The 568,706-nt window shown below is 42.5% G+C and overlaps 3 protein-coding genes across 3 annotated transcripts; 1 reads left to right on the forward strand and 2 right to left on the reverse strand.

The window, feature by feature from the left end:
- The first annotated feature begins 15,924 nt into the window (after positions 1-15,924).
- Positions 15,925-338,177, forward strand: LOC126335680 (uncharacterized). The gene is made up of 4 exons (XM_049999136.1): positions 15,925-16,163; positions 83,639-83,826; positions 308,468-308,710; positions 335,545-338,177. The coding sequence occupies exons 1-4, from the start codon at positions 15,925-15,927 to the stop codon at positions 335,754-335,756; spliced, it is 882 nt and encodes a 293-aa protein (XP_049855093.1). The 3' UTR covers positions 335,757-338,177.
- Positions 338,178-340,823: 2,646 nt separating this feature from the next.
- On the reverse strand, positions 340,824-399,987 carry LOC126336561 (protein quiver-like). The gene is made up of 3 exons (XM_050000410.1): positions 399,825-399,987; positions 374,333-374,464; positions 340,824-341,170 (listed from the first exon to the last, which is right to left on the reverse strand). The coding sequence occupies exons 1-3, from the start codon at positions 399,877-399,879 to the stop codon at positions 341,037-341,039; spliced, it is 321 nt and encodes a 106-aa protein (XP_049856367.1). The 5' UTR covers positions 399,880-399,987; the 3' UTR covers positions 340,824-341,036.
- A 106,414-nt stretch (positions 399,988-506,401) lies between these two features.
- LOC126335606 (uncharacterized) lies at positions 506,402-529,886 on the reverse strand. The gene is made up of 3 exons (XM_049999059.1): positions 529,749-529,886; positions 518,447-518,584; positions 506,402-506,709 (listed from the first exon to the last, which is right to left on the reverse strand). The coding sequence occupies exons 1-3, from the start codon at positions 529,801-529,803 to the stop codon at positions 506,570-506,572; spliced, it is 333 nt and encodes a 110-aa protein (XP_049855016.1). The 5' UTR covers positions 529,804-529,886; the 3' UTR covers positions 506,402-506,569.
- Between the last annotated feature and the right edge of the window lie 38,820 nt (positions 529,887-568,706).

Raw genomic sequence — 568,706 nt, forward strand, 5'->3', positions numbered from 1 at the left:
TTAAACCGATAGTTCCGTAATTTTCACATCTGTCAACACCTGCTTTCTTTGGGATTGGAATTGTTATATTTTTCGTGAAGTCCGAGGGTATTCTTGCTCACCAGATGGTAGAGTTATGTCAGGACTGGCTCCCCAAGGACGTCAGTAGTTCCAATGGAATGTTGTCTACTCCGGGGGCCTTTTTTCGACTCAGGTCTTTCAGTGCACTGTCAAACTCTTCACGCAGTATCGTATCTCTCACTTCATCTTCATCTACATCCTCTTTCATTTCCATAATATTGTACTCAAGTACCTAGCCCTTGTATAGACACTCTATATACTCCTTCCACCTTTCTGCTTTCCCTTCTTTGCTTAGAACTGGGTTTCCATCTGAGCTCTTGATGTTCATACAAGTGGTTCTCTTATCTCTGAAGGTCTCTTTAATTTTCCTGTAGGCAGTATCTATCTTACCCCTAGTGAGATAAGCCTCTACATCCTTACATTTGTCCTCTAGCCATCCCTGCTTAGCCATTTTGCACTTCCTGTGGATCTCGTTTTTGAGACGTCTGTATTCCTTTTTGCCTGCTTCATTTACTGCATTTTTATATTTTCTCCTTTCATCAATTAAATTCAATATTTCTTCTGTTACCCAAGGATTTCTACTAGCCCTCGTCTATTTACCTACTTGATCCTCTGCTGCCTTTACTACTTCTTCCCTCAAAGCTACCCACTCTTCTTCTACTGTATTTCTTTCCCCCATTCCTGTCAATTGCTCCCTTATGCTCTCCCTGAAACTCTGTACAACCTATGGTTCTTCTACTTTATCCATGTCCTATCTCCTTAAATTCCCACCTTTTTGCAGTTTCTTCAGTTTTAATCTACAGGTTGTGGTTAGAGTACACATCTGCCCCTGGAAATGTCTTACAATTTAAAACCTGGTTCCTAAATCTCTGTCTTACCATTATAGGATCTATCTGATACCTTTTAGTATCTCCAGGCTTCTTCCATGTATACAGCCTTCTTTTATGATTCTTGAACCAAGTGTTACCTATGATTAATTTGTGCTCTGTGCAAAATTCTACCAGGCGGCTTCCTCTTTCATTTCTTTGCCCCAGTCCATAATCACCTACTGCGTTTCCTTCTCTCCCTTCTCCTACTACCGAATTCCAGTCACCCATGACTATTAAGTTTTCATCTCCCTTCACTCTCTGAATAATTTCTTTTATTTGATCATACATTTCTTCAATTTCTTCGTCATCTGCAGAGCTAGTTGGCATATAACCTTGTACTACTGTAGTAGGTGTGGGCTTCGTATCTATCTTGGCCACAATAATGCGTTCACTATGTTGTTTGTAGTAGCTTACCCGCATTCCTATTTTCCTATTCATTATTAAACCTACTCCTGCATTACCCCTATTTGATTTTGTGTTTATAACCCTGTAGTCACCTGACCAGAAGTCTTGTTCCTCCTGCCACCGAACCTCACTAATTCCCACTATATCTAACTTTAACCTATCCATTTCCCTTTTTAAATTTTCTTACCTACCTCCCCGATTAAGGGATCTGACATTACACTCTCCGATCCGTAGAACACCAGTTTTCTTTCTCCTGGTAACGACATCCTCTTGAGTAGTTCCCGCCCGGAGATCCAAATGGGGCACTATTTTACCTCCGAAATATTTTACCCAAGAGGACGCCATCATCATTTAATCGTACAGTAAAGCTGCATGCCCTAGGGAAAAATTACGGCCGTAGTTTCCCCTTGCTTTCAGCCGTTCGCAGTACCAGCACAGCAAAGCCGTTTTGGTTATTGTTACAAGGCCAGATCAATCATCCAGATTGTTGCCCTTGCAACTACTGAAAAGGCTGCTGCCCCTGTTCAGGAACCACACGTTTGTCTGGCCTCTCAACAGATACCCCTCCGTTGTGGTTGCACCTACGGTACGGCTATCTGTATCGCTGAGGCACGCAAGCCTCCCCAGCAACGGCAAGGTCCATTGTTCATGGGAGGGGGGGGGGGGGGATACTCGTAAACGATTTAAAAAACAGTACGACCAAAGTAACACAAGTACACAAACACAAAAACTCATGATATATAGCAAGGAACACCGCTTTCCACAGGTTGATCTGACAGTGACTAGTTTTCAGTTGTAGACAGCTGAATAGTGTCAAATCAGCCAAAAGTTGCAGACTGGTCAGTGACGAATCAACCCATGGAGAGTAATGTTCTGTGTGACATACAGGGTGAGCATAACGTATTTCTCCGCTTACAAACAATTATTCCTAAGGAAATATGCTACATACAGCTATGTGGTTTGTTGCAAATGGTAGCTTAACTCATCAGATTTTTTACGGGTACACTTCCGTATGTCCTCTACTTGTTTCTCATAGAATACCTAGGTGATATTCAATTTATCTCAATGTCTTTGTCAACATAGCTTCCATTATCTCTTCAGCAGTGTTCGCACTGTCAGAGTTTGCGAATCAGGAACTGGACAATTGTATATCTTACCCTCAAAATAACACCACAATGTACGCCTAGAAAGAGTTTACATCTGGTAAACTTAGTGTCCATTACTTTGAACCGTCTCTGTCCATCAATCTGTCTGGAAAGTTTTCATCCAAGAATCAGCGAACAGAAGAGGTCCCTACTGTGGTGATGCACCATCCTGAAACGCTGCTTATGGTTGAAATTCCTGTAACCGAGGTGCAACATAAAGTTCCAACATATCAGCGTAAACTGTGGACTCAGAAAGAAAAGGGTAAGTAAAATAATTATGTTGTGCATTAACCGTTTGAGCACCAGTGGTTTCTGTGTGAAATCACGATTTTATAACTTTTTGTTTTTTAATTACCAATGCCTTTATCAGGAAACCAGCGATGCTGCTGCAAGACAGAGACATCTGGTGGAACACTGAGGTACTACTGCAAATGTAGAGCATTATGGAAGTTGCTTACAGCGTCCAGAGCTACGGTCGGCGCGGCGATTGTGCTATGTGATTGTAGAATATTATAATACCAGATTTGTTTGTAGTGGACATACTGAGAAGGTAACTGATACTGAAAGTAGGTATATATGAAATAAAAGGAATGTAAATTCGAATTTTTACTTCTGTTTTTATGAACGGCTTCGGTATGAAACCACTGGGGCTGTGTATAGGTTTGTTTCAAAACCTATTACATTTTAGGGCCGTTTTTGGTCGTTATTAGGACTACAATTGGTTTTAGGCCTTATGACTTAACGGAAGGTGCGAATTTGCTTTCAAATATATCACAAGAAACTATGGATGATTAAAAATTGTATGTCCTAGTGATTCCGAAATGTGATCACTTCGCCGGCCGGAGTGGCCGAGCGGTTCTAGGCGCTTTAGTCTGGAACAGCGCGACCGCTACGGTTGCAGGTTCTAATCCTGCCACGGGCATGGATGTGTGTGATGTCCTTAGGTTAGTTAGGTTTAAGAAGTTCGAGGGGACTGATGACCTTAAATGGTAAGTCCCATAGTGCTCAGAGCCATCTGAACCATCTGAGATCGCTTCCTTGAAACAATTTGTTTAATTATTTCCAATTTCTTCTCGCATTCGTTGCTTGCTATGATAATAAAGGTAAGCCTTGTGAAAAATTTTAAGATTAGATTCCAGAGTGGTGCCATCTTCATAAAACAATTTTGGGTTCACTTTTTGGAAGTTTATTCTTGTATGTGTCATTTAGTAAGGTAATAAAGGTCACCTTTGTGAAAAATTTTAAAATTACCTTTGTTGTCATCTCGTTTTTGATTTGTCTGCTTGTTTGTAGTCAGGAAATCCATTACTTGGTATGGTTGCCTATATCCTACGCACATCATCCATTGCGCTGGTCTTCTCATCAGCCGAGTATTGTGCCCCGTCGTGGCTAAACAGCTGCCACACCAACTTGATCGATCCCCAGTTGAACCACAGTATGCTGTTAATGTCTGGGACAGTCCAACCAACACCCACTGGCTTCCTCTGCTGAGCTACATCTATCCACCCGCAATCTGTAGACGCGAGGCCTTGCTTAGGGAATACCGCAAGCTGCAGCAGAACCTGTAGTTATTCATACATGAAGATACACCAAGTAAATTACGTCGTTGACTCCGTTCAAGAAGACCAACGTTACGGCCAGCAGCACACCTAGATGCCAGTAATATCGGGATGAGACACCTATGGGATCAATTATTGAAAAATCATGAAGACCGTGAGCGATTCCAAAATATTACTGTGATACTGCTCGCACAGAACTGGATAGGAAACTATGGGTCGAACTGAACACTGGGCATAATCCATAAGCGAGTTCACTTTAGAAGTGGGCTGCTACCGACTCTCCGGTTTGTGACTGTGGGAATGGTTCAAATGTCTCTAAGCGCTATGGAACTTAACATCTGAGGTCATCACTCCCTAGATTTAGAACTACTAAGGACATCACACACATCCATGCCCGAGGCAGGCAGCGGCCGGCGACTTTGGAACTCCGAACCAGATAATCAAGCATATAAGAGACGAATACCCCTTGCGTTCCTATCAGGGAATCTGGAGCGACTTCATGAAAGCTGACGAAACAGCTCTTATATAGGCTAGATTTGTTTTATATGTAGTTTTGTCTTTCTGTATTCTTGTTACATACACGTAATAATGTTTTATACCTGCATTTTTATACTGTATACGAATAAATAAAGCAATTCATATCGTTACGCCACACCACATATTCGCTTTCGATTTGTCCCTTATCCGCTGTATCACGATATTTGAGTTCTCCGACACCGAGATCCAGACTTTATGACTCTTCGCTTATCCGGCGATGTGGAATGTCGCTTCATCGGAAAAAAGACTTTATTAAGGTAGTCATTGTCTTCACCGATTCCATCACATGCGCAGCAAACCCAGTACGTCTTGGACTATCAAGTCGTTGCAAAGCTTGTAGGAGTGGCACTTCGTATGCATGGGAATGCATCCGTACCCGTAAAACTTTCATCACAGTGCTTCGAGGTATGCTTGTTTTTCTGTAAACACGATGTGTAGATTTCATCGGGCTGCATTGTGAAACATCCCCTTAGAAAAATTTATAAATGGCGCTGCTGGGAAACTTCTAAGTTATTTGATTTTCAAACAGCTGAGCAAAACTCAACGTACTCTCTCTTTACTTATTCTGATCAACACTAAATTGACACACAACATTTTTCTTAGCGCAGCGCAATCTGACTTTCAATAATCCCTACAAAAGAATAGCGCTGACTAACAATAACCTATACCTTTCATGAATCACTTACCTCACAAAAAATTTCGTTAGTCGAACTACTGCAATACAGCGAGCGCCAATACTCCCAGCTAAATAAAAGATTCTAACTACTGAAGGCACTAACTAATGATATGCATAGTTACAAAATGAAAGATTTTGATGGAGAACAACCTTAATAGTGTTAAAAAGTCATAATATGTATATATCAGTTCATGACATCCAGTCTTACAAATTTCCTTTTTCTGACGGACCCACGTCCAGATCGTCTGCTCTCAAAACTCTGCCATCTCTCTCCCCACATTCACCACTGCTGGCGGCTCACCTCCCAACTGCGAAACGCTACGCGCTGTTCACATCCAAATGCCCAACACTACAATAGTGAATATTCCAACAATGTCAACCAGACACAGACTGCACACAGCATAGTCAGCGATTTTCATACAGAGCGTTACGTGGCGTTACCAACATAAAACCTAAACAGCCTACTTACAATTGAAATGCTGTACACACGGTGTGAATAATGTTGTCATCCACTACAGGTGTACAGCTTTTGCCTTGTCATCAAGACTGCTAGCCTCTTTAAACTTTGATCCTCTTCACATCTGGCGGACCTCGACAGTTGGCTCTTCGGAAACTGTCACTGGACTGTAGTATGATTACAGATGTTTCATGAAATTACAAAAACTGTCACTGGACTGTAGTATGATTACAGATGTTTCATGAAATTACAAAAACTGTCACTGGACTGTAGTATGATTACAGATGTTTCATGAAATTACAAAAACTGTCACTGGACTGTAGTATGATTACAGATGTTTCATGAAATTACAAAAACTTTCACTGGACTGTAGTATGATTACAGATGTTTCATGAAATTACAAAAACTGTCACTGGACTGTAGTATGATTACAGATGTTTCATGAAATTACAAAAACTGTCACTGGACTGTAGTATGATTACAGATGTTTCATGAAATTACAAAAACTGTCACTGGACTGTAGTATGATTACAGATGTGTCATGAAATTACAAAAACTGTAACTGGACTGTAGTATGATTACAGATGTTTCATGAAATTACAAAAACTGTCACTGGACTGTAGTATGATTACAGATGTTTCATGAAATTACAAAAACTGTCACTGGACTGTAGTATGATTACAGATGTTTCATGAAATTACAAAAACTGTCACTGGACTGTAGTATGATTACAGATGTTTCATGAAATTACAAAAACTGTCACTGGACTGTAGTATGATTACAGATGTTTCATGAAATTACAAAAACTGTCACTGGACTGTAGTATGATTACAGATGTTTCATGAAATTACAAAAACTGTCACTGGACTGTAGTATGATTACAGATGTTTCATGAAATTACAAAAACTGTCACTGGACTGTAGTATGATTACAGATGTTTCATGAAATTACAAAAACTGTCACTGGACTGTAGTATGATTACAGATGTTTCATGAAATTACAAAAATCATTGTGCTTTCTCCTGCTCAGATGCTATAGTCACACCGGTATTGTTAAACTACGCTACTTGTAATAAAAGAGAGATAAGAGAAATTAGATGCTTTCGTAGCTCATGTAGAAGTTTTCTTTTTTTTAAAAAAAAAAACATTAACAAAAATTTTGAGTTAAGTTACTAGTTACAGCAAAGCGCATAACTGTACTCGCCCTATGTGGAGAGTTTTTATGTTTACATGCTATTTCATTATGGTCATAGTGTTATCTAAATTTTGAATGAAATGCCATCACTAGTTTCACTTCCGTTTGTTTTAAAAACCACGTCGGGTTTCGGCTTCGCAAGGTCGTGTACAGGGGTATTCGCAGGTGTCTTCAGAAAACACACAGCAATAAGTAAGTAACCTCTGAGGCATTTAGGGTGACTACAGAAAACTGTCCTGAATAGATGCTACTTTTTATCTGTGAGTACTGACTCATGAGAATGCTATTGTAACAGACCAGACTTTATTTCAATAATACCTGAAATCAGGTACTACTTAGCGCACCGGTTAGTTTGGACTTGGTTCGTAATTGTAATTTAAACACTTTTCTACAAAGGAATTGAAAACTTTGAATAATAAAGAAACGCTGTATGAAGCTTTATTATCATTCGCTGCTCCGAAGACCTCGACGAAAACCTACATTCTGGAACCTGGAAGAATCACACGAAAAATAGTGCTAGCAATCTTATGCTTACTAAATACATGGAGTACATGGAAAACAATTCTCATTGAAGGCAAAAGATCACAGTTGGATCCTCATTTGGGAATAATATATAAGTCCACAACCACACCGATTCTTGATCCGTAACGTTATATACAGGGTGTCGATAAAGTCCCTTTACAACTTCAAAATTTTATTACAACGGCAGTTGTTGAAATATTTTAACAAGATGTCTTTTTATGTAGTAACTGTTTACTAAGGTTTTTATATATACTAAAATTTTGTGTTTCAGATACTCTGTTGATGGAAGGAAATGAACCTCTATAAAGTGGCAGAGCCTCAAGAGAAGGCACAATGTTTTTCCTGGTTTACTGAGACAAAATCGGATATTCAGAGTCAACTAAACTTCAGAACGAAGTATGGAAGACATCCACCATCGCGCCCTTCAGTCCGTGCATGGCACAAAAAAATTATGGAGACAGGGACAGTGTTGGATAAAGGGAGGAGCGAGCGACCAAGAATATCCGAGGAAAACATCGATCGCTTTTTAAACGTCTTCACTCGTTCACCTACGAAGTTCATCCGCACTGCTGCCAGACAGTTCCAACTACCACGTTGAACTGTGCGTAAGGTCCTCCACAAGGACTTACGGTTGTACGCTTACAAAGTGCAACTGTTGCAGACGCTTGGGCCAAATGACAAGCCAAAACGGATAGAGTTTGCGCTCAGCATGCTGAAACGCTATTCGGAGGATGAAGCATTCCTCAAGCGAGTTTGTTTCAGTGACGAGGCAACTATTCATGTTTCTGGGACATTAAACAGACACAGTGTGAGAATCTGAGGCTCTGAACACCCCCATGTGGCTAGGGACCTTCACCGGGATAATCCAAAAGTGAATGTGTGGTGTGGAATCTTGTGCAACCGAATAATTGGTCCACTTTTCTTTAACAAGTCTACAATTACTGCAGATTTTTGCCTATACCATCTGACCGAATATGTAGTACAAAAACTGATTGACTTATAACCAACTATAATTTTTCAGCAAGATGGTGCACAACCACATTAGGAACTGAATGTTCGTCGATTCCTCAATGAAACATTTCCAGGCAGATCGATTGGGAGGGATGGGCCAATTCCTTGGCCACCGCGTTCACCAGATATCACTCCCTTGGACGTTTTTTTGGGGGGTATGTAAAAGATATCGTGTATCAAACACAGATACGGGACATCGCTAACTTGAAGCAAAGGAATCGTTATGCCATTGCCACCATTGACGACGCTATGCTACAGCGAACATGGCAAGAAATTGAGTACTTCCTTGATGTGCTTCGCGCAACTAAAGGCGTGCATATAGACGTCTATTAAACACTGTCAAAACACTTTTATAAACGCTGATTACAATAAAAGAAATTTTGTTAAAATAGTTCAACAACTGCAGTTGTAATAAAAGTTTGAAGTTGTAAAGGGACTTTATGGACACCCCTTATAAGTTGTCAATTTGATGATGGGAAGATGGGTGAATAAGAGTAGGGAGATTTTGTATCCGTCTTCAATTATTACTACTCACAGAGAGTTATTTTACATGAAGAATATATTTAAAGTTACAAGAACCACGTGACATCTGTACCAAAGTAGGTTAAATGCTTCGCTCTCATGAAACTGATCAAAATACCAGCAATCGTTGGATGAATAAAGACGGAACCAGTAAGTTTTGATGAAGATGGAACCAATAACTAATTTCTTTCCTCTCGATATACTTCAGAGTAACCGCACTCTATTTTGCATCGAATACACCACAGAACAGAGTAGAACAGTAACATTTGTGTCCCCTACAAAACAGACCATGGTTCTCCTGGACTGTTTCGCATTGAATCAAAGCCTTTTAGTCCAGGTGTTGTTGACTGAATTGGTACTGCGACCGAACAGCATCGTTAAGGCAAACTACCTCAACTGATCAACGACCGACTACGCGAGAGACATCACCGATTTGTGGGCACTGACTATCTTATCAAAACTGCTCGCTAGTTAGAGAAAACTTGAGAAATCGCAAGCAGACAAATATAGTGGAGTGCAAAACTTAAGGACGAAAGTAACTTTTGCATTATGCGTCACTCCTAAGTAGCACAGCGCGGTGAAACTTGGACCATACATAGCAAGAAATGCTACAGTACACTACGGAAAGAGATATGTAATAAGACGAATATAAATGCCACTTTTATAAAAGACGATAGATGCACTGAAGCCATCGCGACTCATGATAGTCAGCTGGGTGTTACAAAACGGGGGACATGGTTCTTAATAGGGTGTGTGATCACACCGGGTTCCAGTGTATCCAATGCAGCTTGCCTGCCATGCTGGCTCTAAGGGTTCATTCGCCGTCTACTCTTTTGTTGCAAGAAAACAAAAATGGATCTGAGCACTATGGGTGGTCATCAGTCCCCTAGAACTTAGAACTACTTAAACCTAACTAACCTAAGGATATCACACACATCCATGCCCGAGGCAGGATTCGAACCTGCGACCGTAGCGGTCACGCGGTTCCAGACTGTAGCGCCCAGAACCGCACAGCCAATCCGGCCGGCTTTGTTGCAAGAGTTCTTTCACCTGCGTAGGTTGACGCGGTGTTGCAATGTCATCCATAAAAATGAAATTAGGGCCGAATGCACCCCTGAAAAGCTGCACTTAAGGGAGAAGTGCAGTGTCACAATAACCTTGACCAGTGACTGTATCGTGTTGATACGAGATGTGAAGGCCAGTATTCCTATGCTAAATTACGGCTTCAAATAACATCACACTTGGATCACCAAAACGATCATGTTCGACAATGCTGGACGTATCCTTATATTACTAGAGATGGGAACACGTAATGCAATCAGGAATAGCATGGAAGGTGATCGTTTGGTGGTCCAGTTTTATGGTGTGAAGAGGCCCAGTGTTGCAAGGGTGTACCGATCTTGAAATCTTTGAACGCAGTACACTAAACAGCCAACTTTAATGTGACACTGTACAACTTCCCTGTGTATGTCTTTCCACGGTAGCGTTTAGACGCCCGCCCAGAACAAATGCAATGAACAGCAAAGAATAAGATGGGAAAAAAGTAGTCAGCGGGTTTGACTGTCATGCAGCGGGCCCGGGTCCGATTCCCCACCGGGTCGGAGATTTTCTCTCCTCAGGAACTGGGTGTTATGTTGTCATCTTCTTTTCATCACTGACACGCAAGTCGCCCAGTGTGGGGACAACTGAAAAAACTCGGCGGCCGAACATCTCCAGGTGAGCATTCCCAGTTATCAATGCCACATGATCAGTTTATAAAGTTAAAATAATTTCTTTTAAAATGCAAGGATTTAGAGAAACGGCTGAAGGCCTTACTTAAGTAAAATTAAAATATATTCTCGGCTGAAGGCTCAAATAATATTCCAGATGACCTAAAGAAATTCTTTAAAAGGCAAGCATTTACTAATTTCGGCTAAAGGTCTTATTAAGAAAAATTTTAAATAATTCCTCGGCTGAAGGCCCAACATTATTTCAAAATAAGAAAAGGCAACCTTTGAAGACAAGGATTTATACAGTACAACAAAAAGCCATCTTAAGAAAACTTGAAATATCTTCACGGCTGAAGGCCCAAACACTTCATCAAAATAGTTAAAGACAAACCTTAAGATAAGCATTCACATAGTACGGCTAAAATCCATTTTAAAAATTCAAGATAATTTAAGAGAAACCTTACAGACAGGACGTTACACATTACGGCTGAAAACCACAAATTTTAAGACAAACGCGGATAAAGGCCTAAATACAGAGCAAACAAGAATTTTAAACAAAACATGTCTGAAGGCCTAATCTTAAAATACTTCACATACGGTTCGGCTTTAGGCCATATACTGAACATAGAGGAGACAAAATTAATACACGGCTGAAGGCGTGGCACAGTACTTGCGACAACAGAACGGCGGTGCTCAGAAGTGTTCCAAGAGTCAGCCTGGGAGGAAATTCTAACAGCAGTTCAGGTGAGACAGGCAGCCAAGCATAATAATCGGGTGGCAGCACGACATAAGGACGGCTGAAGAAGCAACTATCAACCTAATCAGTTCCCTTCCACACGACCAACGGGACGACAATCAAAAGTATCAGCGAGGGCGAGGATTGCAGCACTACGTCCTCAGAAACTGGCATCTAAAAACAGCCCAGGGAGCAACGACCCGCAAATGAACTTCAGCGTCCAGGATCAGTGGGCAACGAACTTTGTCGCTCTCGCAGCTAGCGCCTGACGATTGCACAGCGCGTGCACGCTGCCAGCGATCCGGGCCTGGGCTGGCGGCGCGGAGACTTCCTCGCTGCTCTGTTCCAACCGACTGCAGCACGCAGACAGCTGCTCAGTCAAACCACACAAGCTACAAATGGTTCCACGAAACACTTCCACAAACAACTCGAACAACACTCAGAAGGTGACTGTGGAACAGCAACAAGGACGAATCACAACTCGACACACACAGAGAACCCAGAAGCGGTCGACGACCAAATACACGTCGTCCGCTAAGACGACCGACCGATCGACCAATCAGGGTCGTCCCCACTCAAGTCAAGTGTGTCGGCAACAATCGGACGAGTCATGGCTGCCCGAACCTCACTGCTGCTCCGTCCCCGACTCCCTTGACGACCGTTCGCAATTCGGGCACACGACGACCCGGAAATACTGGCTCCGAAGCAAACCATGCAGAGGGAATGCCGGCCCATCGGCCACCCGACATCTCTGCACAAGGAAGGAACCGACCCGACACCCGCAAGATGACCAATTGAAGGGGCCCAGAAGCGGTCGACGACCAAATACACGTGCCCGATGAGGCGACCGACGGAACGACCAACCTGCGGTCGTTCTCCTTCCGCCGGACAGTGCACGTGTGTCACCAGCGGTCGGCGAGTACTGGCTGATCAGACCTTACTGGAGCTCCATCCCGATTCACCTCCCGATACACGACGACTCGGAAATACTAGCGGTCGCTTCGAAGATAGTACGACAGTGCTCTTATCCATAAGCGCTGCTCCTGCCACTCACGGGCAGGCAAGCCAGTACGACAGTGCTCTTATCCATAAGCGCTGCTGCTGCCACTCACGGGCAGGCAAGCCAGCAACTTAGTGACGCCAGTAAGTCGAATACGAAGCGTGACGGCAATACCGCAAAGACAAGATGTCAAGTAATAAACGGCACGAACATGAGCCGCGCACGGCTCAGGCAATAATCATCGAAATTCGTGATTCCCTGAATGGGTGACTGTCTATATACATACGTAACCTTGTGCGAAATCCTCGGTGCCTGAGTCCTACTCACGCTTATCCAGAGTATTACGGATGACAAAGTGCGAAAGGATCGAAGAACACAGGTGGAGTTGCTCTTGGAACGAGAGGGTATTCGGGATGGCCAACCAAATCCCATAGAAAACGTATGGGATGTGGAGGGGGGGGGGGGGGGAAGGGAGACGTATTACAGCACACCCAGATCCTCCAACGACCATTCAGCAGTGTTCAACTGCTCTGGTGAAGGAAAGAAACGCCCCACCACAAGAACACATTACCAACCTTCTGGCTAGCATAGGAACACGTTACAGAGGGTACACTGCCGTCTGTGTTGCTCACATTCCCTGTTATGAAACATTTCTCCCCTTTTGAAATATCCAAGGGACCATCACGAGTCGCAATAACTTCAGTGTAATTATTGTCTTTCAGTAAAGGTATAATTTTTGTTCGTTTCATTACGTATTTCTTTTAGTTACCTTCTGTACTATACTGTAGACGCGCTTCGTATGTGTGGTCCAAGTTTCATCGAGCAGTGACACATCATGCGAAAACTACTTTCGTCCTTATAGAGTAATGTACAACAGGCAACAAACACACACACACACACACACACACACACACACACACACACACACACACACACACACACACAAATGGTGACTGTGTAAGATTACGAGGGTAAACTGCACTTCGCCAAAACGAGCTGCTCATGTGAAGTCACAGTGATAACAATGCAACTAAAGTGGAAAATGGAGTCGTGTTTTTATAAATTTGTGACTGTGGCACCTGATATGGGAAAACGTACAGCTAAATACATAAGAAGACGCTACGATTCACACATACTATGGACCTTAACAATGAATACCGCCTTGAGACTCTCTAGGAGGTGTCAAAGAAACTCGGCACACAACTGTACAGGAACATGGTGCACTCAAGCAACAACTTCGTCGATCACAACCATAGGAGGTAACGTAATCGCCCAAAGACACTACTTAGTAGGAAGTGCTTATGGAATATTGTCCCTGTTATGCGCCGGCCGCGGTTGTCTCGCGGTTCTAGGCGCGCAGTCCGGAACCGTGAGACTGCTACGGTCGCAGGTTCCAATCCTGCCTCGGGCATGGATGTGTGTGATGTTCTTAGGTTAGTTAGGTTTAAGTAGTTTTAAGTTCTAGGGGACTGATGATCACAGCAGTTGAGTCCCATAGTGCTCAGAGCCATTTGAACCATTTGAACCCTGTTATGCGACTGGATTCATGTTTTCCTGTCAGAGAGGTGACAGTTCGTATTAATAGACGGAAAGCCATCGAGTAAAACACAGGTGTTTTCTGGTGTTACTCAAGGTAGTGTTATAGGCCTTCTGTTGTTCCTTATCTATATAAGCGATTCAGGAGACAATCTGAGAAGCCGTTTTAGGTTGTTTGCAGTTGATGGTGTCGTTTATCATCTAGCAAAGTCATTAGGAGATCAAAACCTACTGCTAAACGATTTAGGTGAGATGTATGGTGTCAAAGTTGGCAATTGACCCTGAAGAAACAAAAGTGTGAAGTCATCCACAAGAGTGTTAGAAGGAATCCGTTAAACTTCAGTTACACGATAAATCAATCCAATCTAAAGGCCATAAATTCAACTAAATACCTAGGAAATACAATTTCGAACAACATGAATTGGTACCCTGCACGAATCCGTCCGGCGGACTTGTGTCGAGGTCCAGTGAGCCGGCCACTCTGTGGATGGTATTTAGGCAGTTTTCCATCTGCATCGGCAAATGCGTGCTGGTTCCCCCTATTCTGCCTCAGCTACACTATGTCGGCGATTGCTGTGCAAACAAGTTCTCCACATACCACGAAAACATAGGGGTTACAATCGTCTGATGTGAGACGATCCCTGAGGGGTGGGGGGTCCGCCGGGGACCGAACCTCACAAAATAACCCTGGGTTCGGTGTGTAGCGGCGGAGGGGTGAAGTGGACTGCGGTAGTCGTGGGGTTGTGGACCACTGCGGCTGCGGCGGGGACGGAGCCTCTCCGTCGTTTCTAGGTCCCCGGTTAACATACATACAACAATCATCATAATATAGTAAGGGAAATCATAGCTCTTACCGATAGATATAGGTGTTCGTTCCTTCCCCGCGCTGCAGTACGTGGCGATCGAAAAAAAAAAAAAGAAAATTGTTCAAATGGCTCTGAGCACTATGGGACCTAACCTCTGAGATCATCATTCCCCTAGTCTTAAAACTAGTTAAACCTAACTAACCGAAGGACATCACACCCAGCCATGCCTGAGACAGGGTTCGAACCTGCGACCGTAACAGCAGCGCGGTTCCGGACTGAAAAGCCTAGAGCCGCTCGGTCACAGCGGACGGTACGTGGTGATCACACACCCTGTTAAGAAACGTGTCCACTCTTTTCTAATGTTCACGGGGTCATCACAATTCGCAGTGACTTCAATATAATAATTGCCAGACACTTACGCGTGATTTGCAGAGTAGCCATGTAAATACATATGTAACTCTTAACCACCTACGGCAAGCTGAAGGTACGCAAACCGCGCAAATATCGGTGAATCCGTGCATCTCAGTAAAACGTATTGGCACTGCCAATTGAATGCACACGGCAGCCCATCCGGTGGCAGCAGGGGAGCCAATTTGCACACTAAAAACAAACACAGCCCACATAAACTTCACATTCTGCGAAAGATTTATGACTGATTGACCGCTCATATAACAACCGTGACATGTTACAGGCACGCAGACATTGTAGGTGGCCCGAGAGACATAGCCGGTGATCAGTCTGAGCAGCACTTCTCATCATTTCAGACTGATGCCCTTTATGACGAACCTATGACACTGGTACTGAGCATTGCACCAAACCCACTAACTAACCATACCATAACCCTCACGTGACCAGTCGCAACAAGGAAGAAAGTCCGCTACTTCTCCTGCTACCCGCGAAGATGTCGCAGAGGTCTTTTGCTTGGCGCTTGCCTCGGCAATTTTTCCCCCTCTGCCTTGAAACCCGTTTCTCGTCAAAGGCTTTCGTCCTCTATGGCCGCGTGTTAGTGGACAATCGTACCCAGACGCACAGACAACGTTACAGAGCGGCATCCTGTGAACCACTCGATTAAAATCAACGCAGAGGTGGTGGTCATCATACAGGTGCGGGCGTGGAGGTGCTCCACCCTTTATTACTGTGAGGAGGTGGAAATTTACACTGGTCTGCACTCATACTGCAAATGAGTACAGTGCTATATGAAAACACGGACTGTTACTTTTCACTTACCGAGTTAGCCTGCGTAACGACTTGGCCCATAAGCCGCCAGAGTGCAGCACTGCGCCGCTACGACCTCCTGCTCGCCTCGCCCCGCTGGGACACACGTCATAAAACACCCCCGGCTAGCGAGGGCAGGCCAGTGCAGGAGATGCACTCCCGCGACGCCTGGCACGGTGCCACTGCCCTGGCGTGGCTGCGAATGTGTGTCGCGGCTCTCCATTAAAGCTAATGAATGCAGATGTTCCCTTCTTTATGGACCGCAGGAAATTTCACCGCACCTTTCGATCGTCGCTAATCTCTACGTTTCCATTGCTGGCAGCCTTGTTCATATCTCACGCCTTTCAGCTTCTCTCCACATTGCTGCCTTTAATTTATACTGCCGCTCATTAGTTTCAATATACCTAATAACTGAGTTTAATTTCCCATATAGCTATATACAACACTACGGCTACAGTTAAGTAAGCAAAGGAATAGTGCAACACTGATAAATATCTTATTTTTATGTGACCTAAGTCGAAATTAGCTCCGCGACTAGACAACATTCCATTCGACCTACTGATAGACTTGGGAGACCCAGCTATGACAAAACTCTGCCGTCTGGTGAGCAATATGTATGAGACAGGCGAAATACCCTCGAAACTTCAATAATAATATAATAATTCCAATCCCAAAGAAAGCAGGTGTTGACAGGTGTGAAAATTACCGAACTATCGGTTTAATAAGTCACGGCTGCAAAATACTTACACGAATTCTTTACAGACGATTGTAAAAACTGGTAGAAGCCGATCTTGGGGACGATCAGTTTGGATTTCGTAGAAATGTTGGAACACCTGAGGCAATACTGACCCTATGCCTTACGTTAGAAGATAGGTTAAACAAAGCCAAACCTACGATTCTAGCACATGTACACATAGAGAAAGCTTTTGACAAGGTTGACTGGAATACTCTCTTTCAAATTCTGAAGATGGCAGGGGTAAAACACAGGGAGTGATAGGCTATTTACAATTTGTACAAGAACCAGATGACAGTTATAAGAGTCGAGGAGCATGAGAGGGTTAACTAATGAAGAAGTGCTGAATGAAATCACTGAGAAAAGAAACTTATGGCACATGACTAGAAGATGTGGTGGGTTGATGAGGTACTCTCTGAGACATCGGGGAATAGTCAGTGGAGGGAAGTGTGAGGTTGGAGATACACCAAGTTTAGACTAAAGTAAGAAGTTTCAAGAGTATTAGGTCAGTAGTCAAGCAGAGATCTTGTACAAGGGATTCTGGCCTGGAAAGATGACTTTCCGCCTGGGACACCCATTTAAGTGGTTTCCATGGTATCTCGTGTAGTACGGCCTTGCCTCTGCCCTAGTCTCTCTGAATTCCAAACTGAAACGCCTCTTGCTGATTATTTCACCTTCTGCTCAAACATGCATTATAGTGTAAGACGTCGTGTTCTCCTGACCTTCATTGCTTACATATTCCGCCCTCGAACGTTTTACGAAAAAAGCCACTCGAACAGCAATACAAATTTCGGAAGAACAAGCAATTCAAAGCAAGATCGCAAAGGATGCACTGAAAAAATTTGATCAGCGGATCAATAAAATATAACTTAAAAACAAATCCAGTTTGAAAAGCTTCGAACAGAGTTGATACGAACTATCGAAGAAAAGATCGAGACCGATTACACCTGTTGCGAAACAACTGACACGTCAAGCATTAATTCAGTACACGAACAGGCGCCGTCTAAGAAAGCTGAAGTAGAACCAAGGCTAGACGTAACACTCGCGCAGAAATCGAAACAGAAAACCTCAATTAAAGTAATACATGACATGCCACAGGACCAGGCGCAGTATCTAGAAAAACACAACACATACATTCAGCCGATACCAATCGAAAGACAGATAACTGAACTAGTAATCTAATGACACAATATAATAGCAGCACAAGTACTATACTGCGAACGACGAGAGTAGAAGCACACGAACAACACTTTTGTTCGCCAATGATACGATATGACGTGGATATGAGTCAGGAAATTGAGAATAGGCAGACAGACAGTAGATTACCAGAGAATAAATACGACAACACAAGCAGTGGCAAATTATTTGAGTTTATGAATCAGCCACAAACCGGATTTATGAGTAGACATGACACAGACCACTTCCTTACAGTTAGAGAAAATTTCACTATTTCAAGGAAGAAGGCGGTAGCTTGGAAGCACACACATTCATCGATCAGGTTCAAGTAGGCTTACCAAACCACTGTAGCGTTGGTCACAAACTTGACTTCATTTGTGCACACATATCAGGGACAGTAGCAGAGGTGATGCAAAAGATCGCGGCTATCTGTACGTCTTACCTACGGTTCAGAACAGCATTTCTCGAAAGATACTGGTCTAAGGAGGCGCAAAACAAAATTAAATAGGAGTTACTTCAGATGACATGATACGAAAACTCAGGAGAGAAAAGCGTGGTAAAATTCTTTGGTAAATGGACAAAAAGAATCAATGCCTAGACAAACCATGCAGTAACGGAGAGCTGATAAGTCTATGTGGAATGAAATTACCGGTAAAGTATCAACAGGTGACAGTAGGAAAAAAATGAAAATACCGAAGAATTCAAAGAGGTTTTACGGGAACTTGAATTTATGTTTAAAGAAGACGAGGTGAAACAAAAAAGAGAGGAAATGGAACAGCAAAATGAGAGGACTAGGAACGAATATTCCAATAATAATGATCGTAATGCTAACACCAATAATTTCAGGCAATTTAACAGACAAGGACAGTGGCACAATGGAGACAATTGGCATATAAACGATGACCAGAATAATTGGTTCCGGAATAGGGACGATAATGGACACTCACACAGTGGTGGGTATGGGTTTAGGAATCAAAATGCCAACTGTCAAGGGTACTTTGAAAGAGGTCACGATGTTAGAAACAGCAACTGGCGAGACCAGGGGGCGAATAATTACCGAGGAAATTATGGTCCACAGAGACAAGAACAACACAGCAAAGAGAAACCAAATGTAGAAGTTAGGCCACCGAATACTGCAAAACGTAAAGATTGAATTGAAAAATGCGGAAGAGGTTAGGCAAACTAACGTCCACCCTATCTTATACTAACCACTAAAACAAAAAATAAATTAAGAATCAACAACATAACACATTAATTAAAAGGAAAAGAGACACAATACACACTAAAAATCTCTTGTAGTATCAAGTACACTACAACATGCACACAAACAAAAAATGGTACACAACAATTAAAAGAATGAATAAGTGGTAGGCTATAAAAATGATAGATATATGCTTTAATTAAATTATCATATGAGAAATAAATAATACTTTTCTTCATTTTTATAAACATTGCATTGTATAGAGTCAAAATCTCTTGTTGTTTGTATAAAGCAAAACATTGTAAAAAATTTCTCTACACGAAAAAAGGGACATCGCCACCAACATCAATCACCAGCTCCCTTAACACCTGATGCTTCGAGATAGCGATGGAGAAGATAGAGACATCTTGAGAAAGCACTTAGGGCAATAACAACAACATGAAGACCAACGCCACACTGGAAATGCAGGTTGCAACCAGGTTGGACTCAAGGAGGACAACGCACAGCACCGACATTTCATATATCACGACGCTGCTACACAACGGAAGAGCATGGGGAGAATCATAATACGACGAGACGACAATAAAGGCACAAAAAATTACTAAGATCTACAAACTCATCAAGTAACATTTGGAAAGGCAGTCAGATCCTACAAATCCTATATCACACCTACACCAAAATTCACATATTCCTAGTCCTTTGAGGCATGGCAACTACTACAAACACATCTCCAAAAATAAACCGTGAGTCGTCAAACAAGTACAAGCGAACGGCAAACGGAATATTAAGTAGTACAAACCAAAATTATCTAGAAATAGATTCAGCAAAATCAACAGTATTCTCCCTACCACATCATCAAATTGCCATACTGAACCAGGTGTGAAGTACCAAGACGTCACAGCACAATACTGGGTGACGATCGTCGGTAGTCAACTACAATCATCGAACTGCCATACCGTCCCAGGTGTGACAGTAAAGGAGTACCAAGACATAACTGTTTATGCAGCAAACACCAGTCATCATCATCGGTTAAAGGTACAACTTCATGATGACAATGTCAACAAGTAAGACCCGGCATCGCATGCTGGAGAGCTTCTCTCATGATTTGTGACACCCATACAAATGAGTCAACGCCTTCCGATATTTCAGTGGGGATCGTCGAGCACAGAGACTGACACAGCACAAAACAAAAATACTGATAAAATACAAATGCAGAGTTAACAAAATGATATATTTATAAAAATATTTTCCCTTTTTTGTAAAAGTAAATATTTTATCATCTATGTAAAGCACATAATGTGATAGAGACCTTAAAATATTATGTAAAGAAGATTAGTTAGTATAAGTAGATAATCTCAAAAATCCCTGTAAAGTCAAGTTAGTTTTTTATATAAAAAAGGTTTTGGTTAATCATACATTGAAAGAGGATAGAATAAAGAAAAAACACTTCTTCATTCTTAAAACAGTGGCACAAAACAAAAAGGAAAATAATGCCTAAATAAATAGGCAAAGACACACAACAGAGCTTTTTCGAACATTCACGCGAAGCTTAACTAAAGAAATGGTATAACTACACTAAAACATGTTACACTGTACACTAACGAGTTTAGTAAAATCAATATTGTAAAAACAATTTTTGGAAATGAAAAAGAAAAACAGAGACACATACTGCCAACAACAAACAATAACAACCTTTGTAAGGCCTATATTTGCCTAACAACAAAACATAAATTGTAGAATTAAAAAATAGAAACAATAGCTATAAAGAAATCATCAGGAAAAATTGTTAAGAATGGCTGAGAAAAGTATATTGGAAAATCTAAACGAACAGTTTTTGCCTGACTTTGTCAGTGTTTTCCTCGGCTTTGACAAACCCCAGACAAAAATTTTATCAGAAGGAGGGAGGTATGTAAGACGTCGTGGTCCCCTGACCTTCATTTCTTACATATTTCGCCCTCACAATCATATTCTGCACATCAAGACGCTTCATTCGAACCCAAACTCGATAATACAAAGTAAATGTTTTATGAATTCATGTAAACAATATGCAAATAACAAGTAAATCGCAAATGAGCACCGAGATGGAAATACTCGAGACTGGCGCGCACACACAAATTCCAGACATGACGGTCACAAAAGCTTTTAGTTTGGGAGAGGCAAACCGCACACCAAGAGGCCGGTCTCTTCAGAGGACGAGTTAACCTATCTACGTTGGCCGGCGACTGCCCGTAGAGCAGACAGCGTTTGCCCGAGTGAAAGGGATAATGACCCCGTGTTCGGCTTAAAAGCAAATTCTGTTACATTGTGTGGGAGCGCCCAGCCTACGCATTCTTTACAGACATAGCACGCAGTTTCAGAGGTTTTCAAAGGGAGACAGCAAACGCCAAATGCCGATGCTACAGACTTTCGGATTAGTCGCCTTAAACGAAACGTCTTTCTCCCGTTTTAGAAGAGCAATGCTGATTGGCAGACGATATTCCTGACGCCTTGAACTGAAAGTTTTTCAGGCATTTCTCTTTAGAGAGTTAGGAGTGTCTGCCCGACTTCTGTAGTAGTTGTGGGGTGGAACTTGCATCTTGCAGGAGCCACAGGGCACATCTCAGATTAATCCGTTGCGCAGAATGACAGAATAGCACCCACACGTAGCTCACAATAGTAACGGTGTGTTAATTGTGTCAACTGAGTGTCATCCCTTTTTGCATTAGTTACTGCTAGGCAAATTTGCTCATTACCGCCGAATTAAGTTAGGTGTCATATTCACCTTCACGTTGCGATGTATAAAGCTCTAATGTAAGGTGCAAATCTGATCTTCATTTATTCTGCCACCTTACAAACTGCGAAAACTGGTGCGTAACACAATGGTGTGTAACGTAACTATGTTGGTGCGCGAGAGATTTCCAGAGAGTTCGTCCACACAAGGAGCAACATCTCTTCAGCAAGAGAACGCCGGAACACACCCGAGCGTTGCGACATCTGCAACAATCCGACGGCTTGTGTTCACTGTCATTGATCATCGTCCATACAGTCCAAACTTGGACCCATTCTATTTTCATCCGTTTCCAGGTCTTAATGCACACCTTCGATGTTGGTAGCGAAGAAGCGGTACAAGCAAGAGGTGTGGTTGTGGTTCTGCCAACAAAGTCATACGTTCCATAGTGATGTTATCAGCAAACTGGTCTCTCGTTCGAAGAAAAGTGTTTGTCGCCAGGGTCATGACGTTCATAAATGTGCGTGTAGGCATGAAAAATATAGATTTAGAATGTGTTAATAAAAATCGTATGTCAGGATAACTGAAATTGTATTACTGATTAATATTTTCAGCTCATTTGCGAGATATATTCAGATCAATAAAAATTCTTATTCTTTGAGTGTATATCAAACGTACGGCATTAAGAAATAATTTTTATTGATGTGAACATGGCTCGCCAATGAGCTAGAACTAGTAATCAGTAAAGGAATTTTGGAGATCACGAAGTAAGACTTTTATCCACACATTTGTTCGTCTGTATCATTTGACATGCGAGCAGCTTTGACAGCGTCTTCTTGACAACGTGGGTACATGGCTTCATGGGGTCGGCTCCACATTCGAACCCTAGCACCAGCTCTTTCCATCTGAAAACGGGACGCATCTGACCAGGTCAAGGATTTCCAGTCGTCTATGGTCCAACCGACGTGATCACGAGCCCAGGAGAGGCGCTGCAGACGTTGTCACGCTATTAGCAAAGGCAGTCGCGACGATCGTTTGCTAGCACGGCTCATTAAAGCCAAATTTAGCCTCTCTGTTCTAACGGATACGTTCGTCGTACGTCCTAAATTGACTTCTCTGGTTATTTTAAGCAGTGTTTCCTGTCTGTTAGCACTGACAACTCTACGCAAACGCCGCTGTTCTCGGTCGTTAAGTGAAGGTCGTCGGCCACTGCATTGTCCATTGGCATGGCGTGCTATGCTTAGCTTTCATGACGGTACTTTCTAACCTGTTACAAGGAAGCCATGTACAACACTCTAGTAGTGTATTTTCCAAATATAACATAAGCTAGCAAATAGTGTTATCCTCTGGAAGGATTTTTGAATTTGACCGTGTGTTACCTAACAGACAGAGGGAATCGAACATGAATTTCGTAATGGTAGCAGTTAGTAGATAACAGAAACACTAATTTTGTTAGACGTTACAGTAACAAAAATCTTATAAATGAAATAATAAAACAGTCGCCAGCCTAATTAGGCATAATAATGTGGAAATACTATTTTGAATTTACCTATCTTTATTTGTGCAAAAGATAGTTTCATTACTTCCTTCTCAATGCAGTGCAATGACCTCTTCAGTAACCAGACGAACAACACAATGAATAGCAGTAGTTATGTATAGCATGTATAAGCAATTACAGAAATGAACAGAAGCTTTATCCTTACTAACCACAATCTCCTCTCCTACCTTTCAGTAGTGTAAAACACAAATTGTTCTGAAAGGCATACACAGGACTAAATAGCACCTGACAAAAGTTCAAGATTGACTAACACACAAAAACACATCTCAAACGCAACAAGGTCACACTATACACACACCTTTTATATATATATACTTTTTTAAATAGTCACTTCCTGTTTCTTTAATGAGAGAACAACTAGTCAGTTTGGTTTCTTCCTAATGTAAAAGAATGGAATGGGGGGGGGGGGGGGAGGTTACAAACTATCCCCTCTTTCCTTTTTATAACAGAAAAGTATACACACTATTTAGAAAATAGTTTACATTATGATACCAGTTTAGTTAATTTCCCACTTAATATCATTTACCTTGCAAAAGTTTAAAACCATTTACATTGGCAATACTCTCTACATCTTCAGAAATGGTTTCAAGTAAAAGTTACACTTTGAGTAGCGTCAAAACCAAGTGCTTTGTAACACAACTTGTGAAGCAAGTGATTTTCATTTATAACTTTTTATGCAGCGAAACTTTAAAAACACTGACACCTGTAAAATAGAAGCAAACCAGCACACATTAGAGATTACATGGATTCAATAACTAGTGCCTCCCTTAGTATCAATAAAATTAATAATCTAACTGCTCAATTCTATATATTTTTGCATTCAGAACAATGCATTGTTAAATAACAAAGATGATTATCTTTTTTTTCACACAGAGGGTACTCGGATATTGGTCATTATGAGGCGAGGCGCTGATAGGTACTATTAAAGGAAACAATTCATGGTTTGAACACAAAGTTTAGCATCATTTGCACTATTATTGCAAATTAATTCACACAAATACACTGGTTCATACTGATAAACAGCTCTAACCTCTGGAATCTGATGAAGTCGTTGCGCAATAGTGGTGTCGAGCATGTGGCGGCTACCTGGTCTCTCCTTTAGTAGTAATATGCTCTATTAAATTCTTCTTGGCGACGTGAATAACCATTTTTAGAGTCATTTCCAGTGCGAGAGAGCACCATTTTACAACCACAATTACACCCGAGGCCATTGCATCTCCAGTTAGGTAGCGGATGCCTCGCTTAGCACCTGCGCTGTTCACTCATCAGCTGCTGGCTACTGACTCCTTACTGTGCTCTCTCGCTTGCCACTCAGATTGAGCGCCAATTCCACCTTTTGGCGCGCGCCAACTCACTTCCGTTGCGGAGGGGAAGTACTATGTCTTTTTCATTATACCATGCAAGCTCCTAAGCATGGACCAGTTTTTTACATTATTATTTCCTTTACATAAATAAACCTATTTCAGAAAGTCTCATTAATTGAATACACAGCTACAATTCTACAAAACATGTTTCGTAAAACTCTATTTCCTTACAGTAAATCAATGACACTGAGAAGTAAAGAGAAGACACTTTACAATTCACATAATTAAATAAACTGAACAGCTACTCTCTATCGATCATGGTGTTACACATGGTGAGAGATAATGCATCAAAATTGGGACTCTCGGCACACTATTGACACCGTGGATCTCGGAATATTGATTTCCCTAACGATTTCCGAAATGGAATGTCCCTTGCGTCTATCTCCAACTACCATTCAGCATTCAGTGTCTCTTAATTCTTGTCTTGTGGCGATAATTACGTCGCAAACCTTTTCACATTATCACCTGAGCACAAATAAGACAACCGCCAATGCACTGTCCTTTTATAAGTTGAGTACGCAATAACGATGCCATCTGTATATGTGTGTGTCGCTGTCCCATAACTTTTATGAAAATGGCTCTAAGCACTATGGGACTTAACATCTGAGGCCATCAGTTCCCTACAATTAGAGCAACTTAAACCTAACAAACCTAAGGGCATCACACACATCCACGCCCGAGGCAGGATTCCAAACTGCGACCGTAGCAGCTGCGCGGTTCCAGACGGAAGCGCCCAGAACCGCTCGGCCACAGCGGCCGCTATTGTGGAGGCAATATTGGAGAGCGACACCCCACACGTCCATAATTACTACAGAGTGGCCCCAGGAACACTCTTCTGACTTTAAACACTTCCGTTGACCACCAAACTCCCCATACGTGAACATTATTGAGCATATCTGGGATGCCTTGCTACGTGCTGTTCAGAAGAGATCTCCAACCCCTCGTATTATTACCGATTTATGGAGAGCCCTACGGGATTCATGGTATCAGTTCCCTCCGGCACTACTTCAGACATTAGTCGACTCAACGCCACGTCGTGTAGCGGCAACTTCTGCATGCTCGCTGGGGCCCTACAAGATATTAGTCAGGTGTATAGTATCACACCTCCGCTCCTCTCCCCACTGCAACTTCAATCTGTTCCCATTACCCAACGATGGAATCCACCCAGAGACAAGCTCTTCCTTCCATATCCGCTCAGCAGTATTCCACTTCCTTGCATCATTTCGTTTCCTCACTTCGCCAACCTCACTTTAATGAATCGTAGTTACTTCCCGATGTATAGCAAACTGAGTTTACTTTAACTGTTTTGTGCAGTTAAATATTTTGTGAAACATTAAAACTCTTGGCTGTAGAGCGGTTATATCCGGTGCCAGTCGACCTCGTCTTGGGGAAGTAAAATAACAATGAAGGAAAAAAAATTACGTGTGGTCATTCTCTGGGCTCACTCCGAGCATGGCCGTAAGATCCATGGCCGTAATATCAATTCTAAGAATTCGTATTTTCACGGTTACATGTTTGAAATCTGATGGATTACTCTACGCAATATTATTTTTTGTATTTGCGTGATTTTCGCTGTTTCTGAAGTATTTTTCTGCGCTAATGTCAGATCTATTATTGGTATTTTTCTACCACTTACAGTTTCCTCACAAATCAAGTAAACTCAGTTTCCATTTAAACTTAAGTTCACAGAGAGAAATTTTATTGCAAGGAAAGGAAATATTAGTTTCTTAAGATTCTGGCTATTCGAAAGGAAACTTTAGTTCATTGTTGACATGCTGTGGTGTGAGCTTATGTTTGTGCTAAGTGCAGTTTTGCAGTTTTTTAGAAATGAGTTACTGCAAGTGTTTGAATAACCCAAACGTATTCTCTTCTCTGTATAGTAGACTGGGGCGGCGGTGAGAATTTGGATGAAGGACTGAGGCGTGCCAGGATAATCCGTGCAGTTGTGATATCCGCTGTGCCAAGGTGGCTTAGTGGCTAACGCTGCTGCCTAGTAAGTAGGGGAGTCGGGTTCGATTCCCGGCCTTGGAACAAATTTTCACCCGCCGCTTCAGCCTACATACATAAAAGCTACATAATTGCTAAGTAAAGACAGTACATAAACACTTTCGTGAAAAGTGTCTACTGCACATACTTTGGCGTACGACACTTAGTGATCAAGATAAAAACTGGGCACTGCACACGGTATACCGTACATGTGTCGTGCGACTGAGACTGTGGAGATATTGGATGAGGAAATGAATGCCTTTTCAGTTCCTATGTTTTGGAAGGAACCTCAAAATCATGTAATTATTGTTATTTTTGTACGCTAGAGATCATAACGCCAAAAGTAAGAAGGATGTAAAATGTCCCAACATTTATTCTGCCTTACAATCAGTTGAGCACAGTGAATGTCTCCCTATTCTCAGTCCCTATTCCACCTAACATACTTGAAGATACGTGACAGGAGAACAGCTTGAAAACTGAATTCGATGATAGCGATGATTCACAAGGTGGAAGAAGATTCTGTAGCAGAATTACTTAGTCAAAATGAACTAAATGATTAATTTGCTACTTGAGTCTGACAGACCCCGCCCCGCTAGATTGCTTGGGTCGAGATTTTAACGGAAAACATCTACTATCTTCCATTATCACAGAATATAATAAATGAATCACTGGTCCAACCAAGCAAGATACCATACCTTCGCTTCACAACACGCTGGGATTAATAAAATAGTCATTAACGCACTTGCAAAAGATGGCGACAGGAGGGGTTCTTTGTGGGACCACAGGTCAGAAATTTCATGGAAGACAATTTGTTTCAAGGTGCGATGAATCCAGTGGAAAAGCGGCTTGGGTTCCGCTTAAAGAAATAGTGGCCATCTATCTGGGCAAGAGCAAACATCCAAACCATAAAAGCAATGTTAAAACAATGAAATTAGGATGCAACGGAAGTGTGAAGTTTCATTTTATACACTCACATATTGAATTTTGCCGTAAGAACCTTGGCGAAAACAACGAAAAACAAGTTGAACTACTCCTCCTCGACATCAGGGATACGGAAAAGAGATGCCAGGAAAGGCGATACGCAAACATTTTGGCTGACGACTTTTATATAGTTAAGCACTATGGCACAGGTGAAACGATAGAATCAAGGAAGAGAAGTTTCTCCCGCCGGCGACGCCCGCAGTGGACGCGCCGCTGCAGCCGCCGATCGCTTCCCGTGACCAGTTGTCCTCCGACATGGAACTCTTGGCCGCTCCGGACCATATGTCGTCTTCGCCCGTCAGGTGCCCAGGCCCGATGGAGGTCGACCCTTCGGCCCCTCCTGTCTCTTTACGGGCGCATACACCGCATGTTGGCGTGCACCCTGGAGCAGGTTTTCAGGCGTTTCCTAGCTCCCCGCGGTCCGAATGGCAGGGTGCAGGTGGCACAGCCTCGCCTATTGTTAGGCTCCCCGCCTCGTCGCATATGTCAACATAGTGTCCTCCCCACGGCGGGCGGAAGCCTTATGCCACAACCGTACGCCGATTTGCGGGGGAGGAATGTGGGTTCACCGTCAGACACCACACTTGCTTGGTGGTAGCCTTTAAATCGGCCGCGGTCCGGTAGTATACGTCGTGTCGCCACTATCAGTGATTGCAGACCGAGCGCCGCCACACGGCAGGTCTAGAGAGACTTCCTAGCACTCGCCCCAGTTGTACAGCCGACTTTGCTAGCGATGGTTCACTGCATACTTACGTTCCCAATTGCCGAGAAGATAGTTTAGCATAGCCTTCAGCTACGTCATTTGCTACGACCTAACAATGCGCCATTATCAATTATTATTGTGTGAATCATGTACCATCAAGACCGACGTTAATGATTAATGGATTAAAGTTAAGTATTCCAGCCTGCGTGAGCTAGAACGCGTGCCTTTCGGCCTCCTCTAGTAACACGGTGTTGGCTCTCCTGCCAGCCACATCATTGGCGACGAGGCACAACCGCGTTTTTATCGATATTGCCCTGATTTACTTGTGTAATGGCTTCGCCACAATCTCCAGATGTACTGTCCGAATTTTATCCCGTACAGAATCATCAGGCGCTTTCCTCTAGTAACACGGTGTTGGCTCTCCTGCCAGCCACATCATTGGCGACGAGGCACAACCGCGTTTTTATCGATATTGCCCTGATTTACTTGTGTAATGGCTTCGCCACAATCTCCAGATGTACTGTCCGAATTTTATCCCGTACAGAATCATCAGGCGCGGTCCTTACTGGATGCCCTTGGACAGGGCCAACGTGCGATGCAAAACGATGCGGCAGCAGCCGCTTCACCGTTAACACAGCCACAACACGCTGTTGCACCCACTTTTCGACCTTTTGATGCTGCACTGGAAAGCTCGACGGAGTAGTCACGCCAATTTGGATTCCATCTCGCCGCCTACAGAATTCAAGGTAACGAGCGGCAGCCGTTTTTGTTGTCTTCAGTCGGCGTACAAACGTACCGTGTGATAGTCGAATTATTTCCCCTACGCGACGTAGCAACTCTGTGCTGCGAAGAAATTTTGTCTGCGTTAGATGCATATTTCAAAGAATCAGTCAATGTAATTGCCAAACGGTATACCTTCTTTCGTACAAAACGTATGGCAGGTCAGACTAATCAGGAGTGGGTTGCAACCTTGCAAGGCCTTACTAGGGATTGTGCTTTTGAGTGTCAATGTGGACTCCTTTATTCAGATACTATGGTACGTGATGCAATTGCACAGAACTTTTCTGATGTTCGTATAAGGAAACAGATTTTGAAACTAGTAAATCCCTCCCTTCAACAAGTGATGGACATATTGGATCGGCAGGACACACTTGACTTTGCTCAGGAATCATTTGAAACTTTGCCAGTAGTGTGTCAGGTTAACCGGCCAGCCGGGCGAGCTGCACGGAGCAGTATACAGCCCTCGCGTCCGGCCGCGCCGCTGCCACCAGGCTCTCAGCCACGTGTGCCGCGTCGGCAAGCAATTGCAGTGATCAAATCATGTCCGCGGTGTGCTACTAAACATTCGCGTGAGAATTGCCCGTCATGCCAAGCTTTTTGCTTTTATTATAATAAAAAAGGACATGTTCAGAGTGTTTGCAAGAAAAAGCACAGATCGGAAGCTCAAAACCGTTCCAGGCCCTTTGCTTCACGCCGGAATCGCAATCGAACCAAGGATACTCAGGCTCGCGAAACTTCGCCCACGGAAATTCATGTAGATCATTCCACTCCGCCCAGTGCAATTCTCTCTCACAGTGACTGTGTTCGTCCCAAAAATAGTGTGCGTCGACATCGCCGGAACTCCCATCAAGTCGCAAGTGATTATGTACCAGTGTCAGTTCACGTTGCACGAGACAGTCGCTCTTGTCGTCAGCAGGACAATACACTTTTTGTAGACTTGGACATTAACGGCAAAGTGATACCATTCCAGCTCGATACAGGAGCTGCAGTTTCACTGATCAATCAAGACACTTACAAACTGCTGGGCACACCTCCATTGCGTGCCGCAAATGTTAAGTTCCATAGCTATTGAGGTCAAAACATCCCTGTGTTAGGGCAGTGCAGCCTTCTTGCAACATACAAAGGACAAACAAAACTTGTGTCATTTTACGTCCTTCGTTCTTCTTCTGCAGTGAACTTGTTTGGTTTCGATTTATTTCAGTTGTTTAACTTGTCTATAGTAAATCAGGTCCTATCAGTGAACCAGACTGTGCCTTCAGACAGTGTTTCTCGTCTATATGAAGAATTTGCAGACATTTTTGCATCGGTCCTCGGTTGTGCTAAGAATTATAAAGCACATTTGAAACTGAAAGTAAACGCGCAACCGAAATTTTTCAGAGCCCGCAATGTTCCCCACGCATTGTGTGATGAGGTCGCGGAAACATTACACGATTTGGGATCACAAGGTGTAATTGAACGTGTGCAGGCTTCTCTCTGGGCATCACCCTTAGTAATTTTGCCAAAACCTTCCGGAAAGTTGAGACTTTGTGTGGACTTCAAGAAAACAGTGAATCCACAACTAGTGATTACAACATTTCCTTGACCCCCCCCCAAGAAGATCTTTTTGACAAACTGTGCCCGGGTAAATATTTTTTGAAGTTGGACCTCGGAGATGCGTACTTGCAAATACCGGTGGACAAAGAATCCCAGCGCGTTTTGGTGGTTAACACGCATCTTGGGTTGTATCAATTCAATCGACTGCCATTCGGGTGTGCATCCGCCCCTGCATTGTTTCAGCAATATCTACAAACTGTTTGTGCGTCGGTCCCTACTGCAGCAAATTATCTGGACGATACTGTGATCTTTGGAAAGATGGAAGAAGAACATTTGGCCAATCTCAGAACATTATTTCAGGTCTTGCGACAAAATGGTCTTCGCTTGCGGAAGGACAAATGTGTGTTTTTTGCTCGGGACTTGCCATACTTGGGACATGTACTCAATGCCCAAGGTATACATCCCAGTCCAACGCACATTCGTGCCATACAAGACTTGCCTTCGCCGCAGAATTTGAAGCAGCTACAGAGTGTGCTGGGAAAAATAAATTACTACCACCGCTATGTGCCACATGCCTCTTCCGTTTCAGCTCCGCTTCATCGCTTACGCCGTAAGGGTGTTCCGTTCGTCTGGACGACGGAATGCGAATGCGCCCTTTGCCAGTTGAAATCGGCGTTGCTTTCCAATACTTGCCTTACGCCATTCGATCCCCAGAAGCCCCTCTTGTTGATGGTGGATGCATCGTATTTCGGGATCGGTGCTGTGCTTGCGCACAAAGATGGATCGCACGATCACCCTATTGCCTTTATGTCCAAATTGCTCTCGTCTGCGCAAAGAAATTATTGACAGATCGAGAAAAAAGCATTGGCTCTCGTATTTGGTATTACAAAGTTTCATGATTTCTTGTATGGTCGTCACTTTACCATACTCACAGACCACAAACCTTTGACATCCGACCCAGCCTGTACCTCCACGTACAGTGCAGAAATTCATTCACTGGTCTATTTTCCTCTCGCAGTACCACTACGATATCTTGTATCGGTCCACTGCTAAGCACGGAAACGCCGATGCGTTGTCCCGCTTGCCTGTTGCTGAGGATAGGGCATTCGATTCCTCCGAACTTGCTTGCATGTTCATTGATGCGGAAACTGATGACGTGGTCGAATCGTTTCCGATTGATTTTCGTCGTGTAGCTAAGGCCACAGCTGCCGACCCTGTCCTTGCTCCCGTTCTGCGTTTTGTTGCTACGCAATGGCCCTTGTCAAAGTCACGGATCGGGGATCGGTTGGTTCGCCGATTTTTTGCTCACAAGGAGAGACTTTTTGTACGACGTGGTGTTTTGCTGTTGCGTTCTGATAATGATCAGTCCAGGGTCGTGGTACCACGTTCGTTACAGTCCTCTGTCTTACAGCTTCTCCACCAAGGACACTGGGGTATAGTGAGAACGAAACAACTTGCTCGTCAGCACTCTACTTGGTTCGGAATCGATGCTTCGATTACGAATATGTGCTCTTCTTGCATGGTGTGTGCCGAACAACAATCAGCACCACCGCGGAAATTCTTTGCATGGCCAAAAGCCACTTCCCCTTGGCAACGCTTACACATCGATTTTGCTGGAATGCCTGATGGTTGGTTGTGGTAGATTCATTCAGTAATTTTCCTTTTGTTGTCCGGATGTCTTCCATGACGACATCTTCCACCATCCAAGCGTTATCCGCTATCTTTTGCATTGAAGGTCTTCCACAGACTATTGTTCCCGACAATTCATGTCCGCAGAATTCAGTCATTCTGCAAGGCCAATGGTATTCAACATCTGACGTTCGTGCTGTTTTCACCACAGTCAAACGGTGCTGCTGAACGATTGGTCAGGACTTTCAAGTCACATGTTGAAGGAGTCGCATTCTCGGGAGGACGCGTTACTGCTCGTTTTGTCCTCGTATCCCTCTCAGCCCCGAGATGGTCGCTCGCCGGCTGAATTGCTCCACGGTCGTCATCATCGAACCTTGATGTCTTTGCTACATCCGCCGCATGAGGTTCCTGTGCAGCGGCAGACACCTGCTTTTGCTCCAGACGACGTTGTCTACTATCGCCACTATCGAGGTTCACGGCGTTGGCTCGAGGGGCGCATTCTTCGCTGCCTCGGCAGCGCTATGTATCTGGTTTTGGGGGCCTCTGGTGAGGTGCGTCGGCATCTCAATCAGCTGCGCCTCTGTCGTCGCACGGGATCTGCCGCTCGCCGTCTGCTTTCAGCGACGGTGCCGTCCGGTCAGTGCCCCAGGGACCCATCTACTGGCTCGCCTTAGCTCCAGATGTTACCGACGCTGTCTTCCATTTTGCCGCATGGCGACGCGCCGCCGCCGCCGCCTGTTCTCCCGTCGGCGACGCCCGCAATGGACGTGCCGCTGCAGCCGTCGGGCGCCTCCCTGTATCACGCGCTGCCGATCGCTTCCCGTGACTGGTTGTCCTCCGACATGGAACTCTTTCCCGCTCCGGACCATATGTCGTTTCCGCCTGTCGGGTGCCCCGGCCCGATAGAGGTCGACCCTTCGGCCCCTCCTGTCTCTTTACGGGCGCATACACCGCATGTTGGCGTGCACCCTGGAGCAGGTTTTCAGGCGTTTCCTAGCTCCCCGCGGTCCGAATGGCAGGGTGCAGGTGGCACAGCCTCGCCTATTGTTAGGCTCCCCACCTCGTCGCATACGTTAACATGGGGTCTTCCCCACGGCAGGCGGAAACCTTATGACACAATCGTACGCCGATTTGCGGGGGCGGAATGAGGGGTCACTGCCAGACACCACACTTGCTAGGTGGTAGTCTTTAAATCGGCCACGGTCCGGTAGTATACGTCGGACCCGCGTGTCGCCACTATCAGTGATTGCAGACCGAGCGCCGCCACTCGGCAGGTCTAGAGAGACTTCCTAGCACTCGCCCCAGTTGTACAGCCGACTTTGCTAGCGATGGTTCACTGCATACTTACGTTCTCAATTGCCGAGAAGATAGTTTAGCATAGCCTTCAGCTACGTCATTTGCTACGACCTAGCAAAGCGCCATTAGCAGTTATTATTGATATTGTGAATCATGTACCGTCAAGACCGATGTTAATCATTAATGGATTAAAGTTAAGTATTCCACCAGCTACGTCCGTTGTTTTGTAGTCTAATTTCCTTGTCCTGTTCCAGACCTCACGCCAGCCTGCGTGAGCTAAAACGCGTGCCATTTGGCCTCCTCTAGTAACACGGTGTTGGCTCTCCTGCCAACCACAACACTTTCCATGAAAGGACATCATGCAGTGAAATCAGGGAGGAGAAACTAAAGTGTCATACATGTGGTTTTTTGTAATAATAATTACTAGTATTTTTAAGTGAACATATAAAACTGTCTACTCTAATGCAGTTCGTAATGATTCTATAAGATTACAAAATAATGTATTTATTTTTAATACAATGAAACAAATTCCTCGCCAGAAAAAAGTATAATTTTAGCTAGATCTCCGAATGTCATTTGTACAAAAATTTAACGTGTTTGAGCATCATGAAGGTATTTTCAAAGAAACAAATGAAATTGGGTTAAAAAGCAGTTAAATAGCGTTATTGTGTAACGATCCACAGACCATGTGTCCTTTACTTGGAAGCAGAACATATCTCTGAATTACATTCAAAATTTTATCGAACCGTTTCCGGTTCACAAGGTATAAATTATACTTTCACTATGAGGAAATAAAGGGCAAACATTCAGAGAGAAAGAGTGAGAGGGTATTACGAACGCTGCAATAGAAGAGTCCAAGAAATTCCTATATTTAAACAACCAATGCCGTAATTAATCGGAAAGAAATAAATTTATTGCGTATGTTCTCTTAATGTTGTGGAAATTCGCATGGAATGACAGGTCGTTCGGATTCCGTGTTACTATAGGTCTCCTTTCTCCGGAAGCATTAATGGAACTCCAGTAAGCCGTTGAGCTACAGCGATTTATTATTTTATTGGTTCAGTAATGGTTTATTTGTTTTAAGATTTACGGTTCTCCCTTCAATCTTCGTTCAAGTAACATGAGTCTGACTGTGTCAGTATGATTGTTGCTGACGTATCTCCAGAGGTCTTGTGCCCAGCAATCATCATTTTGCGAGCACTCTACGGCTGGAGCGGCTTCCCGCTTCCCGCATTTAAGTACAGTGATCCACTTGCTTCAAAAGATTAAAAACGGAAGACGCACAACGAACTTCCACGTGGCCTTACAAGAAGACATCCACAATGTCCCATGAAAGAGACGGTAAATTTGACTGATATACCAATAATTATATTGACGTGCTATAAACTTGCAATAGTAATTGAACTCTTAATTTTGCGGTTGATTCAGGGTGAAAAATTGATACTATCCTAAAGGGACGATGCAGGAAAGTCATCAGCTTGTGACCCCTAGTTCCTTCCTTCACCGCGCCCGTATTCATCATCGCCATCTTTGTTGGAGGTAGTGAGACAGATTTCTGCCACAGCCTCAACCTCGTATCGATCGAGAACTCCTACTCCTTCATCTTCATTAAAATTTTTCAATCTTTGTTCGACGTCTACGTCTATTGCTGGAAATAACAGCAATAAAAAAATCGGTTATTTCAGGAAAAACTTATCTTGAGCGGTTATAACAGTCAGGAATCAAAAAGGAAACGATATAACCGAAAACCGGTTGTCTCAGCTATAACCCCCATCCCTAGATCAGCATAATGTCGTTGTGATTCTGCTTCATTGCTTTCAGTGATCACAAAGACGAGCTCCATATCGGCCAACTGTCCACCAGTAAATCTATCCATACAGCTGTCCATCAATAACAACAATAACAGCTGCTTGCAGATCAGTGGGCGATTGCAAGTCTTCCAATTGGGGCGCCACTTATGGCGACTTGAGAGTTCCTAATCTACTCCAGTTGTCCAACCGACTAAAGGGACCCACAGTTTAACGTGGAACCTAAGCCACATGTCATTCTTGACGCCTCTTCACTTTGCTGAGAGACAAAGGCTAGATTAAAAGCAGACTGAAGAGTTCCGTGGTCTGACCGGGATTCGATCCCACGGCCTGTCAGTTTCCAGACACTCGCTTTACAGTTAGATCTCCAGGCGCAAATGTGCATCATGGTGAAAGTAAAAAAAAAAAAACGCTGGGGAGAAACACACCTGAGACAGAAACAAGCTGTATTGAATGCAAACCTGAGGGCTAAGAGTAAAGTGGCCATTACTGCAGTCAAATGGTTCAAATGGCTCTGAGCACTATGGAACATCTGAGGTCATCAGTTTCCTAGAATTAGAACTATTTAAACCTAACTAACCGAAGGACATCACAAACATCCATGCCCGAGGCAGGATTCGAACCTGCGACCGTAGCAGCAGCGCGGTTCCGGACTGAAGCGCCTAGAACCCCTCAGCTACAACGGCCGGCTTACCGTAGTCAACAGCAACTGCGGTACACTATCTGATCAGAAATATCTGGGCATCTGCCAGCGGTCATTACTACAACCTGTACGCACGCTTATGATGGTTTGGAAGTTTGCAGGGGCACTTCTAAGGAGGTGTCCGAATATCTGTGGAGAAAAGGCAGCCCATTCTCCCTCAAGACCGAAACAGGAGAGGGTAGTGGTGTTTAACATTTGGGTCTGGAGAAAGTCGACGTTCTAACTCATGCCAAAATTGTTCCACGGCTCCAGGCCGAATACTAGGCGGCTCAGTCCATTCCAGTAATGTTATTGTCCACAAATCACTGCCTTACAGATGCTGGGTTATGGCAGGGTGCATTGCCATGATCGTCAAGTTATCGTCTTAGAATTGTAGACGTCGTGTTCATCCTACCGCATTTAGCGTTTTATTAAGGGCAATAAGACACCCACATCTTACGCTCAGAAAACACCTCATTACCCTCACACTACCTCCTCTGTACTCTCTGGACCTGACGACAGGTAATGTTTTCCAGGCTTTCACCAAACGCAGACCCATACATCGTGTTTTCACAGGATATAGCGTGATTCATCACTCATTTCCAGTTATCCACAATCCAGTTGTTTCGCTATTTACACCACCTCAAATATCACTTACTAGTGACAAACGAAATGTTTGACATTTGAGAAGCTATTCGACCTTTGAACGCCATTCTTTTTAACTCTCTATGGACCGTTATTGTACTAGCTAGACTCCTGGTAGCACTTTGCAACTTACGAGTGATTCCTTCTGCTGATTTCATGCCATCCGTTACAACGTCCGTAATTCCAGATGGTCCCCATCCGTCAGTTCCTTCTTGTTTACACTTCACAGTCTCATTGCCAACAGTCAACTTCGGCAGTTTTAGAAGGGCTGAAATGTCTGATGTATTTGTGCTCAGCTGACATCCAATTACAAGTCGACGTTTGAAGTTACTGGGGTCTCCTGATTGGTGTTACTGCTTTTGCGCTGACAACACAATACTTCCCGCCCCCTTTTACAGGTTGGTAATTATTGAACTGTATGGAATAAAATCGTCATAACTTCTGAACGGTTTGCGCTAGGACGTTCAAACTGCACGATTGGCCGCAGGGCATGATGGGAATTAGTATGCGCACGCATGGTTTGGTTAAGCGACGAAGCCCGGTTTCATTTGGGTGAGTTCGTCGCTAAGCGAATTTGGCGCATTTGAGAGACCGAGAATCCGCATTTCGCAATAGAAAAGTCTCTTCACCCTCAACTCGCTGTTCGGGAGTGGAATAGTAGAGAGATAGTATGATTGTGGTTCGATGAACCCTCTGCCAAGCACTTAAATGTGAATTGCAGAGTAGTCATGTAGATAGATGAACGAGTGACTATGTGGTGTGCAATGTCCAGTCACGGAATAATCGGTGCTATATCCCTTGATGTACATGAAGGTTTTGGAAGATTTATTTCATCCCATTATCCAAAGAGACGCTGATTTCGACAACATGTGGTTCACGCAAGACGGAGCTCGACCCCATCGAAGCAGGAGAGTGGACTGCATTCTGGCTCAGAGGTACGCAGAGGCCACTGGCATGGGCCTGAATTGGCCGCCTTATTCTCCGGATCTAAACACATGCGACTCCTTTTTGTGAAGCTATATTAAAGACAAAGCGTGCATCAATAACCCCAAAACCATTGCTGAGCCAAAAACAGCCATTCATGATGTCTTTCGACAGCATCGATGTTCCGAGAGTTCAGCAGGTCACGCAGAATTTCGCTGTTTGTTTGTGCCACATTATCGCCAATGCTGGCAGGCGTATCGAACATGTCATAACCTAAATCCGAATATCTGTAGTGACGTTTACTCGTATAGTTCAATAATTTTCACCCTTTACAGTGGCGGCTCGCTCTCTCTTGTCATCTAGTGTTCTTTTCTGCATTAAATAGGAGTTTCCGAATTATTTTTATCATATAGTATACAGCGAATAAATGCAGCAAGTTTGTTTCCAAATATTTATCACGGCTTATGCCATCAACCTGTGTCGAGGGCATTTTCAGTGCATTTCATGCTTAAAGATATGTAAGACGAAATGAAAAATGAAACTTCGCGATCAGGCCCTGAAGATCAAGCTATATCAACCAGCCGCCGTGTGATACTCTGCCACGCGGCGTCATGTGGATGCGGTACGTTACGGCATTGGGTTAGCACAGTGCTCTCAAGAGCGTTGTAGACGTTTAAACCTTGGAGCCGCTACATGTCAGCCAAGTAGCTCCTGAGGTGGCATCAGGAGGCTGAGTGCACCCGGGTCCAGTCCTTCCCCCAGGGCAAAATCCTTGATGGTACCGGAAGTCGATCCTAGGTCCTTTGCATGGTGGCTATCTACTGAACTAAGTAGGCGGACCACAAATAGAATTCGGGAAAAGAAATTACCCGAAATTCAATTACTCTTTTCTGATCCACCGGACACCATGGGTCCCATGCACTAAAACATCCAGAAATAATCCGTGAGCAGTTTCTGAAATTTTGTCGCTATAGTTTTACAATACCACAGAGGTATATCAGGGAAATACACCCTCCAATCGCATTAATGGCCGGGCGCGGTGGCCGAGCGGTTGTAGGCGCTTCTGGAACCGCGTGACTGCTACGGTCGCAGGCTCGAATCCTGCCTCGGGCATGGATGTGTGTGATGTCCTTAGGTTGGTTAGGTTTAGTTGGTTCTGAGTTCTAGGGGACTGATGACCTCCGATGTTAAGTCCCATTTGAACGATTTTCGAATTAGCGTAACCACCTGTCAAAGAATGAATCACCATCTTTTCCAGCGTGGACAGAGAGTCAGCGAGGTTCTGTAAAGTGCCGACAGAGGTGTGAAGCCATAGCCACTCCTGTGCCCTAGCCAGCTGCACTAGGTTTCTCGGATGAGGATCCATGGCTCGAACAGCCCCATCGAGGCAGTTCCACAGATTCTCGATTCTCGGGGAGTTTGGCAGCCAAGAGGTATGGTAAACCCATCCTGCTGCCCTTCGAACCACGGAAGGCTGACTGACAAGTCGCATTGTCGTTCTGGTAGATACCATCGTACCCTGGGATAAAAATGCATCTCGTAGGGGTGTACATGGTCTCTAAAGGTAGATGCATGCCTTTGTTGATCCATTGTGCTTTTCAGAACGACGAGATCATCCAGAGACTGCCACGAAAACATTCCCCAGACCACAACGCTCCCCCCTTCGGCCTGGAACCTTCCGACGATTCTTGCAGAGCCGTACACGCCAACTGCCACCTGTCTGAGAAGAAAACGTGAGTCATTTGAAAAGGCGAACAGTCCATCTGCCGCCACTCAGTGGACGTCCATTAGCGGTGTTGTTGTTGTCTCCAGTCCTGAGATTGGTTTGATGCAGCTCTCCATGCTACTCTATCCTGTGCAAGCCTCTTCATCTCGCAGTACTTGCTGCACCCTACATCTTTCAGAATATTCTTAGTGTATTCATCTCTCCGTCTCCCTATACGATTTTTACAATCCACACTGCCGTCAATGCTAAATTTGTGATCCCTTGATGCCTCAGAGGATGCCCCACCAATGGGTGCCTTCTTCTTGTCAAGTTGTGCCACAAACTCCTCTCCAATTCTATTCAATACCTCCTCATTACTTATGTAATCTACCCATCTAATCTTCAGCATTCTTCTGTGGTACCACATTTCGAAAGCTTTTATTCTCTTCTTGTCCAAACTGTTTATCGTCCATGTTTCACTTCCATACATGGCTACACTCCATACAAATACTTTCAGAAACGACTTCCTGACACTTAAATCTATACTAGATGTAAAAAATTTCTCTTCTTCAGGAACGTTGTCCTTGCCATTGCCAGTCTACATTTTATATCCTCTCTACTTCGACCATCATCAATTATTTTACTCCCCAAATAGCAAAACTCCTTTACTACTTTAAGTGTCTCATCTCCTAATCTAATTCTCTCAGCATCACCCGACTTAATTTGACTATGTTCCATTATCCTCGTTTTGCTTTTGTTGATTTTCATCTTATATCCTCCTTTCAAGACACTGTACATTCCGTTCAACTGCTTTTCCAAGTCCTTTGCTATCTCTGACAGAATTACAATGTCATCTGCGAACCTCAAAGTTTTTATTTCTTCTCCATGGATTTTAATATCTACTCCGAATTTTTCTTTTGTTTCCTTTACTGCTTGCTCAATATACAGATTGAATAACATCGGAGAGAGACTAAAACCCTGTTTCACTCCCTTCCCAACCACTGCTTCCCTTTCATGTCCCTCGACTCTTATAACTGCCATCTGGTTTCTGTACAAATTGTAAATGGCCTTTCGCTCCCTGTATTTTACCCCTGGCACCTTTAGAATTTGAAAGAGAGTATTCCAGTCAACATTGTCTAAAGCTCTCTCTAAGTCTACAAATGCTAGAAACGTAGGGTGTCCTTTCCTTACTCTTTCTTCTAAGATAAGTCAAAGAGCCAGTATTGCCTCACGTGTACCAATATTTCTACGGAATCCAAACTGATCTTCCCCGATGTCGGCTTCTACCAGCTTTTCCATTCGTCTATAAAGAATTCGCGTTAGTATTTTGCAGTTGTGACTTATTAAACTGATAGTTCGGTAATTTTCACATCTGTCAACACCATTAGCGGTATTGGCAAATAAATTCCAGCCTTCGTCGGCAATAAGCAGTAGTTAGCATGGATGCACGAGACACGCGCCTGCTGCGGAGGACCATGCGTAGCAACATCTACCGAACGGCCGTCGACGAGACACAGTTGTAGCCCCTTGGTTCATCTGGGCGGTCACTTGCTCAACAGTGGCACGCCTATTCGTCCGTACACATCCCCGTACGCACCGTTCACCTCTGTCATCTACGGCCCTTGGTGCAGCACCGTTGCCTCGGTGTTGGTTTCGGATAGAGCCATTTTTTCATGCACGGTATACTTTAAACACAACCGAACGCGAACAGTTTATATAATTAGCCGCTTCGGAAATGCTTTCACCCTACAATTGTGCCCTTTTGGACGTCGGATAAATACATTATGACAACGACTGCACTTTTCTTTGCACTCCCCCCCCCCCCACACACACACGCCCTCCCTGCTGATGCTGGTAGCTGCAGTCTGTGAGTTGTTTTGCACGGTGAATTTGAACATAAGTGGTGGTCATATTATTGTGACTGGGCCGTGTAGTATAAATATTTTTTTTTGCAGTTTTATTAAGTTTCGGGTGTGCAGCCGCAAGAAATCTCCTTCTTCTTCTAATATTTTGGCTGTGTAACGTTCAGCCATCTTCAGAGTGAGCCGCAAGATTGCCGCTCCAGTGCTCGCTTCGTCCCTTTATAATGTTGTAAAGCGCGACTGCGCATGCGGCCACAGATGTAAATACGCCAGAGACGTTGGTCGGCGGCAGAGACGTGCATAATGTGCGAGTTGTATATCTGACTCCGTAGTTGATCTGTGTTGGCATATCGATATATCATTGTGAGCTGCACTCTGACGACGTCTTTGCGAGTTTATTAGAGCAAGTGCCGGATTCCAAGATTTATCAAGAGTGAAACCACTATAACTATTAATTAAATTCGTCGTCAAGTGAATTTCAATTGCCTCCTTCACTATCGAGTCCCAAAAGGACGATGTAGTTGCCAAAATTTCGACGTTGTCATACAACATACTGTGACCATTATCAATACAGTGCCCTGACACTGCCGACTTGTTAGGTTGTAAAAGTCGTGTGTACCTCCGGTGTTCTGTACATCTTTCTTGGACAGTACGAGTTGTTTGTCCGATGAAGATTCACATTTTTTTTTGCAGTTTATTAGCGACTGGTTTGTTGGAGATACTGCAACAAGTGTCAGTCGCCCTGCTACCTGTCAGTCCAAGACGAGCGAGATGGAAATTGGGGGACAGAGGGCGTGGGAGGCAAAGCCAAACCACGTCTGCAGAACACAGATGGGATGCGTGGGGAGGAATCGATAAAGACGGGACTGTGTGCTGCGCAGTGTGGGGCAGTGGCCTTCTAAATCAATATACCACACCGGCGGCGCACAGATGACGAATAGCCGCTCGGGACTTCGGCAGCATCCCTCGGAGCGCTGTTGGCCGCTGCCCTAGTCAGGCAGCCTGGCTGCCCAGCGCCGATCGATTCCGGAATCGGGAGCACACAGCATCACAAAGTATAACAGGTCTTTGCCCCGAGGAAGGCCGCTGCAGCATGGTCGAAAAATTTGCTATTTTAATGCATTGCCTGTTAAGAACAGTGAAGGAGCCGGAAGGGGAAGAGGAAACGGAATCAAACGTCCCAGGTTTACAGGATTTGTTCTTTTATTTCAGTGATTACAAAATGGAGTCAAATTTACAAAGAAGTTGGCAGTATGAGCCCACTTAGTATGAAACTGCACCCCTTATGGTCTGGATACTTCTGGTGATTCGGTTGAGAAGGGTGTCATAAGGCTGCAAGTTGGCTGTTTAGGTTTTTGTGTTGGTAACGCCACGTAGCGCGCTAAATGAAAATCAATGACTGTGCTGTGTGCAGTCTGTGGCTGGTTGGCATTGTTGAAATATTCGCTGTTGTAGTGTTGGGCAGTCGGATGTGAACAGCGCGTAGCGTTCAGCAGTTGGAGGTGGGCCGCCAGCGATGGTGGATGTGCAGAGAGAGAGAGAGAGAGGCCAGAGCTTTGAGAGGTCACTATAAGGGGGCGACCTGGACGTGTGTCCGCCAGAAAAAGGAAATTCGTAAAGATGGATGTCATGAATTTATATACACTCCTGGAAATGGAAAAAAGAACACATTGACACCGGTGTGTCAGACCCACCATACTTGCTCCGGACATTGCGAGAGGGCTGTACAAGCAATGATCACACGCACGGCACAGCGGACACACCAGGAACCGCGGTGTTGGCCGTCGAATGGCGCTAACTGCGCAGGATTTGTGCACCGCCGCCGTCAGTGTCAGCCAGTTTGCCGTGCCATACGGAGCTCCATCGCAGTCTTTAACACTGGTAGCATGCCGCGACAGCGTGGACGTGAACCGTATGTGCAGTTGACGGACTTTGAGCGAGGGCGTATAGTGGGCATGCGGGAGGCCGGGTGGACGTACCGCCGAATCGCTCAACACGTGGGGCGTGAGGCCTCCACAGTACATCGATGTTGTTGCCAGTGGTCGGCGGAAGGTGCACGTGCCCGTCGACCTGGGACCGGACCGCAGCGACGCACGGATGCACACCAAGACCGTAGGATCCTACACAGTGCCGTAGGGGACAGCACCGCCACTTCCCAGCAAATTAGGGACACTGTTGCTCCTGGGGTATCGGCGAGGACCATTCGCAACCGTCTCCATGAAGCTGGGCTACGGTCCCGCACACCTTTAGGCCGTCTTCCGCTCACGCCCCAACATAGTGCAGCCCGCCTCCAGTGGTGTCGCGACAGGCGTGAATGGAGGGACGAATGGAGACGTGTCGTCTTCAGCGATGAGAGTCGCTTCTGCCTTGGTGCCAATGATGGTCGTATGCGTGTTTGGCGCCGTGCAGGTGAGCGCCACAATCAGGACTGCATACGACCGAGGCACACAGGGCCAACACGCGGCATCATGGTGTGGGGAGCGATCTCCTACACCGGCCGTACACCTCTGGTGATCGTCGAGGGGACACTGAATAGTGCACGGTACATCCAAACCGTCATCGAACCCATCGTTCTACCATTCCTAGACCGGCAAGAGAACTTACTGTTCCAACAGGACAATGCACGTCCGCATGTATCCCGTTCCACCCAACGTGCTCTAGAAGGTGTAAGTCAACTACCCTGGCCAGCAAGATCTCCGGATCTGTCCCCCATTGAGCATGTTTGGGACTGGATGAAGCGTCGTCTCACGCGGTCTGCACGTCCATCACGAACGCTGGTCCAACTGAGGCGCCAGGTGGAAATGGCATGGCAAGCTGTTCCACAGGACTACATCCAGCATCTCTACGATCGTCTCCATGGGAGAATAGCAGCCTGCATTGCTGCGAAAGGTGGATATACATTGTACTAGTGCCGACATTGTGCATGCTCTGTTGCCTGTGTCTATGTGCCTGTGGTTCTGTCAGTGTGATGATGTGATGTATCTGACCCCAGGAATGTGTCAATAAAGTTTCCCCTTCCTGGGACAATGAATTCACGGTGTTCTTATTTCAATTTCCAGGAGTGTATATGATGACTTTTGAACACTATTTAGGTAAGTACATTGTTTGTTCTCTATCAAAATCTTCCATTTGCTAACCTATGCCTATCAGTAGTTAGTGCCTTCAGTAGTTAGAATCGTTTATTTAGCTGGCAGCATTGGTGCTCGCAGTAGTTCGAGTACTTTGAGTTTTGCTCAGCTGTTTGAAAATCAAATAACGTAGAAGTTTACCAGCACAGTCATTCATAATTTTTCTAAGAGGACGTTACAAGGCCATTGTATCTTCTCCTGTCCCACAACTGTTGTAAATGGCCGTTGGTGTCCTTCATACTGACAGTGAGACGGAGTTGACATTCGAATTTGTCCCAAACATGTTGTATCGGGATCAGAGATGGGCATCCTTCTAGCCAAAGGAGTACCTCATCATCACTCAGATAGTTGGTAGAGACGTATGTCATGTATGGATAACCATTGTAGTACAGAAAAAATGGCTCCACGATACCGTCGAGTGAGAGGTAATGCATGTCTGAGGCGTACCGTTGTGCCGTCATTGTTTTCTAGATCGTACCAGTAGTCACCTGAAGTCATACCTGACAGATCCCCTTAGCTTGATGCCAGGAGTGACACCGCTGTTTCTCTCCAGAACGTTGGAAGAATGGGACCTCATGTCAGATCGCCAGCACAGTCGCTGACGATGGTCATTCGTGGTGGTCCCCTTGTAACATCTGAATGCCCCATAGATCTGGAGATTGAACGATTTGATCAGCCGGCCAAGTGGAGATCGAAAATGACGCCCCTTTCAGAATTAGTTAGTGGCTGGAAACGCTGTGTTCCAAGAAAACACAACGTATTTGTGTCCTGCGCAGCCTTCACTCGACACCTGGTGCTATTTACATCCCTTATATACCCCATCAGTCCTGGTAACAACAGCAAACACGAACAACACTGTAACACACTGGAAACAATTCTACACTACTGGCCATTAAAATTGCTCCACCACGAACATGACGTGCTACAGACGCGAAATTTAACCGACAGGAACAAGATGCTGTGATTTGCAAATGACTAACTTTTCAGAGAATTCACACAAAGTTGGCGCCGGTGGCGACACCTATAACGTGCTGACCGATTTCTCATACACAAACAGCAGTTCACCGGCGTTGCCTGGTGAAACGTTGTTGTCATGCCTCGTGTAAGGAGGAGAAATGCGTACCATCACGTTTCCGACTTTGATTAAGGTCGGATTGTAGCCTATCGCGATAGCGGTTTATCGTATCGCAACACTGCTGCTCGCGTTGGTCGAGATCCAATGACTGTTAGCAGAATATGGAATCGGTTCGTTCAGGAGGGTACTAAGGAACGCCGTGCTGGATCCCAACGGCCTCGTATCACTAGCAGTCGAGATGACAGGTATCTTATCCGCATGGCTGTAACGGATCGTACAGCCACTTCTCGATCCATGAGTCAACATATGGGGACGTTTGCAAGACAACAACCATCTGCACTAACAGTTCGACGACGTTTGCAGCAGCATGGACTATCAGCTCGGAGACCATGACTGCGGTTACCCTTGACGTTGCATCACAGACAGGAACGCCTGCGGTGGTGTACTCAATGACGAACGTCGGTGCACGAATGGGTAAATGTCTTTTTTTCGGATGAATCCAGGTTCTGTTTACAGCATCATGATGGTAGCATCCGTGTTTGGCGACATCGCGGTGAACGCACATTGGAAGCGTGTATTCGTCATCGCTATACTGGCGTATCAGTCAGCATGATGGTATGGGTTGCCATTGGTTACCTCTTGTTCGCACTGACGTCGCTTTGAACAGTGGACGTTACGTTTCAGACGTGTTATGATTCGTGGCTCTACCCTTCATTCTATCCCTACGGATATTGATAACGTTCGACTACTGCCCTGGCCAGCACATTCTCCAGATCTTTCACCAATTGAAAACGTCTGGTCAATGGTGGCCGACCAACTGGCTCGTCACAATACGCCTATCAGCACTCTTGATTTACAGTGGTATCGCGTTGAAGCTGCATGAGCAGCTGTACCTGTATACGCCATCCAAGCGCTGTTTGACTTAATGCCCAGGTGTATCAAGGAGGTTATTACGGCCAGAGGTGGTTGTTCTGGGTATTGATTTCTCAGGATATAAGCACCCAAAATGCGTGAAAATGTAATCACATCTCAGTTCTAGTATAATATATTTGTCCAATAAAAACCCGTTTATCATCTGCATTTCTTCTTGGTGTAGCAATTTTAATGGCCAGTAGTGTACCAGTCACAGAGATTTACAGATCATCATCTACATAAACGCCGATGGTGTGTCAGTGTACGAATTCACGTTGACATCTGACCATGTATAATTGGTACTTCACTGCAGGCAGAGTGTTTAACATAAGATGACGCAACTGTACACCTAGAAGTATAGCAGATGCTGCTCTGCATCTGTACTCCTAAGGCCCCCTTATCTTCAGCTAAAAAGTGAGTATGAACCGCGGCAATGTGCAACAGCACCGCTTCACAGTACACGCAGAGTCAGTGTGGACGGAGCAAGAAAACGGTGACTTTAGGACGGAACGTATGATGTTCCCAGGCTGTGACAGGAGTTTCGGCTCGTAAAATACTAGCTAGTATTTGTGTTTCCGGCGTACAGTTAACAGCAGCGGAGAAATGGAAGACAGTGTGTCATCAACATGGTGTACAGTGAGGGACAAAGCAGAGGATCTCAGTCACATTCAATGGCTAACACCCTACGTGGCAAAAACATGGACATCAATGTGAACATCAGACCGAAAGTTGCAGATCTTCTGGTACGGAGTCAACGAGTATGGCTAGAATATTTCCCTTCTTGAACTGCGGATGAAGCAATGTCTCGTTAACTTCATTAGTCTCTTTACTATTACAGCTACTCCAATTTCATTATTTTTTGTCGTTTATGTGTAGCTAGATGGTAACTACTTTATCACAGACTCGTTCTCCCTTACCTCTATGTTCCTTCCTTCTCTCCGTTACTTTATTTTCCTTAATTCTGTTTCTGCTTGTTAGGTAGTTAAGCAAAGGTGGTGTTAAGGTTCGGAGCTGTGTTGATTACGATTTATAACTATGAATTGTAACGAAAATTACAATAAATATAATACATGGCGTGCAGCAATAGAAGGAAAAGGATACATTGCGACTCCACGTAAAGACGACACGTTAACTTTCAAACAGGTACACCGAAAAGACAGCTACGGTGCAGCTGCCGGATGAAGCCTTCTTCCTGTCCGAGCTGGTGGAGATGGCCGTTATGTGTGTGAGGTGTGTTTATTTGTGTACATGTATGTACGTGTGTTTTCCTTTCTGAAGAAAGCTTTGGCCGAAAGCTGAATCGTAACAGCCTTTTCGTTGTGCCTGTCTGCAAATCAACGAGTGATTGCAATGTGTCGTTTTTCTTATGCTGTTGATATTCTAACCTGGAGTCTCGATAGTTTGATTTTAAACATGGCCTGCAGTTGCTTCTAGGCTTAAAATCATGCGTAAAACGAAAACAAACATAAAGACACCTTACTGCGTTTGGTGGAGCTTCCATTTTGTACCACTATCTTCCCTCCAGCCCGTCGCTGTTCTATTTATGAATTTTAGGCGAGGAGAGTGGCTGTCGACAAAAGTCCATATGATCCCTTATTTCTTGTGCCATTTTTCACTTTTTCCGAGCAGACGGAAAACTTCGATGGCTGTAGTTTGTAACCCGTTCGCACAGTTCCAGTTGTTCTCTGCCACATTATTGTCACTCGTATATACGAGGTTCGTTCAATAAGTAATGTCCCACTTTTTTTCCTCAGAACATACTTATTGTTAAGACTCAGAATTTGATGCCAATACACATCAACATATCTTGTCCTTGTTCTATTTTTCTACGTAGCCTCGATCACTTTCTATGACCTTACGCCAACGTTATGGAAGAGCATGTATTCCCTGCTGGTAAAAGCTCTTGTGCTTAGGCGTAGCCATGTTTTCACTTCATGACTGACCCTCTCGTTACCTTCAAAGTGTGTTCCCCGTAGAGATTCTTTAAGCGGCACGAATAATGGCTTCCGAAAGATTCAGCATGTCTTGAGCAGTGGCTGTGACAGGACGTTCCGAGCGTGACTGATAATGGAGCTCTGTTTCAGTATTTCTTGAGCCTGTACCAACTGAACTATCAACTGCAGCATCGCCATACATTGCACACAAACGTTTAAAGATGTTCACCACGGTTTCTTTTCCTGCATATAAGAATTCAGTAACACCACGCGGGTTGTAAAGTGAGTCGCATGTAAACGCCATTTTGACGCTGTGCTAAGGGTCTGCCATCTGCCGGAACGGTTAGAAACTTCACTGACGCACAGAACAAACATCAAACGTAAAGCACCAACAATTACGTTTGTCTATCTATATTAAGGGCTTTTTTTTTTTAAAAAAAAAAGAATTGGGGCATTACTTATGGAACGATTCTCTTACGTTGCCGGAAAAAGAAATATAACATACTGAAGCGATGTGCTCAGTGGCAGTAAGACTGTTAGTCATTCATTGGTCATGGTCATCGGCGACCAGATCGCGAACAGGAGACCAATCCGTGCATCCGTGTTTCGACTGTACAAGCAGTAACTATGCTGAGTTCAGAGGTGAAGAGTGTTTCCAACTTTCATTCTATGGTACAACCATCACCAGAGGTGAAGCGTGTTTGCAACATTCATTCTACGGTACAACCATCCCCAGAGGTGAGTGTGTTTGCAACATTAATTCTACGGTACAACTATCCCCACCGACAGTGTACAAGTTCAGCCATTTGAAGCGGGTCGCATTGTTGGCCAGGAAGAAGCTGGATTGCTGCACATGTTGGGCACAATGCATCGGTGGTTAGTCGCTGTCCTCAACTATGGTCTTAGGAACGTCCCTACTCCTGTAGACCAGTTTCTGGAGCGTCGCGTGCTGGAGATCAACATCAAAATCTGCGCAATGTCCGATGAGCGGTTTCTCACCCAGCATCAGCCAAGGACGAAATCCGGGCACATGTTGCGCCTGCTGCAATCAGGGACCATTGGGAACCGCCTGCTCGCAGCACTGTTAAGATCACGTGCGCCTCTGGCCAGGTTACCACTGGCACCACGAACCCGTTGACCATGGTTACTCTGGTATCCTGGAAGAGATGTCTGGAGAGTGGATGACGCTCTGTCGCCTACAATGATGAGAATAGGTTCTGCGTACAACAACTGCCCTGCCCAGTAAGATCACCACTTCTCTCGCCAGTTGAACATACACTGAAGCTCCAAACAAACTGCTATAGACATCCGCATTAAAATACAGAGATATGTAAACAGGCAGAATACGGCGCTGCGGTCGGCAACACCTATATTAGACAACAGGTGTCTGGCGCAGTTGTTAGATTGGTTACTGCTGCTAAAATGGAAGGTTATCAAGATTTTAGTGAGTTTTTTTAACGTGGTGTTATAGACGGCCCACGAACGATGGGCTACAGCATCACGCAGGTAGCGATGAATTGGGGATTTTCCCGTACGACCATTTCACGAGTGTAACATTATCATCAGGAATCCGGTAAAACATCAGCTCTCCGACATCGCTGCGGCTAGAAAAAAATCCTGGAAGAACGGGACCAACGACGACTGGAGAGAATCGTTCAACGACACAGAAGTGCAACCCTTCCGCAAATTGCAGCATGTTTCACTGCTGGCCCATTAACAAGTCTCAAACTGCGAACCATTCAACGAAACATCTTCGAAATGGGCTTTCGGAGCTGAAGGCCCACTCGTATACCCTTGATGACAGCACAACACAAAGCTTTATGACTCATACGGGCCCGTCAAAGCAGACGTTGGACTGTTGATGACTGGAAACATATTGCCTGGTCGGGCGAGTCTCGTTTCAAATTATATTGAGCCGATGGACGTGTACGGGTATGGAGACAACCTCATGAATCCATGTACCCTGCATGTCAACAGGGGACTGTTCAAGCTGGTGGAGTCTCTCCCTGATACGTCTAGATATCACTTTGACTGGTTACACGTACGTAAGCGTCCTGTCTGATCACCTGCATGCATTCATGTCCATTGTGCATTCCGACGGACTTGGTCAATTCCAGGAGGAGAGTGCGACACCCCACACGTCCATAATTGCTACAGAGTGGCTCCAAGAACACTCTAACACTCTTCTGAGTTTAAACACTTCCGCTGGCCACTAACCCCCCCCCCCTCCCCAGGCATGAACATTACTGGGTATATCTGGGATACCTTGCAACATTCTGTTCAGAAGAGATCTCCATCTCTTGTACTCTTACGGGTATAAGGACAGCCCTGCAGGTTTGATGGTGTCAGTTCCCTCCAGCACTACTTCAGATATTACTGGAGTCCATGCCACGTCGTGTTGCGGCACTTCTGTGCTCGCCAGGACCCTACACTATTTTAGGCAGGTGTACAAGTTTCTTTGGCTATTCAGTGTATATGGGCATGATGATGCCGGAACTTACTAATTCTCCATGACCTGCAACAACTGTTGCCAATTTGCAACAAAAGGCGAAAGATGTTTGGGGCAGTGTATCGCAATATGCTATGTGGAACCTTCATGATCGTTTGCATTACACAATACACGCCTTCATTGCTGCCAGAGGTGGGGGAGGGAGTACACTGTGGATTGGAGCGACTGTTTGGGCAGGCTTTACTGGTCCACGTGCGTTTTATTTTCTCTCATTTCCTTACCATATACTCCTTCAATAACGAACTACTTGTCAATAAAGTGACATAGTCCTTGAGGTTGGTGTATTTTTTTCCGGCAGTGTACACACACACACACACACACACACACACACACACACACACAATTTTAATTTTTGTCTTGGCAATGGACAACATTTTGCCGGAAGTAAATTGAAGTAATTCCTACCCCCCAAATACCTATCCCTTGTTCGACGAAGTATGTTAGGGGGGTTTTTCCTTGATTGTAAGCCGAAAAGCTGAACTGGAGGTGAACTGGTAATTCCTTCGTATTTATTCCCAACTGGGAAATGCCTCTGGTCCACTACCATTCTGATGGGGTGTCTGGCTGCAAATTACCGCGCCTTTTTAATGGTCCATATCTTAAACAACCCCCGCTCTGTTCCTTATATGAAAGACTCATTACGCGAAAGTGTGTGGCAGCAGGAAATATGTTGGCCGACTCTTCCTGGAACATACAGTCTTTGAAATTTCAACAGTAAACTCATGATGCTCAACTCTTCTCTTGTCAGAGGTGGCTATCGAGCATCTCTGAAACGCTCTCTCGCCTACTGAATGATCCAGCGACCAACACAGCCGCTCTTCGTTGAATCTTCTCTACGTCCTTTATTACCGTGAAAGAGGGCTGTCCCATTTGCCATGACGATTTTGAGGAAGCTTGGCCATGTAGGCGAATGAAGTCCGAATTTAATAAAGATACTCAATCTATAATATAGATGTAATCATAATCTCTGTAAGCCTGTGTTCGAGACCAGAGATGTTGGTTAAAGTAAGTCAGAGAGTAACAGTACGTGGTGGACAGTCTGGTAATGTACTTGATTTGAAAAGGATGGTATGTGTCTAAACATTCATGGTGGTGTCTGTTTGTTCTATATCGTGTCTCCCTACCACTTTCGTGCAACGACACTCTGAGTGTGTTTTTTAGGGAATTGACTAGTTTGAACCTGGGACCTGTTGCTGGTAAGAAGACGCCAGACCACACATGACATGTAGAATTCAGAAGAGTTCAGTGAGACTAGCGATGATATAATCAAATACTTAATGATCTCAGCGTCAGCTCCACTGCACTCCCTGTAAAAGAATATTAATACTAACTAAATTTAGTGGGAGGGGTTCAAGGCTTTCCTATTTTTAGTTAGCTGGTAAAATAACGTCGAAAAAGCAGTTAAGTTTACCATTGGAAATTTACTCTAATCACAAAACATGGTTTATAAATTGCACTATTGATAAAAGGAAATGTTTTAATACAGGATGGTAAAAACCAACTGCGTTCAACAAAAATGTGAACGAATATTCCCTGAGTGGGTTTCCAAGTTCTACAAAGGATCGAAGGATGACATATGCCATATCACATCTATAATCTAGGTTTAAAATAAGTTTCACAAAAGAGAAAACTATCAAAATGGTCTACAGTGACCCTCAATTATCTTTAATTACTTATCTAACTTGTCGTAAATTACAGTGGCTGATGTGGCTTCTCAATAACAATATAACAGAAAAATCATCGCGTTTCAGATCTTTACTTCAAGTGACAAATGTGAACACCATGAGTTTTAATTTACGATCGACACTAGTATTACGCAAACAGGGGGTATAACAGATGAGTCTTCTGCAGTTCTGAGTGAAGCCTTATGCGCACAAAATTGCGGCATCGCGTGCGTTCATTACCTTGTCGGTGTTTAGGCAGCGTCAGGGCGGCAGCAGCCGGCGCACCAGCCATCCAGCTCGCCGTCTCGGAACTAACTCTGTTCTAACTTCTCCTTACTACAATTTACCGAAGTTAGTTTAAAAAAAACTATCTGGCTATGTTTTCATCTGACCAATCAGGGTCTCAATGTTAACCTTAAGCTCCGCCTACAAAAATTCTGTCTATCCAATGAGAAACGTTATACATTTCGTGGTGGGGCAATGTTTTAAAGTTTGCAACGTAACAGAGACGCTAAAAAGTCTCACGCTAAAACATGCAGCTGGTGTGGTCCTTTTAGCGTTATCGTAAGATCTATACTGTTCTTCTGAAGGGCTCTATCTTTTAACATGGGCTGGGGGATGGTCCTTGACGTACCTAAGACGCGAAAAAGTCTCACGCAAAAACTTGCGGGTGGTAGTCTTAGAGGTAGGCTGCCGTCGTGGGTGTCCAGTCCGTCCCTTATCGTAGGGCCTTCTAGCTTAACACGGTTCTGCCCTTGGCTTCTGTCCTCGTTTCTCCCCTCGGAACTGCGTCGGTCTCTCGGTGGGAAGGTACGACATGCATTTAGGCATTCTTGTGTTAGTCTGTGGTATTCCATTTGCTCACTCGTTACTCGTATTACTTTGGTTAATTTAATGTCACAATTTATTCGGAGCTATGTGACATACTACTAGATTTGCTTATTATGTCAGGGTTTTCATGGAAAGTGTTGGATTTGCCTGACACCTTACATCTGGCATGCTGTGTAGTGAAGGCAGCGTTATTTAAAAACGATTTTGTAATAATTTGTTATGAGGAAAGTTATTGAGCAAATGAGATTATATTAATGGAAGAATGGTAAAAGCCAACGTTTAAGGTAACCAAGTCTTTATAATTGTATCTGTGTAGCTTCTTATTGTTAGAATATTGCGTATGTTTGAAGTATGCTGCAGAAATTTTATAAAGCAGTATATGGTCTTGTCTTATAGTAACAACAAGTGTCAAGGAAGGCAATTGTACGCTGGACAGTTATTAAGAAGTATTTTGCTGTTTCCTCTAGGAGTGTGAAATTTATAAAAAGGCTTATTACTGTAATGGCTTAATTAAGTATAGTTAAATTCGGAGTCGTGGTTCTCATTTGTCAGTCGTTAATATTAATTCCCCACTTTCATTTTTACTTTCATGGCTGTCTGCACGCTCGCGTTGCACATCGCGAGTTGCGTACCGAGAAACTTTTAATGAAAACTTGAAAGATACGGTCTTGCAATGCACATCGCAAGTACGGGCAACGAAATATGGTTTATGGCAGTCACATAATTATTCCTAATAGCTACAAGCTGCAGAGCAGACGAGCGTGCCGTGAACACAGGCAGTCTAATAAACTTCATTATCTCAGAAGTTCACGTCCACTGTAAGGCACAGTGATTGTGAGAGTGTATTTGTGAAAATAATATCAAATCACTTCATAGGATTAATACCAGAAGATTTGAGTAAAGTGCAAGCCATTTAATCAGAAAATTAAATGCGTTAATTTTTATGTTCATTTGGTGTGTAATTACAATATCAGTTCTGATATAGTGATTGTTTGCAAAACTAAAGATTAGCAATATTCAGGACCAACATTTTCGTCTGAATCATTTTGTTTTGCAATCAAATAGTGTGTGTAAATTTCGTTGAAAACGGATTGCTTTCTCGCAGGCGAATTGTTTAATGTAACGGCTAGTCGGGAATTCGCTTTGTGTAGCGTGAACTACAAATTGAAATTTCCACTTAGTTCTGTTGCCATGCTACGAAATTAACATATTTCGATATCAAAATAAGTTTTACACATTTTTCAAATACCAACTACAACATCGCAGTCAAATAACCGTGGAAGTCCTTGCCCATTAACTACAAGAGTCAACAGCCAGTCTCTGACGACGGATTACGATCTTTCTTTCACTTTGGCTGATGCGAGAATCAGAAATTGGTTCAGTCTTTCCCAGAACATGATATTTTTATCAACACAAACAAAACGAATGGAAAGTTTGTAAAAAGGTTTTATTGTAATAATGAAAAGTAAATAATGGAACAGACCTGCCTTGTACTGACTTCATAACTGCATTTCTTTCACACCATTTTAACTTAAAGATATTGTACTTTTCATTGAGCTTTTGTGTACTCGATCGCGCTAGTAGGCCTCTCACATTATAGATCGGTCGTCACTAACCCACAATAACAGTTCATATTAATGAAAGTATGGGAGGATTCGGAGCTGGTGATCACATCCATAGTTGCCGTAGACCAGGAAATCAGGAGCTGTGCGCCAATCAAAGAGTGCAGAAATGGACGGGTTGGCTTTTAGCCGGCTACGTGTGCACTCTCAGTTTACCAGCCAGAGCGTTTGTGACTTTTTTTCAGTAGCTGGCGTTTAATGTTTTTGACTGTCTTCAGTCTTTTGGCTGGTGTGATACAACCAGCCAGAATTTCTCTGGGTTTCCAACCTCTTCCTCTCAGAGTAGCACTTTCACCCAACGTCACGTATTATTTGTTGAATATATTTCAGTCTCTGTCGTCTGGTACAGCATCCTCAGGAACGACGGAGGCTATTTCCTGACGCCTTCGACCTATCATATTATACTGACTCTTCTTGTCAGTGTTTCGCAGACGTTGTTCTCCTCGCCGATTCTGTGGAGGCTCATTCTTATCTCTTCAATCCACCTAATTTTCCATCCTATCGCTTCTCCTTGTCACTGTTTGCCACATGCTCTTCCCCTCGCTTACTCTGCAGAGTAACTTCTTCTTACTTATTTCATTAGCCCACCTAATTTTCAACATCCTTGTACAGCACCACATCTCAAATGCTTCGATTCTCTTCTCTTCCGCTTTTCCCACAGTATGTGTTTCATTACCATGCAATGCTGTGCTCCAAACGTGCATTCTCAGAAATTTATTCCTCAAATTATGGCTTTTGTTTGATAGAAGTAGACTTCTTTTGGCCCTTGATGCCGTCTTTGCCTGCGCAAGTCCGCTTTTTATCTCACCCATAATGTGTTATTGTGCTTCCAAGGTGAAATTCCTTTACTATATCTACTTCGTGGGCCACAGTTTTTATTTTAAACATACCGTTAATCTCTTTCCTGCTTCTATTCATTACTTTCGCCTTTATTTGTCGTGCTCTCAGTACATACCTGAGATGGAGAAAGTCGTGGGATAGCGATATGTACTTACACAGACGGCGGTTGTATCGCCTACACAAGGTATAAAAGGGCAGTGCATTGGCGGAGTTGTCATTTGTACTCACGTGATTCATGTAAAAATGTTTCCAGCGTGAATAGGGCAGCATAATGGGAATTAAAAGGCTTTGAACGCGAAGTCATAGTTGCAGATAGATGCATCGTACATTCCATTTTGGATATCGTTAGGTAATTCAATACTGTAAGATCCACAGTGTCAAGTGTGTACTGAGAATACCGAATTTCAGCATTACTTCTCAGCGCGGACAACACTGTGGGTGACAGCCTTCACTTAACGACCGAGAGCAGCGGCGTTTGCGTAGAGTCGTCAGTGCTAAAAGACATGCAACACTGCGTGACATTACCATATAAATCATTGTGGGACGTACGGCTAACGTATCCGTTAGGACAGGGCGGCGAAATTTGGCGTTAATGGGCTACAGCAGCAGACGAGCGATGCGACTGACAAGGCTAATAGCACAGCAACGCCTGCAGCCCCTGTCCTGGACTCGTGACCTCATCGGTTGAACGCTAGACGACTCCCAAACCGTGGCCTGATCAGATGAGTCCCGATTTCAATTGATAAGAATTGATTGTAGGGTTCGAGTATGGCGCAGATCCCATGAATCCACGGATCCAAGTTGTCAAAAAGGCACTGTACAATCTGGTGGTGGTTCCATAATGGTGTGGGCTGTGTTTACATGGAATGGACGAGGTCCTCTGGTCCAACCGCTACTTGTAGACCATTTGCAGCCATTCGTGGACTTCATGCTTCCAAACAATGGAATTTTTATGGATGGCAATGCGCCATATATCCAGGCCAAAATTGTTAACTATTGGTTTGGAGAAAATTCTGGACAATTCGGGCGTACGATTAGACCACTTGTATCACCCTACATGGATACCATCGAACATTTATAGGGCATAATAGAGTGTCAGTTCGTGCTCAACATCCTGCACCAGCAAGACTTTTGTAATTATGGCCAGCTACAGGGGCAGCATGGCGCTGCATTTATCCAGGTGAAGTCCACGCCACGTCGAGTTGCTGCACTACACCGCGCAAAGGGAGGTTAGTCATGATGTTAGGAGATTTCCAATGACTTTTGTCACCTCAGTGATCATTAGACTTGTTATTGCGCTCACCAATTTCTTCAACTGTGCCTCTGTCTCACTGAGGATAGCAGTGTGATCAGTGAATCTTATCATTGATATCCTTTCACCTTGAATTTTAATCCCTCTCGTGAATCATTGTTTTTGGGTGACTGCTCCTCACTGTATGGGTTGTACACTAGCGGAGAAGGACTGCGTACGTGCCTTATACCCTTTCTAATCCGAGCACTTCGGATTTCGTCTTACATTTTTGTCGTCCTTTACAGGATTTCTGTCGGGTAATCGAAATACACACTTGGCGATATATTTCACGAGTATTCTTCCAGTTCTCACTCATGCTGCAAGCTGTAGCACAGACTTCTTTGGATTTATGGGACGCTCGAACCAGCGGTTACCGACATCGTTCTTACAGAAAACTGAATGTCGGTACTGCACCCCACTGCCTAATTGTAGGCGATCTACCTCTTGATTGACGAGCGTTTCGAAAAGGGAAGTTTCTTATCTCTTTGTCCTGAATCTAAAGTTTTGATGCAGATAGTTCTGATATTCAAAAATGCCTTTTAGACCGTGTCGTCCGTGCCACCGGTACTCGAGTTTATGATTTACTTGTCGCAAGAAACAAGAAGACTTTTGGACTACTGACTAAGGCTTTTTAAAATGCCGATATTAGCATGTTGGCCATCACTTGTGTTGGCGGTAAGTCCGTCGCCACTTAATCAGTCTATACGTAGAAGTAGGTACATGTTACAACGGAATCACTAGAGTGGCAACTAATAAAGGTTTGCCAACAAATGTAGCATTTTCTCAAATTTGGTAATAAGCCTATATCAAGTTTCAATAAACTAGGGAAAACAACATGTATAATGTCGCAAGCGTTCAACAGCAAATGACAGTTAAGGACATGCGTTATTAAGTTGCTCTATTTCAGATGGAAAAATGTGTTGGGTTCAGACCTGAGCTCCAATAATAATATCGCGGAGAATAATTGCAACTGTGAGAGCAGTTCGTAAACTACAGCTATTGAAGTTATCTATTGGCTCGGGAAACGTGAAAAAAAAGAGTATGTCATATGTAATGGCATCGCTTCTCAATTTACGATATTACTGACTGTTTTATCGTGCATGTATTCATCGCTGCCTGTTACAGAAATTTTTACATTCAAATAAATGGTTATTTCTCTCGTGTACCGTGTATAAAAAAAAGTTACAGAGAACTCCAGTCTACGGAAGCTTACAGAGAATCCATATGTTTTTAGCCCCAGTATTAGTATGTACTTTATTTTGGCAACTGCATTTTCTGTAAACCAGTTAGACTTCAGACTAAATGCTTAACTGCGAAAAAGGATGAAAATTATGATATATTTCAGGTCTTTCAGTGTTATCAGTAGTAACGTTCAAAAAGATAAGTAACTAAGTTTAATTTTCGAAGGTAAATTAAACGAAAAAGAAGAATTTAATTCTTTGGTGGGCGTGAATTTTTTAATTTTCCTTAGACGTAAATTGGTAAAACACATTCCCCATAGTTTACAAGACAAAAGCTGTATCGCAATCAGTCCATTTCCCTACATAAAGTCTTACATTAATTCACCGTCCAGTCACATTAAAGTGATACCCTGTAAAAAACAACCTTTCGCCAAGCGGTTCTAGGCGCTTCAGTCTGGAACCGCGCGTCCGCTACGGTCGCAGATTCGAATCCTGCCTCGCACCTGGATGTGTGTGATGCCCTTAGGTTAGTTAGATTGAAGTAGTTCTAAGTCTAGGGGACTGGTGACCTCAGATGTTAAGTCCCATAGTGCTCAGAGCCATCTGAACCACTTGAGAACACCCTTTCGCAGCTCAGTAGGCTGGAAGATGCGAAAGGGTTGGGTTGTTTGGGGGACGACACCAAACAGCGAGGTCATCGGTCTCATGGGATTAGGGAAGGACTGGGAAGGAAGTCGGCCGTGCCCTTTCAAAGGAACCATCCCGCCATTTGCCTGGAGCGTTAAGGGAAATCACGGAAAACCTAAATCAGGATGGCCGAACGCGGGATTGAACCGTCGTCCAACCGAATGCGAGGCTAGTGTGCTAACCACTGCGCCACCTCGCTCCGTGAGACGCGAAGGAAGAATGTCATTGAGGTTCTGGAAGGTACCGATATGGGTGTGGAGCAATGGCAATTCCAGTGCCATGGCCAGCTGTGATAGGTTTGTCCACCGAGGATTCATGGCGCGAACGTCCCGTTCGAAGTGGTCCCGAACATTCTCCATTGGGTTTAAACCCGGGGAGTTTGGTGGCCAGGGCAGTATGGTAAACTCATACTGGTGCTCTTCGAACCATTCACGTACACAGCGAGCTGTGTATATTGTCTTGCTGATAAATGCTGTCGTCTAGAGTGGAAAAGCGGCTTAGAGGGTACAAATGGTCCCCAGTGGTAGATGCATACTTGCGTTGATGTATTATGCCTTTCCGAATGTCGAGATCATCCAGGAAATGTCAGTAACACATCTGCCAGACCATGGAGCTCCCTTCTCCAGCCTGGATCCATCGCTTTCAGATATTTTATTCCGTACACGCCTGTCCGACGGAGCATAAAACGTGATTCATCTAAAAAGAGCTCCCGTCGCACCCAGTGGACATCCAGTTGTGACACTGGCGGCGTGCGGATTCCCCCCGTCGTACCGATGAACGGCAGTCAACACAGGTGTCTGTACGAGACGCCTCCTGCGGAGGCCCATACGCAGCAACGTTCGCTGAACCGTCGGTCGTTGGGGATACTCTGTTAGTAGCCCCTTGGGACATCTGGGAAGTCAGTTGCTGAATTTCACGCGTATTCCCTCGTACATACCTTCGCAGCTGTTGTTGACTCCTGTCATCTAAGGCCCGTGGTGCAGGATACTTGCGTCAGCGCCTGTTTTGGATATCGCCTTTTTGCCGCGCAACGGTACACTTCAAAAACGGTGGCATATAAACAGCTGTTTTAGAAATGCTTCCACCCTTGGCCCGAAAGTCAATGATCATACCATTTTGCACATCGGATAAATCGCCCCGTTTCCGCAATACGACAAATACAGCACTATTTTCTGTACTCCCCACATATTGGATGTGGGAGAATTAACGGGGTACCTAAATCGAAGCTTAAAATTACCAAATAAGCAGCGACCAGTCGCAAAATCATGTTTTCTTTATTTACTTTTGTAAATAGATTTCAACTGATTAACAGCCATCATTGATGCTTTCAGTGCATATGGTCCCTGAGTAGTAACACTGTCTAAACAACTCTGTTGGTAACCCCTTGTGTCATATGGGCGGTCAGTTGATGAACTTCCCGCGTATTCGCTCGTACAATCTCCGTAGCTGCCGTGTACTCCTCTTATCTGAGGCCCGTGGTGCAGGACAGTGTTACCACTCAGGGAACAAATACAATGAAAGCACCGATGATGGCTGTTAATCAGTTGAAATCGATTTGCAAAAGTAAATAAAGAAAACATGATTTTGCGACTGGTTGCTGCTTATTTGGTAATTTTATGGTTTACGGTCGCTGCAGAACTTGGGAACCACACGGAGCCTACCATTCAGAAATCGAAGCTTGTTGAAGTGACTTTATGTGCTTCATGCACTGAGCGCAAAATTTAACCAGTTAAGTGTTTCATCCCAATTATTTTGATCTTTTGATAAATTATAAGGGCCGCCTTCAAGTTGCGATAGACTCGCTCGACAAAGGAAGGCTGTGAGTAGCATGGAACTATGGTGACATTTTTAACAGTATTCTGAAAGCAAAAATGCCTGCATTCCCTAAAAACAAAAGCAGGTGCGTTATCACTGAAATCCAAGGTAGACCAAAACGTGCAAATAGTTGGAAATATGTGGTTAAGTTGAAACAAAAAAGTTCAAATGTGTGTGAAATCTCATGGGACTTAACTGCTAAGGTCATCAGTCCCTAAGCTGACATACTGCTTTACCTAAATAATCCTAGGGACAAACACACACACCTATGCCCGAGGGAGAACTCGAACCTCCGCCGGGACCAGCCACACAGTCCATGACAGCAGCGCCCTTGACCGCCCGACTAATCCCGCGCAGTTGTGGTAAGTTCCTACGGGACCAAACTGGTGAGGTCATCGGTCGCTAGGCTTACACACTATTTAATCTAGCTTGAACTGACTTCCTCTAAGAACAACACTCACTCCTACACCAGAGGGAGGACTTGAACCTCCGGCGGGGGGAGCAGCGCGAACCGTGAGAAGGCTTCCCAAATGATACATCGTCATGCCCGCATTCATAGCCTTACTGGAGATCAGCCATGAAAAATGATAATCCGTAGACGATCACAAACTCGTATTTCCTACCATTTCTAGTCCGCGGTTGTGGACCGAAATAATCAATAAACAACTCATTGGTTCAAATGGCTCTGAGAACTATGGGACTTAGCTTCTAAGGTCATCAGTCCCCTAGAACTTAGAGCTACTTAAACCTACCTAACCTAAGGATATCACACACATGCATGCCCGAGGCCGGATTCGAACCTGCGACCGTAGAGGTCTCGCGGTTCCAGAAACAACTCATTCATTGGCTCCTCATCTCGGTAAGACTGCAACAAGCCTTGCCTGGTATTCGGACTGGTCTTCGCACACTGACGTCCCTAACACTTTAACATTAGCGTGTGGATGTCAGAATAGAGACTTCCCCAAGTTAAGTGCTCCTTAACCTTAACTATAGTCTTAAATACGGCCGGATAGCGCACGCAGACTGACTGATGAAAACAGAGAAAAACGGCAGGCGCTGAATTAGCCGGTAGACATTTTCAGTTTATCATTCTCTAAGGCGCGGTAGCAAAGCAATCCGTTACTGAAGCTGCAGCCTGGTAAATCGACCCCTTGGGTAAGCTGTTGGCAAATGTTACTAATCTTGGGATCCTTTGCTTGTTGTTTGGCCAAATACTGGAATTACTCAGGGATTTCGCTGAGAACAGCCAAGTTACAGTCTGATGGCTGCAGTACGTACTTCACAACCTTCTCACTGTCACTAAACATTCTACTAAGATCATCAGCTGGCTCATTCTTCGTGGAATGAATATCTATAAGCCGCGCTGAGTGGCCGCGCGGTTTGAGGCGCCATGTCATGACAGCGGCCGCTCCCGCCGAAAGTTCGAGTCTTCACTCGGGCATGGGTGTGTTGTTCTTAGTTTCAGTAGTGTGCAAGTCTAGGGACCGATGACCTCAGCAGCTTGATCCCACAGGAATTCACACACATTTGAACATTTTGAATATGTCTAACACAGATCGGAATGCGGAAATACGTAAGCTTTACTGCACTATGCATCCAGTCTCATGTGGCCCAGCCAACACGCAGCAAAGGGCTTGATTATCAGTCTCAAGCTAAAAGGTTCGTTGTTCTAAATAAAATTTGAACTTTTTAAGGCATACAAAACTGCCAGTGCTTATAAATCTTAGACCGAATAATTGACCTCTACACAACATAATGTCCTGGAAGTATATCAAACTTGACGTCGCTTCTATCGTAGTCCTACAGCAAGATAGTTCCCAGTCCAGAGTTGGACGCGTTTTTTGAAGTACACTCCTGGAAATGGAAAAAAGAACATATTGACACCGGTGTGTCAGACCCACCATACTTGCTCCGGACACTGCGAGAGCGCTGTACAAGCAATGATCACACGCACGGCACAGCGGACACACCAGGAACCGCGGTGTTGGCCGTCGAATGGCGCTAGCTGCGCAGCATTTGTGCACCGCCGCTGTCAGTGTCAGCCAGTTTTCCGTGGCATACGGAGCTCCATCGCAGTCTTTAACACTGGTAGCATGCCGCGACAGCGTGGACGTGAACCGTATGTGCAGTTGACGGACTTTGAGCTAGGGCGTATAGTGGGCATGCGGGAGGCCCGGTGGACGTGCCGCCGAATTGCTCAACACGTGGGGCGAGAGGTCTCCACAGTACATCGATGTTGTCGCCAGTGGTCGGTGGAAGGTGCACGTGCCCGTCGACCTGGGACCGGACCGCAGCGACGCACGGATGCACACCAAGACCGTAGGATCGTACGCACTGCCGTAGGGGACCGCACCGCCACTTCCCAGCAAATTAGGGACACTGTTGCTCCTGGGGTATCGGCGAGGACCATTCGCAACCGTCTCCATGAAGCTGGGCTACGGTCCCGCACACCGTTAGACCGTCTTCCGCTCACGCCCCAACATCGTGCAGCCCGCATCCAGTGGTGTCGCGACAGGCGTGAATGGAGGGACGAATGGAGACGTGTCGTCTTCAGCGATGAGAGTCACTTCTGCCTTGGTGTCAATGAGGGTCGTATGCGTGTTTGGCGTCGTGCAGGTGAGCGCCACTATCAGGACTGCATACGACCAAGGCACACAGGGCCAACACCCGGCATCATTGTGTGGGGAGCGATCTCCTACACTGGCCGTACACCTCTGGTGATCGTCTAGGGGACACTGAATAGTGTACGGTACATCCAAACCGTCATCGAACCCATCGTTCTACCATTCCTAGACCGGCAAGGGAACTTGCTGTTCCAACAGGACAATGCACGTCCGCATGTATCCCGTGCCAACTAACGTGTTCTAGAAGGTGTAAGTCAACTACCCTGGCCAGCAAGATCTCCGGATATGTCCCCCACTGAGCATGTTTGGGACTGGATGAAGCGTCGTCTCACGCGGTCTGCACGTCCAGCACGAACGCTGGTCCTACTGAGGCGCCAGGTGGAAATGGCATGGCAAGCCGTTCTACAGGACTACATCCAGCATCTCTACGATCGTCTCCATGGGAGAATAGCAGCCTGCATTGCTGCGAAAGGTGGATATACACTGTACTGGTGCCGACATTCTGCATGCTCTGTTGCCTGTGTCTATGTGCCTGTGGTTCTGTCAGTGTGATCATGTTATGTATCTGACCCCAGGAATGTGTCAATAAAGTTCCCCCTTCCTGGGACAATGAATTCACGGTGTTCTTATTTCAATTTCCAGGAGTGTATAAAGTATTTCTCAAAATTAGGAGTAGCAAACACAGGTGCTGCGCTTAGAGGCTGCTTCAGGGAATCGAAAGCAGCTTGCTGAATGCCCATCCATTAAAACGGCACGTCCTTTATGCTACACATTAAGAGGAGATGCCCTTTTATTATTGGGCTGAGGAAAATCCCTGATGGTCTTGGTACGTTCTGTGTCGACCTTAACTCCACTAGGTGACACTAAATGTCCCAGGGACGATATTTTCGAACCTTAGTAGGGTTAATACTAAGGCCAGCTTCCCTAAACCTCTCCAAGACATGAGGTAAATGGTCAACGTGATCTTCAAACGTGTGGCTACGTACAAATAGTTTTATACGGAATGAAATGTCAATTTACCCAACACAGAATTTAAGAGTCTAGACAAAACGTCTGCACCATTAGATTATCCAAGTGGGACTCAGTTTGAAACATCCCCTTAGAAATATTATACATGACTGTGCTTAAACTCACATACAATATTTTTTAGCGCAGCGCAATCTGACTTTCAATAATCCCAACAAAAGAATGGCCCTGACTAACATTAACCTATACCTTTCACAAATCACTTACCTCACAAAAATCTTCGTTACTCGAACTACTGCAATACAGCGAGCGCCACTAATGCCAGCTAAATAAAAGATTCAAACTACTGAAGGCACTAACTACAGACAGGCATAGTTCGCAAATGAAAGATTTTGATAGAGAACAAACTATGTATTTACCTTAATAGTGTTCAAAAGTCGTAATATATACAGCAGTTCATGACATCCAGTCTTACAAATTTCAAAACACCGCCATTTCTCTCCCCACAACCACCACTGCCTGCGGCTCACCTCCAACGGCACAACGCTACGCGCTGTTCACATCCAGCTGCCCAAAACTACAATGGCAGACAACAATGCAAACTAGCCACAGACTGCACACAGCCAGTGATTTTCATACAGGGCGCTACGTGGCGTTACCAATAAAAAAAACCAAACAGCCTACTTACAAGTTAAATTCAAAAAAATTGTAATCGCTGCAGAAACCAGTTACTGATTTCGAATCCTTCATGAGGGGTATCTGATGATAGGCAAGGATGAAATCTAACACAGCAGAGAAATGGGCTCCAACGTACCACGTAAAACAACTGTCCAAATCGGGATGGGGCAGTGGATCCAGAACTGCGCTATGATTTATTGCCCTGTAATCAACAACCGGCCTATATTTCTGCCCTTACGTTTGGGCACCAGAAACCAGAAACATGGGTTAAGCCTATGGAGATGTTGATGGCGTGGTAACCTCTTCTTGCAAAGGTTTATCAATAATTTCCTCCATCTTGGGTGGGGACAATTTATAAGGTGGGTGGCGCACTGGGACATATATAATCAGTGATCTGGACTCGTTATTGAATACGATTAGTAGTACCTAAATGCTCTGAAACAACATCCGAAAATTCTTCCAGAACCCTCTCCAAGCGCTCAGCGTCTTCCCTCGTCAAATGAGTAACATTAAACTCCATTTCAGTTGTTCGAACATCCAATACCGGCCATTAAAATTGCTACACCATGAAGATGACGTGCTACAGACGCGAAATTTATCCGACATGAAGACGATGCTGTGATATGCAAATGATTAGCTTTTCAGAGCATTCACACAAGGTTGGCGCCGGTGGCTACACCTACAATGTGCTGACATGAGGAAAGTTTCCAACCGATTTCTCAAACACAAACAGAAGTTGACCGACGTTACCTGGTGAAACGTTGTTGTGGTGCCTCGTTTAAGGAGGAGAAAAGCGTACCATCACGTTTCCGACTTTGATAAAGGCCGGATTGTAGCCTATCGCGATTGCGGTTTATCGTATCGCGACATTGCTGCTTGCTTTGGTCGAGGTCCAGTGACTGTTAGCAGAATATGGAATCGATGGGTTCAGGAGGGTAATACGGAACGCCGTACTGGATCCCAAAGGCCTCGTATCACTAGCAGTCTAGATGACAGGCATCTTATCCGCATGGCTGTAACGGATCCTGTAGCCACATCTCGATCCCTGAGTCAACAGATGGGGACCTTTGCAAGACAACAACCAACTGCACGAACAGTTCGACGATGTTTGCAGCAGCATGGACTATCAGCTCGGAGACCATGGCTGCGGTTAGCCTTGACGCTGCATCACAGACAGAAGTGCCTGCGCTGGTGTACTCAACGACGAACCTTTTCGGATCAATCCAGGTTCTGTTTACAGCATCATGATGGTCGCATCCGTGTTAGGCGACGCCGCTGTGAACTCACATTGGAAGCGTGTATTCGTCACACTGGGTTATCACCCGGCGTTATGGTATGGGGTGCTATTTGTTACACGTCTCGCTCACCTGTTGTTCGCATTGACGGCACTTTGAACAGTGGACGTTACATTTCAGATGTGTTACGAACAGTGGCTCTACCCTTCATTCGATCCCTTCGAAACCCTACATTTAAGCAGGATAATGCACGACCGCATGTTGAAGGTCCTGTATGGGCCTTTCTTGATACAGAAATTGTTCGACTGCTGCCCTGGCGAGCACATTCTCTAGATCTCTCACCAATTGAAAACGTCTGATCAATGGTGGCCAAGCAACTGGCTCGTCACAATACTCCAGTCACTACTCTTGATGAACTGTAGTATCGTGTTGAAGCTGCATTAGCAGCTGTACCTGTACACGCTATCCAAGCTTTGTTTGAATCAATGCGCAGGCGTATCAAAGCCGTTATTACGGCCAGAGGTGGTTGTTCTCATGATCTATGCACCCAAATTGGGTGAAAAAGTAATGACGTGTAACTTCTAGTATAATATACACTCCTGGAAATTGAAATAAGAACACCGTGAATTTATTGTCCCAGGAAGGGGAAAGCTTTTGACACATTCCTGGGGTCAGATACATCACATGATCACCGACAGAACCACAGGCACATAGACACAGGCAACAGAGCATGCACAATGTCGGCACTAGTACAGTGTATATCCACCTTTCGCAGCAATGCAGCCTGCTATTCTCCCATGGAGACGATCGTAGAGATGCTGGATGTAGTTCTGTGGAACGGCTTGCCATGCCATTTCCACCTGGCGCCTCAGTTGGACCAGCGTTCGGGCTGGACGTGCAGACCGCGTGAGACGACGCTTCATCCAGTCCCAAACATGCTCAATGGGGGACAGATCCGGAGATCTTGCTGGCCAGGGTAGTTGACTTACACCTTCTAGAGCACGTTGGGTGGCACGGGATACATGCGGACATGCATTGTCCTGTTGAAACAGCAAGTTCCCTTGCCGGTCTAGGAATGGTAGAACGATGGGATCGATGACGGTTTGGATGTACCGTACACTATTCAGTGTCCCCTAGACGATCACCAGAGGTGTACGGCCAGTGTAGGAGATCGCTCCCCACACCATGATGCCGGGTGTTTGCCCTGTGTGCCTCGGTCGTATGCAGTCCTGATTGTGGCGCTCATCTGCACGGCGCCAAACACGCATACGACCATCATTGGCACCAAGGCAGAAGCGACTCTCATCGCTGAAGACGACACGTCTCCATTCGTCCCTCCATTCACGCCTGTCGCGACACCACTGGAGGCGGGCTGCACGATGTTGGGGCGTGAGCGGAAGACGGCCTAACGCTGTGCGGGACCGTAGCCCAGCTTCATGGAGACGGTTGCGAATGGTCCTCGCCGATACCCCAGGAGCAACAGTGTCCCTAATTTGCTGGGAAGTGGCGGTGCGGTCCCCTACGGCACTGCGTACGATCCTACGGTCTTGGCGTGCATCCGTGCGTCGCTGCGGTCCGGTCCCAGGTCGACGGGCACGTGCACCTTCCGCCGACCACTGGCGACAACATCGATGTACTGTGGAGACCTCACGCCCCACGTGTTGAGCAATTCGGCGGTACGTCCACCAGGCCTCCCGCATGCCCACTATACGCCCTCGCTCAAAGTCCGTCAACTGCACATACGGTTCACGTCCACGCTGTCGCGGCATGCTACCAGTGTTAAAGACTGCGATGGAGCTCCGTATGCCACGGCAAACTGGCTGACACTGACGGCGGCGGTGCACAAATGCTGCGCAGCTAGCGCCATTCGACGGCCAACACCGCGGTTCCTGGTGTGTCCGCTGTGCCGTGCGTGTGATCATTGCTTGTACAGCCCTCTCGCAGTGTCCGGAGCAAGTATGGTGGGTCTGACACACCGGTGACAATGTGTTCTTTTTTCCATTTCCAGGAGTGTATTTGTCCAATGAATACCCGTTTATAATCTGCATTTCTTCTTGGTGTAGCAATTGTAATGGCCAGTAGTGTAATTAAACCCGACCTTAGAATGACTGCAAAAGTGATAACTCAAATCTGACCTGAACTTAAATCAGAATTGTGTGCATAATTCAACACGCAGTTGCCCTATCTAGAGAATAACAACGCAAAATGATATCAACAGATAGCCATTTCACGATGTCGAAGGTAATGGTCCAAGAGAAATCATAAATCTTAGTGTGAAACCTCACTCAATCCATAATAGGAGCAGACTCGCCATTAACTGAAAGAGTTTTGCATCATTGGTGTTAGGTCAGGAAATTTACAAATGTTTGTATACCTTAAAAACCATTGTAAATTGATTAATCTCAGATTGGCTCTTGGGTAAATAAGGCACAGCCAAGCGGCAACGTACCACGACCAACAGCACTGATGTTCTTACGCCCCGGCGGCTCCCGGTTCGCACGACGACGGCTGGCAGGCCGCTCCTGGCGCCAACTTGTATTACTCTCTTTACATACCGGGCACTTTCTGGCAAAATGGACTGGTTGCGCACAATTTCTTCGCCTGATAGATATTTGTTTCTCAATAAACACGTGAGTAGGAGCTGTACTTTCTTCAGGAACGCACTTTGGACTATCCCTTTTCTCGTCACTTAAACGAATCCCTCCAATAGTGCTGGCAATGTGATCGAGACCACGAAACCTTGCAGGTTTCTCGCAGAATGTAACTCTCGGGCGCCCTTCCTGCTGCATACCGTCAAAATACTAGCAACAGTTCGCTCTTCAGTGACATTAACGCCTTAAGGAACTTCAGCCATCCTAATACTATTGACGTAGTTAGCAAAGGTCTCGGTCGACGACTGAACGCGAAAATACAATTCGTTAATAGGCCCATCTACTCTCAACAACAAAAAACCAGGGACTAATAATATAACATCAGAACTATTGAAAGCCGGAGGAGTGGAGTTAAAAAGCAGGGTATACAAGATTTTTGTGCCTTATCTGGGAAAAGGAAGAGTTGCAAGAAGACTGGAATTTAGGGATAGTGCCTTTGATACATAAGAAAGGAGATATATTTAAACGCGGCAACTACAGAAGCATGACATTGCTAAAAATTGCATGTAAAGTGTTGTCAAATATCTTATTTAGTAGACTCACCTATTGCAGAAAACATTATTGGAAGTTGTCAACGTGGATTCAGACCAGGAAAGTCTACTGTGAACCAAATACTATACTAGAAAAGACCGATGAATTTAATGTTGCTGTGCACAATGTTTTCATTGATTTCAGATCTGCACAGGACACAATAAGTCCTGCTAAGCTTTATGAGGCAATACGGGAATTTCGGGTGCCTGAGCAGTTGGTGCGTTTGGTACAGGTCACCCTAAGGCGTTCCCACTGTACTGTGCGAGTGCAGTCTAGGCTATCACCGCAGTTTCTCACACGAACTGGGCTAAGACATAGGGATGGGCTTTCTACATCTACATGACTACTCTGCAATTCACATTTAAGTGCTTGGCAGAGGGTTCTCTCTACTATTCCACTCCCGAACAGAGAGCGGGAAATACGAACACCTAAACCTTTCTGTTCGAGCTCTGATTTCTCTTATTTTATTTTGATGATCATTCCTACCTATGTAGGTTGGGCTCAACAAAATATTTTCGCATTCGGAAGAGAAAGTTGGTGACTGAAATTTCGTAAAAAGGTCTCGCCGCGACGAAAAACGTCTATGCTGTAATGACTTCCATCCCAACTCGTGTATCAGATCTGCCACACTCTCTCCCCTATAACGTGATAATACAAAACGAGCTGCCCTTTTTTGCACCCTTTCGATGTCCTCCGTCAATCCCACCTGGTAAGGATCCCACACCGCGCAGCAATATTCTAACAGAGGACGAACGAGTGTAGTGTAAGCTGTCTCTTTAGTGGACTTGTTGCATCTTCTAAGTGTCCTGCCAATGAAACGCAACCTTTGGCTCACCTTCCCGACAATATTATCTATGTGGTCCTTCCAACTGAAGTTGTTCGTAATTTTTAACACCCAGGTACTTAGTTGAATTGACAGCCTTGAGAAATGTACTATTTATCGAGTAATCGAATTCCAACGGATTTCTTTTGGAACTCATGTGGATCATCTCACACTTTTCGTTATTTAGCGTCAACTGCCACCTGACACACCATACAGCAATCTTTTCTAAATCGCTTTGCAACTGATACTGGTCTTCGGATGACCTTACTAGACGGTAAATTACAGCATCATCTGCGAACAATCTTTCCTGCATACTCTTCAATTTGGCACTCGAAAGAGTGGTGCGTGACTTGGTTATCCAGACAGGAGATACCGTCTACAGCAAGGCCGTACAACTGTTAGAATATGCAGATGATTTGGACCTAGCGAGTAGAACATTTAGAGATCTACAAAGTGCCTTCTTACCTCTAAAACTGAGTGCTCAGAAGATGGGCCTGACAATTAATGAAGAAAAGACCAAATATATGTAAAATGGTACAAATCGACCTTTACAGCTTACATCCACCCTTGACGGAATGACGTTTGAAGGAGTGGAGTGTTTTACATATCTGGGCGCAAAGATAGAAGAAAATGGCAGCACTTCGACTGAGATTATGGCCAACATAAGAACCAATCGATGTTACTTTGGAATGCTGCGACATTTTAAATCCAAGCTTCTAACACGAGAGACTAAGTGCCGACTCTACAAAACGCTTATACGCCCAGTACTTACGTATGGTTCAGAAACGTGGACGATTGATAACCAGGGTGAAAGCAGAGTGCGATCACATGAAAGGAGTATATTGACGAGAATCTGCAGGAAGAATAGCAAGAGGAAGAACGAGGTTGAGATGGAGTGATGAGGTTGGAGAAGACGCAGCCCGAGTTGGTTACCGTAACTGGAGGTCTACAGCGAAGTCTAGAAAGGAATGGTGGAAAATTCTCGAGGAGGCCAAGTCCCACCCTGGGATGCGGTGCCAATGGAAGAAGAATAATCGGCTCATCTCTCACTCTCTCTGAAAGAATTACTTCAATAATTTTATAGCGCAAATGCTGCAGCGATTGACCTTCCCGAATAACGTTACAAACTATGCTGACCAGGCGCCCCTCGGCCAATGGATAAACCATTTGTAAAATGACAACATGAGAAATTTCAAAAACCTCGACATGGATTGTTAACCTAGCAAATAAGCATAAAATTTTTACAATACTGGCCCTTATCTCAACGCTAAGCTGACAACCCCTTGTAGAATCGGCGATATCGGATTCGGCAATTTACCAGAAGAGTTGGAAACTTCAGTCTGCCTGTTGTTAACTGACTTGTCACCCTGGTTACCGACATCCGGCTTCGTATGACCTTACTCAGTGCCCTCACATTGAAGCAAATTCATTTTCTAAGAAGGAAAACATTTTTACCCTCATAACTGGTCAGTTATAAAATTTTCCTCGGGATTTGTGTTAACAACACTTATACCCCCACCCGATTATAGATCACTAAGATGAGATTGAATCCGACACAACTGAGTGCGCGAAGGGACACTACACTGCAAGAGTTCGACATTGCTTTGAATTCCGGCAAATAGCTCAGCGCACAAGCGGAGAGCGTCCCTTACCTCGACCGCCGTCTCCGCGGTTACACACAAAGGGCAGACAACGGCTTCGCGGGATCTCTGTAGCAGCTCCGCGACACTTGCTTCCACCGGCTGCTCACACACGCTAAGTTCATACGTCAGATGCTGTTTGTTTGAGATGCCCCATACCCAAAATCCCTCGTGTAACTATGATAACCAGTTAAAGCTCAAAGCAAGAACTTGACCACTTCAAAAGTGCCGGAAAAATTTAGTCTTAAGTACGATTACAATAATCAATATAGCCTAGTTTAGCGTCCTTCTTCGTATGAAGTTACCGCTTAAACGAATGCTCTGCTACCATTTGATATGGAGTGAGGCTTTTTCTGGCGGTAAATGTCTACGCCACGAAAATATTTCACAAAACTGTCTATTGATCCTCGAGAATATTTAACACACTCAGTGCAAGTGTATTAATGAACAAAGTGGGCAACGTCTCATCACCAAATGTACCATTTCATAATGGGAAGAACATTTCAAATTTAATTTTACAGTGATTCAGTTAGGACCCACAGCGAACGAATTCTCGGATTGGCCCCTTGGACAGTTAAGGCGCAGCTAAGAGAGAGAAGGTACAGTGTAAAAGATACAAAACATTAAAACTTAACGCCAGCCAGTATCGGCCACAGATGACTGAGTGAAATTCTAAGGATTCCTATTAAAAACTGAGCAACAAGACTTTTAATGTCGAAATATGTAATGTTAGCTCAAGATAAATAAAGAAATCTTTAAAACGCGAAACCTTAAAAAACTAAGCAACAAATAAAATTTATGACTTGTGATCCTATCTGCAGGTAATGAACTCTTTAAGAACATTTAAATAACACTGACCCACTGGAAAACTTCAACTTCATAAATTCAACTGAGCTAACTTTACAGAAAACTAAATACCTCTGATCTGCACAACGGCAGACAAATAATTTATAGGCAAACGTCTTACGTTCTTTTTGCAGTGCACAACAGTTCAAATGAGGCAAACAAGAAATTTGAATTCCACAACTTACAGTTCGCAACGACTTAGAAGTTAAGCGGAGAGCAAATGGCTATCAGAAACCGATAATTAAAACCACAATAAAATATTCAAATGCATTCGAGATGAATCCTTAGGATAATAACACGAAGAGAAAGTGGCCCAGGCAAACAGATCGGTTTCAAGGGAACAGCTCATGCATCGAACGCATGCGATGCTCACCTTCTGCAAACAGTACCCTACAAAACGATGCATCCAGCGGTTTGCATTAACAGTTTCCTCAAATGAGCCCCTCATCTGCGGCCACCGTACCGCAGAGTGTACCAAGTCACACTTCCCCCTAAAACAGGCAACTACGTTGGACGTCGGACAGTATATAGGACAAGTCCGAAAGAAAAAAATGGTTCAAATGGCTCTGAGCACTATGGGACTTAACTTCTGAGGTCATCAGTCCTCTAGAACTTAGAACTACTTAAACCTAACTAACCTAAGGAAATCACACACATCCATGCCCGAGGCAGGATTCGAACCTGCGACCGTAGCGGTAGCGCGGTTCCAGACTGAAGTGCCTAGAACCGCTCGGCCACCTCGGTCGGCTGTCCGAAAGAACAGACACCATATCCATATAAGAATATACTTTTGGCAATACCAGCCATGACCTTCTTCTTTTGTGCGGATGCACACATATTCCCCGAACTCTTACGGGACTTGGTAAGAATGTCTTCCACGAGTAATGAGTGTGTTGGGGTGGGATACTATCAATGTAGTGTGTGGGCATATAAGGTGAGAATGTGGGTCTCACGGGGAGAGTGCAAGGGATAGGTTCCTGCATTTGCACTATCCTCTGTGGTCTCTGTAGAGCGTCTGCCATGTAAACAGGAGATCCCGGGTTCAAGTTCCGGTCGGGGTACACATTTTCGCCTGTCCCCGTGGATATATATCAACGCCCGTCAGGAGCTGAAGGTATTAATATAATTCTAATTTCGGTATATAAGAAGGGTAGAAGAACGGACCCACAAAATTACAGACCAATAACCCTAACTTCGGTCTGCTGCAGAACTCTTTGAACACATTCTCAGTTCGAATGTAATAAACTTTCTTAACACTGAGAAGCTTATGTCCACGAATCAGCATGCTTTTAGAAAGCACCGCTCGTGCTAAACTAAGCTTGTCCTTGTCTCACATGATATATTGCGAACTGTGTAGGAGGAGCAACAGGCAGATGCCATATTTCTATATTTCCGGGAAGCATTTGACACGGTGCCCCACTGCAGGATGTTAACGCAGGTACGAGTTATGGAGTGAGTTCACAGATATACACTTCTTAGGTAATAGAACGTTCTTAGGTAATAGAACCAAGTACGTTGTCCTCGATGTCGCATGTTCATCAGAACAAGGGTATCGTCAGGAGTGCCCCAGGGAAATGTGGTAGGACCGCTTTTGTTCTCTGTATACATAAATGATTTGGCGGACAGGGTGGGCTGCAATCTGCTGTTGTTTGCTGATGATGCTGAGGTGTACGGTAAGGCCTTGATGTTGAGTGACTCTAGGAAGATACAAGACGACTTAGACAAAATTCCCAGTTGGTGTGTAGAGGGGCAAAATGTGGAAAAATTCAAGTTAATGTTGATGAGTAGGAAAAAATACCGTAATGTCCCAATACACACTTTAGTAGTGTCCTTCTTCACACAGTCGCGTCATTTAAATATCTGGGCGTAACACTGCAAAGCGATATGAAATGGATGGAGCATGTGAGAACTGTGGTGGGGTAGGCGAATGGTCGACTTCATTTAACTGGGAAAATTTTAGGAAAGATGGTTCACCTATTCTTGAGTACTATGCGAGTGTTTTGGATCCGTACCAGGTCGGAGTGAAGGAAGACATCGACTCAATTCAGAGGTGGGCTGCTAGATTTATTACCAGTGGGTTCGAGCAACACGTGTGTGTTAGGAAGATGTTTCAGGAACTCAAAAGGGAATCCGTGAAGGGAAGGCGACGTTCTTATCGGGAAACACCACGCAGAGAATTTAGAGAAGCTGACTGCCGAACAATTCTACCGCCACCAACATACACTGCACGTAAGGACCACGAAGATAAGATTCGAGAAATTGGGGTTCATACGAAGATATATAGCTAATCGTTTTTCCCTCGCTCTATTTGCGAGTGGAACAGGGAAGGAAATAACTAGTAGTGGTACAGGGTACCTTCGGACGCACAGCACGGTGGCTTTCGGAGTATCTAAGTAGATGTATATGTAGATGTAGATGCAGAAATGATCCTGCTCTAACAAGGTACCATTGCGTCATGTAATCCACAAGTGATGCCCAGCAAGAAGAGACACAGGCTGTCTATAGCTGAGTGAGAATGATATTTACACTTACTCATAGCACACTCGGACATCAGTGTTACCACGGCCGCACATACACTCTTTATGGGCTCTGCGAGCAACTCCTCAGATGAACACTGACTTATGCCAATAACAAGTCACAGCCATTGGCCATAACTTCATACTTTCGCTTCCAGGGCCGACTCCTCGTGAGCCTCTGCTCACTGCTAGAAGAAGTCTCGCCAAAACCAACGGGCAGCGTCCCCAGAGCGGCCGCTGCCAGCTTTAGGCGAATGATAACGCACATAAAATCAAATCGAGCTGTCACACTCTAGCACCAAACTGACTCAATTACAATAAACCACCTATGCAACGCATCGCATATGAGACATGCTCCTAACCAAAATCTCTTCAACCAAGTCTAGTAAATTACTTAACTCTCGGATATTTTGTCGAAAACTGACATGGTGAGAGAGTGCTCTATAAGAAGTAACCGGTAAACCTGCAAACCACTCCGCAGCTCCTGGTCTAGTGGGTAGCGTTAGTGCCTCTGGATCACGGAGTCGCGCATTCGATTCCCGGCGGGGTCGGGGATTTTACGCCTGACGACTGTGTGTTTGTGTTGTCCTCATCATCATTTGGGTAGTGGCGAGACTGGAAACAGAAACATTGTAACTTGTATGGGCGCTGATGACCATGATGTTGATCGCCCGACAAACCAATATCATCATCAACTCAGTTTAAATTCATCTTATCTTTTGTATCTAAAAGTCTAGATGTCTTTCACTGTTATGCTTTACTCATAACAGGAGTGTCGCCTTTACCCTTGAGACTGGAAAATAGCACAACCCGTATATTTATAAGAAGGTAAATAAATGAATGCGTAGAGTTACAGACAGTAGTCTGTTGTAGGGCCCTATTGCATTCTTTCAAATCACATATGATGTTCTTATGGAAAAAAGGAATCTACTCTCTAAGAATGAACACCATATCAGGAATAACCATTCCTGTGCAACAAAGCTTGTTTTATTCACGTACGCGTATCGTATTCTTACAGACTGTAGATGCTGATGAACAGATAAATGACATATTCCTAGATGTACACAGGCGTTTGACAGAGTTCCAAATTGTCGACTAGTAACAAAGATCTAAACACCCGAAACATCCCCACAGGCATGCGGTTGTCGCAAAGAATCTTGTCTAATGGGGTCCAAAACGGTATGCTAGACCCTCTTTTCTCAATATTTTCTCCTCTGGGACACACTAAAGTACATAACAAACTTTCACGACATTCCAACAGGTTTTTTTTTCTTAGACGCAAAAAAGCAATTACATAAATTTATTTCTCTTATTATGGAAGGATATGATATACTAATTTTATAAATGTACTGGCTGAGAAATCTGGCATTGCCGACCTCAGAATATATGACATGAGAGAAGGCATGAATAACATTCTAGATATGAGATGCATGCCGACGTATATCTCATTAAGGATATATTATGAATGCAGTTTACCTGTTAGTAAGATAGTCCGGTCGTGATGCTTGTCAGTGGGTGAGTGTGGTTGACAAAAACCCGCGAAATATAGAGCAATAAACACTCTCATCTAAAGCCAAACAACAGGTGACTTACTGTATATGTGAAAATTTGTTCATTATTCAGGAATATTAGTTCTCTTAGGAAGAGCGAAGTGTATACTAATGGACTGAACAATTCAAAAGGGGGCTAAACAGACATTAAGGCCCAAAGGAAAGAGCAAGATGCCCAGTCACATCTACCACTGACAACAACATTGAGAAATACCGTGACCTGAATTTGACTAACAGTCGAGTGAATGTTGATGAAATGATCGACTAAATGTACATTAGTCATACTTCTACATACTTGGTCAAGTCAATGAATATGACTACCTGTGAAAGGCCTTTGCAGTGCGAAAAGCTGAGAGACGTGCCGTAAGAGAGTCAATGAGGTTCTAGAAGGTACAAACAGAGAACCGGAGTCATGCTGATTCCACAGTCGTGACCAGTTGCTCAAGGTTTCTCGGTTGTGGATCCATGTCGCGAACCACCCGCTTCCCCAGGTTCTCGCCCAGGTTTAAAGTCTGGCAATTTGGCGGCCAGTGAAATATAGTAAACTGATCCTGGGGCTCTTCTAACCACGCACGTACACTGTGAATGCGTGACATGTTGCGTTGTCCTACTGAAAGATGCCACCATGCCGAGGATTGAACAAACTGCATATAGAGTGGGACATGGTCCCCGAGGATAGATCCATACTTGTGTTGGTCCATTGTGCCTTCCAGGACGACGAGATCACCAAGGGAATGCCACGAACACATTTCCAAGATCATAATGTTTCCTCCTCTAGCCTGGATCTTCCGACAACTGTTGCAGGGCCTTACACGTCAATGGCCATCTTTCTGACGGAGCGTAAAACGTGATTCATGTAAAAAGACCACCTGTCGCCACCACTGGACGTCCAGATTCCTTCCTTCCTCGATAATGAACAGCAGTCAGTAAGGGTGAACGAAGAGGCCTATACACAGCAACGGTTGCAGAATGACCATTGAGGAAACACTGATGGTAACCACTTGGTTCATCTGGGCAGTCAGTTGCTCAACAGTTGCAGACCTATTCGCCCATACACATCTCTGCAGCCATCCTTCATCCCTTGTCATCTAAGGCCCATTGTGCAACACAATTGCCTTACCACCAGTTTTGGATACCACCATTTTGCTGTAGACCGTATAGTTTCATCATCTACATCCATAATCCGTACGCCACATGACGGTGTGTATCGGAGGGTACCTTGAGTACCTCTATCGGTTCTTTCTTCTATTCAAGTCTCGTATTGTTCGTAGAAAGAAAGATTGTTGGTGTGCCTCTGTGTGGGCTCTAATCTCTCTGATTTTATCCTCATGGCGTCTTCTCGTGATATACCTAGGAGGGAGCAATATACTGCTACACTCCTCGGTGAATGTATGTTCTAGGCGCTTTACTCTGGAACCGCGTGACCGCTACGGTCGCAGGTTCGAAACCTGCCTCGGGCATGGATGTGTGTGATGTCCTTAGGTTAGTTAGGTTTAAGTAGTTCTAAGTTCTAGGGGTTGATGACCACAGATGTTAAGTCCAATAGTGCTCAGAGCCATTGATTGATGGTACGTTCTCGAAACTTCAACAAAAGCCCGTACCGAGCTACTGAGCGTCTCTCTTGCAGAGTCGTCCAGTGGAGTTTATCTGTCATCTCCGTAAACACTTTCGCGATTACTAAATGATCCTGTAACGAAGAGCACTGCTCTCCGTTGGATCTTCTCTGTCTCTTCTATCGGCCCTATCTGGTACGGATCCCACACTGGTGAGCAGTATTCAAGCAGTGGGCGAACAAGTGTACTGTAACCTACTTCCTTTGTTTTCGGACTGTATTTCCTTAGGATTCTTCCAATGAATCTCAGTCTGGCATCTGCGTTACCGACGATTAATTTTATATAGTCATTCTATTTTAAATCACTCCTAATGCCTACTCCTAGATAATTTATGGAATTAAATGCTTCCAGTTGCTGACCTGCTATATTTTAGCTAAATCATAAGCGATCTTTTTTTCTATGTATTCGCAGCACATAACACTTGTCTACATTGAGATTCAATTGCCATTCCCTGCACCAAGCGTCAATTCGTTGCAGATCCTCCTGCATTTCAGTACAATTTTTCATTCTTAAAACCTCTCGATATACCACAGCATCATCTGCAAATAGCCTCAGTGAACTTCCGATATTATCCACAAGGTCATTTATACGTATATTTTGAGAATGAGATTTTCATTCTGCAGCGGAGTGTGCGCTGATATGAAACTTCCTGGCAGATTAAAACTGTGTGCCGGACCGAGACTCGAGAGACTCGAACTCGGGACCTTCGCCTTTCGTGGGCAAGTACTCTACCATGTGAGCTACCCAACCACGACTCACCTCCCCCCCCCCCCCCCCCCCCCGCTCCAGCTTTACTTCTGCCAGTACCTCGTCTCCTACATTCCAAGTTATACAGAAGCTCGCCTGCGAACCTTGCAGAACTAGCACTCCTGGAAGAAGCGCTAGTTCTGCAAGGACTGGCCTGCACAGATTCCTGACCTGAAACCTATAGAACACCTCTAGGATGTTTCGGAACGCCGACTTCGTGCCAGGTCTCACCGACTGACAAAGATACCTCTCCTCAGTGCAGCACCCCGTGAATAATGGGCTGCCACTCCCCAAGTAACCTCCGAGCACCTGACTGAGTGTATGACTGCGAGAGTGGAAGCATTCATCAAGGCTAAGGGTGGGCCAACACCATATTGAGTTCCAGCATTACCGATGGAGAGCGCCACGAACTTGTAAGTCATTTTTATCTAGGTGTCCGGATACTTTTGATCATATAGTGTATATAAAATGACTGTCACACGTGCCTCTTAGCTGCTAAGAGCCTTTACTTTTTACCGCGTTTCGTCTTTTATAACTGCGTAAGTGGGAGCGTAGTGACTTTTCCACATATATCACATTATGTGAGAAATACTGATGTACGAAATCCGCCACGGCAAAATTTACCCTAAAGAATTGCCTTGGTACATAAGTACGTGGAGATTTGGTTTGGCGTTTTGTTACACAGGTTGTTACAAGCACGTTTCTCAGTCGTTATTTATTGTTTGCGGTCCTAAATTGTTAGTGCGATGATGATCTATTGAATGTCGTACATTAGAAGGTTATGACGATTGTTGTTTAAGCGTCAGAAAACGGAGCCTAAAATGTGGAAGACGTATAACACGTGTAACATTTCGTTCTCACTGTATCTAACAGAGGGTTGCAGGAGGCAGAGGTAGCTGGAAATATTTGGGCCAAGTATGAGGTGAGTGCATAGAAGAAATCACGTCATAAAATCGTTTTCTCGTTTCAAATGCGATCGTTTAAACGTGAAGTATTCAAGAATACCAGTGGGTTTTTATGAATGACGTTTCTACCATTTACCAATGTACTTCACCCAATTACTGGAAAGTGTGGTGATCTGCTGCCATTCAACCTTCGTGAGTCACTTGTATTCAGTGGATAATTTTAAAGAAAAACCGAAGAAAAAAGCATAAGGTTAAAGGTCCTGTCGAATGCGAGGTCATTAGAGACGAAGCAGAAGCTACGTCTGCAAAAGATGGGGAAAGAAATCAACTGTGTCCATTCAAAGGAAATCTCTCAACATTTCCTTCATCGATTTACGAAAATAATGGGAAACCTGAATCAGGTCGTTCAGACGGGGTTTGAACCACCGAGTGTTAACTTCATAAGAGAAAATACTGATTGACCGTAGCAAGGTATCTGAAACAAAAGCTCGTCTATCCTCAGAATATAACGTTATGCACCGGCTCAAAAAGGTGATTTGCATTAAGAACTGCATGCCAGGGATGTACCCATCATAGATTCCAGCTGCTGCCAACAACTGAGAGGCCTGCGGTTGGCAACATTAAAACAGCGAATAAGGAAACTGCATCCGGTGTTGTTACTAAACAACAACACCCATCTACGCTCTGTTGATTTTACAAAAGTAACTATCCATGAGCTTGGCTTGAAACCTATCCCTACCGCCCTCTTTCTTCTAATGTAGCGGCCTCCACTGTTTACATTTCTTGTTCGTTATCAAACGCCGCTCAGGAAAATTTTTTTGTGGGCTGCAATGCTTTTCAAACTTTGATTGACAAAATCTTTATCTTCGAACGTACCTTTCTACAGGCGTGGAATCCAAAAATACCTGAGCTTCATGAGACTATTTTTGTTAATGTGAGGTACGATTTTCTGTTATATTCAAGAAAACAATGAGAATCGCTATAAAAATATGCCCTGTTTCAGTACAAATGATTACAACTAACTACGTTACCCTTAAGGAAAAAATCTAATTTAATAAAACAAATAGTATACATATTTCCAGCCTGCCAAAAATATTACCGATTAGCAAAATATTTCGCGCTCTTGAGTACGATTTGGGCTGTGTCTATGTGAAGTGTTGTGTCCTACCCCAAGAAGCTTTTCGGGAGTACTACAAAACCTCGCAGTGAGAGTAGACCACAAAAGAAACCCAGTTCATTTAGCTAGCTATTTTTTTTTAATTTTTAGTAACTTCTTTATAGGTTTAAAACTGATATGTAATTGAAATTGCCTCTTCTGCTATATCTTTCCAGCGACAATAAAGGCCTCTTAAATCCTGAATTAATCCTTCGCACTGAAGCAAATAAATGAACAAAAAAAGGAAAAGCGCGTTTAGAACTTCAAAGATCTCTTCAAATAAATAAATGTTGGCTTGTAACTTATTTGAGTTCAAACTTATCAAACTCTTACGAACGTGAATTATGGTCTTCAACAACTGCAAGCAATACTTTTTCAGTACCTGCTGAAGCCTTCATCACTACCATAGCAGTCCTGGAGCAAACGAAGACTCCACCAATCTTTATCCATGTCAGCTGTCCCCTTTTTCATGCATGATATGTTACCTACTTTTCATTATTGAATTCTCTGTTTTCCGAAAAGCATATTCCAAAATATTTTGGCGATAGTTTTTTTTTTTTTTTTTTTTTTTTTTTTTTTTTTTTTTTTTTTTTTTTTTTTTTTGCTTCTACAATGCACTTTTCTTAAATATATGTGGACATATTGATCAAATTCCAGTATGTTGTTTTGGCCTTGTTGTTCATGATGTAGTTGATAAAGTTTCCAAGTAACCAGACTATAACTTTATTTTACTGTTCAAAAGACAAAACTTTTGTTCAAAATGGCTCTGAGCACTATGGGACTCAACTGCTGTGGTCATTAGTCCCCTAGAACTTAGAACTACTTAAACCTAACTAACCTAAGGACATCACACACATCCATGCCCGAGGCAGGATTCGAACCTGCGACCGTAGCAGTCGCACGGTTCCAGACTGCGCGCCTAGAACCGCGAGACCACCGCGGCCGGCCAAAACTTTTGTAGTAAAATATATTATTCATTGTAAATTATCTGCCATCACTTCTTTTGATGAAGGCAGTGAGAGTAGACTCACAAAGAAACCAAGTTATACTCAATAGAATTGTGTATTTACAAAAAAGTAAAAACGTATGTTGGTAGGAGCAGAAAAATATAAATTTTAACAAGGATACAATATCACAACCCGTTAAAATTTTCGCCTATATATCTTAGGAATAAGAATTCATGTCTGCCACAAGGCTTAAAATGGAGAAGTTAAAATTTTCCTTACGCGTTTTCCATCCAGAAAACTAGAGCTTCGAAAGAGCAGGAGTAAAAAGCAAACAACTTGTCTAGATGTACAGAGATATTAGAAGTTAGAGATAATGCGTCTTCCCTTTACAAAGCGGTAGCATTACCACTTTTCTAGCGAGCCGCCGCTACCTGCCGTACGGTCTCATTGTTGCAGTGATCGATAAAACAGATGATTTTCAATTTTAAGTATATGATTAGTTATAGAATCTACGTGAAATGACCTTCTTACAAGAAAAATAATAAATTTAACAACCCAATGCAGCCCCTAAACTGAGAATCATTCAGAATATTTATCGGAAATGACAAGGAACTGCTGCGGCCGCAGGTTCGAATCCTGCCTCGGGCATGGATGTGTGTGATGTCCTTAGGTTAGTTAGGTTTAAATAGCTCTAAGTTCTAGGGGACTGATGACCACAGATGTTAAGTCCCATAGTGCTCAGAGCCATTTGAACCATTTTTTTGACAAGGAATTACCAAGCGAATTTAATAGCACGATTCTGAACCACTCAAGAAGTAAATCGACGATTGCATTGTTGACAAATACATTCTACGGTTGATTGGCGACTCCATAGAGTCATGTGTGCACAACGACCATATACGTGAAATTAGAAGGAAGGTCACCGTTGGCCGTAATTTTGATGGTTTATTGACAGCAAAATCGATTTTCAATCACATAGTTATCATGTTCAGTGCTGTAGTGTACAAATTAAACTCATAGGCACTGGTGTCAATTTATTATCAGTTACCAAAGCTATGTAACGATCACAATAATTGTACACAGTTTACAGGCTGCTTACATCAGTTATGGTGATCATTTCATAGCTTTGGTTGTTTCAGCATCCTGCGATGAATACACCGTACACTGCAGCCTTCGGAACACCGTCAGTTTAAATGTAACCACTCGGTTCATTTTCCCTTCTCTGTCAACTCTGAAAGTTTGTAACACCAGCACGGTGGCATCGTGTTTATTATCTACGATGTAACAGGCAGATGATGCTCACCCACCACGAGTAGTCGACTCTGACGTGAAAGTCGCCCGTGCAAAGCGGGCTTCAGTCGCCGCGCTCGTCCGAGCACGTCGCAGGTGCGTGTGTCTGCTGCGCTTTTGTTTTGCTGGCCGCTGGGGGGGGGAGGGGGGGAGGGGGGGGGTAAGGCGAGCGGCAATAACTCGGGCGGTGCGCCGGCAGGCTGCGCGCGCAGCCGGTGGCGTGTCGTGGTGGGGGCGGCGCCCGGCGCGTCTGCCCCCGGCCGCCTCACTCGGCCGCCCGCCGCTGCCGCCGCCGCCGCCGCCTCCGCACGCCAGCAGCTGCCCCCGTCAGCATGCTGCGCGCTGTCTTCGCTGCCGTCCTCGTGTGCGCCGCACTAGCTCCCACAGGTAACAACACCTGATACTCCTCACTGTCCCACCCAGCTGCCCACCTGATAGTTTACTACTCCTCAAAATTACATTCTTGCTTCCTCTTGCCGTTCATATGGCATGGGAACTACAGCGACTATTGTTAACACACCGAGCGCATGAAATTAATGAAAAAGTTAATAATAAAAGCCATCTACGCTTCATTGTTTTTACCATGCCAGGGTACCCAGCTTCATTGTCTGGACTTCTATTTATATATAGGAAAGTCAACACGCCAGATACATGTACTCTAATGTGGGATTTGTACTGCATTTTTAAATGCAATTTGCGAAATTGTTGTAGAGTATATAATTCCCACCATTTCGCAAGCTGCATTTACGAATACAAAGCTACGCGTATCTGGCATGTTGATATCCTTATATGTAAACTGAAGCCCTGACGATGAAACTGTGACTTCGAAACGTACACTGGGATGGCGAAAGCACTGTCCATGTTGATGGTTTTTACCGTTAAGTTTTCGTCTAACTTTTCACATCGAAAATCATATCGTACAATTATATGCTGACCTGGAAGACATTCGTTACTCCTGACAATTTCGAAAATTTTCAAAAAGAATCGTAAGGCAGAGGAAACTTTGTGCAGAAGATTCAGTGTTTTAATATTGTAAGCGTCACGTCCAGTGTCAGTTTCTGACGCATGACAGTATGTATGTATCCACATTTATACAGTGACTGAAAAATTTTCTGTCCCTGATCATGATTTCTGATCACTGAAACTGGTAGGAATAATATAATTTCCGAATGTAAGTACGATCTCTGGTGCGCCAGCTACTGAAAATATCTCTTACTTTTCCTTTTATTCCGATGCAGTTTAAAATTCTTACCTACTGTTGTTCCCTCATAAACGAATAGTTTTCCTCTGTACGTATGGTGAGCCACCTAGACTGTTACCCTCAAATAATTTAGAAAGCACTGATGGCGTACAAAAAGAGATTTCGGTGGCGTGATAATACACACAAAAATTAGTATTTTGCAGTATGCTCCATGCTGCCAACTTTCTTGTCTATAGATATATAGAATCAATCATTTTTGTGTGGTCCGACGTACATCCTTCTACGACTTCTCAGTGCTCTTTGAATTTGAAATGCAACGTTTGTCAGCTTTTGCAATGAAACGTTTTACTACAAAACAGCCAGTAATTTTGCTATACGTGATGGTGCCCATTGCTGAAACACTGCAGTTTCAGCTCTATTGTTATGTAAACAAACACTAGCTGGTCTCAAACAGTATGTGGCAGAAGAATTGATGCTCCTATCCGGATCATTCACAATTTCTTCAAGAACATTCACTGCCAACTTTCAGAAGTGTTATTTAATTGTGGTGCTCCTTTCATATGTCTCAAAGAATCGTTTGAAAAGTGCTTCCATATACTTGCTTCAGTATTTTAGAAGACACGAAATTTACTATGGTTCGAAGGCCAGTGTGTCCCCTTGCCTGCATGTCAGTGCAACATAGCCGCATCAGTCGCCCTGGGTTGCATGTAAGCTGCGGCAACGCTCTCAATCGTAAACTTTTTGATCACTCATCATAGTAACTATACAGAAAATAGCTGTCACTTTTGCATACCGTGAATACTACTACACTTTTTCTCTGAATTTGCTCTATATATGCTGGAATAATAGTTTTCTACGCTTTGTTGGTTTCCTGGGAGCTATTCGCGAAGTTACCTTCAGCAAGTGTATTTCCTGTTATTATTACTTACAGGCCTATATTTGCTGAATTACGGCATTCAGAATTTTACATGAAGGTACATAGTCACATTCAACGTGCACCATATTTCAGTTGAATATCAGAGTTTAGAAGCAAGTTGCTTGCTTAGAGAGATCACAATGTCATTCGACGTACAGCTGCAATTATCTTATTACCACAGCGTCTACAAGTGACACGCCGAGAGACTATCTACAGTGTTGCGGCACACGTAAACCGATGTTTTCTTCTGTTCCTCCCGCAAAGCTGCGAAATGTGCTGCACTCGTTTTGAGGGTTAAATTGGGTAATTTAGAGTTTAAAAGTATCCCTTAAGGCACTGAACAGTCATGGTAAAAATGGAAAGTTCTGGTTCGTAATTGTTGACCCAGTACTGGAGGCATATAGGTATCCAGTGAGTCCTGGTAGGCTTCGTAACTGAAGTTTATAAGGACTAATACTGATGGATCGAGACCAAATCAAAAAATATACGTCCTTCCTGTGACGTCCGTCAAATTTTGGAGTGAGAGCAATGTTCTTTGGTACTTACTTCATATTCAGTGGGACCATATGCGTCTAACAGACAGTCAAAGTCGCTATCGTAGTCTGTCAGTTCAAATAATGCTCTTCCATTATTATGGAGTCCGTTGGTAACCACGTTTCCCATCCGTGCAATTGTAACGAAGAGTTCTTTTCTGTGGCCTTTGGTTTGGCCAGCAGATTCCTAGTATGATCTCACTTCTACTGTTTGTTGTAGGACTGCATTTATCGAAGGTATATATGCATCGAAAAAAGCACATTCTACTCCACTACACACTAAAGATGTTACCGGTTAACGTATCCCGCTCTTGGCAGAAGGAATTGTGAAGCGTAGTTACTTTTTGTTTACTTTTGACCACCGTAACACTCAGAAGACAGCGACGTCTACTCGTTATCACTGATTTATGGTGTATGGCACGTGCGGGGATAGGCCTGACAAGAAAGTGACGGAAGTGGAAGTTCCAGAAGGTGAAGCGTTTTGAGTGTTTGCGTGGGTCGGTTGATACATTAGCTATTTACATCCGAGGGTCTGGGAGTCGAGTCCTATTACAGAAACATTTTTCCCTTTTTTATTTGCAATTTTTACATGCAGATAAACGGAAGCAATGCTCAGTATATTGTATTTGTTAACGTCTTCATAAAATACATGAAAAGGAAGGCAAGAGAATATTTGTACTGTAAATAATTCCCAAGAAAAGTCCTCAAGGACTCTGCGAGTAACTTTCCAAGAACGGGTTGTAACTACCACCTACAGGATTTCCGTTGATTTTTGAGCACCCCTCGGCTGCTGCAGGTGAACAGTAAGTGCCCAGTGTTTTCGATGAATATCACCACAGCACTGTAAATCGTCAGTTGTGAAATGATAAAAAAAACTAATTTTTTATACAAAGTTCTCGTGTACGCCCTACAATCCCTTCCTGGAAATTTATTTGCAATTCCAGATTTGTTTTCCCCTTTTCTTGTCATGCCTTTAATGAAAATATTAAAAAATGCCATACACTGAGCTATATTTCTGTTTATTTGCTCTATAAGCAAGGTAAAAATTGAAAATAAAAAAAAGTTTCCACATAGTGAGTCGACTCGACGACCCTCGGGTTATCGTTCCGTATTCTTTCCGCAGCGCCAGTTGCTGCCTGGACACTACGCTGACACAAATGCCTCGTATCTCGCCCATCTAGCGCTAAAAATGCTTCTCTCTTGTAAACGCTTGGCCGTTTGGATCTCCTACTTCCGTTTAAGGCCAACCCCTGCTTATAACATACATTAACATGAAATCGGTGGTGATGATTAGGTTGGCCCCCTTGCTTGTGTGTAACGACTCGTATGAGTATGTATGAAATATGACGTATTGAATGAAAGAATGGGTATTTCAGTCTCGAATTCTGTTAATAATATCTGACTGTTTTACATTTAACAAACTTTTTTTCTTTCCAAAATACAGGGATTTCATACACGCAAGACGCGCTTGAGTTGCGCATAATATTTGCGTACTTTTTTTTTATTGGTAGATGCAGGAAGCTATCCCGTCCATATCCTACGAGTTATAACAGCGCATGCGCATTATTGGTCTGTAGACTCCCGGATCGCCATACATCCTTTGACAGTGGTATCATTAACGGCACATCAGACAAGAGAATGGCAAACTTCATCCTGAAAATGGAATGATTTTCATGAATGAAATGTTGCTAATGGATTGTCTGTGTTTAGGTTATTGGCGTATTGATGAATAAAACCGACATAATCCGTCAGGAACATTTTTCTACACAATTTTTATGTCTGTTTCTCCTTTAGTGAGTGCACGTAGATGTAGATCGTCTGTTATAGCTTAGTAATACTTATCACTGAACGCAGTGAATGAGAACACGCCACGAGGTCTATATCGTAACTGGGCTTTTTCAGTGTCCGTCTGCAAAAATTTCAGATCGCAACCATTTTGTGAAGTTCTTGATGCCACCAAAGTGTAACAAAACTAGGCCTCAGGATCTGTACACCATGTTTCAGAGAGGTGTTATGTTTCAACTTTATCTATGATGCTGAATACAGGCTGAAGCAATGAATTAAAACTCGTACAAAGACCGAAATTCGATACTGGATCTTCTACTAACTTAGCAGATGCACTAACCGCTGCGTCACCCTGACACTGTTGCTAACACAGGTGTAGGAATTGCCTTAGTACGTCTTCCCCCATAACACAGCTGTAAGAATTGCCTTAGTACGTCTCCCCCAATAACACAAACTCCACTCCTCAGTCCATCTTGCTTTTCCCTTCCATAACTCATATCAGTTTTGCAGAGGCCTTCTAACAATGGAACAGCGCCTTAGCGTTGAACCAAAAGAGGATAATCTTGCCTGTACATCAGGCTGAGATGATATGTTAATCAGATGAAGTTATGTGTTGCAGAAACATTAAGTCTCAACTTTATCTATGATAATGAATACATGTGGAAGCACTGGATTTAAATTTGTACAAATGTTGGGATTCGAAACCAGGTCTCCTGCTCACGAGGCAGATGTGCTAACTACTGTATCAGCTTGGCAGTACGGCTATCACAGCTGCATAGATTGTTTAGTAGGTCTCTATCCCCAACACAACTCCAATTCAGATTCAGCCCGTTTTGATTTTACCCTTATAAACTCGTATCAACTTCTGCCTGTATTCATTACCATTTTTTCAAATGCTTATGAGCTATGCGACACCACATACACAGAATACATTGCTCTTAATGGTATTTTGTTAACATAAAAGGTATGAAGGAAGATTACAGTTTAATCTCCATTCGACACTGCAGTCATTGGAACCATCTTGGCATTTGCCTGGAGCGATTTAGAGAAAACACGAAAAACCTAAATCTGGGTGGCCGGACAGGAACTTGAACCTTTGTCGTTCCTAATGTGACTCCATAGTGCTAACCACTGCCCTACCTCGCTCAGAAATTTTTCTTGTCTTCTGGCTTTTTAAACGAATATCACTTACCATACTATTTAGGAGCACCCTGTAAAACACACAATGACGAAAGTGTGTGTGGCCGAGTGATTAGCTCAGTTTGGGATTTAACCCATAGCATTCTGCTGGTCAAGCAGTGTCAGGAGGTATATGCAGCCACCAACTACCAGTAATATTGCCACAAGCCATATAACAATGCCGACTCCATCGAGAAACTGGAGAAGAAAAGGAGAAGGAGATTCTGCTTGTCAAGAAGGACTCGTGGTTCAGGAAACAGTAGGAGTGCAAGGTGTCTGTGGTTCGTGTGGGTGTGAGCTCCTAATGAAGTGTAATTCAGTTTATTTGTAAGTGTAGAAAGCCCAGACATCAAACAAAATAATTAAAAAAACCAAAAGGTCGCAGCACTGAGATTAACAAAATGTCACTTTGAACCTAATATAAGGTAATGCACGTGCATAAAACTTGCCACGTTAGAAATAAACACTTTATAATAAAGGAGGCACAGATTAATATAATAAATAACAAAAAACTATTACGTAATATAATACGACAGAGTTTCAAATAATTAGCTTCTCCGGACTGATTTAGCTTTACAATAAAAGGGGCATGTATTAATATACACAAACAACAACGAAAAGTAATTCGAGATTACGAGAATACCCAGTATGAGGTCATGTCCCAGAACTAAATACTAAACTTTACCAAACCAAATCTGACGCTTTATTTAATACTAAAAAACTAACACAAGACACACAAAATTCACAATAAAACCAGCCATATGTACACCTGAAGTACACAAAAGGTAAAAACAATAAAACCATGAAATGCAACAGAAATAGCAAGTAAAATCTCACTAGAGTCACTTCGCACAAGTAGAACTTCTTCAGGTAAATACACGAGACTGAACAGCAGCCTCGTTGTGTTTCTGAAATATAACAAATAGGTGACTTACGTAGGCCAGCCCTGACTCGGCCATATGTACTACAGGCTAAGCACAGGTCACGCCACACTCAGTCTCCTCTTTCGTATCCGAGAACACGCCACAGCGACCAACTCTTCACACCTAGCTTTGCTGGGTTCCCAGGAACCGCAAAGCCAAGCACCTTCCGCTTCTCTATCTGAAAGATTGCCTCAAGCTGACAGCGGGGCACCACCAGCCACAGCTGTCTGTCCACCCGGCTGACACGCTACATGCTTCGCCTCTCCTGGTGGTTCTTCGAATACTCCCAGTCGCTAGTAGTGTTCTCTGTCGTTGGCCGTTCTGAACTCTCTCTGCTCCACTGTGGCCGTCAATATAGTGGCGACAGTGGCCTGTATGTTCCCAGTCCACAGGGAGCTGCATCGACACTGGCGAGACGGGCCAGCTCACACACAAGCTTAGCCAGTATCCCATGCATGTCCCCAGTGTACTTCCAACGACTTGTCCCCCACTGTCCGTGGACTCAGGTGCTAGCTCCAAATGTAACTGTCACTACAGTTCCGTTCATCAGACTGCCCACTGCTGTACCTCATGGGCACACCTCATCTTGGCGTGGCACTGCATCCGCAAAACTAGCAGATAAGTGCACCTCCATGGCACAAACAGGCGCTGGGTTCATAGTGGGGAGGGTATTCAATTGTGCTGTGAATTGTAAATTACGAAATTCTGTGGCCATGAGGTTACGAGTACCTCCATGTCGAGTGCAAGGGAAACATTTCTTAGAAATGTGCTAGTGTGTGTGTGAGAGAGAGAATTCTATCATTTACATTTCATATTTTACAGTGGTACTATATCCAAGCCAGGGGAAGTTGCAACAGTTTTTTTTCGTAAGTCAGCCAGAACTACCAAAGAGTTGGCTCATGGTTGCCACAAGAACTTCACTACTCGCGGACATCTCATTGCATGACTATTGTGCATTATTTTTATGTACTACGGTTGACATTTTCGGCTGTATTTATAGTTCTTATTTTATTTTAAATCGATTTCAGTGTCACATTACATCATTTAGAACATTCTAAAATGTACTGCTCGTTAACGTTGTCTGCCGCCGTCGTCGCTGCTAACTAACGGTCATAGTCCGAAAACAATTTATTGGACTGTTCAATTAACCAAAACAAATTCTCCAAGTATGACACCAACACAAACAAGTGACCCATCTTCGAATCACAACTACATACAAGAATAATATAGAAAACAACTGAAATTATTTCCTACTAGTCTCTGCCAGAGACTTCTCCGATATACCAAGCCTAATCCAGAGATCAGCGAGAAGATCCAAGCCGGGCTGCTGGGGTGGCAGCTATCCACGTCTACTGGCGGTCGATGAACTGCCGATGTGCGGCCGAGCGCCGTTCTTTATAGCGCTTCGGCGGATGAGTACCTTGGAACTATTTTCCATCACGTGGTTTGACATGTGAAAATAGTTCCGCGATCTGCAACGACCTCTTCCTTATGTTTATGTGGACCGGTAGTGGCCCCTGGTGGCCGCTGATGTCTTTGCTGTGTTGTTGTTATGGTTGTCGCCGTTCATCAATGTTTCCTGTCGGTTGTGTAGTGCTTCAGTGCGCCTACGAAGCTGGCAACCCGCGGCTGCAGGCCGTCAGTTTGGTTGCTGATACTCTTGGCGCCGTGATATCTGGTGGAGAAGGCCACAGCAGGCCCCATGACTATGATCTTGTTCATTGTGAATTCGCAGGCTTGCTCCATTAATTAGTACGGTACACCGAATGTCCGAACATCGGTATTCTGTTAGGAGGAGGGAATAAAGTTCAGCGAGCTGTGATCTCAGAAGGGGCCTGAAGATAGTAATCGATTGCTAATAAAATAGGACGTACACTGCTGAACGTGTCATGAGTGCTATATAAAGTTATAGTAAAAACTGTTATCCCGTGATATGTCGCAAGATGGACATATGGAGATGGTACGTAATGGTTCCACAGAAAACAGCGACAGCAGTTTGTGGAATTCTTATATTTTATGGCTGTCTGGTCCCGCCATAGCAAGTAAGACCTTTTTTAACTGCGTGAGAGAGACCAACCTCACTCGGTCTTTATTTTATTTGTTTTCTGAGAACGTTCCAGGTCATTCGAGAACATTCGAAAACATCGTAAAAATGAACACAATAAAGATCGTTAGCAAATTAGTATTTCACACTCAAAACCATGTCGAATGCTCAAAAATACTGTTAAGTGCTCTTAAATCCACTGAAGTATTTAACAGAACCTCCAACAGTGCTAATGAAATTTTGCCACGCACACAACACATTCTCGCTATTTTTCTACTAAATTTCTTGTCATCGCAGAAGTGATATACTTGATCTATTTTACCAATGACAACGTGTTTTTTTGTACTCTTTAGCCGTGTTGTAACGGAATTTTTCACGTGCCAAGATGTAATATCTACTTGTTTTTCTTTGCGCTTCCCATACACTAATGTTTTGCTCATGTGCTTGCGGTCGTTATCCTCCACGAACTAAACTCATTGCAATTCTACTTGGTTCAGTTCGTAATATGATTTCTTCAGCAGGTGCTCTATTGCTACCTGCTGAGTGTATCACTCGAACCTCCTCTGTAATTTAATCTCGTTGTTCATCTTTTAAGTTTTCTCTCAGTCTTCGAACCTCCTCTGTAATTTAATCTCGTTGTTCATCTTTTAAGTTTTCTCTCAGTCTATTGATTCTGTGAAGTTAAAAATGATTCTCACTTTTCAACAATTTCTTCTTAGTTGTTTCTGTTTCCTTCTTTTCATTTCAGCGCCGGCAAGATCTCCACTTCCACTTTTCGGCATTCACTCGAATGATAGTATTACTTAATACGCTAAAGTTTCTCTTACTACATTGTTCACTTTCTATCGCTTTAATTTTTCCTTGATTCGCTCTAATCGAATTCCAAATGTAAACTGACACATGTACCCCTCCATCGCATATGTACGAGCTGGAACGGACAAACAACACTTATGCTTACTAAATACTGCCCGCAAAAGAAAAAACAAAAAAAATACAGAACACTTGATAGAATGCCAATATAACCTCGTACACATACACGTCATCGTCAGGTGTATCGTCTGAGGTGCAGTACTCTGTAGCAGGTAGGATGGCTTTCAGAGAACATTTTTTCATCGTTTTTAATGTTATTACTGCCCGTAGTAGGGTCTAAAGGGTATATAAGCGTCAAATGTTGAATAATCACTATGAATGACACGAGATGCTGCTTACTGATACGAGACATCTCAAAGAGTTTGAAAGAGTGTGGATCTCCATTTGGCTCGTTGGTCGAATGATGAACTGCCACTTTGGCGGGAGTCGGATATCACAGTGACCCGATACTGGACTACATAGCAACATGAGGGCAGTCATACTTGTTGTCAAGATTCCAGTCGGCCATGTTTAGCTTCTTCACACTTGCGCCTGCCCTTCCAGAACAAGTAATCCCTGCACTCCGTGCTACATCCTTTGTCATCCCACACCCCTGGCTGAAGACTAGCAGCAGTCGGCATGGAGAATTACCCCCACATGCGTAGGTTGCCGTTAATACTACAACGCAAACGGCTGCGTCTGGAGCGCTACCGTAGCCGGGAAACACGGACTGCTCATGAATGATGTCGCACCGTGTTCAGCGATGAATCGCGGTTCTGCATTACCCCGGATGACCGTTGTGGTCAACAATGGAGGACACCTGGGCAGAGGTCTCTTTCTTCCAAAGTTTGGGAGAAGCACAGCGGTGTTGGTCCAAGCGCCTTGGGAGTCAAGAGGATATGATTCTAGATCATGGCTGGTAGTGATTCGAGGAATACAGATGCCGCGACATCTTGCGTCGTCACGTACTACCTCTCGTGAGACAATATCATGGTGCTATTTTTTAACGGGACAATACTCGTGTACATGTGTTTCAACTGTCTGGATGATATTGTACTCCTGCGGCTGGAAGATTCTCAGATCTGTCCCCTGCACAACATGTGAGAGGCCAGCTTGGTAGTCAGTTGCATCGAAGTGCTAGAATCGACGATAACAAGGCCTTGTTACATTAGTTGTAGACTAGCTTGTCTCAGAACAGAATCATTTCATGCATCCGGGCTATGGAGGTGCTACCTCATACTGATAAATGAGTTCATACTGCAGAGTTCTTTGTAAATTTGACTATTTTGTAATCACTGAAATAACATCACATAGCGTCTCAGCTCGTAAGGTTTCATTTCTTTTCCTCCGTCCGTTCTGGGTGGTTCAAGTCTTATTTTATTTTCATTTTTACTTTTTTTTCGGCAGGGTATATATGGTGTTCAATTTGTCTGAAATCTTGAAAACGACACACTGGATCCAAATAATTTATAATTCACTTTATAGTTAAAATTTGATACGTGTGTGTAGACGGGGGGGGGGGGGGGTTATGAGGGTGGGGGTGCAACTTTGAAATCTTTAAACCAAATTTTTCGTTGCAGATTTGAATTATACGAAAAAAAAGTACATCTGTCTTATGTGAAACATCTTTTCTTTTTCGTTTCGTGAGACATGAGGCTGTCACTGGAAAAATCAAAATAGGTAGAAAATTGTGCGTTTCAAAATGCTTTCCAGTGACACTTGATTTAACGCCCCACCTCTACGCTGCGAAATAGGACAGGCAATTGTTTCATAACTTTTAATTGTAAATCCCGTTGTCAGTGCCATATTCCTCCTACAAAACGAAAAGGGGATTATTCGACGCGCCACTGCGGCCGTGAAACGATCTACGACTTATCATAACTGACGCTGCACTCCCATTAAAATTTATGAAATAATTCCCTGTCCTACCCTCACATCGTTTAGCTAGGGGAGGTTAATTCAAGTGTCATTTGATAACGTATTCAAACAGGGTTTTATAGCCATTTTAATTTTTCCGATTACAGCGCTATCTGTCACGAAAAGAAAAAAAATGTTTAAGACAAAACTTACGTTTTTTTCGTAAAAAGTGAATCTCCAATAAGAAATGGGAGTTACCATTTGAGGATATAAAGTGGCCTCCACATGCGCGGTGGCTTGGTGTTGCTGCATGTCCCGCTCCGAGACCAATAAAAAGATTTAATCATAGTTTTTTTCGGATCCGATTAGTTGTTTTCGATGTATTACAATGTCTTCATATAAACTGAACATCCTGTATGTTGATTTACATCCCTTGTTCACATGTGGTAAGCGCAAGGTCGTAGTTTGCCACATAGAGCATTTTTACCAGAGGGAGGATTAGAGTGGTCTGAGCGGGGTCCACGAGATGTACCGGCCCTGGAACGAACTTGTGACGTCACACTAATAGGCTTGTCCGACACTCTTCGGGAACTTTCAGCTCCACGCAGCGCCCACGCGGAATCAGTGTTTAATTGAAAAGGTCGCTAGTCGCTATAGACAACTTGCATGGATTTAAACACAGAGTGAATAATTATTAAACTCCTGTGAAATAGTCACTCGCTGCCCGCCGGAGACGGCTGCTGCCACTCGTAAGACCTACACTGTCACTTGCTGTGACGTACGCGCCACACACTGCCTTTCTCGTGGGTCTCGAGTCTGGGTTGCTTTGCTCGCAGCGAACGGCGTTCGGTGAGCTTCAGCGGATGTCACGTCCCGGCCGTGCGATACGACCATCAGTTGTTACAGCGACCGTCAGTGCAGCAGGAAGCGTGACGTTAATCCTGCCTCATCGTCCGCGCTAAACTGCACTGCTAAAGAGAAGTGACTGTGACATCTGATACCTATTTGCAGTCTTACTGGTGATCAACATTTTCCGTAGATTAACGTCTCCGCCCCCAATAGCTGAGTGCTCAGCGCGACAGAATGTCAATTCTAAGGGCCCGCGTTCGATTCCCGCCTGGGTCGGAGATTTTCTCCGCTCAGTGACTGAATGTTGTGTTGTCCTAATCGTCATCGTTTCGTCCCCATCGACGCGCAAGTCGCCGAAGTGGCGTCACATCGAAACACTTGCACCCGGCGAACGGGCTACACGACGGAGGGCCTAGTCACACGACAAAAGAAAAAATAGATTACTGTTACAGCTCGAGATGTTTCTAATGATGACGTCTTTATTTTTCTATATCAGTAAAAGAATATGCGAAATATCCACAGTTATTTGAAGGTTTATTTACGCTCCTAATGCCAGCAGTGAGCAGAGAGCGCATCGGGCCTTCCAGAAAGCCACAAGGGGCGTTCGTATGTAATGCAACACATTTTGTTTCTGAAAGCACGTTTGTTTCATTCAGATTGCCAATAGGCCACACTATTAGCGACTCTTTCGGCTACAGAGCCCTATTTTTTAAGATTACCTCTTTCCAACGCGTCGGACTTACGCCACTTTACTAGGAGGGCCGGTGTACCAGCATGGGGCCACTGCACGGTCGACGTCGCGCCAACGTCTGGCTTCATCAATAGCGTTCCATCATCCTCCTGCCTGCAGAGTGCATCCTCCAATGAGACAAAGAGATGGAAGTCGGAAGGTACGAGATCCGTACTATAGAATGGATGAGAAAGAACAGTCCAGTGAAGTGATTCTTGAGTTTCTCCCGGCGTATTTGATAATCAAAACTCTTGACTTCCACGTATTTTCTTTTTAATGGAGAATACTACGAACAAAAGGAAGGAGTCGCCATGGGTAGCCCACTCTCACCGGTGGTAGCGAATCTGTACATGGAGAACTTCGAGGAGGAAGCCCTGTCGTCATCCGAATGGAAACCTACTTGCTTTTTCCGTTACGTGGACGACACGTTCGTCATCTGACCACATGGTATGGATAAACTCCTTGACTCCCTTACACATCTAAACTCCATACACCCCAACATCAAATTCACTATGGAGACTGAAACGGAGGGTAAATTACCTTTCCTTGACGTCTTGGTCAGGAGAAGGGCTGACGGCATCCTAGGTCATGGGGTGTATCGAAAGACAACACACACTGATCTGTATTTGCATGCAGACAGCTGCCACCACCCTTCACAGAGTCTACCCCAGGAATTGGAACATCTGAGAACTGTATTTCGAAAAAATGGGTACTCAGAGTGGCAGATCCAACGTGCTCTCCGCCCAACCACTGCATCACAACCTGTTGAGATGGATGAAGTCACGAGGGAGGAGGTAGGCACTGCATTTATTCCATACACAGGCGCACTCTCGGGGAAAATCGCCCGCATTCTGAAGAAACACCGGGTCGGAACTGTGTTTTGTCCTCCGAATAAAACTCGTGCACTGGTGGGGAGCGCCAAAGATGACCTCCGTTTGAGGAAGGCCGGCGTGTACCAGATTCCGTGTCAATGTGGCAAGTTGTATATTGGTCAGACGATGCGTACCGTCGAGGATCGATGCCGTGAACACCAGAGGCACACTCGACTGATGTATCCGAGCAAGTCGACGGTCGCTGAACATTGTTTGTCGGAAAATCACGCTATGGAGTATGATCGCACGAGGATTCTGGTACAGACGTCGAGATACTGGGACAGCGTTGTTAGAGAGGCCATCTAAATTCGCACCAATGACGACCTCATAAACCGTGACTGTGGCTATAATCTTAGCAAGGCTTGGGAACCAGCGATTGGGTTAATCAAGAGTAAATCGAGCAAACACATAGTTGTGACAACCACGGCGGACAGAGCCATCACACCGACGTCATCTCAGACGCCGTCGCAATCTGTTCCACCGCGCTACCGTGGCGCGGGGCGCGGACGGCGGAGGGAGCGCGCCGCGGGCGGAGGGTATTTAAATCGGCCGCCGCCGCGACCGAACCCATAGCGTACGGATCTCTGTGCCGGCGCGTTCACAGGAGCTCAGTCCGTCAGTTCACCTGATGATGGCGACATGTTTGATCGCCGAAATATTGTGCCCGTTGGACACTATAGACCGGCAGTACACCCGTGGATATTTTGAGTCCAATGAAGTTTTGCGAGCTCCTCTCGGGTGTGAAGACTTCTGCGAGACCTTGCGTTGTCATGTGGAAGTAGAAGTTCATTTGCATTTTTGTGGCGACGAGCACTTGAAGTCGTTTCTTCAGTTTCCTGAGGGTAGCACGATACACATCATATTTGATCGTTGCACCATGAAGGACGCAGTTTTCCGAAATTCCTTCACCAGGGAAGACGAATGGAATATTCCAGACCAGAATTTGAAACACGAATAGCTGCTAGCATGAGTTCCTAAGAAGTAGATACCTTAGGAATTGCGAAGCAACTCAAATCGCTTGATACGGGCAAATCTTCAGGTCCAGCTTGTATACCGATTGGGTTCCTTTCAGATTACGCTGATACAATAGCTCCCTACTTAGCAATCATATACAACCGCTCGCTCACTGATAGATCTGTACCTACAGATTGGAAAATTGCGCAGGTCACGCCAGTGTTTAAGAATGGTAGTAAGAGTAATCCATCGAACTACAGACCTATATCATTGACGTCGGTTTCCAGTAGGGTTTTGGAGCATATACTGTATTCAAACATTATGAATCACCTCGAAGGGAACGATCTATTGATACGTAATCAGCATGGTTTCAGAAAACATCGTTCTTGTGCAACGCAGCTAACAATTTATTCGTGCGAAGTAATGGCCGCTATCGACAGGGGATCTCAAGTTCATTCCGTATTTCTAGATTTCCGGAAAGCTTTTGACACAGTTCCTCACAAGCGACTTCTAATCAAGCTGCGGGCCTAGGGGGTATCTTCTCAGCTGTGCGACTGGGTACGTGATTTCCTGTCAGGAAGGTCGCAGTTCGTAGTAATAGACGGAAAATCATCGAGTAAAACTGAAGTGATATCAGGCGTTTCCCAGGGAAGCGTCCTGGGACCTCTGCTGTTCCTGATCTATATAAATGACCTGAGTGACAATCTGAGCAGTTCTCTTAGATTGTTCGCAGATGATGCTGTAATTTACCGTCTAGTAAGGTCATCCGAAGACCAGTATCAGTTGCAAAGCGATTTAGAAAAGATTGCTGTATGGTGTGGCAGGTGGCAGTTGACGCTAAATAACGAAAAGTGTGAGATGATCCACATGAGTTCCAAAAGAAATCCGTTGGAATTCGATTACTCGATAAATAGTACAATTCTCAAGGCTGTCAATTCAACTAAGTACCTGGGTGTTAAAATTACGAGCAACTTCAGTTGGAAGACCACATAGATAATATTGTGGGGAAGGCGAGCCAAAGGTTGCGTTTGATTGGCAGGACACTTAGACGACGCAACAAGTCCACTAAAGTCACAGCTTACACTACACTCGTTCGTCCTCTGTTAGAATATTGCTGCGCGGTGTGGGATCCTTACCAGGTGGGATTGACGGAGGACATCGAAAGGGTGCAACAAAGTGCAGCTCGTTTTGTATTATCACGTAATAGGGGAGAGAGTGTTGCAGATATGATACGCGAGTTAGGATGGAAGTCATTAAAGTAAAGACGTTTTTCGTCGCGGCGAGATCGATTTACGAAGTTTCAGTCACCAACTTTCTCTTCCGAATGCGAAAACATTTTGTTGAGTCCAACCTACATAGGTACGAATGATCATCAAAATAAAATAAGAGAAATCAGAGCTCGAACAGAAAGGTTTAGGTGTTCGTTTTTCCCTGCGCTGTTCGGGAGTGGAATGGTAGAGAGACAGTATGATTGTGGTTCGATGAACCCTCTGCCAAGCACTTAAATGTGAATTGCAGAGTAATCATGTAGATGTAGATGTAAATGTAGAGACAACATCGAACAGAATAATCCCTGCAGAGTCCCAGAAGACCGTCGCTATGATTTTAGCTGCTGAATGTGGGGCTTTGAACTTTTTCTTCAGAGGAGAGGTGGTCTAGAGCCACCCCATGGACCACCATTTTGTTTCCAGTTCGAAGTGATGAAATCATATTTCACAGCTTGCGATGATCTTCAACAAAGAATTATCGCAAACAGCCTCTTAAGGCGTAGACAACTCGGCACAGATGTTCCATCGTTGCTCTTTATGATCCTGTGTTAGTCGGTGGGGAACTCAACAGGTAGACACCTCCGAGTACCCCATCTGGTGCACTGGTGTGTCAGCACAACCAATGCACACCTCCAGTTGTGCAGCGATGTGACTCATTATGATCCGTCGGTCACCTCGAATGAGAGTGTCCGCACGTTGCAACACTCCAGGAATCACAGCTGTGTGCGGCCGGCCGGCACGCTGCAGATGAGACGGGTTTGAGCGACATTGATGCGATAATGACAGACGCCTCGTCCAACGACTCACCGTGCTTTTGTTCAGTGCCAGGTGTTCGTAGATATTCTGCAGGCGCCTATGAATAGTTGCTCTCGTTTCCGCCAACAGAAATTCAATAATATCTCTCTGCTTGGAACACTCCTTCGTTACATACGCCCTTTTAAATGGTATATACAGCGCTGCAACCTACCGGGACATCATATAACTACAGAGACTAAAGTGGGAATACTCCACGATGTCCCACAACAAATTCAGCATTTTTACAACTGAAACTGGCCGACAAAAAATGGGTTACATTACCTAATGAACGCCCCTCGTTCAACCCCAGTTCAAGATGTTCTCCACAAGGGGGTAGAATTCGTTAGATCTTAACGAGAAATTCATCCGACCACGACATAACATCGCGGAATATTTTAATAAGTATGTACCCTCTGTCACACTTCATTCCATGGCTTGAAGAGCAGAGACGTAGGTGTAGATACACGTAGGGCCATCAGTATTTCCTTAAAGCGGTCTTCATTTCCAGTTTGGTGTGTCCTGTAATCACTTTAACAAAGCCCTATCGAAACGTTCCATCCATTTACACAACTATGAGGAACTTGGTCTTTTAATTAGGATGTGTTTATAACGGTGAGACGTAGCTGGTTCGATTAATGCATGTATTTTTTGTATTGAGTATCATACTACTTACGTCCATGCAACGTGGTAAACGTTTCTTAGAGAGCATCTTATGATTTGAGCAACGTCTCTCTTTTCACGTAATCGACTCATTTTCCAAAGCAACGAACCATCAATACACTAATTGTGCAACGACTTGCTTATCTCCTGTACTTTAACCGCTTTCGTAAAGCCAAAAGTGCACGGCTCCTGAAAGATGCACTGTCTTCAGTGTCTTTCATGCCGTCAGAAGGGCTGAATACAAGACCAGTAATACGTCCAGCTTGCATTGGTAGATTATTCTGGTTCATAATGAAACCAAGATTTTTAGTTTACTAAAAAGTAGTCCAGATCGCAATATTTTTATTTGTAATTATGATAACCGGTTTCTGTTTATAACATCATTCTAGACCAAAGGCTCCTGATGACGTAAGTAGTCGGTGCATTGAGCTGCTCTATAGTACCCACTGCTACCTGTCACTAACAGCTTACAGTACCGCTCGGTATTAAAGAGCGGCTCAGTACACCTGCTCCTTACGTCATCTGGAGCCTTGGGCCCGAGAATGGTGTTATAGACCGAAACAGGCTACCATAATAAAAAATAAGAAGTTACTGTGATCTGGACTGCTTTTTATTAAAATGCTGTACTATGCATGAACTATGAATTTGTTGTTGTTGTGGTCTTCAGCCCTGAGACTGGTTTGATGCAGCTCTCCATGCTACCCTGTCCTGTGCAAGCTTCTTCATCTCCCAGTACCTGCTGCAACCTACATCCTTGTGAATCTGCTTACTGTAGTCATGTCTTGGTCTCCCTCTACGATTTTTACCCTCCACGCTGCATCCAATACTAAATTGGTGATCCCTTGATGCCTCAGAATATGTCCTACCAACCGATCCCTTCTTCTGGTCAAGATGTGCCACAAACTTCTCTTCTCTCCAATCCTATTCAGTACTTCCTCATTAGTTATGTGATCTACCCATCTAATCTTCAGCATTCTTCTGTAGCACCTCATTTCGGAAGATTCTATTCTCTTCTTGTCCAAACTGTTTATCCTCCATGTTTCACTTCCATACATGGCTATACTCCATACAAATACTTTCAGAAATGACTTCCTGACACTTAAATCTATACTCGATGATGACAAATTTCTCTTCTTCAGAAACGCTTTCCTTGCCATTGCTAGCCTACATTTTATATCCTCTCTACTTTGACCATCATCAGTTATTTTGCTCCCCAAATAGCAAAACTCCTTTACTACTTTAAGTGTCTCATTTCCTAATCTAATTCCCTCAGCGTCACCCGACTATGAATTTATTCTCTTGATTTGCGGCTATTAGCTATGAAACTAACTCTTTAATTATTTTTTTTTTTTTTACTAAACACTGACCTACAGCGTTTTCCCTGACAAAGACAACTCAAACTTAACCTATTCATTTATTACCCACAATTTTCACGCCAAACGGAATCTGACTGCTACACATTGACAACATGATTTCGAATAATTAACACAAAAGAACAGCCCTGAATAGCCAGAAATCCTAACAATAATACAGACGCAAAAAATATAAAGTCAAAGAAATATGAAACTACCTCCAGATCTGTTAATTGCCTAAACTCATTTCCATCACTAAACCCGATAATGAAACCCTATTCTTATTCATAAGTCACTTACCTCACAAAAAATCGTAACACGAAGTACAGCAGTTACAGTAAGTAGCAACAACGGCTAGCTAAAAAAAAGACTCTAACTACTATAGACTCTAACTACTAGGAGGCATATGGTTAGCAAAATGGAAGATTTTGTTGAAGAGTAAACAATGTATTTAGAAAATTTTACTTTATTGATGTGACATGCAGTTCAAAAAATTATATATTTGTTAATAATTCCACTATCCAACATTGTCTACCATACATTCATTCTCTCACATTTCCTTGCATATTTTCTTATAAACATATCATTTCATCTCACTTTACAATGCATGTCCTGCCAACACAGTGTATCCACTAAGAAAATCATGTCCATACTCTTCCCTATCCACTCGCTAACTGCTAGTCCGTCAACGGCAGAATCTCTTGCCGAGGGAGCAGAGCTCTGTCAGCGGTATTAACACAGTCTATAGCGCTGCCAAAGTACAAACAGAATACTTAGAGCTACACTGACTAACCTGTTGAGAACTTAACGTATTTTCCTAGATTTGACCAGGAAAATGCCTCGAAGGAGCCCTACCTTCACGTCCGAACGCAGTTCTCACAATGTTTTTGACGGTATTGTGATTAGTAACGATATACTGATGTTGAAATATCATGGAGTAGGTGAAACAACGCTTTCCGATTCCTTGATGAGTGAGAGTCTTTCAAAGCAGTTTGTGTTCGTTTCCTGAGGACACAGAGAAATAGTGGCCACAGTTTTTGCAACACAGGCAGAACCTGACGCATCGAATCACAACACGCACTGCCGCGAGTGATTTTCCTAAGTGAGTTATGGGCATATTTCTGGCTATTTATAGGTCGTGTTTAACTGAGATCAACAAGAGTGCCCCAGCGAGACAACTGGACATTCTGTTTCTGCCCAGCAGAGAATTAACGTCGTCTCGGTTCGTTTAACTGCAGTGGTGCACCAGAGTGTGGGTTTCAGTCCGATGGCCTTCCTTGTTAAGCGCTTGGAGCTTTGCCAGAGGAGCTTCTCATGACAGAATGATGCCAACACGTTTCCGTGATCCCCTCTCGGCTGACTGCAGTGCAACCGGGCAACGCACAGAAAATGTCAGATGTACTAAATCAAAAACTTAAAAGTACATTTCTCTGCTAGCACTCTCATGCTGCGCAGATGCAGTTAACTGAATTAAAATTACTTCAGAAAATTCATGATAGATGACAGCTGTGTACATTACCGGGACTCAAACACATAATCCTGTATTTCGCAGGCGACACCCTTACAGAGTGATTAGTTCAAGGCGTTGAAAGCGTTGGGGGTAACAGTACGGTGCCACTTTCTGTCAGACACTTGCTCACTGCTCTTCACGATGCTTTAATCGAAAAGAGTGAATGAGACATTTTCAAAGTTTTCTAGATGTTTACTTTTAATAAAATATGTTTATGGAATGTAGGAATTGCTGTGTAATGTTTTATGTTTATTTCTCTGCAAGCTTTGTGTATGATTTATTTCAATTGCATTTCTACATCAATAAAATTTCTTTTAAGGTTTAATATAAAGCGACAGTGTACAAGTTTGAATTCTATATTTAACTAGCGTCTCTGTAAGCAAGACAAATGGTATGATATACAATGTTCGTACTGTAATTAGAGATTTTTTTTGGCTCCATAATATTGTAAACACAGGATCAGGACGTTCAGGTGTTCAAATGTGTGTGAATACCTAAGGGAGCAAACTGCAAAGGTATCGGTCCCTAGCCAGCCGTTGTGACCGAGCGGTTCTAGACGCTTCAGTCTGGAACCGTGCGATCGCTACGTTCGCAGGTTCAAATCCTGCTTCGGGCATGGATGTGTGTGACGTCCTTAGGTTAGTTAGGTTTAATTAGTTCTAAGTTCTAGGGGACTGATGGCATCAGATGTTAAGGCCCATAGTGCACAGAGCCATTTGAACCATTCATCGGTGCCTAGACTTACACATTATTTAAAGTAACTTAAACTAACTTATGCTAAGAACCCATCCCTCATTTAATTTCATATTTATTAACAGATTGAAGATGGGCGACACTGTCCGAAACCGTTCAGTCTGAGTTAATAACAGCTGTGACCGACAAACGGAAAATTAGTGTCTTCCCTGCAAACAATGATCGCGGTAACTCGTTTACCGATAATTATGTCCACTTTTGAAGAAGCATCGGAGGAACTGCAAAGTTCATTCAGCATCAATATTTCCCGTTAAGAACTACTATCGTGATTCCATATCTGGCGTCTAACTATGTCAACCTTCCAGCTAGTTACATAATGGCCTGCCTCTGTTGCAGAATGATTACAGTCATCCCACGGTTACTTACATTTCCAGTATTGCAAGCCCCTTTTGTTACTCGCTTGTATTGTATTGTATGTTAACTGGGGACCTAGAAACGACGGAGAGGCTACGTCCCCGCCGCAGCCACAGTGGTCCACAACCCCACGACGACTACCACAGTCCACTTCACCTCTCCGCCGCCCCGTACCGAACCAGTCTTTCAGTGTTATTGTGCGGTTCGGCTCCCGCTCTCGCCCCATCCCCCCTCCCGCCTCACAGAACGTCTCACACCATACTAGTGTAACCCCTATGTTTGCGTGGTAGAGTAATGGTGGTGTACGCGTACGTGGAGAACTTGTTTGCACAGCAATTGCCGACATAATATAGCTGAGGTGGAATGTGGGGAACCAGCCTGCATTTGCCGAGGCAGATGGAAAACCGTCTGAAAACCATCCACGGACTGGCCAGCTCACAGGACATCGACACTAGTCCGCCGGGCGGATTCGTGCCGGGGACCAGGCGCTCCTTCCCAGTCCGGAAAGCCGTGCGTTAGACCGAACGTCTAACCGGGCAGGCTAGTTACTCACTTACGTGTCCCATATTCATGAAACCGGTAGCGCAGCTTTAATTAAAAAAACTTCAGCCTGCTCAGTTAAAAACCTATAGCTGACAACTTACTGCTGATGAAGAACGTAAGGTACACATAGTGCACAAAATGCTTACGTTGTGGTGATACGGACTATTACTCGACCACAGTATTAAGCACCTGGGAGTGAGGGCATTCCGGTCGGTTTATCATGAGTTTTTATTGTGAAATTTCTCGTGGAAGCTCTGAAACAGTTGACAGTACACGGAGGAGACAAAAGTCATGGGATACCTCCTAATATCGTGTCGGACCTCCTTTTGCCAGGAGCAGTGCAGCAACTCGACGTGGCATGGACTCACACTGTAGAGTTATTGCGCCATGCTGCTTCTATAGCCGGCCTCTCGATTATGTACAATAAATATTCTATGAGATTCATGTTGGGCGATCTGGATAGCCATCTCATTCCCTCGAATTGTCCAGAATGTTCTTCAAACCAATGGCGAACAATTGTGGCACGGAGATATGACGCATTATCACCGATAAAAATTCGGTTTTTTTTAATGAAGACCATTAATGGCTGCAGATGGTCTCCAAGTAGCCGAACATAACCATTTTCGGTATATGCTCGACTCACTCGGACCAGAAGACACAGTACATTCCACGTAAATACAGGCCACACTGTTATGGAGCCACCACTAGCTTGCACAGTGTCTTGTACACAACTCGAGTCCATGCCTTTGTGGGATCTGTGCCATACTCGATCCCTACCATCAGGTCTTACCAACTGAAACTGGGACTCATCTGAACAGGCCACGGTATTCCAGTAGTCTAGGATCCAACCAATATGGTCACAAGTCCAGGGGAGGAACTGTAAGCGATGCCGTGCTCTTAGGAAAGGCACTCGCATCGGTCGTCTGCTGCTTAACGCCAAATTTCGCTGCAATTTCCTAAGAGATACGTTTGTTGTACGTCCCACATTGATTTCTGCTGTTATTTCACGCAGATTTGCTTGTGTATTAACACTTACAATTCTAAGCAAATGCTGTTGCTCTGGGTTGTTAGGTGAAGGCCGTCGGCTACTACGTTGTCTGTGGTGAGAGTTCATCATCATCATCCTGGACAGTTTCCAGCCTCTGGCCAATCTGTTTGGAGCACAAGCCTCTCCATCGTCTTCGATCTTGTCGCCATCTCTTCGTCTTCACCTCGGTCCAGTCTTCTCCTTTCTTCTGGACGCATTCCTCCACTCCTTTCAGTTATCTGTTTCTCGGTCTTCCTCTTGGACTCTTTCCTTCCAGTTTCATATCGTGTATCCCCCTGGGCACTCTCTTCTCCTCCATTCGCTTAGCATGCCCATACCATCTCAGCCTTGATTTCCTTATCTCCTCCTTATAATGGTTCCACCTTCATTAACCCTCTGATCCTCTAATTTCTTAACCTGTCTATCTTCGTCACTCCAGTACTGTTCCTCAGGAATTTCATCTCTCTAGCTTGTACTTTGCTTTTCTCTCCTCCTTTCATGACACAGGTTCCGAATGCATATGTCAGGATCGGGACATAGTATGACCGGCACTTAACCTGTTTACTGATTTCCGGTACATCCTCGACCCATATCAGGCTTCTCACACTCTTTCGAAATGCTTCTGCTTTTCTCCCCCACTCGTATCACAAAAACGATGGAGGGAGGAACAACTGGGATAACAATTGGTGGAGAACAATTGAGGAGAGTGGAGACTTTCAAGCACCTAGGAAGCCATTCCCATACGTCCAACTGCTCTTGTACTCCATCCTCCTTACTCCCCCAAATCATCAGATCATCTTCAAACACCATAGCTTTCATCTTTCCTTCACCAATTACTTGTGCTACTGTGCTCATCATATCATCCATCATCACAATGAAGAGTAATGGTGAAAGTGCACTTCCCTGCCTCAAGCCATTCTTCTGTTCAATGCAAGCTGATTCTCTCCTCCCACTTTCACAGAGCTCACACTTCCATGTTGCATTTCCCTTATCCTCCAAATAATCTGTTTTGTTACTCCTTTGTTCTCCAGGGCTTTCCACACTTTGCGTCTATGTTCACTATCATACGCTTTTTCAATGTTCAGGTACGTCATTAGTAAACCTGTTCCATACTCATAGTGCGCCCTTCTTCTAGTCTTCAGGGATCATATTCTGTCTCCACACAATTTTCATTACTCCATATAGCCATTGTATCCCCACCTCTCCTGCTCCTCTCACCATCTCTACACTTAGATCATCCAGACCTGGTGACTTCCCTCCCTTCATCTTGCCCAATGCCCCTTTCACTTCTCCCTACGTAAGTTTTTTTTTCTATTTGCTGCTCTTCCTCTTTTTTCTCCTCGGCTTGATCCAGCTCTCCATTCGGGTTCAGAGTTCTTCAAAATACTCCTTCCACATGTATTTGAGTTCCTCCTTATTCTCTACATCTTGGCCACTTTCGTCAAGCATTCGGGCATAATCAGTCGTACTATTCTTCCTCTTACTTTTAATCATCCCATATAACACCTTTTTTGAACCTTAACTATCCTCCTCCATCATTCTAGTCCACTGTTCCATCCACTTTCATATCTCTTCCGCCACTACTCTTTTTGCTTTTTTCTGTCTGGCTTGACACTCTTCTCTTGTCTCTACTGTTCCCTTCTGGAACCATACCCTAAAGGCTCTATTCTTCTTCTTCTCTACTATATCTTTTGTTTTATCATTCCACCAGGGTGTTTCTTTCCATCTCTTTTTGTTGCTTCACCTCCCATATATTGCTTCTGCCGCACTTTCTAATGTTCCGTTGATTCTACCCCATTGCTCTTCTGCCGTTTTTGGTTCATCGTTTGGGATGCTTTCCTTTACTACTTGTAGGCACAGTAGCCTGCTTTCTTCCTCCTTCAACTTCCATACCCTTATACATCTCTTCTGGTTTTCTGTCACTTTATTATTCTTAGTCCCTCTCAGGTTCATTACCAGCAAACGATGATCGCTACCCAAGGCCTTTGATGGTTTTACCTTAATGTCAGTGATGTTCCTATTTATCTCCATATCGTACAGGAAATAGTCACCTATCGACTTTCTCGTTAAGTCTTGACTGTACCAGGTAATTTTGTGGCTCTCTCTTTTCCTGAACTACCAGTTCCCAACGAGCAAGCCATTCCTTTGACACAACTCCAAAAGTCTTTCACCTTCCTCATTTCGGCAGCCCCAACCCTCTGGTCCAAGCACAGTTTCTCAGCCTTGTCTTTCTCCTCCAACGTGGCCTTTTAAATTCCCCCATTACTATCACATTCTTCCTTCCCATCTTCTTCTGCATTCCCTCTTCAAACTCTTTCTTCTCCTCAGAATTACAGCGCACCTGCAGCGCATACACTTATGTTGCATCTATGGTCGCCCCTATGACTTATTCTCTTCACTTCCTCTTTTAATCCATATCTTACTACTATTCGCACTCCATTTATTCTTCCCTCCTCATTTCCACTCCAGTAGAGCCGGTAGCCTTTCCTTAGTTCTTTTCTTCCTTCGCCTTTCCATCTCGTTTCAGCTAACGCAATCGGTCAAACTTCCTCCTTTTCATCATATCTACCATCTCCTCACCTTTCCAGTCAATGTTTGTGTATTTATTGTTCAAAATCTTAGTCCTCGTTTACAGCCAGTTCGCCGTCGATTAAATCCATCCTTTCCGAGGCCCGTTCTATTTTTGAAAGCAGGTATCATAATCCACTACTGGCTTGCTGGGCCTATCATAGCCAGACCCCTGTTAGCCGTCACTTTTCATGGTTCCTGCAGAATCTTCCCAGCTACCGTAGCGGTCCCGGGGCACACACAGTCCCCGCTGTACCTCGCTCCTACATGCAATCGCCTACTTCATGCCGTTGCCCATCTCCCACGACTTGCACTAGGAGTTGGACTTGTGGGAGAGGTAATTCCTGAAATTTGGTATTCTTGGCACACTGTTGACGCTGTGGATCTCGGAATATTGAATTCCCTTAAGATTTCCAAAATGGATTGTTCCATGCGTCTAGCTCCAACCTCCATACCCCGTTTAAAGTCTGTTAATTGGTGTAGTGCGGTCATATTCACATCGGAAATCTTTTCACATGAGTCATCTGAGTGTAAATGACAGCTCCGCCAATGCATTGCCTTTTTATAGTTTGTGCACACGATACTTCCGCCACGTGCATATGTGCATACCACTATCCAGCGACTTTTGTTAGCTCAGTGTATATGCACAATTCTCTTGAAACGATTCACAGTGGGATGCGCTTTCGTCAGTCACGACTGTACATGTTTACTGAAATCGCGTGTTTCTGGTAACGGCAACCGGGCATCATGTGCAATAATATCGTGGTCTTGCAGCGTAGCACTGCATCTTCAGGACGAACCTGCGTGAGCGGCGTTCATTCCCCATCACTTACTCTGCACGCAGCACGGAAGTACGAGTCAGGCAGTTTCCTTAGTCGCTGTCAAGCGGGAGCGCCCACACTGGGTGAGGGGCAATGGGCGAGGGGCCCTGTCACGCGGCTAAGGAAACATGGACCTTATACAGCTTCGTCACAGCGTACCGGCACTAACTGGCCTGCCAAGCGTTGTAATGCGTTTAGAATTTGAATTTTGTTGCAGCTGTCGATTTTCCATGTTTTCTGGGGTGAAAGTATAAGCTGTACTCCTGAGATTCGCCAGGTACTACCACAGCGACTGAGTATGATTATGTGTAACGAAAAGTGATACTCGAATAGTGAATGTTACACAAGATCACTGATTTAGCTATGGAACTGTGAATTTGCGTGAATGATTAGCTGATGAATTAATGTGAACGTAGGGTCCGTCGGCGTATACTGTTGGTGAAAAGCTCTCGTGTTTCTGGCGTACTGGCAGTGTTGAAGTACCGCGACTTCTTGGACGAGTGTCACACTCATCAGAACTCGAAGGGTATTAGAACAGTCGAACCGTGATTTAACAGTGTCAATAGACTGGTAACCGGAGAACTTTCCACCATCTGTTAAAACAATGTTCACATTGAGTCTGCAGCTATAATCGGACTGACGTTGGGGCTTACTTCGTACAGAACAAATGGAAAAGACTGGCAAGAAATGTATCCGCGAATGCTCATACGTTGAGACTCCTGCCGTACAATTTATTGGCGTCTTCTAAGAAATTGTACTGGAACGTGACTACAATCTGGATTTTCCGCTTTGTGCGAGCGGTCACCTTAACCACTTCGGTTATCTGTGCAAGCTTCCAGGACCGAGACAAATCTTCGTATGTCACCGTGCGTCCAAGTATTGCACTCGCACAAACGCTGTGATTCCCACATAGGACATTACACAGTAGACCGTTAAACACAGACACTGCAAATGCACTGAAGAGCCAAAGAAACTGGTTCACGTGCCTAATACCGTGTAGAGCCCCGCGAGCACGCAGACGTGCCTCAAGGCGACGTGGGATGGACTTGGCTAATGTGTGAAGCGGGGCTGGAGGGAACTGACGTCATGAATCCTGCAGGGCTCTCCATAAATCGATAAGAGTAAGAGAGGATGGACGTCTCTTCCGAACAGCACGTTGAAAGGCATCCCAGATATGCTCAATAATATACGTGTCTGGGAAGTTTGGTGGCCAGCGGAAGGGTTTAATATCAGAAGAGTATTCCTAGTGCCACTTTGTAGTAATTCTGGACGTATGGGATGTCGCATTGTCCTGCTGGAATTACCCAAGTCCGTCGCAATGCACAATGGACATGAATGGATGCGGGTGATCAGACAGTATACTTACGTACGTGTCAGCTGTCATAGTTGTATCTAGACGTATCAGGGGTCGCATATCACTCCAATTCCACACGTCCCACAGCATTACAGAAGCTCCACCAGCTTGAACAGTCCCCTGCTGATCTGTAGGGTCCATGGATTTTCAAGATTGTCTCGATACTCGTACACATCTATCCCATCGATACAATCTGAAACGAGATTTGTCCGACCAGGCAACATGTTGCACGTCATCAACAGACCAATGTCGGTGTTGACGGGCCCAGGCGAGGCGTAAAACTTCGGGTCGTACACCAGCAAGGATACACGAGAAGGCTTTCGGCCCCGAAAGCCCATATCAATGCTGCTTCGTTGAATTGCCGCAGTGATATCAGAGAATTGATGTTTTACCTACCGGATTCTTGATATTCATGGTATACTCGTGAGACTAACGTACGGGAAAATCTCCACTTCATCGCTACCCCGAAATGTTGTGTCCCATCACTTGTGCACCGACTACAACACCACGATGAATCTCATTTAAATCTTTATAACCTGCCATTGTTGCAGCATCAACCGATCTAACAAGTGCTCCAGACACACACGGGATGGGTAAGAAGGTCCCGTTTCGTACAATTGAATGTCTCCCACTGAGACGTCAACGAGCGCAGCGCCGTATTCGCCCTGTTTTCATATCTCTGTATTTGAATACGTATGCCTATATCAATTTCTTTGGCGCTTCAGTGTAGTATTTATATGCCTACGCCAAGACCGCGACAATGATCAGAAAGTCTCTTCTGATGTGTATATCACACCACTTGTGCGCCTCCAGAACGTGAACACACAGCGACGTACGGAGGTTTGGATCGTTCCTGAAAGCGTGCTCGAACAGCCAAAGTGGTTAAGGCGACCGTTCGCGTAAAGTCGGAAATCCCGATTCGTGTCCCGGTCTAGCACAAATTTTCACATCCTGCGATTGGATTGTACAGCTTAAATGTCATCTCAATTGCAGTTGCTAATACATTTCTTCTATTTTATACAGCTGCAGAACACACCAGTGTCTTTTCCTTCTGTGATACGGCTCAAATTGCTCTGAGCACTATGCGACTTAACAGCTGAGGTCATCAGTCCCCTAGAACTTAGAACTACTTAAACCTAACTAACCTAAGGATATCACACACATCAATGTCCGAGGCAGGATTCGAACCTGCGACAGCGGTCACGCGGTTCCAGACTGAGGCGCCTAGAACCGCACGGCCACACCGGCTGGCCAGTAAATTAAGTAAATGAACAAATAGGACTCCATCCAACTGATAATAAGGAAGGAAGCACAAGGGATTGTGGTAAGGAAAGCACTTCGTGCATGAGTACACTGAAAATTCGCAGCCTATGTGGAAGTGAATGTGAGTGCGTGACATCTGCGTGGCAGTGCACAGCACTCAGTCGGCTGTGTCATTAAGCGAGACAGCATCGGTCATCTTCGACAACTTCTACCAACCTATGTGGAGAGTATTCTCGCTCTGTCTTGTACACAGCGGCCATGGGACACAAGCCTGTGGAGCTCTGTACAGACTCTCATACACGATGAAATATGAGACAGAGAACCCACGTGCTAAAGGGGCAGTCTCGTAACTTACGAAGCCAAAGTAGAAGTAGCCTTTAATCAGTACCCCATCAGTTCTTCGTGACACAGGTGTCACACAGTATGTGAGGTGTATAGCAATATGAGAACATTACCTTTACCCCCAACATACAAACTGCTGCACTAGTGTGAGTCCTAGTCGAAGGAAAAGGAAGTTTAATCAAAATTCAATGAAGGCGCTGTTGGGTGATGAAATGTGGGACCGCTGGCAGAGTGTGGTAACAGTCGACAGCCAGCAGGCCAGGCAAGGTCAACATGGCACTCAAGGGCGCGGAGCTGCAACGGCGGTATTGCATGCACGATATGTTTTAAGTGGAGCAACAACGAGGCAGGAAATGGCAGCGGTGCTTTAGGTTATTGCAATGTATGAGGCGGGGCACTAGGCCAGAGCCAAGAGTGGCGATTTGTAAGTGGCTGATGTGTGGGAACTGATCCCTGCCATAGTTCCTGTCTCTACTTGTATTCGATTTTCCATGTACTTATTCTGCCTCTGGGACACAACACCGGGGCGAGTAAGAGTGGCAGCGTGGAACTTGGAGATCGCACCATCTGCCTGAAAGAGGGCAGTGACAGTGATCTGCAGCGGGTCCAGGCAACACCACCTAGACTACAGGCCTGCGCGCACACTTGTGACGTCACATACTGATGGCCGCCTCTGTATCGGTACGCTCCTGTTAAGCACTTTGCAGCTATACGAACTTTACGAGTTTTAGGGATTCTCGCGCTTTCCTCTTCTACATTGCCTTGTGTTGAAAGTATGGAAATTTATTTAATTGCGTAAAGTAACTGAACAAAACTGCCCTATGTTATTTCAAGATGTAAAATTATTTTGACGACGAGTTTCTAGGCTTGAATACAAACTGTAATTTTAAATTCTGTCTTTTACCTCAGGAGCTACGTTTTCTTGCAGTAAAAAATCGGCAATATGCAATAACAAGCAGACGTTTTCAGTTTTAAATAAACCAGCTGGAGCTCCTACAGAATTTAAGATTTGTTTCCCTGGTTATTTTCGTAAATTTTCCTCTACACTTCAAAATTTTCTGACCTCACACGAAACTCAAACCATTCGACGAAATGGAGCACCTCGTGACGCTCAAAAGAGGAAAGGCCGCTGGTCCTGATGGGATACCAGTTCGATTTTACACAGAGTACGCGAAGGAACTTGCCCCCCTTCTTGCAGCGGTGTACCGTAGGTCTCTAGAAGAGCGAAGCGTTCCAAAGGATTGGAAAAGGGCACAGGTCATCCCCGTTTTCAAGAAGGGACGTCGAACACATGTGCAGAACTATAGACCTATATCTCTAACGTCGATCAGTTTTAGAATTTTGGAACACGTATTATGTTCGAGAATAATGTCTTTTCTGGAGACTAGAAATCTACTCTGTAGGAATCAGCATGGGTTTCGAAAAAGACGGTCGTGTGAAACCCAGCTCGCGCTATTCGTCCACGAGACTCAGAGGGCCTTAGACACGGGTTCACAGGTAGATGCCGTGTTTCTTGACTTCCGCAAGGCTTTTGACACAGTTCCCCACAGTCGTTTAATGAACAAAGTAAGAGCATACGGACTATCAGATCAATTGTGTGATTGGATTGAGGAGTTCCTAGATAACAGAACGCAGCATGTCATTCTCAATGGAGAGAAGTCTTCCGAAGTAAGAGTGATTTCAGGTGTTCCGCAGGGGAGTGTCATAGGACCGTTGCTATTCACAATATACATAAATGACCTGGTGGATGACATCGGAAGTTCACTGAGGCTTTTTGCAGATGATGCTGTGGTGTATCGAGAGGTTGCAACAATGGAAAATTGTACTGAAATGCAGGAAGATCTGCAGCGAATTGACGCATGGTGCACGGAATGGCAATTGAATCTCAATGTAGACAAGTGTAATGTGATGCGAATACATAGAAAGATAGGTCCCTTATCATTTAGCTACAAAATAGCAGGTCAGCAACTGGAAGCAGTTAATTCCATAAATTATCTGGGAGTACACATTAGGAGTGATTTAAAATGGAATGATCATATAAAGTTGATCGTCGGTAAAGCAGATGCCAGACTGAGATTCATTGGAAGAATCCTAAGGAAATGCAGTCCGACAACAAAGGAAGTAGGTTACAGTTTGTTTGTTCGCCCAATGCTTGAATACTGCTCAGCAGTGTGGGATCCGCACCAGATAGGGTTGATAGAAGAGATAGAGAAGATCCAACGGAGAGCAGCGCGCTTCGTTACAGGATCATTTAGTAATCGCGAAAGCGTTACGGAGATGATAGATAAACTCCAGTGGAAGACTCTGCAGGAGAGACGCTCAGTAGCTCGGTACGGGCTTTTGTTAAAGTTTCGAGAACATACCTTCACCGAAGAGTCAAGCAGTATATTGTTCCCTCCTACGTATATCTCGCGAAGAGACCATGAGGATAAAATCAGAGAGATTAGAGCCCACACAGAAGCATACCGACAATCCTTCTTTCCACATACAATACGAGACTGGAATAGAAGGGACAACCGATAGAGGTACTCAGGGTACCCTCCGCCACACACCGTCAGGTGGCTTGCGGAGTATGGATGTAGATGTAGATGTAGATGTAATGTTTAATAAAACAAAAAACCCGAAAAAATATTTTATTTCCCTGTTTCTCCAGAACTTTAGAACCTTAAACATGAAAAGACAGATTCTCCTGTATCCTTGACTGAAATCATCTCACAGAGTGCTGTTAATTTAATCACAATGCAGTTACATGGAAATTCTGCTTTCTATACTGCTTAATCTGTCGAACAACTGAATTCATTAAAGCAATTTTCTAAGGTAGTTTACTCAAATTGAAATTATTTCCGAATAGCTGTATATGTAAAACTGAACAAAATCGTTCAGCAGCTCTTCCAAATAAAAGTACTGGAACCTCAGTAATCTGGTAGGAATGATAAGGAATACTAAACAGTTTCGAGCCACACTAATTAATATAACTATTCTGTGTGACAATAGTTGCAAATATGAGAGACATTTCACAGCCAGCTTCGTGTGAATCTCACAGCAATGGTCCAGAATTAAGAAACAAATTATACTGGTACATGATACAAAACTGCTTTTAAAAACAATTGGCAAATGTGGTGCAATGGAAACAAATAAGACGCTATAAATTTTTTGTCATTTACTTACCCTTGAATGATGCGAAGACACAAATTCCTGTGTAGGAATAGCTGCAATCCAGCGATTTCTCAACTTCACACATTTGGGAAATCGAAACATGTGCACTTTCATACCTTTTTGGGATTTATAATTTCCCTGGCAAAAGGAAACGCAACACTTGTATCCAATACTTCAAAGAACTGAATGCGAATATTGTATGAAATATATATCACTTTCACGTGGCACACACTTTCAACACAACATACACGCCAACAGGACTGCCGACTACAGATAAGATGGCCAACAGTTTGTGACGTCACGTGACAATATGGCCGCTGTGCCTAGGCCTTGTATCTAGAAGGCTTTGGTCCAGGACGGGCTCCGTTCCACTCGAGTCTACGGGCCACGTTCGCTTCCCACCTGGCTTACTGGGGTCCGGGCGAGCCGTATGCTGTGAGAGGTGCAGCAGCACTGCAACAGCGCCAGAGGCGGCGACGGGTATTGCCATCTGGCAAACACCACTACCGGCAAGTTGCAGCAAAGCATCCAGGAGGGTGCGGGTTCAAGTTCTGGTTCTGCCCTGGGAACAGTGGCAGCCCGAGAGCCACGGGTGACCAGTACACCATCCTTCATCCGATGGTTGAACAGAGGAGGCCAAACGGGCCGAAAGGCAGCGAGGACCAGGGACTAGAGCAGTCTCCAGAATTGTGGGCAGCAGCACGGAGCAAGTCGCAACGCGTCGGTGGGCGGTGACCAGGAAAGCGTGGACTTCCAGCAGGGTGGCCTTGATGATGGCACAGTGGCGTCGGCGTACCAGGAGTCTGCTGCGCCGGCTGGACTCACAGGACAGTGCGCGGACGGCACGCTGACACTGTGCTTCACCCATTGAGTACTGTAAATTATCGGAATAAACAAATGTTATCGAATACCGCTGTATCACTCTGCGCTGCCCCTTGACGCTCTTGAATTCGCTCGGCCTCCTGTCAAAATACAGCGTGGTGGATCCAGCCTTCAGCTTGGCCATCTGGAGTCCCGAGTTTGACACACTGACCCCGCAACAAAAGAAAGGGCAAGCCCCCAACTCCAGCATTCTTAGCACGTCACATCTTGAGCCAGTGGCTGCTGCAGCAAAGTGTGCCATCGGTCCCGATTTTCCTGCATATACACTACTTCTCTCGGATGAACTTTGTTGCATCAGAAATGAAATGCTCCCTACTGGATGTACACATTTTTGGTCGATTGAAAAACCACACTCAGACTGTGAAGATCCAACATCCAGGTTTGCCATGAAAATTTAAATGATTTCTAAGTGGCTGGTTAATCGACCGGTATGTGATTCTTCCTCCCTAAGGTGTAGTAGCGTACGCTGTATCCCTAAGAGACACACTCTGTACGATGTTGGAAGAGACCTAACCTTACCTTCGAGTGTATGCTGGGTGGCCACAAATGGTCTGCAAAACTTGTAAGGATGTATCAGGGGAGATTACCCTGAGAAATAGTTGTTAAGAAAAAATTAATAGATTTCGTTGTTTGGGACTGGAGTTACCCAATCAGGACGTTACTCGCGCAAATTCAAGCACTTGCACGCACTAAGATGCGGTTGTGCAGAGACATCTGTTGGTCCTTGGGTCACCACTTGTTCAAATACTCATTACAAGTTACAATGTTGTTTTTTCGGAAGTGATAAATTTAAGATAAGAGAGCAAATGCTACATTTGTTCGGTCTGAGGAAACCAAATGAAGAACAAGTTTGGCGACGCTGACTCTGTCATGCTGCTTGAATTCGCGCGCGCGACGACATGATTGGCTAACTTCAATGTTAAACAACTCTGAAACGAAGCAATTTTTTTCTTAACAATTATTTCTCAGAGATAACCTCATCCGCAACATCCTTACAAGCTTTTCAGGCTGTTTGTAATCACCTGTACGTGATACGATCATGACGGACTCCCCAATTACAGTTGATACGGATGTTGCAGCAATGGAGTTGGTGGGCGGAGAGGCTGGTAGTTGTGGGAGCGTAGGTATTTTTTCCTCGGTAACACACCTTTATTAAAAATAGATGAACTGTAGCCACAAGAAACATGCTTGGTATTGAAACACGATAAGAAAAGTAAAAATAAAATACCCTTAGAGGCAAAACTTCAGGCAATGAAATAATATGGGAAAAAAGCAACGGAAATGATGTGTCATGTCACTAACGTCAACAGGAAATCTGACCCACAAGCGCTTTAAAATGAGACAGGATGTTCAGCCATTTAACATTAACCACTGCTGTATGACTCATTCAGTTAATACAATGCACTCTTTGACGAAGCAAAGGACTCTATTAAACTTGAGTGTTACACATGGAGAATCTTCAATGCACGGCGCCCAGCTCTGAGACACAGGCACTGCCCGTGCATTGCAACTATGAAGATTCTACAGGCAGCAGGAGCAAATGCCGACCGGAACACTCCCGTCAGTACTTGTCGCAGCAGGAGCAAATGGCGACTCCCGTCAGCACTTGTCTTTGCTCTCGGTCCCGCTTTCTCTGTGCGGTGCTCTCAACTTAACAGCTACCGGGCTGCCCTACGGTAGCTCTCTCGTCCTCACGACACGCCGCCAGCCGCCAAGCGTCTTGCGCACACCACTATCCCCATTGTTAACTCCTCTCGCTGACCAGGTGTCCATCTCGTTCGGCTGCTCCCTGCAGGACTCAACTCGGACGCTCCGGCCACTGCCCCGTAGACACCACAGGCGCTAACACCGATCCATTCCAAATAACCCGGCCCCCTCCAGTCTGCAGCGGAAAAACCGTCTGTTGATTTTGGTGCCACCCGCTGAAGACTCCGGGACACTGTCTGTTCCTTTGGACACGCATGTCCGAAAGAAGAGACACCATTCCTATGTACACTACTGGCCATTAAAATTGCTGCACCACGAAGATAACGTGCTACAGACGCGAAATTTAACCGACAGGAACAAGATGCTGTGATATGCTAATGATTAGCTTTTCAGAGCATTCACACAAGGTTGGCGGCGGTGGCGACACCTGCAACGTGCTGACATGAGGAAAGTTTTCAACCGATTTCTCATACACAAACAGCAGTTCACCGGCGTTGCCTGGTGAAACGTTGATGTCATGCCTCGTGTAAGGAGGAGAAATGCGTACCATCACGTTTCCGACTTTGATAAAGGTCGGATTGTAGCCTATCTCGACTGCGGTTTATCGTATCGCGACATTGCTGCTCGCGTTGGTCGACATCCAATGACTGTTAGCAGAATATGGAATCGGTGGGTTCAGTAGGGTAATACGGAACGCCGTGCTGGATCCCACCGACCTCGTATCAGTAGCAGTCGAGATGACAGGCATCTTATCCGCATGGCTGTAACGAATCGCGCAGCAACGTCTCGATCCCCGAATCAACAGATGGGAACGTTTGCAGGACAACTACCATCTGCATGAACAGTTCAACGACGTTTGCAACAGCATGGACTATCGTCCCGGAGATCATGGTTGCGGTCACCCTTGACGCTGCATCACAGACAGGAGTGCCTGCGATGGTTTACTCAAGGACGAACCTGGGTGCACGAACGGTAAAACGTCATTTTTTTCGGATGAATCCAGGTTCTGTTTACAGCATCATGATGGTCGCGTCCGTATTTGGCGACATCACGGTGAACGCACATTGGAAGAGTGTATTCGTCATCGCCATACTGGCGTATCACCCGTCGTGATGGTATGGGGTGCCATTGTTTACACGTCTCGCTCACCTCTTGTTCGTATTAACGGCACTTTGAACCGTGGACGTTTCATTTCAGATGTGTTACGACCCGTGGCTCTACCTTTCATTCGATCCCTGCGAAACCCTACATTTTAGCAGGATAATGCACGACCATATGTTGCAGGTCCTGTACGGGCCTTTCCGGATACAGAAAATGTTCGACTTCTGCCCTGGCCAGCACATTCTCCAGATCTCTCACCAATTGAAAACGTCTCGTCAATGGTGTCCGAGCAACTGGGTTGTCAGAATACTCCAGGCACTACTCTTGATGAACTGTGGTATTGTGTTGAAGCTGCAAGGGCATCTGTACCTGTACACGCCATCCAAGCCCTGTTTGAATCAATGCCCAGGCGTATCAAGGCCGTTATTCCGGCCACAGGTGGTTCTTCTGGGTAGTGATTTCTCAGGATCTATGCACCCAAATTGCGTGAAAATGTAATCATATGTCAGTTCTAGTATAATATATTTGCCCAATGAATACCCGTTTATCATATGCATAACTTCTTGGTGTAGCAGTTTTAATGGCCAGTAGTGTATTAAATTTTTGCACTTCCTTGCGGAAATACCCTTTTTAGAGATAATGTCTGCTCCTTCGGACACACATGTCCGAAAGAACAGACACCATCCTCATGTGATATCTATACTCCAGACGGCGTCGCGATGCTTCAGTGCAGAAGCGCAACAGTATGCGATCCCTAGCGGGAATACGGTTAGGCTGCGAGCAAGTCGATTAATGGATAGCAGGCGCTACTCTGCAATGTGCGATATATGGAGGGTTGGATCGGACGGGGGGGGGGGGGGGGGGGGGTTGTTTTTTAGCTGTGATGGTGAAGGAAACCACTCGCGTAAAACGGGAAAATCGAGTTCGACTCCGTTCCAGCACAAGTTTTCATTTGTTGTCGCTGAGTCCGCCCAGTGCCGCACTGCAGACAAACGTCTGATATTTCTTCCGTCACATATTTGTGTTTCATCTCCAATGCAAGCCTCAAATGCTTCCCAAAAGATGTATGTCAAGTGGACATACTGTTTTGTGAGCAGCCCCTTCTCATGATCCGACCCCACTGGACTTTTTTTTTACAGTGGGGCTTTGTGGAAAGTTTTTAAAGCTAAGCATCTGCAGAGACTGACGATGGTCTTCTGACAAGAAGTGTTCTTGCCTGAGATAGTGGCCCTGTTAGCACGTGTAGAACATTATGCGAAGATGTCCTGCCTGCGTAGCAGTTAGGGGCACCCCTGTGAAAATCTCCTCTAAATATGTCAACTTTTGAATGTGGTGCACGTAAATAAACAAGTTGGAAAACTGTGTCTATTTGGATTTGATCATCAGACCAAGATATCAGCTGAAAATAAGCAGTGTATAAACGAGTCCGTGATCATATTTGGCACTTCGGTCGTAACTGTCCGTACTGACCACTCAGTATTATACAGGGTGTCCGAGGAGGAATCAGTATTCAGGCATATGACAGGAACGATCATGCGTAGCAAAAAATTGTATTAAGCATGAAATCTAAAGCGCACCTTAGGAGATGTAAGCACTTGTTCATGTTTGACAGTGTGAAATCTCGTCTACTTTAAGCTCTTTGCTTTTCATATTTTGGAAGGAGATAGTATGGAAAGAACAAAACAAAAATTCTAAGTAAAAATGGGCTCTGAAATGCACACTTTCAGAGCTGTGAGCGTTTGTTCACTAGAACAGGTGTGTTTGATACGTAGTGGCGATGGTGAACAAGTGCTCCTAGTCCTTAAGTTATGCCCTTTAGAGCCTATGTTTAATGAACACTTTTTCTTGTGTTAATCCATACTATCACCTCACAAAATATTAAAACCGAAGAGCTCGCAGTAGAAGACACTTGTTTTACAGTATCGATCAGGACGTGCTCATAGCTGGTAAGGTATGCATTTTAGAACATATGTTCACTAAATTCCTTTGATTGTTCTTGTCGTATCCGTGACTACTCTTGTTGGGACACCCTGTATAATTCACAATATGACTGGGTTCGTAAAAACAAAATGGAAAAGAGCACTACTGTAAATATTATAGGTTCACTTGACTGAAGTTCAAGTGTATGGAGGAAATCTAAGAGTACATAATAAGGATAACATGGGTGATAACAATATAAAACGATTCAGACTGTTCCGATAAGCGTATCAACGTCAAACGCTTTGTACACACAATTACACGAACAACTGCCAACGATGGCCTAAGGCCATGCGATACATTTACCATTATTATCCTATGTTAAACTATCAAATGTGTGCGATGCTGGACACATTATCTCATCTCTCGCAATCTGCACCTGTTGTTGAAGTTCTTCGTGTACCTGCATGTGCAAAGCGTTTGACACAGATATCAATACTCCTAATAATATGTTACGGCTTTCAGCTGTATTATCCTTACTATGTACTCAGATTTTTTCTGTAGATGTAGAGTTCAGCGATTGGCACATGTTATTTTTACATTAGTGGCTTCTCCATTTCGTTTTAAGAGATCTGATGACAGCAGTAAGCTGAAATCAGTCACATTCTGCATTATATAATAATGTGCGATCAGGACGGACAATTATGTATTCACTTCTTGAATAGGACTATTAAAAATATGTAGCATTACTGACTGCGGAATTTAATAAGCTGGCAGTAGTTCTTATGATTCAAATGGTCGATCGTAGGTCGGTAGCGAAGAGTAACTTCACCCATATATATAGGCCTACTTTACATGATGAAAAATGACGCAGCTGGTTTCTGATCCAGAAATCACTTTTGAATGTCAGTTTATTGTGAGAAGATCATGCTCTGCACGATGTAAGTTGGAGAAACGAGTCTGAATTCGAGAGGGGCTTGATCGTGTCCTATCGTCACTACAGTTTATCGTCACGTGAAATTACTGCTTTCCTCACGTTAGCAGGGACCAATCAACAGAGCTGCTAGTATTTTAAAAAATATCATGAATCCGATATACCGAGATTTAAAAAGTACCTTTGACGACCCTATATCTCGAAAAAATCATCGATATATCGCACAGGCCAAGAAAAAGAGATATCGGCTGCACATTGCAAATATACTGCCAATTTAAGAGCTGTATATGTAAGTATTGATTTATTATTTGATATTCTGTACATCAACAAGTTAGCAGAATGCTTATCCCCCTTAGAGCAAGAAATGAAAAGATAACCGCTTTGCTAACAATGGTAACTGTATGCAAGTAGCACAGAAAAAGGTGTCGGTTTCATCACATATCGGATTTGTCTCGAACACTTCATGTCGGCTTCCCTGTTTTCTTCATTTCTGCAAACACCAGAAAACTAGCAGTCGCAGTGTGAAGTTAAACGCTGCAGTTTCTGTTGGTAGCGCCGAGAGCTGATTACATCAGAATTTCCCCTCAAACGTCTCCGCGCACCGCAGAGACCAATCTTGTCATTTAAAGTTCTGTTCATCATTTTCAGCAGCTATTTTTGAAGAATGCCGCTGTGAATGACCAGTGCACTAGCTGAGTTAAAATTGTTTTTTGACGCAACTTGTGTGTTGTTTCTTCTCACCGGAAATCTTGTTGTTCCATTCACCCCCCTCCCCCAGTGCAATCGGACTACTTCTTGTGCCAATCTACGTACGATAGCTCAAAAAGCAAAAAGTAGCAAGACCAGTTCACATAGTGAAAGTAGAATTGTGTTCTACTACAATTTCAAATATGGCACTCGACATCGCCGTTCCGATAACGATATACCGGTATATGGGTTATAAGAATATCGCCGATATATATTTATATTGTTTGGGAAAAATACCAATATATCGATATTTTATTAACAGCTCTACGCACGAGTGTCAAGCGAATGTCGAATCGATAGATTCAGGGCGGCGGCGACAGTGGTCACCCAACGACAGCACAGGCACAGGGCTGGACATACGTCTTCGTATTAATTTATTGAACACGTCGTCGTATTAATTAATTTGTAAGTGAGTCACTGTACGCGCACCGTACCTGGACATTCAGCGCGTGGGCTGCTGGGAGAGACTGCAAACGGTTCTGCCTGTTGCACTGCTCCCAGAAGCCGCCGAGTCAAGTACCAAGTTACATTGTGTGTATAGTAATGAGTTAGATGTAGCACATTATTGATTTTCCTGCCGCAAAAAGGCCATGAACTTAGTCCGAGTTTCAGCCGGGAATTTCGCTGATCTGCGCGTCAACAAGCAGATGGAATTCAGCCCGCTCTAATTCTCAAACTTCTGACGGAGGGGAAAATTTACTCCTAAACTTCTACGTGCAATTTACCCGTCACTGAATTTTTCCAACTTGCTCTCACGCATAACTGTTGTGAAAAGCAGAACTGTATAGTTTCTTTTCTTCGCGCCTACGGCTTAGGCTGCTCATTGATTTGAACGGGAGAAAGTGTACAAAATGAAGAACTCTAAAGTGATTAAGTGTGGAAAGCATTTCGAATAACAGAACTGCTTTGCTAAGAGAAGGCCAAATGAATACACATTGCAGCTCACTCAGCCTGTTAAATGAGAACATACATTTCCAGTTTTCCGTTACAAACGTTTCTGTAGGGTTCTCATAAAATGCGTCGATGTTAAGACAAAAAGATTTTTTGATGTAATTATTCTATTTCCCTCTGTTGCTGGTGAAAGAAATTGAGTGGTATCACCTACTATAGAAAGTAGGTGAGTCCAAGTACTCTTGAAACTCAGAGATTTATGAAGTCCAACTCTAAGATGGAAACCTCGTCGATAACAGGAGTTTCTTAGTAGTGATGACATGAAACACTAAATACATCACTGATGTCCTGTAGGCGCTGTCAGTGCGTGTTTTATTTTTCCCGGTAAAACACAATTACGTTCTGTTGAAGATAATCATTGAATGGCCGCAGGATACATTCCTCCCACGAAAACGATAAACCCTTTTCATTCCCCCCAAAAAATATATCACACAATTTCTGCTATTTGTAACTATGAGTTGGCCTTCAGCAGAGACTTTTTGGGATCTTTTCTTTAAAATGTGACAAATGTCTCTTACAACCTGCTTCTATTATTTTGATGTTTAATAACACTCTGCAAATGGATACACTTCCTACATGAACACTCATGACCAAAACGAGAGACATACTCTTCTTATTCATATCTCAAAGCATGATACTTAAGTACTTTAGATCATCTAGTTGATTTGTTAGTACTCCTCCCCCCCCCCCCCCTCTCCTCTATATACATGCACAGAAACTGCCTTGTAGCTCTTCTCTGATAAAAAACGACTTGAAGTCTGCCTTCGACGGGTCAGTTTCAATAAGCAGCTCTGATGCCCATCAGCACCGGCAGCGTCGTGTGCCTTTCCCGCACCTACCTCTTCCAAGATGTTTGGCATGTGGCCTATGACATTGACGCAGTTTCTGGAAATGAATATTTATAAGCCACTCCTATTTCCCTCTTCGTAGGGAAAAGATGACGAGGAAAGTTTGCCATGACATTCTTAGTAGCACAAAAAATACCCGTCACTTCCCACCAACAAAAGAAAAACACCACTATAACGTCCGAACGTTACAATTTACAAGGTGTAATCCCGAGGACTTCACCAGAAAATGTTCCGTACCAAGAATGAAAATTTCGATTATCCTGTAGTTAGAAGAACAAAATGTTGTAAAAGAGTTCTCTCCTTTGCCAACCGCTGCATCCTACAGTAACACTTACAACCAACGTCATCAAAATTCGTTGGATATATTCCAATCTCCATATTCCCCTGCGGTCTTACTCTCTGTAGCTGTCTATATACAATGGAAGTTATTTGCTGGTGTCTTAACATATGTCCCTTCTTCTTGTCATTGCTTTCCATTTATTTATTTCCTTGAAGATTCTGCAGAACTCATCATTTCTGATTGCACCTCAACATAAGCGATAACAAAACATTCGAACTATCGAAGCAGTCCCACGTACGGTAGGACCGTAATCGTTGCGTTTTATCTGAAAGACTTTGATAAATGACATGTGAAAGGTGTTCCGTCATTCCTCTACGAGTGATAAACGTATGCAGGTGATGAATAATTTCGAAAGAGACTGGGACATTTGTTCCTAACCGAAGCGAATAAAGAAGGAACTTATTCACAGACTTATTTATACCATTTACTTTAGATTATTCAGATCCTATAAACATGATGCATTCCTTTTATGGTACATTATCTGTTGTTATTCCCGATGGACACAGCCGATTTTTGTCGGAAATTATGTACTATCTAGACTGCAGAAAGAGTCTAGTACCGCCAACTTACATCTCGCGTAAAGGTCACAAAGATAAGATAGGAGAAATTAGGACTCATACGGAGGCATATAGACAGTTGTTTCTCCCTCGCTCTATTTGCGAACGGAACAGGAAAGGAAATGACCAGTAATGCTACAAGGCACCCTCCGCCATGCACCATACGGTGGCTTTCGGAGTACTGCAAAACGACAGTAACGTTGGAGGATGCCGCAAACAATATTACCGATTTTTAACCAAAATTGTTCGAGAAAGTCTTAATTTTATCCATTGCTACCATTAAAATATTATAAGAAGAAAAGCATATAATGTGGATTGCATGGCCTAAGCCTTCTGCTTAGGGAATTTATATCTGCCGACATGTCTGGCCGCGCGTTCAATGTGACAAGTTTTGCGCAATGTAGAGTCCCTGGATAATATTTTTTTGAGGGGGAAAGAAAAGGCCGCAGCGCCAAACATGAGATTTGTTCTTCCACTATTTCTTCCGTGGATAAGTAACTTTCGTAAAATAAAGAACAAGAGCCTCCAGTCACAATGCACGATGCATTTCCAGCGCTTGTCTTCATGTGCTTTGACAGTCTAAATCAACTTTCTTTCAGATTTGTTTTCAGATTTTAAACAAGTTGTTTTGACTCATGCTTACAAAACGTGCCGTATAATGAAAAGTAAATATGTTTACATATACATGCTTTCTCACGCTGTGCTTCAAAACCAGGTATCCACCACTGAAACAGACCACAATTAACCTAAATCTGGGGAAACCATCGATGTAGACTGTGAAAGCACCTGACGATGAGCCCCCATAGCTAGAAATGCATCGTGCATTGAAATAAAATCGCGATTGTGACTGAAGGCGGTTGTCCATTTTCTGTTATAATGCGCTGCGTTGCTTATTGAAGGTGCCTATACATTACGGACTTAGTGTTTTCATTCGACTCACCCACTTCAGGCGGACGGCCTGCAGCCTCCTTATTCATACGCCGATGCTTCGGCCGAGCAGCTGCCATGACTCCGGAGAGGGAGGGAGTACTCGACAGGGGGTGGGGCTCACCACGCGCCAGATAGGCGCCCCACAATAGCGGAAGCGCCGGCTGCCGACAGATAAGACGTACCCGCGCGACATCCTGCAACCAGGCCGCCGCTGTTGCTGTCTATTCCTGGCCTACCCCGCTCTGACGCTATCTCAAGGTGGGGCGAAAGACTGCCGGACTCGGAGAGACTTCCAGGCGGGCAATACACTACCGCCAGAGTACGCACAAAGTATGCAGTCTGACAATAAAAAGGTCAAGTACCCAGAAGAGGAAATGGAAACCAAATGAAATTTTACAGCCTGAGACGGTATGTGAAGTTAATTTAGTCATTACAAAATCGAGTCACGTTGACAATAGTCCATTCAAATTAGACATTAAGCCAGACATTTTAAAAAACAAGCTGAAGCTTGGCAAAAACGTTAAAAAAGTCACAAAAAAAACCACTTTGGGGGAAATATGCCGTCTTGAAAAGGCCATTGAAAACTTGAAATATTCGAGTTTTAACGTAGAGACTGAACCAAGAGTCCGTTTCGGCTCATTTTTACACCAAATTAATGGTTGTAGCGTAGTACTATTGCAAGGTGTCAGGCAAATCCAACACCTTCCATGAAAACCCTGACATGATAGCAAATCCGGCAGTATGTCACATAGCTCCGAATAAATCCTGACATTAAATTAACCAAAGTAATAAGATCAATGAGTGAGCAAATGGAATACCACAGACTAACACAAGAACGCCTAAATGCAAGTCATACCTTCCCACCGTGAAACAGACGCAGTTCCGAGGGAAGAAACGAGAACAGAAGCCGAGAGCAGAGTCGTGTAGGCTAGGAGGCCCTACGATAAAGGACAGGGATGGACACCCACGTCGCCAGAGGACCGACAGCACCACTCCCCAGCCCATGTTAAAAGATAGAGCCCTCCAGAAGAACAGTATAGATCTTACGATAACACTAAAAGGATCACACCAGCTGAAAGTTTTAGCGTGAGACTATACGCGTCTCTGTTACGTTGCAGACGTTAAAAACATTGCCCCATCACGAAAAGTATAACGTTTCTCATTGGATAGACAGAATTTTTGCAGGCTAAGCTTAAGGCTAACATTGAGACCCTGATTGGTCAGTTGAAAACACAGCCAGATACCTTTTTTTTTTAAACCAACTTCGGTAAATTGTAGTAAGGAGAAGTTAGGAGTGAGTTGCTTCCGAGACGGTAAGGTGCGTGGAGCTGCGCTGCTCGCCGCCCCCTGATGCTGCCTAAACACGGACAAGGTAATGAACGCACTTCGTGGTATTCACATTTGCTACTAGAAGTTAAAATATGAAACGTGATGATTTTTCTGTTACATAATTATTGAGAAGCCACATCAGCCACTGTAATTTACGACAAGTTAAATAAGTAATTAAAGATAATTGAGGGTCACTATCGACCATTTTGATAGTTTTCTCTTTTATGAAACTTAACTTAAATCTAGATTATAGATGTGATATGGCATACATCATCCTTCGATTCATTGTAGAACTTGGAAACTCATTCAGGAAATATTCGTTCACATTTTGGTTGAACGCAGTTGGTTTTTACCATCCTGTATTTAAACACTTCCTTTTATCAATAGTGCAATTTATAAACAATGTTTTGTCAGTAGAATAAAATCTCCAATGGTAAACTAAACTGCTTTTTCGACGTTATTTTACCAGCTAACTAAAAATAGGAAAGCCTTGAACCCCTTCCACTAATTTTAGTTAGTATTAAGATTCTTTTACAGGGAGTGCAGTGGAGCTGGCGTCTCCTTACCAGCAACAGGTCCCAGGTTCAAACTAGTCATTTCCCTAAAAAACACGTTCAGAGCGTCGTTGCTCGAAAGTGGTAGGGAGACACGACTTAGAACAGACACCACGCAGAATGTTAGACTATCCTTACGACGTTTCTCATCGAGCCATATACGTTATCTCGCATTTCTAGCTGCTGCTCTCACACAAATAATGATAAAAATTCAGAGATTCAGGGTCGCCTCCAGCGCAAGCCCTTCCGAACCATTTAGAAAAAAGTGGAGAAGGAAAAGTATTAGTTTAACTACTTTAATAATTTGATTACAAGTATGCAAATTTCTTTAAGTAACCAGATAAATAGCACTCTATGTCGTGCATGAAGAAACTTGATTAATTCACTATTGGAAATCGGAGTAAGTGGATAAGATCAACACTACAGAATTTATCTTTCACGTAGATTATTTATTGTATCTAATTATTTGGTTTCACATACTAACTACGCATAACTGGTGTCTGACGAAATATTTAGGTAAGAATTACGTGAGAATGTGACAGAGCACAATTTAACTACAGCAAGAAGAAACACAGAAAACGGGGGTGGGAGACAATGATACTATAATCTCCTTTGCATTCATACCATAAACATATCTCAGTGAGATTCGCATTACGATTCTGCGCATGCACTATTCTGGACAGAGGTTTAGCCAATGCACGAGGTTGTGAGATAATTATTCAACATACTAACTGCGTCTGCTGCTTGCAAACGGCCGAACTAGAGCAAGTGGTGCGTTCCAAATCACACTGTTGTGCTGCTTTGTAGAATGCAGAACATTATAGCTCATTAAACAAGCAAACTGTTAAAATAAAGCCTATTGCTGTGCCGTGGTGGGCCAGAAGGGTCATTGGTTACCAAACACGTGGCACAAAATCGACACACAAAGACAAAAGCAGCTTCCACACTTTTAACACAAACACCCAAAAATCGCCTATTTAAAGCAATATGCACACTCGGAAAAATAACTCGGTTCAATTAAGCTGAAGTTCTTAAGTATTTCAACATTTAAACATAACGAAGTCCTAGCTCAACCTGCTTCCTATAACCTGAAACCCCCTTAAGAGCTACGATCCGTACTCACCAAGCGGAAGCTACCAGAGGGTAGCCCTCCGTCACTAACCTCACACACGAACACAGCCTTCGAAACAGCCTTCGACTAAGATCTGCATCTACATCCATACTCCGCAAGCCACCTGACGGTGTGTGGCGGAGGGTACCCTGAGTACCTCTATCGGTTCTCCCTTCTATTCCAGTCTCGTATTGTTCGTGGAAAGAAGGATTGTCGGTTTGCCTCTGTGTGAGCTCTAATCTCACTGATTTTATCCTCATGGACTCTTCGCGAGATATACGTAGGAGGGAGCAATATACTGCTTGACTCTTCGGTGAAGCTATGTTCTCGAAACCTTAACAAAAGCCCGTACCGAGCTACTGAGCGTCTCTTCTCCAGAGTCTTCCATTGGAGTTTATCTATCATCTCCATAATGCTTTCGCGATTACTAAATGATCCTGTAACGAAGCTCGCTGCTCGCCATTGGATCTTCTCTATCTCTTCTACCAACACTATCTGGTACGGATCCCACACTGCTGAGCAGTACTCAAGCAGTGTGCGAACAAGCGTACTGTAACCTACTTCCTTTGTTTTCGGATTGCATTTCCTTCGGATTCCTCCAATGAATCTCAGTCTGGCATCTGATTTAACGACGATCAATGTTATGTGATCATTCCATTTTAAATCACTCCTAATGCGTACTCCCAGATAATTTATGGAATTAATTGCTTCCAGTTGCTGACCTGCTATTTTGTAGCTAAATGATAAGGGATCTATCTCTCTATGTATTCGCAGCACATTACACTTGTCTACATTGCGATTGAATTGCCCTTCCCTGCACCATGCGTCAATTCGCTGTAGATCATCCTGCATTTCAGTACAATTTTCCATTGTTACAACCTCTCGATACACCACAACATCATCTGCAAATAGCCTCAGTGAACTTACGGTGTCATCCACAAGGTTATTTATGTATATTGTGAATAGAAACGGTCCTATGACACTCCCCTGCGGCACACCTGGAATCACTCTTACTTCGGAAGACTTCTCTCCATTGAGAATGACATGCTGCGTTCTGTAAACCTTACGTTTAAACCTCTCTGTTCAGGTATTGGAAACCTAAGTTGTTCATCCTGTCCTCTCCTTCGAACCAGAAGCAACATCGTCTGCTCCCAGCAGACGATGACCAACTCAGCGTTTCCCACAAAACAAAACCGAAACCCCACATTAAAACACATATATAATATTCAATAGGCCTTATTTCAGTGCTCAGGCCGGTCTGAGTGGCCGAGCAGTTCTAGGCGCTTCAGTCTGGAACCGCGCGACCGCTACGGTCGCAGGTTCGAATCCTGCCTCGGGCATGGATGTGTGTGATGACATTAGGTTAGTTAGGTTTAAGTAGTTGTAAGTTCTAGTGGACTGATGACCTCAGATGTGAAGTCCCATAGTGCTCAGAGCCATTTGAACCATTTGAGTGCTCAGTCTTTCTGGAAGAGCTCATGAATTGAGCTAAAATCAGGTAGTAAAGCGAATAAGTTGTACCGAATTCGACAAGCGTCTTATGAAACGACTTCACAGAGACGTTTCATGGCGTCGTCTAAAACTATGAAATTATATTTATAGTCCCGTTTTGCTTTTAAAGAAACGGTTCTGTCATGTCAGAAGCTCTCGCCTATTAGAATGGCAACCCGTCGGACAGACGCTTCAAGCGGGCAGCCTTCTCTGCCCCTTCATGCCTCAGCATCGCAAGGGCGACACGACGCTGTTCTGGCCGGCCACTGGGGGCCGCTGCCGACGCCAACAAATGGCACCGCAAACAAAGAACAATCTTGCGACCGCGCTCCAAGTGAAAGAGAAGTGGCTTCCACTGTATTCCGCCTCAAGTAGCTACATAAGCCGGCAACAGGATAGCACCAATCAGTCAGGCTTCGACGCCTCTCGGGTCAAGGCGACAGGTGCTACTCAGTCGATCAAACAGGACTGCACTCGAAGTCCGTCGTCGGTTTTTCTGTCGCACTCTCCCGCAGACTGATATTCATGGACGTTAACTTCTACAGCTGCACAGAGTGTTCATTAGTGACGTTATTCTGAATAGGACTTTCCGGCCTTTTCGGCCAAAGCTCTGATTTATTTTACTGAACCTGAACGCTGGCATCCGTCGTCCTCGGACTCCCAAGGGGACCCTCTATACTGTAAATCGTGGATTTTGATGCGCTTCAAATATGTGGTAGAGGTACTTACCCTGAGTACCTGGATATCCTGTTTTGGATCCGCGGGCCTTGGTTTTTGAGAAAATCAATTTTTAAATTCATTGCGCTGTATGTATATCTCTAACATTACATCTGTTCGAGCAAGTCAGCGTAGCACAGCGGTAAAGGTTCACGGCTACCGCGCTGGAGGTGCTGTGTTCAAATCCTGATGGTGTGCTTTTTTTTCAAAATCGAGCGAATTTTTCAATTTTATTTCAAAGAATATAAACAAACAGTGTAAGGTGTTCGAAATTATAAAAAAATATTCTTTTATTAATTTTTTCACATATTCATTCCGTTTGTGGCTCGCATCATATACTCCCAATTCATCTTCTTCGTTGAAATCTATCAATTCATCATCAATAATGATCTGTCTTTCGACCAAGAGATCCTGTATTGCGATACATATCTCATTGCCAATTGCAACGAAATTGACAGAGATCACGCTAGGCGGTCTATTCGTAACGAGATTCAAATCGCGAAGTACATTTTCGGCGTATTTAATGGCATTTGTAATTTCGCCTTTTGATTCTTCATTCAACTCCTCTACTTGTGGATCTTCTTCTGACTGCACTACTGCAGAAACACTTGGTTCTTCCATTTCTCAGAATTTTTCTCACACACGGCACGAGAGAAGCTTTGCGAACAACTGACGCTATAGTTAGATGCGAACGTAAAGGAATGCAACTCACATCCTCATTGGCCTAGGAGCTGGGGTTCCCGTTACGGCTAACAGTATTCACGGGAGAGGGGACGATAACGGGTGGAGATCGATTTCAGGTAATACATGAAGCGACCGCTGTACGAACATTTGAAACGCCAACTGCGAACCACAAACGGAATGAATATTTGAAAAAATTAATAACTTAATGCATCTTTATAATTTCGCACACCTTACACTGTTTGTTGATATTCTTTGAAATAAAACTGAAAAATTCGGTCGATTTTGATAAAAAAAAGTATGTGAGCAGGATTGGAACACGTTACCTCCAGCGCGGTAGGCGTGATCCTACGCTGACTTGCTCGGAACATATGTAATGTTACGGATATACAAACCGCGCAATGAACTTCAACATTGATTTTCTCAAAAAACAAGATCAGTCGCTGAAAACCGGATAGCCAGGTACTCAGGGTAAGTACCTCTACTACATATTCTAAGCGCATCAAAATCCGCGATTTACAGTATGGAGGGTCCCCTTGCCAGACGTAGCCGCCATGAACTTAATATCATAGCCGATCTTAGCGCCAAGAAGGTGCTCACTGCTCATTTTTCTCCGGGCCGTGTTTTTACTCTCGGCGAACTTACTCTCTGACCAGTGGCATCGGCCCTCAGTGCCAGTCTAGTCCTGATGTGATCCACAGTTATTTTGTACCTATTGTAACGCTTGTATTCTTGGCTTTAATTCCCTACCATTGAAGCAAAAGTTTTTTGTTCAATAAACTTGTTACATCTTGGACATCGCTTTTCTTGTGTCACGAAGCGCCACCCTCCAGATAATATTTATTTTAATTCAGCTACTGCTGGAGAAAAATGACCCAAAATTTTGCAAGTTTTGATCATACATTGTTAATTGTTTTTATTTACGAGTAATAACGTACAACGGAAACAAAATGCCATTTAAAAAATTTACTCTAGACGGGATAAACAGCAACAGCAATACGAAGCTTTGCATGAAAGTTGGCAGATTTTTTGTAAGCTAGAATAGTTCGCCGAAACCATGCTGGCCAATAATTAATGACAGGACGATGCTATCTGAAGGAGTAGCAATATAATTTCTTTTCTAAAAATGAAGAAAACAATGGCAAGGACTATTTACATTTTGTGGTTACTTATCGTTTTATGTAAACATGCCAGTCAAAGTTTCGGCCTCGTCAATCGATCTGAGAGACTGCGAAGTCCATCCGATTTGTACTCTTGTAGGATATAATTTGAAGTGCTTGGTCCTGTGCTGGTTCGTCTTCGGTTGGAATTGACTTAAGCAGACTGCATGCACACCCAATCTTCACTGTTTGCACAGAAGATGACTTTCCATCTATACTTGAACCTAAAAGTAATGGCGCAAATCAGACAAACATCCTAGAGTTTATGTTTATATTAGACAAAATTAACGAAAATTATGCCTTCCTCACCTAGTGATAAACTCGATACAAAGGCTGTTCAATCGCTGCAGATCTTGATGGAAGTGCTGCCAAATCAAATGTTGTTTTGGCGGACTGATTTGCATCAGCTCTGCAGTGCAGCCCATGTCTAGCGCTGTTTAGGTTGTCTTCAACATCACAGGCCACACAAAGCTAATAGGAAACTTCCTCCGGCTGCTGCGCTTTCCTGGAGTGTACATTCTGGTTTGTTGTAGATGGAAATTTTCCTTCAAAAGGGGTCTTCTTTAAGCTTCTTGAACAATTCCTTTTGCCTTTTCTGAAAAGAGCACAAATTATGCAGCATCCATTTACTGCGTGGAAAAAATAAGGTTCCTAATAAAATCACCAAGAGACCCAGTGAGCTCTTCACTGTTGAAAACGAGGCGTTCGGCATTTTTCTTTCCTTAAATTAGCTCCCGGGCGTTAATTCCAGGGTTGGATGTAATGGACATCAGAACGAAAGGATCGGTGACTCTGCCTACTATCCCCGACGCCATACAATTGTTGGTATATGCATAACAGTCTTCACCATCACAATATCCGCGTCCCCCAGGACCCTGTATTACCTCAATCCCAGCAGATTCGTAAGTAGTTGTACGCGAACCTGGTCGGAAACGTTGAGTAGCAGAGACGGTGATAGCGAGCCTCAGAATTCACGAATTCGCTTTCGGTGGATAGTCTTCCAGAATTTCCTCACCCCATGATTCAGCTCCCTTTCCAGCTATTCCATGAATGGTTGTAGTCATGGGAATGTCATAAACAATACTAAACGGTACTATGCTACCTGGGTGCTTGTAGATGTCAACAAGGTCAATAATCTTTCTGCAAAACATATAATGCTTTTTAAAATCAAACTCGTCGCCCATGCAGCTCAGGTGATTGCTTCGTTTCGACTGCTAAACATCTTCCCGTCAATACTCGAAAAAACATGACGAATGTAAGACTTACGACTATTCGCATGCACTGTAACACTTTCTTTGCCGTACAGTAAGCGACAGATCTCATCATTCCTTTCAAGATTCATCCTATGTAAAGTATTCAGGCCCCTTTTCACAACAAGAAGTTCACCACATTCACAATCTCTGCACGAAACACACGACACACCGTCCATCTTTTCCATGTTTACAAACGATGCAAAAATTTACAATCATAAACCAAAAACTCACACACCAAACGCAATATTCACAGTTCCCGAATGCACAAACTGCAACGGACAGGCGATGTATAGGCAAATTTAAAACCTCGGTTCTTGCAGCAATTCAGGAAAGATAACACACACACACACACACTGAACGCTAATGCCACCAAAGACAACCACAGTCAAAGTTATCGATAGTGAAAGACTACGAGCTAGCAATTGAGGTAACACTGATTCTGTCCCTCTGTTTTCTGACAAGGGAGAAAGCAGGATTCCAAGCTGAGTTTAAACAGAACCTCCATCCCTGTTTACAAGGTTGCTCGCTAGTTTAATCTCAACAGCCTCCTTACTAACTCTGTTCCAATATCTGGACATGTATGTCTTTATTTCGGACTTGTTATATAACTTAGGGTGATCAGTATCCAAACAATGTTCGGCAATAGTAGATCTGCTTGGCTTCTGTTATCGTGTGTGCCGTTTATGCTGAGTACGTCGGTCCTCCACGGTCCTGATAGTCTGACCAATATATGCCATGCCACAGATACAAGGAATGCGACATACACTCGCCTTTTCCAAACCGAGATAATCCTTAATAGAACTCAAAAGCACTCTAGTTTTAGATAGAGGTCGGGAAACACATTCCATATCGTATTGCCGTAAAATACGACCGATCTTGTTGGAAGTGCTTCCTACGTAAGGCAAAAAGGCAGTAGACTTAGGTGTCTACTTACTATTATCATTAGTCACCCGATGGACAGTTGGTCGATAGCGCAACGCACGTTAAATTTGTCTTTCACTATAACCGTTTTAACGAAATGTAGCTTCAAGATGGGCCAGCTCAGCTGGCAATGTCTCAGTGTCGGGAATGACAAGTGTGGTGTGTACCAATGTACAAAGTACCCCTCCACGCTGAGCCGGATGGTGACAACCATCAACCTGTAAATAAAAATCAGTGTGAGTACGTTTTTGGTAAATTGCATGTCCCAGTTATCCATCAACCTTCCTCCTAACCAAAACGTCAAGAAAGCGAAGGCAACCATCCTCTTCCATCTCCATAGTAAAACGAATGTTCTGGTGGATCGACTTCAGATATTCTAAAAAGGCATTCAAATTATCCCTAACATGAGCCCAAACAACAAAAGTATCATCAACATATCTGAAGAAACAGGCGGGTTTAAAAGGCATCAACTCCAGTGCACGTTCCTCGAAGTCTTCGATAAACAGATCTGCAATCACAAGAGACAACGGTCATCTGTCAGCTCGTAATGCTGCTTGTTGAATACTGCTTGTTGAATAAAAAGTGAGTGGATGTCAATACATGCCGAAAGTGGTTAGTTAATTCAACACCAAACCTAACCACAATAAATCGCAACGAATCAGACAGACGAACACGAGTGAAGAGAGAGACCACACCAAAACTTACTAAAATATCAGAGTAATCAAATCGATGTTTTAAGCACCTTCTTGCTTCCCACTGTCGAAGAGCAATTCAGGGATGGCGATTGCATCTTTCAGCACGATCGAGCTCATAATGCGTGGCCTGTGGTGGTGTGGTTACACGACAATAACATCCTCTGTAATGGACTGGCCTGCACAGAGTCCTGACCTGAATCCTATAGAACACCTTTGGGCTGTTTTGGAACGCCAGCTTCGTGCCAGGCCTCACCGACCGACATCGATACCTCTCGTCAGCGCACCACTCCTTGAAGAATTGGCTATCACTCCCCAAGGATCCTTCCATCACATGATTGAACGTATGCTTGCGAGAGTGGAAACCGTCACCAAGGGAAGGGTGGGTCAACACTATATTGAATTCCAGCATTACCGACTGAGGGTGCCACGAACTTGTAAGTCATTTTCAGCAAGGTGTCCGTGTACTTTTGATGACATAGTGTATGTTAACAATTTGCTACAGCTATGACAATGCACTCACTGGCAATGCGTCTAGAATACTTTTGGGGAATATTCATCATGATACGTTCGTCGTAGCATTGTAGTAGACAACTCTCTGACCTTTACCCCCTGATCTCAAGGCACTCAAGATCCTTTACCATCTGTTTAATCTTCATGACACCCTTTGTAATCAGTTGTGTTTCGCTGTTCGACACTGCAGTTCGTGCCTGCTTTCTCCAACTCACACTAGGTCGATTACGCCAATAATAGGGCAAAATTAATACACAGTGACTGACAATAAATTTAAAAGCTAGTGTAGAGTGTGAAATGGAAATGTGACGGTGCTGGCACGTGGTCCATCACAGAGCTAAACAGCGAAGGCTCACCGATCCGATTACGCTGAAGTATCCCACACGAGTCACTGAGCTGAGCCTCTGATGGGCTTACCGTAATGCGATGACAATACGGATTAGGAGAGGGGACTGGGGAGGCAGTCTTCTAATTGCGTGGGTGCTTCGCATCTCGCCCTTCAAGTTGCAACAGGTCATCACCTGGTGACAAGCTGGAACACGTGGAGTTGTAATTACTTGTGTCTTCTGTAAAAGTGCTTTATCAACTTTTCTATATTCCTGGAATATATTTCAAGGAATTCACTTTGGTTTCATTTGACAAACAAAGGAAATGGAGAGACATATCTTTATTTGTAAATACACTAATGATTGCCTATAAAGTTGGTTCACTGGAATCGTCATGCATAACGGAACGAAAGCTCCATTTTCAGGATTCTACCAATTTATTTGACGTGGCTACATTACTTGCCGGAGACAGTAATACATACAACCACCAACACACACGAACACATAGGCATACACATAAGAGGGGTATCCAAAGAAAAAAAAAAGGAATGATTTGTTAAAAGCTGTATATTTTCAAATTCTTATCCCCTTCAAAATACTCTCCATTACGACTAATACGTTTGTCCCACCGATGCCTCCGCGGTTCGAAGCATTTTTTGTAGTCGTCCTTACAAATGCATGAGAGCTCCTTCCTCGTTTTCTTCTTGACTTCTTGAGTAGTGTCAAATTTGTGTCGTTTCATGCCTTTTTCATGCATAGAAATAAGAAAAAATCGCACGGAGCCAGGTCAGGAGAGTAAAGTGCGTGGGGCAGCTGAATCATGCCATTTTGATCCAAAAACTGTCTAACAGAGATGGCAGTGTGTGTAGGTGCGTTGTCGTGCTGGAAAAATCTGTCTCCTGCCTGCCACAAATCGAGGCTTTTTTGACGAAAACTGTTGCTCCAAGATAATCCACTTTTCTCTGGCAATTGATCCGTTGTCTTTCGCCGGTCTGTGAGCACAAGCTCTCGAATTTTTTTCAATATTTTCGTCGATTCGGGCAGTTGGCGGATATACAGAACGAAATTTGTCATCAATCGACATGTCGCCATTTTTAAATCGAGAAAAGCGCTCTACGCTTGAGTGTTTCCCACAGAGTCATTTTGTTAAGCTGTTTTCAATATTTAAACAGTTACAGCAGCATTTTTGCCGAGTAGAAAACATAATTTCACACCCTGCGCGTTGTTCATTTAAACTTTCCATCATAAAAAATGAAGCAAAAACAAAACGGCGCTAGGAAAAATAATCACTGCAGATGAACATAAGAAGCCAGGTGGACAACACAGGCGGCACTGAACCAGCAATGAGTTGCGCTATACATACGTAGCGGCAGAAATTGGTACGACACAAATTCCGCCCACGGCAACCAGGTTTATTTTGGGATCCCCCTCGTACACATGATGGCAGTGAGCAAAAAGTGTGCTCACAGACAGTCAGTGCTGTTACTTTCACTTCGTCGGTGATCATCAAGTACCCTACCTCATTAGCTGCACACTGTTGGTGTCTCACTGTTACCTGGGGGTAATGACTAGGCGGACTTTTTTCCAAGTACAATACTCTCTTTTTGTTCGAACTGTACGACATTGGATTAAGAAGTCAACTTGTCAATGGTTAGCGCAAATAAGGGAGTATAATCTTCGAAAGCTCAAGGATTCAAATGTGATGCGGTGAAAACTACATTGAAGCGCCAAAGAAACTGGTACAGGCATACGTATTGAAACACAGACTTACGTAAATAAGCAGAATCCGGCGCTGCAGTCGATAACGCCTATACGCCTATATAAGACAACAAGTGTCTGACGCAATTGTTAGATAGGTTGCTGCTGCTTCATTGGAAGGTTATCAAGACTTAAGTGAATTGGAACATATTGCTACGTTCAGCGCACCAGCGATGGGACACAGCGTTTTCGAGGTAGCGATGAAGAGGGTATTTTCCCATATGACCCTTTCCCGATTGTACCATAAATATCAAACATCCGCCACCGCTGCGGGCGCAAAAGATCCTGCTAAAACGGGTCCAACAACGACTGAAGAGAATCGTTCAACGTGACAGAAGTGCAACCCATCCCCAGATTGCTGCAGATTTCAGTTCAAATTGTTCGAATGGCTCTGAGCACTATGGGACTTAACATCTCGGGCCATCAGTCCCCTAGAACTTAGAACTACTTAAACCTAAGAAACCTAAGGACATCACACACAGCCATGCCCGAGGCAGGATTCGAACCTTCGACCCTAGCGGTCGCGGGGTTCCAGACTGTAGCGCCTAGAACCCCTCGGCCAACAAGGCCAGCTGCAGATTTCAGTGATGGGCCATCAACAAGTGTCAGCGTTCGATCCATTCAACGGAACATCATCGATATGGGCTACCGGAGCCGAAGGCCCACTCGTGTAACTTGATGACTGCACGATACAAAGCTTTACGCCTCTCCTGCGCCCGTCAACGCCGACATTCGACAGTTTATGACTGGAAACATTTTCTCTGGTCGCACGACTCTCGTTTGAAATTTTGTATCGAGCGGATGGACGTGTACTGGTATGGAGACAGCCTCATGAATCCGTGGACCCTGCAATTCAGCAGAAGATTTTTCAAGCTGTTGGAGGCTCTGTAATGGTGTGAGGCGTGTGCAGTTGGAATGAAATGGGACCCCTTATACGTCTAGATACGACTCTGACAGGAGACACGTACGCAAGCATCCTGTCACATCACCTGCGTCCGTTCATGTCCATTGTGTATTCCGACGGAGTTGGGCAATTCCAGTAGGACAATGCTATACCCCACACGTCCAGGATTGCTACAAACTTCTGAATTTAAACACTTCTTCTGGCAACCAAACCCCGAAGACTTACACATTTTTGAGCATATCTCTGATGCCTTGCAACGTGCCGTTCCGGCGAAATCTTCACCCCCTCGTATTCTTAGGTATTTATGGATAACCCTGCAGGATTCATGGTGTCAGTTCCCTCCAGCACTACTTCAGACATTAGTCGAGTGTATGCCACGTCGTGTTGCGGCATTTCTGCGTGCTCGCGTGGACCCCACACGATATTAGGCAGGTATACGACTTTCTCTTCAGTGTATATACGAGGATGACGGTGCAGTCAACTTCGATGTGAGTACGATACTTCCTGGCAGATTAAAACTGTGTGCCCGACCGAGACTCGAACACGGGACCTTTGCCTCTCGCGGGCAAGTGCTCTACCATCTGAGCTACCGAAGCACGACTCACGCCCGGTACTCACAGCTTCACTTCTGCCAGTATCTAGTCTCCTACCTTCCAAACTTTACAGAAGCTCTTCTGCGAACCTTGCAGAACTAGCACTGCTGAAAGAAAGGATACTGCGGAGTCATGTCTTAGCCACAGCCTGGGGGATGTTTCCAGAATGAGATTTTGCCAGGAAGTTTAATATCAGCGCACACTCCGCTGCAGGGTGAAAATCTCATTCTGGAAACATCTCCCAGGCTGTGGCTAAGCCATGTCTCCGCAGTATCCTTTCTTTCAGGAGTGCTAGTTCTGCAAGGTTCGCAAAAGAGCTTCTGTAAAGTTTGGAAGGTAGTAGATGAGATACTGACAGAAGTGAAGCTGTGAGTACCGGGCGTGAGTCTTGCTTCGGTAGCTCAGATGGTAGAGCACTTGCCCGCGAGAGGCAAAGGTCCCGAGTTCGAGTCTCGGTCGGGCACACAGTTTCAATCTGCCAGGAAGTTTCATATCAGCGCACACTCCGCTGCAGAGTGAAAATCTCATTCTTCGATGTGAGTATTCTTCAGACATAAGAGAATCAGTCACGGGCTTGTGATATACTCAGGAGAATATGTAGTGGATATAATGAAATATTAGTAAATTATGTGTAAATGTCTTTGTGTCTGTGTGTGTATTTTTGTGTGTCTAGAGGCACTGATTTGGGGGATAAAAAATCTACGTCTTCGGCTACACGTTTTAGAAGAGGAGAGTTATGTGGAACGTTAAATGTGAGGAGCAGTGAAGCAATTTGAGAAGAGACTTGTTTCATGTAGGAAATAGGGTGTTCGTCTTCCCATGTAGGTCAGCCGTTGGGGGGAGACACAATCGCGCAACGGGCGGGGTCGAACAGCCCTCGTTAAAGTGTCGGCCGTTCTCTCTGTCTTAGCTGACAGCGGAGCCTCCATCAGGCTCTTATTTACGACTTGGTTCGGTTGAACTCGTAACACATCAGAGACGCCCCCTGCTGGGAGGTGCCATTTATCTTCGGTCTGTTTGAGAACTGTCACGTCTTCGGAACGCTGTTGATCACGGAAAGAAACGTCCTAAAACAGCGCTGTTATGTAGAAGACAGTGGCTACTTGTAGGTCGTTTTGAAAAACTGCTGCTTTGCTCGTGGATGTACTCCATGAATAAAGTCAGCTCTTTAAGCAAATGCAAAGCTGTGAGGGCTGCCAGTCTTGTCCCATCACGTGACACACTCCCCTGCTAACGGCATTCTTTCTTGTGAGATCGACCTTGAGTGCCTGTTTCATTTGCTGCATACATTCGACTCAAGTATTTTCAATGAGGTGTTTTCCGAAACAGTTTTCTTCATATCCGTTTCCAGTTCCATTTCTGTCAATGTTTCAAATGTATTTTGACTAGTGAAAGAGTTGAAATAGATTAAACGTACCGAAATTAACTGTTCATCATGTGGACTTGCTGTATTTGTGTGTTCCGTGTTTACAGATAAAATTACACTACCGGCCATTAAAATTGCTACATAAAGAAAAAATGCAGATGATAAACGGGTATTCATTGAACAAATATAGTATACTAGAACTGACATGTGATTACATTTTCACGCAATTTGGGTGCATAGATCCTGAGAAATCAGTACCCAACCACCTATGGCCGCAATAACGGCCTTGGTACACCTGGGCATTGAGTCAAACAGAGCTTGAATGGCGTGTACAGGTACAGCTGCCCATGCAGCTTCAGCACTATACCACAGTTCATCAAGAGTAGTGACTGGCGTATTGTGACGAGCCAATTGCCCGGCCACCATTGACCAGAGGTTTTCAATTGGTGAGAGATCCGGAAAATGTGCTGGGCATGGCAGCAGTCGGACATTTTCTGTATCCAGAAAGGCCCGTACAGGACCTGCAACATGCGGTCGTGCATTATCCTGCTGAAATGTATGGTTTCGCAGGGGTCGAATGAAGGGTAGAGCCATGGGTCGTAACACATGAAATGTAACGTCCACTGTTCAAAGTGCCGTCAATGCGAACAAGAGGTGACCGAGACGTGTAAGCAATGGCACCCCATACCATCACGCCGAGTGATACGCCAGTATGAGTTCACCGCGATGTCGCCAAACGCGGATGGGAGCATCATGATGCTGTAAACAGAACCTGCATTCAACCGAAAAAATGACGTTTTGCCATTCGTGGACCCAGGTTCGTCATTGAGTACACCATCGCAGGCGCTCCTCTCTGTGATGTAGTGTCAAGGGTAACCGCACCTATGGTCTCTGAGCTGGTAGTCCATGCTGCTGCGAACATCCTCGAACTGTTCGTTCAGATTGTTGTTTTGCAAACGTCCTCCTCTGTTGACTCAGGGATCGAGACGTGGCTGCACGATTCGTTACAGCCATGCGGATAAGATGCCTGTCATCTCCACTGCTAGTGATACGAGGCCGTTGGGATCCAGCACGGCATTCCGTGGTACCCTCCTGAACCCACCCATTCCATATTCTGTTAACAGTCATTGGATTTCGAACAACGCGAGCAGCATTGTCACTATATGATAAACTGAAATTGCGATAGCCTACAATCCGACCTTTATTAAAGCCGGAAACGTGATGGTACACATTTCTCCTCCTTACACGAGGCATCACAACAACGTTTCACCAGGCAATGCCGGTCAACTGCTGTTTGTGTATGAGAAATCGGTTGCAATCTTCCCTCATGTCAGCACGTTGTCGCCACTAGCGCCAACCTTGTGTGAATGCTCTGAAAAGCTAATCATTTGCATATCACAGTATCTTCTTCCTGTCGGTTAATTTTCGCGTTTGTAGCGCGTCACCTTCGTGGTGTAGCAATTTTAATGGCCAGTAGTATTTGACATAAGGTCTGCCTGTTATGGAAAACACTGTATTTCCAACTGACCCAACCATGAGTCACAGCTATGTGCTATCATCATCGGTGTGTTTTCTTTATTAAAATGTGGAAATGTAAATGTTGATAACAAAGCTACGAAAAATATATCTCCAAACAGTATTTGTTTGTTTTTGATATTACCGTAACTTAACATTTTATGATTGTGTAGGACCATTTGTATATTATCATATACTGGTATCGTGTCACCTGGCCCGCCCGGTTAGCAGTGCGGTCTAATTCACGGCCTTCCGAATTGGGAAGGAGCGCATGGACTCCGACAAGAATCCGCCCGGCGGACTTGTGTCGAGGTCCGGTGAGCCGGCCAGTCTGTGGATGATTTTTAGGCGGTTTTCCATCTGCCTCAGTGAATGCGGCCTGGTTCCCTTTATTTCGCCTCAGCTACACAATATCGGCGATTGCTGCACAAACAAGTTCTCCACGTACGCGTACACCACCATTACTCTACCACGCGAACATAGGGGTTACACTCGTCTGGTGGGAGACGTTTCCTGGTGGTGGTGGGGGGGGGGGGGGGGGAGCTACCGGGGACCGAACCGCACAATGACCCTGCAAGAGTGGTACGGTGTGCGGCGGCGGAGGGGTGAAGTGGACTGCGGTAGTCGTCGTGGGGTTGTGCGGCTGCGGTGGGGACGGAGCCTCTCCGTCCTTTCTAGGCCCCCGGTTAAAATACTATACAATCGTGTCACCTGCAGCCAAATGATGTTAATATGAATATGGTAGGCGAGTTAACACATCACTTTATGTTTAAAGGTAATGTTGTAGTGCCAAAGCATCTGGTGCATATATTTGCTGTTATTTACGTTCTACTTTACAGGTCCGTTTTCTTTTGTGTTCCTATAAGTTATTGACAAGGACACACAAATACACAAATACTATACATATGAGTATTTTGCAGAATTTTGTTTTATTGAACACTTTTTACTTCACCAAAATACAGTGTAAATGTCGTTATTATCTGTGTTCTATCTCGTGTAAATGTCGTTATTATCTGTGTTCTATCTCAATCGGCGTTCATTTGTTCTCATGCGAGTTTCGCGCAGAATCGGAATTTGGCTTACTTTCTCCCTTTCTTTCTTCTGTCTCTCTCTCTCTCTCTCTCTCTCTCTGTGTGTGTGTGTGTGTGTGTGCGTGTGCGTGCCCGCGCGCTCATGCGAGTGCGCTGATGTGCGTGGTTTTTAGCTGTTTGTGTAATCTTGTCTGTAAAGTCCCTTTAATATGTTTAATGGCGCGCCATTACTCAGTGTCATTTATGAATTGTTTTCCTTCCGCTGATGCCTTCTGTATGTGGCAGTTTTCCTCCATTGTTAGTTTATGCTACTGGCTGTGTCTGGATTTTAGTATGGTTCAATTGTAGATGGGTGATAGATGTGAGCTATTAGGTGTTCAGCATATGTGCCATGGGAGCTGTAACTGTTTAGAGCTCTGAGGCGTTCTGAATTTCTTTTTTAATATTCATGCATTTTTGTCCTATGTGCGCCGACTGACAAAAGTTGCATGTGAGTCCATGTATGTTTGATCTGTTGAATTTATTGTGGTTATTTCTTGTGTTATAATCTATGTTGTTTTGTCTGCCCTGTAACCTACTTGAAATCCCTCTTTATTTAATGATTTACCTATTATTTGAACAGTTTTATTATTGCAGGTGAGTGTGTGCACTTAATTGCGTGTGGCCGGCCGCGGTGGTCTAGCGGTTCGAGGCGCGCAGTCCGGAACTGCGCGACTGCTACGGTCGCAGGTTCGAATCCTGCCTCGGGCATGGATGTGTGTGATGTCCTTAGATTAGTTAGGTTTAAGTAGTTCTAAGTTCTAGGGGACTGATGACCTAAGATGTTAAGTCCCATAGTGCTCAGAGCCATTTGAACCAACTAATTTCGTGTGTCTGTTATTGCCCTGTTGTGCCTTGCATGTGGTCACTGTCTGTGTTAATTCTATTTCCTTTTACATATTTGTTGGTTTAGTTTCCTATCATATGAGAATCATAACCATTATCCATTGCTGTTTGATTTATTGTGTTTAGTTCCTGAGTGCAGTTCCATTTGCTTATGGGTGTTCTCTTTAATCTGTGGTGCATGAGTGTGAAGCTTACTAGCTTGTGTGCCGATGGGTGGTTCGATTGATTGTGTATTTCGGCCTGTGTAAAGTGACAGTGACAGTCGTATTTCTTCCTTAGGCTATCCAGTGAAATAATATTGCGTCGATAGTTCATGATTATACCGTGCCTTGTAAAAAGTATAGATTAATCAATATGGCATAATCAGATGCTCTGTATATTTGACGGGTGTGGTATAGAGGCTGTCAGTGGGAATAGATGCTTGCATATACAGACTGATGAGTTTATAGCTTGCTGCATGTTTTGTTGCAACTACAGAGGTGATATAGATGAGAAAATGGCATTTCAACTCGTTTATGTTGTTGCAGAACGACACTATAACAAATAGCTGAATCTGTTACACAACGGAACTTGTTCACAATGTCAGTTACTTACATCTGGATACATAGGATGTAACGACTTTCATCTGGATGTATAGGATGTGATGGATGTAAGTGCAGATAGTTTTTATATGTTGTACTTCAATACGTACACACATCAGCGAGTGCTGTTTTCCTTTGAATCGAACAGTCTTCCCGCTAACACATCATATAATTTACTGCCTTTTGTTTCCTGCGCGGTCGTAACTGCACCACTGTGTGGACTACCACCGTCAGTAGAGACTAATCGTTTTGCATCCATGTGTCTGCAATTCAGCACCTGAGCTGCTGCCCAGGGAAAATAAGAAGTAATGGCTTACTCTTGCCACACGTGCTTTGAAGTACTAAGCAATCTAAAAGCATTACTAGTCCTGAGAGCTTTAAGTCTTAGTCTCCAAAAGAAGTAAGTATTGGTGTAATGTTGTTCAGTGTACTGTCCGCTGTTACCAATAAAAATATCTACACTTATGCCCGTTACGCCGCTTTTTTTTTCACCTCATGTGTGGTTCACAGCATATGCACGGCATACTTCCGATTGTACCATACAATTTAGTTGGCCTCATCCACATGCGTCTGGAGAACGGGAAGAATCACTGATTAAACGCCTCTGTGCTCGCTGTAGTTATTGTAGTTAGAGTGATCTTGGCTTCGTGGTCCGCGCAAAAGCTATATATATGGCGTTGTCGTATATTCCTGGATTCGTCAATTAATTCTGGATCTTAAACCTTCGTAAGACAGTTTAAACATCCGCCTGTGCCGGCCGCAGTCGCCGTGCGGTTCTAGCAGCTTCAGTCCGGAACCGCGGGACTGCTACGGTCGCAGGTTCGAATCCTGCCTCGGGCATGGATGTGTGTGATGTCCTTAGGTTAGTTAGGTTTAAGTAGTTCTAAGTTCCAGGGGACTGATGACCTCAGAATTAAGTCCCATAGTGCTCAGAGTCATCTGAACCAAGCCATCCGTCTGTAAGCATCGTGCAAATGAAAATATCTCCTTGACGCTCTTGATGAGTGTAACAAACTTGTCACAAATTTACGAACTTCCAGCATGCTGCAATTCTTCCCAGGCATGTTCGTTAGGGTTCGTGTCTGGAGAACTTGCTGGTCACTACAGTCGGGCGATGTCGTTATCCTGAAGGAAGTCATTCACGAGATGTGCACGATGGGGGCACGAATTTTCGTCCATGAAGACGAATGCTTCGCCAATATGCTGCCGATACCATTGCACTATCGGTCAAAGCATGGCATTCACATATTGTACAGCCGTTAGGCGCCTTCCATGACCACCAGCGGCGTACGTTGGCCCCACATGATGCCATCCCAAAACAGCAGGGAACCTCCACGTTGCTGCACTCACTGGACAGTGTGTATAAGGCTTTCAGCCTGACCGGGTTACCTCCAAAGATGTCTCCGACGACTCTCTGGTTGAAGGCATATGCGACACGCATCGGCGAAGAGAACGTGATGCCAATCCTGAAAAGTGTAATCGGCATGTTGTTGGGCCCATCTGTACCGCGCTGCGTGGTGTCGTGGTTGCAAAGATGGACCCGCCATGGACGTCGACAGTGAAGTTGCGCATCATGTAGACTATTGAGCACAGTTTGAGTCGTAACGCGACGTCCTGTGGCTGCACGAAAAGCATTATTCAACATGGTGGTGTTGCTGTCAGGGTTCGTCCGAGCCATAATCCGTAGGTAGCGGTCATCCACTGCAGTAGTAGCCCTTGGGCGGCATGAGCGAGGCACTTTAGCGACAGTTCCTGTCTCTCTGAATCTCCTTCATGCCCGAACAACATCGCTTTGGTTCACTCCGAGACGCCTGGACACTTCCCTTGTTGAGAGGCCTTCCTAGCGTAAACTAACAATGCGGACGCCACGAACCGTGGTACTGACCGTCTAGGCATGGTTGAACTACAGACAACACGAGCCGTGTAGCTCCTTGCTCGTGGAACGACTGAAACTGATCGGCTGTCGGACCCCTTGCAACTAATAGGCGCTGCTCAAACATGATGGTTCACATCTCTGGGCGGATTTAGTGTCATCTCTGAATAGTAAAAGGGACTGTGTCTGTTATACAATATCCACAGTCAACGTCTATCTTCAGGAGTTCTGGGAAGCGGGGTGATGCAAAACATTTTTGGTGTGTTTACATTCACATTGCACACAGATAACTGATGAGTTATCTGTATGCACTGTGAATGTACATTACACATTTTGTTGACATCTTCCGAAATGCCAATTTCGACTTTGTTATGTTGATTTGAAAATACGTCTCGACCCGAAACTAGTCATCGAATGAAAAATAAAATATTTACAACTTGGACAAGTTTTTCGTTCTACTGTAATTTGTCACCGTTGGTGTCGCCTTTCAATTTACGCTATCAGATCTAGAAGTGTAATGTTTGATACATGAAATGGACAACACATTTTTACGTGAAAAATAAACAGAAATTTTTCATCATAAATATCTCGTAAGTACCATATAAATTAATGTCTAAATATGTTCTCTGCAGCTAAGATGCGAGTTCTAAACCTGATTGACTAGCATGTGCGCTAGAAGTATTAACACACATGAGCTTTCTAAAGTAATTGGTAATACCTTGGTACGTTTGTGTGGGAAATCTGCATCAGGTCCTGCTGAGAAATGACGTGGAACAGAAGTGGCACATTAGGTTTCGATAACCAAAGGAAACAATGCTCTCCAATTTCTACTTCCATGGACTACTTAGGCCGGTAATGAATCGGTAGTAGATCGGCAGAACGAGAACCTACAGGATGATGGCGGCAAGGAGTGAACCTTACTTTTTTTTCTTTCATGTTTCGGTGCATGTGAATTTTTATAACACGTGCGGCAGTTAGTAGTTCCTTCGTCAACAGCTGTAGTCGTTAATCTGTGGTCTGCCGGGATCGGTGCGTTATTTCCTGGATGGATTTTTCTCCAGATTATACGTAGAAATGGACCCTTTTTCTACAATTTTTTTTAGACTGGACAAATACGAGTATTTACTTATAACTTTATAAATTGCTTTCCAAGCAGATATTACAATAAGAAAATATTCTAAAGCATTACACATTAATTTTGCATTATGCTTTGTATGGGGTTTCTCCCAACACTTTGGACGCTACTTGATATCGATCAAGAACATATTACTTGGATGCTCTCAGCATTCCAGTCTCTCCCGGTTATTGTTCTATTTAGAAAGCATCGCCCGTGAAGAACACAGCTTGCCCTTTTCTCACGTTATATTCTGCCAACCGAGGATGAAGGGCAACAGGCAGGTTCCATACCATTTCGCGCGCTGCTCCACTGCAGACTGTCGACGAATGACCGAGCGTAAGGATTAGATTACCGAATATGTAAAAATCTCGTAGCCTTACTACTTCATACAATACAGTAAATTGTCTTCGAGGGTGGCTGTTCGTCAGCAACAATGGTATCGTCATAAGTGCTCCATGGAAGTGTGGCAGGACCGCTCTTATCCACTCTGTATACATCAATGATCTGATAGATAGGGTGAGCAGCCGGCCGCGGTAGCCGAACGGTTCTAGGCGCTTCAGTACGGAACTACGAGGCTGCTACGGTCGCAGGTTCGAATCCTGCCTCGGAAATGGATGTGTGTGATGTTCTTAGGTTAGTTAGCTTTAAGTAGTTCTACGTCTAGGGGACTGATGACCTCAGATGTTACGTTCTATAGTGCTTAGAGCCATTTGAACCAGTTTTTGATAGGGTGAGCAGCAGCTTACGGCTGTTTGCTGATGACCCTCTCGACCACGGGAAGTTTCTGTAATGAAACATTGTCTCAAAATACCGTAGAAAACCCAAAGAGATTCTGGTCGTATGTAAAGTGGCAAAAAAAAAAAAAAAAAAAAAAAAACAGTCAATACCGTCACTGCCCGATAGCGATGGAAATGTTACAGATGATGGTGCCACTAAAGCGGAGTTACTAAATGCAGTTTTCCGTAATTCCGTCACAAAAGACGACGAAGTAAATATTCCAAAATTCGAAACCAGAACAGCTGTTAGCATGACTGACATAAAAGTAGATACACTACTGGCCATTAAAATTGCTACACCACGAAGATGACGTGCTTCAGACGCGAAATTTAACCGACAGGAAGAAAATGCTGTGATATGCAAATCATTAGCTTTTCAGAGCATTCACACAAGGTTAGCGCCAGTGGCGACACCCACAACGTGCTCACACGAAGAAAGTTTTTAACCGACTTCTCATACACAAACAGCAGTTGACCGGCGTTGCCTGGTGAAACGTTGTTGTGATGGCTCGTAGAATGAGGGGAAATGCGTACCATCAATTTTCCGACTTTGATAAAGGTCGGATTGTAGCCTATCGCGATTGCGTTTTATCGTTTCGCGACATTGATGCTCGCGTTGGTCGAGATCAAATGACTGTTAGCAGGAATGGAATCGGTGGGTTTAGGACGGTAATACGGAACGCCGTGCTGGATCACAACGGCCTCGTATCACTAGCAGTCGAGATGACAGGAATCTTATCCGCATGGCTGTAACGGATCGTGTAGCCACATCTCGATCCCTGAGTCAACAGATGGGGACGTTTGCAAGACAACAACCATCTCCACGAACAGTTCGACGACGTTTGCAGCAGCATGGACTACCAGCTCGGAGACTATGGTTGCGGTTACACTGCGGTTACGCTGCATCACAACAGGAGTGCGTGCGATGGTGTGCTCAACGACAAACCTGGATGCACGAATGGCAAAACGTCATTTTTTCGGGTGAATACAGGTTCTGTTTACAGCATCATGATGGTTGCATCCGTGTTTGGCGATTCGCGGTGAACGCACAGTGGAAGCGTGTATTAGTCATCGCCGTACTAGCGTATCACTCGGCGTGATAGTATGGGGTGCCATTGGTTACATATCTCGGTCACCTCTTGTTCGCATTGACGGCACTTTGAACAGTGGACGTTACAATTCAGATGTGTTACCACCCGTGGCTCACCCTTCATCCGATCCCTGAAAATACCGTACATTTTAGCGGGATAATGCACGACCGCATGTTGTAGGTCCTGTGCGGGCCTTTCTGGATACAGAAAATGTTCGACAGCTGGCCTGGCCAGCACATTCTCCAGATCTCTCACCAATCGAAAACATCTGGTCAACGGTGGCCGGGCAACTGGCTCGTATCAATACGCCAGTCACTACTGTTGATGAAGTGTGGTGTCCTGTTGAAGCTGCATGGGCAGCTGTACCTGCACACGCCATCCAAGCTCTGTTTGACACAATGCCCAGGCGTATCAAGGCCGTTATAACGGCCAAAGTTGGGTGTTCTGGGTACTGATTTCTCAGGATCTATGCACCCAATTTGCGTGAAAATATAATCACATGTCAGTTCTAGTATAATATACTTGTCCAATGAATACCTGTTCATCACCTGCATTTCTTTTTGGTCTAGGAATTTTAATGGCCGCTAGTGTATCTTAGGTGTTGCGAAACAACTCATATCACTTAAGTAGAGCGAGTCTTCCTGTCCAGATGGTATAGCAATCAGGTTCCTTTCATAGTATGTACACACAATAGCGCCTTTCTTAGCAATCATATACAACCGCTCGTTTGACGACATGCCTGTTTCTAAAGACCTGAAAGTAGCACAGGTCACACCAATATTCAAGAAAGGAAATAGGAGTGACCCACTGAATTACAGATCCATATCACTGACCTCAACTTGCAGTGGGATTTTGGAGCATATACTGTAATCGAACATTATGAATCACCTTGAAGAAAATTACTTATTGATACATAACCAACACGGATTCCGAATAATCGTTCTTGTGCAATGCAGCTAGCTCTTTATTCCCATGAAGTAATGAGTGGTGTCGACAAGGGATCTCAGATCGATTCCGTATTCCTAGATTTCCTCACAAGAGACTATTAATCAAATTGCGTGCATATAGAGTATCGTCTCAGTTGTGTGATTGGATTCGTGATTTCCTCTCAGAGAGGTCACAGTTCGTAGTGATAGACGGTAAATCATCGAATAGAACAGAAGTGATATATGGCGTTCCGTTCCCTCTGTTGTTCCTGATTTACATAAATAATGTAGGTGATAATCTGAGCAGCCCCCTTAGATTCTTTGCAGATGACGCTGTAATTTACCGTCTAGTAAAATCATCAGACGATCAATTCCAATTGCAAAATGATCTAGAGATAATTTCTGTATTGTGCGAAACGTGGCAATTGTACACTAGACAAAGAGAAGTGCGAGGTCGTCCATATTTGGTACTAAAAGAAATCCGATAAATTTTGGGTATACGATAAATCGCACAAATCTAAGGGCTGTCAATTCGACTAAATACATAGGAATTACAATTACGAGCAACTTAAATTGGAAAGACCACATAGATAATATTGTGATGTAGGCGAAACAAAGATTGCGCTTTGTGGCAGAACACTTAGAAGATGCGACAAACCCACTAAAGATACAACCTACTGGACACTTGTCCGTCCTCTGCTGGAATATTTCTGCGCGGTGTGGGGTCCTCATCAGGTAGAATTGACGGGGAAATCGAGAAAGTGCAAAGAAGGGCAGCTTGTTTCGTGTTGTAGTGCAGTAGGGGCGACAGTGTCCTGATATGATGCGCGAGTTGGGGTGGCAGTCACTGAAACAAAGGCGGTCTTCTTTGCGGCGAGATCTATTTACGAAATTTCAATCACCAACTTTCTCTTCTGAATGCGAAAATATTTTGTTGACACCCACCTACGTGGGGAGAAATGATCATCATAAAATAATAGAAATCAAAGCTCGAACGGAAAGATTTAGGAGTTCCTTTTTCCCACGTACCATTCGAGAGTGGAATGGTAGAGAAGCTGTACGAAAATGATTCTATGAACCCTCTGCCAGGCACTTAAGTGTGAATTGCAGAGTAACCATGTAGATGTAGATGTAGATGTCGTCTTTGAGTGACTTGAGAGTATATAGGATGAGCTAGACAGAAATTGAAGTTTGTGTGAATAGCAGCTTGCTGTAAATGTAGAAAAATGTAAGTCAGTGCGTTCGAACAGGGAAAAAAAGCCTGTGAAGTTCGAATACAGCATTACCAGTGTACTGCTTGATACAGTCATCTCGATTTAATATCCACGCATAATGTTACAAAGCGATATGGAACACGTCAGTCCGGTAGTAGGGAAGCCGAATGGTCTACTTCGTTTTATTGCGAGAATTTTACTAAAATGTAGCTCATCTCTAGAGAAGCTGGTGTATACATCAACAGTGCGATCCATACTTAAATACTGCCCTAGCATTTGGGAATCCTACCAGGTCGAATTAAAGGAAGACATCGAAACAATTCAGAGACGTGCAGCTAGATTTGTTACCAGTAGATCCGGTCAGCACTCCAGCATTATGGAGATGCTTCGGAACTCAAATGGGAATTCCTCGCGGAAAGACGAAGTTATTTTCGTGAGGCATTATTTAGGAAATTAGGAGAACCGGCATTTTAGGCCGACTGCAGAACGATTCTACTGCCGCCAACGTACATATCGCGTAAGGACCACGAAGACAAAATGAAAGGCATTAGGGCTTGTACAGAGGCATACATAGTCGCTTTCCCCCACTCTGTTTGCGTTTAGAACAGGTAAAGAAATGAGTAGTAGTGTTACTTGGTACGCTCCGCCATGCATTGTGCGATGGCTTGCAGAATAACTACGTAGATGTAGATGTAGACCCGCCAGCAGCGCTGCGTCGACATTGATGCCTCCAACGACAACACTGGATGGACTCGGGAGGTTTTATCCTGATTAAAATGCTTTCGACTTGGAATGATAGTTGTAGTGTCGCTTTTAAAATGAACAAAAAGGTACAAAATTATAAGAGTAAAATGGTAGAGAGAGGATACTCTGTGTCTTAGTCTTGCTACATTGAGACGTTTCCTAAACTTTCTTGCGATGTAAGTAGCACTCGCAAAGGTGCAGCTGTGGATCAATGTGTCTACATAAACGCGCTGTCCACAAATATTAGCGTGTGTCATATTTTGTCAGGGAAAAAATGGTTCAAATGGTTCTGAGCACTATGGGACTTAACATCTGAGGTCATCACTCCCCTAGAACGTAGAACTACTGAAACGTAACTAAGCTAAGGGCATCAACCTAACTAACGTAAGGACATCACACACACCCATCCCCGAGGCAGGATTCGAACTTGCGACCGTAGCGGTAGCGCGGTTCCAGACTGAAGCGCCTAGAACCACGCGGCCACATCGGCAGGCTTGTTTTCAGGGAAACGAAGGTATCAGTTAAATCGGATCTAGGTGAACAAATTTTGCCTGTTTATGTTCCGCCATAAAAAGTTCCATCTTATCACCATATGTTTAGGTTCTATTCCTTTATTAATAAGTATCTGATATCGATACATTTGTTTCTTATATGCCTTTGGCTGCTAATAACCGCTGGTGCGGTTCCCCCTGTCTTATGCGAACACACAAAATATATAATCATTAGTCAGCGACCACACCAGCAGTAAAGAGGTGTAATCGTGCTTGAAACGAATGTTGAACAAAGCTTGCGGAGGTCAGTTTATCTAAAGGCTGCCCTACATTCCATTAGACTTTGGCGCGCAGCCTAATAATCGTTCGGAACTCGTCTATATAGCCTTCAAAAAAGTGGTTACTAGCAAGCTGGTTTTCCCAAACACAACAATCAAGATATATCAGCGATTTTGCGCATTACTGCTTCCTGTACGTTTTAAACACGAAATGAACTGTAACTGAAGGTGAATTTGGTTGTGGACAGGTTACAAGTGTTATACTTAAAAAAAAAAAAAAAGGATGGAGAAGAAGACGGCCTGCCGCTATGGTAAACCGCGCGGTCTAGGACGCTGGGGCGCCTTGCCACAGCCCGCGCGCCGGCCGCTGTGGCCGAGCGGTTCTAGGCGCTTCAGTCCGGAATCGCGCTGCTGCTGCGGTCGCAGGTTCGAATCCTGACTCGGGAATGGCTGTGCGTGACGTCCTTAGGTTATTTAGGTTTAAGTAGTTCTTAGTCTGGAGGATTGATGACCTCAGATGTTAAGTCCCATAGTGCTTAAGAGCCATTTCTACCATTCGAACGGCCCCCGCGGCTCTTCCCGTAGAAAGTTCGAGTCCTCGCTCGGGCATGGGTGTCTATGTTGTCGTTGGCGTAAGTTAGTTTCAGTTAGATTAAGTAGTGCGTAAACTTAGGGCCGGATGACCTCAGCAGTTTGGACACATAAGACCTTACCACAAATTTCCAATACATTTCAATAAACGACGTTGGGTTGGGATCGAAGGAAAAAGGATTGGAGAAGGGATCTGCTGAGGAACCTGGGAACTCCTGCTTTACGATCCCTGGGAATGCTGTCTAAGCGATGGAGCGGAAATTGTTCGAGGAATTCTTTATATGGAAAAGCGGGACCCGTGGATTGACGTGCGGCAGCAATATTGCATATGAGATGCCGCTAACATCTAGGCGCCGGCATCTGAAAGGAAGGTACATACGTCGATTGGGGCACAGCTGTAAACGTCAGAAGTAACATTCTATATCTATGGCATCATTCTCGTTCGCGGCTTCTTTGCATAAGAGTTAAGATAACGCTGCTGAAAACATACTGCTCTTCACTGCTGCTTTATGCTGTGAGAGGTTCGTTTTCACATATTCGCCCCATGGGGTGCAATATAATCTGCATTCCTTGGAGAGCTGAAATTGAGAGGAGATATCACTCCACGCAGTAAGCACTGATTCTGCTGTACCTCTCTATCTTAAGATCAAGAAAGACAACTTTTTTATTAAGTACATAGGGCAAAGTAATATAGTAACTGCAACAAAAACAGTCAGATAATAATATTCCAAGTTTATTCGTAATTCTCGAGTACTACATGGACCATATAGTGGCTGTTATTTATCTTTTTCGAAACAAATGATTTATTGTTGATGTTAATGACTTTAACGTGCTGTCATGTTGGTGTTGTAGATCAAGTCTTAAAATCTTGGTACGGCAGAAACGGAGTTTGGTCCGATGAAACAAATTTTTAATTCTTCTAAGTGTGTGGGAGTGTCTCTAAGTGGCAAACTGTAGTAATTGCACAATACTTCGGCAACTTTTAAACGGTCCTGGCGACTCTACTTACTGACTGATTAACTCCTACGACTGTATCCATATAGCTGGCGTGCTCCACTCTACACCGGACGGTAATTAACAAGCAAGGGAAAGACCAATACTTTCCTCACTCTATATTTAAACTAAGAATAACGATATTATACTATGTTGTATACGTAGTATCTCAGTACCCGAACGTGCCACGACAATCACTAACTGACTCAATGAAGTTGAAGCGATACCCACCACAGTCAAATGCCGATTAAAGCGGATAGTTCGCAAATTTGAACGAATGCACCTATGATATTAACAGTCAGCTAACGTTTCTCCTTATATCTGACCGAAATTTTCAACACAAAGCACACCCACACCCACAATCTTTCTTACAAAAAACTATGTACAAGTACGGAAATTGATAAAAGTCTCCAATATTGTATGCATTGCTCTACAGGACGTAGATGTGGGGTTTCTCTGTAGACTCCATCGGCTACGCTGATTTTGGAGGAAGACGAAGAACCTGCGATTCTGCAACAGAGCGGCGATGAGCCTTGTTAGGCTAAATTTCTTGGTCAGGTTATAGACCTTGACTAGTAGAACACCAAAAGAGCGTTCCTGAAGATTGCGGTGACTAGCGATCAGGACAATAAAAGTAATCTGGCGAACTGTGAAACGTCAGAGAATGACGGCTAATCGTTTTACACCAAAAATCCCCAGTCTATAATAACATTTCGAGTAGTCAGGGTTACCGATAAACTTTCACAAGACGTAAAGAATATAATTCGTTGTGGCATTTAAAGTAGGGTTCGTATAAGCATATTATATCCAACACCCATTTTCGTCAGAGTACCGAGACAAACTATACTGAGAGTATAACACTGTGATCATGTGTAGAGTCTGTAATGCAAAATTTATAAATGTTTACTGAATACTGTCCACTACAAGTATGTGGTCTCAGGTCTCAGGCAATAATGACGAAGTCAGCAATGGTTCTCTTTCGAAATAGTATTTCGGACGACTCAGTATTTCGGACGACTCCTTTAATTTTTATTTGTTAACTCTTTCTCTTTTGCCATCCTTTGCTTTTAAATTTATGTGTGTAGTACAGGATTAGTAATTTTTTTCAATTCAGTGCTGCAGGTACACCAGAATTTTGAACGTACGGTGTCGGAACGTTTAACAGTAAAAACACAACGTGATGCAGAGCGCCTGTCTTGGAGCGTTTGCCACTGGGAGTTGTTTAAGCAGCTCTGTGACGCTTTCGCACTTACGAAATGAACCTGTAACAAAACCCACAGCTCTACTTCAGATGTTCCATATTTCCTCTATTAGTCCTCTTCGTGCGAATAGCCTTCCCACAGTGATAACACCGGTTCCGATCAGACCACTGAAGTTAAGCGCTGTCGGGCTGGGCTAGCACTTGGATGGGCGACCATCCGATCTGCCATTAGAGCTGTTTCCAAGCGGGGTGCACTCAGCCCTTGTGAGGGAGACTGAGGAGCTACTTGACTGAGAAATAGCGGCTCCGGTCTCATAAACTGACATATGAGAGCGGGAGAGCGGTGTCCTAACCGCAGGCCCGTCCGTATCCGCGTCCAGCGACGCCTGTGGACTGAGGGTGACGCGGCGACCGGTAGGAGCTTTTGGGCTTTTATAGCCTGTTTCGGTGGGAGTTTAGATTTTTACTTTTTCTCAGCCCTTTTCGTATGGATTACAGACCAATGAACAGCGTTCAACTTCTTGTTTGAATACACTTCCTGAGGATTCTGAGCCGGCCGGTGTGGCCGTGCGATTCTAGGCGCTACAGTCTGCAACCGCGTGACCGCTACGGTCGCAGGTTCGAATCCTGCCTCGGGCGTGATATCCTTAGGTTAGTTAGGTTTAAGTAGTTCTAAGTTCTAGGGGACTGATGACCACAGTCCAATAGTGCTCAGAGCCATTTGAACCACTTTTTTGAGGATTCTGCCAATGACTCCGACGAGCAACTGCCTTACCTTCGATTAGTTTCATGTGATAGTTCCACTTTAAATAGCTCTGTATGCGTACTTCTAGATATTTAATGGACGTATGTGCTCTCAGTAACTGTTCTTTAACGATGTAGTCATACAGTAATTGCTCTTTCTGCCTATTTCTGCGCAATACGTACACTTGTTCATGTGGAAGGTTCTGGCTATGGCGTGCCTAACCATATTATGTGTTCTAGGTGTGGGGGGTGGAGGGCAGGCCTAATCTCGCCCTGTCTCACCTTTTGTTGGTCCTTCTCGGCAAAGTTCTCACGTGGGTTGTCATTTGCTCTAGACATGCTTTACTCTGCTGTCTTAAGATCTGTCCATGCATCGACACTTTACAGCAACAGTGGGTTGTAGCGCCTTGTTTATCAACTCAATACAACAGTACCATGTAAGATTGACGTTTAGATGAAGAAGGCTGTACAACGAAATTTTAAGCAACTGTGGGTGGTTCAATTTGATATAATACTGCCACGTGAGACGGAGATTTAGGAGAAGGAGGTTGTAAAAATTAGGGTGAAACTTCATAAAACAGTGAGCGTTTTTTGTTACAAATGTACGTCGAAAGAACACCAGCGATGTGTGATTTCTTTTTTCTTTTTGTATTTAGTATTGAAAACCTGTAGAAAATATTACAGGCTCAAAAACACGTGCATTAGAAAGTAACTTAAGATGTGTGGGCGCTTAAACGAAGTTCTATCTAGAAGACAGCACATGACACGGAGTGAACACTTCACAATACTAACTAAAATACCGCTAAAAATTATAAACTGCAAACTAATAAGCTGAAGAAGACAGCCCAAGATAAGAATTGGTACTGTAATGAACATTTGCCTATAGTCTGAAGTGCAGGAAAGAAAAAGGAAGATTATGGTTTAAAGTCCCGTTGAAGAATAGATTATTATAGTTACAACACAAGTTCACGTGAAGAAAAATTGGAAGGAAAAATCGGCCATGATCTTTTGAAGGAAACCATCCTGGTATTTACCTTAAGCGTTTCAGGGAAAGCAAGGGAAACCTGTATCTGGATTGGAGGATGAGAACTCGACCTTCCGACCAACATGTTACGAGTCTAGTGTCGTACACTCAGCGCGACCTCGCTCCTCACCTCAGGTAAAGACGACGATGGGGATGAAGAAAAGTCCGAATAAGTGCTAACAGCATTGATGCACTGACGGTTCCGTACGAACGTAATTATGTATCCATCCTGGGAATCAGGAATCTGGAATATTTTTGCCTGTTATCGATGTCAATACTGACCAGACTTCAGTCTGTGAAATTCTAAGACTTTTCAGATCAATTCCAAAATAATTCAAAGATAATTTTTACCCTTGGCACACTGTGAAACCCTGCTTCTTGCCAAATTTCATGATTCTAGGTCAACGGGCTAGGATCCTATACATTTTGATGAGGGAACTTGCGAGTGTCAAAATTTGTGACATAAATGCTGTATCCTTTGATTTTATTTACTCTGAAGCTTACATTTTTTACACCGCCAACGGAGCAGGGATCTTCCTATGTCATAAATTTGAAATTGATGCGTCCACCAGTACCTGAGGAAAAAGGCGTCTTAACTGAAGGACGGACAACCAATACCAAAGAAATACTATTTTCGTGTGATCTATTTACAAAGTAAGAATTTTCAAACGTTTTGCTTTAGTTGTACTTTGAACTTTCGCTTCTTGCCAAAGTTAATGATTTAAGATGTACTGGGAGTACTCTGTAAGTTTTGATGGTTGAGTTTCGAGTACCTAAATATGTGACACAAATGGCTATATCTTTCGGCTGCGTTGGCTTCGACGTTTAAATATTTTACAGTGCCGCGAAACCATTGAGAAAAAGGTGGTCAAAACAGTCGAACGGACAGATACACAGACAGACGAAAGGACAACAAAGTTATTCTACGAGGTTTCCGTTTTACCTAATGAGGTGTAGGACCCTAAAAACTTTCCCCTATCGACATCAGTGAACCCATTATTATCGTAGAAGTGCAAGGACTACAGACGAGTACACCTGCGTTGAAGATGAGGGTCCTAGTGTTGTCTATACTACGAGTATTTTGTATGAAATTGGTAACAATTAGTAAGCTATTTGGCAATGTAGGCTTTCTTTTCTCGAGTCTTTAGCTGAGTCGTAGCGTCGTTGTCGCAAAGTTTCTATGTATCTCCTACTTGCCATCTTCATGCGAAGTGTAGGGTTCGTGTCCTGTCCGTAGCATTAAATCAGTTAATGAAACACTCAAGTTCTCAATAATCATTTATTTAAAAACGATGAGAGGTTTCGGCCTTTATGCTGGCCATCTTCAGATCTGCAGCAGGCGGTACACAGAATAGTAGCGTGATGCCACGATCGTTTACTGCAGTAAACCAAACCGTGTTATTTAAAAGTAAATAGACGGGCTTCACTGCAGACTCATCTACAAAGGTCCCAGCGGGTATGACGATGGAGTTTTCTGGAAGGGCGATGACAGGCTGTTGGGAGAGGGAGGCCGGGAAGAGGGAAGTACTGGTGTAGAGTCCTATTTAGGACTATTGGTATTTTTAAAAATAGCGATGTTTAAAAAAGTTCGTTATAGGCTCCAGATATTTCGAGGAGACGTATCGATATACTGACGGAAAAAATATCGACGTACCGGCTGCGGTTTGTAAATATACTGCAAGTTCGAAAGTTTTATATTTAAATATTTGTTTATCATTGGATATTCTGTACGTCAACAAGCTAGCAGCCTGCCTATCCACTTAGAGCAAGAATTGAAAGGTAAACGATGCACGTTCACGCTTGGTCAATCACTTTGCTAACAATGGTAACTGCATGTAAGTAGCACAATAAAAGGTGTCCGATGGAACCGTCGTTCTGTCTCGTCATATATCGGATTTGTCCGAAACACTTCGTAATACTTCCCCGTTTTTTTCATTTCTGTCAACGACAAAGACCTAGCAGTTATAGCCAGGGTGATGATACTAGCGTTGCAGTTTCTGTTGGTAGCGTCGATCGCCGATAACGTCAGATATTCCCTACACACGTCTCCAACCACCGCAAAGACCAATCTTGTCATTTAGATTTTCGTTCATCATTTTCAGCAACTGTTTTTGAAGAGTGTCGATGTGAAGAAATAGCACACAAGTTGCGTTAAAAATTGTTTTTCAACGAAACTGGTTTGCTATTTCTTCACATGGTAAATCTTGTTACTTCATGCACACCGCCATCCACCAGCACAATCGGACTTCGTCTTTTGCGTCACACAGTCAAGGACAAATATATGACATGATGAAAGCTCAAATAACAGTAAGACTCCTTCACACAGTGAAAGTAAAATTATGTTTTAACTACAAATTCAAAATAACAACTTTCAAACATTTACCGAAAATTATGAGAAAAATATAATATAAAATAAAGAGATCAGCCTTCGATACTACCACTGTGATATCGATGCATCGATATATCAAGGGAGAAAAATAGCTACAAATATTTATCCATTTCGGGAAAAATGTCTTTATATCGATATTTTGCCTCTCTGTTCTGCCCACTTCCTCCGTCTCTTTGACATCAGAGCGTTCCCAAGTCTTTTTGCTATCGGTACTGTTTGAACGGAGTTCAGTTGGAAACGACTGTCTCAGTTGATAAAATCGTCGAATACACTGAAGTGCCAAAGAAACTGGTATAGGCATGCGTATTCAAATATAGATACATGTAAGCAGGCAATATACAGCGCTGCGGTCGACAACGCCTATATAAGACAACAACTGTCTGGCGCAGTTGTCAGATCGGTTACTGCTACTACATTGGCAGGTTATCAAGATTTAAGTGATTTCAACGTGGTGTTACAGTTGGCACACGACCAATGGGACACAGCTTCTCCAAGTTAGCGATGAAGTGGGGATTTTCCCATACGACCATTTCACGAGTGTACCATGAATATCAGAAATGCGGTAAAACATCAAATCTCCGACGTCGCTAGGCCGGAAAAGATGGTACCAACGACGACTGAAGAGAATCGTTCAACGTGACACAAGTGCAACCCTTCTGCAAATAGTTACAGGTTTCAGTGCTGGGCCATCAACAAGTGTCACTGTACGAACCGTTCAACGAAGCATCATCGATATGAGCTTCGGAGCGAAAGGCCCACTTATGTACCGTTGGTGACTGCACGACACAAAGCTTTACGCCTAGCCAGGGCTCGTCAACACCGACACTGGACTGTTGATGACTGGAAATATGTTGCCTGGTCGGACGAGTCTCGTTTGACATTGTATCGAGCGGATGGACGTGTAGGGATATGGAGATAACCTTACGAATCCATGGACCTTGCATGTCAGCAGGGGACTGTTCTCTACCAGGTGACAAGTACCTAAGCATCCTTTCTGGTCACCTGCATCCATTCATGTCCACTGTGCATTCCGACGGACTTGGGCAATTTGCAGCAGGACGTTGCGACATCCCACACGTCCAGAATTGCTACGAAGTGTCCTCAGGAATACTCCTCTGAGTTTAAACATTTCCACTGGCCACCAAACTCCCCAGACTTTTACGTTATTGAGCATATCTGGGATGCGTAGCAGCGTGCTGTTCAGAAGAGACCTCCACGCCATCGTACTCTTACGGATTTATGGACAGCCCTGCAGGATTCCTGCTGTCAGTTCCGTCCACAACTACGTCAGACATTAGTCGGATCCATCCCACGTCGTGTTGCGGCACTTCTGCGTGCTTACGGAGGCCCTACACGATATGAGGGAGGTGTCCCAATTTCTTTGGCTCTTCAGTGTATTTCTATCCTCGATGCTGTGCTCAGCTGCTGCAGAAACTGGTTTGGATGGGCTAACAATGCTTTCTTGCTCCGAAAAGTGGTGCAAGATGCTTTGTAGCAGCTGGTCGATGTACTGCTTATCCCACTCACAATTGTTCCTGTAGATGCCAGGTGATCATAATCCTAGCAACAGACGAACTCAGTCAAAGACCAACTAGGATATGGTAACTTGGCGTACACAGCGTGAGTTGAAAGTAGGATAAGCACTAGCATCGGCAACGCATCTCGAAGCGTTGTTTGCTTCGGCCAGAACAACACTGCAGTGGCTGCATCAACGAAGGACAATTGTTTCTTTTTCAACAGACAAAGGTGTTTTGCCGCGCTAATCGGTTCTGCGAGTGGGTTGTCAAAGAGGCAACGTAAATACGAGCATATGGCGATGTCGTCAACTGGGACAGCGATTTCCAAACGACTTCCCTATCGAATCGGGCGCTAGCTACAATATTCAGGAACTCTCTGATGTGAAAGCAGCAGAGGTAGTGGGCAGAAGAGGCAAGCAGCATTCGGACTCAACGCCCCAACATCTCATCACCCGCCGTCAGCCCACTCCACCCCCCCCCCTCCACCACCTACCACGATATCTCTCCCGGAACACATGCTTGGCCCACCAATTGAACTCTCGGCAGATGTATATGGTCCAGTGGCTATAAAGGTACGAAAGGGACATGAATTTCATCCTATTCGTCTAAAGACTGAAATAAGTAAGAATAATGAAATTTGTAAATTTTAACGTATTATCCAAGAGCATAAGCGATATCTCGATTCCGAAGATGTACGTGTGAAAGTACGCTGCGAGGCAGCTGTCGCTGAGGCCGAGTATGTTTGACAAAGAGCTTGTGTTAGGTCGCGCAGTAGTGGGCAGTGGCTGCCCAGGAGTAGCAGGACTAGTGGTTGTTGCGATGCTTCGCAGTGGGCAGTCTCTCAGTATGAAATATTCAGTGTTGTGTATTACTGATTTATGGAAGAAACAAGATTTAAAGTAAAATTAATTAAGAAAATGCTACAAATATGATTATGAAATTATGATGAAGAATCTTTCTACATATTGTTACATCAATCTTCGATAAGGTAATCGATACTCATGTACTCATGCTCTTTGGCTGTAGAACGAATTTGAATAAGACCAGCTTTGTGCGTAACCCCAAGTTTTATACTGTATTTTTTTTTGTAAAGATCACTCCTTTGCGTAAAGGTAATTTTTACGATATCGCTTAACAACTGCAAGTCTGTTTCACAATATAGCAAGCTTTCAAATTAAGATGTTGCAGTCATTTTCATCAGTCATGTTCCGCCTCCCAATTACAAGTCGTTTTATTTAAACAAATTCTAAATGTATCTCAGTCAAATATCTTTCATTTTGGCCTTTGCAATTTTAGTTAGTTTAGTAGTGCTGAGAGCAGAACAACGCGTTATAAAGGCGACACCAGTTCGAGGTAAGAAATGTATTTCACACAGTTTATGGATTTTTGGCACAAGGACAACTTTCGTACTTACTCAGACTTACAGGGCCGCAGTAAGATCGAGAAGATCTGAATGTATTCACCTCTAATTTGCCATTATAGCGCACAGGTTTTAATTACTTTGGGTTTATTGGTATTGCTTTCTTGCCAGCAGACATATTGTTTAAAACAGGATCAGGTACATATAGAGATAAACGTAATCAGACACGCAGTCGCCACACATTAACATTACAAGACAACGAGTAGAAACCTCATGGAAAAGTTGAGGTACCACGACGCCACGACTCTGCTGATGACCCACAATGATTGCATCAAGTTGCAAACTATTTATTTTATTCCATAGTGTTATTATCACTCAGTACAGACTAACAGAGCTAACTATATAAGGTGGCGTGGTGTCCTGACCTTCATTTCTTACATATTCTGTCCTCACAATCGTATTCCGCACATCAAGAAGCTTCATTCGAACCCAAACTCGAAAAGGTAGAGTCAATTTTGTATGAATTCATGTAAGAAATATGCAAATCTAATAAGTAAATCGCAAGTGCTCACCGGGGTTGAAAAAGTTGAAGCTGGAGTACACAACATGACGGCCACAGGAATTTTCATTCTAAAGAGAAAACCAGCCCACTGGGAAGACCGTCCCTTCAGAGGGCTGGGTCAACAACATACCTACTTCCGCCAAAACGACCTCACAGAGAGAAGACAGCTTTTGCCAGAGCGAAGGGATAACGACCCTCGTGTTCGACTTAAAAGCAAGTTCCGCTACATTGTGTGGGAGCGCAAAGAAGACGCATTTTTTCATGGACCGACTGCGTAGTTACGGAGTTCTCACAGGAGGACAGTCTACGCCAACGGAGATGATACAGATTTCCGCAATGGTAGACTTAAACGAAACGTCATTCTCCCGTTTAAAACAGCAACGCTGATTGGTGGAATATTTCTGACACAAAGAGTCAGACGTGTGAAAGAAGTCAGCGAATCATATACCCTTGCAACTTTTCCTAAAAAGGGGGCCGTTCCGTCGTCGCTCTTGGAGCGGGAACACGTAACGAAAGCGAGTGCTCTCGTACGTGTACGCAAAGAGTGAGGAACAAAGTCTCTCCCCAGTACTTCACTGGGAAAGCACCTCCGTCGTTAGTGCATCGGAGTGACATTCTATATTTAGTGGCTCGCGATTAAGCGTTGTTCATTGTGTTGGCCGCCACACTTACTGCGCGGTGTGAACACGGACAGAGTACTAGTTAAACGCCTGCCAGCGAGTATTGAGTGGCATCGTGGTGGACTGGTTATCTGACCGGTGCACCACGACAATAGTTAGAGTAGGGGCGGATAGGAGTCCATGACTTCACCAAGGCATAGGGAGATTTTGATTGGCGAAGGTCAATCCAGATAGAAAGAGATGGTTGTGTTATTTGTCAGCAGCGAGCGACGCAGCAGCAGTCGTCGCATCTCACTGTATTGTGCACTACCGCGTATGCGAGCCCCATCTGTCCTCCCTAACACTACGCTCCACTACGTTTCTCATGTGACAGCCTTGACAGTACCTAGAAAAGTTATTCGAGTTGTGTAGGCGCTCCCAGCCATTCTGCCAGGTAAATAACATTCTTAAAGAAAAGAGAGAAAAGAACCTTTCAACACTTTGTAAAATAATAGCATTCCTATCGATAACAGGCAGTCTACTGTTCCAAAAAGAACCCAGAAATTTATTAACTTTTTATAAGAAAAAGTTTCACTTGATTTCTCAGAATTCATTTTTTTGCGATAAATAATATTTTTCGTTCGTATAATGTTTTTCTTACACTAACTAGCAATACTCCTGTACCAAAGTATCCCACTAGTTATGTAAGAATATAGAATATTTTTTTGTCTTTTCCTTAAAGCGGACGACTCCAGAAGATATTTGTTGCTGAATGTTTTCAAGCAGTTCTTGTTGGTACATTAGGAGCGTCTGTCTGACTTCTGTAGTAGTGTGAGGTGGAAATTGTTTCTTGGAGGAGCCAAAGGGCACTTGTTGGATCAATCCATTACGCAACTTGACAACACAAAACACTCACAACTGTTAGTAACCACTTCATGAGCGAATGAATTAGAATAATTAAAAATTACAGAGTTACTAAAACTCGCTTCTGAACAACAGTCATCTGTTCTAAATTTGTAATCGTTGAAATTCTATAGCATACAGTTTTGCCTTAAAGTGCCCATAAGAATATTCGTGCTCGTCTCCGGACGCACGACTTTCTGAGGTCACTGTGTGTTGCAGGGCTGAGAGAATTTCTGTGAATGCCACTAGCCAGATTTGAAGCGTCGTACCGACTGCGCACATTCCGGCGAATAGTCTGCTTATAGCTCTCCTGCATGGCTTCCCAGTCGCCGGAATATAGCACACAGCTTCGCTTTTACGACCCGGTGCCGCCGCCGCCCCCGGCAGTCGGACGCCGGCGTAGTCTATGGGCGGCTGTCGCCCTCCCTTCTGCCTAACGCTGCCCTTAGGCTGCCAATAATACTGTGCAATATTTCATGTTGCCCAATTTCATTGATCGTCTGTGGATATGGCTGAAGTTTGTCCATTGTACTGTACAATGCCGTATACCGATGTATCTACGGGAATCAGGCTTTTATTGCGCAAACTCGTTGCACTCTATAGTTTCTGTCCAGTATCGTACGAGGTCTATTCAGAAAAATCCAGGAACATTCGTAATTCCTCGCCAATGGTGTGTTGGAGCGAAATGCGGTTGGCGTCCCTGCACATGACAGTGTTTAATGTGTAACTGCCGAAGTTGTTTGATTTGGAGGAGGGAACCTAACAAAAAAGGTCTTAGATCCCTTCGGATTGGGGAAGCACAGTGAAGGGAGTCGACCGTGCTCTTTCAAAGGAACCATCCCGCCATTTGTCTGAAGCGATTTAGGGAAATCACTGAAAACCTAAATCAGAAAGGTCTGACGCGGGTTTGAATCGCCGTACTCACGAATGAGAGTCTAGTGTGCTAATCACTGCGCTTCCTCGCTCGGTGTTAGTTATTATTCAATGCTGTAGTTAGTAGAACATTGTGTCGCACACTTTGCGAATTTAGAAATGAGCCTTTGGCGTCATTGGCAATGCACGTCTTATTACATTCGACACCATATTGGGCGACCTGGGTGCCGGATGAGGATGAAATGATGATTAAGACAACACAACACCCAGTGCCTGAGCGGAGAAAATCCCCGACCCAGCCGGGAGTCGAACCCGGGCCCGTAGGACGGCAATCCGTCACTCTGACCACTCAGCTATCGGGGCGGATACTAGAGATGGTATAGTTAGAGGAGCAATGTGTCGGCATTAAATTTTGCTGGAAACTAAAAAAAAAAAACTTTATAGAGAGACACACCAAATGATCCAAGAAGCCTACGGTGATAAGTGCTTAAGCCGTACTCGGTGTTACTAATACTTCACGCGGCATAAGAATGGCCGGACGGATGTTATAGATGACAGTCGTTCAAGACGCTCTTAGACGTCTACCGGCGTTCATGCCAGGAACGTCAACAAAGTTGTGAGTGCCAGTAGAAGAGTGACTGTGCGAGAGGTTGCAGAAGAATGTAACATTTCAGTTGGGTCATGTTATGACATTCTGACACAGCATCTTGGAATGCATCGTGTTGCCGCCAAATTCGTCCCACGGCTAGTGAGTCAAATTAGAAACACCTTCGCCTCGCAATCTGAGAAGAGCTTTTGGATCTCGCAAACGAGAACGAGTCGTTCGTTAAGAGAATTATAACTGGTGGTAAGACGTAGGTCTACGGTCATAATGTTGAGAGCAAGATTGAGTCTTCACAATGGGTCGTGAAAGGTTCTCCAAGACCAAAGAAAGCTCGTCAGGTCAGTTTTCTTTGACTTTGAAGGATTAGTTCATCATGAATTCGTGCCGTTGGTACAACTGTTAATTGATGGTATTATAGAGGAGGCGTTGCGACGCCTGCGAGAAAATGTGAGAAGGAAACGGCCTGAAGTGTGGCGAAAAAATTTATGGCTCTTGCTTAACCATAACGCACCCGCACGTTCATTGCTGTTGGTGTGGGACTATTGCACAAAAAAAAAAAAAAAACGAAATCACTGTGCTGCCTTTTCCTACGAACTCTGCAGACCTGGCCCCTGCGATTCCGTTTTTGTTTCCAAAGTTCAAAATTCCGTTGAAAGGACGAATATTTGCAACAATAGAGGAGACAAAAGAAAATTCGCAGAAGGCGCTTCCCTCGATCCAGCAAGAGACGTACGGAAACGGCATTGGGAGCGGTTTGTCTACTGTGGAGGGGAGTATTTGGAAGGAGATCATGCACAATAAATAAAAGATAAGAGTAGAAAAATTTCGTGGACTAAGTTCGGGAAGTTTTTGAACAGACCTCGTATATCTTTGTCAGACCGAGAAAGGTAGCTCACTGGTTAGCAAGCTGCACTTGCCTTCTGCGGGAAGGCGCACAGTGGACCAACTCGCTTCAAAACCTGGACAGAATAAAAACAGGCAAGAAGGTCCGCTCTCCGGCTTGACTTCTACGAAAACACGTGTACACTGCACTGGTGCATATTTGTCCAACAATGCGGTGGCATTCCAGTTACAAGTCGATATAATACGTGTCAGGTGAGTTGCCGGTAAACAGTGAAGTTGGAAACTACACATTTTTCATCTCTTGAGTTGTGTGGGCCTTTTTAATAGATGACAGCAGTTGTCAGGATAAGATAAGATGGGTAGCATTCCACAAGGTATGTTTATGACATTTTAATTGGTGTGTTGACGCATATCGTCCTAAAACTACTGTCGCTCTTATCCGAAATTGTTGGCAACAAAGGTTCCTCTGCGTGGCTCTACTTTCGTAAATTTCTCTCCTACTACCCCAATAATATACTTAGCGGGTTACAATGTATTTACTTGTCTGTATTTGCGCGTTCTTTGTGAGCGGTTTGGTGTTTTTAGTGGAATTCATTTTTTTTTACCGTGGATGAGTACCACACTGTCGACTGTTTTTGAGCAATAATGTACAATATTCTCCAATAATGGCCGATGCACGGATATGCCATAATCGAAGCTGCTCGTTGCTGATTGGTCGGCTATCTGAATATACGCAAGAGGCTCGGAATGAGGACTCGCGCAGTTATCGAGAAGTATTACGTGCAAATTTTCCCTTGAGTAAACGATGCATGACGTGTTGCATCGGCTTCTGGCACCTCCGAATCGCCGGCCAGGGTGGCCGAGCGGTTCTGGGTGCTTCAGTTTGTAACCGCGCGACTGCTACGGTCGCAGGTTCGAATCCTGCCTCGTGCATAGGATGTGTGTGATGTCCCTAGGTTAGTTAGGTTTTAGTAGTTCTAAGTTCTAGAGGACTGATGACCTCAGATGTTGAGTCCCGATTAGCCGAACGGTAATGCCTGCACGGTAGCTCAGCGTGCTCGGTCAGAGACCTGGTTGGCCTCTGTAATAAAAAACGAAAACGAAGTGGAAGGATCAACAAACGGACTTTAACGGATGTCATGTGACGTTCGCAACGACCAAATACAACGATCACAAAAAAAGGAAAAAAAAAGGCGGTCTAAGGCGCTACGATCATGGACTGTGCGGCTGATCCCGGCGGAGGTTCGAGTCCTCCCTCGGGCATGGGTGTGTGTGTGTGTTTGACCTTAGGATAATTTAGGTAAAGTAGTGTGTAAGCTTAGGGACTGATGACCTTAGCAGTTAAGTCTCGTAAGATTTCACACACATTTGAACATTTTTTTTTTCATCATGAGGTTCCAGAAAATGCCAATCGAAGAAGATAAACACATGCCACTTGAGGCAAAAGATCTACGTTTAGAAAGATCTCCCAGTGGACAATCCGACAGCGACCCTGCTGCTAGCGATAATGCCAGAAACGAATCTGACCACGATTTCGACTGGAAAACGTAAAATGTCAAATAAAACATTTCAGTAATTGAATTTCAACTTCTAATTCGCCACCAGGATCTTAAAAAGCTTGACACCCTAAGTTTCAGTCGAGTCCGCTAAATTTGTAATTTTTGATTCGCCAAATTTTATCCTCCAGTTTGAATTTTGTAATGCCGACATTGGATTCGTAGTTTGTGTCCACAAAAATCTAAAAACAGCACCTTTTTGTAGGATTTTATATCCGTTTTTTTATCAAGTTTATGTCCGGGTTCTGGAGCGACTTGGCTTACTGTTCGACGGTTCAAATCCGATTTAGATTTTCCGTGACTTCCCTAAATCTCTACAGACAAATGCCGGCATGGCTCCATTTCCTGTGCTACGTTCCTAATGACCTCGCTGTGCCCCAAGCTGCTTATGTTGCGCAATTTGTGGCGTTGTGTAAGCCGAACGGCTGAAATGCCTTCGATTTATGAGGAAATCGCTTTTATTTTAGACTTGTTTGGGTTTTCCAGCCTCATGATGTGTAAAACGAAGGGAAACAGTAACCGTCAGAAAGAAGCCGAGCAATACAATCAGTAGTTGTTGAAGTATAGAAAATTGTATCCGAAACAGATAAGTTACAGTTACGGAAGAAGTTAAATGTATTGGAGACTTTTAATGGAAAATGGTTCAAATGGCTCTGAGCACTATGCGCCTTAACATCTGAGGTCATCAGTCCCCTAGAACTTAGAACAAATTAAACCTAACTAACCTAAGGACATCACACACATCCATGCCCGAGGCAGGATTCGAACCTGCGACAGTAGCAGTCGCGCGGTTCCGGACTGAGCGCCTAGAACCGCGAGACCGCCGCGGCCGGCGACTTTTAATGGAAAGTGCAACAAGAAGTGGAGCTGGAGCTGACGAATTAGTGGCACCAACACTTTGGTACATTTCATGAGATGTACTTTTCAAACATAAACACAGTTTCAGAGTTAAATACGTAAATACACTTTTCCTCGTCGTTATGTGACGTTTCAAGTATTCGATAATAGATTTGATCATACCCATCATTGACTAGCCCATATTTACTAGTGACATTATACTTACGAATTTTAAGTCTTCAAATTAGTTCCCTGTAGCCAAATAATGTAACATAACTGACAAACGCAAAGTTACACGAATAGCGGGTCAAACGAGTGTCATTGGTGCGAACAGTTTCAAAAGTACATCAATCTGAAGAGCGCGTGTTCTCAGAATGTTCCAATAATCATTTGGCCCTCTTATCCCGACGTCAGTAAACGTTCATGCTTCCAGAATGAATTTACACTCTGTAGCGTGGTGTGTGTTGACATGAATCTTACTAGGAGGTTAAAACTGTGTGCCGAACCAGAACAGGAGCGTGGGACCTTTGCCTTTTGCGGACAAGATCTCTGCCGACCGATCCGTCCAAGCGTGACTCAGGAGAACTTCTCAGAACTCTGGAAGGTAAGAGATGAGGTACTGCCGCATATACAGCTATGAAGGCGGATCGTGAGTCGTGCTTTGATAACTCAGTCGGAAGAGCATTTGCCCGCGAAAGTCAGAAGTCCCACGTTAGGCTCCCCGTCCGACACGCGTTTTTAATGTGCCAGTAAGTTTCTAATTTTCATGTGTTGGCCTTACTCTCTTCTTATACTATTCCTTCAGCGATCTATGTTTCCTCTTCTCTTTTCGCGAGTGCCAAGCCAGACCAAAGGCCAAATAGCAACTTGCGTCCGTATAAGCCAAATCTGCACCTCCGTGATCAGGCGTCAAGTCAGCGCGTTATTACTTCACCGTCTACACTGAGAAGAGTCAGTAGATTGCGCCGCTTAATAATTGCGCTGCTCTGGACGAACACGGTCGGAGTTAATTTATCCTCACTCGATTGCGCTTGGCTGCGTAGTAACGTATGTCACACGGAAGATTCCTCGACATCTTGTGGTATTAAGGACAACTGAGCATTAGCACACCGGATGAAAAAATTATGTCTATTCCTCCTCCCTCTCTCACACACCTGACACATTGCACCGGGTTTAGAGGACCGATTATTGCGACAATGGTAATTTATTTCGTAAGTCAACACCCGACCTGCTCTTTATTTAATAAAGACATAGCTAAGGATGCAGCCGTCGTTCCAATGGGGGTAATTCTGTGGTTAGTGGTGTGGAAGATATGGTACAGGAGCCAAGATATATCACTGGGCACCGCTGACAATCTTGCAACCGACAGCCGACACCCGTCGACTGTGCGACAATGCGGCGGTGTCAGAGATTCCCTATCCAAGGAGGTTGCAGATTAAAAACAGTTAAATCATATTGTCAGTTTCTATCCTGCTCAGTATGATCTCCTGTGCTGCAGACTATTCAGCGCCTAGCCAAAATTGATTGGCATTGCCTCTGAATAATCTACGTGACTGTATGATAGTCACAGGTACAACTGACGTTATATAGGAGGTGTATGAGAAAAATAATGACACTGGCAACACTGCCAGCGATCTGGAAACGCTTTGTACTTTTGCTTCAGTTGACCGGTGTGTTCCTCCCTTCCAGATGCTCAGTACGAGTTTCAGCTCCGTACGGCCATCACGGGATTATTGAATGCGACTTCAGTGACGTATTTTTGTTGTGCGTTATGAAAATGGAGCAGCGGAATTTAGAGTAACGCTTTGCTATCAAGTTGTTTGTCAAACTTTGGCAATCTGCATGTACGATCTTTAAAAAGTTGAAATGGGTCAATGGATAACATTCCTCATCAAAAGCACAAGCTTTTCGTTGGCACAAAGCATTGTTGGAAGGCCGAGAACACGTTGAAAATGAACCTCGCTCAGAGAGACCTTCATATTCAATAATCGATGTAAACGTCGAACGTGAGCATGCTCTTGTGAGATCTGACCGACGTTTAGCAATACGGATGATAGGTGACATGTCAGGGACTTTCACAGTACATGAAATATTGACCGAAGTTTTGCACATGCGAGCCGTATGTGCCAAAATGGTGCCGAAAAACTTCACAACTAAGTAGGAGGACAGTCAAAGAGAAATGCGTGCGTTGATCTTCTTGAGAGGACGGCCCATGAAAACGAGTGGTTCAGTCCTAGATTTTTGAGTACGATCCTGAGACACAGTGACAAAGTGAGGAGTTGCAGCTTGAGACATCTCCTCGACCGAGAAAAAGCTAGAATGAGCAAATCGAATATCAAGACAATGCTGATTTAGTTTTTTGACGGGAGAGATACCGGACATAAAGAATTTGTTCCTCAAGCACAAACTGTCGACCAAGTGTTTTACAAAGATGCCCTTGAAAGGCTCAGGAAAAGGGAGAACCGAATGAGACCGGACATTGCAGACAAGTGGATGTAGCATCATATGACAACGCCGCATGACACACGGCCGCTTCCATCACCTAATTTTTTACCTCAAAAAGCATTCCTGTTGTTCCAGAGCCCCTCCTATCCACCTTATCTGAATACTTGTGATTTTTTCTTCTCCAGAAATTGAAAAACGTCTTAAGAGGACGTCATTTTGCGACTCTAGAAAGCTTTCAAAAGAACTTGATCGACGTGTTAATGGTTCTACCAGTTGAAACATTTCTGCGCGACTATTGATACTGGAAACGACTCCGACGGTGTATAATTGCCGAAGGAAACTACTTCGAAAAGGGACGGTATTGCTGTTCGAAGAAAATAAAAACTTTGGCAGATAAAAAATCAGTATCGTTACTTTTCTCATACACCTAGCATGTATTGAGTTGAAGAATATTTGTCGTCGTGTTACAGCTACAAATTGTGGCTTGTGATTAGCAGACTGCATTTACTGAAGAGACTTTATTATCTTCCAGGCTGAGCAATTCTGATTTATTTAGGACTTAAGATCATTACTAGGAAATGACAGTTTATTTAATGACAGCGAGTTTACTCTTTCACTTAAGTCAATTTTTGCGTACTGTCAGTTACGACCTTTTTCCCATCGACTCTTCTGACTATTCTGATTGCAGAGCGACAAGTAAGGGCTAGTTAACGATTACTAGTATCGGGAAAAATATGGGGATTTCAGTTAAAACTTCGTTTCTGTGTGGTTTCTCCGTAAGTCGGCGACTGCATCTCGAAGCGCTCAGGTTTCCTCAGAACAGTCGGTTGATGAAACACTTGCTCGTGAAGCAAATAAAAACCGGTGAATAGTAGAAACGCGACACAGGTTGTATGAAACATTCAACGACGAGTTACTGAATGCTGCAGCAGAATGGACAGAGTTTCACTTAAGTAATTAAAAAAAATGCCGGATGCAGTTTCAATTTCAAGTCTTCTACAACATATTTTGAGCCCCGACGTTTTGGAACGACGGAAGATTTTTTTCTAATTTTATCAAATTTTCCCGTTTGCCTGAGTCATCGATAGCTTTCACACTGCACGATGAGAACGGGATATACAAATGCATACAGATCGGTCCCCCGTCCGGCTTCGAAGTGTTGAAAAGACATCATATTAAGGGCTTTGAATCTACAAGCATACACATTCAAGAAGAGCGAATCTCGGAACAATATTAGATAAATTAATGTGTAAATCGTCTACTACCAGCTCGAATAAAATTAATAATTAAGCTACTGATACATTGTCTCCATGAAAATATTAGTTACATGTTCCGAACCAGAGTTAAGTTTCATTTGAAGTAACACTTCCGATACTTGTTACAAGGTCCCAGTGGTAATTACGGTCTTTAGTGTTGGTTGGTTTTCGGAGTATACGTGTGAATTACGATGGCTAGCTTAATGAAATATGTAATTACAGAACTTCTGTCTATTTATAGAATTTAATATTCATAAACGTAGCAAACAAACTAATCGCAAAACATCCTAACATGTGTTACGACACTAGATTGTAATTTCAAAAATCTAGAACAGTTCGAAAAGGAAGCAGGCAACCCACCAGCGAATCATATGATATGTTCGTATATCAAAGTCGTATATCAAAGTCCCTGCACTGCATAAGTGCTCTACCATGTTAGAAATCTCTGTCTGCTCCGTTTTGCGTCGTAACATCGCCTTCACTGGCTTCTCATAGTTTATGAATAGCTCTGTCATAACCAGATACTACGTGACACGTAATTAGAACAATTTGGTCAACAAAAAATAGACTGCTTCTTATTTCCTTCGTGATGCTGGCAGATTGAAATAAGGTATTATTTGTTAGGACACATATTAAGGCATCAAGGAATTGTTAATTTGGTGATGGAAGGAAGGGTGGAGGGCAGAAAGTTTATAGTGAGACCAAGACTTGACAATAAGAAGCTGTTCAAGTGGATGTAGAGTACAGTACCTACACAGAGATGAAGACAGGCCAGCATGAAGGTTTGCATCAAAGCAGTCTGCAGTCTGAACGGCACAACAACAACATTAATTACGAGGGCTACTCGGGCACTAAGTCCCGATAGGTCGCGAAATGGAAACCACTATGAAATTCCGATGACGTTTTGCAAATATGTGGTGAACTGTGTGTCTAGTATGTCTGTCGAATTTCTGAGCGTGTAGCGAACACTTAAAGATGGCTAGAAAATAGTGTCTCCCGCCAAGCACGAGGGCCTGGTGAGAGATTTCGCCTGATGTGCAACCCACATAACATAACTGTCATGAGTTTCGTTCTTCATGACAATTCTCGGCCGCACTTTGCAGGAGCAGTGAAGATGATTCTGCATCGTTTTCAATGGGAAGTGTTCGATCAGCCACAACACAGTCCGTAACTGGCTCGTCCTGTGTTTCATATCTGCTCACGAGAACCACTGGGTATGGATACAACATTTTGGCACAGACAACGAGCTGAGGACGAGCATAGAGAGTTGGCGGAAAGCTCAGGCGAATACCTTCTATGACGAGGGTATTGAAACATGGGTACTATGCTACGACAAATAGAAGCGGCGACAGTATAGAGAAGTATAGAAAATAAAACATTTTTATTTTCACAATGGTCTCCACTTCACAACTGATTGGAACTTACTTTGTGAATAGCCCTCGTATTTAACTAAGCACTCTATACCTTGGATGACACTTTGCAAAACTTCCGATACCAGAATACTGCCAATATCGACACCAAATTTACCAACCAATTTTACAATGAGGGTACAAATGTAATGGGAATATCTCCTAATGTCATGTCGGACCTCCCTTTGCCTGGAGTAGTGCAGCAGCTCGATGTGGCGTGGACTTCATAAGTCGTTGGAAGTCTCCTGGCAGAAATATTGAGCCATGCTGCATCTGTAGCCGACCATGATTGCTAAACTGTTGCCGCTGTAGGATCTTGTGCACGAACTGATCTCTCGATTACACCCCATAGATGTTCGGTGGGATTCATGTCGGAAAATCTGGGTGGCCAAATCATTTGCTCGAATTGTCCAGAATGTTCTTCGGAAGAATAGTGAACGGTTATTGTGGCCCAGTGAGATGGTGCATGGCCCATCATTATTGGGAAAATACAGTCCATTAGTGACTCCAAATGGTCTCCAAGTACTCGAACATAACCATTTCCAGTCAATAATCGGTTCTGTTGGACCAGAGGATGCAGCCCATTCCATGTAAACACAACCCAAACCATTATGGAGCCACTAGAAGCTTGCAAAGTGCCTTGTTGACAACTTGGCTTCCTGGGTCTACGCCACACCAACTGAAATCGGGACTCTCCCTGCCAGGCCACAGTTTTCCAGTCGTCTAGGGTACAACCGATATGGTCACGGGCACAGGAGAGGCGCTGCAGCCGATGTCGTGCTGTTAGCAAAGACATTCGCGTCGGTCGTCTGCTGGCATGGCCATTAACACCAAATTTCGCCACCCTTCTTAACGGATACGTTCGTTGTACGTCTCACATTAAATTCTGCGGTTATTTCACCAACTGTTGTTTGTCTCTTAGAAGTTACAATTCCTCGAAAATATCGGTGCTCTCGGTCGTTATATGAAAGCTATGGGCCCCTGCATTGTCTGTGGTGACAGGCAATGCCTGAAATTTGGTATTCTCCACGCACCCACAGTGACTCTCTGAATACTGAACTCCCGAACGATTTCCGAAATCGAATGTCCTATGCGTCTAGCTCCGACTACCATTCCACGTTCAAAGTCTGTTAATTCCCTTCTTGGGCAGTTATGATGTCAGAATCCTTTTCACGTGAAGCTCCTGAGTACAAATGACAGCTTCGACAATGCACTGCCCTGTCTTGTGCACGCGATACTTCCGCCGCCTAGATATGTCCTTATCGATATCCCATGACTTTTGTCACCTCAGTCTAATCACACGGACGAGAACTAGCCACCAGAGAGAACCCTGTTGTTGTCACTATACATTTTTATTTCCTTTTCATGTGGCCACTTTCGGTCTTTTCCTCTCTTACAAGCAATACCCCGTGCAGTACTTTCTTTATTTCCAAGATAATATAAAGGCCATTGATACCCAATTGCTTATCCATAAAGAGAACTGAAGCGATTGAGGAAATGTCTGAAGTGGAAATGCACCACTGGCCGTTAAAATTGCTACACCACGAAGATGACGTGCCACAGAGGCGAAATTTAACCGACAGGAAGAAGATGCTGTGATATGCAAATGATTAGCTTTTCAGAGCATTCACACAAGGTTGGCGCCGGTGGTGACACCTACAACGTGCTGACATGAGGAAAGTTTCCAACCGATTTCTCATACACAAGCCGGCCGGTGTGGCTGTGCGGTTCTAGCCGCTTCAGTCTGGAACCGCGTGACCGCTACGGTCGCAGGTACGAATCCTGCCTCGCGCATGGATGTGTGTGATGTCCTTAGGTTAGTTAGGTTTAAGTAGTTCTAAGTTCTAGGGGACTGATGACCACAGATGTTAAGTCCCATAGTGCTCAAAGCCATTTGAACCAGTTCTCATACACAAACAGCAGTTGACCGAGGTTGCTTGGTGAAACGTTGTTGTAATGCCTCGTGTAAGGAGGACAAATGCGCCCCATCACGTTTCCAACTTTGATAAAGGTTGGATTGTAGCCTATCGCGATTGAGGTTTATCGTATCGCGACATTGCTGCTCCCGTTGGTCGAGATCCAAAGACTTTTAGCAGAATATGGAATCGGTGGGTTTAGTAGGGTAATACGGAACGCCGTGCTGGATCCCAGCGGCCTCGTATCACTAGCAGTCGAGATGACAGGCATCTTATCTGCATGGCTGTAACGGATCGTGCAGCAACGTCTCGATCCCTGAGTCAACAGATGGGGACTTTTGCAAGACAACAACCATCTGCACGAACAGTTCGACGACATTTGCAGCAGCATGGACTATCAGCTTGAAGACCAAGTCTGCGGTTACCCTTGACGCTGCATCACAGACACGAGCGCCTGCGATGGTGTACTCAACGACGAACCTGGGTGTACGAATGGCAAAACGTCAATTTTTCGAATGAATCCAGGTTCTGTTTACAGCATCATGATGGTCGCATTCGTGTTTGGCGATTCGCGGTGAACGCACATTGGAAGCGTGTATTCGTCATCGCCATACTGGCGTATCACCCGGCGTGATTGTATGGTGTGTGGGGTGCCATTGGTTACACGTCTCGGTCACCTTTTGTTGGCATTGACGGCACTTTGAACAGTGGACGTTACATTTCAGTTGTGTTACGACCCGTGGTCCTACCCTTCATTCGATCCCTGCGAAACCCTCCATTTCAGCAGGATAATGCACGACCGCATGTTGCAGGTCCTGTACGGGCCTTTCTGGACGCAGAAAATGTTCTACTGCTCCCCTGGCCAGCACATTCTCCAGATCTCTCACCAATTGAAAATTTTGTTGAATGGTGGCCGAGCAACTGACTCGTCACAATACGCCAGTCACTACTCTTGATGAACTGTGATATAGTGTTGAAGCTGCATAGGCAGCTGTCCCTGTACACGTCATCCAAGCTCTGTCTGACTCAATGCTCAGGAGTATCAAAGTCGTTCTTACGGCCAGAGGTGGTTTTTCTGGGTACTGATTTCTTAGGATCTATGGACCCATATTGCGTGAAAATGTAATCACATGTCAGTTCTAGTATAATATATTTGTCCAATGAATACCCGTTTATCATGTGCATTTCTTCTTGGTGTAGCAATTTTAATGGCCAGTAGTGTAGTTTTGAGCTGTATTCGAGAAGACTGTATTTTCTGTCGCTATTGGCTGGAATATATTCTTTCATTATTTCCGTAAACCAGCACAGTAATATCCGTTTCGTTGTTGGAAAGCTTTCAGCGGATGTTCGTTACAATTATTTACAGTCACGTTTAGACATTCGTACCGCGGAAGTCGCGGGTGAAGTTTCGGCCTTTGCGCGTGTCCGCAGGCGCGTGTTGTGCTGACGTCACTGCGGCGGCGGAGAGTGTCCGCGACGCACAGTAATTAAGACCCTGGCGGCGCGCCCGCGGGCGCTGAGGCCGCCGCCGCCCGCGCACCCTGTCCCGTGGCCACCCCCGCAGTCTCTCCACAGTCACTCCCCTACCGCGTGAGGAATAACTCCAGCACACCGTTCCGTGGCGCGAATTTGCGGTTCCAGCCACAGCCTTCTCCATAACAGCGAACTGAAACAGTCTCCCTAATGGAGACTCCAGCCGAGACGCGTCACTCTGGCCGCTATCCAAGCTCGCGACTCGTTATAATTGTCAGCGTACTTTTCTCATCAGCCGCGTCTAATGAGAAGTGGAATTACGCTGTGCAGTGTCTATCCGTTTGCGGTCGGAAGTCACTTTTGCTTGGCAATATGTGTCGTCGAAGCTGTAATTTAAGGTTGATTTATACGGCACGTCTTTTCTACATTTACATAGACTCCTGGAAATGGAAAAAAGAACACATTGACACCGGTGTGTCAGACCCACCATACTTGCTCCGGACACTGCGAGAGAGCTTTACAAGCAATGATCACACGCACGGCACAGCGGACACAACAGGAACCGCGGTGTTGGCCGTCGAATGGCGCTAGCTGCGTAGCATTTGTGCACCGCCGCCGTCAGTGTCTGCCAGTTTGCCGTGGCATACGGAGCTCCATCGCAGTCTTTAACACTGGAAGCATGCCGCGACAGCGTGGACGTGAACCGTATGTGCAATTGACGGACTTTGAGCTAGGGCGTATAGTGGGCATGCGGGAGGCCTGGTGGACGTACCGCCGAACTGCTCAACACGTGGGGCGTGAGGTCTCCACAGTACATCGATGTTGTCGCCAGTGGTCGGCGGAAGGTGCACGTGCCCGTCGACCTGGGACCGGACCGCAGCGACGCACTGATGCACGCCAAGACCGTAGGATCCTACGCAGTGCCGTAGGGGACCGCACCGCCACTTCCCAGCAAATTAGGGACACTGTTGCTCCTGGGGTATCGGCGAGGACCATTCGCAACCGTCTCCATGAAGCTGGGCTACGGTCCCGAACACCGTTAGGCCGTCTTCCGCTCACGCCCCAACATCGTGCAGCCCGCCTCCAGTGGTGTCGCGACAGGCGTGAATGGAGGGACGAATGGAGACGTGTCGTCTTCAGCGATGAGAGTCGCTTCTGCCTTGGTGCCAATGATGGTCGTATGCGTGTTTGGCGCCGTGCAGGTGAGCGCTACAATCAGGACTGCATACGACCGAGGCACACAGGGCCAACACCCGGCATCATGGTGTGGGGAGCGATCTCCTACACTGGCCGTACACCTCTGGTGATCGTCGAGGGTACACTGAATAGTACACGGTACATCCAAACCGTCATCGAACCCATCGTTCTACCATTCCTAGACCGGCAAGGGAACTTGCTGTTCCAACAGGACAATGCACGTCCGCATGTATCCCGTGCCACCCATCGTGCTCTAGAAGGTGTAAGTCAACTACCCTGGCCAGCAAGATCTCCGGATCTGTCCCCCATTGAGCATGTTTGGGACTGGATGAAGCGTCGTCTCACGCAGTCTGCACGTCCAGCACGAACGCTGGTCCAACTGAGGCGCCAGGTGGAAATGGCATGGCAAGCCGTTCCACAGGACTACAACTAGCATCTCTACGATCGTCTCTATGGGAGAATAGCAGCCTGCATTGCTGCGAAAGGTGGATATACACTGTACTAGTGCCGACTTTGTGCATGTTCTGTTGCCTGTGTCTGTGTGCCTGTGGTTCTGTCAGTGTGATCATGTGATGTATCTGACCCCAGGAATGTGTCAATAAAGTTTCCCCTTCCTGGGACAATGAATTCACGGTGTTCTTATTTCAATTTCCAGGAGTTTATATACTCCGCTAGCCACCAAGCAATTCGCGCCAAAATCATATCCCCCCCCCCCCCCCCCCCGCCCTCTCTGCTCCACACGCGGATCGCACGAGGGAAAAGCGACTGTCTGAAGGCCTCAGCACGAGCTCTTATTTCCCTTATCTTTGAATGATGATCATTATGCGATTTGAATGTTGGTCGTAATAATATATGCTTTACATCCTCGGTGGAGATTGTACTTCGGAATTTAGTGACCAGCCCCTTCTGTTTAGCGCGTCGTATATCTGCAAGTATGTCCCACTTCAAACATTCTATGACATTTGAAACGCTCTCGCGATAGCTGAATGTACCAGTCACGAATCTTGCCGCTCTTCTTTGGACCTTCTCAATTTCTTGAATCAGACGCAACTGGTAAGGGTCCCATACAGACGAAAAGTACTCTAAGACTGGACGAACTACCGTATTGTAAGCTATTTCCTTTGTTGAAGGACTGCATCGCTTCAGGATTCTACCAATAAACCGCAATCTAGAGTTCGCCTTACCCGTTACTTGTGTAATCTGATCATTCTATTTGAGATCATTTCGAATAGTCACATCCAGATACTTGACTGACGTTACCGCTTCCAAAGACTGATCGTTTATTTTGTACTCATATATTAATGAGGATTTTCGCCTTGTTATACGCAGCAGGTTACACTCACAAATATTGAGAGATAACTACCAGTCAAATGGTTCAAATGCCTCTGAGCACTATGGGACTTAACATCTTAGGTCATCAGTCCCCTAGAACTTAGAACTGCTTAAAACTAAGTAACCTAAGAACATCAGACACATCCATCCCCGAGGCAGGATTCGAACCTGCGTCCGTAGCAGCCCTACGGTTCCGGACTGCAGCGCCTAGAACCGCACGGCCACCGCGACCGGCGCCAATAATTACACCGCGCATTTATTTTCTGCATATCCTCATTGATTTGTTCACAACTTTCGTGTGATACTACTTTCCTGTAGACTACAGCATCAAAAAGTCTAAGGCCGCTGTCAACACCATCAACCAGATCATTTATGTAAACCGTAAAAAGCAGAGGACCTATTTCGCAACCCTGGAGCACACCTGAATTTACTCTTGTTACTGTTGAAGTTACCCCATTCAGGACACAAACTGCTCCCTGTCTGATAGAATGCTTTCTATCCAACCGCTTTTGTCACTGGATAGACCGTAAGCGCGCACTTTTCTTTTTAGCAAGCGACAGTGCGAAACTGAGTCAAACGCCTTTCGAAACTCGAGACATATGATATCAACCTGGGAGCCGGTATCTACAGCCTGTTGTATATCATGCACAAAGAGGGCCAGCTGTCTCTCGCATGACCGCGGTTTCCTAAAACCGTGCTGGTTTCTTCAGATGAGCTTCTAAGAGTCTAGAAAGGTCATTATGTCTGAACACAAAATATGTTCCATGATTCTACAACAAATTGATGTCAGTGAAATTGGCCGGTAATTATGTGCATCCAATTTTCTATCCTTTTTATAGATTGCTATGACCTGGGCCTTCTTCCAGTCCCGTGGAACTTTCCGCTGTTCCAATGATCTCTGATAGATGACGAATAAGATTGGTGCTATATTTGCAGCATAGTCAACATAAAATCTTACGGGGACACCGTCTGGGCCAGACACATTTCTAGCGTCTAAGGATTTAATTGTTTTATAATCCCAGATACAGTAAACACTACGTCAGCCATCCTTTCGTTTGATCCATAATTGAAAGGGGGAATGGTGCTGCAGTCCTCTATCGTAAACGAGTTTTTGAAAGCTAGGTTTAGAATTTCGGCCTTCTGTTTATAATCATCAGTTACATTACCCGTACTGTCAGCAAGAGAAGGTGTTGAATTATTTGTAGCGTTCAGAGATTTTACGTAAGAACAAAATTTTTCGAGGTTATTTTTAGAATTTGCAGATAAAATATTGCTTTCAAATTCGTTAAAAGAGTCTCTCATTGTCCTTCTGACAGCGGCTTTCATTTCGCACAATTTCTGTTTGTCAGACAGTTTTGAGACAGTTTGATGAGACACAAGCCTGTTAAAAATGCAGAATGCACTCTTGTGTTTCGAGATTTTTTTTTTTGGGGGGGGGGGGGGGGGGAGCGTGATGCTGAGGTAATTGATACGTTTGATACGGACCGCCACGACTTCTCCTGCGTCAACCTCTTCGCCTCAGAGAAGCTGCACAGCTCCCTCTATTACCATGAACGTTATATTGATGTCTTGACACATGTTCTATCACCTCGTCCCTTCTCTTTGTCAGTGTTCCTCATATATACAGGAAATGTATTGGAAATTGCGAATAGCAACCACCATTCGTTGTATTTTGAAATGGCAACAATCAAAATTTGATCTGGACAGGGAGTTGAAAGCGGATTTCCCGCTTTACGGTGGCCGTTGCCTTATCCACTTCGACCAACCGTGCACGAGAGACAGCCAGACCCAAACTTTCATACGGCGTCGTCCATGTGCCACAACCTGCGCTCGTGCATTACGTATAATCCCGTCCAGGAAAAACATATTTGCAGGGAGTCGAAGGCGTGGTATTGGCGAATAGATACGAAATAACAGTACCCGCACACTTAAGAAGTGTGGCGAAAATGTTCCTTCGGCCCTGGACTGTCGATAAGTATGTCCTTCTCAGTGGGGAATACACGTAACGCAGGAGTGTAGGTTGTGAGACGTGGAAAACTACGTAACGCAGGAGTGTAGGTTGTGAGACGTGGACAACAACGTTTGGAAGTTTGGCCCTGGCCATGGTTCGTGCACAGAGAGCTGACGTGATTAATATGACCCCTCACGGAAAGCGGGAAATCCTGTACGAGTCGTAGTCTGGCACAAATTTTCACCGTCGCTATTCCAATATACAGCGGATGGTGTTTCAAACTCGCAACTGCGAATAAATTAGTTATATTTCTTGATGGTTGTAGTAATGGCAGTGCCTGTTGCTTCAGACATGCATGTTCGTCAGAAGGAACATCGCATCGCACTTCTTAATTACACAGGCACTGCTATTTTGTATTCCGTATTCTTCATACGAGGGTTGTCCAGAATGTAGGTTCTGATCGGTCGCGAAATGGAAACCAGAGTGAAAACCAGAAGCATTTTATTTGCAACAGTTAGGTACACCTTACACCTACTTTTCTACATACTCGCCACTCCAACTTCGAGTTTTGTCATAGTGTTGCATCAGCTTTCCAGTATCCTCGTCATAGAAAGCAGTCACCTGTGCTTTCAGCCAGTTATCTGCACTAGTCTGCAGCTCGTTGTCTGTGGAAAAATTGTGTCTTCAGAGCCAGCGGTTCTTGTGAACAGATATGAGACTCAGGGGAGCCAATTACGGACTGTATTGTGGGTGATCAAACACTTCTCATCGGAAACGCTGCAGGAGCGTCTCCATTGCCGTGGTGGTCTCGCGGTTCTAGGCGCGCCGTCCGGAGCCGTGCGACTGCTACGGTCGCAGGTTCGAATCCTGCCTCGGGCATGGATGTGTGTGATGTCCTTAGGTTAGTTAGGTTTAAGTAGTTCTAAGTTCTTACGATGTCATCCACAAGGTCATTTATGTATATTGTGAAAAAAAACGGTCCTATGACACTCCCCTGCGGCACACCTGGAATCACTCTTACTTTGGAAGACTTCTCTCCATTGAGAATGACATGCTGCGTTCTGCAAACCTTGCGTTTAAACCTCTCTGTTCAGGTATTTGAAACCTAAGTTGATCATCCTGTCCTCTCCTTCGAACCAGAAGCAACATCGTCTGCTCCCAGCAGACGATGACCAACTCAGCGTTTCCCACAAAACAAAACCGAAACCCCACATTAAAACACATATGTAATATTCAATAGGCCTTATTTCAGTGCTCAGGCCGGCCTGAGTGGCCGAGAAGTTCTAGGCGCTTCAGTCTAGAACCGCGCGATCGCTACGGTCGCAGGTTCAAATCCTGCCTCGGCCATGGATGTGTGTGATGCCATTAGGTTAGTTAGGTTTAAGTAGTTCTAAGTTCTAGGGGACTGATGACCACAGCTGTTAAGTTCCATAGTGCTCAGAGCCATTTGAACCATCCATTGCCCCTGTAGTGTGCGGCCGAGAATTGGCATGAACAAGTAACTGCTCGACAGCTCTGTTATGTGGGTTGCATGACACAGGCGAAATCTCTAACCAGCCCTCATACTTGGCGGGAGACGATATTCCCTACACATATTTACGTGCTCACTTTTCACTCAAAATTGAAAAGAGCGGCGCGACACAATCGATGGGCATATTAGAGACACTGCCGACACATCTGTGCAAAGCTTTATCAGAATTTCTCAGTAGGTTCCATTTCTAGACCTATCTGAACTTACTTTATGGACAACCATCGTATGTTTCTTTCTTCGCTGAATCTGTAGAGAATCTCATAATTTCTTATCAGTACATATTATTTAAAACATCCTTCCACAGCACTACATCCCTAACACTGCGATTACCTTCTTTTCTGCTTTTCCCACACTCTTTGATTCATCTTTGCACAGGTTATGGTCCAATAAAACATTTTCTGAAATATTTTTCTCAGGGCATATTTGTTACTAGTACACTTTTTTTGGACAGAAATTCCCTCTTTTCACGTACTAATCGTCCTTGTATGTCATCCTTGCTTCGTACGTCATGTAGACAGAATAAGCCGGCCGCGGTGGGCGTGCGGTTCTAGGCGCTGCAGTTCGGAACCGCGGGACTGCTACTGTCGCAGGTTCGAATCCTGCCTCGGGCATGGATGTGTGATGTCCTAAGGTTAGTTACTTTTAAGTAGTTCTAAGTTCTAGGGAACTGATGACCTAAGATGTTAAGTCCCATAGTGCTCAGAGCCATTTGAACCATTTTTTGCACAGAATAAGTCTCCCCTCTTGCTTGGATCTCGCTTGGAGTACGTCCATTGTTGAGTCTTGCCAGCCGTCAGGAAAGGGAACAGGTGGAGTATATTACGCTGTGGATAGGTAGAGCAGGCAATATTTCACTGCAATCTCTGTGATAACAACTTACGTAGTCGCTTTCTTAAGTGTACACCTTTTTAACGGTAGTACAACAAATCTGTGAACTGATACCTCGAACATACAGCTAACAAGAAAACTTCCGACTGACTGCTGGCATTAAGCTGTCCCGTTGTTGGCATCTGAGTAGAATTTACTACCATGTACACGGCTGCAGGCCTGTCGAGGTGACACAGTGGTCAGGTCACTGAAGGCTTGTCGGGGAGCGTGGGTTTCAGTACCTATTCGAACATTACAATTTACATTTTCCTTTGTGTTGGTAAGGCGCTTAAAGCATTTGCCAGTATCATACCATTAGAAAAGATGTAACCGATTTCAGTCCTCGTCACATAAAAAAAAACATATGCTTGTTGTCTAACCACATCAGGCTCTGTGAGATGTTAAATACTAGTCTTCCTTCCTCCATTTTTGCGAAACTGTTACCCGCAGTTGCGCTCACGTATGAGTCGTTTTGTTATGATAAGTGATCGTGAGTAATTAAGTAAGTTGTTGTACGTGAAAAAACGTTCAATTGCCAACACGTGCTTGCCTGTTCGAGCAGTCATAGCTCGTGATGTACGCCGTTCTCAACAGCTCCAACGCATGGCGTCGCATCAGGGGTTGGTCGCTGCCGAGCAGAGAATGTAGAGGCACGTGGGCATCTATACCTTACACAGTGTGTAAATTATCCAACAAATTTAATAAGTTTTAACACGGTTTACGTTAACTGATGTAAAAAAAATCCATTCCTTACTTCACCCTCCCAGGGGCTTTTACTTTGTAAAATAACCTGTGTTCTTCCTCAGGGTTCAAGCTATCTCCATACCAAATTTCATCAAAGTCAGTTCAGCGGTTTAATCGTGAAAGTGGAACACAGTTACTTTCACTTTGGTAATATTAGTACGGATAAAGAATCGTTTAAAAGATCTGATAGTATAGCGTGGCACGTAGTGGTCTAGCTCACGGGACGGAAATGAGCCTGGCACGCATCGAATCGGCGGCAGATTAATGACTGCTGGTCTGACAAACCGAGCTGCCCGTGTGTTGTTGTTAGGTGATTTCACATCTCGGTCAGGCAAATGCTGAGTTGGACACAAATCTCCACCTCAGGAAACGTTCCACAAAAACAGTCCAGGTACGATAACGCTGACAACAAAGATTACACTATTCACAGCCTGAAGGCCATGGAGGTATAATAAGGGACGCTACAGACTTACGCTGTACACTGTTTTGACTCTGGCTCCACCATGTTAGTAGCCCCAAATTATTAGCAGAATCCTTTTGACAACTGCTTCTTGTTCTTAATTTATGTCGTGTCCACGAAGTAGGTTTCGTAAATAGTAAGTATTACGGTGCTTTCGTGAGTGACATTGGGTCACGAGAGCATTTTCAGACGTTTGCCAGCGTCTTGAGGCAAATATTATCCAGTAATTCGATTAACCAAGAAAGGAAGTACGTGATGTGCTGCTTTCGTAATCCAGCATTTACCTTAACATGAAATGACGAAACTGATGTTCTGTCCAAAAATTGTGACAATATCTTTTGCTATATCGGAATGGTTTGCAATATTTCCTTATCACAGTGTCGAACCAGAGCTATCTTAGAATTGTGTTGACAGGAAATCTAAAATCAAATCATGGAAATAAACCACTACAGTAAAAGTAATCGCACAACAGAAATTCATGTATATAAAAGAAAATATCGCTGTAATGAGTCCACTTGCGAATGAAATGTAGTTCATTTGAACTTTAGACTGTAATGAGATCGACTAGTACACCTATACATGAAGCAACCACGCATATCTTATGAAAAAACTTCCACCAGAAGCAATGCTTGGGAGTACAAACATGTCGGACGTTGGCTTCAGGTATGTGATGTCATGACAACTCCCCGTATTGTAAGTACATCTATGCTGATCGCGCACAGTTTTCCCTCCCTTTATTGACGACTGCGGTGAAAGACCATTCTGCTGATTTAAAATAAATCTTACAAATCGTCAAAATATTTGAGCTCCCTTTACGACTGGATGAAAAAATTGGAAAGAGAGAGAGATTCATAGAAAGTTTTACTTTTCCCCACCAAAATGAATTCCTATCTATTTAGATGAAGCAGACGGATGTACGTGGTCCAACGACACAACATGAATCACGTTTATGCGATCTGCAACCGAGCCTCTGTGGGCCCACCTCGACAGGACTGTTAAAGCCATGGGTCCTCAACCGAGAAGTCAGGAACCGCTGGCTACAGTACTTGAGTCGGCATGGCTCCACATCGATGTCAGTACCTTCTAGAACTTCACTGACTCTCTCTGCACGTCCGCGCTTCAAAAGGTGATTACATTAATGCGGCTGGACAGAGTATTACACAAACAGTTTTCTATCAGAACCTTTCTGAGAGATTTTTTGAAAACCTGTTCCTTGCTTATCTCTCTCAAGTCTGAAGGGTGTTTCCATAAGGCTTTTGGGTCCTGCATAGGATGGCTTTGATTTGAACTTCATTGAGTTCTGTATGAGGTCACAGGGGGGGGGGGGGGGGGGGGGGGAGCTTGTTTCGACTGACGGCCCTGGGAGAGCCAGTCCTGACAAAACTCTACCATCTGGTGAACAAGATGTATGAAACAGGCGAAATACCCGCAGACTTCAAGAAGAATATAATAATTCCAATCCTAAAGAAAGCAGGTGTTGACAGATGTGAAAATTACCGAACAATCAGTTTAAAAAGCAACAGCTGCAAAATACTAACACGAATTCTTTAGAGACGAATGGAAAACAAGTAGAAGCCGACCTCGGGGAAGATCAGTTTGGATTCCGTAGAAATGTTGGAATACGTGAGGCAATACTGACCCTACGACTTATCTTAGAAGAAAGATTAAGGAAAGGCAAACCTACGTTTCTAGCATTCGTAGACTTAGAGAAAGCTTTTGACAATGTTGACTGGAATACTCTCTTCCAAATACTAAAGGTCGCAGGGGTAAAATACAGGGAGCGAAAGGCTATTTACAATTTGTACAGAAACCAGATGTCAGTTATAAGAGTCGAGGGACATGAAAGGGAAGCAGTTGTTGGGAAGGGAGTAAGACAGGGTTGTAGCCTCTCCCCGATGTTATTCAATCTCTATATAGAGCAAGCAGTAAAGGAAACAAAAAAAAATTCGGGGTAGGCATTAAAACCCATGGAGAAGAAATAAAAACTTTGAGGTTCGCCGATGACATCGTAATTCTGTCAGAGACAGCAAAGGACTTGGAAGAGCAGTTGAATGGAATGGATGGTGTCTTGAAAGGAGGATATAAGATGAACATCAACAAAAGCAAAACGAGGATAATGGAATGTAGTAGAATTAAGCCGGGTGCTGCTGAGGGAATTAGATTAGGAAATGAGGCACTTAAAGTAGTAATGGGCTTTTGCTATTTGGGGAGCAAATTAACTGATGATGGTCGAAGTAGAGAGGATATAAAATGTAGACTGGCAATGGAAAGGAAAGCGTTTCTGAAGAAGAGAAATTTGTTAACATAGAGTATAGATTTAAGTATCAGGAAGTCATTTCTGAAAGTATTTGTATGGAGTGTAGCCATGTATGGAAGTGAAACATGGACGATAAATAGTTTGGACAAGAAGAGAATAGAAGCTTTCGAAATGTGGTGCTACAGAAGAATGCTGAAGATTAGATGGGTAGATCACATAACTAATGAGGAAGTATTGAATAGGATTGGGGAGAAGAGAAGTTTGTGGCCCAACTTGACCAGAAGAAGGGATCGGTTGGTAGGACATGTTCTGAGGCATCAAGGGATCACCAATTTAGTATTGGAGGGCAGTTTGGAGGGTAAAAATCGTTGAGGGAGACCAAGAGATCAATACACTAAGCAGATTAAGAAGCATGTAGGTTGCACTAGGTACTGGGAGATGAAGAAGCTTGCACAGTATAGAGTAGCATGGAGAGCTGCATCAAACCAGTCACAGGACTGAAAACCACAACAACAACAAAAAACATGAGGTCACGAAAGAGTTCCATTTGGTTTCGTGTTTTGCCGTGTCTCAATATCTTGAGCATCACGACCGTGTTAAACATTCTTCCAGCCTAGGTGTTAGTACGCTTGTATACTCGGAAATGTTAGTATCTTAAGTACTTTAAATGCTGGTATACGTGATAGTCTCCATTTCAGGCTATTACACTTTATTGCTTTTTCTGCATCTACATCTACATCTACATCTACACCATACTCCGCCATCCACCTGATGGTGTGTGGCGGAAGGTATTTTGAGTGCCTCTATTGGCTCTACCTTCTATTCAAGTCTCGTATTGTTCGTGGAAAGAAAGACTGTCGGTATGCCTCAGTGTGGGCTCTAATCTCTCTGATTTTATCCTCATGGTGTCTTCGAGAGACATACGTAGGAGGGAGCAATATACTGATTGACTCCTCGGTGAAGGTATGTTCTCGAAACTTCAACAAAAGCGCGTGGCGAGCTACTGAGCGTCTCTCTTGCAGAGTCTTGCACTGGAGTTTATCTATCATCTCCGTAACGCTTTCGCGATTACTAAAAGATCCTGTAACGAAACGCGCTGCTCTCCGTTGGATCTTCTCTATTTCATCTATCAAACCTATCTGGCACGGATCCCACACCGGTGAGCAATATTCAAGCAGTCGGCGAACAAGTGTACTGTAACCTACTTCTTTTGTTTACGGATTGTATTTCCTTAGGATTCTTCCAATGAATCTCAGTGTGGCATCTGCTTTACCGACGATCAACTTTATATGATCATTCCATTTTAAATCACTCCTAATGCGTACTCCGAGGTAGTTTATGGAATTAACTGTTTCCAGTTGCTGACCTGATATATTGTTGCTAAATGATAAAGGATCTTTCTTTCTGTGTATTCGCAGCACATTACACTTGTTTACATTGAGATTCAATTGCCATTCCCTGCACCATGCGTCAATTCGTTGCAGATCCTCCTGCATTTCAGTACAATTTTCCATTGTTAAAACCTCTCGATATACTACAGCATCATCCGAAAAAAGTCTCAGTGAACTTTCGATGTTATCCGCTCCCCTGCGGCACACCTGCAATCACACTTACATAATGAATACTGTACTAGAATTTGTTTTGGAGATACACCTCCACAAAATTATGCTATTATGTAGAATGCATTGAGGCCAACGGCCTTGCTGCACTGGCAACATAACTTTCCGTCAGATCACCGAAGCCCAGCGCTGTAGAGCTCGGCTGTGGCTAGGATGGGGCAGCACCTGGCACTGCCGAGCGCTGGTGGCATGCGGGGTGCACTCAGCCCTTGTAAGGCCAATTGAGGAGCTAACTGATAGAGAAGTAGCGGCACCGGCCACGGAAACTGACGACGGCCGGGAGAGCGGTGTGCTGACCACATGCCTCTCTGCTTCCTCATCCGCTGACCCCTGAGGATGACACGGCGGCCGGTGGGCCCCGTTGGGCCTTCAAGGCCTGTTCGAACGGTGTTTTTATATTTTTTGCAGAATGAATTGATAATATTTGTGCATTTCCAGTTGTAAGTCACTGATATTGTACGGCAAGATATCTGCGTTTGGTAAAGTGATCAATTTCTCATTTCTGCTCATTAAAACTACGTTGCCAATCTTAACAGCGCTCTAAAATTACGTCGACACCTGAGGATATTTGTATATATCTTTTCGGACTGTGCTTTATTATACACTACTGGCCATTAAATTTGCTATACAAAGAAGAGATGTAGATGATAAACAGGTATTTATTGAACAAATGTATTATACTAGAACTGACATGTGATTACATTCTCACGCAATTTAGGTGCATAGATACTGAGAAATCAGCACCCCGAAAAACCATCTCTGGCCTTAATAACGGCTTTGATACGCCTGCGCATTGAGTCAAACAGAGCTTGGATAGCGTGTATAGGTACAGCTGCACACAATACCACAGTTCATCGAGAATAGTGACTGGCGTATTGAGACTAGCCAGTTGCTCGGCCACCATTGACCAGACGTGTTCAGTTGGTGAGAAATCTGGAGAATGAGCTGGCCAAGGCAGCAGTCCAACATCTGTATCCAGAAAGGGCAGTACAGGACCTTCAACATTCGATCGTGCATTATCCTGCTGAAATGTAGGGTTTCGTAGGGATCGAATGAAGGGTAGAGCCACGGGTCGTGACACATCTGAAATGTAACGTTCACTGTTCAAAGTTCCGTTAATGCAAACAAGAGGTGACAGAGACGTGTAACCAATGGCACCCCACACACGCCGGGTGATACGCCAGTATGGCGATGACGAATACACGCTTCCAAAGTGCGTTCACCGCGATGTCGCCAAACACGGATGCGACCATCATGATGCTGTAAACAGAACCTGGAGTCATCCGAAAAAAATGACGTTTTGCCATTCGTGCACCCAGGTTCGTCGTTGAGCACACCATCGCAGGCGCTCCTGTCTGTGATGCGTCAAGGGTAACCGCAGACATGGTCTCCGAGCTGATAGCCCATGCTGCTGCAAACGTCGTCGAACTGTTCGTAAATGGTTGTTGTCTTGAAAACGACCTCATCTGTTGACTCAGGGATCGAGACATGGCTGCACGATCCGTTACAGCCATGCAGATAAGATGCCTGTCATGTTCACTGTTAGTGATTCGAGACCGTTGGGATCCAGCACGGCGTTCCGTATTACCCTCCTGAACCCACCGATTCCACACTCTGCTAACAGTCGTTGGATCTCGACCAACGCGAGCAGCAATGTCGCGATACCATAAACCGCAATCGCGATAGGCTACAATCCGACCTTTATCAACGTCGGAAATGTGGTGGTAGCATTTCTCCTTCTTGCACGAGGCACCACGACAACGTTTCACCAGGCAACGCCGGTCAACTGCTGTTTGTTTATGAGAAGTCGGTTGAAAACTTCCCCCATCATGTGAGCACGTTGTAGGTGTCGCCACTGGCGCCAACCCTGTGTGAATGCTCTGGAAAGCTAATCATTTGCGTATCACAGCATCTTCTTCCTGTCAGTTAATTTTCGCGTCTGTAGCACGTCATCTTCGTGGTGTTGCAATTTTAATGGCCAATAGTGTAGGTAACAGCTTCATCTGGGAGCATCGCCCCCACTTTGTTCGCTTTAGAGAAACATTTTAACGGAACCGTGTAGCCTGCTGGATTGGCGAGGCCTTCGCCGGAATCGACAGTGAACGCTCCACCGGCGGGGCACGTCCCGCCGACGCAGCGGAGCGGCGTCGTATTGCAACCGGTATTGCGTTTCCAGGCGCCGTTCCGCTCCGCGCCGTGACGTCAGAGGCCCAGCCGCCCACGCCGCGTCGGCATTCACATCCCCGTTCACATTCACTGGCGCCAGTCGTCCGGCCCGTGCCAGTCCCCTCTGCGCTGCGCCTGCAGTTGTCACTCGTCACGCGCACAACGGCGGCCGCCCGGCAGCTGGCGCCAGTTCTGCGCCGCCGGTACATATGCGGACAGCGGCCGCCCACCGCTGCGCTGAATTTTACAGCTCGGTTAGCACTCAGCCAGGCGCGCCTAAAGTGCTAAACCATGTCGCGTTTTCACGTGATGACAAACGTAAAATCCCACTGTGCCTACTCCAATCTCCTGGCTCATAATCGTGTACATTTAGCGCCCACCCGCGTCCGAGGCATATCGAGCCGTTGCCTGTCCCGTATGCGTCGTATGATGTAGCTTGAAACTGTGACAGGCGCTCCTCAGGGTTCAATTTTCGGTCCATTACCGTATAGTTTTCTTTCCCCCCAGGTATTACCGGTATTCATAAAATTTGTTCGCCTTTCAGTACACTTTTCCCAGTGGTGGATGAGATCTAAGAGACCTTGATTGGTGAACATTGGAGTCTGGCTGTTCAGTAAATGTTCAACTTCAAAAATCACCTTATTGTCGATCTGTGAACGCCTGACATGCAGTGATTTCTTCATCCAAAGAAGAGGGAGAAATTATTGGGATGCCATCTCAGGATAAACCAACGGCAGAGACAAATTTTGGCTGTCCCAAGAACTTTCTTTTGTGACAGTGTCATGTGTAGAATGATATGGAGCGCTGCCGTCAATCAAAACACTCCACTGGACAGTGTGCGAGATGCCGGGGTGGAGAAGAGTTTGTACCTCTTTAATTCAGACGAGAGAACGTGACACGTACTCGACCCCCTCCTTATCTACCAGCTAATTAATTATGCACGCAGCGGTAACGGAAAGAAATGATGGTGGACCCTGCTAGTTGGTAAAATAAGGAGTGCACACTCACAATAATTTAATAAAAATCGCAATGTACTCAAAACAAACAGAACTTTATCATAATAAACAACAGAAAATGCGATTCTGGCTATATCTACCAAATGATATGCGGATTAAATATTAGAATGAGATTTATTATATATCAGAACATAAATGCACCTGATTGTCAACACACACAGTAGGTTAAAGGATAGGGTATACAGAAATATTATGAGAATAAGAGTTGGCTCGAGAACAAGATGCTCCTACTCTCTGTGATGCAATGGATTGACGATAATACCTGGAGGTCCTAATGAATCAAATATTAATCTCCCGACTACATAGCAGTATCGCAATTAGTAGTGAGAGCTCAAATGGGTTCACATGGAGAAAAAAGCAGGGTAGACTTGCAGCAAAACTACGGATTCAGTATAAAACTGATAAGGTCCTACAATGCCGGAGCCACAACATACAGGTACTGTACCAATACTGAAATCTACAGTACGTCGTCGGTAGGCAGCGTCCTGATGATGTAGGCGCCGACTTCTGCTGTGCAGCAACTCTGTGTCAAACCCTGGCCGCGAAGGCTGTCCGAGAATTCTAAGTTCTTCCGCAAACGAGCGACCAAGTCGCAAGACCGTCCGACTCCGATGAAGATCAGATACCCAATACCTCTGCCCGCGCAACGCAAGAGCGAAGCCAGCATTACTTAACTCCCTCCTCTCTTCGAAAAACCGCGAATCAGCATTCGGTTCTGATTCCAAAATTCCCCCACACTGTCTCAGAACAACATTCGCTTCAACAGCGACCGTTCCCTCCAATTTCGATCAGGGCTTTATGATGTCAACTAGCCTCAGTTTAAGTTGACCAATCATGCCTCTGCTACTCAGCTGAGGGCACTGCACTCGCCATTTGACCGCCCATGAAAACAACCTCCCCAGACCATAGGCCATCTGGTGCCAGACAGTCGCACTCAGCAGGGCACAGTCCACAAGTTTTCTCTGAATCAAGAGGACAATGCAGTCAGTCGGTGCCAGAAATCTTCGTTCCAGACGCGTCGGAGCGGTAAACACATAAACTACAGCGACACTCAGACGTCTCGCAGGTCGTTTCTGCCTGCATACAATAGGAGAAACTCGACCGGCGTCAGTCGTTCCGCCAGGCGCTTAAGCCTATCGTACGAACCCCACAGAATTCAGGGGAGTGCAGCCCCCAACCGGAAACTCAGTGTGCCACGTTCTCCGATGCTCGCCTCGCACAGGCCACCCATGGAACTAACCCAACATGTATAGGAATAAAGTGAAAAGTAGTTTTTGAGCTCTCAGTACAAATACGCTCATTACAGTAACCTTATTTGGTCTGTTACTACCGTGCAATGACATAGAACATTAATAAAATTGGTGAAAATGGGAGGAGACATGCAAAAGAGGGCATGAAACCTCTCAAGTGTACCATGATGCTTTGTCTTGGAAGCCACCAGTATCCTCCTGAAGTGATTTTGGTAGTCTGGTCCAATTGCAGTTTGCTCATTAGGAGCATAATCTGTTAGCGTCTCGACATGATAGTCCCAGTAACCTTGTTGGGTGATTTTGGTAGTGTGATCCTGCGACCGTTTGCCCATTGCGAGCATAATCGGTAAGATCTACATCATGGTAGTCACAAAGAAATGTTATCACATTGTCTGATGATGGATGAGTATCCTCGTTCTTCTGCGGCCGTGAATCCATGCGATTCCATTGGCTCCTTTGTTCTTTTGTCTCGGGGCTAGAGTGAGACAGCCAGCACCCGTCTATGATGCCGAAGCGGCTACAGAGGTCATTTACATATACCTGAAACAGCTACAACATTTCTGCTACTGCCTTGGTTAGCTGGGTGTTTTGAATGGGTGTCAGTAGCTGCCGAATTTTTCCGTGTTTCATTTTGTGTTTGTGTGTGTGGGGGGGGGGGGGGGGCGTCTTGGTGCTCAGTTCCTATTTGAGCTTGAAACATGGAGTACAAAGTTTTTAGTTTAACCCGGACCAGTTGTCATTTCTACAGCCATTCGAAAATAGATGTCTTACTGGAGCTACAGTCTATAAGCAGCGTCTGAACGACGAAACGGAGCTGGTGCCCAGGCAAATTGTGGCAATCGATTAATTCCTTTTGCAAAAGATTTTAATTGGTCTGACGTCAATGCTCAACTAACGCCATCAATTGTATGTGCACTGCTCGGATTTTACGTGCAAAAACAGTCAACCTTAAGTAACTCGGATTGAAGCGAACAGAAATCACAGTTTTTTGCGAGTTTCTTACAGGTGCCATTTCTGTGTTTCAAATTTGTGGGAATCGGTTCAAATTTGGTAACAAGCTAGACATGTGCATGTAGTTTATGGCTGTCCTGCTGTTTTATGAAAACTTAATCCTTGTCACGATATAAGCAACGTGGTTTGAAAGACAATAAAAAAAATCTATACCAGATCAGTCATTGCCCGAGTCAACAAGCTATTGTGGTCTAATGACAAAATTATGGTAGAGTAAAAGCTGGAAACCAGAATGGAGTATTCTCCTGTCTTAACACAAAGAAGGCGATTAAGTCCTGGCCAGAGATATGGCTGGAAAATAAGGAAACTAGCTTTTTGACTTATCTGGCGGGTTCGATGAAATATGAATCAAAACGTTTGGACATTTTCGCGCTTTGTACAAGTTCACCTGCCCCACATATCTCAAACCATCGCCGAGGCTATGATTTTCTCACACCCCGTGATTCACAATCATCCATTTCTGTGCTCTAAACGTACATCCTCTGACATTTCCTCTCCAGATTAAGATCGATGTTCGACACTAGAAGACTTCTCTCAGCCATGAATGACCTTTTTGCGTGAGCTGGGCATTTTATCTTATTGTGCTTCCAAGGTAGGCGAATTCCTTAACTTCGCTTAATTCCTGCTTTCCAGCTTTGGTGTTAAGTTTGCCGCCAATCTCATTTCTGCATCTCCTCATTACATTCGTCTTTCCTCTGTTTATCCTACATCCGTATTCCGTACTCTTTAGACCGTGCATTTATTCGACACGTCCTATAACTCTTCTTCAGTTTCACTGAGGCTAGCCAACTGTTCTCAAACAGGACCAAGGGTCCGTCGAGCTTAACGTGCAAACTTGCGCGACGGATCATCTTCAACAGTATTACCTGCCATCATCTCTCAAGACACTGAGGAGGCTTTAGAATTTAATCCAAGGCATCGTTGGAACGTTTAATAGTTTACATGCTTTACATAATCACCTCTCCTTCCCTTTACGGGAAAATACTAGTGAGGAAAATTTCTTCCATCTCAAATCGTAGCAACTGCGCGTCTCTAGCCATCACACACAGTATTGCTTCCTTTTATTAGTCATATTACAATTAAGAGAAGTGGTTGGCTACTGATGTTCACCAAAAATTTTGTAACGGAATAGTATAGAGGCTTTGTTTTCTGTCATGGTATTCCTCACGCTGAGTCTGTACTTCTGCTGTTGGTACTGTATGAGCTGAGATGGTGATTAATAATCTAAAGGTATTACCAGTTGGTGTGGAATCCGGTGTATGGTACTGATAAAAGACGGTCGGTAACAGTGTGTAAGCAAGTTGTGGGTACTTCACAACAGGGGCTAAAATACTTAGCGTATATCTGAAAAGACACTTCGTTCCATTCTCAGACAGAAGCAGTGCGGAAGGTATCTTTTAATATAATGCCCTGGTACTATGATCTTTGCAGTTGCCAGAATATACGCCACTCGCGAAATATGATTTCCACGCTCCACTTTTATGACTATCACAAAATCCCTTTTTCTCGTCAGGGAGCCAGACATTCAGTAGAAGTAAACACACTGATGGAAATAGAAAGTGCTACACCATGAAGACCTTCCAATGCAGCTCAACATCGTTGACATGGGACATGGAAACATCATACCGACTGATCAGACAGACTGTTGACTGTGGTGCAATGACTCCAGTGCGATTGGAGACAATATGGACTCAGGCCGACAGCAAGGCGAGGAAAGTGGGCACAGGTAATTTCAGAAGGATTGCACTACATGACAATCATAAGACTGTTCGATTTTCACTGACGAATGGATGGATGATAACAGCTGAAATCTGGCCGAGTGGCACACCGAAGCATCGGGAGAAGCCGAGTTGAGATTTCGAGTTGGCATCATACGATACTCAGCTGAAAGTTGCATAGAGCAGAGCCAGAATTAACTAGGACACTGAGTGGCAGCCTGTAGTGTTCAACGATGATGAGTTCTCTTCTGGTTGAAATGGTCCGATCGACGCCCGTCAGTCTGTAAATGACGTGGTGGAAGGTCAGAGGAAGCAGTCATTCTCGACACCTGTTTCTCTTCACCTCCTGGAGTCATGATGCGAGATGCATTTGGATACGACAGGAGGACTGATTTGGTAATTGTCGAAGGAAAGTTGAAGGCAGACCCTGCACTGCAGTCTATTGTTTTCAAATCGACCTCCAGATAGCAATATTTATAAACTGACACAAAAACGTGTTTCAGGCAAGGCAAAAAATTCAAGATGAATTCGTGTACTGTTTTGCTTCCGAGTCATAACAAATACAAGAGAGTATCTTAACCCAGCACGGTCTCACATACTGATGCTGATGAATGACATCAGTTCCGTCTGGAATGAAACTTCAGTCCTTCAATATCCGAGGAACAATCCCACGAAGTTTGTAAATATGGAACTAGTGCTTCAAGGTGTACCGAGTTGCGTTTTCATCAGTGTAGGTGACGCCAGATGAGGGCAACTCCAGAGCAAGCCTTCTAACTTACTGTTTCCCGCTGTAACGTTATCGTTCTCCTAGTACAAAAATCGAGTGGTAAACAATCATCGGCTACCCACCTGATGTAATATCGACAGAGAAAATTGTAATTGACGATTTTATAGAAATAATAATTATTGTTAGCACGCAAATGTGTTTAGATACCAGAACTGGACAGAAAGTAAGGAAGGAAGATTGGGTTTAGCGGTCCGTCGACATCTAGTTCACTAGAGACGGAGCACAAGCTCGTATTGCGTCAAGGATGCGGAAGGAAATCGGCCGTGCCTTTTCAAAGGGACCATCCCGGCATTTGCCCGTGTAGATGTAGGGAAATCACGGAAAACCTAAATCTGTATTGCCAGACTTGTATTTGAACCGTCGTCCACCCGAATGCGAGTCCATTGTGCTAACAAGTGTATCAAAATTGGTATTGCTCCAAAAGAGACTATTAATACAAGACCAAACCTTGGCTTCTGATAAGGATGCAGTTTGTCTCCGATACTTCCTTTATTTCTATGTGAATGGTATGTTGACAATTGAGGCAATGGTTAATATTAAATAACGAAATTACCTAATGACAATACTGCGAGTGGCCGAGCGATTCTAGGGCGCTACAGTCGGGAACCGCGCGACCGCTACCGTTGCAGGTTCGAATCCTGCTTCGGGCATGGATGTGTGTGATGTCCTTAGAATAGTTAAGTTTAAGTACTTTCAAGTTCTAGGAGACTGATGACCTCAGAAGTTAAGTCCCATAGTGCTCAGAGCCATTTGACCGACTTTTTCGTAGCTGAAAGTGAAAATACCCTTTAAGAAGCCAAGAATACAAACTGCATAAGTGGATCATTAAGATGACCGCTATTGACTATCTGGTAAGATAAGGAACACAACAAACAGACAAGAACTAGGCTTTAAAAGCGTACATTAACACAACACGGGATGCAGAAATAAATGAAGAGCTCATGTCACAAAATTGAATAAAAGTACACCACTGGCCATTAAAATTGCTACAGCATGAAAATAACATGCTACAGACCCGAAAGTTAACTAATAGGAAGAAGATGCTGTGATATGCAAATGATTAGCTTTTCAAAGGATCCACACAAGGTTGGCGCCGGTGGTGACACATACAACGTGCTGACATGAGGAAAGTTTCCAACCGATTTCTCATACACAAACAGCAGTTCAACGGCGTTGCCTGGTGAAACGTTGTTGTGAAGCCTCGTGTAAGGAAGAGAAATGCGTACCATCACGTTTCCGACTTCCGTAAAGGTCGAACTGCAGCCTATCGCGATTGCGGTTTATCGTATCGCGAAATTGCTGCTCGCGTTGGTCAAGATCCGATGACTGTTAGCAGAATATGGAATCGGTAGGTTCAGGAGGGTAATACGGAACGCCGTGCTGGATCCCAACGGCCTCGTATCACTAGCGGTCGACATGACAGGCATCTTATCCGCGTGGCTGTAACGAATTGTGCAGCCACGTTTCGATCCCTGAGTCAACAGATGGGGACATTTGCAAGACGACAACCATCTTCACGAACAGTTGGACAACGTTTGCAGCAGCATGGACTATTAGCTCGGAGACCATGGCTGCGGTTACCCTTGACGCTGCATCACAGACACGAGCGCCTGGGATGGAGTATTCAACGACGAACCTGGTTGCACGATGGCAAAACCTATTTTTTCGGATGAATCCATGTTCTGTTTACAGCATCATGATGGTATCATCCGCGTTTGGCAACATTGCGGTGAACGCACATTGGAAGCGTGTATTCGTCATCGCCATACTGGCGTATCACCTGGCGTGATGATATGGGGTACCATTGGTTACGCGTCTCGGTCACCTCTTGTTCGCACTGGCGGCACTTTGAACAGTGGACGTTACATTTCAGTTGCGTTACGACCTGTGGCTCTACCCTTCATTCGATCCCTATGAAACCCTACATTTCAAAAGGATAATGCACGTCCGCATGTTGCAGGTCCGGTAGGGGCCTTACTGGATACAGAAAATGTTCGACTGCTGCCCTGGGCAGCACATTCTCCAGATCTCCCACCAGTTGAAAACGTCTGGTCAATGGTGGCCGAGCAACTGGCTCGTCACAATACGCCGGTCACTACACTTGATGAACTGTGGTATCGTGCTGAAGCTGCATGGGCAGTTGTACCTGTACTCCCCATACAAGCTCTGTTTGACTCAATGCCCAGGAGTATCAAGGACGTTATTACGGCCAGAGGTGGTTATTGTGGGTACTGATTTCTCTGGAACTATGTACCCAAATTACGTGAAAATGTAATCACATGTCAGTCTCGTAAAATGTATTTGTCCAATGAATACCCGTTTATCATCTGCATTTCTTCGTGGTGTAGCAATTTTAATGGCCAGTAGTGTAGAATGCCCAAAATATGATTTATCCAGTAAAAGGTACAGCAAAAAATAGGTGGCGGGATCGAACAGAATGTACCCGCACACACTAGGAACAGTGAACAACACGACGTTAACATGCGAATGCCTAAAACTTGAAGAAAGCAGAAGAATGATGAGACGGCAACGGTATTGCGTATACTGTGCTCCAACGGCAAGACTGCACGACGCCGTTCACTGAGTTGCAGGAGTGCCGCTCGCTGCTGGAACGGAAATGTCTGATCGGTGATGCGTGCAGGCTGCCGGCGGCATGGAAAATCTGACCGTGTTGCGATGCGACGCTTGCATACAATGGTCTGGGCTGTTCACCCGCCAAGACTGCGAGGCGACTGGTCCACGCAGAGTGTTGTGTAGCGCCCACACTGTATCGCCAGTTCGGCACATCCGCTCCTGTAAGGCCTGTACCATACTTACAGAACAGCTGTTCAAACAACACCATGGACTCCTTCGCAATATCGAACGCTTTATGGTCCCTTCCGCATTTTCTTCTCCTTCCTGAAACGTTCCTGCTTATTTAGTTTGTTCACAAAGCCTCATCCAAGCTTCTCCTTTCTCCCACAGTCCTCTTCTGTTCACACCCTCCTTCACCTGGTCTCTCCATCTTGTTCGTTGTTTTCCACTTGGTCTTCGCCCAGATTTGTTCATTTGGTGCTCTTCTTGGAGGTCTTTCAGGTCCCATTCTTTTAGTGTGGACAAACCATTTAAGCCTATTACTTTCCATAGTCTCTTTTAGGGACTTGATCTGCAGGGTGTTTCGTATTTTTTCATTCCATATCCTGTCCCTTCTCGCCTCATCCATGCTCCCTCGAAAAAAAGGGCATCACTGTTGCTCGTATTCTGCTTAGGTATTTCTTTGTCCAAGTCTTTCATTCTGATCAACAGGTCACAAATGACAGGTAATATGGTGTATATATCATAATCTTTGTTTTGGAAGATATTTACAATTTCTAATTATGGCCGATACACAATAACGAAGCTTCAAACAATTTTCTGTTCTCTCCTAAATTTCATTCCAGTTACTTTCTTTCTTGGTTGACTTACATCCTACATACTCGAAGGTATCTACTTATTTAATACTTTTTTCCGTTTCAGATTTGATCCTTCATCTTTTTCATTTTTCCTACTGATTGACATTATTTACCTTTTGTTAAGGTTATTTCCATGATTTCTTTTTCAGTTTCTTTGTGTCAAATATTTACACGTTCTTTCAGTTTCTGCTCATTTTCTTCCCAAATCATCACATCATCTGCATGATTTTAACACTATCTCCTATTGACAGCTGGTGAACTTTCCATATGAAGTCGTCCATGATTATATTACAAAGCACTAGTGATAGCCCATTTCTTTCCCGAACGCCCAAGTCTGTTGTTTTTTCGTCTATTATAACACAATTCAAGCAGTTTTACATGTTTCTGATTCTCAGTTGCATTCCTTTTGACAATTACAGTCTATTGAGACCTTCCTATATATATTTCCTTCTAACAGTGACATAAACCTTTTCTACATCTATGAAAGCGTCAACGATGTCTTTCCTAAATTCTCATTTTTTTTCTAAACGTGCTTGGTTGTAAATACGGCGTCTATAGGCGACCTTCCAGGTCAAAATCCTTGTTGCTTCCGCATCTACGCAGTAACAATCGTTGTAAGTTACCCGGTGTTCGGTCGGGAGCAATTAAATAATTCAATTGATCTATTTCCACCCCTCCAAAACCTACATATATTCTTATAGTCACTTGACGATGAAACACAGAAAAACTACAGTACACTTCCTTTAATCAGAAATACACTCCTGGAAATGGAAAAAAGAACACATTGACACCGGTATGTCAGACCCACCATACTTGCTCCGGACACTGCGAGAGGGCTGTACAAGCAATGATCACACGCACGGCACAGCGGACACAACAGGAACCGCGGTGTTGGCCGTCGAATGGCGCTAGCTGGGCAGCATTTGTGCACCGCCGCCGTCAGTGTCAGCCAGTTTGCCGTGGCATACGGAGCTCCATCGCAGTCTGTAACACTGGTAGCATGTCGCGACAGCATGGACGTGAACCTATGTGCAGTTGACGGACATTGAGCGAGGACGTATAGTGGGCATGCGGGAGGCCGGGTGGACGTACCGCCGAATTGCTCAACACGTGGAGCGTGAGGTCTCCACAGTACATCGATGTTGTCGCCAGTGGTCGGCGGAAGGTGCACGTTCCCGTCGACCTGGGACCGGACCGCAGCGACGCACGGATGCACGCCAAGACCGTAGGATCCTACGCAGTGCCCTAGGGGACCGCACCGCCACTTCCCAGCAAATTAGGGACACTGTTGCTCCTGGGGTATCGGCGAGGACCATTCGCAACCGTCTCCATGAAGCTGGGCTACGTTCCCGCACACCGTTAGGCCGTCTTCAGCTCACGCCCTAACATCGTGCAGCCCGCCTCCAGTGGTGTCGCAACAGGCGTGAATGGAGGGACGAATGGAGACGTGTCGTCTTCAGCGATGAGAGTCGCTTCTGCCTTGGTGCCAATGATGGTCGTATGCGTGTTTGGCGCCGTGCAGGTGAGCGCCACAATCAGGACTGCAAACGACCGAGGCACACAGGGCCAACACCCGGCATCATGGTGTGGGGCGCGATCTCCTACACTGGCCGTACACCTCTGGTGATCGTCGAGGGGACACTGAGTAGTGCACGGTACATCCAAACCGTCATCGAACCCATCGTTCTACCATTCCTAGACCGGCAAGGGAACTTGCTGTTCCAACAGGACAATGCACGTCCGCATGTATCCCGTGCCACCCAACGTGCTCTAGAAGGTGTAAGTCAACTACCCTGGCCAGCAAGATCTCCGGATCTGTCCCCCATTGAGCATGTTTGGGACTGGATGAAGCGTCGTCTCACGCGGTCTGCACGTCCAGCACGAACGCTGGTCCAACTGAGGCGCCAGGTGGAAATGGCATGGCAAGTCGTTCCACAGGACTACATCCAGCATCTCTACGATCGTCTCCATGGGAGAATAGCAGCCTGCATTGCTAGCGAAAGGTGGATATATACTGTACTAGTGCCGACATTGTGCATGCTCTGTTGCCTGTGTCTATGTGCCTGTGGTTCTGTCAGTGTGATCATGTGATGTATCTGACCCCAGGAATGTGTCAATAAAGTTTCCCCTTCCTGGGATAATGAATTCACGGTGTTATTATTTCAATTTCCAGGAGTGTATGTTTAAAATTCTCCAAAAAATACTCACTGTAATACGTGTAAATGCAACTAGCGCATTATAGCAACTGGTCAAAAACCCGTTATGTTATTGTATAAATCTATGTTACTATATTACTAGTCAGTTTGGGAAAGCTATGAAAATATCAGTTAGGTATGTTACTTACAATAAGTTTCTGGTCAAAAAACTCAAAATCTTTAATTATTCAGATTTGTATTATCAAAAGTATAAAGAGAATTCATTCAATTTTAATAAGCTCTTTGTACAAGCTACAGTAATATATGAATTTTTTTTGTTACGTTAATTAACATTGCATTTTTATTTAATAGAAACTGTCACAAGAAGAAGACAAAGCTGCCTAATAGCAATTATCGACTATGATTTTCATTTCCATATATTTTTTAGAATTTAACGTCCGTAAATATTGGGAGATATTTAAACTTGAAAAGTTCAATTCACTTCCATATTGGTTCGTTCAAAAACATAACTACTCTCAACACTAAATTATGATACAAAACACATCTAATCATAATCATGATTCCGCACACGTAGGCCTTCCCAGTTCCAGTCGGTTTCCACGCTTCTCCTCCTCTCTTGACAGTCCAGTCTTGATAGTAAAAAACCAATCATATTTAGTTCGCGGTCCGATCCGATGTTGCCTTTCAACGACAAAAACAAGAGAGATCCGCGCGACGTACGACTGTCGTCACATGGGACGTGTTAGCCATGCTGAAGAGCGCCAAACGTATTTATCAACGTAGTGGGTGAATGCTCCGAAACGAGTTGGTACATCTCACGGAACGAGTTCGTCATCGTAATTTGCTGCTGCAACGCTCTCCAGCAGCAGTTCTTAGCTACATCTGGGCGGTAAACTGTAGATATAGATATTGTTTATCGAAGTGGATGAATGTAAAATAGCTACTTTATCTCTCTTGCCGATCGTCGAACGTGAAAGAAGACTGTGAAGAACGTCGATGTTTTGGACAATGAGTTGTTAAGTATATATCGAAATATGCTTTGGTGGCAAATCATAGCGAATTTTAACGTTTCAAAATAGTTAGGCCAGCGGCCGGCTTGGTAACTTTTAACACGGTAATTGTTATTTTTAACATTCTACAGACACTGCTCTTCTTTCACAGGATGTATTAAAACGCACATTTGCTTCGTTGTCCACGTGATAGCCATGTTGTTCTGTATGAAGTAGGCACTGTACTGGGTTGGCAAGGGTCAGGGACCTAAACAAAAATCTTAAAATTCGTTCGTCCACGTCACCTATCATTTTGAAAAAATCTAATTAATCACCGCTGAATCCTTAACCCTCTTACTTATCACTAACTGTCGCCAGCCACCCTTTGCTCTGACATAGTGTGGTTAAATGGGAACGAGAGAAAAAAAGGGAGCACACGTTTGTAATATGTATGAGAATTGAATATATGTCATAATGTCCTTCTCCCCACAGTTTCTGTCCACTGTCCATCTCCTGCTTCCCCTCTCTTTGCCCCCTCTCTTTCCTCCTTCCTTCTCTCTCTGTCCATCGTCTCCTCCGCCTCTCCGGGCTACCTTCTCCTTCCCCTCTCTCTCTCTCTCTCTCCCTCTGTCTCCATCTCTTCCTGCCCCCCTCTCTCTCCCTCCCTCTGTCTCCATCTCCTTCTGCCCCCCCCCCTCTCTCTCTCTCTCTCTCTCTCTCTCTCTCTCTCTCTCTCTCTCCATCTCCTCCTGCCCCCTTTCTCTGTCCATCTTCTTCTCACCCTATCTCTCCATTCGTTCTAGCCCTCTCCTTACCCCTTTCTCTGACCATCACCTCTGCCCTCCTTTCTCTGTCCATCTTCTTCTCCCCCTATCTCACCACTCGTTTTACACCTCTCTCTTCCCCTCGCTCTGTCCATCAGCTCCTCCCCATTTCTGCGTCTATGTCCCCCTTTCTCTCCATCTCCTCCAGCCCCTGTCTTTGCCCATCTCCTTCTTTCTGCTTTCTATGTCCGTTTTCTCTCACTACTAGCTATCATCAGCTTATAACATTATTATCTTTAGTCAAAGCAGACAACGGTGTACCATAATGTAGCCTATATCCGTCTGCGTGTATAAAACTTTGAAGTAAATTGATCAAGAACTTTTCGAGATATTCTGTAATAAAGTTATCCCTTTATAAATTACATATTTACTTATATACAAAGTGGTCCATTGATTGTGGCAAGACCAAATATCTCACCAAATAAGCATCAAACAAAAAAACCACAAAGAACGAAACTCGTCTAGCTTGAAGGGGGAAACCAGATGGCGCTATGGTTGGCCAGCTAAATGGCGCTACCATAGGTCAAACGGATATCAACTGCGTTTTTTTTAAATAGGAACCCCCATTTTTTATTACATATTCGTGTAGTACGTAAAGAAATATGAATGTTTTAGTTGGACCACTTTCTTCGCTTTGTGATAGATGGAGCTGTAATAGTCACAAAGATATGGCTCACAATGTAAGGCGAACAGTTGGTAACATGCATTTTTTAAAATTAAAATACAGAACGTAGGTACGTTTGAAAATTTTATTGCGGTTGTTCCAATGTGATACATGTGCCTTTGTGAACTTATCATTTCTGAGAACGCAGCAGGATTACCTGTAAATACCACATTAATGCAATAAATGCTCAGAATGATGTCCGTCAACCTCAATTCATTTTGCAGTACGTGTAGCGACATTCCTCTCAACAGCGAGTAGTTCGCCTTCCGTAATGTTCGCACATGCGTTGACAGTGCGCTGACGCATGTTGTCAGGCGTTGTCGGTGGATCACGATAGCAAATATCCTTCAACTTTCCCCACAGAAAGAAATCCGGAGACGTCAGATCCGGTGAACGTGCGGGCCATGGTATGGTGCTTCGACGACCAATCCACCTGTCATGAAATATGCTATTCAATACCGCTTCAACCGCACGCGAGCTATGTGCCGGACATCCATCATGTTGGAAGTACATCGCTATTCTGTCATGCAGTGAAACATCTTGTAGTAACATCGGTAGAACATTACGTAGGAAATCAGCATACACTGCACCATTTAGATTGCCATCGATAAAATGGGGGCCAATTATCCTTCCTCCCACAATGCCGCACCATACATTAAACCGCCAAGGTCGCTGATGTTCCACTTGTCGTAGCCATCGTGGATTTTCCGTTGCCCAATACTGCATATTATGTCGACATACGTTACCGCCGTTGGTGAATGACGCTTCGTCGCTAAATAGAACGCGTGCAAAAAATCTGTCATCGTCCCGTAATTTCTCCTGTGTCCAGTGGCAGAACTGTACACGACGTTCAAGGTCGTCCCCATGCAATTCCTGGTGCACAGAAATATGGTACGGGTGCAATCGATGTTGATGTTGCATTCTGAACACCGACGTTTTTGAGTTTCCCGATTCTCACGCAATTTGTCTGCTACTGATGTGCGGATTAGCCGCGACAGCAGCTAAAACACCTACTTGGGCATCATCATTTGTTGCAGGTCGTGTTTGACGTTTTACGTATCCGGCGAACGGTCCGGACACTTGGATGATGTCGTCCAGGATACCGAGCAGAATACATAGCACACGGTCGTTGGGCATTTTGATGACAATAGCAATACATCAACATGATATCGACCTTTTCCGCAATTGGTAAACGGTCCACTTTAACACGGGTAATGAATCACGAACAAATACCGTCCGCGCTGGCTCAATGTTATGTGATACCACGTACGTATACGTTTGTGACTATTACAGCGCCATTTACCACAAAGCGAAAATAGTGGTCCAACTAAAACATTCATATTGCTTTACGTACTACACGAATATGTAATAAAATGGGGGTTCCTATTTTTTAAAAATCGCAGTTGATATCCGGTTGACCTATGGCAACATCACTTAGCGGGCCAACCATAGCGCCATCTGGTTTCCTCGTTCAAGCTAGACGAGTTTCGTTCTTTGTAGTTTTTTCGTTTGATGCTTATTTCGTGAGATATTTGGCCCGGTTACTATCAATGGACCATCCTGTATTAAATACATTAAAGATAGGTATGTAGAAACAGGCATTTATTCGAATGCAACGTTGTACCAAAATTTCGAAAGAATTGGTAAAAACTTCGAAGAATTAGGATTTTTAACATACGAGTATTTACATTTTTATTTGTATAAATAACACTGAATATTCTACAACATGTTTCTGTTGATCTTTTCACTGCACTGTGTCGCATATGTTCCACGATAGATTATCAGGGTTTCGTCAGAGGACTGCGCGAAAACTACTAGACGTGCAGAAAAATATCAGCGGGTCGAACATCTCTCTAAGTTCCGATGCATAATACTCGCCCTGTCGTAGTCTCCCTAAGGCTCACGCATGTCAGAACGTGGAAATAAATCAGCCGCTCAGTATTATCACATGGAATTAGTTCGCATCTGCAGATATGTATTCTAGTACACCGTTGTCTACTTTGACTAAAGATGATAATGCTAGGAGCTGATGATAGCTAGTAATAAGGAGTTCCACGAGGTTCTTTTCTCCGCGTAATCTGGTGTAACTGTTGTATTTTCCTGATCGTCATCCGTTACTGAAGTTGGAACCGTCTTAGTTTCTTCCTCTTCTGCGGCAGCGCTTCGACGTGCTGACTCTGTTCGCCGCGGGAAGACAAAGAGCAAAAGATCTCCCTCTCCACGGGGCTGCGGTCCCCGCTGCTACCATCCGCCCCCGCACGGAACATTCTGATCAATCACACGCTGACGTCCGCTTTTCATACAAATGCGTGGGCGTGGAGGGCGTGGCACAGGGGGTATGAGGAGGAGGGAGGGGAAGGTAGCCGTGGCTTCGGTGGGGAGGGCAGAAACAAAATGGAGAAAGAACGGAAAGGGCATCTGTGAGTCTCATTGAGGGAACTCCACCTTCGCGACTTGAATAACTGTAAAGTGGGAGCACCAAATGCCACGTGCCGGTGACCTGTGCTTTACCTTTCTTTTGTACATCTTCATTTACGTCCAACCTGTGAGTCAGAACATGAAGGAATTCTTTTCTCGATTACTTACTAGTCCCTGTTTTTTCTTATCGTTTCATGTCGGCCAACTAAGGTCCATGACATGCAACTATTGTGATAGAAGTAGGTTTTGATGTTCTCCTAGCTGTTATGTATCCCCTGACTGTGTTGTTTCTTCCTCTCGTTAGGACAGTGGACAACTGTCCTCTTTCTTTGTGGTTTGCCCTGCAACCTTCTGAGAGGTGTCCGATATTTTAAGTCGCTTTCCTGTACCTCCCAGCTCCTACAGATCTTTTATCACGTCCATTGACCATGATGACATGGTCTTCGTCTTTCGCCAGCATGCAAGAAGCTGACTCGTCAACCAGCTGGTACACATCCTGCGGAGATGTCCGTACAGAGCTCTTCCTAGCGACGTCCGCGATTTTTTCACAGTATTTAAAGAATTCGTCATATGGTCGTCTTCTATATTCGTTACCTTAATTGGCTGGTCCCATTGTTTTCCTCTTTAGCTTTATTTCCTGGATTTAAAGTTTGTGTGTGATGAGACCTTTCCTGTTGAGAACTAGACACTCTGAAGCACATAGGACTTCAGGGCGTGTAACTAGTAGTATTTCATTTCTGTCTTACGGAAGAGACATTTTTGGTTATAGGTGCTCATGATCAGTTGATATACCGGTTCCAGTTTGTTTACTCGAGTTGATAATGTTGTTCATTCTGAAAGACAGAGTTTCAGCGGTCCTCCCACGTATCTAGATCTTTTGGTTTTCTTGATTTCTCTGTGCCCTAATTGCAGGGCGCAGGGAAAATCACTGATGTTCGTGATGCATTGTGTTTTTTTCAGGCGACACATTTAATTCTACCTTTGTTGACCGTTGTCGGGAACATTGAGCTGATCCACTGACGTTTCTAATGAGTAAAAACTGCCAGGTAGTCAACAAGTTTTAGGCAGTTAATTTTGAGCGTGTTTCCTTTGGGCCCAGAGGGGTTCCATTGGGAAGTTTCTGTCTAGCTAACTCCTTTCGGCACTCCCTTATTACCATCTCGAGTGCGCAGTTAAAGGGGGTAAACACCATCTCCCTATCTTAGCGGAAGGTTGTCTAAATTGTATCGCTTTCGAGACATTATCTATTATAGCCTAAACAGTAAGTTACAAAATTATCTAAACAATGTCATCCTCAAATATAGGATATTATTCTTGGTACATGATTTGAGGAAATGAAATTCTGAGAAAAATAAACACATTACTCTTAATTTCCCAAATATCTGCAAGTGGTACAAATTAGCAATTTGTTTCCTAATTTGTATCAGTGTGTGCGTGAATAGTATCAGCCTTATAAACTATGTCCTATATCTTGAAGATATGTACTACTCCAAGTTTATAAGAAAATGATCCATATTTCAGTTCTTATATCAGTATATGCAGGCATAACAGTATAACTTTTCACTCTTTTCCCCAACCCCTGCAGACTTTCCATGAATTCATATTTTGTATTTCATGAGTGTGAATATTGTTCCCATTCGGTCTTTCTAGTACAGCTCGAAATACCATTCCTCTCTTTTGTGGATGCGTTCTTTGGTGTGCTCCCCGAAAAATCTCCGGAATACTTCCCTTTCAAAAGTGGAGCTGTAATTCTAGTTTTATCCTCCTTTACTAACGCCAACTTTTTTCTACATAGGCTGCTCGTCAGCTAACAATCTCCTTTGATAGACATTGCAATGTAGCTAGTAACATTCATCATTTCCCTAGGATATGATAATATTTCTTGGATGGACGTCTATAGTCCATATTTTCCTATCATAGCTTCTTCTGAATTCAAATTATGGTGAAATACGTTTCGTTCTGCAACATCAAAAGCAAGTTTTCTTATGTCCGACATGCATAAACGGAACATCATCTCTCCAAACGTAAGAATAAGCTCTTACAGAGCGTTGTCAACTTCGTTAGAAAACACATTACTGAGAGCAAACATTTTTATATACCCGTTATTATTTTTATGTTCAGTATTCCTCTTGATTCATGACTGAGGCAGATTTTATAAGCTTGAGCATTCACTTAATCCATGGTTTCCATTTAGATATATTGTTACAGGTAAACGCTAGTCATCTGTGTTCGGCTTTCCGAAACGCCTTCGCGTTGTCATACTATAATACAAAATAATTACTTAATTAACGCATTAGTAAATTCAATACATCCTTCCTAAAATTATGATGTACTAATAATCCTACGTGCATTTTAAAGCTCACTTTACTGGCAAGTTTCTTAAATTGTACTAGTACAAAAGGCACAGAAACTTAGTGTCACATTACAGGCAACCGTTGTCATGTACTCTTTGTTAGTATTCTACAAACTAATCACAAGGGATACAGATTTGTCATGTCGGAAAAGTAATTTGTGTATATTCAACCATAAATAAAACAAAAAGTTACATGAACGCTACAACGAAATCAGTGTTGTCTTCAGACGATTTGTTGCAAAATTCACAGAATACATAACTAACAATGTGGCAGCAAGGAGCATCTAGTTCACGGGGACCTTATTGAATGTCGGATGTGCAATAGGTGAGAATTTTATAGTAATGGTACGAATTGCAGTGAATCTCTCGCCCAGCACAAAGTCCCAGGTGAATGGAAAAAAGCGCGGGTGACTACTGTATATAAGACAGGTAAAGAACAGATCCGCAAAATTGCAGACCAGTAACCCGAACTTCGGTTTCCTGCAGAAGCCTTGAACATATGCCGACTTGGAATACTTTAAACTTTCTTGAGACTCAGAATCTAACCAGCATGGTTTTAGAAGGCACCGCTCGTGTGAAACTCAGCTTGCCCTTTTCTCTTTACTGTCAACTATGGATGAGGGCAACAGGAAGATTTCATATTTCTAGATCTCCAAAAAGCATTTGACGCGGTGCCCCACTGAAGGTACGAGCGTATGGAATAATTTCAGAGATATGTGTCTCCCCGACTTCTTAAGTGATAGAAATAGTCAGGAGTGCTCCAGGGAGCCGCACGGAGTGGCCGCGCGGTTTGAGGTACCATGCCACGGATTGTGCAGCCCCTCCCGCCGGAGGTTCGAGTCCTCCCTCGGGCATAGGTGTGTGTGTTGTTCTTAGCATAAGTTAGTTTAAGGTAGTTTCAGTAGTGTGTAAGTCTAGGGACCGATGACCTAATCAGTTTGATCCCTTAGGAATTCACACTCATTTGAACATTTTTTTGCCCCAGGGAAGTGTGAAACGGCCGTTGTTGTTCTTTATACACACAAATTATTTGGCGGATAGGGTGTCAGTAATCTTCAGTTCTCTGATGATGCTGTGGTGTACAGGAAGGTGTCGAAGTTCGGAGAATATAGGAAGGTACAAGACGACTCAGACGAAATTTCTAGTTGGTGTGAATGAAAAATGTAATTTAATACAGATGAGTAGGAAGAACAAACCTGTAATGTTCCGATACAGTATTAGTAATGGCCTGCTCCACAGACTCACATCAATTAAATATCTGGGCGTAACGTTGCAAACAAATATGAACAGGAACGAGCATGTAAGCATTATAGTAGAGACGACGAATGGTCTATTTCTGTTTATTGGGAGAGTTAAAGGAAAGTGTAGGTCATGTATAAAGGAGACCCTTGTAGAGCACTTGCGCGAGCCATTGTTGAGTGTTTCGGATTCGTACCAGATCGGACTGAAGGAAGATTTCGAAGCAATTCAGAGGCGAGCTTCTACATTTGTTACCGGTATGTTCGAAAAACACGTAAGTGTTACGGAGATGATTCGTGCACTCAAATGCGAAACAATGGAGGGAAGGCGAAGTTCTTTTTGATAAACACTGTTGAAAAAATTTAGAGAAGCTTTATTTGATGCTGACTGCAAATGATTCCACTTCCGCCAACATAGAATACGAGAAAGGACGACGGACATCTACATTTACATCTACATCTACGTGATTACACTTCTATACACAATAAAGTGCCTGGCAGAGGGTTCAATGAACCACCTTCATGCTGTCTCTCTACCGTTCCACTCTCGAACAGTACGCGGGAAAAACGAGCACTTAAATTTTTTCGTGCGAGCCCTGATTTCTCTTCTTTTATCGTGATGATCATTTCTCCCTATGTAGGTGGGTGCCAACAGAATGTTTTCGCAATCGGAGGAGAAAACTGGTGATTGAAATTTCATGAAAAGATCCCGTAGCAACGAAAAACGCTATTCTTTTAATGATTGACACTCTAATTCACGTATCATGTCTGTGACACTATCTCCCCTATTTCGCGATGATACAAAACGAGCTGCCCTTCTTTGCACTTTTTCGATGTCATCCGTCAGTCCCACCTGATGCGGATCCCACACCACACAGCAATATTCCGGAATAGGGCGGACAAGCGTAGTGTAAGCAGTCTCTTTGGTAGACCTGTTGCACCTTCTAAATGTTCTGCCAATGAATCGCAGTCTTTTGTTTGCTCTACCCACAATATTGTCTATGTGATCGTTCCAATTTAGGTTATTTGTAATTGTAATCCCTAAGTATTTAGTTGAATTTACAGCCCTCAGATTTGTGTGACTTATCTCGTAATCGAAATTTAGCCGATTTCTTTTAGTACTCTTATGAATAACTTCCACTTTTCTTTATTCGGGGTCAATTGACACTTTTAGCACCATATATATATCTTATCTAAATCATTTTGCAGGTCGTTTTGATCATCTAATGACTTTATAAGTCGGTAAATGACAGCATCATCTGCAAGCAATCTAAGACGGCTACTCAGATTGTCTCCTGTGTCGTTAATATAGATCAGGAACAATAGATGGCCTATAACACTTCCTTGGGGAACGGTGTCGAAAGCCTTCTGGAAATCTAAAATTATGGAATCAATTTGATACCCCCTGTCGATAGCACTTATTACTTCAGGAGTATAAGGAACTAGTTGTGTTTCACAAGAACGATATTTTCTGAATCCGTGGTGACTATATGTCAATAAATCGTTTTCTCCGAGGTACTTCATAATGTTCGAATACAGTATATGTTCTAAAACCCTATTGAGAATCGACGTTAGTGATAGAGGCCTGTAATTCAGCGGATTACTCCTACTTCCCTTTTTGTGTATTGGTGTGACTTGAGCAATCTTCCAGTCTTTAGGTACGTATCCTTCCGTGAGCGAGTGGTTGTATATAATTGCTAAATATGAAGCTATTTTATCAGCATACTATGACAGGAACCTGACGAAGATAAGATACGAGAAATTAGGGCTCATACGGAGGCATATTGACAGTCGTTTTTTCCTCCCTCTATTTGTTAGTGGAACAGGAAAGGGAATGACTAGTAGTGGTACAGAGTACCCTCCACCATTCACCGGACGGTGGGTTGCGGAATATGTATGTAGATGCAGATGTAGATGCAGGAGCCAGTAAAGTATAGGCAACTTTCCCCTACATCTCTCTTGATTGCAGTACTTCTCGGAAGTGTTCCCCTGAACTGCACTCGAGATCTGGTGTTGTTTAAAGACTGCTGATTAATATTATGGATCTTCTGGTGTAGCTCTAGTTCCCGCAGGCTCTTCATGACAGCAGGTCTGTTCGCCGAGTCATTGGCCTTCTTAAAATCAAGGACTACAACACATTTCTTACCAGCCATGTTCACTTGTTAAAGCACTAACTCCAGGTGAGCGTCTGGTCGCTACAAGGGCGTCCTTTTCTTAATTCTTTCGGGTTATATCAGCACCAACATCACTACCAGGCATTCGCCACCCGCTTTTAGTAATTATTACCTGGTTTTTGGCTCTCCCGGTTACGAGTATGTTGTTACCTAGCAGCGTTCGTCGTAACCCTTTAGCGAATGATGATGATGATGTTTAGTTTGTGGGGCGCTCAATTGAGCGGTTATCAGCGCCCGTACAAATTCCCAACTTTTGCTCGGTCCAGTGTCGCTACTTTCATGAATGAGGATGAAATGCTGAGGACAACACAAACACCCAGTCATCTCGAGGCAGGTGAAAATTCCCGACCCCGCCGGGAATTGAACCCGGAACCCCGTGCTCGGGAAGCGAAAACGAGACCGCGAGACCACGAGCTGCGGACATAACCCTTTAGAGATGTAAACAGTCATCAATACCCGTAAATGACTCCACCCGAAGTATCAATAAATATGGGTCGCTGTAGACTGAATACTTTGCCTACCATAGCTTAGCACTGTTACGGATTTTATCTATGAAAGCGAGGGAAAATTGTTTTACAGTGTTTCGTCCGGTGATGCAAGACACACTGCGACGCAAATTTAACTTTCCAGTATCATCATGTGCATTCGGAAGTTTGTGCGTCAGAAGTCAGAATGTGATAAATTATCAGGTAGAGTGAGTGGCACAACAGAACTAGAACATCTGTCCGAGTTTCTATTGTCATTCACTTCGACTTGTTCCCTATTACTGAAATGCAGAGTTTATTTCTGACTGACAGTTTAGAGCTAATCGTGTCTCATTTAGCTCACAATATTACCGATGCTGGTAAATCATCAACACTGCTGAAAAGGAAATGTAGCAGTATAGAGTCTTCCCTAGAATTCCAACAGTGCCATCCTAGTAAACATATTCCATCATAGAATCTGTTGACAAAGTAGACTCTTTGAAAAGTAATTGCGGTATCCATTCAGGGAACACTAGCGGCAAAAACTGTTTCCACTTTAATTACTCTTATTAAGCACTGTATAGAAAGGTTTCATTTTCAATAGATCTCCAGCAGAATTGAAAAACTGACTGATGAACTCCAAGTCTCCAAACCCGTGTTGAAAGTTTTTCTTGTGGCACACTCTTTCTGTTTTGTACAGGGATTCCTCGCAGTAGTTCAGAAATTTTCTCCATAATGTGTTATTTATATGTGTACTCCCTCACAACTTTTTTCCTGTTTTATTTCCTTTAGTTTATTTTGTTTATGACTTTTCTAATCAGCATACTTTAAAACTCTATAACGGCTCGTTCCATTATCGCGTAACTATGGCTCGCATGGTCAGCCGGAATCTGATACATAAATGAAATAAAATAAACAAAACAGTAAAGTTAAAAGCGAAAGCATACAGTTCTGAAGTGTTCGTCTGATACAGCTGTCAACGCCATTGTCACTGTAGACATTTATGCCTCGAACGATTGTTACAGATTGGCTCCACCCAGTTCCTAGATAGACACTAGTTACTCCAGTGAAGATTGCTGATGATGGAGTAACATACAAGTGTCCACTATCAAATATTCGTTAACGTATAGTGATTATATAGGGTTGTTTACTGTCATAATTTGTTTTGCAGTAAGGTACTAGAAAACTTTTAGCGTTAGTTCGGCATCATATGTACAACTGACGTCGGATTTGACATGTGACGTAAATATGTGGTGGCATGTGACGACATACGTGCACAAACAGTGGTAGAACTGAACTGTACAATAGTGATTTTGGTTGTATGTCACTTTTTTTTGGATTAGGTTGTGATGGCACACTTAAAATGTGGCCCGATGTTTCAAAGGTAGCAGTTTGGTTGATATCTGGCGCAGCTAACAAATCGACGGCCACTAATGTCTTTTGTCAGGGCTCCAAAAATATGGAAATCGCAACGAGCGAGATCGGAAATGTGTAGAGGATATGAAAGGGCTTCTCAGCTAAACATCTGCTGCGTTGATAAACGGCATCATTCTGTTGGCGTCCATATGTTGCCAAACCTGTTTCAACCACTTTGCGGATGTTTCGTTTGAAAGCTCTTCCACATACTCCGAACAGTATCCCACGCGATTTCCGTATTTTTGGAGCTCAGAAGATGATTCGGACGAACAGTGCACGCATGTGTGCAATCACGGTTTCGTAGACAACCACAAACAATTTTCCATGAAGGTATTGACCGCCTTGACTCGCCATAGGATGAACCACTTAAAAGCTATGCTGATTACTTTTGAAATAATAAACCGTTTACTTACTTTTTTCCGCCGGCCGGTGTGGCTGTGCGGTTCTAGGCGCTTCAGTCTGGAACCGCGTGACCGCTACGGTCGCAGGATCGAATCTTGCTTCGGGCATGGATGTGTGTGATGTCCGTAGGGTAGTTAGGTTTAAGTAGTTCTGTTCTAGGGGACTGATGACCAGAGATGTTAAGTCCCATAGTGCTCAGAGCCATTTGAACCATTTGAACATAATTTTTCCCCATATGTCTCGTTTTCATTTGACTGTCTCTTACTTAAAATTTAAATGTCCATTTTGCGACAGCAGAATGACAGTCATTTATATTTAATCGAGTACATAGGCACCATACAAAAGTAGTCACGCAATCAGCATCACATGAGGAATGGTGACGGCGTCTATACAGTTTAACAAATTGAGAAGCACATCGAGCCCTTGTTGCAGTTGCTGTTCTACCTCCAAAGATGTCTCTCACAGTCAGATACGAAACGTCAGGTGTAACTTGTATGTTTTTGTTGTGTCTCCTCTTCTCTCCAATTCTATTCAGTACCTCCTAATTAGTTACGTGATCTACCCATCTAATTTTCAGCATTCTTCTGTACCACCACATTTCGAAAACTTCTATTCTCTTCTTGTGCAAACTATTTATCGTCCATGTTTCACTTCCATACATGGCTACACTCCATACAAATACTTCCAGAAACGACTTCCTGACACTTAAATCTATACTCGATGTTAACAAATTTCTCTTCTTCAGAAACGCTTTCCTTGCCCTTGCCAGTCTACGTTTCATATCGTCTCTACTTCGACCATCATCAGTTATTTTGCTCCCCAAATAGAAAAACTCATTTACTACTTTAAGTGTCTCATTTTCTAATCTAATTCCCTCAGCATCACCCGACTTCATTCGACTACGTTCCATTATCCTCGTTTTGCTTTTGTTGATGTTCATCTTACATCCTCCTTTCAAGACACTGTTCATTCCGTTCAACTGCTCTTCCAGGTCCTTTGCTGTCTCTGACAGAATTACAATGTCATCGGCGAACCTCAACATTTTTATTTCTTCTCCATGGATTTTAATTCCTACTCCGAATTTTTCTTTAGTTTCCTGTACTGCTTGCTCAATATGCAGGTTGAATAACATCAGGGAGAGGCTACAACCCTGTCTCACTCCCTTGCCAACCACTCCTTCCTATTCATGTCCCTCGACTCTTGTAACTGCCATCTGGTTTCTGTTCAATTTGTAAACAGCCTTTCGCTACCTGTATTTTACCCCTGTCACCTTCAGAATTTGAAAGAGAGTAGTCCAGTAACATTGTCAAAAGCTTTCTCTAAGTCTACAAATGCTAGAAACGTAGGTTTGCCGTCCCTTAATCTATTTCTAAGGTAAGTCGTAGGATCAGTATTGCCTCCCGTGTTCCAGTATTTCTACGGAATCCAAACTGATCTTCTCCGAGGTCGGTAACTGGTATATGGGCAGGTAGTTCTAGTGGTGACTCAAGATAGTTTATTGAACAACATTATGTCAGTATTTACGTCATCTGCCGACTAATAATTACAGATATTACCAGTTGTATGTTTTTAAATTGGGTAGTACCTCTAAGTACACATGACAAGAGCAATCCATTAACGCATATTTTTGCCTGGGCAGCAGGTCGGGTGTTCAAGTGCGGATTTGTGGAAGAAAAATGTCAGTCTATACTAGGAGGTGTTTTCCACTTAGTGGTGCAGTGAGGACAGAGCAAAAGACAGCAGTCTGTAAGATTTGTGACCTGTCTGTGGGAAGGCTGTTCGATGTGGAGAAAAAACAACGTACGCACTGATATGTGTACTTATTAAGTTACCACAAATGAAAATACCTGCACTGATACGCGTTACATCCTTTAAAGACCATGGCATGTGAGTCCACAGCTCTTAACAGAGATAAACATAAGCTGTGAAAAACTACATTGTGCGAGAAAAATTTTATATCTGATATGGTGCGGCCAAGACTAAAAATTACAGATGACATATTGTTAAAGTGATCTTGCACTCTTAATGATGTTACATCACTCGATGATATTCAGATTAGTTTTTAATTGTTATATGTATTATTGTTTCTTCGAAACTGCTTTCAGTTGTTTAGAGTTCTTTGACTGGGCGTATCGTTGCAAGACAGTTTTGCCCTGCCTCAGCCAGCCTATCAGTTTTATGGCTGTCAGGAATTGGAAACCCCTGGCTTTGTGCTTCCAGTACGTGGAAAATAAGAGAGCTACTATTGCTGGAGGCGGTTAGGTGGGGGGTGGGTGGGCAGCTGGGAGGGACATGGCGGTAACGTTGAGGAATGGGGGAGGGGGGAGACGGGGGAGGGATGGCTCAGAGCCGGCAGCGTAAACAAGGGGCCCTCGCCTGCCGGGCGCCCAGACCTGTTTGCTACCACAGAGCCTCACGGATCACGTGCGGCCGCGCCCAGCTCGCATCACGGCCTCAGAACCCCTCGACTGTCGGCAACCACGTATGCAGCAACGAGTCGATGTTTTGCCTTCTATCCTCGTATGTACACTACTGGCCCGAAAATGTAACCGACAGGAAGAAGATGCTGTGATATGCAAATGATTAGCTTTTCAGAGCATTCACACAAGGTTGGCGACACCTACAACATGCTGACATGAGGAAAGTTTCCAACCGATTTCTCATACACAAACAGCAGTTGACCGGGGTTGCCTGGTGAAACGTTGGTGTGATGCCTCGTGTACTGAGGAGAAATGCGGACAATCTGGTTTCTGATTTTGATAAAGGTCGGATTGTAGCCTATCGCGATTGCTGCTCGGGTTGGTCGAGATCCAATGACTGTTAGCACAATATGGAATCGGTGGGTTCAGGAGGGTAATACGGAACGCTGTGATGGATCCCAGCGGCCTTGTATCACTAGCAGTCGAGATGAGAGGCATCTTATCCGCATGGCTGTAACGGACATGCACCCACGCCTCGATTCCTGAGTCAACAGATGGGGACGTTTGCAAGATAACAACCATCTACACGAACAGTTCGACGACGTTTGCAGCAGCATGCACTATCACCTCGGAGACCATGTGCGACGGGTCAGGCTCTTATCGCGCAGTTTCCTTTCCCTGAAAGAAAATCCACCTACCTCGTTTCTTAGGTAGTTGCTGCACTCGCCTCTCCTGATAGCAGCTACTGGAAAAATTGCAGAAAAGCAGTGTTGAAGAAACTGCAATTTAATAGCCGCTCACCGGAGGCCGCGATACATGTTTGCTGAAATACAATCTATGAGCAATCTTCCTAAATAAATTGAGTTATTGGAATGGTAGTAATTGTTTACTCAAACGAGAACGCGAAGTTGGTAATTCTATTTAAGCTCTTTATTGTCTTTAAGCCTGATCATCAGCCCGCTAATCTACGTTTGAAGAAAGTTCAGTTCACAATTCTATCCACACTCAAACCCCGCCAGAATTAGCTTTCAAAGTTACGGAATTTACTTAACTGCAACACAGACGATTTTCTAACATACACGTTTGCAGTCGATGTTCAATAATAGTTCGTTTTTTAACGTTAATGCTCGCCATAAGCACTTAGTAAAAGTTTACGAAGTACCGCCACGCTTTTAATTATTAAAGTTACTCGCGTCTTTCGCGGAACGAAAAGTCACAACTCGCTCAAACTCACACTACGCGTTACTGGACTCTTCCAGTCTCAAATCGCACAGTACCGAACCGATGAAGCCGTTTTATGACTTCATTTTACACATTATTCGCGAGGACACATCAAGCATGTCTCTTCTCGATCACAGTTCCTTCGCGACTCCTCATCCACTCGCGACTCACTCTCCTACTCTGCTAACCGTCCTCGCATCTCATTGGCTCACACATCACACAGCCAATCAGAATTAACTCTTTGGGTGCGCCTCGCGCCAAAATCTAGCACGCACCAGTCATGACTTCTGAATCATTTACGTCATGATTTCTTGTTACACAAAATTTACTGTATAATTTAACAAACCGAAAGGAAAACTAGACTTTACTTTATTTCCAGAAATTATTTAAATACTCGCGAACGTTCTGGCTGCTTGTACAATACCATACACTCTTGGACATCCGACATTCACTAAGATGGGGAACCACTGGCGACTCTGTTCCCACGGTTACATCGTCTGAACACTTGCGAGTTCCAACATAGATTTTATACACTTGCAAAGAATGGCGAATGTCCCTCTTTCATTCACTCAGGCACACTCATTCACTCTCACCTACTCATATAAAATAACTGTTCACAAAAATTCAAAACATTTATGGTTTTAACAAAGTTATAGGTGAATTTCTAAAAGTAAAATTCTCAAAATAAATACAAAAGCACGGAAGGTGATTTTGTTTCATAGTTGGATGGTCACTGAAGGTGATCTATACATAATGGTATTTATTTAGACTCGAAAATTGTAGAAATTTGCGTTTTCTGTAAGATTTTTCTAATTTCCAAAATATGCAGGTTTCAAAGCTCAAATTTGGATGACTTATTTTTTTTCATAACAGAAACTAGTATATTAACTTTTAATTTCCTCAGGTTCCTCAGTTAGAAGTTATTAAAGATGAAAGTTCCACGTTATACACGCGGCTAGTTAGCGCACAGGTCTTACATTCTCACGGTACAGACATGCCATATGGTCGTGACGTCAGACGAACGGACACCGGTAATCTGCCCGCTACAGCACATATGCTAATCTGATGGCTACTTTACAGTCTGTCTACATTTCACAGTAAATATTTGATAGAAAACTGTGCGCTCGCACTAGTTGCGACGCCACACACCTCCTGAGGAAACTAAATTTTTTCATTCATGACAAACTTTTAGTTTTCTAAAAAAATTTCTATTAAAGATTTACTCAAACAGCTATTTAACATTTATAGTTCCTGTACATCAATCATCCACTTATACCTAGGGCTGACGACCTACAAAACATCTTATATCTAAACATGCACTTTTATCATCATTCAAAAAAAATTTTTCAGATTACAAAATTCTATTTACAAATTCCTGAAAGAGAAAACAAACCTAAATACTATCTTGATGTACGTCACACGCACACTAACACTACTATCGCTATGGTGAGCGTCACTTTTTTACCACTTACACTTAAGATTTTGATAGCACTCGTAGTTCGACCGGGTCCTGCTTGGGAGGTCCATTTCAAGTCTCGTGCTACCACCTCTGTTTACTTCGGCGCACCTGAAACATCAGCTGGCCTCAGTTCCCTTTCTAACTGCTACGTCTTAACCTACAGCAGCGATAAATGGCGCTATCTGCTTGACTCTAAAGTCTCATATTTTTGATAAAATTTACTTTACAGTATGTACAATTTTCAAATTTTTTTTTTTTTTTTTTTTTAAAAGTGAAAAGTGAATTGACTTTCCTAATGCAGTACCGAAGTGGCACATTTATTCTTTAATTACTTCTTCATCTCATAATCAAACAAGTTATGGTTACATAAGAAATACTAAGAAAAACAATTCCTACAAATAGTTCACAAATACATAATAAATCTCCGCCAGCACTGGTGACTCTCCAGTTCCTGTACAATACACAACAATATAAAATATACACAAAATTATCAATATTACAATTCTGTCTCCAGGCAATCTCCTGTAGTCCTGTATCATAAATTAAACACTGAAAAATACATATTTACTTATTCATTTATCAACACTACAATCCTTATACTAATCTCTACGACAAACTTGGGGAGCTTTGTGTGTCTCTGGTCAAAAATGGAATCGATGTCATGGGTGCTTTCCTCATCTCACATATCTGGAGTTACTTCAATTTCTTGTCAACATCAGGTTTTCTCTAGTCACATTCGGGTTTAATTTACAACTCTCATACTCATACTTCACACACTCAGGTTAGTATTTGTTAAAGCGTTTCCTACTAATCTGCGAAACCTCGTTACCCATACTTTCTAACATACATCCACCTCCTGAGTTACCAACGTCGCCTCAGCTCTGTTTACATTCGTAGCCTCACTTCCTTTTGTTTACAAACATCTCCTCTGTTTACCAACAAACGCCACCTCTGGTTACCAACATTAAGCTTTTTATTTACTCACCTTCGTAGCCTCACTTTTTCCTAATATCGAGCTAGCCAAACACTATGCTCATTCTTTCTCCTTTTCTCACATATTTCTCTTCATTTGACAGTCAGTCCTGCTGCACTGTCCCTTTAACTTAACTTCCTTTACCCCTTTGACAGTCAACCTTGTTGCACTGTACCTTTACTCATTTTACCACTAAATCACCTCCTGAGGCTCTGACTTCATTGAACAGACAGTTTTGCTGTACTGCTCCATTTCCTTTCCTAAACATTAGCTTAATGCTACGTCTTAACATATCGTTCTGTTACTTAACAAACAGCTTCAATGTTCGTCACCATATTTTCTGAGGCTCTTACATTTCTTAGTTATTTTACCTTTCTAAGGGCATTACTCACACCTTAGGCCAAACATTTACTTTACTGAGACTTATTACTTATCTGAGGTATCTTAATCCTTTTTGATTTTCTCTTACACTCATTCCTTACGCTTAACCTATACTGCACTGAGGTTCTTTCCTACTCATTACTTAAACACTTTATCACTTAAAAACTACGATAGAGAAGAAGGAAAGACGATAGAATTTTAGTTCTGAATGAAAGAAGAGGTAGGTTGACAATACGGAAAAGAAAGTGGAAGAAATATTGTCAAACAACTCGAGACCTAGTGCTCGTCACGCACTTAGCTCTGCAAAGAGTGCAAAGCTCTCTGAGGTATCTACTCACTCCTGGCCACGTCTCTCTTTTGAACATATCTTTTCAAATCCACAATGTTCCTAAGCCCTAACACCTTATGTGATTTCACAAACTCCAGTCTATAAGCATTTGGGTGAGGCTTCTCTACGATTCTAAATGGGCCCACGTACTCATCATAGCCCTCCAAGAATTTCTCTGTTTTACAAATACATATAGGAAAATCATTCTGCTCAGGATCCTCACATAGCTGCTTACTGATGAAAGGTATAGTAATTAGTTTACCCTTAATTTTTACCATAACATCATTGGTAAAAAAATTCACCCATCCTTCATATTTATTCAAAAAGTCAGCCCCCACCAACATGTCTACACTCAGTCCATTTATAACTAAGAAGTTCTGTCTTATTTCTACTTCCTTAAATGCTATGGGTAGAAACACTTCCTGTTTTACTGTCTTCTTAGTCTTACCGGTTGCTACTACAATGTTCAAGCCACTTACTGGCATCTTAACAATCTGTTTACTGTTAGGGAGTTCATTTACCAAGTTCTGGGATACTGCACAGACTTCCGATCCAGTATCTATCAAACATTTAACTGGTTCATTTAATACTCTTAGCTCTACTATCGGTTGCCCTAAGTACTCTTTATTTATTTTGGGTTCTGCTTCCTCCAATAAATCTTGCACAATTTCTCTCCTTTCGAAGCCTGTCTTTTGGGTGGCAATCACATTCACACTTACAGGGTTTATTTCATGCTTATTATCACCCTCAATTCTAGTGGCAGCTCCTATTAGCCTATCCACTATTGCTAAGTCAAAACATTTTTCCAATGTTTCCCCCTCTTTCTCATTAACCTCCTTTTCTACGACCCTATCCAAGGCGTCGTCATTAACCTCTACCTCCTCCTCTAATCTATCCTCTTCTTCGTAACTATCTACAACATCAATTATCTTATCAAGCACAGTCACAACCCTGCCATTATTACTGTTCTCACCCCTATCCGACAGCTCTTCATTAGTTTTACTGTGCATAATGTCTTTCTGATTATTACCCTTATAACTAGTACTTAGTTCTTCAATAAGTGGCTTCTTATGATTATTCTTACAGTTAATTGGTTCATTAACCTCCACTTGACTTAAAGCTACTATCTCTGTCTGTTTTACGTTATCCTCCCTAAATCTTGTAGCAACAACATTTATGTTAGGTGGTCGTTCAGGCTGCTTTCTTACGAATGGTTTTGCCAGCGGATTTAACTTTAAACGCTGTTGCCTACGATCGCCAGCACACTCGTAGACAATTAATGGTTTTCCGAGCGCGGTGCGTCATCACTATGCCTCCAGCTGACCGCCTCACCTCCTGACATCTGTCGGCCGCTGTCATACTGCTCGCGTTCATTGAACCTGTTAACATATGTTCTTCCTCTACCACGTGAACTGCCACGGTATCCGCCGCCTCTCTGAACACCCATCCTATTAATGTTTACATCCGCGCGATTGTCATTCTGCCTAGCAGGCGGGCGATGCTCCCTCCTCATGTTTTCTTCTTCTTTTTGGACGGATTCAACCCTTTCTAAATACTGTACGAACTTGTCAATGTTATCTCGGGGCGCAGATATGATCTTATTTTTCCAGTTCCACGGTAGCTTATTTTCTACCCCTAATATGATCTGTTCTGTTTCTAACTTATTACTAAGGTAGGACAGAGTTGTTACCCACCTTTGAACAAATCGTTTGATGCCCTCTCTCTTGGGGTCATACTTCTCTCCCGACCAGAACCGATTAAGAACATCCATCTGCTTTCTCTTTCCCCAGTATTCCTCAAAGAACGCTAATTTAAATTCTGACAATTTCGCGTATTTTTCAGAGGCTAAATTCCCCCATACTCTGGCCTCTCCCATCAAATTTGAAGTGATAAAGCCTATCTTTTGTTTATCGCTCCATACTTTCGGCAAAACGTCTTCAAAATCGTTCCAAAATTCTCTGGGGTGCATGTTCTTACTTGGGTCAAATTTTAAAAACTGTCTGTGGGTAACATACGCAACCTCGGTAGATTCAATTATTCCACTGGAAATTATACTATCACTATGGTTAGAAACACACTGTTCTACTTTGGTTAGTCTGCATTCATGCCCACAAAGTTGCTCATTCACACTTTCACTGAAATGGCTTATGTGAGTCTCTAAATTATTGACCTTATTTACAACTTGCTCTCCAAGTTTCTCACACCGAATTTTGGTATCATTTACTTTACATTCTAAGGCGGCATGATTAATTTCATTGGAATTCTCTACCACTTTTATGTGCTCACATACTTTATCTAATTCTGCATCAACATGGGATTTAAATTGCTGTTGATCCTCAGTAACCTGTTCGATTCGTGTCGTCAATTCACTTTGCACTTGAACAATATTTTCTGTACATTCTAGTTTAACCTGCTGTATTTCAACATTTACTTTACTACTGAGCACTGCTAAATCTTGCTTCCAACAGTCTCTGAGATCGGATATTTTGGAATCTAAATCAGCGCCCATTTTAGTCATCTCATTACTTAAATCAGATCCTAATTTAGACATTTTTGAATCCATTTGTGACATATTAGTTTCCAATTTTGATATACTGGAATCCATTTTTGACATACTGGAATCCATCTTACTTGACATATTGGAATCCAACACGTTCATCTTAGTTAATAGATTCATCAGCATACTGGCGACATTATCCTTCGCCCCCTCATTTGCTGATACAATGTCCCTATTAACATTAACTACCGGCATGGGTAACTGTAACTCACTGGGCACTGACATATTTGGATCTGACTCCAAACTATAATTAACATAGGATGAATCAGTCAAACTACTACTGAAATTGGGTTGAGACACGTCTAAACTAAAATTCATGGGGTCATTTTCCCCTGTCTCCATCCCACTATCACAACTTAGTTCCGTCTTTTTGTCACTTGGTTGAAACTCAGCCATTTTTCTCAGTTTGACTCCACAAACACACAAAGTTTTCAAAAGCACTGTACTTAACTTTGTGCTTCGGCGTGCTGCGTTGCTGCTAGATGAAACTGCGGGTCCGTTCACCATACACTGCAATGCTGTACCAGTTTCCGGGCCCCCGCTCGAATCAGCGCTGCCAACTGCCACTGCTGTCGTCGCCTCTGCGTAGTCTCCGTAGCTCGTCGTCTGCCAGACGCCGTCGTAGACTGCTATTCCAATCGGCGCGTAGTCACCGAAAAATTCTTCCGTTCCGTACAACACATTACAGTTCACGGACACTTTCACTGTCCTTCCTATTCACGTGGCGATATCAATTTGTACGCTACACAGTTCCTACACATAGCGAGCACTTCTGTATTGTCCGGTAATTGTCACTACTGCTTTTTTTTTTTTTTGAAATTCACTGGAATTTACTATTTTTATTTCCCGGCCGATGCACCACTTGCGACGGGTCAGGCTCTTATCGCGCAGTTTCCTTTCCCTGAAAGAAAATCCACCTACCTCGTTTCTTAGGTAGTTGCTGCACTCGCCTCTCCTGATAGCAGCTACTGGAAAAATTGCAGAAAAGCAGTGTTGAAGAAACTGCAATTTAATAGCCGCTCACCGGAGGCCGCGATACATGTTTGCTGAAATACAATCTATGAGCAATCTTCCTAAATAAATTGAGTTATTGGAATGGTAGTAATTGTTTACTCAAACGAGAACGCGAAGTTGGTAATTCTATTTAAGCTCTTTATTGTCTTTAAGCCTGATCATCAGCCCGCTAATCTACGTTTGAAGAAAGTTCAGTTCACAATTCTATCCACACTCAAACCCCGCCAGAATTAGCTTTCAAAGTTACGGAATTTACTTAACTGCAACACAGACGATTTTCTAACATACACGTTTGCAGTCGATGTTCAATAATAGTTCGTTTTTTAACGTTAATGCTCGCCATAAGCACTTAGTAAAAGTTTACGAAGTACCGCCACGCTTTTAATTATTAAAGTTACTCGCGTCTTTCGCGGAACGAAAAGTCACAACTCGCTCAAACTCACACTACGCGTTACTGGACTCTTCCAGTCTCAAATCGCACAGTACCGAACCGATGAAGCCGTTTTATGACTTCATTTTACACATTATTCGCGAGGACACATCAAGCATGTCTCTTCTCGATCACAGTTCCTTCGCGACTCCTCATCCACTCGCGACTCACTCTCCTACTCTGCTAACCGTCCTCGCATCTCATTGGCTCACACATCACACAGCCAATCAGAATTAACTCTTTGGGTGCGCCTCGCGCCAAAATCTAGCACGCACCAGTCATGACTTCTGAATCATTTACGTCATGATTTCTTGTTACACAAAATTTACTGTATAATTTAACAAACCGAAAGGAAAACTAGACTTTACTTTATTTCCAGAAATTATTTAAATACTCGCGAACGTTCTGGCTGCTTGTACAATACCATACACTCTTGGACATCCGACATTCACTAAGATGGGGAACCACTGGCGACTCTGTTCCCACGGTTACATCGTCTGAACACTTGCGAGTTCCAACATAGATTTTATACACTTGCAAAGAATGGCGAATGTCCCTCTTTCATTCACTCAGGCACACTCATTCACTCTCACCTACTCATATAAAATAACTGTTCACAAAAATTCAAAACATTTATGGTTTTAACAAAGTTATAGGTGAATTTCTAAAAGTAAAATTCTCAAAATAAATACAAAAGCACGGAAGGTGATTTTGTTTCATAGTTGGATGGTCACTGAAGGTGATCTATACATAATGGTATTTATTTAGACTCGAAAATTGTAGAAATTTGCGTTTTCTGTAAGATTTTTCTAATTTCCAAAATATGCAGGTTTCAAAGCTCAAATTTGGATGACTTATTTTTTTTTCATAACAGAAACTAGTATATTAACTTTTAATTTCCTCAGGTTCCTCAGTTAGAAGTTATTAAAGATGAAAGTTCCACGTTATACACGCGGCTAGTTAGCGCACAGGTCTTACATTCTCACGGTACAGACATGCCATATGGTCGTGACGTCAGACGAACGGACACCGGTAATCTGCCCGCTACAGCACATATGCTAATCTGATGGCTACTTTACAGTCTGTCTACATTTCACAGTAAATATTTGATAGAAAACTGTGCGCTCGCACTAGTTGCGACGCCACACATGGCTGCGGTTACCCTCGACGCTGCATCACAGACAGGAGCGTCTGCGATGATGAACTCAACGACGAACCTGGTAGCACGAATTTTTTCCGATGAATCCAGGTTCTGTTTACAGCATCATGATGGTCGCATCCGTGTTTGGCGACATCGCAGTGAACGCACATAGGAAGCGTGTATTCGTCATCGCCATACTGGCGTATCACTCGGCGTGACGGTATGGGGTGCCATTGGTTACACGTCTCGGTCACATCTCGTTCGCATTGACGGCACTTTGAACAGTGGACGTTACATTTCAGATGTGTTACGACCGGTGGCTCTACCCTTCATTCGATCCCTGTGATACCCTCATGTCAGTAGGATAATGCACGACCGCATGTTGCATGTCCTGTATGGGTCTTTCTGGATACAGAAAGTGTTCGACTGCTGCCCTGGGCAGTACATTCTCCATATCTCTCAACAACTGAAAACGTCTGGTCAATGATGGCCAGCAACTGGCTCGTACCAATACGCCAGTCACTATTCTTGATGAACTGTAGTATCGTGTTTGAGCTGCATGGACAGTTGTACCTGTACACGCCATCCAAGCTCTGTTTGAGTCCATGCTCAGTCGTATCAAGGCCGTTATTACGGCCAGAGGTGGTTGTTCTGGGTACTGAGTTCTCAGGATCTATGCAGCCAAATTGCGTAAATTGTAATCAAATGTCAGTTCTGGTGTATGTGTGCAATGAATACCCGCTTTTCATCTCCATTTCTTCTTGGTGTAGCAATTTTAACGACCAGTAGTGTATTTCAAATTGTATAAGTCATCAGTCGGAACTATACCTGCAAAACTACCAAAGGCTAGTATAGATTGCCATAAGTAAGAGTCAATTATGGCTAGTCAATATCGTACCCACTTTACCTGTGTATTAGGTGTGTTGCATACCTATCAGGCGTTGCCTCGAAACAATTGCACTTTTTATCTACGCCATCATTGTCGTATTAGGTTCCCATAGAAACTGGAAGCTGTGAACCATCTATGGAACATTATTGTTTTACACAGTTATCCTCCACTCTACTACTTGAAAACACAGTATTTACAGCAAAATTGAAATTATGAATGTTCCATGTTTTACTCGAAAATTGTTTTCAATGTGAAACAGAAGGACAGCACTAGAGAACGCAACTTTCTCAAAAAAAAAAAAAAAAAAAAAAAAAAAAAAAAAAAAAAAAAGACAAAAGAAAAACGGTACTTAAGAAACAGGTGAAACAAAACGGTATCAAGCATCACTTCTTCAGGACTTTGTCGACCTTAGATAAAATATGTTTCTTATGTTGCTAAACAAATTTTGCACTAATCAGTAAGAGAAAACTCTTGCCTTTGATCCTAATAAAGAACGTTCTGTTGAGTACAAAAGAACAACTGTAATTATATAGTTTTTTATGTTTGTGCATGTGAACTGTACTTGCATCAAAAGTAATTGCTTTAGTTACATAAGAGCGCAGAAGTTACGTCGTCAGCTAATTTGTATTACTTATGAAATGCAATTTATATTTTGTAAGGACACAGAATACACAATGGACTACCGCTAAACGACGCGCAGTCCTAGCTATGTGCTAAAAAAACGAACAAAAACAAAGACAAGTCGTCAGCCCTCAATTTCTCTCTCGTACATTCATTTATGTTCCTTTACTACCAATGCTACCAACACTACGAGGGATCCTACTAATTCGTATGTCGTTTACTTGAATTGCTATTTTAGTCTTGTTTGAGTTTATTTTCGGTTTGAGGTTGTCAGAGGAAACAGACAAAGTTTGTACATATAATTCACGTCCTTTTCAGAATCTTCTAGCACTACAATATCATCATTGTATTTGTTTACCATTCATTTCTACCCGTTTATGCGGGCTTTCATTGTTTGCACTCTTCTTTCTATAAATAAATCAAATTTGGAGGGAGAGGACAGCCTTCTCGGATACCTCTTCCTTTGCTAGCCTCTTACTTAATGCCATTGACATCTATTTCTGTACTCTGGTTTTTGTGTAGACTGATCGGCCTCAGTAGTTTAGTGGTGATCGTAGCTGAATGCTATGCGTCGGATTCGGGTTCGATTCCTGGGTGAATCGAAGGTTTCCTCCAGTCTGGAACTGGTCGTTTTGTTGTCTCACCATCGTTTCGTCATCATCGATACGCACGTCACCGAAGTGATGTCAGATAAAAAGATTTGCACCAGGGGACCGAACATCCTGAAAAGCGGTTCCCAGCCAAAATATGCAATACCATACGCACCTTTCTTCTTAGATTGATTCGCAGTCTCTTCTGTCTCCAGTTTTATTCAGTTTTTCAAACTGTCGTCTGAGCCAGTCTACTGTATCAAAAGATTTTTCTAGGTCTGCATGTGCATCTACGTGATTACTCTTCTATTCACAATAAAATGCCTCGCAGAGGGTTCAATGAAAAGTATATACTTTTCTTTTTTAATCCCAGCTTGTCTTTCTAATCGCATATAATTTTAATACCATTATCTGCCACCACATTTGAAATTCTTCTAGTTTATAATTATGTGTCTCCGCTCGGTAAACTTCATTCGCTACGTGAAATAACATATAAGTTAACTCGACGGATGCGAGTCCCGTTGTACCAATGTCACACTCCCACTGTTATAGCTTGTTTTGGCAATATATTCCCGCAAAGCCACAAAGCCAGATAAATTCAGTTGATAACACCACAACTACATTAGCTATACACATATTTATGAAATGGTCGAAAGAATCGTTACCACCTTCAATAGAAACGCTATGTAATTTTAATATTTGGTTTATTAATTCAGTTGTCATCAACATAATAAAATCGCCAATACTTCAGTGACGGACAAGTACTCAAAGCAATTTTTCTGCGTTGCCGATGATATAGCTTTGCTTGTATAATAACTCTTGTCTTGGTGGATGACTGTATCGGACACGGGTTTCCACCTGCAGTTTATTTTTCTCTCGTATACAGAGAAACAACGGAGAGTTCAGACAGTACTGGGAGAAAAAGTAAACTGTGGATCGGTGGATGGGAACCTTTGTCCGAAAACCTCATTCTCCCAGTCAAAAGAGCACCACTTTCATAGGAGACAACGCCTATCTACGCAACTGCTAGCTCCATATTCTCCACTGACGATTGTGGCAATTTGTCGCGATCACTGAATAGTGAACGTCGTTGCGCGACCGTTCGTCTACAGTCTGTTGGCATACAAAGTCACCTTTACTGCCGAAGGAGTGCATTAGCGGCAGGAGCCAGCGCCTGTAACTTCGACGCTGTGTGGCGTCGTTGGACAACATTTCTAACTCTCTACAACCCCTCGAAGTTTGTCCCAACATTACGGACACCCTGTCCATTTCTCCCGCAGTTTTGTAGACATTTATCATAGCGTGGCACAAGATTCTGCCTGCTTTCCTTAGAGAATGTTACCGTCTGTGGTGTCAATCCTGTGGTAACATGCTCTCTGACTTCGTGTTCGTTTTGAGCCTCTGACTACCATGAGCGCATTCAGGTGCAAAACAGGATGCACGTCTCCAGGGGCGCGTTCTGGGCTATTGTAAGGGTCGTCTAAGTGGCTTCAGCCAAGTTTCTATGTGAGTTGTCACGTCTCGTTTGTAGTGTGAGATCATGAGCTGTCATGAATCAAAACAACACCGTTACGAGCTTTTCGCAGTGCTTATTCTGTATTGCGTGACGTAACTTTATAAGCGCCCCGCAGTCATGGACTGTGCGGCTGATCCCGGCGGAGGTTCGAGTCCTCCCTCGGGCATGGGTGTGTGTGTTTGTCCTTAGGATAATTTAGGATAAGTAGTGTGTAAGATTAGAGACTGATGACCTTAGCAGTTAAGTTCCATAAGATTCCACACACATTTGAACATTTTTTATAAGCGTGCCACTATAAACATTGGCACTGATTGTTTCAGCTCGCGGTAAAAAGCATGCCAGTAGAACGCCGTGCCTGTCCTAGATGACTGTACGCATGACTTTTCGAAGTGTCATGATCTATTTCGCTTTAATCTTTAGTGTTGATAGAGAATGCATCTACTCCATTGATTATCGTTTCTATTGAAAGGATTTCATAAGCGACCCAAATCTCATCTATCATGTTTATAAAGTCATCACTATTTTTGCTGCAACGTGTCGAAAAGTAAAGTGCATTGACTAAACGCCGTTTCTTGTACTGCTCTTTAAGAGTTTACGGCACCCGATGAGCACACAGTTTTTGATAATTCACTCGTCGATGAATGTCGACCGGTTTAGTGTTCTTCGCATTCAGAGAGCAAATTACAGACGTAGCTTCACACGCGGGAGGGAGAGGGGGGCGGGGACAGGTTCAATCGACTTCGCAGTCATAAACTACCATTATACAGAACAAACAACTCAGAAAAAACTCAAAATGTTGTCATTTCGTTCTCCTTGACTCAAAGCAAGTACTGGCCAGCCGCCAAACTCGATTGTAGCGTTGCCGCAGTGAGAGATACAAGCGGAAACCACATTCTCGTCGTAGTCGTATGTATCTGAAAACGTAACGTGTTGCAACTAGCATTCTAAATACAATAATACTTATTCAGGTTAGAACCAAGTTGTGGCTGAGCGGTTCTAGGCGCTACAGTCTGGAGACGCGCGACCGCTACGGTCGCAGGTTCGCTTCCTGCCTCGGGCATGGATGTGTGTGATGTCCTTAGGTTAGTAAGGTTTAAGTAGTTCTACGTTATAGGGGACTGATGACCTCAGAAGTTAAGTCCCATAGTGCTCAGAGCCATTTGAACCATTTTTTTACAACCAAGTTCTATCCTTGCTAATCAGTTAGTCAATCAATAAACTACTCCATCTGTACCCCCAGAGAAGAGAAGAGTGCCTCTTAGAAGAAAAGACATCCCTGTGTATGACAGCACTTCAACAAGAAGCGCCATTTACATTTAATCACATAGCAGCTCTCGTTTTGGAACGCTTGCCATTTACGGCGTTTTCACACCATAGTTTGCTTTTATAACGCCTTGAACGTACTCCGTTTTTTAGGTAATGGTACAACAGAGGTACCTCCTCTTCTTTGGAACGGCATCATCAGAAGGTGACCCTCTAAATATTGCGTACGTTTTGAATGTGATGTACCATTTACTTACTGCATTTACCATTCTTTAAATACTTTTAGCCAACGTATTTTTATCTCGTTGCCAATAGAGTCGTAAAAGTTTGGTTTAACTCACTGTAAAATAGTTGACTTTATTGTAGAATTGCAGAATCACAATACATGTTGCTTTATTAATAAAAGTGAAACCCATCTGGTGTAACACTCTCTTAAATAATAGTTCCGTAAAGACAAGGAAGAAAAGGTAGTAGTAATAATTGTCATGTTAACAGCTGCTGCTGAAAATGCTCATAAAAACATAGTTTTTGATGATTTAGATAGTCAGAGTCAGACTTTTCATATCCATGAGTCAGCCTTATGACGATCGTGGGCAGCTGCTAGTATTTCCATATTACCAGCCGCGCGAAGTGGCCGCGTGGTTAGAGGCGCCATGTCACGGATTGCGCGGCCCCACCCGCCGGAGGTTCGAGTTCTCCCTCGGGCATGGGCGTCTGTGTTGTTCTTAGCATAAGTTAGTGTAAGCTAGTTTAAGAAGTGTGTAAGTTGGTCGCTTAAGAATTCACGCACACACCAGTTATTACCAGTTATTGTTAGTTCTTAAATACGTTTATTCCCTTCTTTCCTGTCGCGCTTTAGACATGGCTCCCTATTTTTCTGCACTCTGTACCTAGATGAACAAGACCGATCTGCCGACGCCAAGTCAGACACTGTGGCGTAATCCATGGAATACCGGCGAGGGTCATTGCCACAAGCCGCCCGTTTACGGCCAGCAAGTGCTTGAGACCTCCACGTTATTGTTCTACATTGTTGTTGAACTTCGTTGCTGCAACTTCATGGAAGGAAGGAAGGAAGATTAGTGTTCGAAGTTACGTCTTCAATGAGGTCAGTAGAGAGGGAGCACAAGCTCGGAATATTTTAAAGGTGAGGAAGGAAATCAGCCGTGCCTTTTCAAAAGAACCGTCCCGGCATTTATATGGAGCGACTGAGTGAAATCACTGAAAACCTGAATCTTGCTCGACGGACGCGGATTTGAAACGTCGTCCTCCCGAATGCCTGTCTAGTGTGCTAACCACTGCATCACCTCACTCGGTGCAATGTGATGGAGACCCAGTGAGCTCATCTGGCTCATCGTGCTTGTGGAGGTCGCTTTAGATGCCCCGTGAAAGATGAATACCAAGTCGTGATGCGTTATCATTTCACTCATGCGATCTGATTGCTTCTTGTAAACCAATATCTACAGCCACATTTTACAAGCCACGTTACGGTGCGTGGTAGAGAGTACCTTGCGTACCTTTGTCACTCCCACCCCTCTTCTCCCCCCCCCCCCCCCTCTCCTCACCATCTCCCACTCAGGAATTTATTTTATTTTTCGAGTCCAGGACATGAAATAATGACAAAAACTAATAAGTATTGATCGACATAACAAAAGTACAGAATTAAATATGTACACTAGTATTTATGACACAGATTCAATAATACATACAAACAAGCAGCAGATAAACAAGCAGCAAGATGATTGTATTTTTTGACGGGCCCAGTATTCGGCGGTTATCACAGCAGTTTCGCTGGCTGCAGCAAGATCACAGATGGTGCATGCAGCCGGTAGCTTCCTGCAGACTAGCAGGTCCTGTACGTCACCACACTGATAAGTCTCCTCCTCATTACTGAAGCCCCACTTCCTGATACCGGCTTTGCACCTTGGCACTTCAACTCTGTCTGTTCAAAGTCTTCCAGGTCACAAATGACAGGTGTGAACCTTCGGCTATGTCCTCCTTGACCGTTATGTGGTTGTCTTCAGCTAGGGAGTCTCGCCAAAGCTCCTCTCTCCGAATTCTGGGAGATGAACGATTTGCCATATTTTTCTGTAGGAAGCTTTTTCTGGACCTCAGTCTTGGCTGTTGCAAGTCATGTCCGAACGAAGGATGTCTATGTTCGATTTATTGTTTTTTCTTCTCCACTTCTGTTGCAGCTTGCCTTCAAATGCGTGGCGGTGCTATACCCATAATTTGGTACAGCTTATTGACAGGAGTAGGCCGTAAGCAGCTTGTAACAATGCGTCCTGTCTCCTTCAGGGCTGTATCTCAATGTTTAGCGCGTGCAGAGTTTTGCCAGACGGGTGCTGCGTATTCTGCGGTGGAGGAACATAGTGCCAAGACAGATGTTCTAAGCACTCAGGAAGGGTTTGCAGAAAGAACGATCACTAGTAAACTTCCTTGTGAGGTCGAATCTCTCAAATTTTATCTTCATGGTCTTCTCTCGAGATATGTGTAGGAAGAAACAATAGGCTCGTTGTATCTAGCAACGCGCGCTCTGCAAATTTTAAAAGGAACACATGCTGTGATGCAGAGCGCCTCTCTTTACAGCGTATGCCACTCCTAAGGTACCGTTTATTTTCAGATAAGAGCGCGTTTTACCGTACTTCGAGGTTTGCTATTTCATATACGTGAAGTGAATGTATCAGCACTGCAGTACATACGGAGTGCGTAGTGAGCGGTAGGTTGCCAAGCCGAGTAGCAGAGGCGGTTGGACGTCTAGCACTTTCAGAGCCAGTGAGATAATGTTCCGATGCAGAAATCGCTCGTGAGGTCAGGAAAGAGATATGTAGGGAAAGTACAGTTATTCTGCCGCGAATCAACTAATCGTTATTAATAAGTATTTGCTAACAAAAGTTGCCTTTTGCTGCTCATATATTTGGAGGGGTCTACAAGTCATGAATACTACCTTTCAGGATTTTACAATTCCAGGGTATGTTGATATTAATAAATAAATGAATAACTTTGGCATAACCGAAGATGTATGATCTTATACGAACTATACTGATTGTACGCTCAAGTTACAAACTGTGGGCCATAGTCGGCAGTCGTCGATAGGATGCATTTCAATCGAGTCATGTGATAAACCATGCTCTCGTACCGGTAGTAGTTACCCTACAATCAGTGTGAACAAGTTCATTTTACGGCGTTTCTTAAATAAACGACCATAAAGGCATCCCATGTAAAAATTATTTGCACAAAGACCTTCTTCCCACTTCATTACGTAAAACATAGACAGTAGTATTGCCCTTTCAGAATCCGACGGCGTTGCTACGGTTTTGCAAGGGGACATAAAAGTGCGAGAATATCTCCACATAACAGGTAGGAAGAATTTCTAAGCGGTGGTTTACTAAGTCAGTTCGAGGACGGACTGGCTTAATTAAAGGAAAACTCGTGTGGGAAAGCGTGGCCAGTTATACGGCACGCCTCTTGTACCATCACCGGCTAAACTGAGACATTTCTGGAGGTTTAGCAAGGGTCGGGGTCTCTTGCACACCTCAGTTCACTGTGCATTTCCTTGACGCTTTCGTGCTTACTGAATGAACCCGTACTGAAACATGCTGCTCTTCCTTAGGTCTTCTCTATGTCCCCTATCAGTCATTTCTGGTACGGGTCTTTGACTGACAAGCAAGATTCAAGTATTAGTCGAATGAAGGCTTTGTAAGCCAACTACTTTCTGTATGGGCTACCCTTCCTGAGGATTCCTTCAACGAATGTCAGTCTGTCATCTGCCTTACCTGCGATTAGTTTCATGTGATCGTTCCACTCCTACATACGTTATGTCTGTAACCGCTTCCAGTTATTGTTCTGCAATCGCGTAATCATGCAGTAGTGGACGTTCTGCCTGTATATTCCCAAAACGTTATATTTATGCTGAGGGCCAACCGCCGATCCCTGCATTAATGCATTAATGTCGGGTCTTCCTGCATTTCGCTATAGACTTATAGCGTTGAGATTTTTTTGTGCGAGACGGCATTACGTGTGGGAAGTCTCACGGAATTTTCGAATTTATGCACTAGGACATTAGTGTATATTTTAAACGTAATGGTCCTAGTAGACTCCACTTCCTTGCCTGAAGCCAGTTTCACTTCTTAAGACTTCTCTCCGCTGAGAATGACATGATGTGTTCTGTTTGTTAGGAACCTAGTGTCCGTTACAGTGTTGGTCTCATATTCCCTGCACTTGTACAGGATATCCCAAAATAATGTATACACTCTTTGAAACTGAACATCTCTTTAAAGAAGTGGGTTAGAAATACAATTTTAGTGGTGTTAGGTGCCTTATGGTTCAACTTAAAGTGGTAAATGTTCAAATTAGTGTCCGTCCATTGCGATACACCGTCGACAACGACTTATGACTGAGCGACATACCCCCTTTGTTTCCAAGGAAATAGCATCACAGGCTTGCTCAGTTTGCTCTCTAGGATAATCCACTGTGTGTGGTCTCGCAGCGTAAACAGTGTTGCTGAGAGTACCCTACAGGAAGAAGTCTAGAGGGATACTCCCTCTTCGTCCTATCCATCTGGCAGGGAATGTACGACTGAGAAGTGCCCTCACATCCAGGTGAAAGTGAGGTGGCGCCCCATCCTGTTGAAAGTAATAATCTTCATTTCCAAACACAACGCTAAGATCAGGAGTTATCATTTCCAAGGTTTCCAAGTACGAGTCGCCCGTGACAGTCTTGTCAAAGAAGTATGGCCCGATTAACCCCCTAGAAGACAGACCACACCAGACTGTTACTCCTGGTAGATTAGCATGCCTTTTCTCGGTTGCGTATGGGTTCTCCCTGGCCCAGTACACGCAGTTATGGCTGTTAATTGTTCAATCAAGTTTAAACGTCGCTTCATCTTACCAAAGAATTCGATCTTGGAAACGTTGCTCTTTTTCACATCTGTTAATGAACCACTGACAAAATTCCCTTCGCCTATCAGGATCATCCTCGTTAAGAGCACGGAGAAGTCTTGGAATTAAAGTTCTGAGACCGCTAAATCCTATGCACACTCCTTCTGCAGATACCAGTCTCACGAGAGCATTACCTCACGGATTTCTTCGTGGATCGTGTGTATGCCTGGATTACTCCATCAACACTCTCATTGTCTGTTGAACTTCTCTTTCGTTCGCTAGATACACTTCCTCATATCGTGCACCTTTCCTTCGACTTCAAACTTATCTCTGACTCTTGTAATTGTTACACTTGCCAGTGGTGGCGTTCCAAATTCAATTCTGTAACGTCGGCGTATCGCACTCACATTCTCTGTTTTCCAGGAACACTTTAGCACTCATTTCCGTTTTTCAAACGATAACGCCAAGTCTGCTGACAATCCTGCAATAAAAGAAAGCATTGTTATGTTTTCACCACCTTCTTAATTATTATCCATAAAAATTGTATTTCTGTCTACTTTAATTAAAGAGACATTCTGTATCAAAGAATGCATACATTATTTTCGGGCATCCTGTATTTCATTCGTTGAGCGGCAGTGCAGAAACATGTCGAAAGGCTTCCGGAAGTTGAGGAAAACGGAATAAATTTGGACGCCTGTATCTACAGTCCCTCGTGGGCGAACAAAGTGAACTACACTACTGGCCAATAATATTGCTACACCAAGAAGAAATGCAGATGATAAACGGGTAATCATTGGACGAATATATATTATACTAGAACTGACATGTGATTACATTTTCACGCAATTTGAGTTCATACATCCTGAGATTCCCCCCCCCCCCCCCCCCCCCCCATGAAGCATGGACCTTGCCGCTGGTGGGGAGGCTTGCGTGCCTCAGCGACACAGATAGCCGTACCGTAGGTGCAACCACAATGAAGGGGTATCTGTTGAGAGGCCAGACAAACGTGTAGTTCCTGAAGAGGGGCAGCAGCCTTTTCAGTAGTTGCAGGGGCAACAGTCTGGATGATTGACTGATCTGGCCTTGTAACAATAACCAAAACAGCCTTGGTGTGCTGGTACTGCGAACGGCTGAAAGCAAGGGGAAACTACAGCCGTAATTTTTCCCGAGGGCATGCAGCTTTACTGTATGATTAAATGATGATGGCATCCTCTTGGGTAAAATATTCCGGAGGTAAAATAGTCCCCCATTCGGATCTCCGGGCGGGGACTACTCAAGAGGACGTCGTTATCAGTAGAAAGAAAACTGGCATTCTACGGATCGGAGCGTGGGAAGTCAGATCCCTTAATCGGGCAGGTAGGTTAGAAAATTTAAAAAGGGAAATGGACAGGTTTAAGTTAGATATAGTGGGAATTAGTGAAGTTCGGTGGCCGGAGGAACGAGACTACTGGTCAGGTGACTACAGGGTTATAAACACAAAATCAAATAGGGGTAATGAAGGAGTAGCTTTAATAATGAATAGGAAAATAGGAATGCGGGTAAGCTACTACAAACAACATAGTGAACGCATTATTGTGGCCAAGATAGATACGAAGCCCAGACCTACTACAGTAGTACAAGTTTATATGCCAACTAGCTCTGCAGATGACGAAGAAGTTGAAGAAATGTATGATCAAATAAAAGAATTCAGATAGTGAAGGGTGACGAAAATTTAATAGTCATGGTTGACTGGAATTCGGTAATAGGAAAAGGGAGAGACGGAAACGTAGTAGGTGAATATGGACTGGGGCTAAGAAATGAAAGAGGAAGCCGCCTGGTAGAATTTTGCACAGAGTACAACTTAATCATGGGTAACACTTGGTTCAAGAATCGTAAAAGAAGGCTGTATACATGGAAGAAGCCTGGAGATACTGACAGGTTTCAGATAGATTATATAATGGTACGACAGAGATATAGGAACCAGGTTTTAAATTGTAAGACATTTCCAGGGGCAGATGTGGGCTCTGACCACAATCTGTTGGTTATGACCTGTAGATTAAAACTGAAGAAACTGCAAAAAGGTGGGAATTTAAGGAGATGGGACCTGGATAAACTACAAGAACCAGAGGTTATACGGAGTTTCAAGGAGAGCATAAGGGAGCAATTGACAGGAATGGGGGAAAGAAATACAATAGAAGAAGAATGGGTAGCTTTGAGGGATGAAGTAGTGAAGGCAGCAGAGGATCAAGTAGGTAAAAAGACAAGGGCTAGTAGAAATCCTTGGGTAACAGAAGAAATATTGAATTTAATTGATGAAAGGAGAAAATATAAAAATGCAGTAAATGAAGCAGTCAAAAAGGAATACAAACGTCTCAAAAATGACATCGACAGGAAGTGCAAAATGGCTAAGCAGGGATGGCTAGAGGACAAATGTAAGGATGTAGAGGCTTATCTCACTAGGGGTAAGATAGATACTGCCTACAGGAAAATTAAAGAGACCTTTGGAGAAAAGAGGACCACTTGTATGAATATTAAGAGCTCAGATGGAAACCCAGTTCTAAGCAAAGAAGGGAAAGCAGAAAGGTGGAAGGAGTATATAGAGGGTCTATACAAGGGCTATGTACATGAGGACAATATTATGGAAATGGAAGAGGATGTAGATGATGATGAAATGGGAGATACGATACTGCGTGAAGAGTTTGACAGAGCACTGAAAGACCTGAGTCGAAACAAGGCTCCCGGAGTAGACAACATTCCATTGGAACTACTCACGGCCTTGGGAGAGCCAGTCCTGACAAAACTCTGCCATCTGGTGAGCAAGATGTATGAGACAGGCGAAATACCCTCAGACTTCAAGAAGAATATAATAGTTCCAATCCCAAAGAAAGCAGGTGTTGGCAGATGTGAAAATTACCGAACTATCAGTTTAATAAGTCACAGCTGCAAAATACTAACGCGAGTTCTTTACAGACGAATGGAAAAACTAGTAGAAGCCGACCTCGGGGAAGATCAGTTTGGATTCCGTAGAAATGTTGGATCACGTGATGCAATACTTTCGGTACGACTTATCTTAGAAGCTAGATTAAGGAAGGGCAAACCTACGTTTCTAGCATTTGTAGACTTAGAGAAAGCTTTTGACAATGTTGCCTGGAATACTCTCTTTCAAATTCTGGAGATGGCAGGGGTAAAATACAGGGAGCGAAAGGCTATTTACAATTTGTACAGAAACCAGATGGCAGTTATAAGAGTCGAGGGACATGAAACGGAAGCAGTGGTGGGGAAGGGAGTGAGACAGGGCTGTAGTCTATCCCCGATGTTATTCAATCTGTATATTGAGCAAGCAGTGAAGGAAACTAAAGAAAAATTCGGAGTAGGTATTAAAATCCATGAAGAAGAAATAAAAATGTTGAGGTTCGCCGATGACATCGTAATTCTGTCAGAGGCAGCAAAGGACTTGGAAGAGCAGTTGAACGGAATGGATAGTGTCTTGAAAGGATGATATAAGATGACCATCAACAAAAGCAAAACGACGATAATGGAATGTAGTCTAATTAAATCGGGTGATGCTGAGGGAATTAGATTAGGAAGTGAGACACTTAAAGTAGTAAAGGGGTTTTGCTATTTGGGGAGCAAAATAACTGATGATTGTCGAAGTAGAGAGGATAAAAAATGTAGACTGGCAATGGCAAGGAAAGCGTTTCTGAAGAAGAGAAATTTATTAACATCGAGTATAGATTTAAGTGTCAGGAAGTCTTTTCTGAAAGTATTTGTATGGAGTGTAGCCATGTATGGAAGTGAAACATGGACGATGAATAGTTTGGACAAGAAGAGTATAGAAGCTTTCGAAATGTGGTGCTACAGAAGAATGCTGAAGATTAGATGGATAGATCACATAACTAATGAGGAAGTATTGAATAGGATTGGGGAGAAGAGAAGTTTGTGGCACAACTTGACCAGAAGAAGGGATCGGTTGGTAGGACATGTTCTGAGGCATCAAGGGATCACCAATTTAGTATTGGAGGGCAGCGTGGAGGGTAAAAATCGTAGAGGGAGACCAAGAGATCAATACACTAAGCAGATTCAGAAGGATGTAGGTTGCACTAGGTACTGGGAGATGAAGAAGCTTGCACAGGATAGAGTAGCATGGAGAGCTGCATCAAACCAGTTTCAGGACTGAAGACCACAGCAACAGCAACAGATCCTGAGAAATCAGTACCGAGAACAACCACCTCTGGCCGTAATAACGGCCTTGATACGCCTAGGAATTCGGTCAAACAGAGCTTGGATAGCGTGTACAGGTACAGCTGCACATGCAGCTTCAACGCGATACCACAGTTCATCAAGAGTAATGACTGGCATATTGTGACGAGCCAGTTGCTCGGCCACCACTGACCAGACGTTTTCAGTTAGTGAGAGATCTGGAGAACGTGCTAGCCAGGGCAGCAGTCGAACGTTTTCTGTATTCAGAAAGGCCCGCACAGGACCCGCACCATGCGGTCGTGCATTATCCTGCTGAAATGTAGGGTTTTGCAGGAATCGAATGAAGGGTAGAGCCACGGGTCGTAACACATCTGAATTGTAACGTCCACTATTCAAAGTGCCTTCAATGCGAACAAGAGGTCACAGAGACGTGTAACCAATGGCACCCCATACCATCACACCGGGTGATACGCCAGTATGGCGATGTCGAATACACGCTTCCAATGAGCGTTCACCGCGATGTCGCCAAACACGGATGCTACCATAATGATGCTGTAAACAGAACCCGGATTCATTCGAAAAAATGACGTTTTGCCATTCGTGTATCCAGGTTCGTCGTTGAGCACACCATCGCTGGCGCTGCAGCGTCAAGGGTAATCACAGCCAAAGTCTCCGAGCTGATAGTCCATGCTACTGCAAACGTCGACGAACTGTTGGTGAAGATGGTTGTTGTCTTGCAAACGTTCCCATCTGTTGAGTCAGGAATCGAGACGTGGCTGCACGATCCTTGACAACCATGCGGATAAGATGCCTGTCATTTCGATTGCTAGTCATACGAGGCCGTTGGGATCCAGCACGGCGTTCCGTATTACCCTCCTGAACCCACCGATTCCATATTCTGGTAACAGTCATTAGATCTCGACCAACGCGGGCAGCAATGTCGCGATACGATAAACCGCAATTGCGATAGGCTGCAATCCGACTTTTATCAAAGTCGGAAACGTGATAGTACGCATTTCTGCTCCTTACACGAGGCATAATAACAACGCTTCACCAGGCAACGCCGGTAAACTGCTATTTGTGTATGAGAAATCGGTTGGAAACTTTCGACATGTCAGCACGTAGTAGGTGTCACCACCGGCGCCAACCTTGTGTGAATGCTCTGAAAAGCTAATGATTTGCATATCACAGCATCGTCTTCCTGTCGGTTAAATTTCACGTCTGTAGCACGTCATCTTCGTGGTGTAGCAATTTTAATGGCTAGTAGTGTTGGTTTCACGCGATATTTTCAAACCCGTGTTCTTTCCTCCAGAGGTGTTGTATGTACGTTAATGTCGTGTGTATGTACCCGGATAGCTGTGCCTCTTAAAGCACTGCTTCACGGATGGGGTGGTGGACCGACCTCGGATCGAGTTCGCCCGATGAATAAACGACGAGGGTCGGTGTAGCAGCCAGATTCGATGTGGTTTTTAGGCGGTTTCCCACACCCCACTAGGAAAATGCCTGGCTGGTACCCAATTCTCGCCTCAGTTACACGATTCTCAAACATTTGGAAAGTTTTCGCACACTTTCCCATGAATAACACTGCACGCAGACAGCTGTTGTACACATATTCCACCAAACGAGGTGGCGCAGTGGTTAGCACACTGGACGCGCATTCGGGAGTACGACGATTGAATCCCGCGTCCGGTCATCCTGATTTAGGTTTTCCGTGATTTCCCTAAATCGCTCCAGGCAAATGCCGGTATAGTTCTTTTGAAAGGGCGCGGCCGACTTCCTACCCTGTCCTTCCCTAATCCAATGAGACCGATGTCCCAGCTGTTTGGTCGCTTCCCCCAAAACAATTAACCCAACTCAACACATACAGCAGTCTCGATAGTTCGTGGTAAACGGGACCGGAACCACCTCGAACTATCGAAAACTTGGACTATCGAAATTTAAATGGGAATAAAAAATATTGCGATACTGTAAGTAATACAGGTCAAAATATGAACTTTATTAAAATAAAAGTATTTACACATGCATTTCCATTAGCAGAATAAATAAATAATTATTGTTAGACAAGTAATAGTGATGTGCCTTTTGTTTGACGAAGCTGAAACGTTTCCTCGCGGCAATGTCACGCCACCGTCTCAGGAGCAGTAGGCCAGTTGGTGTCGCCCCAGGCTGATGTTCCACGTAGCATATGACGGCCTCGACAGCAGCGTAGCCATCGGTGTGACTCATCATCGGAGCAGCCTCTGCCTCGTCATCCTAGTCACTCTCACACTGCGATAGAATGTTAACCATGTCAATTATAGAAGAGTCCGTCACTTCCAACTGTTCGTCCGAATTTAACCACTCGCCTACTTCCACCTCTTCACACCCTGCAATCTTCTGATTAAATTACACAATGGTTGATCGTCCTCGTCTGCTAAATCTTCAATTTCTGTGTCTGGCATACTTTCCTGTAGAATTTTCCTCCATGGCTTAGAAAATGTGTCTGACTTTATTTCGCTCCAAGATTCACTAATCCAGTACACGACGTCCGTCAAAGTCACTTTCTTCAAAGCTCCTACAATGCTTTCGTTGTCTCCGGAATGCAGAATTGACTGTAGCAATCGCCGTCGATACTTTTTTATTTTTTATTTGTTTTTAGACATTCCAGAACGCCCTGATCCTTATTCATGGGCTGAATGAGACAGGTAACGTTTGGTGGGTAAAACAAGGCGCGGATACCGTCGCACTGCAGTTCTCCTGCACTTGGATGTGAGGATGCATTATCCATGAGCAAAATTGCTTTGAATGGCAGTCCCCTTTAGTTTAAAAAATTCTTACAGTCAGGTACAAACGACTTAAAAAACCAGTTCTTGAAGATTTCCTGATTCATCCAGGCATTATTCTGATGTGTATAGTCAACCAGAAAAGTTGAGATGGAAACACTCGTGAATGCTCTTGGCTTGGCAGACTGCCCAATCACAACTAGTTTTAGTTTCTAGTTTCTAGTTGCATTTGAAGCTGCCATAACTTTAAGCCACTCTTTTCTTTTTTTGTGCCCAGGAGCACTTATTTCTTCACAAGAAGCAAGTGTTCTCGCTGGTAACATTTTAAAATTTAGTCCAGTTTCGTCACAGTTATATGTTTGTTCATTAGACACATTTTCGTCAGTTATGATTTTGAAACGGCCTGAGCGTCACCAGAGAGCTTTTCTCCACATACGTCAAGTTGACGCACTTCACACCTCTTCTTCCACTTGTCGAGCCAGCCCACACTAGCGCCGAAATTGTCGTCTCCTTTCTGCAGCTGGTTTCTGAAAAACAAAGCTGTTTCTTGCAAGATTGGGCCAGAATTCGGAGGACCCTTCTGTCTCTGTTGGGTAAACAGTGCCTCACTTGTTTTTTTTTTTTTTTTTCGAAGTCTTATTTCTTTATACTTCTTCGACTGAGAGATTCGTCTGAGCGTTTCTGTGAAGAAAACTGTTCCAATTTAAGTCGGTTTCTTCACCAGTCACCAACAGTAGTTTCATCGATACCATATTCGAGAGCAAGTTTTTTATTGTTTCTCCTTTGTCATCTTAGTGCTTCTACTTTTAGATGCAAAGGCACAAATTTCCTCTATTTTGTTACAGCACTCATCTTTGTAAGGTGTACAACGGAACACACAGTCAACAAAGAAAACGACACACAACACTGTACAGTACAGGTACTGGGAACTACAGCAGCGTATGAACCCCCCCCCCCCCCCCCCGTTTTGATCGGTGGCAGCCGGCAGCAGTCGGGGTATTTCGTGCCATACTGACAACAGATGTTCGTGCAACAGGGGGTAGCGAGCTAATCGTCGGTGTTGATTGCATTGTTGTCTACTTTGTCACTGAGCTGTACTCTCCCTAGCTATCTTTTGCAATGATGTTTTCATTATTTATCATATCAGTAAAAAAAAGGAAGTAGATCGTTGCAACCTTTTTTTTTAAAAAAAAAAAACGAGGCTCGGATTATTGGAAACTCGAACTATCGAGACTCGAACAATAGAGACTCTACTGTACTCCGTCGTGGGAAGTAACAAGGTGGTGACAGAAAGGGTATCTGGCCATCCATTAATTTAACAATGCCAAATCTGCCAAAAAACACGCCGAACATGCGTCAGGGCGGGGCAAAGATAAGAGGAAGCTGATGCAGAAGATGTCAAGGTCATACGCACATCTCATTTCCATATCAAACCTTTTACTCTTATAAAAGCACCCAGGGTCGGACTGCTATATTCTGCTATGAACTGTGCAAGATTTGCGGATGTATATGTACACTTTATTTCTTTTTTTTCTCTCGGCTGATAAAGGCGGGACGCACCGAACGAAAATATCCTCTCCACCGCCAGGCCGAACTTGCTTTCTCCGTGGAGGACAGGCAGATTGCCTCATCGAGTGATTTCACATTCGAATGACCGCCGTTCCTCTCGGATGAGCAGCGGCCCGACGTCGGGTTGGGAAACAAAACGATGCCGGCGACCCAGATGCAAGCCTTAGCGTCAGCGGATCGATGTCTGGGGAGGGGCCACGCAGACGCTGACAATAAACTAGGAATGCGGTGGAGCCCGGGGTGTACACTAGAGGCGGGAGGAGGCCTTGTGGCGCTATGCCGGCGTGGTCGGGGTTAATGAGTTGGCACGCCGCGCGGGGATCGCTCGCTGCCGCACGCCCGACCAGCCTCGTTAGCGGGGGACGCCGTCCTCCGTCACAGCAGAAGACGGCCGTCCTCCTAGGCGTCCGCTAGAAATGTATCTCCGCGTATGTGGACGACGGAGACCGCGGGGCCGCCCAGATATACTGCAAATGAGACAACACGCCGAGGGCGAACAGTTTCGCTATCTCCCGACTCTGTTTTTCTCTTGGCGGGAAAGGATTAGCTGCCAAGTTCAATGCGCTTCGCTTTCGTTCCGAGCCAGATAAGACTGCAGCACACTTCGCGGACGCTGCGTGAGGGTAAAGGCGATGCGGAGAAATTCGACTCTGCCAAGTCTACTACAGAGAAAAAAATTTTTACGTTATTTTTGCAGCTGGTATCGTTTTACTGCTGTTGTGACGTTCCACCTATTTATCTTTTGACGTTTCCCACCAGAGGTTATACATCTACATCCATACTCCGCAAGCCACCTGACGGTGTGTGGCGGAGGGCACCTTGAGCACCTCTATCGGTTCTCTCTCTTCTATTCCAGTCTCGTATTGTTCTTGGAAAGAAAGAGTGTCGTATGCCTCTGTGTGGCCTCTAATCTCTCTGATTTTATCTTCATGATCTCTTCGCGAGATATACGTAGGAGGGAGCAATGTACTGCTTGACTCCTCGGTGAGGGTATGTTCTCGAAACTTTGTAAGTAGGTTGTTTACATTTTTATATTGGTAACCCCACGTAGAGCTCTGTATGAAAATCACTGGCTGTGCTGTGTGCAGTCTGTAGCTGGTTGGCATTGTTGAAATATTCCCTGTTGTAGTGTCGGGCAGTTGAATGTGAACAGCGCGTAGCGTTGCGCAGTTGGAGGTGAGCCGCCGGCAGTGGTGGATGTGGGGAGAGAGATGACAGAATTTTGAGAGCGGACGATCTGGACGTGTGTCCATCAGAGAGTAAATTGGTAATACTGGATATCTGGATATCATGAACTATATATATAGTGACTTTTGAACATTATTAAGGTAAATACATTGTTTGTTCTCTATCAAAATCTTTCATTTGCTAACTAAGCCTATCAGTAGTAAGTGCCTTCAGTAGTTAGAAACTTTTATTTAGCTGACAATATTGGCGCTCGCTATATTGCAGTAGTTCGAGTAACGAAGATTTTAGTGAGGTAATTGATTCATGAAAGGTATAGGTTATTGTTAGTCAGGGCCATTCTTTTGTAGGGATTATTGAAAGTCAGATTGCGTTGGGCTAAAAATATTGTGTGTTAGTTTAGTGTTGATCAGAATAAGTAAAGAGCTAAATCTCAGAGTACGTTCAGTTCTGATCAGCTGTTTGAAAAATCAAATAACGTAAGCGGTTTATCAGCACAGTAATTCATAAATTTTCTAAGGGGATGTTTCAACTTCAACAAAAGCCCGAACCGAGCTACTGAGCGTCTCTCTTGCAGAGTCTTCCACCGGAGTTTATCCATCATCTCCGTAACGCTTTCACGGTTACTAAATGATACTGTAACGAAGCGGTTAGGTCTCCGTTGGATCTTCTCTATCTCTTCTATCAACCCTGTCTGGTACGGATCCCACACCGGTGAGCAGTATTCAAGCAGTGGGCGATGAAGTGTACTGTTACTACTTCCTTTGTTTTCGGACTGCATTTCTTTAGCATTCTTCCAATGAATCTCAGTCTGACATCGGCATTACCGACGACTATTTATATGTAGTCATTCCATTTTAAATCACTCCTTATGCCTACTCCCAGATAATTTATGGAATTAACTGCTTCCAGTTGCTGACCTGATATATTGTAGCTAAATGATAAACGAACTTTCTTTCTATGTATTGGCAGCACATTACACTTGTCTACATTGAGATTCAACTGCCATTCCTTTCACCATGTGTCAGTTCGTTGCAGATCCTCCTGCTTTTCAGTACAATTTTCTATTGTTAGAACCTCTCGATATACTACATCATCATCCGTAAAAAGCCTCAGTGAACTTCCGATGTTATCCACAAGGTCATTTATGTATATCGCGAATAGCAAAGGTCCTACGACAGTCCCCTGCGGCACACCTGAAATCACTCTTACTTCGGAAGACTTCTCTCCATTGAGAACGACATGTTGCGTTCTGTTAGCTAGGAATTCTTCAGTTCAATCACACAAGTGGTCTGATTGTCCATATGCTCTTACTTTGTTCATTAAATGACTGTCGGGAACTGTATCAAACGCCTTGCGGAAGTCAAGAAACGCTCCTACCCTCTCGTTAGTACTGCTGTTCCACTAAGATTGTTTATGAAACATTCCGGGCACTGCCACTCGGTGATGTGTTCTATAAAGATACTCACAGTGTCCTACAAGTTAACAGTCAGCTGATACCTTCCCTCAACTTGTTAATTAGCTTGTAAAGTTTAAAAGTGCCTTACTGCACGTAACACGTAAAGGTTCTGTAGCAAGACGGTAATCAAAACACGTAGTGAACTGTTGTGACTAAATGGTCATACACCTGTACATTTAACCCAACTCATAAGCAGACTGCTTCTATCTTGAACTAATATGTCTGAACCGTGGATTTACTTTAAAAATCTTTTCTTAAAGAATTTACTTTATTTACTAACGATTCATCAAGAACATTAACACATTTAATCACACTATGTGAGCGTGGTATAGTTGCCAGTGGGTAACTGATGAAAACAAATTAAATGTTATCAATAAATGTAAATTTATTCGTAAAAGCCTTTTTTTTTAAGAAAACCGATTTAAAACTATAATCAGAAAGCACCCTGTAAATAGAAAGTTCCAATTTATTCAGAGGCAGAAATAACAAACTTTTTTTTTACAGTATGAGCTTTCGGGCTGAGAACCTTGCCGCTCCCTTTTAACACGGCCGTAGTCACGACCGCTCACAACAACCTCTGAAAGACTACACAGGTGCAAATCTGCAACACACCATATTACTTTAAACTAAAAATTTTAACAACTCACACAAACACATAAACTATGCAACCCGTAGGAGAGATGGAAATGGTACAAAACATTCACATAAAAAATTAATTGCCACCGACAGTGCAACATGTTTTTAAAAGAACTCTTACGGTGGAAGGGTGGCAACTTTATATACTAAAATGACCATTTAAATAAAAATCCATGAATGCAGTCTCACATCAAATGTAAAAACATGCTGTACATTACGCATATACCACCTCTCAAGATGATAGGCAAAATAAAAACATATTCCAGGAATTCGGCCTTTACACCTTAAGCAATAAATTCGTTAACACCGAATCCGACAAACATGGCAGAGGCAGCTATTAACGTATGGCAGATTGACAGGGGGGTTACTGAACAACCCGAACCGCAGATTCCTCTAACCCTCCCCAACTCCACAGGGGACAAACGGACCACCCAATTCATAAATAACCACCTTCCCGCGGGTGGGCAAACGGAGAATAATGGTGGTACGACCCCAAAACAAAGCGGCTGGTGCCTTCACCTCACCAAGAAAACAAGTAGAATTTAACAAGTAAATGAAACAACATATCTCTAGTCACTTAACTTCTAATAAACTCCGATTTCTGGCGAAGACCTGGCGCAGCATCCTCCCAACGCTCTCGCGAACCGTCCGCTGCCAGCCGCTTCAACGGACGCAGGAAGGCGCGCCGATCTCCCGTCTCACGGCGTCGCAGCTCGCCGCGGCCAGCCCGATGTCGTAGTTTGACTCCTGTTGCTCTCGTGTCGACCGCGAAGCCACTACCCCTTTCTGTACGGCGCGGCGCTTTGGACTCACGTAGGGACCTCACATGCGCCGACGCTCAAGGCGGACAAGTCATCTTGTGTCTCAGTGCGCGATCGACCAACCGACCGAGCCAACGGCCAGTGACCGTTGCTCGAGCAACTCGAGAAGACTGGCGACCTAACGCGCAGACTCAGATGCAGGAACTCAGCCCCGACCGGGCGACCACTAGCTGAGTTCTGTTACTGGCGGAGTGGCAAGACTCTCATTTTCTGGCTTTAAAGCTTGATCCAAACGGCAGACATACTAGCACTCCGACGACAGACACTGACTGCCGCACAAATGGGGACGAGAGACAGACCAGCAACTGGACCCGTGAGACTGACTCAACCTCACTCAGACTACCAACTGCCTAGACTCGCCGAGAGTGACAGACTCACCCTCCACTGACGGACAGGCGAGCTCATAGCGCCGCTTAAATGCACGTGAACAGCAACCTTTCCCCCTTTCCCACCAGAGGGAGACACCAAAGCTGCGATTCCTACAGCGGCGCCACCGCCAGAAACGGAGGGCGATTGCTTCACACTACGTGCTGCGACGTGCCTCTTCAAAACAGCAAATTTTACCACGGCTCAATGTCTGATCAACTGTTAGTTAAAATCCGTCTCTAAGAGTGATTGACTGGAATCGTAGATACGGAACACAAGCATACTTAACTCACATGCAAAATAAATACATATAAAAAGTGAGACACACGAACAGATAAAATGTTATGTAACAAGAGCTGCTGTAGCAATAATATCTCTGGAAATATGAGTAGGTAAAGCAAGTTTGTCACACGCAAAAGTCCTTTCACCAAGCTAGTTAATTTGATGCGTATTGGTTTATTAATGTTAGCAATTGAACTCCGTTAAAATTCAGAGCGTCCTTGGTGGGAGACTTTAATTATTAATCAGAGAAATCAAAAAACAAATAAACGTTCCCTTATTGGAACAAATCCAAACTCAGTACTAAAGAATGAGTGATTGCCTCGCTAAGGATAATGTATTTGTAAGGAGTTTTGATATCACGTCGTAGTTAACTGATTATAAAGGATTCAGTATGAACGCTTACATCAACACGCTTTGTTATGAGAAACAACGCAAAGTTCCGGCATTTGAAATAACCTTTACATCACAGACCGTAAATTTAACATAAGGTGTTATTGGAGGAGAACTTTTGAACCGTTAAACTAGCGTGAATTTACTAATGCACTTTAATAGTATTTATCGATGGAAATTTTTATTGACAGCTCCCAGGAACGGAATGTCGATTAATAATCGGCAATGTGGTTGCAGAGATTGGCGTGCTGCAGCTTCCTACTTGAGGCGATTGCTGTAAGATCTCTGGTGTCGATGCTCCGTTGTCTCTTTGTTCGCTGGCCCGTCGAAGTACTCCATAATAAAATTTCCCTGTCTCCGAAGGATGGGATAGGTCGATAGAGTAAATTTAATTTGGAGATCAAAAACTGATTTCCAGAAAACAACAGTAGACGGCTGACCGAATATCCACCATGACGTGCAGAATGCCCGTTCATTTTTCACAACGCCAGAATTGAATTGTTTAGGAATTCGGCCCTCACATAAATTTCAGATACAGTTTTGAGCAGACGGTCTGAATTAACGACTGTCCGTCTCACTTGTAGTGCTCCGCTTTACTCGTAATTCCAACAGAACAATGAAACTCCTCGAATTACACAGAAATTACGTGATACTTGGAAACAACATTAAACAATAAATAGTACTGATTCTGCATAATTCATTACAAAAAAAAATGTTCAAATGTGTGTGAAATCTTATGGGACTTAACTGCTAAGGTCGCCAGTCCCTAAGCTTACACACTATTTAACCTAAATTACCCTAAGGACAAGCACACTATTTAACCTAAATTACCCTAAGGACAAACATACTATTTAACCCAAATTACCCTAAGGACAAACACACACACCCATTCCCGAGAGAGGACTCGAACCTCCGCCGGGACCATGAATCTTTTAGCTATTTATCTCGTACATTTACTCTCTTCATGGCAGGTGCAGTCGCAGATCATGCGATGCTGTGGTATGCTTTTTCCAGATCCAACTAAATGAAGACATTCACATTCAGTTGACTCTTCCGCCTGCAACAATGTAACTAAAAATTAAATGGGTCGACAGAAACATTTTATGGTTTACACGTAAGAAAAGGGTAATTCTTTTAAAATAGGAATCAGTACTGAAGACCCAGCATTCGCTAGTCAGATCAGTAACCTGGGCGGATATTAACGCCGGACGATTGACAACAATAAACACTCGCACAATTACACACACACTCTTCTGATCACGATGCACACTGAAAGAGAAATGACGATACAAAGTACTTGAAAACACTTAAAAGGGAAAAGACTAACTGTTAGGACAGGGTACCACAATATAAATTGAAAGTGAAGGTGTTTTATTAACCTCCGTTGATTTACGCCTCCATACTTATACACACACTGAAACATGAGGTTTAACTTAGTAACTATAGACAACTCGAGTCTCTACAGGAAGCTAGCTAATGTAATAGAAAACTAAGTGTTCCCTGTCTTCTAGCGATCACACATCTTCTTCCGACGTGTAAACAACCTTAAGCGAGTTCCCATCGGCACTATCAACTTTCGCTGCGAACCCTGCGTCTTTCCGCTGCTTCATGTAGAGTTAACTGTTATTCCTTCCTTCTAATTATACCCTGTCTCTCTCGCCGCTGTATGACGAGCCCGATTAACGCCGACCGACTGCTCTCCCACCGTGGACTCACTTTTCGCATTATTACGATTTTAGCTGAATGTCTCACCGAACTCAATAAAAGCGAGCTCACATTAGCTGCCTGGCTACGCAGGCGAATTTTCTTTACAGCCGCCATCCAGAAACCAACAAAAACCTTTACAAAAGGAAAACAACACTTTGCAACTGCACTCCTGAAAATTGAAATAAGAACACCGTGAATTCATTGTCCCAGGAAGGGGAAACTTTATTGACACATTCCTGGGGTCAGATACATCACATGATCTCACTGACAGAACCAGAGGCACATAGACACAGGCAACAGAGCATGCACAATGTCGGCACTAGTACAGTGTATATCCACCTTTCGCATCAATGCAGGCTGCTATTCTCCCATGGAGACGATCGTAGAGATGCTGGATGTAGTCCTGTGGAACGGCTTGCCATGCCATTTCCACCTGGCGGCTCAGTTGGACCAGCGTACGTGCTGGACGTGCAGACCGCGTGAGACGACGCTTCATTCAGTCCCAAACATGCTCAATGGGGGACAGATCCGGAGATCTTGCTGGCCAGGGTAGTTGACTTACACCTTCTAGAGCACGTTGGGTGGCACGGGATACATGCGGACGTGCATTGTCCTGTTGGAACAGCAAGTTCCCTTGCCGGTCTAGGAATGGTAGAACGATGGGTTCGATGACGGTTTGGATGTACCGTGCACTATTCAGTGTCCCCTCGACGATCACCAGAGGTGTACGGCCAGTGTAGGAGATGGCTCCCCACACCATGATGCCGGGTGTTGGCCCTGTGTGCCTCGGTCGTATGCAGTCCTGATTGTGGCGCTCACCTGCACGGCGCCAAACACGCATACGACCATCATTGGCACCAAGGCAGAAGCGACTCTCATCGCTGAAGACGACACGTCTCCATTCGTCCCTCCATTCACGCCTGTCGCGACACCACTGGAGGCGGGCTGCACGATGTTGGGGCGTGAGCGGAAGACGGCCTAACGGTGTGCGGGACCGTAGCCCAGCTTCATGGAGACGGTTTCGAATGGTCCTCGCCGATACCCCAGGAGCAACAGTGTCCCTAATTTGCTGGGAAGTGGCGGTGTGGTCCCCTACGGCACTGCGTAGGATCCTACGGTCTTGGCGTGCATCCGTGCGTCGCTGCGGTCCGGTCCCAGGTCGACGGGCACGTGCACCTTCCGCCGACCACTGGCGACATCGATGTACTGTGGAGACCTCACGCCCCACGTGTTGAGCAATTCGGCGGTACGTCCACCCGGCCTCCCGCATGCCCACTATACGCCCTCGCTCAAAGTCCGTCAACTGCACATACGGTTCACGTCCACGCTGTCGCGGCATGCTACCAGTGTTAAAGACTGCGATGGAGCTCCGTATGCCACGGCAAACTGGCTGACACTGACGGCGGCGGTGCACAAATGCTGCGCAGCTAGCGCCATTCGACGGCCAACGCCGCGGTTCCTGGTGTGTCCGCTGTGCCGTGCGTGTGATCATTGCTTGTACAGCCCTCTCGCAGTGTCCGGAGCAAGTATGGTGGGTCTGACACACCGGTGTCAATGTGTTCTTTTTTCCACTTCCAGGAGTGTATAAAGCGACAACCGAGTTACCAGAGCCGCGACGGTTTCATAGCTGCCGGTATCGAATATGCTTCATGGCCAACATTCTGGTGGGCTATTTTACATTTCTGTCTCAGGTTACCCGAAGTCTTTTGTATCAGCTCGTACACCTGCATGTAAATCTACATAAATGTTCCACAAGCCACCGTACGCTGCGTGGCGGCGGGTACCCTGTACCGCTACTCCTCATTTCCCTTCCTATTCCATTCGCAAATAGAATGAAGGGAAAACGACTATCTAGATGTCTCCGTATGAGCCCTAATTTCTCGTGTCTTCGTGGTCCTTACGTGAAATGTATGTTGGCGACGGCAGAATCGTTCTGCAGTCAGTTTCAAATGCCGGTTCTCTAGTTTTCCTCAATGGTATTTCTCGAAAAGAAAGACGCCGTTACTCCGGGAATTCCAGCTTGTGTTACCGAAGCATTTCTGTAATAATTGGGTGTTGTTCGATCGTGCCGCTAACAAATCTAGTGGCATACGCCTGAATTACTTCGACGTCTTCTTTTAATCTGACCTGATGCAGATCCCAAGCACTGGAGCAGTACTCATGAATAGGTCTCACTAACGGCCTACATGCGGTCAGCTTTACAGATGAACCACTGTTTCCCAAAATTCTCCCAATAAACTGAAGCAGACCATTCGCCTTTCCTCCTATACTCCTCACACGCTCGTTCCATTTCATGTCGCTTTGCAACATGCGCCTAGATATTTAAACGATGTGGCTGTGTCGAGGAGCACACCAATAATGTTTTATTGAAACATTATGGGCTTATTTTCCCTACTTGCCTGCACTAATCTGCATTCTACATCTAGAGCTAGCTACCATTCTTCACAAAAACTAGAATTTTTGTTTAAGTAATCTTGTATACAACTACGTCACTCAACTACGACAGATTCTATTACACTAAAAGAGAAGCCATTGTAGATTCCTGCCTACCATATCCACCAGAGCCTTTATGTATATAGAAAATAGCAGCGGTCCTATCACACCCTCTGGGGGACTCATCAGGATTCCCTTGTCTCTGATCAACACTCGTCGACGACAACGTACTGGGTTCTGCTACTTAAGAAGCCTTCGAGCCACTCACATGCATTACGTGATCAAAAGTATCCGGACACCCCCAGAAACATACGTTTTTCATATTAGGTGCATTTTGCTATCACCTACTACTCCATGTCAGCGACCTCAGTAGTCATTAGACATCGTGAGAGAGCAGAATGGGGCGCTTCCGGACTCACGGACTTCGAACGTGGTCAGGTGATTGGGTGTCACTTGTGTCATACGTCTGTAGGCAAGATGCCCACACTCCTAAACATCCCTAGGTCTGCTGTTGCCGATGTGATAGTGAAGAGGAGACGGGAAGGGACACTTACAGCACAAAAGCATACAGTCCGACCTCGTCTGTTGACTTACGGAGACCGCCGACAGTTGAAGAGGGTCGTAATGTGTAATAGGCAGACATCTATCCATACCATTACACAGGAATTCCAAACTGCATCAGGATGCGCTGCAAGTACTATGATAGTTAGGCGGGAGGTGCGAAAACTTGGATTTCTTGGTCGAGCAGTTGCTCATAAGCCACACATCACGCCGGTAAATGCCAAATGACGCCTCGCTCGGTGGAAGGAACGTAAACATTGGACGATTTAACAGTGGAAAAACGTTTATTGTGTGGAGTGACGAATCACGGTACACAATGTGGCGAGCCGATGGCAGAGTGTGGGTACGGTGAATGCCCGGTGAACGACATCTGCCAGTCTGTATAGTGCCAACAGTAAAATTCGGAAGCGATGGTGTTACGGTGTGGTCGTGTTTTCCATGGAGACGTTTTGGACCCCTTGTTGTTTTGCGTGGCACTATCACAGCACAGGTGTACATTGATGTTTTCAGCACCTTCTTGCTTCCCACTGTTGAAGAGCAATTCGTGGATGGCGATTGCATCTTTCAATACGATCGAACACCTGTTCATAATGCATGGCCTGTGGCGGAGTGGTTACACGACAATAACATCCCTGTAATGGACTGGCCTGCACAGAGTCCTGACTTGAATCCTACAGAACTCCTTTGGGATTTTTTGGAACGCTGATTTCGTGCCAGGCCTCACCGACCGACATCGATAGCTCTCCTGAGTGCAGAACTCCGTGAAGAATAGGCTGCCACTCCCCAAGAAACCTTCAAGCACCTGATTGAACGTATGCCTGCGAGAGTGGAATGTGTCATCAAAGCTAAGGGTGGGCCCACACCATATTGTATTCCAGCATTACGGATGGAGGGCGCCACGAACTTGTAAGTCATTTTCAACCAGGTGTCCGGATGCTTTTGATCACATAGTTTTCATGGGAATCTGTTCCGTATCACATGCTTTCGGAAATCTAGGAATATGTAATCTGCCTTTTACCTCGCATTCGCAGTTCGCATTATATCATGTGCAAAAAGGGCAAGCAGAGTTTCGCACGAGCGATGCTTTCTATATCCGTGCTGATTCGTGGACAGAAGCCTCTCAGTATCAAGGAAGTTTATTATGTTCGAACTGAAATGTTCAAGAAGATACGTCTGTCTCCTGACGTCACCACGTCACTGAACGATACATACATCTTTCACGAGGGACCAACAGCCACAGACGCGTTATTCTCTCTGCTGCTGAGTTTCGGCAACAGTCAATTGTGAGGTCCAACGTTTGGCCTTTACCTAAAGAATTGCAGCTACTGAGTTAAACATTCCGATAAAGATCCACTAAATGAATCATCGCACTGTCACCCTCATATAGTTTATTATTTTATTTATTATAGGACAATCTGAAATATACTTGTTGTAAATTACAAGTTCTACAAAAACAAAATAGTACAAAGGTCGTAACTACATTTTCCATGGTATCTTCTCTTGTAGTACTATTGGATGATGTGGTCCTTGATTTATTCATCATTTGGATTTGTTGCCTTGTATTTCTCGTACTGTCAGTTAACATTAATGGATGTAAGGTCCTCCGGTTTTGCAAAACACAGTTCTTCCATGTGACCCAGGCATATTTCATCACCTCTGTGCCACCTTCATTAGGTTCTCTTTATTGAAATCTGCGAAATGAGAACATATTTTAAGTGATAATTAATATGCCCTCCCCCCCCCCCCCCCCATGAACCGTGGACCTTACTGTTGGTGGGGAGGCTTACGTGTCTCTGTGATACAGATAGACGTACCGTAGGTATAACCACAACGGAGGGGTATCTGTTGAGAGGCCAGACAAACGTGTGGTTCCTGAAGAGGGGCAGCAGCCTTTTCAGTAGTTGCAATGGCAACAGTCTGGATGATTGACTGATCTGGCCTTGTAACAATAACCACAACAGCCTTGCTGTGCTGGTACTGCGAAAGGCTGAAAGCAAGGGGAAACTACGGCCGTAATATTTCCCAAAGGCATGCAGCTTTACTGTATGATTAAATGATGATGGTGTCCTCTTGGGTAAAATATTCCGGAGGTAAAATAGGCCCCCATTCGGATCTCCGGGCGGGGACTACTCAAGAGGACGTCGTTATCAGGAGAAAGAAAACTGGTGTTCTACGGATCGGAGCATGGAATGTCAGATCCCTTAATCGGGCAGGTAGGTTGGAAAATTTAAAAAGGGAAATGGATAGGTTAAAGTTAGATATAGTGGGAATTAGTGAAGTTCGGTGGCAGGAGGAACAAGACTTCTGGTCAGGTGACTACAGGGTTATAAACACAAAATCAAATAGGGGTAATGCAGGAGTAGGTTTAATAATGAATAGGAAAATAGGAATGCGGGTAAGCTACTAGAAACAGCATAGCGAACGCATTATTGTGGCAAACATAGATACGAAGCCCACACCTACTACAGTAGTACAAGTTTATATGCCAACTAGCTCTGCAGATGACGAAGAAATTGAAGAAATCTATGATGAAATAAAAGAAATTATTCAGATAGTGAAGGGAGATGTAAATTTAATAGTCATGGGTGACTGGAATTCGAGTGTAGGTAAAGGGAGAGAAGGAAATGTAGTAGGTGGGTATGGATTGGGGCTAAGAAATGAAAGAGGAAGCCGCCTAGAAGAATTTTGCACAGAGCACAACTTACTCATAGCTAACACTTGGTTCAAGAGTCACAAAAGAAGGTTATACACATGGAAGAACCCTGGAGATATAAAAGGTATCAGATCGATTATATAAAGGTATGACAGAGATTTAGGAACCAGGTTTTAAATTGTAAGACATTTCCAGGGGCAGATGTGGACTCTGACCACAATCTATTGGTTATGATCTGTAGTTTAAAACTGAAGAAACTGCAAAAAGGTAGGAATTTAAGGAGATGGGACCTGGATAAACTGATTAAACCAGAGGTTGTACAGAGTTTCAGGGAGAGCATAAGGGAACAATTGACAGGAATGGGGGAAAGAAATACAGTAGAAGAAGAATGGGTAGCTTTGATGGATGAAGTAGTGAAGGCAAAAGATGATAAAGTAGCTGAAAAGACGAGGGCTAATAGAAATCCTTGGGTAACAGAAGAAATATTGAATTTAGTAGACGAAAGGAGAAGATATAAAAATGCTGTAAATGAAACAGGCAAATAGGAATACAAAAGTCTCAAAAAAGAGATCGGTAGGAAGTGCAAAATGGCTAAGCAGGGATGGCTAGAGGACAAATGTAAGGATGTAGAGGCTTATCTCACTAGGGGAAAGATAGATACTGCCTACAGGAAAATTAAAGAGACCTTTGGAGATAAGAGAACCACTTGTATCAACATCAAGAGCTCAGATGGAAACCCAGTTCTAAGCAAAGAAGGGAAAGCAGAAAGGTGGAAGGAGTATATAGAGGGTAAATACAATGGCGATGTACTTGAGGACAATATTATGGAAATGGAAGAGGATGTAGATGAAGATGAAATGGGAGATACGATTCTGCGTGAAGAGTTTGACAGAGCACTGAAAGACCTGAGTCGAAACAAGGCCCCCGGAGTAGACAACATTCCATTGGAACTAATGACGGCCTTGGGAGAGACAGTCCTGACAAAACTATACCATCTGCTGAGCAAGATGTATGAAACAGGCGAAATACCCTCAGACTTCAAGAAGAATATAATAATTCCAATCCCAAAGAAAACAGTTGTTGACAGATGTGAAAATTACTGAACTATCAGTTTAATAAGCCACAGCTGCAAAATACTAACACGAATTCTTTACAGACGAATGGAAAAACTAGTAGAAGCCGACCTCTGGGAAGATCAGTTTGGATTCCGTAGAAATACTGGAACACGTGAGGCAATACTGACCTTACGACTTATCTTAGAAGAAAGATTAAGGAAAGGCAAACCTACGTTTCTAGCATTTGTAGACTTAGAGAAAGCTTTTGACAATGTTGATTGTAATATTCTATTTCAAATTCTAAAGGTGGCAGGGGTAAAATACAGGGAGCGAAAGGCTATTTACAATTTGTACAGAAACCAAATGGCAGTTATAAGAGTCGAAGGACATGAAAGGGAAGCAGTAGTTGGGAAGGGAGTGAGACAGGGTTGTAGCCTCTCACCGATGTTATTCAATCTGTATATTGACCAAGCAGTAAAGGAAACAAAAGACAAATTCGGAGTAGGTATTAAAATTCATGGAGAAGAAATAAAATGTTTGAGGTTCGCCGATGACACTGTAATTCTGTCAGAGACAGCAATGGACTTGGAAGAGCAGCTGAATGGAATGGACAGTGTCTTGAGAGGAGTATATGAGATGAACATCAACAAAAGCAAAACGACGATAATGGAATGCAGTAGAATTAAGTCTGGTGATACTGAGGGAATTAGATTAGGAAATGAGACACTTAAAGTAGTAAAGGAGTTTTGCTATTTGAGGAGCAAAATAACTGATGATGGTCGAAGTAGAGAGGATAAAAAATGTAGACTGGCAATGGCAAGGAAAGCGTTTCTGAAGAAGAGAAATTTGTTAACATCAAATATAGATTTAAGTGTCAGGAAGTCTTTTCTGAAAGTATTTGTATGGAGTGTAGCCATGTATGGAAGTGAAACAAGGACGATAAATAGTTTGGACAAGAAGAGAATAGAAGCTTTCGAAATGTGGTGCTACAGAAGAATGCTGAAGATTAGATGGGTAGATCACATAACTAATGAGGAAGTATTGAATAGTATTGGGGAGAAGAGAAGTTTGTGGCACAACTTGACCAGAAGAAGGGATCGGTTGGTAGGACATGTTCTGAGGCATCAAGGGATCACCAATTTAGTATTGGAGGGCAGCGTGGAGGGTAAAAATCGTAGAGGGAGACCAAGAGATGAATACACCAAGCAGATTCAGAAGAATGTAGTTTGCAGTAGGTACTGGGAGATGAAGAAGCTTGCACAGGATAGAGTAGCATGGAGAGCTTCATCAAACCAGTCTCAGGACTGAAGACCACAACAACAACAATTAATATGCGAAAATTGGGCCCAAAGAAAAGATGCTTATGTAACACCATTTGTATAGAAGCATGTACCTGCAGCTTGTCATTTGCATCCAAACGATGTTATTGTGAATTTGGTTCGCAAGTTAACATATCACTTTATCACACAACAAAATTGCGTGTGAACATAAACTGCTCTAACTCACAAACCAAATTCCCATTAATGTCGTTTGGTTGCAGATGACAAGCTACCAGTACACGATAATGTACAAATGATCCTACATAAGCGTATAATGTAATTACAAAAACAAACTAAACATGTTCTTCAGTCCCAATTATCGTAAATTAGTTTTCACTTAAAACATGTTCACATTTCACAGATTTCAATAAAGGAAACACACTGTTGATAGCACAGAGGTGCTGAAAAATGTTTGGTTCACATGAAAAAATTGTGTATTGCATAATAGGCAAACCTTCAATACAAAGATTTTCAAAAAATGTTCAAATGTGTTCGAAATCTTATGGGACTTAACTGCTAAGGTCATCAGTCCCTAAGCTTACACACTACTTAACCTAAAGTATCCTAAGGACAAAAACACGCACCTATGCCCGAGGGAGGACTCGAACATCTGCCGGGATCAACCGCACAGTCCATGACTGCAGCGCCTTACACTGCTCGGCTAAACAATGATTTTGGTCCATGATTTGTTCAGCAGCTACACAGATCGATCTATAGATAGCTAGTTCCAGCGTGTTGCATATAAGGATCACTTTTTTCTTTTATTGAGTCATCTGTCTTCTGACTGGTTTCATGCGGCCAGCCACGAATTCCTCTCCTGTGCCAAGCTCTTCATGTCAAAGTAGTCCTTGGAGCATGAGTCCTCAAATATATACTGAATGTATTCGTGTTAAAATCTCTGTCTTCCTCCGCAGTTTTTCTCCTCCACAGCACCCTCTAGTACCAAAGTACCATGGACGTTATTCCGTGATGTCCTACCACCCTGTACCTTCTTTTGACCGGAGTTTTTCATATATTTTTTATCTCGCCATTTCTGCGGAGAACCTCCTAATTGGTTACATTATCACACCACTCAGTTTTTAACGTTCTTCTGTAGCACCACACCTGAAATGGTTCGACTTGCTTGTGTTCCGGTTTCCCCACAGTCCATTTTTCACTACTGCAACTACCAAACGTAGATTCTCAGAAATTTCTTCCTCAAGTTAGGGCCTATGTTTGATACTAACAGACTTCTACCGGCCACGAATGCCCTTGTTGCCAGTGCTACTCTGTTTTTTATGCCCTCGCTCCTTCCGTCATGGGTTATTTTATTGCCTAGGAAGCAGAATTCCTCTAACTTCATCTACTTCGTCATCACCAATCCCGGTGTTAAGTTTCTCGCTGTTCCCACTTCTGCTACTTCTCATCACCTCTGCTATTTCTCATCACTTTCGTCTTTCTTCGATTTACTCCCAATTCATATTCTGTACTCTTCATCACTTTCACTGAGGATAGCAATGTCATCAGCTAATCTTAGCATTGATATCCTTCTCCGATTTATAGATTGAACAGCAGAGGTGAACGACTACATCCCTGTCTTACACACATTTTTATCCGAGCACTTCGTTCTTGATCTTCCACTCTTATTGTTCCCTCTTAGCTCTTGTACATATTGCATATTAAGAGTCTTTTGTAATAGCTGACACTTGTGTAGATGGCACCAAATCTTGCTGTGTAGTTCAGATTCGTTTTCGTACTCATCATGATAGGAACCTTTGTTCTACGACTACATCTCTTTTGGTATTTCCATCAATGTGAAGTGCAAGGCAGACGGTGCTTCTCACTGCACTTCTTTATCGGCGTCTTCCCTCTCCATTCACGCATGGCTCACTGGAAGATTGGTTTATTAAACGCCTTTCGGCACTTTGTAATTAGTCTCATGTTGTCACTGCAGTCCCTACGGGAACAACACGTAGTGGGCTGTAGTACAGTCCTAGACTGCCCATTTAAAGCTGGTTCGCGAAGTTTTGTAACTAGGCTGCACCTGATTTGTTCGCATCTGTTTTCAAGCAACTGCCACATAATTTTGCGGCATATCCGTGACGTTCTCTCACTCTCCATATCTGTGACTTCCGTGCTGCCCTTCTTTTTGTACGTTAAAATTTCTCTGGTAGAAGTATCTAGTATGCGTTCAACGGCAATATTCTAGGACTGCCTTCACAAATATTTTGCATGCAATCTACTTTGCAGACATTGCGTTTTCCAAATATCCTACAAAGGAACCAACATGTGCCATCTGCTTTATATACGACAGAGTCTATGTTGTCATTCCATTTAATATCCCTAACAATCTTTGAAACGGTGCGTCTGATTGAGTTGAGTGATTCCAATTGTAGTCATAGGAAAGAAGTCTGCTAGTAGCAAACATTGGCCTTAATTTGAGAAAAAAAGGACCTGCGAATGTGCTTTTCAAGCTCAACATCGTATGGAAGTGAATAATTAACTGTTCGAAAACTGGAACAGAAGAGAATCGAAGCGTCTGAGATGTTGTACTACACAAGAATGCTGGAAAAATTAAGTGGACTGATAAAAAATGAGAAGGTTCTCGGTAGAGTCGGCGACGAGAGGAACGTGTGGGAAACAATGACAAGAAGGACAGGACGTTAGGACGTGTGTTAAGACATTAGGAATAACTTCCAAGGTATTCGAGGGAGCAGTAGAGGGAAAACGCTATAGGAAAAAAAACAGACATGGTAATATATCCAATCTCGCTTCCCACGCCCGGGTTCCCGGGTTCGATTCCCGGCGGGGTCAGGGATTTTCTCTGCCTCGTGACGACTGGGTGTTGTGTGGTGTCCTTAGGTTAGTTAGGTTTAAGTAGTCTAAGCTCTAGGGGACTGATGACCATAGCTGTTAAGTCCCATAGTGCTCAGAGCCATTTGAACCAATATATCCAACAAATAACTGAAGACATTAGGCGAAAGTGCTACTCTCCGAGATGAAAAGGTTGTCACAACAGAGAAAGTCATGGGGCGCTGCATCTAACCAGTCAGAAGACAAACAAAAAAATAAAGAAATAAAAAATAATTACAAAAAACGTACGTTTCTTTTCGTTTAGTTTGGTCGGGGGTTTTAGTGCCAGTACATAATAAAGTGGGTTGCTAAACTTTGCACCTCTTTGAAGTGCTTTGAAGATCTGACTGGAGCAGCATTTTATTTGACAGTAAGTCATTATAGTTGATGATACGTCATCTGTGAAAATTCTGAGGTTATTTTTGATATAAAACATGAACAGCAGGGGTAGGTTTCTGACACACTTATCATCCAAAGTTAAGGTTATTACTGTATTGCTCCTAAACCCTCTAAATGAGTTCGTCGATGATCCAAGTGCTAGCCCAGGCCGACAGTGCTTAACTTCGGTGATCTGAGGGGAGAAATAAAACCTAAGCATTCGCAAAATCGTAACAACTTCTCCTTCCTGTATGGAGTGCTCCTAACCTACATCTTTCACATCAGATTATTGCAGATATCTGATAAAGTGAGAAAAGAACATGAGCTTGAACTGTCACCATGCTGCCGGTCAGAGTGGCCGAGCGGTTCTAGGCGCTACAGTCTGGAACCGCGCGACCGCTACGGACGCAGGTTCGAATCCTGCCTCGGGCATGGATGTGTGTGTTGTCCTTGGGTTGGTTAGGTTTAAGTAGTTCTAAGTTCTAGGGGACTGATGACCTCAGAAGTTAAGTTCCATAGTGCTCAGAGCCATTTGAACCATTTGTCACCATGCTGCCCTGGACGCTCGTCTCAAACGAACTTGTTACCGGCTCATTGAGCAACGTGCGAGAGTCCTTATTTCAGTGATGTAGTGGTGAAATGTAAACGCTGGTATAGAGCAAAGACAAGTAACACTACACTTCAATTAAGTGTATAAAGCCAAATGCACACTGCACCAGACTGCAACTGCCCGCAACCATTATAGGCTGTAGCTGTGGACTGAAAGAAGTAAGGCGTCTCAGACAGGGAGATTTGAGAACTTTCTCCCTGTAGGCGTGAAGCAGTCGTAATATGACAACTTCCTTTCTCTCGGAGAAGCTTCTCCGTTATTACTGTCTCTGCAAAAGAGTTGTATGGAGGCAGATCTCTGTCCCTCTTTAATCTTTCTGCCTTTCAATTTCGAAGTGGAGAAGTTTCATACCTTTGAGAGCAGCTCTTCCCCAGACTTTGCTTAGAGCTGTACTGTGTTAACAATTCGCAGATCCAGATGTACTTTCGACCACTTACTCTACACGCAGAAAATTACTAAGAAACGCCCCATTGTTTCTCCACCGAATAATGTGATAAGAGTTATGACAAATGGTTTGACGCACATTGCTCAGTTATCCTCATCAGATTGATATATTGACTAGAAGATAGTTATTGTCATAAATGCAATAAAAAGCAAGTTTATTCAGTGGAAATTATTTTTAACAGTATTTTGGATGAACGACAACGCTAACACATTGCGAAAATGTACAAAACTTTCCCATTAGACATTTATGAAAATTGCAACAGTAATATTTGAGATGGTATGATGGTACACCAGATACCATGACAATTGTGACAATCTACAATCGTTCTGTGACAAGTTATGCAATGCGCATAGTACATCTTAACTGCGTCCTCCAATGTAAGCCCGCTAATGTCAGCAACGAGGACAATTCTCCATACTTTTGGCCTGTACAGTACCGATATTTTCAGCTATTTTTAGACGCTTCACAGGAAGAAACTGTTGTCTACAGTCAACTTTATCTTTCAGTATATCACGTGATCTATCATTCACAAACATTAGCACCAGGGCGTCGCGTTCATAGCACCTAACATTTACGAAACCATTAAGACTTGACTGCAATCAGATATTAGCCAGTACACCCACCGCCTGAACTTCAGAAAGAAAAAGAATTTTGTTTGAAAATTTTAATTTTTAAAATGAAGAAAGATGAATTATAAGAGGGCCATCCACAAAGATCATTACGTTTTCGTTTGTGTCCGTTAGGGGCAGGGCTGGCGCGGCCATCTTGGTGTCATGGCATTCCGCCGCTCAGTCGGCATCCTGCCGTGCTAGTGAGAGGTTCGTGCTGAACTCCGTTGAGTTACTGTGACAGTTTGAAATGTCAGCGTTAATTGAAAATGCCGCGAAGTGTGAAGTACGTGCTGTAATAAGGTTTCTGACTGGAAAAAACTGTACGCCCATAGAAATCTATCGGCAGCTTTGTGAAGTGTATGGGGACAACATAAATACTGAAGGTGGAGTGCGTCAATGGGTCATAAAATTTAAAAATGGCCGAACTAACGTTAACGACGAAGAGCGAAGTGGAAGACCCAGCACAGTGACTGCCGAACTTGTCGAAAAAGTAGATGCCGCGGTCCGTGAAAACCGTAATTTCACAATAACAGAACTCTCTATGAGTTTTCCACAAATTTCACGAAGTTTGTTGCACGGAATCACTACCGAAAAGCTTGCTTACCACAAGTTTTGTGTAAGATGGATACCAAAAATCTTGACATAAGTTCACAAAAATCAGCGAATGGCTGCAGCATTAAGGTTTTTGGACGCTTACGAGAAATATTGCGACTCATTACTCGATCGCATCGTTAATGGTGACGAAACATGGGTTAAGCATGTGAACTGTGAGACAAAATTGCAGTCAATGCAGTGGGGGCACACAAATTCCCCCCAAAAACCCAAGAAATGCATGCAGACAATGTCGGCAAGGAACGTGATGGCGACCGTCGTTTGGGACAGAAAAGGTGTGATTTTTGTGGATTTCCTGGAAAGAGGCACTACAATAAACTCTCAAAGGTATTGCCAAACTCTGCACAACCTCAGAAGAACAACACAAAACAAGCGCAGGGAAAAGTTGGGCTCAAAGATCTTGCTGATTCACGACAACGCCCGGGCCCACATTGCAAATGCCACTCATGAAGTTCTCGAACCTTTTAAGGGGGAGTTGTTTCCTCATCCGCCGTACAGTCCCGACCTGGCACCGAGCGACTTCCACTTATTCCCAGCAATGAAGAAGTGGTTGGCTATGCAGCATTTTGATGACGACGCACAGCTTCAAGAAGAGTGGTTGAAGGCGCAGGCGGCCGAATTTTCCAACGAAGGAATTTCCAAGATCTTCCATCACTACGATAAGTGTCTTAATTTAAATGACAACTATGTAGAAAAGTAGTATTTAAGTGTGGCTTTCATCTGTATATAATAAAAAAAATTCCAATACTTTATTTTTTTATAATTCCAAAACATAATGCACTTTGTGGATAGCCCTCGTATGTAGTTTTAGTATGTGTTTTGCTGAAGTACAAAATAATGAGTCAATAAGACCGTTGGTATTGTTTGTTGCTAACAACTTTTTGTTTATAGAATGATCAAGCAATACTCAGAGCGTCGCGAGCGCTACAGAATACTCCTTCTTAGGGTACATTATACTTAGACTTTTAAATCATTTGATTGCTACACTCATTACTTCTGAACTGGCAGAAATTAGAAGACTTCAGGCTCTCAATGCTTTGTGTAGGACCACTTACACAAATAATAATATGTAGGTCCTACAGCAGTGTGCTGCCATTACATAGCTGTTAGTGGGTCTGCTGTCAATTATTGTAGTTCGTTTATTTGTCGTGAAGTGAATAGTGAAGCAGTCAGTATTACAGTCCTATGAATAGTGATAACAGTAGTAATCTTTTAAAAATAAGTTAGTTTCGTGACCGAAACACAATCAAACCCTTTTGGTTTTACACCTCAGAAAATTACATTTTTCCACTCACAGCGTAATCACCCCCCAGACAAGGAACCTCTGACCTATAAATTACTTTATGCCTCACGGTCGAACTATTATCTGTCTTCCAAAACCGAAACAGGCGTTCCAATTCGCAGCAGACGCGGCAGTTGATACGTTTTCATGTGTGTAGACTCGCAATACTCGTACAACGTGTACTAGACGAAGCTCTACAGGTCTCTCGGAAAGAGAACGAACCACAAACTTCCACGAAATAGGTGGCGGGGTATGGCTACATATGTTTACTTTCATGCCCTTTCTTCCCACTCCCAGGGCCCTTCTCAAGGGCGAGATTAATATAGTATAGGTTTTCTTTACACTGTCTAGCCAACACCTTCTTTGCCACTATCCTCCCAAGTTAAACTGGCCAACCGACCATGTGCGGATCCATCGATGATGTTATAAGGTTCACGACCCCAAAAAACACTTTACCAAAAGCGTTTATGTGACTAGAACAAATCACTGAGCAACTGCACTGACATGGACACCTAAATGTTTTGGAAAGAAAATGGAGAGCAGTAACAAGGTAACAGAATAAAACCACGTTCTTCTACTCAGCTCAAATGGTTAAAATGCCACGAGCTTTCGACCATGTATCTCCGTCTCTAACGAATAATGGATATGTGTGTATGGTATTTTTGGCCGGACGGCCCCATCGGGGAAGCTCGGCCCCCGAGTGCAAGTCTTATTTCAGTCGGCGCCAGATTGGGTGACTTGCGTGTCGTTGATGAGGATGAAGTGATGATGAGGGCAACACAACACCCAGTCCACTTGCGGAGAAAATCACCAATCCGGCCGGGAATCGAACCCGGGGACCGTTGCAAGGGAGGCAAGCACATTACCACCCACCTAAACAGATCGACGTCGCTAATGACATCGATGTCGACGGGACGTTGAACCCTACATTCCTTCCCCCAACATCCCTTCCTTCCTTCAACCATGTATTCTCCGGCTGTTATCACGTAGAATGCCTGTTGATGTACTGCAAGAAGGCCCAGAATATAAAGTACCGGCCGTGTTGTGACATGTATCACCATATTTGAACATTCGCGTTTGCTGTGACCTAATAAAACTTGCCATCGCTAGATTCAAGCCGTGTCGTCATGCTTATTAAGAGTGTTGGTAGTGATTTTTATTTCGATGTTTTCTTTAGTTACACTGCCCCAGAATCCGCTGTTGCTACCCACGACACAGGTGTCGTTAAATATAATCCGGTGACTGTCTTCTGGAGCAAACTTTTCGGGGTACCGTAGGCGATAAAATCTCTTTCCTTTATACGTTGTTCTACATTGAACACTGTTCCATCTGACGTAAAATTGCCCTCACTCGCAAGGCTTTTTGTAAATCGAAGGTGTTGTAAGGTCTGGTTTCAGTAATTGTCGGATATTCCACAGAGGCCTGAAGATATGTTTGATTTAGTCTCTGTACAGCAGGTGGTTTATCTTACCGAACAGGGAGCCACAGAACGGCAAAAATGCAAATTTCTCTTCCTACTCTTCGTTGGTGATGTTATCGTGGTTGCTACTTCATTTGTTAGATGGTCGTGGTAGTCGTTACTTCTGAAATCCTCGTGCCGGTGGCTCAGCTCATGGGGCAGGTTGGCGGTTGACATCGTTCTTGCACGATGAAACACTGTGCCCTTCTGTGTCAAGTGATGGTGGCTGATAACGTGGAAGTACAGATCAGTGTGACTACGCTTTCTCTAGAAGCTGTGACCAACGCGACAATTTCGTTTTTGCCAAGGAGGACGTCGAGGAAGGGCTATTTGTGGTAATACAACGATGTGCTCTGACGGTGTCTTGAAGCCGCGGGCACTTTAATGAAATGACAACCGGGGCAATCCCTTTTGACCCTTGATAATAACTGAGCTCCTGGCATCCGAAGGAAAGAAAGGGAAAAAAATAGAAATTAAAGTGAAGCTCAGAATTGGAAATGTTATTAAAATTGATCAGTCAAGTGACCCCAGTTCCTATTTTTCCCAGTATTAGTCGACACACGCGGTGCCACTGCTGCTAGACATGACAGAACTTTACGACTGTCGATATATTAGTGCTCGAACTACTGGTTATAACTGCTTGGTAAATCGCTCGTGTGTGGCAGGATCGATGGAAGCGACCGATGACAGGCGATATTCCTGCCCAGATTATCAGCGATACATCGCTCGTGTACATAGCCCTAAATGAAATCGTCGTCGACCGGACAACTTGATTTGCTAGGCCAGAAGGTCACAATGTCGCAAGAGGTCATGCTCAAATAATACTGGTTTAAATTATTTACCATGGAATGATAAAGCAGTGATGCCTCCAACTCACACGTATTGCGCATATCGCCAGTTGACTGCCAAAGTTAACAGCGACCTCTACCAATCCAGTACTGGAAAGACTAGAACACAAAAAATAAGGATACGACTTGACACCAATGCCAAAAATGGAATTATTTATCAGCAGAAGTAACAGTTTTCAAATCGCATTTCAAAGCGTTTACAGCCACGCTTTTCAAAACGTCTTTTATTTAAAACTAAACTAGGTTTCGGAGAAAAATGTAATTTGTTGGATTAACCCATCTAGAAAAAGGGGTTGAAATGTCCAATTTGAACAATTATACAAGACTGTGCTTAAACTGAGACACAATATATTTTTAGCGCAACGCAATCTGACTTTCAGTAATCCCTACAAGAAAATGGCCCTGACTAAATTAACCTATACGTTTCACAAATCACTTACCTCACAAAAATCTTCGTTACTCGAACTACTGCAATACAGCGAGCGCCACTACTGCCAGTTAACTAAAAGATTCAAACTACGGAAGGCACTAACTACTGATAGGGATAGTTAGCAAATGAAAGATTTTAATAGATAAAAAACAATGTATTTACCTTAATATGATCAAAAGTCATAATATGTATAGCAGTTCATGATATGCAGTCTCACAAATTTCAAAACTCCGCCATTTCTCTCCCCACATCCACCACTGCTGCCGGCTCACCTCCAACTGCGCAACGCTACGCGCTGTTAACAGCCAACAGCCCAACACTGCAATGGCAGATAACAATGCAAACTAGCCACAGACTGCACACAGCACAGCCAGTGATTTTTATACAGAGCGCTACGTGGCGTTACCAACAAGAAAACCTAAACAGCCTACTTACAAGGTTCTCAACTTTTCTGAGCCCATTAACGCTTCGTGTAGTCAGATGTTGACTGGTATTACTGGTACTCCCTTCCCTTTTCCTTTCCAGTCATCGAGATTAGTGTGTAACTTAACTTCAAATATTTCAAAAATTTGGATTTTGTGGATGCTTCATTAAAGCACCAACTAAATAGTGAGAGAATAAGACGAAGGGTACTTCCTTCCTCTAGCAACTGCTTCTCTTTTTTTCTTTACGCAGTGAGGCATTTCTCAGCGCATTGTGAGTGCTACCTAGAACACCTAAGGAAAGGAAGCTAGCTGTCTGCATTGAGGGTGGACACTTGTTACAAAACTTGACTCCTCTGCAGTACTCCCCTCCCACGTGAGATGTGCTTCACACATACCCTGCACTCCGCTACAAAATTAACCAAGTTATAATACGTATACTACACGTATTGTTTCTAAATCGCTTGATCGCTGGACGCCTTACTTCTGAAATGGCAGAAACTGGAAGACTTCAGACTTGTAATCCTGTGTGTCTGACCACTGCCACCAGTAGTAATAATAATAATAATAATAATAATAATAATAATAATAATGCTGTGTAGGACCCACAGCAGTGCATCAGCCATTAGACTGTTATTGTTTGTCTTGCTGTCTATTACTCTGTCTCTTTCTTCGCTTGTCTGCTACCAAGTGGATAACGAAGCAATTTCTAATCCACTGCAGTGGCCACATACAGTTCAAAGAAGATATTCTCGTGAGATATTTAAGCATATATGATGTGCATGAGTTCCACTGTCATGAATGGATGATACGAAGTGCAGAGTATGTGTCTTGTGCGGGAAGAATGAGAGCAAGTTATTGTTCATACATTTGTTTCACAAGCTTCAACCTCCATCACACTGCGTTTTGCGTTAAAAATGTAATTACTGGTAACTTACATAAGTATTATTACAGTCTTATGGAAAGTGATGGTACTAATTATCATTATAAATAATTCAGTTTTGTGACTGAAGCACAGTAGAACCCTTTTGGTTTTTTTTTTACCTCTCAGAAAATTTCATTTTATACCTCAAGGGGTAGTCACCCCCAGATTAGCCCGCGCCGGCTAGCCGCACGATCTGACGCTCTGCTTCCCGAGCAGGAAGGCATGCCGGTTCCCGGCACGAATCCGGCCAGGCGGATTAGTGTCGAGGTCCGGTGTGCCGGCCAGCCTGTGGATGATTTTCAAGGCGTTTTTCCGTCTACCTCGGCGAATGCGGGCTGGTTCCCCTTATTCCACCTCAGTTACACTATATCGACGATTGCTGCACAAACAATCTCTCCACCTACGCGTACACCCACCATAATTACGCTACCACGCAATTTGGGGTTACACCTTGCGGAGGGGGAGGGGGGGGGGCGAACCGCACAATAACCCTGGATTCGATGTTGGGCGGCGGTGGGGCGGGTGGACTGCTGTGGCCTGTTGTGGGGTTGTGAACCACTGAGGGCTACGACGGGACGAAGCCTCTCCGTCGTTTCCCCGGTTTAAATACACAATACAGCACACTCACAGATTGGGACCACTGATGTAGAATGCATTATGAATTATAAAAATGTAGTATTACTTATGATATCTCCATGGAAAACGTATGTTTCAAGACATCAAGGTGATACACTCGGCTGATTAAACATTATCCATAGGAATGCATTTGGCACGGAAACATCATAGGAAAATGGATAATCAGTGGTAGTCTGATTTTCCTGTAAGTCCCAGATTTTTAAAATACAGATTTATAAAATTCGTGATTTTTCCACGACAAACTACCTTACACAATCGTGATAAAAATTTTGAATAACTGGTTTGCTAAATCAAATTACTCTGAAAGTAAGTACAACATCGCAAATCTACATATATATTAAACGAATAAATATGCATGTAATAACTTTCGCTGTGCATCGCTATTAGGTGCCACCGTTTTGATCCGAGTGTTTTGTTTTTGTTTCGAGCTGGTAGAACTCGGAAGTTTGTTGGTGGCTTACCTTCTGCCCGCTGTAGTCGCTCCGCACCTCTCCGCGCTCTTTCACTGTTTTCTTGAGATGTCGCTGACTAAACGACAGAGGCATTCGTCTTCTTCGCCACTCGCCTCGTCTTAAACCGTTGCTGGGCAACGGCGTGGGCCGAAGCAGGGATGCCTGTATTGTTGACAATAGCGTCACTTCTCGACTTTGTTTATTCTAAGAGGACACGCGGAAAATAAATATCGCACAATTTTGGAAACTATCTGGCGATAACAAATTACGGAAACTATCCAGCGATAACAAGAGGTGCGTGAGCTGATATCGAACTGCCGTGAAATTGTCCTGAAGTTTCTAATAGAACCTACAGCTGCTACAAAATCTGAGCGTTCTTTTCTCAGTGAACAGCGGAAAGATGATGTCATCGAAACAATTTTAAATGTACGTACGTTCTACATTCATTAAAGAACGGTTGTCTGAGTACGAAAAAGATGCGATGCGTATAGCTACACGACTGCTTGACTACAGAGAGAGCGTGATATAAAAGCTGAAAAATCTTAACTGTCAGAACTCGAAGAAAGCCGCCTAACATCTCGCAAAAATGTGGTATGAGAGACGAAGTGTGGACGATGTTTTGTTGACTTGTGCATTAGTTGCGTAATGGAGGCAGGCAGGAAAGTACACCAGCACGTGTACGGTCTCAGTGCAACCGTTCTCAACGCTCGAACCTATGGACTTGGCACGGCGGTCGCTGGAATTCAAATTAGTTTCCTTTATTCCGTGGACTTCGTCAACCTACCAACAGGCAAAACATACAGTGAGAGAAATTTTTAAGTTTAGTAGAAGGAAGCAGTTTTTGGCAATCTATTTTCTGAAATCGCTGGTTATTGGAAACCCCAAGCTTCGAACAGCCAAAAAACTTAGAAATAACATATTCATATACAGGGTGTTACAAAAAGGTATGGCCAAACTTTCAGGAAACATTCCTCACACACAAAGAAAGAAAATATGTTATGTGGACATGTGCCCGGAAACGCTTACTTTCCATGTTAGAGCTCATTTTATTACTTCTCTTCAAGTCACATTAATCATGGAATGGGAACACACAGCAACAGAACGTACCAGCGTGACTTCAAACACTTTGTTACAGGAAATGTTCAAAATGTCCTCCGTTAGCGAGGATACATGCATCCACCCTCCGTCGAATGCAATCCCTGACGCGCTGATGCAGCTCTGGAGAATGGCGTATTGTATCACAGCCGTCCACAATACGAGCACGAAGAGTCTCTACATTTGGTACCTGGGTTGCGTAGACAAGAGCTTTCAAATGCCCCCATAAATGAAAGTCAAGAGGGTTGAGGTCAGGAGAGCGTGGAGGCCATGGAATTGGTCCGCCTTACCAATCCATCGGTCACCGAATCTGTTGTTGAGAAGCGTACGAACACTTCGACTGAAATGTGCAGGAGCTCCATCGTGCATGAACCACATGTTGTGTTGTACTTGTAAAAGCACACGTTCTAGCAGCACAGGTAGAGTATCCCGTATGAAATCATGATAACGTGCTCCATTGAGCGTATGTGGAAGAACACGGGGCCCTATCAAGACATCACCAACAATGCCTGCCCAAACGTTCACAGAAAATCTGTGTTGATGTCGTGATTGCACAATTGCGTGCGGATTCTCGTCAGCTCACACATGTTGATTGTGAAAATTTACAATTTGATCACGTTGGAACGAAGCCTCATCCGTAAAGAGAACATTTGCACTGAAATGAGGATTGACACATTGTTGGATGAACCATTCGCAGAAGTGTACCGGTGGACGCCAATCAGCTGCTGATTGTGCCTGCACGCACTGTACATAGTACGGAAACAACTGGTTTCCCGTAGCACTCTCTATACAGTGACGAGGCCAACGTTACCTTATACAACAGCAACTTCTCTGTCGCTGACATTAGGGTTATCGTCAACTGCACGAAGAATTGCCTCGTCCATTGCAGGTGGCCTCGTCGTTCTAGGTCATCCCCAGTCGCGAGTCATAGGCTGGAATGTTCCGTGCTCCCTAAGACGCCGATCAATTGCTTCGAACGTCTTCCTGTCGGGACACCTTCGTTCTGGAAATCTGTCTCGATACAAACGTACCGCGCCACGGCTATTGCCCCGTGCTAATCCATACATCAAATGGGCATCCGCCAAATCCGCATTTGTAATGTCAACACAAGCACCGAAGTCAACATTATTATTTCAATTGGGCCAACTGGCGGTGAATCAAGGAAGGACAGTACATACTGACGAAACTAAAATGAGCTTGAACATGGAAATTAAGCGTGTCCACATAACATCTTTTCTTTATTTGTGTGTGAGGAATGTTTCCTGAAAGTTTGGTCGTACCTTTTTGTAACACCCTGTATATGAATATGAAGATGATATCTACTCTTTCGGACACGTCCGAAATAACACATACCACCGCATTCTTCCAGTGATGACATATGGCTCCGAGACATGGGCACTGAACTCATTTACAAAAGGGAAACTTAGGACAGCACAGAGAGCCACGGAGAGATCAATTCTGGGCTATACAAGACAGGATAGGAAAAGGGCAGATGACATCCAGTCTGTGACGAAGGTTAACGACATCTTAGGGACAGTAGGTTCCTTGAAATGGCAGTGGGCTGGCCACGTCGCACGAAGAAAAGACAACAAATGGACGAAACTAGTACTGGAGTGGAGTCCGAGAGAGCACTGGAGGCCTAGAGGAAGACCACCGGACAGATAGGACAAAGACATGCTGGGAACACCTGGCAGAGTACTGCCCAAGACCGTCCCACTTGGAGAAGACTGCTGAAAGCCTACCTGAATCCACGACTCGGAGAGGCCATATCATTTAATGATTGAACTGGCTGATGATGATATAAGGCTCACCGGCCAATTGACCATCTTCTTCTGTGCGGATGCACAAACAGTGCCCGAACTCTTACGGGAATCGGCAAAAAGCCGCGAGTAATGAATATAATGGGCAAGGGCAGTGTCAATATAGCGCGGACATAATAAGTTGGGAATGTGGGTCTCACGGAAGTCGTGCCAGAGATAAGTCCCTGTAGCCGCACCGCCTCGGAGGCTCAGATGGATAGCACGTCTGCCATGTAAGCAGAAGGTCCCGGTTTCGCGTCCCGGGTGGGGCACACATTTTCAACTGTCCCCCTTGACTTATATCAGCCACTGTATGCAGCTAGGGTTTCCATTTCATTGCAATAATATATTCACCATTATCTGACATTACATTTCGTACATTCTAACGCTGTCTAGCCATTTCAACTCTCTGTCGAGACTTAATGCAGCTTGTCATCAGCAAAACAGGCAAAATATGTATCAGAAATTTTAACCTTCAAACATTTATGTGTTCAATAGAGAGAGGTGTCTTATGTCCATTTTGATGCTTAAAGATTCTGTAGTTTGTCTTTTTTTTTTTTTTTTTTTTGCTGTGGTGGATGGGTATTAGCTGTTTTCGAATTATTGTTACTGCTTACTGACGTTCTTAAGCCAATAGGATGGTAAGTGTGTTATATGAGGTGGTTTGCAAGTGTGGAGTAGATGGTTCCACTTTTCAGTATTTTAGGTGTTTAGAGAACCGTATCACGAAATTTAGGTTTCACACGTATGCTGAATGACAGTCACTGATACTTCATTTAGAAATGTCTATTTTCTTGAACTGATTTGAAGTTTTGAAGAGTTTTTGTACCCTTACTCTTTACCATGACCATGAACCGTCTCGAACATGTAATAGGACGATTCTTTCTTCATCTCATATAGTGTTATCAAGATATTCCACCAACTGAGAAAACACTGTACAGTGCTCGCCACGTTCGTTTCGAGACAGATATGTATCATTCACATGCAAGCACAGAGGCGCCGTGGCAACCAGCCCGCGCAAGGAGGTTAAAATAAGTTCTGAACTGCTTGTTAGGGTACATTCTAATGTTTCAAAATGATGGAGCACAGTAATCAGTCGTCTTTTCCTTTCAGATTCTTGGGTCTTGAATAAAATGTGACAGAGACCTGAACAACACGGGCCTGACGTACTGGGACATGAATTAAAACTCTGAAATACCGCACTGATAATGGCTAGTTACTAACCTAAGTCTTGATTTGCTGTAATGAAGCCTGAAAGGAAAGGCGACTGATTGATGTGCCCTCATCAATTTGAAAGTCGTTTCACATTCGTTGAGTGCATCCCACATTCGGAATGGAAGGTAGGCCCCGGCGGAAGTTCGAGTCCTTCCTAGGGCACGGGTGTGTGTGTTTGTCCTTAGGATAATTTAGGTTAAGTAGTGTGTCAGCTTAGGGACTGATGACCTTAGCAGTTACATTCTGACATTCTGACCTAATATAACCTAACCTAATGTCCTTAATACATCCGAAAACTTGCGGGGGAGATCAGACTTTGCTGTGAGGAAGTCCTCGCACATGCTCTCGGACGACCTCTGTCGACGGCATCTGGCGCCCGTCGTCGGTGCCGCTGTGGACGCAGGCTTATGTAAAGTGTTTTCTCTCGAGGTGGGGCGCCGGCCGCAGTGGACGAGCGGTTCTACGCGCTCCAGTCTGGAACCTCGCGACCGCTACGGTCGAAGGTTCGAATCCTGCCTCGGGCATGGATATGTGTGATGTTCTTAGGTTAGTTATGTTTAAGTAGCTCTTAAGTTCTAGGGGACTGATGACCTCAGATGTGAAGTCCCACAGTGCTCAGAGCCATTTGAAGCATCCCGAGGCGCGGCGCAGCCTACCGAGTCCCGGATAGGGATGGGTAGTTCGGGAACAAACGGATTCCAAGGAACGATCGGTTCATAGTTCAGTTCCGTCGCGGCGGTCTACTAATAGTTCCCGGGAACGATGAGCGATCGGTTCATAGTTCACTTCGGTCGCGGCGGTCTACTTATAGTTGCCGGGAACGAGGAACGATCGGTTCATAGTTCTCTAGTTCACTTCGGTCGCGGCGGTCGCTTCGGCAGTTCTCGTTCCTGCTTCGGTCACGTGCTCGTCTCAGTCTCGCTCTCCCTCGGCCGCACTCGTCGTTCTTCGCATGGCCACCTGTCTCAGTTCAACTGCCGACTGCTCCTAGTTAGTTCAGTATCCAGTTGTTCGTTTCGTTCACTGCGCTCGACCATTTTACATGTGTTCCAAACTGTTCTTGCACTTGGGTCTGGCTATTCAGCGTCAACGACCGGTAATCAAAAAGTACTTTATAGTTACGTAAGTTACATAAAAATTACATTGTATATAAAGGTACGTCTTCTCAGGTAACAAAAGGGCATATCAGCTCACTTCATTATATCGATGAACAGCGGAAGACATACTTATAAGAAGGCAAGTTTTGTTTGTTATTCATATACTTTTTGGTTTCACCCACTTGATTTAGCAACTAACTGTCAATAATTTGCTTAATTTTTAGCGTAAGAAAATTCATATAAAACGATTTTCGTGTATCTTTCATATACAAAACATTACATTTAGGAAGGCTCTAATTATTTTTAAGTTTGGTTGTTTCCAATTTGCATTGCCTGCTAGTTTGGTTTCTTTGAAGAAAAAAAAGTGGGTTGTGGGTCATTTTGGCTCAGTAGAAAAAGCGGTGCCTCTCCATTTGAAAAGACAAAGAGTGCCATAAAATCGTATTTACTTATTATCTCAAAAACATTTGTTCAGAAGGAGCTTTCAAACCAAAAACTTTACTACTGCGAACTTAATTATTATTGCTGCATTAACGTTAATAAGCCAACATAAAAACCTAATTTTTACTAAGCGTGTGACGCAAATATGATGAGAAAATCACATTTTATTTTATGCTTCCATAAAGTCTACTTCGCCTACGAACTCAGAGACAACGTGAAATATATATAGGGTGTAAACGATTATTGTATCATAGCAATGTAGTGGAAGTCGAAACGAAGAATTTTATACAAGACACTTGTGGTCTATTAAGTTGGGAACCAGCCATCAACAGGTTTACAAGACTACATGCTCTACAGCCCATTCACGTCGCGTGAGATTTTCATGTTCTCTTCTCCAGCTCGCTACACATCGTCATCGATAGTTTCGCCATTGTTGCTTGCATTTCTTCACTGCCTAATTATTACATGTTTGTCTGTTTTTGTATCTGCTCTTAACGGGCAACACATCTTCCGTAATTGGCGAGCAGTCTGTACTCGGGGCCGTTTTTCCGTGGGCCACCGTATATTATTTCCCTGCGATCAGCCACACAAGGCTACGGTTGGCTAAAGGAGAGGTTCTGCAGAATCACAGAAATCACTTCTAAAAGTGAGTAAAAATTCTGTAATGAATTAAAAACTCTATACTCCAGGGGGGAGGCAAGTGCCTCCTCTTGGTGCCCTCCATCCTCCTGTCACCTACACTACTAGTTTTCAGTTTTTCACAAGAACCATATACCAAGCACAAATGAACGGTGAACGAGTAAAAATGAACGGTTCCCAAAAAAGAACGATCAGCAGTGAACTAGTTCCCAAGTATGAACGAGTTTGCTGGCCAGAGCGACACGCCAGTGGCCCGGTTTGCGCAGAGACGCGCCGGCGGCTTTTTAGGGAATGAGGAGAAATCTTAGAGGATGCAGGCTCGTATAAAAGGCGCGCATCTCGTAGACTGCGCAGCCCGTGGCTGTGTGTGGCTGGCGGGTTGCCCGGGCCGCGAGACTGCAGTGGCCGGCCATGCCTGCGCGGCTAGAGAGGACCAGAGAGGCCGGCGGCCGCGGCCGCTATTGATGCGGGGTCGCGTCCAGCAGGCGCCTGCTCATCCATCACTTGCCCGCCGCCGCCGCCGTGTTGTTGCTGCTGATGCCGGCGGTGGCGCTTCCGGCTCCGTCCCCGCCGGGCGCTCATTAGCAGGAGTGCCCGCAGAGTTAGTCACACGTCCCCACTGTGCGGCGTTCCCAGGCACAGTGGCACCGCAAAGTATTGGCGCACCTGCCATTACATATACACTCCTGGAAATTGAAATAAGAACACCGAGAATTCATTGTCCCAGGAAGGGGAAACTTTATTGACACATTCCTGGGGTCAGATACATCACATGATCACACTCACAGAACCACAGGCACATAGACACACGCAACAGAGCATGCACAATGTCGGCACTAGTACAGTGTATATCATCTTTCGCAGCAATGCAGGCTGCTATTCTCCCATGGAGACCATCGTAGAGATGCTGGATGTAGTCCTGTGGAACGGCTTGCCATGCCATTTCCACCTGGCGCCTCAGTTGGACCAGCGTTCGTGCTGGACGTACAGACCGCGTGAGACGACGCTTCATCCAGTCCCAGACATGCTCAATGGGGGACAGATCCGGAGATCTTGCTGGCCAGGGTAGTTGACTTACACCTTCTAGAGCACGTTGGGTGGCACGGGATACATACGGACGTGCGTTGTCCTGTTGGAACAGCAAGTTCCCTTGCCGGTCTAGGAATGGTAGAACGATGGGTTCGATGACGGTTTGGATGTACCGTGCACTATTCAGTGTCCCCTCGACGATCACCATAGGTGTACGGCCAGTGTAGGAGATCGCTCCCCACACCATGATGCCGGGTGTTGGCCCTGTGTGCCTCGGTCGTATGCAGTCCTGATTGTGGCGCTCACCTGCACGGCGCCAAACACGCATACGACCATCATTGGCACCAAGGCAGAAGCGACTCTCATCGCTGAAGACGACACGTCTCCATTCGTCCCTCCATTCACGCCACTGGAGGCGGGCTGCACGATGTTGGGGCGTGAGCGGAAGACGGCCTAACGGTGTGCGGGACTGTAGCCGAGCTTCATGGAGACGGTTGCGAATGGTCCTCGCCGATACCCCAGGAGCAACAGTGTCCCTAATTTGCTGGGAAGTGGCGGTGCGGTCCCCTACGGCACTGCGTAGGATCCTACGGTCTTGGCGTGCATCCGTGCGTCGCTGCGGTCCGGTCCCAGGTCGACGGGCACGTGCACCTTCCGCCGACCACTGGCGACAACATCGATGTACTGTGGAGACCTCACGCCCCACGTGTTGAGCAATTCGGCGGTACGTCCACCCGGCCTCCCGCATGCCCACTATACACCCTCGCTCAAAGTCCGTCAACTGCACATACGGTTCACGTCCACGCTGTCGCGGCATGCTACCAGTGTTAAAGACTGCGATGGAGCTCCGTATGCCACTGCAAACTGGCTGACACTGACGGCGGCGGTGCACAAATGCTGCGAAGCTAGCGCCATTCGACGGCCAACACCGCGGTTCCTGGTGTGTTCGCTGTGCCGTGCGTGTGATCATTGCTTGTACAGCCCTCTCGCAGTGTCCGGAGCAAGTATGGTGGGTCTGACACACCGGTGTCAATGTGTTCTTTTTTCCATTTCCAGGAGTGTACATTACAAATAAATGGTGATGCCAAGACAGTGTTACATTTATTTAAATGTACAGTAGTAAATATAAGGTTCTTCTAGTATATCATACAATGAAGGCTTTCACCACCGGATGGTGCTGTCGTTGATAATTCTTCCGGGTTATATGGCTGTGGTCCATGGAATTCTTCTATTCCTAACGTTTCGCCCAATACTACTTTGGACATCGTCAGAGGTATGGCTGGTTCTGCTGAGTCCTACAGGCGGCATGACCAGCCATACCTCTGAAGATGTCCAACGTAGTATTGGCTCAAATGGTTCAAATGGCTCTGAGCACTATGCGACTTAACATCTGTGCCCATCAGTCACCTAGAACTTAGAACTAATTAAACCTAACTAACCTAAGAACATCACACACATCCATGCCCGAGGCAGGATTCGAATCTGCGACCGTAGCAGTCGCGCGGTTCCGGACTGAGCGCCTAGAACCGCGAGACCACCGCGGCCGGCGTAGTATTGGACGAAACGTTAGGAATAGAAGAATTCCATGGACCACGGTCATATAACCCGGAAGAATCTTCTAGTATAATTGGCGTCTCACAACAAAAATATTAACTTAAAGTCATTTGAGGCCTCCTCTGTCGTATGTGTTATAGCACTCTCAGACTGAAGAGCCAAAGAAACCGGTTCGAGTGCCTAACATCGTGTAGGGTCCACGCGAACTCACAAAAGTGCCGCAACACGACGTGGCATGGACTCAACTAACTTCTGAAGCAGTGCTGGAGGGAACTGACAACACGAGTCCTGCAGCGCTGTCCATAAATTCGTAAGGGGGTGGAGATCTTTTCTGAACAGCACTTTGCAACGCATCCCAGATACGCTCAACAATTTTCATCTCTGGGGAGTTTGGTGGCAAGCGGAAGTGTTCCTGGAGCCTCTCTCTAGCAATTCTGGACGTATGAGGTGTCGCATTGTCCTGCTGGAACGGTCCAAGTCCGTCGGAATGCACAATGGACATGACTGGATGCAGGTGATCAGACAAGATGCTTACGTACGTGCCACCGGTCAGAGTGGTATCTAGACGTATCAGGGGTCCCATATCACTCCAAATGCACACGCCCCAAACCGTTAGAGGGAGTCCACCAGCTTGAACGGTCCCCTGCCGACATGCAGGGTCCATGGACATGGATAAATGAGGTTGTCTCCATATCCGTACACGTCCAGCGCTCGATACAATTTGAAACGAGACTCGTCCGACCAGGAAACGTGTTTCCAGTCATCAACAGTCCAATGTAGGTGTTGACGGGCCCAGGCGAGGCGTAAAGCTTTGTACCGTCGTCATCAACGGTACACGAGGGGGTCTTCGGCTCCGAAAGCCCATAACGTTGATGTTTCGTTGAATGGATCGTACGCTGACACTTGTTGATGGCTCAGCACTGAAATCTGCAGCAATTTGCGGAAGGGTTGCACTTCTGTCACGTTGAACGATTCTCTTCAGCCGTCGTTGGTCCCGTTCTTGCACGAATTTTTCCGGCCGCAGGGATGTCGAAGATCTGTTGTTTTACCGGATTCGTGATATTCACGGTACACACGTCATACGGGAAAATCCCCACTTCGTCGCTACCTCAGATATGCTGTGTCCCATCGCTCGTGCGCCGACTATAACACCACGTTCAGACTCACTAAGTCTTGGTAACTTTCCACTGTGGCAGCAGTAACAGAGGTAACAACTGCTACACACACTTGTTGTCTTATACAGGCGTTGCCGACCGCAGCGCCGTGTTGTGCCTGCTTACATTTCCCTTTATTTCAATATGTATGACTATACCAGTTTCTTTGGCGCTACAGTGTATTTCTGAAGTTGTTGAAGTATGAAAGTTTATTTCATAATGACGTTACTTGTCAGCTGAATAAAAACCCTTGTTCGAGCACTATATAATAACTGCTCCCAAGTTGCCAGAGCAGTACGTTGAAAGTAAAGGACGCCATCAGGATACATTTTCCGTGCACTATTACGTAAATCGTCTCGCAACATATCGATATATTTGCGATGATCCATGAGACGTTCAATGATTGCCAAGTCACAAACACCAAACGCTGCCATGCATCCCCAAACCATTAAAGTTCTTCCCCCTTGTGTTGCTGTAGGTGGAACATGTTGTGATTGGAGCTCTGTATTTGGTTTGCGGAACACTTTTCTCTTTCCATCAGATTCAAGCAAGTTAAACTTGGATTCAACGGAAAGAAGGACAGTATTCCAAAATTCAGTCGACTTGTTGACATAATCTTTGGCTAACTGCAAGCGTTTCCTTCGGTTAACTTTCGAAATAAATGGTTTCTTTCTGAGAGAACTGCCATGAATATCAGCTACGTTTAAAATATTCCTAATGGTTTGAGCACTGCACCTTGACTAGATGTCCGACATGATCCTTCACTTTTAAAGGGCTCTTTTTGTGCAAGACGAGCTATCCTTCGACACTCCCTGCATGTAAGAACTTTTGGGAGTCCGCGTCTGCGTTTATTGTCTGTTGCACCAGTCTCTTGAAACTTCTTGATAATCGCCTGCACTGTTGTGTAATTAACAGAAAGTTGCTTACCAGTTTCACGGTAGCTTTCGCCCTGCGGATGCAATAAAACCTTCTTGTCGCAGAACGACTCGGAATGCTCTTTTTCCTTTGGACTCGTGACAAGTGAATGCCCCTTACACTGGCTGTCAGGCAAGCGAATGAACTGCTTGTCAATTCCGATTGCACAAACCTGTCTGTAAAGCACAATAACAAACGTTATACAGTGTGCCAATACTTTATCGAGTAGGAGAACACCCTCATTTAATTGATTATATGTGTTTCTGTTGTGTTGGCAAAATATCTTAATGTACCAATTATTTCTTTTTTCGAGTCATAGTTAATGCTATACGTATAATGTTCCTAGTTCAAATGGTTCAAATGGCTATGAGCACTATGGGACTCAGCTGCTGTGGTCATCAGTCCCCTAGAACTGAGAACTAGTTAAACCTACTAACCTAAGGACATCACACACATCCATGCCCGAGGCAGGATTCGAACCTGCGACCGTAGCAGTCGCACGGTTCCGGACTGCGCGCCTAGAACCGCGAAACCACCGCGGCCGGCAATGTTCCTAGTATTTATACATTTTGTATTAGATGCAAAAGGGGTCTGTGCTAATACTTCGTACCGCTATACGGGAAAGCTGGCCCATATACACTGCTGGCAATTGAAATGGAAATACAGTGAATGTCATATCGACAAGAAGTTTGGGGAAGAGTGTTGTAAAGTTTAACAACCCCCTTGGATAGGCTAGTAATACTTCATGCAGGGGTATCTAGTGAACATCACTAATACTGCATTGTGATTTTGATGTTCCAAGAGAAAATGCTGTATAAGTAATTATCTTGATTTTGGCATTAGTTTTTGAGGGATAACGTGCAATGACAATTATTTGCATAACACTAAAACACTTAGTTGACTTTGAACTTTCACATCTTTTATTTAGATGCTTTATCATCACAATATTATTAACAAGCAGCGTGATTCAAATAACAAAGCACACACCCTTCTAGCACAAAAGAGAAAAAAAATACATATGCAATTTCTCGTACAAGAAAACGACATTCTAAACTTACGAAAAATAATCTGAACTACTAAAAGGAGTTGCGCGACATAAACTGAAGTTGGTAGGCGTGTATCTAAATCTTCTAACAATACCACCACTTGCAAAGTAGGTTAGAAATCAGATTGATAATGTTGATCACGCAGAATACGTTCGCTTTTTTGGGCAACAACAAACTTATTAACTGTGGATGGTATCGTCAGAATGGAAATAAAGTCATTGTAAAAAAGTCATTAATTTTGGCACTTATCTTGAATGGATTCCCACGTAGATTTCGTCGAAGTTGTTATGGCTCATCTTGTTGATTCTAGGGTGATTCCACTTTGACTGCTAGATCTGTATTTTAGCAATATTTGAAGACCTAACAAATGCATTTTTCAGGAAATTCTTAATGATCAAACAATCCCAGATCAGAACAATGGTATGGTAGAAATAATTTTTGACTTGGTGTTCACGATCCACTTTTTTTATTAAAATTGTTGTAAATTCACATATGTTTCTTCTTAATTGTCACATCGTCAAGAAAAGATTTTTGTATCTTCATATATTTAATTTCCACTTTAACCAGAGGGCACAAGACTTGGTTGTTCTTTTACAAAGCGAAATAACAACTTAACTTCTGCAAAGTGAAACAAAGAATGCTCTGTGCGCATTCGCGCGAAAACTGTTACAAGTAAGTCAAAGATTATGACAGTCTCACAGACACAAGAACCATATCACTGTAATATATCGATACATTGGCGTACCTATATTCTAATGAAACCAAATGTGAATATTGTCACAAAAATATGTCTGTTACTTCGCAGAAAAATAGTACGACATTACTGGTATCAAGAACTGGGGTTGGAGTGTGTTGTGTACATAGTTCCGTGTAGTCAGCGCGTACACTACTTTCCCAATAGAGCGCGCACCGCTAATCACAACAGCGCAGGCGCAGCGCTCGTCCGTCTCCGGACTACGAGATGGCGCTGTCTTAGATACGGACCAAATTCTGCTTCCGCCGATCCGCGTATTAATATGTAACGCAGCCAATGAGATTGCTGCTAATGTAGAACCTTTTCTCCTCACGGACCACACTCGCGCAGTGATACCTGAAAGCGCAAGGTATTATAACGAGTGTACAGATGTCCGATTGTTCAGTCTGCATTAGTCTGTACCAGTCTACATTAGTCTATAGTCAAGTTTGAGTCTGCGCCTTATAAGATTATCATATTCCTGTACATAGCCATGAAGATAAATGACTAGACACTTTGTCAAGTATCAGAGATATGTGAGAATAAGATTAACGTACCAAGACCAAAGGAACTTCAGATTGTCAATTGTAAACAGCATCCAGAATCAAGTTACGTAATGTCTATCCTTTTTATTATTTTAATAAATGTGTGTGAAAATTAATCAAGTTCTGTTTAAAGTTGGTCACAGTCAATCTGCTACTCTAAGCGTGCAAGTGGCATTTCTATCATCTGACCTAGCGGCAGAGGATAAACACCCCACGATAAGACCACGAGACATATTGCTGACACTCGCCTACTTCGTTGGAGCGACCAGTCAAATAATGTGATGGTGTGTTTACCGCCACACACCGTTGGGTGGCTTGCGGAGTATAAATGTAGATGTAAATGTAGAATGTAGATTATATACAATACGCACACCACAGAGTGCCGTAATGGTCACGTAAATAAAGAACCATTACAATCTGAAAGATGATGTCTACTAAAATTTTGCGCCAGTCGCATAAGAGTGCCGCTAGTAGCGCCGCTATGAAGATGCAGATCAGGTTTGCTTTAAATACTCGCTGTACCGGTCGAGAGCATTAGTTACCTTCGACACCGGTTATGCTGAGTTGATGTTGGTCAGGAACGCCTTTAGGGCGACAAAGACACCATTAGCAATACCTCACTGAGTTTGAACGGGGTCGTGAAATAGAAAAGCTGCATGTTCCTTCTGTGGCATTGCAGAAAGACTTGGCAGGAATATAGCCACTGTACATGACTGCTGGCCGCGTTGGTCATCAGAATGTAGGTCGCAAGAAGACCAGACTCCAGACGGCGACCTAGCACTGCCGAGAGGGAAGACCACTCGTTCGACGTAAGACTCTGACACATCGTACTGCACCTGCAGCAGCAATTGGCACCACAGTGACACAACGAACTGTTACAAATCGGTTACATCAAGGACAACTACGAGTTAGACACCATGTAGCGTGCAGTTCACTGACCCCAAGCTGCCACCATATGCGAGTCCTGTAGTCTCAGGCGAGAACTCGTTGGAGGGAGGGGTGGAGGTCCGTTGTGTTTACTGGTGAAGCCTGGTTCTGCTTCCGTGCCAGTGATGGCTTTGTTGGTAGGCAGCCAGATGAGGGCCTGAAGCCAACCTGTATGCGTGCTAGACGCACTGGGCCTACACTGGAGTTACGATGTTGTAACATGTGATATGACAGCAGGAGCACTCTCGTGGTTATCCGACGCACCCGACGGGAAATTTGTACGTCAGTCTGGTGACTCGATCTGTTGTGCTGCCATTCATGAACAGCGTTCCAGGATGGTTCCTTTCTTTGTTTTTCAAATGAATTACGCTCGCCCATAGACTGCTGTTGTAACCCAATATGTTCTACAGATAATCGATATGTTGCCTTGGCCTGCTCAATCACCAGATCTGTCTCCAATCGAGCACATGTGACACCGCCGTTTGAGTCCCTTGTAGATTCCCGTATGGAGGACATAGTGATAGACATCCCTGGGGTTGTGAAGCAGCTGAACGGGTTGAAAATAAATTAATCGCCAGGTCATGATGGGATTCCAATTCGGTTTTACAGAGTGTACTCCACTGCATTGGCTCCTTACTTAGCTTGCATTTATCGCGAATCTCTTGCCCAACGTGAAGTCCCAAGCGACTGGTAAAAAGCGCAGGTGACGCCTGTATATAAGAAGGGTAGAAGGACGGATCCTAAAAATTACAGACCAACATCCTTAACATCGGTTTGTTGCAGGATTCTCGAATATATTCTGAGTTCGAATATAATTAACTTCCTAGAGACAGAGAAGTTTCTGTCCATGTATCAGCACGGCTTTAGAAAGCATCGCTCCTGCGAAACGCAACTCGCCCTTTTTTCACATGATATCTTGCGAAGCATGGATGAAGGGTATCAGACGGATGCCATATTCCTTGACTTCCGCAAAGCGTTTGACTCGGTGCCCCACTGCAGACTCCTAACTAAGGTACGAGCATATGGGAATGGTTCCCAAGTATCTGAGTGGCTCGAAGACTTCTTAAGTAATAGAACCCAGTACGTTGTCCTCGATGGTGAGTGTTCATCGGAGGTGAGGGTGTCATCTGGAGTGCCCAAGGGAAGTGTGGTAGGTCCGCTGTTGTGTTCTATCTACATAAATGATCTTTTGGATAGGTTGCATAGCAATGTGCGGCTGTTTGCTGATGATGCTGTGATTTCACGGGAAGGTGTCGTCGTTGAGTGCCTGTAGGAGGATACAAGATGAATTGGAGAGTATTTGTGATTGGAGTAAAGAATGGCAGCTAACTCTAAATATAGATAAATGTAAATTAATGCAGGCGAATAGGAAAAAGAATCCTGTAATGTCTGAATACTCCATTAGTAGTGTAGCGGGTGACACAGTGACATCGATTAAATATTTGGGCGTAACATTGCAGAGCGATATGTAGTGGGACAAGCACATAATAGCAGTAGTGGGGAAGGCGGATAGTCGTCTTCAGTTCATTGGTAGAATTTTGGGAGGATGTGGTTCAGCTGTAAAGGAGACTGCTTATAAAACACTAATACGACCTATTCTTGAGTACTGCTCGGGTGTTTGGGATCCCTATCACGTCGTATTGACAGAGGACATGGAAGCAATTCAGAGGTGGGCGGCTAGATTTGTTACAGGAAGGTTTGACAACACGCAAGTGTTACGAAAATGCTTCAGGAACTCGGGTGGGAGTCTCTAGAGGAAAGGAGGCGTTCTTTTCGTGAATCGCTACTGAGAAAATTTAGAGAACCAGCATTTGAGGCTGACTGCAGTACAATTTTACTTCCGCCAACTTATATTTCGCGAAAACACCACAAAGATAAGATACATTAGGGTTCGTACAGAGGCATATAGGCAGTCATTTTTCCCTCGTTCTGTTTGGGAGCGTCATCCACAAACAGCATTAACCGTATTGACTGAACAAGGGCAACAGGCATGGAACTCCATCCAACAAACTGATATTTGTCCACATCTCGTGGTCTCGCGGTTGCGTTCTCGCTTCCCGAGCATGGGGTCCCGGGTTCGTTTCCCGGCGGGGTCAAGGTTTTTCACCTGCCTCGAGATGACTGGGTGTTTGTGTTGTCCTCATCATTTCATCATCATCCAGGAAAGTGGCGAAATTGGACTGAGCAAAGGTTGGGAAATTGTAGGGGCGCTGATAAGCGCGCAGTTGAGTACCCCACAATCCAAACATCATCATCAAACTGATATTTGGCACTTTTCTAACACAATGCATACACTTTTACATGCTATCTTTCAACATTCTTGCGTTACATTGGTTATTAATGTACAACTATTTCACATTTGCAATGGCTTATCACGCACTTACACTAACCTGTGACATTGCAATGTTAATCACTTAAATATGTTACCTAGACAAATATACTCCCGAAACTTCATTTCTGTTCATTATTTATTTTTACGAGATTGCAGTGACGTTGTTACTCTGATGACGATGCACTGCGGCGACCACAGTCGTTATTAAACACATCACATAAATTCGCAATTGCGAACAATGACTACCATCAGAACGGAATGACAATGAAAATTTGTGCAGGACCGGGACTCGAACCCGTGTATTTCCCGCTTATCGCGAGCGGGAAATCCGGGTTCGAATCATTCCATTCTACAGCTGATGGTGGTCATTATTCGCAATTGCGAATTCATCTGATGTGGTTAATTATTTTTTTGTTGTGACTTTTTTCCATTAGTGTGTAACAACCCCCTTGGATAGGCTACTAAGACTTCATGGATACATATCTAGTGAACTTCACTAATACTGCGCTGTCTTTTTAATGTTTCAAGCTTTCGGGAGAGAAGATGCTATATAGGGGAGACGTAACTTTGCTTTTTGTCCTGAACCGTTCCAGATGTCTAAACGAGATTTTCCGCACTTCATAATCAGCTGAGGGACACGTGATGGCTGAAACGGCTCTGAGCACTATGGGACTTAACTAATAAGGTCATCAGTCCCCTAGAACTTAGAACTACTTAAACCTAACTAAGGACATCAACACATCCATGCCCGAGGCAGGATTCGGACCTGCGACCGTAGTGGTCGCGCGGTTCCAGACTGTAGCGCCTAGAACCGCTCGGCCACCCCGGCCGGCGACACGTAATGTTTTGTACGAATGAGGCTCTGAAGTCTGGTGGGGACAACCGAACTACTGAAAGAAGTCTTACTGTTATTTTTTTTTTTTTTTTGATGGAATCGTGCACTTTTGCTAGCTGCCTTAGTTAGCTCTTGGAACGGCAGTTACAGCGATATAGCCCTTGTGAGTATTGACCTTGAAACCTTTCGCAAATAGTCCTAGAAAAGTATTCAAATTGCAGAGCATTGCGGCCAGAATCGGTGGAGGTCTGTTGCCTGGCTCTGTAGTTACGTGCAGCAAGACAGGCTGACACTACTGGTGTAAAACCTCAATTCCTATACGACATGGGTACAGGGTCAATATAAGCAATTACGGCTTATGCTCGCGTCTGGCGCATCCGATGGGGCTTACAAAAACTACTTCAAATGTGCGTAAGTTTTCCACGTTCTTACGGAAGCGACTGCACTCTCGTCAAGTATTTCTCCATTGCCATTTGTGCAACATTCATCATATAATAGTAGCATGTCTAATTTTTCCTCAGTGGTGAACGTTTGCAGACAAGAAATGTTGAAGCAGAAATGATCTGATGTTGAAATGTGTGTGAAACCTAATGGGACTTAACTGCTACGGTCATCAGCCCGTAAGCTTACACACTACTTAACCTGAATTATCCTAAGGACAAATACACATACCCTTGCCCGAGGGAGGACTCGAACCTCCGCCGGGACCAGCCGCACAGTCCATGACTGCTGCGCCTCAGACCGCTCGGCTAATAACGCGCGGCAGAAATGATCTGATGACAAGCAACACAGTTCCTACTACTTTTGCTGTACAAACAAGCAAACAGTCAAGAGGCTTGATGCAACGACGTAGCCTGGCATGAGCGTGTTTACATAGTAATAGCCAATTAGTAACAACAGTACTGGTAAATGCATTTCACTGTTAGAGGCAACAGAACCAGTTTCGCTTATATCTTTCGACTCGTTCACTTCCAGACCAGGGTCACCTCAAATTGATATATTTACCCATCTCCGTCATCCCTGAAAGTTTGTAACATCATCACGGAGTCACCCAGAACATCATCACAGTTGTCACATAACAATATACAACTTGAATAAAATCGTGGGCTGTTAAAGAGACTGAAACTGCGCGCACAACTGACTGTCAGTGTTTACTCCTGTGGAGGGCTTCTTTACTGTATCATGAACTTGTTTCTAGTCGGTAAAGACTACTCTACATATCACTTAAAGGTAAGTTAAGGAAAGCGCCGTATGGTAAGAACATTCTCAAAGATTTTTTTTTTCAGAGAAAAATAGTGTGTTTGTTTTTACATTCTTATCGCCAATAATCAATTTCTTTGTTTTTTATTTATTTATTTATTTATTTATTTTTTATTTTATTTTTTTATTTTTATTTATTTATTTATTTATTTATTTTTTTTGTAGCCAACAGGTGTACCAAGCATGCAATAAAGTGCAGCGTGGGTGCTATGTAAACTAAATAACAATGAACAGGACATAGAAAATGCAAAGCCTCAGCGCATTGTCCGCTAACGACAGACACCCACAGTTTGAGATCCTCATGACCTACACATTTTTTCAATTGTCGTCAGGACATATTAGAATGCCGACCCCGTTGCAGCGTGAAGGACTTGTTTCGGGATTTCGACTGACAAACAGGCAGCGGACAAAGGTTTGCTTAGTAGGCACTGTTCCCTTCGGCCCATGTAACGGAAATGCGCAGCTTCCGGCCGAGGCAACGTGTCTGAGCTTTAGCCAAGGTCAGCGCCACGCGTGAGGAATGAGTGATGCCTGCTGAAAGTGAACAACGGTTCTCTGTTTCCCACAGAGCTTTTGAGCGACGCCGCTAAGTAGCCAGGGCTCTACTTGCAGTTGTGACTAGCAGTTTATTTCTTTCGCTTTCGTGTTGTAGGTGCTGCGAAGCGTCTCTCGTTCCATGTGACTGTTCGCTCAATTTCCCGTGGCCGCCCGCGTAGCTTCCACAAGCCAGAATAGTGCGGTTTCAGTGATAGTGCAGCTGCAGCGAATTTTAGTCGTGCCCTGTTTCATGTTTCTGAAGTCTAGCACTGCAAAGCAAAATAAAAAAGAATATACGTAATGAAGGAAGTAACTACGGCAAATCTTATGTTGCACCTGTCTCAAGTACTGTGCGTTTCTGCAGAAGGCAGACATTTTGCTTAGAAAATTATTGGCTATATGCTGATAGTCATCAGGACTTTTTGATGTAATCGAAGGGATGACATATTTGGGAAACCATGACTGCTGTTATTTATTTATTTAACCTGATCATATTAGGGCCATCAGGCCCTCTCTTACATCGGACCGGTGTTCCACACATGCAGCTTTTCACACATCAGAGTTACATCATGACAATAGTTTAAATAAAAAGAAATAGATTACCCTAGTGACAATATGAATAAAGAGTAATGACTAAGACCTAATAAAGTAAATGCTGGCAGTATTTTTACAACAGGTGCTATTCATAAAAATTATGATAAAAGCAATAATAATAACAGTAAAAAATTCAAATAATAATGATACACTTTAATAAACTTCCGGACCACTTGCTGTTTTAACTACTTTTTATTACGTCACTTTCGTGTCTTTCTGTCTTTCCGGTACAAAATTTGCAATTGATTTTAAAGCAACTTTCCGATAGTCTAGAGACTTGAAATTTTAAACATAGCTCAGCACTGGATAACAATGCAGCATTAACTCATTTTTGTGTATGGTGTACGGTGGAGAGTACTTTGTTTATCACTATGACTTCCCGAAGAGCTAGAGAACTGAAACTTGCAAAATAGCTGAGAAACTGGCAATGCAGTGCTCACTGGTTTTCTTGTCTGGTGTGTGACCGAGAGCACATGCAGTGTACCACAGCCACTTGCCCCTTTTTCTGAATCAGCCTCAATGGTTCGTGAGAAGAACGGTTGCTGGCAACACCTCTGTGTGTTTTTTTGCGAGATGTATATAGGAGGAAGAGAAACTTAAATAAATCTAAGTAACCTGTGCTGTGATCTCACCAAAGTGTTCGAAATCGACTGAAAAATGTCACATACACACACACACACACACACACACACACACACATACACACACACACAAAATAAAAAGCAAAAATTAATTATTAAAATAAAAAGAAATTTTTAATATACCGCGTTTTGGATCGAACTGAAAGTATAAAATAATTTCTCCTAGTTCAGTACAGGTTCCTAGTCCGAAAAGACAGCCCAGAAAATTTGTGAATGTCAAATTCTGATAGCTACGAAAATACTTCTCAGATTTATAACGAAAACGTGGGGTACATATAACAAATAATAGTTAGGAGGCGAACTACTAGCAACAGTTAAGTATTGCACGCGCCTCACGTTTTTAATGTTGCGCCGGCCGCGGTGGTCTCGCGGTTCTAGGCGCGCAGTCCGGAACCGTGCGACTGCTGCGGTCGCAGGTTCGAATCCTGCCTCGGGCATGGATGTGTGTGATGTCCTTAGGTTAGTTAGGTTTAATTAGTTCTAAGTTCTAGAGGACTGATGACCACAGCAGTTAAGTCCCATAGTGCTCAGAGCCACTTGAACCACTTTTAATGTTGCAAGTATTTTCGTACCTATTCAAAATTCACCATCACAAATCTCCAGGACAATCCATATGTGGTTAGGCATATGTATGGGGCTACGAGAAATTATTTTAAACTTTTTAGTACGTTTTAGAAATTTCGCATAGTAAAAACTAGTGCTGCAAAGTGTAGTTCGTCAAAAATCCGAGTACACTTAAGAGAACTACAAAATTGTAAAGTTCCGTAGTTAGTTCCTCGCGTTGCTAATAAACTGCATTTCGCAGCTCTAAATTTTTCTTCGATCTGGAGATGATCTGTGCAATAGTTAGAAACGTATTATCTGATTAAAAAACTGCAAATGCTCTACACGGCGTCTTTTATCTCATAAAACAATGGTTTTTGGACTATTGATATATCTTTTTCATTATTCTGTGTTTACCAATAAGTTTTTGTTAAATGTCAAACAAAGATATCTGTTCAAGTAAACAGAAGAAAATTAAGTCAAAGCACTCTTCAGATTTGTAGAGATGTTATAGCGCAACCTGCATGTGTCGCGTTTTGCGAGTCGTACGTTTTTCAGAAACTTAATGACATCTGTTTTAAGAGAAACGCAAATGGCGACTTCGGTTACGGTATCATTAAAAGATCTGCCTTGTCTTTTCTCGTGGTCTTATAGCGATTATCACGCGTCACCACTGACTGCCTTCTACTTCGAAGCAACGTGAGCCGTTGACCTTCATTACTGGCATGATTAGTACCTTACGGATCCCACAATTCCCACTCGTCATGTACAGCGTTGATGCCTACGAAATTTCGAGGTTTGGCACATCAAGTGAATTCCCTAGTCTACTCCACGTAGAACTGTCCGTCACTTGTAACAACGTTGTAAACGGAACGCTAAATCCTGATCTTCCTTCGTTGCTTCTTTCCTACCTTCACACAACAGTACCGCTGCGTGGCGTGAGTAGCTTTTCTGTGTAAAATCGCTTGCCGGGCGTACGAAGCAAGTTTGCCACATTTGTGCAGTATTCTGAATCGCTTACAATCTGGAAGAACCCCAACTGAAAACGAAAAGTCCTGCCATTAGTCACACGCTGGAAACGATAAATTTTGTGCCTTGTTACAGTGCTTGACAAGTTCTTGGAGGTGCCCTCAGGAAAAACGAAGGAAAATTATGGCAAAAATGCTGTCGCAAATTTTGGATAGTGGTAAGAGGTAAAATCGTGAATAACATACCAAAAATCTTTACCGGTGGAGCCGGCCGGGGTGGCCGAGCGGTTCTAGGCGCTACAGTCTGGAACCGCGCGACCACTACGGTCGCAGGTTCGGATCCTGCCTCGGGCATGGATGTGTGTGATGTCCTTAGGTTAGTTAGGTTTAAGTAGTTCTAAGTTCTAGGAGACTGATGACCTCCAAAGTTAAGTCCCATAGTGCTCAGAGCCATTTGAACCTTGCCGGTGGGGTGTGAGCGTGTGCAGATACGTACATAGATTCCGTATAATGCATTTCTTGCTTTAGTATTGTAAATATGTTATATCTGTATTCCATGTAGTGTTAATGTATGTTGTGGAAAATCAATGTCCTCGGGCATGTCTGGGCACTATGTCGCCACTGATTCATAAGGCGAGCTGCGAAGGATCGGTATAACTTTGTGAAACAACCTGTAGCTGCTTCTTGTGAGGTTGTAAGGGGGGGGGGGGAATAGAGTGGGGGATCACCTGTTAGCTCTTTATTTTCCAGACCTGTGAAGGAGGGAAGTGCATGACCACAATCTGGTGGCCAACTATCCTTCTTTTAACTTCCATTCCCTCCTCATTCATCACTACAGCTCTACTGCGGTTAGGCGTGGTACACATATTTAATATTTGTTCTTAAACGACTTCATTTAACAGTAAACTTTATATAATTAAAACACGGCTTTTAATAATATGTGATTTTTCCAACCCCTCTAAGGCGGCAACTAATAGTCCTAAAGAAAAAATGAACAGGTATTTTTTGTAGGAAATTTTATCTACTTAAATTTTTTTCTGATTAACATTTTCGGTAGAATCCGCGGTTTCCAAAACATTCAAGAACAGCATGGAAATAAGACCTCTGAAGGCCCTTCGACTCCCACATCCACACCTCACTGGTTAAGATTTTTAGCCTGTTGTTCGTAACACTGTCTCCTACCACTGTACAAAATTTTGCGACTAAACGTTTTTTTTTCTCCTACTCCTTTTTTTCTGGTCTTCGTCGACTGGCGAAGAAAGCAGCCGTACAACAGGCTGGCAGCGCAGGAGCGGACGTAGCGTAGAGGCGTGAGGGCGCTGGGCAGCAGCTGTTGATGAGCTCTGCCACGGTAGCTAACGAGGCCGCGAGAAACTGGCACTTCTTTCATTACGCACCTCTTTGTTCCCTCACAGCCCGAGGAGCACCGTAGCGCAACGCTCGAGGCAGCGAAGCACGGCTGCCACCGAGAGCTTCCACTCTGCTGCACGTCCCTCATTCGCTGAGGGGCGCCCAACTAAGGCGATACCTGTTAATTATGCACCATGTTCTTTTCATTTTGTTTCTGTTAACTATTGTGACAATACCCCTCAGCTATTCATTTATTATCGCCATGTCATTTTATTTTCCTAATTGTTTCCTCACTTCGTAGGTAGAGATGTGCTGGAAGAGGACGATAACTGCTCTTCAGGCAAAATATGAACAATTTTACAATGGCAAAGAAGATAAGATTAGAAATTCAGGGGACTGAGTGAGAAAGTGGATGAGTGTTCAAGGTGAAAGAGAGTGATAAGAGGTAAGACAGTCCAGGATAAGAGGATAGGTGAAAGAAAGTAAAAGGATTGGGTGACACAGAAGAAGAAAGATATGAGAGGTTTAAGTTACATAAGTGAAGGGGATGAAAGGGAGGAAGAGAGAAACAATAACCACTGAGGAGGTAGCAGGTAGGAGGTGGTGGAGCGGAAGTGAGAGAGAGGCAGTGTTGGGGAGTCACCGTAAGTAAGCTTACAGACGTGGATGTAGAGGGAGGTATAAGGGAAAATGAGAGAAGTGAGTGAGTTTGATGGGAAAGAATTGGAGAGATATATGTTAGGGAGATGTGTGAGGAAAACGTGATATGAAGGCGACTTGCTGTTACTGTGGAAAAAATATGCGATAGGCACCAGTTTGAGAGGAACGAGTATGGAAAGAGGAAGAGGTGTGAAAAAGGAAACAGTTACCAGGTACTGAAGAATATTAGCAACATGATGTTCAATACATGTGGTTAGTGTTTACCGCATGGCTTCCTGAAGTGGCCGAGCGGTTCTAGGCGCTATAGTCTGGAGCCGCGCGATCGCTATGGTCGCAGGTTCGAATCCTGCCTCGGGCGTGGATGTGTGTGATGTCCTTAGGTTAGTTAGGTTTAAGTAGTTCTAAGTTCTAGGGGACTGATAACCTCAGAAGTTAAGTCCAATAGTGCTCAGGGGCATTTGAACCATTTGAACCATTTTTGCTTCTTGAAAGATCACCCTGTTGCACAAAATTTGCAAATCTGATACTCCGCACTGCATTGCAAAGAAAGTACTTTATTTTTTACCTATCCCCCTACATTTCCGAGAACACTGTATGCACGATTCTAGTCAGTCCGTGCTACTTGGTGTCGAAATGTAAAGCAGTGCTTATGTAGCACATACCGTTGGTCGTCTGTGTAAAGTAGCGTAAGATCTCGGTGGAGTGCGGTTTGGAATGGGAGCTGTACATACATGGGCTCAATTTTACAAACAATTTATTAAACATCAGATAGTCTTCTTGACAGTAAAGAAATGATAACAAAACAAAACTTAATTTACAGCCCGTTGTAGTGCTAGAAGGAAGGGCTGAACATGAGAGTAACAGCATAAAATACCTTTAACACAATGGAAACAAAATGCAATTCTACTCTACACCAGCACGTAGAATCGGGCAATAATAATTCACAATATCTCTCTGGTCACAGTCAGAAAAATGACGATAAAATTAACTATGGGAGAATGATCTACAATCTCTGATTTAATTAAAGCAACCACATTAGCACTCAACTAAATATTCAGCTACAACCACTCCTATCGCCAACTAGTCACTAAAGCAAAGCTACTCTCAACCACCACTCAATTAAATATAGAGCTGCGACCATCCTTGTCACTAACTAGTCACTAAAGCAAAGTTGCTACCTACCACCCGCAGAATTATCTACACAAATTTCTCTGTCACATTTTGTGTACAATGTAGCATGCAAAACAGACCACTTTTACAGTGAAAAATAACAAGATCATTTTTAATACAATGGCATCAACAAAATCAGTGACACCACAGCACAATAATAAGATCATCGGCTTCTGTACGTTGGCACATACGAAATCCATCACTATCACAAATAAATACCAAAAACTAAATTTCTCTCACTTTCAGAGAAACCACCATACCATGCCACACTGTACTCACAGACCTCTATGTGTGATATTACTGGTCATCTGATACACTCAATCCACAAATTGTATTCTTCACTGTTGATGCCATTGTTTTAAAAATGATCTTGTTATTTTACACAGTAAATGTGTTCTGTTTTGTATGCTATATTGTACACAAAATGTTATAGAGGACTTTGTGTAGATAATTCTGCAGGTGGTAGATATTAACTTTGCTTTAGTGACTAGTTGGTGACGGGGATGATCGTAGCTCTATATTTAGTTGAGAGTTCTGCTTCATTCGACTCACCAAGACGCTACTGTCGGTCACCATAGCACCTAATTAGCACCTCTGTTTGTGGGTCCACTGGAGTAGCCTTCCTGTCGCCCAGAGAAAGACACCAACAACTCCAATGGGTTGCTTAGTGATTACGTAGGTAGGTAGTGGCCATACCTGCACTGACCATTAGTGATGTTCAACAGACAGGTTTTCGGTGTACTAGCTCAGAGAGGACTTCTTCGCTGTCCACCAACTGCTCCAATTGTTCCACGCAAAACAACAGACTGCATGTATGGCCCTGCTTATGGCATACACAGCAGGAATAACAGCCTCTGATGTCCACAAAATAGCACCAGGCAGCCATCTTTGGCTTTCACCCCATGTCCAAGGTATCACTACTCTGCCTGGCTCGCCTGCTGGTGAGCCCAAGACTCGTCCTCTCGTCTGCCGGTCAGCTGAGGACACGTCCTGCTCGCCTGCTTGTCAACCCAAAGCTTGTCCTTCTCACCCACTGGTCAACCCAACACTCGCCCTTCTCACCCACTGGTCAACCCAAGGCTCGCCCTTCTCACCCACTGGTCAACCCAAAGCTCGTCCTTCTCACCCACTGGTAAATCCAGGCTCGTCTTTCTCACACGCTGGTCAACCCAAGGCTCGTCCTTCTCACACGCTGGTCAACCCAAGGCTCGTCCTTCTCACACACTGGTCAACCCAAGGCTCGCCCTTCTCACACACTGGTCAACCCAAAGCTCGTCCTTCTCACCCACTGGTAAACCCAAAGCTCGTCCTTCTCACCCACTGGTAAATCCAGGCTCGTCCTTCTCACACGCTGGTCAACCCAAGGCTCGCCCTTCTCACACACTGGTCAACCCAAGGCTCGTCCTTCTCACACGCTGGTCAACCCAAGGCTCGCCCTTCTCACACACTGGTCAACCCAAGGCTCGTCCGCTGGTCAACCCTAGACTCGTCCATTTCATTTGCCAGTCAGCCCAAAACTCCTTGCTCCCTTCTATCACTACCTGGTCGGAGTGGAGCCAGCAGCACCACAAATTCTGTCATCGACGCTCCTGTCCAAGCATTATCACGAGTGCAGTTCTAATGTGAGCATCTGAGTGGGACAAGAAACAAGACGTACCATGGACTAGAGATTCACTGCGCAGTATAAACAAGCTGGTTTAAAATACAATGCTTGCGAAAAGGGTGAAATCGAGGTCTGCCAGAAGACTTCATTCATCACAACATCCACTAATGAGGTAAAACATTGTGGCCAGTGCCGACCATGAGACAGATTGCCACTTGGTGGTGTTGCGGTCATAAGAAGTGGTATCGAAAGTATATGAGCGAATGGGGAATAATTCCAGCGGCGACATGGTCCACAAATGGGGTGATCCACTGACAGAAGTTACTTTGATTCTGCGGATGCTCTTACAACCTGACGCCTGGGAACGAACATCTAGGAAATGGCGAATCTAGTTGGATTTTCAGGTGCAGCTGTCGTGAGCATTTATGGAAAGCAGTTAAAGGATGGTGGGAGCATGGGTGCACAACAAGGTGTTGGAAATCTACGCATCATCACAGAACAAGGAGGTCAGAGATTTTCTGACAAGAGAGTACAACGCCAATGCAGCCGTAAGTGTTTCAGAGCACATTGGACAGCACTCGTTGTTGATCATGGACTTCTGTGTACTGCAGTGGTGACGCAACAACATCGTCAGTTATGACTGCAATGGGCATGGGATCATGGAGGCTGAACTGAGGGTAGATGGGAATGTGTCACCTGGTCAGAAGAATCACGCTTCTTGTTACACCAGATCAGATACGCCCTCATACACGCATATGGCTGCTGAAATCATGTACTGTGCCACAGAAGTAGATTGGTCGAGGCAGTGTTGTGCTATGATCTGCAATTCTGTGGCACTGGTCATAGTAACAAAAAGGTACCAAAATCGCCGTGGGTACATGAAAATGATAGTGAACCACCTACATATCAGTTCAATCTTGGTATTGCTCCCGCCGGCGACTAGTATTTTCCAGCAGGATAACTGTACATATCACAAGGCTATAATCAGTGATTTCAGGAGCCTTGTAGTGAATCCATGTTGAGTTCTTGGGCATCAAACTTGCCTGGTATTAACCCGATGGAACACTTCTGAGATGCTATCGACCTCGCCACTCACAAACCACTGGCCCATAATCTACGGAAGTTTCACGACATGTGCGTAGGCATATGATGCCACATACCTCCAAGGACGTACCAGGAACTCGTCGAATGCATATCAGGGAGACTAGTTGCTCTGTGCGTAGGCTTAGTCCCCTCTGAAAGCATGGAAAATAAGAGATTTTCGTGATTTTTCAGGTAAAATAAACAATAATGATACAGTTATATTTCTTGCACTTTTGTCTTTACGAACTCAGTTTTGTGTCCAGATCGGACGCTTCCTGTAACTGCTGGAACAGGTGGAAGGTCCCCTGGCAGCCGGAACATTGGTCATCGGAGGGAATCCTGAAAGCCCTCCTATAGGCCTGTCACAAAATAGTTTTGTATATGTCATTTCCAGTATAGAATTTGGAGGAAAATCAGCATTGGCCGTATTTTGTTGTTTTATTGTCGGCAAAATAGATTTTAGGTCACTTAGTGACCACCCTCAGTGCTGCAATATACAATTAAACTTGGTAGGCACTGGTATCAAACTATACCCACAAGGTTAGAGCGATCACATAAACTCATTTCCAGTATATTTTCCATAATCATACTGAGGACAATTGAAAAATATTAAGTTCTCACATAACGCTGACTTGTTGACATTAACGGCACTTTTTCGCCCAAAAAATCGAGACGAAGTCGTTTTGAAGATACCACAAAACAACTTCGTACCACAAAACAACTTCGTATGCTAATAGATAAATTAATTTAGAAGTTCATAATCGAATTCTGATCAAAGTTGTGCGTACCATTCGAAAGCTATGTTTCCCGCCAATCAGATGAAACTGTTTCGACAAAAGCGCTCTTAATGTTTTGAGTTACATTTTTTTTTTTTGTAGTTAACGTAAGTTAAACATACGTCCAGTCTGCGATCCCTGGACCATACTGAAATCCTTCTAGAAGAAGGACTCTATTCACCTTCTTTCTCGTCATGCGCACCTCTTTGGCAGCTTCTGTCATCTGCTGCTCTGCTCTCTCGATACCCTTTTCGTCCGCTTTTTTACGGAAGTGCAGAAGCTGTAACGCGCTGGTCTTATATCAAGTTCAGGTACTTTTGGAATTTCCACAATGCAGGTTAGTCCTTCGTTAAAAATACATGCTGGCACCCTGGCTGCAATGTCTGCTACTTATTTACAGCTGTGAATGATTTTCGGAGACACTTTTTCACAAATCGCGTTGTAATTGGGTAACGGAATTTCTGACAAACTGAGAATGAAAACTTCAATGAAGCAGAGAAACCAGAGAACATTTTGAGCACAAAAAAATCGATTTTTTGAAATTTTTCAGAGAAGACTACACCCTCAAGCAGGTGCTCATAAATTTGTGACTCATCGGTGTATTTATTACTTTGCATGATCAACATTTCTGAACGGTTTTAGCCCGTATTACTGAGCCGGTCCGCAGTCGATGGCGAATATTTGCTTCCACCTCGTGAACGCATGGTTTCACCGCCTGCTACGATGTGGGTTAATCGTGGCATCGATAGTTGAAGTTGGTACACTGGACGTCTCGGAGAGCATGTCGATTAGCTCTGCCTTGTGCCTTGGATAATGTTTTAGTAAGTTTTTGAGTGCTTTCGTTTTGAGTTGATGAAGTCATACCAGGCTCGTTGTGGTGTGAAGCCTGTAGTGGGGCATTGTGTACCATGTATCCATTGCTACAATGAACTTGAGACGTAGGCGTGGTGTTCGGTGGCGATGACGATCCAAAGTTAAATGAGTTCGGAGTCTTCATTTTGGATAAATGGAGGCATCTTCTAAATCCTGTCTTCACAGTTATGGAGCACTCTCAGTGGATTGATAACTGGCTCATGGATGTATTTGTGGAGGCTCTTCAGCGCTGCATTTTGAAAACGGTAATCATCAACGTGTTTTCACTTAAATGATTTCTAGCCTTCACCGACAAGTAACTGGTGGAAATTGGCACTCTCCCAATGCCGTCGCGCGGGGTAGCCACGTGGTCTTAGGCGTCTTATCAAGGTTCGCACGTCTCCCCCAGTCAGAGGTTCGAGACCTCCCTCGGGCATGGGTGTTTGTGTTGTCCTTAACATAAGCTAGTGAAGTCAGATTAAGTAGTGTGTAAGCCTAGGGACCGATGACCCCAGGGGCCGGCCGGTGTGGTCGGGCGAGTCTAGGCGCTTCAGTCTGGAACTGCGCGACCGCTACGGTCGCAGGTTCGATTCCTGCCTCGGGCATGGATGTGTGTGATGTCCTTACGTTGGTTAGGTTTAAGTACTTCTAAGTTCTAGGGGACTTATGACCTCAGATGTTAAGTCCCATAGCGCTCAAAGCCATTTGAACCATTTGATGACCTCAGCAGTTTGTTCCCATAAAAACTTACCACCACCACTACCACCTGAACGACGTCACTGTTACACTTTAATTGAAGTGAGCTATTAGGAACTTTTCCCTTTTAATGCTATGGCTCCTTCTTGTGCTGCATGTCCGGTGTTATTGGTTTTCAATAAATTTATTATTTCTTTTGAAACCGTAAAGTAGCAGCGCCAAGCCGCATGCACCTTTATTAATTGAAAGCAAATACTGGCCCATTTATTTCACAACTCTACCCACTCGTAATTCGTTTGCGAACAGGGCGGCTAACAGAAAGCGTAGCTACTTAAAATTTTAGATGTGAGACGTTACGTTTACTGTACTCGCCAGCTTGTTTTAAGGTTTTATTTGATTTATAGATATATTTTACTCTCGTACTAATCTCTCTACGTTTGGACAATGTATGTATTTTATAATGTTTAAGTGATGTTAATTATTTATCTATTGGTTGGTTAAAAGACTTATATAGCCTCGAGCTCGGATGGGTTTTCTTTTAAAGGGCATATTATATTAACTCAATGATTTATTGAAATATTTCATGTCTGGTAATTCTTTTATTTAATGTGTTTTGTAGAAATTTCTGCCCGTACTGTTGTTAACTGTTGTTTAAAGCTAAACTCAGGTTGCCGTTGTTGGCATTCAGTGAGGACCTGTAGTCAGTTGCTTTCGCAACTACAGTCATTTGTTGAATGCGGTGTGGTAACGATTTAATTTCATGGGTTTCCATTTTTGATTAATTTTGTAACTAATCAATATTTTGAACACGGCTGCGGTTAAAAGTCAGTAAATCAATCCAAAGCAGCCAACCATTTGCAACAAAGATGGTTTTGTTCAGCGTTTGACCATGGTTTCACCGGATGGAACTTGTCTTCTTCAGAAATACTTGAAGACAATGTAACAGCCGGAAACATACATGTCAAAATCACGCGTCATACAGAGACTAGATCCCCACGAGGAGGTAGGAATATCACATATATCATAAAACATAACCGAAAGACTAAAAACTGATACCTACTAAAATTCCTCATTGGAAAAACATCAGATAATGAAGCGATCTCTCATTTGTCCAACGAGAATATGCCATCGGCGGACATAATTCTACATATTGTTCAATATGCTGGTACCTATCACCAGGGCTTGTCAACTAAAAGTAGTTAAAAATCGACGAATAAAACCAATGAAATAAAATGTCAGGTCATGTTACAAGCTGCACGCCGACTGACAGGAAACGTAGTGTGTGAACACCAGGAAAACAAAGCACGTGGCGGGTGCGCCGAGAGTGGATACACTTGCGGCATAAACGGCCAATAAGTAGAAATGCGTTGAGGAGGCAAGGGGAAGGAGTGAGAGGACAGTGACAAATGAAGAATGTTAAAGGACGATACTGTAAAGTAAAATACACTAACATTGAAATCCTTATAAGACCACAAGTACATTATCGTACGAACAGTAATAAAATTAATACTCGAAATTGCTGTGATAAACTTACGTGACGGTGAAAGAGACTAGTGTATGGGTCATCATACAGTTCAAAACATACAGTAACGAGGGTGGGTAAAATCAATGTCTTCACAAAATATAAAACCGGGAAAACGAATACGTTTTCACAAATAATGTATATTAGAATTTTGAGGAATCAGCAACTCGCAAAGGCTACCGACAACAATGTGAAGGCTTTTTGGACAGCATAGGTTTGAAGCCTTCAAAACAATGTCTGCAAGCAAGGTCATTCAGTAAATTTCTGTCTCTTCGCTAGTTTTTCCCAAAGATCCATCTTACACCTTTTGACTTCTCTGTACAAAAGTCCGGTCATCCTGATTCCCTGAATCCCCAAAATCGCTTCAGGCAAATGCCGGGGTGGTTCCTTCGAAAGGACACGGCCGGCCTCCTTCCCCATCCCTCCTAATCTGAGGGACCGATGACCTCGCTGAATGGTCCCCTCTCCAAAATCAACCACCCACTCTGTACAAAATAACTGTGGCTTCCAAATTTTTAAGGGAATGGTTGCTTGAAAATGTAATGACATGTCAGTTCTAGTATAATATATTTGTCCAGTGAAACCCGTTTTTCACCTGAATTTCTTCTTGGTGTAGCAATTTTTATGGCCAGTAGTGTAATTTGAGTAATGTAATCAAAACACGAAGTAACGTCATTGTAAAGCTCAAATGGCTCTGAGCACTATGGGACTCAACTGCTGTGGTCATCAGTCCCCTAGAACTTAGAACTACTTAAACCTAACTAACCTAAGGACAGAATGAGATTTTCACTCTGCAGTGGAGGTGCGCTGATATGAAACTTCCTGGCAGATTAAAACTGTGTGCCCGACCGAGACTCGAACTCGGGACCTTTGCCTTTCGCGGGCAAGTGCTCTACCAACTGAGCTACCGAAGCACGACTCACGACCGGTACTCACAGCTTTACTTCTGCCAGTATCCGTCTCCTACCTTCCAAACTTTACAGAAGCTCTTCTGCGAACCATGCAGAACTAGCACTTCTGAAAGAAAGGATATTGCGGAGACATGGCTTAGCCACAGCCTAGGGGATGTTTCCAGAATGAGATTTTCACTGTGCAGAGTGAAAATCTCATTTTGGAAACATCCCCTAGGCTGTGGCTAAGCCATGTCTGCGCAATATCCTTTCTTTCAGTAGTTCTGCATGGTTCGCAGAAGAGCTTCTGTAAAGTTTGGAAGGTAGGAGACGGATACTGGCAGAAGTAAAGCTGTGAGTACCGGTCGTGAGTCGTGGTTCGGTAGCTCAGTTGGTGGAGCACTTGCCCGCGAAAGGCAAAGGTCCCGAGTTCGAGTCTCGGTCGGGCACACAGTTTTAATCTGCCAGGAAGTTTCAACCTAAGGACATCTCACAGATCCATGCCCGAGGCAGGATTCGAACCTGCGACCGTAGCAGTCTCACGGTTCCGGACTGCGCGCCTAGAACCGCGAGATTGTAAAGCTTAAGGTAAGTCGACCACAGCACAGTTACTTCATTTCATTGAATATTCGTTGTTTCCGTTGCCAACGACGCCATTCGTTTAATTTTAGGGTGCTAAACTGGGCAAGTTTTGTGGTGGTGCGCGCTGCTGGAGTGCAACGCTTCGGGTTGCAGGTGGCGCGGTGAAGTGCTACCGGTGCGCGATGGGCGACCCGCGGTGCGGCGGGCCCGGCATGGACCTGTCCGAGGTGCCGACGGAGAACTGCACGCTGGCCGCCGTCGCCACGGGGCTCACCGAGTCCGTGGGCGAGGACCGCTTCCCCAAGATCGAGAGCGAGGCGGGCATCGGCTCCTTCAGCCTGCCCGAGGCCACCGCCGCCGCCATCCCGCTCGGCTGCCTCAAGCTCGAGAAGCGGAGTGAGTAGCGCCGGAGCCGCGTCCGTCTGGCCACCTCTGCTGCACAGACAATTCCGATATGTTCCTGTTTATTAAACACACTTTCAAAAGCGCGGAACAAGCTGCCTCGTTCTCTTTTCCTGGGCATCTTTAAAAATGTTTCCCAAAAATTTTGGCTCGCGAACAAATTCGCCCTTTTTGAACACGCATAGCACCTCTAGCTCACACAAGCTTCCCCAGCTGTAACTCACTCACACCCACTAGTGAATTGCTGTAAGTCGCCCATACCCATCCACTCTCAGTTGGCCTTTCTCACTCTCCCGTTCAACACAACTCATTATCATTATTTATCTCTCTCTCTCTCTCTCTCTCTCTCTCTCTCTCTCTCTCTCTCTCTCTCCTCGTCAGAGCCACTGGTTCCATCGTTATGACTTACCATTACAGTCTCCTCTCGCTATCACTGTCCTCCCTCTTGCTCTCTCTCTCTCTCTTACTGCTCGTTATCTCATTCCTTCCTATCTATCGCTGCTGCCTTCTCACTATTACTATCTCCGTCGTTCCCATCGTCATTGTCATATACTCTGTCTTTCATTATCACTGCCTCTTACCTCCTTCCACTTTCTCTTTCACTTTATTCTCCTTCCCTCCTCCCCCCTCCTCCAGGCACTGTCTCCTTCACTCTTTTCCTTGCACTGTTCTGTGACGTTCCACTGCCACTGTGCCTCTCTCCTTCCCTCACACTGCCATTGTTTCTTTCACTCTCAAGATAAAAATGTGCGAATATGTTCGCATGCAAAAGTTTTGGGAAAAATTTTGAAGGTGCTGAGGAATGATGCAGCTAGTACTTCACTTTTCAGTCACTCTTTTAAAGAAATAGGAATTTATTCGCATTTTTTGTGTTCTGATAGTAACTGTCTTATTCAAAGACAATAATAACTCTAAAATCGATAAACGACGCTCCCGTGGACATTACAAGAGGCGGGACATGGATCTTAAGGGGAGGTTTACTATCGTTAGCCCGAACAAAGCATTTTCTTGTTCTTTGGGGATGTGTTACAGATATCAATGTCAATTTTGGTCAAAATCTTTATTGATATTTCCTCTACGAACTGTAATTTTTTCGACCGGAAATGTCGAATATCAAAGGCGGAAGTGCCGTCGGAACGAAACAAAATTTCAATGTAGACCTCCACGCGCGGTATATCACAGGTCAACCGGCTCGCCTGAAATAAAACTGGAGTTGACGTTAGCGAGTATATAAGATTCTTTAGGAGTTGTGCCTCGCTTAAATTATTTGGACCCTAGGAAACAAAATGGATGCCATTTTAAGAAAATACGGTTTTTATCGATTTTTCGACTTCGTCGGCCAACTAAAAGTATTTATAGTTGATGGATCGGAATAAAATTGGTACAACTCGTAGACAATTTAGTTAGCTTCGTTGGAGATAAATAATCATGCCAATCGGTACAGCAGATTTGAAGTTACCATACCTCGTGATAAAAAAAAAGTCATTTCGACAAACACGCGTTTGAGATTTTGGCTACATATAAATGCAATATTATACAACTTACGTTCAATCTGCCATTCCAGGTCCATAAGCTAGTTCTTCCTCTTCCTCACAGAGCGCGTTTTGCTCGATCAAGACCATCCTGCGCTTCTCCAGAACCGCTCGTACGGCCAGCGACAAGCGGTTTTCGGCCACTTCAATCCGGTGGTCGTCCGAATGCTTGGCGAACAGCGCCGAATAGAGTCCCAGGGTGACGTCCATCGTTGTCTTGGTCTTCAGAATTGCTGAATACCCTTCGTCGAAGCTGCTCACTGCAAGGAAAGTCGCAATCTCCACAGTCTTCGCACCAGAAGTCAAATGCTTGGGGGGCTAACTTCCCAACACATGCGATCTAACTTTCATTTGAATTTTGTGTGTTTCCTCCCAGGCACCGGTACAATAACTCGTCCTCCGAAAGAAAAAAAAACTGTTGCGTGAAAAAGGCCGATTTCAGGCTGGTATATTTTTTTGTTCAACCGCGAATAACAAATATTTCCGTTCCGTATTCGGAAAAACCGTTTCAGGTGTGGATTGTAAACACAATTTTTAAAAAATCGATTTTTTTAACCAAAAGGTAGTAAACCTCCCCTTAATATGTTGCGTCATCTGCACCGACGCCAATGTATAGTCTGCAAAGTGCTGTCCACGAGTTTAGTAAGTTCTTGTGGTAGAGCGTTCCATTCCTCCAATAGTGCGGTTGGCATGGACTGGATGCTCGCTGGTGTATGTCAACGGGCCGCAGTATGTCTTACCAACGCATCCCATACGTGATCGGAAATTTAAGTAGGACGACGGGCACGCTAGTCGTCCCGATGAATATCCTATCGTTCGGGGAACTCCTCCGTCTAATTGTTTGACTTGCACCGGGCCATAAAGTCACTACACCGCCCGCGCTGTTCGGTGCGGTCGCACATTGACACCTATAAAAATAAACTCTGGGCTGAATGCACGCCTGATGCACATGGGGAAGAAGTGCGGTGTCACAATCGTGTTGACCAATAGTAGAGAGATGAGACCTCTCCACGCCCGCACCAACGTGGTGACCAGACCAAAAGTTCTACTATCACCTCCGTCAGCATGTTAGTTATCTAGTAAGTGGATCACAGGATGCTGGGCTGTGATGTTGTCCGTGCGTCTGGGTAAGACTACGCATTAACACGGTCCATCAGGTGATAGACAGTGGACGAAACGCGAGTGAGGGTATCCATTTGAAGAGCAGAGGGGAAAAAGTGCCAAGGCTCGTGCCGTGAGAAAAAAAAAAAAACCTCTGCGACAGTGGGATGGGTAGTAAGAGCAGTAGTGGCTTACTAGCTGCGATAGTTCATGCAAGGTTGGATTTGTTAGTATGGGTATCATGCATCATTACCGTGGCAAGCGACGGCGATGTATCCCAGTTGCTGCTGCCGCTACATTCCTGGAACAATCAAGATCGTTATACAGCAGTGGGAGCTCGGCCATAGATCATCTCACTGTGTGGGGGATGTGTGGAGCTTGTCTGCATGCAGGGTACGGTACGGCTTCCCTGCGTGGTGCCAGTTATTCGGCAGAGTATTCCAGCTGGATAGTGTACTGTGTTCAGAGACTTAGAGCTCCGCACGCAGATGGAAAATTGTATCTCCACACACCATAATACCTGTACGATCAATAAGGTCATGTTCCCCAAGGGTGAATGTACCGTCAAGTGATGGGAACACGTAATGCACTCAGGAACACTGCCAAACGTGATCGTATTGGTGGTCCACGTGTTACAGTGTGTAGTGGGAATACGTTAAATGGTCGTACTGATCTCTAAATGTTTTCAGGCTTCGCACCACTTTCAAATTTTATCGAAATCTGACTGCGTATTGGTGTACTTCTACATCTACATCTACATGGATACTCTGCAAATCACATTTAAGTGCCTGGCAGAGGGTTCATCGGACCACCTTAACAATTCTCTATTATTCCAATATCGTATAGCGCGTGGAAAGAATGAACACGTATATCTTTCCGTACGTACTTTGTTTCCCTTATTTTATCGTTCCACCCTATGTAGGTCGGTGTCAACAAAATATTTTCGCATTCGGAGGGGAAAGTTGGTGATTGAAATTTCGTGAGAAGATTCCGTCGCAACGAAAAACGCCTTTCTTTTAATGATGGCCAGCCCAAATCCTGTATCATTTCTGTGACACTCTCTTCCATATTTCGCGATAATAAAAACGTGATGCCTTTCTTTGAACTTTTTCGATGTACTCCGTCAGTCCTATCTGGAGCCCGCATCTCGTGGTCGTGCGGTAGCGTTCTCGGTTCCCACGCCCGGGTTCGATTCCCAGCGGGGTCAGGGATTTTCTCTGTCTCGTGATGGCTGGGTGTTGTGTGCTGTTCTTAGGTTAGTTAGGTTTAAGTAGTTCTAGGGGACTGATGACCATAGATGTTCAGTCCCATAGTGCTGGGAGCCATTTTTTAGTCCTACCTGGTAAGGATCCCACACCGCGCAACAGTATTCTAAAAGCGGGCGGACGAGCGTAATGTAGGCAGTAGGTCTGTCACATTTTCTATGTGTCCTGCCAAAAAAAAAGGAGCCTTTGGTTAGCCTTCCCCACAACATTTTCTATGTGTTTTTTCCAATTTAAGTTGTTCATAATTGTAATACATAGGTATTTAGTTTAATTTACGGCTTTTATATTAGACTGATTTATCGTGTAACACTGCCCAGTCACGTCGCTGTGATCACCTGTCAGCAGCCTGAATAAGCAGCTATGGCAGCGCGACCCTCTAAGACACGCGCAGGAAGAGAATCAGTGATCTTGTGGAAGGCACTAACGCGGAAGTGGAGTCATGCCGACTCCAGTGTGTGGACAACTGAGCTAGGTTTCTCGGTTGAAAATCCACGGCGCGAACGGCGCGATCGAGGTGATCCCATAGATTCTCGTCTGGGTTTAAATCCGAGGAGTTAAATGGCCAGGGAAAAGAGGTGAACTCATTCTGGTGCTCCTGTAACCCACGCACGTATACTGTGCGTTGTGTGACACATTGCGTTGTCCTGCTGGTAGATGCCAGTGTGTCAAGGAAAAGCAAACTGCATGTTGGGGTGAATGTGGTCCTGAAGGTTACATGCATAGTTACGTTGATCCATTGCGCCTTCCAGAATGACGAGATTACACAGGAAGTGCCACGAAAAGATTCCATAGACCATAACGCTCCCTATCCGGCCTGGACCCTTCAGATGCTTGTTGCAGGATTTTTGCTTTCAGTCCAATGGAGCGTAAAACTTGATATATCTGAAACTGCCACCAGTCGCCTCTCAGTGGACGTCAAGTTGTGTTACTGAGGCCTAAGTTCTAGCCTTCCCCGCCGATGAACAGTAATCGACACGGGTGCATGAACCAGGCACATGGTGCGGAGGTCCACACGAAGCAACGTTCGCTGAACGGTCGTTGAGAGGACGCTGTTGGTAGCCCCGTGGTTCATCTGATTGGGCGGCTGCTCGACAGTTGCACATCTATTCAGCCGTCGTCCACTGCTGTCACCTATTCCTCGTGGTGCACGACAAATGCCTTGGCACCGGTTTTGGACAGCACCATTTTGCCATGCGTGGTATAACTTAAGCACGGCGGCACGCGAACAGTTGACAAACTTAGCAGCCTCGGAAATGCTTCCACCATTTCCCCGAAAGCCAATGATCGCACCCTTTTGCATGTCAGATAAATCACGTTTCTGCAATCTCTATACCCTCCACAGCTAGCGCTGCCACCTGCCGTCTGTAAGTGGTTATTGCACGTTGACGTCGAACATAGGCTGTGGTCAATTTAATGTGAGTGGAGCGTATACAGAGTGGTCCATTGACAGTGACCGGGCCAAATATGCCACTAAATAAGCAACAAACGAAAAAACTACAAAGAACGAAACTAGTCTAGCTTGAAGGGGGAAACCAGATGGAGCTATTGTCGGCCCGCTAGATGGCGCTGCCTTAGGTCAAACGGACATCAACTGCGTATTTTAAATCGGAACCCCCATTTTTATTACATATTCGTGTATTACGGAAGAAGTTTGAATGTTTTAATTGGACCACTTTTTTCGCTTTGTGATAGATGGCACTGTAACAGTCACAAACGTATACGTACGTGTTATCAAGTAACATTCCGCCAGTGCGGACGGTATTTGCTTCGTGATACATTACCCGTGTTAAAATGGACCGTTTACCAATTGCGGAAAAGGTCCATATCGTGTTGATGTATGGCTATTGTGATCAAAAAGCCCAACGGGCGTGTGCTATGTATGCTGCTCGGTATCCTGGACGACATCATCCAAGTGTCTGGACCGTTCGCCGGATAGTTACGTTATTTAAGGAAACGGGAAATGTTCAGGCACATATGAAACGTCAACCACGACCTGCAACATATGATGATACCCAAGTAGGTGTTTTAGCTGCTGTCGCGGATAATCCGCACATCAGTAGCAGACAAATTGCGCGAGAATCGGGAATCTCAAAAACGTCGGTGTTGAGAATGCTACATCAACGTCGATTGCACTCGTACCATGTTTCTATGCACCAGGAATTGCATGGCGACGACTTTGAAGGTCGTGTACAGTTCTGCCACTGGCCACAAGAGAAATTACGGGAGGATGACAGATTTGTTGCACGCGTTCTATTTAGCGACGAAGCGTAAATCACCAACAGCGGTAACGCAAACCGGCATAATTTGTACTATTGGGCAACGGAAAATCCACGATGGGTGCGACAAGTGGAACATCAGCGACCTTGACGGGTTAATGTATGGTACGGCATTATGGGAGGAAGGATAATTGGCCCTCATTTTATCGATGGCAATCTAAATGGTGCAGTGTATGCTGATTTCCTACGTAATGTTCTACCGATGTTACTACAAGATGTTTCACTGCATGACAGAATGGCGATGTACTTCTAACATGATGGATATCCGGCACACAGCTCGCGTGCGGTTGAAGCGGTATTGAATAGCATATTTAATCACAGGTAGATTGGTCGTCGAAGCACCATACCATGGACCGAACGATCACCGGATCTGACATCCCCGGATTTCTTTCTCTGGGGAAAGTTGAAGAATATTTGCTATCGTGATCCACCGACAGCGCCTGACAACATGCGTCAGCGCATTGTCAATGCATGTGCGAACATTACGGAAGGCGAACTACTCGGTGTTGAGGGGAATGTCGTTACACGTATTGCCAAATGCATTGAGGTTGACGGACATCATTTTGGGCATTTATTGCGTTAATGTGGTATTTACAGGTAATCACGCTGTAAGAGCATGCGTTCTCAGAAATGATAAGTTCACAAAGGTTCATGTATCACTTTTGAACAACCGAAATAAAATGTTCAAACGTACCTACGTTCTGTATTTTAATTTAAAACAATATACCTGTTACCAGGTGTTCGTCTAAAATTGTGAGACATATGTTTGTGACTATTACAGCTCCATCTATCACAAAGCGAAAACAGTGGTCCAACTAAAACATTCATATTTCTTTACGTACTACACTAATGTGTAATGAAAAATGGGGGTTCCTATCTAGCGGCCAACCATACCGCCATTTAGTTTCCGCCTTCTAGCTAGAAGAGTTTCGTTCTTTGTAGTTTTTTTTTCTTTTGTTACTTATTTCGTGAGATATTTGGCGGGCTCGCTATCAATGGACCACCCTAAATATAGCTTGTTAAATAAGGCACAAAAGATGAAGAATTCCCAAAAAAGTGAAATAAGAGAACCACAGTGTGTCGAAATGTGACAGGAAGGGGAAGCCGTGCAGTTCGTGAGACGATGCCCTGATTGCGAGAGCGTAGCGGTGTTAACCTTTGCACGAACGAGGCTTCCGCTCGTTATGGTGATTCACCTGTGGCTAATGGCAGTGCGTGGGAACGTAAGCAAGATAACGACAGTCTGCAGCCGGTAACACGCGTCAAATGTGCTCACTGCACTTGCCCCACGTGCGGTAATTACAGCGTCGTCAGAGAATTATCACGCAGGCAACTAATTTCTCTTCGCTGTCCACGTTCAGATTCTGGCGTGAGTAATGTCCATCGACGATTCCATCCCTATAGTTCCCTGGTACAATGTCCAGCCAGCACGAAAACGGTTGTTTGCAGTCACAGTACGTAATTACAATTATTACCGGTTCGGCAGACACAATTCCCATCTTCACAATCTACTCACCGTAAGTGGCGCATGGTGAACAAAGCGTCCACATCGAACTCGTCCGTAGTCACACAGTGCTAACCATTAAAACTGCGACACCAGAAAGGATAGCAAATGACACAATTCTGCTTAATCCAGGTGGTTCGGGGCTAATCAGGCTGCGAAATTCTATACTCAAAGATTGCACCTCTAGCAGCAATGATGGCTCTAATCTGGCTGGGTTCGGATGACAAAGTCCGTTACGTCATTCGACAGTGCTTACCTGTGCAACAGAGTTCATCAGTCTCAGCAGATGGCAAGCGGTGGTGCGCCGGTCTCTTTGCATCTCGCGATCAGTTGTTTCGGTAGGTTTGAGGTTTTTAAGCGTACGGGTCAGTACAGCAAACACAATCTGTAAGGAGGTACATTAGCACTGGAAAGATGCGGTAATGAGCCATGTTACTGAGAGACAATGTCGCAGGGACATCAGAGAGAGGGCACAGCCACCGTCAGTACCACATTAGAAATGTTATGCTCGCTGTCCTAAGTACCAGCTACGAGAGCATCAGGTTAACTTCTTGTGTACTCAATGGCACTTCTTACCACCGCACTAGGTGCTCATACCGTATGACGTTGTAATCTGCAACAGCCGTTCTGCTTGGAGGCTCCGCATACGATGAAACTTATCTGTTTAAATTTATTTTATTGAAGGTGGATATGTAACGTTGATTGCGTTTTTAATGTTAAATTGTCTGTTAGATGCAAACCTTTGGACTTCCTGTTCTGAATGGTGCGTATAGCACACCTTAAAGCTGATAGCTTGCATAACGCTAACTGTTGGTGATAAAATTCAACTGCGAAAATACATAGTGAATAATAACTGCGAGAATTCTAAGGAAAAACATGCCCTATTCAATAACTTATTGCTGTCACAAAGTCCGACAATAAACATCTATGAAAAACTGATTACTTTAAAACTAAAGTTGGTACCAGTGAAATTTAATTAACGAAAGGATCTGTTTTCTACACAATTTGGCTTACCTGCGTCACACTGGATAACGCCAAGCAAACTATTCACGTAGCTACAGCGCGTCTGGATAACAGAGCTAACAAATCTAACTACTGAGATACGCAAAGGTGCAATTCTTTAAAAACATTACTATCAGTCTTGGTTCATAATTTTTAATACTGGTTTCGAATAAGTTGAAATTGACTCATTGGATGTGGGCAACGACTCTGCGTTAAATGATCTTAGCAGCAGTTTCATATCATTTGACTTAATAACATTTAATGAAACTTCAATAACAGTTATACAGCTTTGTGTAAAAAAAATATATATTTACCCGCAACAGTACCGATATCGTGCGAAGGTATAATCGCAATAAATAGGCTACCTAAGAGAGCTCATGTCAAGGGCCATTGTCTGGAACCATGAAGCACCATAACAGTCCACAAAGAAGACGAGTAATCCGGCTAGTACCCGAAGTACTTCTTTTCCACGGAGGCCATAAAATGGCGACTGGCATGGCCCAGCGTATGCGGATCTTACCGTGGTAGAGTCTGTGGCGCAGACGTCAAGAAATCACGCTGTGCACATAGTGACTGTAAGTGCAGGACCTCGTGTTTCCGCAGGGTTCATTTTTCTTTCGGTTAGTGTAATGTGTGATGCGGTTTGAGATTATTTTGCAGCCCTGAAGACCGATAACATATGCTACTTAATTTTTGTGTGGCCTTAATTACACAGGGGAAACACGCCCGCGTACCCGTGGGATTAAAGGCAGCTTCCAGGACCCGGCGATGCGCCCCGGACCAGAAGCAAATCAGCCCGACGGATTAACGACAGGGATCGGTGTGTTGGCCAGACTCGATACGGTTTTTAGGTGGTTTCCTACATCCCACTCTGTGAATACTAGTCTGGCACCCAATTCCCAACCCAGTAACCCGACTCACAGCAATTATGAAATTTCACTCACTTTCCTATGAATAACATTACACACATTATTTTTGAAGATGCCTGGGGTTACTGACAGGTTTCAGATAGATTATATAATGGTAAGACAGAGATTTAGGAACCAGGTTTTAAATTGTAAGACATTTCCAGGGGCAGATGTGGACTCAGACCACAATCTATTGGTTATGATCTGTAGATTAAAACTAAAGAAACTGCAAAAAGATGGGAATTTAAGGAGATGGGACCTGGATAAACTGATTAAACCAGAGGTTGTACAGAGTTTCAGGGAGAGCACAAGGGAGCAATTGACAGGAATGGGGGAAAGAAATACGGTGGAAGAAGAATGGGTAGTTTTGAGGGATGAAGTAGTGAAGGCAGCAGAGGATCAAGTAGGTAAAAAGACGAGGGCTAGTAGAAATCCTTGGATAACGGAAGAAATATTGAATTTAATTGATGAAAGGAGAAAATATAAAAATGTAGTAAATGAAGCACGCAAAAAGGAATACAAATGTCTCAAAAATGAGATCGACAGGAAGTGCAAAATGGCTAAGCAGGGATGGCTAGAGGACAAATGTAAGGATGTAGAGGCTTATCTCACTAGGGGTAGGGTAGATACTGCCTACAGGAAAATTAAAGAGACCTTTGGAGATAAGAGAACCACATGTATGAGCATCAAGAGCTCAGATGGAAACCCAGTTCTAAGCAAAGAAGGGAAGGCAGAAAGGTGGAAGGAGTATATAAATGGTCTATACAAGGGAGATGTACTTGAGGACAATATTATGGAAATAGAACTGGATGTAGATGAAGATGAAATGGGAGATACGATACTGCGTGAATAGTTTGACAGAGCACTGAAAGACCTAAGTCGAAACAAGGCCCCCGGAGTAGACAACATTCCATTGGAACTACTGACGGTCTTGGGAGAGCCAGTCATGACAAAACTCTACCATCTGGTGAGCAAGATGTATGAAACAGGCGAAATACCCTCAGACTTCAAGAAGAGTATAATAATTCCAATCCCAAAGAAAGCAGGTGTTGACAGATGTGAAAATTACCGAACTATCAGTTTAATAAGTCACAACTGCAAAATACTAAAGCGAATTCTTTACAGACGAATAGAAAAACTAGTAGAAGCCGACTTCGGGGGAGATTAGTTTGGATTCCGTAGAAATGTTGGAACATGTGAGGCAATACTGTCCCCACGACTTATCTTAGAAGCTAGATTAAGGAAGGGCAAACCTACGTTTCTAGCATTTGTAGACTTAGAGAAAGCTTTTGACAATGTTGATTGGAATACTCTCTTTCAAATTCTGAAGGTAGCAGGGGTAAAATACAGGGAGCGAGAGGCTATTTACAATTTGTACAGAAACCAGATGGCAGTTATAAGAGTCGAGGGACATGAAACGGAAGCAGTGGTTGGGAAGGGAGTGAGACAGGATTGTAGCCTCTCCCCGATGTTATTCAATCTGTATATTGAGCAAGCAGTGAAGGAAACAAAAGAAAAATTCGGAGTAGGTATTAAAATCCATGAAGAAGAAATAAAAATGTTGAGGTTCGCCGATGACATTGTAATTCTGTCAGAGACCACAAAGGACTTGGAAGAGCAGTTGAACGGAATGAATAGTGTCTTGAAAGGAGGATATAAGATGAACATCAACAAAAGCAAAACGAGGATAATGGAATGTAGTCGAGTTAAGTCGGGTGATGCTGAGGGAATTATATTAGGAAATGAGACCCTTAAAGTAGTAAAGGAGTTTCGCTATTTGGGGAGCAAAATAACTGATGATGGTCGAAGTAGAGACGATATTAAATGTAGACTGGCAATGGCAAGGAAAGCGTTTCTGAAGAAGAGAAATTTGTTAACATCGAGTATAGATTTAAGTGTCAGGAAGTCATTTCTGAAAGAATTTGTATGGAGTGTAGCCATGTATGGAAGTGAAACATGGACGATAAATAGTTTGGACAAGAAGAGAATAGAAGCTTTCAAAATGTGGTGCTACAGAAGAATGCTGAAGATTAGATGGGTAGAACACATAACTAATGAGGAAGTATTGAATATGATTGGGGAGAAGAGAAGTTTGTGGCACAACTTGACCAGAAGAAGGGATCGGTTGGTAGGACATGTTCTGGGGCATCAAGGGATCACCAATTTAGTACTGGATGGCAGTGTGGAGGGTACAAATCGTAGAGGGAGACCAAGAGATGACTACACTAAGCAGATTCAGAAGGATGTAGGTTGTAGCAGGTACTGGGAGATGAAGAAACTTGCATTAGATAGAGTAGCACGGAGAGCTGCATCAAACCAGTCTCAGGACTGAAGACCACAACAACAACAATGAATTACCTCGAAGAAAACGGTCTATTGACACACACTCAACATGGGTTTAGAAAACAACCTGTGAAACACAACTAGCTCTTTATTCACATGAAGTGTTGACTGCTATTGACAAGGTATTTGAGATCTATTCCGTATTTCTGGATTTCCGGAAGGCTTTTGACACTGTACCACACAAGCGGCTCGTAGTGAAATTGCGTGCTTATGGAATATCGTCTCAGTTATCTGATTGGATCTGTGATTTCCTGTCAGAGAGGTCACAGTTCGTAGTAATTGACGGAAAGTCATCGAGTAAAACAGAAGTGATTTCTGGCGTTCCCCAAGTTATTGTTATAGGCCCTTTGCTGTTCCTTATCTATATAAACGATTTGGGAGACAATCTGAGCGGCCGTCTTCGGTTGTAGCTGATGACACTGTCGTTTATCGACTGATAAAGTCATCAGAAGATCAAAACAAACTACAAAACGATTTAAAAGAAATATCGGAATGGTGCTAAAAGTGGCAGTTGACCTTAAATAACGAAAAGTGTGAAGTCATCCACATGAGTGTTAAAAGGAACTCGTTAAACTTCGGTTACACGATAAATTAGTCTAATCTAAAAGACGTAAATTCAACTAAATACCTAGGTATTACTATAACGAACAACTTAAATTGGAAGGAACACACAGAAAATGTTGTGGGGAAGGCTAACCAAAGACTGCGTTTTATTGGAAGGACACTTAGAAAATGTAACATACCTACTAAGGAGACTGCTTAAATTACGCTTGTCCGTCCTCTTTTAGAATACTGCAGCACGGTGTGGGACCCTTACCGGATAGGACTGACGGAGTGCATCGAAAACGTTCAAAGAAAGTCACCTCGTTTTGTACTGTCGGGAAATATGGGAGAGTGTCTCACAGAAATGATACAGGATTTGGGCTGGACGTCATGAAAAGAAAAGCGTTTTTCGTTGCTACGGAATCCTCTCACGAAATTCCAATCATGAACTTCCTCCTCCGAATTCGAAACATTTTGTTGACGCCGACTTACATAGGGAGGAACAATCATCAAGATAAAATAAGGGATATCAGAGCTCGTACGGAAAGATATAGGTGTTCATTCTTTCCGCGCGCTACACGAGATTGGAATAATAGAGAATTGTTAAGGTGGTTTGATGAACCCTCTGCCAGGCACTTAAATCTGATTTGCAGAGTATCCATGTAGATGTAGATGTAGACAGACATTTAGTGTACACAGGAGGCAAGATGAAGAGCACCCGGCCAACCTTTAAACTAACCAAATGGTTCAAATGCCTTTGAGTACTATTGGACTTAACTTCTGAGGTCATCAGTCCCCTAGAACTCAGAACAACTTAAACCTAACTAACCTAAGGACATCACACACATCCATGCTCGAGGGAGGATTCGAACCTGTGACCGTAGCGGTCGCGCGGTTCCAGACTGTAGCGCCTAAAACCTCTCGGCCACCCGGCCGGCTTTAAACTAACCATGCCAGATCCGTTAATAACCATGCCAACCCTGGATCGATGTAGGACAAAGGCACAAGAAAAAGTAAGCAAGCATGAAGAACAAGAAAAAAAAATTGGTCAGCGCCAAGACATATCACTCAAATAACGTGTAACACGCTCTAGTATTGGTAATGGCTTCAACTGATCTAGGAGTGGAGTCCATAAATTTCTTCAGGTACCCCATAACTAGCTGAGCCACTTATTGATGAACAAATCCTGTAGAACAATGAAATACCGAAAATGTAGATTGCTACGTTTCACTTGCTATTCCAAATATTACAGGTATAAAGATAGCGTGATGTGGAGTGCCAGTGAAATGCATTAGGGTGCTTCAGTGTTCGTCAAACCAGTGGCTCATGAGCTCAGCGTTATGCTCACGGCGTTAGTCAGACTTCAAGATAAGAGTGCCCACAGCATGCTCGTGATGAAGATGTAGAAGAAGGGGAACACTTGGTCACCAGGAGTGCTGAAATAATCGTCCTGTTTCATGTTTACGATACCCGGAATGAGTGGGCTCAGATCGCATGGAGAACAACACAGAACCACCGCCAGCCAGAACTGCACCCAGTACACCCTGCTCTCGATGCCTTGTATCATTTAAAAAGAGGCAAAACTGCGGGTCGTTGTATCATTCTACACGGGTTGTTTCAACTTCTAACATCTTTCTGTGTTGTTTGGCCAATTGACGACGTGCAGCTTTATGTGCCACTCTGAGCAATGGCCTTTTTTGTGAGATACCAGACACCTGATGCCCTTTTAATTGATTGAGTCACACGCGCTGACAAAACATCGGTGGCCGTAGTCCACTGTCGCGCGCACCGAAACTGAGTTAATCGCTTCATGCCATCCTGCAATCACTTTGGTCTCGTAGCAGCGGTTGATAGAGATTTCACAACTGCTCGGCTGTCTGAATGAATTTAGATGCCAAGACCCTTGTATCACTTGCGCAGAATCTCCACTGCGCAAACTCAGATAGCGGATATTTCCGCCTGGAATATCGTGGCCAGCTTCCATAGTCAGATTACTCTCTCTCTGGTCTAGGTTGTATCCCTTATACCCTGGCCTCTACACATTCGTCTGCCTGTTGCATGCATTTCCCTTCGCTATCTTCTATTGGAAACTGGATGAGATAGACCTGCAATCACTGACAGCGTAATTTCTCCACTACGTGTTTCTGTGTAGCCCGGATTTACCTCCCGCTCCACAGAAAATCTACGTATTACCAAAACTATGTACCCACAAACTGTTACCCAACTTAAACTTGTATGCTAACCTTTGACTAAACAGAACCTAATTTGAACTGAACTGTAACTGGTCTGTACAAGACTTGTCTCTACAGTAAATGCGCAGCTGAAGTAAAACAATTACCTGGCCTTAATTAGAACTTCCACTGACCTCGTGTCATGACAACATTCTTTAAGATTTATCGAAATCACAACAGCGAACAGCAAGCAGCCAGTGGCTAAGATAGATTTCTATTTTTTGTAAATAAAATTTGCAAACAATATCCTAACTGCTGCATACTACAAGGTGGGACAACAAAATAATGAGACTGATGTGAAAAAAATGTTGCTTGCTGTTTTAGCCAAGTTTAGTGTTGTCTCCTTCAAAGTAGTTCCCTTTTGATTGCTCACACTTTTTCCAACGCTTTTGCCATTGATTGTAAAGTTTGTGGAACTCGTCTTCTGTAATATCCTCCAAGACCCTCGCCACAGCTTTTTGCACATCTTCTGCTGCTTGAAAATGGTGTCCCCTGACCGCCGTTTTGTCTCTTGGAAATAGAAAAAAGTCGCACGGAGTGTTATCTGGTGAATAAGGTGGCTGTGGTAGAACTGAAATTTGTTTTGAGGTTAAAAATTACTGTACTGACAGAACAGTATGGGATGGCGCATTATCGTGATGCAGAATCCAATTATCAACAATGTTGCTCTTTTACGAAGTCTTTCTAAAATTTCTTTGTAGTAATATTGGTTAACTATTTGTCCAGGAGGCACCCACTCTTTATGAACAATTCCCTTGGAATTGAAGCACACAAGCATACATTTCACTTTTTTTGAGTTGGGAGCTTTTTTTGGTGTGGGTGATCCCTTTGAGCATCATTGCGAATTTTGCGTTTTGTCTCTGGGTCGTACTGAAAAACCAACTTTCATCACCAGTGATAACACAATACAACAATTCTGGGTTGATTTCCGTTTGCTCTAATAGATCGGCTGTCACAATTTTCCGTGTTTCTCTCTGTTGTGATGTGAGCTTTTTGGGGACCATTTTTGCACAAATCTTTCTCATACCAAGATCTTCAGTTATTATTAGACGAACTGTTCCTCGATTGGTGTTCAGTTCTTCTGCAATCATTTTCAGGGATAATCTTCGATCAGATCGTACGAGTTCACGCACCCTGGCCATGTTGACATCAGTCTGTGAGGTTGATGGTCGTCCACTGCTGTCTTCATCTTCAACATTCGTTCTGCCTTCACTAAACATTTTATGCTAATGAAACAATTGAGCTCTTGACATAACCTCCACTCCAAAATCCTTCTGAAGCTTACCATAAGTTGTCGTCGCGTTTTCACCTAATTTAATGCAAAAAGAAATGGCACACCGTTGCGCAATATAATGCAGTTCCATTTCTGTGACGAGAGACACGAACACGTTTTAAGTTATTACAGCACAACTCACGACTGAGCAGTTGCATCGATGTGCCACTTGAACTAGAAGCAGCTTACAAACCAACGTCATGGATATTGTGCCTACACAAGCCTGCAGGGCTGCCACATCTTGCAAAGAAAATCAGTCTCATTACTTTACTGCTGCACTTCATATATGATGGATTGTGATAATGCATAACGGTGAACATTCTTTAAACAATAGGAGAGGAGAGTAGCTATCCCTATCAAATGGTATTCCTAGACAAAGATTTTAGCATGTATTCAAAAAGACTGAGTAAAACTTCGACGCTTGATCTACACACACACACACACACACACACACACACACACACACACACAACGTTGGTCTGACAATACTATGCTTATCGAAGTGAACAAGGATTTAAAAAGTGTATGAGGTTAACATAGAATTTGTATAAAAACGCCAGGAAGGCATTTGGCCCAAACGGTATCCTCATAAGTTTTTATGTTGACTATGCTACAAATATAGCACCATTCTTATCCATCATCTGTCAGAGATCATTGGAACAGCGGAAAGTTCCACGGGACTGGAAGAAGGCCCAGGTCATAGCAGTCTATAAAAAGGGTAGAAAATCGGATGCACTTAATTACTGGCTAATTTCACTGACATCTATTTGTTGTAGAATCATTGAACATATTTTGTGTTCAGACATAACGACCTCTCTAGGCTCTGAGAAGCTCATCTGCGAATACCAACACGGTTTTAGGAAACAGCGGTAATGCGAAACACATGGCCTTCTTTGTGCATGATTTACAACAGGCTCTAGATACCGGCTCCCAGGTTCATGCCATATTCCTCGACTTTCGAGAGGCGTTCCACTCAGCTTGGCACTGTTGCTTTCTCCAAAAAGTGTGCGCATACTTTCTATCTGATGACATATGCGGTTGGACAGAAAGTTTTCTAACAAACAGAGAGCAGTATGTTGTCCTGAATGAGGAGAGTTCAACAGAAACACGCGTAACATCAGGTGTGCCCCAGGGCACCGTAATAGGTCCGCTGCTTTTTACGATTTACATAGACGATCTGGTTGATGGCAATGACAGAGGCATTAGACTGTTTGCCGATGATGCTGTAGTCTACAGGAAAAGTAGTATCACACTAAATTTCTGAACAAATCAATGAGAATTTGCAGAAAATAAATGCGTGGTGTAATAACTGGCAGTTATCTCTCAGTATTAGTAAGTGTAACCTACTCCGTATAACATAGCTAAAATCCCCATTAATGTGCGAGTACAAAATAAATGCCCAGCCTTTGGAAGCGGTAACATCCATCAAGTACCTGGGTGTCACTATTCGAAACGATCTAAAACGTAACGATCAGATTACGCAAGTAATATGTAAGGCGAACTCTAGATTGCGGGTTATTGGTAGAATCCTGAAGCGATGCAGTCCTTCAACAAAGGAAATTGCCTACAATACTTTTGTGCGTCCAGTCTTAGATTATTGTTCGTCTGTATGGGAGGGACCCTTACCAGTTGAGTCTGATTCAAGAGATTGAGAACGTCCAAAGAAGAGCGGCAAAGTTCGTGGCTGGTGCATTTAGCCATCGCGAGTACGTTACAAATCTCATAGAAAGTTTGAAGTGGGACTCGCTTGCACATAGACGATGCGTTAAACGGAAGGGGCTGTTCATTAAATTCCAAAATCCGATCTTCGCAGAGGATGTAGAGCCTATATTATTACCATCAACTTTCAAATCGGGCAATGATCACCATTCAAAGATAAGGGAAACTAGAGCACGTACTGAGGCGTTCAGACAGCTGTTTTTCCCTCGCACGATCCGCGAGTGGAAGAGAGGGGGGGAATATGACTTTGGCGCGAATAGTGCCCTCCGCCACACACCGCTATGCGTAGATGTAAATGTAGAATCGCTTATTCAGTTGAAATGTTAATGTATGACTCAGGTAAATTGTGTGCTCTTTTTCTCAGCCTTGAGCGAGTGAAGAAAGTTAACTAGCTTACAATAATCATTCCGACAAACTAGCTGCACAGTGCTGCCGTCTTAGCTCAAACTTCTTCTGCTCCAAAATATAACCTTATGCAAAATTTATATTCTTTTCGCCTTTTAGTATACACATTACATTCATCCTTTCTGTCTTTTACAATATATCCTGGTTTATCTAACAGATACAATCACAAGCCAACAGTGCAGTACTGAATACGTACATCACTTACCACACCTCAACTACGAATGTATCAGACTGCACAGAGGCAAAGACTAGGCTACCACAAGACCAAAAATTCTGTAACAGTAACATAACTTTCTCTGTCTCTCTCTCTCTCTCTCTCTCTCTCTCTCTCTCTCTCTGACCTCTGACTCTGACGTGTGATGTGTGACGTGCACATCGATCACTTACAAAAGCCAAAATGGAGTGCCAACCTTACAACAGCTTGACACCTGTCGGGTTAAAAACCGATTGTAATTGGCTATGCATGAGACTTGTGTACATATCCTGTCGGTAAGGATCGATCTACGACCACTGTTTTTAAGCCATGTTACATGGTTGCAGGTGGTACACCATCCCATGTAGACAGCGGAGGAGGGTCACATGACAGCCTGACATAACTATCACGCCATCTAAAGCGCTCCAAAGCCATCCATGTTCTGTCTTAAGCAGTTGGGTAACAAACGGTTAACATTAATAAAACGGACAAACTGCAGGGACGGATTCCTCACTGGAAATGGACGAAAAAATGTCCCATGAACATATGTGCGTAAGTCCATCGTTGCCACGGTAGATGGCGCTGACGAATGGCAGCTCTTCTGACACACGTTTCGTGTGTACCTTGCCCGTTGCAGACTGTGTGATTGATGCAGCGTACTGTAAGCAACAGAACGACCTGGTATTCATGTCGGAAACAAGCTAAGATAGTGTTTGTGTGCGGCCAAGCAGATGGAAACGATCAAGAAGCAGCACGCCTATGTCAAAACAAGTATCCCCAAAGACGCCAATCACATCGCGCACATTTCAAGTCATTTTTCGTCGTTCATGTGATCATGGGTCCTTTCAGACTGACGAATGTGCAGGGAGGCGGCGCATGTGCTTACACCAGATCTGGAGGACCAGGATCTACAGGATACTGAGTTGAATCCTAGCACAAGCACCAGATCAGGTGTACGTACAGTCCACCAATCACTGCACGTTCTTCTGTCTGAAAGGAGCCATAATCTCGCAGACGTCCAAAAAGTGCTTGAAATGTTGCGAGATGTGGTTGGCAAGTGGGAAGGGGATTTGTTTTGATATAGGCGTGCTGCCTCTAGACCGTTGCCGTCTACTTGCCCTTACACAAACTCCGTCTCTGCTTGATCCCGACAGAAATACCGGACCATTCTGCTGCTTCCATTACGCTGCGTCAATCACACAGCCTGTAACACACAAGGAACACGTGGCACTTGGTCAGAAGAGCTGCGACTCGTCAGCACCATCTACCGTACCAACGATGCATTTCCAGACAGATGATCATGGGACCTTTCTCCCCATTTCCAGTCAGGAATCCGTCTCTGCACTTTGTCGTTTTTATTAATGTCCACCCTGTATTTTGTGTGGTGAGCTTCATTCACAAACTCTGGTACAAGATCACGAGTCCCAGTCCTGGCACCACCGCAATGTAACAAGGATGGTTAACATGCATGTTAAATACAGCTATTTGGTCATAACAATAAATAGGAAAGGGAAAGAATAAGTTTCCGTAGTTAGACGGGTGCATACCGTATCGTGAGACCGACTTTCCGTGTCATACGAAGCAGTCAGATGGGAATGGAGCTAGTTAGTGGCAGCCATCTGTACCTTTCAGTAATTCGGGAAAATTTAGACAGAAGACTTTCTTATTTTTTAAAGAAGTATACACATTCTCTGGAGGAAAATTACGGTTACCGGATGGATAGTCAAACTTAGCCTAGCGGAACCTGTTTGGAATCATATACAATACACTTATTAATTTAGTTCTCCACCACAAACAGATATAAAAACAAAACTAAAACAACAACAAATATATTGTAAAACTATTTGTCGAAAAGTATTTAAAAAATACGGACAAATATTTTGTGAAATGATTTGTCTAAGAGCAAGAAATAAAATATATTAGAGAAACATTTGACGCGCCTTTGACTGTTGCTCGAAATCGTATATAGAAGGTGAAATACTCATATACCAGCGACGTAAAGACGACTAAGTGAAATTCCACCAGACTAATATCCTCCACTACTCTATAAAATTGTAAGTTAAACATTGAAGTTTAAATTCTCAATCGGTACCTCACAAGCTGACTTCGAGCATCATTCAGTGGTGCAACAAATGTTTCTCTAATATATTTTATTTCTTGCTCTTAGACAAATCATTTTACAAAACATTTGATCGTATTTTTTAAATTTGTTTTGTTCTTAGTTTTCGCTCAGAAAGTATGAAATATATTTAAATGTCCATCGGTATTCACTTATTATGAAGAGTATAAAGATGAAGGGAATCCAGGAAAAATTTATAGTGAGATTTTTTTGACAGTTCATTTACATAGCTATAAGCAGCTGTTTGTCAAATAATTAAAAAAAATAGGTTCAAGCGACTCTTAGCACCATGAGACTTAACGTCTGAGGTCACCAGTCTCCTAGAACTTAGAATTACTTAAACCTAACTAACCTAAGGACATCACACACATCCATGCCCGAGGCAGGATTCAAACCTGCGACCATATCGATCGGGCGGTTCCAGACTGTAGCGCCCAGAACCGCTCGGCCACCCTGGCCGGCTGTCAAATTTTTCAATTTTCACTCAATTCACTAATTAACATTCCCTTAATTACGTTGATTATTATAACGTTATTAATTTTTTTTCAAAACTAGACTTCACGATGGTCAGTTTGATGCCCCATTTGTCCATTTCTCACTCTTCGTTTCGCTATGACCTGATTACATCCTATTTTATGTTTTACTCTCAAATCAATAATTAAGTTTTACTTAACCATCCTGCTTAGTTTCATACCTTATTTGTCCGTTTCATGCTCTTAGTTTGGCTTTGAAAATTCGGGCAAGAATCCAGTGTGTATTTTCTATCGAGTCTTGTTTTCGCTCCGCTCGCACATTTGACCAAAAATATCTCCACGAAATTAATTACTCTTCCAACCGTCGCATGTTCAGTATTAATTCTCATCAGACAACGCCATATTCAGCCTGTCGTAACGATTTGTAAAATGATAGTTGCGTTCCTCAGATATTGGCCCTGCTTTTCTCCAAGACCCGCCAAACACAATGGAATGGTGAACGCTGCAGTATAGCCAGAAAACCTGTAGCTGAAAACACGTGCCTTTTGGTAATTCTGAATCTTGAGACGCATTTCGTTGCCAGACATTGCTAACTAACAGCACTGTGAAGTATTTACGACACTCTTGAGCACGAAGGTGTCATTTACTGAGCCATTTTACAGCTTGTCTGAAGTCTTAGTGCATACATTTCAAAGCACGCTACATGCAAAGTACGTCTGATAGCTGCCGTCCTTGGCATACGAATTGAGAAACATGAGAGGCTGCGTGATGAGAGCACAAATCATTGTTGCATTTCTATTACAGTGGCGGAAGTTGCATGTTGACTGCGCAAGACCATGTGACGAATATCAGTCACCATAAAATGAAAGATAATATGGGATCTATGTAAAACGTTGTCCCTGCATTCCCACTCTGAAAACGGTCTATTAATAAATACTGTAAAGAAAAGCACAGCAACAAACAGTTTTGTACAGGACCGAAAACCTTATTCCGTACCTTCATTAAACTCGATGTATTTGATCCAATTTGCTATTTTATTTCCTCAAACAGAAAGTGACTTTACCGTAAGGATAGCATTTCCATTCTATGAAAATGTGTTGTAAATAACTGTGATCTACATTACAGGTCTTTTTTTTTTTTTTACTGATAACCGATAAGTGCCGAACAACTTCAGATATCTCTTAGGCATCAATAAAAGGCATGCTAAATGGAACTACATACAACTGAAAAACTTAACACATAAGCAAAATAAAACAATACGAATACGATAGTTGTTCCAGAGCTGCCTGTCACTTTCAGGTGTCACTATGGTGTGCAGAATAAAACGTGAGATTTTAAGAGGAGTGGAGGAATAGTAGCTAAGAAGAGATTAGAATCTGTCGTACTCTTTGTGTGATACATTAATATGACGAAGTCATATTGCCTAAAACAAAAAACTACGTAGTTAAAATTACAAATAGTTTTCTATGCTAAAATCACAATAGAAGAGAATCTTTCAGATCAAATATCGAACATGGTTTATATTTATGTCCTTCGTCTTAGGTGTGCACGATTCAAGATAGAAATATAGACTGTATATAATACGTGGCTTGAGCAAAAACTGCTGAAACCACAAGGGCAGAAACTGCTGAAACCACAATCTAATGTGATCAACTAAGTTGCTGTGAAGAAGCGATTCGTTTTTTGTACCTTTTATTTGCTTCTTTGTAAAATGTTATTTGTGACAGTTATCTGTGATACCCTGGGAAACAATTTACTGCGCTGAAACCTTTCACGAAAAACAGTCAACACATTTTTCACTTTGGGTCTCTATACATACTTTTCCACTGTGTCTTGCGTCTGTTTTGTAACTGTTTCGTAATGTCCCATGACATTCAGTATGTAGAGGCTTCTTTTTCTCTTGGCAGCGAACATAATTAACAGAGCTTGATGTTTATTTCGTATCCACACCTGTAAAATTTACGAACACTTGTAACAGAATTAACGAAAAGCCACCTAATGAAACAACTGAAACGCCAACACGATGACAGCATGACATCTGTTGGAAGACAGAGTGTATCAGAGACACAGTTGACGATGACTTCACTCCACTGAATCAGCTTTTCGACCAGATAACGGGTGGATACCAGCCCCAGGTGGCTTATGAAGTAAATGTTAATCTTTCTTTGCGGTAGTATTTTTAGACAAGATGTTTTGATTATGATGTGATGTCTTGTACATCTTGTACAATCAAACGCTAATAGAGAAAAATATGTGAAATGCGTTAACCTTTCGCACAGGCAAAGTTGTCTTAAAAATATCAGCTTTCTCCATGTGAGTATTTATTTGTGTATCAATAATTTATGGATAATTATAATTACATACCTCTTTCAAAGGTAAATGCGTGAATTCTCAAATAAGAATTTCCATGTCTTTCTTTTTTATGTCTTGACAAGAATTTCATTATTGTTTAATTATCGGTAAGGTAACATTTTTCCTACACGTGAAGTTCAAAGTAATGTTTTGAGTGCTGTCTTGGAAAGGAAGAATTTGTAGGCAAGCGGGATGCAGCTATCGAGCAAACATTTTGGCCTGGCTGTTTTTACATAAAGGCCTTTGTGTCGAAAAAAAAATTGAATCTCAGATGATGCAGCTCCATAACTACATTACATAACTCCGTTACACAAAATAATACACACATATGCACATAACGCTTAATATGACTTCCAGAAAGGAACGAAGCTTTCTTTCCACTTCAATATGTTTTCATACGGGGACCGTTAGTTGATCAACAGCCTACATTTTGATTTTACGATATGACTACAAGAAGTTAGTTACACATGTCTTCCCATGTTAAGACTGCTGCACAACAAGAGTGGCGCCTTATCATAAGAGGGCAGACGTTCCGAGTTTCCTGCAGACACAGTTTTGCTGAGATACGGATAGCAAATGCATGACGATGCGTGACTGAAACGGCGCGACAGCTGGAAACATAGTCCAAAGCTAAAGTAAGCAGGACAGCACGATTCTTGTGGGCAATACCTCCAAATTTCACACAGATTTTCCGAGAATTCCTGACCATGTACGGACCAAATGCAATGTCGCATCCAGCCGTAATGACATGGTGACAACAAATTGACCAAGGTCGCACGGACATGGGCGATGCTAATCGGATAGACTATCAACATTGTCCACGGAAGACATACAGTCACGGAGCTGATTCGTAGAACTCGCAGATTTTTGCAACGTTGAGGAACATACACTGTATTCGAACATTATGAAATACCTCGAAGAAAACGATTTATTGACACACGGTCTCAAAAAATATCATTCTTGTGAAACACAACTAGCTCTTTATACTCATGAAATAATAAGTACTGTCGACAGAGGATGTCAAATTGATTCCATATTTCTAGATTTCCAGAAGACTTTCGACACCGTTCCTCACAAGCGTCTTCTAACAAAATTGCGTGCGTACAGAGTATCGCCTCAGTTATGCTGTCAGAAAGGTCACAGTTCGTACTAATAGACGGAAAGTCATCGAGTAAAACAGAAGTAATATCAGGCGTTTCCCAAGGAAGTGTTATAGGCCCTCTATTGTTCCTGATCTATATTAACGACATAGGAGGCAATCTGAGTAGCCGTCTTAGATTGTTTGCAGATGATCTGTCATTTACTTTCTTGTAAAGTCATCAGATGATCCAAACGACTTGCAAAATGATTTAGATAAGATATCTGTATGGTGCGAAAAGTGGCAATTGACTGTGAATAAGGAAAACTGTGTAGTTATTCACATGAGTACTAAAAGAAATCAGCTAAATTTCGATTACGCGATAAGTCACACAAATCTGAAGACAGCAAATTCAACTACATGCTTAGGGATTACAATTACAAATAACCTAAACTGGAACGATCGCATTGATAATATTGTGGGTAGCCGAAACCAAAGATTACGATTCATTGGCAGAACACTTAGAAGGTGCAACAGATCTACTAAAGCGACTGCTTACACAACGCTTGTCCGCCCTGTTCTGGAGTATTGCTGTGCGGTGTGGGATCCACATGATGTGGGACTGACAGATGACATTGATAAAGTACAGAGAAGGGCAGCTCGTTCTGTATTATCGCCAAATAGGGGAGATAGTATCACAGACATGATACGTGAATTGGAGTGGCAATCATTAAAACAAAGGCGTTTTTCGTTGTGTCGGGATCGTCTCATGAAATTTCAATCACCAGTTTTCTTCTCCGATTGCGAAAACATTCTGTTGGCACCTACCTATATAGGGAGAAATGAGCATCACGATAAAATAATAGAAATCGGGGCTCGCACAGAAAAATTTAAGTGTTCGTTTTTCCCGCATGCCGTTCGAGAGTGGACGTAGAGAGACAGTTTGAAGGTGGTTCTTTGAACCCTCTGCCAGGCACTTTACTGTGAATATCAGAGTAATCACGTAGATGTAGGACATTTGAATGGCTGTGTGACTAAAGAACGGAATTCCATCGCCCAAATACTGGACGACAGATAGAACGTTCTGACCACTGTCTACAGACTGGCTTACTATATTGAAAAATAGTGTGATGTCACTGTGCCTCTTTCAAGTGCAGTTTAGAATTCAATAAAAGTTTCTTGGCCTGCCATAACAAAATAATGTACAACTTGTATTTTGCAGCCTCCTCGTACATTTCATTTTCCGATTCAGGTTATAATGATCCTCCGTATTTCTCTGAAGTGGCAGCATTGTACCTCTTTTCCTTTAGGCCAGTCCAAGCTACCGCGTGCCAAACTTCGTGTGTGGACGGTGTGTGTGTGCTGCTTGCAGACCAAGGCCGGGCCTGTCGCAGCTTTGCACCCAGAACAGGGTGACATTTCACAGAGTAAACGGAAGTTGGTTGGAGGAGGGAGAAGCGAAGGTAAAGGGAACGGATTAAAGATGTCAGCTGCATCAGAACATTATACGGAATCAGCGGCGAGGAGTTAGAATGTGTAGTGGACCAGGATTCGATTCCTGGAGCTCCTTGCTTACCAGGCAGGTGCGTTAACCACTGCACCGTATGGGACACAGTGTTATCGCATCTGCGCGGACTATCTCGGCACACTTTACGACCGACCCACAATCCCACTGAGCGCCAAATACACGCAGTCCCTGTGCATTTCCTCCATGCTCGCTGCCCTGAGATTCCCACATGAGGTCGGACGCAATTGCGCATTCGCAATGAAGAAGGTGGGTGCATTGTCCACCTAGGAGAATCAGTTATGTGAATGTGCTGTGTCTGTTCATTCAGACATGTCCGAAAGAACAGAGTCCGCGCATTCATATAATTTCCTTGGGTATTACGGTGCGGCATTTTTCGGTCGGTACAATTCTCTTGAGTTCGGCAGAATCGTAGCAACAGAGTTGTTTACCCTTCACTGTTTGTTTGCAGTATGAAGGAAGTTGACAGGTGTAGTGGTTGCTTACACTCTCTTTTATGTCGCACAACTCCTTCTTGGTTTCGCGAATTTTTTCTGTCAGTGTATGTTTGATTTATTTACAAGTCAGGACATTGTTTCTTTCTAACAGCGATACAGAATTTTGCAACGGAAGTTTTGCGGACAGCTGTTGTAAAACTTCGTAAGTAAGGAACCAATGTTCTCGACTCGTAAACAAAAGCAAACGTCTGAAGAAGGGGTGAATATAAAATGAATACACTTCGTATTTTGAGACACAATTTGTTGTCGTGGAGTGTTGGGAAAGGGGGTGCCATTCAGATCGGTGCGCTGCCCCATAAACACTAACTTCACGGTCTGTATAGTTCTGATTTTGTACGCTAGGAGCGCTGCTGTCGCTGACGCCGACCCGACAGCTGGAGTGCATATGTGAATTAGGCCCGCAGGTGACCAAAGGTTGTCGACCATGCCCTCCCTACGTCAAAACCAAGTGCATGAGAATAACTGGTGTGTGTGGTTTGTGTCCAGCAGACGTGACGACGGGCGAAGTGAGCACGGCGCGGCACTGCATCTGGCTGGGACACGACGACGTTGATGCGTGCGCCGCCATCAGCGCCTCTGCCGACGTCACGTACTGCGCCATCTGCGACTACGACCTGTGCAACGCGGCCGGCCTGCCAGCCGTGACGTCATTGCTGCAGCTGCCACTGTGTGCTCTGGCCCTGCGACTGCTTTCGCCCTGAGACTAGGGCGCCACCCATGCCGTGGGTCCTCCCCACTGGGGCCGTCTGAGGAACGCGTACTTAAGCTATTTATTTGATACAGACACCTATACAAATTGAACACATTAAGTACATTGGGACAATATAAATAGATGTAGGATGAAAATAGTTTCATTATTATTTTGCTAAAAATATACCGTAAGAATGTGAACGTGCGATCGCTGTACACGGTGATCTGAAGAGAAGCCAGCTTGATAATCGGTAGGAACAAAAGCCGTCTTTGAATATCGGTTTCCGGAAGAGTGACACGGAAATTTATAGGAAGCCGCCGTCGGTTTCCCCGCCAATTTTCGATGTATTTTGTTCCTTGGCAAGTGCTTACTACTTTTATGTCTCTTTCTCGCCAGTTTTCAACTTGATTGGCGTTTTTGTCTGCAATCTTTTTGACTTTCTCTTTTTTTCTTTCTCTGGGACCAATTTCTGTGATTTCTTGTATCATACAAGTATTCCTATTCTGTTATTTTTTTTCTCTATATACCTTATGACGACCCTCTTTCTGTTCCTAGTATCTCCTTCATGTCATTTACTATCATATTATCAGATTGAACTGGCAATTCAATTTTTTTGTTTCTAAAAGCTTTGCACGTTATTAACATTTGTGAAACCATCACATGTCGTGTTTGTTAGTTCCGTTTTCATCACATCACACAATCAGTCAAGTTTAATTTGTCGAGAATCTGAGTTTTATAGAATTCTTGTCGTATTCATAAAAGCTGAACATGCCTAGATACTGTTATAGTGCTATTAAATACCGAAAATTAAAAAAAGGAAAGTCGAACAGGAAATGAAATGACTATGTGCTCTTAAACTAAATGTGTGTTGAGGTTCAAATAACGTTATGGATTCCCCACAGAACACAGAAGTCACTTCATAGGGATGTGATTGGTGAGCCACAGAAAACCAATACCGATGCCTGTTCCTTACAAAAACGACAATACCTCCCAGCATTCTACTGCAGAAAAGTCCTGGCTCAAACCGACTAGAAAATATACCCACTGCTATGTTGTACCCATAAATTCGCAGTTTAGCACTTCTGTCATAAAAAAGTTTCTTAAACAGACCATTTACTGTTCAAGTTTTCCCTTTCCTCTAAATATGTTTAGCATGTCTCATTGCATTCCTCGACAGAGAAGAATGTGCAGCATTACATTTCTCATTATCTAAAACAACTCAGCGTAGGAGAAAACGTATGTGTAAGAGATCGATTCTGTTCTTAAAGGAATTTTTTATCAGATAAAATAGTTGTGTAGTAATCATAGAAGTCCTTCATTATCTGATACTTATGGAAGCATTCAACAACCAGAGCTTCTATTGATAAAGCCCGATACAAATGCTCACCTTCGGATAACCGTGTTACTACGCTGATTTCATTATATTCTGCCCTTCTACATGATGTATATAGCAGAGCCTTTTTATAAAAATAAAAAACATTTTTCAGAAACTATTCTCTGCGTCACAAAGCTGCCTTAACTGTGTAAATATAATTAAAAGCCACTGTTGTCGCTTATATAGTTTCAAAAACCTTTCCTTCTTAGAAGTAATGTTCCCATTTTCATTTCTCTCCTCGGAACTTACATAGTTCTCAACTACTGCGTCGTTTTCATTTGTGGACAATTTAAACTCAATGTAACTAAAAGGAATAACACTGTTTCATCAATTTGGTTGGTATTCACGTTGTGTGTATATATGTTTGCTGTAATTAATATGGTGGTTTAGCTTTATGACTGAAGTCACTGTGCCTGCTACGTGCCTGAATAAAGAGCAAATTTTCATGAGATATAAATACATGCCTTTAGTAGCAGAGTCCTTTGACGTATTTTCAAGATGTATGGATTTACACAATGGAATCATTGTAGTGTCTGTTTACTAGAGCCTAGTGTCAGTAAATGGTGTAGAATTTTAATATATGGATTTTGCTGCAAGTCCGCGATGACAATGTTTTTATAACAGGGAAAGGCACTTGAAAAGTATTACAGTGCACAATATTTCGTGACAAACACGGGTCTTACATAACGGAGCTTCAGCGAATAGGTTTAAAATGTTTATTGTGAATACTAATATTATACACATATATATTCAACGAAATGTAATAGTGAGTGTGTAATGCAAACACTCGGTACATGACATCATATTGTAACTTCCCATCAGTGTTAATGTACAAGAGTGACGTATATAACAAAAGGAAGGGTAATTATTGTGTGTGGTAGCAGAAAATGGATAATCTTTTTCATGTAACAGAAATTTTATGACAGTTTACTGCATCTGTTGTTCATGGATGTGACACTTAAATTTAGCTTTTAATTATGTAAAAACTGTGCAGTTTGTATTTATTATACTCAAAGGGCGATTGTATCTGAATAAAGTTATTTTACCTATCCCAATTTTCGGCTGATATTATTTAGTTATATAGTGTGCAGCATTGTTTCCCTACGGAACGAGAGTGTAGGGACCAAATCTATTCACTAATGTCAAAAAAATAATTATTATAGCAGTCACCGTAGCGAAACAGTGCTGTTGTTGTTGTTGTTGTTGTTGTTGTGCAACAAATGGCTCTGAGCACTATGGGACTCAACTGCTGTGGTCATTAGTCCCCTAGAACTTAGAACTACTTAAACCTAACTAACCTAAGGACATCACACACATCCATGCCCGAGGCAGAATTCGAGCCTGCGACCGTAGCAGTCGCACGGTTCCGGACTGCGCGCCTAGAACCGCGAGACCACCGCGGCCGGCTGTTGTGCAACAACAACAGCACTGTTTCGCTACGGTGACTGCTGTTGTTGTTGTTGTGGTCTTCAGTCCTGAGACTGGTTTGATGCAGCTCTCCATGCTACTCTATCCTGTGCAAGCTTCTTCATCTCCCAGTACCTACTGCAACCTACATCCTTCTGAATCTGCTTAGTGTATTCATCTCTTGGTCTCCCTCTACGATTTTTACCCTCCACACTGCCCTCCAATGCACAATTGGTGATCCCTTGATACCTCAGAACATGTCCTACCAACAGATCCCTTCCTCAGGTCAAGTTGTGCCACAAACTTCTCTTCTCCCCAATCCTATTCAATACTTCCTCATTAGTTATGTGATCCACCCATCTAATCTTCAGCATTCTTCTATAGCACCACATTTCGAAATCTTCTATTCTCTTCTTGTCCAAACTATTTATCTTCCATGTTTCACTTCCATACATGGCTACACTCTATACAAATACTTTCAGAAACGACTTCCTGACACTTAAATCTATGCTGGATGTGAACAAATTTCTCTTCTTCAGAAACGCTTTCCTTGCCATTGCCAGTCTAGTGACTGCTGTAATAATTGTTTTTATGACATTACTGAATAGATTTGTTCCCTACACTCTCGTTCTACTTATGAAGTAAGTAACATTTCAATAACATTCATATGTGAAGACAAACGTAAAGTTTTCTATTTCACTTCGTTTTCCTTAAATAATCATTCTTGTTAATTACATGCAAATCAGCGTCAGTGCACGTATAAGATGTGTATGCAACACTGCAAGTGGAGAACAGTTTTTTATTGGAAGAGCATTTGGCCAGGCAGTTCAGTATGTTACACTCTGGTCTTACCTGTACACTGCTCTGCACCTGCCTGCCACTACACACTAGCAAACATTAATCACGGCATACTACTGTATTGAAGGTAGTAATCCACTGTATAAAGTTATTCTACTCAGAGTACAATTGCAGTGCCAATTGTGTTTCCTTTTATTAGCTTCTAAATACAAAATGTATCTATTATGAGAACGTTAAATCACCTCTTGCAGCGTGTTCTTTTGTGTCTATAGATGACCACTGGCTAGTTGAAATGAAAGCATTTTTCAATGCTCATGTGATATTGTCACAAAAAGTAAAAGAACATATCTGTGTTTTGAACACTATTTGCTGTGAGTCAATGGAAAAGTTGTCTGACCAGTCATCTTACTCATTTCATATTACACCAGTATGCACTAGTGTGTGGGTATAATTAGTGAAAGGTAACCTTGAGGAATTTTAATAAAACGCCAAACAAATTTCTTCGTAACACAACAAGGACCACCAAGGATTTCTTAAATCGAAGCAGTCAATAATCCACTGAACCACAGAAAGCCTGTCAGTAGAATGAAACATGTGACAGCCGCAGAGTGTCTAACGCAAAAGAGAAGCTTAACAGTGTCATAAAAATCAAACTAGGTCCTTATCTTTCTCCTCCAGTTTAGTATGCACCGGCAACAAGTAGCTAATACTACTTTGGTCCGTCAAACTTCACTGTCACAGTTGCCTTGTTATGTGACTGTTACATCAGACCCAGTTATATCTGGCAAGAAAGCGAATCTGTATTATCTGTGAGCAAGAACTACTTCAAACTTGATCAAAGATACGTCACAGGTATACTTTTGACAAAAGGAAGTGGTTAATTTTCGACGGCAGCTGAAGAGTCCCATTGCGATAACACTGAATAAATTTCCGTTGCAGGATTCCATTGCGTAAATATCGAGATGACATGTCAGTGAGTTTTCAGTGACCAATTATTTATGGTTTTAAAATAATTCCATAGTTTCGTGTATTGCTGGTTCATATTGATACGTTACTGGTTTTAGCCACAAAAAAAATCTTGACATCTGAGAACATGTATAACTTGGGGAATTCAGATTTTAAAATGACTATTCATCCACTAAATTAGGCAAATATAAATTAAAAATTACGATCTAGATGACACATTAAATTTATTGTTTTGTCTGTGATTACTGCCAGACATTAAGAATTTCTTGAACTGTAACACCATTTAGTAACACCATTTAGTACTTACACAAGTCCCCAGACAGTTATTGATTTATTGAAATGAATTGTATTCAAACAAGACTTGCCATTTTCTACATAATTCAAAAATTGTAAAAATAATCGGTGTGAGTGTCTTTCCAGAATAGTTTTCCTCCTCAGGTATTATAATAAGAAACAAATGTGCTAGCATTAATCTTTAATCTGCAGCTGATACTGATGATGACTAGTTACAAGTCGCAACTGGATGTGGAATTAAGTCAAGGTGCAGCTGAAGCTGTTGTTTATTTAGCATAGATGAAATTTGTATCACATCCCACAGTATGTTTCAGTTTAGCAAGCATACGTGTGTCGATACCGAAGGTAGGAGAATTGATGTTGTGTTAGCAGTTGCATAAGAAGCTTAACTTAAGATTACATCGGCATTCTTTTATACTAACACAGTAATGTGAGATATCAGTGAGGTGTCTAGATCTTGGAACCGTTGCAGCCATCAGATCTGCATACAGTGCTTATGAAGACAACCTGCCCTGCACCTTGCGGCACACAGCCCTCCAGAGTGGATTCGCCTTCGCTGCCTGTGCAAGAGCGCTGTATGCCATCTGGAACCAAAACAAACACAAGGGAATTAGAACGGTTCATTATGTAACCCTTTCTCCCATGTAGCAGGTTAGACATAGCCCTCGAGAGTGGAGGCATTGTTGTTGTGTCTGCAAGACCACTGTGTGCCATCTGTATCAACACTCCTGTCTTGCGATATGTGAGACACAATCTTTCAGAGTGGAAGTGTTACGCTGTGTGTAGGACTGCTGTGTGGCATCTGAAACCAACACTAATACACACACTAATACTACAATAAAAATGAATTGAGAATGAGTCCTCCTTTTTTCAAGTACATAAATTAGTGTTTTGTTTTATCACTCAAACAAGTTTCATCACACTTGTGTCACCCTCAGCACCTTTTTTTATTATTTTCATTTTATCCTACATTTTGTGTGTTTTACGGCTGCCAACCAAAATCAGCCACGGGTTTAGATTAGTACACTGTGAAGGATGTTTGAAAATCATTTACACTGAATTTTTTACTATCCAATCTTTAAAATGTATGTGCTGGTAAAATTCGTGGCATGTGTCCGTTTTTCACCAGCATAACAGGACGCAGTACTTATAACCAAGCAAAAGAAAACGTGCAGCTCAACAGCACGAAAATACATTTGGCACGAAAAAACGAACTTGTCACGACCAAGGACTAGCAAAATACTATAATGGTAAAGTATAAAACGGACATATGCTACGAATTTTACGAGAACATACATTTTAAAGGTAGGATAACAAACAAAAAATTCACTGCTGACGATTTTCAAACATCCCTCATGTTTGCAGATGACATGGTTTTTTAATGTAGACCTGCATCCGGTTTAGGTCGGCAGCCACGGGACACACACAGGGTAAAATAAAAGGATAATAGTAAAATAACACTGAGGATGCCATTACTGTGGTTAAAGATGTTTGAGTGATTAAACAGAACAGCAATTTTTGTACTTGCAAAAATGCGGACCTTTCCCTAATTCGTTATTGTTTTTCTGCATGCACTGGAACCGAGCTAAGAACTTCAATATGGTACTGGCACAAGAGCATTACAAAGATTCATTACACAAATCATCCAGATCCATAGCTGCAAAATACATTCGAAATCTTTCCATCAGCAATACAAAAAGGGAGCCAAGCATAGTTGTTTTATCAGCCCCCTCGCGCATTCCAGACCCTTTATCAACAAACCTGCAAAGTGAACTACAAACGAATGTTCACCAGTATTTATCCATCATATCATCTCTACCTCTTCCTTCCCTATGCCACACCTCATCGGGATTTCTCTGTTTTTTTTCTCATTTCCCTTCATATCGTGACTCTGTTCACACCCCAATTCGCTAATATCCACCGACCACACACGCAACTGTGCGTTGTTCACTCGTTTTCGAGTGGTTTTCCCACGTAAAGTCCATGCCTCATTTCCATAAGTGAAAACTGTTAACATACATACATAGAAAATTGTAGTTCCAGAAACATCAGAAGTGTATTTTTTTGCTCTGCGTACTTTGGAAAAAGTACTACACATCGTTTGAAAAGCTCTGTTATTTTCTTTCCCTTCTATTTATCCATCGTGTTCAAATGGCATAATTAAAGTCAGAAACAGTTCCATGAACTTACTGTTAATTTGTACAAGTTTTCTTTGAATGTTAGTAAGACATGAACTTTGTCTTATTCTAACAGATATTTCCAACAGGTTCTCTTGAGATCTTCCACTTGCCGTTGAAGTTTATCTGCACTACAGTAAACAGTAAAATTTCCTCTGCAAAATGATAAATATAGCTCACCCTATGCAATGTGTGACATTATACATTGAACGTTTGCGTCTGAGGTGGGCGTGTCCCACAGCCTCTGAACCAGCAAGGGGAGGCTGCCGATGCGTGTGACTCTGTCAGACTGGCTTACCGCCAGAAGTCGTGTGTGATGGGTTTGGAGACTTATCGCTACGTAATATGGCGGCCGGGCTACTGAAATTTTACGAGGGTCAGTCAAAAAGTAATGCCTCCTATTTTTTTTCTACGTTTAATTGTCAGGAAATTTAAATGCAATTACATAGGTTGAAAACCACAACATTGAGGATCATTTTGTCATTTTTCAATGTAATCTCCGCCCATCTCTACAGTTTTGGTCCATCTTTGAACAAGGGCATGTATCCCAGCATGGTAAAAATCACAGCTCTGCTTCCTAAGCCATTGACGCACGGATGTTTTGACGGCCTCCTCATCTTCAAAATGAATCCCACGATGAGCTTCTTTTAGTGGCCCAAACAGATGGAAGTCTGATGGTGCCAGGTCAGGGCTGTATGGGGGATGAGGCAAAACTTCCCATCCAATTTTGACACTCTCGTCAGAGGTGTGACGACTGGTGTGTGGTCTTGCATTGTCATGCAAAAGAAGAACATCTGCCATTGATTTTGTTGGGCGAACTCGCTGAAGACGTGCTTTAAGTTTTTTGAGGGTTGTGACGTATTGAACAGAATTTATTGTGCATCTCTGCTCCAAAAAATCAACCAGAATCACACCCTCTGTATCCCAGAAAACTGTTGCCATAACTTTCCCTGCCGATCGCACAGTTTTGAATTTTTTCTTCCTCGGCGAGCTTGTGTGACGCCACTCCATTGACTGCCTCTTTGATTCGGGTTCAAAAAAATGCACCCATGTTTCGTCCCCGGTCACAATTTTTTTCAGAAACTCATCTCCCTCCAAACGGAAGCGCTGCAAGTGTTGGGAGGCTATTGTTTTCCTTGCCTCTTTCTTCTGATCGGTTAACATTCTTGGAACCCACCGTGCACAAACTTTTGAGTACCCCAATTGTTTAATAATCGTGATCACACTACCTTTACTAAGAGAAATAATGCGACACACTTCATCTGCAGTCACCCGACGGTCACCACGAATGATGTCATCAACTTGCTGAATGTTGTGTGGAGTCACTGCACTCACCGGCCTGCCGCTCCGCTTTTCGACAGTCAACGGTGTTTGCCCTTCAGCTTCCTTACAACGACGAACCCATCGTCTAACAGTGCTGACATCCACTGTCACAACACCATACACCTTCTTCAGTCTTTCATGAATGCGTATGGGCGTTTCACCTTCTGCATTCAAGAATTCAATCACACAACGCTGTCTCAAACGAACATCGATGTCGGCCATCTTACAAACTTCTGCTGTGCTGCCACCTGTTGACACAGAAAGTTACTACTGCAGTGGATTGCAGAAGAAGGTTTGAGGAATGGCGCCAAATTCAAATTTTTCACTTAACTTAATATTTTTAAGTAGAAAAAAATGGGAGGCATTACTTTTTGACCGACCCTCGTAATATAGATACATGTTGTGGACACCAACCAATTTCTGGAGATGGACAACACGGCATATTAAAAAGCATGACGCCCAGTTCATTTCAGTACACATCTGTATAGGTCTCATACAAATCGCTTAAGATACTTGAAGTTGAACGAATAAGTCACATGCAAATCGTTAGAAATTACCAACAGTTTACTAAAAAATTGTGCAGCAGTGATCATTATGTCAACTTAAGAAGGCCTTCAAGACAAATCAAGAATTAAACTTGTATTTTCCAGTAAAGAAATACCAGGACCCTGCAGTAAGTAATACAGCATATTCTTTCTTGAAAGCAGGTTGATCTTATTCAGTATTCCATTACACCATATTAATTCCCGGATTCCATTATACCATATTACGCCCCATTCTTTTGCCTAGAAAACACTATTTTTCAGCATAATCTCCCATCAAAACGTGGCATTAGGCCATCTTACTGGTAGGACCTGCGTAGCTGCATGGTACCGCTTTACTGCTACACGTCGAAGCCAACCTATTGTTGCCTCAATAATCTTCCCAACACCCACGCACTGATCCCGCAGAGTGCATCCTTCATTGGGAAAAACAGTTGGAAGTTGGAAGATGCGAGATCCGGGCTGTAGGGTGGACGAGGAAGAACAATCCGGTGAAGTTCCGTGAACTCCTTTAGAGTGCGCAGATTTGTCTGAGGCCTTACATTGTCATAGAGAAGGAGAACCACGTTTGCACTTTTGCGACGAACGTTCCAACATTGCAGGAGTCACAGCTGTGTGCGGCCAGCCGGCGCGCGGGAGAACGGACGACCTTGTTGCGATGATGACATGCGCCTTGCCCAACAACTCATCGTGCTTTTGTTCACTGCCACGTCTTTGTAGACAATCCGCAATCGCCAACGTATATCTGCGATGCTCTGGTTCTCCGCCAACAGAAACTCAAATGACAGCTCTCCGCTTGGAAAGCACCTCCATTACAGACGCCATTTTGAAGGCTATGTATAATGAAGCCTCCTATCGGGACTTCATGAAACAACTGGGAATATTATATGATCTCCCGCAACAAATTTCACATTTTTCAACCGAAATTGGCCGAGAAAAAGGGTGTTGCATTACTTACTGAACGCCTTCATAATACAATGACAACTGACAATTGTATAGAAACTCAGTTTGAAACGAAGCTGATTCAATACGCAAGTAACCTAGACATAACAGAAAGTACACTTTCAGGAACAACAATCATAGAATTTGTAATGCATTTTTTCATTTGTTAGATTAATTACAGTCGATTAATATGTTCCCTATCAAAATCGGCCGTATTTGAAATTGTGCTGTGTGTATTTTAAAACTCAGTAGACCAAAGGAAGGAGCAGTTAATTTTACAAAAGAATGGAGTGCCCTTTTACTTTTAATATCTGAATTTAAGGAATCGTTAATTATTTAATGAAAGTGTGTATCATAGCGACTCTCTTTTTTGTTAAATATTAGTAAACTATTAATTGCGTAAGCTCCTGCATCAGGTTATTTTAGTAAGTTCGAGTCAGCCACACTCTTGTGTTACATTTATTTTGTGATTTAACTAATGATTTATTACGAACTCCAGCACTCTTGGCATACAGTATTACAGCAGTGCCTTCAGTTTTTGGGGTTTCCCACGTGGTCTACGAACTTTAACATTTATTAAAGGTGCAATGTACAGACATACTTCAATAGTGAGGAAACGGAGACAATTTTAGCTTACGTTATACATCATGAACTGATACAAATTGGCGTATGAAACTTTTCCTTCAAATTCAGTGACATTAACATAAATAGTTTCGTCTCTTCTATGGCGATCGACAGCCATCATTAATCTAGTGCTATGTTATGTACTTATGTCTACTGTGACGGGAAAAAATAGCAACACTAAGAAGGAGTTGTGCAACTTAAACGAATGTTGATAGGCGTGCTTCTACATCTGAAAGATGACGTATATTCAGATTTCGCGTCAGTTACATTAAGTAGCGCTAGTATCGCGATATTGCAGTAAGACTTTGTAGGAATGTAGCCATCGTGCATGACCGCTGGCAGTTGTGGCCAAGAGACTGTACGGTCGCAAGAAGATCGGACTCTGGTGGACCACATGGCACTACCGACAGGGAGGCCATCATACACTCCTGGAAATGGAAAAAAGAACACATTGACCCCGGTGTGTCAGACCCACCATACTTGCTCCGGACACTGCGAGAGAGCTGTACAAGCAATGATCACACGCACGGCACAACGGACACACCAGGAACCGCGGTGTTGGCCGTCGAATGGCGCTAGCTGCGCAGCATTTGTGCACCGCCGCCGTCAGTGTCAGCCAGTTTGCCGTGGCATACGGAGCTCCATCGCAGTCTTTAACACTGGTAGCATGCCGCGACAGCGTGGACGTGAACCGTATGTGCAGTTGACGGACTTTGAGCGAGGGCGTATAGTGGGCATGCGGGAGGCCGGGTAGACGTACCGCCGAATTGCTCAACATGTGGGGCGTGAGGTCTCCACAATACATCGATGTTGTCGCCAGTGGTCGGCGGAAGGTGCACGTGCCCGTCGACATGGGACCGGACCGCAGCGACGCACGGATGCACGCCAAGACCGTAGGATCCTACACAGTGCCGTAGGGGACCGCACCGCCACTTCCCAGCAAATTAGGGACACTGTTGCTCCTGGGGTATCGGCGAGGACCATTCGCAACCGTCTCCATGAAGCTGGGCTACGGTCCCGCACACCGTTAGGCCGTCTTCCGCTCACGCCCCAACATCGTGCAGCCCGCCTCCAATGGTGTCGCGACAGGCGTGAATGGAGGGACGAATGGAGACGTGTCGTCTTCAGCGATGAGAGTCGCTTCTGCCTTGGTGCCAATGATGGCCGTATGCGTGTTTGGCGCCGTGCAGGTGAGCGCCACAATCAGGACTGCAAACGACCGAGGCACACAGGGCCAACACCCGGCATCATGGTGTGGGGAGCGATCTCCTACACTGGCCGTACACCTCTGGTGATCGTCGAGGGGACACTGAATAGTGCACGGTACATCCAAACCGTCATCAAACCCATCGTTCTACCATTCCTAGACCGGCAAGGGAACTTGCTGTTCCAACAGGACAATGCACGTCCTCATGTACCCCGTGCCACCCAACGTGCTCTAGAAGGTGTAAGTCAACTACCCTGGCCAGAAAGATCTCCGGATCTGTCCCCCATTGAGCATGTTTGGGACTGGATGAAGCGTCGTCTCACGCGGTCTGCACGTCCAGCACGAACGCTGGTCCAACTGAGGCGCCAGGTGGAAATGGCATGGCAAGCCGTTCCACAGGACTACATCCAGCATCTCTACGATCGTCTCCATGGGAGAATAGCAGCCTGCATTGCTGCGAAAGGTGGATATACACTGTACTAGTGCCGACATTGTGCATGCTCTGTTGCCTGTGTCTATGTGCCTGTGGTTCTGTCAGTGAGATCATGTGATGTATCTGACCCCACGAATGTGTCAATAAAGTTTCCCCTTCCTGGGACAATGAATTCACGGTGTTCTTATTTCAATTTCCAGGAGTGTATTTGGCGTATGGCTGTGACGCATCGACTCCATCTGCAGTAGCAATCTGAGAAGAAGTTGGCACCTAAGTGACAAAACGAACTGTTACAAATACGTTACTCCAAGGACAGCTAAGAGCCAGCCACCCTGTAGCGTGCATTGCACATATCCCAAACCGTCGCCATTTGCGGCTTCAATGGTGACAAGCAAGAGCTCATTGGAGGACAGGATGGAGATCTGTTGTGTTTTCTGACAAGAGCTGGTTCTGTCTAGGTGTCAGTGATACTCGTGTGTTCGTTGACAGGAGCCAACTCAGGAGCTGCAACCATCCTCTCTACATGTTAGTCACACTGCACCTGCACTTGTACTTTCAGTCTTGTGTTTCGACACGTCGAGCTGCCAAAACAGCATTCCACGGAACGTTTTCAAACAAGATAACCCTAGCCCACGTACCGCTGTTGTCAGACAACATGCTCTACAGATCCCTACTCCTGCTCGATCACCAGATCTGTCTCCAATAGAGCACATGTGGGACATCATCGGACGACAAATCAAACGTCATCCACAAACCATGTTAACTGCCCTGTACAGACCGACTAACTACAGCAGACGTGGACCTCCATCTCACAAACTGACATCCAGTGCCTGTACCACACAATACATACACGGTGCTTGCTTTGATGGTGGTGGTGGTGGTGGTTAGTGTTTAACGTCCCGTCGACAACGAGGTCATTAGAGACGGAGCGCAAGCTCGGGTTACGGAAGGAGTGGGAAGGAATTCGGCCGTGCCCTTTCAAAGGAACCATCCCGGCATTTGCCTGAAACGATTTAGGGAAATCACGGAAAACCTAAATCAGGATGGCCGGAGACGGGATTGAACCGTCGTCCTCCCGATTGCGAGTCCAGTGTGCTAACCACTGCGCCACCTCGCTCGGTCGTGCGCTTGCTTTGAACGGTCTGGCGGTTACACCTGTTTTTAATGTACCAGCACTTCAAATTTGCAATGGCTTATCTCGCACCTACATTAACCTGTGATCTTGCAATCACTGAAATGTGTTAACTAGACAAATTTTTTCCCGAAATTTCATTACTGTACATTGATTATTTTTGGTGTTGCTATTCTTTTTCCCATCAGTATATTTAGATGCAGCTTATGGACGACTTCTTACTAACAGTAAGAGATTTAGTCACATCCTCCGACCTCCCTATCGCCTACCCCCCATGACCCACCTCCCCTAGGATAACGTAAAACAAGGAATGTGGTTGCATTTTAGAGCTCAAATCTCTTTTTTTATTTTTAACAGTATATAGAGTTTCATTTTCGTATTTTGTTCGTTATTTAGACACAACACAGAGAAAACAGAGAAAAAAATACTCCGACAACGTTTAGTCTCTTGCACTGGATGGAAAACTGTTCATATTTCAAGCAGAGACCCCATTACCAAAAATTCATGGTTTGGTTGGTGTGGGACGTTGAAATTAGAAACAGTCCACATATGGTATTGGATCGGTGTTCCATGTTAAGAAACAGAATAGCAACTGCTAAACGAGCGCTCCGAAATATTTTGCCTAAATTCATTATATCTGGCAGGATTTCCGAGTGCGTCTTAGATGAATAGCTTTCCTTTTCTTGCGTGAATTTACTTTTGGTTCGATCATAATAGTCAATAGTATTTGAATTTATTCTAGTACATGTATGGAGGGGCATATGGCGAAGGGACTGGCGATTTCGATGCCCCTGTTGGTAAACATCGACAAGAGCCGGTTGCCCAGAGGTTGTATGAAGATTCTGTTCCCTTTCAGGCATCTCCAGAAACTACGTTAGCGGTCGTCAGGGGTGAATATGGAATATACCTTGATGAGAAGAAGATGTAGATGACAACAGGATCCTCCAGGTTTCCTAGCATGAGAAATAAGAGGGAAACCGAGGTTACTCGGCAATTAAGAAATCTAAAAGCCTTCACTGCAGTGACTAGTATTCTTTCAAATATGTGTGATCCCCTTGTAAACGCGTTGCTGCTCCTAATTCTTGTCCAAAAATGTCAGAAACTTTCTTTCTGCAGAGTCTGCAGGGATTCAGAGGTCTCCTAACCTTTACAGGCGTATAAAGAGCAGTCCGAACGTAATTTACATGGAAAGTTTGGATAAAAACATAGGCCATCTGCATCCTATGACCTAGGGATAATTTTCCACCTTTCCTTGCCTGGGCTAAGGTATGCTGTAACCGTCTGTCAGGAAACCAAAGCGATGTTTGGATTTATATACCCAGAAAAGGCGAGTTCCTTCATAACAGCAAAGTATGAAAAGCTAATAATTTGGAAGCCTACGACCCTTCTTTGGTTGCTCGTGAGTAGGGAGTAATAAGAAAAGATTTTAAAAATCTTGAAGAACCAGAGATTTTGAAAGTCGTGCAGTCTATATTTTCAGCAATACGAGTTAGAAGTATTATGTAAGGGATGGTAAAGAATAAACTGTCAACCTACAGAGCTGCTTGTTGACCTTCAAGCCTCAAATTTTAACACGTGCTATATTTGTCCATGGAACTGGATGTCTGGTAGATCCTTTTATGCCACCTGCCATACAGTGCTTCATATGCCTCCGATACGTGCATATCAGCAAACAATTGTTGGTCTCAGATAAACTGCAGCAAATTTAGTGGGCTACATTCCGTAGACTTCCATACTTCGTCTCTCACTCTTTGAGGTTGCTGTGGCGGTCAACACCCAGCCACAGGTCGATCCTGTCCTGAATATCAAAGACGACAAAGAGCTCTGAAACTAGCAACATCTAATAACACAGACTTCCGGCTGCACTGAACATTAGCTGTACGCCAACCTTCCCTTCCGTCACAGAGGGATATCATATTCATCCTGTGCCAATCTTTTCTGCTCAAACAAACAACAGCACGCCAAATTACACAAATAGAGAACTTTTCTCGCCAAGCATACAATGTTATTAATACGCAAATGGGATCGTTGCTAAACATGTTAATGAGGCTCTTCAGACAAACATGCCTCTGTTGACATGCAGAAGTAAGAGAATGCCATGATGTAAATAAGCTGTATTAAGTAGATTGTTTTTGTAGGTTCTGGCTCACTGGCTCACCTTTATAAAAAATATTATTTTTTATTTTCCATAAAATTGATCTAATTACCCAGAACCAAAAAAAACAATCTACTTTATTTACTAAATAGAACCTTTAACAAATGCTTTATTAAGTAGAATAATTTTAATAAAGTACTAAAAAGTGACTTATTTCACATACATTTCCCATAGGTGAATGTAATAAATTAAATATAATATATGTATATAATATATAATAAATTAAATATATAAAATTATTTACTTTCTGCTTTTGCAGCCACAAGATTATTATGACTGTAGTTTGTTAAATTTTTTAAGATAATACTTATTTATAGTTCTACCACATTCACAAGTAACTTTAATTTTCTCACATTCTTTACAGCATTCTTTGCAAACATAACAATGTCACCCTGTCCGATATTTATCTTTATAAGACTCCTCAATACTTTTTTAAATCATACATTGACTACACTGTCTAACTTTGGTTTGTGATGTCCATTTAATGATAACAAAATTAATGAGAAAAATTATATTTTAAAAATTTTACATTGTGAACAGAAGTAAATAACTGAAATGTATTATTTAACAAAAGTGTTGTGTACATATTTCTGCATAGTCAGTGCACACACAAGTTTCCCAATAGAGCACGCCCTTCTAACCACAACAGCACAGGCGCACCGCTCGTCCATCTCCACACTACGAGATGGCACTGCCATAAAGACGGACCAAATTCTGCATCCGCCAATCCACATATTAATATGTAGCACAGCCAATGAGATTGCTGCTAATGTAGATCCTTTTCTCCTCACAGATCACACCCGCACAGTGATACCTGAATGCACGAGGCATTATAACAAGTGTACAGACCTCCGTTTAGTCAGTCTGCTATAGCCTGCATTTGTCTGTACCAGTCTATAGCCAAGTTTCAGTCTGCACCTAATAAGATTATCATATTCCTGTACAAAGCCATGAAGAGAAATGTATAGACACTTTGTCAAGTATCAGAGATATGTGAGAATAAGATTAATGTACCAAGACCAAAGGAACTTCAGATTGTCAATTGTAAATAGCATCCAGAACCAAGTTAAGTTATTTTTATGCTTGTTATTATTTTACTAAATGTGTGTGAAAATTAATGAAGTTCTGGTTAAAGATGGTCACAGTCAATCTGCTACTCTAAGTGTGCAAGTGGCATTTCTATCGTCTGACCTGACGGTAGAAGATAAACACGCCACGATAAGACCACGAGGCATATTGCTGACACTCACCTACATCGCTAGAGCGATAAGTCAAATAATCTGATGGCGTGTGTGCCATAGCTCTTACAGTACCCACACCACAAAAAGTAAATTATTTTAATCATATTACATTGTGACCTCTACATCATGAAATTCATTATTTCTATTATTTTTAAGTTTCTTCATTCCTTTATATTTTAATTTCATTTGTCATTTTTTTAATTTTTTCAAAATCAAAATCATCAATTAATTTAGAAAATCTATATCCTAAATTAGTCTTAAAATCGTTATTGAGTTCTAGACAAAGTTGTTCTCCATATCTACTATTTAAATAGTCACAGTTCATAATATCATAACAAACATTAACCTGTAGCACACTTATTATTTTAATCTCGTTCATGACACTTATGTGGTTGAGCTACATGATTAAAGTAGTTTCCATTTATACAGAAAATTTTTTTATAAGTTTTACAAAAACAGTTTATTGTAATTTTGAACTTATAGCTAAATGATACATTGAAAATTACATTTTTTATTTTTATAAATATAATAAAAATTATTTCTTGTAAATGAAAAATCTAAACAAAGTGCAAGCTAAAGCAAAAGATACTTATGAACTAATTGAGCGCAGTGATGAAGACACTGATTGTACTATTTGTTTAAGTAATGAAAATAATAAGATGTTTGTCAAAGGAAGCTAGAAGTTATTTTTCATTAAGAATGTGTTGAGAAATGGTTAATGTAAAAAGAAAATTATCCATTTTCTAGAACTATTATTAAAAATTAAGAACCAGAAACAGTTAAAATAATTGATATTTATGATTTGTTTGATGCTCAAGATAAAGCAGCAATTTATGGTGAAGTAGCAGTATATCACAATAATACTTATTAATTATATATTTAAAATTGTAAAAATTATAAAAATTATAAAAAGTTACATTTTCAAAAATCTAATAAATTTTTTTCTCTAAGAATGGAGCAGGTTCAACAAAGTATTCTGTGAAATTTAAATTTTGTAAATATTGTAGTACAGAAAAATCAATTGTTAATTTTACTTTAATAAAAACACAAAAGATGTTTATAGAACTATATGCAGACCATGTATAAATAAATACGTGGAAAAAATTACAATAAAAATCAAAATCCTTGTGTATGTGGAAAAAGTGTTGCTAAATCTTATTTCAAAGATCATTTATGGCGAAACCCAAGTAAAGAACAATGGGTAATGAAGAAAAAATCGACATCTACAATGAATAATAAACATGTTGTAACTGAGAAAACATCTACATCTGCAAAGAAATGTAGAAGTTGTCAAGAAATTAAAGATTTAAATTGTTTTTATATAAATCCTTCACATGAAGATAAATATAACAATAACTTTATGAAATGTACTTTATAATATATTAAGAGAAAAAAGCTAATGAAGAAGCATCTTGAACTTAATGATTAATTGTCTATTAAATAATAATTCTTTATAATTAATTAAATAAATCATTAAAACGAAATTATTGCTAAAATAAATAGAAAACTAATTGATTGTTAAACAAAATTGTAAATAATTGTATTTAAACAAAATAATAAACTAATTATTAGTTGAATTAGATAGTAAACTGATTCTTTTATTAACGAATTCTTTTTTATTTTTAGCTATAATTAACCAAATTTTAAAAACTTATTGTTAAACTAAACAAGAAACTAATTCAATATTTGATTAATTGTCTGTTAAATAATAATACCTATTCATCTATTACATAATTCACATTTTATTAAAAATATTTTTTACAAATCTAATGAATTTGTTTGTAATAAATAAAAGAGCAAAGGGAAAGATACATTGCTACACAACTAGAACAATTCATTGTCACTAGACTTAGTGAATTTAGTAAAATAAATACTTTACGAGGTATTCGAATTACAGAAAGCTGATTTAATTACATATATGATTAGTAATCATTCAATTAGTAATGATGATAATCCAATTATTGTTAAAAATAATACACCTGATCACAGATTTGATGTCGCTGAAGAAAGTGAAAATCAAACAGAATTAAAGTAAAAAGTGAAATACTTAAAGCAAAAGATGACTAATTAAAATTTTTTTGGAAATTGCTGACACTTATTTAAAAACTAATTAACTCTTAAACTAATTCTTTATAAAATTACTTTATCTTTGCTTATCCAACTGTTGTGTGTATTATCAGAACCTAACCACTCAACATCAACTTTATCTCCCTTCTTTTGTAAAACTTTTTCAACTATGTATACATTTGGACATTCTGTTTTCTGTAGTTCTTGTTCATAAAAATTTCCTTTTATATCTTTTAAATTATATGTAATTGATTCAGAATGAATAACATCTTCAATTTCAAATATATCTGTTGACCAATTAGCTGAATATCCTTTTTTCAAAAAGACCTTTATGTTTACTAATTCAAACATTATCTCCTTTTTAAATTTAGCATTTTCATTAGGTACAATTCTACTTATGTTTAAATTTTTTCATTTACTTCTATTGGTTTCATTCTTATTGTAGAACGTATTGTGTTATTATATTCATCAATTAGATTTTTAACTAAATTTAACCATTTATAATATTCTTCTAATGCATATTTTTTCCTTAAGTGTTCTGTTAAAATGTTCAACAACACATGCTATTAATTCTGAAAAAGTTGAATAACGACTAATGTTATCTTTATTCATTAATTCTTGAAAATCTTCATTATAAAATTCTTTACCATTATCTGTATGTAAATTATATGGCTTTCTAATTATAACATTTTTTGAAAAGTATCAAATATATTTTTAGCCGTTTTACCTTTAATAGGAACAGCAAAAGCAAATTTTGAAAAACAACATCAATTATTGTTAATAAATATTTTAACTTTTTTTATTTTTGCAATTAGTTTTAAATTACCAGAATTATTTTTAAATTACCAAATCCTGATCAGCTGATCTTAAAAGAAACAACATTTCTTCTTTTAAAATTCTTTCTAATTGGTTTATGTAACTTATTAATTGTATTTTCACGAATATTATTAAAACCTTCACCATCGACTGCTCCAGCATTCTTAGAACTTCGTCCATCTAAAAAATATTTTTAACAAATTAACTCTTTAGATTTACAAATTGTACAAATATCTTCACTTCTTTGTCTTCCACTTTAGTTGTTACTCTATGAGTATTATATGTTTCGGTAAACTTTTTAAACTTTAAATAATAAATATAATTGTCTTTAAGAACTTAATGTGAATTGTAATTATTCATTGTATAGATAAAAAATTATTTCTCCAAATACAATTATATTTACATCTACAGTTTAGCAGAATTGATTGATTATTATTATTTATTTGATACAGCTTATCAGCTACAGTTACTGTTATATCAAAATCATCAAAGTTTAAATCTCTATTTGTATTTTTACCAACAACAGTAATCATTTTAAGTATAAAATCATATTTAAAATTGATATTTTTTGTTCACCACCTGTTATAAAAGTAAAGGCAATTTCTTGTTTATCGTATACTTTATCTTTAAGATTACTTAAGTTATTTAAGTATGGAGTTAAATCTGGTTTTGAAGAATAATCTGAAAAAGGTTTTTCTACTTTTTTTGGTAAAGTAGTTATTGAATTGTGTTAGAATGCTTGTGTATTCAGGTTTTGCAACATATTCCATTTCTAAGAAATAGCATCCTATGCATCAATTGTATCATTTACTTTAGCAAGTCTTCTATTTTTAAAACCAATACATCTTCTAGTGACTATAAAAATAGCATTAAATTTTTAAAATTATTTAATTACATTGGTTATCTTTGGATCTATTGATGATTTTAGTTGTTTAATAGATACTTTCGATTTTTTCAGTTTTTTTCTAAATTGGATGTTGGTGTGTTAAGTACTTGTTTGGTTTGTTTAGTTAGATGTATCTTATTTCCATAAGTGTACATTTATTACATTTAAAATATCATAAAAATTATAATTCTCATGCAGCAATTTTAAAACAAATAAAACCTAAATGGCCACATATCACTCCATCAAAATGTAATATTCTTTCCATATAGTTATCATTATCTTTAAAATAACAAATCCTATAAGTACCAAGATTAACAGATATATCTAAATTTACTATACCACATTCAGTCTCCAATGGTTTATTAGCGACAGCTGAAGCAGTCTTAGAAATGAGTCCTACTTATTCATCAACCATGTATACACCACGAAAATATTTATTAAGTTTTTCGATATCAGAATTACTTTATGCATCAGGATATTTATCAATTACATTTTCAAATTTTTGTTGTTGTCTTTATGCCATTACCAGTGCCAGCTGAAGCAGGCTTAAGGCTGGATCCAACTTTTTCTTCATTTCCAAATTACGTCTCTTTTGTCCTTCTAATTCTTTATCATTTTTCTTTTTCTTCAAAACTACATTTGCAATTGCTGCAGACCCTCCAGCTACTGAACTAATTGTTGCTAAATAAGGTAATGCAGCTAACAGTATTGCAAGAAATCCTCCTTCATGTTGTATTAGTCCTCTATCTCCTTCCTTTTTTGTTAAATATTCTAGAACTTTTTTACAACAGGAATGCATAATGTAATAAGAAAATTTCTATCAGTGACAGCTGAAGCAGTCTTCAGACTACATCCAACTTTCCTTTTTTTTCTTTCTTTTATAACTACCTGTTAAAAATTGTTGAATTGCAATTAATTGTTCATTATTTAACTTTAATTAATTTTGGAATTGTTTTGCATCTCAGTAGCAAACTATAAACAATTGTAAAGTTATTCAGTTATATAGTTAAAAATTTCATATGGATTTTTTAAATAGTTAAAAATTTATAAAGATTTGTATCTAGTTTAAAAAACTACAAAGATTTTTATTATACCCAAACCATTTTCAGCAAGAGGTAAACCAGTACCTAATTTTTGTTTTCCATACATTATTCCTCTAAAAGCTGTTGCTGCTACTTTTTCACCAAATGAAGCATCACTCTATACAATATTTATTTTGCCACTAACTGAATTTCTTTATCAGCTATATGTCGTTTTTCAAGATGTTTATTATCTCTGAAAGCAATATAATGTTAACAAGTTTCATCTAATAGATTTGTACCTCTACCTCCTCTAGCTAATATTTCTTCTAATTTTGTTCCTGGACCACAAAACGTATAACCTGGAAGATGCATTTCAAATGGTAATTCGTTAATTAAAGTATTCACTGATCCTTTTTCATAATTATTACTTTTCCCAAATGCATGTGGAAGATTTTTAAAAATGTAATTAATGATGGAATTCCTTTTGGATTATCAATTATAAAATCACTACATTTATTTCTTAACATTGTGCAATACTAACTTTTTCATTATGATAATCTTTATTTCCAGCCAAGTCTTCACTGTGAATTACTACTAATCTATCAATTAATTGTTTAACAGCATTCATACAAACATATTCAATTGCTCTTACCTGTATAATTTTTAACTAAACCTTTATCTATTTTTTCAGGAGAACTTAGTTCTGAAAAATCTATAGTTGTTTTTCTTCTTAAGTTTGGAAAATAATCATCAACAATTGTTTTTAATAAGTAAATATAATTATTACCCCGAATACAATGCTCCTGAATTATATTATATATCAGTGTCTTTTGATAAATCCACACGCTTCAACTTTTCATTTTAATCATCTATAGTTATTTGTTTTTTGGTTAAAAGTCTCATTAATCCATCTGTACCTTCATTTTTTTTACCAGTTTTTAATTTATCACCATTTAATTCTAAATTTCACTAACATTTATCTTTTTAGTTTCTTTTATCTTTTTACTTTCATTTATCTTTTTACTTTAATTTTCTTCTTGACATTTATTTAATACATCCTTAATTTCAGTTTCACTTAATGTATAATAATATTTTCCAGGCATATCGTCAGACCAATCTGTTATTTTTTTAATTGATGATAAATCTCCAAAAAATCTATATGATGACTATACCGAATTATTTGTTTTTCAACTTACATATTTTCTTTTATTGCTTTTAAACATTATCACCTAAACCTTCAATACCTTGTTTTACATTATCAATAGCATCAATAACAGGTTGATCTTTCTTTTTATATTTCTCATATTCTGTTCTTGGTTGCTTTTTCTGAAGTTTAAATTTTTCTTTTAGTTCTTCAGCTACCTTTATATTTTGTTTAGCTTCATCACAATTTGCAAACATTTATTAAGGAAGAAAAAATATTAGTTATGTTTAATATTTATGTTTATGTTTATATTAAATGTTTATGTTTATGTTGTCAAGAAATGCTGTATTTTATTTCTAATTTTAACATCATTTAGTTTTCTAGACATATCTATTGTTAAAAAGCCAAACTCATCGTTCCAACATTTACTACACATTTCATTAAAAAAACTTTAAATCTTCACCAACAACCTTATGGTAAACATGATTTAAATTTTTATCATCTTGTCTAAATATATTTAAGAAATTTAGAGTTATCTGGCTAACTGTTTTGGTATTTTTGAGTAGGTTTGAGCTAAGTAAAAGCAATATATACTGTTGTGTCTACTTTCTAGTAAAATAATCTCTAACAATATCTTGAAATTCTAGAATGAAGTCATCAAATGCAACAACTGAATTTTCTTCACATTCATCTAACGGAATAATTTCTACATTATTTTCAATAAAACTGACAAGTTGTATGTTAATTTTATATTCAATTTCTTACATTGGTTTACAATTTCATGATATTTTGGTTGATGTAAATTTTGAATAAACATTCAAAAGTTTAATTTTATGCCAATTCAGCCATCCTGGAGTTAAAATATAATTATGAATCATTAATGTTGTTTTACCACAACCACTTGTTCCAGTTGTTGCACATTTTATAGAAGTTAGTACAACTTTACCATGTTTGTTTTTCGTATTATTTTCTGTTATTCTTACTTGTGGTTTCCAGTCTACTTTCTTCATTTATTAATAATTTTTGAGTTATTAATAGTATTTCTCAATAATAAATGAGTACATTATTTAAACTTAGTGATAAATCTTCTATACTTAGAAAACAATGACCATTTCAAATATGCGGTAGTAATACCAATGTTTCATTATTAAGTTTTTTTCAACTTTTAATACCAAATATTACATCAGAAAATAATAAAAAACTTTATTTTGATGGAGTAGCAATAGAAATACCTGTAGGCCAATATAGCTTTAAAAACTAAAAACTGTTATTCATTTGAAAAACCCTAATATACAAATTAATGCAGAAAATGGTTCAAATGGATCTGAGCACTATGGAACTTAACTGCTGAGGTCATCAGTCCCCTAGAATTTAAAACTAATTAAACCTAACTAACCTAAAGACATTACACACATCGATGCCTGGGGCAGGATTCGAACCTGCGATCGTAGTAGCTGTGCGGTTCCAGACTGTAGCATTTAGAATTGCTCAGCCACTCCAGCTGGCCAAATTAATGCAGATCAAATTTTAAACAGAATTGTTATTGAAAGTGATGAAAAATTGTATGTGGATATAGAATATATCTGCTTATATATATATATATATATATATATATATATATATATATATATATATATATATATATATAAGCTGAAGATGAACAGATAGAGAAAGTGTATGAGAATATTGAAAGGGTAATGCAATATGTAAAGACGGACGAAAATAATGAGGTTCTACGCAGAATCGAGGGAAAGGAATATGTGGAAAACACTGATAAGGGGAAGGGACAGGATGATAGGACATCTGCTAAGACATGACAGAATGACTTCCATGGTACTAGAGGGAGCTGTAGAGGGCAAAAACTGTAGAGGAAGGCAGAGATTGGAATACATCAAGCAAATAATTGAGGACGTAGATTGCAAGTGCTACTCTGAGATGAAGAGATTAGCACAGGAAAGAAATTCATGGCGGGCCGCACCAAACCAGTCAGTACACTGATGACCAAAAAACAAAAATAGGAAACTGGAAGTTTACTTGGCTTTAGTGACCAAGTTGTTCAAGTTGATTAGAAAGCTGTAGCTAAAGATGTTCCTAAAATAATTCCTCTTGAATTTATAAATTTAAATTTTAATCTATATGTAAAACATAATGATATTTTCATTTAAACATAATGCAGAATTGTGTGGACCAATAATTTATGAACCTAATTATCCTGTAAATGTTCCTATTTTTAATACAATTCAAGATTTAGAAGTTACTATAACTGACGATAATGATAATTTAATTGACTTAAATGATGCTACAGTAAGAGTTGTTTTAGAAATATCTTAATAAACTTTTCCTTAATAAATACATTATTACTAAAGCAATATATGTCTCTATCATGAATAAAATTGAAAGTTATCAGTTTTACTCATCCCTGTTAATGAAAAAATTTAAATGTTCCAAACAAAGATACCGAAATTGAAATAAATTTTGGTGATGGTTGGTTTCACCCAAATTATACACAATTGTACATGAATTTTAGTATTATTTGAAATTATGGTACAGATTATCCTACTTATGATGGAAAAACAAACAAAAAATTAATTGATAATTATGTAAGTAAGTTGTTTAACTTTGCACGAATAAAAAAGGTCATAATATATTATCTACAATTGAACATCCCTTTATTTCTTCATCTGTTTTACTGTATCTAACTTCATCTGTAACTGACAAAATAAGTTTAGAAGGACATATTCATAATACAGGAAAAATAAATAGTAAGAGAAATGATGTACTTTACCCATTGTCAATTCTTGGTGGATTTTTTAAAGATTACAAAGAAATTATGTTTGAAGGAGACCTAACTGTAATTTTTACACACAGTTCATCTTCAGGAGATGTAATTCATCGTTGGTCTAATTAAAATGCTGCTGGTGTTGAAGTTGTAACTACACTTCCAAAAGAAGGTAAAATAGTTACAGAATCCATAGAAATAGGTTAGGTTAGGTTAGTGTTTTAATGTCCCGTCGACAACGAGGTCATTAGAGAGGGAGCACAAGCTCGGGTTAGGGAAGGATTGGGAAGGAAATAGGCCGTGCCCTTTCAAAGGAACCATCCTGGCATTTGCCTGAAACGATTTAGGGAAATCACGGAAAACCTAAATCAGGATGGCTGGAGACAGGATTGAACCGTCATTCTCCCGAATGTGAGTCCAGTGTGCTACCACTGCGCCACCTCGCTCGGTATAGAAATATAAGTGCCAGTTGTTAAATATGAACCAAACTACGAACTTGAACAATGTGAAAATATTTTGAATGTTCCTAAAATTCCTATTTCTTTTTATGAACTTCAAACAGAAGAAGTTGCTGGATTATCTGGTAAAAAGGGTTTTGAACTGGATATAACAGGTTACTATAACTCTACAGAATTTGATACGCCATTTTTTGCTTTTGGTTGTATTTCAGACAAATCGAAAAAATAATCATTTACTTGATTCATCATTATTTGATCTTGTTAATCTACAAAATATATATTTAAAAATGGTAGAATGAAGTTTTTCATCAAGAAATATGGAACATTAATCCGCCAAATAATTTTCTAAAGGCATATGATGCATTTCTTGGTTTTAAGAGAATTACTTTACTAAACTCAAAAATTCATATAAATCAATTTTATTTTATAACTAATTATACAATTTATGTAAAAAATATGACACATAGAAGAAATGTTGTAACTACACAAAAAATAACTATGAAACTTTGTGCAACTTTTAATGATAAAATTCCAAATGAAACATCTGCTTACGTAATTATGTATGGTAAATAGAATCTTACTTATGATGCACAACATAGATTACTTACTGAAAATTTTTAGTTAATAACATTTGTTTCTATATAAATGAATGAAAATTTAAAAAAAAATTATAAAAGTGTTTACATCATGCTTGTATACATTTATGAAACATATTAAGAAAGATAGAAAAGTTAAAAACCGACTTTTAAATTAATATACCTTTTTTAACTTATACATTTTAATTATATACTTAAATTCACAATTTGATTTTTAACATAATGTACTTTTATTAACTAATACATTTTGTTTTTTATGTATGTTCACAATGTAAATTTTTTTAGAATTTATTTTTCTCATTAATTTTATTTTCTTGAAATGGACAATGCTAAGCCAAAGTTAAGACAGTGTAGTCAATGTATTATTAAAAAAAACTATTGAGGGAACTTTATAAAGATAAACATTGAACTGGTGGACATTGTTATGTATGCAAAGAATCATGGAAAGAACGTCAGAAAATTGAAGTTAATTGTGAATGTGGTAGAAGTGTAAATAAGTGTTATCTCAAAAATTATTTCCAAACAACATATCATAATAATCAATAGCTGCTAAAGTAAAAAGTAAATAACTTTATATATTTATTTTATTATATGTTATATATTTATTGTATTTAATTTATTAAGTTCACCTATGGAAAATGTATCTAGAAATAAGTGATTATTTTTAGTACTTTATTAAAATTATTCTACTTAATAAAGCATTCATTAAAGGTTCTACTTAATAAATAAAGTAGATTGTTTTTGTAGGTTCTGGGTAATTAGATTAATTTTATGGAAAATAAAAAATTATGAGTGTTAACAGGCATTGTTTAATTTTTGGTAAAATTGAGCTAGTGAGTCAGAACCTACAAATAGAGTCTACTCTCTTACTATCGAAACCTGCCATACTCCATGCAACATGCAGTCACTCCTCTAAGTCAGAAACGCTATCTGCCCAGTACCAACAGGGTAACAGTTTTTCCACTCCAAATGTCAATTGACCAGTGCCATGTTTGATTGTGATCAATCAATCACCACATGTACCTGCACGTTCGAACAATGCAGGAGTCACATCTGTGTGCGGCTGGCCAGCATGCAGAAGATCAAACAGGTCTGAGTGACGTTGTTGCGATGATGACAGATGCCTCGCCCGACGACTCGCCGTGCTTTTGTTCACTGTCATATCTCCGGAGATATTCTGCAATCGTCTGTTGTTGTTGTTGTCTTCAGTCCTGAGACTGGTTAGATGCAGCTCTCCATGCTACTCTATCCTGTGCAAGCTGCTTCATCTCCCTCCACGCTGCCCTCCAATGCTAAATTTGTGATCCCTTGATGCCTGAAAACATGTCCTACCAACCCATCCCTTCTTCTAGTCAAGTTGTGCCACAAACTTCTCTTCTCTCCAATCCTATTCAATACCTCCTCATGAGTTATGTGATCTACCCATCTAATCTTCAGCATTCTTCTGTAGCACCACATTTCGAAAGATTCTATTCTCTTGTTGTCCAAACTAGTTATCGTCCATGTTTCACTTCCATACATGGCTACACTCCAAACAAATAGTTTCAGAAACGACTTCCTGGTACATAAATCTATATTCGATGTTAACAAATTTCTCTTCTTCAGAAACGCTTTCCTTGCCATTGCCAGTCTACATTTTATATCCTCCCTACTTCGACCATCATCAGTTATTTTACTTCCTAAATAGCAAAACTCCTTCACTACATTAAGTGTCTCATTTCCTAATCTAATTCCCTCAGCATCACCCGATTTAATTTGACTACATTCCATTATCCTAGTTTTGCTTTTGTTGATGTTCATCTTATATCCTCTTTTCAAGACACTGTCCATTCCGTTCAACTGCTCTTCCAAATCCTTTGCCGTCTCTGACAGAATTACAATGTCATCGGCGAACCTCAAAGTTTTTACTTCTTCTCCATGAATTTTAATACCTCCTCCAAATTTTTCTTTTGTTTCCTTTACTGCTTGCTCAATATACAGATTGAATAACATCGGGGAGAGGCTACAACCCTGTCTCACTCCTTTCCCAACCACTGCTTCCCTTTCATGCCCCTCGAATTTAATAACTGCCATCTGGTTTCTGTACAAATTGTAAATAGCCTTTCGCTCCCTGTATTTTACCCCTGCCACCTTTAGAATTTGAAAAAGAGTATTCCAGTCAACATTGTCAAAAGCTTTCTCTAAGTCTACAAATGCTAGAAACGTAGGTTTGCCTTTTCTTAATCTGTCTTCTAAGATAAGTCGTAAGGTCAGTATTGCCTCACGTGTTCCAACATTTCGACGGAATCCAAACTGATCCTCCCCGAGGTCTGCATCTACCAGTTTTTCCATTTGTCTGTAAAGAATTCGCGTTAGTATTTTGCAGCCGTGGCTTATTAAACTGATAGTTCGGTAATTTTCACATCTGTCAGCACCTGCTTTCTTTGGGATTGGAATTATTATATTCTTCTTGAAGTCTGAGGGTATTTCGCCTGTCTCATACATCTTGCTCACCAGATGGTAGAGTTTTGTCAGGACTGGTTCTCCCAAGGCCGTCAGTAGTTCTAATGGAATGTTGTCTACTCCAGGGGCCTTGTTTCGACTCAGGTCTTTCAGTGCTCTGTCAAACTCTTCACGCAGTATCGTATCTCCCATTTCGTCTTCATCTACATCTTCTTCCATTTCCATAATATTGTCCTCAAGTACATCGCCTTTGTATAAACCTTCTATATACTCCTTCCACCTTTCTGCATTCCCTTCTTTGCTTAGAACTGGGCTGCCATTTGAAATCTTGATATTCATACACATGGTTTTCTTCTCTCCAAAGGTCTCTTTAATTTTCCTGTAGGCAGTATCTATCTTACCCCTAGTGAGATAAGCTTCTACATCCTTACATTTGTCCTCTAGCCATCCCGGCTTAGCCATTTTGCACTTCCTGTCGATCTCATTTTTGAGACATTTGTATTCCTTTTTGCCTGCTTCATTTACTGCATTTTTATATTTTCTCCTTTCATCAATTAAATTCAATATTTCTTCTGTTACCCAAGGATTTCTAGCAGCCCTCGTCTTTGTACCTACTTTATCCTCTGCTGCCTTCACTACTTCATCCCTCAGAGCTACCCATTCTTCTTCTACTGTATTTCTTTCCCCTATTCCTGTCAATTGTTCCCTTATGCTCTCCCTGAAACTCTGTACAACCTCTGGTTCTTTCAGTTTATCCAGGTCCCATCTCCTTAATTTCCCACCTTTTTGCAGTTTCTTCAGTTTTAATCTACAGGTCATAACCAATAGATTGTGGTCAGAGTCCACAATCATTGGACTCGTCTATGAAATCATTTTCACTGAATTTTTTATTATCCACTCTATAACATGTATGTACTGGTAAAATTTGTGGCATGTGTCTGTTTTTTACCAACATAATAGGATGCAGTATTTATAACCAAGTAAAAGAAAACGTGCAGCTCAACAAAACAATTGGTACATAAAAACATACTTGTCATGACCAAGGACTAGCAAAATACTATAATGGTGAGGTAAAAAACGGGTATACGCAACGAATTTTAGCAGAACATACATTTTAAAGATTGGATAACAAATAAAAATTCAATGCACACGATTTTAAGACATCCCTCATGTTTGCAGATAACATGGTGTTCTAATTGAGACGTACATCCGATTTAGGTCGGCAGCCGCAAAACACACACGAAGTGAAATATAAGGATAATAGTAAAATAACACTCAGGATGCCACTACTGTGGTTAAAGCTGTTTGAGTAATAAAACAGAAGAATTTGTGTACTTGCGAAAATGCAGACCCTTCCTTAATGCATTATTATTTTTGTGTGTGCTCAGGAACCGAGCTCAGAACTTCAGTATGATACACAAGAGCAAAGATTCGTTACACAAATCATCCAGATCGCTAGCTGTAAAATACACTCGAAACCATTTCGTCAGCAATAAAAAATGGGAGACAGGCATCGCAGTTTCATCAGCCCCCCCTGCGACGTTCAAGTTCCCCACCAAAAGAAACTCAATGACAGCTATCTACTTGGAACGCAAATCTGCTAAAGACACCATTTTCAAGTGAATGTATATTGCCGCCACGTTCGGAACTTCATGAAACTATAGGGGCTGAAATGGGAATATTACAAGATGTTCCACAACAAACTTAGCATTTTTCCATTCGGTAGCGGCCAAGAAGAAAAAATGTATTGCATTGCTTATTGAACATCCCACAAATTATTATTATTATTATTTCTTTCTTATCTCAGACGTTATGTCTCGTCAAAAGTGGGAAGTGATGCGGACTTTGATCAAGCGTGACTTTCTTTTAACTGCACGGTATATGTTATATTGCATTTAGGAACTTTTGGGTAATTGAACATGTATCAATAATTACAGATTTCTGTAGTTGTATATATAAGTTTCGATGTAGCTGTATTGCATTGATGTACTGGTGGATATTGTGTGGTATGACTCTTGTAGTTGATAGTATAATTGGTATAATGTCAACTTTATACTGATGCCACATATCCTTGACTTCCTCAACCAGTTGGATGTATTTTTCAATTTTTTCTCCTGTTTTCTTTTGTATATTTGTTGTATTGGGTATGGATATTTCGATTAGTTGTGTTAATTTCTTCTTTTTATTGGTGAGTATGATGCCAGGTTTGTTATGTGGTGTTGTTTTATCTGTTATAATGGTTCTGTTCCAGTATAATTTGTATTCATCGTCCTCCAGTACATTTTGTGGTGCATACTTGTATGTAGGAACGTGTTGTTTTATAAGTTTATGTTGTAAGGCAAGCTGTTGATGTATTATTTTTGCTACATTGTCATGTCTTCTGGGGGATTCTGTATTTGCTAGTATTGTACATCTGCTTGTGATGTGATCTACTGTTTCTATTTGTTGTTTGCAAAGTCTGCATTTATCTGTTATGGTATTGGGATCTTTAATAATATGCTTGCTGTAATATCTGGTGTTTATTGTTTGATCCTGTATTGCAATCATTCCATCCCACTGTATATATTGCCTTTTCTTAGGCATGCGTTGGATGCGTCTTGATTGATGTGTGGCTGTGTTAGATGATACGGGGGCTTGCCATGTAGTGTTTTCTTTTTCCAATTTACTTTCTTTGTATCTGTTGATGTTATGTGATCTAAAGGGTTGTAGAAGTGGTTATGAAATTGCAGTGGTGTAGCCGATGTATTTATATGAGTGATTGCTTTGTGTATTTTGCTAGTTTCTGCTCGTTCTAAAAAGAATTTTCTTAAATTGTCTACCTGTCCATAATGTAGGTTTTTTTATGTCTATAAATCTCCTTCATCCTCCCTTTCTGCTTAATGTAAATCTTTCTGTTGCTGAATGTATGTGATGTATTCTATATTTGTGGCATTGTGATCGTGTAAGTGTATTGAGTGCTTCTAGGTCTGTGTTACTCCATTTCACTACTCCAAATGAGTAGGTCAATATTGGTATAGCATAAGTATTTATAGCTTTTGTTTTGTTTCTTGCTTTCAGTTCTGTTTTCAGTATTTTTGTTAGTCTTTGTCTATATTTTTCTTTTAGTTCTTCTTTAATCTTTGTATTATCTATTCCTTTTTTTGTCTGTATCCTAGATATTTATAGGCATCTGTTTTTCCATCGCTTCTATGCAGTCGCTGAGGTTATCCAATATGTAATCTTCTTGTTTAGTGTTTTTTCCCTTGACTATGCTATTTTTCTTACATTTGTCTGTTCCAAAAGCCACATTTATATCATTGCTGAATACTTCTGTTATCTTTAGTAATTGGTTGAGTTGTTGATTTGTTGCTGCCAGTAGTTTTAGATCATCCATGTATAGCAAATGTGTGATTTTGTGTGGGTATGTTCCAGTAATTTATTATTATTATTATTATTATTATTATTATTATTATTATTTGTGGCAGTGATCAGACACGAAATATTGGAGAACTGAAGTCTTCCAATTGCTGACAGTTCTGAAGTAAGGACTCCATCAATCAAATTATTTACAAACAGTAGGAGGAAGTATAGTGCGTACATTTTAGTTTGGTTGATCTTAAATGTGAGTGCAGGGTGTAGGTGAAGCAAGTGTCGCTAGGGAGAGGAGTGGTGCAAGGGAAGCATTTTTTGTCTACTCTCAAGCTGAGTAACTGAGGAGGAGCTGTATGTAGCACTCACTATGAAATGCTTCATCCTACCGCAGCAGAACGTTGTTAGAAATAAGTAGCACCAACAGTCTCAATGACGCATTACTTAATGGTTTGCTAAAATTGTACATAACTAAATATCGCTTATCTGCCGTCATTTTAAAAATGAAAATGTTCTAAGAAAATGCTTTCTCATTATAAAGTTTAGTTACGTGCTAATGATGATTATGGTGGTGGGAGGGATAGGAGAAGGAGGGGGGGACATGAGCTAATATTTGATAGTCATTTGTATTTTCAATTTTTCGGTGGGTGTTCATGGCGTTCATGGTTAAGTTTAAGCTAAAAGTTACGAGTCTGCCGTCTTGTACGACATACAAAGTACCAGAGACGACAACTGCAATTCTGTGAATCGACTTGTCTTTGTGCTGCATCTGCAATGTAGAGGATGACGTATAAAGTTGTGTAACAGGCGCAGTGCGATTAACGCTTTTCATGTAATGCTCATTTCAAATCCAGCTGTATAAATACAGTGTTCAAACAAGTTTCAAATTGTTTTTACACTGTTATGTTTTATCATACAAAATATGTTACGTTCTTTTGTCACGCGCGAAACGAGCTGATCTTTAGCTTTTACAAATTAAGTTTTCGATCTACTTTACATACACAGGTTGCGCTGCAGTTTAGAAAAGTATGAAAGGTATTCCACTGCACATCTTTTAATATACACTACCGTGACAAAAGTCATGGGATAGCGAAGAGCAGATATACAGATGACGGGAGTATAGCGTTTACAACGTATAAAAGGGCAGTCAGTTGACGGATCTGTCGTTTGTACTCAAACTGATTCATGTGAAAAAGTTTGCGACGTGATTATTCCCGCGCAACGGGAATTAACAGACTTTGAGCGCGGAATAGTATTTGGAGCTAGACGAATAGGACGTTCCATTTCGGATATCGTTAGAGGATTAGGTCTTCCGAGATCCATAGTGTCAGGTGTGTTCCGAGAATACCAAATTTCAGGCATTACCTTTCGCCAGGGACAACGCGGTGGTCGACGGCCCCTGAAGCCATGGACTGAGGTTGGCAACAATGCACTGCACAAGCTGGTGATGGTTCCATAATTCTGTGGGCTGAGCCGATCGTTGACTGAAAATGGTTACTTGGAGACCAGTTGCAGCCTTTTATGGACTTAATGTTTCTGAACAACGATGGAATTCTTGTCGATTACAAAGCGCCATGTCACTGGGATTCAGGTGTTCGCGATTAGTTTGAAGAACATTTTGGACAATTCGAGCGAGTGATTTGGCCACCCAGATCGCCCGAGATGAATCCCATCGAACATTTATGGGATATGATCGAGGAGTCAGTTGGTGCACAAAAACCTGCACAGGCAGCAGTTTCGGGACTATGGACGGCTTTGGAGACAGGATGGCTCAGTAACTCTGTAGAGGATTTCCAACGACTTGTTGAGTCTTTGCTGGGCAAAAGGAGGTCTGACACGATATTACTGAGTATCCTACTACTTTTGTCACCACTGTATATACATAGTATACAAATACTTTCAGTTGTCTGGAACTCAGAGTTTACTAGCGCCACTGGATCATATGACTGCAAAATTAACTGATCCATAAGCCCCCCCCCCCCCCCTAGCCCCTGAATCACTGCCCCTGCCATGGTGAGGAGGCTTGCATGCCTCAACGCTACAGAATATAGATAGCCGTACCATAAGTGCAGCCACAGCGGAAGGGTATGTCTTTGAGAATCCAGACAAACGTGTTGTTCCTGAAGAGGGCAGCAGCCTATTCGGTAGTTGCCAGTGGCGACGTCTGGATGGTTGACCAATCTGACTTTGTAACTTCAGCCAGCATGGCTTCGCTGTGCCGGTACCATGAATGGCTGAAAGCAAGGTGAAACTGTAAGATGGCAAGAACTATGCCCCTTACATGAAGTCGTTGAAGATCACCTAACTCACGTTGAGCGAACTGTAGGGCTGAACAAAATTACTGACAAGGCACAATGCATCTTGTAAAGGGCATAGAATGGACGTATGGGAATAACTACTGTCGGGTGATGGTTTTAAAGTAATTCACACGACATTAAAACTTTGTGGAAACGAGTCGATTTACTGGATGCTTGTTTACCCCGCGGAAGTATTTAGAGTTGACCGTGGCCGGATGGGGAACGGCGAAGGGAAGCGACAAAAGGTAGCTTAGGGCAGCTCAAGCTCTGAGAAAGCGGAAACGCGGCGCGGCCTGCAACCGCCTTAACACGAGTGAAAACATGGGTGGATGACCCCGACCCCATGCTGGTGTACCGGGAAGCAGACGGAGAACTTGTACGCCTGATGATAAATGTCCGTGGTCCCGTTTTCCGGGGAAACATACGAGAAAGCCGCGCAAAGCTACGGTGGACCGGTCAACAGAGGTCAAAATATGCGTGTTTGTGACTATAGCAACTTCACGCTGAATTCACGGTCGCAGAGTCTGAAGTAAATCAGGTGAAGAGCGACAGAATGAAATACGCCGGCCTCCGATGGGAACGTAGGACCGAGGATTTTGAAGTACTCTCCAGGGAGTCAGAATTCCAGAAAAACTGGTGTTTGTGCAGACGCTAACCTTGATGCGTGGCCTGGGAGGAGTTAAATAGAAGAAGTTGAGAGGAAGGGAAATTTTGTGGGAATTTGTTCACTTCCCAGAGCAGGCATTGGTCGGCGCTGGGAAGCGACGCATAATTAACGCGACTTGCGCTGCAATTGGCGTAAGTGATTTTGCTGGAGGGGAAACCGAGGCGAAGAGCGGACTGGGAGAAGTCCCCGTAGAAGGCTTCTGTTCCCAGCTTGCCTAGAATACGGAATGGCGTTCTTGACTCAGCTTGCCTGAGAAAGAGTGAGCATCTCTGAAGTTTAGGACTTAGCAAAGGAAACGATTGAGCTTGGAGATGGGAAGTTTTGGTTCAGCTATGTACTGAGCAAGATAGCTAGGAGTGAATAGATGAGCGCAGCCTTGCAGCACCACGAGGTCGGCCGACGTCCACACAACGACGCCGCTCCGCCATGCTGTATTCGGTGACATTGCGCCCGCTCCTTCCACTGATTAATTTGTTGGATCATGTCGGCAAAGTTTCCACGAGGGTTTCATGGGCCGTGTATTGTAGAATTCTTCTCGCACGTCGCATTGCGCCTGGGTCAGTCGATAGGAATTACTTTTGAGTTATCACGCTTTACTCCAAGCAAATGCAATTTATTACCACTGCCTGATAGGAGAATCTAGTAATGTGATGATTGAAGGTCGGGAATTTGTGCTAATCGACTGCAACTGTTTTCAATCAAGTAGCTGAAATCCCAAGTCACTTTCTTAATTAATTTCAGGTTAAACATTTGAATCTGGTGTTCAATAGCTGAATACAACATCAATGTGCACCCCTTTTTAATTAAAAGTGATCAATTCTGACTAAATTAATGTCAACACTGCCACCACAGTTCAATCAAGAGTCACAGGGCCATATTACTTTTTTGCGTTATCCGATATTGCGGCAGTTTTGCACTCTCTGTTGATGTGTTAGTCAATTAATTGGGGTGAACACACGCCAAAGCCAGCTAAATGTCGGGTGCGATGTTACAGAACTACATCCGTTATTTTTCCCGATGGAATTCAGCTTTACTGCATGGTTAAACGATGATGCCTTCCTCTTGAGTAAGGTTTCCGGAGGTAAAATGACCCAGGCGGGTCTACTCAGGAGGATGTCGTCACATCGGAAGACAAAACTGGTAATCTACAAGTCGTAGCTTGGAATATTAGGTCACATAATCTGACAGATAGGTTAGGAGATTTAAAAAGGAAAACTGATAGGTTTGAAGTTAGGTGTAATGTGTATCAGTGAAGTTCTGTGACAAGATGAACAGACATCAGAGAGGAAAAGCTTATACGCAACTTGTACAGAAACCAGACGCAATAATAAGAGTCGAAGGGCATGAAAAGCTGTGGCCGAGGAGGGAGTGAGACGTGGTTATAGCCTATCCCCAATGTCTGTACACTGAGCACGCAGTAAAGGGAACCAAAGAAAATTTTTGTGAGCGAATTAGAGTTCACGGGAAGGAAATAAAAACTTTGAAGTTTTCCACTGACATTGTAATTATGTCAGAGTCAGCAAAGGACTAGGAGGAGCAGTTGAACGGAATGGACAGTGTTTAAAGATTGTGTAAGTGTGCTGCTTCTGTGTTGGCAGCACTGTGTAGCGCTTTGTATTGGACCTCTGACTGCGCTTTCTTTGTAAGAGACTCTGTGGCTGGTCGGACTCGTTGGAAGTTAATCGCCAGTACTGTGGGGCAGTTGGAAGTTAGTCGCCAGCAGTGATGGAAGTACTGTTGGGCAGTTGGAGGCGAACAGCCAGCAGTGATCGACGTTAGATGTAAGAAATTAGCATTGATGGAGGGTAGAGGTCTGAAGTGTTAGTGTAGGTTAACGATCTGTACATGTTCGACTTGGAGACTGAATATTATTCATGATTATACCTTTGTACTAGATGTCAATGACTCTTTATATTCGTTTTTTAACTGGATGTCGCATTATTAAGATAAAAAAATACATTCTTTGGTTTGCAACAAAATCTTTCCTTTGCTAACCACATGCCTATTGGTAGTTAGCGGCTTTAGTAGTTAGAATCTTTTATTTAGCTGGCAGTATTGACGCTCGCTGTACTGCAGCAGTTCGCTTAATGAAGATTTTAGTGAGGTAAGTGCTTAATGAAATGTATAGGTTATTGTTAAGATTTCTTTTTAGTCAGAGCCATTCTTTTGAATTAATTATTTGAAGTCAGGTTGTAATTTTTTTGAGCAGTCAGATTGCGTTGCGCTGGAATATTATGGGTCAGTGTTGCATGACAAGGAAAAGTAAAGAGAAAGTAGGCTCAGTACATTCAGTTTTACTCAGCTGTTTCAGAATCAAATAATGTAGAAGTTTCATCTTATCAGTCCTTATGTAATTTAAGTACAGACACACTCATTTAAATAAATAAGTTTCAAAGGTTGTAAGATTAATTCAACAAAAGCAAAACAAGAGTGATGGAATGTAGTAGAATTAAATCAGGCGATGCTGAGTAAATTAGATTATCAAACGAGACAGTAAAAGGAGAAGATGGGTGTTGCTGTAACTGTCCTGGGCGAAATACAGAAGACGTTAAATGTAGACTGCCGAGGGCAAGAAAAGCGTTTCTGAAGAAGAGAAATTTGTTAACATCGAATATAGATTTAAACTGTTAGGAAGTCTGAAAGTATTTGCATGGACTGTAGCCATGTATGGAAGTGAAACATGACCGATACACAGGTCAGACAGGAAGAGAATAGAAGCTTTTCAGATGTGGTGCTAGAGAACAGTGCTCAGGATTAGATGGATAGAACACGTCACATACGAGGAGGTACTGAATACGACTGGAGAGAAATGAAATTTGTGGAATAACGTGACTAAAAGAAGGGATCGAATGATAGGACACATTCTGAGACATGAAAGAATCACAAATTTGGTATTGGAAGTAAAATTTTTAGAAATAGGACAAGAGATGAATGTAGTAATCAAGTTCAAAAGGATGTCGGTTGCAGTACCTGTTTGGAGATGAATATTTGCACAGGGCAGAGTTGTGTGGAGAGTTGAACCAAACCACTCGTCGCATTGAAGACTACAATAACAACAAAAACTTTTCCATAAATATGCATTTTTTACTCTTGCTGCTGTAGTTTTTAGGTAACTTGTTCACTTTCTTCCCACATGTAATGTCTATCCTCTTGTTTCATACCTGTGTTCGTACGTTTTTATCATATCTTCTAACTTTTAGATAAGATTATAGCTGCAGTTATCAGTTTTAATGCAGTAACGTGTACCCACGGTAGTGACTTGTAATTTAATCCGATTCATAGGGTATCGGTCTCCTCAGCAGCTCCAAATTGGCTCATTTCGTGTCACTCTTAAGGATTTAATTACAATAAGCATCCCACTCCACTATTTCCTCACCAGTAGAGCAGTCCTCTGATCGGCGTAGAACGTGCACATGATATGTTGTAGAGCAATTAGAAGGATTCTCACCTGTGGAGTTTTTCTTGACACAGAACCCATCCTCGACTGGGCAGGTCACCAGTAGGTCCTCAGGATCGCTGAATGGATCTCCGCAGCGAGGATCCTCTGCGGAATCGCATACGTAGCACTTAATGGCGTCAACTGAAACAGATAAGGAGCTGCCTGAGTTGTTGCGCTTACCTTCCAAGTCAAAAGAGACAGCATACTCAGATGGTAAGCGATGGGGACCATGCACAGCTGTTTTTGGCTGGTTCCCAGTGGAAGTTATTTGCCATTGAATTCTTCCAGGTTGCTGTTTAACACTGAATGACTACGTTGTGTGAATGACTCTGATGAATATTTCTGAACAGGGTTAGCTATATGTCATTGTGGGAGGAAAGGAAGAAGTGTGTGGAACCGAGTACTGGCAGTAAGACTACGGCTCTTCAATCACACAAAGAGCTTCAGATTCACATCCAACCGAAAAATCAGCATCACAGATATCATATGCCCTCACTGTGTGAAACACTGGTAAAATGTTTGGAATTTATCCCCGAAGACGGGCACAAGGATTGGTTATAAGGGATCACAACATACCTCACTTTCTAAACTACATAGTGATGAAAATATCACCAACTACGGGGGCCCTACCCACTTGGATCGAGCGCTACCGCTTATAGGAGTACTGATATCAATCTTATTACACTGAACCTTACTTATCTAAACACTCCTAAGGTGAACCTATGATGTCGAAAATTTAGTGATACCTATCCTACAGAAAACACCATTTTAGGGCAATTTCCTAATAAAAATCTGTAAAGAAGAATTACTTAACTGAAAAGATTTAGGTAATCCTTTTATGATTTAATGAGTTAAAATTATTATGATACTCAAGACAATTCATTAACATAAAAAACCTTATTATAAAAAAGTTGAGATTCTCATCCACACAAAAATTTACCAATTGTAACCAGGAACAAACATGTTTTTCATGCAGATGCTAAATAACAAATGGAAGGTGTCAACCAAATAAATTTTATCATCTTTTAATTAAAATACGATACTTTTCCAAATACTCAGCCTCAAAATGAACGGTTTAAACCAATCTTATTCGCTAATTGCTATGCGCCTACACTTCAACCACTGAAGCTATTTACACTGAAGCGCCAAAGAAACTGGCATAGGCATGCGTATTTAAACCCAGGGATGTAAACAGGCCGAAAACGGCGCTACGGACAACAAGTGTCTGGTGCAGTTGTTAGATCGCTCCCTGCTGCTACAATCGGACGTTATCAAGATTTAAGTGAGTTTGAAGCTGGTGCTATAGTCGGCGCACGAGCGGTGGGACACAGCACCTCCGAGGTGGCCATGAAGTTGGGATTTTCCCGTACGACTATTTCTCGAGTGTACCGTGAATCTTAAGAATCCGGTAAAACATCAAATCTCCCACATCGATGCGGCCGGAAAAAGATCCTGCAAGAACGGGACCAACGACGACTGAATAAAATCTTTGAACGTGACAGAAGTGCAATCCTTCCGCAAATTGCTGCAGATTCCAATGCTGGGCCATCAACAACTCTCAGCGTGCGCACCATTCAACGAAACATCATCGATATGGGCTTTCGGAAGCGAGGGCCCACTCGTGTACCCTTGATGACGGCACGACACAAAGCTTTACGCCTCGTCTGCGCCCATCAGCACCAATATTGGAGTGCTGATGACTGGAAACATTTTGCCTGGTCGGACGACTCTCGTTTGAAATTGTGGACTGTACGGGTATGGAGACAACCTCATGAATCCAAGAACCCTGCCTTTCAGCAGGGGTCTCTTCAAGCTGGCGGATGCCCGGTAAAGGTGTGGACGTGTGTAGCTGGGGTGATACGGGACCCCGGACACGTCTAGATACGGCTCTGACAGGTGACACGTACGTAAGCATCCTGTCTGGTCACTTGCATCCATTCATGTCCACTGTACATTATGAGGTACTTGGGCAATTCCAGCAGGACAATGCGGCACCCCACACGCCCACACATTCAGAATTGGTACAGAGTGGCTCCAGGAACACTCTTCTGAGTTTAAACTCTTCCGCTGGTCACCATACTCCCCAGACATGAACATTATTCAGCATATCTGGGATGCCTTGCAACGTACTGCTCAGAAGAGATCTCCACCCTCTCAAAGTACTCTTACGGAGTTATGGACAGGCCGGCAGGATTCATGGTGTCAGTTCCCTACATCACTACTTCAGACATTAGTCGAGTCCATGCCACGTCGTGTTGAGGCACTTCTGCGTGCTCACGGAAGCCCTACACGATATTTGGCATGTGTACCAGTTTCTTCTTTCTTCAGTGTATAACGTCTTCACAACTTAGTTGCCTTAAAATATCACTTTAAAAACTGAGAGCCGGCCTCTGCGGTCCAGCGGTTCTAGGCACTTCAGTCCGGGACCACGCTGCTGCTACCGTCGCAGGTTACAATCCTGCCCATGGGCATGGATGTGTGTGATGTTCTTAGGTTAGTTAGGTTTACGTAGTTCTAAGTCTAGGGGACTAATGACCTCAGATGTTGAGTCTCATAGTGCTTAGAGCCATTTGAACCAACCAAACTGGGCAACGCTAAAATGTTAAACCGGTATCCTAGCATGGAAGTCTGAATTCTGTTTGCGACGGAGATTTTCCCCTTGTATTTAATGAAACACCGATGCTGCTAACATTCATTGTCTGATATACTGCCTATGGTTCTGATGTGGATTTTCAATGTATTTCTATACAGATCCTAAAATATAACATGTATTTAAATGCATTTAATGTAACCCGTTAACGTCTATTTCGTCGTTGTACCATTGTGTTAAGTCACTGTAATTTTTGTTTTATTCATTGGGAGAAAGCTTTGTAATTAAAACGAATGTGAAGACAATTGCAATTGGAATGATGGTGAAAGTCAGACATAGGTTTTATTTATTGTGAGAAGGAGAAGTCTTCTGAGTCTAGTCGGAATGTAATGTGTAAAGCAGAAGGAGAAGGAGGACTAAACAATGGCGTCTTGTCGGCAATATTGTCAAAATCGTAACTGAACACCAGGCATACTAAATACTCAGATGCAATGGTTCCAATGGCTCTGAGCACTATGCGACTTAACTTCTGAGGTCATCAGTCGCCTAGAACTTAGAACTACTTAAACCTAACTATCCTAAGGACATCACACACATCCATACCCGAGGCAGGATTCGAACCTGCGACAGTAGCGGTCGCTTGGCTCCAGACTGTACCGCCTAGAACCGCACGGCCACTCCGGCCGGCAGATGCAATGAAATCGACCTTCGAATGGAAGAGGGAGATCTCAAACAAGAGAGCAGAGATCAAACATCGCGTAATGGCGTATGGCAGATATGTCGCTCGTCCTAATGAACTGAACAACTGACAGGTCTGTCAACGAAATGTGTTGCACTGAGAGTTAAGTTACGTGGACTTTATTGTTCAGCGAGGTGACAGACCTAGATGTGGTGTAGTGTGCAGACGATATTGAACTTACGAATTGTGTTTGGCTCTGAGCACTATGGGACTCAACTGCTGTGGTCATCAGTCCCCTAGAACTTAGAACTACTTAAACCTAACTAACCTAAGGACATCACACACATCCATGCCCGAGGCAGGATTCGAACCTGCGACCGTAGCGGTCGCTTGGCTCCAGACTGTAGCGCCTAGAACCGCACGGCCACTCCGGCCGGCAGATGCAATGAAATCGACCTTCGAATGGAAAAGGGAGATCTCAAACAAGAGAGCAGAGATCAAACATCGCGTAATGGCGTATGGCAGATATGGCGCTCGTCCTAATGAACTGAACAACTGACAGGTCTGTCAACGAAATGTGTTGCACTGAGAGTTAAGTTACGTGGACTTTATTGTTCAGCGAGGTGACAGACCTAGATGTGCTGTAGGGTGCAGACGATATTGAACTTACGAATTGTGTTTGGCTCTGAGCACTATGGGACTCAACTGCTGTGGTCATTAGTCCCCTAGAACTTAGAACTACTTAAACCTAACTAACCTAAGGACATCACACACATCGATGCCCGAGGCAGGATTCGAACCTGCGACCGTAGCAGCCGCACGACTCTAACGTGATCGGACATATTTTTGTGTAATAGATGCGAAGCATCCGGACTGCGCGCCTAGAACCGCGAGACCACCGCGGCCGGCCGAATTGTGTTTATCGGAATTTACGAGCATTGTCTGGACCTTCGTTGGCAACAAACAATTTTGAGCTACTTAATTTAATTGTATGCGGGCATAGCACATTTGTGTGGAGCGTCACTCGATCAAAAGAAACTGTTCTGTGAGTGCATTGTTACTATACGAGTACATAGAGTGCATTTACCCGCAGGCCACCTTTAAATCTCATCCCGCAGTTTTTCGTAATTTAGAACAACTGAAAAGGGGAACAGATGCCATACTGTCTTCATCTTGCATCAACAGTTTCGGTGTCATCATAGACTACATCGCCTCCCTCTTCCGTCTCCAACAGTTACGACTGTCTCAGATAGGAAGCGAGAAAGTTAGCGTCTTTCTAACTGTCACATGCAAAACAATAGCAAGAAAACCAGATTACGCCAGTGAACTAGGATGAAAACAGTGAAACATTTATGAAGTTTAGAGAATTAATAAAATATAAGAAACAATTATATGAAGCAAGAACAAAATAGAAGTTCAGTTAAACTCCCTTGAATTTCTAAACAGTCGGAATAAATTCACGTTATCAGGATCCAAAATATATGTAACTACGTATATTGCTATTGTGGCTTTCTCGCAATTATTAGGCTTAAATACAGTTTGTGAGGCTGAAGCAAATCCTGATTCACTGCAAAGTGGTACAATTGTAATGACGACGTGGCTTTCAAGCATAGTTACTGTATGGTATTGAACATTAACTACTTAATTCATCTAGACAGAGGGGTGTGAAATCGACTTCTTGCGCTTTTGGTACCACTATGAGGTTATTTCTTGATATGCCGAGTGTTCAATTTTTAAGCAGCTTGTTTTGTGAATTTTTTGCAATAATGTGTTGTACTGTGCAGTTGCTGAATGTAGCAAGAGTCAATGTCAGACGGAAGGCGTAATTTATCACCGTTTTCCAAATAATGTTGAACTACAACTTATGTGGACTGCTCGATGTAAATGTGAGGACAAAATTAATGTTAAAAATGTCAATAATTTGTTCCGAACATTTTTGTGAAAGTGATTGCAAACGAGACATGCAGAATGAACTGTTAGGCCTACTTATATGGAAATTGCCGATGGCCAACGCTGTTACGTCTCAAAAAAATGCCCATCTGGCATGGAAGTGAATTTGAAGTTGCAGGTTCAAAATGGTTCAAATGGCTCTGAGCACTATGGGACTTAACATCTATATGGTCATCAGTCCCCTAGAACTTAGAACTACTTAAACCTAAATAACCTAAGGACATCACACAACACCCAGCCATCACGAGGCAGAGGAAGTTGCAGGTCCTGGCACCTCGAATGTTACCGACAGCGTTGTAGCAGAGAGAGAACGTCGTCAGTAAAGTAAAGTTGAAAATTCTGTCTCCGAAGAAAAGTAAACTAAACAAATCTACCAACGCAGACTTTTGTACTGATCCAATAATTTCATTTAAAGACCATTAAATTCAAGAACTAAATAATTAATGGGTTAGTCTGAGGATTAAAATTTTTTTACTGGAACAAAAATTAAGTCTATGAAAAAAGTTAAAAAGCAGGCTGCATCTATAAAACGTAATGTGTCTCACATTAAGAAGCATAAATGTGTATGCTGGATGTGAAAACCATACTTTCACAGTGTTACACCAAGTCAAATTCGCTGTTTGTTAAAGAAGAGAAATCAAGTAATCTGGAGCTCATAAGGCATTACGAATACTCTTACTTTGAGAGCTTTGTCTCCTAAGGAATTTACATTTCTGAGGAGGAGGAACTGTCCTTTTCCCTGCAGGTCAACGATTCAGAAATTGAGAACAAAACAGTTGAAGTCCCGACCAGGACTTTGAAACCAGTTTTGAGGTTAATTAAAGTTAGGTCAGAAATGTTCACGTCATTAGAGGCAACTGCTTCCCTAATCTTTGACGAAATGAAAATTAACGGCTTCGTCACTTACGATCTATCCGACGATGTGGCACTCGGACCACACAACGGTGTCAAAGTCTGCATGTTTCGCCACTTCTTTTCGATGTGGAAGCAGTCGGGGTATTATGACTTTGATGTTCAGTGATTTGCAGAACATCATAAGAGAAGTTGCAAGAGGAGGAGTCCATGGCGCAGCTGTTACATGTGAAATGAAAGCTAAAAATCTGAAAGTGTGGAAGCAGCTTGGTGTGTCCACATCCAAGAATTTTTTTCGGACACTGTTGATCACAGCAGAAAGTTCTGGGTTTTTTTGATGTTCCACATTTGCTGAAATTATTAAGAAACAATTTTCTTGAAGATGGTGTGACTTTGCCTGATGGTATTGTGATCACTACCATCATTACTAGAAGGGCATTCTGTTAGCAAAAAGGTGAATGGCCTTTCAGATCATGATGCACAAATTTTAACTCTAAAAGATTTTTGTGCTGCATCACCTGTTAAATATAGTCATCAGCTGTTTAGAAAAGCAGATTCAGTTGCTGTAGAGTCATTTGTAAACCTCATCAAGGAACAAGAGTTGCAAGATGTTTATAGCGCTGATACAGTAGACGATAAATATAATGCTTTTCTAAAGACTTTTCTCATGCTCTTTGAAAGTTGCTTTCCGTTAGAACGTTCAAAACAGGGTACCAGCACAATCAGGCAGCCTGGGTGGCTGATTAGAGGGATAAGAATATCTTGTAGAACAAAGCGGCAATTATATCAAAACGTTAAAGCAGTCACAATCTAAATGCAGCAGACCATTACAAACAGTATTGTAAGGTGCTTAGAAAGTTATTAGGAATGCAAAAAGTATGTGGTATGCAGATAGAATAGCTAAGTCTCAGGATAAAATTAAAACCATATGGTCAGTCGTAAAGGAAGTGGCTGGTCTACAGAGACAGGTAGAGAATATAGAATCAGTGCGTAGTGGGAATGTCCGTGTTACTGATAAGTCGCATATATGTACAGTATTTAATAATCACTTTCTGAATATAGCAGGTGAACTAAATAGAAACCTAGTCCCAACAGGGAATCATATAGCTCTCATAGAAAAAAGTGTTCCGAGACTGTTCCCTGAAATGCTCCTCCATGATACTGACAAGAGGGAGATTGAGTTAATAATTAAATCACTAAAGACCAAGAACTCTCATGGATATGACGGGGTATCTAGCAGAATACTGAAGTATTGTTCCATGTATGTTAGTCCAGTACTTAGCCATATCTGTAACTTTTCCTTTAGGAGTGGTCGGTTTCCTGACCGATTAAAGTACTCGGTAGTGAAGCCACTTTATAAAAAGGGAGACAGGGATAATATTTACAATTATATACCTATTTCTATGCCATCGGTGTTTGCTAAAGTTATCGAGAGGGTTGTAGATACAAGGTTACTGGAGCATTTAAATTCGCATAATTAGTTGTCAAATGTACAGTTTGGTTTTAGAAGTGGCTTAACAACTGAAAATGGTATATTCTCTTTTCTCTGTGAGGTTTTGGACGGATTAAATAAAGGGTTGTGAACGTTAGGTGTTTTCTTTGATTTAACGAAGGCTTTTGACTGTGTTGACCACAAAATATTACTGCAGAAGCTGGACCATTATGGAGTAAGGGGAGTAGCTTACAATTGTTTCTCCTCTTACTTTAAGAACAGAAAGCAGATGGTAATTCTCCGCAATATTGAGAGTGGTAGTGATGTTCAGTCCCAATGGGGCACCGTTAAGTGGGGCGTTCCCCAAGGGTCGGTGCTGGGGCCACTGCTGTTTCTTATTTATATAAATGATATGCCTTCCAGTATTACAGGCGATTCAAAAATATTTCTGTTTGCTGATGACACCAGCTTGGTAGTGAAGGATCTTGTGTGTAACACTGAAACATTATCAAATAAGGTAGTTCATGAAATAAGTTCGTGGCTTGTGGAAAATAATTTGAAGCTAAATCACAGTAAGACTCAGTTTTTACAGTTTCTAACTCACAATTCAACAAGAACTGATATTTTAATCAGACAGAATGGGCATATTATAAGCGAGACGGAACAGTTCAAGTTCCTAGGCGTTCGGATATATAGTAAGCTGTTGCGGAAAGCCCATGTTCAGGATCTTGTTCAGAAACTAAATGCCACTTTATTTACCATTAGAACAGTATCTGAAATAAGTGATATTTCAACACAAAAAGTAGTCTACTTCGCATATTTTCATTCGCTTATGTCATATGGTATTATTTTTTGGGGTAATTCTTCTGATTCAAAAAGGGTATTTTTGGCTCAAAAACGAACTGTTCGAGCTATGTGTGGTGTAAGTTCGAAAACCTCTTGTCGACCCCTATTCAATAGTCTGGGAATTTTGACATTGCCCTCACAGTATATATTTTCTTTAATGTCGTTTGTTGTTAGCAATATTAACTTATTCCCAAGAGTTAGCAGCTTTCACTCAGTTAATACTACGCAGAAATCAAATCTGCATGTGGAATGCACTTCCTTGGCCCTTGCGCAGAAAGGAGTGCAGTATTCTGCTGCATCCATTTTAGACTTTTAAGTCTAAACTAAAGAGTTTCCTCATGGCTCACTCCTTCTATTCTGTCGAGGAGCTCCTGGAAGAGCTAAAAAATTAAGCAAATTCCAATGTTACGTTCTTGATTTTCCTTATTTAAACTAACGACTTGTCGCCTGAATATTTTTCTTATATTTCATTTTATCTGTTTCTACAACCGTGTTATAATTGCATGTATTGACTCGTTCCATGACCATGGAGACTTCTCCATAATGTGGTCCCACGGAACAATAAATAAATAAATAAATAAATAAAAAATTAAAAAACACAAAATTATGGTAGATGATCTTCGACATCACAAATGTGATCTTTCGATCACTCATCACATATCGGAGCTTTACTTTAACGTTAATGAACGTGATCGTCAGAATGTCCGAATGGCTGTACAGCTACTTTCAACGTCGCAATGCCCAAACTGTGAAATATCTCTGCGTAAGGATCGTGAAGGAAGCTTCATTGAGCAAGTGAACTATGTGCCGAACTCAAGATATCCTCAAAATCATAAAGCTCCACTTAGAAGTAGTTACGGGTTTAATATCAGAAATCGGGAAAACTCTGTAAAAAGAGTTCTAATATGCGAATAGGGAAAAGAATCTGCCTCCTCCCATTTCAGAAGGGATTCATTATATCAATAAATTTACATTTTTGGACCCTTTAATGATGTGAAGAATTCCGGAGGACCATTACCGTTAACAGCCAAACTGAATCAAGACTGAGTGGAAAATTTCTTTTCTACAATTCGAGGCGTTGGTGTATTTTATACCTATCCCAAAGAATTCGTTTATTAATACCGACCGGAAGTGCAAGTAAAATACCTTTGTCTCTTGGTTCTTCGACTACAGAGAACAGCAATGAGAATTCTGCTGCTGAAAACTACCCAACACCTGAGGATGAAACTGAGGAAAGCCTCCCCCCGTTTTTTCTCCAGTGATTTATGTATCAAAGTGACTGATAAATCACTTGAAGTCGCTATAGATGACAAAACTTGATCTTAGATTTCGATATCAGTAATTCAGTGTGCACCAGTGAAGACGTGAAGGATGACGCTTTAAAATATCTTGCAGGATATACAGCTTTAAAGTGCAAAAACATCGACAGTTGTTTGGCAAATACAATTGTTCTTGTGGTCTTCAGTCAGCAGACTGGATTGATCCAGCTGTCCATACTACTGTATTCTGTGCAAGCTATTTCATCTCCAACTACCTACTGCAACCTACATCCTTCTGAATCTGCTTAGTGGATTCATCTCTTGGCCTCCCTCTACGACTTTTTACCCTCCAAGCGACCCTACAGTACTAAACTGGCGATCCCTTGATGCCTCAGAACGTGTCCCACCAACCCATCCCTTTTTCTTGTCAAGTTGTGTCACAAATTCCTCTTCTTCTCAATTCTATTCAGTACCTTCTCATTAGTTACGTGATCTACCCGACTAATCTTCAGCATTCTTCTATAGCATCACATTTCGAAAGCTTCTATTCTCTTCTTGTCTAAACTGTTTATTGTCCATGTTTCACTTCTATACATGGCCACACAAATACTTTCAGAAAAAACTTCCAGAATTTTAAATCTGTACTCGATGTTAACAAATTTCTCTTCTTCAGAAACGCTCTCCTTGTCATTGCCGGCCTACATTTTATATCCTCCCTACTTCGATCACAATCAGTTATTTTTCTCCCCAAATAGCATACCTCTTCTACTACTTTAATTGCCTCTTTTCCTAATCTAATTCCCTCAGCATTACTTGATTTCAATCGACTGCATTCCATTATCCTCCTTTTGCTTTTGTTGATGTTCATCTTATATCCTCCTTTCAAGACACTGTCCATTCCGTTCAACAGCTCTTCCAGGTCCTTTGCTATCTGTGAAAGAATTACAGTGTCGTCGGCAAACCTCGAAGTTTTTATTGCTTCTCCATTGATTTTATTAACTATTCCAAATTTTTCTTTTGTTTTCTAGAATTTTACTGCTTGCTCAATATACAGATTGAATAAAATCGGGGATAGGCTACAAACCTGTCTCACTCCCTTCCCAACCACTGCTTCCTCTTCATGCCCCTCGACTCTTGTAACTGGCATCTGGTTTCTGTACAAATTGTAAATCTTCCCCGAGGTCAACTTCTATCAGTTTTTCCACTCGTAGGACATAAAGTAAAAAAGTGTATTGTTGATACAGAATTAAGTCTGGAGAAAGACTGCATTACTGTTATTTCAAAATGGGGCCTTATTTCTCCCTCTCCTGACTGGTTGGATAAAATACGTGAACTAGAAATTATATTTACTGCTTTTCATGCATTCTCGTTGTAGAAAAGTGATGGGTTCAAATGGTTCAAATGGCTCTGAGCACTATGGGACTCAACTGCTGTGGTTATCAGTCCCCTAGAACTTAGAACTACTTAAACCTAACTAACCTAAGGACATCACACACATCCATGCCCGAGGCAGGATTCGAACCTGCGACCGTAGCAGTCGCACGGTTCCGGACTGCGCGCCTAGAACCGCGAGACCACCGCGGCCGGCAAAAGTGATGGGAACCTTAGCAGATTACACACATGCGAAATTTCCCGAACTTAGTAGCAAAATACTTCAATGAAATGCCAGAACAAGAACAAAAGTGATGTAATGAAACGGAATTCGGCAAGAAAGATTTTGCTCTGGACAGCGTCTTCTTCAACATCTTCGACCTAGCTTCTGCGTCAGCTTTGTGAGGTAAGTTTGAAAATTATCATTGTATTCACAAAAATATGTTTCAAATAACCAGTACGAAATTATAAAACATTACAGTAGTCAGATGCCCAAAACACCAGCATGAATGAGAACATCGCCCACTAGTGTTGGGTGGTGATATAACAGTGCTGTAACATTTAAGTGTTTTGTATATAACATTAACACTAATTGTTGTGAACCCTGTCAGCGCAAAACTTTAAGTTAAATGGGAAGAGAAGAGAGGTGGAGAAATTTGTTTTCTAATACCCCATACACTACAACCGGGGATGGTTGCCGTCTGTCTACCAGTGACGTAACAAGTCGCTGAAATATGAGAGTGCCCTAACCCAACCTGGCATACCTTACTTAATCTACGTTCCTTGTATTTAATTCTACTGTGCTATATTATTCGGCTTTTGTATCTGCTGTATAGTAGTCTACGAAAGAGTGAGTACATATCGCAAACCGACACTAGCAATGTGATATCTCAAAAATCTCATTTGTGGGTAACCACTTTCGAAGATTGGACTAGTAATTTGGTTTCCTAGTAACGTAAGGATGAAAATATTAATATTTTCCTGTGTACTTTAAGTATTTATCCAAACTTTTTCTGAGAATGTAATCATTTTAATATTTACATATGTATAATTTTTGTTAGTCATCAAAACGGGTTTGGAATTATCACATTGTTCTGTTAGCTATCAGGGACCTGAGCTATAGCTTTTTCAGCAATGAAGTATCTAAATAAAAGTCAATTTTATCTTTACATGTAATTGTATGGTAAATTTACTTATCTTACGAATTTACAAACACGACAGTGAGTTTATATGGGCATACATTTGGTGTTGGACCGTTTGCTTCCATCTCCATGCCACGTACAACAAGCTCCTTGTTTCATTTCGTAGTCGAATGTTGTCAGATTTAGTAGACACTTAACCTTTTGTAATAGAAACCTGGGACATTCCCTTTAGGTGCAGGAGGCACTCCTTGTAAATCATACGCATGAACAATCTGGATTCAGTTCAGCAAGTTCTTTTTGACTTTTTCAATGTTCTTCTCCAATTTGAGCCATACTAGTCATTCTTTTGCTGACTGCTAGTATCACCAGAATTCACGTATACCATACAAAACTCACATAAATCTTTTTTTCGTCGACAAAAGACACACTGAATTCAAAGTTGCATGTTTTTGAAAACAAATAGAGAATACTATAGGTGTACCACTCTTTTTGCAATCTTCTATGTAGTCTCTATAGATACATGCAATAGTTCTTCCTGTCGCATGACGTCTGCACTCATAGATAATGACTCTCAAAGCGAAGGGCTGATTTAATGCTCGCGCGCATGTTCTTTTTAGTGTTGTCATCAACTGAGGCATGATTAGTCTATGTACCCCAAAGATCCTCTAGTACAAATCCATCGTTAATTATTTTCGAAGTTAGTAGAAACCGTTCGGCAAATGTTTACTGATTGTCAATCGATGTCCATTCTCTTCGAAATAGAATGTGTGTTTCAGCTTCCTCTCTTTCTTCGGATGCTTACACTGAAGTTCTATTTCGATAGTACGGCGTTCTATGTTTTCAAGTTGCGTAGACAAGTCCGATCTTCCAGTGATCTGAAAATATCCATCATCTGTCATATTTAGTGAATTTAGTGGTACAATTTTGAAAACAGTTTTCAGATAATGACTTAGTACTCCTAGATCACTTTTAGTTATCCTTGTAAGAAAAAACACTTTTGACCACGATTTTTTTTCTTTTTTGCTTCCATTAGGAACAATGAGTTGTTTTTCGTTTTTCCTTTGCTGTTTACATTATGTTTGATTGCTAGGTTTTCTTCATTGCTAGTACTACACAAGAATCATTTTTTCGAAACCCCGTAATTGTCTCCCATTCCCAGATAAGTCTGAAATTTGGCTCAAGGATACCTGTAAGCTATCTCTTTAATCTGACAAAAAATAAAAACACCTACAGCCGTCCTTATGATTTTAATTTCTTTTGTCACTACCTGTTTGAACGCTTCATTGCGTCATCTTGCAAGGTCCCCTCGCTTCTAAACTGATACTGTTATTACTCAGCTTAGCCACGAGTCCGTAGAGGGTGGTATATGTGACGTACAGTATAACTGGTCAGCATTTCCACCCGGAATTTGCGAGTGTGAGTCGGACCTTCCTTGATCCACCTTGATGGGTTGTTTCGTCGGGTTTTCTCCTACCTGTGCGCGGTGCAGCTCTCGTAAATGTCGTCCCGTGCAGATTCTTCATTGACGCATTGGATGTCTCTGTCGGTGGAAGCTAATTATCTGAAATTGCTGTCGATACACTTTGGGCTATCTATTTACTCGAAATTAACATTCAGAATGCCGTAATATCACTTTTATTCCTATTAGATCAATAATGAAACACTCATGTCACAAACTACTCGTAACCGAGAGCATGGCTACCATCGAACAACACAGGAAGAGCTCTTAACGACGACTGACAACTTTGGCGCGCAGTCCGTATCTCCTACTAGTTTCGTCACAGTTCGTGGATTTGCGATCAAGTTCGTACTTACGAAGATATGCATTTGTTAATGAACGGGTGTGAATTTTAACGAGGCAAAATTATGATAAATAGTTTTAAACATCCGGAGGCTCCTCCTAGTATTCATGACGTCATAAATGACTGTAATTATTGAATATAAATAAACAAAATCGGTGACTTTGGCGCCAAGATGGCGGTACTTCCCCTCATGTATATTTCCCAGGCTGACGCTTGTTGCTACGGTCCAGCGCCGAGCCCCACCCCACTACGCGCGACATATGGTCTCTTCGTCACCTACCCAGCCAGCGTGGGAAATGCTCTCCGATTCATGGCCGGCTACGGACTACAGCACTTCCTAACTATCGTGAATACGTGAATAAGAGACAATAATTTATTAAAACAGGTAAAAATGTCTTCCTCACGGAAGAGGGACCTTACAATCTTCAGGCTGTCTTTGATGCGATACAGGTCGATAAGATCCCCATACATAGCCCATCAGTTGCCAGCATTGCTGCACACGCAGATAATGTGTCAGCACTCCATCATCTCTTTAATGGCTCAAAAGCTTGACACCCTGCAACGTCACACTCCGGATTGGCGACGGTTCAAAAAACAAGGTGTCGAGCCATAACTGAGATGTTCATGTGAATTGCAAGATGGGTTAATGACTTCACATTGGCACCAAATTGCACCACAGTTGGCGCCCTAGCGACTGAGGTCAGAACCGCGACACCCAGCGTTTAATCACGCGGCTGTTCTTATGGGTGGCCGAGGAAAACATCTCAGGCCCACCGCCGCTCAGAGTAGACACGAAAACGTCTCAGGGGATGGCATAAATGGCGTGAGTGAAACCAACTCTCCGCTTGGGACATTGATTCCCACACATTTCGCTGTAGAAAACGACGGCTCGTGGTGCGATGAGCAACACGACGACGTTCTTCACAACGTTCACCGCAGCTGCCTCTCCCTGGGCGATTCTGTCCTTCTCTAAGGACTTGGTGGGACTGCAATCCCATTGAACTTGATCTGACTATTTTGGAGTGTAGCACGACCGCAGGTTTTCACTGCCGTATAGCTTGAAATCAGTAGGAGCTGTTACAAACCATCCGACGAAATGTGAACGTGATCCGAAGCAGCAAAGAGTTCCTATGCTTTTTCTATATCTACATCTACAGAGATACTATGCAAGCCACCGTACGCCGGGTGGCGGAGGTTACCCTGTACCTCTACGAGGGGCGTTTGAAGAGTCCGTGCAAAAGTAAAATCTACTTACGTGTTTGGGGTAAACCTTTTATATTTTTCGAAATAGTCTCCTTTTAGACTTATACACTTCGTCCAACGCTGTTCTAATTCATTAATACCTTCCGAATAATAGGGACTGTCCAAGTCTGCAAAATAGCTATTAGTTGCTGCAATCACCTCCTCGTTTGAATAAAATCTTTATCCCGCCAGCCATTTCTTCAATTTGGGGAACACATAGCAGTCCGAGGGAACCAAGTCTGAAGAATAGCGGGGATGTGAAACGAGTTGCAATCCTATTTCCATTAATTTTGCGACCAAAACTGCTGAGGTGTGTGCTGGTACATTGTCGTGATGCAAAAGGTCTCTTTTGCAGTCCGGTCGCCGGCGATTTCTTGCAGGCTCGGTTTTCAAACGTTCCAATAATGATGAATAATATGCACCTCTAATAGCTTTACCCTTTCCCAGATAGTCGATCAGGATTATCCTTTGCGAATCCCAAATGACAGTCGCCATAACCTTTCCGGCCGAAGGACTGGTCTTCGCCTTTTTTGGTGATATTTCTCTTGGTAATTCATTGTTTAGATTGTCGTTTGGTCTCAGGAGGATTGTAATGCATCCATGTTTCATCCACAGTGACGAAACGACGCTTAAATTCCTGTGGATTCTTGCTGAACAACTGCAAACGATTCTTACAAAACTTTACACGATTCCGTTTTTGGTAAAGCGTGAGCAATCGCGGAACCCATCTTGCGGATAGCTTTCTCATGTCCAGATGTTTATGCAAAATATTATGTACACGTTCATTCGAGATGCCCTCAGCACTAAAAATCTCATGCACCTTAACTCTTCTGTCATCCATCACCATATCCTGGATTTTATCGATGATTTCTGGAGTCGTAACCTCCACAGGGCGTCCAGAACGTTCAGCATCACTTGTGCCCATATGGCCACCCCGAAAATGTTGAAACCACTTATAAACTGTTCTAATCTAAGGTGCAGAGCCACCGTAATGTTTATCAAGCTTCTCTTTAGTCTCCTGAGGTGTTTTGCCTTTCATAATGTAATGTTTAATCATCACACGAAATTCTTTTTCGTCCACTTTTTGACAGTCACTGGACTTCCTTGATTCACACGAATGCCAAAACACAAAGAAATAGATCAGTATAGCTGGAACTTGGTGTGCGTTCTTTCCAAAGATGCTACCTGCTAAACATGACCTCGATAGGCGCCGTTGGTGCCATCTCTCAGACTTTGCATGGACTTTTCAAACGCCCCTCGTATTTGTCATTTCCTTTCCTGTTCCCCTCGCAAATAGAAGGAGGGAAAAACGACTGTCTATGTGCCTCCGTATGACGCCTAATTTCTCGTATCATATCTTTGTGGTCCTTACGTGCAATATATATCTTATATTCGTAGTCTTTACGCACAATGTATGTTGACGGCAGTAAAATCGATCAGCAGTCAGCTTCAAATGCCGCTTCTCTAAATTTTCTCAATAGTGATTCTCAAAAAGAACGTCGCCGTCCCTCCAGGGATACCCATTTGAGTGTTGCGTGTTGTTCGAACCTAGCGGTAACAAATCTAACAGACCGCCGCTGAATTGCTTCGGTATCTTCCTTCAGTCATATCTCGTACGGATCGCAAACACTTGAGCAGTACTCAGGAACAGGGTCGCACTATCGTCCTATATGCTGTCTTCTTTATAGACGAACCACAATTTCGTAAAATTCTTCCCAAAAACCGAAGTCGACCATTCTCCTTGCCTACCATATTTCCCACATGCTCGTTCCACATCATATCGCTTTGCAGTGTTACGCCCAGTTATTTAAACGACTTGACTGTGTCAAAAAGAATACTAGCAATACTCTATCCGAAGATTACAGTTTAATTTTCCTAATCATCCTCAATAACTTATATTTTTCCACATGTAGAGCTACCGGCCATCATCCCACATTATTTTGCTTCCTCCTATGCCATGTCATAGAAGGGAAGCAACATTAACATCCTTGTCCAGGCCAATTGGCGCCTTAGATCGTCAAAAATCCTGGCTGGTTGGAGGGGCCTGCCCATAATAATCCAAACCTACTCAGATGGAGCGACCTGGTTGGCTAAGGCAGGAATTGGCAAACATGAACGCAAGCAGTAGGAACTCTCAGCGTGTGCGAACGGGCATTATCTCGCTTAAATGTAAGCCCAGGATTGTTTGCAAAAAGGACAACAAAACGGGGAGTAGAACATCGTCGACCTACCGCTGCTTTGTAAGGGTAGAGTTCCGCGAATGACAAGCAGTGGAATCCTGATATGAAAGAAATCGCACCTCAGACCATCACTGCCGGCCGCTGTGGCCGAGCGGTTCTAGGCACTTCAGACCGGAACCACGCTGCTGCTCCGATCGCAGGTTCGAATCCTGCCTCGGGCATGGATGTGTGTGATGTCCTTGGGTTAGTTAGGTTAAGTAGTCTAAGTTCTAGGGGACTGATGACGTCAGATGTTAACCATTTTTGAGAGCATCACTCCTGGTTGTCGAGCTGTATGGCGGGTGGCAGCAGGTTGGTACCTCATCGCTATCCGATGCGTCTCAAGACACGTCTTTGGCCTGGAATGTCATTGACTGGAGTAGAATTGTCTTAATTGATGAGTGCCGCTGCGAACTGAGCCCCAATGACCAGAAGACGTGCCATCCGCGGCACCTTCACAGCACAGCTGTAAGGCAATGATATTCAACTCCCCGTTTTGTTTGTCTTCATGACAAGCCATCCTGGACTTACATTTCAGCAAGATAATGTCCGCCCAAACACTGTTTGTCTTCGTGCTTGCCAATCCTACCTTAGACAGCAAGGCTGTTGAATGACTCCCAATTGAGAGCGTATGGAGCATTATGGGCAGGGATCTCCAACCAGCTCGTGATTTTGGCGATATAGAGCGTCAGTTTGACAGAATTTGGTACGATATTCCTCCGGCAATCAATGGCAAGCGGAATAACAGCTTGCATAAGGGTCAGAGGTTGACCAATGCGTTACTGACTTCCTCAGTTTGTGAAATTCCTTCTCTTGAACAAATCATCAAATTTTTCTGAAATTGTAATTATTTGTTTATCGCTACATGTGCATTACATGTACCGATTCCTTCCCATTCGGATAATTACTTTGTGATGAGCCGTTTTTGTCCTAGAGTGTATGATGGCACATAATGATCGGTATTGTTTTATGGTGTGAGGGGTCCACTTGTACATGGAGCCCGATTTTGTAATACATTTCATGAAAAATGACATGAAATGGTTATCACATGTAGAAGAGATTGTATCTTTGACACCACTGAACCAAGATTGTTACCTGAGCGTTTGAATCGATTGTAAGTAGGGGCGCGCACAGCGCATTAGCAGTTGCCGTTGCTCTCTGTTAAACGAAGGATATCAGACTTTAAGCTAGTGGCTAGCTGTGATGGCTCAATTATATGTACTGTATGGTTGTTTCCATGTGCAGAATGCTGCGGTGGATGGAAACGAACATTAGGTTCATTAAGAATGAACTGAGACTGCTGGGTCTGATTGTGATGAAAGTTGGTGTTGCCAAAATTACGCTTAAGTTCCCTTCATGCTTGTGGTGAAAATTTCTTTGCTGCTGATCGTTTCGATGTGACTGTGGCCATTGGTTTTTGTGGGTGAAGTTATTCCCTTGTCATTGCTTAAAATTACTGGACTGGGCTATACTGACAAAGCTGGGCGGTGGCACATTGATCTTCGGCTGGGCTTGTCGATCGTATTGTTTTTGGATATTTCCGGGCTGCTGCAGCTGAGGCAAGAATTGCGGCTGGAAACTATGATTGCTGACGTCGAAATTCTGATATAGTTGCTGCTGCTGAATACACTGTTTATCAAAATGTTGTCTCTTGTTAGCATGTCCATGAAAATCGTTATCGGAACCCAAATCTTGTATTTCTTTTGCTGTGGAATGGGCGGGACTGCTCGTTGTAACCGAATGAGTTGTTAACTTGATTGCGGTTATTAAGGTTCTTATTGACAAAAGAGTAGTCCGACTGCTGAATTTATAATAATTGTAATTAGTCACTGAAGGCTGAAATGCTTTCCTTTTGCTGTCCGGTGAGAAGGGAAACTCGTAATAAGCGCGGAACTTTTGAGATGCATAATTGTATGATTGCAGATTGGCTATACGATTCGGTCAGGCAGTGCTTTTGATGAACCATATACTCAAAGAACTGGGTGATAGTTGGAAAACTGGAGTGTTCAAAATTGGAAAAACAAATTAGTTGATCTTTCATGTCTCGCTGAGTCGTTTCCGACCAATACGCAGATAGAAAATCATTTTCACAGTCTTCGACGGAGTGACATTGTCTTGCTCTGGGTCTCATACGGCCAGCCGCTGTGGTCGAGCGGCTGTAGGCGCTTCAGTCCGGAACCACGCTGCTGCTACGGTCGCCGGTTCGAATCCTGCCTCGGGAATGGATGTGTGTGATGTCCTTAGGTTAGTTACGTTTAAGTATTTCTAAGCCTAGGGGATTGATGACCTCAGATGCTAAGTTCCATAATGCTTAGAGCCATTTCAACCATTTTTGGGCTCATACGCATCGAAGGTTCTCCCTCTAAAAAGCTCCAGCTTGTGTGTCACTGGCCAGTTAAGTGGCAGCGAAAATGAAAATTGCTGCACCCAATCAAGGGGATGCAGGTCTGTGCGGCTATTTCTAAATACCTTGAGTGTCTTCAAAGAAAGGAAATATTTATTGTCGAATACTTCACGTTGTAGATTTTGAGAGGGTTCGGCGCGGCGTCGTAAAAGAACTGATTGTGAGATGGCTAGCTTGTATCAAAGTTAAGCACTCTTTGTAGTCAGCTCATATTGTAGTGAGGCTGTAAAGTAGATGACTTTTGCTGTTGCACGTTGGTTTGAAACTGATTACGTGGAGATAATTTTCTGATATTGTCTACTTCCTGATGCAAATTGTTAACTTTCCTATGTAGCGAACTGTTATATGCATCAAGCTGATTTAATGTTTGCTGCATGTACCGATATTCTCGAGAGACGGTGAACGGAATGGAAGCTGCGTCGTCTGGTTTATTTTCAGTTTGATTTTCAAGTGTTTCCAATCATGCCGATAGCTCATCACATGTTTCCGTGAACGTAACAATGTGTGTGGGATTGTTTGAATCCAAAGCGTCGACTTGCTTCTGTAGTTTGCGTGTAGTTTTGTTCATCTTTTTCAAATCTGCTTTAATTGTGTCAGGGTCCTGCACCAGCTCAATTTGTTCAAGACGACAGCTTAACGACTCAGTGTCATCCGTACACTTTTCTTCAACTTTTTTGGGTTCGTGGGTCGCCAGTGGTTTTGAAATCAGTTACATCTGTCTGTATTTGGTTCTGTGATTGTTTTACTCTATTAACCTCGTCTGTAACGGAAGCTATACTAGCGTCAACATGGATTGTAAGGCTAGTGAGTAACTGCTGTTCTACGTCTTGTCTTTGTACTGCTAATGACGGTAACAACTGATTGTTTTCCTCTGTGTGTTCACGGATAAAGTCTTTGTATCGCTTTTCTGTGGTCTCTGTGGGAACTTTAAGAAGTGCATCTAATCGAAGGTCTTCTTGATCTATTCTTTCATTAACTGATTGGATTTCATCTGTAAGCTTTTTATAGGTTCACTACATTGCTATCTTAAAGCATTTATGTCATCTCTCAAAGGTTTGGTACTGTCTGCGCATTGCCTGGCTATCGCTTCAATTGTGTCGCAAAGACGTTTTTCACTGGTCATAATATCTGCATCTGCCTGTCTGAGACGGTTATCAGTCGTTTCTGTGTACGATTTAAGCTCATCACGTATGGTGGAAAATTGTTCATTGAACTGAGTGGTGGTGTCAACATGATTTTCTCTTATAATGGAAAATTGTTCATGGACCTGAGTGATCAGGTTAACCGTCATTTGCATGACAGTTTGCAGCATCGCTTCCGCATTCTCTTCAATTGATGCGTCGGATGGTATCTGTGTTGTGTTTTGTGGTGTGAAGACATCATCTACAACCATGGACGTCTCGTTTGTTGCATTATCCGCACAATTACTACTACTAAAATCCGACGGATTTCCAGTGACAGACTGAGCACTTTGCACTATTCTGTCCTCTGACATACTATTGGCCATCTGGTTAGTTGTGTAAAAAGTAGGTAAATTATTGACCTCATTCGTTAAACAATCAAGATTTGAATTGTGCCCATCAGCCATGTGCAGATCAACGGCATGCGCAATACGCGAATCTACCGTCTGATTACTAGTCAAATTAGTGGGTGAAATCATAGTGTCAGGAATTTGTTCATTATTCTTAGAATCGGCATGTACAGTGGCTGTGGTGTTTTGCAACTGTTGCACCGCAGAGTGGTCATTATCATTCTCAACATTGTTGTCAATAATCAGAAAGTCGTCCATTTCGGTATCTTTAATTGTGAGATTAGGCGCCGGAACCTTAACAGTTTTGTGCGGCATCTTAAATCACATGCAGAGTGCAAATCCTAAGACAAAATTTCGACACTCAACTCAATGAAAAAAAAAAACAAGGTGGAGCATAAGAATTCCAATGAACTGTGAAAAAAATTTATACAAGTTAGTAAACAGTGTTCCGCCAGACAAAATGTAACTACTATTATTGCTGCACAATGGTTGAGAGAACAGAATATATTTATCGACTATTCTAATATAAAAAATTTACAAAGCGAACAACTAGCGGAGCTACCGCCAAGTGTAACGTTCTTTAAAAATAATATTATTTTTTGCTATCCAAATTTACTGTGTGTTGTGTTGTCGCGTAAATGGTGTGCTTAATCAGCTTTACTGTAATCCAAAGAAAAATTAAACAACTTAATCTGGAAAACCAGTATATAATGCCTATAACGAAATCAATCCCTCTGAAGTTTACTCTGTGTCATGAGCACCGAGTTCTATGACCCTGTGCAAAAAACTGATAAAATTCCCTATGCAATTAAACAATGAAATACATTTTCCTTAGCTCCTAAGTCGCAACGGATGTACTGTTGGTATTCTGTTCTCTCCACAGTAGGCAAACAAAATATTCCATCTTGGCTCAGCAAAGGCCGACCGTAAAATAATTTCATAAAAATAATGTCAGTAGATTAGTTGATAAATGAATAACCTTGCAAATGTTCAGTGATAATTTTGGACATTGGCTCAGCGCTGTGCAATGCTACTCGCATTGAAACTGTTACCAACATTAATACTTTTCTAATTCTGGAGCATTAATTTTTTTTTTACTCTGATGAAAAAAATCATTTCTTTTCAAAAATATATACGACGTGGAAGAGGATGAGGTACTGATAAGGGGATATGCTAAGACCGAATTCTTTAGTTCAAAAATTGTATTCATAATAAAGTTTCTCCTTCACAAAATCTGATATGAAACGATTTACGTTAACTTCCAAATCAGTGAACTTCTCAACTGTTCTACAACTATCACTTACTGACGTAGCTAACAATACTTGGATAGTTACATGACAAAAGGTCTTACATCGTTTGACAAAACAGATTCCAAAATTTAACTTTCTTGTATCAGGTTTACAAAATACACAAAATATTACAAATTGGGTATACCTAATCAACCTATTGGTTCCTACATTCAAGGATCGGTACTGTTAGAATGTTATAAAACGGTATTATGCTGCGTCCATAGGCCAACAGCTAAATTCTCACAGCTAGCCACTAGCTTAAATTCTTAGATACTACCTTTAACAGAGTGCAACGCTAACTGCTACTGCGCTCTGAGCGTCCCTACTTACAATCGATTCTGCCACTCAGGCAACATCTTTGATTGAGTGGTGTCAAAGATACAATCTCTTCTACATGTTATGACCATATCAAGCCATTTGTCATGAAATATATCACAAAATCGGGCTCCACGTACAAGTAGACGCCTCATATAATAGGAGGGATATTATATTCCTGTCACAAACGGTGAGAAGTAAATAGTTCCCGTCTGACGGACGGATTCACCACCATCACCTGAACTCGTCCTTATTATGTAGGACACAACAACAATTCTTTAACATACATCACCAGTTTGATGCTGCTCATGTAAAGCTACATCACACACATTTCAAATATTACCTGTGAAAAAGACATAGTTTATCTCCAGGCCTAGACAAAACGAGACAGCCATTACAAAATGTTGGGCCTAGACATTATACCGTTCCTCATTGTGTGGAGACAGTGAAGTTGCTTCTCAGATACAAAAAATTACGGCACCTATCATTGGCAGAACACACGCTAATGATACAGAATTCAACGGAAAGATAGTAAGACGTGAAACTTCCATTGACAGAAAACTTCACCGTCTGTTCTTGGCCGGAAAGATGTTGGTGGGGTGTTGGAAGGTAGTCCGTAGACTCAACTACCTCAGTTAAATCCAGTACCTCATCGCAGTGAAATAGTAGCATATGACCACAGGGTAAAACAGTAAGCAAAGACTGCGTTTTATTGGCAGGACACTTAGAAAATGTAGCACACCTACAAAGGAGACTGCTTACAGTACGCTTGTCCGTCCTCTTTTAGAATACTGCTGAGCGGTGTGGGATCCTTACCAGATAGGACTGACGGAATACATCGAAAAAGTTCAAAGAAAGGCAGCACGTTTTGTACTATCGCGAAATAGGGGAGAGAGTGTCACAGAAATAATATAGGATTTGTGCTGAAAATCATTAAAAGAAAGACGTTTTTCGTTGTGACGGAATCTTCCCACGAAATTCCAATCACCAACTTTATCCTCCGAATGCGAAAATATTTTGTTAACACCGACCTACATACGGAGGAACAATCACCATCATAAAATAAGGAAAATCGGAGCTCGTACGGAAAGACATAGGTGTTCGTTCTTTCCGCGCGCTATACGAGATGGGAATAATAGAGAATTGTGAAGGTGGTTCAATGAACCCTCTGCGAGGCACTTAAATGTGATTTGCAGAGTATCCATGTAGATGTAGATGTACGCAAAAAAACAACACTGGAATATATATAGCTTTATATATTCATAAAAAACAAAATAAGACTTGGCTCACGAAGTTAGGGCAAGTTTCAAACTAACTACGATTTTTTTAAAAGTATGTAACACTTGGCCATATAACCTGTTTCTCAGGGTTAGATGACCAGAAACGAAAGGGATTGATGTCCAGCTGGCAAAACAGTTTAAAAACAAAGAGTAATTCGTATTGAAAGAGTAACCAATAATGTTAACATGTTGCTAATGAACTTCTTGTTACAGGTAAGTTTAGTAGAGACAATTATAGGACATCACACAAGTCGCTCTTCATTTTCTGAACACAATAGGAACCTGGTCCCATTGCAGTTTTTGAATCACAACTGGTTTGTATTTTTCGTTCTACGGATTTTCTTTGAATATTAAACTCTACAGAACCTTTCCTGACAGAATAATTGTTCTTTTTTTTACTTTATTAATAGCAATTTGAAGGTTTTCTTCTCTCCATCTGCCTTTAGTAGAACCAATATTGGGGATGTACTTAGTTGGTATCCGTAAAACAACGAATACCCGTCACAACTAAAAATTCAACAAATTTCTACAGCGTGGCTAACTATACCAAAGGTGGTGTGGCCATCGCTTATAACCCCACATAGAGATGGCCATAGCGCGTCATCAACCGTGGTGGACTAGAACGCAAAGAGAAATTTGACAGTATGTAGCGAGACCTATATAATCCTGAACTGTAGGTATCCGTAACTACTCACAAAGTAACTTACGGAAAAATGGAAAAGTATTGACATGACATACAATTTTAAGGTGTATTAAATCTGAAATTACGAAAAATACTCACTTATCTGCTGAAAAAAAGTGTCAAGGTAAGGATCTACGTGTCAATCGTGGCAGAGACGTGAATCACTGGACCGGCAGCGCTATAAAGCGGGTAGTAGGATAATCACAGCCGTTGGACAACTCCCTCGAACGGCTATCCACCCCTGTTTTACGGTACGTATAGTGATCAGCCCGTCGGCTGGAGACCATAAACTCGATGGCTCTATGATACGACATTTCACTCTCTCCTTTCGTTTCATTTCCATAATCGTACGTAACAACACAAACAAGAGACGATATCGTACACGCTACAGCGTAAACACCACACACAACCAATCACGTCATTCACATGCCTGAGTGCCGCATTTCGGCGGAACATCCACTACTCAGACGGTGGCGACAGTCCGCTAGGATCTCGAGAGGAGAATGCGAAATGTCGCACATTGTCGCGATGTCCACTAATGCGTTCAAGAACCCTCTCACTCATCATTAGGAAGCGCAGGAAGCCGTCAACTACGCCAGTGTAAATTGTGACTCACCCGTCACGACTGCGACAGCGGCGGAGAAGAGGACGAGCAGTAACAGACGGCGCATCGCGAGAGACTGGTCCACACCAACCGGCAGCCAGGCGCTGTCTGGTGCCTGCTGTGTCGAGCAGAAGTGACGGCGCCAGCCTTGAACTTCCACACCGACAGTTGATAGCCTTCTGCCAGTCAGATCTCCACAGTCAGACGGCGTCCGGCCGATAGCAGCCACTTTCCTCTTCCGCTCTCACTGACTGTCGGACAAAGTCGCCTGCTTGGGAACTGGCATCCCCCAAATGTGTGCTCACAGGAGTTCCAATATTCCTTAAGTCGTCCATTTTTCATCTGGTTTCAACTCCCCCTTTCGTTTTCGTGTCTTGTTCTAATCTTTTCATCCCTATTTTCCTCTCTACATATTGCTTGTACGAGGGTAAGTCAATTATTATCCGCAATTTAGTTATATTTTCGCTTATTTTGGTAGCACTGTCGTTTCACGTTGATGACGCATGCATTCTTTATTTGTTGTCATATCTTTGCAGTTTTCAAGCTGCTAAGTTAGTTTCGTTTCGCTACCGTGCTGTTAATCATGGCTGCTCCTCTGTCTATTTGCACCAAAGGACAGCAGCGATCCGTTTTTTTGTACTCGGAAGGCCTATCAGGGGCCGAAATTCATCGAAGACTTTCGGTACAGTATTGGAACAGTGTTTTGCCACAACGAAGTGTCTACGAATGGATTGAAAAATTCAGAAATGGTTGCACAAGTGTTACGCACGATGAATGAGGTGGACGACCGCTTACCACCACAAATGAAGAAACATTGAGCGTTCATGTGAAGATAGTATCTGCTCTTTCGGACATGTCCGAAGGAACAGATACCATTTTCGTATAGTTACGACTAACCGGCCATTGACCTTCTTCCTCTGTGCGGATGCACACGCATTGTCCGTACTCTTACGGGACTCGGTAAGATTGTCTGCCACGAGTAATGAGTGTAATGGGCAGGGGCACTACGAATGTAGTGTGTGGACATCAAGTCGGGAAAGCTCCCGGGCGGCCGGCTGCTCAGCTCTAGTTGGCGCAGCCGAAGAAGCCGAGACAGACATCGATCACACTTACGGACCCTTAGTTAATTTCGAGACGACGACCCAGTCTTACACCAACGTCTGGAGAACGAGTCGATAGTTGGCTCTCTTGCTCTATCGAACGTCGGGTCATTAGCAGATGTCGTCCCGGACACGAATTCCATTTCATTGCTACAGGATCATGTTTCTATTGTATTTGTACTATGCGCGATGTCTTCATGTCTTTCATTTGGGCATTTTCAGTTTTATTCATTTCCTTAATTAATTAATTTACTAATTATCCACTATTTGTCATTTGGGCATTTTCAGTTTTATTCATTTCCTTAATTAATTAATTTACTAATTATCCACTATTTGTCAACATATAGACATTGTAGACTCTATTTATGCGGTAGTACAACAAAATGTATGTCAGCAAAGGTGGTAAGCCTGACATTGGTAAAAAAAGATGTTAGGACTCGGACTCTTACGCCAGAGGTCTCGGGTTCTATTCCTCCGCCGGCCCTTTTTTTCCTATGTTTTATTTTCTTTTGTTGTTCCACCAAAAAAAAAAAAGCTTGGTGGAGCGTCTGCCATGCAAGCAGGAGATCCCGGGTTCGAGTCCCGGTCGGGGCAGACATTTTCAACTGTCCCCGTTGATTTATGTCAACACCTGTCAACAGCATAAGATCTTGATTTAATTATGATTTCATTGAGCGTTCACATGAAATGATCCTCTTAGACGATTAACTATTGACGAAGTGGCACATCGTCTGCAAATTAGTCACGGTTCTGCATACGAAATCACCCCCAACAGACTTGGGTTTCATATAGTTTGTGCAAGATGAGTTCCAAAACAACTCACACATTTGCATAAACAAACGCGCTTGGGCATTGCAAAAAACATTTGGATCACTATGGTAAAGAAGGGGACAACTCCTTAGACAGGGTCATTATTGGTAACGAAACATGGACCCATCATTACGAGCCGGAGAGTATGGGACCGAAACATCCAAATACGACGTGCAAGTAAAAGTTCAAGACCCAACCGTCCCAAGAAAACTGATGCTTGGGACGTACGATGTCCAGTACTGGAACGTTATGGGGAAAGGGACACAACAAAAACTGTTCATTACTGTGAGATGCTTACTGCCTAGCTAAGGCCTGCAATTCGAAGCAAACGCCGAGGATCGCCGTCAAAAAGTGTTGTTTTGCTGCACGACAATGCCCGTCCGCTTACTGCTGACAACACTGCTGAAACGCTCCAGAAACTCAAAAGTTGAAATACTGGATCACCCTCCATATAGTCTCGATCTTGCCCCTTCTGACTATCACTTGTTTGGTCCTCTCAACCAGGCGTCAAGGGGCCGTCGATTTGCCTCGGACGAAGCAGTGAAAGAAGCGGTGCGTGCATTCCTGGTCCGTAGTTCAACCGACAACCTTCTTTTATGAGGACATCAAGAAGCTTGTACAACGATGGACGAAGTGCGTTGAAACGCAAGGAGACTATGTCGAAAACCGATGGTATTGTAAGTTTCCTGTTTGATTACAACAAAATTTTATAACTACTTTGGGGGTAATAATAGACTTACCCTCGTATGTTCTAGTCTTCGTCCGATCGTACTATTGTTCCCCTCTACCGCTCCTTCCAGTGCCAATTAAATTTTCCTGTCTGCTGTAGCAGCACCGTGTTTTACTTTTTCCCTCGCTCTTCCGTAAAATATTGTACTATGAAAACGTACTGTCTCAATAGCGTTTTTCTCATTTTCATATCATCTGCAATAGAAAATTTTTTGCCTGTGATGCTGGAGCAAATACGGTTTCTTAAATTGAGCATACAGCGAGTATAGTGATGCAACTATTGTAAATGTTCACGATAATAATGTTCCAAGAAATGAGCTAAGTGGGCCCCTCGTACCAAGCTCCACCTTTGTTTCAGTCCTTTTTGAGTGTTTACTTGTATCCACAAAAACTGTTCTCCTACAAATGAGTATTTATACGAACTAAAAATGCTCGTAGTTTTTCTAAGCTGTTTCTTATTAGCTACAAGTGAGCATCCACTTGCATGCACAATAGTCGAGTTGGCTCTTCATCTGCGCCACATAAAATAAGGCCAAGAGGAAATACATTTTATCTTATTAGTGTCTGTGTGTCTTCTTGTTGCTATAACGACGAAACCTCCTATAAAATCCCAACTAGGCAAAGCTTACACCGCAATAGCGGAATCTGGCAGCCTTGCCTTTCAGCTTCAGTTTGTTTCTCAGATACGTTTCTGGAAATTTTTAACGCAAACGTTGACGCGCGTTATATCACTGTACTCGTCTTTATTAGAGCTTCCAAATGCTGTTGAAAAATATATCACTCAATTTTAAAAAAAAAAGTATATCATATTTCCACCATTAAGTTGGTTGAAACAAGCGTTAGTTGCAATACCACTACACAAAATTACGCGCCCCTCTGCCGACGATCATTTGCTGAAAATCTCGTTTCGCTATCATGATTCATATCGCCAACATCGAGTTTGGTTGAGACAAGCGTTTGAAGCAATACCCCTACACAAAATTACGTGCCCCTCTGTCTGCGATTATTTGCTGAAAATCTCGTTTTTATTTCATATACAGGATGTATAAACGGGTACCGTCGGAGGTACACGATACAAAAGTCAAAAAAGAACCAGTAACCATTGGTCTGTAAACGAACCGTTTGCAAGATAATAGCGACTTTGTGGTTACCAGCAACCACTAACTTGATTCTGTGTGAACGTGAACCCAATTAGGAAAAGGTAACACTACTGTGCAGCATTAAGAAAGTAATTAGAGATAATTTGGTAGAAGTGCTGGTGTTCTAAATGAACACGTCAGCAGTTACAAGACTGTACTCATAGCTAAAGGAGGTGTTCAAATGTTCAAATGTGTGTGAAATCTTATGGGACTTAACTGCTAAGGTCATCAGTCCCCAAGCTTACACACACACATGCCCGAGGGAGGACTCGAACCTCCGCCGGGATCAGCCGCACAATCTATGACTGCAGCGCCACAAACCTCTCGGCTAATCCCGCGCGGCAGGAGGTGTTCGAAGTGTCTTTCTTGTACCCGGATGCAGGCCTGTACCCGACACCACAATGAGTTCCGAATCCTTTCAAACACACCTGGATCATTTCGAAATTCTTCACAAACACTGATAAGTCTCTCTCCAATTCTTCAACTATGTTAACCGGAGTGGAGTACGCTGCACCTTTAATGTAGTCAAAAACGCAGAAATCCAAGGAGTGCAGATGAGGTGATCTTGGAGGCCACGCTCCAGTCCGGAACCACACGGCTGCTACGGTCGCAGGTTCGAATCCTGCCTCGGGCATGGATGTGTGTGATGTCATTAGGTTAGTTAGGTTAAAGTAGTTCTAAGTCTAGGGGACTGATTACCTCAGATGTTAAGTCCCATAGTGCTCAGAGCCATTTTTTGGAGGCCACGATACGCATTCTTCTCGCCCAATCCAGCTTTGGCCATATCGGCGCTTTATATGTCGTCTCGCCACTCACCATAGCAGCAAAATGTACCGGTACTCTATCATGTCTGTACCATATTCTCCGGCTTTGCTCTAAGCGAACATCCTCAAGCAATCCTGCAATATGATACCGCAGAAAGCGACGGTAATTCCGTCTGTTGAATTGTATTATCAAATAAAGTTCTTTTACATCTTTATTTATCGATGTTTGACTTCGCCTTTCCAAGCGTATTTCTCGCCCTTGGAACCTGCGTATGCAGATAGAAGCGTCCAGGTGCAAGGCAGTTCCTGGTACCGTACTGGAGGCATAAGGTACTTAGCGACTCACAAAAGGCATACATTTTCAGGTAAACATTATGCGTTTGGTCTTTCGATAGTTATAAAAAAATACTTGATGTAATAATGAAAATTAGCAAAAAAAAAATAACATTGGAAACTGAATAAAAGTTCGATAAATGCAGTTGTCTTTTCATATGTTACCTTTCAAATGTAATATGTATGAAATAAAATGACTAGTGCTGAAAAAATATAAATTTAAAAAGAAACAAAAACATGTCCTGAGCTTGATGCAGCTATTTACTGATTACGAAACGCGAACACTATCGCCGCCCGCGGTGGCCGAGCGGTTCTAGGCACTTCAGTCCGGAACCGCGCGACTGATACGGTCGCAGGTTCGAATCCTGCATCGAGCATGGGTGTCCTTAGTTTAGTTACGTTTAAGTAGTTCTAAGGTCTAGGCGACTGATGACCTCAGATGTTAAGTTCCATAGTGCTCAGAGCCATTTGTGAACGCTATCCACATCACCGCCGCCATCTCGTACCTATAGTCCCAACGCACTACTACATCACTGACTTGTGAAACTTCTCATCCGATTTTCTCTAAATCGCCTAAGTAGCAAGCCTTACTAGTTGCGCATTACGTTATCCCCCCGCTAATGGACTACTACAAATGTACAAAATTTGAAGTAAATCTGTGATTCCCTTGTCAGTTACTACGCAAGACAACAGACGAGAGCTCACACAAACTTTCACTGTATAATGGGAACAGCTCCCACACTGCTTCACAGGAGCTATACTTCGGTGAAGTACTTTCGTGGCAAAATAGAATCTGGCTTCAGTACACTGAACGTTCTGTAACAGCAATGGAAACGCCAGGAAAGAAACAACGACTTTACATGTGGATGCTTGTCAAGTAGCCATCTCTAAACAGGGAAACACGCCGCCTTTCAGAATCAACACTCTCCAATGTCCTGCATAATCTCCACGCGTTCCCGCTGCTAACGAACAGCGCACCAACAGACCGTCGAAAGCCCTGTCTTCTCTTTGCAGTGTCTCAAAGCCGACCATCCGTAAGTCACGTGTTCTCGTTGCCTAAGAAACGCTTGGTCAAAGCACAGCGGCCAGCTTACCCAGAGTATACCTAGCAACTGCAACTGTACCTGTAATCCCGACCAGACGTGATTTTTAGCAACAAACGCGCAGCCCCTGAACAATATTTTCGTTTTGTTTTGTACAACATGCTTCTAAAACTACATGCGTAATTTTCAAGTACTGACCTCTGACTCTACATATGATTTTCCTTAGTGCTGAAAACCGGTTGTTACATCGCCACATGCGAGTTGCAAATAACGAGAAATTTGCCAATGATCATTACAGTAGAAAAAAGGTGAGGGAAAAACGAATTGATCAAAGACAATAAACAGATTTAGCTGTATAAAACATGAAACTTATTCTTAATCGGAAGTTTCCCGAACAATATGTAACTCTCCCACATTCAACACGGATTTACATTCCGTCGAGAAGATTAGAATGAGACTTATAACTAAATGCATGTAATACACACTGAGCACCGAAGTATGCAGTACACATCAGGCAGGGCAGAAATTTTGACAGAATGAATGACTTCACCGCAGCTCATAAGTATTTACACAGAAAAAAGAAGACACCAAAGTTCCAGCTGGTTATAATTAAAGTGCAGCTCTTCATAAAGGTCCATTGTGGTCTATAATTATCGTATGGCAGCGAGACTTGGTAGATACGAGAATGCTAATGCGGAACAGTTTTACGTTCGTATAAAATTAGTTCCAGTGTTAGGCACCAGGGGCAAATCTTGTTCTGTACAGCAACACGTCAGTGCCTTCAGTGCTGATACTGAACGAATTATTTAAGTGGCGGTTAAGAATAAAATCAACATTATGTCTATCTTACTTGTTTTGCCTTTCTGGCCAACTTCCAGGTCCTAATCCATTTCATATAAAAACATTGCTGTACTTCTTTGTTCCATTCATGGCGCCAGGTATACACATCATGGACGAGATTGAAATTAGTTTTTTTCCGGCGTAAATCGGTTCGGAATTAACGCAATAGAAAGCCTATCAAGTTTCGCTGCCGTGCGATAATCATAGATCACAGCTAACCTCTGTGAGTAGTAGCACTTTAATTATAAGCACCCAACACATATCTCAGATGCTGAAATAACCATAGGACACAAGAACTGTATAAAGTTTTCTTCCGGACAACGGCTATATGGTTTGCCATTATCGTGAGATATAGAGGGAAAACAGGCACTCTGCCAGGCACTTAAATGTGAACTGCAGGGTAGCCACGCAAATGTAGAACATTCAAAACACAACACTTCGCTGCCAAAGAAATACATACCTTAAAATTTTGTGCAAAAGTTGGTTATTAGAACAGGCATGGTACAAATAACAATTGTAAGGTAATTCTTCTTGTAATAATCAGTGCCTGGTAATAAGTTTTTAACGAAACTGAAAGAAAATCTGGACTAAAAGCGTGATGTTGACTAATCAACAACGCAGGTGCATTTTTAGCAAAACTGTTATTTTTTTCCTGTTAAATATTCTTATGCATACGACGTGTATTTATGAATAATATCACAAACGTAAAATGTTCTCCTACCAATCTTTCCACGTATATAGGTTATCAAAGATCTGGATAAGTTTAAAAAAAAAGAATACCAGAGCTAACTGAATAGCCACACTACGTGTATCTTCGACAACATACATACCGTACTAATTACCGACGGTCTGTCTCCACTTTGGACCCCGGAAGACTGGGTTGGCTTCGCGTATTTCTCTCCAGGCGATGACACGAGACCAAACAGGAACCATCCCGTCTGAAATATGACGACATGCAGATATGGTGTGACGGGCATTCAGTAAGTAAAGCAATACAGTTTTTTGCGGCCAGTTTCAGTTGAAAAATTTCAGAATTCGTGGTGACACTTCGTAGGATATTCCCGCTTCAGCTCCTACAGCTTTACGAAGTTCAGATAGGCGGCAGCGCTGTATGTAGCGCTCAAGATGGCGTCCTTAACGGAGGTACGTTTCAAGCAGAGAGCAATCACAGGGGTTCTTTTGGCGGAAAACCAGACCATTGCTGATTTTCATAGGCGCTTGCAGAATGTCTGGTAATGAACAAAAGCACGGTGAGTCGGGCGAATCGTCTGTCATCATGACAACCTCGCACAGACTTGTCCGATCTCTCGCGTGTCAACTGGCTGGGGACAGCTGTGAATGCTGAAATGTGTTCGTTGCCACAAAAGTGCTGACGAACTTCTCCTTCTCCGTTACAACGGAAGTCTACGCATCCGAGAGGAGCTTAAACAACTTCATTGGACTGTTCTTTCTCATCCACCCTAGAGCACGGATCTCGCACCTTCCGACTTCCATCTGTTTGGCTCAATGAAGGATGCACTTCGTGGAAACCAGTAGGACGTGGACTGGGGAGGGGAGGGGGGTCTTGATACAGTTAGACGTTGGCTCCTTGGCTCCAACGTCAACAAGTAAAGTGGTACCACGTGGGCATACAGGCCCTCCAAGGGAGAGGCGTCAGGCCGTCGCGTTGTACGGAGATTATGTTGAAAAAATTTTCTTTAGCCAAAAGAGTGCGGAATAATTTGGCATACTAGAGTCCTGAATATAACCAACCTACTTGCAGAGAAATAAAGTGTTGCATTACTTATTGAACGCTCCTCATAGAAGAGGCTAAAAATGTTATATATGCATAATCTTTCATTTATTGTATTAATATCGGTTTGTATTGTGATATATTGTGAAATTTCGAACATTCGCGAGAGCCGTGATAAACTGCTACGTCATCGTCAGTTGTAGGCTCCAACTGATTTCTGTTTCTTTTTTAAATTTTTGAGAACAGTTGACCTTTCCTCGTTCAAAATAATCGTTTTTTAATTCCATTGTATAATTGAGAAATAGGTTATTTTTGAGGATTTTCCGACGCTTACAAAACTATATTTTCGTTAAGTTATGGTACACGTATTTTTTGATTAACTTATTTCGTAGTGATGTATTTGTGGCACATAGTTACTGCTGAAGAACGGATCACTCCGAAATTCATTGTGTATTAACTCCAAAACATGCGCATTTTTGAGAATTTTTGGAAGTTACCATCGTCCTGTGCATAATCTAATTTGTAGTAAATTGGCATTCGTGATTTAGTTACTGTAGCAGATATTCTGATAAACATATTGTGTTACATCTGCTTTCTCCTGAAGGAGTGGAGTATATTATTTACGTTTATCGTATATCAAGTCTATTTCGAGTTTGCTAATAACTGTAATTAACCTTACAATGTTTTAGAAAACAAGTAATTTTTACCACAGGTTTCTCTGTTACCTTATCAGAAAAAAACTGGCATGTTCTGCTAGCTTTCATTCCATAACCGCATATGGATAACGCGCGGATCAAATGTTTTCCCTATAAAAATGTGTAATACGAATCATTTACGGTGTTACCTTATCAGAAAAAAGATAATCAGCAGGCTTAGTTTGAAGTTATAGCGTGTAGGCTTTCACGACCGGCATCGTCAGTAGTTAAAACTTCCGGGCTGAGAGGCCGTGGTCGAACAGTAGAACTTCTTCTCCCTGACGTTTCGTTGCCAGCTGCGGACAACATCTTCCGAGGCGAGTCTACGACTGGCTACCAATCCGCGGAGGTCCTGTATATATAGAGCGGGTAGAGGGCACCACCACTCCGATCGAAGGTAATCGATTGTCACATCTTTGATGCAAGGTCGATCGCCATATTTTATCTAACTTCAAACCTTCTTCTTTCTTGTTAAAATTATTGTGGTGTTTGTGTTAGTTTGAAGTTATTTGTTCACTGTCCTGCAACACATTACACCACCCAAAATGCAGCCCCACTGTGAATTCTGTTCTTGAGCACAGGGATGAGTTGGTTGACGTTCTTTAGCAGCTGGAAACCGCCCTGTTATTATCAAACGATTGACAGCTGATGTGAATCGGTTGGACGACGTCCCGAGAGTCAAGTACCTGTTGTACCGGTACCAAACATACCTCAAGTACTATCCTCTCCTGTGGATCCTGTCTCCTCTGCAGAAAGTGCGGGATCGTCCATTGGACTGTGAATGGCATTTTGTGGTAGATTTAGGCGTCTCGGACTGTGTGGAGGAGGATCATGGAGGACTCAGGGTGTTATGCCGATCCCCCTAACCAAAAATTTCGACGTTCCACCTTCCACTGAAACTGAGTCGGTGAGACTCACTCCACCTCTATGGGGGGGGGGGGGGGGGGGGGAGGGGGTGACTCTATCTGTTTCGTCCGTTTTGAAGAGGAGGGAAACGCAAAAGGGCAGAGATCTATTAATAGTCTGCAGTTCAAACGTATGGAGAATGGTGGTAGCCCTTAGGTAAATGGCAGCAAAGGACAGGAAAGAACACCAGGTTCACTGAGTGTGTATGTATGTGGGCCTCATTCAACATGTTGAAGAGACTATTCCGGCAGCCACTGAGGAAAGAGCTCCAAGGAACAGCAGAATGTGACACACGCTGAAACAAATTATGCCTGTAGTTTGGGCTCCGAGTTCATACTTGGATAATTCCAGCGAGTGTTGTAAGTAGACTGTTTAGGCTTTTGTGTTGGTAACGTCACGCAGCGCTCTGTATGAAAATCACTGGCTGTGCTGTGTGCAGTCTGTGGCTGGTTGGGATTGTTGTTGGCTATTGTATTGTTGGGTAGTTGGCTGTTAACAGCGAGTAGCGTTGCGCAGTTGGAGGTGAGCCGCCAGCAGTGGTGGATGTAGGGAGAGAGATGGCGGAGTTTTGAGAGCGGATGATCTGGACGTGTGTCTATCAGAGACAGTAAATTTGTAAGACTGGATGCCATGAACTGATATATATATATATATATATATATATATATATATATATATATATATATATATATATATCACTATTAAGGTAAATACATTGTTTGTTTTTTTTATCAAAATCTTTCATTTGCTAACTACGCCTATCAGTAGTTATTCCCTTCAGTAGTTAGAGTCTTTTATTTAGCTGGCAGTAGTGGCGCTCGCTGTATTGTAGTAGTCTGAGTAACGAAGATTTTTGTGAGGTAAGTGATTCATGAAAGGTATAGGTTATTGTTAGGGCCATTCTTTTGTAGGGATTTTTCAAAGTCAGATTTCGTTGAGCTAAAATATTGTGTGTCAGTTTAGTGTTGATCAGAATAGGTAAAGAGCGAAATGTCTGCGTACGTTCAGTTCTGCTCAGCTGTTTGAAAGTCAGATAATGTAAGAGGTTAATCAGCACAGTAATTCATTAATTTTTCTAAGGGGACGTTTCAGTGTCAAAGAAGGTTGAGAAGACCAGCAGTGAGCACGGGATTTCAGGGAAGCCCACAATTTGCAGCATAGTCCTCAGACCTGATCGTAGTTTTTTGAATCCATGTCAAATAGATACACTGAGTCAGTTCTGTGACAAGTTAAGCTGCGACTTCCTCTATTTGCTCGACCGGGTTGAGAATTGTATGGTGCCCGTATGTGGGTCAGTGTGCGCTACACATCAGAGGCTGCTACCCAGATAAATAACTGTGTGTGAGATACACACAAGGATTTAAAAAAAAAAAAAAAAGTAGGCGAGTCTCCATCCAGTGCACATAAAGATCGCTGTAGGGAACCCCGAAAGCATGACTATGGATAGAGAGATGCTGAATGGCTGTCAAGAGGGCAATGCGTGAATCCTTCAATGACTACGGTAGCAGAATATTGTCAAATGATCTTCCACAAAACTCAAGGATATTCTGGTCATATACAGCGTCTGTTAGTAGCACCAAAGTTAGTATCCTTTCCCTAGCCAATGAGACAGGAACTGAAATGAGGATTGTAAAACAAAAGTTAAAATGCTTAATTCTGTTGGGAAATGGTGGTTTGCGGACGAATACATAGGAGAACTGCCCAAAGGTTAGTCCTCGTACATGTAAAAAGATGAGTGAAGTGCGGATTAGTGTCAAGGGCATTGAGAAACAGCTGAAATTGCTAAAAATGGACAAGACTCCAGAGCGTGATGGCGTCCCTATTAGTTTCTATATTGAATTTGTAGCTGAGTCAGCTGCTCTTCTGACTGTAATCTATTGTACATCCCTCGAACCAAAAACCGGGTCCAGTTTATGGAAGATAGAACAGTAAACACCCGTCCTCAAGAAAGGTAGTTGAAGTAATCTGCCGTCCAGTGTCTTTAACATCGATTTGTTGAACACATTCAGAGCTCAAACATAATGAGGTATCTTAAACAGAATGAAATCCTCCATGCCAACCAGCATGGATTCTGAAAACATCGATCATATGAAACCCAAGTAGCACATTTTTAACATGACATACTGATAGCTTTGGATCACGGCTGTCAGCTGTATTTCTTGAATTTAGAAAATAATTTGACTCAGTATCACACCTACGATGATTGTCAAAAGATGTGAGGCGTCTAGTGTAGTTTTTGGCTGGGCAAGGGACTATCTGTTAGGGAGGAAACAGCGTCTTATCTTGGATGGAGAGTCATCGTCAGATGTAGAAGTAACCTTGTGCGTGTCCCGAGGAAGTAACCTGACAGACAGTATTAACAGTAGCGCCAAACTTTTGCAGATAATGCAGTTATTTATATTGAAGTTCTGTCTCAAAGAAAGGGCATAAATATCCTGTCAGACCCTGATAAGATCGCAACGTGATGCAAAGATTGGCAATTTGCTTTAAATGAGCAGAAATGCAAAACGAAAAGCAAATCAAAACGAAAAGGCGTAGTATCCTCTGACTATAATATTAATGAGTTACAGTTGGAACCTGCCAACTCATACAAATACCTGGGTGTAACATTTTGAACAGATATGAAATGGAATGGCCACATAGGCTCTATCGTGGGTAAAGCAGGTGGTAGACTTAGGTTTGTATGTAGAATACTGGAGAAGTGTAATCTGTCTACAAAGAAGATTGCTAACAAACCACTCTTGTGACCCATTCTAGAATGTTGCAAGTGTGTGGGTCCCGTACCGAATAGGATTAACAGAGAATATTGAACTTGTTCAGTGAAGGACACTACGAATAGTCACAGGTTTGTTTGACCCATGGGAGAGTATTATAGTGAGGCTGAAGAATCCGAACTGGCAGACTCTGGAAGACAGACGTTAACTATCCCGAGCAAGACTACAAACAATGTTTCAAGAACCGGCCTCTAGAAATGTGCTACAAACTTCGAAGTAACGCTCACATAGGGATCGTTAGGACACGATTGGAATAATTACAGCACTCGCAAAGGCACTCGAACAGTCAATTCTTCCGGCGTTCCATACGTGAATGGAACAGGAAGAAACCCCAGTAACTGGTGCCGTGGGCGTACCCTCTGCCATGCACTTCGAGGGGGTTTGCAGAGTGTGAATGTACTGTAGATACAGGTAAGGTGACAAATGTAAACAACTATAACGTTGGCCGAAGGATAAAGACGAAAGCGGTCTAACACTTTCAGAAAACTATTTATGCACATATACGTGTTGTACGCCAAGAGAACAGTATAAGTAATAAAAAATAAATAAAATTATCAGAAAGGTGTACCAAATAGGGAAGCTTGCAAACTTAAAATATCACTTAGTAAATAAACAATCTCACCTTATATTATGGGAACCATGACTACAACTGTGTTTAGATATTGATTAGCTGTTAGCAGAATTCCAGTAAAATTGTGGAGATATCTTCTGTTTTGTAGTTCAGGTTGTTCGTTATAGGGGTAATTTTTAAAACGGCTAGGAACTTCGATTTCTTCTAGAATATTCATTTTTCACCCTTTTCCTGCCCGATGAAGGATTTGGAGGTACTCGTAAATGCTTTGGAACGTGAGTTTGTTGTGTATGACGATGGTCCTTGGATTATTTTAGTTTAGGTTCTTGTGCTATTTCAGTCGAATCCGAAAATTTCTTGCGTTTTACAGACCATATAATGTTCCCATTCCGTATCAGTAATTGGTGCGCTTTCTTTTACAGATGATAATTGGCCAATGGCTAAAACCGCCGAAACCGGAGGTGAAATGAAAGATACGTTTGAATAAATATTCATTAAGTATACATATGGCTGTCTCATCCTCCATGAAGAACTTTCAAGTTAATTACGCTTGTGAATTTGCTTATAAATAAATAACTTTGATTCTGCTATGTTTGAGAGGGCTATTTTCTAACAGTATGTTAGTTTTTTGCTATTTACACTAGGCTCTGCTTATTTTGCTTACTTTTGCTGTGATTGTTTCTCAGTTCCAAAAAACGTTTGCAAAGAAGTCTCTCCTACCTCGTGACCATAATACAGGAAGTTGTCATAACATCAAAGAATTGAAGCCGACGTCCGTCATGTTAGATTCCCCAGTCATTCGTTCCTGCGGAAATGTTTTGATAAAAAAAAAATGCCAGCTTTCATGATTTACAGGTGAACTAGTACGTCTGATCGTAGTCTCACGTTTAAAGCAATAACATTTAATTCGTAAGTGGATTCGCTCAAGCGACATTTTCTTTCATACTAACGAATTTTAGTTGCTCTCGTTACTTTACTGTAGTGGTTTTATTTGTGTAATTTGGCTTCAGATTTTCTTTCAGTACAACGGGCATAGCGCTCTGCTTGAACGCTGTGAGAAGAAATTATTGTAAACCGTCAAAAAATAGAAAGATATTTTCTCAGCATTTTCGGCAAGAGGACATAGAGGGGACATTAGTTTCGTCATCCTGTATTATGGAAAATGCTGGATTATGAAAGCACCCTTTTTTATCACATACGTCACTTCTTGGTTATTCTAAACGTGTAACAAAAAGAGAGTGACATTAACGACTCCAAATGGATCAAATATACCTTGAAAACTAGAAAAACGTCTGAAAATTCCTCCCCGACACTATTTTGTTCACGAAAATAGTGTAATACTAACTATTTAAAAGAACTGCTGTGTGGACACGACAGCAACTGAGAACAAGAAGCAGATTTAAACACTAGTCTGCTAATGTTTGGGGGCTACCAACATGGCGGCGACACCTTCAAAGCAATGTACAGTATAAAGCCTAGTTTACGCGACGTCAGTAGGTTGCAGGCAACTGCGCTACCGACCACTGCGCCGTGAGTTAGCGCAACTCATCGGTGATACTTAACAGTTTCGGCGTGTTCCGACGTTAGCGACACCAGTTGCTTGCGTTGTGAGGTTATGTGTGTTTGTAGAGTGTAGACAAACTGAAATATCAAGTGGGGAACGGAGAATAATGTTCGCTTTCTTGATATCTATGCTTTGCATAGGTGTTTGTGGGATTTCAGTGATGCTGATTGCAAAAATAAGCAACATATTGCTGCTCCTGAGAACTTCACGTTTGATCAGAACGTAGATAGTTGGGCAATATGTGATGTGCAGGGCAAAATTTCTTGAATCAGGAGCACATACACAACTGAATTAAGAAAAGTACAAGCAAATGTAGTTCGAGCTGTGGAAATGCTCTCGTCTACAAGACTAAAATCCCATCGTTCGTTCGAGCCCATCCACATATGTTTGAAATTTGAAATATTGCCACTGAACAGATCTATCTTCAAGAGAGTAGTATGCAAACCATTGGTTCAAAATGGCTCTCTGTACTATGGGACTTTACAGCGGTGGTCATCAGTCCCCTAGAAGTTAGAACTACTTAAACCTAACTAACCTAAGGACAGCACACACATCCATGCCCGAGGCAGGATTCGAACCCTCGACCGTAGCGGTCGCACGGTTCCAAACTGAAGCGCCTAGAACCGCTCGGCCACTCTGGCCGGCTGCAAACCATTCTCTTCTTAATGCGGCCTGCTTCGATTAATTGCACCTGTTAATGTTAATAACTGTTACTGTTAATGTTAATAATTATTGGTTTTAATGAAAAAGCGTCATCATCAACTAAAACCGCATCTTATAGCATGCCGAGTGTTCACGATTGTAATGCGCGCAATGTGATATGTAATTTCAGTTCAGGCGACAGTGCCTCATGCACTACAGTATCTTTATTCCTTATCGCATATATAACACTATTTCGAAGAACCGTGAAAAGTTCTGGTAACATTTTAAGATAATTAAAAGAACTTCTTGGGTCTTCCTTTTATAAGTTATTTCAGTAAGGATGCTGAGCAACCGAGCTGACGTCTTTTCTTCATCCAGTCACGAATCGAAACACGTTTCTTATTTTTTTTCTTATGCAGCGATTTCACGCTAGAAGCTTTTCAGTGCATTAAAACTCGTGCGACGTGTAGCCGCCAAAGCTTTCATTTCAGACACGACTCAGGAACCAGCAATACGACGAAACTGGTGTATACCCGTTTTGCCGTGTCTACAGTCAAATATGAAACCATTTGCGTGCAACTCATTCCACGAAACGAGTGGCGAAACCCAATGTCGTCGTGTAAACTAGGCTTTAGTCCACAGCGCCACCCCCCGATATTATACCTCAAAGCTCGTGACGTATGAAGACTGCGAGTCGTGAAGGAGTTTCTGCTTTCGCTGATTTCGCTAAGATGATCTGGTCCCTTTCTTGATTGTATGGTAATACACACTAAAATCGTGTTGCTGGAGCTCTTGAGAGGCAATGTGGGTCGAATTGACAGCTTTTCTGAAAATTACAAATAAATTGGAGCAGAATATGATGGAATGTCCGTGTGGGACTAATATTTTCAATTCACTCAGTATCGCCTATTTTCAGACAGTAGAGACGTAATCATTTATTAAACAGAATAGATCCACAAAGCTACTATGTGAGGTACGACTTCACAGAACTTTTATAAAGTCATCAGACGTTTCTCCGCGTAATTCCGTAAAAGGCCACATTCTTTTGTCATGTATAGCTCACACATCAGCTCCTCTATGCTTATAAGTCGCTTGCAATATCTCAACAGCTTTAAACGCTTGGAGTCAGACGTTATTTACTCCACGTGTACACATTTTTTCCCTAACTGTTAGTGCTTGAGAAGTTTAAACTCATTTTCATTGCATTTTCTGTCTATAGGGAACTCACATCATTACTCACTTCTCTGCTCGCTGTCGTTCAACTGTCTTCGTTCCCTATGTCTCTGATTTTTCATTAATTATAATTTTTTTATCAAAGTACTTATGCAACAGATAATATATATGATCAGTATTTTGTATATAAGGTGATATAATTTATATAACGTAGATGGCATGAGAGAAGGAAACAAACAATAATTAACCAAAGAGCATCATCTCACAAGTGTTTTGTAAACAGGTTTGTTTCAAAGCAGAAAATACTACCCTTAGGCGGTAAGACGCATGGTGTCGTTGAAACTACGATATGTTGTGCGGAATGGCTCCCTTTTGCCTCAAGAAATAACGTTGACCACCGGCGGAAAAACGTAAGAGGCCCTATTCATATCGTAAGGTATGTACAACAGGAAAAGTCCCCAGGCGACTAGGAACCAAGCAGCTGAGTAGGCGCCTGCAGTGAATGGGTGCAACTACAGGCTTTGTTTACAGGTCTTTCACACCAGAAGCTCATTTTCTAAGCTTTTCACGTAAAACGCCCAATTTTCGTGGCTTTTCAGATGAATGAATTAGTAAGCACATTCGTAAAGTCACTGAAAGAGAGAACCGTTGTGTCACATGTATGGGTGCGGCACACAGTAAACGAATTGCTAATCAAATAGAATACTGCCCGCTAATGCAATATTTTCGTTTGTTGGAAGCTTTTAAAAAATGTAAAGTTGTAATTTTAACGAAAGTGAAGTATTCTTTAACCTTAGGCTGGCAGAGTTTACAGCAGTATCAATAAACAATTTTGTGAAATACTCTTTAGTTTTATTTTATGGTGGATTCTGCACTACAGAAAATATAATGATAAACTGCCACAGAAATCCTACTTCAGTTAAACTAAATGGGTTCTCATATGAAGAACGCGTGAAATGAACAGTGGACTTTAGCATTAACTTGTCGGAACAAATTATGTACCGTTAACTCCCAAAGTGTGTGACTTGGGAGTCACACACTTCTATTTGCTCGTTAGCTTATTTCGTGCTTCTTCCTGTAATAAGACATAAACTGCAATATTCTACTACCAGAACTTCAAAACTGATGGCACTCAATTAGATCGAAACGGACAAACTCATCAACTGCTCCCTGGTGGCACTGTGATTGATTCATAAGGAATATTCACTTCAACAAGAATGCTTATTCAATTTAGGAGTTTTCATTTTAAGACAAGCTAACATAACGCCTATAGCAGTTCTTATACGACCAGCCATGACCAAATTATTCCACCTGCTTGTGCAAGATACAAGAGAAGACGAAATACCCTCAGACTTCAGCAAAAATCAAATTCATCTAATTAGGTAAAATGCAGGTGCTGAAAGGTGTGAATGTTATCGAAATATCAAGTTAATAAGTCACGGTTTGTAAATACTGATACGAATTACTGGTTTAATCAGATATATTAAAATTTTTGTTTTTTCGTTACATTCTTTCCGTTACCTTTCATTTTACTACCAGCAAGGTACAGTAAGTTTTTTTTAAAAAAAAGAAATATTGATTTTTATGAAAAATGTATAAACCTCAAGTTTTTGTTCTTGTTTTAAAAAGTAAACTTGTTGATAGCTATGTTGATAAACAACTTTGAATATCTCAGCGACTTCAATTCTTTTCTTTGTGTTTAATCTCATTAATTCATTAAACCATAAATGGCGCAGAACTTTTATACAATTAAATAATTATTCTGAAATCCAATTATTGAAGATAGAGTGTCACAAAATTTCCATTGGTAGGACTCACACAACAGGTTCAGCGTAGGGGTCTGTACGTCGTAGTGCACCCCTGATGTTGAAAATGGCTCTGAGCACTATAGGACTTACCGAGCGAGGTGGCGCATTGGTTAGACACTGGACTCGCATTCGGGAGGACGGCGGTTCAATCGCGCGTCCGGCCATCCTGATTTAGGTTTTCCGTGATTTCCCTAAATCGCTCCAGGCAACTGCCGGGTTGGTTCCTTTTAAAGGGCACGGCCGACTTCCTTCCCCGTCCTTCCCTAATTCGATGAGACCGATGACCTCGCTGTCTGGTCTCCTTCCCCAAACAACGCCCCCCCCCCCCCCCAATAGGACTTAACTTCTAAGGTCATCAATCCCCTAGAAATTAGCACTACTTGAACCTAACTAACATAAGGACATCACACACATCCATTCCTGAGGCAGGAATCGAACCTGCGACCGTAGCGGTTGCACGGTTCCAGACCGAAGCGCCTAGAACAGCTCGGTCTCCCCGGCCGGTCCTGATGTTGACATTGGGGGTGTGTTGAAATGATGAAAGATGTCCTTTAGAATGCTGGTGGATACAGACTCGAATAAATCCCCTTTGCAAATGAAAAATGTGCATGTCGGATGAGGATCATAAACTGTATATGTGTTTTTAGTGGACCATACGTCAGCAGTAGGTGCTTTATGCTTTTATGTTCTGTTTATTGTCATCTGGTATGCAAATCGTGCACGCAGTACCTTATTACATGGTTGGTACATCGGAGAATTTAAAAAGAAATGTATGTAATAATGTACAGTGCACACGATAAACCATTACTAATCCTAAGAACACAGCATGCTAACCAGTAATTTTGTTCGGTAAATAAACTCTCAGATAAACTTCTGATTACAAAGTGGTATCCATAAAGTAAACATTAATAAATCATGTGTATTGAGAGAAATCCGTCAGATCCGTCTCATACGTTTCTTTCTTTCTTGGCTGTTCATTTATTTTTGCCATCTGCTACCCTGTCGCACAGTGTTATCAGTCTCTCAAAAGAAGTATGGTCGTTTTATACTCGATATTCACTTTATTAAGCCCACATCCCTTTCTGATATCCTCAGCCAGATAATATGGAAATACAGTCCGACAGCTGATAACGAATGAATAAATTATAAAGGGAATACAGGAAGATGCTGCCACATCTCTCACAATTTGCAGTTTGAGTGAGACATCCCCCTGCTGTGATGAAAAATCGTTTAAGATCACTTTTCACCAGTTATTTCTATGTAAGCATAAGCAGAGCAGAAATAATTGTAATCAGCCTAGTAGCTGTGTCCCTTTTTATTACCATTTATACATACCTAGCTTAGCAACCCCTGCTTCGCTCGTGTAGACGGTTGGTCTGCACACATTTTTTTTCTTTGACCGAATTATACGCTGTTGTACACCTTCTAAAATTTTCACGCTAACTGAGCTCGTAGAAAGATGGTCTCTTCTCAGTGTACTTCTAACCAAATAGAGATTCTGGCTGCTCGAGTCCAAGCTTTTTGTTAATCAAGTTTTTTGCGTTCTTGTGGTGATATTTCCATAGAAACTTTTACCATCTAACACATATTTCTTTTTATCTAAACGAGAAGCGAAATATCAATTTTCATAGATTTAGCTTTGTTATTTTCAACATATCGAAATATTTTCTTAAAATTTTCATCCCATTTTTCATCTTTTTGGGGGGTTTAATTCCCTAAAACAACGGAACACGTATTTTTTCTATTTCTAACCGAATAGTTAGACACCATTTTTCATAGCTGCAACTTGCAGTTTTTTTTAATAATTATTTATATTAAAAATAAGTCACACATTATTTTACCCCCTTCGTTGTTGACTTTCCAAAACTGCTGAAACATATATTTTTTTTATTTACAACTGAGAAACCAAATCCCTATATTCGTAGTTATAGCTTCAAAATTGTCTTAATAGCGATATATTTTGAAAAATCCTTCCAACCTCTCACACGATCAACACCCTTGGCAAATTTCAAGTTTCTGTCGTTAGCGGTTTGGGGTGCGCGATGATAAATCGGTTAGAAAATTGCCTTTTATATACATACATAGATTAGGTGCTCCTCTTAACATGACAACGAGTAAACAAGTCGTATTTCATTAAAATAATAGTATTTTTCGTACGTTGAAATGTCTAGCATGACACGTTTCTCATTGGAGTCTCGTCCCACCTGGGCAGAGCGGCCTGTATGTTCCTCAGACAATGGAGACTTCCTTCACTACATATGTCACACGAATTCATGCGACACTGTCAGACCGCTGATCCCGCGCTCTTTTCAGGCAAGCTAGGGTCCGTCATACTTAAATTTCACTGGAATACTCTGAGAAAGACAACCTTCTGATTGACGATGGGGTACCACCAATGCCCACCACAGCGACGCCAGCGGTCGTCACGTGTGGACGGTAAGAATGCTTGTGTACTTTCATTATATAGTTAAGATGTTTCAAAATTATTTCGATTGTTATGGGATGGTGACAGAATTTAATTTTATGTCTTGGTCTAACGACGGTACTACAGTAAAGAGCCAAAGAAACTGTTACACCTGCCTAATACCGCGTACGGCCCCCACGAGCATGCAGAAGTGCCTCAACACGACATGGCAAGGATTCGACTAATGTCTGAAGTAGTGCTGGAGGGAACTGACCCCATAAATCCTGCAGGGCTGTCCATAAACTCGTAAGAGTACGAGAGGATGGTGATCTCTTCTGAACAGCACGTTGCAAAACATCCCAGTTATGCTCAATAATGTTCATGTCTGGGGAGCTTGGTGGCCAGCGGAAGTATTTAAACTTAGAAGTGTGTTCCTAGAGCCCATCTGTAGCATTCCTAGACGTGTGGTGTGTCACATTGCCCTGCTGGAATTGCCCAAGTCTGTCGGAATGCACAATGGACATGAATGGATGCAGGTAATCAGACAGGATGCTTACGTACGTTTCACATGTCAGAGTCGTATCTACACGTATCTGTGGTCACAGACGCGAAGGGTAGACGTGCGGTCAGAGGGCCATGCCACGGTTCGCGCGACTTCCCCCGTCGGAGGTTCGAGTCCTCCCTCGGGCATGGGTGTGTTTGTGTTGTCCTTAGCCTAAGTTAGTTCAAGTTAGACTAAGTGGTGTGTAACTCTGGGAACCGATGACCTCAGCAGTCTGGTCTCACAGGAACTTACCACAAATTTCAAGAGGTCACATATCACTCCAACTGCACACGCCCCACACCATAACAGAGCGTCCACCAGCTTGAAAAGTCTCCTGCTAACATGCAGGGTCCATGGATTCATGAGGTTGTCACCATACCCGTTCACGTCCATCCACTGGATACAATTTGAAACGAGACTTGTCAGAACAGGTTCAAAAATGGCTCTGAGCACTATGGGACTTAACATCTATGGTCATCAGTCCCCTAGAACTTAGAACTAATTAAACCTAACTAACCTAAGGACATCATACAACACCCAGTCATCACGAGGCAGAGAAAATCCCTGACCCCGCCGGGAATCGAACCCGGGAACCCGGGCGTGGGCAGCGAGAACGATACCGCACGACCGTCAGAACAGCAACATGATTCCAGTCATCAACAGTACGATGTCGGTGTTGACGGGCCCAGGCGAGGCGTAAAGCTTTCTGTCGTGCAGTCACCAAGGGTACACGAGTGCGCCTTCGATTCTCGAAAGCCCTTGATGTTCCGTTGAATGGTTCGCACGCTGACACTTGTTGATAGTCCAGCATTGAAATTTGCAGCAATTTGCTGAAGAGTTGCCCTTCTGTCACGCTGAAAGATTCCCTTCAGTCACTGGCCCCGTTATTGCAGAATCTCCTTGCGGCCGCATCGATGTCGGAGAGCTGATGTTTTACCGTATTCCTTATATTCACGGTACACTCGTGAAATGGTCGTACGGAAAATCCCCACTTCATCGCTACCTCAGAAATCCTGTGTCCCATCGTTTGTGCACCGACTATAATGCCACGCTGAAACTCACTTAAATATTGGTAACCTACCATTGTAGCAGCAGTAACCGATCTAACTACTGAGCCATAGACTTTTTGTCTTCAATAGGCGTTGACGACCGCTGCGCCGTTTACTGCCTTGTTTACATATCACTCTATGTATTTGAATACGCGTGCCTATACCAATTTCTTTGGCGCTTCAGTGTATAACTCGAATTGGCGGATAGTACTCGCTAAAAAACAGAAAAATCGAAGCACCAGAGGGGATCTATCCGAACAGAACGGAAGTCGATAGATGTGATGTGCATGTACAGACAAACAAATGATAACATTTTTATGAAAAATTGCATGATTTATTCAGGAGCAAAAGGTGAAGAATGAAAAAATTTCAATACCATTTTGCTAAAATTATATCGTTTAATTGCCGTACACGGTGATATGAAGAATATGCACCTTGCTAATCACAAGACAACCGCCATCACTGCCTATCGGTTTCTGTGGGGATGTAACAAAGAACTTTCTAGCAAGACTCCTTGGTTCTATTATGATTCATGTCTTTCTGTTTTTACATTTCTTCAATTTAGTTTATGAAATCGTATCTGCTCATAGTTATTCCATGTTTCCTTTTCCTGCGAAATTATCGTATATAAAAGGGAATTCTGTTTCTTTCGTTTCTATAAGCTTTTTGAAGTGCGTGTTAATATTTTTAACATATATTCTTTTTTCTTTCTGTCGCATCCCTCCCCTTCACTTAATACAAACAGTCATGCCTAAGGACTTGCGAAAGTGTGTATTTATAATATTCTTGCAGTTGTTTCAAGTAACTATATATCTTTAGATATTTTTTATGTTGTTTTAGTGCCGTAGAACCTGTAAATTACAAAAAGGCTAGTATGGATTTACCTTCATAGTCACAGGTGTGTTGAGGATGTTAAGGATTCCCATTGTATATCTACATCAGTTCTTAGACTTGTGCGTAGTAAGCCAAAGAAGAATCGTGCGAGACATATGTCGAAATACTCCATTCTAGTACGCTGACAGGGTTCACCTACAAGAGTGGCGTACATAATAATAACAAGACTGGTTAGCAGCTTAGTATTCAGTGTAGTAGGGCAAAAGAGATAACCTCTGACAGAGAACGGATATGTTACGGCAGTTTCCTTCACCTTATGTTCATGTGGAAGACACTTAAATTTGACCTAAATGATGTAATCAGACTTCCTTATATATGTTTCTTAAACTTACAGACGTTTATAACAGCATAAAATACCCCATTAATTGGATGTGTTTACTAATGTTAGTGTATTGCAGTGATTGCTATACTTTTTATTTTTGTGGTGTTACTGCATAAGACCTGAACTTTTGGGCCTAAACCAGAACCTCGTTCTGCCTACGTAGAAAGTAATACTGCAGTTATAACAACATAAAAATACAAGACTACAATTCCATTTTCCCCTTCGTTTCCCTTTATTTATGATTTTAGCTAAGTACTTGCAGCTCACTATCACTGCGTCGCGTCTATAGTCCGGCTCTGTAGCCTCGACTGCGAAGAACTATTCGTCACAGGCAGATAATTTCTCCAGACAATCCGATATGTTACGTTTTGGCCTTACTGACACACACTCGTACGTTGCTCTACATTCAATTGCAGCCTCCGCACAGTTAACCTTGATATTAATCCCTTATATTAACCTTTGCATACCACTCTACTGTGACTAGTTAATGAATTGTAAATAATTATTCTACTCAATGTAGAATTGTAGTGTCAACTGTGTTTCATTTGGTTCACCAGCTATTCTGAATCAGAGCATTCTGAAAGTCTCTTGTCATGTTATTAAAAAAGGAAAAGAAAGAATGTACGAGTATTTGTGTTATGACCAGTATGTACTATGAGCCATTGGAAATGTTTTCTTGCCAGACATCCTATACATTTCATAATATATATATTCGAACTAGTATGTAGTTCACTTAGTGAAACATATTTTACGTAATAGACAAAACAAATTTCTCTGTAACGTACCAGGAAAGACCAAGAGTTTCTTAAACCAAAGCAGACAATATATCTCATGAATCTCTGAAATATTAAGTAGGAAATACGTCCTAATGTTCGGCAAAATTATATTTATTTGGTCACGAATCGGATTTCGGCTTCTCAGGCCATCTTCAAGCGTTTTACTTTTTCAATATTCTCATTATTTTATTGTTAGTTAATAAATCTCTGAAAATTTGTAAACAGAATTTGAATCTCCCTTCAAAATGTGTGAGAGCATCACATTGTCCAAAGCTCTTATAAAAATCAAATAACCTTCTCATCTTTCTTCTCAGGTTTAATATTCAATGGCAACATTTAGTTAATTGGAATAGGATATAACTACTACATGAATTACAAATACTCTTTTTGTTTTGTGATCTTTGCTCTGTAATCATGTCTATGTATCCTGTGCTTAGGCCTTTAATTACTCTGTGGTAACTCGTATGGACATCTTAACTTCTTAGTGAATGTTGGGGGTCCATGCTGCAGTGACTTTAATTAACAACGATGCTCCTGTTTAATTATATATTTACTGGTTATACAAAGAACCTGAAATTTAATCAATTTAACACACAACGGATAACGCATGTACCTCGAACCAACACATTCGGTACAGTGGGTGGTAACCTTGGTAACCGTTTCTTTTATCCTGACTATAGTTAAGCTATTGTTTGCTATCGTTTATTAAAACCTTTAAACTGAAACGTCCACTTAGAAAAATTATACACGACTGTGCTTAAACTGACACACAATATTTTTTTAGAGCAACGCAATCTGACTTTCAATAATCCCTACAAGAGAATGGCCCTGACTAACATTAACCTATATGTTTCACAAATCACTTACCTCACAAAAATCTTCGTTACTCGAACTACTGCAATACAGCGAGCACCACTACTGCCAGCTAACTAAAAGATTCAAACTACGGAAGTCACTAACTACTGATAGGCACAGTTAGCAAATGAAAGATTTTAATAGAGAACAAACAGTGTATTTACCTTTATAGTCATAATATATATATATATATATATATATATATATATATATATATATATATATATATATATATATATATATATACATATCAGTTCATGACACCAATTCTTATAAATTTCAAAACTCCGCCATCTCTCTCCCCACGTCCACCACTGCTGGCGGCTCACCTCCAACTGCGCAACGCTACGCGCTGTTAGCATCCAGCTGCCGCTGCCCAACACTACAATGGCAGACAACAATGCAAACCAGCCACAGACTGCACACGGCACAGCCAGTGATTTTTCATACAGAGCGCTACGTGGCGTTACCAATAAGAAAACGTAAACAGCCTACTTACAAAACATTCTTCCTGAAATATTTTACACCACATTTCAAATCGTCCTTTGCAAAGGGCTGCAACACAATCAGCATTTGTTGAGGAAAGGGAGTGGTGATCTGGTTATCTTGACCTTAAAAGGTGGTTCATTATAATTACCTACATTTATTCGTAAAACACTGCCTTCAACATAAGGTTTTATACATAGCATATATTCTTCGCATGGTAATCACGTTTCAATTAATGACAACTGTTACGAACTTTACCATTTCTCACCTTCTATGTAGAAAAAGAAGTCAACTTATAGTTTAGTTTCATGGGTAACGACAGTAGTACATGAACACGTAAAAACCACTGGACGGTGGGATGAGCAGACCGGATATGGGGTGATGGGGGTACTTGCATACTCCGAATAATTCCGACCGGCTAGCATTCTCACAAAGCGAAGCACAACGGAGATTTATGAGGGGCTTTGTATAGCTTCATACTGAAGAATACACAAATTTAAGTTACGTCGTATAAGGTTGGTTTCCGTATCTGATATCGTTTAGGAAAGCAAAGAGCTATGGACTGACACAAAGATGAAATCGATAAGTTAAAAAACTTGATATACATTTAAATATAAATTTAACCCACTATTGTGGGAACTTATGGAATCCGTTAGTATTCACAAAGCAACTCTACGAAAATCATTAAATTCTTATGTAAAACTTGGCTGAGGACCATCAGGGTCTTTATATCACACTGAAAGACATTAAACAACATCTGAATCATTCTCGATTTAGGCACCACGTGAACTACTGATAGACACTTAGTCATACCTCACAATGAAACAAGTAAAAATCGGAGGAAAATTCTCACAAAAAGGTGCATCAAATTTCGGAGAATGACTTTTGGAAAACATAAAGACACTTTAACACATTCTGATACTTCACGTGAACTTCGACAAGATGGCACGCACCTACTGTAGCTCCAGTACAAATCACAAAGAAACTGTAGAAAATTTACTAAATGCCTGAACGAAATACTCTGGCCAGGCTTCCATTTCCTTTAGCAACCATTTAAAATAATAAACCACCAACATAACAATACGTTTCTAGCTGTCTGGTTGTTAATCAGCAATTACAGAACTGGTGCGAACATATGCCCACGACCGCGTTGCAAAAAAGCTTGTATAACATTCCACTTTAGTCCACAGAACTTTAGTAATTATACAAGAACTCACAGTCTGTGAAATGAACACATTTTACTTGCAATTATTCCCCAAACAGAGTACAGAGCTGATGGTTAACACACAAACTGAACTCTCATGAACACAATTTCCCAGTTACCTTATACCAGCAAAATTGTGATAGTCAAACCGTCTCTTAAGACTTCCCTGACTAAGCTGACTCTGTTAGACACATTTCGAATGTTATCCACCATGATGCAACTCATTTTTATACCTTTTATTTGCCATATCAGCAAGAGCTCCGAACATCAGGCCACCTCGCCTGAGAGTGCCCTAGCATGGCGAACTTCCAGAGACGTCTTATACCAACTACCAGAAGGTGAAGCTCTCCTATTGGCCGTAGCTACCTAAATACCATCTATTCTCGCTTCTGTCGATCTTTCCCAAGCCTTCAGGCAACCTCCTTGCTTTGTCTTCCCACAGGTTAGTAATGCAACACATTTTTTTATGAAGTCGGGTTAGTTTTATTCCTGCTTCCAATTGTAAGTAGACTGTTTAGGTTTTTATGATGGTGGCGCCATGACGCTCTGTATGAAAATCGCTGACTGCTCTGTGTGTAGTCTGTAGGTGGTTGGACTCATTGTTGGAATATTCGCTTGTGTAGTGTTGCGCAGTGGGATGTGAACAGCGCGTAACTCTGCGGAGTTGGAGGTGAGCCGCCAGCAGTGGTGGATGTGGGGAGAGAGATGCCAGAGTTCTGAGCGGACGAACTGGACGTGTGTCCATTAGAAAATTGGTGTTTTGCCCTTAAAGAGCGCATTTGGACTAAACTACTTGGCCAGTTCCTTTTTCTACCTTTCTTGCTGCCCAAACTTCCCTCATTCACCTGCTGTGTTTCTGTTTCCGGTCCTCTGTCCATGCTTCTTGTCGGCTTTGTGTCTTCGGCTCCATCTTGATTGCCTTTTTGGTTGCCCATATTTCTTTCATCTTTTGACTGTGCTCTTGCTTGCGTTCTTCGGTCCATTTTATGCCTGTTCGTTTGTCACATTGTATCTCATGTAGTTTACTTTCCTTAATGATGTTTCTGAATTTTATTCTGTCGTTTATTGTGTCTGCTGTTATGTTGAGTTGGTTCAGGTCGATTTCTACCTCTGCCATCCATTTGTTGTTTCTAGTGGTTACCCAGTCAAAGATCTGTTTGGTCAGCCTGTGTGACGGCATTCTGTATAGGTGTCCATAGAATTGTAGTCTGCGTTTTCTAGTCTTTTCTGTGATTGTCTCCGTATGTTTGTATAGTTCCTGTGTAGGTTTCTTCATCCATATTCCATTGTTGTTAGTTGCGCCAAATATTTTCCTAAATATTTTCCGTTCTACTTTTTCTAATTGTCTGATACGTGTATGCCCTAGGATTAGTGTGGTCTCTGCTGCATGTAGTGCCTCGGGGAGCACCACCGTGTCCTAATGGCATAATTTGGCTTTTTGTGAGATAGACTTCTTGTTGTAATGATTCCACACTACTTTGTATGCCTTGTCCAGTTTAGTCTTTTCTTTCTTTCTTCGTTTGAGTCTCTGTTATGTCCACTCATTTGTAGTGTTTCACCGAGGTATTTGAAGTTTGCCGTTTTGTAAATCGTGATATACTTTGTGTTCAGAGATGAGAGTTTCTTTATGCTCATAAACTGTGTCTTTTCGTAAGAGACCTGTAGTCCAGTTTGGGAAGCGATTTCGTGCAGTTTTTCAACAGCATCTTTTGTTTCCTTTATATCTTTCGTGACAATCGCCAAATCGTCTGCAAAAGCCAGGCATTTAATCTGTAGGTTTCCTAAGGTTATCCCCTGTTGTAATGTTTCCCATTCTTTTATGACCTTATCTAACACCAGATTGAAAAGGAGAGGTGAGAGGCAATCGCCTTGTCGGACACCTGTGCGAATTTCAAAAGGCTCTGATAGTTCCCCACAGAACTTTACTTTGGAGGTCGTGTTGGTTAAAGTTTGCTCTATGATAGCCCGTGTTTTGTTGTCTACTTTGTATTCTGCCAGAATTTTGAAGAGAGTTTTCCCGTCGATAGAGTCGTACGCCTTTTTGAAGTCGACAAAGGTAATGATCAGGTTCTGTTTGTGTTGTAAAATCATTTTCAGGTTCCAAATTTGTTCCGCACAAGACCTCCCTTTGCGGAAACCTGCTTGGTATTCCCCAATCAAGTGGTCGGTCGGGCATTCTAGTCTGTTCACTGAAGCTTTAGAGAGGATCTTGCATGTGACCGGTAGTAGGGATATTCCTCTGTAGTTGTTCGGGTCAGTCTTGTAACTCTTTTTGTGTAGTGGATGTATCAGGGCAGTTTTCCAGTCGTGAGGAATTTTCATGGTCTTCCAGATGTCTTCCAAGATCCTGTGGATGTCTTTGGTGAGTTCTGGGTCTTGTAACTTCCAGATTTCCGCGATGATGCCATCTTCTCCTGGTGCTTTACGATTCTTGAGTGACTTGATTATTTCATTAACTTCTTCTAGAGTTGGAGGTTCACTATCTGGATTGTGCGTGCTCGTTTCTGTCATCATTTCTTCCACTGGGGGGTCCGTGTTGAGCAGTTTTTCAAAGTACTTTGCCAGAATGTCACAATTGTTTTTGGTATTGGTTTCTAGGGTTCCATCCGGTCTTCTGAAGCATAAGTTGGGTGGCTGATATCTAGTCATATTTTCTCTGAACGTTCTGTAGAAGTTTCTTGTATTGTTCTTCATGAAGTTTGATTCGATCTCCGTCAGAACAAACAATGTATTTACCTTAATAGCGTTCAAATGTCATTATATATATATATATATATATATATATATATATATATATATATATATATGACTTTTGAACGCTATTAAGGTAAATACATTGTTTGTTCTGTATCAAAATCTTTCATTTGCTTAGTATGCCTATCAGTAGTTAGTGTCTTCAGTAGTTAGAACCTTTTATTTAGCTGGCAGTATTGGCGCTCGCTGTATTGCAGTAGTTTGAGTAACGAAGATTTCTGTGAGGTAAGTGATTCATGTAAGGTTTAGGTTATTGTTAGTCAGGGCCATTGTTTTATAGGGATTATTGAAAGTCAGAATGCGTTACGTTAAAACTATTTTGTGTCAGTTTAGTGATCAGAATAAGCAAAGAGAAAACTGTTAGAACGTTGAGTTTTGCTCAGCTGTTTGAAAATCAAACAATGTAGAATTTTACCAGCACTGAAATGTGTGAAATATTATGGGACATAACTGCTGAGGTCATCAATCCCTAAGCTTAAACAGTAAGTAACCTAAATTATCCTACGGACAAACATACACACCCATGCCCGAGGGAAGACTCGAACCTCCGCCGGGATCAGCCGCACAGTCCATGACTGCAGCGCCGAAGACCGCTCGGCTAATCCCGCGCGGCTTACCAGCACAGTCATGTTTAATTTTTCTAAGGGGACGTTTCACAATACACCATATTATTCCTCAGGCTTTTGTCAACAAAACACTGTTTTTCAACATAATTTTCGTTCAGTGCGAAGGTCTTACGCCACATTGCTGGGAGCGCGTGTAAGCCAGCATTGTAGCACTCTACTGGTCGACCTCTGAGCCAATGTCCTGCTGCATCAATAGCCTCCTCATTACACACGTAGATCTTCCCGGGACCGCATCCTTCATTGGGCCAAGCAGATTGATGTCGGAAGGTGTTAGATCCGAACTGTAAGGTGGGTGATGAAGAATAGTCCAATGAACTTTTGTGAGCTTCTCTCAGGGGCGCAGATTTGAGTGAGACTTCGCCTTTCCATGGAGAAGGAGAAGATCGAATGAATTTTTGTGCCGACGAGCACGCTGAAATTGTTTCTTCAGTTTCCTGAAGGTAGCACTATACACTTGATCGTTGCACCATGAGGGAGGACATCGAGCAGAACAACCCCTTCAGGATCCCAGAAGACAGTCACCATGACCTTGAAGGCTGAGGGGCGGCTTCGAACTTTTTCTTCGGAGGAGAGGTGGTGTGGCGCTACTCCATGGATTGCCGTTACGTTTACAGTTAGAAGTGATGAACCCATGTTTCTTCATCTACACTCCTGGAAATGGAAAAAAGAACACATTGACACCGGTGTGTCAGACCCACCATACTTGCTCCGGACACTACGAGAGGGCTGTACAAGCAATGATCACACGCACGGCACAGCGGACCCACCAGGGACCGCGGTGCTGGCCGTCGAATGGCGCTAGCTGTGCAGCATTTGTGCATCGCCGCCGCCAGTGTCAGAAAGTTTGCCGTGGCATACGGAGCTCCATCGCAGTCTTTAACACTGGTAGCATGCCGCGACAGCGTGGACGTGAACCGTATGTGCAGTTGACGGACTTTGAGCGAGGGCGTATAGTGGGCATGCGGGAGGCCGGGTGGACGTACCGCAGAATTGCTCAACACGTGGGGCGTGAGGTCTCCACAGTACATCGATGTTGTCGCCAGTGGTCGGCGGAAGGTGCACGTGCCCGTCGACCTTGGACCGGACCGCAGCGACGCACGGATGCACGCCAAGACCGTAGGATCCTACGCAGTGCCGTAGGGGACCGCACCGCCACTTCCCAGCAAATTAGGGAAACTGTTGCTCCTGGGGTATCGGCGAGAACCATTCGCAACCGTCTCCATGAAGCTGGGCTACGGTCCCGCACACCGTTAGGCCGTCTTCCGCTCACGCCCCAACATCGTGCAGCCCGCCTCCAGTGGTGTGGCGACAGGCGTGAATGGAGGGACGAATGGAGACGTGTCGTCTTCAGCGATGAGAGTCGCTTCTGCCTTGGTGCCAATGATGGTCGTATGCGTGTTTGGCGCCGTGCAGGTGAGCGCCACAATCAGGATTGCATACGACCGAGACACACAGGGCCAACACCCGGCATCATGGTGTGGGGAGCCATCTCCTACACTGGCTGTACACCTTTGGTGATCGTCGAGGGGACACTGAATAGTGCACGGTACATCCAAACCGTCATCGAACCCATCGTTCTACCATTCCTAGACCGGCAAGGGAACTTGCTGTTACAACAGGACAATGCACGTCCGCAAGTATCCCGTGCCACCCAACGTGCTCTAGAAGGTGTAAGTCAACTACCCTGGCCAGCAAGATCTCCGGATCTGTCCCCCATTGAGCATGTTCGGGACTGGATGAAGCGTCGTCTCACGTGGTCTGCACGTCCAGCACGAACGCTGGTCCAACTGAGGCGCCAGGTGGAAATGGCATGTCAAGCCGTTCCACAGTACTACATCCAGCATCTCTACGATCGTCTCCATGGGAGAAGAGCAGCCTGCATTGCTGCGAAAGGTGGATATACACTGTACTAGTGCCGACATTGTGCATGCTCTGTTGCCTGTGTCTATGTGCCTGTGGTTCTGTCAGTGTGATCATGTGATGTATCTGACCCCAGGAATGTGTCAATAAAGTTTCCCCTTCCTGGGACAATGAATTCACGGTGTTCTTATTTCAATTTCCAGGAGTGTATAACGATGTTCGAGAGAAAATTAACACGGTCAGCCTCGTAACGCGCAAGCTGTTCCGCACAGATGGTCCTTTGTTGATCTTCATGGTCTTCTATTAGGCAGCGAGGAATCCACCTTTGAGTACCCCCAATAGATGGACCACTGTGTCAGCAGTATAAACAGAGGCGTCCACTTGAGCAGCAATGTGTTTCATAATGTTCCGGCGATCACCTGGAATAAGAGTGTCCGCATGTTATTATATTGCAGCAGTCGCAGTTAGGCCGGTATTGCACTATCAAATTTCTTTGTCAAAGATTTGATCAAAGATGTGATCAAATATTCCGTCAAATATATTTGGCAAAGATCTCTTGCGTAGCGCTAGAACGGGTATTACACTGTCATCATATTTTTCGTCAAAGTTCAAGATGGCTGACAACAACTTATTATTAACCGCAGCAGTTTCATCTACCACAATTGCACTGTGTACACATGCGGATGAGAAGCGGGGCGGAAAAGGAAACATACTTGGGTGAAGCCGTGGGTTTTACGAGGACACGATAAAAGTATTCAACAAAACATTTACTTGAGCTTATAGTGGAGGACGTCAAGTGGAACATCAATTACTTAAGAATGGATGAGCATACATTTCTGTATGTGCTCAATGAAGTTTATACTCATATCACAAAGCACAATACTCACTTAAGAACTGCTACATCTGCAGAAGACAGGCTCACTGTAACACTCCGATTCCTTGGTACAGGAGAGGGTTGGGTTAGCTTAGGTTAGGTTAGGTCAGGTCAGGTCAGGTCAGGTCTCCAGTCTTGTTAATCTATTTTTGTATTCAGAGTGCCTCACGTTGTAAAGCGCCTCACCAGCTTCATACATCTCTATTAATTTTGTAGTTGTCGGCACATACCAGTCGTATTTACCGGCAACGTTTATAAAAACACTACAGGCGACAGAACTCTGCAGCGATGCTAGCGCTCCATGGGGTACCATGTCACACTGCAGCGAGGCCCTAGATTTGATCAAATATTGGACGACATTTGTCAAAGTTCCCTATGACACCATCAAATATGTTTGACAAAAATTTTTGACAAAGATATTTGACAAAGAAATTTGATAGTGTAATACCGGCCTTACGGGCGGCCGGCCAGCACGCGGAGGATGGGACAGGGTTGCGCGACCTTGTTGCGGTGATGTGAGACCCCTCGCTGAATCACTCACCTTGCGTTTGTTCACTGTCAGGTCAACGTAGACATTCTGCAAGCCCCAATGAATATCTTCGATGCAGTAATTTTCTGCCAAAAGAAACTCGATGACAGCTCTCTGCTTGGAACGCACCTCCGTTACAGATGCCACTTTGAAGGTTACGTATGGCACCGCTACCTATCGGAACTTCATGAAACTGTAAGGGCTGAATCGGGAATGAGGTCCTACAATAAATATTTCCTTAAACAAAAGTGAAAGAGAAAATAATGGTGTAGCATTACTTGTTGAACACCCCTCGACCTTTGAGCAAGCCAACTAGATCCTAATTGTTTTTGGATAGTGGCTCTGAGCACTATGGGACTTACCGTCTGAGGCCATCAGTCCCCTAGAACTACTTAAACCTAACTAACCTAAGGACATCACACACATCCATGCCCGAGGCAGGATTCGAACCTGCAACCGTAGTGGTCGCGCGGTTCCAGACTGTAGCGCCTGGAACCGCTCGGCCACTCCGGCCGGCTTTTGGATAGTCCATCTTTCTACTACCCATCATGTTCGTGCTTCATACAGTTACACACACTCACAGAAGAGTGTAGACAGGGAATGGGAAGTGTAATAGATTAAAATAAAACACAGATTGGTTCACACTCATATGCAAAGGCCAGATTTCATGACTATAAAACAAAAAAAATTGATATGTCACAGAGTACCACAATAGTCCATCTAATGGCACTCTAATATAATGGGAGTGCAAATGGTTTAAATGGAGCGTACTAACAGTACCACTTATAACTGTCTTGTTACATAATAGTCATAACATCAAACAAAGCACCCTGTGTATTTGGCAAGGAGGCCAAGGAACTACAAAAATGATCAAAGTTACATTAACTACGTACATTTGATGCAATAAAGTTAGTAACGCTTCAGGTTGATGTCAATCGAAAGGTGTCACTGAGATAAAACTGAGTAACTTTCCGCATCAAAATACTATTTCGTAAATATTGGCATAATTTCTCTGAGATTACAGTAATCACATAATAAATATGTAGTTTGTTCGGATGACAAATTCGTGTTTCTACATTCTTGGTTTTGACCGTAAATAACCATCTTTAGATATGCAAACATACTTAACCAGTGCAATACAGGTCTGAACTTAACTGTTCATTTGACAATCTAGACCTGAATAAGTGAAAAATTTATGATCCCAAGAAACATTTAATTTCGTTTTTTTGTACATGATTACCTTCTGGCACTAAAATTTTTCGAACTGTAGCAGGATGTAGTACTTTAAAAAAAGCTTCATATGCTCATTCTATTACTGGAATTAACAGAAACGAAAAGAGACATGTCATCAACTGTTTCTGTTAATTACTTGTAAAAATCTGTAGAATGAGTGCCCCTCCCGAACAGATTTGTTTCCTTTTCTTATTGTTATGACGTATAAATGTCCTACAGTCGATATTGAATATAAAGAGGACACTGACGATGATTAATTACAGGTTGTAAATGAATCCAAATACAATTAATTCTACTGTTTATTTACCACATAATAAATTTTCAAATATATTCTGTGACATGCTGCAATATTTCTCACTTCACCAAGAGTATGTGTATCGATATAATAGATGACAGGTAACAGAGAAAAATGTACTGTTTTCAATTCAGAGGTGAAGTTTAACTTTCTAAACATTCATGGTGGTGTCTGTTTGTTCTATATCGTGTCTCCCTACCACTTTCGCGCAACGACGCTCTGAGCGTGTTTTTTATGGAATTGACTAGTTTGAACCTGGGACCAGTTGTTGGTAAGGAGACGCCAGACTACACATGACATGTAGAATTCAGAAGAGTTCAGTGAGACTACCGATGATATAACCAAATACTAAATGATCTCAGCGTCAGCTCCACTGCACTCCATGTAAAAGAATCTTAATACTAACTAAATTTAGTGGATGGGGTTCAAGGCTTTCCTATTTTTAGTTAGCTGGTAAAATAACGTCGAAAAAGCAGTTAGGTTTACCATTGGAAATTTTAATCTACTCACAAAACATCGTTTATAAATTGCACTATTGATAAAAGGAAATGTTTTAATACAGGATGGTAAAAACCAACTGCGTTCAACAAAAATGTGAACGAATATTCCCTGAATGGGTTTCCAAGTTCTACAATAGATCGAAGCATGCCCTATGTCATATTACATCTATAATCTAGTTTTAAATTAAGTTTCACAAAAGAGAAAAACTAACAAAATGGTCTACAGTGACCCTCAATTATCTTTAATTACTTATTTAACTTATCGTAAATTACAGTGGCTGCTGTGGCTTCTGAATAACTATATAACAGAAAAATCATCGCGTTTCAGATCATTACTTCAATGGTAAATGTGAACACCATGAGCTTTAATTTACAATCGACACTAGTAGTACGCAAAAAGGGGATGTACCAGATGAGACTTCTGCAGTTCTGAGTGAAGCATTAAGCGCTGTTATGCGGCATGGCGTGCGTTCATTACCTTGTCGGTGTTTGTCAGGGGGGCGGCGGCCGGCGCAGCTCCATCCAGCTCGCCCTCTCGGAAACAACTCTCTCCTAACTTCTCCTTACTACATTTTACCGAAGTAGGTTTAAAAAAACTATCTGGCTGTGTTTTCATTCTGACCAATCAGGGTCTCAATGTTAACCTTAAGCTCCGCCTACAAAAATTCTGTCTATCCAATGAGAAACATTATACTTTTCGTGGTGGGGCAATGTTTTTAAAGTTTGCAGCGTAACAGAGACGCGAAAAAGTCTCACGCTAAAACCTGCAGCTAGTGTGGTCCTTTTAGCGTTATCGTGAGATCTATACTGTTCTTCTGGAGAGCTCTATCTTTTAACATGGGCTGGATGGGTGGTCCTAATGTAACAGACACACGAAAAAGTCTCGCTAAAACGTGCGGGTTGTGTGGCCCTACTGGTTAGCTGGCGACGTGGGTGTCCAGTCCATCCCTTATCGAAGGTCCTTCTACCTTAGCACAGTTCTGCTCTCGGCTTCTGTTCTCGTTTCTCCCCTCGGAACTGCGTCGGTCTCACGGTGGGAAGGTACGACATGCATTTAGGCATTCTCGTGTTAGTCTGCGGAATTCCATTTGCTCACTCGTTTCTCGTGTTACTTTGGTTAATTTAATGTCACGGTTTATTCGGAGCTATGTGACATTACTACTGGATTTGCTTATCATGTCAGGGTTTTCATGGAAGGTGTGGGATTGCCTGACACCTTACATATCACCACCCTTTGAACTTAATTTTTGCACTGAATTTAGGCAATGATTGAATCGTTGTCTAAGTCAGTCAAAAATTTTCTAATTTATCTAAATGTTGCGTACTGTTCAGCCACGTTATTCTTTTCTATGCTAGTCTGTATTAATAATTTATATTTTTATATTCTACCACATTATAATTAAAAATGACAAGAGAAGAATATTTTTATGCTATTATTAATTTTTAATTATTTTCTTTCTTTATTTAAGTGTTAAGTTTGTTTTTTTAAGAAGTTTGTTATCGAAATTGAGGAGTCTTTCACATCGATTTTCTTAGAAATATTGTTTTTATAAATGTAGTAATTAAGTATCTATTCCTAACACATTTTCTAAATATCATGTACAAGTAAAATGTTTTTGTTTCCAGACACTCATTTCAACATTGTTACACTGACAAATAAGAATTATTTCCAATAATTGCTTTGACAAAGAAATATACATACACAAGTACTGAGATATTATCCTAATAAATGGTACAAATAATAAAAAAAGGGAAATCATCCAACAAGATAATTTTTTATTCTTTGTTTTTATAAGGAGAAAATAAGTAAAATATAGTTATTCTTTTATTTTTATGAGGAGAAAATAATTGGCATATAGTTTTAGCATTTATTATACCTTACTTTGTGTTCTTTATATACTGTCCACTTCAGAACTAATGACTTATTTTTATCGATAGTTTATTTTTTACTTAAGTCCATTGTCAATGACTGTTATTTTTTACTTTGTTACCTGTCGGGTGTGCTTAACTTGTTTAGTTTTTCACACGTTTATTTTGCACAATTCCTACATCACATAATTTGATTTCACACATTCACACAATCCTATGAATGTTTAAGCATGAGGTAGGCGAATGTTTTTGCGCGAAAGTGATGGACTTGAGCGAGATGGACGTGGGCAAGCATTTGATGCACAGGTTCTTTCGTCGTTACTTGTTGGTTTTGCAAGTCTGTGTTGCTGTTGTGGAGGTCCCATGGAATGGAGCTGTGAGTGCAGAATCTCGTGGTTTACTGGCTTTGTATGCTTGAAAGCCATCGTTATGTTTCGCTGAATACGGTCGTTTGTCGTTGTAATACTTCGCAGATGACTAGTTTACAATAGGATAAGGATTTCGGAAGGTATGTCGTCTATTCTTCACCCATCTTCTTTCTTGGTCTCAATCTTGCGAATCTTCGACTTCTGTTCTTCCTGCGTTTTCTCTGCTTCCTACTTGCTTCTTGGTTTTTCTCTGGGCAGTATATGGAAATATTTATTGATAACTAGTCGCTTTGAAGTTCTCCTCCTAGTAACAGTTTGATAAATTGTTTGGGCGTGTCACTTTTACTTTGTGAAGTTCTTCTTCAGTTTCGTGCATCAGCGTGCTGTTTACTAGCAGTAGTGTGACTTTACACATATTTTTTTGCCAGCGGTTGCTTGCCCAAGCGTTCTTCTCGTGGGGCCGTTTTTGCTCGCTCCGCTGAGTCGGGGGCGCCCCAGGGTTATGAGCGGCGAAAGTCGGGTGTCTGCTTGTCTGTCCATGCACTCTTCTGACGTTCGGCGTCCCGTCGCTACAGGGCTCAGGCACTCTATGGTACCGTTTGGCAGATATACAGCAGCCCATTTCAGCTACAAGGGCCTTCTGTTGGTCTCGCTGTCCTCGTGTCTTGCTAATTACATCCTTTTCTTTCTTGATACTTCTCACGTTGCAACTTGTGGGTCGTTGCATCTGGTCTTTGTTGGAGTTTTTTCAATGGTCCTTACAAAAAGTTTTACTTATAATCATCTAACATATGTCTAGTATCTACTTGTTTTACGCCTTCTTAAAAAGCTTTACAAATTTCGGCGCCCTTTCCATGTTACAATTCTAAGATATTTGGAGTCTTAACGTCTACTCAAGGATCCTCAAATTTGTTCTTTATTTTTGTGTAGTGTCGTGGTGTATAGCATTTTAGTATTTCATGCTCTTAGACTATCTACGCTTTATCCCTTCACCTTAATCTATGGTACTATTGGTGTTATTATTGAAACTACTTTCTTCTTCCCACCTTCCTCTCTCTTCATTCTTCTTTCTCCTGACGATCTTATCTGCAACATAATCTTGAAATATTGTGCTGATTACTTACCAGTAATAAAATTAATCTTCAAACTTGTACTGAAAGTGTTTAATACTACCAGTCTTATCAAAAATACCTCTGCTTTATCTCGGTAAATACCCTCTAATTCTCTTTTATTGTGTTCCAAAATACCTTGAACTTCTTGCAATTTTTCGTCGATTTCGTTATGTACTTCTAACATGAGTTGAGGTGATTCCTTCTTTTGTGCATACCATTCTAATTCTTCATCCTCTTTATCTCGCATCATTCTTAATTGTTTGTTTATAACTGGTATCTCTTCTAATTTTAGCTTTTGCTCAATGAGAAGTGTGACATTCCCGAATGTTATGCTACCTTTCCCTATAGCTATTATCACTCGTCTCTCATTAAAAAAATCTGCACCTATAATCAAATCTACAGTTAGTTTAGGTATAATCACGAAGTTGGCTTCGATCTTTTGACCTTGGCACGAAACAGTTAACCTTGTTTGTCTCGTAACTTCCGCAGCATTGTTTCTAATAGGACCTCTTACTTTAATCTTATGTGTTTTCAGAAGTGGCAATTCCTCATTGGCATTACACTGCATGAATAAATTTTCTGAGATCGCAGTCAGTTCACTTCCGCTATCAATTACAATATTGACTGGGATATGCTTTACCATGGCCTTCAGAATTGGTTGAATTTGAAAGGGTTGATTCTCTTCTTCTTCTTGCATCAACGAATCCTCCACTGAATCATAAATGAGTCTTTTTAGGAATTTCCCTTGTGAATTCGAACTTTCTGTAGGATAATCTTCGACTGCTACTTCTCTCTCGTTTATTTCCTCTTCTCTATTTCCTCCTTCATTTATGCTTTCTTCTGCATTCTCTACTTTTTCCTCATCCTCGTCTATCTTCTCCTTCTTCGTCGCTACTTCCACATAATAGCATCTAAATGCTCTAATTATCTCTTCATAACTTCCTTCATTATATATGTTGGGTTGTGTGCCCTCTTGTAACTTATTTTCAACTTCTGTCGACTGCGCATGATCCTCATTGAATTCACATTCCCTGGTTTCCATCTCAAATAGCTCTGCAATACTCATTACTTCGTCCTTTCCTCCTACATTCGTTGTGCATGCCTCTGGTAATTCTTCTTCCTCGTCTGTATTCTCCCAATTAATTTCGTCCCAACACGATATTGTTATTTTCTTGTCTTCGTTTTCATCTGGTCCCTGCGGATTTATTTCTTCCTTCTTCTCTTCTCGTGATAAGATTTTTACTTCTCTGTTCAAGGTGCTGCAATTGTCCTGGGTCGGTGCGTCATTCTCTTTGGCATGCGCGCTTAGCTGTCAAATCGAAATTTATCGGGGTTTGGTGGTCTTACCTCCACCTCTTCTATCTGTATTCGCTTTCCTTGTTCAGCTTGTTAATAGTGGTTTCTTTGTTGATAACTTGTCGGTCTATTGGTTCTCCAGTACCCGTTCCAGTTGTCGTTATTCCCTCTGTAATAGTTGTTGCCGTTCCTGGGTGAATTATAGTTATTGTCATATTCTCTTCTAAATCCATAACCGGTTCTTTGTTGAAATCTATTGTCGTTTCTTGGTGCGACGTTATCACGTGGTTCGTAATTATTGTTTCTTCGTACCGTGTCTTGTGGATTCCACTGTTTTTTGCTTTCGTTTTCACGTGCGCTTCGTCTTTTTCTTGAGTCATCTTCCGAAAATATGAACTGTAGTTCCCTTAGAATACATTTTAATGCTTCGACGTCATTACCTCCGCGACCTACTAATGATTGCTGGTATTTGAATGGTAGCTTCATCGCGCATAATTTAATCAACTTTCCGTCACTGTATGGCACATCTAAGCATTGATTTTTGTTTGCCATTACTTCGAAAAATTTCACGGGACTCTTCTCTCCTGAATTTTAAAAATATGGGTTCTGTAATAATTCGTACTTCACTCTGTTCTGTGCTTCGCTGGACCAATATCGTGAGAGAAACTTCTCTCTGAAATCTTCGTACGATCGGCATGTCGCTGCAACATTCTGCATGATTTCTGCGACTGTTCCTGACATGTGTGCACATATAAAGTCTAATTTGTGTGCTAGCGTCCAGTGTTCTGGTAATCCTACTCGGAATTGATCAATAAAATTTCGTGGATGTAATGAGTTTCCTTCTCGAAAGTGTTGAAATTTTCTGACTGTGAGGAAATGATCATTGTCGTACTCCGTCATAGTTCCATACGAAATTCGCGATTCTTCGCCACTTTTGTTTCTGATCATTGCTCCCGTCGTTCTTTCCGGTTGTGTTACATCCATTGCATATTGTCCACTGTAACTTTCGCGTACCCTTCCGTAGTATCGTTGGAGTGGTACGCAATAATTTTCTTCCATCGGTTGTGAACGTGTAGATGAATGCATTGCACTGTACTCTTCGCGACCTGGCTTTCCATTGTCACTTATTGGGTGGGTATCTTGTCTGGCTAACCTTGCTGCTTCATTGTACGATCCAAACTGTCTTGAAACATACATTTGTGGTTCCGCATGTGTTAGTGATGACGTTTGTTCACCAAGAATTTCGAAACGAGTTTGTTGCTGTGCAGGCTGTCTGATTTCACGTATGTTACTTTCCGCCTGTGACTGGAATCGCAAATGCGTAATATTTTCGTTAATTGCTTGTTTTTCCGGTGTTGCTACAGATACGGATGTGGTTGAAGACTCTGTGCTTGTTCGACATAAAAGAAAGTTGGCAGACGTGTTTCTACATATGAAAGATAATGTCTATTCAGATTTCACGACAGTCGCATAAGACGGGCGCTAGTAGCTCCGCTATGAGAATGGAAGTCAGTTTTGCTTTAAATACACGCTGTACAGGTCGTGAGAGTTAGTTACCTTTGTGGCTGGACGTGAATGTGGTGTCACCGCCAGATACCACACTTGCTAGGTGGTGGCCTTTAAATCGGCCGCGGTCAGTTAGTATTGGTCGGACCCGCGTGTCGCCACTATCAGTGATTGCAGACCGAGCGCCGCCACAGGGCAGGTCTAGTCTAGGGAGACTCCCTAGCACTCGCCGCAGTTGGACAGCCGATTTGGCTAGCGATGGTTCACTGACTACATACGTTCTCATTTGCCGAGACGACAGTTTAGCATAGCCTTCAGCTACGTCATTTGCTACGACCTAGCAAGGCGCCATATTCAGTAACTATATGTCTTCTGAACAGATAATATTGTGACTCATGTACCGTCAAGAGCGACGTTCATCATTAATGGATTAAAGTTAAGTATCAAACTAATTAAATCCACTTTCTGAATTCTAATTCCTTGTCATGTTCCAGAGCTCACGTCATTATAGTTCTTCCCTCCTCACGCCAGCCTGCGTGAGCTAAACACGTGCATTTCGGCCTCCTCTAGTACCAAGGTGTTGGCTCTTCAGCCAACACAACAGTGGAGAGTTGATGTCAGTCAAGAATGCCTTTAAGATGACAAAGACGTCATTATGCGCGCCTCACTGGGTTTGAACGAGGTCGTGTAACAGGTCTACCAGAAGCTTGGCGTTCCTTCTGCAATATTGCAGGAATAATTCGCAGGAATGTAGCTACGATGCTTAATTGCTGGTGTTGGTGCTCACGAGAATCTACAGTCACAAGATGATCGGGCTCCGACGGCCACGTGACACTACAGATATGACAGGTAACAAGTAATAGAAACGATGTGCTGTTAGCAGTTCACAGGTGAAGTTTAATTTCAGATGTCATCAGCATCCATTTCTATTACTGATATTAACAGAATTGACAAGAGTCTTCTCATCGCATGGTTCTACTAATTATTTGTAAAAATCTGCAGAATGAATGCCCTTCCCGAACAGTAATGGTTGGACGTGAGAGTTCGTATGACAGCTAGAGGACTCTCTTGCTTATCCCACGCATCCTGACTGCAAATAAGTATGTCAAATTGGTGATTTGACCTGTTGTGTTGTATCCAACACTCACATCCGGCAACTATACAACACAATGGATGCACGTTTGCGTGTTTGTGTTCAACATTCTGGCGGTTACGCTGGTTGTTAAGGTACTACCATCTGCAGCAGTAATATGAGCAGCATTTGGCACCACAGTGACACAATCAACTATTACAATTCGGTTCCTTCAAGGACAGCTCCGAGCCATACCTCCTGTAGCATGCGTTCCACTGACTCCAAACCACCGCCATTTGCGACTTCAGTGGTGTCAAGCGAGAGATCATACGAGGACCGGGTAGAGGTCTGTTGTGTTTTCTGATGAACACTCTTTCTGAGTCGGAGCAATGATGGCCATATGTTCGTTAGAAGGAGACCACTTGTGGACCTGCAACCAACCTCTCTGCGCGCTAAACGCACTGGACCTACATCTGGAGTTATGGCCTGAGCATGACAGCCGAACCACTCTTGTGGTTATCGCACGGACACTGACTGCAGTTTTGTACGCCAGTCTGGTGATTCGACCTGTCGTGTTGCCATTCATGACCATCATTTGTATGCGTGTTTTCCAACCGGATAACGCTCGCCCTCATACCGCTGTTGTAGCCCAACATGCTCTACAGAGTGTCAACATGTCTTGCATGCTCGATCACCAGATCTGTCTCCAAGCGAACACATGTGGAATATCATTGGTTCAACTTTAGCGTCATCCACAAACACCACTAACCGTCCTGTAAAGACCGACCAAGTGCAACAGGCATGGATCTCCGTCCCATACTGACATCCAGCGCGTATACAACATAAGTGAAGCACATTCGCGTGTTTGCATTCGACATTCTGACGGTTACACCGCTTGTTAACGTACTACATTTTGACATTTGCAATGGGGTTGCAGAAACCTATGATCCTGCAATTTTAGTCACTTACACACTTTATCCAGACAAATGTATTCCAGAAATTTCATTACTCTAGACTAACTATTTTTGGATGTTTCGATTTATTTCCGTCAGTGAATTTCTGTATACGTTTAAAAGTCAAAATAATGTATGAATTTAAATTCTCGTCTTGACTGGTGTTATGTAACAGCTAATTAGCTTGAATTGTTTTGAGAAATTTCAATTGTGCCGGCAGTATGAAATCATAAATGGACAAATCTTGATAATTTTGCATATATTAATACACCGAAAAGGATTTATGTAAATACAAAAGCTGCTGCCTGGTATACACTACGACACTAAGAAGCTTCCACTATTATAATAAATTTCAACTTCATTTGCATAGATATTTTAATGGTTTTGTCTGTCAACAACTTAATATGGAAGAGTCATCTTACTTTGCAATGTGCAGCGGTCTTAGTCAATTCGTCGTACGAAAAGACATCTTAGCGTCGAAATACAATATCGAAACAACAAACGTTATTTGATTTCTTTTGGCATAAAAGACAGCGTACTGCAGAAAACATAAATGATTGCGAGTCTACTGAAAGAAATGCTAGTGAGTATACGGCTAGGCTACATACATACAAGGCAAACCACCGTATGGTGCATGGCGGAGGGTACCCTGTACCTCAACCAGCCGTTCCCTTTCCTGTTCCATTCGCTGATTCAGCGTGGGAAAAAGGCCTGTCTTAATGTATACGTATGAAGTCTCGTCTCTTGTATCTTACCTTCGTGCTCCTCAAGCGAAACGTAAGTTGGCGGCAGTAGGATCGTTCTGCAGCCAGCTTCAAATGTTGGTTCTCTAAATTTACTCACTGGTGTTCCTGGAAAACAACATCGCCTTCCGTCCAGGAACCCCAACTGAGTCTCGAAGCATCTACCTATCACCTGAATGTTGTTCAGACCTACCAGTGACGAATCTAGCAGCCTTCCTCTGTATTGCTTCGATGTCTGCGTTAATTCAGACCTGGCGTGGATCCCAAACAATCCGTGCTCAAGAGTAGTTCGCACTAGCGTCCAATATGCCACCTCCTTTACGAATGAACCACACTGTCCTAAAATTCGCCCAATAAATCGTAGTCGATTTTTCGTCTTCCCCACCACAATCCTCACATTCCATTTCATATAGGTTTACAACGTCACGCCCAGATATTTAAAAGACTCGACTGTGTCATGTAGGACATCCGAGTACTGCGTGTTGTCTTTCCTATTCGTTGTTGTTGTTGTTGTTGCTGTTGTCCTCAGTCCTGAGACTGGTTTGATGCAGCTCTCCATGCTACTCTATCCTGTGCAAGCTTCTTCATCTCCCAGTACCTACTGCAACCTACATCCTTCTGAATCTGCTTAGTGTACTCATCTCTCGGTCTCCCTCTACGATTTTCACCCTCCACGCTGCCCTCCAATGGTAAATTTGTGATCCCTTGTTGCCTCAAAACATGTCCTACCAACCGATCCCTTCTTCTAGTCAAGTTGTGCCACAAACTTCTCTTCTCCCCAATCCTATTCAATACCTCCTCATTAGTTACGTGATCTATCCACCTTATCTTCAATATTCTTCTGTAGCACCACATTTCGAAAGCTTCTATTCTCTTCTTGTCCAAACTAGTTATCGTCCATGTTTCACTTCCATACATCTTTCCTATTCATCCGCATAAAAAGTAGGATGATATGAAGATGTCTTAGACACAACTTCTAGTCGCAATGATGAATGGCAGCGGGCTTTAAATGTAGAAAAATTCTATTCTATTCATCCGCATAAAACAGAATTTTTCTGCATTTAAAGCCCGCTGCCATTCATCATTGCGACTAGAAGTTGTGTCTAAGACATCTTCTTATCATCCTACAGTCACTCATCTTCCATACCTTCACGTACACCACGGTATCATCTAGAGACAACCATAGACTGGTGCACACCCGGTTCGGCAGATGATTTATATACATGCTAACAATTACTGAATGATACGAAAAAAAACGTAAATTACTTACAAACTACGACGTGCACGTTTATTCAACATCTAAACGTCACTACAGATATTCGGATTTAGGTTATGACATGTTCGATATGCCTGCCATCATTGGCGATGATGTGGCACAGGCGAACAGCGAAGTTCTGTATGACCCGCTGAATTGTCGGAACATCGATGGGTCTGGTCGATGACCTCTTGAATGGCTGGTTTCAGCTCTGCAATGGTTTTGGGATTATTTAAGTACAACTTGTCTTTAATATAGCCCCACAAAAAGAAGTCACATGTGTTCAAATCTGGAGAATATGGCGGCTAATCGACGCCCATATCAGTGGCCTCTGGGTACCCCAGAGCCAGAATGCGGTCGCCAAACTGCTCCTCCAGGACATCACACACTTTCCTGCTTCGATGCGGTAGAGTTGCGTCTTGTTTGAACGACATCTTGTTGAAATCAGCGTATCTTTGGATAAGGGGGATGAAATCGTCTTCCAAATCCTTCACGTACCGTTCGGTAGTCACCGTGCCATCAAGGAATGTCGCACCGATTATTCCGTGACTGGACACTGCACAACACACAGTCACCCGTTGAGGATGAAGAGACTTCTCGATGACGAACTGCGGATTCTCAGGCCCCCAAAAACTCTGGTTATTGACGAACCCCTCCAAATGAAAGTGTCCTTCGTCGCTAAACCAAGCCATACTAATTCCCATCATGCCCCGCGGCCAACAGTGCAGTTAGAACGTCCTAACACAAACCGTTCAGGAGTTATGACGATTTTATTTCATATGGTTCGGTAACTGTCACCCCGTATCTGGGAAATAATCTCAGACATATCGCATTTCCCTAGGGTGAATTGCTTTCTGAATCTGCAATTACTCTTCCTGCGTCTTCGAACTTAAAATTTACTTTTTCTGACCCATCCATAAACTGTTTAATGGGAGACTTGGTACCAGCAAAAATGGGAGTATAGGTACGTTAGGCTGTGCTTCGACCGTTACCGGGATGGCGTCTTCTTGCAAATTGTATGAAAAGCATCTAATAATGTTATCGAATAAACAGGGGGCTATTTATTTTTGTATCCTTCACTAAATTTAGAGAAGCTACTGGAAGCACCGGAAAACTACAAACTCACGCCAAATCAGAAAAAAAACATGAGCAAGATCTGAAACACGAAAATTGTAAATTACAGAGATTAAATACTCAGATTTATGCGCAGATGATTGTACACAATGAAACTGAAATAGTGCTAAACCTCCAAGCAGTGACTTCCTTAATTCGAAGTGTGTATTTCTTTACCGGTGAAGAAGTCCCCCACACAAGAAATATGAGCCTCTAACTCTTATTACAGTGCCAAATAGTGACATTAATCTTGAAAAAAGGGTTAAATTTCAGTATGAAAGGTCCACATTTGTCAGCAAATATACTGCTTCAGAATTATTAAATTATATTGGTGAGGTTTTAAGCAGAGCCAAGATGAAACAGTTCTATAAGATATTTTTCCTTAATGTCAAACTAATCTACAAGTATTTCCGACCAAAGTGATTTGGCTTTGTCAGTTCGTCGTGTTGCGCCATCTTGGTCTTTTGAAGCGGCAGAATGGTTTTGAGGTCCGGTTTAACTGACAAGTACTAAAGCTGAACTTACACTTAGAGCAGTTGATAATAATCTAAAGAAACGAAAGCTTCCGTGTGGTAAATTAGTAACATGCTCTTTCTATGGCGCTGCTAATTTTAGTGATTGTGTCAGTCGGGTCCACGCTCGATTATCTGAGAAAAGGTGGCACAAGTTGCCATACATTCACTGCAGAGGACACGTTTTGTCAGTTGCTGCTAACAACTGTAGGAATAAACATCCTGTACCAAAACATGCATTACATATTGTTCAGGATATTAATTTATAAAGTTTTCCACACTTCTCCCACATGAGAAAATGTGTTGCATCAAAATCAGTGTTCTTTAGGACAACCTGTTTTGAAAATACCTGAAGCTGTTGACATCCACTGGTTGAGTACGTATAGCACATTTCAAGTTGTATTCCTGGGCTACAAGTCGATCATCGTGACATGTGAACACACAAGTATACGCAAGGGCGATGGGGATTTAGCAAACCTGTCAGTTGTTATAAATGATGTGTTACAGGTCTGCTGTACGTTTAGTGATTTTGGATGGTGCGTTAAACGCCGTTTCACACTCAATAAAGTTTCGCAAAGGAAAAAAATTCGCAACTCCTAGCACTTGCTTCTGGAACCTGGAAAATTTGAGGCACATTCACTGGATCATAATGAAGCACTAAATAAAACTGCTAAACCCTACAGAGAAAAGTCGCTGTATTCATCACAGTATACAAGCATAAACTCAAGAGCGTTAGAAACATTCAGTACACATCCCTTCATGAAATAGAATCTAAGTCCCAAATATGTAAAACTAAAAACAAATGATAGTTATTTCTCTGTTAAGTTTGCACAAAAAAGGCGAGAATATCTGGTTGAAAACGGAAATGCCACAACATATCAAGAAAAAAATCAGTTAAATGTTAGTACATAAACTATGATTGTACTAATTCTACTAACCACCTAACATATGAAGTGCGTTTTAGCCAAGATATCATAAACAAAGCTCTAAAAGACAGCCGCAAAGAGATTACGAAAAAAGCTATGTCAATTTAGACAGTCAAATGCTAATCTTATATCCTACAGCAAAATACGCATTACATATTGTTGAGGATATTATTTTATAAAGTTTATCATGCTTCTCCTAAACGAGAAAATGTGTTGCATCAAAATCGCTATTCTTTAGGACAGCTCTCACAAATTGTTGCCAGGAGTAGGAGTTAGAGCTCTCACAGATTTTTGCCAAGAGTGGTAAATTTCACAATCCAATAAAAGAAGTTGAAGAGGAGAATCTGTTGCTTAAAAACATCAACAGGGAACTCTATGGGGGTGACACATTGGTAGTGAAGGCCACTGAACGTACTAGATGAGTCATTATGGACAAATGTGAATATGTAAATAAGACGCTTCATTTCCTTTAGAATTCTCATACACAGAAAATCACACAAGATCCCACACAGATTAACATTAACTTAAAGAAGCAGCTGAATAAGACATTTTTCTTATCAATTAGTGAGAAAATTCGTAGATTAGTAATAATGAACCCAGCAGCTCCAAAGTTATGGGCCCTACCAAAAATCCATAAGGCTAATGTCCTCATCAGACCCACTGTGAATTCTACTACCTATACAGGCTACAAAGTTATGAAAAATCTACATTCAATTTTACAAAATCAATACAAATTTCAAATCTGGTTTTCAGTGAAAATCAGTTAACAAACAATCAAGGCATCAAAGTACTTCAGCTTCCAGTCAATGGTAAGTTTATTTTCCTAGACATAGTAGAATATCAAACTATTCCCACAGCTGTAACAGTTGTACTAACAGAATGACTTGATCCGTTCTCTCCCACATCTCTTTCAAATGCAACAGCATAAATGTATAAACATGATGTAGGCCTAGCAATTGATAGTCCAACTCAATGGGATCATTGCAGAAAGTTTCATTAATCACCTTGAAAAAAAACTTCTGAACAATAAGAACAATATCACTCAGAAAATTGTATACCGTTGCAGATATCTAAATGAGATATGCACGGCATATAATGGAACAAAGAGGAAATAGGTTGTTAAGTAGAGTCAATAACTCACACAATAACATTCGTTTCACCATAGAGCATCAGAAAGATAATAAAATAACTTTTTAGACGTGATAAAAACCAATATAAACTAGACCCTGAACATCAATGTACACAGAAAACCAACAAACAAGGACAATGTTATCGATAAAACCTCCACATACCCCAACTCATATAAACAAGCTGCTTTCAAATCCTTCGTAAATGGAGCACATAATTTCCCACTGAGCGCTACTGACTACAAGCTTCATAATATGCGGTACACATCATACCACATAAGCAGCGTAAAGACACAACAAAGAAACTTTATTATTGTATAGGCAGTAGCAGGTTGGATAATAAAGTTTCTCTGTTGTGCCTTTACGCTGCTTATGGAGTATTATGTGTAAGGCCTAACACAGCAGATTCTTGAGTACAACTGAACGAAAGTAAGGCGTTGCTGATTTCTGCTGTGCGCGGTTACTCTCCTCATACGTATCACTGTACTTCTGTAGTGTCTATTGGCTCTGTGCTTTCTACGTAGGTGGTCGTGTCTGTATGATTGCGCAGTCCACAGTCCAGGTCATCATCCCTGGTTTCCGGACCATATGGCGTACGACAGTCAGGTTTGTATCCCATCCTCGTCTGGGGCTGCTCTAGAAATGTCTTCTGCCTACTGCCCCATTGACTGGACTAGAATTGTCTTCACTGATGAGTCCTACTTGGAAGTGAGCTCCGGTGATCTGTGAAGACGTGTCTGGAGACATATCGATCGGCTGTGGGATACCAACCTGCCTATTGCCTACCATACACCCGACAAACAGGAGTGACAGCCTGGGGTGCCATTTCGATCCGTAGGAGGGCCCCTTTCATTGTCATCCGTGCCACACTTATAGCACAGCGATATGTCGACGATATTCTTCTTCTCGTTTTGTTGCCTTCATGCAAAGCCGTCATGGGCTTACATTTCAGCAACCTAAACTCCATCCGCACACGACGAGAGATTTTGCTGCTTGCCTTCTTGTCAGATCCTACCTTGGCCATCAAGTCCACCACGTTTCTCCCCTACTGAGAACATTTGGTGCATCATGGGCAGGACCGTCCAATTAGCTCCGTATCTTGACGACCCAACGCGCCAATTGGACAGAATTTGGCAAAGTATCCCTCAGTAGGATATCCAACAACTCTGTAAATCAATTCCAAGTCGAATAACTGCTGGCTTAAGAGCAAAAGATGGACGAACGCGCTATTGGCTTGCTCAGTTTGTGAATCTCTTTCTACTGAATAAATCATTCAGTTTTTCTGAAATTATATTAATTAGTTTGCACATTCATGTACGAAGGTCACTCCAAAAGAAATGAACACTATTTTTTTTAATCCATCTTCTATTCTACATGTTAGAAAGTTTTACGGTGTTTAGATGCATCCTTTAGGAACAATATTTTCATTTCTCCACATAATTTCCATCCCTCTCAACAGCCACGCGCCTTCTTCGAACCAGCGCCTGTATACCCGCACGGTAAAATTCTGGACCAACCTGTTGGAGCCACTGTTTGGCAACGTGCACAAGGGAGTCATCATCTTCCGACCTTGTTCCACGAAGAGAGTCTTTCGGTTTCCCAAAGACATGATAGTCACATGGAGCCAGGTCAGGACTGTAAGGCGGGTGTTTCAGTGTAGTCCATCTGAGTTCCGTGATCGCTTCCTTGATTTTTTGACTGACATGCGGCCGTGCAGTGTCGTGCAACAGCAAAAAATCCTGCTTTTGCCGATGTGGTCGAACACGACTCAGTCGAGTTTGAAGTTTCTTCAGTGCATCAGAATTTGTGGTGGTTCCGCTAGGGATGATATCCATAAGCAAGAGTCCTTCGGAATTGAAAAGCACCGTAGCCATAACTTTTCCTGCTGAAGGTGTGATTAAGAATTTTTTTTTTCTTGGGTGAATTTGCATGATGCCGCTCCATTGATTGCCTCTTCGCCTCTGGTGAAAAATGATGGAACCATGTTTCGTCACCTGTCACAATTCTTCCAAGAAATTCATCTCCACCATTGTCGTACTGTTCCAAAAGTTCGCTGCATACCGTTTTTCTCGTTTCTTTGTGAGCCACTGTCAACATCCTGCTAACCCACCTGGCACGAACCTTTTTTAACGCCAACACTTTCAGTATTCTGCAAACACTTCCTTCCCCTATCCCAACGTAGCATGACAATTCGTTCGCTGTGATGCGTCTGTCAGCAGTCACCAATTCGTTAACTCTCTGCGCATTGTCTCGAGTGTGTGCAGTACGAGGACTGCCGCTGCGAGGACAATCCTCAATACTGCTGTGCCCCACTTTCATCACGTAACCTGTTTGCCCACAGACTAACTGTACTGCGATCGACAGCTGCATCTCCATACACCTTTTTCAATCTCTTGTGGATGTTTCCCACTGTCTCGTCTTCACAGCACACGATTTCTATGACAGCACGTTGCTTCTGACGAACGTCAAGTGTAGCAGCCATCCTGAAGACATGCTCTGATGGCGCCACTCACGGGAAAAGGTTGAACTAAGTTTTAAAACAATCTGGAAGGATGTATCTACACACTGTGAAACTTTCACACATGCAGAATGAACACTGTAATTTTACAAAAATAGTTTGCATTTCTTTTGGAGTGACCCTCGTACATTACATCCACCGATTTCCTTGACACTCGGATATTTCCTTCGTGGTGCGTCTTTTTTGTGGTCTTAAAAGGGTAGGAGTGAGACGTATACACAATTTCTAACTTTAGTACTTACCTCACTGTGTCACACCTTCATCATTAATATTGTCGCAATTAAGGGGGTACATTTCGACAGAATTTAAATTTTGAAATTCAGTCAATAATTGTATGAAATACTGAAAATCAACTTATTTTAACCCATGCAAACCAGTAAACAGGCACCTTGTTACTGTCACAGTGTGGCTGTGTTCGCCGTCGTTTAAAAAAACAGATTGGTGGGAATCTCACCTTCGAAGTTATTCTTGACGCAGCTGCCCGCCTCCTCTCCTGGACACGACATCAGCAGGTCCTCAGGATCAGTGAATGGGTCTGCACAGCGAGAATCCTTTGTGGAGTCGCAAACGTGGCACTTGATGGGTTCAACGACTTCATTTGAAACATCTGAAAAATGTGTGAGTGCTTGGTTTAACATTTCAGGTTAAAATAAATTCATCCTCAGAGAGTAAGCGTTGGAGACCATGCATAAATCCTCCACAGCCGCACTCCACTGGGGGGTAATTGAAGTGGTTAGTCGCTGAATTTTCCTGATCTGCTGTTTAATATCGAACGTTGATGTATGTACAATAACCAGGAGGAAACAGTAAGAGTGAACGACCAAGAACACAGTGGTAGCATTAAAATGATTATATGGCAGCGTTACAGTCTTTCACACGTACTGTTTAAGAAGCAATAACGGAAGTGACACAATGATTCAAGATTGGGCTTTAAGCTTGTTATAAAAAGCTGTCAGTGCTAATAGTCCCGAATGCATTGCTATCCTCCGTATAAGTGATGAAGGATTACTGGAACTGTTGAACAGAATAAAAAGTCTAATAGGTACAGAATATGGATGAGACCAAACCGTGAAAAGACGAAAGTATTGAAGGGTCGTCTACGAAGTAAGAAAGCCCACTACCTTGAAAGCAAAGTAACATTTGTTGGCTAGATCAAGGACAAAATCAAATGCGACAAGCTCAGGCAAAACGTGGATTCGCTGAAAAAGTAGGGTGTACGTTTGGAGCACAGCACTGTAAGGCAGTGAATCAAATTGTGGGGAAGATTAATCAGAAAGGGTGGCCTCTGTGTTCACCTGCATTGTCACGTTCTATGCCTTCAAAAACAGGCTTTCTCTCCGGGATGATGATCTTCTCCTGCAAACTGAACTAGAACGACGTATGACTATATTTCCTCCAGCTTTCCACCCACAGAGTACTCGTACTCCTGCGTGTTGGTTATTGAGGCATCTCCTGCATCAAACTGCTGCATACATATTAGCTGGTTGTCAATAAGGACATCGGTGCCGAGGTATGTCCTTGCAAAGAGTCTTCTCAGCAACAAACGGCATTATCCGGCATTATCCCCATCAGGGATAGTGGGAACGTCTCTATGTCGACTTTCCAAGTCTTTTTCTGAACAAGAAGTGACTCATAGTGGTACATACCTACTCTAAACTCCTGTCTGTGACACACTTATGTTGAACGACAACAGCGAATATAATCAAAGAGCCTTCCAATGGCCGTGTCTTGGTCACCTGCCTCCAGTTTGCATCAGCCCAGTTTTCACAATTGCATACCATTCCATCCCCATCCCAACAGAGTGTTGGAACGCATGGAGCATAGTACTTTGAAGGAGAAAATATGTGCAATAATGAATTCTGTACCATACAAACACGTACTTACGTTGTTTTTAGACATCTACAGGCCCACATCGATAGCAAGGAAAGAGCTCAGTCGAGTAGCTTCATGGGAGGCAGCCTTGGACTTTCCTCATTCCGTTGTCACCATGTGACCACCATCAGCCACATGTTACAGCCCGTCAGTGGTATCAGGTAGACGCGCCAATGGGGATGCTATCATTCAGTGAGCACAAGGCCACCAGCTGTAAGAGGTGGCGCAACACTCGAGATGACACCAGAACCAGCTATGCTAATGGTCATCTGAGTCAGGCCCAACCTTACTGTACAGTCTGTGATACCAGCCACATCTGCAGCAGCTGCACCCCAGGCTTTGCCCCATATATATATATATATATATATATATATATATATATATATATATATATAATCATTTAAGACTGATTATGCCTTTCAGCGTTCAGTCTGGAGCATAGCCCCCTTATAGAATTCCTCCATGATCCCCAATTCAGTGCTAGTATTCGAGCCTCTTCTGATGTTAAACCTATTACTTTAAAATCATTCTTAACCGAATCCAGGTACCTTCTCCTTGGTCTGCCCCGACTCCTCCTACCCTCTACTGCTGAACCCATGAGTCTCTTGAGTAACCTTGCTTCTCGCATGCGTGTAACATGACCCCACCATCGAAGCCTGTTCGCCCTGACTGCTACATCTATAGAGTTCATTCCCAATTTTTCTTTGATTTCCTCACTGTGGACACCCTCCTGCCATTGTTCCCATCTACTAGTACCTGCAATCATCCTAGCTACTTTCATATCCGTGACCTCAACCTTGTTGATAAGGTAACCTGAATCCACCCAGTTTTCACTCCCATACAACAAAGTTGGTCGAAAGATTGAACGGTGCACAGATAACTTAGTCTTGGTACTGACTTCCTTCTTGCAGAAGAGAGAGGACCGTAGCTGAGCGCTCACTGCATTAGCTTTGCTACACCTCACTTTCAGTTCTTTCACTATGTTGCCATCCTGTGAGAATATGCATCCAAAGTACTTGAAACCGCCCACCTGTTCTAACTTTGTTCTTCCTATTTGGCACTCAATCCGTTTATATTTCTTTCCCACTGACATTACTTTCGTTTTGGAGATGCTAATCTTCATACCATAGTCCTTACATTTCTGATCTAGCTCTGAAATATTACTTTGCAAACTTTCAATCGAATCTGCCATCACAACTAAGTCATCCGCATATGCAAGACTGCTTATTTTGTGTTCACATATCGTAATCTCACCCAGCCAGTCTATTGTTTTCAACATTTGATCCATAGATAATATGAACTACAGTGGAGAGAGGTTGCAGCCTTGTCTTACCCCCAAAACTACTCTGAACCATGAACTCAATTTACTGTCAACTCTAACTGCTGCCTGACTATCCATGTAAAGACCTTTAATTGCTTGCAAAAGTTTGCCTCCTATTCCGTAATCTCGTAGAACAGACAATAACTTCCTCCTAGGAACCCGGTCATATGCCTTTTCTAGATCTATAAAGCGTAGATACAATTCCCCATTCCACTCATAACACTTCTCCACTATTTGCCGTAAACTGAAGATCTGGTCCTGACAACCTCTAAGAGGCCTAAACCCACACTGATTTTCATCCAATTGGCCCTCAACTAATACTCGCACTTTCCTTTCAACAACGCCTGAGAAGTTTTTACCCACAACGCTGTTTAAAGAGATACCTCTGTAGTTGTTACAATCTTTTCTGTTTCCATGTTTGAAGATTGGTGTGATTACTGTTTTTGTCCAGTCTGATGGAACCTGTCCCGACTCCCAGGCCATTTCAGTTATCCTGTGTAGCCATTTAAGACCTGACATTCCACTGTATTTGATGAGTTCCGACTTAATTTCATCCACCCCAGTTGCTTTATTGCACTGCAATCTATTGACAATTTTTTCCACTTCCTCAAATGTGATCCTATTTCCATCATCATTCCTATCCCATTCTACCTCGAAATCTGAAACATTAATGATCGTATTTTCACCTACATTGAGCACCTCTTCAAAATATTCCCTCCATCTGCCCAAGGCATCCACAGGATTCACCAGCAGTTTTCCTGACCTGTCCAAAATACTTGTCATTTCCTTCTTACCTCCCTTTCGAAAACTGCTAATTACACTCCAGAATGGTTTTCCAGCAGCTTGACCCATAGTCTCCAACCTGTTTCCAAAGTCTTCCCAAGATTTCTTCTTGGATGCTGCAATTATCTACTTGGCTTTGTTTCTTTCTTCAACATAACTTTCTCTGTCTACCTGAGTTCTAGTATGTAATGATCAGTGCCATCAAAGAAGCCCCTGAATACACGTGTGTCCCTCACAGCCTTCCTGAATTCCTGATCTGTTATTACATAGTCAATGACAGATCCGGTTCCCCTGCATTCCCAAGTATACCGGTGAATGTTCTTATGTTTAAAAAAGGAGTTTGTGATTACTAAGCCCATACTGGCACAGAAATCCAAGAGTTGTTTCCCGTTCCTGTTGACCTCCATATCCATAACCTTTTCATACCCTTCTGTTCGATTTCCAAACCTGGCATTAAAATCACCCATGAGCAGAACAGTGCCCTTGTCCTTTACTCTAACAACTACATCACTGAGTGCCTCATAAAAACTTTCCATCTTATCTTGATCTGTCCCTTCACAATGTGAATATACTGACACAATCCTAATTTTCTTGCTAGACACTGTCAAATCTATCCACATCAGTCGTTCGTTTACATACCTTATTGCAACTACGCTGGGTTCCATTTCTTTCCTGATGTAAAGCCCTACACCCCATTGTGCTATTCCTGCTTTGACTCCTGACAGGTAGATCTTGTATTCTCCCACTTCCTCTTCTTTCTCACCCCTTACCCAAATGTCACTAACAGCTAAAACATCCAGCCCCATCTTACTTGCAGCCTCTGCCAGCTCTACCTTCTTCCCAGAGTAGCCCCCATTGATATTAATAGCTCCCTATCTCATTACCATTTGTTTGCCAGGTCGTATCTTAGGAGTCCCTGGTTTGTCAGTTAGAGGTGGGACTCCGTCACCTCCAAAGGTCCGAGGCGTTTTGCTCTGATTGTTGCCAGCATCATATTTAACGTATCAGGGAAGCAGGTTGCTAGCCTTACTTGCCCCAAGTCCCATTGGGCTTTACCCCTAACGGTTGAGGGACTAACCGGTGGATTTGTTAGTCTTTTTTCCGTATGAGGACAAAGGTGACCACGGTTCAGAATATGTCCGAGATGCCCAGCCTTATTCCAAAGTAACTGGTATCCCGACTGTCGAGACCACTTTCTTGGCCACGAGACGAGGTTGTTATAAGGAACGTACGTTGGGAAGAACATATCTCCTGATTTACAGTATGTGCATAATCTGAGAAAAAAGCACCATGATCAATCCCTGTTGTAGTAATGACATCACATACAATTTTTACTCTACTGCAACAAAGGCTGCGAGAAACCAGCACGTTCATAAATGGGAGGGTTGACTGTGGTGCAGCACGGACATCCCACACTTTCAACTCTGAAGAGGACGTCATTCGTCAGATAGAAGAGAACCAGACGCCGAGCACTCGAAGCATTTCTCACGCAAAGGGCTCATGTGCAAGACGTAGGTCAGAGGCTTATCGTCTCCGTTGTTTGAGTACTGTGAAGCGGTAGGCTTTAAACTGATCAGATCATCAAACTTATTTTACTTTTCTAACGGTACATTTCCGGAAAAAGTATCCTTATGAAAACCTTATCTTCGACGCCCCATCTACGGTCCCTTGAAGTCTGTAGTAAGAACTGTGATACAACAGTAATGAATTAAGGACTTTCTTCTTTTATTTTTCTCTAATACATACACAGATTATGTTTGGGTTATGATGTATCTTACATCGGATTATGTTGTTCTTTAAATTTATTTACTGTTTTTTTTTCTGCGGATGTCAAATCAGAACGAAATAGTAAATAAACGAACGTCGAAGCGCATCAGAAACGTAAATCTGTGCAGTGAAACGTGTGTCCAAGCCACAGCAACATCATGAGATGAAGTATTCAAAAATGAGCAGGAGAAAACGTGAGTAAACACTGTCAAAATACGAAACATCATACATGAATAACAAACTACAGCCAACAGTTCGCCATACCAAAGTTTCACAAAATTTTTACCTATGTTACCCATGTCCACAGGTCACTACAACTACACATAAACGCCTTTGGCACACAAAAACAAACCTGTCAGCCCAGGCTCAGACAAATGTTAAAGCGGTAACGTCAAAAACAGGCATATGCCACGATTATTTACCTGCACATGTTTGCAGATGATATGGTGTACTAATTTACACTCGTGGCCGATTTTGGTTGGCAGTCCCAGGACACACATAATGTTAAATACAAGGTAAAATACACATATAACTTAAATAACAACAAAATCCTATGTAACATATAGCCTAACCTAAAGACAATCTGAATGCAAGTATTTGAAAAAAATTAAAGAAAAAACCCCCCTGAGGACTCCACACCTGTGGTGGAACATTCGTATTCTTCAAAGAAGTGGAGCGATACTTAATTCATTGCAGTTTTCTGCAAGCACGGGAACCGAACTCAAAATTCCAGTGTGACTGTGGTACACACTGTATATATGTGTACCTCATAAGGAGTGTATTACACAGTTGACAAAGCCGTAGTAATGTTGGCTACAGAAGGTGGTTTCGCTAGAATATGTTGGGTGAGAGTACGTCCATTAGCCTGTACTCGTGCGTTTTATATTTAGTGATGGTTGATTCAAATAAACAGCATGACTGTTATGAGAAGACACGACATTTTCACACAGAAAGAGAACAGTATAGTAAAACCACTGCAGAATAGCTGATAAGCCCTTCTATCCTGCCATATTTAGACTGGAGCATATATGGTGCACCTGGCCTAGGGTGGTACACACTGACAGATAGGACAGGACGGAGGCAACTAAAAAAGCATACAATGGAATTGGCTTATCCTTGGAGAACCCAACTTTCATCTATTTCCTGCAGCAACCCTAGATTTTATTTCTTCTCTTATTCTGCTATCCTCTGTAACCAGCACTCCCAAGTAGTAGAACTTCTCATATCTCTCATAACTGCCTCTGTTCAGCTTAATATATTTGTCTTTAACAACAGCATTTTTCCTGGAAGCAAAGAGATACTATAAGCTAGATTTTGGTGAGTAGGGTTAAACAGAGTGTCACCTCGGTTTTCAGTCTCTACTTTTCGCATCACTTTCTCCAGCACTATGCTGAAGAGTATTGTGGATAATACATCACCCTGTCTTAACCCGTGGTTGACCTCAAATTCTTTAGAAAGTTTTCCTTCTACTTTTACCTGGCATTTTGTGCTGGTGAGGGTCATTTGTACCAGCCTGATAAGTTTACCTGGGAATTCCATCTCCATTAAGGCGTCATATAGCTTTTTCATTTTAACACTATCATAGGCCTGTTTAAAGTCTACAAAAAGTTGGTGTACATCCACATTATATTCAGAACACTTCTCTATTATTTGCCTTATAATGAAGATCTGGTCTATTGTAGATCTGCTCCGTCGGAAACCGCACTGCTAGTCTCCGAGAATTTTTTCTGTAATTGGTGTTAGTCTCATAGCAACGACTTTCGCTAGTACATTGTACACCACGCCGACTAAAGCAATGCCGCGATAATTCTCACAGTTTGGTTTGTCCTTTTCCCGTGAATCGGGCACATAATGGCCGTGTTCCACTGGTCTGGCGTCTCCTCCTTTTCGCAAATTTCCACTATCAGCTGACGTACCAATCTTGTTAGATGTTCACCTCCACCCTTGATCATCTCTGCTTAAATGTTATCGTTACCTGGAGCCTTACTATTCCTTACGCTTTTAATTGCTTTCCTAACTTCCTCTGTTGCTGGTATAGGTACAGGTCTTTCATTCTGACTAACATTCTGCCACGGTTGGTGACCCTCTGTTTCATTGTCTTCCAGAAATTCTATTTCTGTAGTGACATTCAGCAGCTCACTGAAATATTCGGTCCATCGGCCTAGAACCTGTTCTCCTCCTATAAAATTCCTTCTTTATCTCTGCGGAATGTCGAGGGTGGTTGAAAGCCTTTCATCAGTTCCTGAACTCTCATGCAGAATTTTCTTACTTCTTGATCATTATATTTTTCTTCTAGCTCCGTAAACCATCTCCTCTCTAATTCTCTTTTCTCTCTTCTGCAAACCCTATCTGCCTCTTTCCTTTTCTTCATGAATTCTTCTGTGTTAGGTCTTGTTGTCCTGTTTATTATTTTCTTCCGTGCCTTATTTCTCTCTTCCACTGCCTTTTAACAATCTCCATCATACCATTCTGCCCTTCTCACCCTTTCTTCTAAACCTAAGACTTCTTCTGCATTTTCTTGTAGAGCCTGTTTAATCATACTCCACTTCCCTTCGATGCTTTCCAGAGCTTGGCTTTGTTTAACCTCACACTTCTTCTGCAGCTCTGTTTCAAACTTTTCGGATAGTACCTCTTCCTTCAATTTAGAAACATTGTATCTCCGAGGAGCTTTTCTCTTCCCTCTGGATTCATATTTCACTCTTACCATATAATGATATGAATCGCAGTCAGTCCCCCTGCAGCTATCAAGGATGTCAGATTACCACATGGTCAATTTGATTAAAAGTAGTGCCACCTGGCAAGCGCCATGTGGCTTTCCTTGGGTCATTCCTCTGGAGCCATGTACTCTTCACTACCATTGCATTGCCTACGGCAAAGTCTATAAGTCTTTGTCCACTTTTATTCGACACCTCATGCACGCTTTCATTTCCTACTGTTTCTCTAAACGCTTCTTCTTTTCCCACTTTTGCATTGAAGTCACCCATCACTATCTTTAAATTATTCCTTGGTATGCCTTCTAATTCCTGTTCCAGTCGACCATAAAATTCATCTTTCACTTCATCCTCATCATCTCCTGTAGGTGCATACACACATACTAGAGTAATGTTGAAGAAGTGGGCCTTCATTTTCAATGTAAACATCCTTTCATTTATAGGCTTAAAATTTATGACTGCTGAGTTATACTCATTGTCTACAAGAAGGCCAGTATCACCTACTATACCACCGTCTCCTCCACTATACATAATTGTGTAATTACCACTTCTTATGATACCATCTCCTCTCCATCGGACCTCTTGATCTGCTGCTACTCCTATACGGTATTACTCCATCTCTTGTTTGAGTCCATGTAGAGCTACTGGTTTGTTCAAAGTTCTTACACTCCAAGTAGCAAAGTATATATCATTTCTCCGTTCACGTTGTCCTTTTCCTTGCATGGGTCGTTCATCGGTATCATCAGTCCGGCTGTTCCTATATTTGAGTTTCGTAACAATATGTTTTTTTCCGATATGTGGTTGTTAACCCCATGATCAACCCCCAACCTGGAGAGCCTGGATTTGTATTGGGTTTACTCCCTTAGGTTGACTGGCTTCACCACGCCTCTAGAGCCCTCCCTACCCCATGTTGTAGAAATAGAAAATGATAAGGAAAAAGGATGGGTTTAGGATAGAATAGGACAGGAGACAGGTTATCGATAGGTCGTTGTGGGACGCACTTGGTCTGGCTCCTCCCTTCGGGCCGGCCGGGGTGGCCGAGCGGTTCTAGGTGTTACAGTCTGGAACCACGCGACCGCTACGGTCGCAGGTTCGAATCCTGCCTCGGGCATGGATGTGTCTGATGTCCTTAGGTTAGTTAGGTTTCAGTAGTTCTAAGTTCTAGGAGACTGATGACCTCAAAAGTTAAGTCCCATACTGCTCAGAGTCATTTGAACCATTTGAACCTCCCCTTCGGCCTGACCGGCATACTGCTCAGAGCCATTTGAACCATTTGAACCTCCCCTTCGACCTGACCGGCATGGGTGACCCTGCTGGTAGCTACGCTACCGCTGGCATAGCCCTCCAGATCCAGAGCACGCAAACCTCCTCGCCCACACGGACAGTTTAGGTTTGAAAAATGTGCAGGGAAGCTGCTTCATAAGTCATTGTGCGCTAAAGACGGAGTCAGTTATGACCGTTAAGCATAGCAATACCAGATTTTCACTGTAGTCCGAAACCAAGGTTAAAGCACACAACGTGGGAGCGCTGCTTTCAGCACTATGTGGCCGTGTCTTGCCAACACAGGGTGTGTTTGGCCTTGGATTGTGTAAGGTAACTGTCGGCTATGGTTCCTTCATGTCAGATCCATTTCAGATGATACCCTCAGTCAGGTGCTCCGAGAGCCGCTCCACGGACAAATTTGGATGGTGAAGCTATAAAGCCACCAATGTCTCATTGTCAAAAGATGAGTCACGCAGTCTCTCTCATCCCATCTCTTCCACACCAACAGGAACAGTTTTTCCAACAAATGAACCTGTCACGCCAGTTCTTCCGTTGCAGTATATTACATCCTGTCAGTTCTGGTCACTCCCCCATTAAATTACCCGTAGGAGGGTCGGGGGGGGGGGGGGGGGATTATACCTGTAGAAGAACAATGTGCTGTTTCCATGTTTCTGTACAATATGTGTGTGTACTCCAGGGTACTGCTTCATTTAATTTCAAGGAAAGCTTTGGCTGTAGCTAGAACATCATCATCTTTAACATCCTGAACAGTTTCCCATCACAGGCTGGGTCTGTGTGGAACATAAGCCTCGCACATCTAGTTCAGTTTTCCCTCCACCCTTCTTTTTTCACTGTTGTCCATTCATGGCCTCCTTTTTCAACACACTCCTGTACATCTCATCTTGTTTTCCATTCTCTTTAAGTGCCCATACCATCTTTGCCTTGACGTTTCTGTCTCTATCTGCAAGGATCCTACTTTCACCATTTTCCTTATCCTTTCAATCCCCGTCCTGTCTTTCCATGTCAATCATATCCTACTTCTGAGGAACTTCAGTCACATGCATGTAATCTACTTACATCTATTTTCTTCATTATCCATGTTTCAGAGGCACAGGTCAGTGTTGGGATGTAGCAACGTCTATATATTACTTCTTTTGTCCGTAGATAGATGCTAATTTCAGTACAGTGAACTCGGAACTGGCAGCCCAATTTCCACTGCTAAGACAATCAATATACACTCTAAAACAAATCAAACAAACGACTAACCACGGGGGAGTTATCCGACGGGGACGGAAAGTGGTAATATGTTACGTACATTGACAGATAAACAAATGATTACAGCGTTAAAAAAATTGCATGATTTATTCAAGAGAAAAAGCTTATCAAATTGAGCAGATCAATAACGCTTTCGTCCACTTCGGGGCACCTATGTAAGCAATTAATCTGCTTGGCATTGTTTGAAAGAATTGGTGGATACCCTCTTGAGGGCCAAATTCTGTCCAATTGGCACGTTATATTGTCAAACTTCCGACCTGGTTGGAGTGGCATGCCAATAATACTGCAAACGTCCTCATACTAGATAGGTATCCGGTAACCCTTCTGGCTATGATAGTGTTTGGCAGCAAGAAGACAAGCAGCAGAAACTCCGTGTGCGCGTGGGCGTTATCTTGCTGAAACGTAAGCCCAGAATGGCTTGCCATAACGGGCAACAAAACGGAGCCTAGAATATCCTCGATGTATCTCTGTGCCGCAATCGTGCCGCCCATGACAACCATAGGAGTGTAATATGCTGCGAATACATAGAAAGAAAGACTCTTTATCATTTAGCTACAATATAGCAGGTCAGCAACTGGAAGCAGTTAATTCCACAAATTATCTGGGTGTAGACATTGGAAGTGATTTAAAATGGAATGACCATAAAATTTATCCTTGGTAAAGCAGATGCCAGACAGATTCACTGGAAGAATCCTGAGGAAATGCAATCCGAAAACAAAGGAAGTGGGTTACAGTACACTTGTTCGCCCACTGCTTGAATACTGCTCACCGGTGTGGGATCCGTACCAGATAATGCTCATAGAAGAGATAGAGAAGATCCAACGGAGAGCAGCGCGCTTCGTTACAGGATCAATTAGTAATCGCGAACGCGTTACGCAGATAACAGATAAACTCCAGTCGAAGACTCTGCAGGAGAGACGCTCAGTAGCTCGGTACGAGATTTTGTTGAAGTTTCGAGAACATACCTTCATTGAGGAGTCAAGCAGTATATTGCTCCCTCCAACGGATATCTCGCGAAGAGACCATGAGGATAAAATCTGAGGGATTAGAGCCCACACAGAGGCATACCGACAATCTTTCTTTCCACGAACACTACGAGACTGGAATAGAAGGGAGAACCGATAGAGTTACTCAAAGTACCCTCCACCACACACCGTCAGGTGGCTTGCAGAGTATGGATGTAGATGTAGATAGGAGTCCTGCTTTGAAATGAAGTGGCATTCCAGACCATTACTCCTGGTTGTCTGGTTATTGGGCCATATGGTGGGTGACAGACTGGTATCCATTGCTGTTGGTGCAAGACGTCTTTGCTCCTCATAGGGGCTCTGTTCGAAGCGCGATTGATAACTGAAGACCGCCTTACGCACTCAATTAGATTCCAGGCCGCAGCCGTGTCAGGAGACACCCCAGACAGCGATGACATCTCAATGGCTATCGCCAGCCGTATGGCCGACAATCAGGTGTAATGATCTGGGGTGCCATTTATTTAAATAGTAGGACACATTTGCGATACCCTAACAGTACAGTGACACGTCCATGATATTCTTCGCCCTGTTTTGCTGCCCTTCATGACAAGCTATGATAGGATCACATTTCAGCAAGATAATGTCCGCCTGCACACAGCGAGAATTCCTACTGATTGTCTTCAGGCTTGCCAAACACTATCTTTGCCAGCAAGGTCGTCGGATCTATCCCCATTTGAGGTTTGGAGCCTTATGGAACAGCTGGACAGAATTTGACACGTTGCCCCTCAGTAGAATAGCCAGCAATTTTATCAGTCAATACTAAGCCAAATAACTGCTTGCATAAGGAGCCAGAGGTGCACCAATACGTTACTGGATTGCTCAAATTGTGAAGCTCTTCTCTTGAATAAATCAACCACTATTTTTGAAAATTTAGTATTTTGTTTGTCTGTACATGTATATCACATCTGCCGAGTTTCGTGCCATCCAAATAATTCCGTCGTGGAACGTGTTTTTTGGCTAAGAGTGTAGTACTTTATTTATTACCATATTCTCTTATAAATACGACCTTCTTTAGTGTTGACGAACTGTGGAATAAAAGATATTACTCCACCCTTTAAAATAATGGTAAACAGTAATATTAAATCCTCCGTCCTCAATGTTACTGGTCACGAACCTCTCATGCAAGTGGGAAAGTATGTCCGAATAGCTTCTCCAACGGAAAATTTATATAAACATTCTCTTTGTGTGTGAATTAATTTCACATGCAGAGCAACATCTCCCAAAAGACTATTGGTCCCTCGGTTTCCAGCACCTCTGCTCAACTCCACACCTTCGTTTTGCCACATTTCTCCCGAAAACAAACAAAAAAAGGATGCGAAAAATACGATAAAGAGACACCTTGATAACTAATGTGAAAGGTATCAGGAAACTGTAAAGTGTCAGCCATAGGTGCTCTAAGCACCTGATGCTTGAAGCTGCGACAGCGAAACTCGCCACAGGATGGCCACCGAACGACATTTCCTGATTGGAGTGTTAGATGAGCAGCTCACCCATCTCTTTGGACGACTATTAGAATGCAGACATTTGCACAGTTACGGCTATTTGAAGGCATAATTTGGGAACAAAGCTGAACACGTAGCTGGCAGATATCCAAGAAAATAAATGCAACCAAAGATAATACTTTCATAGAGAAATCTTCTTGGCTAGTGTGTATTTTCTTTAGCATGGAAAAAGTGAACTTTATGGAACAACAGGAGAAGATTTTACCAAATAATTAGACCACCGAGACCAAGACACTAAGCTGGCCAATAAGACATATGGATATACCGAAAGCAACTTTGGAGAACTCTAGGGCAGAGTGCACCTGGAGTGGGACACTTCTATGTGTGATTCAATGAGAGACGCTTCACTGTTAGGTCTGACAAAATAAGCTTCACGCAATATTTTATTTGTCAGCATAGGTCAAGACCGCCAGTGAAGCACACAGCTGGTCGCTGACTCACTCAACTGCTGTTGCAGCACTCACTCACCTACCACCGCTTCCAAGGCCTGTTCTTCCAATGGCCGCAGCAATAACGTCACAAAACAGCCACACTCCCGACAGACTGCTCAATGTCCTTGTCACAACATGCACTTGAGCACTCCAGTCATACTCGACCTGCAACCTGCAGATGTTCTGCTAGCCTTAGGGCAATAACTTCGACCCAGAAACACGAAAAAGTGCTTTTCTTTAACATAATGAAAGAAAGGTTGAAGACACGTATTTGCAGATTTATGCGAAGGGTTTTCACAATGTTAATTGGACTATTCTCTTTGGCTTATTGAAGGTAACAGAGGTAAAACACTGGAAGACAAGCATTATCCACATCTTATACAGAAACCAGCCAGCAGTTGTAAGAGATCAAGGAAATGAAAGGAAAGCAGTGGTTGATGCAGGAGTAAGACGGAGTCATAACATATCTCCAATGTTATTCAGTCTGTGCATTAAGCAAGCATTAAGAAAAATCACGGAGAAATTTGAAAAGGGAATTAAAGTTCAGGGAGTAGATATAAAAAGTTCGGGTTTTGATAATGACAAAGTAATTTTATAAGGGACAACAAAGGACTTAGAAGAGTTGTTGACCGCAATGGACAGTGGCTGGGAATCAGACTATAAGAAAACATCAACAAGATTAAAAGAAGCGTAATGGGATGTACTCGGACCAAATAAGGTGATGCTCGGGAATTACAGAAGGAAATGAGGCATTAAATGTATTATATGAGTTCTCCACTTTAGATAGCGAAAACTTTATGATTGTGTCGAAGCTGAAAGGATGTAACAAGTAGAAAAAGAGGATTTTTTTGCATCTGACATAAATTTAGCAGCAGATTTCCTTTTTGGAGGATATTTGTCTGGGATTTGACCTTGTACGAAAGTGAAACGTGAACAATAAGCACTTCAGACAAGAAGAGAATAAAAGTTTTTGAAATGTGGCGCTATAAAACAATATTAAGGACTGGATGAGTAGATCGAATAAAATGAGGAGATAGAAAAGAAATTTATGCCACAACTTGATTAAAAGAAAGGATTAGCAGACAGAACACATCCTGAGGCATCAATAAACAGACAATAAGCTAGTGAACTGATGTGTGAGGGGTGAAAATTGCTGAGGCAGACCTAGGTGTCAATACTGTAAGCATGTTCCAGTAGTCATTCAGAGACGAAGAAGTTTACAAAGAAGAGGTTGGCAATAAATTGCTGGTTCAAACTGGTTTTCGGACTGAAAACCACAATAACAACAATAAGCATTTTGTTGTTTTCTGGTATTACTCATAATAATGGGAAAATATCCTAAAAGTAAATTAACTTTGCTTCATACAGAAAAACAGATTTAGTTTGTGGAAGTAAAGTGATTGTAATAAACTGTATTTATATTTCTGTAGGTGGTTTATATGTACTCTATATAGAGGGTGTAACAGTTATAAGTGGAGATAACATTACTGATGACTGGGGATATTGTATTGATCAACATTACATCAGTATTTACTTCATTTGAAGACTGTCAATTGTGGATTTTAGGAGTAGTATCTTTTTTATGTTTGTTAGCGCCTCCAAGTACAAGTAGCAAGAGCAGGTCATGATTATTTTCCCTTGGGCAGCACGTCAGATTTTGAAGTGTGGACATCACAAATTCCATAGTACTAAAGAGAATATAGAGGGGAAAATTGTTGAAGACAGAGACTGAAATATTACGAGAAATAATTTCTGCATGTGTCACTACGTTACTTCGCTTCACAACATTGGTCCTAACTTAATTAATCACAAATTCAATGGTACTAGAGATAATATAGAGAGGAAAAATTGTTGAAGACAGAGACTGCAATATTACGACAAATAATTTGGTTGTTAGGTGTAAGTGCTACTCTCAGAAGAAATTGCAGTAAGCCATATCAAATCAGTTATAAGATCCACTGTCAAAAGAGGAGAAAAAAGAAAGAATACCTTGCGAAGGCCATTAATTTGTTTATCAAAGATCTTCGACAGCACTTCTTATTGTTGTAGTAAAGCACATTGAAAATGCGAGCCCCTAACTCACGATCTAATTCTTTGGCTGGCTTTGCTTTAGTGACGTTCGACCCTCTTAAACAGAGAAACATGCAAGTTGCTTAATAAGATATTTGTCTGGTAACAAGTTTATAGAAGTAGCGAGTTCAAGTATTAGTCTTTGTAATACAATGTAAGCACGATTCCTCACCTATTCCGGAGCACATTATGTGAGGTCTTCGAAAATGCTAACACTGTTGGCAAGGAGTAGTAGTAACAAAAAGCAGTGAATTTATGCGTGCCTTCGAGCAGCGGTTTCTCTAAACAGTCTTGCGAAATAGCCTATCATGAGGACTACAGAGCGCTACACTATCTCTATAGTTCTTTGATATGAGTGCATTCCGTAGTAACACTGACGCTGACATAAGAAAATAATTACTCGCTGTTTGCTCTTCGTTTCCGCAATTAAGGCTCCTACATACAGCAACGGTGCTCTTATTCCGCCACAGAAAATCCCCTTAATTCGAACAGAGGGACCGCGTTAACTGAGCAAATTCTAGTTTTAAGAGATTTGTGGACAGTTATCTCCTCTCTCTCTCTCTCTCTCTCTCTCTCTGCCCGTTTGTTACTCCTTTTCCCTTCTGAACATCACCTTCGCTCCGAAGTATGTGTGCAGATGTGAATGATTGGGGGTCTGTGTATCTGTGTGTGTGTGTGTGTGTGTGTGTGTGTGTGTGTGTGTGTGTGTGTGGTGCATGCCAATTAGGTAGTGCTAAAATGCATACTGAGACTTCAAAGTTAAAAACAAGACCAGTTAAATTACGTCCGCTACCTGACTTACAAAGGTGTAATACCCGAAATACAGTGGTATTACTTTCTCAAACTTTCTCTTTCATTTCTTTCCACCTGTAATACGCTTTAGTTTTTAGCTAATCATGGAACTTTCAACTTCCTGTCGTTCGCAGGTTAGAAGCTAGAGAGCAGCTGCGTATCACCCAGTAAGCAGTCAAGGAATTCCTTGGTATTTAAGCTGTCTGATAGAAAACATGCTAAACAATAATGGGAAATTAAAAAAACTAAATAAAATGTTTGTTATAAAAAATACGGTTAAACAGAATATTACAGTTATAATGTTCGTTGTAAAAAAGGAAAAGGGGAAGAAAATTCACTATCCTCCCGACAATGAAGCTATAGCTTTAACAATTACCAACATAGTTTATAAGGAAATGTAAATCATCTAGCCCATAGTTTATCACTTCGTACCCGTGCTTCTTAGGACGCCTTTAAAAATTTGAAACGTGAAGTTAACTGAATATGAACTGCAACTATGAGGACAATATTTTCTAATTTTTCCAGCAATAACAACCGTTAACGGACAAACGAGAACGAAATTCTCAATAAATTACAGTATGTATGAATGTTCACATAGAAAGTGTTACACGTAGGTTCTATTATTTTCTTTACCATCTAATGTAGGTAGCTGTCCCACTTGAGGACCAGACTAGTGATTCTAATCCTGGATATAACAGATCGTAGTTTTCTCTCAAAACATTTATGTCTTTTTAAAGAAATATTATGAAACACTCAAGAATCACAGAAGAGTTTACTAAATTATAAATACGTGTGGATATTTGGTAGGGGATTGTGATGTAGTAGTAGCGTCTTTTACTAATAATCAAAATATCCATTGCTCCGGGTTCGAATCAAGACACTGCTTAAATTTCGTATAAACATCACCAGAAATGGCTTCCGAACACTCCCAGTATCAGGCGTCACCTTTTTTCTGCCAAAGGGTCGTCAAAGAACCGGAGAAGTGAACGTAAGTTCATGGCAACCTCTTACCCTTGGGAAACAATTAGCAATGATGAATGGCATGAGGGTGCAGAAGGCAATGGAAACGGCCGCATTAAAAACACACACACTGCTTGCTCAAGACGAGTGGTCGGTGACCGGTAAGTATCATGACGATCTATACATTGAATAAACAACTCGGATTAGTGCCCCAATCGGATATCCGGAAAGGGCTGCGGAGGATGGGGTAAAAACGAGAAAAAGGCGAAATAACAAATGGAAGGGTAACATAAATGGGAGAGTGGAAAATCAGAAGTTTGGACGTGACAAGAAACCTAGAAAATCTGAAAATGGAAATGTAAAGACTCAATATACATGTAGTGGAGGAAAGTGAAGTGAAATGGAAAGAAGGCAAGGATACCTGTTCAGACTGTTAAAGCGTAATATCAACAGCAGCAGAAAATCATAAAACGTGATTACGGTTCTTTATGTGTGGGGAGGTAGGGCAGGGAGTGATTTACTGTGAACAGTTCAGTGATAGACTGCCGTTGTGGCCGAACGGTTGTAGGCGCTTCAGTCTGGAACCGCGCTACCGCTACGGTCGCAGGTTTGAATCCTGCCTCGGGCATGTATGTGTGTGATGTCCTTAGGTTAGTTAGGTTTAGGTAGTTATAAGTTCTAGGGGACTGATGATGTCCGATGTTATATACCATAGTACTCAGAGCCATCTGAACCATTTGAAGTTCAGTGACATGGTTGTTCTTATCAGAATCGACAGCATACCAACGCCGACAAGAATAGGTCAGGTATAATTGCTGACGTTGCAAACAGAACGTGAAGAGACAGAGTATGTGTAGAGGGTAATGAACGGTTAATTCAGAACATAGTGGGGGATGAATGATAGTAATTATCGGGGTGTGGAATGCGGTTGAAGCGGAATGAGAAAAAGAAAGGGCTGCAGGAGAATATGGGTTTACTAGTAGGAATGAGAGACGAGAAACGCTAACTGAGTTCTCAAATAAATTTCTGCTGGCAATAACAAAAATACTGTTCAAAAATCATAAGAGGACGAGGTATGTTTGGAAAAGGCCGGGAGATACAGGAAGTTGTCAGCTGGATTTCATCATCGTCAGGCAGAGACTCCGAAATCAGATACTGGATTGTAAGGCGTACTGACTAGCGGTTCACAATATTTAGTAATGACGTAGATTCGGCACAAGTTTAAGAGACACTTCCCAGAGAATCAGTGTGCAAAGAAGTATACCGAAGCACTGAGGAATGATGACACAGGTTTGATGTTGTCTAATGCTATGGATACTGCGATAATAGATACCATAGTAGGAATTACCGTTGAAGAAGAATGAATATCTCTAAAAACGCCTATCACAGAACTTGAACAGACAGACATAAATTCAAGGACGCTAACTGCGCAGAACCCTTGTCTGAAAAATAAAAATACTTCAGCTGATCGTCGATGTAACGAAGCACAAATATGTTCATCTGAAGACTAGGATACAGAAATGTATACCAATTAGGAGTGAAATAAATAGGAACTGCATGGAAGTCAAGAAATGGTTGTCGAAACGACTGATTCAGTGTACAGAAAAGTCGAAACAACCTTCAGTGAAATTAACACCAAGGGCGTCAACGTTAAGAGGGCAATGGGCCTTCCACTGTAACGCGCACAGGAGAGAGGGGACAGGTGGAAAAGATACACTGGAGGCCTATACAAGGGCGAAGACTTGTCTGCTGACGTGATTGAGGAAAAATGGGAGTCGATATGGAAAACACAGGGTATCCAGTATTGTAGTCAGACTATAATATACCTTCAGAACACTTGCTATCAACGATGGTTTCTGCCACTGATAACATTCCTTCAGAATTTTGAAAATAATTGGGGCAAGTGCCACCCAGCGACCATTCAAGTTGCTGTGAAGAATCTATGAATCTGAAGATACACCATCAGACTTTCTGAAAAATGTCACGCAAACAATCCAGAAGTGTAAAATGACCGATAATTGAGAGAAATATAGCACAATCAAGTTATCGATAGAAGCACCAAAGTTGCAGACAAGAATAATATACAGAGTATCGGTAAAGAAAATTGAGGATATATTAGATGACGACCAAATTGGCAGGTATATATGCTGACGTTGCGAACAGAACGTGAAGTGACAGAGTAAGTGCATGAGGGTAATGAACGGTTAATTCAGTACATAGTGAGATATGAATAATAATAATAATGATCGGGGTCTGGAATGCAGTTGTAGCGCAATGAGACGGAGAAAGGGCTGAAGGAGAATATAGGTTTAGTAGTAGGAATGAGAGAGGATCACGATAGAGGCAATTCTGACGTTGCGATTGATAGTGGGAGCAACACATTGGGGAAAATCAAGGCACGTAAATAGGATACGTAGCTTAGAAAAAGCGTTCGACAGTATAAAATGGTGCAAGACATTCGGAATACTGACAAAACTACGTGTCTGCTGTAAGGAATGGCAGGTAATTCACAATATGGGCAAGAAACAAGACTGAGTAATAATAATGGAAGACCAAGAGCAAAGTTCTAGGATTAAAAGTGTGTAAGACAGGGACGTAGTCTTTCACTCCTGCAGCTCACTCTGTTATTGAAGAAGCAGTGACGCAAATAAAACAAAGATTGAGAAGAGGGATTACGGTTCAGAGTGACTGACGACATTATAATGCTCGCTGAAAATGAGGAAGAGTTAAAGGACGTGTTGAACGGAGTGAATAGGCTACTGAATGCAGAATATGAACTAAGAGTAAACATAACAAAGATGAAAGTAATAAGGATTAACAGAAGTGAAGAAATGATGAAATTTGGGGACAAAGAAGTAAGCGAAGTTAAGTAATTCTTCTACCTCGAAAGCTTAATAGCACATTACGGACGAAGAAGGAGGACGTAAAAAGGAGACTAGCACGGGCAAAAGGTCATTTTTGGCCAAGAGAAGTCTATTGGTATCAAACATAGGTCGTAGTTTGAGGAAGACATTTCTGAGAATATACTTTCGGAGTGCAGCACTGTACGGCAGTGAAACAAGGACTATGAGAAAAGCATAACAGAAGAGAATCGAAGCATGTGAGATGTGACGCTAGAGGAGAGTATTGGCTCTACAGGGACATGTAGAGAGAACAAACACAGGTAAAAGCATAGTTTGGAAAACATCGAACAAAGAAGTGAGTACGTAGGGTGTAACTGCTACTCTAAGATGAAGATGTTAGCACAAGAGAGGAATTCGTGACGGGCTGTATCATACGCGTCACAAGACTCATGAACCCTTGCCCCCTACCCGGAGAAAAAAGAAACAGGGTAGGATGGGTGTAGAACAATGCCCGATGTTCCAACCCGCCAGTTCAGAGTACCCACACAGTTCATTGTATTCTTATTTCTTGACCCCAGATACATGTTCATTTAAGCGTGACCACACAAGACAAATGAGAATTTTTGGAAGACGTTATGCAGCATCTTGCGTTACCCTATGAAATGTTATGTTCTTGATGTATATGAATGTTTTAGAAGACAATCTGAACAGCTCTCATAGACTATTTGCAAATGATGCCGCCGTTTACCCTCTAGTCAGATGAACGGAAGATCAAAACACGTTACGGAATGACCCTGACAAAATATCTCAGTGGTACGAAAGGTAGCAACAGACTATATTAAAAGTGTGTGATCCCCCACTTAAATACCAAGAGAATTTCTTTCAATTTCTGTTACGTGGTAAATGACACATGGAACAACTTGAACTGGAACAATCATATAGAAAAGACAGCAGGAAAAACGAACCAAAGACTTCATTTTATTAACAGAACATTTATAAAATACATAAAATCCACTGACAGATTTCTCATACTACAATCGTACGTCAAGATCTGCGCAGTATGCTAGACAGAAATGTCAGAAGACATCGAAAATTTTAGCGTTTAGTGCTAACACAGTTTTAAATGTGCATGTATATTATAAGTGAGTTGCTATCGGAATCATTAAAGCAAAAGCATTTTTCATTGCTGCGAAATCTGCTCATAAAACTTCGGTCAATAACTTTCTCCTCTGGATGCCAAAACGTGTTTTTGCTTCTTTCGTTAATGCTGGTAACAAGTACCCTCCGCCATTCACTGTTATTTACTTGCGAAATACATACGTAGATGCAAATGTCTATTAACTTCTGACACCAAAAACTTCCTTTCTTACGATGGGAGAGCTACTGCATGGATTCTGCGTATTCCCCATTCGCTGCGCGTTGCCTTCAGATTCAGACAGTATAAAACTTCGATGTATATGTAGACTGAAAACTTACAAATTTGTTAACAGTAAAATCTCGCACTGCATGGTAGACATCCTCTGTTAAATCAGAACAACATTCGAAAAATCTCTACATGCATCAGAAGTCAAAAGTGTCTACTTTCGGTGTCAATGAACTGGACGTAAAGCATTATGACATCTTCCCTTTTATTGCTCTCGAGCTGAACTCTGATTAAGAAACATTCCGTTAAAGTTTCCTAAAATCTAACATCTCACGTGGGAAACAAACATTATGCCGTCAAGAACACTCTACTTACCTCATTAAAGTCTAACTAGATTAACAAATTAGGAAGTGTCGTGCCTATTCGCTGGACCTCAAGAATAAAACTAGACTAGTAATAGGGTAAATGAATTACCATGGCCCGTTATAGTAGGTATTGTTTATCGTAGGTTTTTTATGAGCATGATTAACTCATAAAAAATTAATTTTTGCTAAAAATACAAATCTGTCTCTCTCTCTCTCTCTCTCTCTCTCTCTCTCTTATAGAAATGTATGTCATACACATGGCATGCAAACATATAATCCATGAAAGATACTGTTAGTGACTTATTTGAGAAATTCCATGCATTATATCACATGTGTACCGAGAAACTGTAAATTAAGGCCGTTAGCATATTGATAAGACAATGACGAAAATCTCAGCTAGCTCTGAAAGTATGTATATTTCATATTATCATCTCGAAACAAAATTGTTACCACCCGATGATAATTTTAAAACAGTTACAACAATGACACTCAATACGAGCAAGTAAGGTATTAAACTAATTTTCATATGGATTCTGATACTCTGCCTAAGAAACAAGGTATTTCTTACTTAGATTCAAACGTCTTTTACAAATTGCCCATAAACACACTAAAAGAAAATGGAGAACCATAAAAATTCATAAATTAAAAGCATAGCTCATTACTCACTCTTCTACGAAGTATGTGATTCTCCGCATTGTTGATTTTCAAATTCCTATACGCACTATAGGGTACAATGTCCGTAGGGTACAATGTCCACTACAGACAAGCCTGCGACTATATCGAGTATGATAATTGTTTTCATCAAACTGTAAGACGTTTGCTCCCAAAAATGTGTAGATAAAGGAACTATAAAAGCTGCATCTTTTGACGCAGGAGTGGTTTTTGTATTAACCCCGTAAGAAGATACAAACTTAGTGTTCATGGACGTCAGTTAGTGCCACTGGTACGGAAAATGTTTAACCTACTATCAGTCATACTTAATTGTTAGTGCAATCTATGGAAGTAGTTTCCCGTGTTTGTAATAATGCATGCCTTGGCCCGTTTCTGATCGTTGGAAATTTCCTTTCGTGATGTCAGCAGCAGAAAATGGAATACATGAATCGTTATTGTGTTTACGTTGTTAATTAAAATAATGACAGTGTTAACACAGTACCGTATCGTACCTCAAAGCGTCAAGCTCACAGAGAAATACGAAGTTCCATCCGACACACACAGTAACCACCATCGCCTGAACTCATTCTCATTCTATAAGATACACCAACAATTCCTTAACATACATGACAAATTTAAAGTTGTTCATGCGAAGGTAATTCGTCAGTATTTCAGATATTACCTGTCGAAACGACATAACTTGGCTACAGGAGCACGACAAAACGAGGCAATGTGTTGAACCTAGACGTTACGCTATTCGTCAATATGTGTAGATAGTGAAGCTGCCTCACAGATATAAAAGAAGTAAAAAGGTAACGTGCTGCTCCTATCATTATCAGAACACACGTTAATGTCATAGGGTTCAAAAGAAAGGTAGTCAGTTGTAATACTGTCGCTGCTAGAAACTTTCGCCATCTGGCTTGAAAGAGAGGGTAGTGAGGTGTTGGTGCATCGTTCGTAGTCCCGAAATCGTGTGTCACTACCATGGGTTAAATCCAGAACCTTTCCGTAGTGTCTGTTGGAACGGGGTATGTGCCACTGCGTGTAGTATCAGTCTGTCGGATGGAGACCTTAAGCTCGACAGCACTACAGTACGATTAAAATTACTTGATAGTTGACACTTCACGATTTTGGAGCTGGTTTCGTCCAGAGTACTCAACTTCATGTCCGAACCGTTCGCTGTTGCCAAACTGCAACAATAATTGGTAGGTACATTTCCAGTACCTTGTCTGGCTTTATTTGTTGTGTTTGGATCCCGAACGACTGGAGCTTTTATTTCGTATTTCATCACACATCAAAACCACACCAATAACAACACACACACACACACACACACACAGACAGACAGACAGACACACACACACACACACACACACACACACACACACACACGTAACAATGCTAATGAAATACTTGCGTTACCTATAAAGCACTAACCAAGCTCTACTGGATACTTCCAGACAAGATGCGATTCAGCGTACGTATACAGTTTTTCCAGTTTTTCACAATCACAGAGATCGGCTTACATTAGAGAATCTTCGCACAATGTTGTGTACAGCAGAATTTTCGAAGAGGGCAATTCATCTTTTTGCGACTGGGCCACGTCAGTCGTTAATATAACTACTTAATACAGTGGTATGACATAGCGTAATGATTAGCGTATAAACCTGCCGTATATAAGTTCTTAGGTTCGTATTACGTAAAATGCAAAGAGAGATTTTTGTTTTTAAATCTAATAAAAAGATTTTGATTATTATATTTATTCAGTTAATTGGTTGAGATGTAATGTTTTTGTTTCCAATTTTTCGCCGCGTCGTTTTCATCGCCGTATTAACTTTTTTATTTGCTCGTACTAGGTTTATAGTTAATTATCTCAATTTTTACCAGTGTTTTTAATAGATTTGGAAAATTCTGGAGTTTCATACACATGTAAGAATGGTTTGTATGCTGTGCAAAGTTTATCGAAGAATCTCTCTTTCTTATGAAGAAAAGTGTACCTATTGCAACAAATGCAGCCAGAAGTAAGTGAAAAAATGATAAAATTTCACACGTAAAAATTTATTTTTTAATGTTTTTGAACTTCCACTGCAATGAGTGTAAATCCTGAATCCTTCCTGTTCATTCTGAGAAAGTTTTATGAATGTATCCATAAAAATATAGACAGTAGCAATTAAAATGGCCTGTGGTACTTCTCCTGCTCCAAGACGGCCCGATTGACGTCCTACCCCCCTTAACACAGTAGCGTTGAGTGCCGAGATAGTAAGTTACTGTAATTTGCTGTCAAGGCAGTGATAATGAAGATGGAGAACAGTATATAGTGAAAGGGGTCAGGCAATCCAGCTTTACAAAAACTTTGCGTAGGCCAAGTAAACAAGAAACCAGACCGGTGTCAGTATGCAACTGACTTCGAAGTCCACGTGGACGCACCAGGAAAACTACGACTCCGAAGTCACTGCTCACTGTATGCAACACTCACACAGATCAGTCCGACTATCGACACCTCCTTGTCCGACATTCAGGCGTCTGGTTCGGATATAAAATCCTTCCCCTCCATTAAGAAGCGCAAAGGGCCAAAAATGCCCCAGCCTGTGCCAGAGTCGCCGACTTAAGGGATGAGTACGTCCACTGGAGTTTCCTCCTGGGTACTTAGTCCATGGTGGTCAGGAGTGACGCTTAGGGTGGCGACGGGCTTACGTTCCACTAGAGACTTGAAGTAATGGAATGGTGAGGACTGAGGGCCAATGACACTTTCTGCTACCTGCGGCTAAGAAGGAAGAACATATCCCACATTTATCAGACAACTTCCCTCCCTCTGGTGTGTTTCTCCAGGCAGGAGCGTAAATTATACTGCTAATGGCAAACAGGCAGAGGGATAGTCGGCAGGTGCCACTCGTTAGTTGATGCTTTCTACCTGTGTTCACAGCATCTATGTGCCTTCACATACATATGTATCTCTGTTCAGTTTGACGCAGAGGTAGTTGGTTCTTTTGGCATACCAGGTGCTGCTGACCTACCTCAAATGTACACTCCTGGAAATTGAAATAAGAACACCGTGAATTCATTGTCCCAGGAAGGGGAAACTTTACTGACACATTCCTGGGGTCAGATACATCACATGATCACACTGACAGAACCACAGGCACAAAGACACAGGCAACAGAGCATGCACATTGTCGGCACTAGTACAGTGTATATCCACCTTTCGCAGCAATGCAAGCTGCTATTCTCCCATGGAGACGATCGTAGAGATGCTGGATATAGTCCTGTGGAACGGCTTGCCATGCCATTTCCACCTGGCGCCTCAGTTGGACCAGCGTTCGTGCTGGACGTGCAGACCGCCTGAGACGACGCTTCATCCAGTCCCAAACATGCTCAATGGGGGACAGATCCGGAGATCTTGCTGGCCAGGGTAGTTGACTTACACCTTCTAGAGCACGTTGGGTGGCACGCGATACATGCGGACGTGCATTGTCCTGTTGGAACAGCAAGTTCCCTTGCCGGTCTAGGAATGGTAGAACGATGGGTTCGATGACGGTTTGGATGTACCGTGCACTATTCAGTATCCCCTCGACGATCACCAGAGGTGTACGGCCAGTGTAGGAGATGGCTCCCCACGCCATGATGCCGGGTGTTGGCCCTGTGTGCCTCGGTCGTATGCAGTCCTGATTGTGGCGCTAACCTGCACGGCGCCAAACACGCATACGACCATCATTGGCACCAAGGCAGAAGCGACTCTCATCGCTGAAGACGACACGTCTCCATTCATCCCTCCATTCACGCCTGTCGCGACACCACTGGAGGCGGGCTGCACGATGTTGGGGCGTGAGCGGAAGACGGCCTAACGGTGTGCGGGACCGTAGCCCAGCTTCATGGAGACGGTTGCGAATGGTCCTCGCCGATACCCCAGGAGCAACAGTGTCCCTAATTTGCTGGAAAGTGGCGGTGCGGTCCCCTACGGCACTGCGTAGGATCCTACGGTCTCGGCGTGCATCCGTGCGTCGCTGCGGTCCGGTCCCAGGTCGACGGGCACGTGCACCTTCCGCCGACCACTGGCGACAACATCGATGTGCTGTGGAGACCTCACGCCCCACGTGTTGAGCAATTCGGCGGTACGTCCACCCGGCCTCCCGCATGCCCACTATACGCCCTCGCTCAAAGTCCGTCAATTGCACATACGGTTCACGTCCACGCTGTCGCGGCATGCTACCAGTGTTAAAGACTGCGATGGAGCTCCGTATGCCACGGCAAACTGGCTGACACTGACGGCGGCGGTGCACAAATGCTGCGCAGCTAGCGCCATTCGACGGCCAACACCGCGGTTCCTGGTGTGTCCGCTGTGCCGTGCGTGTGATCATTGCTTGTACAGCCCTCTCGCAGTGTCCGGAGCAAGTATGGTGGGTCTGACACACCGGTGTCAATGTGTTCTTTTTTCCATATCCAGGAGTGTATAATGTTGTCACAACTCATGTCGCACCTTAAGGCCTTGTGTCCATCCAGATGCGTGCCCAGAAGATGAAACGTTGCTGACACTGTGGCATATCCTGTGCATGAGAGGTGCATGGCACAGGGACTATAGATCGAAGAGATCGTGAAGCTGATCGTCAAGCAGCACATCAACTGAACTGTGTCCACTGACTGGAGGTGCTCAGTAAAATTCCAAAAAACTGGACTTGACATCCACTCTGGGTACTGCCAGAATTGTTTTCTTTAGTCGCGATTTGAACGTCCCGACCAACCGCTCGACCTCTGCGTTTGGTGTTGGATGTAACACCGCAGTGGACAGTTGCTAGCGCCCGGTGTCTACGTTTGGGATCTGTTGTATCGTTTTCGGGTTCGTACCCTGACCTGACGTGTGGCCGCTCTATTACTTTACTGTAAATTTCAGGTTATGGTGTGTCTCGGCACAACTTTCAGCGTAAATTAATGTTTTAATAAAAAAACTTTAAAGACTATCTAAACTGTTTCGCTTCTGGTATTTCACGTTTAATGTCTTTTCATAAGAGTGAAACCTCAAGTTTAATATTGAGCGTGTTTTTAACGTACTTTTTAAGGTAAACCTCGTATATGGTTGCTAAGAGGGAAAGAAAACGTTGTTGTACAATAAATTGTTTTAAAGAGTACTTGATAAAGTTGTTTAGTAGTTTTTCCAGCCATTCCTCTAGGACGTGTTGGTTGGTATCCTCTTAAAATACAAACTCTTGTTGCCTGTATTAAGAAGTATAACCGAAAACCAGTTGCAAGTTAAAAACAGTATGAGACAGAAGCCATGGGCAATGAACAGAAATTCACAATTTCAAGGCAGGGTAAATTTTAAGACACTGCAGAAAGTCATTTCATTTGCAGATATGACGTGTTACGTAGTAGGAGACATTTTGGCTTCAAGGTACCAGATGGTGGACGACCGATGGCTTAATAGCCCATACGTTGTGTGATTAATTTTAAAAATATACAGAACTTTACTCGCCATTAAACGCTGTAACTGGAGAATTAACAATATGTTTCAAGTACCACTTAAATAAGTAGAACTTGTCATATTTGCAAACAATTCACAAAAAATTGTAAGACAATAATAAAAACTGTAGAAAATGCCGGAAACTTCTTATAGCTGTTTTCTGTTGCGGACTCCTTCAAGTTATTCTAAAATCAGTCAAAAGACCTAAATATCTACCAGGAACCATACATTGTGCTTAGGTACATTACCCTTCAGTCACCAAAACCTCCTGTAGCAGAATACTGGGGATTCTTATCAACCAGAATTTAGAGATGAAATGGACAAGATCAAAAAAAGAGCAGTGCGTTTCGTTGTACATTTGTGTAATAAGGACGAAAGTGTCACGGTGACAAATGACAAATGCTGCAAAAGAAGAGTTCTGCGTCACGCAAGGGTTTATTGTTACAATTCCGAGAACAAACTTTTTAGAAGAGTCATCCAATATATTACTTCCTCCTACATATATTTTATGAAAAGACCACGAAGGATTAATAGCATAATAAGATTGTGGGCTGGCAATGTTATGATCTACGTGATCCACTCATCGATGGACAATTGGCGGAAAATGTCATGTAGTGCAAATTTTTGTACAGTGGTAAGAGGGAATGTAATTAATAATATGGGGTACTAAAATTTCTGACTGGTGGAGAGGGAGCGAAGGATTGGGTGCGAGGAGAGCATTTAAGGGTAACTTTTTTACGCTTTCTTTGACTAACTCAAAAACGGTTGTTTCTAGCAAAAATGATTACATTACAAAATTAAATTAATTAATATTTCTTACGAAAAACATCACAGACGTTTTTTGTCTATGACTAATGGTATCCACGTTCTAGGGAATGGAAAAGTAGCACATTATTAAAAATAGTGTTTTAATGATATAAAATTAATGTTCATTTTTAAATGACGCAGGTTAAGAAGAAATTATAAATGTCTGTGCCGCCTGTAAGTGCAATAGATTTCTATTTAGGGGTAAATTTTGTTCTTACGGTGTGACAGAGTGGAAAGCCGGGGTGCAGTTTAGAAGCATAACGGAAGGTGGATCGTCGATTTTTGTCTTGCACTTCCCTCTTTCAAAGGTCTGTAAAATGAAAGGCGAGCAGGAAGGTCCCCTTTCTCTCTATGCACTACATCACAACAAGCAACTAAATAGTATTTCATGAAATTATAGTGATTCTTCCGTAGCTCGCCTAATGAATCGCTGGCGACGCAGTGTACAGACAGGCCTGGGAATATTTGTTTTTCACAAAAGTGCGTTAACGCTATAAATGGAATACAGGTATGAATGTCTAACAATACTAACGCAAGGAAAGCATATGGTGAGAATCTAGGTAAATCACTGCACAGTCTCCTGCAATGCTACCGGGGAAATTACAGGTGTAGCGTTCTTCTACGAAAGGTCACTTCCATTACCACGAGTGCAGCTCACTTTTCAGTTCACAGATAGACTATACCACGCCATCTCTTCCTGTGCAGTTCTATCGTGTGAGTAAGCAAAATAACTTCACTGAGCTCGTATTTAGGTAGTGAAGTTATTTTCAGTTTATTGACTATTAATGAGCCGTAGTCAAATGAAAACGAGAAAAATCGAGAAAATGTAAGCACCATAAGCGTTAATACACTTATCCCACAGCGAGACAAGATGGTCAATGCCTTCACGGAAAAATGTTTGCTGTTGCGTACGGAAAGTGAACCTCTTAATTCAAACAAATCGACTGCAACGATTATCTTTCTTCAGGGCTCCAGTAATACGAAAATTGCATGGGAAGAGATCGGGTCTGTCCGGAGAATGTGTAAAGGCTCCTCAGCGAAGCTTGTGCAACGTATTCAGAACAACCTTAGCAACACGTTGGTGAGTTTTCCATCCTCAGGAAATTACTAGTGGTAGAGAAAAAAATTGAAGATCACCTTTCTTGCAGACAGTTTAGTCTAGTTTTTGTACCGGGAAGAATTTTCGCTGGAAGCCGCGGTTTTGGAGATATTCAAGAAAAACTTAAAAATGTGACCTATAAACACACACACACACACACACACACACACACACACACACACACCGCCGATTGCCATGCTGAAACCTCGTCGGTCAGAATTTTTACTGTCGTTCAGGGCTCTCCGCCCTATCAGTGTAGAAAAATTTGCAACTACACTAATTTTTCCCATAGATGATGTATTTCTCCTTTCATTGACTGGATTAACTGGTAAGTATTGCCGTTGGACGATCCTAAGGGCAAAATTTGTACAAAATTTCCACCTTGCGTTATGAATGCCAGTTCTCTTTAAATATGGATACTTGGAAAGATAATACCGATAAGAAAGGAGTAGTATCCATTTGAAAGATTGTTGTCAATTATCTTGAGCACGTCACCTGATACAAGCATTCAAAGGTGGCATTAATAAGTGACTTAAAATACCTACATTCGTTGGAAGATTTTTGGGAAAATACAGTGCATCCATAACGGTAATCGCACACAAAACGCTAGTGGACCCATTCTAAAATATCAGTGATGTCTCACCTCTTTTTAATTAAGGAATTCTACTCCCATGTATATAATAGCTTTAGACATCTGATAACTACCAGCATCTTAGTGTGTTAAATACGCACATCAAAACAAGTTTTGCATCACCTCGGTTCCGAGAGTTCCGGAATCTGTGCAGAAAATTGGAATACAGATCAACATAAACATCACTTCCGCCCATTTTATTGCTCATGAACACCATACATTGCATGTTGTACCACCATACAGTGAGACCTTCAGAGGTGATGGTGCAGATTGCTGTACACACCGGTACCTACCCAGTAGCACGTCTTCTTGCATTGATGCATGCCTGTATTCGTCGTGGCATACTATCCACCAGCCCATCAAGGCACTGTTGATCCAGAATGTCCCACTCCTCAACGGCGATTCGGCGTAGATCCCTCAGGGTGATTGGTGGGTCACATCGTCCATAAACAGCCCTTTTCAATCCATCCCAGGCACGTCGATAGAATTCATGTCTGGAGAACATGCTGGCTACTTTAGTCGAACGACGTCGTTATCCTGAAGGAAGTCATTCACAAGATGTGCACGATGGGGGCGCGAATTGTCGTCCATGAAGACGAATGCCTCATCAATATGCTGCCGATATGATTGCACTATCGGTCGGAGGATGGCACTCACGTATCGTACAGCCGTTACCGCGCCTTCCACAACCTCCAGCGGCGAACGTCGATCCCACATAATGCCACCCTAAAACAGCAGGGAACTTCCACTCTGCTGCACTCGCTGGACAGTGTGTCCAAGGCGTTCAGCCCGACCGGGTTGCCTCCAAACACGTCTTCGACGACTGTCTGGTTGAAGACATATTCGACACTTATCGATGAAGAGAACGTGATGCCAATCCTGGGCGGTCCATTCGGCGTGTTGTTGGGCCCATCTGTACCGCGCTGTATGGTGTCATGGTTGCAAAGATGGACCTCGGCATAGACGTCGGGAGTGGAGTTACACATCATGTAGCCTATTGCGCACAGTTTGAGTCGTAACACATCGTCCCGTGACTGCACGAAGAGCATTATTTAACTTGGTGGCGTTGCTGTCAGCGTTCCTCCGAGACATAATCCTTAGGAAGCGGTTATCCACTGCAGTTGTAGCCCTTGGGCGGCCTGAGCGAGGCATGTCATCGACAGTTCCTGTCTCTCTGTTATTTCCTCCATGTCCGAACATCACTTTGGTTCACTCCGAGATGCCTGGACACTTCCCCTGTTGAGAGCCCTTCCTGGCACAAAGTAAGAATGCGGACGCGATCGAACCGCCGTATTGACCGTCTAGGCTACGTTGGACTACAGACACCACGAGATTTGTACCTCCTTCCTAGTGGTATGACTGGAGCTGGTCGGCTGTCGGATCCCCTCCGTCTAATAGGCTCTGCCTGCCCATGCATGGTTGTTCACGTCTTTGGGAAAGTTTAGTGACCTCTCTGAACAGTCAAAGGGACTGTGTCTGTGATACAATATCCACAATCAATGTCTATCTTCAGCTGATCTGGGAACTGGAGTGATGCAAAACTTTTTTTTGATGAGTGTATATGACGTAAAGGATGTGAAACCCTTATTATTGGAGACGAAAACCCCTATTTAAGTTGATTTCAGTAGTTTCTGATTATTCTCTCATAGACATATGAAAACGTCAGAACCAAAGCTAGTAAATCAAAAAAAGTTATAACCTCTTTATCTGTTCATCTAAGACCATTCTCGCAAATATACCACAGTGTCAGACCATTAGTTTTAGGCTTGATCGTAGGAAGCGGTTTATTGCATGAATAGCGGCAATGAAGTAAATGATAATTTTTTTTTCCTTTATAATTTTCTGAGGAGTGTCGTGAGAAAATGTTTCGGATGAATTTGAAATTATGTGTGAAGTTTGTTGGAAATCGCTAAGTACTCCTATTTTGAAATACGGGAGAATTTAGTCTGGGTAATTTGCACTTGATTTAACACTACTTCAAATCGTACACACAGTTTCTAACTTTAATACTTGATTTACCATGATAAATCTTTAAAGTAATATTATACGTCATAATCAGTAGGTTATGACTGCACTTTAAAACTTCACGTTTAGTCAATTATCACATGAAATACTGAAAATCAGTTTGTTGTCGCTGCTGAAAACCTTTGGATAGGCTTCTTGTAACTCGAAGTGGGAGTTCGCGATGGGATAGCGATTTGCACGTGTACAGATGGTGGCAGTATTGCGTACATAATGTATAAAATGGCTGTACACTGGCGGAGTTCTCATCTGTACTCATGTGCAAATGTTTCCAACAAGATTATGGTCGCAATACGCGAGTTGCAAGCCTTTGAACGCGGATTAATACTTGTAATTAGACACATGGACATTCCATTTCTGATATCGTTAGGGATCTCAATATTTCGAGGCCCACAGTGTCAATAGGTGCAGAAAATACCAAATTTCAGGTATTGCCTCACACCAAGGACAACGCATTGGCCGACGACCTTCACTTAATGACAGAGAGCAGCGACTTTTCACATAGAGTTGTCAATGCTAACAGACAAGTAACACTTCGTGATATAACTGCGGAAACAAATGAGGGATGTACGAAGAATGTATCCTTTAGGAACATGCGACTATATTTGGCTTTATTGGTCTACGGCAGCAGACGACAGACGCGAGTGACTTTGTTAACGGCACGACATCACATGCAGGATCTCTTCTGGGTTCGTGACCGTATCGGTTGTATCCTAGAAGACCTGGTCAGATGAGCCCCAATTTCAGTTGGTAAGAGCTGATGATAGGGTTCGAATGTGGCCCAGACCCCACAAAGCCATGGACCTACGTTGTCATAGGGCACAGTGCAAGCTGATGGTGACTCTATAAAAGTGTGGGCTATGTTTACATGGAGTGGACAGGGTTCTCTGGTCCAAATGAACCGATCATCGACTGGAAAACGTTATGTTCCACTACTTGGAGACCATTTGCAGCCATTCATGGACTCCATGTTCCCAAACAATTCAACGACGGAATTTTTGTGGATGACAATACTCCATGTAAGCGGACCACAATTGTTCGCGATTGGTTTGTAGCACATTCTGAACAATTCGAGTGAACAATTTGGCCACCCAGATCGCCCGACATGAATCACATCGAACACGTATAAGATAAGCGTGAGATCAGTTAGTGCATCGGCAATATTTCCGCAATTATGGATGGCTATAGAGGCAGCGTGGTTCAGTATTTCTGTAGAGGACTTCCAACGACCTGTTGAGTTAATGCCACGTCTAGTGACTGTGCTACGCCGGGCAAAAGGAGATGGAACACGACACTACGAGATATCCCATGGCTTTTGTCACCCCAATGCAGATCGTCCCAATGGTTGGAGTCCCTATCAAGTGGGCGGGACAACAAGTCCTCCAACGAATTCAGGGTCGTCAGAGTTCGATTCAGCTTATATGAAAGTGTAGCATAAGCATTCGGAGAACTTGAATTGAAATCTTTTTAAAAACTGACATATTACCAAATTAAGCATATGATATTCGTAAGTGTTCGTATAATAATTTATTACGTCGAAATCGCTTACAATCTGCAATAATACATATTTTTAAGCGATCTTGACTTTAAAAATTATTACACATATCCTTGGAAAAGGAAACCTACCTGCTATTCCAAGAAGAATGGACTACTATTATACATCCATCTTCGTACGTCTAACGTATGGATCATAGCAATAATATAAGAGATATTAGAGCGTGTACAAAGGTATATAGAGGCGATTTGTACCTCACTCAATATGTGAATGAAATAGCACATCAAATCTCAACTATTGGTACGTTGCACCATCTGACATACTCCTTAGAGTGGTTTGTGGAGTAAATATGAAGATGTACACATAGATGCCTGATCAAGTTCTTTTTATTATTTTTTTTAGAAAATCACCACCCAGAAGAACTAGTGAGAACGTTTCTGATCTTGGAAGTCGTAGAACAGCATATCAGTTTGAAGTAGTCGATGCGTATATCCAGAACCCATTTGGATGCACCTATTATACTCTGTCAGGCTCCATAGTTGAGAATCCACAAATAACTGAGACCAAAGTCGGCACGGTTACGATGTCACTGGTGAGCTGAGTGGCGAAGTATAGGGTTCGGGTAAGAGGGCTGCATCATCTCGTCCTACCATAAAGGCTGCATTGCGACCGCCATTAATTTGCGGAGGTTAATATTGCCCAAACATCAGAACAAAAACAAAAAGTCCTCAACTACACAGGCCAAAGACGATGAGTGGCTGATTCTTGTGGTTGTTAGTGTGCTGAATCCTCATTATATAATAAGAAGCCATACAATCTACCATTTTTACGATTAAGGCTCAATAATTAGCACCATTTTTAGAAATTTAAATCATACAAGGTGAGCACAAATTCTTTCCACGATTATAATCATTTATTTATAAGGAACCATTTCACATATAGCTATGCGGGATGTAGCAAGTGCTAGCTTACCTCATGAAGATTTTATGGAATAATTTCAATACGCCTATCCTGTTTCTTGAAATGATACCTTAACTGAAGAAATTTTTATGGAAACGCGTTCACATGTGCTCTGAAAATAATTTCTTTCTTTTCCCTCTGTCTTATTACTCATAGCTCGATTTACTAGTGCTGTTGTCACAATTGTCTCTATGCAGGAGAAAGTGCAGTGCATTTTGTGATTTTATGAAACACGGTCGCCTATTACATTTCAGCGATAGTTCCGAAGTACCTTTGTTCGAGATCCTCCAGATACGAAGTGCATCAGGGGAAGGTATGAAAAGCTTAAAGAGAATAGCAGTGTTTGTAATAAAACATGGAGCAGTAGAAATAGAGCGAGCGACGCTGTTGATACGAGAGCACTTCGTCGCAGGCCTCGGAAATTGACGCGTTGTGCTCCCACAAAAATTGGCAACCCTCAGAGCATTGTGACGAACTTATGACAAAACGCTTGCATTAGTACTAATACACAATGCACTCCTGCAATATTTTCAGCAAGACGAAAGTCCAGACTTGCTGAGTTCTTTAGGAACACGCTCAAAAGAGTCGACGTAGACACTGATAGCCTTGGTAAACTTTGTTTTCTCCATGAAGCGACTTTTCACATCCCCGGAAAAGTAAACAGGCGTAATGTCCCGATCTGGGGATCAGAGAACCCATAAACGAGTATTGTGGTACAGCAGACAAGGGAAACCCGAAAGAATATGTGCGTTGTGGCTCGATGCACAACATAGTTATTTGACCGATCTTTTCTCTGACACTACCACTACGGCTTACAATTTACCTGTACATGTTGGAAACTTTATCTTGGATCACAGTTACAAGAATTTCAACCGTGGGTAGATTTCGCCCATATGGTCTATCGACACAACGGTGGTTACTTATTCTCCAGTTTTCGGATAAAACCTTTCTGGACAGAGGCGGTCCAACATCATGGTCACCATGCTCATCAGACATTAATCCTCCTGACATTTTGTGGGGTTCCGTTAAGAATGAAGTGTTCAGTTCGCAAGCTCCTGATTTGTAAACTCAGACGCCACGGATAAGAGATGATGTATATGTGGTGATGGATGAGATACTAGCGACGACATGGAGACAAACTGAATATGTTCTAGACGTTCTAATGCCGGAAACGGAGCATCTGTGCAACGGTATCCGTAAAAAAATTTCTGAGTTAATTTTACGAAATGCATTTTAACTTTACTGTATTAAAGTCTATACATTTATTCCGACTGGCTTCGGTTTTCAACCATTTCCCAGGGACTATACCAAATAGACAGACAGGAACACTACATGCGACTGACAAAAAAGTCTTAATCCATAGTCATTAAGCCCTGAAACATCATACATGAAAGTAACCGAAAACGAGTACTTGCAAAGCGAAAAACAATACGACTTAAACATTTAAAGTAAAATGCTGCAGAAAAACACATTTCTACGGGGCATGTTATGACACACATCATTAGCTACCAGCGAAATATTGTAATTCATTAAACTGATACACAGAGACTGAGGATTAAGGATACTTTTAGAACGACCAATAAGCATATGGCGTCGCAGCAAACAGTTTACCTGTCAAAGATACTACAGTCCGACAAGCAAACACGATTTACAAAGAATCACTATGAAAATATCTAATATATATTATATACATTTTATATAATACAATATATTAGAAATTACCAGGATGTCATATTAACATCAGTAACCGAGCTACTGCTATGGTCGCATGTTCAATCCTGCCTCGGTCATGGATGTGTGTGATGTCCTTAGGTTAGTTAGGTTTAAATAGTTCTACATCTAGGGGACTGATGACCTCAGATGTTAAGTCCCATAGTACTTAGAACCGTCAAGCTTATATTAGCCGCTCATAGCCGCGGAATCAACCCATACATATGTGAAAAACCTTACTGTATTTAGCATAAAAATTAAATAAGAGTTACACATAATAACAAAGTACATCAGCTTGGTATGAAACCAAATGTAATGCTTACATTCAATGAACAAAGAAATCTCCTAAAATCATATGAATAAAATGACTGTTGAGGAATAAAAAGTACAAAGTATAACATAACACACAAAATCCATACACGTGTTACGTTGGAGAGGCATTACAACTTAAACAAAGTGACACAGAAACAAGAAATGTAGTTTAGCACACGACAGACAAAGAGGGAATGCGTGGGGAAATTACCAATACAAAAATCTTTCCAATAATTTTTGGTCTAATGAAAGAAATTCATACATAAATATACCAGCGACTTTATAGTCCCCTCACAAGTATAACATCTTAAACCCATATTCTCGTAAGAGAGTAGGTAGCATGATACGAACATGCAAGGGAAAACTGTGTAACAATATCAGGTACCTAGACATATTTCTGGGAGTGAAATCCATTCCAAAGGCACTGCAAAACAACAGTGAATATAGTAAATCATTTCTTTACTGGGACACACTTTATACAAGAAAGTGAGTGCCATTTTTATGGGAACATTTTAACAATTCTGTAGCAAAGTAAATTCCCTTACACCTAAGAAATGAAGTGTTATTGTGAGACAAATCATAACTGAATTGTATCTGCAATTACATAACATGAGGCAAATTGATTTGTAACTGTCATCCAAACGTATCCAGTTTGGAAATCATTGGAGAGACCCACGAATGTAGGTTCAGTGAAGACAAGAATATTTGATGAGCCAGAACTATAAGTGGACAGTATTAACAAGACATTAACAGTTATGAAAAGTAGAAAAATTAGTGAAAACCAGATTTAGACATCTACTTGCTTTAGTATTTGTAGCCACATGTCGTCAAACACTGAGGAAACATCAGTATCAAAATAAAAAATAAATTATGGCTGTAACATGGCATGAGGCAGTCCAGATGGTGCTGTAAACATAAGCTATGAAGGATTTATGTCAATTAGGAATAAGAACTATATCATATCATAGAAACAATTTTTAACTTCAACCTACTTCTATTAGAAGTTTATCAGCTGTATTATTTTTCTCTATTGCCAGTTCCTAATAAGAGAGAATATTACTGTTTTCCCTCATGTTCTGCACTTATTTCACTTATAAATCGATTATTCTATATGAGAGTCACTTCCAGAAATATGTCTAGGTACCTCACATTGTTACACATTTTCCAACTGGTTATTCAGATCGTGCCACCTATGCTCTTATGAGAATATGAGATTTAGATCTATCTACATCTACATACATACTCCTCAACCCACAATTCGGTGTTTGGCGGAGGGTACCTCGTACCACAACTAGCATCTTCTCTCCCAGTTCCACTCCCAAACAACGAGGGAAAAATGACTGCCTATACGCCTCTGTACGAGCCCTAATCTCTCTTATCTTATCTTTGTGGTCCTTCCCCGAAATGTAAGTTGGCAGCAGTAAAATTGTCAAATGCTTGTTCTCTAAACTTCCTCAGTAGCGATTCACGGAAAGATCGCTTCCTTTCCTCTAGAGACTCCCAACCGAGTTCCTGAAGCATTTCCGTAACACTCGAGTGATGAGCAAACCTACCAGTAACAAATCTAGCAGCCCGTCTCTGTATTGCTTCTATGTCCTTCCTCAATCCGACCTGATAGGGATCCCAAACGCTCGAGCAGTACTCAAGAATAGATCGTATTAGTGTTTTATAAGCGGACTCCTTTACAGATGAACCACATCTTCCCAAAATTCCACCAATCAACCAAAGACGACTATACGCCTTCCCCACAACTGCCGTTACATGCTTGTCCCACTTCATATCGCTCTGGAATGTTACGCCCAAATATTTAATCGACGTGACTGTATCAAGCGCTACACTACTAATGGAGTATTCAAACATTACAGGATTCTTTTTCCTATTAATCTGCATTAATTTACATTTATCTATATTTAGAGTTAGCTGCCATCCTTTACACCAATCACAAAACCTGTCCAAGTCATCTTGTATCCTCCGACAGTCACTCAACGACGACACCTTCCCGTACACCACAGCATCATCAGAAAACAGCCGCACATTGCTATCCACCATATCTAAAAGATCATTTATGTAGAAAGAAAGCAACAGTGGACCTATCACACTTCCCTGGGGCACTCCAGATGATACCCTCACCTCCGATGAACTCTCACCATCGAGGACAACGTACTGGGTTCTATTACTTAAGAAGTCTTCGATCCACTCACATACTTGAGAACCAATCCCATATGCGCGTACCTTAGTTAGGAGTCTGCAGTGGGCACCGAGTCAAACGTTTTCCGGAAGTAAAGGAATATGGCAATCGTCTGATACCCTTCATCCATTGTTCGCAAGATATCATGTGAAAAAAGGGCGAGTTGCGTTTCGCAGGAGCGATGCTTTCTAACGCCGTGCTGATGCATGGACAGCAACTTCTCTGTCTCAAGGAAATTCATTATATTCGAATTGAGAATATGTTCGAGAATCCTGCAACAAACCGATGTTAAGGATATTGGTCTGTAATTTTGAGGATCCGTCCATCTACCCTTCTTATTTGCAGGCGTCACCTGCGTTTTTTTCCAGTCGCTCGGGGCTTTACGTTGGGCAAGAGATTCGCGATAAATGCAAGCTAAGTAAGGAGCCAATGCAGTAGAGTACTCTCTGTAAAACGGAATTGGAATCCCATCATGACCTGACGATTTATTTATTTTCAACCCATTCAGCTGCTTCACAACCCCAGGGATGTCTATCACTATGTCCTCCATACGGGAATCTGTACGAGACTCAAACGGCGGTATATTTGTACGATCCTCCTGCGTGAAAGATTTCTCAAATGCTAAATTTAAAATTTCAGCTTTCGTTTTGCTGTCTTCCGTTGCCAGACCAGACCGATCAGTGAGTGACTGTATGGAAGCATTCGACGCGCTTACCGATTTTACGTAAGACCTGAATTTCCTTGGGTTTTCAGCAAAGATCTTTTGCTAAGGTATGACGGTGGTAGTGGTTGAATGCTTCACACATCGCTCTTTTTACAGCAGCACGAATCTCTACTAACTTTTGCCTGTCCTCATTCTCCCGATCTTTCTTGTACTGTGAGTGCAACTGCCTTTGCTTCCTGAGCATTCTCTGAATTGCGCTGTTAAACCACTCTGGGTCTTTTCCGTTAGATGTTATACATTTTAGGGAACTAGTGTAATTATGAAGCTGCTGGTATATTTATGTATGAATGTCTTTCATTATTCAAAAAATTTTTTGAAAGATTTTTGTACTGGTAATGGGATTCCATGTTTGTCTGTCTTGTACTGAACTACACTTCTTGTTTCTACGAGGGTTGGAACTAAGGAATAGTGGCAACTATTTCTTTATAGCTCGTACAAAGTAGATACGTGTTTCAAAGATGTACTTACCTTCAAAGTAGTCACCAGCATTGTGTATAAACCATTGTCAGCGATGTGGAAGTCGTACGATACTCTTAGCAGTGCGTTGACAGTTTGAGTGGCGCGTTCTATTGGCCTACGAATTTGTGGCAGTTCTGAAGCGAATGCCGTGAAGTGTTTCCTTCAGTTTAGAAATCGAGTTGAACTTAGGAGGTCTTAAGTCAGGGGAGTGCAGTAGGTGGCCTAGCACTTAGCAGCCGCATCAGTCAAACAAATCAGTAACAGATTGCACTGTACGTGCTTGAGCATTGTCGGGCAAAATAATGGTCAGGTCCTGCAGAAAGTGTCATCACTTATGTCTCTATGTTGTTCGTTTTTGAAAAACAACCTACGACCAACGATGCCCGTGTATGCCTCTGTCTCCTTGCCTAGCAATATAGTCGACAGCTATGACCAATAAAACGAGGGTAATTTGCATATCGAAGCCGCGGGCTGCAAACGATACATATGGAACATGCGATTCTAAATCGATCACGCGACTGTGGTGGCGGGCGTTATGAGCTTGTTTATAGTGGTCACTACAGCAACGAAAAAAGAAGAACGTTACTAGAATACTTGTAATTACAAGGGAAACGACTTACCTCTCTCGTCGTCGACATGTTCGTCATGAGAAAGTTCACTTGATGTGTATGCTACGGGAAGCATTCCCTAGTTGCTGTAACCTGGGTACACTCTGCCTATGTCAAGCAGAAAAATGGGTAGAGTGTCACATACATCGACTTTTCCTTGCAACCACAAGTCATGGAAATACAGATACTGAAACAATTAGAGATAGTCTATTTCTCCTGGACACCCTTCTGCTTTAATGGAAGATTTCACCGATTTCCACAGCCGCTCGATGTTCTGCATGTGCACACTGGGGTCACCGGAAGACACGAACACAACGGAGCGGTTGAAGAACTTATGGTTGAATCCTTTTGCTTTCAGTGTCTTGTAGGAATGAAAGTCGACGGTAAACACATTGCTACCGGGCGGTATGAAGCGCTTTATCAATCTGACAACAGTTACCTTGTCTCTGTAGAACATTCTCATCACAAAGAACTTCCGGGACTCTCGATCTACACTCCTGGAAATGGAAAAAAGAACACATTGACACCGGTGTGTCAGACCCACCATACTTGCTCCGGACACTGCGAGAGGGCTGTACAAGCAATGATCACACGCACGGCAGAGCGGACACACCAGGAACCGCGGTATTGGCGGTCGAATGGCGCTAGCTTCGCAGCATTTGTGCACCGCCGCCGTCAGTGTCAGCCAGTTTGCCGTGGCATACGGAGCTCCATCGCAGTCTTTAACACTGGTAGCATGCCGCGACAGCGTGGACGTGAACCGTTTGTGCAGTTGACGGACTTTGAGCGAGGGCGTATAGTGGGCATGCGGGAGGCCGGGTGGACGTACCGCCGAATTGCTCAACACGTGGGGCGTGAGGTCTCCACAGTACATCGATGTTGTCGCCAGTGGTCGGCGGAAGGTGCACGTGCCCGTCGACCTGGGACCGGACCGCAGCGACGCACAGATGCACGCCAAGACCGTAGGATCCTACGCAGTGCCGTAGGGGACCGCACCGCCACTTCCCAGCAAATTAGGGACACTGTTGCTCCTGGGGTATCGGCGAGGATCATTCGCAACCGTCTCCATGACGCTGGGCTACGGTCCCGCACACCGTTAGGCCGTCTTCCGCTCACGCCCCAACATCGTGCAGCCCGCCTCCAGTGGTGTCGCGACAGGCGTGAATGGAGGGACGAATGGAGACGTGCCGTCTTCAGCGATCAGAGTCGCTTCTGCGTTGGTGCCAATGATGGTCGTATGCGTGTTTGGCGCCGTGCAGGTTAGCGCCACAATCAGGACTGCATACGACCGAGGCACACAGGGCCAACACCCGGCATCATGGTGTGGGGAGCGATCTCCTACACTGGCCGTACACCTCTGGTGATCGTCGAGGGGACACTGAATAGTGCACGGTACATCCAAACCGTCATCGAACCCATCGTTCTACCATTCCTAGACCGGCAAGGGAACTTGCTGTTCCAACAGGACAATGCACGTCCGCATGTATCCCGTGCCACCCAACGTGCTCTAGAAGGTGTAAGTCAACTACCCTGGCCAGTAAGATCTCCGGATCTGTCCCCCATTGACCATGTTTGGGACTGGATGAAGCGTCGTCTCACGCGGTCTGCACGTCCAGCACGAACGCTGGTTCAGCTGAGGCGCCAGGTGGAAATGGCATGGCAAGCCGTTCGACAGGACTACATCCAGCATCTCTACGATCGTCTTCATGGGAGAATAGCAGCCTGCATTGCTGCGAAAGGTGGATATACACTGTACTAGTGCCGACATTGTGCATGCTCTGTTGCCTGTGTCAATGTGCCTGTGGTTCTGTCGGTGTGATCATGTGATGTATCTGACCCCAGGAATGTGTCAATAAAGTTTCCCCTTCCTGGGACAATGAATTCACGGTGTTCTTATTTCAATTTCCAGGAGTGTATGTTTCATTTCATTCTTTAAAGATCTGGTTTCCCTTTCTCGCTTTGTGCGATTCGTCCACTTCAACAACTTTGTTTGGTCCACCGATCGGTACACTGTCGTTCGTCACTGTTACATAACACACTTCTCTGCAAAAACCGAAATAGTCGCACACGGTATTGGTAGATAAGTCAGTTTCCGATGCTGTTGCTTGCAGGGTGCAGTCTCTAATCCAGCAATATACAAGATTTATGATGGTCTGGATCGATAATCTGGAATAGTCAAACTATGTATTTTTCCTGATAGTCGTTCGTTTGCCACAGTTTCCGCAACGAAACTTTAAAGGCATCTCACTGTCAGAACTCTTCTTAAGAACTTTTACAGACTTCGCCCCACCGCAGTCTACACAGTCCCTCCCTTCGTCATCCGGTATTATTCCATATTTCCGACAAAAATTCGAATGATTTTTCTACATTGCATAAGCATGGAATTAGATTCTTCCACGTGAGGCAATAGGCAGAAGAAACGTCTACAATAATAGTCATCCTACTCACGACCGACATAAATCGTTTGGGCTTCCCTGGCAACTCACAAATAATTTATCATAACGCCCACCACCACAGTCGTGTGATAGATTTAGAATTGCAGTTTCGATATCTTTCGTTTGGAGCCCGCGGCTTGGACAGGCAAACATTCTTGGAAATTACCAAAACGAGTAACATGATATGCAAATGTTTGTTAATACATGCTGGCTCAAGTCATTCAACGATGGGAAGAGACAACTATGTGATATTTATCTACGGCAAAGAGAAACTGATCATTATGTAATCGATCTTTGTACACTAATTTATTTAGTATAACCTTGAGTGGACCATACACATCGCATCGAAGGTTTGAATAGCTAAACGTGGGTACTTACAGCACAATACAGTAATAGGCTAAAATAAGTTAGAAATCTCTTACCTGGGAAGTCTGTTGGTCACCAAGTATAGGTTTCAGTGGGTCACTGGTGGCGCTATGTATGTCACAGCATCTCCAGAGCATCCATTAATTTACACTTGTCCACATATGTAGGTCCTCCAAAGAATCTCAGTGCTATTGGTCTTATGATTGCTATTTCGCAGACGTGCACTAAATTAGAATTTTCAAATCGGGCTTGTATTTGTGTGCTCTCTTAGTCAGATGCAAAAACGACTACCTGTTATCCCCAACAGAAACTTTCACAGTCATCAGTTTTGATATTTCCAAATTGTGCAACTGGTTCCGTATTGTGGGTGATGTGCTGACTGTCTTTGACATCTTGCTGTCATTGTGGAAGCTGATTCGTACGTTAGTTTCATGAATATCAGTGGCTGTTCTAGCTGATATATCAACATACTACACAAAACAATGAAAAACTGAGGCAAAAGCGAAAAAGTCAACATTTCAAGAATTTGTTAAAGTCTTTTACCTGTATTTCAAGAAGTTTATGAAAAAACAATACTTACAAGTAGTTTCACTAAATGGAGTCGTACCCATTTATATAAAGAATATTCGTTCATATTAGAACCAGAATTAAATGCTCCTATCGTGGCACATAAAAGGTGAATATGTCCTGGCCAGAGTTATGGTTGTAAAAGAAGGGAACTAGCTTTTTGACTTACCTGACAGCTTCTCAGACATTTAAATCAGAACATCTTGACATATTAGCTCAGACCATCACATAAAACACTCCAATTTTAACTCAAAAGTGCCTGAATGACAGGGATGTTTGGGTATCACTGATGGAGGTTGTTACCAAGTTCCGGGACAGTAAAAAGTTATTCACTCTTTATTCTGCTGGAAAAGTTCAAAACGATATTATCGTCCTATAATCCTCAAATTTCACGTCATGAACAGATACCGTGATTATTTCCCCGAAAATCTGTTTGATGTCAGTCAGGAACAACGTGAGTGGTTTCACGAGATCATTAAAATGATACAATCACAACAGTAGAGAAGCTGGAATATCCGTATGGTGAGACTATTGTATCACCAGGGCGTACAAGAAGCAATTGATGAGTGAAAAAGTTATATTAGACCTTTTGAGGAGAAGAGAAAACGGAAACATTAGCCAATGGAGATTTCATACGGATGTAATAAAGTGATGTTTAACTGGTTACATTTAATTAAAATCTTTTTAATAGTGAGATATTAATTTATTTTTCTTTCGATTTGTTTGTGTTTTGTTACTTTTCTCGTTAGCCATCAGACCAGAACGTCACAAAATTGTATGTGACGGGAAAAACTATAAGTTCGATAAGTATTTAAAGTAAATAAGCTATTACATAACAGAAAATAACCGAAATAACTTTTTTGGAGTGGCTGCGTTGTCATTTAGTGACCACTGTATATTATGGTTTACATAATAATCACCACTTCGGTAGATTGAAGTTTATTACAGAAGAACATCAACACCCACAGCAGCAGCCATTTGACATCCATTGTTGGTTCCTTAATGTTTCCTAATGTCATCTACTCACCTTCCATGATGATGTCGTCTTGGTGCATTCTGATTTTGTAATATCCAGCGAAAAACTTCCTTTGGGCATTTACGGTCTATCTGCGTGGCTATTTTTCCTGCCCGCCTACGTTTCACACTGTCTGATCAAAAACATCCAGACACCTTCATGTAACGCAAGGCTGAACCCTAGATATCACCAAAAGTGGACCCGCCGGTGTAAAAGGAGGTGAGGGAGTATCGTCTTGTCATCACAGAAGTAGTATCAGCAGAACAGCTCGGTCAGGAGAGACAGTGGCTACGAACGTGGACCCGTCATTGGATGTCAGCTTAGTAACGACTTCACCAGGGACATATCAACCATTCTAAAGCCGTCCAAGCTGACTGTCGATGACGTCATTGTGAAATGGACACGTGAAGGAGGAACCACAGTGAATCGAGACCAGGCAGACCTCATGTGCAGATGGGCAGGGACAGTCAGGTATTAAAGAAGGAAGTAATCACGTGTGAGCTACAAAGTGCTACCAGCAATACGTCTAGCTCAATAACTGTTCGCAGGGAGTTAAAAATCTAGGGGTAAACGACCGAGCAGGTCCTCATAAGCTACACGTTTCTGTGGTCAGTACAAGTGACGCTTGAGGTGGTGTAAACATCGTCGTCATTGGAAAGCTGATGGCTGGAAACGAGTGATGAGTCACGCTGTACCCTGCGGCAACCAACGGAAGAGTCTGCTTTGGCGAATACCTGGAAGAAGCTGCCTGGCACCATGTGTCGTGTCCACAGCAGATAGTGGAGGAGGCAGTGTTACAGAAAGGGGTAGGGTGTGTTCCACTTATTGCTCAGGAGGATATGTAAATGCATGCGTTTAGTAGCAGAGACCTTTTGAAGTACATTCATGATATATGGTTTTACAAGATTTTCTTTTGTCTGGTTACTAGGACCTGATGTCAGTTGACTGGGCAGAATTTTAATACACATATTTTAGTATTTTACTTTTGTTGCAAGTCCACAATGACTATATATTGTGAGTATTGAATACAAATAATTTTAAAACGTATCCACTGAAGTTCCATGTGTAAGCCTCATTTTTGTCAAGTAGTATTGTGCACTGTAATAGCTTACAATTGACTATATATATATATATATATATATATATATATATATATATATATATATACTAACGAAATGTAATACCATACATTTATATTGTGCATACTCAAAGTACTGTATTATAATTTTCTGACTGTGTTCATGTACAAGAGGGACCCATAAAATTGGCTTCAATGGTGTACTTTGACAGTGTTATTTATATTTCCAAAATTCACAGAACTTTTATAACTGAATAACGTATCCCAGTACTTGGCTAGTGCTGTTTAGTAATGTTGAAGTGTTACAGTGATTACTATACTATTTATTTTATTAATAATCTATTCACCCAATCCTCATTTACCGTAATGTACATCTGAATGTTCAGTAGGTATATCGTTAAAACAACGATGGTTGCTGCAGCTGCCTTTCTACTCTGCTTGTTAGTATTCCAATTTTCCCATTTATAGATGTGGCACTTTTCCACTTCTATCTTGCTCAAAACCAGCTTAGTATCCGCCATGTTGACAGCTCATCATGTGCTATCGGCGACATGGCGCTTACTGGGCTGTTTTTGTGCAATACAGAAAAGGAAAGTGTTTGTGCCGTTCTACAAACGCTAAAATTGGAATACTAACAAGCAGAATAGAAAGTTAGTTGCAACATGCAATTTGCTGTCGATGTTTTAACGATGTACCTACTGAAAACCCAGTTACGTGTGACGCCACTTCAAGATGTGTGAAAGGCCAAAACGCGTATTAGCTTCAATAAGAGCACATAAAAAGTGACTTACTTTGCTCTACGCTAACCTGCAACTTTACCACGACAAAAATTACTAATATCAGTCATTGCAAATCACTCTTTTGTTGGTAGTTAATTATTTGTAAGTAATTATTCAAGTTAGTAAACAGTTGCAGTGGCAGTTCCGTTTCTTTGTCTTCACTTCTAAATGATGATGAAGTATTTCCATTACGGGAACATAATGCTGCCGCCTGCATCATGTGCTCTTACTCAGAAGATGACCACTGGAAAGTCGAAATCAGTTAGAGCAGTCTGAAATGCTCTAGTGATGTTATCACAAAAAGCAAAACAACATGTGTGTTGTGAATAATATGTCGATGGAAATAGTTCCTCACAAAACGTCTTATACATTTCGTAGTACACGTATTTGTGCAGGTATGTGGTGTACTTAGTGTAATATAGCCTTAAAGTATTTTAGGTAATACACAAAACAAATTACTCGACATACAAACAAGGAGGGTCAAGGGTTTGTTAAACCAGGCAGCCAACAAATCTGATGGATTTTGAAATATTAAATGGGAAAACACTTCCTAATGTTCGGCAAAATTATTTTTATTTGGTTACAAACTGGATGTCGGCATCTTATGCCATGTTCATGTGACAACTGAATGTCACAAACGCAGATAATAATCGTGTTTTATTTGTAATGAAGATACAAAAGGGAGATGCAGTCTATACATAGGAAACAACTACATTTTTGTGACGTAGGAGTAGTTGCGTTAACTAAAACCGCACCGAAAACGTAATCTAATAAAAGGGGAAAAAATAGCTTTAGCCTGATTATTGCCACAGCTCTGCCTGAGTTACAATTATAAAAGTAGTCACATTGCTTGCATATGATTTTATACAAACTACTCTCAGCCAAGGTTTGTAATTTGTCTTTACTATTGAATTAAAATTTTTATGTAACCTAAGTATTATAAAATGCATGTCTGTAGTTGCGAGACTTTAAATTTTGTTCAAGATCATCTGAAACGTTGTCAGTATATTGGATTATGCACCAGGCTTTACAGCTATTGAGGGACTGGTTTTAGTCAGAATATAGAAGTGGTGTATTTTTACACTTTTTTTTTTTTGCTTATTGCTCAGGGTAGACCTATTGCCATTGCTGGAAGTGAAATTTTGGCGGTCTATAGTCCTATCTGAAAGCCTGTTTGATAACAGAACAGATATTAGGTGATGCTCCATCAAATGGAAACTTGCATGTTTGTGACTGTATGGTTGCTGGGAGCTAGCACAGACTTCTCTGGTAAATGCTGAATAAGTGTCTCCTTATGGTAATATCTATATTAAGGTCAAATAAATTTGTTGTAGAATCTCCCAATGCCATTTTGAAGTGAATTTTCTGTTTTAAATGAGTTTAATGTATTTCATTGTCTAGTAGTTCTGGTCCACATATCTGAATCATTGCATTAAAACCCAATTATGTGCCTGTTTTTGTACGAAAGTTTGTTCCAAATTGTCCATGAAAAATTCAGATGGTATAGGACTGAGAGGTGAACCTCAGACTGACTATAACACTGATCTCTGTAAAAGATCTGTTAATATGTTTGTAAACTCATCAGTAGGAACATTTCAAAATTAGCTAGTGACATCAAACGATACTTCTTTAGAATTGAATTGGATTTACATATCTTTAATTTTATCAATAACAGCCATCTATTTCTTGCTACTAAAATTAGGTATTAAACTTGTTTTCTATTGAGTGATATAATGTAACCCTTTCCCTAGTAAATAACAAGGTTCAGAAATGGATTACACTAATGGGCATAATGGAATACCATCTTTATATAATTTAAGTAATCTACACTCCTGGAAATGGAAAAAAGAACACATTGACACCGGTGTGTCAGACCCACCATACTTGCTCCGGACAGTGCGAGAGGGCTGTACAAGCAATGATCACACGCACAGCACAGCGGACACACCAGGAACGGCGGTGTTGGCCGTCGAATGGCGCTAGCTGCGCAGCATTTGTGCACCGCCGCCGTCAGTGTCAGCCAGATTGCCGTGGCATACGGAGCTCCATCGCAGTCTTTAACACTGGTAGCATGCCGCGACAGCGTGGACGTGAACCGTATGTGCAGTTGATGGACTTTGAGCGAGGGCGTATAGTGGGCATGCGGGAGGCCGTGTGGACGTACCGCCGAATTGCTCAACACGCGGGACGTGAGGTCTCCACAGTACATCGATGTTGTCGCCAGTGGTCGGCGGAAGGTGCACGTGCCCGTCGACCTGGGACCGGACCGCAGCGACGCACGGATGCACGCCAAGACCGTAGGATCCTACGCAATGCCGTAGGGGACTGCACCGCCACTTCCCAGCAAATTATGGACACTGTTGCTCCTGTGGTATCGGCGAGGACCATTCGCAACCGTCTCCATGAAGCTGGGCTACGGTCCCGCACACCGTTAGGCCGTCTTCCGCTCACGCCCCAACATCGTGCAGCCCGCCTCCGGTGGTGTCGCGACAGGCGTGAATGGAGGGACGAATGGAGACGTGTCGTCTTCAGCGATGAGAGTCGTTTCTGCCTTGGTGCCAATGATGGTCGTATGCGTGTTTTGCACCGTGCAGGTGAGCGCCACAATCAGGACTGCATACGACCGAGGCACACAGGGCCAACACCCGGCATCATGGTGTGGGGAGCGATCTCATACACTGGCCGTACACCTCTGGTGATCGTCGAGGGGACACTGAATAGTGCACGGTACATCCAAACCGTCATCGAACCCATCGTTCTACCATTCCTAGACCGGCAAGGGAACTTGCTGTTCCAACAGGACATTGCACGTCCGCATGTATCCCGTGCCATTCAACGTGCTCTAGAAGGTGTAAGTCAACTACCCTGGCCAGCAAGATCTCCGGATCTGTCCTCCATTGAGCATGTTTGGGACTGGGTGAAGCGTCGTCTCACGCGGTCTGCACGACCAGCACGAACGCTGGTCCAACTGAGGCGCCAGGTGGAAATGGCATGGCAAGCCGTTCGACAGGACTACATCCAGCATCTCTACGATCGTCTCCATGGGAGAATAGCAGCCTGCATTGCTGCGAAAGGTGGATATACACTGTACTAGTGCCGACATTGTGCATGCTCTGTTGCCTGTGTCAATGTGCCTGTGGTTCTGTCAGTGTGATCATGTGATGTATCTGACCCCAGGAATGTGTCAATAAAGTTTCCCCTTCCTGGGACAGTGAATTCACGGTGTTCTTATTTCAATTTCCAGGAGTGTATATATTGCAGGAGCCACTAGATTCACATTAACAAGCATATAGCCTTGAGAGAGCTGGCCATGACAAAACTCTTCCATCTGGTAAGCAAGATGTGTGAGACAGGCGAAATACCTTCAGACTTCAAGAAGAATTTAGTGATTCCAGTACCAAAGAAAGCAGGTGTTGACAGGCGTGAAAATCAACGAACTATCAGTTTAATAAGTCATGACTGCAGAATACTAACACAATTTTTTTACAAACAATTGAAAAAATTGATACAGATCGACCTCAGGGAAGATTAGTTTGGTTTCCGTAGGAATGTTGGAACACGAGAGACAATACTGCCCGTACGACTTACCTTAGTAGATAGATTAATGAAAGGCAAACCTACGTTTCGAGCATGTGTAAACTTAGAGAAAGCTTCTGACCATGTTGACTGAAAGACTCTCGCTCAGATTCTGAAGATAGTAGCTATAAAATACAGAGAGCGAAAGGCTATTTAGAATTTGTACAGAAAACAGATGGTAGTTGTAAGAGTCGAGGGGCATGAAAGGGAAGCAGTGGTTGGGAAGGGAGTGAGAAAGGGTTGTTGCTATATTCAGCAAGCAGTAAAGGAAACAAAAGAAAAATTCGGAGCAGGTATTAAAATCCATGGAGAAGAAATAAAAAATTTGAGTTTCACTGTTGACATTGTAATTCTGTCAGAGACACCAAAGGACTTGGAAAAGCAGTTGAACAGAGTGGACAATGTTTTGAAAGGACGATATAAGATGAACATCAACAAAAGCAAAACAAGGATAATGGAATGTAATCGAATTAAGTCGGTGAATGCTGAGGGAATCAGATTACGAAATGAGACACTTAAAGTAGTAAATGGTGTTTGCTATTTGGGCAGAAACATAGCTGATGATGGTCGAAGTAGAGACGATATAAAATGTATACTGGCTATGGCAAGGAAAGTGTTTCTGAAGAAGAGAAAATTGTTAACATCGAGTTTAGATTTAAGGGACAAGAAGGTATATTTGTATGGAGTGTAGCCATGTATGGAAGTAAAACAAAGGCAATAAGCAGTGAAGACAAGAAGAGAATAAAAGCTTTTGAAATGTGGTGCTACAGAAGAATGCTGAAGATTTGATGGGTGGATCACATAACTAATGAGAAGGTACTGAATAGAACTGAGGAGAAGAGGAATTTGCGACAATTTGACTAGGAGGAGCGATCGGTTTGTAGGTCACGTACTGAGGCATCAAGTGATCACCAGCTTAGTATTGCAGGAAAGATTGGAGGGTAAAAATCGTAGAGGGAGACCAAGAAATGAATACGCTAAGCAGATTCAGAATGGTGTACGTTGCAGTAGTTATTCGGAGACGAAGAGGCTTGCATAGGATAGAGTAGCATGGGGAGCTGCATCAAGCGAGTCTCTGGACTGAAGACCACAACGACAACGACAACAGCTATTCGTTTAAGATATAATAGTTTATTGATTTAATGGTGGATTGTATTTGTTCAACGAAATCTGCCATCAGAACTTTTGGTAGATGTTAAAAGACAGGACTGAGGAGGAATTGGTTCACTCTGACAATGCAATCGCCTATGTTCAAAAAAGCTGAATGTCAATGTTAGAGATTGCATTCTACTTAAATCTACATTTGAACAGGCGTAAATGCAGCTCTCCACCAAATGTATTGAATCAAAAAGAAAAACTGTGGCAATTAACAACAGATAAACCATCGACAACATCTGTTCGTAACCAAAAGTTGTTATGTAATAGTAAAGATTTTGATTCAATTGTAAAGACAAATAGACAGAGAGTGGATTGTATAGAATCATACAGAATCAGTGTGATACAGTATATATTGGTCAGTCAGGCAGTGCTGTGGAAGTTAGGTTATCTAAACAAGAGAGAAGCTGGAGATTAAGGAAGAAAATTTCAGTCTTTGCCGTACATTGTTTTAACAGAAAACCTTTTGTATGCTGTAGAATGTGAAGTTTAACATATGAATATCAGAAATGCGGTCCTACTGGAAATACTGAAAATCAACAATCTCATGACACAAATTGACAGCTTAGTATTAAAGAATCAGACTCAATTTCCTTTTTCCCAGTTGTTAAGGTATATTTTAATTACAAATACCAGATTCAAATCGTAAAATCATTTTGTTTCTCATCAGTTGTTAAATGAATCTCCACTTAAGAAACTTTGTTCCCCTCCCTTTTTAGTTAATGCTATTATCTCTATGTGACAAAGAAACAATATGTTCGAATGTAAGCACTGTACATCATTTTTTGTATCTTCTGTGCAGTTGATATCTGCGAAAGTTGCACATCATATTACAGTGCTTGCGACATTAAATTATGCCCTAAAAATGCCCAAAGAAGCCAAAAGTCAGCTCATGACCAAATAAATATACGGCCTACGAACCCGAAAGCCAGTTCACACATTTTTGCAGAATATTAGGAAGCGTTTTTATATTTTAATACGTTTTGATGCTCTGCCAAGCAAAGAAGGAAAATTCAGTTAGCAAATCTTTGATAGTTTGACAATAGAATTTGTAACATCCCTGCAAAATATGTGATAGCCAGGCCGTGTCTAAAGCTCTTATAAACATGAAATAATGTCCTTACCATTATTCTCAGTTTAGCAGTACCGACAACATTTAGCTAAAGGTATATGGATCACTCAGTTTCACTGCGATAACTGTCTTACTACGTGACTGTCACAGCATCAGACGAAGGTATATTTGGCAAGGCAGTGAATCTGGGTTGTTTATCATTTTGTGAACAAGATGTACTCAAAAATGATCAAAGATACATTACCTCTGTACATCTGACGAATAAAGTCGATAATTCTTCAGATCGATCTCAATTGAAGACTGTCATTGAGATAGAATTAAGTAAATCAGTGAAGCAATTTTCCGTTGAGTAAATATTGACATTATCTCTCTGAGACTACAGTAATCATTTATTCACATTTTTCCAATAAATTTATAATTGGTTTCGATGACAATTTCGTATTTCTACATTCCAGGTTTTGATTACAAATAATCAACTTTAGTTATGCAAACGTATTTAATCAGTGGAATATATATATTGAAATAAACTGTTCATTCAATAAGGTAGACCTCAATAGCTCAAATATTAATGATCCAGAGAGACATTTCATTTATTCTTTAGTACATAGTTACTGTCTGACATTAAGAGTTCTGAAACTGTTGCAGAATGTAATACATAACAAACAGCTTCAGATGCCCGTTCTATTATTGGCATAAACAGTATTGAAAAGAGACTTGTCATATTCTGCCTCTACCAGTTATTTGTAAAAATTTACAGAATTAGTGTCCTTCCTGAACAGGTCTCTTTTGCTCTCCTATAATTATGACACAGAAATGTCCCACAGTTGATACTGAATCTGCAGAGGACATGGATGATGATTAAATAAAGGCTGTAAATATACATGAAATTAAATTCAGGTAAATTTTATTCTGCAATTTATTTATTATATATTAAATGTTTTAAACATATGTGTGGCATGCTGCAATATATTTCAGTTTAGTAAGTATATGTGTGTCTACCCATAACAGAAGTGACGTCCTGACGTACTTTAGATGTCATCAGCATCATTTTCTCTTTACAACTCTAAGTTGGAGCCATTACAGCCATCTGCAAAGCAATAGCTGTTTTTGTACGCTAACCGACCATGCTTGGCACAGCATCCCAGCCTGGTGTCGCTGTCGTTACATGAGCAACATCGCTCTATGCTATCTGGATCTAAACAAACACAAGAACACCATTAAAAAGGCTCATTATGCAACTATTCTGTCAAGCAAGGCGCCGAAGTTCCCTGTGCATTGCCTGTCATCTGCAGCCAACACAAACAAAAACACGTCATCATAACAAATGCTCATCATGCACTCTCTCCTACCCTGTATCACTCAAGTCACAACACTGAGGGGATACACGTTGTTACTACATGTGCAGTATTGCCGGATACCATCTAAAAGCAACACAAACATAAATAAAACAGCATTAGTAAGGTTCTTTATATAATCCTTGTCGCCCTGTTCCATGTGGAAGACAACCCTCCAAACTGGAGGCGCCATCCCTGCGTGTACAAGATCACTGTGTGTCATTTGGAACCAATATAGTCACAGACATAAGAGCAATACAAAGTTTCATTACATAATCCCTCTGGCTCACATATCGTTAAAAAGAAAATACACTTAAACCATTCTATTAACAATGAAAAATGGACCCCAGGTATACTTTTTTTCACAACTCTGTAGACTCTACCAACGAAACTGCAATTCACTCCTTCTCCTAGACAAACGGATCTGCGTCAGTATTTATCCATACTGTCAACTCTACCTCTTTCCTCCCTATGCTATTCGCTATGAGGGTGAGGTGAAAGAAACGCTGTATCATTTAAGACGTACAGAGGCGAGTGAGTGCACCGGGGCTTACCCCAGTTGATTACTAACTGCGCAACATGATTGTAATGCGCCAGTGCTTAACATACAAACGACTGCATTTTAATCTAAGAATGAACTTAAAAAATGGTTCAAATGGCTCTGAGCACCATGGAACATAACATCTGGGGTCATCAGTCCCCTAGAGCTTAGAACTACTTAAACCTAACTAACCTAAGGACATCACACACATCCATGCCCGAGACAGGATTGGACCCTGCGGCCGTAGCAGTCGCGCGGTTCCAGACTGAAGCGCCTAGAACTGCTCGTCCACAGCGGCTGGCTAAAATTAAAAGTTAAAATAACTTTTCCAAACTTTGCCATTGTAGACTTAAGTATATTAATAATAACGTCGTAAGATCTCAGAATAATAAAATGAATATGTTGTTCAAAATATATTATCTTAAGAAAAAATAAATAGCACTGAATAATAAGACTACGAAGCTAAAAATTGTTCAGAATATACAAATGTTTGTCAGCACCTAAAAGCTACATGTCTCAACTTGATCAGATCAATATTTCGGCCAAAACTGGCATTTTTAAGAAAAATTGAAGATGCTAAATATTAGACTCCGAAAGACAAAAATTTGTATGTGATCTAAGTTACATGGGAAAACATTATATATGTTACACCAATAAGCATACTCCTTTTCAAGTTATTTACTAAAAACCAGAATTAGAACGAAAATGTCGTTATTCATGATAGATAAAGTATCATTTGTACTTGTAATAGAAAGTTCTACTTGTAGTACTCGATTATATTCATGCAATAATACAACTGTACCAAGTTTCAAGACTGTATCGTAAGTAATAATAAATACAAGTAATCACTAAAGAGGCAGTCCAGAGGTCACGTTCTACTGTCGGTTCCATTCTAAAAATACTAGCTGATAAAGTTTCAATGCAGTCGAGGTAAGACTTTGTCAGTAACATATGCAAACTTAACTCTGTTTGTATAAAAGTTAAGAGTATTGTTATTTGTTAATCCATGGAGATATTAATTAATAAATAGTCGATGAAGGGGCCATTTAATTACTGCCTGCTGTGCCTAGGGCCGTTGATGGCAGGTGTTCCGTTTGGCGGTCCGCTGCGCAGCTATATAACTGCAAGCAAAGAGACAATGGGAAGAGACACTTGGCACGGAGATATCAGTCTGTTCACGTCAGTCAAACACCTGAGTGCATTGTTCTCCGGATGACGTCAGGTTTGGGCCGACTTGAATGAGTTTTTGATAAAAGTAGAAAGTCAACTCGTGAGGACTGTACACCCTCCTGTATCATTCAGCTTTCACGGACGTAACTGTTTGTGTGCCTCCCATAGTGTTGTCAAACCCTCGTGGCAAGTAGCAAGGTTATTTTCCACTTTTAAGGCAAGCAGTTAACGTTTGTTGATTATAAGTCAGGGCGACAGACCATTTTACTTGGAACTTTCCACAGAGGTCGCCTCTGAACTGTTAACAGTACTGTATCCGATAGGTACAGAAGATAGAACACTAAGACATTTTGTGCATGTGAACTTTCGCAGAATATACCAGTCAGTTCAGACTCAAAACTTTTATTTATAGTCATGGTTCCTGATCCTGCTGAGTAAACAGCAAGTAAGAATATTTTCTTTCAGTGAGCACAAAGAGGAATGTGGACTACCGGACTGGAAATTAAGGTCAGTATGTTCTCCATCGCCTTCTGGCTGATCGCTAAAATAGTTTTAAGACTCTTGTTAAAGGAGAAAGTAAGTTAAAAGCACGCACAGACAAGTTAAACTTTTTTTATAACGAATAACGGAGATTATTAGACTATTACCCGCCGCCCCACAAGAGTTTCTCCTCTAAATACCAATTTTCTTTTTTCATTTTTGCTTCATACCATGTCCACTTGCGTCACCCGGTCCACAACCCAATTTCTGCCTCCTAATATCCACTCTTCTCCCATGCAACTCTGTATTGTTCACTCGATCACCATAGATTTCCTAATATTTTGTCATTTAAAGTCCATCTCCCACCGCTATAAATCAAAGTTGGCAATAAATACACTGAATATAAACTTCAGTTTTAACAAATATCAGAAGTGTGTTGTTTCAATCTTATGTATTTTGAAAGAAGTACTTTAGATTATTGGGACACTTCTGTTTGCTTCTTCCCTTTTGCATGAGGCCTTATCTTTAAATTATTAATAGACTCAGAGCTAGTTTTATGAAGTCAGCGTTACTTTCTACAAATTTGTTTCCATGTTTTCTTAACACATTGATCTTGTGTTATTAGGACACATTTGAAGCCCTTCATTCCCAATCATGTTCTTTTGAGATCTTCCACTGTTTGTTGAAGTTTATCTGTACTAGAGGAAACAGCAAAAAGAGTGGTTCAAATGGCTCTCAGCACTATGGGACTCAACATCTTAGGTCATCAGTCCCCTAGAACTTAGAAGTACTTAAACCTAACTAACCTAAGGACATCACACACACCCATGCCCGAGGCAGGATTCGAACCTGCGACCGTAGCAGCCCCGCGGTTCCGGACTGCAGCGCCAGAACCGCACAGCCACCGCGGCCGGCAGCAAAAAGAGTGATAATCGATTCTGCGCAACATACAGGGTGTAATATTAAATACGGAATGGTCACACGTTAAATATGACGCATCCAGTATTCTGCCAAACTCCAGAAGGGCAACTGTCAGCGCTTGTGGGTCTGTCAAACAGATTTAGTGGCAGAAGTCATGTATCACACCCTTGGCAAGCTACCGCCAAGAAAGATGGTAGACGAGCTAATGTATTATCAACATATGTTCGCGTTCACAGCACCAAAACATTTACAGTGTTACATGACATCTAATGCTAAAAGCGTGACGGGCTACTCAATTAAGCTGACATTTATATAGGTCTCATACAAATCACCAAAGGTACAGGAAGTCGAATAAAGATATAACACAGAAATCGTTCAAATTGATTACAGTTGACAAAAAAATGGTACAACATGAATCAAAATGTCAGCTTAAGGAGCTCATCAAAACACAGGTGGAGGTTGTAATGGGACACTCTTCTCTAATATTACCTTTTTTTGTAGTAATAACCGATATCATTTATACTATCGATTCTTGTACATCTGGACATTCTCAGCTGTTTAACTAAATGAATTTCATATGATTTTGTATACGATGTATTATATTTCAGGCTAGAATGTATAAAAAGAAATTAATTTGTTACAATCGATATGTATGAGTTCTAACGGTTAAAACTACTCTTCTTTCAAAAAATGTTTGAAACTACGAAATGTCTGGCATACTTAAAATTCATAGTATTAATTGCACAATCTGACGCTAATTATTAAATTTATTACTCTATTCATTTATAAAATAATGTTATATCTTGGTGATGCTTCTTCTTTTGTTAAGAAAGTTTGTGAACTCTTTTGTTTTGTAATCTCTTTGGAATATTGTGAGTACCGCAGAATGTAGGAGCATTGGACATGGCTCTGATGGATGCAGACGAATTTCTAATCTTGTCAGCAAAAATGTGAATTTATGTTCCGAATCGGAAATTGTATAGTCGGTGTGATGTAGAAGAACGGCATAAAACAAAATAAAATCATAACAACAGACAGCACTTTATCAGTTATTAAGTCATCTTCAACTCAGTAAGTCAAAATTTCAGCCGCAAGAATGTACCTCTAGACGCACGAACTAGAGCCAACGACAAGAGAAAATGCAGATAAGTTAAAAGTTTTACATTTGCGCATGTTACGCTTCTCGAAGCTTACGGAACTTGTGCAGCGAGAGAGAATTTTAATTGTGATGTGTGGAAGGGTAAGATTACAAGAATCTTTTTCACCAACTAAATAACTCATTGAGATATGTCGAGTACGAGCAGAAACGGTATGACAATAAATTAATGTATACATGGAAGACTTCTATAGTCACTAGTAACTACACTTTCTAATATATCCATCACAGTATTTACAATGTAAGTTTTCCGTAATTTATTACGTTAATTCTAGCCGGTGATTATACACACTACCCCAGTCACCCTTAATTCAAATTTTATAGAATCTACGATAAAAGTATTTGCACTCACGGAACGAACGGTTCATTTTACAAAAAGATAAGATGCCACGTTTCTTTTAAAGTCTTAAACACTGATAATCACTAGATGAAAGTGTGCTCCCATCGTGATAACCTTTTGTAAACTGTGAGTGAACTATTAACCGTAAACCCCCGACAATAATATATTTTACTCATCACATAAGTGTGCATCTGTACCTGTAACTCCTAACTTTTACGATTGTAGAATAACTGTACTGGTGAATAATCTGAGCCTAATGAGCAGCCATGAGAGGGAGTGCAATTTACGGCTGTACAAAAACGATCAGAAACTGGAGTGGAATACTTGAATTTGGGACCATGAATTTCTGAGAATGTACGTTTGGAACACGGCACTATATGTTGCGAAATACGGACTGTGTAAAAACTGGAAGAGAAAAGAATCGAACGATTTTAGATGTGGTGACACAGAAGAATGTTGAAAATTAGGTGAACTGATGAGGTAAAGAATGAGGAGGTTCTCTGCAGAATCGCCGAGGAAAGGAATACAGGGAAAACACTGACGAGAGGGAGATACTAGATGATAGACCATTAGACCATGTGTTTAGACATCATGGAATATCTTCCATGGTACTAGAGGGAGCTCCAGAGTGTAAAAACTGTAGAGGGAGATAGAGTTTGGAATACATTCGGCATGTAGTTGAAGACAATGGATGCAAGCGCTGCTCTGAGATGAAAAGTTTAGCATAGGAGAGGAATTCGTGGTGAGCTATATCAAAGTGCACTTATAATATGTGCGTGAATAAAACGGTGAATGGTTGTTATAAGACCCCCAGTCCGGCAGATCTCTCTGTGCCATCCGCTCAGCTTCGATGAGCACGTTAAACATGTACCAGTCAGAAACTTTGACACCAATTCAGCCTCGAGGCTGCTGTAACGTTTCAAGTTAGACAAACAGCACAAACGGACTGTCGAAGGGGTTACCTTACCCACAGGCGCTAGAGCAGCCGCCTAGTTGATATGATGTTGAAATTTGTGAAGGTACAATTCTAAAGCATTCAGTTAAGGTGCGTGGATGATAGTGAGGTTGTTGCCGCACTTGGGTGGGGGGAATCTTAGAGGAACTCTGTGACGTTTTATTCTCGTTGTAGTCTCCACCTCTCCTTCGTTCTTCCATCTATTGTCCACATTAAACAATGCCCAACCCAAGTAATATATAAACAAAGTCCATCATGAAGATTTGAGAGGAGCGAGATTATACCAAACTTTCAAGATCACTTAGCTTGCTTGTCGAGATGGCTTCCGTAATTCATGTCTAGTGGTCTGATTCTTGAAGCTAAAAATCTGACATCAGGTCCACAGGGTTGGTTTGAACAAAGTAGGCTGGAAGATTGTTGTTCAAATTTTTTACGTAAATATATTTTTGACTGGTTTTCTCGCATTTTAGTATATCATAGAGTATTTTGATTTTTCACATTAACAAAGCCGAAATTACATGCTTCGCATCTATTACACAAAAATATGTCCGATCACGTCAGAGGCAAGCTTACGACTCTCACACTCTACGTGGAAATAACGATATTCCCAAGCGTTTAAAATTTTTCCAAACAAGTGAATTCCTACTAGATTTCGTTGCATTATTAATTTAGATTATTATTTCGTAAATGAATTTAGAAATAAAGATGGTAAACAGTATATGATTGCGTATCTTATAATATAAATTTTAACTGTGCAAATTATTCGTATTTTCAAACGTGTCTAAAAAATGACTAACTATACATTCCGAACTAGTACTTATCGATTATTGTTGTTGTTGTTGTTGTTGTGGTCTTCAGTCTTGAGACTGGCTTAATGCAGCTCTAAATGCAACTCTATCCTGTGCAAGCTTCTTCATCTCCCAGTACCTACTGCAGCCTACATCCTTCTGAATCTGCTTAGTACATTCATCTCTTGGTCTCATTCTACGATTTTTACCCTCCGCGCTGCCCTCCAGTACTAAATTGGTGATCCCTTGATGCCTCAGAACATGTCCAACCAACCGATCCCTTCTTCTGGTCAAGTTGTGCCACAAACTCCTCTTCTCCCCAATTCTCTTCAATATCTCCTCATTAGTTATGTGATCTACCCACCTAAGCGTGAGCATTCTTCTATAGCACCACATTTCAAAAGCTTCTATTCTCTTCTTGTCCAAACCATTTATCGTCCATGTTTCACTTCCATACATGGCTACCCTCCATACAAATACCTTCAGAAACGCTTTCCTTGCCATTGCCAGTCTACATTTTATATCCTCTCTACTTCGCCCATCATCATTTATTTTGCTCCCCAAATAGAAAAACTCATTTACTACTTTCAGTGTCTCATTTCCTAATCTGACTCCCTCAGCATCACCCGACTTAATTCGAGTACATTCCATTATCCTTGTTTTGCTTTCGCTGATATTCATCTCATACCCTTCTTTCAAGACACTGTCCTTTGCGCTCAACTACTCTTCCAAGTCCTTTGCTGTCTCTGACAGCATTACAATGTCATCGGCGAACCTCAAAGCTTTTATTTCTTCTCTATGGATTTTAATACCTACTTATGAAACTGACAGGTAATTTTCACATCTGTCAACACCTGCTTTCTTTGGGATTGCATTATTATATTCTTCTTGAAGTCCGAGGGAATTTCACCTGTCTCTTACATCTTGCTCACCAGATGGTAGAGTTTTGTTAGGACTGCCTCTCCCAAGGCTGTCAGTAGTTCTAATGGAATGTTGTCTACTCCCGGTGCCTTGTTTCGACTTAGGTCTTTCAGTGCTTTGTCAAACTCTTCACGCAGTATTATATCTCTCATTTCATCTTCATCTACCTCCTTTTCCATTTCCATAATATTGTCCTCAAGTTCATCGCCCTGTATGGACCCCCTATATACTCCTTCCACCTTTCTGCTTTCCCTTCTTTGCTTAGAACTGGGTTTCAATCCAAGCTCTTGATATTCATGCAATTGGTTCCCTTTTCTCCAAAGGTCTCTTTAATTTTCCTGTAGGCAGTATCTACCTTAGACCTCATGAGATAATCTTCTACATCCTTGCATTTGTCTTCTAGCCATCCCTGCTTAGCCATTTTCCACTTCCTGTAGATCTCATTTTTGAGACGTCTGTATTCCTTTTTGCCTGCTTCACTTACTGCATTTTTGTATTTTCTCCTTTCATCAATTAAATTCAATTTCTCTTCTGTTACCCAAGGACTTCTACTAGCTATCGTCTTTTTACCTACTTGATACTCTGCTGCCTTCACTACTTCATTCCTCAAAGCTACCCATTCTTCTTCTACCGTATTTCTTTCCCCCATTCCTGTCAATTATTCCCTTATGATCTCCCTGAAGCTCTGTACAACCTCTGGTTCTTTTAGCTTATCCAGGTCCCATCTCCTTAAATTCCCACCTTTTTGCAGTTTCTTTAGTTTTAATCTACAGGTCATAACCAATAGATTGTGGTCAGAGTCCACATCTGCCCCTGGAAATGTCTTACAATTTAAAACCTGGTTCCTAAATCTCTGTCTTACCATTATATAATCTATCTGAAACATTCTAGTATCTCCAGGGTTCTTCCATGTATACAACCTTCTTTCATGATTCTTGAAGTAAGTGTTAGCTATGATTAAGTTATGCTCTGTGCGAAATTCTACCAGGCGGCTTCCTCTTGCATTTCTTAGTCCCAATACATATTCACCTACTACGTTTCTTTTTCTTCCTTTTCCTACTGCAGAATCCCAGTCACCCATGACTATTAAATTTTCGTCTCCCTTCACTACCTGAATAATTTCTTTTATCTCATCATACCTTTCATCAATTTCTTCATCATCTGCAGAGCTAGTTGGCATATAAGCTTGTACTACTGTAGTAAGCGTGGGCCTCGCGTCTATCTTGGCCACAATACTGCGTTCACTGTGCTGTTTGTAGTAGCTTACCCGCACTCCTATTTTTTATTCATTATTAAACCTACTCCTGCATTACCCCTATTTGATTTTGTATTTATAGCCCTGTATTCGCCCGATCAAAAGTCTTGTTCCTCCTGCCACCGAACAACAATAATTCTCACTATATCTAACCTATCCATTTCCCTTTTTAAATTTTCTAACTTGCCTGCCCGATTAGGGGATCCGACATTCCACGCTCCGATCCGTAGAACGCCAGTTTTCTTTCTCCTGATAACGACATCCTCTTGAGTATTGCCCGCCTGGAGATCAGAATGAGGAACTATTTTACCTCCGGAATATTTTACCCAAGAGGACGCCATCTTCATTTAATCCTACAGTAAAGCACCATGCCCTCCGGAAATATTACGGCCGTAGTTTCCCCTTGCTTTCAGCCGTTCGCAGTACGAGCACAGCAAGGCCGTTTTGTTTAGTGTTACAAGGCCAGATCAGTCAATCATCCAGACTGTTGCCCCTGCAACTACTGAAAAGATTGCTGCCCCTCTTCAGGAACCACACATTTGTCTGGCCTCTCAACAGATACCCCTCCGTTGTGATTGCACATACGGTACGGCTAAGCGTATCGTTGAGGCACGCTAACCTCCCCACCGACGGCAAGGTCCATGGTTCATGGGGAGACTTATCGATTATAACATCGAAAGTAAAATATTTTATAAAGTAATTCCTTTTGATAAAATTTAGCTTAAAATATAACATACTATTTATAAAATGAAATGAAAGTTTTCAGAAAAACGACTGATATACTGACCTGTCCAAAATTCGAAATATAGTACTGGTATCGACAATAAAGTTGAGAAAAAGTAATGCTAGATGAGCAAGTCCCGTTACACCGTAAATGTTAATGTTGCACTTCCACGTAATCACGGCACAGGATGGCGGGAAACAGGAGGGCTGAAAAGGCGAAAGTACCCTTTGTTGCTTCGGATAACATTCAGATTTCGTTGAATGGTGTTTAATGGTCCCTAGATTTTCTAAAACCTATACAAGAGCGAAAATAGCGGTCGCGATGCTCTGCAAAGGGCTGCGAGCAAGTCAAGAGAATGCAGTCGCGCAATGTCATTAGGGAAGGGCAGAAACGTCCTAGGGTGTCATCAGTATCCAAGGTGGTCATGAACGCCAACCTGTTTCTCACTGCACCGCAAATGTCGTTTGCAACAGCGAAATGTGTGGGAATCAATGCTTCGATTCCCGGCCGGGTTGGGGATTTTCTCTGCCCGAGGACTGGATGTTTGTGCTATCCTCATCGTTTCATGATCATTCATTGAAAGTGGCAAGAATGGACTGAGTAAAGATTGGGAAGCAAGCAGACACATTTATTATTTGTTCATACACAGAAATGAAATTCATTGTATTAAATCCGTGGCACGAATACAAGCAAAACCTATTATCAATTTCTACAAGAACGCTCGTGTGCAATGACGAACCATCCACAACATTTCATTAACGTCTTGTCATTGTCAATAAATTTATTCACCATCTTTGATCGTTGTTGGATAGTATCAATCCTTCACACGAAACACAGGCAGCTCCTACTCTACATACCGAGCGGGGCGGCGCAGTGGTTAGCACACTGACCTTGCATTCTGGAGGACAACGCTTCAAACCCACGTCCGGCCGTCCTGATTTAGGTTTTTCGTGATTTCCCTTTATCGCTTGAAGCAAATGGCGGAATGGTTCCTTTGAAAGGGCAAGGCCGTCTGCCTTACCCATCCTTCCCAAATCCGATGGGACCGATGACGTCTGTGTTTGGTCCCCTCCCCAATTCAACCAACCAGCCTGTTCTGTCTTCCCACAAGAACGACCGTTAGCTCATCGACTGTGCAGCCAAGTCCACGTGTGATCTTGGAAATCAATGGCTCCAAATCAGTCACCAACTATGATCATTCTTGGATTTTATATTACAATTTCACACTCAAAACCTTACTGATTTTCATTTAGTATGCAGGTGGTCGTTTCTCCGATCAGAACTGCACGCTTGGCACCGTGGAGACAAAGGGCAAACAGAAAAAAATAAATCAGGGAAACTAACGTCACGTGCAAAATTCTTTAAATACTTCATACTATCCACACACCCAATTGATAAACTGAAGGTGATCACTCTTTTTCACAAGGCTAGGTTGCACAAAGGGAAATACTCTCGCTATCAATAAAAATCATATGAATTCTGGAATTTAATAAAATGAAATATGAACTTAAAACTAGATTACAAAGGTCTCCACGCTCACGTTTGAATCGTGAACTCTAACTATCCAATACACTCGCAAAACAATTAAAAAAGCGGTCATAACGTGAGCCTAGCTGTGATGATGCTGGAAAAGAACGGATTACTGACATAATCTATTATATACGTCATGCTTCTGTTACATCAGGAAACTGTTTGACGGAGACCAGCTCATATTCCGTCCATACTCTCTGCCATCTGGAACCTGACTGACGAAAAATGGTGGAGCACCCCTACGGGTTTCTTTGCTCATCCGTGAAGGAAAGGGTAAGACTTGTCACCATCCCCCGTATACTTTCGCACTATTGGTGCATCTTTGCCAGTCTTCCTAAGAGACATTTGTGGGCACCAGACGAAACAAAACACACATCTTTTTCATTACAGCTGTTGTACTCTCAAATCACACCCAAAACCAACATTCTTTCTGACTTTTAAGAGCAACATAACAGGACTGGAAAGAGGATGTGCATTAATACATAATCAGATAAACATAGTGGGGTGCACATCTTCAACAGAGCTTTTCGGTACCAGAGCAAGTAGTTACAAATACCATTCTGTCATTACCAATACAGGAATTCGGGATACCTTGAAATGACGTAATGGGACGGAACAACCAGGTCCGTCTCAGTGTTACACCTTTAAAGTAAGATTATAACATTTTATGAGTACATTTAGCACTATATACATTCTCAAATTCAGTCAATAATTACATGAAATACTAAAAAATGAGCTTTTTGTGGTCCCTCAAGCTACAAAACATGTAACCTGCTGCTGTGTCCGTGTCAGTGAAACAGATTGGTGAGAATCTCACCTCTGAATTTTTTCTTGACGCAGCTGTACTCTCCCGGACATGTCACCAGCAGGTCCGCAGGACGGTTGAATGGATCTGCACAGCGAGAATCCTTTGTGGAATCGCAGACGTAGCACTTGATGGGTATATTGTCATCGTCTGAAACATCTGAAAAAATTTCTGTATGTTTGATTTAATATTTCAAGTATACATATTGGAATAGTCAGCCTTTTAGACCATGCATAAATTTTGCACAGCTCTTCTCTCCTGGGTCCTAATGGAAGTGGTTAGTCGTTGAATTCCTCTGACTTTTTGTTTAATATTAAACATATATGTACGTACAATAACCAAGAGCAGACAGTAACAATGGAACACCAAGGAAGTAACAGTCACATTAAAAAGATAGTAAGACAGAGTTGCAGTTTTTCACAACTACTGTTCAAGCAGCAGCGACGGAAGTAACAAAGATTCAAGACTGGGATTAAAATTCGTGGTGAAGGGCTGTTAGTGCTAATACATGCTAAATGTATTGCTATCGTCGGGTAACTGAAGAAGGATTGCAGGACCTGTTGAATAGAATAACAAACCTAGTCAGTACAGAATATGGACTGAGACCAAATCATGTTGAGACGAAAGTAATGAAGAGTAACTGAAATGAAATTAGCGATAAACGTAACATCTCCATTGGTGTCCATGATGTAGAGGAAGTTAAGGTATCCCGATACGTCGGAAGCAAAATAATATATGCTTGACAAATCAAAGAGAAAACAAAATGCTGAAGAGCACACGAAAAGAGTGCGTTCACTGCCAAAAGAAGTCTATTAGTACCGAAACTAGGACTTAATCTGAGAAAGAAATTTCTGGGTGTGTACGTTTGGAGCACAGCATTGTATGGTGGTGAACCCAAGTGTGGGAAATATATCGAAAAGACCCATGGGATTTGAAGTGTCGTGCTATAAAAGAATATTGAAAATTCTATGAACTGATAAGAAACGAAATGAGAAGGTTCTCGTAGAATCGGAGTGAAACGGAAAGTGTGGAGACCACTGACAAGAAGAGGCGACTAGATGATAGGAAATGAGAGACCATGGAATAAATTCCATGGTATTATTTGTAGCAGTAGAGGAGAAAAGCTGTAGGGGGACGATAGAGTTTGTATTTGCGGTATTGTACACGCGTCGCGCTACTACACTACAGTCGGCAGTGCGAATCGTTCTCACAGGCATTACTGAGAGCTTTCTGCAATCGGTAACGACGTATGTGAGGTGCTGCTGAAGACCGCGCTTTCCCTGCCATTTTAGCACCATCATCACGCCGAGGTCAACGTAGTATAGAGCATGCAACAGCTTTTCCCCATTTCGATACCTTAGATATAGCAGTCAACAACATCGTTAAGAAACATGGCTTGTGAAGTGTCAGATGAACTTCTACTGTTGCTTATACATTGTACCTGAAGAAGACAGTTTGTCAATTAGTTCAGTAGGTAATGCTTTGCTAGTCCATGTTGGTTGTAAATTATCCAGTACTCCTGTTGCAATGTTAAGTAATTTATGTAATAAAGCGAACTCAAATATCATCTGTTACAGTTGCAATGAATCGTCTCCCCGGCCACTTTTAGAACCCACACTTGTGGCCGGATGATTGTACTTTCATCAGGTCACAACTGTAATATCCCCAAGAACTGCAGTTAAATTTAGTGAAACTAAACTTCTAATTGTTGTTGTTTACAGCACCCCTATCTCTGACTTCAGAGCTTTTGTGCTCAAGCTAGAGAGGATTCTTGGCTCACATTATCGGAAGTACTAGAAATTAGATATATGTGTGACTTCAATGTGAATTTTGTATATGACTGTGCAGGAAAAAGGATGTTGGTAGATCTCCTAAACTCGTATGATCTACTGCAGACTGCGTTTTTTCCAACTAGGTTACAGGGAAACAGTAGCACAGCCATAGACAATATTTGTATTCATTCTTCGTTACTAGGTGAGCATTCTGTTAGTAAAAGTGTGAATGGCCCTCCAGACCATGATGCACAAATTTTAACACTAAAAGGCCTTTGTACTCAAACAAATGGCATAAATAATTACAAACCATGTACGAAAGCTAATCCAATGGCAGTAGAGAGTTTCTTAAACCTCATTAAGGAACAAGAGTGGCAGGATGTTTATACTGCCGATGACATAGATGACAAATATAATGTTTCTGTAACACATTTCTCATGCCCTTTGAGAGTTGTTTTCTACTGGAGCGTTTTAAACGGTGTGCTAGCAGTAAAAGGCAGCGTGGGTGACTGACTAGTGGGATAAGGATATCATGTAGAACAAAGCGGGTATTATATCAAAATGTTAGAAATAGTGACAATCAAGCTACAGTATCCCATTACAAGTAGTACTGTAAGGTGGTTAAAATGGTACTAGGAAGGCAAAGAGTGTTTGGCACGAAAATAGAATAGCTAATTCATAGGATAAAATTAAAACCATATGGTCAGCCGTGAAGGAAGTGTCTGGTCAGCAGCACAAGGTCGACGATATAAAGTCAGTTCGCAGTAAAAATATTTCTGTTACTGATAAATCAGATGTATGTATACTATTTGACAATTATTTTCTGAGCATATGGGTGAATTAAATAAAAATTTAGTTTCTACAGGGAATCATACAACTCTCCTGGAAAATGCCTTTCTGAGACTGATGCCTGAAATACTATTCTGTGATAAAGACAAGGGAGAGATTGAGTCAATAATTAAATCACTGAAGACTAAGGACTCTCAGATATGATGAATCATCTAAAAGAATATTAAAGTACTGTGCTGCACTTGTTAGCCCTGTATTGAGCCATATTTTTAATTTTTCCTTTAGGAATGTTCAGTTTCCTGAACGGCTAAAGCACTCAGTAGTAAAGCCGACTTATAAAAAGGGAAAAGGGATAATGTAGATAATTTTAGACCTATTTCTATGCCATCAGTGTTTGCTGAAGTTATTGAAAAGGCTGCATATGTAAGGATAATTGATCATTTTATATCACACAAATTTCTATCAAATGTACATTTCTGCATTAGAAGTCGTTTAACAACTGAAAATGCTATATTCACTTTTCTCTGTAAGGTATTGGATGCGTTAAACAAAAGGTTTCGAACGCTACATATTTTTTTGATTTAACTAAGGCATTCTATTGTGTTGATCACAAAATATTGCTCCAGAAGTTGGATCGTTATGGAATACGGGGAGTAGCTCACACTTAGTTCATCTCTTACTTTAACGATAAGCAGCAAAAGGTTGTTATTCAGAGTGTTGAGAATGGCTGTGATGTGGGGTCTGAGTGGTGCACAGTCAAACGGGGGGGGACCAGTGTTGGGACCATCCCTGTTGCTTATTTACATAAATGATGTGCCAGGTAATTCTAAAATATATCTGTTTGCCGATGACACTAGCTTGGTAGTAAAGGATGTTGTGTGAAACATTGGCTATGTTTCAAATAGTGCACTTTATGACATACGTTCATGGTTTGCATGAAATAAACTAACACTAAGTCACAGTAAAACTCAGTTTTTACAGATTTTAACTCACAGTTCAACAAAACTCTACGTTTTAATTTCACAGAATGGGCATATGATTAGCGAAAATGAACAGTTCAAATCTCTAGGTGTTCAGGTAGATAGTAAAGTGTCGTGGAAAGCCCACGTTCAGGATCTTGTTCAAAGACTTATTGCTGCCATTTTTACTATGCGAACGGTATCTGAAGAAAGTAATCGTTCGACACGAAAATTAGTCTACTTTGCTTGTTTTTATTTGCTTATATCGTATGGTATTGCATTTTGGGGTAACTCTACCTATTCTAAAAGGATATTTTTGGCTCAGAAACGGGCAGGTTGCGCAATGGGTGGTGTAAGTTCGCGAACCTCTTGCTGACCCCTGTTCACTAGTCTAATTATTTTGACATTGCCCTCTCAATATATATTTTCTTTACTGACGTTTCTTGCTAACAGTATCAGCTTATTCCAGAGAACTAGCAGCTTTCACTCAGCTAATACTAGGCAGGAATCCAATCTGCATTTGGATCGCACTTCCTTGACTCTTGCACAGAAGGGTGTGCAGTATACTGCTGCGTCCATTTTCAATAAGCTACCACAAGAATTCAACAGTCTTAACAGTAGTCCACGCGCTTCCAAATCGAAACTGAAGAGTTTCCTCATGGGTCAATTCTTCTATTCTGTTGAGCAGTTCCTTGAAAAATTAAGCTAATTCGTATGTTATATTGTTGACTGCGTTTACTTAATCTTATGGCTTGACTCTTTGTGGGTTCATAAACAATTTATTTTATCTGTCATTACTTTTATGCTGTAACTTCATCTACTGACACTTTCCATGACCTTCGAGATTTGTTCCTCAACTTGTTCCTACGGAACTAGAAGTGTAAATAAATAATAAATAAATGAAACAATTGATAGTGTTTGCAGCAACTACTACTCTGAGATCCAAAGTTCGGCACAGAAGAGGAATTCGTGGTAGGCTACAACTACCCCTAAGAAGACCGATAACCTAAGAAACGTCTATTCCGTATGAACGACTGTGACGAGCACTTGTGGAGAGAAGCGTTTTCGATATGCTGTTGTGGGAGGGGTTTGGAATTTCACCAAAGAAATATGGTAACCATTTTATCTATGGAATGCATTACCTATAGTTGCGCTGTTTACATTGTTAGTTACACTGCGGTTACCTTCTCTTTATTATTGTTCGAAAGCCTACAGATGTTATTTCATTTTAATTTATATGTGGAATTTGGGAGTTATACAGGGTGATTCAAAAATGCATGTAAATATTTTAAGGGTGTATTTGTGAGGTAAATATAAGACAAAAATGTTCTATACAATTTTTGCTATACTTGGCTTATTACAGAGTTATGAACAAAACATGATAATACATTCAATACAACGTAAAATATTTACTTCCCAGAGTTCACAGTTTAATTACAGTGCATTTGGACTAAAAACGCAAACTGGTAAATAGACGTGACGTAACAAACTGAAACAATTCCTCGCGAATACTGTATTACTTTAGTTTCTGTTGATTGAACTAAATCAATGCAAAATAACTAAGGAAAATACGTGAAGAATTTACAGACTGTACTGTACTGTATTTGCACAAATCTTAATGCAATGCATGTTCAAAATGCTGTCCCTGAACTTGCAGACAGACCCGTGCTCGTCGCCGCAATGATCTCTGCACATTACACAGTCCGTTCAACTCTCCACGAATAATTTCACAACTACCTTCAATTCTTTGTTGTAGCACTTCTCTGTTCGGTACTGCAGAAGAATACACCAATGTCTTTAGTCGGCCCCATAAATAAAAGTCTAAAGGGTTCAGGTCAGGTGATCTGGCTGGCCAAGCAATTGGGCCTCCGCGACCTATCCATCGATGTGGATACGCATCATTGAGGTACGCCCTTACGTTGCGGCTGTAATGGGCAGGAGCACCATCGTGCATAAACCACAAGGTGGCTCGTGTTGCAAGAGGGACATCCTGTAACAATCCAGGCAATTCCCCCTCCAAAAATTCGCGGTAAGCGTGCCCAGTCAGCCTTGGAGGTAGAACATGAGGTCCGAGTAAGTCATTCCCCACAATACCACACCAAATGTTTATGGAGAATTGATGTTGATATCCACGCACAATTCTCGCGCAAGGATTCTCGACAGCCCACTGGTGCATATTATGCGAATTGATTACACCCGCACGAGTAAACATGGCCTCATCTGTGAATAATATCCGCCGAATGAACATTGGATCATTCAAATGACGCTCTTGTAACCACTGGCAGAATTGCTGACGGCGAGGATAGTCTGCAGGTGTCAATTCGTGCACTTTGTGCAGGTGAAATGGATGCAACTGTTGTCTCCGAAGCAGCCGCCATACAGTAGATTGTGGAAGTCGTACAGCTGCACTAATTTGTCTCGTACTGATGGCTGGATCTTGGTCTACCAGGTCCAAAACATGTTCCTCGACGTTCACTGCATGCTCAAGTGGTCGACCTGAATGTGGCCCAGGACGAATGCCATACTCCCGCATACGTCTGTCCACAGATACAAACGTCTGATGACTTGGTAACCGTCGTCTTGGAAACAGCTCACTGTACCTTCATCTTGCTGCAAGTGCGTTTCCATCTGCTGCACCATACACAAGGTGCATATCAGCATACTCACTGTTTGAGTACATCATGTGCACGAAACCTGTAGCCTTCCGACGATGAATGAACGACAGGAAGTACGTTTCCGTTACCAACAACATCAGCGCCATCTTCTGTACAGTAGGAGTAAACAGCAATTGCAAACACAAACAAACACTATTCATGCAGTTTCGAATCAACTGTTGGGAGATACGTATGTGCATTACGTACCAGAATATGGCATCCTGCTGCTTGCACTGACGTCGTTTTGATACGGACATGACTTTCGTATTTTAACGATAACTCTGGAATTAAACGTTTATGGAAAAACATTTATAGAACATTTTTGTCTTATATTTACCTCACAAATACACCCTTAAAATATTTACATGCATTTCTGAATCACCCTGTATACATGCAGGGTGTTCCACAATTCAGATCATGGGCGTCTACGGTTTGTAAAGGGAGTTTAGGTGATAGGGGTTTGATAAGGAACCCACTTTCAGAAGAAGATCGGATGTCTTTCAGGTCTGATGTATTACAATACAAACATAAATTGTGAGGAACGCGCTGAAATCTGTTCCTGTTGTGATTATGACGTCACACACCATTTTACTCTACTAAAACAGAAGCTACAAAAAATGGTACGTTCACAAATAGAAATGTTTACTGTGGTACTGCACGGAAATGCCATACTTTCAGCTTTGAGAAGAACACCATGCATCACGTAGAAGAGAAGCCAACGGCGAGTACTCGAAACATTTCTCACACAATGGGCTCATGTACAACACACTGGACAGAGGCTTATCGTCTCAGTTGTATGAGTACCGGGACGAGGATTGTTTGTAAGTGATCTTCAAACCTAGTTTATATCCGAATTGTACATTTTCGGACATAGTCCTTGTGAAAACTTTATCTTCCAAGTCCCTTCTACAATCTTTAGAAGTCTGTAATAAGAAATATGGTACAATAATGATGAATTACGCATGGGTTCGCCTCTATTGCATGTATAAAAATTACTGTTATGCTTTGACACTCAAGCACGCTTCACTACAATTTGGTTTGATTATCAATAGTTTTGTGGCCTGTTATGAGTTGGAACTTCAGACTATATAGTTAGGTGTGGAATGTTTTGAGAGCCACGGTTTTGGTTTGACGTCGTCAAAGTAAAACAATAAATAACCGTCAACTGGAAGCGTATCAGAAAAGTAAATTTGTGCAGTGAAAGCCGTGTGTAAACCACAGCAACATAACAAAAATGGCTCTGAGCACTATGGGACTAACATCGCTGGTAATCAATCCCCTAGAACTTGGAACTACTTAAACCTAACTAACCTAAGGACATCACACAACACCCAGTCATCACGAGGCAGAGAAAATCTCTGACCACGCCGGGAATCGAATCCGGGCGCGGGAAGCGAGAACGCTACCGCACGATCACGAGCAGCGGACGCAACATAACAAAACACAGCAACATAACAAAACACAGTATTCATAAACGAGCACGAGGAAATGCTTTCATAATACGAAACATAATCCATGAATAACAAACTACATCAAACAGTTCTCCACACCTAAGTTTCACAAACCTTTTGCCTATGTCTACAGGTCAGTGCAACTACACAGATGCACGTGTGGCACACAATCACATATCTTTCCCAACTCAGTACTAGTCATGTACTACAAGGGTATGGTGAATAACGGGCGTACACACTTTATAGATTAGATTATTAAAAGAAATTCAATATAGACGATATACTAACATATTCGCAGATGATTTGGCGCACTAACTTAGACCTGTAACTGATTTTTGTTGACAACCACAGGACACATATGTAAAATAGGAAGTAATATATATATATATATATATATATATATATATATATATATATATATATATATATATATATATATATATAATTTAAATAACAATAAAATACGGAGCAACTTCATCTGTATATACGTATTTCGGACAAATTTAAAAAAAAGAACCCACTGCGGATGCCGCAACCGTGGTGAAATATGATTACGTGTCACAGCAAGACAATAAATTGTGTACTTGCAAAAAGACGGTGCCATCCTTAATATACTTTATTATTTTCTGCAAGCCCAGAAACTGGGCTCAGAAATACAATATGATGGTGAGACACCCTGTATGAGTGTGTATTTCATAATACGTATGTTACACACTCTGACCACAATCTATTGGTTATGACCTGTAGATTAAAACTGAAGAAACTGCAAAAATGTGGGAAATTAAGGAGATGGGACATGGATAAACTGAAAGAACCAGAGGTTGTACAGAGTTTCAGGGAGAGCATAAGGGGACAATTGACAGGAATAGGGGAAATAAATACAGTAGAAGAAGAATGGGTAGCTCTGAGGGATGAAGTAGTGAAGGCAGCAGAGGATAAAGTAGGTAAAAAGACGAGGGCTGCTAGAAATCCTTGGGTAACAGAAGAAATATTGAATTTAATTGATGAAAGGAGAAAATATAAAAATGCAGTAAATGAAGCAGGCAAAAAGGAATACAAACGTCTCAAAAATGAGATCGACAGGAAGTGCAAAATGGCTAAACAGGGATGGCTAGAGGATAAATGTAAGGATGTAGAAGCTTATCTCACTAGGGGTAAGATAGATACTGCCTACAGGAAAATTAAAGAGACCTTTGGAGAGAAGAGAACCATGTGTATGAATATCAAGAGCTCAGATGGCAGCCCAGTTCTAAGCAAAGAAGGGAAGGCAGAAAGGTGGAAGGAGTATATAGAAGGTTTATACAAGGGCGATGTACTTGAGGACAATATTATGGAAATGGAAGAGGATGTAGATGAAGACGAAATGGGAGATACGATACTGCGTGAAGAGTTTGACAGAGCACTGAAAGACCTGAGTCGAAACAAGGCCCCCGGAGTAGACAACATTCCATTAGAACTACTGACGGCCTTGGGAGAACCAGTCCTGACAAAACTCTACCATCTGGTGAGCAAGATGTATGAGACAGGCGAAATACCCTCAGACTTGAAGAAGAATATAATAATTCCAATCCCAAAGAAAGCAGGTGCTGACAGATGTAAAAATTACCGAACTATCAGTTTAATAAGCCACGGCTGCAAAATACTAACGCGAATTCTTTACAGACGAATGGAAAAACTGGTAGATGCAGACCTCGGGGAGGATCAGTTTGGATTCCGTCGAAATGTTGGAACACGTAAGGCAATACTGACCTTACGACTTATCTTAGAAGAAAGATTAAGAAAAGGCAAACCTACGTTTCTAGCTTTTGACAATGTTGACTGGAATACTCTTTTTCAAATTCTAAAGGTGGCAGGGGTAAAATACAGGGAGCGAAAGGCTATTTATAATTTGTAGAGAAACCAGATGGCAGTCATAAGAATCGAGGGGCATGAAAGGGAAGCAGTGGTTGGGAAAGGAGTGAGACAGGGTTGTAGCCTCTCCCCGATGTTATTCAATCTGTACATTGAGCAAGCAGTAAAGGAAACAAAAGAAAAATTCGGAGTAGGTATTAAAATTCATGGAGACGAAGTAAAAACTTTGAGGTTCGCCGATGACATTGTAATTCTGTCAGAGACGGCAAAGGACTTGGAAGAGCAGCTGAACGGAATGGACAGCGTCTTGAAAGGAGGATATAAGATGAACATTAACAAAAGCAAAACGAGGATAATGGAATGTATTCAAATTAAATCGGGTGATGCTGAGGGAATTAGATTAGGAAATGAGACACTTAAAGTAGTAAAGGAGTTTTGCTATTTAGGAAATAAAATAACTGATGATGGTCGAAGTAGAGAGGATATAAAATGTAGAGTGGCAATGGCAAGGGAAGCGTTTCTGAAGAAGAAAAATTTGTTAACATCGAGTATAGATTTAAATGTGAGGAAGTCGTATCTGAAAGTATTTGTGTGGAGTGTAGCCATGTATGGAAGTGAAACATGGACGATAAATAGTTTGGACAAGAAGAGAATAGAAGCTTTCGAAATGTGGTGCTACAGAACAATACTGAAGATAAGGTGGATAGATCACGTAACTAATGAGGAGGTATTGAATAGGATTGGGGAGAAGAGAAGTTTGTGGCACAACTTGACTAGAAGAAGGGATCGGTTGGTAGGACATGTTTTGAGGCATCAAGGGATCACAAATTTAGCATTGGAGGGCAGGGTGGAGGGTAAAAATCGTAGAGGGAGACCGAGAGATGAGTACACTAAGCAGATTCAGAAGGATGTAGGTTGCAGTAGGTACTGGGAGATGAAGAAGCTTGCACAGGATAGAGTAGCATGGAGAGCTGCATCAAACCAGTCTCAGGACTGAAGACCACAACAACAACAACATGTTACACACTCGAGAAAGCCTTCATGATGCCGGCTGCGGAAGGTGATTTTTGATTGGATTATGTTTGGTGGGAGTACTCGTGCGTTTCGCGTTTTTCAATAGCTGATCTAAATAAACATCATGATTGGTAGGACAAGTCATGACATTTTCATGCTTAAAAACAATGTTACGCTTGAACCACTGAAGAATAGATGATACGCTATCCTGTGTTGCAGTATTTTGACTGAAGCGTATTCTGTTCACGTGGCCTAGTGTGGTACATACTGAAAGATATGGTGGGACAGAAGGCTAGGAGAACACAAAATCGAATGTGATGAGACAAAATTACTAATGAGTAGTTTATTCAGACAGCCACAACAAGAAGGCTGCTAAAAAGGTAAGCTTTTGGCCAAAAAGACTCTTCTGCAGTAGACAATACACACACACACTCTTTCACCTCAATGCAGCTGACACACACACACACACACACACACACACACACACTCTTTCACCTCAATGCAGCTGACACACACACACAAACACACACACACACACACACATACATACACACACAAGACCATTGTCTACGGCTGCGCTGTGTTTGCGTGAATGTGTGTGTGTATGACGCCTAATTCAGAAGAAGGCTTTTTGGCCGAAAGTTTACCCGTTGAGCTGTCTCTTTGTTGTTCTGGTTCCATTCCACTGTGCACTGGGACATACAGAAGAGAACGTGGAATATACTGCCTTGTCACCACACCCAGTTATGTGTTTACGGACCCTCTCAGGAGTCGTTGCGAAGTGCAGGAAGCCGTCAAATACGCCAGTGAAAACTTCGACTCACCGGACACGTCTGCCACAGCGACAGAGAGAAAGGCCAGCAGCAACAGTAGGCGCATCGTGTGAGACTGGTCCTCACCACCGGCAGACACTTGTTGTATACTGCGGCGAGGAGAAGTGGCGACCACCTTTGAACCTTTACACCGATAGCTGATAGCCTTCTGTCATGTAAAACGCAGAAGCCATCTTCGTCCGACCTGTAGCAGCTACTTTTCCTCCTGCCTATCAACGATTGAAGGACAAGGTCACCAACTTTGGAACTATTATTACTCTTCTGTCTGGTCTCATAAGTACCTAATTTTTCTTAAGTCATTACACTTTTAGCTAGTTACATGAATTCCATCTCTTACAACCTTTTTTCAACTTTTTGTCCCTAGATAACCACTACTTCCATTTCTGTTTGCAACACTTTCGCATACTGTAATCTTCTTTCATCGCTTCAGTTTTCCCCTCTATTGCTCCTTGCAGCGGCCAGTTAACAATTACCGTCCATTGTTGTTAGTGTTGTTGCCACGACTGTATTACTTTCGTGAAAAAGGAAACAAATACTCAGATGCTAGCGTAGTAGTGCTGAGTGCCGAGAAATTAAGTTACTGTACGGTGCTGTCAGGTCAGTGATACCGCTGAGCGAGAACACTGTGTAGTGAAAGAGATCAGGCACTCCAGCTTCCTACTAACTTTCCTTGTAGATATTATAAGAGAGTGAATCTCACAGTCGGGTAGGCTTGGAGATGTCGAACAAGCTGAACAGTAACTCCAAAATTTTTGCAGTACGAAGTGCTCGACGATTTCTAGACGTGTGGAAAATCACACTGTTATATCTCGAGCTCCAGCGGCCTTTCAGACCAAGCTAGGGTTTGACAAGCACAACAATAAGCAGTAGACACTGGCGTAGTGTGCGGGTGGTCATTATCTGTCCAAAGTGTATGTCTAGGGTGACTTGTCATGAATGACAACAAAACGGAGCGTAGAATATCGTTGACGTACCTATGTGCTGTAAGGGTGTCGTGGATGACAACCAAAGGATTTCAGCTCTGAAATGAAATGGCACACCCGCTGTATGGTGGGCGATATTTAGGTTCGTGTCTTATCGCACTCCAGGTCGTCTTCAGACACGTCATTGGTGATCATCGTGGCTCAGTTCGAAGCGGGCCTCATCACTGATGACAGTACTACTCCAATCAATAAGGTTCCAGGCCGCGTTACCAGCGAAGTTGTGTCTGGAGACGTCCCAGACAGCGATGGGATACCAAACCTGACTGTCGCCCTCCATATCGCCTGAAAATCAGGAGTGAGGTCCTGGAGTGTCATTGCGTTTCATAGCAGGACCCCTTTGGTTGTTATCCGTGGCACCCTTATAGCACAGCGACAATATTTTACGCCCCGTTTTGTTGCCCTTCATCAGGAGCCACCCTGGACTTACATTTCAGAAAGGTAATTCCCGCCTGCACGCGACGAGAGTTTCTACAGCTTGTTTTTATGCTTGCCAAACCCTACCTTAGCCAGCAAGGTCACTGGATCTCTGGCAAATTGACAACGTTTGGAATATTATAGACAGGGGCTCCCAACGAGCTTGGGAATTTGGTAATCTAACATGACAATTGGACAGAATTTCCAAGTGTTTCAAACGTCGCAATAGGCTCACCTTTGTTGATGTCCTACTAATAGCTACAAAATATCAGAACTGCCACGTCGTTATTCTATCTTCGTTGTGCGATTGGATTCTAAATATGTTACCTGCATACAAATGGTCGATGTCATGCATAAATGTGCTGGCCCGGCAACATCTCTAATGGCCTGCAATTGATTCCCCCATAGAGCAAATTAATATGAGCCTGTTCAGTATGTGCCCACAACGAGGTAACCACACCACACATTTTTCTAGTGTCAATGTGGCTCTTCGTGGTAGACGCCTTTTCTGAATTCCTATGTGTTTCTCGAATTTTCTGCAGGAAGCTGCGTTCTACAGTTCCGGCATTAGTTGTCATTTTTAGCACCCTGTTCTCAGACAATTGTTGCCAGTTTGTTTTGGAGGATTTTGAAGTGCGTGTCACCAAAATGGAAATCAGCAACTGTCCACTGCAGTGTTCCATCCAACATCAAGAGCAGAGGTCGAGCAGTTGGTGAGGACATTCAAGTCACAACTAAAGAAAACAGTCCTGGCAGTACCTAGAGTGGCTGCTCAGTCCAGTTTTTTGGCGTTTGATTGAGAAACACCAATCAATGTACAGTCCTGCTGTTGTGCTGCACGAAGATCAGCGAGACGATCTCTTCGATCTATAGCGCCCTGTGTCATGCACCTCTCACCCACAGGATCTGACGCAGTATCAGTAAGTTTAAACCTTCTGGGCCCACACCTGGATGGACGCAAAGCCTCATCGTGCGACAAGATAAGGGGTGGCAACATCATATTGTTGAGGTAGGTCAGCAGCACCTAACATGCCCAAAGAATCAACTACGTCTATGTCAAATAAAACAGCGGACGCCATACATAGGTATGAAGACACAGGCGCATAGAAGCTGTTAACACAAGTGGGAGATAACAACCAACCCCCGCTCTCTACTCACAAGTGGCACCTGCAGACTATTCCACCAACTAGAAGTTTAATTTATGCCCTTGCCTGGAGGTACACCCCAGTGGGAGGTAAGTGTTCTGACAAAGATCAAATATCATCTTCTATCTTCACTGCAGCTAGCAGATGGCGCTGGTGGCTCCCGACCCTCGCCATTTCATGATCTCCAGACTCTCATGGAGAGTAAGCGCATCACCACACCAAGTGTCCAGATTTCTTGCCACAGAGCACTCATGAGGAAATCCTGGTAGACATAGCAGTCGTCCCTCATCCCTTGACTCGATGACTCCAGCACAAGCTATTTTCGGTCCTAACTAACCTGTTGAACGGAAGAGCGATTTCACTTCCCAACTAGACTTCTGAATGTCGGATATGGAGGTGTCGAGAGTCGAACTTATCCGTGACTCCACCGTAAGTGATGTGAGTGTCGCGTACACTGAGTAGTGCTTTTGGAGATATAGCTTTCCTGGTGCATCCACCCGAACTTTGAAGTCAATCTCGTGTTGACAATAGCCTGGATTCTTGTTTACTAGGCTTATGCTCGCTTGCATAAGTGTTTTGTATATCATGTTGTTGCGCTGTCTAAGTTCTGTGTTTGTTCCTCACCAAGCTTTCGGACCCTCTGCTCACCAGTTAGTTGTATACTTGGCGACATAGGTCGTGGAACTTTTCGAGTATTCCAGAGAGTTGTCGTGGGCGGTACCATGTGCTCAATTAGTGAAGCTCCTTTTCTTGAATACGTCATCCAATTTTTATGAAATTGTAATCATATGTTGCCTGTAAATGTAATTCCTTCAGATCAACAGATCACCTATACCGCAGGTACAAGCAGTATTTCCCCATTATGTACAAAGGAGTGGTGCTATTTCAGTATCAGACAGTCTCAGCAATACAGGCGATATAAGAAGGGGAAAATCAAGATGGGCTGAGATATGAACTCAACTTTATGTCAGGGAGGGCACTGGACCAGGGTAGTTTATGTAGCTGTGTTAGCCAGAATGCCAGCGTGGCGTAGTGGAGCGCAAGCCGGAGACCCTAGTTCAAGTCTCATTATATATACATAATCACATAAAACGATTCGCCCCATGCCTTGTTGATAGTAACGGCAAATAAAGGTCGGATGAGAAACTGCAATAACCTAAAATCGAAGGGCATCTTAAATCATGGTGTATCAAAGGAGTGCTAGGATGATGGTGGCCTCTATTATACACGGCAATAGGTTCTGCACGGACAACCTTGTTTCGTTGCACGCAAAGCCGGGTCGATTTTGCGAAATAAAATGATAGGGGTCCCTTTTTTTAACAAAAAGAATTAGGTTGTATGGAGGTAATCCCGGGTGCTCAAGAATAGTTAAAAATTCTGTCGAGTAACGCGAAGCTTGCTTTGCGTCGATTACTGAATCAATGGACATAAGGGTGACAGAGTTTCCCGGAAGCATGTTCTGGATAAACTGGTTTTGTGAAAAGAAAATGGCGCATTCACACAGCCATCGATGACGGTAGATATTTTTACGTATATCCGGAAACATATTACCTGTAAGGTCATCGAGTGACTTGGACATATTGCATAAATTTGAGGGAAACGTAATTAGACTGGAAGAGGAGTCGACAGGGAACTCCCCATTGCGAAGTGACAGAAATTGCAGTGAAAACTGCTCTGCACTCGTTTCTCCTCGAACGTGAGTTCTCATATTCGTCCAGAAACGCATTTTACGCAACTGTCTCCATAAGGCCGATGATTGAGGCAGGCATTTAAATTCATCTGCTGCATTGAACGGGGAATCACAGGCAGTGTTAGTCGAAAATCTCCTGTCAGAAGAACACCAGCACCGTCCACGAGCCGCCCGTTTCAGCGAATGTCTTGGAAAGTGCGTTAAAATTTTGGTTGTAAGATGTTATGGGACCAAACTGCTGAGGTCATCGGTCCAAAGTGCGTTAAAATTTTCGACCTCCCGCTCGTCCCGGAATCTAGTGGCGTCTGATGGTGTTGTCTCCAGGCAGGTAATGCCGCTGTATTTAATTCCAGTTTAGTTGAAAGAATCAAAGAGAAATAGGAAAAAATGGTTTTCATTGAAACTATATTGCCTCGCATGTCATCCCCGAATTTGTTTGCAATGTCCGCAATCATAATATATGATTCACAGTCTACAGTACTGTCAGAACGTAGTGGCATTGTGGAGGCGCTATTACCAGCTGAAGGCCTTAAACGTCTATTTTCCCGCTATTCGACGCTCTCTAAAACATATCAACCTTCTGCATAAGCACTTTTCCTTTTTAGATTCATTATTGTGTATTTAACCTGACCTTGCTAATGGCCTCTGGTCGTCTCTTAGACCGCATCACAGCTGTCACTACACAACATTTTATGAATTATAATGCTATAAGTAATGTTGATAAATCTAAAAACAGAAGTAAAAAATTATATTCAACAGTTTTGGGTGTATCTAAGGCAAAAATAATTCCAGTATTTCCGTTGTGCAATAATTAATAACGTTTAGAAACAAGGTTCACAAGCTGGGGGCAAAATAATTTTGTAAGCCAAAAAACGTGATTGAATTGTGTTTGGATCATGAAACTAAATTTTTAAAAAATATTGCTATTATCGCTATTTCATATGTTAAAATACTGATTACACAAGTTTCCAATAATTAAGCTATTCTTTTCTACGCATGACACAATGTACTACATAGTTGTTATTACGGCTCGTGGAACACCTTCCGCACAAAGACCACCCACTACACACATTCTTTGCATTCATCTATGTTACAAAAAGTGAGACACATATTTAATACTTACTGAAATATCTCGTGAAAATGCCTTCTCCGAGTTGTAGCTAGATCCAGCAGTAGACCAGAAATTGCTTCCTTATTCACTTTGCAGCAATAAATGAGATAATTGAGAGCACGACAGACAGTAACTACGAAAAGGCTACTACACTGCTGTAAGGCCTACACATTATTATTATTATTATTATTATTATTATTATTACCAGTAGTAATTTCTTTTAGTTTAGAACTATGGAGCCCAGCGTCAAGTGATTTACACACAGTAAGTCTAAGTATTGTCGACACATTTTAATTTGGTTGATTTTGTTGCGTACCCCCTATCACTTTGATTTTATATACAGTTTGAATGAATGTAAAAGAAAGTTATTCACTTGCTTGGTAGTAATAAAATCATGGATTGAACTTTTATGATCTTTGGCTATAATACAGTTTTACTGTGTAGCACTAAGTAAACCAAATGTTGGTTATGGTGGCAAACACAAAAGACAAAATGCAGTTCTCACTACTGGATTCTGTAGTTGAATACTTAACTATGGGCACTCTGACCTATTATGTGCGGATACGCACAACACTGAAAGATTTCCTGCTCTGAAAGTATGATCGTTAATTTGCAAAACTATGTTCTCATGACCCTGATCTGGCTTGTTAGAAACGGAACACTGTATCATTAGTGTAACTGATTACGAAATGAAACGTGTCTTTCTCTACTTTAGTCTCTGAAAAGCACTGAAAATTACTCTTACACGCACTGAAGTTAAAGTACGCAATGCTTGTCAGACATTAAAGCTGCAGTGGATTTTTAATATTTGAACACTATTGATTGCCACGGCTAACACGAGACCAAGAAGCTAAAAATTAAAATGATTTTAATATTACTAGCCAGAGCAGATTTGAGCACAGCAGTCTTTGATCTCACACAAGTAGAGTTTTAACACTCTGATTTACGTAAATTATTTACGTCACTAATATTGTACAAGCAGTTTCCCATGTCCATCTGAAAATGACATAATAAAATCTGCAGTTCTCCACTGTGGTCTCCAGGGAGCTGAAAGAAATAATTTTAATGTACCATTACCTGCCCGCTTACTTTCGGGAAAACTTCTTTCATTCAATCATAGTTTTAATTTGCCGCGGCAGCGGCTCCAGAGATCGTGGCGCAGCACTGCGTCACAAAAAATGCTAAATTCGCTCAAAACGGCTAAAAATGTGGGATGAAACACTAGGCGAGCTAACTACAAATTACTACAAGTATCCTTAACAATTTCTATATTCAGAATTAACATAAAATTCAAAGTATACACCTTTTGTTATACATAAGTGCCCAATGGCGACTTTCTCGATCAAAAAACAAATAAAAGGGAACTAAGCGTTCGAGAGAGCGTCACGGGTCTTACAACATTCACGGCTACGAGAAGACAGAGTAATGTCCAAGCCTACACTATTTATTAGCAATTTAATATGCTAATATATATCTTTGTTACATTTTTAATTATCAATGTGAAACGTCCCCTTAGAAAAATTATGCAAGACTGTGCTTAAACTGACACACAATATCTTTAGCGCAACGCAATCTGACTTCCAAAAATCCCTACGAAAGAATGGCCCTGACTAGCATTAACCTATACGTTTCACAAATCACTTACCTCACAAAAATCTTCGTTACTCAAGCTACTGCAATACAGCGAGCGCCACTACTGCCAGCTAAATAAAAGATTCAAACTACTGAAGGCACTAACTACTGATAGGCATAGTTAGCAAATGAAAGATTTTAATAGAGAACAAAACAATGTATTTACCTCACTAGTCATAATATATATAGCAGTTCATGACACCAATTCTTACAAATTTCAAAACTCCGCCATCTCTCTCCCCACGTCCACCACTGCTGGCGGCTCACCTCCAACTGCGCAACGCTACGCGCTGTTAGCATCCAGCTGCCGCTGCCCGACACTACAATGGCAGACAACAATGCAAACTAGCCACAGACTGCGCACAGCACAGCCAGTGATTTTTCATACAGAGCGCTATGTGGCGTTACCAATAAGAAAACCTAAACAGCCTACTTACATAGCCCCCATGCTACCCACAAAAAATTTTTACAAATTGTTTTGGCAGTGGCCAATAATGATTTGATAAAATTTTTCATAATTACTATAAGAAAGATATCAAATTGACACACTTATTGATACAAAGTTGGTCAGAAGCTAAAATTTTCTCACAGTCCATAAAGACAGTCCTGATCGTTCATCACAGTAAAATTGCAGTGTTTTTTTTAGAGTCTGAGCAATAAAAGAAATTGCACTTGGAAGTAGTGGATTTCTAAGCAGTCTTGAAGAAGTAGTGTTGTCCTTCCAACGAAAGACAGTGCTGAGTCTTGACATGCAGACAGGTAATGGGACATAGCAGAGTCAGTCGACGTTGAAGACTATCGGTAGATAGGTCATCACAGAGCAGACCCATTGTAGTCCTGGTAGAGATTACTATTGGTGGGCCATCAAAGGTGTAGACCCATTGTAGTCCTTGTAGAGATTGCCAGCAGCCATCTGTTTGACTGTGCAGGCGCAGAATCACCATTGAAGAGTCTTGCGGATAATATAGCAAGTCCATAATCACCACTTGTGCACTCACAAAAATTGTTTTTGAAATGTCCTTACAACCAGCAATGCTGTTATCCCGTCCCTTACTGAATTATTAACACACGTGCAAACACTATCAGTCCCTACTTCTCACATATTGTCCATATACTATGACCAACAGAAACGTGTGCAGTGAAATGTAATTTACAAGTTACTTAATTTGATGAACTGGTGTCAATTACAATTTTATAACATAAGAATACAATAACAAAGGTACAAAAAATATCATTAAGGAACATAATAGTACAGATAACATTTGCAGTAATACAGGCTTTACAAAAGAATCGAAATAGCAAATTCATCAGTGTTACAAAAATTACGACATAAGTACATACATAAAAGATCAGAATAACTTTTGAAACATCAACTTCACACATGAGCATTAAAACAAAACACAATAAATAATGTCTGAACATATTTACAAAGAAAATAACACAGTATTTGAAAAATTCTACAACATAAATCTTATTAGCTAAACACATAAAGGCAGGAAAAAGACAAATACACAAGGGTACATAAACATATAGATGAATAACACAAAAGGGAAGGACAGGGTTTGTTTTACTGCAGTATTTTGCATAGAGATCTCCCTTAGATCATCATTATTCCCAAAAAGTCCTATCTAAACCTGCTTTCTGTATTCTGTTCACGTCCTCTTTCAAAAATAGTTTTTCTCCACTGTACACTACTTTTTTGGCCAAACCATTTTCTTATAGCTTCTCAATGCATTTCTTCCAAATCATCATAGTTAGTTTCTTATATAGTCTACCCCCTCTTAAGCTAACTTAAATCTACTGAGCTCAGATGCTTAACTAAGGGATGAGGCAATGCAGCAGCACAAAACAATTTACACAAACAGCAATGTTAAAAAATGGAAATTGGCAAAAAAGGCAGCAATATTACAACTAATATAAGGCAATGCGCAGCAAACAAGAAAAATAAATCAGTAATAAAATTGGCTTAACCTAGTAATGCAAAGTGACATTCAGTAGCACTATGAATGGCAAACAGCCGCAGCAAATGCTATAACTTATACCTAAACATGACAAAGCTCAATCAGAAAAAATGTTACACTAAAGACAACAATGCAGATAAGGACAATGTCTATTCACATCTTAATGTCTATGCAATTAAAGTGGTGCACCACAAAAATTTATTGTAAAAAAATATTACCATGTACTTGAAAAGACAATTCTGTATGCAATTTCTGTGAAGGGAAATGTCTTTTTGTGCTACTTCGTTTTTTTTTTAAGTACATCATAAAGTTATTATTTACTGGATCTGTAGGCATAAAATATTTATATTAGTACATCCATAAAATTTATTTTAATCAATGCTTCAGTGCAGTTAGAAACTAGATATTAAACAAAATGAGTAAATAAATGCATAAAGCATGCCACATGGCATTTCTCTCAACTAGCAGGACAATAGCCATGAAATGTTTCTCGTCGTTTCATTAGGCATTTTAGTAAATATCATAAATTAAGAGCTCCACAGTGTAATCATATGTTTTCAAGTTTGAGCGTGTCGTATTTGCGACGCTTTCTACAAAGAAATGTCAACAGCGAGGATAATGATACCCTTTTTTTTCTTGTGCCTCTGAAAGGCACACACTAATGGCTTGTTTCCTGGTGGCTGTCGCCCAGCTGGGCGCCCACGACGCATTACGTGCAGGTGGTCATTTACCTTTCTTACCGAAATATTTACGACACCAGTTTCCACTACAGTGGCAGTCTCATATAAAAAATTTCACAGGTCAAGAATTTGCGTTACACATCTGTAGAAACAAAATTCTATTGATATAACAGTGTCCAAAAAATTTTCGTCGGCATTGTAATACATTCACGCATTTACATACATTTCATAACTCTTAAAGTACGATTCTCTGTTTCCGACATCCTTTTTCACAAACCAGAGTCCCTAACCTCTACTCATTATTTCTTACCATATTCGTCGACACTTCTTCAATATTCCATCATAACAGATATGTAGCATAACCAAATAATTCATATAGCATCAGCTTATTGATCATAAACATACCGCAACAGCATAATACACATAGTCATCGTAATAATAACATGATAAACCTGAGTCAAATTCTCAAAATCGTCGTAGCTTCCTCCAATAATTTCAAAACCTAAAAAAAAATTCTCTGCTCCTGTCAAAAGTGTCATCTGCCTCAAACGTACTTTAAAAAGTCATGATCTCATACCAAATATGTCATTCAAAGCTCTCATAGTATCACAATGGTTCCGAAAAAGTATGAACAGTTCACAAAGTACAGACAAAATATAATTTCGCAAGTGTGAAGTTATCCAACTGTGTAATTACGTAAACATCTGTCACTGATGTAGTAAAGTAAATGTTTGTCTCTCTCAGTTAAATGATCAGATAGCTGTGTAATTTATGTGTTAGAGAAATATGGTACTGATGTGTAAAGTTGTATAAGCAAATACCATATTAGCTAGGGCTCCTTGTGCTTGCCAAACACATGGTACACAAAGTAAGCGTGTACCCCCCTGAGGATTAATGTAATTATATCCTCAGGAGTTACAGATTACAGCAATGGAATGAAATGTATCACGGAAAACCTTTGTATCGTTGTACTTCAAATATCTTTAAAAATAAATGTTTTCAGTACCAAATTAATCACTCAAATACGTGTACTGTAGCGCTAAACTGTGCGTCTTGTTGTAAGATAATTCTGTGGAACTGTCGTAGTTATCGTCCTCTGTAAGCAAAGTTCTGCTGAAGTCAATGTACTTACTTCATCATAAATGAAAGTGAAATGCTTTCCGTATAGATATAGTAGTTATTACATACCTTACCGTGATCAAGAAAGTACTATAATGTAACGTATTGTTGTGCTACGATAAAGGCTGTCTAATTGTAGCTATACCACAAACGTTAATACTAAAACATGTTTTACTTTCCAAAAAAATTCAGAAAAACTGTGCAGATAAAAAACAGATAAACTGCAAAAGCAACATTGTAAATTGTCACTCATTAGTAGCGTCGTGATAAAATCGTGTAGCTGTCACATAAACTAACCACTGTATCATCTGGTATCTCACAGAAAGTACTTTAAATCCAGAATGTATTTTCAAGTAAACCAAAATGTTGCATTAAAATCCCATTAGCAATACTGGTAAATGTTCTAAGTATGTGAGCCTTATGGTTGTTACGTAATCGTGCAACTAACAAGCAAGAATGTACACACGAAATAACACAGTGATGTCTGTTCACTATAACAATGCACTCGTAAATACTGTCTAAATATGTTCCGTAGGTTCTAGACTGGATAGTGAACTTCAAAACATTCTTGCATGTTAACAGTTTCTAAGTGTGACAAAGCATACTAGAAATGTGAAGTGAAATGTTTTATGGCAAAGACAAAGTTAAAAAGCAGATTATCTTTCAATAAACGGTTTTACATGTGAAATGTGGTGTAAACCTTTACTCTTCCTAGTACGCAGAGTTTCAACTTCAACGCAATTATCATGTGGTATAGGACGGTAAAGAATGCTAAAATTTTTCTCAAGGCTAGCGTCTTACGTTATTTTTCTCGGAGCCAGCCGGCGCACGCGGCTGCCTGCGGTGCGAGTCATTGTCTGTCTCTTTGTTGGCTCGCGTCGTTATTGGGATTTGGAGACCTAACTTCTACAAATTCACCTTGTCGAGAGGGCCCCGCCCTGTTTGAATCCCGCCAGTTCTGATGCAATTCAGGTCTGTCGTTACGATCATATCGTCTGTCGTCATGTCGGTAATTTCTGTAATTAATTTCTTGTCGGTCACGTGGTAGAGAATTTCTCCCTGAATTATCACTGCACGGTGGACCGTTGCCTCTGAAATTATTCTGTCTCCCGTGATAATAATTGTTTTGGTTCCCATATTGTCTGTTTCTATGATTGTCTCTGTCATGTTCATTACTACGGAAATACGATCTTTCTCTGTATCTATTAATCTGCCAGTGGTTGTCATACGGGTGGTGTCTGTTTTGGTCACGATTTGTGTTGTGAGAATAGCCTTGTCGTGTCCAGTTGTTATTTCTTTCATCGCGGAATTGCGACGGATATGACCTGTAATTATTGTGCTTCTGTTTTCGCGTTCCGCGATTGTCAGTGTCAATTTCTAATACTTGTAAGAGTCCCTGAAAAGCTTCAATGTCGTCTTTGCAACGGCCTGCCAAAATAATATGCCGTAAATGTTCAGGCAATTTGATTAAGCAAATGCGGATAAGTTCTGATGGGCTGTATGGGTTTGACAGGTACTGATTCTTGTGCAACATGTCTTCAAAATATTTCACAAGACTGGAAAATTCAGATTGTTCGAAATGTTTCATCATCATGATGCCATGTTTTACTCGGTCTTGTGCGGCTTGGGACCAATATGCTGAGAGGAAGGCATGGTAAAATTCTCCTTCACTGTGGCAATCGTGAATGACCGATCGCATTCTTACAGCTGGTTCATTCTCTAAGTAACCACACATAAATTCTAATCTGTGCTCTAGTGACCAGTTGGGAGGAAAACAATGAGAGAATTGATGGAGCCACGCTTGTGGATGAATGTCGTTGCCAGAATTCTTAAATGTTTTGAATTTACGTGTAGTAATAAACAGCTTATAGTCAAAATCATCGTGTCGGCGGGTCGCATATCGGTCATTGTTACGTCGTTTCGGCGGTTCCATCTCAAAATTCGGTGTACTTTGCCAATTTCTTTCATAATCTCCAAAGTGCCCTGTGTTGTTATTTTGTGGCAGTTCCGTATTTTTATGTCCCTCTTCCCGTATTGGAGTGCGAGTGTCCTCTGAAATACGTAATTCTTGTATTACCTGTGTCAACTGATATTGTACTTTCCGGATTTCTCTTTGGTGTTGCGTATTAATTTGATTCTGATTTTGTTTGAATTTCATAATTTGTTCGAACTCTTCTGTGTCATTAAAGACTACCGGTTTTGTGTCATTCAGATTATCATCTACCTTCGTAGATAAATTAGTTAACTGATCCGAAAGTTCGGCTACTTTCTCCGATAGTGAATACATTTCCTCATTGTGTTTTTCTGAACCAAGTTTCAGAGTGTCCATTTGTGTTGAAATCGAATCTACTGTGTCCTTTAAGTTTTCCTGAGTTCTTGCAAGTTGCGTAACCGAATCGGTGGATGCAACTGAGTCCATTTTAGCTTGCATGGTGTCGTGATTTTCACGAACAACAGTTTGCAATTCTTTTATGGCTGCTTCGTGATTCTGTAATGAGTTTTCATGCCGCGAAAAAATAGGTTGAAAATGCTCACAAATTTGTGTTTATACGTCATTACAGATTTTTTGACATTTCGATTCAATGTTATGTAACTCAATAGTTAAATCTTCACGTGTTTGTTCAAGTGTGGTGTCTAACTTTCGAAGATTATGTTCCATTGTGTCCAACTGTTGCTGTGTTAGTCTCTGATTTTGTTCCATTGTGTCTAACTTTTGAAGCTTTTGCTGTGTTTGTCTCTGATTTTGTTCCATTGTGTCTAACTTTTGAAGATTTTGTCCCATTTGTTAATGATTTTGTTCAAGCGTTGTGTCTAACTTTTGTAGCCTTTGTCCCATTTGTTGCATTAACTGTAATAACAGTGCACTGGTGTCTGAAACATGTTCCTCTGTGCTTTTCGGCAGTGCATTTGAACCGGCAATATTCGCATTTTGAAAAGCAGAAAATGTGTCTTGATTTATTTGAGAAAACGGTGAGGACGCAAAATCTGAGTCTACAGTATTTGCAAGATTGTGTCCTGTCATTTCGGAATCCTGAGGCATTTCTCAGTTTACTTTGGAGTCTAGTATTACGTTTTTCACACGCCATTATTGTCACCATTTTTCACACGACAACACAGAAAAACACAATTTGAAGAACAAAAATAAGAGAACACATTAACATAGCACTGAAAATAATATCTAGTTAATTGCAAGCGCAGCTGCGAAATACTTGGTGCAACTCTACATGCATGCCACAACTGTTGTACTGTACAACAATGAAAGACTACAACTACAAAGGAAATTCTCTCTATGATTACACGCTAGCAATAAAAAAATCTACATTAATTACACAAACTACAAGAAAAAATCAGAAGATTCCAGTGAGGTATCCTGGCAGGGTCGCCATATGAAACGTCCCCTTAGAAAAATTATACAAGACTGTGCTTAAACTGACACAGAATATCTTTAGCGCAACGCAATCTGACTTCCAAAAATCCCTACGGAAGAATGGCCCTGACTAGCATTAACCTATACGTTTCACAAATCACTTACCTCACAAAAATCTTCGTTACTCAAGCTACTGCAATACAGCGAGCGCCACTACTGCCAGCTAAATAAAAGATTCAAACTACTGAAGGCACTAACTACTGATAGGCATAGTTAGCAAATGAAAGATTTTAATAGAGAACAAACAATGTATTTACCTCACTAGTCATAATATATATAGCAGTTCATGACACCAATTCTTACAAATTTCAAAACTCCGCCATCTCTCTCCCCATGTCCACCACTGCTGGCGGCTCACTCCAACTGTGCAACGCTACGCGCTGTTAGCATCCAGCTGCCGCTGCCCGACACTACAATGGCAGACAACAATGCAAACTAGCCACAGACTGCGCACAGCACAGCCAGTGATTTTTCATACAGAGCGCTATGTGGCGTTACCAATAAGAAAACCTAAACAGCCTACTTACAAATGTCTGCGTCGGTTTCCACACTCGCTGACCACAGACGTTATTTGCGAAACTGACATACATAATATTATACAAACATAAAAATGCACAATGATTATTTCTTTTATACAGAATCCTCATAATCGATAACTGTTCATACAGAAATGAAATATAAAAACACAGATAAATGTTTTTTGCATATATTCCACAGATCTTACAAATTTCTTTCCAGGAGACGTCACAATTTTAATTGCGGGTGCAGTGTGTAGGTGAAGCAAATGTCGCTGGGGAGAGGAGTGTTGTAGAAAGTGCACCTTTTGTTACAAGTGTATACCTTATTGTGGGCAGTTAACTTCCGTTTCTGAGAATGAATTGTAGGTAGCACTCGGGATGCACTCATAAATCGTTTAATCATTCTATAAAAAAAGACGCTCGTTAGAAAGAAGCAGTACTAATTGTCTCATTGACTCGTTTGTTCGTAGTTCAATAAAACATCTAAAAAACAATCTATTTATCTTTAGTTGCTTTAAACTTTAAAATGTCCATTGAGCATTCTGTTTCATTCCAAAGTTTAGTTAGGTGGGAGGAATGGCTATTATCTGAACATACTCAGAGGTAATTATTGTGTCTGCCCACTCGTTTTCTCGGATCGCTAGACAACAATTCAAGCAAACGTATTAATGGAGTTTATTACAGTAAGTTAAATTGATAATACTTAATTTTGCGTAGTCACTAAGGTGTGTCGCAAGCAAATGGCGACATGCAAATAGTCAATGGCCTTTGGTATATACAATTTCAAAATATGTTCAATTCCTAAGGGACCAAACTGCTTAGGTCATCGGTCCCTAGACTTACACACTACTTAAACTAACTTATGCTAATACCAACACACACACCCATACCTGAGGGATGACTCGAACCTCCGGCAGGAGTGTATACAATTTCAATGCAAGCAAAATAACACAGTTCGTAAGTCATTGTTGTAGCGCTTGTATGGCGGATCGTCTTCCATTCCCTAAGACTGACTGTAATTGTGGGACATTGCGAGGAACAGGCAAATCTCGTATGGCTGTCAAATGCGACTGAAGAGGCTATACACCTTGACTTTTTATGACACGACTAAGATACTGAACCTCAGGTTTAAAAAATCACACCTGTCCAGTGAACACTTTGGTCCTGCGTCAGATAACACACGAAACAAAGCACGCAAATTTTCAATTTGATGTTCAGGTGTACGACCTGTACGACAGTATCGTCCAAATAGTTTGGACTGTTTGGCACTTGAGCAGACGCTGTTCCAAATACCGTTGGAAAATGGCGGGTGCGGAAACACTGACAAAAGGCAATCGCAAATACTTAAACAAGCCCAAATGAGTATTCACTACACACAGTTTTTGGCACTCTTCATGGAGCGGTATTTGAAGATACGTGTTGCGCAAATCAGTTTTTGAAAAGTAGCCACCAGCGCCTAATCTATCCATGAGATCCTCTGGGCGTGGCAAGGGTAAGTATCAATCACAGTTTGTGGGTTGACTGTAGACTTGAAGTCAACACAGAGGTGAATGCGAGCTAAAGGTTTGGGGAGCAAAACCAGTGGACTTGCCCACTGACTAGCTTGTATGGGGGCAATAGCTTCGCTATATTGCAATTCTTTAAGTTCAGCAACGACTGTGTCCCGTAATGGAATGGAAACAGTTACAGTCGGGCAAAATTTCGGATGAGGAGTGTCTTTCAGTGTAATATATGCAACAGAACTGTTAGCCTTGCTAAGCGTCCCACATTGACTAACAATACTGAATAATTGGTCGAACGTGAGCTGTGTAAGCCACTTCTTTCGTGGATGAATTACATTTCCTTAGGATACACTATTTGTTTAATGTAGTCATTCCACTTAAGGTCGGTGTGGATAATTACTACTAGACATTTTACCATGGTTACTGTTTCCAGTAATTTGTCATCAATAGTGTAGTTAAACAGTAGTTGATTTCTCTCCGTATGTATGTGCAATATGTTACATTTATAGACGTTCAGGGTCAACCGCTAGACCCTCACCATTAATCAATCCTCTGCAGGTCGTTGCGTAAATCGATACTGTCTTACCACGTTGCAACCTTCTTACAGATAACCTCATCACTTGCGAACAGCCTTAAAGAGCTTCTGATAGGTCATTTATATACACTGTAAACAGTGATGGTACTCTCATGTTCCTTGGCGTACCTACGAAATTGCCTATACTTCCGTCGATTTTTTTGCGTTAAGAACGACGTCTTCAGTTCTATCAGCAGGTATTGAATCCAGTCGTAGATGTGGTCCGATAGGCTGTCAGCTATTTGTTTTTTCATTAAATGGCAGTGGGAGACAGTGTCGCTTGCCTTCCTGAAGTCGAGGAACACAGAATCATCTTGAGCGCCAATGTATACAGCGCTGCACATCTTATGGAGAAACAGATAGAGCTCAGAATGAGATTTTCACTCTGCAGCGGAGTGTGCGCTGATATGATACTTCCTGGCAGATTAAAACTGTGTGCCCGACCGAGACTCGAACTCGAGACCTTTGCCTTTCGCGGGCAAGTGCTCTACCAACTGAGCTACCGAAGCACGACTCACGTCCGGTACTCACAGCTTTACTTCTGCCAGTACCTCGTCTCCTACCTTCCAAACTTTACAGAAGTTCTCCTGGAGCAGGAGGCACACAGTTTTAATCTGCCAGGAAGTTTCATATCAGCGCACTCTGCTGCAGAGTGAAAATCTCATTCTGGAAACATTCCCCAGGCTGTGGCTAAGCCATGTCTCCGCAGTATCCTTTCTTTCAGGAGTGCTAGTTCTGCAAGTGTCGCAGGAGAGCTTCTGTAAAGTTTGGAAGGTAGGAGACGAGATACTGGCAGAAGTAAGGCTGTGAGGACCGGGCATGAGTCGTGCTTCGGTAGCTCAGATGGTGCCGGCACGGTAGCTCAACGTGTTCGGTCAGAGGATTAGCTACTCTCTGTAACAAAAAAACTGAGTGAATCTATCAACAAAGAACCTAAACGGGTGTCATCGGACATCCGCCCCGAACAAATTCAACGAACAATATAGAAGAAAATGAGATTTAAAAAATGATGGTTGAGTACTTGCCCACGAAAGGCAAACGTCCCGAGTTCGAGTCTCGGTCGGGCACACTGTTTTAATATGCCAGGAAGTTTCAGAGAGAGCTCAGTTTAGCTAGATCTCTCGTTTGCGGAATTGATGTTGATATTTATACAGGAGATTTCGCTCTGCAAAAACGTCCTAATACTTGAGCATAAAACATGTTCCATAATTTTACTACAATCTGATGTCAACGATAATTATGTGCATCTGTCCTACGACCCTTGTTGTAAACGGGAATGACCTACTCTTTTTTCAAGTCGATAATTACCCCTCGTTGCCCTAACGACGTACGATAAGTTGCTGCTGGAAAGGCAGCCACTTCTATCGCATAATCTCTATAGAATCTTACAGTTATCTCATCTGGTCCTGATGACTTTGCACTACGAAATGATTGTAATTCTTTTTCTATTCCACTACCTGTTATCATAATATCTGCCAAAAGTTCGTGTGATGATTGAAAGTAGAGGTTGTGTTACGATCTTCCGCGGTGAAACTGATTCAGAAGACCGAATTAAGTGTCTCCGCCTTCTCTCTGTCATTATCCGTTTCGTTGTCATTATGGTGGCTGAGTGACTAAATAGATGACTGATTTTACTTAAGACGAAACCTTCTTAGGGTTTTTAATCAAATGGGTTGACTAAGTATTACTTTCAAACTTATTAAACGCTTCTATCATTGCTGTACTTACGCTCATTTTTGCTTCGTTCAGCTTTTGTTAGCTTGAATTTGACTCCTCTAGAACCTGTGATGAAGCTCGCTTTGGTTACGTAGCAGTTTTCTAACACGGCTATTAAACCACGGTTGATCTTTCCCATCCTGTAAGACCTTGCTCTGAACATACTTGTCAGAAGTACTCTGAACGATGCTTTTGAATTTTTTCCATTTGTACTCTACATCTCCCTCCCCAGCAATGAATATTTGATGTTGATTACTCAGATACTCTGCAATTTGTATCCTATCACTCTCGCTAATTAAAAATATTTCCTATCTTTCTTAACATTTCCTGTAATAACCGTAGTCATACATGCCACCACAGCCTTATAATCACTGATATCCTCCTCTATGTTAACTGATCCGAGAAATTGTCTTTTTTGTAGTTAGGGGGTGTAAGACCTTACCTATGCGCTTTGGTTCTCTAATGTTTGATTGCTTGATACGCTAGTCCATAGTCCAAAGGCTTCTTTCTCAGAGGAGTTTGGCTCTAACCACTCCCTTACATATTTAACTTCTCCGTCCCTCCGATTTCTCCTTCTTGTACCTCTAGTCTACGTGGAGATTTGGTGTTTGCAATTATAGTAATAATGAAATAGTGATAATATAAAAAAAACTAACGTACGTATATGGCAGGGCACAAGATTGATAATGAGAAGTGAGAAAGACACATGAATTTGCTTTGGCTTTGAGATAAAGGAAAGGCCCGGTGCCCATAGAGAACTTTGGTTAAAGGATAAATGTAAAGGACGATGCTTGTATCCAAACTCAACGGGAAACATGTTGTTGTAGGAAGTAGGTGATCAGTTATCTTTTTAAAGTGAATAAATGTGTCAGTTCTCTGATACTACGAAGGAGAAAATTTCTTTATAGGGTTCAAGCTGCAGATAATGGTCACTGATGGAGGGCGCGAGTAAAAGAAGACTTTACTGTGAGCGGAAGGTCTGTTTCGCTGTGCTGTCAGATGAGAGGGCTAACGTTCAAAACACATATAAGGTACTAAATACGTCAATCAGAGTTAAGCAAGGAAGTGTTTGTAAATTTCTGCACATGCCCTCAGGAAACCAGAATAGCGGTGCAAAAGGCTGCGGATTATGATCAAAGTGAACAGTATCACATGTGTAATATATTGTACATTTGTGTCCATCATGAGTTTGAAGCGCCGTAAGCTATCACAAGAAAGGTCTAGTACAATAACGATGCTGCTGTAGTCGAGATCTTCCGGCCTCTGTGGCCAAGCAGTTCTAGGCCCTTCAGTGCGGATCCGCGTGGCTGTACGGTCGCAGGTTCGAATCCTGCCTCGGGCATGTATGTGTGTGATGTCCTTAGGATAGATAGGTTTGAGTAGTTCTAAGTCTAGGGGACTGATGACATCAGATGTTAAGTCTCATAGTGCTTAGAGCCATTTGAACCATTTCGTAGTCGAGATCTGGAAACACAAATGTTTGCACAAATTCTATTTCACGTTGAAAGAAAATATTAAATGTTTTGTATTTCGTGGAGACATGATGGTGGATTCTTGCAAGTTGCGTGTTGAGCCCGATTTAGTTTACTGCCTAATATTGCTCACAGCCATAGAAAAAGAAATTTGCATCTCTCCCACTTAAAAATAAGGGGGGCAATGATTCCTGAAATGTTGGAATGACCACTCAGAGTCGCACGGGCGTCATAACTTATCCTCTGATAAGGACAGAAGGATATTTTCTTGTGCCTAGTTAAATTACGCTGAAGGGACATTTTTACTATAATGTCAAATGACATTCCTTCTCGAGAAGTGCCACATGACAGTTATTAAGATTATTTCATGTAAAATATTCGCGAGTTTACGTCAACTCCATTCAATGAACGTAAAAGAACTATTTCTTTTAATTTCATCTACACAAAAGGAAAGTATTGAAAAAATTTTTAACGGGTTTATGTTATACCAATCTTTGTTCTCCTATAATTGTTGTGTCTGAGAAATATGCGTCACTAGATTTTCTTTTTCTTGTTCTGGCGTCGACACGCTATGGATGTTAGTTGTAGAAGACCCATATTTTCGTTAATAGTAACTGGAATGCTGCATTTTCAACCTGTTTTGTGACCGAAAACGAAATACGGATCTACTATTACAACCGTGAGACTAATCAGCAGTATAAAAAAGAATTAAAAATCGTCAATCTGTTAGTGCACCAGAAAAGTGGTGGTGGTGGTTAGTGTTTAACGTCCCGTCATTAGAGACGGAGCGCAAGCCCGGGTTAGGGAAGGATTGGGAAGGAAATCGGCCGTGGCCTTTCAAAGGAAGCATCCCGGCATTTGCCTGAAGCGATTTAGGGAAATCACGGAAAACCTAAATCAGGATGGCCGGAGACGGGATTGAACCGTCGTCCTCCCGAAAGCGAGTCCAATGTGCTAACCACTGCGCCACCTCGCTCGGTGCGCACCAAGAAAATCGGTGGAAAAATGGATTACAACCTCTGAGTTTTCCTTACGAGGTGTTATCATTATTTACTGTTTGAAAAAGGGTGAAGAAATGACAGATTCTTTAGGTGAGGTTATTAGATCATCTGCAAAGTGGAAAACAGGAATCACTGATCGCATGTCTTATTCTGCTCTTCAACCGCAGAATGCACCAACCCATTCATGAGTCACTGCTATGGCGAAAGTGCATGGGATTTTACCACAGCTGTGGCAATGGCTATATGTTTTTAATTAGTTTTCAAAAAAAATGTTCAAATGTGTGTGAAATCTTATGGGACTTAACTGCTAAGGTCATCAGTCCCTAAGCTTACACACTACGTAACCTAAATTAGCCTAAGGACAAACACACACCCATGCCCGAGGGAGGACTCAAACCTCCGCCGGGATCGGCCGTACATAAGGAATTATCATAACCCTCTTACAGGAAATAAATTTTCATCCATTGCAGAGATTTTCCGAGCTGTAAACCGGTATTATGCAGAGTTGTAAACAAGTTTCATTCTTGAGCGAATGCAACAGTACTAATCTCACTGGCATGATTTCTACCACTTTCTTGCTGTCATTTGGACTAATTTAGAGTCTATTTCTTTCCTGGTTGTTATGGAAATGAGCTGATGACCTCGACGTGCAGTTTTATAGGACCTTGGCCTTTAACGAGGAGAGTGCCTATATCGACGGCATTGAAAACATGTCTATCTTAGAGCGATTTTTTGTTTAGGGCGTAGACAGTTCCTCGAATCACAACGAGGAAGTACAGATACCATTTGGCCTAGAGTGGCGCTGCTCATTTGGTGATAACTGGATCTTGAAAAGATGGCGTCATTATTCTCTCCACTGCGTAACCATTACTTCTAACTGTGTCTGCGGGACTAGAAATGGCTCTGCATTTTAAACTAGCTCACCGCCGCTGCTTCGCCCACGTAGAGTGTGTGTCCTGTAGAGACCTTTCTGTTTTATTTAACTGGATTTTTATGTTGTTCATAAACTGCAACACCTTCTAAGCTTTTCACGCTAATTAAGGTTATGTAAGTATGGTCTTTTCCGAATGTACCTCTGACCAGATAGCGAATCTGGTAGCTGGAAGTTCGGAGTTATTTTTAAACATCCCTTTTGCGTTCTTCTGGAGGGATTTCCACAGAAAATTCCATCACCTAACAAATACATCTTTATAACTAACCGAGAAATGGAATACCAATTTTCATAAATTTAGCATTAAAATTTCTTAATGTAATGAAATATTAGCTATAAATTTTTATCACCTTTTGCACTCCCTTAAAGGTTGAATTTCCAGAAAAACTGAAATACTTTTTTTTTCATTTCCAACCCAAAAGTCAAATACCAATAGTCAAACATGTAGCCTTAAAAATTCTTCCGTACTTATTAATTTTCACCCATTATTTTACCCACTGAGTAACAATTTCCAAAAATGCAGAAACAAGTATTTTTGATTTTCTCACTGACAAACCAAATACCGGTTTTCGTAACTCTAGCTTGAAAATTCCCTTAATAGCGACATAAGTTAAAAAATCCTTTCATCCCCTATTTAACACCGATCGAGGTGGCGCAGTGGTTAGTACACTGGACTCGCATTCTGGAGGACGACGGTTCAATCCCGTCTCCGGCCATCCTGATTTAGGTTTTCCGTGATTTCCCTAAATCGTTTCAGGCAAATGCAAGGATGGTTCCTTTGAAAAGGGCACGGCCAATTTCCTTCCCAATCCTTCCCTAACCCGAGCTTGCGCTGCGTCTCTAATGACCTCGTTGTCGACTTGACGTTAAACACTAACCACCACCACCACCCCTATTTAACCCCTTTATTTCGGACAGTCCCTTCTTAAACGATACCTACGGTATAAGAGACACACCTTCTCCAAACTTCAAGTTTCTACTTTTAGCTGTTTGGGTGGGCGATGATGGGTCAGCCAGTCAGCCAGCCAGTGCATTCCCTTTTTTGTGTACAGAAATTATTCGTTTATTTCCTCACATCAGTGCCCGAATGATATCCAGAAGCTGTTACATTGTACTGAGCGCTGTGGTAGTCGTAAAAGTTGTCTGTAAGTTGTTGACTGTGTGCTGGGACTGCTTGTAACTAAACTTCTCGCTAACAATCTGAGAACTGTCTGGTTTCTAAATTCTGATCACAGGTTCAGATCTGCAATCGGCGTAGCTACCCTACATTTTAACAAGAAGTTATCTATGCAAATTACTTTTTATGAATACGACTTTGATCAATCTGAATTGCGGCTGACAGTATGAAGACTAGATTGCATAAAAATGATTCACAAGACTACTCAGAATAACTAACGGTTACGCAATTTAAATGTGCCCTTTTACATAAACGAATATGTTGAATTTAAATGAAATTTCACTAACTGAAGATTGTTACCAATATTCTGTGAAAAACGTTTATCTCGGGCCTACAACACGTTCATACCTTGCAACGGATAACTTGACTCTACTCTGGCTACACGGAGAGAGTGATCAGTTGAGACAAATATCTGCATGGTACTTTGCCTTTATATTCTTATTTCTTTTACATCGCTATTTTATATTTTCAAAATTATTAATTACTACCTATGCAAAAATGCACGGCGTGGGCACACAAAATTTCATAAAATATTGTACAACATTTATACATGACGAAATGAACTACTCTAAAATTATATTCATTCATTTTAATGAGACAAAAGAAAACTCGAACTAATACGAACGATCTGTATCTTTCTACCCCCTCCCCTCCTCCCCAATTGTCATATGTCATAATTTCTATTACAAAAATCTGTTTTCTTGGATTCCGAATGAAATACTATTTAACCAACCTAAATGGGGAATGTTAATTATAATAGTAAACACATGACTGATATGATATTGCAGTGCCTGTGTTATCCAATTCACGATGCACTGCGGCGACCACAGCCATTATGAAACACATCAGATGAATTCGCAATTGCGTATAATGGCTACCATCGGCTGGTGAATGGAATGACGACAGGGAAAATTCGTGCCGGACCGGGACTCGAACCCGGATTTCCGTCTTATCCCGAGCGATTGTCTTACCATTTGGACATCCGTGCACGACACAAATGTTGCACGGATATCCAAATGGTAAGACAATCGCTCGGGAAAAGCGGGAAATTCATGTTCAGGTCCTGGACCGGCACAAATTTTCATTGTCGTCATGCCATTCACCAGCCGATGGTAGCCATTATACGCACTTGCGAATTCATCTGACTTGACTGACAGTTGTCCCTGATTACAACAAGTAAATGTTATTGGACACAAGGATTCTTTGCGTTGCAGTGATTACTGAAGTCGCGCATGCATCTAACAAACTCAAAATAAGTTACCCATGTCTCAATTGTCGTGTCTTCATAGAGTCATCTTAAAGATAATCCTTCATCCTAAGGCTACACGTCAAAGAACATTTTAAATAGAAATTGTTGTATTTGCTGAAGAGCCAACACTGTTTTATTGAGGGAGGCCGTAAATGCACACGTTTTAACTCACGCAGGCTAGTGTGAGGAGGGAAGAAGTATACTGACGTGAGGTCTGGAACATGACAAGGAATTAAAATTCAGAAAGCGGCCTTAATTAGTTTGATACTTAACTTTAATCCATTAATGATGAACGTCGCTCTTGACGGTACATGATTCACAATATTATCTGTTCAGAATACATTCTTATAGTAACTGAATAAGGCGCCTTGCTAGGTCGTAGCAAGTGACGTAGCTGAAGGCTATGCTAAACTGTCGCCTCTGAAATTGAAAGCGTCTGTAGACAGTGAACCATCGCTAGGAAAGTCGGCTGTACAGCTGGGGCGAGTGCTAGGGAGTCTCTCTAGACCTGCCGTGTGGTGGCGCTCGGTGTGCAATCACTGATAGTGGCGACACGCGGGTCCGACGTATACTAACGGACCGCGGCCGACTTAAAGGCAAGTGTGGTGTCTGGCGGTGACACCACAGAAATCTGTGCGGCACCTCCGCTATCCAAGCTGTTTATTACGCCGTGATACAACACCCTCTTTCCACAACTCAACAACTACTACAAGACGACTGCAACTCGACTCCTAGTTACTTCCCCGCCGACGCCCTACTCAATACGAAAACCTCTGAAAACCAGAGACTGTGTATCGCTCATGTTTTCAGCGTGGTGAGATGTTTACACTGGCAACGTTCCGAATAAACTGATAACCATCACTGACTTTGCTTCAAATAGCTCTAAGCACTATGGAACCTAACATCTGAGTTCAACAGTCCCCTTTTAGAATTTCCTAAACCTAACTAACCTAAGGACATCACACACATCCATATCCGAGGCAGGATTCGAACCTAAGACCGTAGCAGGCTCGCGGCTAGGGACTGAAGTGCCTAGAACAACTCGGCCACAGCGGACGGCATCACTGACTTTATCTTCTAAGATGCATCAAGTTATAACACAAATTGAGATTTAGTATCGGTTCATTTAATGTACAAACTTTTCACTTCGTTAATATTTGCGGTCGGGTTGCGGAATTCGGCTACTGTACAGTAAGCGCGAAAACAAAGACTTCACAGTGAAACTTTTGCATCTACTATCTAACTCACAACTAAGTTGCAGAGTATCGCAGTCACTCGTCATGGGACTTACTAAAAGGGGAAATGAACATCCTTCATACGACGCGATCACAGTACAGGCACTTTTATTCTTCCAAGATGACCGATTTCAATAATATTACGCTGCCATCATCTGATCTAAGGGGATATAAAGATAATAAGTGGGCCAAGGGAGACTCCAATTTATGTGATGGACATATAAAAATATGCAGTATTCCACATACCTTCTGGCACTAGCTATAAAATTTCCATGTTACATCTACATCTACATCCATACTCCGCAAGCTACCTGACGGTGTGTGGCGGAGGGTACCCTGAGTACCTCTATCGGTTCTCCCTTCTATTCCAGTCTCGTATTGTACGTGGAAAGAAGGATTGTTGGTATGCTTCTGTGTGGGCTCTAATCTCTCTGACTTTATTCTCATGGTCTCTTCTCGAGATATACGTAGGAGGGAGCAATATACTGCTTGACTCATGAAGTCAAAGCATAAAAGACACTCTTCACATACATATACCTTGATAAATAAGTCCAGTAAATAAAATACGCGCATTTGGTACGTACACAAATCATAAAAGGAACACACAGTTAAAACTCTCACATCGTCCAAGCGAACTGGAGGCGAACATAATTCTCACCAGCTTGCCGCACTGCTCCACGCTGCCGGCGTAGAGTTGACATTGAGGCGGCAGACCCGCTACGAAGTTACCTATCTAGCCGCTGCAGGGCGTGTGTAGTACATGCTAAACGATCATATGCGGTGGTTGTCAGCAATGCATTTCACCAATTGTGTGCATTTTATCGACTGGACTTTCATGAAGTCATGTATAAGTGAAGAGTGCCTTTCATGCTTTGACTTCATGTGATGAAACATGGAAATTTTATAGCACGTGCCAGAGGGCACATGGAACATTGTTCATTTTTGTATGTCCATCGTATAAATTGTGGTCTCCCTCCACCCGCCTTATTGTTTTTGTTTCCCAGTAGCTCAAGTGATGGCAGCTTAAGGCTATCGAAACCGCTCATCTTGGAGCAATAAAAGTGCCTACATTGCGATCACAGCGTATGAAGTGTCCATTTTCAACCATACCGATCACCCCACGGCACAGCATGTGTACCTTACATTATAAAAAGGAATAATCGTTACAACACTGCGCAGCATATGATGGTTGACCATCGACATAAAGAAGTGTAATGTATTGCATATAAATAGCTCTACAGACCCATTACTTTATGATTGCACGATTGCTGAACAAGCATTAGAACCAGTCACGTCCATTAAATATCTCGTAATATCCGTGTGGAGCTATTTAAAGATCAACAATTATATAAACCTGAGTGTAACTCCGCCAAAGCCGGTCCCAAACCCAGTTGAAAAAGGAGGAGGGAGAGGAGTAACACCTCGTTAAAAAACCTTGGTTCACCTGGCCTGGGTGATAGTACCTCGTGAGGGTCCCTTGCCAAGGAAACGGTAAAGACCTCAACGGCAGTGAAGGCGGCGATGAAGATCATCAGAACGGCGGAACTGGTGGAAGAGGCAGGCTTTTGTATAAAAGCACCAGACTATGGCGTCTCATCCCACAGTGGGCAGCTACAAAAGGCGTCTGTCCATGTGTTAGTGGCGGCCTCACTTACAATTCTAAGCTAAATGCTTGAATTTTTATCATCTAAAGGTTCAACTACCTTTCCCCAAACCAAACTTTAACCTAAGACATGACGGTAAATTTCAGAAGTAACCAATCTTCCATCGCTATTCATGGCGGTGCAACTAAGCCTTTGGATTCTGGAGAGCCTAGAACATCATGTAATGAAGAGTCGGAGCTTCCTAGTACTTCTTCAAAGATAAGACCCAAGAAAAAACATCCACTCGGGACTCCGAACATCAACGCACTTATCAAAGTTGGAAAACTAAAACACCTAACAGACACTCTCAATCAACGCAACATACTTATATTAGCTCTTCAGGAAACAAGATATCTGGATGAAAATGCATTTGAGTAAGGTGGATACAGGACCTACAAAGGAAAACCAGCCACTAAAAATTCCAATAATACTACTATATTAGGGACCGCATTAATGGTCAAACAGCAACTTGCGGAATCAATAACTAATTTTAGCTCGCCACCAGAAAGAATTTCATTTCTGACGTTCAAGTCAGGCAATAAACGTTACACTATTATAAATGCATATGCACCTATTGACCAACATAACAGAAAAAAGTGGAAGTTTTTAGGGAATGCTAGAACACAAAACATCCATATTACCAAAAGAACATATAAAAATTTTAATGGGAGACTTTAATGCACAAGTTGGCAAAGAATTAAAATGTAAATCAGTAGTTGGAGATTATCCAGCACATGCAAGAACCAACAGAAATGGGGAAAGACTCATAGATTTTTGTAAACAGTTTAATCTAAAACTAATGTCGATATGTTTCAGGAAACTTCAAGAAAGAAAAAACCGTACATATCACTTAATCCAAATCAAGGTGAATATCAGTTGACCATGTGGCAATACCGACTCGCACCTACAAGGAAATCTTCGATGTCAGAGTGAGGAAGGGCCTAAACATAGACTCAGACCATTATCTGACAGAAATAAAGACCATGTTCCAGCCAAACAAACCTAAACCAAAACCAAGAAGATTTCCAAGAGTAAACAATAAATTTCTCATGCAAAATCAGAACAAATTCTGCCATATACTAAGCACAAGAAAAATGAATTATTGGGAAGTTAAAGAAATGGGACACCCACGAAGAATACCAAAATACAGATGGTGGAACGAGCAGTGTGATGAAGCAATTGACAATTCGATTAAAGGCATGGAAAAAATGGAACAGTAATAAGAAACACGATTATTGGGAAAAGTTTAAAGAAGAAAGGAAAAAGACAGCAAAAATCATGACATCAGTGAAAAGAAAATATGACAAAGACAGATTAGAAGAAATTGATTCACACTTTAAAAGGAACAACACTAGAGACTTCTATAAGACTTTCAGAGACGTTTTAACAGGATTGCAGTCACCAAGTTTACATTTCAAACATACAAATGGAAAAATTGTTTTAAGCAATAAAGAGAACTGCCAAATGTTATCTGAATACTTTGAAAATCTATTAAATTGTGAGGATCCTAGTGCCAGGTTACAATTTCAAAAACCACAACATGAAAATCCACCATCGGAACCACCTACAGTAGAAGAAATAGAAAAGGTAGCAAATCACCAGGTGAGGACCGGATAGTAGCAGAAATGTGGAAACTACGGGGCTTATCCGCATGGCAGGAAATTCACAAAGTAATTAAAGACATTTGGACAAACCATAAGAAAGGAGATAAAACAGACAGCAACAGCTACAGGGGCATATCCTTGTTACCAGTGAGATACAAAATACTTTCTAAAGCACTTTTAAATAGAATAGAGGAACAAGCAGGACCTAATATAGGAGATTATCAAGCAGAATTTAGATAAAGTAGATCACGTGCACAACAGATTCTTAACTATTTTGAGAGTGAGAGCTATATAAAATAAAAGTACAGTAGTTACTTTCGTACACTTCAAGAAGGCCTACGACTTAGTTGACAGACGAACACTATTCCAGATACTTTATGAATCAGGGATAGATGAAAACACCAGAACACTTGTTGAACAAACGCTCACATTTACAACATCAAGAATTAAGTTTCAAGGCGAAATTTCTGAACCATTCAAAATCAAAACAGGAGTTCCACAAGGAGACGGACTGCCCCCATTTCTATTTAACTTGGTTTTAGTAAAAACATGCAAAATCACATTAAAAAACTGAGGCACAAAGGGTATAAGCATGGGCCAAGGAAAGAACAAATTTGAAGTGAAATGTTTAGCCTTCGCAGATGATATGACATTGATAAATGAAAACCGAACAGATGCAACACTTATGGTTGATTTGTTACACGAGACTGGGCTAAAAATAACCTATGAAAAAAACCAGTATATAGAACACAAACTTAATATAGAAAAGTTTATGAAAACAAAGTAGGGAAAAATTAAAAGAGTTGATAGGTTCAAATACCTAAGGGAGTGTATCCAAGCCAATCGACTGGATAACACAACAAATAAAGAAAGAACAAAAATGTTAGAATTTGCATATAAATTAACACAAAACTACTACAATAAGAAATCAATATCCATACAAGCGAAGATTAAACATTATAGTTCAGTTATTAGGACACAAGCAACGTATGGATCAGAGTGCCTAACATTGAACAGAAAGATGAATTAAGAGAACTAGAAAAAAGAGGGAGAAAAATACTAATAAAAATTCTAGGTCCTGAGAAAAACAAGGAAAATAGGTGGATTAAAAGGAGAAACGAAGACCTATACAAAAATACAGAAAAGATCACAGATACAATGAGGAAGAGACGGCTAAAATTTTATGGTCATTTAAAAAGAATGGAAGAAACACGGGTTACAAAGAAAATTTTTAATTACATTAGTAAGCTGAAAAAAATGTAGGATGGATAGAAACAGTAAAGAAAGATGGCAACAAAATAGGTGTTACAGAAGAAATAATACGTGACAGGAATCACTTAAGGCTACTTATAGAAAACGCAAACTATGAAGAAGATGAGCCTAAACCTCGCGCCAAGAGAGTGTGGACAGATGAGTAGAGACGAGCAGTTGGCAAGAAAATGAGGAAGTACTGGGAAGAACCGAAGAAAAAGAAACACCATAAGTCTTAAGTTGTATGTGGTCCATAGCTGGCCAAATTCATAAATTAAAAAAATCCTGATAGTACGAAAAGTAGATGGCAGACTAACACCTATTTTAAGAATAAGTTTAATACATTTCCTTATTCCAATTTGAAATGATGGCATTTGCTTTACAGTATCTTTCTGATACTACAAAAATTACTCCAAACATTTGACGTTTTTTTTCCAGATGAGAAATAACTCTCCAAAGGTGCTGCATGGTCAGGTACCTTGGAGTAATAGTTTATTATACTCATGTTCAAAAACGTCCCCCCCCCTCGAGAAAATTTTATCAATAGTTTATTTAATAGTCTATATACTACATTATTACACACCAATAATCATTAAGTGAAATCATATTAAGAAATACTACTGAAGCTAAAAACTGTTTGAAACAGAAGTGAGCCATGCACAGAGTTCGGTAATTGAACACATTCTTTGCTGTCTAGAGGGCCTTTGCTATTCTCTCTGCATTATGGTGCTGAGAGCGCCATCTGCTGCTACATTTTTTGACTTTTCATTCCTATTTTGTTCTAAAAGCAAATGCTGGAGCCACAGAATCTGCTGCTGTCTTTCCTTTCTTGGAGCTCCTCCTGACATCGTGTTAGGCATTAGATCGTTTCATTCTTTATTGTATATTTTATGAATATTATAAACTTACTGAGGTGCAACTGCTAATTAATTATGCTCTTAAGCATTTCCTTGTCCTAACCTGTTTCATAAGTATTTTTGAAGCAAAAATTGTCTGACCTACCTTGGACTCACCATTGACTGTCACCTCACCTGGACCCGTCATCTCCACTCTATCCAATCCAAAGCTCACAACCGCCTCCTTCTCATTAAACACCTATCAAGCCGGACATGGGGTTTAACCACTCTACCATCCTCCACACCCACAAATCCTTAATCCATCAAATCCTCTATTATGCCAGTCCCACCTGCATATCTGCCCCCCCCCCCATATTCTATAAGTCCCTCCAGATCCTCGAGAGCCATGCACTCCGCCTCGCCTTCCATAAACGCCTCCCATCCCTCATGTGGATCATCTATGACCTGATTCCTTTCCCCCATCTGCTCCTTTCCCTCGAACATGTCCATGTCCTCTACACCTCCCACTGACTTGATCCACCTCATCCTCTATGTCCTCTCCAACCCTCACCCATTGCTGTGCCCTTACCATTCATTCCCCCCCTACCCTCCACCTCTACACCCTTCATCTCCTTTCCTGAGGTGGCTCCCATCAAGTATCCCTACCAGATGATGCTCTCTCTCTCTCCATTTATCCCTCCTATGAACTACGATCCTCACCTCCCCCTCCCTCCCTCTGTCCTTTTCCTGGGCTCCCTCTCCCCCACTTTCCATTCTGTTTTTTCTCCACCTACCCACTCTTTGACTCTCACCCCCAAAGTCCTTTTCCTTCCCCCTCCACTGTCTTCCCCCCTCCTTTCTCGCATCCGCCCTGCTCCCCCCTATTTCTGTGCCCTCTTCCTCCATCGGCTCCTCCCCTTCCCCCCCCCCCCATCTGGGTCCTCCCCCCCCCCCCCCATACCCATAAGCCTTCGTACTCTATAGTGCAGTGTTTTCCATGAGTGTTCAGTGCTGTGCATCCCCATCTTAAAGTGTTGCCAACAAAAACCAGACTGTCGCCATGTTTTTTTAATTGTGCCTGTCTATTTCCTAAGCGTTTTTAATCAGCATCACTAAGCTCTATGTTTTTTTATGTTTTCTTCTCAATTTTTCCCCATGTACCAGTTTTAACCAGTCACCGTTTTATAACCTCTTTTATTGCTATACCTACTCATTATGGTTTTTATCTGTAGGCTGCAGAGTGGCGTGTTACGCTGCTGCCAGCCCGGTTCCGTCGGAGTCCCTCGGAGGGGGGCGGGAGGGGGGGGGACCGAAATACAATAAAGACAAAAAAAATTGTTAGAGAGTGCGTATCAAGTCGAACGTCTTAATACGGTGATTCAATTGTAGCAGCTTCAATTGCATATCACAAGATTAGTGCTAGATCCTGCCTTCACTTACATTTTTCCTGCGAAGTCTGACATTATTTTGAAAAGTTATTTTTGTATAATTTCAATATGCCATTGAAATGTTTAATTGTCTTCCCACGACCATGTATCAGCTTGTTAATGACGGACAGATTAACACTATTTACGCTGATTTTCCGGCCCACACAACAGTTAATTGTAATCTGCCGTTTCTCAGTCAATTTACTTTACCTCATACCAGTAACATGCAAAATTTACAACAGGAGGGGTATATTACGAATGTTATACCATTTCTCCTGCAAAATAGTGGTAACTCCATGCAACGCTCATGAAGGTGGATAGCGATCATATACCCTTTTCTCCAATAACATTGAGACCTGGCGACTGTTGCGTTGGTTAGGGGAGGTCCGACAATTCCTCTTCGACCTCACAAAACCATCTTAGACGTTGTGAGCTGTGTGAACAGAGTCCCTGTCATCTTGGAACACAGTGTTACCATTGGGGAACAAATATCGTTCTCTGAGATGGATCTGATCAACCAAAATCGTCACATAATGATTGACAGTAATGCGACCTTGTGGAGTAACTATTGCCCAACCACGATATGGCTGCCCAAATTATCACCGAAATACTTCTATGTTCCATTCTTGCCATGTACACTGCGCCAGAAGTGGTAGATCGTGTGAAAGAAGACGCGTGGACCAAATGACTTTCTTTCATTGCTCCATAGTTCAGTTTTTATTTCTTCGGCACCACGTTTTCCTATTACTGGCATTTGCGTCACTGTGAACGGTTGTGGCATTCCAGCTCCTAGTTCATGGAGCTTTCAACAATGTTGACTGGAACACTTTCTTTGAAATCCTGAAGGTGGCAGAGATCAAATGCTGGGAGCGAAAGGCTGTTTACAATTTGTACAGAAAGCAGATGACAATTAAAAGAGTTGAGAGGCATGAAAGGGAAGCAGTGGCTGGGAAGGGAGTCATACAGAGTTATAGCCTATCTCCCATGTTATTCAATTTCTATATTGAGCAAGCAGTAAAGGAAACAAAAGAAAAATTTGGAGTAGGAATTAAAATGCATGGAGAGGAAATTAAAACTTTGAGGTTTGCCGATGACATTGTAGTTCTGTGAGAGACAGCAAAGGACCTGGAAGGGCAGCTGAACGGAATGGCACTGTCTCGAAAGGAGGATGTAACATGAACATCAACAAAAGCAAAACGAGAATAATGGAATGTAGGCGAATTAAATCAGGTGACGCTGAGGGAATTAGATTAGGAAATGAGACACTTAAGGTAGTATATGAGTTTTGCTATTTGGGGAGCAAAATAAATGACGATGGTCGAAGTAGTGACGATGTAAAATGTTGACTGGCAATGGCAAGGAAAACGTTTCTGAAGAAGAGAAATTTGTTAACATCGAGTATAGATTTAAGTGTCAGGAAGTCTTTCTGAAAGTATTTGTATGGAGTGTAACCATGTATGGAAGTGAAACATGGACGATAAGTAGTTTAGACAAGAAGAGAATAGAAGCTTTCGAAATGTGGTGCTACAGAAGAATGCTGAAAATCAGATTGGTAGATCAATGGGTAGATCACGTAAATTGGGGAGAAGAGGACTTTGTGGCACAACTTGACTAGGGCATGTTCTGAGACATCAAGGGTTCACCAATTTAGTACTGGATGGAAGCGTGGAGGGCGAAAATCGTAGAGGGAGACCAAGAGATGAATACGCTAAGCAGATTCCGAAGGATGTAGGTTGCAGCAGTTTCTTGGAGATGAAGGAGCTTGCACAGGGTAGAGGAGTATGGAGATCTGCATCAAACCAGTCTCTGGACTGAGGACCACAACAACAACAACATTTCATGTAGATCCCATCGTGTTCTTTTATGTGGTGACAGAGTTCGTGAGTGTGACATTCAGTTTGCAGTGACGTACCCGGCTTCGGCCCCCTTACCTCTCGTCACAATCATCTTCAGTGATGGTCTGTCACGATCACTTCCGTCCGAGCTGTTAGCATGCGGATGATGTTTTTTCGCTTTCTGTGTATGCGGTATAAATCTTCAATACTGTGCCTGTTGTTACACGAAACACTTCGGCTACCTTGGCAACGGAAGCTCCCATCATATGAGTACCAGTATATTGCTCACATAATGCACTCACAACAACGCAGAACAGTGTTCTGACGACGACTAACCCTTACAACGTATTGAGGACATTGTACAGGTGCCGTTCATGGTCAATTATAGCACCACCTGCAGCCTTTTATCTACCATTCTCATTTATGTTCAAGCCTAAATTTCTCCATATTTTTGTCCAACCTGTACATAAAAATTTACTTGAGAACTGGAAGCAAATGAATTACAAAATACGGGTTGCCTCGAACCTTTTGGGTCACACTGAAACAGGTGATGGTGAGTCCATAACCGGTGGAAGGAGTATATAGAGGGTCTATACAAGGGCGATGTACTTGAGGACAATATTATGGAAATGGAAGAGGATATAGATGAAGATGAAATGGGAGATACCATACTGCGTGAAGAATTTGACAGAGCACTGAAAGACCTGAGTCGAAAAAAGGCCCCAGGAGTAGGCAACATCCCATTAGAACTACTGACGGCCTTGGGAGAGCCAGTCCTGACACAACTCTACCATCTGGTGAGCAAGATGTACGAGACAGGCGAAATACCCTCAGACTACAAAAAGACTACTGTCCATAACTGAGACAGCGAACCAGTGGTTGAAATCACATATTTATTGTGTTATGATCATACACAGCATGCGCCACACGACAACAACATAGTTGATAGCAATTTTTCAAAGTGACGACCGCGAACCTCAGTGTATGCATGGCAACGGCGCTTGAAGTTCTCCTACATTCACTTAAATATCTAGGGTATTTGTTGTCTAAGGAGATAGACAGTTTGGACATTATTAATCACGTCTTCATCAATTACTACTAGTGTTTCATACAATAACGTCTTGATGTAATCCCAGACGAGAAAGTCCAGAGCTGTGAAATCCGGCGGGCCAAGGGACATGACCTTCACCTCCAATCCAACGACGATGGTACATGTTGCTCAGGTGCTTGTGAACATTACTATTGAAGATTGTTGGGTTGGGTTGAAACCACATCCTTTCGCGGACAACGTGGTGTGCAGTTTCCAAGGACTGTGATAGCAATCACAGGAACACCAGATGACGTGGACCAGTCAAACAGTGTGTTTAGTGGTCAGGAGTGTGCTCTGTCTGTTCCAGTGTACAACAGACGCCCGGGATCTCTGCGAGGGTGCTGTAGTACTGCATGCGTCGTTGCAGTACATGCATCAGTTGGCGGTCGTAGCACTGAGCGACTGCTATGAGCTATATAGTTGTTATACGGTACACACTGTGTATGTTCGCAACGCGATAAGTATGCATTTCCGACCATTGGTTCCCTGTCTCAACGTAATCTGTTGCGGACCCTCTATCATCGCCTCCAGATTGACAAGAAGGTTTGAGACACCCTTTTTTTATCTTAATTTCTCTATTGAGATCAAACTCCGTTGTGTGAGTTTTTTCTTCGTTTTTCAAAGTTCCTTAAGTAAGAGTACTTAAGCTCTAGATTTCGATTTCAGACGTTCAAAACAATTACTTCATTTGTGAATTTTTGACTGTAATTTCTTTTATTTTCTTCGTTTAGACTGGGTCCACCGTGGTTGCAAAACGCCATTAACTATCACATATAGCTGTATCTGTGTCTGAACTCCTCTCAGAGCTACTCACTGTAACATTAAGTGTTCACTCTTGGCAGTGGTGGAACCAAAACAAACACTGCCACAACTGAATGTTTAATTGTAATATTGATTCATTCAAGAACCATGGACCTTGCCGTTGGTGGGGAGGCTTGCGTGCCTCAGAGATACAGATAGCCATACCGTAGGTGCAACCACAACGGAGGGGTATCTGTTGAGAGGCCAGACAAAGCCAGACAAACGTGTGTTTCCTGAAGAGGGGCAGCAGCCTTTTCAGTAGATCCAAGGGCAACAGTCTGGATGATTGACTGATCTGGCCTTGTAACAATAACCAAAACGTCCATGCTGCGCTGGTACTGCGAACGGCTGAAAACAAGGGGAAACTACGGCTGTAATTTTTCCCGACGGCATGCAGCTTTACTGTACGATTAAATGATGATGGCGTCCTCTTGGGTAAAATATTCCGGAGGTAAAATAGTCCCCCATTCTGATCTCCGGGCGGGGACTACTCAAGAGGATGTCGTTATCAGGAGAAAGAAAACTGGCGTTCTAGGGATCGGAGCGTGGAATGTCAGATCCCTTAATCGGGCAGGTAGGTTAGAAAATTTAAAAAGGGAAATGGATAGGTTAAAGTTAGATGTAGTGGGAATTAGTGAAGTTCGGAGGCAGGAGGAACAAGACTTCTGGTCAGGTGAATACAGGGCTACAAATACAAAATCAAATAGGGGTAATGCAGGAGTAGGTTTAATAATGAATAAAAAATAGGAGTGCGGGTAAGCTACTACAAACAGCATAGTGAACGCATTATTGTGGCCAAGATATATACGAAGCCCACACCCACTACAGTAGCACAAGTTTACATGCCAACTAGCTCTGCAGAAGACGAAGAAATTGAAGAAATGTATGATGAAATAAAAGAAATTATTCAGATAGTGAAGGGTGACGAAAATTTAATAGTCATGGGTGACTGGAATTCGGCAGTAGGAAAAGGGAGAGAAGGCAACGTAGTAGGAGAATATGGATTGGGGCTAAGAAATGAAAGAGGAAGCCGCCTGGAAGAATTTTGCACAGAGCACAACTTAATCATAGCTAACACTTGGTTTATGAATCGTGAAAGAAGGTTGTATACATGGAAGAACCCTGGAGATACTAAAAGGTATCAGATAGATTATATAATGGTAAGACAGAGATTTAGGAACCAGGTTTTAAATTGTAGGACATTTCCAGGGTCAGATGTGGACTCTGACCACAATCTATTGGTTATGAACTGTGGACTAAAACTGAAGAAACTGCAAAAAGGTGGGAATTTAAGGAGATGGGACCTGGATAAGCTGAAAGAACCAGAGGTTGTACAGGGTTTCAGGAAGAGCATAAGACAAAAATTGACAGGAATGGGGGAAAGAAATACAGTATAAGAAGAATGGGTAACTTTGAGGGATGAAATAGTGAAGGCAGCAGAAGATCAAATAGGTAAAAAGACGTTAAGACCCATAGTGCCCAGAGTCGTTTGAACCATTTTTGAACTTAAATCAAAACATATTGATATATTCGCCCTTTATTACTTGCTCGTATTAATACCATTGCTACTCATGTCATGTAATACAACACATCATTTCTAGTGGAGTAACACAATTCATGATTGCATGTAGTATAATATAACACATGTCATCAAGTCGTCGAACATGGTGTTTGTCATGACATCCAAATAACACAAACTGTCATTAAAGTTTAGGGTGCATGCATCCTCACTCTGGCATACTTTCTATTGTAAATGTATCCCACCCTCTAGAAGCACATAAATTTTTGCCCCCACCATGTATGTAACAATTGGTTGGTTTGGGGAAGAAATACTCCCCTCAGGGACATTATCAACCTCCTCCTGCAACTAGAAATCAAAAACTTGTTATATCTTATCTTCAGGTACGAATCCGTCATCCTATTCCCGCAGAAATCTTTTTTAGCTGCTACTTGTATGGTCTTTAATCATTTGAAATTATATGTTGTTCACTGTGTCTGGCAAATCATCTTGATTTTGGGAACAGGATCGGTGACTTTTGCCTATAAATTTGCAAGTACAAGTGTGTCAACACCTTGCACCTCTGAGAGATCACTACGCTGGAGAAGTCGACTTAGCTCACAAACAAAGACGTGAATACGTCAAGATGTTGATTCAAGTGTCTTTGAAGCTGCCAAATAACTCGGAAAGCTAGTTCCCTTCTTTTACGTCCCAAACTCTGTCCAGGACATATTCATCTTTGTTTGTGCTGTGGTAGGAGCATTTTTCATTCTGGTTCCCAACTTCTAATCCATTATAGTTTTGACATAGACCGGCAGTGCTTCGCAACCAGCGTAGAGTTCTGTTGAATCGGGCGACGACTGATCGAGTGTAATTTCTTCAACTGTCTTCCGAACCTTATTCCTTGGCATGGGCACCATTATTCTGGCTCCTCGGCTGTTACCTGCCTGGTATCAAAGAACTTCTCCAGTGTCGTCCACTGTGTTCTCAGAGCGCACAAGCCTCCGAGCACCACGTAAAGGTCACATCCTTGTATTTTTTATTCTTTTTATTATATTTTTGTTTGGTTTAATATTTTTCACTTTCCTTTTATTTAATTTTTTATTGTTCTTTTAATTTTTGTTTTATAGTTACATACCTGTACATTTCATTCTTGTATACATGAGACTGCATGTGCAAACATATGAAAAACAGCTATAAACACATAATACAGTGCACAGTATAACAGAAAACGTAAATACGACAGCTAACGAAATATTAAATACCGTGTGATAATAAAAAATTTAAATAGTTTATATTACGAACATAAACATGAGATACGACCATATTACATCGACTAACTTACTTAAAAGGTTGCTGTGTCGCAACCTCAATGATTCTCTCAAAAAATAATAATTACCAAAAAGCACACATCTTGTTATTGTGTC

The sequence above is a fragment of the Schistocerca gregaria genome, chromosome 2 (genome assembly GCF_023897955.1).
Source record: "Schistocerca gregaria isolate iqSchGreg1 chromosome 2, iqSchGreg1.2, whole genome shotgun sequence".
Classification (NCBI taxonomy): domain Eukaryota; kingdom Metazoa; phylum Arthropoda; class Insecta; order Orthoptera; family Acrididae; genus Schistocerca; species Schistocerca gregaria.

Bases quoted from the DNA above. Each gene is read 5' to 3' on its own strand.
- LOC126335680 (XM_049999136.1), top strand. From the start codon at position 15,925: ATGAGTACAGTGCTATATGAAAACACGGACTGTTACTTTTCACTTACC. The intron at 83,827-308,467 runs GTAACAACACCT...TTCGGGTTGCAG, and splicing joins CGCCGCACTAGCTCCCACAG to GTGGCGCGGTGAAGTGCTAC. The intron at 308,711-335,544 runs GTGAGTAGCGCC...TGTGTCCAGCAG, and splicing joins CCTCAAGCTCGAGAAGCGGA to ACGTGACGACGGGCGAAGTG.
- LOC126336561 (XM_050000410.1), bottom strand. From the start codon at position 399,879: ATGCGCCGTCTGTTACTGCTCGTCCTCTTCTCCGCCGCTGTCGCAGTC. The intron at 374,465-399,824 runs GTGAGTCACAAT...TATCTGTTTCAG, and splicing joins CGCTGTCGCAGTCGTGACGG to TTGACGCCATTAAGTGCTAC. The intron at 341,171-374,332 runs GTGAGAATCCTT...TTTTGGTTCCAG, and splicing joins TGTCAAGAAAAACTCCACAG to ATGGCATACAGCGCTCTTGC.
- LOC126335606 (XM_049999059.1), bottom strand. From the start codon at position 529,803: ATGCGCCTACTGTTGCTGCTGGCCTTTCTCTCTGTCGCTGTGGCAGAC. The intron at 518,585-529,748 runs GTGAGTCGAAGT...CAGATGTTTCAG, and splicing joins CGCTGTGGCAGACGTGTCCG to ACGATGACAATATACCCATC. The intron at 506,710-518,446 runs GTGAGATTCTCA...GTGTTTGTTTAG, and splicing joins CGTCAAGAAAAAATTCAGAG to ATCCAGATAGCATAGAGCGA.